This window comes from Hyaena hyaena, unplaced genomic scaffold (assembly GCF_003009895.1).
Source record: "Hyaena hyaena isolate Hyena2069 unplaced genomic scaffold, ASM300989v1 scaffold_52, whole genome shotgun sequence".
Taxonomy (NCBI): domain Eukaryota; kingdom Metazoa; phylum Chordata; class Mammalia; order Carnivora; family Hyaenidae; genus Hyaena; species Hyaena hyaena.
The window spans coordinates 3956112-4532827 of record NW_024080684.1 but is presented as its reverse complement, the minus strand read 5'-3'; the positions used below and the strand labels follow the sequence as shown (position 1 = coordinate 4532827).

General features: G+C 39.9%; 1 protein-coding gene and 2 long non-coding RNA genes across 9 annotated transcripts; 1 reads left to right on the top strand and 2 right to left on the bottom strand.

Annotated features, from left to right (window-relative positions):
* Positions 1 to 42453: 42453 nt before the first annotated feature.
* LOC120231020 lies at positions 42454 to 61022 on the bottom strand. Its single transcript, XR_005528241.1, has 3 exons — positions 60916 to 61022; positions 44109 to 44201; positions 42454 to 43042 (listed from the first exon to the last, which is right to left on the bottom strand). It is a non-coding gene; the product is annotated as an uncharacterized LOC120231020 (long non-coding RNA).
* Positions 61023 to 257094: 196072 nt separating this feature from the next.
* Positions 257095 to 504146, top strand: AIG1 (androgen induced 1). 7 transcript variants are annotated; one of them, XM_039230888.1, is made up of 7 exons: positions 257095 to 257412; positions 313435 to 313590; positions 344419 to 344520; positions 364855 to 364929; positions 459374 to 459489; positions 497454 to 497617; positions 503469 to 504146. In XM_039230888.1, the coding sequence occupies exons 1-7, from the start codon at positions 257272 to 257274 to the stop codon at positions 503504 to 503506; spliced, it is 792 nt and encodes a 263-aa protein (XP_039086819.1). In that variant the 5' UTR covers positions 257095 to 257271; the 3' UTR covers positions 503507 to 504146. The 7 variants fall into 7 exon arrangements, with proteins under 7 accessions (XP_039086819.1, XP_039086820.1, XP_039086821.1 ...); XM_039230889.1 differs by lacking the exon at positions 503469 to 504146 and adding an exon at positions 498247 to 498575; XM_039230890.1 differs by lacking the exon at positions 364855 to 364929.
* LOC120231023 lies at positions 315035 to 322194 on the bottom strand. The gene is made up of 2 exons (XR_005528243.1): positions 321828 to 322194; positions 315035 to 315476 (listed from the first exon to the last, which is right to left on the bottom strand). It is a non-coding gene; the product is annotated as an uncharacterized LOC120231023 (long non-coding RNA).
* Positions 504147 to 576716: the final 72570 nt, after the last annotated feature.

The window sequence follows — 576716 nt, the reverse complement described above, 5'->3', positions numbered from 1 at the left end:
TGCCCCTGAACTGAATAATTTCTAAGTTGCTTTTCATATGTAATATTTTGCCATGGTATTGACCTGTGTATGCAGATCCATTGTTAGTAATACCAATGATAATGCTTTTTGTTTATTGTGTACTCACTATATTGTTCTAGATACTGGTACAGAGCTTCATATATGTTATCTTATTTGATCTTATTTGATCTTCATGACAGCCCTGTGCGGTATGTATTATACCTAGTTTACTAGGTAGGAGGATCCTTAGAGAGGTTGATGGTCTGAACCAGAATCAAACCCAGCTTTGGCTCTCACTTCTCCTATCCACTTCTGCCAGTCAGTTTTATCATAACTTACGATAATACATCTTCAATAATACTTTTTCCTAAATATTGTCACTTGACTTCAGTATTTCCAATGCTTAAGTTTTTCCTGGTCCTGGGAGAATATATGAGCTCTGCATGGCTGGAGTACAGAAAGTGACCTCAAAAATGCCACTTCCTAGAAATCACACAAATCAGTAATATAAATAATGTACAAAATCTGTATATTAAATTATTAAGAATAGTACTATGAGGACAGCTCCCATGAGAACATGATAAACTATCATGACAAACAATTGTTTTACTTGGTTCCTTAGAAAGCATTACTTATAAGATAGTAAGAGCCTGACAAGTGAAGATGAGGTCTATGGTCACTTCCTATTCATTGTTTTACACAGAGTATGTAATTTTGCTTAGAACATAGACTTTAAGTTAAATAATTACATAAAGCTTTGTGAAAAACAGGACCGGAATAATATATTTAATAATTAAATAGACTATGTTTTCATTTAACAATGAGGTAATATCTTTGTAAATTAGGCAGACTTAATTTCTGTGGTTTATAGTAAAATTTATAACCATTATACCCTAACCAACACGTATACAATTGTTATTCACTAAGAACATATTCTAAAAAAAGAGATACACCAAACTAAAGTCATACAAAGGCAATAAAATTTTGCTTGCAAAGAATGGACCAGAAGAGGGGCACCTGGGTGACTCAGTGGGTTAAGTGTCTGACTTCAGCTCAGGTCATGATCTCACAGCTTGCGGGTCCGAGCCCCACATCAGGCTCTGTGCTAACAGCTCAGACCTGAAGCCTGCTTCAGATTCTGTGTCTCAGTCTCTCTCTGCCCCTCCCCCACTCACACTGTCTCTCCCTCAAAAATAAATAAACATTAAAAAATTTTTTTAATAAAAAAGAATGGACCAGAAGATGAAGAAAAGTGACATACGTTAAGACTCAAAAGCTGATATTTAATGGCCAGAACAAAAATTATCTAGAACCTTTAGTTAATTCTGGGGTTTAAATTTCAGAAAAAGAGACTCATCAGAAAAAGCCAATTTTACTGTTTTATTTAAAAAACCAATTTTACTGATATTCACATAGGATCATCTTATATTCCAATAGCATTTATTATCTGGAAAATTTTTTATTTTTTTTTAAATTTTTTTATTATTTTTTTAATATTTTTATTTATTTCTAGGAGATAGAGAGACAGACAGACAGACAGCGTGAGCAGGGGAGGGCCAGAGAGACAGGGAGTCACAGGCTGAAACAGGCTCCAGGCTCTGAGCTGACTGTCAGCACAGAGCCTGACGCGGGGCTCGAACCCACGAACCGCGAGATCATGACCCAAGCGAAAGTCGGACGCTTAACCAACTAAGCCACCCAGGCGCCCCTCTGGAAAATTTTTTAAATTCAAAACTTTGATCTCGTAAAAAAAAAAATACATGGACTCAATTATGCAAATAGCTTCTGTCAGGAAAACTCCTTCTTTTTAAACTTCTAAGACAAGCCTATCTAAGCTGTCTTGCCATTTTATCATGAAACTGGATGGCTGTGTGAGTCCTGTGTCCTCCTTCTGGCCATACGGGAAGGGTTCCCGTCTGTCTGAGCCAGAGGCCCCAGGATCGCAGTCCTGAGGATTCATCCCGCTGGTCTCCATCCCTCTGAACCTCAACGTCTAACTTGTTACTTCAGTGAAAAACGTTAAGAATATCACCAGGGAATTCGAAGTTATTCCTATTTCACCTGAACCTTTTACATCAGGTTTTAAACATATTTGAGAACACAGTATTTCCCTTCAACATCAGCCTTGGAGAGGCTTCAACTAACTGCTGTCCATAAAATCACTTTCCTTTTGTGGTTTCTGAGGCATATGGAGAAAAAAACGAAGGAAGAAAACGTGAGTGATGGGTCTTTTGAGGAATTTACTGACTGTATTCGTGAACCATTAAAAATGTGGACTTTTTCCATTAATCTCTTGTCTACACCTCCTTTATCTTGGAAACGGAAAAAAAATCTGCAGTGTAAATTGGGTGGCACCCTAGATCTTTCACTGGGTATAGCATGTTTGTTTCTTCAAAACCGAACAGGTTTTAGGAGTGTTCAAAAGTCTCTTTACCGCTCTCCTCAGCTTACAATCAGGGAGAAGAAATTTGCTTTTAAAATCTTCAGGCTTTCAAAGTTGAATCCGGGATGTGACAAAGATATCCGTCTTGTTTTGTTAGGTGATCCTTTTACGGAGCAATCTAAGTCTACCAACAATGGCAAATTCCCAAGCTTGCGTTTTATTGTTTAAATGCTAAGTACTAGGGAAATAGTTTCTTTGGGCTATTTTAGTTTCATAATTTCATGACAGCCCATCAAATGCACCCTTGTACAAACCAGCAGCTTTAGTAGTTGCATTTTCTCAATATAGATCTACTTGGTGCTATAAAATCCACAGTACCATGGTTGATTATACTCATTACTTCTTTATCACCACGTAGATACACTTCACTTTTCATATCCCCTAAATGTATGTTAAAAGTATACATTTCCAGTGTTCCAAATCGATATGTTTAAAAATGTAATATTAGAGCAATCCTCCTATTAAAAAAAATACAAAACCCAGTCAAGTTATTTCATTCTGTGAGATTTCTTTTTATGGTAACCAAACCCACGCACAGTCATTTTTGGCATGCATTGCCAACAAAGGAGCGATATTCCAAACACAATTTCGCATTCACACTTAAAATTTTCCCGGTGTCTTTGAGTGCTACGAAAGGAGTGAGCTATTTTGTTGGAGGGTATGACTCTGGGGTGTCCTGGGGATGGTGCCCCAGCCTGTAGGAGTCTTTCAGGCAGTCAAGACGGGCATTGTCTGGCAGCTTATGCACATTCTTCAGAGGGGTACACTGTTGAAAAGATATTCTCCTCTGCATGGCTAGTCCACAGAAGAGCAGCCATTTTTCTAAAAGTGTGCCCTCTCCTTTGGCTACTCTTCACAGTCCCACTCAAATAAATTTGGCACCCAGTTAAATAATTTCCTCAGACAGGCCTTGAAAGGAAAGGCACAGCAACAGCCTCCTGTATAGGCCTCGACAGAGGTCTCTTCAGGATAACAGCTGGGTGGGATTGGCAGGAAGGCAAGCCCGCTCTGTAGATGAATAAAGGCTTACAGTATCCACGGTTGTCAATCTGGGATCTTTTGCTTAGAAAAACACTATCTTAGAAAAAAGCTTTACCTCAGGAAATTAATCATTACTTGAGTGGTGGCAAAAGTCAAGAGAGCATTAAATAATAACATCCTACATAATAACACTATAACATGACTGGTAACAAACACGACCTCTCTACTTCCAAAATGCTACCAATAAAACATTTAGAAAAATTAAAATGGCCGTGTGGCCCTTTTTTGATAATTGGGGGTATTATGCTTGTAAACAAATATACACATCTTAAAATAGTAGTTACTGAATTAAATTTTAGAGACCAATTCCATCTATTTGCTTTTAAAATGCCAGAAATCAATTACCAAATATTTTACGAAATACACACGAGTGTCTCTGAGCACAGAGATGGTTCCACAAATCGCTACCACATAGGACTGGATAAGGGAAAGAAGGATCTACAAAAAACCATGACCACTGCCAGAGTCTGGCTGAATGCAGACTTATTTCCACAGGATGATTTAAAAAAAAGGCACCATCCTGAGAGCCAAATTCATTATAAATGCTTCTTTTATTAGTAAAAACCCCAATAACAACCTTAGGTCTCCCTAAAATAAGCAAGTTGCCAATATGAGGAGGGTACTGTATATTATATAAAACCCTGCCAAGCAATCCAGAGACCTTTTGGAGAAAAGTAAAATCTATGTTGATGATCACCCTCTAACCTGACATACATTAAAATCCAATTTGATATTTAAAACCTAATGGAAAACTGAACTAGATTTTTTTCCACACTGGCTACACTGAGGGCATGATTGCAGAGATTTGCATAGTTTGCATATTTAGTCAAGGTATTTATAACTTATTTTCACTGTAGCCTGCTACTTTCAATATTTTGCTCTAAAATTTTTTTTGCAATTTTTTCTCACAGTTGTGATTTTGTTTTCCCCATTACACAGCCAAAGTAATTAGGGTTCACTAAGTAAAATTTTACATGAAAGTAAACGTTGCCAGAAAGAAATGCTCTTAAATGAGGCTATCTTAGTTAAGGGAATTATAATTACTAACTGGTCTGGAAAACAAGACAAAACCTTCACAACACTTTCCTTTCTAAACAGCATGTACGCTGTTTCCTCCCAGATTTAATGACAAAGTTGGTTTATGTATGAGTACACAGTAGGCCAAAACTGCCTTTCAAGTTCAATGCAAAAGCAATGAGAATGAAATAGTAAGTTTTAGTTATTAACCTGTTATCCACATATCAAAAAACCGTATCACAACCATCTATGTCTTCCACGGTGCCGACTCTCCACAGGGACTCTTGCATAACTTCTGGGGATCTAGAAGATGAACAAGAAGGTTTTTTAAATGATGGCACTTGTAGTCAACTTAATAAGCATGCTTATTCTTCATTCACAGAAACTGCTTTCCTTGAGGAAAGAAAACTTGGAAGTGGGTCTCTCAAGAAGGCATTTTTTTTTGAAGAAAAAAAATTTCCTTTCTTGTAATGTAAGTATTAATTACTAATTAATTAACTTAGTCTTTTGAATAAGTACTTATATTAAAAGAGAATGGCTGGGGCTCCTAGGAGGCTCAGTAGGTTGAATGTCTGACTTTGGCTCAGGTCATGATCTCACTGTTGATAAGTTCGAGTCCCACGTTGGGCTCTGTGCGGACTGAGCCTGGAGCCTGCTTTGGATTCTCTGTCTCCCTCTTTCTGCTCCCCCTCTGCTCATGCTTTGTCTCAAAATATTAAAATAAATAAACATTAAAAAAATTAAAGGGGCCCCTGGGTGGCTCAGCTGGTTAAGCATCTGGCTTTGGCTCAGGTCATGATCTCTTGGTTCGTGAGTTCGAGCCCTACACTGGGCTGTGTACTGACAGCTCAAAGCCTGGAGCCTGCTTTGGCTTCTGTGTCTTCCTCTCTCTCTGCCCTTCCTCCACTCATGCTCTGCCTCTCTTTCTCAAAAATGAATAAACATTAAAAAATTAAAAATAGTAAAAAATAAAGAAAATAATTGTCTATACCAATAAAACTGGAGGCAATCAGGAAAATGATGGTAGAGTTTTAACTTAACATATTGGAACTAGAAATTATGCCATGGCAGTGCCTGGCACAGTTCTGCCTTAAAGCTGAGATTCTCAGAGAACTTCTTTTGGTGCATCAGCTGCTGAACTCCACAGGATGAAGTCTCAGATAACCTCGTAGCAAATTCTTTTCTATAGTTTATTTCAGCAATGTTATGTTCTGTGCTAAAATTAATTTCTGAAATAGGAAGCCAAAAGCAACCAAAGTAAAATCCTGAGACTTAACAAGAAATAAAGAAAGGAACTTTCTCATACTTAGAATTAATATTTACCCAGCTCTGATCCAAAGACATGCATGGAAAGTCAGTCAAACTACTTACTCCAAATTGATTAATCAATAAACCATCTTAAGAGTCTACATCTCCCAGTCTACAAGGCCCACATAAAAATATTGTTACACTATCCCTAGATGGTTATTGGCTATTGTGTATTTGTTCATTTTTAAAAATATTGCGTTTTCTTCCGGACAAGTTATTGTCTCGTAGGAAGGACTACAGATCCAAGACATGGCAGAATGTGCCTAAATCCAGTGCCACTTCATGGGAGCATTCAAAGAGCTTAAAGGAAGTAGTTTGTTTGAACTTCGCCACCCCCCTCCCCTTTCCACATCACTGCAGTAGCACTTCAGGACACCCTGTGCACTTTGAGACATGAATCATTATAAGTGAGCAGGCCCACTTGGTTCCTCAAAAGACACAAAAGGTACAAAAATAGCTTCTGCAATTGAAGCAAGAGCCTCGTCAGCAGCCAGATGAATGTGGGTGGTCAGATAAGATTCTGTTACTGCAAAGGACAAATAATTAAGCACATGCTAGATTTATTTTCTTTTTTAAACCATGTTCTTCTTGCCTCACACCAGTCATTTGCTGGCACTTAAAATGACACCTGACAAGCTCTACTACTCTTAAAATTGAAAGCTTCATCAAAGCCAAAGAGCAGGATTGATTAAACACTGAAAAAAAAGACATATATATTCTATAAGACATATAATAAAAGACATATTCTATAGGACATGTAAATTCTACATATTTTTAACAAACCAAATAACACCTCTGGGGGAAAAAAGTTAAAGTGCTTTAAAAAACAATAACAACACTATACTTTGGCTGTATGACCTAATCTAAAGTAAAGCATGGCATTCCTCAGGAAAAAAATTAATAAATCACGGAGCTATTTTGCACCCCGGGCAAAATTCACCCACGATATAAATGGGCCAATACAGACACATATAAATACAGATATAGCTATTTATAGGGAACAATAACTTGCAGTATTCAGTGACTCTGTAATTGGCGATCCGAGTCACTGAACCAAGAGGTATTGAAGGGAGAAGGAGAACATAACCCTCAGAAGGCCAGCACTGACACCCAGTCCTTCCAACTGAGTTTCAACTATAGACAGGCAACCCATCCATTCCCAATCCCAGAAATCATCATCCTTGCCAACAGCTTCCATAGGGCAGAGTCTGTCTCAGACAAGCTGTGACAGGGCAATGTTCCCAGTTCTGACTCTGCTCCTCCAGTCTTACTTTCCAGGACAATGGCTACTGGAAATAGGAAACACTTATCTCATGACACGCACATATATCTGGACTTTTAATTTCGAGAAGATGCCTCTTTTCACTCAATAAGAGGATTTGAAATTTCTTTTTGTCTCCTGACTTAAAATTCATGACCCCTTCAATGCTTGGTTTTCCCTGGGAGAACCAAAAACCAATGGCAATGATACTGCACTTATATTTTACTTCCAGTTAATTAGTGTGATTCTAAAGCAAAGGGCTGGATGATATTAACATGAAAGATACAAAACTAACTTCAATGATTTTACACAAATAACGTTGCTGCAAATTAGACATAGGTGATGGCCTCTACAAGGGAAGCAGTTACTACTACTACAATAAAGACATGAAGATAACCATTTCAGGAAATTATTTTTCCATTAATTTTCAGTGGGTTTTTGTGCCTCAGTTTCTTTACCAAAATGTAAGAAAAATCTTTCCTCAAACAATTCTTGAGAATGTGGTATGACAACTTATGTTTATGTCCCTTAGAAATCAAGAGATCACACAGTATACTCTTAAACAATGGAATAAATGAGGAGAGATTTTCATTTCTTTAACTTTGCTTTTAGGTTATTCAACTCACAAGAAATCATCAAGCAGTGAAACCTTAATATTTAATAAAACTAACAATTTTATTTCAGGAAATAGTGTTAACAGATCCTGTTAAATATCCTCAAGTTGTTTAAAATTCAGTCCTAAATATGGGGTGAAAATTATCTTTCACTTTACTAACGAAGTACAGACTGATTTTTTGTCACCTGCTGGCTTATGGGAGAGTTCCTTAAAAATATTTTCCAACTCCCCCAGCTCTCATTTGTAACAGACACTTGGAAAATTTGAACATTATTGTTTCTATCCCAGTGGTTCCTCAACCTTTCTACTCTTAAAAAAAAATGTTAGCATTAGATATCTTTTCTTGGATGCTTACAAGCTATTGTCACTAAGCTAGGCAAGGAATACATTAAGCTATGATAATGGATGATAGAAAGATGATAGACGATAGATAGATGGATAGACAGATGGGTAGATAGATAATGTTTTAAAATATCTAGTGTTGTTGGATTCTTTATTATTTCAATTCTCTATTCTTCCACATTATTTTAAGGCAAGTTATGGCTCAACAGTTTAATATGACTTTTAGATGAATCTTGCCGAAGGTTTCACTGGCACATTTCTTGTACAAATACAAGTACCTTCTATCATTCTTTATTTTTATTCTGAGGTTAAACAAATGCACAGATCATAATTTTAGTAGAAAAGCTGATAAGATAAACCAGTTTCACTCATCTAAAATGAGAGTTGTCACAATTAAAAATGATTATTATTCACATCAACTATATGAAAAAATGGCAAATAGAACTGGAAACAACTTATGATCCTTATATTTCTCATTTAAAAGTAGCACTTAAATATGACATGTTTAAAAGAGTGAACACTGCTCTTTACACACTAGAGAAGAGATGCTTATATTTAATAGTAGTAGATGAAATTCCAAAATAGTGAGTAAAGATGGGAGAAGGGTACTTAAAAGGAAATGCATATTCAAGATACACTTCAATTCCACCCCAGGTTTTTAAAGAGGGGCATCTTTTACCCACTCCAAAAAAAAAAAAAAAAAAAAAAAAAGGCTATAAATAGATGCCTTGTTCCACTTTGGAAGTGTCTGGAGTGGCAATGTAAGACGTGTCTGGGAGATGGTAGAGAAGGCAGACGATACCACAAATACACACATGCACACAACACATTTTGATCGGCATGATGATCTTTGGAAAGAATCTGGAAATGAAGGTGATGTTTACAGCTAGGTTTGGAATGTAAACAAGAAGAAAAAGGGTTAAAGAGATTCAAATAGGAATGGGAAAAGGTAGGGGTGCCTGGGTGGCTCAGTTGGTTAAGCACCAGACTTTGGCTCAGGTCATGGTTTCACGGTTCATGGGTTCGAGCTCGCCGTCAGGCTCTGTGCTGACAGCCAGCTCAGAGCCTGGAGCGTGTTTCAGATTCTGTATCTCCCTCTCTCTCTGACCCTCCCCTGCGCACTCTCTCTCTCTCTCTCTCTCTCTCAGAAATAAATAAAACATTAAAAAAATAATTTAAAGGAATGGGAAAAGGTAGCAATGTTTGGAACATGGGGCAATTCATTCCTGGGGCAAGGCAGAGGCTCTGAGAAGTCAAAAAGAGGTGTGTGGGAAAGGAGAGTTTCCACAAGAGGAAATGAGGGCAAACTGAGTCAAATTCACTGATTCTGTGCTTTCAGTTAGGGTTCTGGTTCTAGAAAGTGTTTATCAAAATGAACCCAGAACTACCTGTGGTCTATTGCTGCTTCCCAGTAGGTAGTTGGTGCTGGAGCACAGACAAGATCCAAAATAAAACACTGTGTAAATTAAAAGGACTAAAAACAACCAAAAAAGTAGATACATGTGAATTAGTAGATACGTGTAACTTAAGCCTTCTTAACTAGGTGTTTTGGCTATTTTCTGACACTTTGGGGATATTGATGCCTACTGTGTGCCAGAAAATGGGCTGTTTACAAAAGACAATAAGAAAAAGGGATGCTCTCTATTTAAGACTTCAGAGCCTAGCAGGGAGCCTAGGAAACAAGTTCAACAAGTGTTCTAGGTCCTTTGACATAAATATAAACACTGTATAGTGAGACTGTAGAAGAGGGAGTGATCAATCCTATCAAGAGAATGAGGAAACAGAGAAGATATGATACTGAGTAAATCTTTAAAGAAACCTACGCATGATAATATACAAAAGTACACAATATGAGGTACAAAAGTCCCAACAATATTAGATTGGGAGATAAAAACATTTGTCTGAAGAAAGAAAGATCTAAGCCCCTATCATTTCAGTTTCTAGTTGCATACACTTGTAGTGTGGTGAAATGTTAGTTTGTGGGGTTGCTTAGGGAGTAAGGTGTTCTAGTTAATACAAACTTATGGTTAGGTGAAGATTGAAGAGAAAATAATTTTTGCTTTAACATCTGCTAGTGATTATTTTCCAAAGTACATTAGCCTTCTCCTTGAGTTAATTACAGTCTCCTGAACATAATTTAATCTTTCTTTGATGATTCAGTATTGAATGGTGCTCTCTAGTCCATACCCTGCATCTGGGCTGTGATCGTCTGGTATTGGCAATGTAAAATTCTCCCCACATGTGTTCCTAAGCACATGTCACATTTTCCATGATCACAGTTGTAACAAAGATTTGTTTTCTGGACCACATATTTGACATTAAATAAGACATATCTGACTAACTTGTTTTAGGAGCAAATATATAACTCTCTACCTCTGTGACCATTAATTTTTGAGTCTATTCTAAATCATACAGAGAGTGTTAAGTACTGTGAAACGTTTTAGAAAACATCTAGTCCATCAGGCAACTAACAGAAGAAAGTGTTGAGAACCAAAGGAATCAAAAGACCTGCTTAAGGGCTTACAGGTCATTATGATGGCTTTGGGCTATTGTTTAAGTCTTCAAACTTTCAAGTCAATTATTTCCCACTCTCCACACTACTTCCTCTTACTTAATGTTTATTAATCTGGCCTTATTGCAGAAACTGATTGAAAGGAATGAAAATGGAAGAATAAATAATATTGAACTTAAGAATGAGTGAAGACATTTATCATCCCTGCTTTCAAAATAATCAGCCAAAGAAACATGAATAACAGTAGCTAAAAACCAATGTTCCCATTGAATTATCACTTTTTAGAGAAAATAAATTCAATGAAAGAATTTAACTTTTCCAACATGAGTAAATAGGAGCCAAATCGGTTGTCAAAATAATCAATTTCTAAAAGTAGTACCTCATTTAGTATTTAAAACAAAAACATATTTTAAAGTCTCAACTATTTTCCAGCATAAGCTGTTTTCCATTATTAAGGTTCTTATGTTTTATAATAAGAAATTTTTTAAGTAAATATTTTAAGCCAGATTACGCGATCATCTTCTCTAAAGCAGGGTTAGCTCTCTCACTGATAGCCAATGGAGGTAAACCCTTAGGCTCATCATACCAAAATTTCACCAAGGAGGCCCGTGGAAACATAGGAACTCTATCTCCACAATTATTACTTCTCTGGCAAAACGGTGTATACAGTTTTGTTTTTAAAAAAGGGCAGAGCCAATTAGATGTTTTGTATAATTAAAAAGATTCTTTTTGGTGCAATTTTAAATGGGACTCTTCTTAATTTCTCTTTCTGTCTCTTCATAATTAATGTGTAGAAATGCAATGAATTTATTTTCTTTTTAGAAATGTAATAAATTTCTGTATATTGATTTTGTATCCTGTGACCTTACTGAATTCATTTATCAGTCCTCATAGTTTCTTGGTAGAGTCTTTAAGGTTTTCTATATGCAGTATCATGTCATCTGAAAATTGTGAAATTTTACTTCTTTCTTTCCAATTTGGATACCTTTTATTTCTTATCTGGTTTCTTACACAAAAAAATAAAAAATAAAAAAGATACTTAGGAATAAACTTAACCAAGGAGGTGAAAGATCTGTACTCTGAGAAGTATATAATACTGATGAAAGAAATTGAAGACAACCCAACAAATAGAAAGATATTCCATGCTCATGAGTAAGAAGAACAAATATTGTTAAAATAGCCATACTACCCAAATCAATTACAGATTTGATGCAACCCTTATCAAAATACCAACAGCATTTTCCCCAGAACAAGAACAAATAATCCTAAAATGTGTATGGAACCCCAAAAGACCACAAATACCTAGGGCAATCTGGAAAAAGAAGAACAAAATTGGAGGTATCACAATCCAAAATTACAAGATATATTACAAGATATATTACAAAGCTGTAGTAATCAACACAGTATGTTACTGGCACAAAAAGAACACATAGATCAAAGGAAAAGAACAAAGAGCTCAGAAATAAACCCATGATCATATGGTCAATTAATCTTCAACAAAGGAGGCAAGAATATGCAATGAGGAAACGGCAGTTTCTTCAACAAAGGGTGTTGGGAAAGTGGGACAGCTACATGCAAAAGAAAAGAAAGTGGACCACTTTCTCACATGATACACAAAAATAAACTCAAAATGGATTAAAGACCTAAATGTGAGACCTGAAACCATAAAAATCCTAGAAGAGAAGCACAGGCAGTAATTTCTATGACATCAGCCATAGCAACATTTTCCTAGAAATGTTTCCCAAGGCAAGGGAAACAAAGGCAAAAATAAACTACTGGGACTACATCAAAATAAAAAGCATCTGTATAGCAAAGGAAACTATGAACAAACTAAAAGACAACCTATCGAATGGGAGAAGATATTTGCAAATGACATATCTGATAGAAAGTTCGTATCCAAAAAATAGAAAAGAACTCCAAACAAAAAACCCAGTCCAATTAAATAATGGCTAAAAGACATGAATAGACATTTCCCCAAAGAAGACACCCAGATGGCCAACAGACACAAGAAAAGATGCTCAACATCACTAATCATCAGGGAAGTACAAATCAAAACTACAATAAGATATCACCTCGCATCTGTCAGAATGGTTTAAATCAAAACAAGTGTTGAAGATGTGGAGAAAAAGGAACCCTCATGCACTGCTGGTGAAAATGCAAACTGGTGCAGCCTCTGTGGAAAACAGTATGAAAAGGCAAACTGGTGCAGCCTCTGTGGAAAACAGTATGAAAGTCTGTCAAAAAATTAAAAATAGAACTACCATATGATCCAGTAATTCCAGAACATGGTATTTACCTAAGGAATATGAAAACATTAATTTGAAAAGATATATGCACCCCTATGTTTATAACAGCATTATCTACAATAGCCGTGATATGGAAGCAACCCACATGTCCATCAATAGATGAATAGATAAAGAAGATGTGATACATATACAAAATGGACTACTACCCAGCCATAAAAAAGAATGAAACATTTCCACCTGCAACAACATGAGTGGATTTAGAAGGTATAATGCTAAGTTAAATAAATCTGAGAAGGACATAGACCATATAATTTCACTCATATGTGGAAACTAAGAAACCAAACAAATAAACAAAGAAAAAACTAGACAAATCAAAAAACAGTCTTAACTATAGAGAAGAAACTGATGGTTACCAGAGGGGAGGTGGATGGGGACGGGTGAAATAAATGAAGGGAATTAAGAATACACTTACTACAATGAGTATGGAGTAATGTACAGAACCCTTGAATCATTATATTGTATGCATGAAACTAATAGAACTCTTAGACTAATCATAACTGAATTCAAATAAAAATTTTTATTTTCTCAGTTGTGATAAGTTTGTACTTTATTATATTCCAATTCTTATTTTTCTTCCCCTTCCTTTCAGTTCCCTCTGTTCTATTCCTCAATGTTATTATGGTAGGTTCTTGCCAAGCTATTTTAAATATTTACTCCAAGTAAATATTTAGAGGATAAAACCAAAGGAAGACTATTTGGCTATAATACTCTAACAAGAAATATAACAACGAAGTCAAAATTCCAATGTACTGTTTCCTGAAGCTTTATCTTTTACAGTGCTTATGTTTATTCTTTGGTTGTACAGGTATACATAAATAAGGTAATGATTCCTTCTCCAATTTGTCTTTTACTCCTAGATGTGCCAAGATTACCATAAAGGCCAACGTTAATTTTGGATTATGTAAATATAGAGAATGAAGTAAACAAACCATAAAATACTTATTTCGTAAGTATGCATCAAACAGGCTAAACTTCTCGGAAGGAAAATCCATCTCTTACATTAGAACTCCTGCATGTCAATGGAAATAAATACCAAAAGTAATGAATGCACAACTAAAAATTTGAATTGCATTCCATATCTCATGCTACAATTGTTTCTCAGGTGTGTGGGGGAAAAAAACGTCTTCAGTCTCCCTACATGAGGTCTACACACAATAGACCTCCCTAAAAAAGAAATTAAGGCAAGGCCTAGTACATATCATATAACCTAACCAGAGGGAAACCTATCTGCCTCAATTAATGGAGCAGTGCAAGTAATCAATTCTATCTCCTCTCTAGAAAATTTTTAAAGAGTAAGGAAACTGACCCATGTATCAATGTAGAGGTGTACAACCTCAGTAAGTCAATAGCACATCTTGACTTAGTCCGGTTCCCAGATCAGTGAGGCACATAGACTTCAGAAGTGAACATAATATTAGCACACAGCAAACATCCTGAATCTCAGTTATTGTCAGAGTTTAAGAAAACATCTGATCAAAAAGGACTTGAACAACCAAGTAAGACTCAACAGAGGTAAGGGGTTCAAATAGAAGCCATGTTTTACCCAAAGGAAGGAATCAGAAAACCTTTAAAATGACCTGTGCTATGTGGTTAAGGAGGCACTCCCCTGGCACTTTGATGAACTCTGAATGACATTCATATCTTCAGCCTCATCTTGGAATATATCATTGCCCACAAAGTTTCAAGCAGGTGTTTCTAAGATTCTATTAGGCAAATTCTGCCAGACAATTCCAGAATTCCATCTACAGGCCCTTTCACTCAATCAAATGACATGTTTTCCAAAGCTTTTATATATTAATGAAATGAAATAAAATATCTTTAGAATATAAATTTCATATTTATTCAAATTCGAATCCAGACATTACTGTTTTATTACAATACATATGTATTATTATATAAAATATATTTTTATAATATATGAAATTTAAATCAATTTCAGTGAAATTTACCAAAAATACTTGAATTAAGAATAATGTCCAAGTGTGGAATCCAAAGATAACTAAGACAAGATTCCTGCCTTGTCTTACTTCAATCAAAAAGATTGCTTGGGAAAGTTGCATTTAAGAAACATTGTATTAGGCCTTGAAAGACTAGAATTTGGCAAACAGAGATGCAGAGAAAAGGTATTTAATGTGAATATACTACGCAAGAGAGAAGAGCAAGGGATGTTGAAGAAACAGTGACTGGAACATTCGACATACTGAGGTAATGGGAATTAGGGCTGAGAAAGAAAGGTGGTGGCAGATGATCAAGGAAATTTATTTGGTAGATAATGAGAGCCAACAGAGGTTGTGAGCAGATTGCCACAATCACAGAGACACTTCAGAAAGTTCACACTTATAGCTCATCTTTTTCCATCTCTTTTTAAGCAAACTTCTGCAAATGGATAGCCTGAAAAGAATCAAGATTGAGAAGAAATTTGTTTTAAGACAAGGGAGACAAGAAACGAAGAGGGTAAAATACAAGTAATAGTTAGTGGAATAAACTCTTGGAAAAGTAGAAAAGTAAAGGTAACTCAAAAGCATAGATTAAGGGATCAGTTTCAGAAAAAAGAATGGGAACTTTTCAGTTTAGACTGGAAGGAAGGAAGAAATAATGAAGCAAGATAACTATATTGAGAGAAAAGAAATGGAGAAATTCCCTTAAGATGTTTTTAACCTGCCCAGAAAAGCAGAAGGCTGGTCATCTGATGAGGGGTAGGAGAAGGAACTAGAGTTGGTGAGGGCTTGATGAGTTTAAACATCCATCTGTCCTGAGATTTTAATGCATTTCACAGTCTTAGGAAGGACACTATTTCTTATTAGGCTATTGAAAAAGACTATTTTTCAACAGAACAAATGCAAAATTTATTTAAGTTGATAAATATATCCCAACAATATGATATTATTATTGTATATCAAGAAGTACAATGAAAGATTACATTTATCTTTTATTTTTCAATAAAACTCTGAGGATGATGAACTATAAGCCACTCTTTATGAACAGCAGATTTAAGACAATTTTTAAGAAAATTTATATAGTTTTTTTTTTTTTTTTTTTTTTTTACTGTTTCTTCAAAAGCACAGCTGTAGAGATCTCTTCCATATAGCAAACATGAAAGCTGACCTATACTGATTTTAGGACTAGGACTCTTATTGAGTTTTAGAAGGTCAAGCTACTAGTTAATATCTGGAATATGAATTCCTTATCTTATTGAAATAAGACACATATATTCAGCCACATTTGAAATGTATTGAAAGTTTAACAGCCATTTGTCCCACAGGACATAGGACAGTGGCTGACAGAGTAGGAAATCATTAGATACTTGTCAGTTGTGTGAATGGACGAAAAGGATTATGTGAATAAATGCAAATCAATGAATGCATGAAATAATAATTGAATGTGAGTATACCGTGTGTGTGTGTATGTGTATGTGTGTGTGTGCATGCGCACCATGTGTGTCCATCCAGCACAAGGCCTCCTTAATGACTGAAAAAGAGCATCATTAACCCTCAGATAGAGAGAATGGAAGGGATCTTGGCAGGTCCACCACCATATCCAATAATCGAGGACACAGAAACCCATCAAAACTGACTGACTGACCTGAGTGGATTTAAAGAAAACAGAGCATCCCAAAACCTCAAAAAGGATTAGTTTCAGAATTTCTGGCTCTTTTTCAGTTACCAAACACAAAGGAAAAAATGTTGTGCACGTAAGATGTTATGTTAGAAACTTAGATAGAAAAAAAGTTAACAGAAATGTATATTTTTACCAAATAGTAAATCTAAACATCTCACTACTTTACCTTTTCTTAAGGATCTCATCTCAATATAGTAATTAAATTAATTAAGTGATTAAGAGTTAGGCTTAAATGTCTTTACCTCTCTCTAGTTTTTCAATTTCATTTTCCTACCTCCTTATTGATTGGAGTGGTCATTTTAATCACCAAAACTTGGGGGATTTGACGCTGATTTTATGTATACATACGACAAATACGTAAATGTGAAAATCATAGAGAAAAGAAAGATGGCCTTCTGGATTAGAATTTGAAGCCTTGAGACAACATATCATCAACAAACTTCTACCTGTGCCCTGAGTGATGGTCAAGACAAAGAAGGCAATGTTGACATCAATAGTCCTCAAGATATAAAAAGTCACCCCTGGGTCGTTCATGAATATTCCTAAGTCTTAAAGATGCTGATCTTAGTGCTAACTACAAGGGATTCAAATAAATCATGAACCAAGCATTTACTAGCTCTGTGACCACAAAAATCTTTGTATAAAGGTTAAGTAATAATATTAAATGTCACCTACCAACCTCATTCAATTGTGAGAATTCAATGAGACATAACGAATTCAATGAATCCAAACACTTAGCAGGGTGTCTGACATATGGCAATTGTACAAGTATTATTATTGTTATTTTTACAAAGTTTATATATTTTTTAACATTTATTTACTTCTGAGAGACAGAGAGAGAATGAGCACAAGCAGGGGAGGGACAGAGAGAGAGAGAAAGAGAGAGAGAGACAGAATTAGAAGCAGCATCCAGAGCCTCACACGGGGCTCAAACTCAAGGACCATGAGATCATGACCTGAGCTGAAGTGGGACACTTAACTGACTGAGCCACCCAGGAGCCCCTGCTGTTATTTTTATGGGTTACAATTGTCCTCAGAGACTTAGCCTGGGCCTTGGTCATTCCAATTTCAAATGCAACCTGGGTACAGATCCAACCTAGAGTGCCAAGTGATTGCAATGGATGACGCTGGCTCACCGAAGCCTGCTCTGGTAGTAACCTAAGCCCTTAGGGCTAGACTGAGACCATCATGCACACCTTGGGCACAGCAATGAGGGAGGAGTGTCTAGTTGCATTCCTCTGCATGAAATCTTCTCCTAGTTGATAATTATTATGGACTGAATGCTTGTATCTCCCCCCAATTCATATGCTGACACTGGCTCACCAATGGGCTATATTAGGAGATGGAGATTCTAAGGAAGTAATTAAGGGTGTAAGGGTGAGGCCCGATTCCAAAGGATCCGTGATCTAATAAGAGACATCAGAGAGCATTCTCTCACTTTCTTTCTCTGCATGCACACCAAAAAAAAGGTCCTGTGAATACACAGTGAGATGATGGCCAACTATAAGATGAGAGAATAGACCTAAGAATACAACCAACTCTGCCGGCACCTTGATCTTGGACGTCTAGCCTCTGGAAGGGTGAGAATTAAATTTCTGTTGTTTAAGCCACTCAGTCTATAGTATTTTGTTATGGGAGCTTGAGGAGACTAACGCAATAATTTAACAGTTTTGCAAAAGTACATGAAATTTCTGAGATTAGCAAGAAAAGATGCAATAAGAATAATACTGGGTTTTGAGTCAAGAAATCCATACTCCTGTGCCAGTTCTAATACTTGGTAGCTGTGAGGTCCTGGACTATTTAGACTTTTTGGTTCTTCTTTCTTCACTCAGAAACCGAAAACAAAAATTCTTCCCAATCATGGTTGTTGTAACCAGTATGTCTGTCATAGTAGGTACTCAATAAATTGATTTTTAAAAGATAATGAGATTAAGGGGTAATTCTGTGAGGAAGAGAACATAATAGTTAAAGATATTGTATTTCATAATTCTATATTACTACCTAAGGCAGAATATTCTAATAGTCATGCTGTGTTTCATTTTATTAACATTTAGAAAATATTATTAATGGCCTAAATACTCACTTTTTATGGTATCATTAGTGATTGAGGTAATTGTTTTCAATGTTTTAATCAATAATTTATCAAAGAAAATTGATGAGGATTTTATGCCACATTTTCCCCCCAATTCACTGGTTACTAAAATAAGTACCAATTGCTACTATGGACAAAGCAAAGTGTCTATTCTAGTTTATTTGGCAATTAAAATGAAATGTGACTTATAATCTTTAATTGTCTACCTGAAGTGAAGACACAGGGGAGAGATTTATCTGTTGTCAGTATCAAGAAGAATTTTATTTTTATTGAAAACTGGCTTTATAGACACTACATTTTAGGCCTATTCAGTGTTCTTCTTTAGAATAGCTGCTAGAAAGCTCAGATATAACTTTGGGGCCTTCCTCTAGGAAGAACATAGGCCTTCCTGGCACATATTTTGACAATAACATCATTTCTAGCCTCAAGTATTATTCCTCCCTTTGTTTCCTATTGTCTTGTACTCCCAGTTACTAACATGTATACACACACATGCACACCTCAATAATGGAATGATTACAAAAGACATAATAAATGTAGCTGGGAACCATTTCCAAAATTCAATCTATTTGTGTATTTCAATAGTGTTTGGGCAGCACACCTGTGAAAACTAATTGGTTCCAGGAATATAGAAAGTAATGTGCAAACTCCCCAAATATTTGTCTTTTCCCTCAGCTTTCACCTGTATTGATTCCAAGAAAAGAAAGGATTTCATAAATACAACAGCAAAGGTACGTGTAACATAACTCAGGAGAAACATTAATTATTTTTCCTTCTCTAAGGAACTGCATATGAATAATATGGTAATAATATGCTCAAATTATATTATCTTTGAGACATGGTCAAATTTCCAGCTACTGTCAAGGCTCAGCAGCGAACATGGTAATGCATCTGACATATTCTTGGACACAGATAACTTACACTGGCAGATCTTACACACGGTACACTGAAGGGATTGGATGAATGATTTTTTATTTGTTGAACATCCATGAGGTATAAAGTCAGATTTGGGTACGTGTATGTGAACAAGTTTAGAATCCATTTGAATAGAAAGCATTTCACATCTCAAATCAATTTCTACGTTTCAGCATTAACTATCCTAAACATTATAAAAACTTTAAACAATGAATAAGAGCCTAAAAATCATTTTCAATGCCATTTTGATTAACCGATTACATATCCAAATAATCCAAATTTGTTTTCAAATAAATCCAAATGCTAGATAATGTGCAGGATCCATAATTTTGGGTTTCAGTCAATACTGACCAATATCCAATATAGACATATTGGTCTAATTTCTATATTATTCACATCATGTAAATAATTTGGAGAACATAATTTAAACAATGCAGCCAAAAATAATTCACCTTGAAAAAAATTATAAGAAATCAGAAAAGTCTGTGCTTTTGTTTCAGCTTTAAGAGCTGTTTGCCGAAATCTGCAGTCTTAAGTCACTGACTCCCTTTTACTATTGTTTGGAATCTCACTTTCATGTTCTCAGATATATCACTGAAGAGTAAAAAATTTGTTTCAAAAAAATGTCATTAAGGATTCTTCCTTAGCACGAATTCTCACCAAATAAGCAAAAGTAGAAAAAAATAAGCACAAACAATTAAGCGAATAAAAACACAGAGAAGATTAGAAAATTAAATATTTTATCATCTTGTTTAATTTATCACGCTTGCTCTGATTTCATTAAGGGCTTTAGACAAGGAGCCAGAGCTAATTTGATTGCAGCATCTGCTCTCTGATTTTAACATGGGTGTAAATTATTTGAATAGATGGATTATAATATTTCTTTGAATTGATGAGTAGCAATACAATACAGAGAAGAAAATATTTTAATAATGCCTTGCACATGTGGGTTATGTTACATTTCAAAGCTTATCATATCATTCTCATAAAATGCTCCTGGGGTGCCTGGGTGGCTCAGTCGGTTAAGCATCTGACTCTTGATCTCAGCTCAGGTCATGATCTTGTGGATGGTGAGTTCGAGCCCTGCATCAGGCTCTGTGCTGACAGTGTGGATCCTCCTTGAGATTGTCTCTCCTTCTCTCTGTCCCTCCCCTGCTTGTGCTTTCTCTCTCAAAATAAATAAATAAACTAAAAAATTTTTTTTAATAATTAAAAAAAGTAAAATGCCCCTAATGTAGAAGAATATGAGGAAATCGAGTCTCAGAGGCTAAGCAATTGCCATAACAATATCTCATGGCTCATACAGTCAGCAGGTAGTTCCCTGGCCTCCTGTCCCCCAACACAAGGCTCCTTTTGTGGACCAAACAGATCCTATTAGCCAGTTTTAAGAGAGCATGTGTGGGATTTTCAGGCAGAAGACACAGGATTAAGATCCCCTCTACTGTGGATTGACCTTTAGTGGTTTCCCTTACATTTTCTGAACCTGAATTTCCTCATATGGAAAATGGGAATAAAGATGCTGGCCCCAGCTTTACATTGTGCTACTAGTATAGATGACAATTGAGGTGACATAGGAAAGTCAGCTGTCAACTTTAAATCACCAAATAGTAGATACTGATGCTGACAGTAACGAACAAAGCAGCTTTTTGCTGAAGAAACCAAAACAAAAGAGATGAAAAGGCCTGAGCCCTAATACTTCCTACCACCTCCCTGAGTGCCCTGAGTGCTTTCTACCAACATAGTAACCAATCTGAAAGCTCTTTACACAACAGACTAATGTGAGTGCTGGATGGTTCATCAAAGTCAGCCAGAGCCTTCTTCTGTGCACATCTCTCAGCAGCAAACTTATCCCATTTTATCCATTAATTAGAAATCACATTAGCATCCACTTAAGCATGAGTTTCCATGGATGAGGACCTGTAAAAGCCGGGCAAGGCTCTAGACAGGCAAGACCTGGAGAGCCACAGCGAGAAGATGCACGGGTGCTGGGAGACTGTTCATCTCGTGCAGGCATTGCAACGTCTCCACCCCGGAAGCTCAGCAAAGCATTTTTCCAGCTGTGCCTGGTGGATTCTTCTTCAGACATTGATCTTTACTCCCAGTTGATTAACTGGGAAAGGACACATGCGCGGGCACGCGCGCGCACACACACACACACACACACACGCACCTGCCCATAACTAGTTTTCTTAATTGTGGGGAACCACTGACACCTTTAAAAACCCATAAATATTCACGTTTGCTTAGTGGCACCTAGTCCATAGAAATGACAGGGTTCTGCCCTTGAACACACACGGCACATTCACCCTAAGCTCTTTTTAGTATTTTGGCCATGGTTCTTTGGACTATTATGATCCTTTCTCTTCAAAGGTGTTAACAATAAAGGCCATTTTTTAATTTAGAAACAGGAGAGAAGTGAAGAGTAGGGCATGCCATAAACCTTACTGTGGGAAACCTTACTTCATTACCTGCTACCGTGACTGGTTTCATACAATTGATCTTCCTTTCTTTTTGTCTCATAAAGAAAAGGGGACAGAAGGTGGAACTCCTTACTCATGAGAAAAAAGCAAGAGAAAAAAACAACATAGAGATAGTACTCAGAACCAAAAAACATAAGCACATCATATGGAAAACATTTATAAATAGTAGCTCCTCACCAACGGCTTACTATAAATGGACGGTGTTCATATTCTTGTCAGCTTATTTTCTCTCACAAAAACATCTCAGAGAAAATTTCAAATGATTACATTGTTATTTGGTTAATTTCTATGGGACACAAAATAGAGCATGAAATAGTTACATTTGGAAATTCTGGAGAGGGAATTTTGATTTTTTATATTTTTAGGCATTAACTGAACTTGATCTACACAAACTCATCCAAATTAAATTAAAATATTTAGTTTCTAAATTGTTTCACAACTTTACATGCAACAAAGGATAGAGCTGTTAACTCATTAAAAGTAATGCATTTGAAATGCTTTCTTCAAAAAGACAGTAATTAGGACTTTAAGCTAAAATGGGCACAAATCATTAGACAGTAAGTGAGATGATGTCACTCAACATTGTAAACAAAGGGCTATTCTGGAGTAACAGTTTGCCTGTTGTGTACATATGTGCTTGGTGTGCCCAAATAGTGTGTACACATATGCCTGGAAAATCTTTCCCTTTGTTTTTAATGTAGTGGTTTTATGTCAAGAAAAGTATCACAAATGATTTTGAATTCGGCCTCTCAGTAGGCGGTGCCTGTCAAACATGAGAGAAGATTTTCATCCTGAGAAGCCGAGACGTCTTCTCTTCCATTGATTTGGTGCTGAAGAGAGGAAGTCAGGAATCGCTTCTGTCATTGTTTCTATCAGGAGACGGGTCAGGCTAATGACAAATCTGACACTGAGAGTGGACAGTCAAAAGAATCTCAACAAAAGTAACCAATTCCTGAAGTTTTCACAAATGTCTGGATCAAATCTAGCCTGAAAGCGCACTTCCCCTGGACTATTCAAGATCATGAGTCAACAATGTTAACATTTTTGCTATAGACAGTTTGGGTCAGGTTCTCTCTGTTCTTTGGTGTCAAAGGCATCATACAAATGCTATGGTTAAAACATCTTGATTGGTATTTTTCATTTCTGTTTTTTTTAATGTTTATTTTTTAGAGACACAGAGAGAGACAGAGACGGAGCACGAGCAGGGGAAAAGCAGAAAGAAAGGGAGACACAGAATCTGAAGCAGGCTTCAGGCTCTGAGCTGTAAGCACAGGGCTGACAAGGGCTCAAACTCACAAACTGTGAGATCATGACCTGAGCCGAAGTCAGACACTTAACCAACTGAGCCACCCAGGCACCCTGGTGTTTTCCACTTCTTAAATCTACCCGTCTGCCCATGAAGAAGACATGGCACCGAGAGAATAGAAGTTTGTACAGTTTTTTCATCTGAGGTTGCAATTTTCTGCCCACCTTATTCTGTTAAAATGAGAAGTAATTCTGCTCCTGACTGCTCAAGTAATCAAGGGTGACCCCAAGAAGACAATGTCACGATGATGAAGTCCATGGACTCTGGAATTAAGCTAGAACTGGGTCTCAATTCTAACACCCCATTCACTAGCAATGAACCTTGGTTAAATTACAGTGCCCCTAACACCTGTTTTCTCACTATAAAATGGGGATAATAATAGCTCTTGTGCCAGAGGGTTGCTGTGTGTATTAAATGAGATACCACATATAAATCATTCAGGACACTACATGCTACTTATAAATGCTCAGAAAGGGGTGCCTGGGTAGCTCAGTTGGTTAAGCATCTGACTCTTGATTTCAGCTCAGGTCATGATCTCATAGTTCGAAAGTTCAAGCTCTGTGTCCAGCTCTGCACTGTGTCAGCATGGAACCTGCTTGGAATTCTCTCTTCCTCCCTCTCTCTGCCCTACCCCACTCACGTTCTCTCTTTCAAAATAAATAAAGTTAAAGATTTTTTAAATAATAAATAAATGCTCATAAAGTATTGGCATTCTTACTATATATTAGCAGTTAAATTTCCAGCAGTTGTAAATACGGGCAAATATTATATTTACAAAAGTAGGTACTTGGCTTTTATTATTTGAGCTATACTAATAACAAGTATATCAAATTAGTTTAAAGTGGTATTTATTTTGCATGTATGCAAGCATATGTGAATGTGTGTATATGTGCCTTTAGATTTTGTCCCCAGACATAACTTAAAGAATGAAAATACTAACGGCAAACTTTTTATTGTATTTTATAAAGTAATAAGTATTAACAGGAATATAAATCTTGTAAGAATTTCTGTGTATATATTTATATATATACATATATGAATAATGACTGAATGATTAACCATAAAATATAGCTCATTTCTTGGCTTGTCAGCTAGAAAGCCATTCAGTTCCCAGTGCAGCCCACGAGAAAACACCTAAGTATTTGTAAAAGCACATGGGAATATTAATCTTGTCAACTTCAGACACAGGCAGTCTTCTGTGATGGACTAAAACACTGAGAAAAGGGGAGAGAAGGCATCATGCATTATCTTTTTTTTTGGAAAAACTGGATATCTGGACTGCTATTCATTGGATCCTCTCATTCTACAGAATACCAAATAAAAATTAGTAAATTTCTGGCCACTAGTAGTTGGTTTCAAAATGAATGAACTAGTTGGAAAATTCACACTTGCTAAAAGCAATCCACTCCCCCCGCCAAATAAATTGCTAAAGTTCCTAACATCAGAGCTCTGTCCGCTAACTTCTATCATGCAACCTGAAACTCTAGTTAAAGTTCAGGTGGTAGAGGCGCAAACTAGTGACATCACTAAGCGAGGAAACCTCTCGGTAAAGATCTGATTCATGGGAGACAACAGTCCCCTTGCAGGCTAGCAAGAAATGATACACCAAGGCCAAGCCCCTGACTTTCAGCCCCTGAATGTGCACCACTGATTAGTCTGGAATTTACCTTACTAGCTTTGTATATGAAAGCCCACCTATCACTTAATGCCAATGAATAATGGCTTCTCTTCAAATGTAGGTCAAAGAGCTAAAGTCAATTTCCAACACCTCCCCCCCAATATGTTAAAAATCTTATTGCCCAAGAACTTTCCCAGAAATCTGATTAAGCAGCAAATATTTTCCCTTTTCTTCAGAGCTAGTGTCTGAGTTGCAACACAACTGGATGGCAGCAAAAAACCCTAAAAATGTCTGCTTTGACTGGTTGGAAAAAACTGTCTTAATTAGTTATTTCCTCACAAATAACTGAGGAACTGAATTTAGGAGAGAGAGTGTGTCACCACATTCAGCTGCTGAAGTGTGTATCCATTACTACAATTTTTAGATACTTATTATCAACCTTCAATGAACATTCATGACATATCATAAGTCATTATAAGCACTTATTAAATAGCACCTCTGCCTCTAGTAGGCAAAGTGCAGAATTCAAGTTCAATGAGGTGGTACTCAACTGCCAGGTGGCAGCTTCACATGATTTACGTTTCTCCATGAAATATATGATTCCTTTCCAAAAGACTCATCTCAAGTCTCTAAGTATTTGGCCTTCATTATATATATACATATACCCAATATGCTGAGACAAGATATGCATGACTGGTCACAATGAGTATGTGTATATTCGAAAACTTATAAAAGAACACATTTTCTTACTACTTAATCTATTTAATGAGAAACATTTCAATTTGTTTGTCAACTTCAAATTTTTCATTTTTCCAATTTCAATTAAATTTAAAACTGTTAGATAAAATCTTAGAAGTGGCTTCATTTTAATGTCCTGAAAGATGGTAAGAAGAAAAGAGAGAATTTAAGAGATTTAGGAAGAAAAATTCCTAAAAGCACATGGAAGGTATTAATGTCCATGGAAATCATTCAAAGAACTGGTTCTCAGGGCGCCGGGGTGGCTTGATCGGTTAAGCGTCCAACTTCAGCTCAGGTCATGATTCTGTGGTTCCTGAGTTTGAGTTCCACACTGGGCTCTGTGCTATCAGCATATCCTCTGTGTCCCCCTCTCTCTGCCCCTCCCCTGCTCTCTCTCTTTCTCAAAAATAAATAAAACATGTTTAAAAACGTAAAGAGCTGGTTCTCTTTCCCCAACTGGAAATGTTCTTCTGTTTTAATATTGAGTACCTCTCCCTGAGCTAACTACAGGCAATCCAAAAGGCACAGAAACTGTCATCTATATCAAACAATAGCTTTAGAGGCATCATAATTTTATCTTTTGCTGCTTCATGTTAATGAGTAAATAACAGCACTGTTGGACAAAGTGATCATTATGTGGAAGCCTTTACATGTGGAACAGACTGAGGCCGGTAGGAGCATCTTCACAGCGCAGTGTGGAGAACACCATGCTATAGAGGTGCAGGCAAGATGGATCATACCGTGGCTCAGCCTGCCCCTCCAGCCTGTGCTGATGCTGTCTGCAGATCAGAAGGGACAGGATCTTTCCTGAGGCGTCATCAACTATGAGATAAAGCAGTAGTCAGTAGCAAAAAAAAGTAGGAATGGGGAGGGGGGGCAGAGAGGCACAGCTAGAGGTAAGAGGTAATATGACAACAGACAAGAACACTAGATAACAGCAAGTACCAGGAAACTTTAAAACACTTGGTTTCATGGAAATCTCATGATCACCCTGAAACATACTATTTTACAGTTGAGAAAGTTAGAGGAGGCCAAAGGACAGACAGAGAGTAAATGTCAGGAATAGGATTCTAAGCTAATTCTCTTTTACTCTGGAATCCCAATATTTCCACTGATCCATGGCACCTCTCATTCAGCACACTAATTCAGCTCTCCTCTTTATGTATCTCTGGACAAAACACTTCACATTAATTAGCCTTGGTTTCCACATCTATAAAATGGCCATCATAATTCTTGCTCTGCTCCCTTCCTTCCTTATTTTACCAATTAAATGAATCTATATATATATGAAAATAATATTAAAATGAAAATCACTAGGTCATGGGAAGATCTGAATATTATATTCATGGCCCTTTTCAGTCACTGTTTTATAGATGTCTTTGCCACAGGCTATCTGTGTCATGACTTAAGCCCTAACTTGGGATTTTGATCTTTCATGGATCTAAGGATATATCTGGTTTATTGTTATTCATCTGTAAATGTAAGTATATCCCTCTTTCCTGAGATATCTGAAGTCTTCTGTGATCTCTTAGGACAGGCAGCTACTAATGATTCCTCACAATGTGCCATAGTTTTGAGGGACTTATCTCTCAGACTAGAAGGAGAGGCTCTTGGAGGTAGGAATTCTATCTGTATTTGTTAAAGTACTAATAACTGCTGTAACAAAAAAAAATCCAAAATGCATAGTGGCTCATTCATAATAGCAGTCTAAAATGAGTGTTCTGATGGATGGACAGCTCCCCAAGCCTCTTTCACCCACGACCCACCATCTGCAACAAGAATTCCAAGGCCACCATGACTATCCTGTCTCAAGCTGGCAAAAGGAGAGAAACATGGAGGCTCATCCATGGGAGAGTTTCTGGAGTTAGGCATTAATGTGGCACACTGCCCTTCCACCCACATTCCATTCACTAAAACAGCCACATGGCCCACCTGACTGCAGGAAACACTGGGAAATGGAATAAAACTGTGAGCCCCAGAAGAACAGGACACAAATTTGGTGAACGGCCATCCAGTCTCTGCCACACTTATACACTCTGAAGTGATACTTCAGAGATACTTCCTGATGTATGAAGGAACCACAGGTATGGCCAAGTCTTGGCCACATAGATATGAAAGAGGAAAAAAGTACTATATGTAAAGCATAAAGTATTTAGATCTAATTCCATTTCCTAATATACCCAAACCTAGTATTAAGGGTGAGAAACTATACTATCAAGAGAAGAAAGAAAAGCATCATAAGCAAAACCCAATTTAAAAAAAAAATCACTCTACAATATAGGAATATTACAGAGAAATTAGAGCCATGAGCAGAGACAAAAGTCACTAGCAACACATAAAGAAAAGATAAAGCATGACAGAGACTACTTGCTGTGCAGCTTACTAGAGAGTGTTACACTTGGATAATATTAAGAGGTAAAGTCCTGTCATGTTTCTGCAGCAGAGCGAGACTCTACGTCATTAAAACTCTGATGCTGATGCTTTCATATCTAAGTAGTATTAATATCAGTTAAGTCTAAAAGCTGATTAAATGTATGGATGAAAAAAGACACCTAAATTTTTTCTTTTAAGTCAAGTCACTAAGTACACCAAGAATGAATGCATGGTCTTTTAAAGTCATCATGTGAAATGTATGTAAAATTATGTAAAGTATTTTTAAAAAGTCTGCATTTGACCAACTCAAGATGCCTAGTGTATTTAATTCTTACCAAAAGAAATCTATCAAGTATAACCTTAAGCTCCAATAGGAAACTAAGCCCGTATGCCAGTATTTCCTCATCACCTTGACATCTGGTGACAAAATGCTATGGTTCATACTCTACAGAATCTCTTTCCTTCAGTGAAATTTGCCTCACCATACAAGCTCTCAAAATAGGCTCATTTCTGCTCTTTTTCTGACTATATTTTAATAGAGAAATGACATGGGCTTCACAGATATTGGTGAAATAATAGCAGTTGCACAGCCCAGGCATATAATTAGTTGAAGAAGAAGGTAAAAAAAGACTTCACCTACACTGCATGGGCACAGAGACTGAGGATGAAGTGTGAAGCATCTGCTGTCTGTATCTTGCACAGCTGTGACAACACTGAGGCAAAAGCATCAACTATACACGTGCACACACAAGCACCATGTAGCTTGGAACACAATGAGAAAAAATCCTTCCTAAACTCAAGAGAGTGCAGATGCTTAAGCTCAAGAGACTGAAAATAAACTCAGTAGTTACCTTCACCCCTTAGGTGGCCAATTATTGGGGGAGCAAATGCAGGAGAGAGAACAATGAAGTGATTCCTCCCTTCCAGTCAGGGCTGCTCAAGTCACAGAAGAGGAACCTTCCTTCTTTGGTACCCAGGATGTGCAAATGTTGCACTTTCACACACCCATCCTCAGGGACAGGAGCCTGAAAGTACTGGAAAAGGAACCAAAGTCTCTCATGTTCATATCAACCTTTGTTGAACTTCTAAGCTGAAAGAGCTTTTCAGCATAAATATCTGTTTTACCTGTTTTTACAATCTCCACTTATTATCTCATGAAATTTGTGAGCAAGTTTACAATGAGTGCAGTGAACTCCAGTTCAAATTTAATTGCACACAGAAGCACAATACCAGTTTATTTTTCCCCAACATGTATGAATTCCAATGGAGAGATTTGTTCATAGCTTCAACAACCATGTCTTAGTGGTTGAAGACAAGTCAAAGGACTTGCAAATAATTATAAGTGAATACTACATATGGTAGTGGCCTGGAAACTCACTTAAAAATTGTATTAATACTAAGCCAGACTGACTGCCCCACAAAGGCTGAGTTTGGGAAGGTAGGTACAGCAATAGGTTTACGCTCTCCTGATTTATCTTTTTTTTTTTTTTTTAAATTTTTTTTTTTAATGTTTTATTTATTTCTAGGAGAGAGAGAGAGACAGTGTGAGCAGGGGAGGGTCAGAGAGAGAGGGAGTCACAGACTGAAACATGCTCCAGGCTCTGAGCTGGCAGTCAGCACAGAGCCCGATGTGGGGCTCGAACCCACGAACCGTGAGATCATGACCTAAGCGAAAGTCGGACGCTTAACCGACTAAGCCACCCAGGCGCCCCACTCTCCTGATTTATCTTGATACCAGAATAAATTTATAAATTTTAGAAGATCAAGTACACAATTCTAGTCCCTCTGGGCCAGGCAGATAATAAAAATATGTGGAGTGGCCTGGTGAAGACATGAACAAGAGTAGCATCCAAGAGCCAACTGAAGAGTGAACATCTAGCTTTCCTGTGAATTTAATGTGATGGACTGTGTCCGCCCCAACTCCTAAATTTTTTACAATGTTTTATTTATTTCTAGGAGAGAGAGAGAGAGAGAGACAGCGTGAGCAGGGGAGGGTCAGAGAGAGAGGGAGTCACAGACTGAAACAGGCTCCAGGTTCTTAGCTGGCAGTCCGCACAGAGCCCGATGTGGGGCTCGAACCCACGAACCGCAAGATCATGACCTAAGCGAAAGTCGGACGCTCAACCGACTAAGCCACCCAGGCGCCCCTCCCCAACCCCAAAATTTACAAGTTGAAATCCTAAGCCCCAGTGGCACGGTATTAGGAGGTCAAGTCTTTGGGAGGTAATTAGGTTATCAGGGTGGAGCCCTCATGCTAGGATCAATGCCCTATAAGACCTAAGAAAGCTTGCATCCTCCCTCTCTCTATAACACGTGAGGATACAATGAGAAGCTGGCAGAAAGAAGGCCTTCACCAAGAACTCAATGATGCTGGCACTCTGATCTGGAATTTCTAGACTCCAGAATTGTGAGAAATAAATCTTTGTTGTTTATACCAATCTATGGTACTTCCGTGATAACAGCCCAAGCTAATTAAGACCGATGGTTAATGGGATAAGGGCAAAGCCGACATTCTTTGAAGAAAATAGGGCAACGTAATAAGAACATTTGCCTGAATATAAGGCCATTTCACCCCAGCATGGAGAAAGGCTGAAGGAATCGCCACAGGAAAAGTGCTAGAAAATTATCCTGAATAGACTTGAGAAAGACGAATGGGGAATGTCAGTCTTTTAAATTTGACTACAAAATGTCAGTCCTTGTCCAAAAAATAAACAAAGAACAAAAACAAGAAACATACTCAACAAAATCCCTTAGCATCGCACGAATACAATGTCACTTTGTATGATGCTAGATTGTCAGGTATCTATCCTTTAAGATGAAGTATATGCAAAATGTGTACCAGGTAATGAATAGAAAGATGTGCTGTAAACATAAGAGTAATTACGTGGTTTGGCAAGGCCCAGCAGACATCATTAGGGAAATAAGGAGCCAGAGAAGTAAAATAAGCATGGCGCATCACCTTGTGCCACTTCTAGCCAGCCCCGGCATTGAGGGTACAGCCTGTACTCATGCAGGGAAAGAGAAGCAAGTAATGCCAACATTCCTTGTATAGGAGTCCTCCAACTCCTCCCCATCCTCAGGGATTCAAACAGGCCTCAGAGAGATAATGGTAAAAATCCAGATCCCCGTCCACCTAAAACAGGAACCTTTCATATGGAACTTACTCTTCCTTTAGTTGGAAGAGTGGAACAGAGAGGCAAAGGGATTCTGCCTTCATTTGCTCTTCACTTATTCTCTGATCAAGCAGGGCAGTTTTATGGAAAGAAATCTACCACTTTTCTTCAAGAAGAGGAGATTATTCAGTATAAAGACTGCATGGGAACAGTTTCCAGAGGTCTGAGAAGGCTAGGTGTCCCCTGACCTAGCTCTGTCCTTTCATAACCTTTTTGAGCTCATTTTTAGGCTTACTGAGCTCTTAAGACTCTAAATATATTTTCATATGCCATCTACAAAGGATCCAAGAGGAATCTGGTAGAGACTCATGAAACACAGCTTACATGGGATGCCAAGATCCTTACTTTCATTCATTTGTTCAACAAGTATGTTATTAAGCACACATCATGTTTTAGGTGCTGTGCTTGGTGACTGGTCTACCCTAGAGAAATAAACAGACATGAGCTCTGCCTTACAGAAATTTTGTCTGGTGGACAAACCTCCCATCACAGGTTAAAATTACTATTCTTCCCTTGCATATCACTTAACAGATCTACACATTGACTAATGCTTTCATTAAAAAAGGGAACTTTTAGAACACGGTTAATATCAGTAGGACCTTAACAACAGGATTAAAAAGCATGATGAACAATAAAAAACTTCAAATATTTCATAAATAGAGTGTTCATAAAATTTATTATCCAAACCATTGTACTTTTCAGAGCAAAAGGGGTGGGATGCTATTAATACTTAATACTGGGACTTTTCTTAGCAAACCAGAGCTTAAAGTCACTTTTTAAAATAAATCCTCTTTTGGGGAATGAATTCTTCAACTTAAAAATCAAATTTAGTTCCTTCTTCAAAGAAATATTAATGGAATATTTACTATATATGAAGCACTATGATAGGTTCTTTTATAGGTGGGCTTTGGGGAGAAGTTCACAAAGAAAAAATGAAATACAATGCTTGACCTCAGAACTTATTTCTAGAGGAGGCATAAAAATTGCTCACATGTTTTGAATACATATCATGTGACAGACAACCCAATTTGCTAAGTTTTTTGCATACATTATCTCATTAAATCATCAAAACAGTCCTAGGAGGTAAGTGGTATGACCCCTTTTTTACAGATGAGGTTTATAGTGTTTATATAACTTGTCTAGGGCCACACAGATTGTAAGGAGCTGGCATTGTAATCAGTATGTCCCACTGCAATGCCTCAGCTCTTAGTCTATGACAAGCATTGTGAGAATAATCCAAAGGAGGAAAAATCATATTTGTGGTTAGAGTAATGATGGATGGCTGAATGAAAGGTGGTGATATTAGACATGGAATTTGAAGAGTTGGAAAACTTATAAAAACAGTATCAGAGGGGAAAGAAACCCAGGGAAATGGAACAATGAACCAATAGCCTAGAGATAGGAAAGACTGGGTGAGCAAGAAGGAGTCAACTTGGCTAGCATTTTGTGCATCTGCATAGAGGAATTGAGAACTGTAGAATGGGAAGGTCAGTTGAGGCCACGTTGCCTTCATGTTTAATTTAAGCAAATATGAAACTCAGTTTGCATGCCCTAGGTACATTCTGTATTTAATTTGCATCAAAGATGACCAGTGGCCCAAATCAAGATATCTTGAAAACAGAGTGCCTCCTAAGACTGGGCTGAAGGGGGCAGCTAGAAGGAAGACCAGCAGACATGTGTATCATCCAAAGACAGGCAAAAGTGCCAACCTGGGGCCATAGGCAGTCCTGGGAAATCCCTCCAAGTTAAAAGGATGGGAATCAACCTTATTTTTCCAGAGAAACAATTTTATAATGAGGGTAACCTTTCTTATCAATGTTCTATTAAGAAGCACCCCAGATACTATAACGATAGTCTCATAACTTGTATTTACTACAGAATAATACTTTCAGTGTGTACATATTAATTAAATACAGGGTGTCACAGTCATAATCTTAATGAACTTAAACCATTCCCTAGAGACAGAGCCTCTGCAGGACTTGGGAGGGACTGTGGAACTAGAAGAAGCCAAAGTGATTCCCAGGAGGAAAGCTATGCACAAGGTCACAAAGCCCACCACTTGGAGGAAAACAGCCATGGACAGAAAGAGTGACCAGTGGCCCCAAACCTGTGAAGTCATTTTGGGCAAACTGCCTGGGGTAATGGGGGCTAATGGAGCTACTAGAGGGTCTCCCTATTTTCAGGCTCTTCCTCCACCAACTTAACTCACACACCATGGCTGCCACATGAAGGTTCCTAAAGCAATATCTCTAATCTTATTATTATTCTGCTCAAAAACTTTCAGTAACTCCCCATTTCCTACCAGAGTCCAATCTCCAGGACTGTCATTTATGACTCTCCAGAATCTTGTTATTATATGTCTATCCAACCTAATCTTCTACTACATCTACCACCCAATAATCTTGGCTGTAGAAAAAATGGCTAACTCATTATTCCTGAGCATGATCATTTCCCATCTTTATGCCTTTGTTGAAGCCATGAGTTCTGCTTAGCAAACTTTCCTTACTATTTCCATCAAGATCTTTCAACTTACCTACACATAAGATACAATTCTCGTGCCTACTCTTCCATAAAACCTGATATGTAATAAATGCTCTGTATATATCTGTTGGATGGACAGGTGAATGGTTGGACGGATGGGTAAATGGTTGGATGGATGGATGGATGGATGGACGGACGAATCTTAGCAGGTAGTCATCATTTCCTTGTCAGTGTGCCATAGTACACTTCTACTCCTTTTATGAAGTTCTCTGTATGCTCCCTTCTTTCATAAACATCTGAACACGGCTTTTCTCTCTCTCATTAAATGGAAGGCCTTTGAAGTTTGAACTATATTCATCTTTGTATCCCACATAACTCTCAGTACAAGTTCTTTCATAAAATACATGTTTCAAGAAATAAGAAATAAAGCAAAATGGTTTACTGAGCAGCAGGTGGCGAATGTGCACAATGGCAAGTATAATACATGTGAAGGGTAGATACTAAGTACAAAGGGGTACTTCTGGCAGTAAATGGGACTGGGTTAGCCTTAACTGTAGCAGACACAGGTTAGGTCTTTAGTCTGAAGGTAACTTTGGCCAGAGATAGTCAAGGTCATCACCTTGAACTTCTCCTTTAAGACTCCATCTTTTCTTTGACATCTTCTGGGAACATTCTCCCCACCACACTCTCCCAAAGATTCTAGGTACCCTTTTCCATGTTTCCTAGGTACTATGTGCATGCACCCTTCAAAAGCAAGGTTGGTACACTACCATCTACCTGTTGCTCCCTGTGTCTCTCTTTAGTGCAAAGAAGTCACCTTCACTGATCTCTCCTTCATCCCCAGAGCAAGATCTGGTCCATATCTGGCTCAATAAAAGTTTCTTAGTAAGTACTTTACTTTAGAAGTACTTAGTTAATATTCTGGTTTTTTATCTACTAAGTACATTCATCCCTGTTGACAAACCTAGGATATGTTGCTAAATCTCTAAGGGTAGTAGAATTTAGTTTGACATCATTTCTGCTTTTTACTAGAGATGTGATCTTAAACAAATCACTCATATCTCTGGGCTCATTTCCTAATGTCTCCCATGAAGATAACAGTATCCACCATGCAGGCCTGGTGAGAGCAAAAGGTTATATAAATAAGGTACCTAACACAGTTACCAACAATTGATTAATGTTTCTTAAGGACAGCAATTGGAAGCATTAGATTAAGAGGGCAGGTAAAAGTAAATAGTGATATATAACTTTTTTCAATAAATATGTATATAATATTTTTAAATTTTTGGTGTTTTTTAAAAAATCAAATGTAAATAATTGATTTAGAAAGTCATACAAACATAGCCTACATCTTTGGGGCAATACATTATTTATCATGCTTCCAGGAAGAATCTCAATCCAACTGTTAAAGAAAATATAATGGAATTATAGGGACCATATTGAGCTGATGAAAAAACATGAAAACACAGCACAAGAGGTAAGGTTTAAGGTCTGTCTTCAATCTGACTTTTGTTCTATGGTTTGCCAAGGAGAATTTTTTAAAAATCAGTGGGGAGGAAAGATGTTTTCTCAACATTAAATATTTAAAGTGGATCGATAAGAGCACTTCATATCAAGAATTCTTCATCAGTCTCCATGACTCCCAAACATTAAATATGTAAGTGGTACATATGTATGCCATATTGAGAAAAACCAATGTGGAAAATGTGTATCTGACACAGTTTCCAAAGAAAAGAATCTAATGTCTAGCTTCCTGTGTAAACAAATGTCATCACATTCAAAGAACAGTACATCAGGAAATTCTCTGGAAGATGTCTATGTTTTCATGAGGTGTGTGTGTATGTGTGTGTGTGTGTGTGTGAGAGAGAGAGAGAGAGAGAGAGAAAGAGAGAAACAGAGAGAGACAGAGAGAGAGAGAGTGAGAGATCTGATAGCATTCCACCACAGAATAACCTCAGAAGCACTATAAGACAAAGCATTAAAAATGCAACATGTGCAAACTCTCTTCCATTGTAGATGCAGAGAGGTTAGTGAAAGCAAAATGATCACTTAAGATCAATTTAAGAAACCTGGCTTCTTACAAATAGGAGTAAGTAGGTGGATTTGTCCAAACCACGCTATTTACATCTTCTAAACCCTATCATTTTGTGCAATGGCTAAAATTTCATGTGTGTCACAAGTCTTTTCCCTCTTCCCCCACCACACAATGTGGCTGCTTTTAAAAATGGTCAGTCTGGAAATAAGAGAAGGAAGAGTCATTATTTTGAAATCTCACAAATTCAAAACTGAATTTAAATCACACAACTTTTAAGTATTTAAAAATGGATGAAAGTTTTCAAAAAAGGAAGAGCCAGCAATACCCTGCATCATGCTACGAAACACTTCCTAACACATTCTCTCAACAAAGATTTCACAAACTCAACTCCCTATGTTAGGTGTGTACATTAGGTTAAATCCTTTATTTAGTGATTATCTAATAATGCCTTAAATTCTTGAGGCTACTGAATATATATAAATGAGTAAATAAATACTAAAATAGGCTTTGACTCAGCCTCAGGATCAACATGAAGTAGCAGGCACCAGAGTTATTCTCCTGCCTGCAAAGTACTATAAAGGTAAACAAGTATGAACCAACAGCTCTCTCTGCCCCTCCCCTGCTCACACTGTCTCTCTCTCTCTCTCTCTCAGAAATAAATAAAAAACATTAAAAAAATAATAAATATGTTAAGTAGTAGCAACATAGAAGATATAAGAAAGGCCCACCTTGAACTTCTACAGAGGACAACCTCAAAATCTGAGAGGAAAAATACATTGGATGGCAGATTCAACATTACAGAAGAAGACCACTGAACTTGAAGACATAGCGATAGAAATTATCTAAAATGAAACAGAGAGGCAAAATACTTGGTCCTACTCAAAGTCCACAGCTTCAAAATTGTGTTTAAAAGTTAAATGAAGCCAATTGCCTGAAGGTTGAGATAACATTCACTTATAGTTGAAGGTCCATTTAACACTTTGAAAAGAAACACTATAATAAAAGTATATGACTTTATAGACTGGTCTCACTTTATAATCTTTCTATTGAAGATTATACATAGTTTATAAGACCTGTCACTACTACAGAATCCTAAATGAGAACTAACAAAACTTATAAATAACTTTACAGTTTTAAGTGACGGGTTTGGCTTTACCAGCTATATATATATATATATATATATATATATGTAATATATGCATATAATACATATATATATATAGAGAGAGTGCACTAATAAAACCTATGGGCAGACTATTATTTTTGAATAATTGTAGACATTTATATTAATGCAATAAAAATAATTGAAGGATTAACATTCTTTGTCTATTTTTATCCAGTTTCTAACTGAACCATCTTTTGGTTCATCTACCCCTCCTAGTTTCTGTTGTTGAATCTTCTGGATTCTGAAAATATCATTTGCACTCAACATTTTATTACTCCATATACATGGATGACACACATACTTAATCAATTCTCCTTAAATTTGCCCCTTTCGCATAGTAAGAAATAGTATATTGTCAAATCATTTAAATTCAATAATTTATAAACTACAAGACATTTAAATCTGGGTGGCTCAGTCTGTTAAGTGCCCAACTCTTGATTTTGGATCAGGTCATGATCTCATGGTTTAAGAGTTTGAGCCCCATGTTGGGGTCCACACTTACTGTGTGGGGCTACTTAGGATTATTTCTCTCTTCTCTTTTTGCCCCTTCCCTGCTCATGCTCTCTCTCTCTCTCAAAAATAAACTTAAAAAAATACATTTAAATCTGAATGCCTCCTCACCAATTCATATATTTTATAACAGAACATAAATTCAGCATCTCTTCACAATCTTTCCTTTATTACTTCATTGAATACCTAGCAGGCCCATGCTGGTCACTGGAAATAGAATGATGAATAAGACACAACTCTTAAAGTGTTTATGCTCTTGGGTCAGATGGGGGAAATAATTGTACACCATATGTGTGGGCAAGAAAGTACAAAGTGATACGTGGGGAAAAGTGAGACAGTGACTATCTATTGGGGTGAGGGATGAGGGAAAGGAGAAGGAAGAAAAACTCCACAATGGAGGTGGCCTTTATGCCTTAAGTTATCTGCAGAAGTTCTCCTAATGGAGAAATTGGAAATGACATTCAAGGCAGAGAAACTAGCAGCTGTAAGTGCACAGAAGAGTAAAGAAAGGAGACACAGTTTAGGGATAACTAAATAAACTTCTGTATCACTGAAGTCTAAGTTATCTGCGATATAATAGTGAGATGAAAGAAACGATGCAGGAACTAAAAAATGGGTCAAGATACAAAGTATGCTATGGTAAAGAATTTTAATTTTATCCTAAAGCAGAGAAACATTTCTTTTTGGGGAATATAATAGCTTAAAAAGCAGTGTGGAGAATATACTGGAAGTGGTTGAGCCTTATGGCAAAGACACCAGTCAAGAGTCGCCTGCAATAGTTCAAAGACAGATGAAAATCTGAATGGGGAATAGTGAGGGGCCACTAATTAAAGGAATGTTTAGGAAGAAGAACCAATAGAATTTGAGAATTGGTTGTGTGTCTGTATAACATGAAGGTAAGAAAGGAGTGAAAAATAATTCTAGGATTCTAGCTGGGATGACTTGCAGGAATGGTAGGGTTTTTAATGGAAAATTGGAGGAAGGAACAAGCCTCAAAGGGAAACACAATTCTGGATGTTTCAAAACTTATTTGGGCTACTTAAAAAGAGACATCTATATACAGTTGGAAGTGTGTACGTAAGAAACTAGAGTTTTCACTATGGAATAGTAATCAAAAAGATTACTATTTCAAAAAGAAAGAGGATACAGACACTCAGTCCTTGTAAACATGTAAAGTGAAAAAGCCCTATGACACAACACTGTACTTCAGTGCCTACTGAGCTGATGGAGAGCAGAGCCGATGACAGAGATCTAGAGAAGGAGTAATCAGAGAGGCGATGTGAAAGACGTGTGAACACAAATGAAGGAGAGTATTTCAAGGAAGAGAGAGTTCAAATGTGACAGAGAAGTCATATTAAGCAAGAAATGAAAAATGTCCACTAGAGCTACCAAATAAAAGATCGTTGGTGAGGTGTTGAAGTCAGATTCCCATGAAGATACAAGGTAAAGAACCTGACATCACTAATATAGTCTTTAAGAATTTCAGTGATGGAAGGCCTAGTCAATGTATTACATGAATGTTAATAATTACAATTTTAAAAAGTAATTATAGAGTACCTACTGTCAGGCAGTATACGAAGCACTTTACATGCATAAACTTTAATTCTAGAATGCTTACATGTTTCTAAAACATACTTCTTCTGATGCCAAATTCTCATCAAATTGCTGATCTTCTAAATAGGGTGCCTGGGTGGCTTAGTCAGTTGAGCATCCAAATCTTGATTTTGGCTCAGGGTATGATCTCACAGGGCTGGTGGGATCAAGCCCCATGTCAGGCTCTGCGCTGACAGCATGGAGCCTGCTTGGGATTCTCTCTCTCCCTCTCTCTCAGCCCCTCCCCTGCTTCTCTTTCTCTCAAAATAAATAAACATTAAAAAAATCTTCTAGACAAAATATCCAGCTTGGTTCTCTGTACTTTAAGAATAAGGACTGGGAGCCTAGGTGGCTCAGTCGGTTAAGTACCTGACTTCATCTCGGGTCACCGTCTCATGGTTCATGAGTTTGAGTCCCACGTCAGGCTCTGTGCTGACAGCTCAGAGCCTGGAGCCTGCTTCAGGTTCTGTGTCTCCCTCTCTCTCTGCCCCTCCCCTGCTTGTGCTCTGTCTTTCTCTCTCAAAAATAAATAAACACTAAGAAAAAAAAAGAAGACTGTGTGAAAGGGCACCTGAGGGCTAAGCTGGTTGAGCGTCCAACTTGGGCCCAGGTCATGATCTTGTGGTTCATGAGTTTGAGCCCCATGTCAGCCTCTGTGCTGACAGCTCAGATCCTGGAGCCTACTTTGGATTCTGTGTCTCCTCTCTCTGCCCCTCCCCTGCTCATGCTCTGTCTCTCTCTCTCTCAAAAATATATAAAAACGTTGAAAAAATTTTTTAAAAAAGAATAATGCCTGTGTCTTACCCTCTTTTTTGCCCGTCCAATAAAGTTTAAAGGATATAGTAAAAATTTAATATCTTTAAAACTCTTAAAAATATATTGAGTGCTTGTCACATGCATGACTTCATATTAGACATGAGAGAGTATTTTTATTACACTATCTACACAAGTGTGGAGGCTCATTGAAAAGACAAGACATGCAAGTGAAAATTTAAATTACCACTTTAAACATCAATTAAGTGCCACTACATTTATAATAGTACGATATGAGCTCAGTAAAGGAGAGATTGCTATGAGCTAGTGTTGTGAAAGAAATATTTATGCAGCTGGTAGAAGTTAAATAAAGGTTTGAAAATTCTGACAGGAAGAGACAAGGCTTTCCAGGAGGTGGAAATGCCTGGGTAAAGGAACAGTTGTGCATCTCATGAGAGCCAAGAATTCATAGCCAATGATTTATTGAGCAAAATCTTAAACAGTACTGCTCTTTGCCCCAAGTTCAGCCCATTTCCAACATGTATGTTTCCCCCTTCTATATATACCCCATATTCATCTCTTTATCTGTATCTCATGGGCACAAACCCCTGTTCATATTCTGTTTCAACTATGACAATCATATCATCACTCAACTCCACACCATTAGCACCTTGATGGATCCTCAGTGCTACTTCTGAAGTCCCTTCCATTGACCTGGTTTGCAAAACACCTCATCTCTGGGAGCAGGGAGAAAGGAGAGTTGAAAAATGACAGTTCCTTGAAGACAGGGCACATTTTTTTGTCTACCCAGAGTTGAAAAGCATCAGCCAAGGGCATATGAGGACTTCATCCAAAGAAAGGCAAATGGGTATGGGTATCGTAGGATCCCAGATTATAAAAAATAAAGTATAAACTAAGGCTTTGGCAGCCCAAATTTTCTTCTGAGACTCATGTAATGTATAGGTCTATACATCACAGAAGTAGAGCACCTTTTACCTCCCAGTTACTTGGTTATTAACCTAATTGAAACTCTAGCCAAACTCTGGCTTTGGTTTAGAATACATTCTGTTTGTAGTCAAATCTTAGAAAAGACATGCTTTCGGGGAGCCTGGGTGGCTCAGTGGGTTAAGTGTCTGACTTCAGCTCAGGTCATGATCTCGCGGTTCGTGGGTTCGAGCCCCACGTCGGGCTCTGTGCTGACAGCTAGCTCAGAGCCTGGAGGCTGTTTCGGATTCTGTGTTTCTCTCTCTCTCTGACCTTCCCCTGTTCACGCTGTCTCTCTCTCTCTCAGAAATAAATAAAACATTAAAAAAAAAAAAAAAGACATGCTTTCAGTTGCGGACTCTATTCTCCCACTAAATTTCACTTTAGGTATACCCTGATCATTTGAGCTCTCTTCCGAGATGACTAGTAGTCCCACCAACACAATATAGTAACAATCATATCTGAATTATTTCATTTCTAATAAGCATTAGACTATTACTACTAATGTAGTGAACAGGCAATACCTGTGTGTCTGAAGCTCTATGCTGGATACAACATGCAGAGAGATGAAGAGGACATTACTAATAAGATACAAGATCCTCAAAACTCACACCTGAAGATGTAACCAAAGAAGGACAACACCATCTTAAAAGTACAGAAATTTACAAAGAAGACAGGATCACTGAGGGGAAACTGGGGCAAGGGGAGGACTGTGTCTTGAGGAGTATCAAAAAGACGTGCAAGAAAGTGATATTTAAACTAGATCGTGGGACGCCTGGCTGGCTCAGTCAGTACAACGTGCGACTTTTGATCTCAGTGTCATGAGTTCAGGTCCCACCTTGGGCATAGAGCTTACTTTAAAAAAAAACAAAACTGCATTTAAAATAAATAGGGGTGCCTGAGTGCCTTAGTAGGCTAAGCAACCACTCTTGATTTTGGCTCAGGTCATGGTCTCACAGTATTACGAGTTCAAGCCCCACACGCTGACTGCACGCTGGCTGCACGAGGAACCTGCTTGGGATTCTGTCTCTCCCTCTCTCTCTCTGCCCCTCCACCACTCACGCTTTCTCTGTCTCTCTGAAAAGAAATAAATAAACTCTAAAAATTTTCAAAACAAAAAACAAACTAGATCTCAAATGAGGAAGGAAGGAAGAGAAGGGAAGGGATATATATTGTGCGTGGACTATTTGCCAGACACAAGTGACATATTATCACCTTGCTGCCACCATTTTAGAAAAGCTGAAACTGAGGCTGGTCAGCTGAAGCCACGTGCTAAAATGCCATACAGCCAGCTTCAGATCCAGCTTTGTACGTTCTGTCCAATGTACAAGCTCCCTTCCAAGGACAAGGAAGGATATTTCACATGGAAAAAGGAAAGAATTATCATTGCTACAGTTAAAATTTCTTAAGAGGTGCCTCTTGTAATACTTTACTCATAAAGAATTAACATTTTATGGCTGCAGCTGTAATTTTCTGTCTAGAAAGAGCTTTAAAAACCTAGTCCTTTGAAAAAATGCCTGGCGCTCAAGGTCACTGAAGGGACCTGTGAAACTTTAAAAATTAGATGCAAAATGCTGTGTATATATACATTTTTCTGGGGAAAACGATCAAGAACTTTTGTCGGAGTCCTAAAGAGATGTAGGAACACCTCCTTCCAAAACACTAAGAACTATTGATCTCCAGAGAGTTTTGCTAGGCTTTTTAATGGTTTCCAAAAAGGAAAATACATATGTAAAATTTAGTTCCATATATAAAGAAATACATTTTATAAGTAACAGGAAGGAATATTAATATATACTATTAATAATGTAACCACTTGATAACGAGACATTGAAGGGACCCTTTCTCATGTTCTAATAACTACTCAGGATGTTAACAGTGAAAGGGTCATTTAGAAAGCTAATTTCCTTTTCATCATGCTTGTTAAGTGTTTACTTTAATTCACATCCTGTGTGACCCTATGGGAAAATTTTTAACTAATACTGGGGAAAATCCCATAGGGTTACACAGGATGTGAACTGGGCCCATACTGAACTACCTTTGGCTCAAAAAATAAAATTAGATAGGTGAGTTTCACTTTCTGTTTGTCATAAGTTCCACTTTCTGGCTCCCAAAGTTTAGATTCATAGCCTCTCTGTGTTTCTGAATTTGGCAGCTCAATAAAATCCCAAAATTCTCACTCTTTTTAAGGACTGGTTTCTCAGTGTTGTAGAGCAAACTCCTTCCTGCCGAAAATGCAAATCTGTAGCGCAAATCCAGGCGAGCCTGCTGGAGCACTCCCGCAGTGCTCCTCCATAACTGTGCTCACAGTTCAGCTGTCGTTTTCCATTTCCTGTGGAGAACACACATCATACCACTTCCCCTATAGAAAAAAGAAAGCAGCCAGCTTAATTGCTGATGGAAACACTGTCATACTTTCCACTGGCCAAGCTTGAAACCATTACTGATCTAACCTTCATTAATTTTTCCACAACAATTTGCAGAAATGTCAGGAAGCAGCTGCATGAAAACTGATTAATTGTGCTTATCACCGCTACTTCACCAGGCTATATATATATATTTTTTTCCAGTTTAAAAATAAAATTTGGGATTTTTCTATTTTGATTAGTATTGGTGGTGGTATAACTTATTCTGAAAAACCCAGGTCTATTTTTGACAACTTCCAATGGCCCAACATTTTCAAATCTGAAGTAGACCCCGCGAAGTTTGGGACAGCATCCATGAAGGAAGAGATTGCTTCCTGCTGATTACTCAGTTATATCTGTTTAAACAGACGTTAATGAATTCAAGTCTAGAGCAACACTGCATTTATTAGTCAATCACAGAAGATAAAATTCACTTCCGAAATGTGAATTAGAAAATCAAGTGCCCCTTTTCTATTTTTTTTCACTTTCTTTCTCCCTCATCATTTTAGTTTGAGCTATACCATCTGTCTCAACCTATCAAATAATCTACTGTGCATGGCTGGCAAAAACAAACGGAACAGTACACCTCATAACCCCAAGTATGCAACCAGTGAGCATCTATAATAGTGGTACCAATGGAATCTGGCCATCTGGGGATAACTGGTTTCAGCAAACTTCGCTTCTCAGCCAGCACTCAGATTTGTAGACCTTTAACTAGCTGGCAAAACATCCACTAGTGTTCAAGAAAAGAAACACTAACAAACTCTATTTTTCAAAACACAGGAATTCAGATATAGATTCTCAAAGGTGTATTTGTCAATGTTGCTGACAAGAAGGCTTCAAAAGCAACGATCAGAGCACTGTCATTATCCTTGACATGGAGACAAAGTCGACCCAGATCTAGCATTCTGCAGCGCTACTAAACTTTTTGAGTATGAACACGTTTTTCCTTCTCCATATTGCCTGGATACATACACGCAAGGGATTAAAGCTGAACAGACTTTGAACCAAATGACACAGTACCTTTCAGAGCCAGCTCCAAGAGACTGCAAAGAGTTCTTCCTAGGACTGCAGCAAAATAATCCAAAGGCCGTCTTCACCCCAGATATGTAGGTTCTAACCCCAAACAAAGGAAAACAGAGATCGGACAATAGTAGTGTCAGACTGATTAACCGCTGAACATGTAGCACAGTAGCCCAGATCATGGACTCTGGAACCAGAATCCCTCTTTCAAATCCCACTTCTAACACTTAGTAGACATATAAATAACTTCTGGCAAGTAACTTAACCCTTCTGTGCCTTAGTCTTCCCATCTGTAATATGTGGGTAATAATAACGTTAGGATTGATAAGAGAATCATGCAGCGCTTAGAAATGGCACTAACAAGGAAAATCTATTAGTTACGAATTCTATTATTTTCTGCTGATATTTCAGGTGTGTGTTAGTCTAAAATAAAGAGGGAACTAACTTAGGAAATAAAGATTTCCTAAGTTAATTCAAGAGAGTCTATTGGGCCAGGTGAAAAATCTCCCCTGTTAGTTCGGGGCTACCAGTACTGCCTAAAATACCACCATTAAGACCGGGCCAAGCAACCAGGGTTAACTTTTCTGTTCTTTCTGTTGACTCCCTCAGGTATCTTCGGCCAGCATGCTTTGGGATGTAGAGGGACCTAGAGGCAACCTATCCACTGCTGAGGATAACCACCTCTCACCACCAGCAGCAGGCCTGGAAAGGAGAGGTGGGAGGAAGGCCACCCCAGGCTGAGGAAGTGCAAACAAAGGACACTGACTTGGCCTTCATCACAAAAATCAAAGGGTTTGCTGAATAAAACAAAGGAGCTAATTCCCTGGCACCGAGATCAGGATTGAGGTGCCAGGAGGCCACATGGTGCAGGAAGGATACCTCTTTTAATTCCTGTTGTGCTGTGTGACCTTAAGTAACTCACTATACTCTCCAAGTCTTGACCTTCCATAGAGAAACATGGGTTCTCATATACATAAAACTTCTTAACCTGCTTGCCGCCACAAGCCCCTTTGGCATTCTGATGAAGATCCCTTCTTAGCATAACGTTTGAGCTACATAAAATTAAATACATGGGATTATAAAGGAAACTAAGCATGCTGACATACAATTATCTCAAAAAAATTGAAAACAAATTTGTTGACAGTAATACATGTGATTCTTTATTAAAGATTAGAAACAACATACAGAGCAAGGTAATACCCACTATCATGTTAAGCAGTCACAATCATAAAGATACTTTGAGATATTAGCCACAACAATAATGTGATGTGAAAATATCTGTTATGTGTACTGAGCACAAAGGCACCAATATTGCTAACACTACTGTTTTGTCTGTTGCCTACATTAAGAATGGAGGTGCTGAAGTTCAGCTAGAGGTTAGTGAAAATAAAATTAGAATTTTTTTCTAAATCAAATTCTCAGATCCTCTGAATTCTATTTGTAGCTAAGATCCCCAATGTAGGTAAATAATAAATCCACTTATAATTTTAATGATCTAGGATCAATGATAGAATTGTGTCCCCAACTCCCTCCACAGAGAATATTCACAAAGAACTCTCTTATCCTTTCCAAATAGGTGGAGAGAAACAGATTTACAGATAGAACGGTCCGTCCCCAACCCTATCCAGGAGGGACTTGGAACATTTCTAGGCCCTCTCACCCTATGGCCATGTACAGATGAAGTGGCATCAATATCAGTTAACCACAGCTTCTATTCCAGCCCCACCTGCGCACACAGGACCTCCAGGCCTCTTGAAAAGTCCCAACCAAGTATTTCTAGAATGCCAGCAAGGGAGACTTACAGGAACCCACAGGCAATCTGACAGCGTCAGTCACACCACCATCTGCCATTTCTTCTTTCCAGCACCAGCTCCCCCTAGTGTCTTCAGCATGGAACCCGTCTGCCCCTCTGCCCATAGTGCCCCTCTTGAGAATGCTAATGCCCACACATTTCCACAGCCAGGCCGAAGGAGCCCTTGCCTTGGGTCCCACACTTTAGAAAGCCCACATACCACAAACACACACAAAAGAAATGCATTGAAACATACATATGCACCTCTGTCGCGGGCATCCAAATGTCCTCCAGCCCTAAAAGATCCAGCTCCTGACTACAGCTCTTTAGGCTCCATGGAAACGTTTCTCCACATCTTGGGAGCAATCTCTTTGCCCTTGTCAAAAAGTGACTGAGTGTGAATGCCCTGAAGGCTTGTGGGTTGTGACACGGCCGTGTGGAGTTAGACACCACTTCAAAAGCAGGGGGAAGAAGGTGAGCAACATTAATGCTTAAGTAAAAGAAAACACAGAGTATCTAGTCATGGCTCGTAAATGGAATAAAGGCAATGGACTCTTGTATAACAAAGTACTAAGAAGCATGTCTTTTATTGCTTCTCTTAGTGCTCTGATCAGTAGTTCTGGAATTATCAATACATTAGTGCTGTATTTAGAAAAATTACATGTGGTGCCCAAAGAACATTTTGTAAGTAAACAATTCTTATTATTAAATTAGTGATGATGTAAAGTGCATCAAACATGTTATTAACTCTTTACGTTAACTAAATGAACATTGAACACTAAACCTGCGTATAGATTACTTCAATTCAAATAGTTAAAGAAGACAATAACATTTCCAAAAAAATGTTAAAAATTTCAACTTTGTTTAAATAATTTTGGATTTAAACTGTTTTATACATTCATGATAAAATGGATTTGCCTTTTGATTTTAAAGTTATTCTGGATATTTAATAAAAATAGCTTTTGGAAAATATTTAGCTTGTGAATCTGTACTTACTCTAATTTACATTGCTAATGAAAATGTATTGATATTGTGTATTCTTTGAATATGATTAACATTTTTATATTTCAATCCTTTAAGTCACTGAGAATGCGTACCAATCAAGGAAAAAAAAATGGGAGGAAATCTAAAAACAGTCATTCTGCTTAAAGTTTTTAAGCTAGAAGCAATGAAAGTAAGCAGACTTTTATCAAGCATGACCCACATAAAATTCACTAACAGGACATGACAAATTCTTTATTTAATGACCATTTAATTACTGTTCAAAACAACAAAAATGAGGCAGAAAATTATTCTCATCAAATCCACAACTTGAACAGGTCAGATGAAATCCCTGCAACTTCATATTCTTTATAAAGATTTCATCACTGATCAAGTTAAGAAGAATGTGGGCCTCCAGCTGAACTGAAGGCCCCACACATATTGGCGGCCATAGGCAAATCCCGAGTTGTGTGTTCTTAAGGTCCAAACCAAGCTTGGCTTCTAACCAGTTCTCTCTCAAAACTGTCATTAAAGCAATTCCATCAGCTTTTGGCTCCACTCTTCTTTAGAATCTCAGAAAGATTCCTGTGCCTACTTTGTCGCCATATAATGTGATGGCTCAGATCCAGTCCAAGGAGCTAAGGAGGTAATAGATAACGCCCTCCACTGCCCATCTCGGATATCTTCTGCCCCATCTCAGCCAGATATGAAACCACAGTTAAATAGCACGGAGCGATAGCAAGTACTAGAAGTGAGAGAGGAGGGGATTCTGCGGTCTGAGTCTGATAACTTCCATGCATTTATAGACAAAACTATTTACTTGGTGTACCTTCTTTCCTCCATCTTCTCCCTGCCTCTGAGGCCTTGGCTGACATGTGCTCCACCATCTCCACACCCCTTGTGCATTTCCCCACCAGACTACTAAAATTTAGGCCCAGTAGGAGGAAGAATGGCAGTGAAGGCCAAAAAGAATGAAACCGGCCTTTCACATTTTTGCTCATTACCCAGTTCTGAAACTTAGAGAATAAATCTTGCAGCAAGTGTTTTTCCAACAATTTTCGTGAGCACAATGAATGTACTAATAAATACAGTTATCCTTTTATACTTGGAAGTTTAGAGGAAGGGTATTTCCTAGACATCTGCATTAAGGGATGGACTTCTATAATAATCCATATCAACTTTTATTTAAAGATCTGGATAAAGTCTTGATTTTCAAGTTTTAAACAGAGAAAGAATTTTAGAGGTTTTGCAAATGCATAGAGAAATCCCACTTTATATGTATATATATATGTATATGAATATGTACATAACAATGCAATACACACACATATATATATAAAATCAAGAAGGTGAATAGGTGTATACTGAGATAGGGGAGGACTGAGTTACTTGCTCAAGGGCTATGAAATGCAGATCAAGAAACTAGATGGTTTCTCGATATTTCAATCAATGATCCTTCCAGTTAATCATGCTTTCTACTCCCACAGTTAATTACTGTGTTTATCTGTGGCCATGTAATACTGGTATTATTCAGTTCAGAAATCACTTATTAAGGTTTTGATAATGTTAAAAAGTAAAATCTAGAAATCATTGAGTTATCAAGAGTCATCCTTCTTATAAATTATTCTACATATTATTATTAAATGTATAAATGTAAGGTCTAATTATAATAGATAATACAGAAATTACACAGAACATTTCCAAACTTAATTCTCTAAGATATCTAAAAGAGGGTTTGCGTGATAATGTTATTATGAGTAAAAAGATTTAAAAATGTGTTCTTCAGAAAATGTTAACTAATTGCATCTGTTCCAAAGAATAATTCAGAGTGCGAATGTTAAAATGGAATTTATTTTAATTTGATTTTTTATCAGATTTACAAAATGTATTGAACACGTTAAATATGGTACACTAAAAATAATAAAGGATTATAAATCTAGCAATATTTAAAATAAAGTAATAAATATCTTCAAATAAATGATGTCATTATCTTCATTCACTGGCCCACTTCTATATTTTAAGCAAAATCTTAAGTGGACAGATATTATATCCCATATTTTGTATAAGCCAGTCATGCTGCTTCCAAAAAACAAATAAAAACTGATTTAAAAGTTACTTTACAATATCTGAAACTAGCTCTTTGAAATAAAATTCTTACCTTACGAGAAATTTCCATTGGGTATATGTTTAAACAGCTTAAAAATAAAAGTTTATATGAGGACTCTGAATAGCTCTACTTTTAGTGTAACTAGTAGAAAAGTTGTAGATGACTAACCAAAGTATTTCAGGTCTTGTTCTGTTAGCTGGTACAGGTTCAGAACATGTAAATTAAAAAGCACACATATAGTTCTAGATATTTTGAAAAGACTGTATCTCTTTGACTTGTAAATGATCAAAAGGAATGTTATAATTATTTCTCAAAATGAAGCTGTTATATATTTCCTGACCAGATAGCAATTTTCCATTCACTTACAACAAACTTAAGTTTCCATGTTGTTTAGCCTCCCCCCCACCTCCACTAGTACTATATTTTCTAGTAGAAAACAATTAGTTTTTCTTGTATTTATAGAATCAAAAATATTCATTGGTCAACTTCCTTCTATCCCTATCTTGGATTAATGAATGAATGAATCAGTGAATGAATGAACAATGTACACACGTACACATCAGACTAGTTCTTGTCTTCTCCATGGTCACAGATACAAGGTATGTGAAAATATATATGGTTTAGAAAATAATACAGACACAAATTCATACCATTTAGAAAATAATACCAAAGTGAAATTAATTTTTTCTCTCTAGAATTAAAAACTTCTGGGAGCACCTGGATGGCTCAGTCAGTTAAGCATCTGACTTCCGCTCAGGTCATCATCTCACGTTTAGTAAGTTTGAGCCCCACATGGGATTCTCTGCTGTCAGTGCAGAGCCCACTTTGGATCCTCTGTCTCCCTCACTCTCTGCCCCTCCCCCCACTCAGGCTTTCTCCTCTCTCTCTCTTTCAGAAATAAATAAACATTTAAAGAAGTCCACATAAACATTTTATTTTTGTCAAATACTTCCGAAGTTGGGTTACACATTCTTAAAATATACATAATAAATTTCCATATTAACATACTTTAATTAAAATGCTTTATAAAGTCTACAAAATATATCTTAATATGTTCATCAACTCCAAAAACTCAAAATTCATATTTTGACATAATTAAAATTATTGCATTATAATGAAAAGTATTGCCATTTATGCATATATGTTGCACATATTTTTTAGTTGCCTTGGAAATAAAATAACTGAAGATTAAGAGTTCTGTGATGAGGACCCCATAGGTTTTTTAGTTCCAGTTGAATTTTTAACTATTTAAAATCGAGGTAAACATAGTGACATGTTCACAAATGTGTGCTGCAAAGCAAAGAGGTAAAATTGGAAGGCCCTGTCCTCTCATACAATATCACCAAGCTGAAATTAAACTGAAATAAATCTTGCAAGACAGAAACCTATGAGCCACATTACCAGTTGCAAAAAAAAAAAAAAAAAAAAAGTTGAAAATCATAAAAATGAGGTAAGGAGGGGCGCCTGGGTGGCTGTGTCGGTTAAGCGTCCGACTTTCGCTTAGGTCATGATCTCGCGGTTCGTGGGTTTGGGCCCCGCATTGTGCTCTGTGCTGGCTGCCAGCTCAGAGCCTGGAGCCTGTTTCAGTCTGTGACTCCCTCTCTCTCTGACCCTCCCCTGCTCACGCTGTCTCTCTCTCTCTCCTAGAAATGGAAAAAAAAAATTAAAAAAAAATGAGGTAAGGAGACATAATGAATGAAAAAGAGTAAAGAGAGAAAGTATGAGCTAGCAAGGGACATATATATCCCTATAGTCTCAGATTTACTGTGTCCTCGGAGACTAGGCTTAATCAGTGTCTCTTCCTATTCCTTCCCAAATGTGATTCTGATTGCTGGTTGAAAAAACCTTGACAGTCTTTTCCAAAGGAGAATATGTCCCTACATTTGGAGAACTCCCTAAGGATATTTAGGATATTTACATGTATACACAAATAAACATACGGAGCCAACTTATCCCAAGGCTTCTGATAAAACGGGAGGAAAGGAGCCTGATTAAATATGTTGCCAATTCAATTCTTAAGGAAAAAGAATCCCAATTCTGTAATGGGTAACATCTGACAAGAATGCATGGCAATTTCAGAAGCTCTGAGGAGTCTCCCTAGCATTAATCTAATAAGTAGATTGCCCTATTCTAACAGAATGGACACATAAGAAGGATGTATTCTATTTAAAATGTTACTATTCTCTTCTCTACTCAGTTATATTTCCCAGCCTCCCGCCAGAGATACATACAATAGGAACTCAGTAAATATTTATTGCTTGAGTAATCAAGGGAGTGATTGGAGGAATGAATGAATGATTATAAATGTATTTATAACACACTTAACATGCTTAACGAATACAGTTATACATTTGTGGGGTTAAGGAGCAATTGCTTCTCCTATTCTACTCCTCTTAATTTCTCTCTTTCTATCCCTCTTAAATTTCAAGGTATTCTGATAAAATTTAAAATTCTCTTTTGTAATAATACGGACACCTCTGTGAAAGTTCTTTTACTGTGCTCGGTTTGCTGTAATACTTGATTTAAAATACACAACAAAACTCAGCCAAGTATAACTATGATATAAATTTTACCTTTTTCCCCCTTTGCATTCCATGGCAATATGCTATTCATCTTAGTAAAGCAATTTTAAACTTTTCTTTAAGTTCTATTATTATTCCTAAATGTTAATTGTCAATAGTAAGTACCCCTTCTCCCTCCATCCCTTCCCTGTGTTTCCTCAGGGTGAATACAAAACAATATGCCTGTATATGACTTTATATTAGTAAGTTTCAGCCCCACATGGGGCTCTCTGCTGTCAGTGCGGAGCCTACTTTGGATCTTCTGTCCCCCTCATTCTCTGCCCCTCCCCTTGCTTTGTTTATTGGCACATGAATATCCTTGAAGACAGGAAACACACACATACCGCACACACACATGCGCACACGCATGCGCGCAGAGGGACGCATTTCCCTGGATTGTTCTCCATGGAAATCTCCCACATGGGAAGAGAGCCAAGGAGAGCCCGAGGACTTCCCTGACCCTGAGCCAAGGGTGTGGTAAATGTGCTCACCATAACCAGCTGGGTGCTTAAAGGGAAGAAGTGGGAAGGAGGAAGGAGGAAGCTGGTAATAAGTGTTGAAATCTTTTATTTGTGAGACAATGATCTAAGAATCTAATATTTTTGCAATATTTTAAACATCTTGCAAAGATTTCTCAAAACTAATGTCTTCTCAGTTGTGATACCTCTAAGACCAGCAAGGGCACTAAGATCTACCAAGGTTTATATAAATTTGACCCATTAAGGGGGAATCTTTGCACGAAGTTCAGCTTTTTTTTCTCACTGATGTAGTTTAATTATATCTTCGAGATAAGTAATAACCTTTAGAATGTCTCCACCCCTACCCTACTGACATCTCTTCAAAAGCCACCTGTGATCCTTAAACTCCAGACGACAGTAGCCCTTTCTTGGATCATAGCATTGGTGACTACTTTGCAGCACTTGACACCATTAGACATACCTTCCTTAAATATTAAGTTCCCAGCTCAAAATCAGACACACAATAGATAATAAGTAAAAGCTCTTCTTTCTATAAAGTTCCTCCCCTCTTAACTTCTTTGATACTTTCCTCTCTTGGTTTCCAGTTACATTTTTGAGGGCTAAAATACCTTGGACTCAGTCCTCTATCTGATCTTCCAGGCTCAGATGAACTCTTCTACCCTGTACACTTCCTCACTTTTCCAGGGTCAAAATTAATACCTCTCTCCTTTGTGTTCTCATAACCCTTTGCTTTCACCCAGTGCTATCACACTCATCATGATCTGCTTTGGATTTTAGTCAGCAGAGGACATACTTTATAACCACAGCTACTCAGATAAGTTGTTGAACTGAATGGAATCTTTAACTCCTTCATGTTTCCCACTCCTCCAATGCCAATCACACACTGAACCTGAAAACAATTTAATTCCATTGTCCCCTGCTGTGTATATCTATTATAATCAAATCAGTTTAGAACCTAACAGCCTCTCATAGACTATCCCAATAGCTTCTAACTTGTCTACCTCCATGTTTCCTACCTCTTACTTACAAGGTGAGGTGAGGAGATTTCAAAAATGTTATCCAATCATGTTACTCCTTGGCTCAAAAACGGGTAAAGGTTTTCTAATGTCTACCCAACTGATGTGCTAATTACACATTCAAGGCCCCCTGCACTCTCTAGGTCTCTCAATACCATTCTTTCCTTTTTTCCCATATGTCCTCTTTACTTAGCAGACATGCCATGCTACTTTTCATTCCATGAGGACACCCACACTATCCACCCATTTCTTTGCCTATGTGAATATAATTCTCCCCACCTGTCAAAACCTCGCCCAGCCTTCCTCAGGAAGCACTTCCTAAGCCCTTCCCCCTCACAACACCCACAAGAAAGTACATATGATTTGTTCCTCTAAATTTGCAATACATTTTACTTATACATCTCTGAGAATGCTACTTAAGCTTTCTTCTATCCCAGTCTGGTATGTAGTAGTTTTATCTCTCTCTTAGGTTTATAAGCAACTTAAAGGCTAAAATACAGACTTCCTCATCATTTTATTCTTCTAACCACCAGAACACTAAATTGCATATGGCAGAAATGTCATAAATATTCATTGAATTCAACCTAACTGAAGCTTTTACAAATAGCCAGAAAAGCTCAGGTTCCATGTAAGAAGGACGGGGGCTCAAGCCAACTCAGTGCTGGCATCTATGATGATTGGTGTTCTCAAAATTTCCACTTAAGGCTGATGACAGAATTAAGCTCTGCTACAGTCAATGAATAATTTATTTGTGCACAAAACATTCTGTTAATGGAAATCTTTTTATGGCTCAAGATCTAAAATATATTTACTGCCCTATAGTTATTAAATGTTTGCTTTAATCATTAGTACACAAGGTAATGACAAATGGTAATTACAGGATCATTATATGCTCTTAAACTGATTTAATCAAGAGTGTCTCTTCTGAAATTCAAAAAACTCCTCAGTGGATGGGAATGGGGGTGCATTACACTGGAACTACCCAACTCACTGCCACCATCAAATTTAAGAACCTCTAGATTCTGTTGTTTGAAATACTGCCGCTTGAGAGAACAACTTTAGATTCAAACAGCTAATACATTTTTTTATTTTAATGCTCAAGGAAAAATCCCCCTGCTTCCCTGAAGTAGACTGCTTCAAATGAATACACCATAGCAAAAAAGAAGTGCATGTGGTTGTGTATTCCCTAGATTTTCCAGCCTGCCAAAAAATGCTCCTTTGCTGTGCTCTTTCAGCAAGTCGTGAGATGACAATGATTATGCTCCTCAAAAGGAAAAGATAGCTATTTCCCGCTCTGTTTTTATTTTTGGAGACTGAAAGGCACACTTCTGGCTGCTGTGAGTACTGTGACAATTAGACATGTTCCTGAGGAGGAGAGTCTGGAGGGAAGTGCGGCAGGGATAAGGTGGAGAAAGCCTAAAACCATCCCCAGCTCTTGGGAAATATTTAAGGAGCTACAAGGACAGCAGAAAGAGGAAGTCTCAAGTCCTCCAATGAATTCCTATTTCCAACTATCAACCCTCATGGAAAAATGAAAAGTCAAGTAGTAAAATATATATGCTTTTTATCTACATTGATCTCAAACCCAACTAGTATACAATCAAATTCATCACCCTATCACAGAAACCAGTGTCTTTACTCTCTTTTCCTATTAAGAGTAATATTTGAATTCCCAGGGTCAAAGCCTAATGTCATCATTGGCGACTTCTTCCCGCTCCCCTACTCCCAGAATGCGCATGCGTGGGCGCACACACGCCTCCTGTACCCAATCGGGCAGGCAGTCCTACTTGGCCTCCTGCATATTTTCCCTTATATTGTATGGGTCCTGTCAATCCTTTTGCCACCAGCCCAGTTCAGGTCCTCCCTGCCTGCCTGAAATCCCAATGCACAAGATCCGATCAGAAGGTCCTCTAAGTCCAACTGGCAAATTTCCAAAGGACAGGTCTAGGCATGGTGTCCTCGAGTATATGGAATCCAGGGACAGTTACCAGAGGCGGTGACCTATGGAAGTCAGGAGGGTCTTAAGAAAAACAATTTAAGCTGCAAGTAGCCACAAGGGCACCATAACCATAGCTGAGAAGTCAGAAACCGAGGAAGAAATGGGAGAAGTCAGAAAGTCAGAAACCCCCTGAACCTGGGTTCAAGTGTCCACCAAAGTTTTTTCCAAGTACCTTCAAGTGTGGCAGGTGGGAGGAGACATAAAGGGCACATGAGGTGACAGCTCTTGTACGAACTAATGTAAGTACCTCCTAAGTGGCTGCAATGCTTTCAGGGACTCTTGCCCCTAGGCACCCCACCCTCATCTCTACCTGCCATGCCACCCAACACAAGCTGGCTGGATTCATCTTCCTTGCGTGCTACTCTGATTGCGTCTCTCTTCTACTCAAAACTATTCAGGGCCTTCCCACCACACCACAGGCCAAATTAAATGTATAACCTTAGTCCCAGAATCAAAGGCAATGGTGCCCCACGTTCACATTACATTTACACATGTATCTCCCAGGAAGCCTTTACTTTAGAGTCCATGTTTTATTTTATCTCATTAGATTTTTTTCAGAGGTCAATTGGTTTTATTCCCATGGTCAAGACAAGGACAATAAAATGTGCTTGTCAGGGGAATAGAGGGTTTTTTGTTTTATTTTATCTGTGGGAGAGGGTGTTGTAGTTATTCTACATAGAGAAGATTTTCTTTTGCACTCAAAAAGATCACTAAAATACACACAAATTTATTCTTATGGCTCTGCTCTGGATAGTTAATCAGTATCAGACTTGCTGATTCATCTCACTGATATAACTAAAGCCAGATATAAATTTGCAGTCCCCAAAAGGAATTTTAAAAGAAAACCCACAGCCAAATATTTTTATTAAATTAAACAAATATTTACTGAATATCTACTATTTTTTTTCAATCACCATTTTCAAGGCTGACCGGGACACTAACAAAATAAAGACACAGCCTTTGCCTTTAAGCAGCTTACAGTATGGCATGTGAGAGAAAAACCATAGTAATCACTTTAATATAAAGCACGAAAATACATACAAAAAGTGACACAAGAGAAGTATAAAATGTTAAGGGGAGTCAGAGGAAAATGACGTAAAACATGAAGATGAGTAATGCTCATATCCTAAATGAATAATACTAAAATAAAAAAACTCTCCAGATTCTGGTATCAGTAAAGTATAATTAACCAGTAACAAATAATGCAAATAAGAGATGAGGCAGAAAACACAAAGTTAATTTTTCTTTGGACAATTCATGGATGAGAAGTCAATGTGATATCAGGTTCAAAAATAATGATCTCTAAGTGAGTGGTTTTGTCCAATACTCAATTGAGCAAATTATTATGTAAACTATCTAAGAAAATCAGAATTCCAAGGGCTATTCTTGATATCTAAGGATGTTGCCTGGAGTTTGTGAGATTCTCTAAGCAGGGGAAGTCACTGGGTGAATTTAACAGTATCATCAAGGAAGGGAAAGGTACACTGCCTCCAAGCTTTTCTACAAGACCTGATTTTTCTCCAAAACTTCAACATGGCTCCTATTTTCATATTGAATTCATACTGAACATAACATAGTGACTATGTCAGCAAAGCTCCAATATTTGAACACTGGCAGTCAACTAGACTGGTGACCCGGCAGCAAGTGATGTACTATCTAAAGTTGTAGGAACTAGGGTTAAAGTCTGGTTGTATGCCTCACTAGTGCTGTGACTTTGAGCAAATGACTCAGTTGTAATCCCCTGAGCCTCGGTTTCCTCAGACACAAAATAAAATGTGAGTAATATCTACATAACAGTTATTGTCTAAAGTGAGATAATGTAACATGGAAGCCATTTGTACACAGTACAGTATTACACAAATGGTAATTCCCACCATGAGAGAAACAAAGAATCTAATTAATTACTAAGTCCTATTGTGTAGGTTTTGTGTGGAGAGTAAAAAATGAGAGATTTACCACCCACAACCATCCCTCACTATGACCTGAAGTAAGTAGACAAGAAGAAGGATAGGCAGGAGGGAATACTATGAAATGATATAAAAGCAACCCTCAGTTTATGGATGCTTAAAAAATGCTCATGGGGAAAAAAGTGCTTTGTTCATACTACTGGCTTAATTAATGCTTGTTGACTGAATGATGAATAAATGAAGGGGGAAGGTATGGAATGTGGGAATGAGTGAAAATAGAACCAAGTGAAATGCTTGAGAAACAAGGCAGGAAAGGGGCACCTGAGTGGCTCAGTCAGTTAAGCACTGGACCTTTGGTTTCAGCTCAGGTCATGATCTCACAATTTGTGAGTTCAAGCCCCACATCAGGTTCGGTGCTAACAGAGAATCGGCCAGGGATTCTCTGTGTCCTCTCTCTCTGCCCCTCCCCCACATGCACTCTCTCTCTCTCTCTCTCTCTCTCTCTCCTTCTCAAAATAAATCAATAAACTTAAAAAAAACCAAAAAGCTGGCAGTATCAGGTTGTGTAAAAAGTGGAAGAAAATAATTTTGGAAAAATGAAACCATGTAGCCCAAGAAGCTAACAATAATGCGCTCCATTCACACAGGCTATAATAGCAGAAGAAATAGCAGTTGTGGTAAGCAGAGACTGAGTCTAAGCTTCATATCATTTTGGTAATACTCATTCATAAATACTGATACCTTCTTCAGTTACCTTAACACATAAAGGACCCGAACAGAAGAGCTGTATGCATCTGAAAAGCTATAAAAAAAAAAAAATGACCCTACCTAAAAGGACACATTTTGAAGGCCACAACACACTGAAGTTCAAGAGTCTATTCTGAATTCTACGTGACAGGAGGAAAAAGTATACCAAACCCATAGAGAGCACAGAGTAGATCCAATGTGTAATTTCATCAGATCTTTATAAAATCTCGTAAAATGAGTCCAGATAGGATGGATTAACAGTTTTCCTCACTTTTATTTTCCATATTTGTGTAAGTAATGTCATATATATTTATTTATTTTATTACTTGTAAATTAAATTTGGATTTCAACAACTTCTGACTCCCAAAATTACTAACTATAATAACTATGTAATTCTCAGCTAAGTAATTACTGCTCTGAAACTCAATTTCCTCGAGTGATCATGGTATTCTTAATTTTTACTTTAAAAAGATTAAGCACCTATAGCACAGAGCCCGGCTCATGGAACATGGTAATGATTTTCGCTTTCCTTCTTACCTTTCCTCAGCTTAAAGAATACATGCCACTTACATAGTTCTTAACTAATTATATCTAATGCAATGAAAAATATAAATCTGAGTACATTGTTAAAGGCCCACAGTCCAGCTAATACTACCTTTAAAATGAATAATTTCAAGACCAGTCAAAAGCATTGGCTTCGCGAAAGAAAATGGCAACGAATGAAGAGCAACAGTATTGATTAAAAGATAAAATCACTTGTTTTTACTATATTTTACAAAAAGTGTCAGAAAGGTCTCTCTTATGGTGAGGGTTTTCCTTTCTTGTCTTAGTAACTGTTTTCTATCTACTACCAATTTGGGGTGGCAAATTTTTAAATGTATCATTTATACAAAATATCCTCACTTGGGCTAATGGACAAGGCCAGGTTCACAGATAAGGTCATGGACAGATTGCTGATTATACACAACACAGACATCGTAAAAGAACCATACCAACTTCATATGAAGTGTTTCCTCATCAAAGTAAGTATTTGGTTTAATTGAGAAAATGTACCCATCTCTATGAGTTATGTCCTCAATGACAGGCTAAGGAATCAGTCACATGATTAATAAAATGTTAAGTATTGTTACGTTTAATGATTATAACTACTATTACCACTACTAATCATCATCATAATCACCACTAGTTACTGAGCTCCTACTACCTGCCAGGAGTTTAATCCTCACATAATCTTATGAATTTATTTAATTAAAAAAAAGTATTTTAAGACACAGCGACTGCAATGAGCTGACTTTTAAGCAAAGGCTCCCAGAACTAACAGTATGATAAACAAGGAGAAGGCCAACTATATTCAACGTCCAAGCCATGTTCATTCTCAGACAGCACTTACAGAACATAATCTGTGCAGTCTCCTAAACATCCCTTAGGTTATGTCCCACCAACTGAAATTTAACTGTAGCACCGTGGGGTACTTTGGGAATAACTGAGAAGGCAAGGTTGTTTTCCATGTACAACCTTGTGAGTACATGGAAAATTGAATGTGGCAGACAAAAACATTTAGGTTAGTGGTAAACAATATTAACTTTCATTTTCTAACATCTATAATAGCTATTTTGACATTTTTTTAAACATTTCTCTTCCTAATGGGTTTTTCATCTAGTTGCCTTATATCCCTTTCATTATCCAAAAGAAATTTTTCTGAATTTCACCTGGTGCCCATAACAATGGAAATTACTGGTCGCAAATGAATCTTGGGTCATGAGCCTTACAGACAAAATTAAAAGATGTCCCAAGGTTTCCACGCTTGATATTTCTATACTTGTTGAAGACTCAAAAGCCACACTAACAGATCAAGCTCCAGGGCAGTTGTCTCAAGGGAGATTATTTTGGACAACTCTAAAGCAGTTGTTGGCATCATATGAATTATGCAACAGTATCCCTGAAAAACCGCCTGACCTCAGCATGTCTTAAGATGCCCATCGGTGAGGCAGACACTTTTAGTTCGGTTTTGAAGGCTGCTTCCCGAATGATTAGACGCTTTCCTCTCTTATTCATGATAGTCCATCAGGTTTTTAAATAGCCTCCATTTATTCAGAGGAAAACTAAATAACAAGCCGCACAATTTAGAATCTTGCATAAAATTTAGAATATCAGAAATGTAAATCTTGTGACCTGGACTAGAAATACAAATATTTTTCCAAATTTTCTGTTACTGTGGAAAGGGTTAATTAAAACATGAGTTTGCTTGGATTTAAAAAAAAATAACCAAACCTTAAAATCAGTATCATTTAGACTTCTGATGCCAAAAATCTGTTTGACAGAGCAGGTTTTACTATACTGACATTTTAGCAGTAGCCAAAGTCCTGTTCCCACTAAATTCTGTCTTGGCAGCACCCGTAATTTGCTAAAAGCCTAAACTCCTCTTGGTTAGGAGTTCTCTACCTCAAGAGCTTTCCACAGATTCGCAGTGCAATGAGGAAGCTGAATTGAGTAAGACTTTTAAGGTTTCTATTCTTATCACAGAAATCAAACTTTCTGTAAAATGAGAATGGTTTTAAAATAAGGAGAGATGCTAATTTACTCAAAATGTTCATTAGACTTCAGATTTGAATCTGATACAATAAAATTATACATAAATATCTCACTAAGAGTAAAATCCGATATTCTTATAGTACCCCAAGATTCAATAAGCAAATAATTATTAAAAGAGTAAATGTGAAGTGGGGGGGGGGGGGGGGGGGCTGGGTGGCTCAGTCAGTTAACTGTCTGACTCTTGGTTTTACCTGAGGTCATGATCTCACAGTTCATGGGATTGGGCTCTGCGTCAGCACAGAGACTGCTTGGGATTCTCTCTCTCCCTTTCTCTTACTGCCCCTCCCCTTCTCTCTCTCTCTCTCTTTCTCTCTCTCAATATAAATAAATAACTTTAAAAACAAAATAAAAATAAGGAAAAAATAGTAACTAAAAGGATATGTTTCCAAACTACAAATGACCATGTTTTCTAATTTCCAGAAATTAAATATTCTGGGATATTTCCAGAAATATTGTAAAAACTTGCAAACATGTTCATTTAGATAGTATCCCAAACATCCTTCACAGGTAGTAAGGGCCTCAAATCACTACTGCCCAAGTTTCACATAAAGCTTAACATTTTGTTTGAGAGATCTTTCCAATAATTTTGAAATCAAACCATATAAAAAGCACTTGACTCAACTTACCCAGAAGCTGAATGTTACTGAATTGGTAAAAGAGTGTTCCAACCAAATCAATTCACTTAATTTTTCAAGTCGATCTGATTACCATTGTCTTTTTAAAAATTCAAAGACTCCACCTAATGAGGAAAGGAAAACAAAAGGAAAAACAAATAGTGTTTAAGCCAGAGTAGCATAGGATCAATACATTAATAACACAAATCAAATCAAGATTACTATTAAATCTTCTCCCAAGTTACTGTACTACTTAAAAGTGTAAAACAACAAAAGCAACTGCCAACTAAATTTCCTAGTTTTGGATAAAATGAATGTTCAAGCATAGAGAAAATAATAAAACAACACAATAAATGTGAGAGCAGAAGACTATCATCAGTACTGATTGACACACATAAACAATGACTATATAATGCCAGTTAGGACGTGTAAAATTAGATGGCAACCAATTGCTTTGGAATTTGGCTCATTGATTCCTATTAATTTACTGATGCAGTGAAAATGTATAGGATGCTATTACTTAAAACAGTTAAACTCTAGTTACACATAATCTCTGTTGAGGAATATAAACTAATACCTAGATAGATCATTTGGAGGGAATTCACTGGCATGTATGAATTTCCAAATCATCCTTTGAATGTTATATCTGGCCTCCCACAGCAAGTGTTTATTCTACTAACGACCCATAAACAGCTTATAGGTTTATAAATAACATCATTTAATTCCATTTACTTTACTGGTAGACACACCTTTTCTGAAGCCTGAATATTAAACTACTACTTCAGTTCCAAGAGTAAGTTTGAGAGAAAGCAAGCTACATCTCAACTGATGAGAGCCTAAAATAAATAGGACGCTGGAGGGCTGAGCAGAAGAGTGAGATTACAAAGTTGGACAGTGTCCAACTACTCCTGAATCAAGTCTCCCCAAGATAGGTTTAGTATGTTTTAAAGTCCCAGAACATCAGATCCAACCATATCCAAGTGAAATTTCAAAAACCTATTCCATAGCCATAAACACATGATTTTCTTATTATCAACTTAGAATTAGTCACGTATTGCCACTCCTCTAATCTCACCACACATATTAGTAAAATTAATTTAGCTAATCTCAGTATTTAAAAAAAGCTGACATAGATTTGCTATCCACTAGTAGAAGGCAGATGCTCAAAAAAAAAACAACAAAAAAACAAAAAAACCCTAAACCAGAAGAAAACAAAAACATTCCTAACAATGGAGAAGACAAATAATAACAATGATACATACTAAGTAGCACAGTAGTCACTGGAAATACATTTTCACTTCCAAGACAATCCACTGTCTAGATTCTAGACTTCCTGCTATTCAAGAAATAAATATCTAGAAAATTCATAGGGACATGATCTCAAAAGACTTCTTCATTCACAGAGACAAGTAGTCTTAATTATTTATTCTAGGGTTCTTGCAATAAATATGACAAGATAAAAATCAAATGGTTTGGTTATTTTAAATTACTCTGGATCAACAAATACAAGCACCTAAAGGAGTTGCAAATGGTACAGCATACACATTTTCCACACTTGAATATCTAGAGCTGTGAAAATATTTTTGTACTTTTCTAGGCCTTTATGGAAGTTGCAGAGGCTCTTTCAAACGATGTTCAGAAGATGGCTTTACAATATCACCTCTGAATTCTTGCCGTGATGGTTTTGTGCTAGGATACTGTTTAGCAACTTAGCCTCATGTTAGTCACTTTCCAAGAAAGAGTGAGGGCACTTCCCCTTGTGATGCAAAATGACTTGAAGATTCTTAGGAATCCTTTTCTCACTGATTTGTCAACATGTGTGAAATGGACCTGTACCAAAATTTAGATCTACCATCTCCTTTCTGTGCTTGTTTATTTCTTAGTGTACTGTCTTCTTAATATGTAGTTCTTGCCTCATAAAAGGACCTAAGTTACTGGAGTGTGGCCAGTCATTAAGCCAGTATCTCAAAAGGTCTTTGATCTAAAATATAGCACGTATATTGTTGTTTTAATCTAACTATGCTTATTTGAGTGGTCTGTGATTTCAAATTACTTAGGAATATTTCTGTGGTGATATTACTAATTTATGGTACCTCATACCAAACCTCACAAGCAGTTAAGTACAAAATATATTAGTCATCTGTGTGGATGATTCAGATGAATGACTGTTCCTAATTAGCACAGAAGATACAGATCTGTTGCCTGAATAACAGGTGAGCCCCATGTGTACAAACCACAATAGAACATTCTTTAGAAATGTTCATTTCCTTAGAAATAAGCAATGACACCTAAGATACCACCATAGGCTCCCTACAATTTCTATACCATACAGTAGTGCAATGCCTAAAATAATTTTATAATCTGATGGAAGCAGTTGAATCTAAACCTTCTTACCTTCAATTTGTCTTTATTGCCTGCCTCAACACATTAGGAAAAAGGTGGGGGTGGGGGGGACAAAAGAAAACACCTCAGTCTGTGGTATTTTGGCTTCATCAGAAAATCTAAATGCATCTGAAACTTTGTAGTACAGTCAGTTATGTAAATAATTGAGTAATTTATCATTAGCTAATAGTTAATCATGCTTGTCCCCAATTGGTCTATATTTATATATAATAAATCAAATGTAGCCACAATGCTGAACCTGAGTGACTTTCTCTAGCTTAATGATTTATCCCATGTAGTATATAGGAACCATGCTCTCTGAGTTGACCAGACCACTTCCTGAGAGCACTTTCACCATCCATGCTGTTGCAACAATGAACACAGTAAATGTGTCATTTCAGTAGCACTTGGCACCCTGGAGTCAGCTTGGTAACTGTGATGTCTTTATACGTCTAGACTAATCCTTAATCCAGATCTGGGCCATCAAACACCCTCCTTCTACTAATGATGAATACTGAGACTCAGAAGGTCACAATCATTTGCCCAAGGTCATGCAACTGGCAACTGGAAGGTCAATTCCCGACTAATATTTCACTATTTTCCCTTTACAGCACTGAGCTTCTCTGAGCACCAATGATACTAAAGATGCTTCCCAGTTTAGGATGAGAAGGAAAAACACAAGGCCATGAGTGCAAAGCGAGTGGGAATAGACTAGCAAATACCACAAGCCCCCCACCACCCTCTTCATCATGGTTAGAAGTAACTTGCTTCTTTGTAAATCTAGTTAAAATCTGGCCAAGGAGAATAAAGAAACAGAATAAGTTAACTGTTAGAAACCCCAAACATCTTGGCATATTTTGGCAGAGCTCTCAAATAACATTTGGAAAGTAGTGTCCTAACAGCCAGAGGTAGTATAGCTGCCCTACTTGGTCATTTATATTATTTTTCTTTAGAAATATGTAACAACATTGAAGATATTTTTAACAACAACAAAAAGAACCTCTTAATCCCATCACCCAAACACAATTATTTTCATTTTTTTAAATTTTAACCTAGTATTTATTTGCCCTTATATGCATATTTCACATAGATGCTCTCATCACACAGATAACAACAATGTATTCTAATGTTTTTCATTTATTATTTTATAAACACATTCTACATTTTCATGTAATTCATATAGTTTTCATTTTTAGTAGCCACATAATATTTCATAGTTAGCATACTTAGCCATTTCCTTAACCATTCCTGTGTGCAAGAACATGCAAGATGTTCTCATTTATTTTTAACTCTAGAGATACTACGCTTCCTTAAAATATTAACAGAAATAATGTTATTAAATCAAAGGATAGGAGTATTGGAGTATTTTCATGGGCTTCACACAGCCATGTTGATGGCAAGAGATTGAAATCACTTATAAAGCTACCAACAATATCTGAGCACTTCATTTCTACCAAACCTCCTCACATTTTTATACGACTGAATTTTTTGGTGGTTTATTGAATGTAAAATGGCACTTTTGGGTTGCCTTTTTATGTTAATGGTGACCATAATCATTCTCCCATTTAAAAATAATTTCATTGTCTCTCAATTTTAATGTAAAAATAATCTCCATTCATACAATTTGACTACTTTTGGGACCTGTTTTTTCTTGTGAATTTAAATGACCCTTTAATATGATGTATATATTAACTTGTCTACAAGTTGCTCTCTTAAGTTTATTTATTTTGATATCTTTAACCATTTAATATAATTGGCATGTATTTGGATCCACAGTCAATTTTTTTTTTTTACAAATTCCATGTTATCCACAGTTTATCCACTATTTACTAAGCTTGCTATATTATATTTCATGTCTGTATTGTATTATAATGTATCCATGATGAACTTCTCATTTTGTTACACTGATCTATATATTTAAATTGGAACATTTGTTCAGACTGAGTACATATAATGTGACCGGCATTACCATATGAACTTGCTGTTGATGTGGTGGGCAGGTGTCATTACTGTTGTTTTATACTGTATTTGAATTTACAGTAGGGCCAGATTTCTATTTTTGTACCCTTTTTTCAAATGCTCCTTGATATTTCCCTAAGTGCACATTTTTACCTACAAAATTTTTACCCCTTTTCTCCAGATTATATTATTTGATTAAGTGTAATATTTGCCCTCCACATTCAGCCATACCCCAGAAAATCCCATTAAAAGTTTGCATAGAATTGTGTTGATTCACATATATAAGCATCCTTTGAATATTTTGTTTTGCCATGTAAAAAGCAGTGTATTATGGTGCTTCTCTAAGTTTATTATATTTTTTACATTCAATAAACATTTGCATTCTAAAAGACTCTTGATTCTGTGTCTCTCCTCATTTCCATTTCACTTGCTTGGAAACACTGAATTCCTCACGTCCAGCAACTGAACTGTGTCACAAGATCCCCTGAATAATATTCTTTACATGTGGGCAAATGCTGATTAAGTAGAAGCGTGATGTAAATTCTAGCTTAAATGAAACATCATAATCGCCTCAACAAAGATGAAATTAAACTGTATATAAGTGAAACAACCACCACAAAATAATATCTCATGCAACCACTTTATTTTCTTATAAGTGAATTTATTTTTTATTCACTTTTATAAAGAATTTATAAATCTTTATTATTTATAAGACACAGCCCGAATTCATTTAAAACCTAGCTGAATGGCCGAGATACCTCGTATGTTCCTCCTTGCTCTCCATCCCAACCGATGTCTCTCATTTCTGCCCTGAACTAGGTTCAAAGAGAGCAAAACCAACAGAGAACTGCACCTAACTTAAATTATAATACTCTTTTAAACTTAAATTGGCTAAGAATACTATACACATTGTTGAACATTTAATGATGTACAAGTATTATATTCTCAATATAACGAACCTGGGGAATCTCAAGGAATCTTGTATTTTATAAAACGTATGAGTACCTGAAGGAAAGACAAATAGAAGAAACAGGAAGGGAAACCCCAGGAATATCCGGGTGAAGGTAGGCAGATAAGGACAGAAGCTATTTTCCACCCACACCGTGAACATCATACTATGTGTCAAGTTGAGTGAAAGCATGAGTGATGTGCTTCTCCAATTTCCTGAAGAAAGAAGCACACAGAAAATGTGGCAAATATTTAATCTAAGCCTTGTTTCCTGAAAGACTGCAAGATGCCCACAAATTTTCTTTCCCAGAGTTCAAAATAGCAAGCTGAGTGGGTGTAAACACTTCAAGTGTAAAAAGAAAAAAAGAAAGGTAACTAAGGGAAAGGAAATCATACTTTTTGCTCCTCAGTATGAGAATTCTAGAAGAAGCCAGTTAAAGGGATTTTAATGATTTAGATCTAAAGTTGGCTTGAATCAGAATATAAATACAGTCCTGATGCTCAACCAGGGCCCTCTGGTCACTTTTAAAGGTTGCAATTTCTATGTAAAGACTAAATTTCCAACCTCATTGATATTGTAAGAGCAGTTTCACCTCAATACGGCCAGATACCTAAATGACTACAATACAACACTGAGAAAAGAGAGTTGAAGATTCCTGGGGTCTCTACTCCTCTCACCTTCCCAGGGACAGAAACCTTCCTCAACAATGCTTCTTTTTAAATGTATTATTGTTTATTTTTGAAAGATAGAGAGATAGAGACAGAGTGCAAGCGGGGGAGGGGCAGAGAGAGAGAGGGAGACAAAGAATCCGAAGCAGGCTCTAGTCTCTGAGCTGTCAGCACAGAGCTCAACATGGGCCTCAAACCTACAAACTGTGAGATCATGATCTGAGCTGAAGTCAGACGCTTAACGGAGTGAGCCACCCCGGCGCCCCTTGACAATGCTTTTAAAACTTTAACATGCTTATGAGTCACCAGAGAAGTTTATTAAAATGTGAATTCTGATTCTATCGGTCTGGATGGAGTCCAACTTGTTGGACTTCTCTGGGGATGCTCATGCACTGGTCTGAGGTCTGCATTTCCAAAGAGCAGTTCTAGTCTGTAATAACCGTTTACTAACAGCCAGACAAGAGAAATAATAGTCAATCAATGAAGAACATGGACAAGGTGGGACTCCTGGTGGCTCTGTTGGTAAAGCAACCTATTCTTGGTTTCAGTTCAGGTCATGATTTGGGGGTTCATGGGACTGAACCTGACTTCAGGCTCCATGAGCCTACTTGAGACTCTCTCTCCCTCCCTCTCTCTCTCTTTCTCTCTCTCTGCCTCTCTCCCACCCTCTCTTGCACTCTCTCTCTCTCAAAATAAATAAATAAACTTAAAAAAATTAAAACTTAAAAACATAAAAGAACATTTGCCAAGTGTCTAACACAGTGCTAGCTGTTATAATAACAAAGTACACAATAACAAAGCCCTGAGCCAACATATAAAAGTTAATTTTAAAAATTAAATGCTGAATGCTAAAACGTGTGGTAATGACCCTAAGCATAAGAGAAGTTGAGAACAGAAGAGCTGCGTAGCGACTAGAAGAGCGGCAAAGGGCTTCCCAGATCAGGCTGCACTTGATCAAGTCTCAGGTTCCCGGTGGTGGGGACACCGAGAGAGAGCAGGGGACCAGAAGAGGCAATGAGGGAAGGGACACGGAGAGTTCCAAAAAAAAACCAAAAACTGCAGTGCATCTGCTTTGTAGATGCAGATGTTATCATTTGAAATTTTAACCTGAATTCACTTTTAAGCAGGTGAAGGGAACTTCTGACCTTGTTGAAAATTTGTAAGTTTCTGGGTGCCTGGGTGGCTCACTTGGTTGAGTGTCCAACTCTTGATTTTGGCTCAGGCCCTTGTGCCAGAGTCATGGGATTGAGCCCTGCGCCTCTATTCAGTGTGGAGCCTGCTTAAGATTCTCTCTCATTCTCTCTCTCTCTCTCTTTCTCTTCCACTCTGTCCCTCTCCCCCACTCACTTTCTCTCCAAAAAAAAAAATTGTAACTTTGGGAATTATAATGCTATTCCAGGGCAATAAAGAAATGGGTACATATGCCTTAATGTTATGCAAATTTTCTCCATTGGCAACAGCAACAGTTTTATTAATGACATTTTAGGCTTAAGCCTGGTAGCACAAAATTACCATTTATATATATATATATATATATATATATATATATATGTATATATGCATGCATATCTATGCATATGTATGCCTTTGATTAACATATGTCTCTAATGATTAACAATTTTAAAAGCACTTGAATATAATTTTTCACTACAATAGAATTAAGAGACTTCTGTGATTTGGAGCACTGAATTTTACTTTTATTATAAAAATAAACACTTTTTTCTTCTATAAAATACTTTTTGATGGCACATACCCACACACACCCTCAGCTCTAGCATTATTCTTCCCTTTCCTCCCACACTGGCTGACAATGGGAAAGAAAACACATCCAGAAACAGAATGAAATTATTAATGAATTATACCTTAGTTGTTTTTTAAATCTCCTTAGAAAGTTTTTCCTGTCGGTATGTTTGATATATTGCCCAGTGGATTTAAAAGAAAAAAAGAAAGAAAAGAAAAGAAAAGAAAAGAAAAGAAAAGAAAAGAAAAGAAAAGAAAAGAAAAGAAAAGAAAGAAGGAAGGAAGGAAGGAAGGAAGGAAGGAAGGAAGGAAGGAAGAAACCAGAAGATTGCAAAAGTCAGTATAACCATAAAAATTCAATCTCTAAACGTTATTTATTGAAAAGAAATTATAGGGAAAGGGGGTACCTATAAACTGCAGGAGGTAAAGGAAGTATCTGAAAGAGAAATGGTACATTCTAGCATTCCCAGGATAGGTCAACAATCTTACTGAGTTTCAGTTCCATCTTTGGAACTACCAAAGTCACTTTATTGTAAGCAGTAAGAAATGACATATGGAACACTGGCAAATATTGCATCTCCTATTAATGTGAAATGCCATAACTATGGGTTTACCAGCATGCCTCTCCCTTACCAGTTCCTAACCTACAAAACCTCCCTGTGCTTGCTGGAAGATGGACTTTAGAAATGGATTATGGCAAAACTCTGCACTTTCGAAGTATCTAGACTTGAATGTTAAAGTGATGTTAAACGCATCACTATAAATATGCTAAACAAAGCCCTAGTATTCAGGATGTATCAACGGACTTAACTATATTCCCAGTCTAATACACTCATCCAGAGAAGCACTCTTTACTGACAGGAAAAAGATATTACCACAAGCACACTAAAGTATTACTCATGAATGGCTTGCAAAGCACTGAACAGAATGCAGTCATGCCCTGAAAAGACTGTGAAGTCTGTCTTCTACAAATGTCTTCCTCTTTCTACTCTGAATGTTTTCAGGTGTCCTCCCCTAACTAGGTCATGGGATCATGCAGGCTGCATTCCCCAACTCCTGCAAAGAAAGAGCTAATAATCGTTTTCATACTTGACTGCCAAAAACGTAATGTGTTCTCATTAGGGAAAACAACAAACCAACCAACCTTGGGACTTTATAAAACTTCATATAAGGAGAAAACATAATGGTTGGGGAAGAAGATGGTTTGGGGAATGGGTTTTACTAGAATAGAAGCAAGAAACCCCTTCTGTGGGAAAGTTTATAACCCTATTAAGATACAGTGCAAGGGACGGTGTCACCTAAACCAGAACAAGATATGGTCTGCTTTCAGTTTTCTGAGGCAATTTCTGTTTGAATTGAATTGGCCCTTCAGAAGACAGTTCATCAGTGAGAAATTCCTTCTCTCTCCCTCTCTCTCTCTTTCTTTCTCTCCCACCTGGATCTAGCCTTTTCGTTAGTTTTAAGGCATAATCCCATTTTTACTTCCTCAGCATCTATCATTATAATCCTCTATGTTATGTGTCCACCCGCTTTTAGAATTACCAACAGAAACTACCAGAAGTCACAGAAGTTAAATTTGCAACAGCACAGACCTCTAACTACAAGTCTGGAGTCACGGTTTGGTTAAGCAACCAAAAGAGGTTTGCTTAAGAAAGATTTTCTCAGGGGCGCCTGGGTGGCTTAGTCGGTTAAGCGTCCGACTTTCGCTTAGGTCATGATCTCGCGGTTCGTGGGTTCGGGCCCCGCGTCGGGCTCTGTGCTGACTGCCAGCTCAGAGCGTGGAGCCTCTTTCAGTCTGTGACTCCCTCTCTCTCTGACCCTCCCCTGCTCACGCTGTCTCTAAATAAAACATTGAAAAAAAAAAAAAGAAAGAAAGAAAGCTTTTCTCAGCCAGAATTTACGTCCTCACTAACCAGGCTGCCAGGCCCAGATCAAATGAAGGTCGATGCAATGTCCCCAGAGAAAGCTGTTCAATTTGCCTGGTCGGTTCCCCTGAGCCCTGCCAAGGGGGCCCTGGCAGAGCCGGCATCTTCCCCAGGCTGAGAGTCCTCCACCCCCATGACCAACGAGGAGCACCAAAGCCAGCAAAGCAAAGCTGAGCAGCTGGGGGCAGCCACTTGTGGGTGACACAAAGGCAGGCTCCCTCTGCCCTGGGAGTGTTAGAAACCTCTGAAGGTGACGAGAGCTGTCGAGGTACATACTGAGAGACAGGACATCCCTCCTGGCATTCTGGATGAGTAAAGCCCAGGCCAGGGCCACAACAGCCTGGCCTGAGGACAGTCTGCTCCTCACATCAAAGCCGGAGGCCCTGGGAGGCTGGCCAGCAGCCAAAGACGCAAAGAGCAGCAGGGGAGTGTGTTGCCTTAGGACAATAGCAAACTGGGACGTGGTAGTCTGTAAATTCCAGGCACTGGGGAGGTCTGCTCAGAGTTCACCCTCTCCCGTCAGGGCTGTGATTTAATTTCCTTTGAAAAAAAAAAAAAGAAAGAAAGAAAGAAAAGGAAAGAAAGAAAGGAAAAAAGAAAGAAAGAATATACATTCCCAAACCTCTGTCTCCAAAAGCAGACACCACAGTGCAAGTTAATGCACTCTGGTCCTTTTCAGCCCGCAGCCACTGTCTAAAACAATACAGCTAAGTGAGATGCGACATTCTCCCGTTCATCTTATTAGGGCATGAAGTCTAAGGGGGTCATTAAGATCATTTAAATGCAAACATCAGGGCTCTGTTGCTAAGATCCTCCCAGATAGTTCCCATCAGTTCTGTTTAATTAGAGCAATGTCCCATGTTAATGATAACCTGGCAGTTTTGTTTATTTGACAGGACAAAGCATTATCATCTAACTTTGGGTAACAAGAACTGAAGGTGAGAAGCATCAAACTCCCAGTCACAAGGATGACTCAGCTCTTGGACCTGAGAGGCTGGACCTGGAAAAGTTTACCACTTGCTCAACAGAAATGGAGTTAATTCAAGGCTCATCTTCCATCCTCCTCACTTTGTGGTAGAGCTTTTTGCACAAATACCTACAGGAAACCAACTAAGGGGAAAAAAAATCTGTAAGAGAGTAAAAGAAAAAGCAATCAATCATTCTCCCTTCCATGGTCTTAAAATGGGATTCCCCAAAAGACCGGGGTAAATGCTATGAATGTCCCTGAGCCCCGTCAGGGAAGCAAGCATCAAAGGCAAACATGGCCACCAGAGCGATGGACGCCATCGTGAGAGTCCTCACTGCATAAACCCGTTAGAACAGAGAGGACCTTGTGAGTTTTCCTTTCAGAGGAAATGAATATGAGTTGAGATCACTCAACTCTAATCCACCCTGTACTTCAGGGTTATCCTGTCAGCAGTACATGCCCCGATTAGGCAGCAGTTTGTCATGGCGCTGCGTGTCATCCGCAGTGGCATGCTGGGGGTGGAACAGCTTCCAACTCCTTGCTAATCCAGTGTGGGGAAGGCCAAGGTACAGAGTTTTACTTGATTGCATAAAATGTAGAGCTAATTTCAGCTTCTGAATCATCATCATTCTGGCTGTTTCACCATCCTTAAACCATATTACAACCTTTTGAAAATATCTTTTCTACTCAATTTTCCTGTATTTTTCACATAAGAAAACAAAGTAATCCTGATAGGTTTCAAGAAGAGGAAACCATGACAAGGAAGAAAAGAAGAGTTTTACAAATATTTGCAATTTAAAACGGTCACCGTTTGCACTGGTGGGTGGGTCAGGCCCTACATTGTCTTGTGTTATCTTCAAGCCCTTTATGAAAACCCTGGACAATTAACACTTAGCAGGACTTCGGTGCCTGAAGACACAAATCGATTTTGTTTTAGTCACACTTCTAAGAGAAGAGAAACATTAAATAAGGGAAATTAAAAAGTTGCTAACTGATATAGGAAGAACCAGAGCTATTTCTGTAATAAGTCCACTGGGATTTACCCTGGATATTATAAAAACAGGACATTTTGTTTGTTGGTCCTGATACAAGACTACCAAACCAGTAGAAGACTACAAAATACAGCAAAATTACAAAGCTCTGTGAACTTTCTAGTGTTAAAAAAGCCACATGGAATTTTTATTCATGTATTTAAAATTTTTGCTCAATGTGGGATGACCTCTGAAAACATGCTTCTTGGTTTTATGAATGCCAAAAGGGAAACAGTTACATTACATAATTCTGCAATGCTCCAGCATCCTAGTGCAGGGAACTTAACCTTAAATGTAAGACAGTCAAAAATGAGTCTTCACTGCTAAGATTTCTTATTTTTAAAGTAAATATGGATTAATACATGGTATCCGGATACGTATTCCATTTACTTAGAAGCTATTTCCCTACAATATTAGGATGCCAATAACAAAATTTTTCTAATGTTCCTTCAGTGCAATGTGATGAAGCTACCAGCACCAGTACCAAAGGATGAACTTAATATTAATGGCGTATAGATCATTGTAAATGGGTATGACTAGCACACCCCTATATACAATCTTATCTGTGTGTAGGGGTGAGGGAGAGAAGGGTGGAGCAGGGGTTATCTCCATAAATGAAGTCGTGATTTTTCACTACTTCCTGCTTAAGTAAATAGAAGCCACATCATCATTCCCTTATCTTGACCCACACAGCCCCGTTTGGGAATGTAGAATACATGAGAGGGAGGGCATGTAGGACATAATTGCACATAAATATTCTCCCAAGCAGATCGCTGAGTTCCGCTCTGTGCATTTAGGTGCTTTTCGAAATAGCTGGGAAAGTCACTCAAAAGACCACTTGCTGTCGCAATTCCATGAATGAGTCTCCATTCAAACAAAGTCCAAGAAACAAGTGAACCATGAGTCTAGGAAGGAAATAGAAGCTACTTTTACCCTCTTGACTCCTAGGGGCTACACCTAATTAACACGGCTGATGGTATCATTTTTATAAAACCATTAAAAATATCTTTTTAATATCTAACCGCTTATAAACTTTTCTGCCTGGTGAAAGATTTTGCTTCGTTTCTCGCTATTTATAATTTACTACTTCTGCCATCTGTTGACATATTCAACAACCATTCTTTTACAAGATTTTTATCTTTAAGTGCTCTCTACCCCCAACATGGGGCTTGAACTTACAATGCTGAGATCAAGAGTCACATGCTCTACTGACTGAGCCAGCCAGGCTCCCCTCAACAATCATTTACTAAACACCCATCACATACCAAACACTGTGATGCATCAGAAGGTACACAAATGTGTTTTCTGACCTCAGTGAATACCTGATTTACAAGACAGGATGAAAAGTGCTATAGTAAAGGTTACAATAGGGCCCCCAGCAAGGGGTGAGTGTCAAGAAAGAGCTGGCGGTGGATAACTTGAAATGGATCTGGAGTAATCGGCTGAAGCTTGCCAAAATAGACAAGGAAAAAACCAAGTTTGAGAGGAAACAGAGCATATTCAGTTTTATAACAAATTAGATTTGAGATGCCTTAGAAACTTGTCAAGTAGAAATTGTCCAAGCAGACATATAGATATAGAACCCACAGGATACCTGGGCTGAAAATCCTGTTTGGAAGGCCATTAAGAGTATCAGCATTTAGAGTGATACTTAAAACAATAGGCCTGGGTACACAGTTTGGGAAGTTACAGAGAGAAGAGACCCATGGCTGTACTTTGGGAAAAGCCATAAAGATAGGGAATGTGGGAAGGGGCTGGGAACAGGGTAACAGGGTAGGGGAACAGGTCACAGTACCACAAGGCCAAGCACAGAAAAAAATTAAATGATAAACAGAGTCAAGTACAAATCAACAGTAGGTCCAATAAGACTCAAAGTTTCACTGAATTTCAAAATTAAGAGGTCACTGATACTCCTTTCTAGAGCAGGTGGCTAAAACTGTGATGCACTTAAGATAGGTAATGTAGAAGCTAGAAAGCCATTAGGATTATTGGTTCTAGTTTGTTTACTATAAAAGTGGAATATATGTGAGCATGTTTAATTTTCCAAGTTGAGAGACCTTTAATAGCTATGGTCCTGGGGGGGGAAATGGTATCCTAACAATAGTTGACTGGATTAAATGTTGGCCACAGTGGAGAGACATAAATTAAGACCTCATTGTGTTAAAGTAAAATTTCATGGCACCTGGGTGACTCAGTTGGTTAAGTGTCTGACTTCAGCTCAGGTCATGATCTTATATTGCATGAGTTTAAGCCCCATGTCAGGCTCTGTGCTGACAGCTCAGAGCCTGGAGCCTACTTTGGATTCTGTGTCTCTCTCTCTTTCTGCCCCTCTCCCGCTCATGCTCTCTCAGAAATAAATAAACATTAAAATTTTTGTTTAAAAAAAAGGAAAATTTCAGATTCTCAACAATTAACTAACTACCAATGTTGCTTAATTGATTTGGGGAGACAAAAAGCATCAGTAAGAAACCACACAACACTGGAGAAATCATAAAAGTTCTAAAAGGCAAAGGTAAATTGTGATTGTAGAAGTTTCAAGCTGAACAAAACCTTATAGATCATCCATTTCAATCTCATATTTGAAAGCAAATTTTAAAGCAATGGCATAATAAGAACTTCCATTGGGAAATATCAAAACCAAATATAAATTGTGCAAGATTAAAGAAATTGCTTGAGACAGAGAAGAGGCACAAACTAGCCTGTTTCAGAAACTTTTAAACATTTGATTCTGCCATCTTGATAGGAGGCAATTCCTAAACCCGGTGATTACAAGCTATTAGTGAGTGTACCAAGAAAATTCCTGAAGAGGCGACCTAAAAGATTCTGCTGACCTTTCACACACTTAGCACCTAACAACTAACTTCCTCTTGCTCAGGCTGGGGTCATGCCCCATAGTGGCTTTCACCCCTTGTCTCATGAAAAGGAAGTACCTATATTGCAAAGAGTAAACAAGGAATCATACCAAGTGAAATCATACACCTATTACAGTGTAATGGTTTGTGTTAGAGGATTATAACTTAAAACCCAGTTTTATCTTCGTGATGAAAAATTGAAGGAAAAGTGCTTCTTTAGAACTTAATAAAATGATTTATCAAATTGGTTTCTGGAGAATATAAAAATAAGAGAGGTTCTTTCATGCTTCTTTTTTTTTTTTTTTTTTTAAGTTTTCCAACTCCCTTTGTCTTTATGTTTTAAGTAAGACATGGAAAAAAAAAAAACAAAAAAAAAACACCAAGAGGAAGTATCTTTATCAGGCCTGAAATAAATAAGGTCTGGTGATAGGATCTGACTCCTAGCCAAGAGTGGGGTCCACCTGCCCTCAGTCTGGAAAGACTTAGGATCGTGGCACTCATATTTAGACACACACATATACACCAAGCATTATCTCATTTCTTTATGAGATGTAGCAGATAGTTTGGCAGCCTTGACTCTGTTTAGACTGCTCTGGTTTCCATAAAAAGGAAGCTTAAAAGTTTGAGCTTACTACTGAAAACATGAAGAAAATGAATGACCTAGAAATAGTAATGGAGCCTGAAACAATCATCGCATAGAATGATAAAAATAATCAACATTTACCGAATCCTTGTGTTTCGGCAATCTGCTCAGTGATTTATGTGTATCTTCTCATTAAATCCTTTCTGAGGCAGGCACTAGTATTACCTCCCTTACCGAGGACTTAAGGCCCCAAGGTTAAAGAGCATATCCATTACCTCACATGAAGTGCTGAAAATGTGTGTGTGTGTTTTTCTTTAAATCCAGCGAGTCTGACTCAAACCCAAAGCTTTTGAAAACATATACATAGTAGCAATATAAAAAGATGCTTGATTTGAAGAAATCCAAGCACCCGGCAATTATTTGCCCTCAATTTTCAGCTCTACTCGTCATTTCGATCTGGCAAATGAACCACCAGTGCCAATCCAAAGAAAGTGTAATATATTGAACCATTCCTATTACTCACTGTCTATACTGATAGGACTGAACCACATGCAATAGTTTCAGCTGGGTCAACCAGGTCTGTATACAACAATGATAGAACATTTTCACACTCAGAATGAAGGTCACTGCTCTAAATTGGGCAACAAAATCAAAATCTTTCTTATACAACTCAAAGAGTATTCTTTTGCCCAGATCATTGTCCTAATTTACTTTGGCACTGAAAAGTGTGTATTACTATAAACTAAGACTAAAGTTTATGGGTTCGGAGGACTTTATACGCCTATGATCCACTAGATTAATTTTGGAGGGCATGCCATGCTCTCTTTCTCCAGAAAACACAACATTTCTTTGTTCTTAAACAAAAGCCACAAATTTCCAAAAAAGAAACAAAACTTCACTACATGATATTCTTTTAAGTTGTGTTTTAACTTCATTATTGGGAAATGTCTTTATTTAATTTTTCTATTAAAAAATGTACTTTTCCTATAAAATGTTCATGGTGAATTCCTTTTCTTCCTGTCATTTATTCAATTATTCATTCAACAAACAATAATTGGGTACTCCCAAAGCTGTGGTTCTTGTCCTCATAGAACTTAGGGGCTTGGAAAGGACAGACATTGAAAACAGGTTGTTACTGTGTAGATCCGGTAACAGAAGACAAGCCACGTAATCAGGCAGCCATGTAATAGTATTTGAGAAAGGTGACTCTCTTCTAAGTGCACACAATTTAAACTGTGGAAGGTAAGCATCCCTCCTGTCATGATCTGAAGCCTCAAACACAGAGGGGATTAAAACAGACACATGTTAACTCCACCACATCAAAACTGGTAAATGTCCCAGAGCATCCAGAATCCCATTTGGAAATCATCAGTACAGATGATCTAGAAACTTCCTGAAAGAAGTCACTCTTCCTGAGTCACATTCTCTTATTCTAGCTTGCACGGATTTATCACTGAGTCTAACATACCAATTTGTGCAATCTGACAAGAGAGAAAGGGTGGTGGTGGTGGTGGGCGAGGGGGAACTAGACAGGATTTGTCAGAACTGAAGACTCTTTCAAGTCTTGGAGTAGCAGCATTTTCCATTGGACTTTTGTTAGTCTAAGGTGATAAACATCTCTATCTTTGACAAACTTGAGGTAAAAATTTATTTGATGTAGAAACAAAAAGCAAGGTATTTCTTATCTTTTAATGAATCTAAACTCCCCTTAGTTTAATTGCATACTTGTACAACATGTATCTTTTTTTTTTTTACTCTTTCTAGAACCTGCTAAGATTCCAGTTGTTTTGTTATGATTTCCTTCAGTTAGTGTTTTAGTCCATAGATTCAGGTGTTTGCCTTTTCCTCTTTCGGCAGACTTTGGCAGACTAAGTCCACTTGGCAAAGATTATACACAGGAGCATGTCCAAATAGAATACAAGTAGACTGCCAGATGTCTACTTTGTCCACATCAGAGAAGCAAACCGTAGGCTGTCTAGCCTGTCTGCCCTCCAAGTCTGGGATTTAGGGAGGGAAGCCCTAGTGGAAGACAGAGTCTAAGCTGCCTACTCGACAGTCTCCTTGTGACTTTGGTGAAGAACCTCCTAGGAACAGGCACAAGCTGGACTATGAAACTTCATCTTCCAGCCTGCCAAAATGGTTCCTTCTTAAAATAAGTCATGTTCCAAAAGTTCTCTTTTATGCTTACTTTTGAAATTTGGAATGTATCCCTCTAGAACCAGTCACAGATAGCAACTGGCCTCCCAGGCTAGCCTAAGGCCATGTAATAAGAGTACTACAGAATCTATATCGCCTTATATATCATGGCTTTTATTTGAAAGAACAGTCACGCTAAGGACTTTAATCAATGGGATATGAAACTACTCCTCACTTTTTCCTACATGGGCCATAAAAGTTTAGGTAAAACCCTGAGATGTGAATAATAAGAACAGCAAGACACATTCTCCAGGAGCAGAGTGATGAGTCAGGGGCATCAGGAGGGAGAATCTTAGTGGCAGTCATCTTTTGCAAAGGCAGCAGTGATGGTCCAGTTACCGGTAGCAACTGAGGGAGCAGAAAAGTGGAGGCCAGGAGGTGGCCCTGAGAGTAGGGGAGTCACACACAGGCTGTGTGGTGAAAAGGAAGTGTCCTCATGCTGAGGGCAAGAGGAAGAGAAAGGGAATTCCTGCCACAAGCCAGCAGGGGAAATCCCCCAGTCTGAGCTGCTCTTCACTCTGTCACAGGATTCGGAAAATTCATCATTTAGTAATTTAGCCCTCCCAATCCTCACTTTCCTTCTCTGGCTTCTAAAAGTCAAGCTGTATGTTGTAAATGAGAATCTGCTTCAGGCCAGCATACGCGCAGTGCTCCTCAGATTTCCTGTTGATCTACATCAGTTCTCAACCAGGGGGATTCTGTCCCCCAAGAGACACTGGGCCAATGCCTGCGGTTATTTCTGGTTATCACCACTGGGGAGGGGGCTAGAGATCAGGGATGCTGGTTCATATCCTACAATGCACAGGACAGCCCCCCACAACAAAGAATCAACCTCCCCTAACTCTCAGCACCAAGTTGAGAAACCTTCTAACTCTGTAACTGTGCTACAGTAACTTTTTGTTATTTGTTACTGTGCTCATGATGCATCTAAGCATGTGATTTGTGATAGCACCCAAAGCCCACAGATTACCTTATCACTCAAACTCCACTGTGAAAATCAGGGTCAACTACAGGAAATTCTATAAACGATCAACATCATTCATCAGAATTAACAGAGGATGACATCTGATTTTTAACTGAAAAAAATAAAATCAAGGGAGCCAAACGTTGAGAGCCTTGCAGTAAGGGTACGGATGGCATGAACTTGGTATCACTGGGACCAAGCTGCTGCTTTCTAGAGCAGGGTGCTGTGCTGTGTAAGCTCCTATTGAATGTAAACCCTGCCACTGATGCCACATTCTGCTTCTTAAGCGTTTCCATTAACAGCAGCCGTATTCCTCACTAAGCATCCAGGGACAACCCAGGAGTGTCATCTAGCTCCAGAGGTGCTCAGCTCCCCCAGGAAATCCTTTACTGGGCTGGATGTGTGAAAAAGAACAAAAGCAGGGTCACTAATCAGGGCACAAGCAGTTCCATGACCAGTACAAGGGCCATAACCCCTCTCTGGTCCTCTCTTCCTTCAACTGAATAGAGAGAGAGTTCGACTTAGTCATCTCCAGCCTCCCTTTCAATCCCTACTGCCATGATCGTTTTCCTCCCAGATGGTAATGCGAAAGGGGCTGCTGCAAAGAACGTTGTCAAAAGAGACCTTGCGAAGCCCTCTACAGCGAGGGCTCCCACGGTGGGGTATCTGAGAGCACAGCAGACCCAGGCACTGAGCAGTCCCACAAGAGAAGCCTTTTTGAACAAAAGCGAAAAACGGTCCCAATCCTGACAGAGCACGTGTCCGCCTAGCTCCAGGCTGTATCAGAAGTGATGACTGTATGGAATCAAAAAACAATCTCCATGTGTGCACAGCAGGGAAAGGCCTAATCATTACACACTGGCCTCGGCAGCCACAGCCTCCCGCAGACAGCCATCACCTCCCGAGCACCCTCTTCTCATTAGGAGGGACAGAGTAAAAAGACAGTTTTTAACTGTGTCTTTGTAATAAAAACCACAGACAAAAGCAAAACGGGAAGGCAGCAACAATGCCAATTTGAGGAGCCTTTATATGTAACAGACAAATACTTTACGTACTTAGAGTCATTGGGTGGGGACCCAAAGTAATTCTAGTGCTAGGGAGCTGCTTGGCAGGACTGAACGATCTGCTGAGACAATTTTCATTCACTAAGAATGGACACCCTTTTCATGAGTGCCCCGCCCCCCTGAGATTTCCATGCTGCGCTTCTGTTCACATGCTTCCCGTGGCTGTTTAAAAGTAACAGTGTCAAAGACATACTCAGGCCCTACCAAGTATGAAAAGTAAAAGATTATATTTCTTGTCCTCAAGGTTTTAAACATCAGAATATGAAAATGCATTAAAAATATGCCACTGTGGGGGCCTATGTAAGGAGAAGTAGAACTAAAAAAAAAAAAGACTATTTTTCTGCCATTTCCACCTTATCACAGCTTCCCCAGGGCTATGTTTTTCCAGCAGAAACACTAGGATTTTAATATGTGTTTGGAATATGAGGCCTTCTGATAAAGCATGTTTGCTTTCTGGGCTTGTTTTTGTTTGGGCTTATTTTGTTTCTTTAAGAGCCGGTGCTGTTTAAAACTCCTGCCATCTGCATCTGAGAGTTCTTGACAACCACCATCTCACTACTTTTTGCCACATGCTGTTGAAGGGGGAAATGGCAGGTACTCTCACTCACCCCACTTCACTAAGAAATAGACAGCAAGGGGTTAAAAATAGGAGCCCTTTTCAGCCCTCCCCCCTTTCACCTACTGCTCCCCTTTACCTATATCTAGGACTCTTCCCAGGCCACCCTAAGAGGTAGGAGGGAAAAGAATCCTCTTCAATTCCTGTTGAAGACTCCACGTGCAGTACTTTCCTAGTAAAATGAAAAGGCAGACAGATGCCCAGAGTTGAGTTCCTTCTCACTGCAGAGAACTCTAACGCAACCAATGTGCTACAAAAATCAATAGCAGTACTGATTGCCTTTTTTGGAGCAGCCCGGGGAAGTCAGCTGGACAGGGGGTATCGCTAAGCCCAGACACACTGCCTGGATCAAGCACTGTAAACAAGCTTCACAATAGAGAAGTGTGAGTAATTATCTTATTAAAGAGATAACTGTAAAGTCTGATACAAACAGACAAGTGTAAATCCTTCAACGCACAGACCAAATGCTTGCCTTGGCGACCATAAAATGCAATAAGCAATGAAATCTAGGTTATATTACCCAACTTTCAAAAGTCTAATGCCCCTTTTTACCTTTCAAAAGATGATATCTCCACTTGCACACAGAAATGGGCTGCAAGGGAGAACTCTGGTTTAGAGGGGCTCCCCAATGACACTGAACCCACACAGGAAGTTGAGGGGAAACCTCCATGACTAGTCTGTACTAACTTAGTCTTCCGTGCATGAATGCAGGGCAGAGAAGGGGAATTACTTTATTTCAACTTGGCTCACATTTTTCAGAATGCCAAAGCTAATCAATAATTGCCCAAACAATCCCTTCTGTGATCATTTTTTCCTGTTGTCCACAAATGTAGTGGGGATGGTGCATTTCTGAATTCTGAGAATGACAGACAACATCTCTGGGATCTCAATTTTACTTTTTAAATTGTTATTTCATTGCCACCAACCAGCGAATAGAAGCAAAAAATAAAGAGGTCTAAAACGCTGTTAGAAAGTAGAGCTTGAGTAAATGAGCAAATTAGAAAAAATATTATGTCACTTGCTCCAATGTTATCTGTCAACTTATAATAAAAATCCAAATAAAGAGAGGTTTCAAACAGTCCTTCTACAATAAGCTATTGTATGGTTCATACGTCTGGGTCATTCACAACTCCCGGAAATAGCTGCATGTTCGCCAAATGCTCTTACTTTGTGTGTTCTCACGGGCTTTCAGGACTTGTGCAAATTGTTTTCCAAGCACCATCCGGCCATAATGACCAGGTTACTACTGATAATTATGCTTGCCTGTCTATAGGTTTGTCAGCTAAAGAAATCCACAGACGGCTGTCATAATGAGCAGAAATCTACTTCTGGCACAGCTGCGCCGACCACAATGCATTAGAAAAACAACCCTCTTTGCAATAACCAGTTCTGGGCATCACTGGTTAAAAAAGACTAGTTTCCTGTTTTTCTCAAAAACTTCAGAGTGTGGGTATTGCTATTTTTTACCCCACCCACTCCTTTTCTCTTTAATTGTTGAAGATTTGGTGCTGTAAACACCTAATCATGGGCATTTTTTTTTTTATATTATAACTCAGGGCTTAATTTTAGGTCAGATTTATCCTTTCCAAGCCAGCATCTGCCCTGTGCCAAGAAGTGGGTGGAAGAGAGAGCTGGGGGTACTGAGTCGGGAGCTTTGGGAGGAAGAGAGCCTCTCCCTGGAAAGGGGATTTCAGCCCAGGCCTGGGCAACACCCCGCCACCCTATGGCCGGGACCAGAACCAGGAGCAGGGCAACGGCACCTCCACGTTGGTTGAGTCTGGCTGGAATCTGGTGGCCTTAACATGACACACAGCGTCAAGTGCCCTGCTTGACATATCATCTCAATTATTCTAAGAGTCCTCTCCTTCACTTTGAAATGTTAGTGTCCTTTCCAGGAGAAATCTAAGCACATGCATGCAGTGCACATTATCACAAGGGTGGCTGTTCCTTCTGCCTGACCCCCAAAACTCCCTGCTCCACTGTCACCTCCAAAACCCTCTCTCCACCTGTTGAGTACACCTACACATAGAGCGAATGTCCTAGGAAGGCTGGCATCTATCTGTTCCCCATAGTAGGATAGAAGCTTCTCAGGAAGCTTTTTTGTTCACCCCCTTATCCCTGACACCTTAAACAGCGCCTGGAAAATAGCAGGGGATTACTATTTGATTAATATTTGCTCAGAATGAATGCCCCCACACAGGCACTGTTGATTCATGACCACCTTTGGCTCACCTCCCACCCACCTGCACCCAACTCTGTGGAAACCCTCATCTACTGTACAGGAGTTTGCTCGCTTCTGATTTTCTTATAAACCCAGAGCTCCTAGAGACAGAAATTGCACTCTGCTCACTGCTCAGGACCTAGCACATAACAGATGCTCAATAAATATCTGCTGAGTGCTGTTAAATTAATCACCTGTGATTGCCTAGTTTGGGGTCAGGGCCCGTGAAGACATTGTGGAAATATGAAAAGGCGTAAAACACAGATTTCTCTGTACGATTTTTTCTTTTACCTACACTCTAACTTTTGCTCACTACTAGAAAAGTCTGAGGTGTTTCCTCAGACAACAGCATCAGTTCAAAGGCAAGGCAATAATAATTGAGCCACAAAAACTTGTCAAAACAAGGACCAGAGGAAAAAAAATTTTAAAGGAAGTTGAAGACAAAATGTTTATTACTGTCCTGCTAGGCAAGAAATTGAGGTAATAGCCTTTGAAAGTCACTGACAGGGAAGGGATTCTAACCAAAGTCAAATTTTCATTTTGGTTAAACCTCACAATAGGGAAAATGCAAATATTTTTCCTCATATAAATTCTCCTTATAAAAGAAAGGCAGCCATTCATTTCCTCTATCCCCCCTAAGACCTTCTAAATTTTTCCTGAGCTGTAAAAGGGGTAAGAAAAATGCTGAGCCATAAGTATACTTAAATGTACGTGCGGTGACTTTACGTGATTCCCGCAATGTTAAGAAGAAGCAAGAAGATAAAAATTTAAATTTTGCAACTTGTCTAACAAATAGACTTTTAAGATAAGGTAAATCCCCTTTGATTCCTATGTGCTTCATTTAACTGTGAAAAAAATAAAAGAGAAACAGAAGTTAAGTCAACCACCATTTCACAGAAGCCTTGGATCAATTTTCAAGGAAATTAAAAATCTACTTAGTACATGCTTCCATCGGATGACTAAAAACACAACCAACCCCATAACAACAGTGACACGTGAAGGCAATAAAACAACATATTCAAATGCTTAAGTGCATTCACATAGGAAAATGTTGGTTAGAAAAACAAAGCCTCTTTGCCCCTATATTTTTGGAAATAAACATACATAATCATCGTCACATATTTTGTTACTAGGGAGCAAAGTCTTTCCCTACTCATTGACAGATCAACTAAACCGGCCTTCTCCAATATTAATACTCAACATGATTGATCTATAAAAAGCAATATACTAATAATGATGAGCTCTAACATATATATGTATGATAGGCTTCAGATGAATACACCACCGTTTCTATATATGAAAAAAATGAAATGCCATGTCTCACGTAAATCAAAGATCTAATGCAAAAACATTTGACAAACTATGAGCAACATCACCAGCCCAATAAAATAATTCTGTTTCTTACAGGTGTCCTTGTATAAAACAATAGCATCATACATATAACACAAATTTATAAAAGACATATACATTTTGCAATGAGGCTGATGCAAGAAAATAATTAACATTCCGCAACATAGATCTCCTTTGACTTTCTTTCCAAGTCATTAATAAATGCCCTTGAAATGATCTCTCTCCCTCTGAACAATGTGAATGTTGTCTTAAGTTCTAAGTCGCCAGCCCCATACATTCAAATTATAAATAGATACAATTCAGTGTATGGAACGTCTCTTCAGAAAAGGATTCCATTTCAAAGTGGACTCCTGAGAAAGAAGTAGTAAGTTAGTAGACCCAGACAGTATGGCTGTCTTACTAGAGTTTAGAATTTGGTCCACCTGCAGTAGCAGATGCCTACACTGCACAGCTACAGGAAGGTGGGGGAAAATAGCTTGAGAGCTATTGATTTCTGTAATGATTAAAACCACCACCAACAACAATAAAACAGCGTTTAGATACTTATAATGTTACTTGAGAAAAACTTTTTCAGGAAATTTTAGGTTTATGCAGTTAAGGAGGCACATCAGCTTGGCCATCTCTGTAAGATTCTCTTATCAATATTTTATACCTGAATCTTTTCTCTGCCCTACATTCTCTTTCCCTGCTATATAAATCTCCATAGCAGACAAGAAACACTCATAAATGAAACATGGGTTTAGCTAATATAATTACAAGAGGGAATGAAACCAATTTATTGTACTAGATTCCAGATGTGAAAGCCAAGTGTCAATTCTTCCTGAAACAATGTTACTACTTTCAGCAGTTAAAATACATACATATTGTGTAATGGACTTGCTGTTGTACCAAATGCAATATATAAAAAATGGAAAAAATAGGTTTGGTTATGTATTCCTTATAAATTCTCTGTCCACAGCTTCCAACATAATACACCACAAAATTTAATTTGAAACCTCAAACATCAAAACTATATGCATAAAGAAACTCCTAATTATAGTAGTTTGGGGTTTAATATAAATCCTAAACACAAGCCAAATCTTTTCTCAGCCTTGTCAATGTTCCTGACATTCACACATACACTGTTTTTGTTTTAAAACCTTAAATCTGTTTGGAAATTATGAATTAACTTCTAAAGAAGCAATGGCTATTAATAGTTACTACGCATAAAATAATTTCTAAAATACTACTCTCTGAAGAATTAAAAAGCATACCAGATATAATATGACAAAATATTTTTAAAGATGGTGCATGGCAAATATCAAGTTACGAATCCTTCTAAAGATTTCATTGAGTTCTCAGAAGTAAAGGAGAAAAAAATAAATTTGGAAAGTCTTTCCCCAAAGAGGTCAAATTCAGTGGTATATGTCATGCCAGATTTAAAGTAAATCAAAGTACCAAATCAAGATTTTCAAAATCCTTCACATCTACCTTCATCTAACCATGCTTTTACATATTACACATTTTCAGGGTCTACTCTTTATACCTCGGGGGCAGGTGCTAGGATCTTATCAGAAATAAGATGGATTTCTTTCTACGGAAAAGCTCACATTCCAGTGAGAACTGATTCAAAGAATATTTATAGTCCACATGTCCCTAAAACACATTTATGAGCAAAATCTTTCTTTAAATCTCATCCTTATTATCTTATGTAGCTTTTGTTCCAGGATGGAAGAATGTTTACACTGCTCTAAACAAAGATCATATTAAAAGGAAATATATGTGTTAGTAGTTTTCAAATTAAACATGCATGATTTACCTTTGCCTCTTCCATTGGAAAGACCACCCAGTAGGCAGTCAGACCAGAAAGAGGGCTGTAGGGGGATCCCTTTCTTTTCTCTCTGCTACTCATGTTGAGGATTTCACTCTTTTGCCTGACTCTCCCCTGTGTCCTGCAGCCTTGAATTAGAACCATCTTCACTGTCTCTCCTGGACTGTCCAGCCTACAGGAACGTCAGCAGGAGGCTCCCCAGATCCCTTCAACTAAGAACTCTAGGAGTAGCCAAAAAAATCAGGAGTGGGAGAGATGCGGCTCCCACAATAGCAGAAAGAGCATGTTCTCCAATATCCCAGCTTGTCATTCAGAATGCATTTTTCCAGAGAAACAGACACCCAGGTATATAACTCCTTACCTATTACTAATACTGCAAGTGCTTTACAGATCAACTCAGTTTTTGTGACTTAGCAAAGAAAAATAAATACTATCCACAAAACTGTTTATAAGTTGGGGGTATCCTACATGCACCTAGAAGAACAAAGAAACTGGAATCTTATACCTAAGTGAAACTTGTTCATTCAATTATTTTTTGAGCACCCAATAACTTCTAGGTATACGCATTTGCTATTGTATGTCTCAGTTAAATGCCTTTTACTCTGCTCTCTATTGTAGATTCTGGTTTTAAAAAAAGATTGCCTCTTTTGGGATTTCAGTTCAATCCACCCTGCCCCCTCCCAAATTAAATACGAAGGGAAAATTCACGGCACACAATCTGTCACTTGCCTGGATGATACTTTGATTATAGTCCTCATTCTTCCTTCCCTCAAAGGCCTAAACCCCAAAAGGACAAGATCAGCTCATTCCATAACAAACAGCAATTACCTCCCAAGGGGCTGAAATATCTATGTAAGTGACTGAGTCTCACCTCCTCAAATAAGTGATCGATTCTCACTTCCTAAAATAAATCTACACATATATGTGTTAGAGCTTAAAATTTAAAAAATACACTCTTCAAAAATTGTTTCCTCCGATGCTCAGCATCCCTCATCAGGGAAATACAAATCAAAACCACACTGAGATACCACCTCACGCCAGTCAGAGTGGCTAAAATGAGCTAATCAGAGAACTCTAGATGTTGGCGAGGATGTGGAGAAACGGGCACCCTCCTACACTGTTGGTGGGAATGTAAACTGGTACAGCCCCTCTGGAAAACAGTGTGGACGTTCCTCAGGAAACTCACAATAGAACTCCCCTATGACCCAGCAATAGCACTGCTAGGAATTTACCCAAGGGATACAGAAATGCTGATGCATAGGAGCACATGTACCCCAATGTTCATAGCAGCACTCTCCACAATAGCTAAAACATGGAAAGAGCCTAAGTGTCCATCAACGGACGAATGGATCAAGAAGATGTGGTTTATCTGTACCATGGAATACACATGTCAATGAGAAAGAATGAAATCTGGCCATGTGTAGCAACATGGATGGACCTTGAGGGTGTTATGCTGAGCGAAATAAGTCAGGCAGAGAAGGACAAATATCATATGTTTGCACGTATAGGAGGATTAGGAGGAACTTGACGGAGGAACAAGGGGGAGAAGAAGGGTGGAAATGGTGGGGGAAAGGGAGAGAGGCAAACCATGAGAGACTCCTGAATGCTGACAAAAACTGAGGACTGATGGATGTGGGGGGGAGGGGGGATGGGCATGGAGGAGGGCACTTGTGGGGATGAGCACTGAGTGTTATGTGGAAACTAATTTGACAATAAACTATTTGTAAAAAAAAAAAATTGTTTCCTCTAGCACCAGTTTTATTATAGTCTATTTGGGTTTTGTTTCCATTGTTGTAGTTTTTTATTCTCTAATAAGAAAATAAGTATACTATGGTCACTATTGCTCTGGAGAAACCAAATTTCCTCTGAATGACCCTGGGTATCTAACACTCTGCATTCTTGTAATTCAAGATAGAGTTTGGACTGCTACATATAACCCATGAATTCAAATTTTGTTTTCTATTATATTTCTAATTGCTTATTCAGTGAGGATGTTGGGTGGCATGCATTAATGTCAGGAACATTCTAAGAAAATGCTGAATGAAAGACATAAAAACCATAATTTCATTAACAATTAACCAAAAAGAGATTGGGTTTATGCTACTAACTAGTGAGGATCTCAACTTACTCAATTGAGAAGAGCAGAAATGAGAAAACTTTTGAAGACTTGTGTTACCATTTAGTTTTCTCCTTTACTTGGCTCAAAATCCTTGCATAATGCATACAGTAATACTTAATAAATGCATAGAAATCTATCACCTCTCTTCTTTTGTAGTTTAATTAGGTGACTGACTTCAGGCATACTATAAATTATGATGACAATTTAATTACTTTTTTAATGTGCACACTTAAAAGATTTATAAACAGGAACAGAACAGCCCAGTACACTGAAAAGAGGTGCAGCAAAAGAAATGAAGCACAACCTGGGGTGATGGCAGAGACAGACGGTTTCTTTAAGATAGACTTGAGCCAGGAGGGGTTTCACATGCTTCAGTAAGCAACCGAAACTACTGCCTCACGACGAACTGTGGATGACTTACAGAGACTTCTGTATAACCTTAATTTTTCTCCCAGGGAAGGAGTGCTGTTTGTCAACAATGCCTCTCGGAGCCTCCCCCAGAAGGCTTCCTCTTGCAGTGAAAAAGCACAGACTTCTGAGAGGGTCAGACCTTAGTTCAAATCCTTCCTCTGCCATGGGTCACCTACGGCTTTGACTACGTTGACCTCTCGGAGCTTCAAGTTGTTCAGTTTTAAAGTGAAGAAAATCTGCCCTTGGCAGGGCTGGGCTGGAAATCAAATAAGACCAACAGAGTGGTGTATTGCTTAAGAGACATCCTTCTGCCTCTTGCTACCTCTAATCAAGCATATTATTTATTTTCCTTGTGCCTCAGTTTCCTCATCTAAAAAATGGAGATGATAAATTGCAACTGCCTCAAACATTTGTTGGAAAACAAAATAAGTTAATACACATAAAGCATGCCTGTCTGGCACATAATAAGTACTCAGTAAATGTTAGCTATTAATAAATCTTTGAGCATAATCATTGGCACACATTTCCTTTTTCCCAACCCCCAGCCACATAGATATTTCTAGTAATAAACAGTTCCTGAAATTTCACCTCGGTGGTAAAGCCTTCTTTTGGAATAAGGTAACAGCTTACTCTTTTATGTCTTTGCCCTCCATATGTGTATCCATATCAAAGAGTCTATCGTTAAGTTTCTAGAACACAAGTATTTTGTCTGGAAGCTTGGTTTTGTGAGGCACCGGCAGTCTTATGAATTTGGACATGCCATAGCTACTGAAAAACATGTGGATAATTCCAAAAGCAGTATGTATTTTTATGTTAATGATATTGAGGAGAATTACTGAGAGGACTAACCTGTAAAGCTGCACAAAGGACTTTCTTTTTATCTTCAAGGTAAGTTTCTCCTTTAATTGACTGAACTAAATCAGGATTTTATTTTACCCCAACAGGGTTAAAATGCAAGGAGACTCAGCCCAAAATGGCCAATTATCCCTTTCTAACTGCTTAAAAAAACCAGATTTTCATTGCTTTAAACTGTCTTTATTAAAAATGGAAAGAAGATAAAAATTGACTATATTTTTTTTGTCTATTTATTTATTCTGAGAGCAAGAGAGAGAGCAGAGGAGAAACAGAGAGAAGAATCCCAAGCAGGTTCTGCACTATCAGCAGAGAGCCCGGTGCAGGGCTCAAACTCACGAACCATGAGATCATGACCTGAGCCAAAACCAAGAGTCGGACGCTTAACCAACTAAGCTGCCCAGGTGCCCCTACAATTTTTTGATGAGGATTTTCAGTTCTTTTCCCCGGCCCCACGGTAAACTGGAGAATAGGAGCATATGGAAGATGGTGACTGAGGAGATCCAGTGGGTTATGAGGAATCTTATATAGGGATGTGAGGGATCTTATACAGTATATAGGGATGTACTGACTCCCCTATTTCTAACCAGCTCTGGCAAGTGTGGTGTCAGTATTCCTCTAATAAGCAGCTGGATAGATGTTATGGTGTAAACATTTATTTTAATCAAAATACACTTAATTAGAAAGCATCACTGCTTGCTTATGTCAGAAAAAAAACCATTTTACTCTTTTGCCATTACGTATTTTCATTTGTCTTTTTTAAAACTTTGTATGCTATCATCAGGCTTGATGTTTATAACTTTAAAGAAAGGCTACAGCCAAAACTACCCATTAATGACTATTTATTATACAAGTCAGGCAACTGTACGTTATTCAACCAATTTTTATTAGCTGCCAGTGGTATTTATCACGATGGCCTCGAATCTACTGTACACTTGGTCAAAGGCTTGAAGTGCCTTCTACAAGCCAGTTGTTATCATCACAGATTGACTGCAACAGATATGCTTTGATACACAGAACCTGCACACACCAGCCCCGATTCTTCCTCCACCCACTTCTGGGACAGCTTTGGTCAGCAACAGCTGCGGCTGATACATTACTCTACTTGTTTAAGAACGCGGCGTAAGTATAGAGATTAGATGACAGACGGCATTGAATACTGGACATAGCTCTTAGAAAGTTTTCCTGAACTAATCAGAAAAAAAAAAAGCATGATGAAAGAATATGTATGTGCCATCAGTAATTTAGAAAATATGTGGATCAATACCTGCTACCAATAATTAAAACATTAACAGTGAAGGAGTAGCATGCAGGGGTTGGAAAGTAGCCTAGTGTTTTTTAGATAATAAAAATTCCAGTAGGATCCCATGTGAAATTCTTGAAATGTTGTGCTAGAACAGGTCACTTATTTTTGTATACGTTCTTATTTTTAAAAATAAAAAGAAATTCCCAACGGTCTCAGGGTCACCCATCTGAATAACCCAATTTCAAGCCTTCTATATTATCGTTTTATACTGCTAATCTGGCACCAATCAGCAACAGAAAGGAAACATATGTCTATAATCTTAATACCAGAAAGACATCACACTGCAAGACCGCTGTGTCAGAAATTTCCGTTTTTAAGAGTGACACGGCGCTTAAACAATAGTTATCAGACTGAGCTACAGTTCACTTAACCTCACAGCCCAGTTGATGATTGATGAAGGGTCAAGAGGGTAGCAGACTTTGGGTGCACAACACTTCAATCCTTTATCAAAGATGGCAAGAGGCCATGTACTACAATAACGGAGCAAATACTTCCTTTTACCATACAGTAAATTCCTTTCTCTGATTGGCTAAAGCTTCAGCCCATGGTTCACAGAATAAAAGTATGTTCTATTGTTAGCAAAACACATTTTAAAAAGCAGTCACTTAAATCCTGGGCCAAGTGAAATGTCTGTTTCTCTATGCCAATTAATAACCAGGTGTATCTCTCTGCTTCCTTACACTAAAACATCTACTACAGAGACCTTGAAGAGACCTCTAAAACTCAACCTCAGCCCTTTGTGCACTGCTACTTTGTTGAGGCAGATGCCCTTCTCTAAAGGCAGTTAAGCAGTTAAGCCTTTCAGTATATGCAAGGAACATACAGAATGTTCTCATCAGAGAGAGCATTTAATATGTGGCAAATCATACTATTATTTCCATTTATTTGCGGTTTTTAAAAAACACTGTCAAGTCATTGTTGTAAAGCAATCCAGAATCAAGGGGATCTGTTTTGAAAGAAAAGATGAAATGTTCAACCAAATATTTGGAATTCTGGTTAACTGGATTTATTATGGTAACTGTTAATGAGAAAATGTTTTGACCCATGTTGTTGAAAAATCGTATTTTTTCAAAATTGAGAAGTACAATTTATTTCCTCTACAGTATTTCCTCCTTCTTGGCATGACTCTGAGCATCTATTCAAAATTATAGAATAATACAGACTTCAGTCATGTAGAAGACTTGAATATTTATCAAAAATCCTAGATCAGTGGCTGGCAGCCCAGGATTATTTTGCTCCCTCAGAGATATTTGGCAATGTCTGGAGACATTTTTCATTGTTAGGACTAGGTACAGGTACTGGTATATACTGCATAGCACCCAAGAATACTACTAACTATCCTACAAGGCACAAAATAGACCACCAACAACAAAGAATTGTCCAGACCCAATGTCAACAGTACCAATGTTGAGCAACCTTAGCCTAGGATGTTGCTTCAAAATAAGTCACTGTTACTTCTTCTGAAAAATAAAGTGCACATAGACCAAAAAAAAAAAATTGTATTATGGTTAATCAAAATTTTAATGCACAAATTTATTTACTTGCCAATAATAGACCAACAATACACAAATCCCTTACTCAGAGTAGAAAATGATTTCATAAAAACCATGTATTCAAATATAATAGTAAAATTAATTTAATCTTTAGTCATTAACATGTATGAAACATTTGTTCCAATTTTAAAACGTGTTTGTGATATTTTTAAAATGCTGAAGCACCACATTGAATTTTCTCTGATCATGTGATTTTTAATATGGCAAAGAGGAAAATCAGAATAAGGAGAAAAATCAAACTTTTAAAGCTATGCTTAATCTTAAAACCCCATCCCCTCCCAAAGAATACCACACACAACTATGTTAAGTGACAACCAGCATTTTAAAATGTACTCCTGAATTACAATCAGAAGACTGACTTACACCAAACTAAGGTTTAGATTATATATGTTAGTAGCTTTACTTAGTAACTTCAAGTTCATTAACACAGTAATAAAAGAAAAAGCCTGGTTAAAAGTATATTCATACTACTAATCTTGCAGCTTATGTATTCAATCACTGAACAGGTGTTCATTACCTTCCTTTGTAGGAGAAAGGAAAGACTGATATTTCCCCCACAGAGCACTGACCTGAAAGAGGCCTTCAGAGAGATGAAACACAATCTTCACTCAGAGGCCAGGAAGAGATGGGAAGACGCTTAAAACCTCCCAGCCATCGTGGCAAGGCCAGCCCTGAACAGCTGCGGGTCAGTGCTCTCAGCTCTGTGGAAGGAGGTCCCTGGGTCCCCACCAATACCTCTCAGGGTATCGGCAGCAGCACATGACTCTCTGCTCCTTTGGGATTCAGCACCAGGGTTATTAGAAATATGACATTTTGGGGGCGCCTGGGTGACTCAGTCAGTTACGCGTCCCGACTTTGCCCCTCAGGTCATGATCTCACAGTCCGTGAGTTCGAGCCCCACATTGGGCTCTATGCTCACAGCTCAGAGCCTGGAGCCTGTTTCGGGTTCTGTGTCTCCTCTCTCTCTGCCCCTCCCCCACTCATGCTGTCTCTTTCTCTCTCAAAAATAAATAATCATAAAAAATTTTTAAATAAACATGAACATTTTCACATAGCAGAGAAGGACCTGTGTATTGGAAGAAAGGAAGTCATGTGCATGCATACGTGTGTACGTGTGCGTGGGTGTGCATGCGTACGTGTGTACGTGTGCACCACCTGAGTTCAGGAGGTCTGCTTGTCTGACCTCACTGTACCACTCTGGCCGCTTGCCTGTGAGGCACAATTCCCATATCTGTACAATGGGGTTGTTGTGAAGATTAAATGAAATAGATGTATATATAGAAGTCTGCAAATGGCCCAGCCCCATTAAGCACATGAGTTTGTTTCTCTGAAGGATCACCTCAGCACAGCACCCTCTTTCTCTTCTACACGCATTCGCCTGCTCTCTCCAACCACCTCTCGCTGCTCCCTCTCTCTTCCTCTCAAAACACATATTCTCATGGGGCGCCTGGGTGGCTTAGTCGGTTAAGCGTCCGACTTTCGCTTAGGTCATGATCTCGCGGTTCGTGGGTTCGAGCCCCGCGTCGGGCTCTGCGCTGACTGCCAGCACAGAGCCTGGAGCCTGTTTCAGTCTGTGACTCCCTCTCTCTCTGACCCTCCCCTGCTTATGCTGTCTCTCTCTCTCTCCTAGAAATAAATAAAAATATTAAAGAAAAAAAACACATATTCTCAGAGTCACCCAAGTCCCATATAACAGAAACCTAAAACAGTGAAAGAGATGGTACATTCCATCACTTCAACATAGAATTTTACTTCCTCTTTGAACCTAGAAGAGTGTAAACGGCTTCAGATCCATTTTTCTTTTAAATATCACAAAAGCCCTGCCATGTAATTAAATTACCCCTACATTACAATATAGAAGGGAAAATAATGAAACAAAACAAAACTGAAGCATGCAGAGAAATACATGCCCAATTTGCGCCCAGCTAGGAGGAAGGGAACCAGGACAACAAACATGACAATTTAATTCCAGAGCCCACACTCTTAACTGCAACCAAGAACCGTCTCTCACTTTAAAAATAAAATTATTGGGGTGCTTGGGTGGCTCAGTCGGTTAAGCTGCTGACTTCAGCTGCGGTCATGATCTCATGGTTCAAGGGTTCGAGCCCCGCATCAGGCTCCACGCTGACAGCCAAGAGCTCAGAGCCTGGGGCCTGCTTTGGATCCTGTGTCTTCCTCTCTCTCTGCCCCTCCCTTGTTTGTACTCTCTCTCTCTCAAAAATAGATAAGCATTAAAAAAATAATAAAATAAAACAGAAATAAAATTATCTATAAGACCAAATATCAGTTTTTGTAAAGAGAGCCTTACAACGTGCAGATAGCCAACCAATGCACAGTGACTACACTGTATAAACACATGGCATCTCTTCCCTTCAAACACCTCCCCGTCACCTCCTTTTCCTGACAGCCTCCATCAGAACACAGATGGCAGGGTGGGTGAAATCAACTTCCTGCCTACGACAAGGTCCCCCCAGTGACGCAAATTTTCTTAAGCTCAAGAAGAAGGTAGCTTCTCCCGTGAGATCATCGCAGCAGTGAATTACTGGCAGGTGTGGTGTGGTGAGATAGGACAAAACAGTCAATACATGAAAACAACAGCGACAAGGATAATAATACTGACACGTCCTTATTGACAACACTTTCTAGCTTATTGAGGGCTTCCATATACAGTCTCTCGTTAGATCATCCAGCTGTGAGGAAAGGGGAAGGTCTGCGACTATCAGAAGGAAAAAGGCAGGCCAAGCATCAGGATACCCCAGAGGAGAGCGAGTGTCTTAAATTCCCAAATTTAAATTGTTTACTCTGTGGCCAAAAATGTGGTTTTGGAGCTTCTGGAAGGCCAGAGAAGAACACATCTGTTGTGACTCCAAAATAATTTTGAAATTCTTATTTCTTCTAAGAAAGATAATAAAACAAAACAAAGACTTTGTAAAAATAGTTCTATGTGCATTTTCATATGATAAATAAAATCCTAAAAATAAAATTTTACCTTATGGAACATACTATGTGAATAGAATCAGAAGCTAAAATCATAGACACAGGTAGTTATAAAAGTATGATTGCATACATTTGCATTAACACCAAGTTGGCCCTCCTGCATTTTGATCTCCCATTTCTGCAATTACTATTAGCCCTTGAAGGCAGCTACAAATGACTTACCTTTCTCCTGTCTCCCCCCAGGCCTAACATAGGACTTTGTACGTAACGGAAACTCAGCCGAGGCACAGATTGGTTAATTAATGCAAATTAATCTGGTAGGCCACTACTATGAAATAAGTGGTTTTAAAATATATATTGTTGGTTCAGTTGCTTAAGCTTCTGACTTCGGCTCAGGTCATGATCTCGTGGTTTGTGAGTTCAGGCCTGGCGTTGAGTCTGTCTGATGCTCAGAGCCTGAAGCCTGCTTCAGATTCTATGTCTCCCTCTCTCTCTGCCCTCCACCACTCATGCTCTGTCTCTCTCCCTCTCTCAAAAAATTAGTAAAAGTTTAAAAAATATATATATACATATATCTGAAAGCACACAGACAGGCCACCTGAAACTCAGCTGAAATGCAACTTTAAGCAAGTAAAGTAACCTGCAGATTTCATAGTACTACAACAAAAATGCTCCTTTGAATTTGTCAGCTCCCAGTCATTCAGGCCCAGAGCAAACACGCAGGAGCAGTCCTCTAAAACTACTGTGGTATCTTCTGAATCACTGCCATTACCCGAGAAAACCCCAGGAAGTGGTTTGATTGAGTAGCTGGACCAGTGCGTAGGTATCAGCTAATGTCTCTCTCTCACACACACAAGTCGGTAACAACGGGGACATTGTGAAACCAGGAATAACCTTCCCCTATTTTCAGTAGTTTGGGAAATCATTTCTAACCCAGTGAGTATATAACTTGGGAACAAGGCAAATGGTTAATTATTCACCGAGAGTTTAGTAATTAATCTGTTTTAGACCAAGTACCGTAGGACCTGAATAACATAAGGATGTCCGATGTCTGGAACAATGAGTCTTTGGGACCACTTCCAAAAAGCCACAACCTTTCCTAAACAGTTATGACCAACCGAGAACAAAGCCTAAGTGCGAGTGGCTACTGGAAAACCTAATCAGGATGGACAGTGATTGCATGAAACCTTTCAAACTCACTTTATTTTAAAATAAAAACTGATGCCGTGTTTTTTCTCTTCAGTAAATGATCGGTGACAATCCCAGTACTACTTGGTGAAACACATTTAAATAGCAGTCACATCTTTACCTGAAAATGAAAGAGAAAAGTCCAAGTCACCCTATCTCACCAAAACTAAGGAAATACCGTGATTTATCGAAACACATAGATTTGAATTAAATACCGATCCTTTTCCTGCAACTGACGTTAGCCCTTTTATGGCCAGCGTTGAGGTTTGTTAAAGTAAGATTTCATGCATGGTTGGGTTTCTTCTTTCTTCTAAGAAAGATAATAAAACCAGACAAAAGCTTTATAAAAGTAGTTCTATGTGCATTTTTATATGATAAATAAAATCCTAACAATACAAATTTTACCTTATGGAGCATACTATGTGAATAGATTCAGAAGCTCATAAATTTCCCATTTGATGTTTTTCAATGTATTATTCCCATAGACCCAGCCTTTTTTTTTTTTTAATATTTTTATTTATTTCTAGGAGAGAGAGAGAGAGAGAGAGCGTGAGCAGGGGAGGGTTAGAGAGAGAGGGAGACACAGACTCTGAAATAGGCTCTAGGCTCTGAGCTGGCAGTCAGCACAGAGCCCGACGCGGGGCTCGAGCCCACGAACCGCGAGATCATGACCTAAGCGAAAGTCGGACGCTTAACCGACTAAGCCACCCAGGTGCCCCAGACCCAGCCTTTTTTGACGGAGGCACCTGTAATCCACTATTTCTCTATATTTCCAGTCTCCCCAACCCCAACCTCTATAGATATTAATTCTCCACAGGATCTAACAAGGTCACCCCAGCACCCATAGGCACAACTTTTCCGCCGCCCATATTGGCAATGTTACCCTAACAGAAGGAATTTGTAATGCCAATCCTATGGCATTACACAGTTTCTTTACAGACACCACGTAGCTCAGACAATGGCATGAGGCTGCTGCACAGAAACACAGAAACAAGATTCACCTGCCTTCAGTCCTCAGCTGTGTACCCAACACACACAGCTCTCCCATGCAAAACTACACCAACCTTTTGGGAAATCCTTTGTGTTTATTCACTGGAGGGGAAAAAAGATTTTTTTTTTTAACCCCAAACAGGATATTTATAGAAGCAGACTTTTTTCTCATCTCCACTTTTCAAAAAAAAAAAAAAAAAAAAAAATGGATGTCTTGAAAAAAGCTGCTCATGCAAAACAGCAAATTCTAGGATAGACTGAGAATTAATCCGATCACTGGCATTCTTTAGAATGGCAATACTATTTACAAATAATTGATGTACACTATGATTACCATGAGCTACTATGTGCCTTTAATGTTATTAATCATTTTTTAAAATGCTGTAAGTATATTTGACTGAATTCTTTGAAAATAGTTAATCCATGAATGGAATACACGGTTACTCTTCATGTTGAGCACAGATGTCCCAGCCACTCTGGATTAAGAGGAATTTGCGATTTGTGTATACTGAATCAAGCATGATCATACAGCATTAGAATCACACACTACGTGAAGAAACAAGCATGTGATTGTCCTCAACACCAGGCTTTCCCATTGAGCCGATGGACATTTTAAGAATAGCTTCTGAAAGGATAATAAATCAAGAATAGAGGAGGTGTTCCCCAGCTCCTAATTTTTTTTTAAAGTTGACCAGTAATTCTTCCACTTGTGTAAGGAATGAGTAACATCCTTCTCAAACACGGGGTTTTCAGGGATCTGACCAACAACATAAAACAGAAAACATATTTGCACCAATCCCGAAGCAGTTAGCATGACTTTTGCTTGGAACAGGAGGACATACTGTACTTAAATTTACCCACTATAAATGGTTCCCCTCCACTCAGCCATTGCTATTAAAAGAACCAAGCTGTTCTGAAGGCAAGCAGGAAGAGGATATCCAAAAAGTGTAGGTGGGATATTTTCATAGAGCTTCCCGAAATGCCAAATACCTGAACAAACCAAACCAAATTAAAACCCCAACTCAAGCTTCCATCGCAGTTAATAATAAAAAAACAATGTCCACCTAGTTCTCTTTTCAGTTCTATGAATTTATTTTTATTAAAAAAAAAACATTTTGGTAAGATTGCTTACAAATGTTTGCAAAACAAAAAAACAAAACAAAACAAAACAAAACCGTGTCGTCCTAAGTCTAAATTCCTTTTTTTTTCCGCCTCTAGTTCAGACTCAATAAAGACACACCCATTTGATTGCATTTTAAAAATCTATTTTGTCCTATGTAAATTAGTAAAAACAGTCCAAACATTTTTTATTCTTCGGAAAGCAATGTTTTTTAATGACACCATGCCCTTATTGGGTCATAAGGGATATACTGAGTATGCCTTATATGCTTGTACCGTAACCGCTCCCATAGGGACTCAAGACATAACTATAAATCACAGCCCCATGCTTAGGAGCTCACCACCTAGTAGAAGCAAGACATGTATGCATAAAACAAGTACATCCCTCTCTGAGGGGTATAAACAAAGGGAGAAGGAAAATCCTTAAAGAATCTGGCTAGCACGGAAGAGAAGGGAGGACACTTGGGACAGAAAAGAATTAAGCCCCAAGGCCTGAAAAAATGGCCCATTCATGGGACATTAAGGAGGTCAGCTGGATTGATCAGAGGGCTAGAGACGTGACAAGAATTAAAGCTGTCTAGGAGGGAGAGGTTCAGAGGCCACCTGTCCTAACACCTTTGTTTTACAGATAAGGAAACCAGGCTGAAGGTAGTGAATGTATCAACAAATGCTTTGGAGTACTATTTGCTGTACTAAGCGCTGAGATGCAAGGGTGAGTGACAAAATGTCATTGACCTCAGTGAGTCCATAGTGGGGAGAGACAGACAGAAAAAAACAAAAGAAATGAACAAGTAAATTGATCATTTAAGGTTCTGGTAAGCCCTATGAAGAAAACAATGTGGTAAAAGGAAAACTGGAGATAGAGAGAGGAAATTGCTCAAACCTACATCACAGTTGGCCTGTTCAAAGAAGTGACATTGGAGCTGAGACTTGAACAAGAAGGAGCCATACCTGAGAAGATGTGGGTCAAGAGCATTCTAAATAAGAAAAGCAGTAAGAGCAAAGACCTATACAGGAATAACTTAGCAAGTTTAAGGAACACCATGAAAGCCAATATGGCTGGAGCCTAACAAGGAATGGGGTGTATGGGGGGGGTATGCTGCAGGCCATGGTGAACAGCTTAGATGTTTAGTCTACAGGTAATGAAAATTTATCGGAAACTCTTTAGGAGAGGAATACATTATATGGTTTAGACTAGGCTGCTCTGAGGAGTGTCAGAGAGGCTAGTTAAGAGCTTTTGCAGCACACTAGGCCAGATGCTGGTGGCTTGAACTGAGGCTATGACAGCGGAAACAGTAAGAGTCACATCCAGTATTGATTTTGGAGACAGAGCCAAAGGACTTCCTGGGCGCTATGTGTGGCCAGAGGAAAAGAGGTGAATTCTGGAACTTTTGCCTGACCAATGGGGAGCATAATAGTTCTATTTATGGAAGTGGGGAAAGTTAGGTGGGATACAGAGCTATAGCAGGGGACACTGATATTTCCCCTTTGACTATCATAACTTTGAAATCTCCATCCAACAGCCAAGTGCACATACTGAGAAAGTATTGAAGTTGGGAACTCAGGGAAAAAATTCATTCATGGATATAAAACTTTGAAAATTATCAGCATCTGCATGATATCTGAAACCATGTGATTATTGCTATCTGCTAGAAAGAGTTTAGATAAAGAAGATAAGGGGATTTGAGGACAGAGCCCTAGGGGACTACACCACTTGAAGGAATGCCAGCAAAGGAGACTGAGAAGAGGCAGTGAGAGCAAAGCCTCACAACAAGGGTGTGCATGCAAGCTGGGAGAACCAAGCATTTCAGCAGGCGAAGTGTGATGATCAACTATTCCAAGGGCTTTTAAGAGTTGAAAATATGAAGACATGGAATGACCACAGCCTTTGGCAAGATGTGTGGGAGGTGAGGAACTTGAAACATTAGCAGACATTAAATGAATTTGAGGAGTGTTGATGAACAGTGATGTTTCCAGGCCAAGCAATCTATAAGCAAGTCTCTGGATTTCACTTCCTGTGCTGTTTTTTGACTCTAAGCTGCCTCTCATCTGTGGACAATAAAGACCCCTTGAAGAATTTTGAGCAGGCAAGCGGGGTGCTGAAAGAGAGTTACTGTAAAGTTAATCTGATAGTGGTGCAGAGATCAATTCAAGGTGGAAGATGCATGGTCTACAGCTGCAGGGGGATCAGAGCCTGCCTTTACTAGGCCAAGAATGGGGATGAATGGCCCACAGGAGCACCTCTAAAGAACATATAGCATCAGAGCAAGTTATAATGACTTTCAACCAAGTGCCACTGAGAGCAAAAGTCATTTAACAAGGTGGAAGGAAATAATGTGGCAAAATACAAAATGGCTAAGTACTTTTGAAAAATGCCATTACGGCTTATGTGGCATGACATCTGCACTTTAAACGATGGAGTAAAGATATCTACAAAAATATCAACTTTCCATATTTTTGTTGATCTCCATCTCATATATTATGAGGCTTCTTTTATTATTGCCAATACTTTGAATAAAATATAAGTTGGTCTCCCTAACCGTCTTTCACCTATTGTACAGTCTGATATGTGTATTAACAAGGTCATAAAGTACCTATATGCCTAATTATTTTTAATCAGGAATGTCACTTGGGTGGGGGATGGGTTAAATGGGTAATGGGAATTAAGGAGGACACTTGTTGTAGGGGCACCTGGGTGGCTCAGTCAGTTGGGCGTCCGACTTCGGCTCAGGTCATGATCTCACAGTTCGTGGGTTTGAGCCCCACATCAGGCTCTGTACTGACAGCTCAGAGCCTGGAACCTGTTTCAGATTCTGTATCTCCCTCTCTCTCTGACCCTCCCCTGCTCACGCTGTCTCTCTCTCTTTCTCTCTCTCTCTGTCTCTCTCAGAAATAAATAAAACATTAAAAAAAATTTTTTTTAAAAAGGAGGGCACTTGTTGGGATCAGCACTGGATGTTGAATATAAGTAATCAATCACTAAATTCTACTCCTGAAACCAATACTACACTATATGTTAACTAACTTCAATTTAAATAAAATCTTGGAAAGAAAAAATATATAAAGTGCCATATACTTAACTCTGTGGGGGTAAAAAAAGAGTGTCCCTTTAATTACTCAATTTTTATTATCTGGCCACCTAACTGTAACTAGTCCCAGTGAAAAATGAAAGTTCACAACATCAATCAATATTTCCAATGAATACTCTAATAAATATAAAAAATAATAACCTAGAAGGTAAATAACACAACATTAACAGTTCAGAATTAAAATCCTATTTCAGGGGCGCCTTGGTGGCTCAGTCGGTTAAGCGTCGGACTTCAGCTCAGGTCATGATCTCACAGTCCGTGGATTTGAGCCCCACGTTGGGCTCTGTGCTGACAGCTCAGAGCCTGGAGCCTGCTTTGGATTCTGTGTCTCCCTCTCTCTCTGCCCCTCCCCCACTCATTCTCTGATTCTGTCTCTCAAAATAAAGACATAAAAATTTTAAAAAATAAATAAAAATAAAATCCCATTTCAGAAACACTTCCACTTAATGTTATTTACAATTTATACATCTCGCTGCCTTCCTAAAATGGTTTATTGCCAGTGTCCAAGTTGTATCTCATTCTAATATACTGTATATCATTACACCTTTGGACCAATTAAAGAAAGTAAAAGGAAAAATCCAGAGCTTGGTATTTGGATCCTTCATACTCCTCCCTCATACCTTCATTGGCCATCCAACACTAGAAAAATAAAGAGGTGGATCCCAGCCTCCTGAGGAACCAAGCAATTGTTCCCAAGAGAAATATACCATTACAAGCATATAAAAAACAATGAGGTTTATAGAACACTATTTTTTCTTTTAAATTTCTTTCAACTGTTCTTACTTAGCTTTTCTCAGGAGAAAGATGCACCACTTAATCATGGAAACCCAATTTAAAGGATGCAGGGTCACAATTTCCAAACAGATGCTGGGATTTTCCATGCATGTACAGGTCAGAAAGCACCCCACAAGGCAATCCAGCACTCTTGGAATATATAATTTAGCTAATATGCATGCACATATTTCCTTCATCAATCTTCATAGGAGTGGAGGCAATTCTTGATATTCTAGACAGCTGTCAGGGATATTTTTTTTATGTGACTTAAACTTCTGATGCAGTAAATTGCCTCCAAAAACTCTGTCAAATCCAAATCATACTGGCTGCAGTACAATGAGAAAATGATGAAAACAGAGTGTACTTTAAAATCATGCTAACAGACTCATTAATCATTGCATTGCTAACAAATGTTCCAGATTTTAGTATGTAGTTCAAAACACAGCTCCACATCCTTTGATATACAGTATTTTCCAGAACTATTCATTTCTAAATAGTAACAAATCTATACCTTAATTAATATGGCAAGAGAATGCATTTTTTTTAATGTTTTTTCTTTTATTTATTTCTAGGAAAGAGAGAGAGAGACAGCATGAGCAGGGAAGGGTCAGAGAGAGAGGGAGTCACAGACTGAAACAGGTTCCAGGCTCTGAGCTGGCAGTCAGCACAGAGCCCAACGCAGGGCTTGAACCCACGAACCGTGAGATCATGACCTAAGCGAAAGTCGGACGCTTAACTTACTAAGCCACCCAGGCGCCCCAAGAGAATGCATTTTTAAATTTTTTTTCAGTTTTACTTATTTATTTTGAGCGAGAGAGAGCATGAGCAGGAGAGGGACAGAGAGGGGGAAAGAGAGAATCCTAAGCAGGTGTTATGCTTGGAGCCCAATTCAGGGCTCAAACTCAGGAACTGTGAGATCATGACCTGAGCTGAAATCAAGAGTCAGACGCTCAATTGAGTGAGCCACCTCTTCACCCTGAGAATGAATTTTTAAACAAGTTTTCAGACCATGAATTGCTCTACATGAAAATACAAAGAATGGTTAGAACTACACATTATTGGAGAGAACAGTTGAAGGAAGAAGAGATGGTCCTGGCAGTGGTCAAAAGCCATCCCATAATCAACGCAAAGTCAGTGGAAACCCTCTCCAAGTCCCGTAGGAGATGAGCAGGCACTGAAAATTACATCAGGGAAGTACAGAGTGTCATCTGTGCCTCCCCAGATGTCCTAGCAGGAGACAGACTTTTCCCTATTTAAAGGAAAATCAGTCAGCAAATGTATCTCAGTTGACAGCTCCTGATGACAACTTTTGAACAACGACAGGATGGTGACTATAGGGACACCAAGAGGCCTCTCTGCAATGCTAGAACCAGAGCATCACCTGTCATCCTAAGTACAGAAATTAGAGGGGCAGGATGGAGATCACGTCCCACAAGCAAGGAGAAACCACGGTGTTGTACAAAGCACCTTACATTTGAACTCAAAAGCCCTGACTTCTATTCCTGGCTTTGTCATTCACAAATTGTGTGGCCCCAAGCATGTTATTTAGTTTGTCTGATCCTTCATTATGGGACTTATAAACTTAGGAAGAGAGCCACATCTGTCCTGTCCACCCTATAGGTTTTGTAAGAATTCAGTGAGACAATGAATTGTCTCAATTGGAAGCTCTTGGCAAATTATCAAGTCTTGCAAAAATGGAGATTTCTCATTTTAGGTGGGAGGCCATGGGCAGCCAAGGAAAGTTTTAGACCTTCACAGTAACCCATTAAAAATGGTATTTTAGGAAGATGAGGCTTGCAGTGGACTAAGGAATTGATCACTGGTAGAGAATTTGAGTTAGGAACACCATCTAGAAGGCTGTAGGAGACTAGGTGTGACATGGCAGAACCTTTCCAGGGTGGTTGAAACATACAGTAGGTGATCTTTTTTGGATGAACATGAATGTTGACCATAAGGGATAAATATATCACAGATGAATGTTACATGAACTACCATTAGAATCAATCCAATCACTCAATCCTTCAGCCCTCCACTAACATCTCAAATTTAATCCTGTTACTCTCCTGGACCTTCTCTTGCTCTTCTGTCTCAAACTCAAGACATCCACTTGCTAATGGCAGACCCCATTATCAAAATGTTTTTCACTCCCTCACAGCTGCCAAGGAGGCTCTTTGCCCTCGTGGTGACTTGTGGTCCCTTAAGCTCAGGTCCCTTCCCAAGCCATCTGACTTCAGCTATCTCAGCAACCGTGGATGACCGAGTCAGACATTTCAGTAACACCCTCACCAGCTTTCTACATTTTTTCCTCACAGCACTCCATCTGTCCTTCCCATGATCCCCTCCAAACAGGGCTCACCCCATAGGTGCCTTTCAATGTTTCCCTGGGCTCCATGGCAATCCCAGCAAAAACCCTTGAATAGTGATCTCCAACTTCCAATGAATTCTTTCAGGACAAGGACTATGTCTGGTTCACTATTGTATCCACCAAAGCTAGCCCAGCACCTGGCATCTAGAACATACTCAATGAGTGAAATTGACAATATTTGGAAATCCTATAATTCATCTGTCCTGTTTCTTCACTTTTCTTGGCTTACACCTACCTCATCACTGCTCCTCTTTATCAGGTTCTATTTTTCTTCCTATCTCCCATATAAAAGTATTTCCCTGGGTTCTAAACTCAGCTTTCTTACATCCCCCTTTGTTCACCTTCAACAGAGACGAACTCCCACCAACAAACAGTAGAATCTTGAGATATTTTAATTATTTTCACTAGGACCCAAATTCAGTACTCCTGCTAAGAGTCCCACAATTTGAACTCTGCTCCAGGAGGTCAAGCTTCACCAGGGGAAAAAAAAAAAGACTCCAACGAGAAGGAACAAAGGTCAGAAAGGAATTGGACCCTCCCAGTGGGGACAACTGAGCCTCAAGTGGGATTGACAGGCAAGCCTCTGCCACCAGGCACAGTCACCAACGTGTCCTACATTAATGACAAAGAAGCCTCTTTTCTCAGGAATCATTCCTTTCTTTCAACAGTCCAGGTTCTCTGAGGCCTGAGGGCTTTACACCTTTAGTCATTTGGTGCCCTTCTTCTAAGACAGTCTTTCACCAAAAAGAGAAAGGCTTGCTTCAACTCTTCATAACAAATGGGGAAAATGGACCCATGCCCCTGAGACCCTATTCCAAACTTGTCCCTTTAGCCTACATAGCTTTAACTCTGACTAGGTGTGCAAAGTTCCACCTGTAGTTGGGCTCCATCTTGATTCCTCCTACTCATGAATGTCCCGCACAACTCAAAGCCACAATCATAAAAGCAGGCTCCTCAGAGCCCTATCTGGACAGAGCAGTTACATAAAATCAAATCTGTCTTTGCCCCAGTGGTTTTGCCTTTCTTTTCTCTGCTGCTGGGACCCTCATTCCTCGAGCCACTGGGTTTTGAATCTCAGTCATCCTTGATGCGTTTAGTGCTCAGTTTGGATCAAGCATGGGACAGCCATCTTCTCCCCATACTAGACTCAAGTTTCCTGAGGACAGAGGTTTTCATCTTATCCTTTATGGTTAAAAAGGCATAGATCCTTTTTCATGGCTGGTAATATATATTCCTGGTTTTTCTCAAACATATTCCCTCAGGAGGAAGATAAATTATTTATTGAACTATGCTATGTGGTCTCATGAATACTACTCAACTCATATAAAACTAACCTAAATAACAGAAGGAAACCATTTTCAGTATGATCTTACCCAGTTCACACAGGAGTGAGGTTGTGATTTTACAGAATATGAGGCACTTGTGGGCAATTAGTTATTTAAATATCTATAAATTTCCATGTCAAGAATTTTTAAATGGCCAGTAAAAAAAAAAATCTAAAGGTTTGGAAAGGGGGAGATTTTTAAAAGAAAATTGTGCAACCAATGAATTTGAGAAGATGAGTGTAGATCATTCCAGCAACCTGCCTGACACATAGCAAGAATTCCCCTACAATATCCCCTGCCTGGAAGATATTGCCACCCATCCTGTAGTTTTGAAGTGAGGAGATAGCATCATGTAACTTTAGTAGGTTAAAAGAATGCCTTTGATGAAAATTCTTGGACTTAAGATCCATCCTTTATATTTAAAATAAAATGGCCTCTAAGGTCCTGCTTTCAGGATAGTCTCACCCACACAAAGTTCTTTCTTCATAGAAAATATATCTTCTTCCCAACTAAGTGGGAAGAGTAGAATAAATTATTTCCACCACAAATACATTTATCTCCATCAACTGTTGCCTACAGAGTGCTTCTCGTCTATCACTGAGCTCCCAGTCTCCTGTTCTCTGAAAGCCCTTCCCTTCGCCCTTCCCACAACTCAACAGGAACTTCTACCCTGCTGACTCAAATGATGACATCTTGTTGTAGAAATCCGAGTACCTCACAGTGGATCCATGCATCAGTCGCTGAGCGACACTGCCAACCTCTGTCACAAGAAGATTAAGACAACACATTTAAAGCTGCAAACATGCCCTAACTAATTAGCAGTTTTATTTCCATTATCCGGGCTGCAGGAGGACTCAGCCTAGTATCACCAAGCATTCTCCTAACATGACACATAAGAGGTTAGAGCCTTCCAGCTCCTAAGCCCCAAGAGAGAACCTCCAATGGGAGAGTTTGCCCTTTAGCCGATGTGAAGACAATGTGTAATTTTGAGTATAAAACTCATTAGTTTAGGAGGCCTCATGATCCTCATCTGTAAACGATGACATTAAGATATAAAACTTTTAAAAACTTGAACACTCACTAGGAAGAACTCATAAAACTAAGGAATCCTTCAATGCTATTAATATACCAGTTACATAGGTAAGAAGTGGAAGAATCATTTACCAAATGAAATATTTTTACGTTCTCCCAGAATAAGCTGGGTCATTCGATTGTTCTCACAGTATCAGTTAGGTGTTATCCTAATTGTAGGGGATTTTGAGGGTTTCTTTTTTCCTTATGTAATACTGGAGTAACATACCACCGAGAAGGCAAAATTAAGTGTCGCATCACCTCAGTGTTTTAGGTAGACTCGGTGTCTGCATCACCCTTGTAAGCCCTACAACATAGTGAGAACCTTAGTTAAAGCATAACATATTAACCAGGAAACTCTATCAGCTGCACTGACGAAAGTCGATACACCAATCACTCACACTGCATTCGAACAGTCTGAGTATCCGTAAGTAATAAAAGTGTCTCCATAGAAACCAAGTATACAGTGGAATTCACTCGCGGTGAAGGCTCTGCTTTAACAAAAAGACTTCAAGCCAACATTTTGCTCTAACTCAGGTTTACACATCATCATACCTATCATAATACCACATATTATACCTTTGGAATTTCACAGTCCTGAAGATTACAAAAAGCTCTGCACGTGGGGAGAGGGAATAAATAGGTTTGGAAGAAAAGATTTGCATATGTAGTTATAAAAATACCAAAGCAGATTCCATGCTAAGCTCTGCCAAAAAGAGAATAATTACCATTGCCCATCAGCATGCAGCCTTGAAATTATATTCTCTTCTCCCTGCAGAAGCAGTCATCAGATTATCAAAATGAGGTTATCCAGGGGCGCCTGGGTGGCTTAGTCGGTTAAGCGTCCGACTTTCGCTTAGGTCATGATCTCGTGGTTCGTGGGTTCGAGCCCCGCGTCGGGCTCTGTGCTGACTGCCAGCTCAGAGCCTGGAGCCTGTTTCAGTCTGNGAGAAAAAGAAAAAAAACAAAAACAAAAAAAAAAAAAAAAAAAAAAAAAAAAAAAAAAAAAAAAAAAAAAAAAAAAAAAACAAAATGAGGTTATCCTGACTGAACTCAAGTAGTTCTTATACGGAATAAGCACAATGCAATCAACAGACAAGCAGCGATTTCCCTCCCACACAAACTATAATCTTTTGTGAAATATATTTTTAATGAAGAATACATAGCCCTCCTACATGTTTGGTTCTGCTTTCGCACTCCTCCACATGAAAGCATACATACACTTTAAAGAGAAGGAGAAGAATTTTATAGCCTCTAATAACATCCCCTACAATATAGGGCAAAAAAAAGAATGTTAGCATCTGAACCCTCAAATGTATCTTTTTCATATAATGTTACTCTTACAAAAATAAAGCCAGTTACCAATGGGCTCCTGGTGGACACTATGCTGAAATAAACATAAATAATGGATCTCCCAGAAAATTTAATGATTTCTAATTAGATCCATTATGAAGGCTTAATTCATTCAACTACTAATGACTCAAAACCCATGAAACTGAATTTTAATCTTTCACGAATTTCAAATTATAATGTTGCTTGTCAGTCACACTGCTTATTCAAAAAGCACGTTTTTGAAAGTGGCTTTTTTTGTACGTGAGGTTTATAGTTTTCTTTCTCCTTCAATCATCTAAATTTTAAATGTCTAAAACTAAAACAATAGGACTGAATAGTTGGATAGATTTTTACCACTAGGCTAGCTAATTGGCAATGAGGCTAGAAAAGTAATTATGTATGCCCATGCCTACTCAATGGAATTGTAAGAGGCAAAAAAGATTCAGATTAAAAATCTCTCACTAGAGCTTATTTACCCCACAGAGCACCTGTTCCAAGGTACTAGGCTCTGGGATATAGTTTCGAATTTGGTTTCTAGGAAGCAAGCCATTAAGAAATTAGTTAAAGTGACAAGTAACCTCGGTAATATGTTACATCAAAAGACTATGCCTTCATGGGATGGGGGGCGGGGGGGGGGGGAGAGAATAAGACTTGTTAAAGCTGAATCAATAAATGTTAGTTTTCCACAAAGAAATAGCCCTAAAAGATCAGAAAGCCAATTTTGCCTAAATGCTTAAACAACGTAATTGCTTTACTCTAAGAGGAGTGTTTTAATTTTGTCTAATTGTCATTTAAAAAGCAAAATCATCACTGAAAAGATAGCCTGCAAGCACTGGCAAAGCAGAGTTCGTTTGATTCACTTGTGTACCTCAGCCCATCTGCATAGAACCTGGTCTTCTTTAACTTAGCCAGAGGTCAAGAACTACTTTTGCAAACAAAGCAACATCAAGGGAAGAGAGAGGAAGAGGCATAAAAAGAGAAAGAGGAAGAAAAGAAGGAGATGAGAGGACAGGACTTGGAAAAAAGTTTAGGAGATGGATTCCCACATCGGAAGCAAATGTAGCTGCTGAAATGCTGGTTATTCAATCTCCTTAGCAGTTCAGGAATCCCCTTCTTACAGGTGTACAGAAGATATGGGGAATGAAAATTCATTTCCACACGTGTCCACCGGTGCCCGGCTCTGCTCCCCAAAGCATGTGGATGTGAGGTGCAGGCTAACTTTCAAAATCACCTCTAAACATATCTAGATGAGAGACCACATAGATTCCTAGGTATCATTACGAATGCCGGCACACCTTTCAATTCAAAGCCCCTATTCTATACAGGATCATAACAGTCCAGTCTCCCATGGATAAAATCTGGCTAGCTGATCTGAAAAACAAAACCCCAACTCATTAAAGAGAACTCCGTGCCTTCCCCGGCCAACCCCACAGAGTCCCTGGGTGCCTCGATGTCAAGGTTCTGACTGTCCGCTTTCTCAGGTTCCGGAAATGCACCTTTCCCCACACAGCCTCTGAGGGCTAAGGAACCAGCTGAGCCAGAATTGCCGCCGTTCACAAAAGGAATTCCCCCTCCCTTCCCCTCCTTCTCCCTCCCCTTTCTTCTCTTGTCCCTCCTCCCATCACCCGCTGGTGAATAATATCACTCTGCTACCTGCCTGGATCAACACCGTGAGCCCCTGTCTTCAAGCATTCAGAGAATTTAACAGCCTGGAAATTCCTGTTGTCCGTTCGCTGAGGTCACAGATAAAGCTAAACAACAGCCGTGGTTCCCATCAATCATAAGTCACTCACTGATAGAATGTATGGTAGGAGACCTGATGTAAGCAAGTCACCAGAGAAAATACCCACTGATGACGCATATCCAGGCATAAAAATAGTTACAGGGCCCTCAAAGGGATTATTCAACAGCCTACATTTAGACTTTCTTACAAGAGACCTGAAGTCAACGTGCAGCAGTTAAATGGCTGGAGAGAGTTGAAGTTTTAAGCTTCCTCAACAGACATAACCACAAATAACTGGTTGAAATAAGCGCCTGCAATAACAAGCTGTTTAGTAAATTTTAACACAACTTTATAAGCATTAAATGGCACCACCAACTATCTTATAAAGTGCCACGTAATCTTCTCTTTTATTCATGTTCTCCTTCATATAACAATTCCTCTTTTTTAAAGCAAGCTCCCCAGACGTTAATACTTAATCGGTCCAACGAAAGATAACTAACACCCACTGCTTTCCAAATAAATGTTAGGAAAATAACAGAAATTGTACTTCTGCATTTATATCTTTTAAAATACGCTTTTAAGTAGAGCTAAGCTTAATTATAAGTTTTACCAATGAAACTGACGTTTTGCATACCATATTTGTAATTATATTTTTCCTGAATTGGTTTGATCATTTATGGAAATAATTATCACATGCATTAAGACACACCTACGATGATGTCTTACACATAGTAGGCATTATTACTATTTGCCAAATAAGTAAATGAATAAATGAACCAATCAATGAAATTTTATGTACAAATATTTAAACTGAGTGATAAGACGGTAACTGATAGTGATAAGACTGAAATCCTGTTTTTTTTTATTTTATGAGAAGGAAGCTAACTTTTTACATGTGTAACAATTTTAATAGTTTTCAAGTCATCTGTTCTCTTTTTCCTCCCACTCAAACATATGCACAGTTACCCTGCATAGACAGGGCTTTCACATAGCTTTCATATTAGAAAATGCTGGATTTTTGCACATTTTAATATTTGAATATATAAAACGTTCCCTTCCCAATTTCCTTTAAGCAAGTGCGCTGGCAAATGAACGATAAAGGCAACTGTCAATGACAGAACCCAAAATTCGGCCCTCGAACGTGCATACCCTACTTGTTAGTCTTAATTACTGATCCTTTCCTAGTAGTGGACAGATTTGCATTGTTACCCAGTTAATTACTAGCTGCAGAACATTTCTCTGTGATAGAGTTTATCTCAGTGCTTAATGATACGAACTGTCCTGCCCACACAATTGGCAAACACCTAATAGCACCATTGCTATAACTTTTGACAAATGTAAGGAAGGACTTTATTCTAGAAGGTGGTTTTCCAGCAACAGTAACCAGATGACATTTTTCTTCCTATACTGGTAGGTTCTACATCACTTTCCTCAAGTATGATAACACTGCTATAAATACAAGTGAAAATTATTTTTAGTACTAAGATTTCGCAAAGCATTCACGTTTCTCTCCTGTGCATATGTGTCAACAGTATGTGGCCTAGTTTAAAGAACCTGAACGGAAATGTTCACTAGTGCCCTCTAGTTGAGCACAGCTAAGGCAATTTTCAAGGAACACACGTATATCTGCATCACCCACTGGCAAATGCTGCAAAGTTCCTAACCATCAACAGTTCAGCGACTGATTACTCACATAAAATGTGAGATAGTAAAACAAATTCAACCTAGGGTCTATTTTCTTTCATAAGGTTTCATTATTCAATTTTTGAAAACGAACAAAGAATACAATTTTAAACAAGGAAAAAATAAAAAAGACAAGATAATGAGACATACTCGTGTTTGCTGAAGAAGAGGGAATGTACTTAACTGACTCAGAGACCAAAAATGTTTCATGAATTTCACTGAAGCTCATGTTTTTAAATAGCTCAAAAACTAGACAACGCACCCAGAAATAATCAGATTTCACCGCGCATGATGCATTTGACAGCCTTCTGTCATGGTGATCTATGATGGTCAAGTCTGTTTTGAAGATCCTCAGGTAATTTTAAAACAAAGCCAATCTTCAAAGCAGGCACTGTTTCAAATTGCACAGACATAACCTATCAATCCAGAGATCACAGATTGAGTTCCCTAAGAAATTATTTCCATCAGCACTCCTGGCTTCAGTACTTCCACACCTATTAAAATTTACTATCAGCAGCACAACTAATATTTTTTAAAGAAAATGGAGCTTCTTTACCCTAGAGTAAAATCTGTGCTATTATTATAATTAGTTAAATCTGTGACATTATTTTCTGCTGCAATGAAGAAAAACAAAGCACTGCTTAACATTAAGGAACACCAGGGGTGCCTGGGTGGCTCAAGAGGTTAAGTGTTGGGCTCTAGATTTTGGCTTAGGTCATGATCTCTCAGTTCATGAGTTCAAGCCCCGCAATGGGCATCAGGCTCCATGATCACAGTGTGGAGCTTACTTACTTGTGATTCTCTCTCTCTGCCCGTCCCCAACTTGCCCTCTCTCTCTCTCTCTCAGTAAATAAATAACTTAAAATAATTTTTAAGAATGTCAAAAACTATGTGAAGGAGCATTTCCTAACTTTTATCTTTTTGAAATATCCAATAACATAATCATCTTAATCGCTAAATTAAGATCAGATTATTTAATTATCTGGATAGAACTGGGGGAGGGGGGTGGATATACTGAAGATACTATAGCAAAAAATCTGCTTTTTCAGAACTAGGCTCTCTAGGAGCCATATTTATATCTACCCTCTATGTCACTAATAGAATACCATGATAATAAACCTTTTTCACATGCTGTGAGTCTGTAAAAAATGGGAAAATACATCCCTAGTTCACTATCCTGGGCATCCTAGGACAGACCCAACACATTCAGACTATAAGGTGAGTTCTCCCTTTTAGTCTCAGCATTACAACAGGATTCTGTTTTATTTTTAATTTCTTTAATCACATACTTAAAATGTCTCAATGTTTAATAGTGGCCTTTCCCACTTGGCAAATATGATTGCTTTCTGCACATTTTATGGACTCGTGGTGAATTAACTCTTTAATTGTGTTCACCCTTTCCCACATCGCGATGCATCTCCATGAGCGAGCGTGAGCACACGCACACACATGTACATGCATGTACACACATGTACACACACACAACCTTTGCCTCACACCTAATCTCCTTTGATGAGGCCAAACATTCAGCAAACATCGAAGGCAAACATGTAAGAGTCACCTTTAATTTCTTGCCCTCAGCTCTAATCATCAAAGCTCTGAACACCAAAGACAATGTTACCAAGTTACCCGCCCTCTCCCTTGTCTGTCTTCTAACTTTACCACCATAACTTCAGTCATAGCCTTGAACATCCCTTTCCCTAGGTAAATACAATAACTATCCCAGAAAATGCTCTATAGTACCAAAAGTAGCTTTTACAAAACATAAATCTGGTCATGGCATTCATCAGATTAAGCCTTTCAATGCTTCCTGGTTGCATCAGAGACCACCCCACACCATTATAATCATTCATTACGTGTCTGACCTCTATTAGGTTTGGACCTGCTTGAGATCAGAGGCTGTGCTGTGCTGACTGCTGCATCTCCTATCAGAGTGACTGCCTGCACATTGGCTGAACAGAAGGAGACTGAAGAGTAGGACAACACATTGACAATTTTAACTGCTGATGTAGTCAACTAGACTACACAGAGGGATGGCATGGTAGACCAGTAAGCTCAACCCAAAGCCATCTCAGGCAATTACATAACCTCTTTAAACCTTAGGTTCCCAATCTATGAAACAGCATCAGGACAAAACAGAATGACATGGATTATGCATGTACGACAATAGCTGGCACTTACTGAGAAGATGCTCAATAAATGACAGCTACAATTATGTATTAAATAGAAATGTATAGCTGAATAATTTCACTTCCAATGATCAACTGTTCATACATACATATATCAGGCCACAAAACTATCTGCTTCAGTGCTGTTGACTAAACGCACATCCATATATCTTCACTGTGCAGTACCATATGGGTAGCTGGTAACCATATGTGGCTAGTGTAACTGAGGAACTGATGTTTTAATCTTAATTAATTTAAATTTAAATAGCCCCATGAGATCTGGGGACTGCCTTTTTGGACAGTGAAGATTTATTTCAACGCTAACATCAGTGGTTCCCCCTTTAGGTGCTATCTCCTCTCTTTCCACTCAAATTAGTTTTTTTGCAAGGTTCAAGTGTTGGGGTCAGTACTTCTCCTCCTGTTGAAGAAATCAGACCTAACACAACTAACTCTCTGCAAAGAGATTCAGTCCTGAAGTATGAGAAGATCATATGGCAGAGTTCTACACACAGTATTCACGTTGAGTGAATGACTGTGTTAATGAAAGAAACGAATGAAGAACACGGTCCAGGGAACAGAGCTCCAAACCAGCACAGCAAGAAGGAGTACAGTGTCAAGTGCACAGGACCGGGACACTCAAGACCCTGCTCCAAATCCCAGCTCTGCCATTCATGTTCCATGAGGTCCTGGAAAAACCTCTGACCTCCTATCTGTCAAATAAGGGTGATATTAATTACAACTCACAAATATCTGTAATAATCAAGTAAGTCAGACATATAAATAGTAGTGCAAATGGTATGACTGAGAAAGTTGTAAAAATAACATATAAATCTCTACCTTCTGTATTATCACAGTATAGACTGTCCTATAAATATAAGGTGCACTATCCATATCTTGACAATTTGAGTAAATGTCCATAGGGAAAGACTATTAATTTCAAGAATGATTACACTTCTGCTTATATACTAAAATAAAAAGATTCATTAATTCATAGCCATAGTATACAGTCTACCAGACACCAAGATCAGACAATATTGAAGTCTGCTTTTGAATATATGACCTGTCTCCTTTATTATGCCATACGTGCCATATGGACAGGGTCTGTGGCCCTCAGTAATTATTTGGTAATAAGTGTTCACTTCTGTACTTTCACCTTTTTTTTTTAAATTTTTATTTTATCTTTATTTTATTTTGAGAGACAGAGAGTGAGCGGGGGAGGGGCAGAGAGAGAGGGAGACACAGAATCTGAAGCAGGCTCCAGGCTCTGAGCTGCCAGCACAGAGCCCAGCACAGGGCTCGAACCCACAGACTGTGAGATCATGACCTGAGCCATAGTTGGACGCTTAACCAACTGAGCCACCCAGGTGCCCGTGTACTTTCACCTTCTTAAATTCATCTTCAGGACAGCCCAAGATAGGCCAATAATTTTATTACTCCCACTATTTGGAAAGGCAAAGAAATAATATAGTTAGTAGGTAAAACTATCAGGTTAGTAACTCTGTCTAGAGTACTGGCCACTATACTCCAGGCAATTTCATTGTATTTCACATTTCCAAAACAGAATCCATATTTGTGTTCATGTGTTCCCACAAGAAGATTTTTAACAAACTATTAGGTATCACACAAATACATAGTATTATGTACTGTACTAATACAGAAGGTAGAGATTTAAATGCTATCTTTGTAACTTTTGCAGCTACATTTGCACTACTATTATGTGTGTGTATATATATATGTGTGTGTGTGTATATATATGTGTGTGTGTGTATAATATACACATATATATAATTTTATATTGGCTAATATTAATATATAATTTAATAGTTTTAAAAAGTTTTTCACTTAGCAGATCCTTATAATACCTTACAGAGAAGATAAGTATCAGGTGGTATGATCCTCATTTATGGGTAAGAAAAGAGGGACTTGGAGAGTCCCTGACCCTGGACCATGCCTCTGCAGTATATTGGACAGCAACGAAGTGTGTGCTAGGGCTGTGGGTCCACATGTACTGCCAACTAGCTGAGTAACTTCAGGTGAGTCCCTCAACCTCTCTGGACCTCACAGAATGTGACTCTCTCACAGATACCACCTCACTGTTAAAATGCTATCATTCTGCAATTCGGCTCCTTCAGCAACATTGCTGAGACAAGGCTCCAGATGGTCTAATGCTGATTCTCTGTCCCCTCTCATACATCATACTGCCTCTTCACTGCTTTTTCACAGTTGAACAAACTGGACCTAATTAAGGAGTTCATTCCAGTTGTTTGTTGGTTTATCTTTAGAGAGCATTAGGCCCTGCTTATTCTTTGATCGCCCGGCTTTCGTACAGCCAGCAAAAACATTCCCCTACAAGAAAGGCTAGCGAGACAGATGCGTGTAGGCACAAAGGGTCCCGGGGAAAAGGCACAGAAGTCCTCCTGTGACTCTTTCACTTCACTGCCACACTTTCACTCTGGGGATGGAAGGTGCGTGTTTGTTTTGATGGCTTTTAGTATCTTTTTCATTTCTGTTTTTCAGAGAAACAGTACTAAACCCAAGGCCGACAGGAAGATGGGTTCCAGCATCCAGGCCCAGGGACACGGTCACAATTACTTTACAGAAATTTACGTGGCCCCACAAGAAACTTTCTGCCATGCGCGCAAGACAAATCCAGAAGACATAATGGCTGAGGGGGTCTGGCTATTGGTGGGTCTCGGGTACCCATGTCCACAGACCCCCTCTGCTGGCACAAATAAAGCTCTTCCTACATCTCAGCAGAGGCAGGTGCCAGAGAAATCAGCAACCTGACCCCCTGAAGAGTCTTTGGAGCCTGGCAGTAACCTGAGCTGCTCCAGGTTATTTTTGCTGAGAGCTAGTGGTTCTTAAAGGGACTGTGTTCTAAGTGCACACATCCAGACATAGAATGCCAGCCAATGAAGAGACCAATGTGATACACCTATCTTAATTAAACGTTGTTTATCGAAAGGTTGTAACAAATCAGGGGGAAGACATGTGAGCAATATTTTAAAGGGACCAGTCGTAATATGCTGTGATACAACATCATTGGTTTAAAAAATGGGAATGCTGAATAAAACCCCATTGGCTCTCAATGTAACAAGAAAGCAGGCATTCCCCAAGGCTCTGTCCTCAGTGCTGGACTGTCACTCAAGAAGGGATCGGGGAGCAGACACTAGAGAGGGAGCTGGTTGCCAGCGCCGTGCTTGACAGTTACCACCCTGTTTCAATGCTAACTATGCCCTTCCAAGTATAATAACTGTAGGAAAAACAAAGAAAGTTTGCCGAGGCTTTGTCACCCACTCAGAAGTTGCATAATGGCTGATTGCGGGGGCCCTTCTACCTTCCCCCTGAAAGGTGAAGATTCCGAAAGTGAATACCCCATTCAAAAACAATTCTCGAGAAACAACTAGTCCTTTCATTCCCTGCCCCACATCCCCAAACTGGCCCTGGAGGAACAAGAATAATCCAGTAACTAGGAAAGTGGGATCTGGAGTCACAAGCACCCAGATTTGTAAACCGGGGCCACCACAAATTCGCTGGGTGATCCTGGTCAAGTCAGTTCCAGTTCCAGAGGCTCAGTGGCAATTACAGCAACACCAACATCATCAGGCTGTTTGTGAGATTAAATAAGATCATCGCATGTGTATTGTACGTGGGAGGGTGCCTACAGATGGAACCCTTCACGTAAACAGCGCTATTATTAGTTCTATTAATATTCCTATTCGGCAAGTGTGTAATTCAAGTTGCCTTGAAATTTGGCAATGTCTAATCATAAGGAAAAGAATGTATCAGCTGGTTGTCGGGCAGGTACTTTACAGACATGATCTCCAGTGCTCACAAAGTTTGCCAGGCAAGTAATTCTACTCCCCTTTGCACAGGAGGGACATGAGGCTCACAGAAGTAGCGTAACTTGCCTGAGTTACAACAAGTAAGTGACATAGCAGGGATTTTAACTCGGTTCTGACTTCAAAGCCTGTATTCCTTTCACTCAATTGAGAAATAGTCAAGGAACAGCATGGAGAGCAGAGGGAAGAACCCTCAGGAATAACAACTTGTTCCTTAGGTCAGCCACATAACCTCTCAACCAGTTTCACCTTCCAGCTATGAATGTTTCTGTTGTTTGGTCTTATCTCTGCAGCAACTTACCCATCCAGTATTGATCTACAGGTAATTCTATAGAGAATTAGAAAGTTCTCTGTAAACCTATAAAAACTAATATTAAGTGTTCATTTCTGAACCACAGGTCTTCAGAAATTCGCAAGCCCCATATAATACAAATCATTAAAAAGAACATGAAAATACTTAACATTTTACAGTTCATAAAGCATTTTCACACACATTAGCTCATGTAATCAACTTACTCAGCAAGGTGGCTATGTGCCTGTTTCTCAAGTAAAGAAACCGAGGCACAGGTTAAACTAATTGCCTACAGTCACATAATCAGGAAATAGTACAGTCAACACGTGAATATCCAGGTTTCCTGATATCATATCCATGTTCCATCTATTATGCTGTATCTATCTCTAGAAAAATATCAGCCTCGTTCCTTGTGTGATCTGTCATGCTTAGAAATATATCAAGGTATGATCTACTATTAGCATCCCTTTCTGTCCTTCATGCACTATATTTTACTATAATTAAATAAAGCTCAGCAGTATGCATATATAAAAGCATATATATGTCCGTATTTTGAATAACCTTTTGTTTTGAATTTGAGAACTTTCAACAGAAGACTTGGCCATACAAGTTATGTTTTAGGATAGCAGTAATTAAATATCTACAATGTGCCTCATACTGTTCCAAGTGTTTAAAATTATTAATTTATTATTTTATTTACTCCTGGTAAATAGTCTATGAGTAAGCACAATTATTATTCCTTTCTTACAGATGGAGAAACTGAGTCACATTAACTTTTCCAAGGGTAGAGAGCTGTTAGTGTCACAGCAATAATTTGAACCCAGGGCTTCTTGCATCTAGAGTTCAGACCTCACTTAATCTTTACAACAACCAGAGGCAGCAGTAGTAAATTGTCTTGGAGACTGAAAGCTGTCTTGATAATTCCCTGGCATAATTTGATACTCAGGAGAAAAACAAAATTATCCAACTTAATTGTTTATAATAACAGTCCTGTGTCACAAGTAGTACACCCATCACGTTACAATTTAAAAGGTTGTTGGAAAAATAGAACTTATAGCTACATTTTAATTTTACTGTGTGTAGTTTGAATGTATAGCCAATTTAGCTCTTCATGGAGTTTTTTTTTTTTAAGTTTTTACTTATTTATTTTGAGAGAGACAGAGACAACATGAGTGGGGGAGGGCAGAGAGAAAGGAGAGAGAGAGAGAACCCCAAACAGGCTCCACGCTGCCACTGCAGAATCCGATGCTGGGCTCTGGGCTCGAACCCACGAAGCCGTGAGATCATGACCTGAGCTGAAACCAAGAGTCTGACGCTTAACTGACTGAGCTGCCCAGGAGCCCTCTTTGTGGAGTTTTGATATTTTTTGCATACAATCTTACATACTTCACATGGTTTTTCATTTGTAATCTTAAAATGGCTGTGATTCTATCTAGCATCCTCTGAAATGTGCCTCTTAAAACAGAGATTTGTAGAGAGATTACTTCAGAACTTTAAGTCTTATCTCTTTTCTTGACTTCACCCATCTTATTTTTTCCTTTTCTTCTTCTTTTCTATTTTCCCTTCCTTTTTGTTTATTTTATTGCTTTGTCACAATGACTGAGAGTGGTACCCAGCAGTAATCTTCCGACACTAGGATTTTCTCAAGTTGAGTCCATTAACAACACACCATTCACTCCAGGGACGGGCCCCCAAATCTACATTCTCAGCAAGCTACCCAGGCGAGTTCTATACATCCTGGGATAAATCACAGGATTTCCGATCTGCCGATTCCCACAAGCCATTCTTCTACTGAAGTTTCTTCTTTTTAGCAATACATATATGGCAGTTTTGGGAAAATGCAAAACTCACTATCTAGACTTCAGCTGAGTGTCACACAACAGGCATTTTATGTACTAAATTTAAAGCAAAGATTTTAGCACACTCTATTATTTATTTCAGTGTGTAGCAATAAGGAGACAAGTGACTGTTAGATCAAATGAGGACTCCAAAGGGATCAAATGAGGGCCACAAATTTAAGTGCTTCAAGAGACGTGCACAATCGGTTTTGGCTGAGGCTGTTGATGTAACGGATTTGTATTTTCAGCATTTTACTTTAGTATAAAACCTGACCCTTTCTGTCTCTACATTTATCCTATATTGTCTAAAACCAACTCTCTTGAACCATCTAAGAACCAATGGCTGACACAGAAATAAAAGGTACAACATAGGAAATAAGAAAAACAAACAGTGGCAGATAGTAGAGAAAAATACTCACATGAAACTTCTTCAGAAGTCTTCATTTCATGAAACACATGTATTGACTAATAATGCAGGAGATAAGCTAAAACTTTAAATGTGACCTCTTTGAAGAGGTGCTTTGCTTAAGTGTTTGATCATTTTCCACAAAACCTCACAGGGAAATCTGATCTATTCGGGTCAATATGACAGGCTACTCCAATCTTGTCACATCACCTAACCTGTCGCATTCACATTCTATTGTTTTTCAGCCTCACAGAAGCACCCGGTTCCTCAACACCCCCCTTCCATCTCCCCTCATCTCTCTTCCTCCACCCCCTTCCCCTCCCCTCCCTCTCCCCCTCCAGGCTTCCTTCACTACCCTGTCTAGATTCCTCTGTGAATCACTGCATATTTTCCTTGCCAGCATCTCCATTCATCTGTCACCTTGTCCGTCACCATACCCACCCTAAAATGGATCACTGCTTCGGATCACTGCCCTTTCCCCCTCCTAGAGGGAGGGGCTGCCCAGAGTGGCTGGGGAAAATCCACTGCGGAGACATAGCGACTTCTGCTCAGCCCTCGGAAGGTTAGTTAGCCTCTTCCCCTCATAATGCCCTGGTCAGTTCGCACTTCCACCAGAGACAACTCTGAATGTTCCCCCGTTTTCTTCCATATTATCCAAATTTTCCAGACAAAGGACTTCGCCTTCTCACACAAAAAATTAAATAATAAAATAAGCAAGTGTTCTAGGGAAAATGTCCTCAACCTACAGTTGTTCCCCATAAACTCGGTAGCACCCTCCCTACCCCACCCTCTTTTTGCCCCATACCAGTACTTCCTAGAGTTCAGAGCACTGATGTTCCAGGATTCTGTTCAAGCAATCATCATCTTGTCTTTATATCAGCCACCTTTCCCTCTCCAGTCCCTCTATACTATCAGCATAGATAAAAAGGCTCATAGCTATATACAAATGCTCTCTGGGTCCCACATCTTCCTCTGTTTATCTATCATCTCACTCCTCCTAAGCACAGCCAAGCTTTTTGAAAGAGTGGTCGAAGTTACAAACTTTGGGGCACCTGGGTGGCTCAGTCAGTTAAGCGTTCGACTCTTGGTTTCAGCTCAGGTCCTGATCTCCCAGATCAAGCCTCGTGTCGGGCTCTGCGAGCTGACAGCACAGAGCCTGCTTGGGAGTCTCTCCCTGTGCCTCCCCTGTGCACGCACACACACACTCTCTCAAAATAAATAAATAAGCACTTTTTAAAAAGAGTTATTAACTTCATGAAGGCTGAAAGTATGACTATATTCTTCTCTAATCCCAGTGCTAGAATAGTTTCTGGTAGGCCCTCAATAAATAGTTCTCATTGTTTAATACTGATGTTATGAAAAGAAAGAAAGCCCAGTTGAAAAACAGACCAAAAAATGTCAACAGGCACTTGAAGAGAGAATCCAATAGCCAAAATATATGAAAAGGACCCAACTTCATTAATCATCAGAGAAATGAAAATTAAAACTATAAGGCCAAACCTCTAAATAACCACCAGAATGGCAAAAGTGAGGAAGATAAGAATGCCATAGTCGAATGGGGTGACTGGGACCCTCAGACATTGTAGGAAGAAACTTAAATCGGTACATCCACTTTGAAGAAGTGGGTGGTGGCTAAATACTTATGCCAAATATACGCAAGCAAGCCCTAGAATCCAGCAACCCCACCCCTAGGTATACACCTGACAGATATCTACTAAAATACCTATTTTAAAAAAATACTTATAGAAACATTATGTGTAATCACCAAAAGCAAAACCCAAATTCATCAATGGTAGAATGAATAAATGTGTAGTATTCATAAATGAAATTCTATACAACAATGAGATATGAATGAGAACATATCATTCAGCGAAAGAAGTCAGACACAAAAGAAAATATAACATATGACCCACACACATAAAGAACAGAAACAGGTAAAACTTATGTGGTGTTACAAGTTAGATAATAGATACCCTTGGGTTCTATTGTGACTAGGAAAGGGCAGTAATAGTCTCTTGGAATGCTGATAGTGTTGAGCTTAACAATTTACTCTTTCCTTTGTAAAAATGCATTCAATTGTATAGGTACTTTTCTGAATATATACGACACCATTTTTTAAGCCTAAATATGTTGATTTGTCCTGATCCTTTTCTTATTCAAACATTCTTGATTTCCTTCTCTTTATACATTACAAGATCCTTGAGGCCAGAGACCTTGCATTCCCACACACTTGCACAGAACTTAGCACTCGCAGGCTCTCAACCAATGAGTTTGGACAAATGAGAGCATGCTGCCTCAGCTCCACCGATAAATTCTTTTATATGCTCTTGAGTCTAAAGTTGGCATTTTCAGCCTCATTCCTGGGCTCCAGGCCTCAAGATCTGACTACAGAACGCTGCAATGATAATAATCTGCCCTTCTTTTGAGAACTGGTTTTGAGTCAAGAGCTTTACACAGATTATTTCTTTTACCCCCTCACCAACAGCCCGCAAGCTAATAATTATTACACCTACTTCACAGACCAGGAAACCAAGAATCCCAGAAGCTAAGTAACTTGCTTGAAAATATACAGGTGATTAATTGGAGAAGCAGAGTTGAAATTCAGGTCTTTCCTATCCCAAAACCAGTGATCTTTCCATAGACCACCCATGACCACAGATGTAAAATGAAGTCTGCTTTTCTCAAAATCTGCTTGTGTTCCTGTCGTTCTCATCCTTGGCAATGTTATCACTATTCACCTTGCCATCCAGCTGGAGTCTTGAAAATTGTTTTCTCTTTCCTCATCCTTCACACTGACTCAGTCACAAGTACTGTTTCCCAAGCCTGACAATCCATCTTGTGCTATCATGATCGTTACATCATTCGTTCAGGCCTCTGTGTTTTATTACTTTCTTTTCTTTTCTTTTTTTTCTTTTACTTATTTTTAAGTTATTTTGATTTTTTAATGTTTATTTATTTTTTAAAGACAGACAGACAGAGAGAGAGAGAGAGAGAGCATGAGCAGGGGAGGGGCAGAAAGAGGGCAACACAGAATCCGAAGCAGGCTCCAGGCTGTTAGCTATCAGCACAGAGCCCAACATCGGGCTCGAACTCACAAGCCATGAGATCGTGACCTGAGCCAAAATCAGATGCTTAACTGACTGAGCCACCCAGGTGCTGCTACGTTTATTTACTTACTTTTGAGACAGAGAGACAGAGAGAGAGTGGGGAGGGGCAGAGGGAGACAGAGAGAATCCCAAGCAGGTTCCGTGCTGCCAGTGCAAAGCACAATGAGGGGCTCAAACTCATGAACTGCAAGATCAAGACCTAAGCCAAAATCAAGAGTTGGACAGTTAACAGACTGAGCCACCCAGGCGTCCCTGTGTTTTATTCTATTAAAGATTACTGTCACCGTCTGCAAGCCATGCCTCCCAATCCACGCTTGGGTCCCTCACATTCACTCTCACGATGCTATCTTAGAGTCTTTTTTTCTAAAATGCAAATCTGAACACGTCTCTCCTTCTTGCCTAAAGGATAAATTTCCAACATACTAGCATGGCATGCCTTCCTTGACCTGGTCCCTTCCAAGTATTCCAGATTCTTCCTTTGTGACCCCCACTCCTAGTCTCCCCATGCCCGGTCATCCAGCCATATGACAATTTACTGCCCACAAATCATCTTGCCATTTTCACGTCTTTAGGCTTCAGCATGCCAGTGTCTGTCTTCCTGGAATGCCTTTCCCTGAGCTGTCTACCGGGCAAACTCTTACTCATCTTGCGAGATGCAACTCAAGCATTCACATCTCAGTCAAGACCTCAAGCAGAGCTGATTGCATCCCTTTTATGTCACAGGCTTTGAGCATCCTTCTCTTACGGTCCATTTCACAACATACTGCAGTATTTTGCAATCTGCACCTCACTTCTAGGACATTAGCTCTTCTGAGACAGACACATGCCTATTCTTTGCATGCTCAGTACAGCATACAATAGTAAGTCAAAAATAGTCAAATAAGTTAATTAATAAATGAAATCATATGTGGATATGATATTGTGACTTACAAGAAATACTATTTGGTCACTCAGATGATCAAAATATGTTTCTCATAAACACTTAGCCTTCCTCCCATTCCTTGCTGACAGCCCCCAAAACCCTTGGAATTTCCTAAGTACTGACAGTGACAAAGGTGCCTTGTTATGTTAATGAGGTGACTTCTGTAAAGCACCTAAGGATGGGGGATGGTTGTCAATGGAGCCAATGAAGTGATTAGAGGGTTGGAACTTTCTGTCCCACTCCCTGTCCTCCAATTACCAAAGGCCAATGGCTTAGTCAATCATGACTATGCAATGAAACCGCTGTAAAAACCCAAAAGGACTGGCTCTGGTGGAGCTTCCTGGCTTGTGAACACGTGGAGACTGGAGAGAGTGGTGTGCCCTTTCCCCAGACCTTGCCCCACATATCTCTTCATTTGGCTGTTGATTTGTATCCTTTATCATATCCTTTAATAAACAAGTAAATGAGTGTTTCCCTAATTCTGTGAGTCATTCTACCAAATTACAAGAACCTAAGGAGGAGGTCATTGGAACTTCTGATCTGTAGTTGGTGGGTCAGAAGCACAGGGAACAAGCTGGGCTTATGACTGACACCTGTAGTGGTGGATGGAGGGCAGTCTTATAGAAATTAAACCCTTAACCTGCGGAATCTGATGCTATCTCTACGTAAATAGTGTCAGAATTGAGTTGGCTTCCCAAACACCAGTAGGACACTGAGAATTGCTGGGTGTTGACTGTGAGGGACTCCCCTCCATGTGGGAATTGGGTCTGGAAACCTCAAAAGAGTGCGTATATATAATCTAAGCTGCAGACGCTTTATTTTCAAAAGTTAAGCCAAAGAGACTGTTCCAAGCAGAAACAATGGAGGAAGTAGATCATCTCTTTGTGTGAAGAAATGATGAGTGGAGCCCAAGTGTAAGCTGAAAACAACATCTAGGTGTTGTGCAAGTGTCCTCAGAAACATAAGATCCTCAGGCCACTCATCAAGTATTCTCCTCCTACCACCACCAGGTCCATCTACGGTGCTGGGCAGGGATGACGTGTGGCAGCAAAAGGTAAAGGGCAAAGATCTCCATTGAAGAAGATATTTCTTGGATCCCTAATCTCTGAACCTAACACAGATAACCATCCATATTCAACCTAAAATCTTAGGTGCTACAAAAATACTCAAATATTTCTTAGAGATTATCCACAGACCTAACCTGGAGAGAGCAGAACATCTGATTTATCCCCTGGATCAGCTAAATTGGAACACATCAAAAATAAACATTTTTCAGATTGATCTCTCCTTTCTAAAACGCAAGACAGGAACACGGACCTACAATGAATAGTCAAGTGGTAAGGTTATCTCTTCAAGGTGAAAATGTTAAGCAAAGGACTGTGGGATTGATGGGGGATGAGCATAGCCAGGGTGAGAGAAGAAACTTGGAAGTTTCACAGTTTAGCCCAAGGCCACGTAATTGTGGGCAGGAATAGTTAATTCTCCAATCACTCCACACCACCCTAGGTCCCTAAGTAAAAGGCAGAACACCCGATGACAGACAGAAAAGCACCCCTTCCCACAGAGGAGGCCACTGATTACAGCTTTCCTGAGCCCCCACTCTACATGAAGGCTACAATTTACGGGCTCTCCCTACAGAAAGACTGTGGAAAGAAGCAGCCAACATCCTTAGAGACACAGAGAAAAGCAATAACTATGTTGACATTCCAGAAAGAGAAAGGGGAAAGAGCACTTTCTTCACAGAGCATTGTTTAATTGCCTTCCCTAGCTTCCTTTCTGGAGAGAAGGGAGGTGGGTGATGGCAGCTCGATCATGCAAAAAAGCAGAGGGCAGCTGACATGAACTCTTATCTGGCCTCCTTGCACAAAGGCCTTATTATGACACACACATAAAAATGCATGGGCAAGACTTGGGGGGCTGGTCTCCACACTGCCCCCAAAACTCACTCCCGACTCTGTGCTTTGAATGCACTTGTGTATACACACCCTCCGACAGAAGAGGTTCCTCATGTTGCCATGGAGCCGAAACCCCTGTAGTTTAGGCGGAGGATCACATTGCTTTTGTACCTCCAACAGCAGAGGTAAGAATCACTGCACAGTATTAATTCTGCTTGGATTTCAGATTTTCAGTTGCTTGTCTTCGTGTTCATGCAAACTCTTTTTTTTTTTTTTTTAACTCACTCTTTGTAAGACTACCACAATGGAAGGTGCTGGCAAACTGATTCTTGTTTTTGTAAAATCAGCATGCAGAAACTTGAGCACATGTGTGATCTGTGAACTTCCTCTCCTGGGGCCCCTCCCATCTAACAGAGGTTGTGACCTGATCACATCTTAGGAGAGTCTTTGAGAAATGCAAAACATAAGCCGAGCAGTAGTTAGCAAATATTCCATGGAACAAATAACCAGTAGCTATTTTCTCTGACAAAGTGATTTCCTAACACAACCTCAACATTTATTGCCACCCTGCCTTTTTGCATTTGGCGTCTCCTAAGGGAATGATGATTTGACTTAGACAAAATCAAGTGCAAAGGAGCTAAAGAAAAGGACTTTGACTTCCTGCCTGGAAATCTGTTCCCAGTCCCGCTCCCAGTCACACATTCTCATAATGTTGAGTCTCAATTTCTCAGGTAAATTCGCCAATCCGCTGACAAGAAGTTTTATATTACAACCTCTCCTCCCACAGTGCATACATTAAAATTCACCTATAAAAATGACCTGAAGTGCTAACCAGAGTAGCAAAACTGAATTCCGTGACTTGAAGGATGAGAGTGTAAGTGTGAGGAGGACCGGAGACGCCCTAGAGGCAGGTAAAGCCTGCTGCACCCAGCTATACAGAAGACTAGATGGCTAAGCAAAATAAAATGTAGAAAGTTAAAAACTAGTTTATGAGCAACAAAATAGAAGGTGACAGCACTGGATGGCAACCCAAAGAATAAAATAAATATCCATGCATACATCCATCTATACATAGATAGATTATGCAGATATTCCCAGCCTTCAAGGAGAAAAGCTTAATTATTCTCCCTTTAAGTGTGGGCCGACTTCCAAAGAACAGAACATGGGAAGAGAAAAACTCTTCACAGTAACTTCACAGAGGAAAAACCTAGCAGGCTCTCCTTTCACCAAGGGATCAAGCTTAACAGCACCAGTGGTCAGTTATGTCGACAGGACATATCTGAAAATATAAGGCAATGTGAGGGGCACCTCACCTCTGTGGTCTTCTTCCTTAAAACACATACATCCATCTACTAAATTCCTGGCCTACATGTTCCAAAAATGTCCATCCCTCCCCCAAAAAGGGGGAGTATGTCATGGTATGCTGTGTTATGTTATATATCATACTATATTTTGTGTTACATTAAATATTCTAAAAGTGAATAGCTAATTAATACTAAACACTTTGCAGGAAAACAAGATGATTCGTTAAAACTGTTAATCAAACACTCAGGAAGAATAGCCTTTGTAAGTAATAATTTTGTTTAGATAGTAATTTCTTTTTTTTAAATTTTGATGCTTCCAAAACACATCAGAATGATGTCTCCAAATGCTGTAGACTTTAGTTGTTTTCTTACCACAAATAGTATGTATATTTTCACCATGGCTAGCAACAAAGGGCCCATTACTGATGATTCTGGCAATTATTTAAATAGGCTCACTCTGTATCTATTTCAACAGCACAAGGATGACAGTAGTTCAATGTCAGCCTATTACAGGACCTGTGAGCACCCCAGCCAGAAGCCCCATGCTGTCCCTGGACAGGCATTCCCCAGCCTCTTGGCTGAGTGACAGAAGCCACAAGAGCCTACAAGGCGGGCGGAGAACCGATGAATAAAATGATAAATATTTGTGATGAAACAGGATGTGGGGGGCGGGGGGAGAGGGAGGTGGCAGAAGATTTCAACTACTGAACTACTGAAGCTGCTTTGGATCTTAACAGGATTCCCTGTTGTAAAACTGGGAGCAGTAAACAGATTCAGTGTTTTCTCCTTCACTCTAAATAATTTACAGAAGTACTACTGTACCATAAAGTACCCAGGCACAGAAGTTAAGATTTGGGGCTACTGAACCATAAGCGCTATACCCCTAACAAATGCTGTAATCATCCATGTGAGATAATTCATGCAATGATGTGAAAATATAATTTTTTCAGGTCAGAGAAGACAACACTTTCAACAGATCTGCCTTTGCTGCTGACTGAATGAGTCTACTGAGTTGAACCTCTTCCCTATGCCATTTAGTATTAACAATAATAATTTACAGGCTTAGGAGCTTTCTTGTCAAGAGTAAATTCAAGAAATTGGAAATAAAACATAGTACTTCACTTACACAGAGTATCAAGACTCGGAGGTTTCTTTTTTTTTTTAATAGTTTATTGTCAAGTTGGTTTCCATATAACACCCAGTGCTCATCCCCACAAGTGCCCTCTTCCATGCCCATCACCCCCCTTCCCCTCTCCCCCATTCCCATCAGCCCTCAGTTTGTTCTCAGCATTCGAGAGTCTTTCATGGTTTGCCTCCCTCCCTCTCCCCAACTATTTTTCCCCTTCTTCTCCCCCATGGTCAGATACCGTATGTTTGCACGTATAGGTGGATTAGGAGGAACGTAACGGAGGATCATGGGGGAGAAGACTTGGAGACTTCTATGCAGTCTCAATACTCCAATGGCTCCCATTTATTCACATCCTGATTCTGATATCTGATATCAAGTAAGGGAACAGAACAGAAACCATCACTATGGTGGTACCTTTAGGGTCCGTTTCTAAAGAAAGTGTTATCACCAACAATGCCTTCTTAGAATCTGCAATACTTCTCTCTCCCATGTCACTTCTCCCTTGCTTTCTTGCAGATTACTACACCAAAACAAAGTAAAAGCCAAAAGTAAAGCACATCTCAGTACAATTTCCCACTTTAAACAAACCTCTGAAGATCTCTTCCACTATAAGTGCCATTAACACTGATCAATCCTTTAGCTACATTACAGAAGATAGAATGAATGGTGGGTGATGTTGGGGAATGGGGAGGAAGGCAAGAACTTAGCACAATGTAGCAAGCTCACTCACTTTAGTGTAAATATAAATATAAAGGCTACAGCAATACAAAACTTGAACTTCTAGTAGTTTGAGACTTTCAGGCTCAATTCTCCCTGCCTAAATTTCTATTAGTAGAGTTGACAACTCCCTCCAAGGTTTTCATACCTACTGATGTGGGGTAAGGGTAGGTGTATATGTTATCAGCACACAACCAGCATGGCCCCTCGTTCTATATGATTTATGAAAAACAACTTAATTATATTGCCTTAATAACTTTTTTTGATGACTTTGCCCATTTGTTTTATAATATTTTTGAATAACAATCTATCTCCTAAAATTACTAAAAGGTAACAATCTTCCATGAGCTTTTAAAAAATTTCTCCCCTGTATGAAATAGTCGAAGACATACTGAACTCCTGTCTCTAAATCACAGTTGAGAAATACACTGCTCAACTGTCTACCAATAAACTAAATATTTCTTGGATAAGTTAGGTTATTTTTAAATGACTATAAGATAAATTAAACAACAAAAAGAAAATGTTGAAATGCTTTATAAACTCTGAAAGTATACCCCAGTTACAAAACAGAATCTGAGCCTCAGAAGAAGAAAACCAGTAACAGGGAATAATTTGATAATCAGTAACAGGCTGCTAAAATTATTTCTGCAAATGAGCAATGATCTGAAGCCATACTCTTGAAATTATTTTTAAATTTTAAAATGAAGGGGCACCTGGGTGGGTCAATCAGTTGAGCATCCAACTCTTGATCTCGGCTCAAGTCATGATCTCATGGTTTGTGAGATGGGGCCCTGTGTTGGGCTCTGCACTGACAGTGAGGAGCCTGCTTGGGATTCTCTGTCTCCCTCTCTCTGCCCATCCCTCTCCCACATGCAGTCGCGAACACTCCCTCCTTCTCTCAAAATAAACAAACAAACAAACAAACAAACATTTAAAAAATGTTTTGAATGAAGACATTGGTCATAGATGTCCAAAAACACATGGAAAAGTTGATTTCCAAATATACAATGTTTTTAAAGTGTTCTGTAAATATAAGATATAACTATTTTCTGCTATTAACTTGAAGTTTAATTTACCAGCCAGACTCACTATATTCACTCTCAAGTTTAGTTTTCATCTACATTTTAAACTCTCCATTGTAATTCTACATTTATCCAAAAACATTACTTATTAGATCCTCCAAATATTATAAATATAAACTGGTAATTTCCCCTGTAGCTTGATTATTCTATGATTCTCAAATATACACATTGTAAGAATCCAATCCACTTGAGAGTAGACCAAGAAACAATATGAATAATGACAGGCAGAGAAGCACATGACCTATATGACCGTAACTTTTAAATAACTTTGAAACCATTCATCAAAACTAGTCAGAAATAGATAAACCAAATAAGACTAAGCTAAAATTGTTAAACTTATAAAATAACAAAACAAAAATTAAATTACACTAAGAAATATTAGAATCAAGCAAAGTAACAAGAATTAGTATTTATAATACATAAAGGATTCACAGAATCTTAGTTTGCAAAAATAACTAGGAAATAAGTTAGAAAAAATATGTCAAGCCAATTCAGATAAAGAAATGCAATTAAGAAAGAAACCTCAGAAACTACTAGAGAAATGCAAACCGAAACAACAATGCAGTGAAAATCATCTCTTTGGCATGACTATGATGAAACTGGAAAGTCGTGTGAAAATAGGGACCATGTATAATAAAAATATTTGTACCCTTCGACAAAAACTCCCGCAAGAGAAAAACTGAAAATTCAGAAGTAAGGGAATTTTAAGAAAACTGTGACCATTAACATTGGAATATTGAAATTAGCAAAAGAGAAAGTGTTTATGAAAATGTGACGTTAAAAATAAAGGTGAGATCAATATCATGATTATAACCACCCCAAATCGGTGAATGCGAGTAAAGATCAGAAGAGTATCACAAGGAAAAGTTAATAATGAAGTTGATACATCATAAAAGGCGATTGGATCTTTATGTCCTTTCTTTTTTGTGTGATATAATACTTTTTTGTGGGATAAATTTAAAATGTGACACGAACAAATCAATTACAGTGACCTAATCGGATCCAAAATAAAATCTCGCAGATTTATCAGTCTGTACCTACCATGAAACAATGTCTACTCCACAGGCAAGTTCACCGAAGGCTGCATCTCTGTACACAAGGCAAGACTAAAATTTCACATGAAATGAGACTGTGAACCATCCATAGCATATCCATATATTCTGAGCCGTTAATCTATGCCCAGGCCTTTAAAAGTTTACTATCTAATATGTGATATTAGGGATTTTTCATTGTTATCCTCTTAACTGCACCACATCCATTATTTCTACAGGAGTTCATGACACACTACCAAATCACGCTGTTTGAATACAGGCAGTTCTCAACTTACAAACACCTGACTGACGAAAACCAAAAATAAAACCAGCTGCTGCAGTCCCCGGGTTGTCGCCTTCTAACACTACCAGAGATCCTACTGATACTCCCAGAGAGACTCAGCTGTTGTGAAAAAAAATCTTTTCGAGAATCTAAAGGGAGAAAGGGTCGAAGCAATGAGAGGATGACCAGCTAGGGAAACCACCCAAAGCTGGTGCTTACCCTTGATTGTACTCAACAAACATTTGCAGAATGAATGAATGAATTTCTACTTTTCAGTCCTGTGAATAAGACTCCAGTCTGATTACTCTGCTCTTAGCCAATTCCAATAACCCAATAACATGCTTCTTTCTTGTGCTTCTGATTCACGAAGCTGGGGCTAAAGCCGGGAACTGAAACCCAGAAACAGCTGTGATCAACCGGCTGCCCACTTGGCAGTTCAGAGGACACATCCCAAGCCCAGACCAAGCCGAAAAGATCTATTCTCAAAAGCACTGCCAGAGAGTATGCGTTCTACAGACTGACAAGATAAGACATAAACGGTGAAAGAACGTGTTGAAAGTGTAGCAAAGCTTATTAGTAAGGATACCAAATGAGAGACCAGAGAAATGAAGTCTTTGTGTGATCTAGAAGCTTACTTTACAGATGGTATCAACAGCAGAGTGGGCTGGGCCTGGTTTGGGGCTAATCTTGTGACATCTCAAGGCATCAGTTTGATGTATCACTCCAACTCCATTTGGACAGACTTAAAGAATCAGAACTACTTTATACACATATGAAGTCTAGTGACTTCTCAACTCATTTCACCTTACAAGCAATCATCTTCTGAAATTTCGAGCCAGTTCGTTGCTCAAAAATCTTGCTCAGCTCCTTTTTACCAACTAAATTAGAGAAACCATAAAGTCTCAGAGTGTGAAAGAGTTTAAAGGACTTTAGTTCAATGATCCAGTGAAAGGAGTAATGCAATTTTACTTTTATATTTAAGATTCAGCAAAATATGGTCCAAGCTATACCAGTTATGATTCTCTGATCACATCCTGAGATGTGGTCCTGGCTTTCATTCATGGCTACTATGCTGCACAACTCAAGAGGGCACCATTTATATAACAGTCTATGTGAATGACACTCTCAAAAGTTTAGCAATATTCAACTCCTGAGAAGCCATACGGGGTGATCAAACTTTCACTTGTAACATTCTCTCCTCCTACAATGCCATCCCCCAACCCCATCTCTGATCTTAAAGATGCTAACTGTTCCCGAAGGCTCTTGTCTTCTGTAAAACCCTTCCTGGTTCCTACAATTGTTAATAATATTTTTCTCTGAATTTTTGCTTTATTTGGTTTATGCCTCTTTTAATCATATTCTGTCTTCTAGCATAATGAATTAGTTATGCATGTCTTATTCCAATAGCAGATTGTATGTATTCTCCATGAGAATGAGAATAGCTTAGGACTCATCTTTCTTTCTAAACAGTTCAAAGCCTATTTCCAAAACCAGAGTAGGTACTTAACTGTAGGATGGGACTCTTAATTGGAAAAGAAAATGAGAAAATGCAGAAAGCAGAAAAGTTTGAGCTAGAACTTTGGACTAGAATGGAATATGGTGATCAGAGACATAGGACTAAATTTTGATAATTTGGTGTTTACAGGCCCACTGGATTAGAAGGAGTGTTAAGTGGTAGGATGTTACTGTCAAAGACACACTTTTCCTTATTTTAAAATTTTGCCTAAGACCAAATCTGCCTGGTTGGCTCAGGTGGTAGAGCATGGGACTCTTGATCTCAGGGTACTCAGTTTAAGCCCCACATTGGGCCTGAAGAAGGAAGGAAGGAAGGAAGGAAGGAAGGAAGGAAGGAAGGAAGGAAGGGAGCTGGCCCAAGACCAAATCTGTGCTTATGGGAAAAGAAGACTTTCTCTTCACCTCTTCCTCCCTCAAGACACAAGTCTTTGAAAAAATGAACACCAAATTCCACACAACCAATTAAAAACAAAGGTTTGAAACAAAGTACAAAGTAACCAAGCACAACTTAACCTGTTTTATGTAATATCAAAATTAAATTATGCTTTCTTAGTTAACATAACTCTACTAAAAGGCAAGTTTCAAGAACCCAAATCTGAAACACTTGGAGAGCAAGGTATCTAAATATGGTTTTCTCTACTATACAGAGCCCATGTGTCTGCCTAGCATATAATACTCATTGTCTTAATTAGTATGCCTGCTAAAATATCTATTTTAATAGATGTATCATGCTCCAAGGAAACCATTATGATCTATTAAAGGATGATTAGCCATATAAAATATGATTCAGCATTAACTATATAGAAAGATACATCTTCAAATTAGTATATACAGGTTTCTATCTATATACAGAAATCTGTCTTATACTTTCTGAAGACTTTAAAATATTGTGTTCATGTGGCATCAGTATAACATACATTGTTCATGATTCAAAATATTTTAGTATATGGGACACCTAGGTGGCTCAGTCAGTTAAGCATCCAACTCTTGATTTGGGTTCAGGTCATGATCTCACAGTGCATGAGTTTGAGCCTGCTTCAGGATCCATGCTCATGGCACAAAGCCTGCTTGGGATTCTCTCTCCCCCTCTGCAGCTTGCAAGTTTATCAAAATAAATAAACTTTTTAAAAAATTAGTATATAACTACATGTACAGGCACAGATAATCTGAAAAATTCTATCCACTTAAAGACAATGATATATATAGCTCTTTGTTTACATACACACACACATATATGTGTATCTCACACACATACACATACACATACACAAGTCCTTGGCTTTCTTCTTAACCAGAAAATTTTCAAGGTCATATCATGAACACAGATTACCATAGCAAACCTATTTATTTATATATTTGTTTATTTATTCAAGCAATCTACTAGAAAAATACTCATAGAATATTTCTCCTGTAAGATAAGCAGTACATTAGCCTTGGAGATACAGTATCATATGGGACAGGCATGGTCTCAGCCCTCGTGGAACTTCTGTTCTAAGAGGAAAGATCAACAAATAGCTCCTATAAACTGGAGTCACTCAGGAATGCCTTCTGCAACTACTAAGATGCATGCAGTTGATCACCCTCACTCTTCACTCTTCAGATTCCACATTGGCCTACATTTTGTTCCTTCCTTTTTAAGGTCTTATGTCTGATTTTTATAGTCCACTTATTTCCTTCTTCACTTTCAGTCTGTCAACTGTCACTTTTGAAATTAATGTGTCATCCTTTACCAGTGATTCTATTATCCTTTCATCTAGTACACAGCTCCCAAACTTATCTAGCACATCACATCACCAAGCCTATTACAATTGAACCTAGGGGCATCTGGGTGGCTCAGTCCATTAAGCATCCACCTCTTGGTTTTCAGCTCAGGTCATAAACTCACAGTTCATAGGATCAAGCCCCACACTGGGCTCCTCGCTGAGTGTGGAGCCTGCTTGGGATTTTCTCTCCCTCCTTCTCTCTGCTCCTCCCCTACTCACGCTTTCTCTCCCTCTCAAAATAAATAAGTAAACATTTAAAGAAATTGAACCTAAAATAAGGGCACACAGGCTCTGAGGGAAGGTTTAAGAAGTGCTTCATGGCATTGTGGCATGATGAAATTAGCCAGGTCTTTCTGATGTGTTATTTCTATTATAATTTTCCACCTCTTCTTCCATTTCTTTATTTAAAAAATAAAACACACAAACAAACCAAAACCCTACACTTCTGCTTGAATTAAGTATCCCTGCTGCCAGAAAAGGTTTCTTTAAGCAAAGTCCTTAGAGATGGTATCATAATATATAAACCAGCCTTTCTCAAAGATTGGCCTCAGTTTGCCTACAGTGGAATTATCAGATTTGTTTCTTAAAATTCGAGTTTTTCTACTCCCCACCCTCAGACCTAGTGAATCACATTTATAGAGCCTAAGAACTAGAATTATTTTTAAAGCACCTTGGGAGACTGTGAAGCATGATAAGGCTGGAAAACACTCATCTGAATAATCAAAGAGGACTCACTGCAGGTATTAGTCTGTGCCGTAAAGAGCCAAGCCCTCTATTTTACTATCAACCTGTAACATTTGAGTGCCACTCTTTGCAAAATACTGGATAAAATTAAGTTTAAATAAATTTAAAAAAACAAAACAAAGTGTAATGGCCACCTCTACCCAGGGAGCTTCCTTTCTAACCAGGAAGACAAAACACAGACAGGAAAAAGGCATTAAAAATATATACCTGCAGCATTCAGGGGGAAGGGTTGGGTACCGTGGGCAAAGAAACACGAGAGGAGCAGAGTCAAACACTGAGAAGAATAACATTGGCATTCATAAAGGAAGACTTCCAAAACAAGTTTGGGGCAGAATTTAAAAAGAGAGATTTTTCGAGTGTGGGTCTCTGAAGAGGTGCGGAGATTGCCAGAGGGCACTTAAGATCAAGGAGAAAACATGTATAATCACATCTCTTGGTACCACAGTCAACACAGAGAAAAAAGAAGTGCCCCAGTGCAGGATTATAAAAAAGCTGAGGTATCGGTTTGGGGGAAAAAAAATCTCCCTGAAAAGAAGTTTTTCCAAAGATACATTATCTTTCCAAACAGACAGCAGGGTTATTTTATCCCCAGTTTATAGATGAGGAAACTAAGAATGATCTGAGACCCTTTCCCAGAGGTCTTATTGCATGGCAGAACCAGTCCTGTCTTTCCATCAGGGGACTGTTCTCTGCCCAGCCTGACACTGTCCCCCGCAGAAGGGTCACTCATTCATGACCTGCCCTTCAAAACAGAAAGCCATTCAAAAACACCATTATTTCTTCCCCTTTCCATTTCAAGAAGCCATGAAAAAACTGTGTGTACACGCATGCATACATGAACACACATGATACATGTATGCCCGAGTGTGTGTGAAGGAGATGTCCTATTGACTAATTTAACAAACTGCTTATTATTTCTTAATAAATGAGTTATCCTATTTTAGTATTCTCATGAGTGTTCCAGAGCTCACATTTATGGAAAATCATGTTGAAAAGTAAATATTAAAGTCTCTTTGATTTGTGATCAAATGATCATCTGAAGTTACCATACTGGGTTAAGTGACACACGTTTCCTCTGTCTACACTATCTGATATGATAAGCAAATGTGGCTGTTCACATTTAAATTTAAAATCACCATTAAATAAAATTAAGAATGTAGTTCCTCATGTGCACTACCCAAACTTCAAGTGCTCCAAAGCCACCTGCGGTTAGTGGCTACTGTATGGTCAGCACAAGATACAGGGCATTTCCTGGGGCGCCTGCCTGAGTGGTCCAGTCAGTTAAGCATCTGACTCTTGGTTTCAGCTCATAATCTCACTGTTCTCAAGACATAGCTCGGTTGGGCTCTATGCTGGCAATAAGGAGCCTGTTTGGGATTCTCTCTGCCCCTCCTCCATTTGTGCTCTCCCTCTCTCTTTCTCTCTCAAAATAAATAAACAAACATTTTTAAAAAAAGACAGAAATACAGGGAATTTCCATCATTATAGAGCTCAACTGAACAGCACTGCTCCAGAGTGTCACACTTATTGAAAGTACAAATGACATAGGAAAAAAAAAGAATGAATGAATGAAAGAAAGAAAACACAATCACAAATACCAATATATATAACAACTGTCATTTACATCTAGTTCTAAACACATGCTAACAACAGAGCTCAAACTTTTGTCCCCTTCACTAAGCCTTCCCAAGTCCTGGGAGTGGAAATTCAAGCCTTCCTCCTCACCAGTTCCTTAGTCCTTTCTGCTCGCCATTCGTCTCTTTCATGGTTGTTTTGATGCTGGCTGGATAGCTATGTGCACATCCATCTGCCCTAGGGTCAGCTCCTCAAGACCAGTGGGCCATGGTCACAGCCTAACATGGTAAGAGTTCTGTAAACACCAGGTATATTCTTAATTAAAAGAGTCCTAGGTAGAATATATTAATACTGGAAACATCTAGAGAATAAAAATGCACATATAAAGGGAAGGAGGAAATAAAAAGAGTCTAAAACATGGTAAGGTTTCATAATCATTCCTAAGAGGCAACCACTTAGCTGGAAATACTGCTGTGCTGCACATTCAGAAGGAGAAAGGCCAAATGATTTTAGCAGTGGGTCCGAAAATGTACTTAGCTGACAAATCAGAAGACAGCAGGTGCTGAGCTACCAAACCCCTACCTTCCGACATGGCCATCAGCCAGCACACACAGCTTGGTCCCATGGCCCCCAGCACCATGCAGGATGACAAACCCAGTGCTCATGGTTACCTATGTGGGCTGGAATGCACAGCTCAGGAGGAGTTTTTCGAAAAAGTTTGTATCAATTGAAGTCTTACTCGGGCAATTACAACATTCTCAAGAATTCAAGCCTTGGGGTCCAAGTGAAACTTCTACTCTGAGAACTACTTCCGGACTACTCAAAAAAGAAAAATTTCCTTCATGTTCTCATCTGAATAGTTTCAGCGTATCTGAAATATAAACAATTTATCTGATTTATTTTAAAAACCTGTTTGAAGGGGAAAACCCACTTATGAGGACACACTGGATGTGTCTGTGAAGACAGCAACAACGCAGAAGGAAGAGAGAAGTGAACACATTCACCACCGAACTCAACTTGAATGTAGTTTCCCACACTTAACAGAGCTTCTGGACACTTTCCCACAAGCCGTGGAGGCTAGAACTACCTACGGGGCCACCTCCGACCAGAGGAGGTAACTTCACAGGAAAGGAAACCAAGCAGAACAGTGAACACAGCTGATGACGATCAGAGACATTCACAGTAACGAGGGAAGGGGTGCTGAGCGTGCTCTCAGAGGAAGCGAAACCTAAAACAGGGCTCGAAACGAATCATTTTCCACCAGAAGAGTCACCCACTCTTGCCCTGTCCTCAACTCCAGCCTCATCCCTTTCGCCAATATGGCCTTTCTGCACTGCGAACATTTTAGATTGATAAAAAGTAGCCAGCCCAATGACCGCCCCTGCAGCGTTCCTGGTCAGTCGGATCGCCAGAGGCAAGTTGTACCTCTACACATACCTCTCCAGCCACGACGTACCCAGACTCGGTCACCCTGGAGCCAAAACATCATCAGGCTCTCAGGATGTGAAACAAGGCACTAAGGATGTGCTCAGATTTTGCAGTCATGCTACAGGACATAGAGAACAACGGCTAAGTGCCTGGGCTCCGGCGCATGCCCCCTGAATTAGAATCTGGGTTCCACCCCATATCCGTGTGCAACCCTGGGCAAGCTATGTACCTTCTCGGTGCCTCCATTTCCAAGCAAACTCCCGTCAAATTTAAGCTGTCCACATTTTGTTCATATTTTAACATTCCTGGAATCCAACTTACTATCAATGGTATCTTTCAATCTATTGAAAGTTTTATTATTCTTTCTAGAGGAACGTCAAATGCCATCTTACAAGTGGTTACTCATTAGCATTTATGAAATATGGTAGAACCTACCTCAGAGGGTTTAGGTGAAGATTAATTTCATTAGTATAGTTTAAGTATTTAGAATATTGCTTGGCCCTGAGTAAGATACTCAATTACTGTTAAGTATTAGTATTAAATTTAGGATGCTGAAAATGGATGTAGTCATAAAAAATGTTCCTATTGTTACCCATAAACTGTGTGTTAAAATGATGGTTAATGTAGAGGTATTGGGGTGGAGGAGTGGTTAAACGCCTAATCAAAGTCCAATTTATTGGACTTTATTATAAATAACTTTGTGCCTGGCACATAGTAAGTTCTCAATAAATAATTGTTAACTAAATCAACTGAACACCCCACACAGCCATATTCCTGTCAAAAGCCTCCACCTAACGCATAAAACATCTGTTATCCCTTTACATAAAGGGAGACCAGTAGGTACATGGGTCTTTAATGCTAAATTACATTTATTTATTTTTTTTTAAATTTTTTTAATGTTTTATTTATTTCTAGGAGAGAGAGAGAGACAGCGTGAGCAGGGGAGGGTCAGAGAGAGAGGGAATCACAGACTGAAACAGGCTCCAGGCTCCGAGCTGGCAGTCAGCACAGNTCACAGACTGAAACAGGCTCCAGGCTCCGAGCTGGCAGTCAGCACAGGGCCCGACGCGGGGCTCGAACCCACGAACCGCGAGATCATGACCCAAGCGAAAGTCGGACGCTTAACCGACTAAGCCACCCAGGCGCCCCACATTTAATACAGTCCTACTTTTTAAAGGCTGGGAACCTGTTTCTGGATCAAAACTGAGAAAAATCTGTTTTCTCTTCCTATAACACCCCCTCTACTTCAAATTTCCACAAATTTAACTTCTGAACCACATCTGTCAGGACCCAATTCAAATTTCCATTCTTCTCAGAAATGCTTTTCCACCTTATCCCATTTGGTCTTCTTTCTATTCCCACCCATCACATTCATCTCAGCTACCATACACACTTTATTTAGACCTTACTGGACAGAACAATACTACCTTGTTTTAAAATATAGATGAAACTGGGAACTGTGCCTTCATTATCACTGTCTCCCCTGGAAGACCTTACAGAGGGCTAATGTGCTTGTAACCTCTTGTTATGCACTGAATTGTATCCCACTCCCCCCCCCCCAACCACCACCCAAGATAGGTTGAAGTCCTAACCCTAGTACCTCATAATGGAACCTTATTCGGAAATAGAGTCATTGTAAATCCAATTCGTTAAGGTGAGGTTATACTGGAGTAAGGCAGGACCCTAATCCAATATGACTTGTGTTCTTATGAGAAGACAGCCATGAGAAGACACAGAGACACAGAAAGAACACTGGGAGAGACTCTTCCTCAAAGCCCTGAGAGGGAACTACCCCCACTGATGCTTTGATTTTAGACTTCAAACATCCAGAACTATGAGAAAACAATTTCTGCTTTTTCAGCCACCTAGTTTGTGGTACACTCTACATTGTCATAGGAGCCCTGGAGAGCTAACATCTCTCCTCAGTTAGATGCTGTGACACTGGACCAGTTGTTTATTGTTGTCCTTCTCCAGCCAGACTTTCTTCATCTTCATGGTGGGCTCATTCCCCTGGTTCAGGCCTTTCAAAGTTGGAGTTTCTCCAGGGCCAGGCCCAAGCCATCTCCTCTTCTCACAGTAAATGTTCTCTTTACACCCTCTCATGTACCCCAATTCAATTACCACCTATATGCTGATGACTTCCAAATTTCTATTTCTAGTCTACTCTCTCCGCTCTCCTCTATATCCCCATGTTCAACTGATTACTTAACATCTCCCCTTAGATCATTCAAAACCACTTTAAACTCAACAAATTCAAAAACAAAAGTCACGACTCCCTTGAATTGAGCTCTTCTATGGTGAATCCCATCCCAATAAATGGCACCTCTGTCCATTCAGATACACAGGCCATACACAGGATTCATTCTTGGCTATTTCCTGTCCTTCACTCTCCATATCCAATCCAACATCAAATCCCATATATTTCTCCTCCTAGAAATGTCGTGAATTTCTTATATCTTCCTACTTGTCTCCATTCTCCACCACCACTACTCTAATTTAATCCACTGGAGTGGATTAATCCAGTGTAGTGAACCACTCCCTGAATTACTACAATAGTCTTAGATCCAATCTTATTATCCTTTAATTTGTTCCCCATACTACAGACCAAGTAACTTTCAAAGGCAAATATGTCACTTTTATCCTCACGTTTAAACAACTTCTATGGCTTTCCAATCCATTCATTTTACAATAAAAACCAAAATCCTAAATCGGGTTTTTAGAACTGCATTGAATGGCCATGTGGACTCTCCAGATTCACCTCCCTTGATTTTGGTGCTCCAGCCACAGTAGGGTCCCTTGTTGACTCTGATTGAAATCATGATACTGCCCATCATAAGGCCTGTGTAGAGGCTGCTCCCTCAGCCTGCAGAACCCACCAACCCTCTTCACTTAGTGTTTTCTCATCAGCCAATCTTGGCTCAATACACCCCTTACTCAGAATATCTTTCCTAAACTTCACCAAAGAGACAAAGCTCTCCTGTTCTCCTCTCTCTCATGCCTTACTCATCTCTTTCATAGCACTTAAGCATAATATGTAATTATACGTATGTATAATTATTGGATTAATATGGATGAATGTCCCCCACGGCAATCTCGCTCCTGCTGTACTCCCAGCTCTTAGAACAGTGCCTGGAACATAACAAGATACTCAACAAATATTTGTTAAATAATTTAATGAAAGGTAAACAAACATCATATATGTGTTGAAAGAGCTGCTATGTCTTGTCTATCATATTGTAATACAAATTATTTTTTGAAAGATATATGCAGTACTTTTTAATTTCCAAAATCTTCTACTCTAGCAAGCAACAGTACAACAAATGTAACACATACATCAAATGGAATAGGCAATAGTTTAATTTAGGTTAACTGACTTTACATTTTTTTAATGTTTTAGTTATTTCTGAAAGAGAGAGAGAGAGAGAGAGAGCAGGGGAGGGTCAGAGAGAGGGAGATGCAGAATCTGAATCTCCAGGCTCTGAGCTAGCTGTCAGCACAGAGCCCGACGCGGGGCTCAAACCCACGAGCTGTGAGATCATGATGTCAGCCAAAGTCGGACACCCAACTGACTGAGCCCCTGCAGGTGCCCCTAAGTTAACTGACTTTAAATACATTTCTTCTAATATGGTATTGTTAACAGTAGGGCTGCCATAAGTAAGTATGAACTTATGTCACTAAAAGTTTCAATTAGTGATAACTTCTTCCCTACTCATATTCTAATAGTACACATATAAGTAAGTGAAAGTTAACAGTTTTGTATGGGATACACTGTTGGTTTTATCACCAATGCTTCCTTCTCCATATCAATCTACTTGATACGAAAAATAAAATGTGCTACTAATGGAAAAATAAAGTATTGATGTTACATCACCAAAATGAAAGAGCCCCTCACCCCAGCTCTATTAAATTTTCCCCAAACCTTTTTGAGTGCGTATGTTGGTACGCGGCCAAGAAAACAGCACAAGCCACATGTATGACTTCCACGAAAACTTGCACACACTACAGATGGCAACAACTATGAGTGTGTACCAACTCCAAATTAACAGATTTTATTCTCATTAAAAGTGATGATAAAAGACAATGTAACATCTTTTCTAAAAGATGGGAGGATGTATTTCTGAATTTATTGCATTAAATAAGAATCTTACAAACAACTTCTAATGGTATGTATACCCAAAAGCTGTCACAACCATGGATATGATTTAAAAGGGAATCCAAAGTAGACAACAGTGCTATGCAATACCCCAGAATAACTGAATCTGTACATCAGATAAACAAAGTCTGTTTCCCAAGTGTCTTCATACATACTCACAAAGCCATGACTTTTCCATAATTTATACAAGAGCAATGTTAGCAATGAAATGGCCACCACAGCAGTCTCTCTAGTCCTTTAATACCTCCTTCCTTCAACTCTCTCATAACCCACCTTCCCATTTATTTTCTCTTCTAAACAAACGCAGAGTTAAAATGGCAAAGTACCCAAACAGAGTTTTCATGGGTGCAAATGCTAATTCCTTCTAGTCACGTCTACCTGGGCCTTACACCCAACAGGTCCTCTTATCTTTGTACCTAGCTTTGAATTTGGATGCTAGTAAGAAAAATCGATTAAAAGCATTAACAGACTAGATGCCTCCTAACTACAGCGTTTGGATATTCTGCAATGGCTTTCAACTCGGCAGGCCTGTGGCTGTTCCAGAATTGTCTCCCCAAGATCCATGCCCGTGAGGTCATGCCCAGCTGACCCCTTTGGAACTTGATACCCTGAAGCACAGCTGTAAAAATAGAGCACCCTATAACGACTTCTTATTCACCAATAAACATACTGTTCTTTCCGTTTTAGAGAGCTGACACACTCATATAATTACATAAATACAAGGTGAAATGAATGAATGAAAGAGCCTGAAATTACATAAATGTATTTTCCCATGACCCAGCAATGTAAAAACAAACTCTGACACGTACAGGTTCCAATAATTCAGAAAATGGTGAAGACAGAAAAGCCATTTAACTGAGAGAGCCTGAAGTTGCAGATTAAATCTTCCTCACCATGCTTTCTCTTTTTGAATGTAAATGTCTGTAATTAACACTTTCATGTGTTTCTTCATAGTATATAACTCCCTATATAGATTTCACTTTTAAATCATACAATTTAGATTATTTTATTTTTAAAACATATTCTTCTGCTTTGAATTAAGTGTCTTGTTAACTCCAAGCCATCCACCCGTCCCAAAACACTATCTGGTTTAATGGCATTTTCATTCATTCACACTGGTGTTCTTAATGCCAGTGTATATTCAATGCGTTTTTATTTTAGGTCTTATAGAAACACAAGCAAAAAGAACTCTCAAAAATTATAAAGACTTTTGAAGTAGTCTTCTGAACTCTTTTTTTTTTATGAGACAAGATCTAAATCAAATAAAATACAAAAAGGAAAATTAGAACACAGTCCAGTCAAATGCTTTATGTGACACATATAAAATATTTTCTCCCCTCTTCCTGATAAAAGTGGGTTTCTTCATTAGTTTCAGAGCTTTATATTTTAATATTTGATTCATAATTGTGCTTGAAAAATTAAAAAGTGAATCCTACTCAGTTCTCATTGGTGAGATCAGAAATGTGCTTCCCCAGCTGCAACTCAAATCAGGAGCTGCCTATAAATATCTCCTAAGTAAATCTAGGTCCACAGTAATCTCACATACAGGCCTTTTTCTCAAAAGCACATTCCTCTTCATAAAAGACACATTGTAATGCATTTCACGGAATGGATAGGTTTATCATTATTCTATCCAAAGACCCACTTTTTAAAATTATTTTTTAATGTTTATTTATTTTTGAGAGAGAGAGGGAGGGAGAGAGAGACAGAGACAGAGCACAAGCAGGAGAGGGACAGAGAGAGAGGGAGACACAGAATCCTAAGCAGGCTCCAGGCTCTGAGCTTTATGTAGTGAGCCTGATGCTGGGCTTGAACTTGTGAACCATGAAGATCATGACCTAAGCCAAAGCCAGACACTGAACTGACTGAGCCATCCAGGAGCCCCTCAAAGACCCACTTTTATAAATATCCTCTATTTGCCTTCTACAGATAAACTCTATATTCAAACCTATTGAAATAGAATGAAATCTACTTTATTTATGCAATAAGAGTAAAGCACATTTTTAAATACTGATAATTATACGTATTTTTAAAAAAAGATACCTTGGGGGCGCCTGGGTGGCTTAGTCGGTTAAGCGTCCGACTTTCGCTTAGGTCATGATCTCGTGGTTCATGGGTTCGAGCCCCGCGTCGGGCTCTGTGCTGACTGCCAGCTCAAGCCTGGAGCCTGTTTCAGTCTGTGACTCCCTCTCTCTCTCACCCAACCCTGCTCACGCTGTCTATCCCTCTCTCTCCTAGAAATAAATAAATAAAACATTAAAAATTAAAAAAAAAAAAGATACCTTGACATGCTCTCATTCTTTCCCTTTCACATTTAGTATGACTATCTTCAGATAATATGACTAAGTTGTAAACAAACATATGTCAACTTCACATTGGTCACTAGTGTTAAATGGCAAAGAATCTTGGTCCTCAATAGAGATGTCTCAAAGAATTACTTATTCACAAGATGCAACGACAGGCCTTAAAAAACACTCTGCATATTCTTTATTCTCGGTAAAAACAGAGAGCTTTCGTAAGCAAGCTTTTATGTCCTTAAACATAATAAACACAAACACAGAGAAAATAACATATTTGGACTTCATCCATAGGAAAAAAGGAGATCTTGCTTGCGGTCCCCCTGTCCTCCTTGGGTCTGTCAGGCAGGTGGGGCCCTGGACTTCTAGACCTCTTAGTATCTGGACAAGAGGCCATCCTCCCTCTCGTTCCTACTTGGACCCCGTCATCAAAATTCCAGTTATCTGCATCTTCTGGGAAACTGACACTGGAACTATCACCTACTGAAAAATGTGAATGAACTTCTTCTGTCCTCAACATGGCCTCATACTTCAATAAAGCACAGCATTAGCCAATGTTCCAAACTGCAAGTTAGAGAAACTAACTCAAGCCATCTTGAGCAAACAAAGGAGTTAATTTGATAGATACTGGGGTATCATATGGAATCTAAAGGCAACTGGGCCTTCTCCGGGGACTGGAGCAAGAAGTATGAAGATACAGAATCACAAGGGCTCTCTCTCTCTCTCTCACTCTGCTCATCTCTGCTCTATTCTGCTACAATTCTTCTCTTTTCTTTTAATCGTTTGACCTCCTTAACCCTTTTTTTCCCCACGCTACACTCCTCTAAGCCTTTCAGACCTATTTCACTTAGCATAATGCCCTCAAGGTCCATCCCTGCTGTCATGTTGTCTCAAATGGCAAGATTTCATTCTTTTTATGGCTAAATAATATTCCATACATATACAAAACGCATCCGCTTTATCTGTTCATCCATCAATGGACGCTTCAATTGTTTACATATTTTGGCTATTATAAATAATGCTGTAATAAACATGGGGATGCATCTATCTTTTCAAGTTAGTGTTTTCATTTTCTTTAGATTAAATACCAAGAAGAGTGGAATCGTTAGATGATATGGTAGTTCTATTTTTAATTTTTTGAGGAACCTCCATACTGTTTTCCATAGTGGTTGCACCAATTTACAATTCCATCAACAGGGTACAAGAGTTCCCTTTCCTCTAAATCCTTGTCAACACTTATGTGTCTTTTTGATAAGAGCCATTCTATCAGGTGTGAGGTTAGATCTCATTGCGGATTTGATCTGCATTTCCCTAATGATTAATGACACTGAGCATCTTTTCACGCACTTGGGTGTCTTCTTTGAAGAAATGCCTACTCAGATCTTCTGCTTACTTTTTTAATCAGACTGAGTTTGGGGGGATAGTTTTTTGCTTTTTTGGCTTATGGGTTTTTTTGCTATTGAGTTGTAGGAGTTCTTCATATATATGGCTATTAACACCTTGTCATATATATGATGTGCAATACTTTCTCTTATTCAGTTAGGCTGCCTTTTCATTTTGTTGATGGTTTCTTTTGCTGTGCAGAAGCTTTTCAGTCTGATGTAGTCTCACTTATTATATTTGCTTTTGTTGTTTTTACATTTGGTGTTAGATTCAAGACCTATGTCAAAGAGCTTACCACCTATGTTTTCTACTAGGAGCTTTATGGTTTCAGGTCTTACAGTCAAGTCTTTAATCCATTTTGAATTTTTGTATATAATGTAAGGTAGTGGTTGAATTTATTCATTTGCATGTGGCTGTACAGTTTTCTACTTCATTTTTTGAAGAGACTTTCCTTTCCCCACTGTATATTCTTGGTTCCTTTGTCATAGATTAATTGAACATTTACATATGATTCTATTTCTGGGGTTTCTATTCTGTTCCATTGATCTGTGTGTTTGTTTTATGCCAACATCATACTATTGCAGTAATATAGTAATAGTAACATAGTTAGAAACCAGGAAGTGTGATGCCTCTTTATTCTTCTTTCTCAAGACCACTTTTTGAGATTTCTTGTGGTTCCAGACAAATTTTAGGATTATTTGTGAATTCTTTAAATGCCATTGTAATTTTGATAGGGACTGCACTGAATCTGGAGATTGCTTTCAGTCATTTTAACAATAATTATTCTACCAATCCATGAGCATGGAACATCTTTTCATTTTTTATGTGTCTCCTTCAATTTCATTGATGTCTTATAGTTTTAAATACACAAGTCTTTCATCTACTTAGTTAAGTTTAACAAGATTTTATTCTTTTTGATGCAATTATAAATGAGACTGTTTTATTTTTTTCTGATAATTCTTTATAAATCTATAGAAACACGAAAGATTTTTGTGTATTGATTTTGTATATCCTGAAACCTTACTGAATAATTTTATTAGTTCTAACAGCTCTGTGATAGTCTTGAGAATTATCTGTATATAGTATCATGCCATCTGCAAATGGTGAGAGTTTTGCTTCTACTTTTCCAATTTGGATTCATTTTTTTCTTGCCTAATTGCTCTGGTTAGGACTTCCAATACTATGTTAAATAAAAGTGGTAAGAGTGGGCATCCTTGTCTTATTCTGATCTTAGAGGAAAGGCTTTCAGCATTTCACCGCTGAGTAGGATGTTCGCTATGAGCCTGTCATATATGGCCTTTATTATACTGAGGTATGTTCCCTCTATACCCACTTTGTTGAAAGTCTTTATCATAAATGAATGTTGAATTTTGTCAAAAGATAATTCTGTATCTATGAGATACTCATACGATTTTTGCCTCATCTTGCTAAAATCATCTTGGTAATGTGGTGTATCACTGACTGATGTGTAAAACTGTAGAACCATCATTGCATCACTGGAATAAATCCCACTTGATCATGATATATGATCCTTTTGATATTATTTAATGCAGTTTGCTAATATTTTGTTGAGGATTTCTATATCTATATTCATCAGAGATATTAAACTGTAATTTTATTTTCTTGTGGCATCCTTGTCTGGTTTTGGTATCAGAATGATACTGGCCTCATAATATGAGTTTGGAAGAGTTCCCTCCTCTTCAGTTTTTGGAAGAGTATGAGAAGGATTGGTATTAATTCTCTGAATGTTTGATTGAATTCACCAGGGAAGCTGGTTCTGGACTTTTGCTTGTTGGGAGGTTTTTGATTACTCATTCAATCCCCTTACTAGTAATCAGTCTGTTCAGATTTTCTATTTCATCATGATTTGATCTTGGTAGGCTGTATGCTTTTTAGGGATTTATCCATTTCTTCTACGATGTCCAATTTGTTGACATGTGGTATTAGTTGTAACATCTCCTATTTCCATTTATGATTTCATCTAACTGAGTCCTCTCTCTTTTTCATTTGGTGAGTTTAGCTAAAGTCTTGCCAATTTTGTTTATCTTTTCAAAGAAACAGCTCTTAGTTTCATTGATCTTCTCCACTGTCTTTTTTAGTCTTTTTTCATCTCTATGTCATTCATTTCTGCTCTGGTCTTTGTTATTTACTTCCTTCTACTATCTTTGGGCTTCATTTGTTCTCTTCTAGCTCCTTGGGGTGTAAATTTAGGTTACTTGAGACTTCTCTTTTTTCTTGAGGTGGGCATTTATCACTATGAACTTCCATCTTAGAACTGCTTTTGCTGCAACTAACAAATTTTGATATATTTCTATTTTCATTTGTTTTAAGGTATTTTTGAATTTGTCTTTGACTGGTTAATTGTGCAGTAGTATGTTGTTTAATTTCCACACTCCAGTTTTCTTCATGTAATTAATTTTTATTTTCGTACCACCGTGGTCAGAAAAGATGCTCTTAGGTTTCTTAAGACTTGCTTTGCAGCCTAACATATGATCTATCCTGGAAAATATTCCATATGCACTTGAGAAGAAGACATATTCTGTTGTTTTTGGATGGAATATTCTATGTAAGTCTGTTAAGTCCATCTGGTACAATAGGTCATTTGAGGCCAATGTTTCCTTATTGATCTTACATTTTATTTATAAAATCTTATAAATGAACTTTTTAAAAGTATTTCTATGATAGTAAAGTTAGTTTCATCACATTAAGTTGTTCTGTTAATTGTAAAGACACAGTAATCCAATCTTTCTGTAAGCCCAGCAAACATATTCCTTCACATTTATTTCATCACTAAGAATTTTATTGCCATTTTGCATAACTGCCACATAAGGTCATAGAGTTGCAGCTAAAAAGAAAGTCACAAACCTAAGAATAATGCCTCTTCTACAGTATTCTGCTACTTATTTGTCACTTAGTTATCCTGGTATCTCCCAAATCCTGACTTCCAAAGGTCAAGGTACTCCAAGCTGGCCTTGGCCCAATAGTTTACAGCTTTACCAGTGGTGTTTCCATCTTGCACCGTCCAGATGACACATTTGGGTTTGGATCATCACCCCTACTAAACTAAGACCCCCATGACCCACACTAGAAAGAGGGCTCATTTGCCTATTCCCCAGGTACCAAGAAACAAATTCCTAAATACATCTTAGACTTCAAGAATTTAGAAGCTGTATTATTGTACGAAATAATAGAAGAATAACTTCTCTTAGAAAACTGAAAGGAACCTACCATCAACAGGGAGAAAAAATTTTCAATCAGATTTACTCATCGGCATGAAGTAATTATTAATCCATCGTTTTTCACTAATTCATTCATCTATTCATCCACTTATCCAACAAATGTATAATGAACTACAGTAAAGAAGATGGTGGTGCACTCATTTTGAAAAGGAGTCTGGGGTTTGAATGCAGACTGCCTTTTAATTTTTTTTAAGTTTATTTATTTGTTTTGAGAAGAAAGACTGCATGCATGAGTGGGGGAGGGGCAGAGAGAGAGGGAGAGAGAGAATCCCAAGTAGGCTCCATGCTTTCAGAGCAGAGTCCAACAAAGGGCTCAATCTCATGAACTGTTAGATCATGACCCAAGCCAAAATCAAGAGTTAGATGCTTAACTCACTGAACCACCCAGCACCCCAGCACCACAGACTGCCTTTTAAACTCAGGATCCAAAATGCACTAGCATTGTCACCTTAAACAAGATAGTTAACGTCTCTGTTGTTCAGTTTTTTCACCCATAAAATGAGGAGACTCATAAGAAGATAAAGATTCAAAGATGTCAGATAATAAAATATATGGATTAAATTAATTAACACACGTAAAGTACCTAGAAAAATGTCTAGTACTCAATATATATTATTTTTAATTACCATTATGAGCTAAAAGCTTGATTGGATTCTAAAGTTACAGTGATAAGTAAGGCTCTATTGCACTCTCCCTATTAAAGATTATGATCTAGCAGGGCCATGAACTTCAAACCAGTGGTTTATCCTAATCTGAAAGCATAAAGAGGAAACAATGGTAACGCTCTTTTGATAATTCAAGGACTTAATCCTCTTTTAAGTCAAAACATTCGGTCTAATTTAAATGTCTTCCCTATACTTACCAATAGTCAGACCTTCAATAGTCATTCACATTAACAGCAAATGACAAATATAAATAAATGCCAGCCATCTCCTAACTCTTGAATCACTTTTCAGTTCTTATCTTACTTTAATTCTCCATAGACCTTGGTAGTGACACTCATTCTTTCTTTGAAGAAACTCTTGACTCATGGCTTCTAAGACATGATTCCTCTGATTGCCCCTCCTATTTCTCTAGTCTACATCTTCAATGTCTGGCCTCCGCTTACATTTCTACACTACTTGTCATTATCTGCCAGTTGTTCTTTATTCATCAACCATACTAAACATTCAGAATTCCCCAAACATCCCCATGCATTCTCAAACCCTCACCAAGCTATTCTGGATACCTACTGACTTCTGAAAGGGCAGCTGAGGAGACATTCCATTTCACCCCCCTCCCCCAGGATGGCCTAGAGCTCCTTATAGGCCTTCTTATCACTCTCTACTTCTACTTTTGCACTTAACCCAGAAGGTCCTAATATTTGGATTATAATTCAGCTCCCTCATGACATCATCATGTCTTCGAGAATAGCAATGTAAGCTTTCACTTATTATTTGATAATTTCTAAGTAACATAAATAAGTAGGCTTTTTAAAATTGCCTCCTCACCCAGCATATATTGAGTGCTTACTGTAGAGCAAGTACTTTACATATACTGATCCGTTTAATCCTCACAACAATCTCTGAGGTCTGATTTTGGAATTATCCCTATTGTACAGATGAGGAAAACTGAGGCTAAGAGGAACGTTGTAAATTGCCCAAAGTCCTACAACTAGAAAGTAGTGAAGGCAACACTCAAACCCAGGTAGCTCCACTCTGAAGCCCACACTCCCCACCTGGCCCTATATTGACTCTTTTCCAGCCATAAATTTGATGAAGCAACAAAACTGGCTCTCAGCAAGGGCTATGAAATTTCCATCCCTGGACAGCTTTAAGGAAAGATTTTTAAAAGACTGTTGTGCCTCTGGAGGCAAATGAAAGGAAAGGAAAATTTGACCACAGCAAATTCCTTTCACTACTGTATACTTTTTCCCATTATTTTATATATTTATTCATATCTTCCAGAAAACAAACATATTTTAATACAAATCCTATCAAACAGCTAACACACCATTATCAATAAATCAACAGTGAATAATTATATCATTGATAATAGGGAGAAATATTTAATAAATATATAAAAGTTAATAATTAAATAAACATGAACCAAACTATAACTGAGAATATAAAGAAGAGACCTAATGCTACTTAGTACATTTCCCATCAAGTTAGCTTCAATCTTCGAGATTCTCTCAGCAATTTTACTTAGCTCAACCCAACCAAAAGTTTATACCTCACAGAAAGCTTTTTTCTTAAGGCCATTCACATTCAGTTCCAAATAATATTCTAGCTAAGATACTTTATTAGACGGAATCCAGGCAGTCTGTTTTTCATCTTATTGTGCCTCAGAGAGACAGGGAAACTAAGGCTCACAATCAATATTTTCCGGAGTAAAATCTAAGTTTCTAAATCATATAGTCACGTCCCTCATTTTGTCATAAATGTTCGCTAAGCACCAACATCGGCTACATAATTTACAGATCCCAGTGCAAACCGAAATGCAGGAATCCTTGTTCAAAAATTAATAACTTCAAGAGAGTGGCAATACAGCGTTAAACCATACTCAGGCCTTGCAAGACACACAGGTCACATGCTCACCCGAAAGCTGACCCTGTAGAACTCCTAGACTTTCTGCCCGGCACCATTCAAGGCACTAGAAGTACAGCCATGGCTTTTTAATGCACAATCCCAATTTATAGACAGGCTCACATGCAACATCAAAGCTCACATTAGGTAATGAATAGTCAAATAGAAATTATGTTTAAGAGCTCAAAGCCTCTTTGGATCTCAAACTGCTATTAAACCCTTGAGTGAAGTGCTAGTAAAAATGACCCAAATTCAAGGGAGCTACTCTTCAGCTTTGCTCAATGTCTTCTTTTGTAAATCAATAGGTCAATAAGCTTTTTCAAAAATTTCTCTCTGTATGTGAAAAAGGAGGGTTGCAAATAATTAGAATAGTAAATAAAATCCCAGGACGGTAATATTGCTATATATCATGCTTTCTTCAGTATTTTTCAACTTACGACATGCACATTGTACACCTTCTACATGTTTTTTTACATTCTGTCGAAAAATCAAATAATGTCTTATGATCGCTGAAATTTAAACTAATTAACAAAAAGAAGATTCTGGAAATTATGGCCTGGGAATATGAAAGAGCTTCTGAAACTTGAGACATAGTACTATCTTAGTTTCTTCATTTAGCCCCTCTCCCCTGGGCATCGGCTCCTTGAAGAGCACGGTTCTAGGCATTGGGAATTCAGTGAGGATGACACAAACTGTCCTGGCTTGTGTGGTTCATCAGGACAAGCAGGCAGTAGTCAACCAATTTTTTAAAATACTTTTTAAGACATTTCAAACTCTGATTCCAAGATATAATGGAGGACTGCATTAATTCTAGGATTTCCCTCCAAAAGACACAATCTTCTTAGATGAGAAGTAAAAGATACTCTACCTCCCGTAGTCAGAGCCATAGTTTTGGTCACTATAAAGATACAAAATTCTTCTACAGCATAAAAAGTAGAATATATCCCCAAAGCAGATATATTTTTAATTCGTGTACAAATAAAATTAGACATACTTGGACCACTATTACAGATGAGGTATTAGGTTTGGGTTAATGTTAAGGAAATTCAGGTTCTAGGCACAGTTTATAAGAACCCCACACACAGTGACTTTCATAAACCGGCATGCTAATCTCCTAGTTGTTATGAGATTTAAACTGATGTGCCTAAGGATGCTACTTCGTACCTCCAATAAGATGCTGCATAAAAACTAAGGATTACTATTAATACGGAGTTGGAGTAATTGATCCTTAGATTAATACTGCTAAATAAATACTTTTACTGTTGCTCTCAATGGCCAAGCTGGGTTTAAAAGCAGTTAAATCTTTTTATAGAGCAAATAAACATGGTGCAGGGGATCCAACTATAATCTGGCCACAAAGGATATAAACTAACATCTACTTGAACAGTTTTCCTGTCGCATTGGATACACCTTCTGTATAATGTTACTGTAGGGGGAGAGATGGGAAAAAGAGAATCATAAAAAATCAAAAACAAAAAACAAAAGAAAACAGAAACAACAGTGATCTTGCACTAGCATAGTGCTTTCCAGTTCTGTGAAACTTTTCCACCCACACCGTCCCATGTGTATCTTGACTCCATTTAACCATTGAGAGTGTACTATAATGGAGTCCTGCTCTCTTTGGCATATTCCAAAGAACCACAACTTCCCCTCTGTTCCTAACTTCTAACTTTATTTGCTTTAATGGGCCACTGAGAATATCTGTATAAATATTTTTGTGCATTTCATAACCAATTAAGAGTGCTACAATAACAACTTGAGAGGCTTGGGTAATAAAAGCAGAGAATCTCTGTGTTAAGTCCTGTAAGGATAAAGATATCTTTAAAAAGATATCGTTTTTAAATCTATAGCTCTTCTTCCAAATGTACTCAACGATCTTTAACGTCCTTATCGCATAAATCACCTGAAAGTATCCCAAGGGAAATGATATTGTACTATATACACACCTAATGATTCCATGGGGACTTTATTACTTTTTAAGAAAAAATTTTAGGCAACAATTATAAAAGCTCAAGATCAGTGATCAGCTTTATGATTCAGTTTAACTTAAACACGTAAACTGTTTATTCCAATGTAAAATGATTTTCTAGATTTACGATGAGCTACTAAGTGATATTTTCATCTTTTAAATCTCTTCACTGTCAAGTCTGATAGAAGAAACCTTAGCAGACCTTCCCGTGAACTTTGGCATTTTGGCTGTGTGTCTAAAAGAACAATCTACCATTACAAAGCCTATTCATGAGGTCAACCAGAGAAGTTATCACAGTGATGACCGGCCAGCTGATACTACTCTTTGTAGCATGCTGGCTAATCTATGAAATATGTGAGATCTATGTTACTAAATTACAGGTTATTAATACTAAACAACTATTCTAAACTGAAAATCATTAGTGCAAATTAAAACACCTTTTAACCTAGATTTACTCGCTTGGCTTCAGTTCTGTAAGCCTATCTGCGGCAAAAAAGAAAAATGTAGGAAAACAGTGAAAGTCCGTCTATAACTTGAGGAGAGTGAATCCTGGACCACAGTACTGTTCTCAAATTGACAAAATCATTACTATTTATTTACACGAGATTCTCTACCTAAATAACAAGGATTAAAATCATGAATACTGCGATAATTTTCTTGTAATGTTTCTGTCTAAAGTATATCATGGCATGATGTTTGTCCTTTACACTAAACATTCATACTTTTGTTGCCACAACAAAGTAAGAGGTGACAGTTAGAAGGAGGTTAAACAGAAGGTTTCCTGTTAGGGCTTTTTGTAAAGAAAGATTGTACATTCTATCAAGGCGGTGAGAGGCCGGCGCGGGCCCTCTGTGGTCACCATTATTCAGCACTATTCGGTGCCGATTTCGGGAGCCCGCCAATGCTCTTGGCCCACCTGACCGGGTGTTCCCCCTACTATGCACGTGGTATGGACTCCCCGGGGCCAGCGGTCACCCGACCTCCCGGGCTTTACGACGCAGTGGAGTCCCCCCCGCAAGATCGGGAAAGCGAGCCTTTGCAAAGCAAGGGCATCCTCCACCTCCTCGGGGTCGCCGTCCCCGGCCGCAGTCCCCGCCCCCGCCTTCCCCAGAGCCGGAGCAGGCGGCCCCGAAAGTAGGTCTCCGCTGGAGCTGCGGCGGCCGCCGGGAAAAAGGAGCCCCACTTTCTCCGGGCAGGAAGGGGGGAGGCCGAGAGCATTTCCTGTTGTGCAGCTGAACCGAGCGGAGACGTCATTGCATTCACACTCCCTCTGGTGTCAGCCGACCGGGGGCCAAAGTTCAGCCCCTTCCAGGGCGGGCGGGGCGCGGCCGACGGGGCCGAGGAGGCCGGGGCTCCCCGGTCCTGGGAGGGCTCCTTGCGCCCCGGCGCCCGCACTGCCCGGCGCAGAGGCCGGGGCCGGCGGGGCCGTGGGGAGCAGCGCCCGCCTTCGCGGCGAGGAGAGTCGCTCTTCCTCCGGGAGGGCCTCCAGCCTGCCGGCTCCGGCGCTGCACACAGGTCACGGCCGGCTGGCCTCCGGGTCCGCGTTCATTTCCCAGACTGCCGGGGAAGACGCGTGTTTCCAGGTGCTTAGAGGACGCGCTTTCCTTGCACAAGTTTCTTAGCTTAATTTTTAACGTACTTTCCCCAAAGGGGACTCTTCCCCCCCCGCCCCTCGCTCACTAGGATTATTTTTAAATAATCAGAAGTGAAGATCATTTCAGTGCTGTTGCTGAGATTATGTTTTCTCCTCTTTTTCTATCTCTTAATTGCGGATTCCTTAAATAACTGTCAGAAGAGAGGAAAGAGAACATTTCTACACTGCATAGCTCCAGTGAGGTCAAAGGAGGCAAGAAGACACTGCTTAGACGCTTCTAAAAGCATATTCTATGCGTTTTCATTATTAAAACACCCGCTCCACAATATATTAAGTCCTTTTATTTATTAGGTCCTTAATTTGTTATATCTCAAATGTCTAATATTAAAAAAAAATCAGAGTCTCTTAAAAATCTTTTAATCTTGTACTTCACTTTAATAGCATCCAAAACTTTGGGCCAGAATGTTTTACATTGGAAATTAACCATTCAATAAAAATAATGGTGGTTTTTTTTAAGTTGTTTTTATCCTAAATTTCTAGCCTTCCAGTTAGTTTGAAAACATAAACCAGATTATAAACATGTGTAATTCCAGAGAAACAGTGGCTTAAGGTTAATAGTTTAAAAGGAAGACTATAAGGCATCTTCTCATGGTGAATTAACATTACAAATGTTCTATTGTGCCAACATTTCTAACATTTGAAGTAAGCCATGTTTCACATCAGGACATGGAATTAAAATATTTAAGGCTTTACCAAGTTCAAACTCTGGCCTTGGGTGATAATGATTTAGATAACAATTTAGACCACTCTGGCGCAAGATTTTTATATGTTTATAGTAGGGGGAGCCTGTGTGAGTGAGGGGAGGTGCAGAATGCAGGGAGATCGCTGTTCCACTCAATTTTGCTGTGAACCTAAAACTGCTCCCTAAAATGAATTCTATTTTTTTAAAAAAAAGGCATTTAGGCCCAGTATTGTGATATTTAAAAATGTGCACTGCATTGTATCCTATGGATTCACAAGTAAATGAATCTTAACAATTACAGGAAAGGGGGACCTGGGTGGATCAGTAGGTTAAGTGTCTGACTTCAGCTCAGGTCATGATCTCACAGTTCGTGGGTTCGAGCCCTGCATCAGGCTCTGTGCTGACAGCTCAGAGCCTTGAGCCTGTTTCAGATTCTGTGTCTCCCTCTCTCTCTGCACGTCCCCTGCTCATGCTCTGTCTCTGTCTCTCAAAAATAAATCAACATTAAAAATGTTTTTTAAAATAATTACAAAGAAATCATCTTTATGTTTTCATGACATTCATCTATCCAGTTCTACCCTTTCTTGATAAAGAAGTTACATTTTTCAAAACTTCAATGAATTTTTTAATGTATTTTAAGCATACATAAAAGACTTTACAGTTTAATAAATGTTAGTTGTCCCTCCCTGCCATGTACTACCAAAGGGCAATTAAGGTAAGCCTGGCTACCACTTCAAGTGATCAAAGCCCCTGAGTACTTCTTATGTTGTCTTATTTTCCATACTTTTGAATAACACAGTTAAATATTTTACACATAATATCTTAAGCTTGCATAGCTTATTAGAGTTTACCATTTATTTCACATATATTCCTATCCCCACTTTATCAAAACATGGGCTCAAAGAACGCAAGACTGGCATAAGTGTATGGAACTTAGGTGGGCTCCTTTCAATCTTGTTGAAAAGGAATCAGAAGCCCTCCCTATTCCCATTCTCCTACCTCCAAGCTAACTCCTAACTCCAGACCACCCTCTGTCCTTCATAAGAGGCCCTTCCTAGGTTAGCTTAGTAGCCCGGGCCTCAGCTCATGAGTGCTGCCGGAGCCCACAAAATAATCATCTCCACGTCTCTACATTACTTTATTTACTTAACCTGAATACAGTAACTTTTATACAACTTCCCTGAGCTTCCCAAACTGTACCGAAAAATTCTTGATCGTAATAATGATTCCAATTGTCCTATCCTAGGACGTACTCTAGTGGCTGTCTGTCGCCAGGGTGATCTCACACCAACATTATTTTACGTGCCTTTTCTCCCCCTCATATCAATCATCTTTTCATCCATTAAATCTCTGCAGTGATTCGGGTTTTTGATCAGAACATACTTTTACTTATTTCCTTCAAATCATCTGCTAATAGTATATAATTAACACTCCACAGGCTGCAAGTGACAGCCCAGATACTGTTTAAGGTCACCGAAAATTTTGTTTGAAGTTCATACCTAACTGCTGATGATGGCACTTGGAAAGAACAAAGGAGGGAAGACTAAAATTTATCCTGTTTTACAGTCCTAATTACAGACTTAATGATATCAATATTACCATAAATTTAGTAGAGACGGAAGATACAAAAAGACCAGTATGATCACACTAAATAAGTCAACTTGTGCTGGGGCACCTGGGTGGCTCAGTCGGTTTGGCGTCTGACTTCAGCTCAGGTCATGATCTCGTGGTTGGTGGGTTCAAGCCCCGTGTCAGGCTCTGTGCTGACAGCTCAGAGCCTGGAGCCTGCTTTGGATTCTTTGTCTCCCTCTCTCTCTACCCCTCCCCTGCTCATGCTCTGTCTCTCTCTCAAAAATAAATAGACATTAAAAAATTTTTTTTAAATCAACTTGTGAAAAAATACATAACTAAAAGTATAAACCATAATAATTAGATGTGAATTCTTCAGGTCCTGGTGCTATTTTCAAATGCATCTCTTTTATGTCATAAAATTTTAAACACAATGTTTTATAGGGTGATGTGTTTTATATTTTTTCTTTAGAAACAAAATGCTCCAATTTTGTGCTTTAAAATACATTATAAGAGTGCATCATTCCAACCTCACAGAATACAGTATCATTTCATTCAGTAAAAAGAATTAAGACTTGCACTTTTCCAAGTTCGTTCTTTTAAAACTCATTATTTAATTCAGGATTGGTTTCATTTAGATGTGTAATCACAATTGAGAGTAATTGTGAACTGTTGCAGTCCTGTTTTGGGTCTCTGTATTTCTGAGACCCAAGTTCTCTACCATGAGAACCTCCACTCTGTCTTAGACCCTGAATAGTCTTTGATATCCCTTGACTGGAAGAAGCTGACTGGTCTCACAAACTGGAACCTATAAGAACATTCAGGGGCGCCTGGGTGGCTCAGTCAGTTGGGCATCTGACTTCCGCTCAGGTCACGATCTCACAGCTAGCTCAGAGCCTGGAACCTGTCTTCAGATTCTGTGTCTCCCTCTCTCTCTGACCCTCCCCTGCTCACGCTGTCTCCATCTCTCTCTCAGAAATTAAAAAAATATATATTTAGAGCATATGAAGTTTTTATTCTTCTCTCATAATATCCAATATTGAGGATTATTCTTCTCAAATGGGCATTCATCAATCATTTGTTGTTTTTCCACGAAATGCACTGACAAAATCATCAGGAAGCTCTTCTTTCTCAGCTCCACATCCTTTACCCACCACCCGCTGTGGCGCTGCACTGTCTCCCGAGAACCAATCCTTTCCAAAGTCAGAGCCCAGCTCAACATTAAATATGTGAAGAAGAGCCAAACAAAAAGTACAGCTCACTGAAAGAACAAGAAGGTATAGGAATGAGGAGAGAACTACATTACACACACACACACACACACACACACACACACACACACACACACAGAGGATGAATGAACCTTTCGTGAAAAAACTGCCTAACTACATTCTCCACAGTCTTTGGTTCCTATAAGACCTTTTTAAACTTCAGTATTTTCTAAGCCCCATGATTTTATTTTTCCTCCAAACTACCCCCAAAATTACAACCTCTTTATTATGTGACCCTCAGTGCAAATTATTAGTGCCTTGATCCCCTCGAGGCTGAACAACTACACAAAACACAGCACCCGTCACTGAGAAAATGCCACAACCCACAGGTGGTTCAGCGACTGTTCATCTCTTCTAGACGGTAACAAGATGAGACATCGTCACCTCATACTGTTCAGGCTCGAGGTAAAAGTCACTGAGTTCTTCAAATGGAAATATGTTACATAGTCCTTAAGTGTTTAAAAGCACACCCGCTTTTTCAGCCTCCATCTATATTTAATATTTGAGGGCCTATATTGAATAGGCCTTTTTTATTCAATAAAGTCCAAATAATAGTAAGTGTTCAGACAGCCTATAATCAAGTGTGTTACTGAAACGTCAGTGTTCCCACATGCATTAAAGTGTAATTAAAAGGTACTGAACTGTATAGGTTGCCGTATTACACTACAGTATTTTTGTGTTCTCCTTTAGTCCCTCATAGTCCTGCGTACCTCTCCAGAGACTCACAGCGTGACTAGAGCTAAATCTAAAATAAGTTCCTTTCCACAGTGGTTAAAAGAAGAGTTCCAAATCAAAGTGCCCACTCAGGAAATGGTAACTTTTGTTTCAGTTACATATAATGACGTCACTCTTATCTAATATATTGTCTCACAGATGTCACGGCTGTGTATAGGTCCCCTTGTTCCGTGAAATATGGACCCATCATCTTTTTCACTATTCATTATGTAAAATAAGCAATCTGTGTAGGCAAATTAAAGGAGAGCATTTCCTCATAGACATTAAAGGCAGTCCAGATCTAAAGTACAAAGTTTTTCAAAATTGTTATGAAGATGCAACAAAACTCATTGCATACTACCAGGTACTTTACAGGTGATAGTTTTACAAGCCCTACACTTCCACAGAAGTGCATCCCAACATTCTATCTCCCTTTTTTATTAATAGAAAATATAAACTGAAGAAAAGACTAATCTACTTGATCCTAAAATGGCAACCATTTGAGGTGAACTTAGTGTCAGTCAATGTAGCACATCATGTATACGGCCAAAGACTAGGAAGGAGAAGAGGTATGAATGACTGGCATGGGTGTGACTATAACAAAATATCCACCAACAATATATTTGCTTCCCCTTTATGACTGAAGCCATCATCCTAAAGATTACTGAGCTTCTTGAACAAAGTAGTGATGATATGCTAATTCAAAACCAATAGGTCTCATTCAAAATGCACATGAAACAGAATTTTCTGCAAAAACAAAAAAGGTTTACACTTTATTAATGCTTCATTTCATTTCTTCGTATTTGTAAAGTTATGAAACTGCTAAACTCAGTGACCAAACTCAGTGTGTTGCAGTGTGTGTACACCCACCATTACGTATCATGATTAGGTGCAAAGTCTTTAAGCTGGAAAACAAGTCAGTGGACAACGTACCTCAGGCATTCTAACTTTTTCACCAACATTCACTTAATATGCATTTTATGTTGCCCTCAAATCAGATGCTTCTGTGAAAATACTCCTGACACTTTCCCATACCGATGCTCATCTAAATCAAGGCCTATCGATAACATTCTCTTCTCCCATAAAAGGAGATTGTCAGATCTCCTCAGTCGGGGACGATTTTCTACCTTAATACTTCATATATGCCTCTCTTGTGGTATTTACACTGCTTCCTTTTTTTAAATTTTATTTTTATTGTATTTGAGAGAGAGAACGTGTGCAGTGCGCAGGAGCAGGGAAGGGACAGAGAAAGAATCGTAAGGAGGATCCGTGGTCAGGGCAGAGCCTGAGCTGGGGCTTGATCCCACAACCCTGGGATCATGACCTGAACCTAAATCAAGAGTCAGGCACTCAACCAACTGAGCCATCCTGGCGCCCCTTAACCTGCTTCTCTTAATTACAGCTCCTTTGCATACATAGTTATTTTGCTTAGTATAGGAGATTATAAAAGTTCGGACCATGAGGATAGTAAAACTCTTTTTTATATTTTTATATCCTATGTCTATCTCTACCGTATTTTATATTCCCATGAATTTCACACATGCCAGAATCTCAATACTTTTATTTGTGAAAATAGATTTGTATTACGTTATTACACATCCCAACCCTGTTTCAGCTGTAAAAGTCTCAGCAAGCATGTTTAGCCCTGTAAAGTGTTTCTACCCAGTTAATAAAGAGGCTATATTCTCAAGAGCAACTCGCGATAAGCAATTTGCTTTTGAAGATTTATTACAAGCGATAGACAGAGTACATGTCAGACATGAACCACCTGATCCCTAAAGAAATTAATAAAATAAAAATGAAAACGACATAATAGAAGGTCTAGTTGAAAGAACTAGGAATATTTAGCCTGGAGAAAAGAACTCTTAAGGGGAACATGATCACTATCTTTAAATAATTGTAAGAATGTCCTGCAAGTCAATGAGGAAACTTGGATGGCTGCAGAGAGCCAAACTACTGATAAACTCAAGTCTCCAGGAGTGGGAATCTGCCTCCCTAAGCAAAGAGGTGTTTAGGTAGAGTCTGAATGCAATCAGTCCTTGGTGATTTGTCCTGAGTGATTTCTGCTCACTTGGTTGGGGATTAAATGATACCTCCAGTGGTCTTATCTAATCCTGAAATCCTATGAAAGATTTCACATTGCAAAGTGTCCTGTCATCATTTGAGAAATCAATACATCAGATCTTACACCTGTGTGAATTAATCATAATTTAAATCAGACACTTTAAGAGATGTCCTAAACAAGGTGTCATGTGTAGAACTACAGAGGGACAGGAAGAAGTAAAACTTCTCACTACGTGCTAAACTGGTACTGAAGGTGCAGCCTGCTCACCTCATCTGGAAAAAAGTACCAGCAAAGCTGACATTGAATAAGGAATTTAGCCTTATTTGCATATTCCAAAGACCCTCAGCATCCCATTTCTACATCCCCCTTCTTCTCCTTGCCTTGTATTCTTAGAAATACTTAACGTGTGAAACATGAAAACAGTACTTTGATTTACACAACTGGGCGGCATATTGTAAAAGTTTCTTGTGAAATTCAAAACCAAAACCTGTTGGTGTAAAGGAGATCACAAATGTTAGATATACCATTAGACATCATTTGCTTTTACAGCTATGAGGAGCGTAATATAATCACAGCAGGCTACTGTTATTAATTCCCAAGTGTCTTCTGTTTGCTTCTCATTGCCCCAGTCCTACATAACCCACAAGAATATAAAAAAGAAAGAAAGACAAATTGTCGGGACAATTTCTTCACAATATAAATTCCAGATCAGCTATTGATATCCACCGTAACCCCTTTCAGACATCATTAGGTTTACCATCAGTGAGCTCTCACCAAAGACAGCCAACATCAACTAAGGACTGAACAAATCTGGAGTCTGGCCATTTGAAAAGTCTAACCTCCACACTTAGCATCCAATTATTTGCCATATTCTATACTGTCAGGTGATTTGTTTTAAAAGGTCATTTTGAATATTCTCAGCCACTTGGCCCATTTATAAAGCTACACTTGATTTAATTTGGGCACCGAGTTCTGCATGAATATTACTCCACGTTCTGCATGAATATTACTCAGGCCACTGGAACAAGTTCACAGATTACGAACTCAAAAACAAACGTCTTTAGATTTCTTTTCTTCTGCTTGAAGATGGGCATAACTATCTCAAAATTTGGTTACACATGTGCATTAGTGACCTACACAAAATTTAAATGCACCAGGGGATATTACAGCAAGCTGTGGAGCTGCTAACCATTATCTTTCTGAAAACAATTACATATGCCCGTAATAAATTGCATCAATAGCAGTCAATTATCTCAAGAACACTCTACTAACCCTTGTCACAAATGTATTGCTGTGTATCAGATTTTTTTCAACAATTGAATTATTCTCAAAACTTAGCATTGCTTCACATCCTAAAAATAGCCACTCCAGTTCTCTCGTGTTACCCTGCTCTGCTCCCAGGAGGTAGGGCAGTGCTATAAACAATGCTTCATTTTTACAGACGAAGAAACAATGAAATATAACAGAAGTACAGCCACTTTGCCTGAATCATTCTGAAAATCAATAATGAGGCAGCAATAAACTCGTGGGGTCAGGGTTTACTATCAGCCATTCTGGTGTCCTCTGAAGCCCTGGGATAGGCTCTAATGAGCACATCCTGACAACAAGGGCACAAAGATGTTTAGAATCCTCATTTTACCAAAAAAGCTCGCATTTCTCTGAACATAAACTTTGACATATGACAAATAAATCAAGTAACAAGAAAATATATTGAAAGTTTATAACCCTGGATTTTTCCCTTGCTTAGAGAAACAGGGCTTATTCAAAATGTAAGCTTCAGGAGAAGAAAGAAAAATAAAGTTTGATAATTATTCCATGGATAATTAGAAGCTGAACTCCCTGTGACTCGTCCAGAAAGTGTTGGGGCCAGCCACCAGGACTGTCCCACAGGGCCCTGCTGAGTTGCAAAGGCAGATTTCATCACTGGAAAGTGGTTCTCCCCCAGCCTTCCGCCCTGCATTTTTCTTTGCCTCCAAGGGCAAGATTCTGAAATGGGGTAAAGGAATACATTCTCTCTTTAAGCCAAATTTATCCCAGCAGACCGACCAAGAAACAACTCTTTAAACTCCACACCCATCAGCAGTAATTGCCTTCCAATAGCTTCCCGTTTAGGACACCGTAGGCAAAATATGGCCAAAGAAAACTGTCCTATAAGGAAGAATCCCAGTCAACTATAAACTTCCCACTCCAACAGTAGGGAAAAAAAATTACTTCAAAATGGCTCTATCTGAGCAGTTGCTGTGAAATCAAACGGGAAGTGCAGAGCCCAAGGAGACCCTGACTATGGCTGTAAGAAGCGTGATTGCAGGTGTGTATGTGACGCAGCTGCTTCCCGGGGGAATTCTTACAAAGCTGAAGAAAAACCTACAGAGCAGGACTAGCCGAGACATCAGCCCTTGTTTCATTCTGATGACCACCCCCCACCATCCTCCATCACCATCTTACAGTGGGTCACAATGTCTTACCATTGAGAATTCTTGCGAATTAGGACTTTCAGCATTCACCAAATACCTACTGCCTGCCTACTGTACACCATGCACTGTGTTTACCACATTTTTGCGAAAATATAAACCATCCTAATCCACTAGAAATTTAATAGCAAAAATTATTGGTTAAAAAAATGAAAAATGCATTTAAATAAGAATAAAAGTATGCATTCCAAATGGAAGCTGTGGTAATTTCTTCATCTTAATAATCTGATAAATGAATTTTACAATAGCATGTGTCATTTCAAAACCATTTTTTTCTTCCCTATGAAAAGTAGGCAGAAATCATAAAGAGGAATTATTTTTAAAAAGAGGGCACTTGTTGCGATGAGCACTGGGTGTTATATGTAAACCAACTTGACAATAAACTATTTAAGGAAAAAAATAAAGAAAAAGGAAATCATAAAGAGGAGTTATTTTTAAAAACTAGTGCCACAATATTTAGTTATGCAAAAATAGTAATAAATAATATCTCTTCAAAAACTGCCTTACTATGAAAAATATAGATATAGATATGGGTATAATAAATGAGATTTTTTTTCTATCAGTGATTTAGTAAGCCTTGCAAGGCTTCATTAACTGTTATTTGGATTGAGAAACACAACATGAAAGCGAGTTCCAAAAACAATGGAAAGTAGTACAATGACTAAATTTGCCGTAAAAAGTTTCTAAAGTAGTCCATTAGAATATACACGCCATGAGGACAGCGAATTTTTTTTTAATCTATTTTATTCACTGATGAATCCACAGTGTAGCACCTTTCCCAGAGCAGGTAGATGCTTGATAAATCTTTGTTGAATTAATAAATGTTTGTTTAAAAATCAGCAATCCCAGGAACACTCCAGTTGTGTCTCCTAAGCAAGCCCAAGGCCTCATGAGTAAACACTGGTACTACAGCTCTTGTGATTTACGTAGAAGTTCAAGTTGGGTAATTCAGGCCCTAGAGGCTATTTTTAGACCAAAAAACTCCAGAAGGATGATCCACAAAGAACCAGAGAATTTAGTTCACTTCACTAGTGTAGCACTGACTGAGCTAAATGAGAAATACCCCAAACTGTAATTGATATTTCCATTTGTTAACTGCTGAAAAACATGGGCATTCTGACATCGTTTCTTAAACCATTTCAATCAAGAGCTTAACAGACCACTCGAAAATGTGTACGTGGTATTTTACTGTCACAACAAAATTAAGTTCTCCTGTGTTTTCCTTTTCTTTTGGGGTAATTTCTTTTTTTGTAAAAATCTGTTTAATGTTTTCATTTATTTTTGAGAGACTGAGCATGAGTGGGGGAGGGGCAGAGACAGAGAGAGTCACAGAATCGGAAGCAGGCTCCAGGCTCTGAGCTGTCAGCACAGAGCCCCCACACGGGGCTCGAACTCATGAACCACTAGATCATGCCCTGAGTCAAAGTCAGACATTTAACGGACTGAGCCGCCCAGGTGTCCCTGGAGTAATTTCTTCTTAATAATAATCATAGCTACCAGATATTTAACGTTTGCTATGCGCTCAGTGAGACAGGTACACACATTCTCATTAAAAAATTTCACAATGACCCTTAAGCAGATATTATAATCCTCATTTTGGAAACTTCAGGAGGTTAACTGACCTTCCAAAATTCCCCAGAGCTGGTGGTGGAGCTGAAATCCACCCTGTTCTGTCAAACTTTAAATCCAAGCTCTTAGCCCCTAGGCTACCTCCTTCATACGGTGTGTATCACACTGATGGATATGCCTAAACTACTAAGGTTAAACACTGTGCAAAGGGATCAAAATGGTCGGCAATTTAATTCTTTAATTTTTGCAATCATTTCGCTGCTTAACAATTGCTTATGCTGCTGCATGAAATAGTGAAAAGCCCCAACGTGTTTGGAGCCACATAGCCCTGAGTTCAAATCCTACTTCATTACTATCAGAGTGTCCGAGCAAACACCATTTAACCTTTCTGAGTCTCAGTCTCCTTAAGTGTAAACATGAGGGTAATAATACCACATCTTCTCACGGCTGTCACTGGAGAGCGCCTGGGATGCAGCCTGGCATAGAATAAGCGCTCCTTCAGCCTAAATGCCCTTCTTTCTAACGGATTTGCTAAATTGGCACTGTGCTGATTTTATAAAAGTGTTTAGTTCATCCTCGTAATACCATAATTACAGAATATAATGACACTGCATTCTCTATAACTACAAAGTAGAATTTATAAACTGATAGAAGATGAGTTGGAAGAGGCTTGAGAAGCCCATCTGTTCCAATCCTTTCATTTCCAAATGAAGTCCAGAGAGTTTAAAGGACCTGCTTCCAAGTTTTTACAGAAAGCTAATTGCAAAGACCCGACTAGACCTTACGTCCGTCCACCTCTTCTTCCACGACAGCCCCAGTTTTTGCCTCACATTACACAGGCATGGCAACACATGTAATTTTCAGACAATTAAGCAGTATAAAATAACCTCAGTTTAATTGCATCCAATTAACAAGCCAAATTAGTGTTTCATATGTACACTATTAAACTAGTTGTCTGGCTTCCAAAAGAAATAAAACACTGTTTCAAATGAATCTAGCAGTTTAGTGAACAAAGCTACTTACAATTTAAATTACCTTTCCTATAATCTTCTTTATATGGAATTAGACCTAATCTCCATTTTAAAAGAAATTCTTTCTGCAGCTATCAGGATGAGAATTCATGCCTGTATTTTAAGTATCAAAATTTTCTTTCTCACTGAATACATACGGTTTTCTAAGATTAGTATACATGTGTGTGCGTGCACACATACGTACCTGTACATACAGACATGCCCACCAAAGCCCCCTAAGCAAATATAAACGAGGATGTGTCTATGTGTCCCCACTGCCTCGTCTGAAAAGTCCCACCTTTTTGTGGGTCTTCAGAAATCAAGTGAATCTGCCACAATGCAAATAACAAGAGCTTCGCTGATCTCTTGCTTTCTTTTTCAGAGAAAATGAAACCACCAAATAAATCTTCGTCAAAAAACACTGCCTTCCAAATACACTGCACTACACTATCCGTCCAGTATTATGGTTTAGATGCAACTCGAAATCAATTAAAAACCGATATTCTAATGAACCACAAAACGAATCATCTATCCATTCCTCAAATATTTACACCTAAAAACATAAGTGCCTTATCATTTTAAGTATAACTTTTTTTATAAGTTAGTGTGTCATGTACCCCAATGTTCATAGCAGCACTCTCAACAATAGCTAAAACATGGAAAGAGCCTAAGTGTCCATCAACGGACGAATGGATCAAGAAGATGTGGTTTATCTATACCATGGAATACTACATGGCAATGAGAAACAATGACATCTGGCCATGTGCAGCCACACGGATGGACCTTGAGGGTATTATGCTGAGCGAAATGAGTCAGGCAGAGAAGGACAAATATCATATGTCTGCACGTATAGGAGGATTAGGAGGAACTTAACGGAGGACCATGGGGGAGAAGAAGGGGGGAAATGGTGGGGGAAAGGGAGAGAGGCAAACCATGAGAGACTCTTGAATGCTGACAAAAACTGAGGACTGATGGATGTGGAGGGGAGGGGATGGGCACGGAGGGGGGGCACTTGTGGGGATGAGCACTGGGTGTTATATGGAAACCAACTTGACAATAAACTATTTGTAAGAAAAAAATAAATAAGTGAGTGTGTGGTGGTCAACTTTCACTATTAATATTTTCAAATACTGCTCAGAGGAAAAAGTTGCATAGTAGGTTAAAATAAAAACGCCATACTGTGTACTGAGGATGCCACTCAGACTGACATCTGCTGTACATATTTGGCCATGTTTATCAAAATATTGTAATCACTTTTGTTATTTATTATTAAGATGTCCATGAACAAGATAAAAGAATTCACACCGTCATGCAGTAGTGTCAACCTTTAGTACTTCTTTTGAGGGCTTTATACCAATTTAATGGACTTCCTGCCACCAATATATCCATCCCACAGACGTTTATAATCTTTCTGAACACCCACATAGCATCACTCCTCTGCTTAAAAACCTTAAGTGAAATTCAGCTTTTTCAGGAGGGCTTCATGCCCCACACGGTCTGGTGCTACCTGTTTTCCAGGTTCACCATACTCTTCCTCTTCCTTGGCACAATTATGCCCCTCCACTCCAGATCGAATTCATTGTGTCCTGCCCTTCCCTCTTAGTAAGATTTATTGAATTTCTACTCAGCCTTCAAGGCCCTAATCAAAACTTACTTCCTCCCACAAAGACCCTTTAATCTTTCCAGTTACGAAAAAAAAATGCTTCCATTAAGATTATACTTTCACTTGTAAGTTTTAGTAAAGCTTATTTAACAAGCCATATGTCTTCTCTATATTGTAAAACTCAAGCCAAGGATCATCATCCTTTTATCTCTCAATTACTCATTCTGCCCCCCAGTCTGACTCCAGAGCCTAAGCTTGGAACGCCACTTCCACAAACTGACTGTTTTTGTCACCTAAATTGAATATTTTATATTATATAAATTTTAAAACAGGGAGCAAATTAATTAAGTGATAACAGTTGACAAAACAGAGTAGGAGCCCAAGGTTACATAAAGGAATGTTATTTTCACTAACCCCTTTTCTACTCTTTTGTATTATGTTAACCCTTAATCATACAGAAGGTAAACAATAAGAGCTAAATTTTTCCAAAGGTCCCAGTATTTGCAGTCATGAAGAGAAAATATCTGGGGAACTGAATGTTTCACTAGCCGCTTAGAAACATATAGACCCAGCTTATGCAGGGCTCTAAAGATTAATCAGTTTTTCAAACAACTTCATTGTAAAGACTTCAGAATTGGTAGTTATTCATTAATTGAGTCAATGATGTTGACCAATTCAATTGACTTCAATCCTTAATAAATATTTTTTAATTTAAATTATGTATTCTTACAAAAATCACCTGCAAATGATAATAAGCTAACCAACAATAAAACCCCTCAAACTGAAGTTAGCCCATGGACTCATAACAAACCTCCAGGGGTCAAGTACCATGGATGTGGAAGTACTTGTGAAGAGACACATGTTATATATAAGCCTCCACCAACTTCTAGGCCCTGCCCCCCAAAATTCCTTCTCCAATGAGCAACTTCTAACATAGCCAACACTAGGGTCATCATAAGTCCTGATTTTCCAAGGACAGTGCCATTTATGCCAAGTTAGATAATCATTCATGTGGCACTGATCATGTGGTCTGGCCACACCCTGCCTCATCTCTCTAGTTATTTGCCCTTCGGCCCCACTGGCTCGCTTTCAATTCCTCAAAACACTGAACATCCCCCAATCTCAAGGCATTTGCATTATTCCCTCTTTGTACAATACACTCTTTCTCTCCACCTTCTTCCACTTGACCATAAGTTACTCGTCAGTTTCAGCTCAAATATTACCTCCTCAAACAGGGATGACATACCACTTATTATTCACTCCTTGATGTTTCTTCAATAGCACTCATAACTAATGTGGCTTTATTTATACTGGTTCACCAACCCCACTAGATTAGAAGCTCTGTTTCTGGTTTGGATTATCATTTTATCCTTGGTGTCTAGCAAAAGCCTAATCCATAATAAATACTTGTTGAATGAATGGATGAATAAGTTGTATTGACCAATGATGACTGGGTCACTTGTCATAATACTCTGAAGAAAGAGCTAAGATTACATGTGAGTGACAAGTCAAAAATGTTGCCTAGTCCTGAGTACTTCCCGACCCTACATCCAATCACCTTGTCACCCAGAAGTAGTAAGTCAAACCCTACCTGCTCTCTGCCCATAACTGTCTTCAGGAACACAAACGTCATTTTCATCTCTTCTCTCTAAAGCACTTTCTTCAAATGTCTACCTAGTTAGACTTCAAGTTTTAAGCAGATAGGAAATCCAAAGTCACGGACACTTGTAGAATAGATCAAATGCCATAATTAATATAGCTCAAATGACAAATAATAGGAGTATATGTTAAGATTAGCACATATTTGGCTCAGAAAAATAGTGACACAGATTATTAAGCAGTTCTGATTGTATTCTAAATTCAGTCTTGAAAATCGTATAGTCCCATGTCTATCTTAATGCTAGTAGCCAGAGTCAACATCACAGAAGCCAAAGATTGTGCAGACTAGGTGTGCTATGTTACCCTCTTGTATGCGAAGACTGGTTATGTCACAATAATAGGTAAAGTGCTGAAATGTTTATCCAAATTACTTAGAGCCATCTCACAGCTACAAATACTGACTTACAACTTCCTTTTTGTTAGCAATGCCATAAATAGCATATAGAAAGCAATGCTTTTTGTTGTTGTGATCAAGTGTCAGGAACAAGTAGAAAATTACATCACGTATATTATTTCCTTCAAATAAGCACAATCTTATTTTCGCAAAGTTTTCTCATTTTCTCCCAATCTTCATTCACAGCATCAAGCACTGAGAAGCCTCACAGAATATTCACTGAGGTTTTACTCAAGATTAATGTAGGCTCTGGTTATGTGGTTACAGCAAGCCTATACACACTAATTGTGTGAAGTTCCTTATGAAACCTGAAGTCCATTGGGTTGAGATAGCAAACTTCCTCTGTTCCTTTTTATATCACTTAAAAAGGTGCAATACTGACATACCATGTTTTAGCGAAAATATGGATTCATGGTGAATTCATATATAAATTCATTAACTAGAAGCCCAGCATTGGAATTTTCAGGTGGAGGTTTAAACTGTGAACCATTTCTCCACCTATAGCACTGTTACATAGACCAATATAGGGGCCTGTTGGTGCTGACTAGGAACCAAGATTTGAAAGCAGTGTTTACTTTGAACAGACTTAGATGAGTAGCAACCTGTTTGATCCCAAACTATCCATCTAGTTCATCTTAACCTACCCTTCCCTTATTATAATAGTCACTACCTCAGGAATTAAATTATTCCACACCCTAAAGTAGTACGCTTTTCACTCATGCCAAATAACATTTTCTACAGCCCTTTAAAACTACTTTTGCTATCTTGAAGGTTTCAGATTAAATTCAGCTAATTACTGATAACTAAAAAATTCTAAAACCAACACAAATAGATTATATGTTATTTGTCATTGCTACTGTTGAAATAAACCCTGCTTTAAAAATCAAAATAGGCAAATTCTTTTTTTAAAAGAATCCTCATTCTAATGGAATTAGCATAAAAAACAAACCCCGGTTTTCTGAATAGTGACGAAGTGTCAAAAGCTCAAACAGACACATGTACCACTTTTCCATAAGCAATGCCTGCATACATGCTCTATCTGTTCTGTTTTCATAGTAACAAGAACATTTGAAAACACATCTCATATAAAAGGAGCCTCATCAATCAAAATATTCCACTGGCTAATCTTTCAATGTAGTCAAATGACATAATTTCATTATGTGATAATACACATACACTAAATTCACCTTTATATCCCATGTTTAATAGACATATAGGAATGTTTTACCTCTTCAGTAATATTTTTCCAAGGATCTAACAAGTTAATTATCGGTTAAATTTTAAATCCATACTAGCACTCCCCCAAATTGTCCCCAAATCAATTTCACATCAATTTAATCATAAATACCAGTGCATAAATATAAGCAGTCTCTAAAACAGCCAACCTCATAAAATATAATCACAGTAACAGAAATATATATGCCAACAAATGAACTTTGTTTTGTACCTGACCCACGTTCAAAGCAAGACACTCAGACAATTTTCAAAGCATTCACCATTGTAATGTAACATTTTTCTGTACATCAGAAATATACTGCATATTTCAAACCTAGTGGTCAAAAAGGATTATGACACTTGAAAAGCACACTATCATTTAGTGGGTGTTGGTAAATCCTTTTCACCTAAAAACAAAACTGCACACTTCCCATCTGGTAACATGATTTCCTAGTGTTCCACAGGAATTTTATCTTAATAATGAAAATGCTATCATGTAAAGGGTATTTCTGTCTTGATAAACCATCTGGCCTGTATCCTAAAAATCAAACCCAGTCTACTCATTACACAACCTACTTGGTTAAAATCTTGTTTGGGCACTTTCATAGGGTGAAAAAGAAAAAGACATCTGCAAATTCTAATATATATGTAACATATATCTCTGTACATATATATGCAAATGTTTAAAATAACTTGGGTTTGCTCAAGGACAAACATCACCAAATACTACTATATAACTAGAGGAAATGTTTCTAATAAAGTTAAATGGCCTTTTCCAGGAGGACAGATCATTGCAAATTTAATTAAAAAGGATCTTATTAATATTTCAAGTAATTTCTGGGCTTGATTATGCGCTACAAAAGAAACAACTGTACTGGAGAGAGAAATCAATAGCCCTTGACTAGAGCCCTGAGTATGCTAGAAAAACACAGTTCTCTTGTGAATTACCAAGGTCTAGCCTTTGGGGGTGGGAGAGAGCACCAATATTTATTTGGAGGTAGATTGAGTTATTTTTAAAATGGCAAAAAAGGAAGGAGAACAATCGGTTCAAATTTTCCATTATAATGAAAGTACCGGAAACAAGCCTTTTTATGTTCATCTCAGGCCTAAGAAACTGTGCAGAGAATAAGGCTTTTGCAATGTCAGTTGCACACACTGCTTCCTGTGCGAATTCTAAGCCATTACAGGTGTCTTACGGCCTCCAGCGAAACCTATTATCAGGTTAGTCTTCCCGTCCGCTCAAAGCCATCCCCACTGCCCCCTACCCCACACATGTTATTGCTCGGCTCCTCTAAGTGTCTATTAAGGACCCTCTGTCTCCTCTGCACTCCCGAGGTTAAAGTGCCCACTTTCCCTCGGCGAAGCCTATAAAAGCTTTCCCATTAGAGAGGACTAGTTCCTGCCGTCCTTTTCAGTTAGATGCTTTCAAGTCAGGAGAGGAGCCACTTGAAGAAAACCGTCTTTCCCCCTCCTCCCTTTTTCCACGGGAAGCCACGTCCCTGAAGGACAACACGAAGGGACACTTCATGACCTTCTACCCCCTCACCCAATTTGGGCTTGGAGAGTTGGGGTCGCATTTTCTCGTGTCCTCTGCTGCACTGGATGTGTTATGTAAGAGGGACAGACCGCGAGAGGCACATGCGTATAACGCGCACCGATCTGTGGTAACAGCTGGGGTGGCAGAGCTGATCTGGAGTCTCCCCCACCAAATACGACAGACACCACACATCCATCACCCCCACCCCGCACCCCCCCACACTCCCCTCACACACAGAGCAGTGTTTTCCTGTCTCGCCCCTACCAACACCAGACGCACAGAATGCAAAGGCGGGGGAGGGGTGAAGGGAGGTGAGAGAGGAGGAGGAGGAGCAGCAGCAGCACATCTGCTTTGATAGCAGCCGGCAGAGCCGCCGCGGCAGAGAGCCCCTCGTTAACCCCCTTCCTGTGGCTGCACCACGTCATGGAACATTCCCGGAACGGGCCAACGTTCCACCCACTTCAGGGAACAGACATAAAGGCGCAGACCCAGCTCCCCACAGTGCAGAACCCAAACACACATGTCCCTTCCCGGTCCCCGGGCAGACGCACAGACGAACACGCATGCAAGCCGCCCCCACCCGTCTCCACGCGCCCCCGGCCAGCCCGCCGCGCAGGGAGCCGCTCTGCGGCCGCTGCACCCGCAAGGCGAGGGCGCCTCCGCCTGAACCTTCCATCGAGACAGTCCCCTCCTTCCTCGCTTCCTTCCTTCTCTCCTTCCTTCCTTCCTTCCTTCCTCGCTCGGGAGGAGAAAGGAGTCACTGAAATGCCAACAGCTAGCGCCTTCGCCGCGCTCGCTCGGCCGCAGGCCGGCGGCCCGGCCCCCGCGCCGCCCGCCCGCCCCCGGCCCGCGCCGCGCGCCCGCCCGCCCGCCCGCGGCCCCCTCCCCCGCTACCTGACGATGGGCGGCCGGCGGCCGCGGCAGCCGCAGCGGTGGCCGGGCGCTGCGCGCCGGTGCACGTCCCTCATTAGTAACCAGGCACATTCCTGCCTCCGGCGCTCCCGCGCGGCCCCCTCCCCCCAGGACATTACGCAAAGCAGCCTCCCCTCATCTGCATAGATCCCCGGCCAGGGTATTCCCCGCATTTCCCGACGCGCCGGACCCCCCCGCCCCCCGCCGGGCGAGGTCTCCCCCATCCCCGCCCCCTCCGACCCTCGCCCTCGGGACACCGGGAAGGGGCTGGGGGCGCGCGCCGCGAGAGGCGACCGAATCCGGTGGAGGCGATTTCGGTATAAAGTGAAACAAGCTCCCGGTGCTAAAGGAGGCAGGAAAAACACGGCGCCTAGGCCACTTACCGAGCCGGGGAACCTAGATTCCCGCCGCGCTGCGCTCCCCAATGGTCGGTCCGCCCTCCGCGCGCCCCGAGGCTGCACCCGGCACCCCAAAGTCGAGACGTGTAGAAATACGGTGAGCGCGCCGGGAGACCCTCCAAGTTGCTCCGGGCTCCGGGGAGCCTCAAGGTCCACGACTCAACTTGGCAAAGACTTGTGCCACAGTCCCCGAAGATGTTTTTTGCGGAGACCCTCCTCCGGCGGGGAGAGACAGCGCCCGGCGGCGCCCCGCTCGCCTCCTCTCCGCCTGCTCACCTCCAGCCCGCCTCCCGCCGGCCGCCCGCCTCCGGGCCGCGAGCCCCTCGGGCGGCTGTCAGCTCCCGGCCGCCGCCGGCTGACAGGGGCGGGAGGACCGCGCGACGCGGTGGCCCGAGCCCGAGCGGGCAGGGGGGATCCTCGCAGCAGCGGCGGCCGCTCACCTGGAAAGTCACCGCGGAGGAGGAGGAGGAGGAGGAAGAGGAGGGAGAGGAGGAGGAGGAGGAGGAGGAGGAGGAGGAAACCCCCCTGGTGCCCTTGCTCTCGCTGCCGCGGCGGCCGCTCCTCGCCAAGGCTGAGCGTGTCTGGTGGGGGGTGTCTGGTAGCATTTCCTTAAGGACAGAGGGAGGGCGGGCGCGGAGGGAGGGAAGAGATCCCGACCGCCAGCCCAGGCTCCTCTTTCCTTTATTTTTCGGACACTATACGGAGACGGGCGCGGGGCAGGGGCCGCGGGGCCCGCGAGGGAGCGCGAGGCCCGGGCCGCGAGCGGTCTGCGTGCGGGAGCCGCAGCGGCCGCCTCCCCTCCCGGGCTGTGGACGCACCGGGTTATTCCTGGCAGCGCCTCCCCGAACAGAAGTTACTAGGAGGAGAGCGCGGCGAGGGCGGGCGGGGGGGGGGGGCGGAGGGAAGGAGGGAGGAAGAGGGAGAGACNCGCCAGCCCAGGCTCCTCTTTCCTTTATTTTTCGGACACTATACGGAGACGGGCGCGGGGCAGGGGCCGCGGGGCCCGCGAGGGAGCGCGAGGCCCGGGCCGCGAGAGGAGTGAGTGCGGGAGCCCACAAGTTGCCCAGGGAGCCCGGGCTGTCTCTGCCCCGGGTTATACCTGGCAGCGCCCCCCCGAACAAAAGTTAATAGGAGGAGAGCGCGAGGGCGGGCGGGGGGGGGGGGGGGGGGAGGCGGAGGGAAGGAGGGAGGAAGAGGGAGAGACTCAGCCAGCGACGTCATCGGATCCCCCAGCGCGTCCCAGGGAGGGAGGCTGAACCAGAAAAACCAGTCTGGTGTCGGCGAGTTGGAGAGGGATGTGCGGCGCGCGGCCGGCGGGGCGGCGGGGGAGGGAGGCGGCGGGGAGGGCAGGGCCCGGCCCCGCTGCGGCCGCTCGCTCGGGGCGGCAGGACCGGGGCTGCGCTCCCGCCTGCCCGGATCGGGGAACTCCCCCGAGAACCGGTCTCTACTTGTCAGGCAAAAAAAAAAGAAACTTGGGCGTCTCTAAGAGCCTGAGAATTTCCTTTAGGGACGTGGAACCCCCCCCCTATCTTCCCCATTTCCTCGTTTAAGCTAATCATTCCCTGCCTTGATAACAAGCGGAATTATATAATAATTAGTATTGTCATGATGACTCTGTCCGTGTACCTCTGAGCCCCTTCCTCGCCCTCGCCTCTCCCCACGGTTCTGTTAAGGTCAAAAAAAAAAAAAAAAAAAAAAAAGCCCTCAGACCAGCTCCTGCATTTCTGGAGCTTTGCAAAGCGTTAAACTAGCACGTTCTGTGCCCCTGCACAAGCTCGAACTTTTCACGCGCTGGAAATGCCCAAACTGCCTCCCCTGGGGCCACTCACCAGGGCGCCCTGGGCGCACCCGGCTCGGGACGCGGGGGTATTCAAACCCGCGTGGACAGCTGCACAGGGTATTGCCACCAGTTTCCCGGTGGGCCGCGCTGGGACCCGGGGCTAGCCGCTGCCTCCGGCCCGCACGCCTCCACCGCCGGGGAAGGCACTCCGCGCGGGGACAGCTGGGCCCAGGGGCGAGGGAATCCCAGGCGAGTGGGGACAGGGGCCCCGGGCTTCCTCCCCGGCCCAGCGACACCCGGGGGATACCGGGGCTCCCTCGAGCCGTTACCCAGCGTGTGTGGACTCGTGTGCACCCTCGGGGGAGGTTCCCCGGAGGCCGCGGCGAGTGGCTGCAGGGCCGGCGGGCGCCTGGAGCGCCTCCTCCGGGGGGTCCCCCGCCCGGCGGGGACCGCGCGCGGCCCCTCCCGGGCGCCCGCGCACCCGCGCCGAGCGGCGCAGAGCCTAGTGCCCCGGGCACCGCGGGCCCGAGCGGGCTCCCCACCCCCCCTCGCCTGGCCGCGCCGCCGCCCTGCCCCGGGCGGAGTAAACAAGAGACGCTCAAGATTTGACCTGGCGCGACCCGGATTTCTGGCCGGGGTTCCCCCTGAGCAGGTGACTCCGTGGGAGGGGTGGAAATTAGTCTCTGGAATTCCGGGCCAGAGACACTCACTGTGGTTCTGCTTTTAAGGCAGGTATTGCACCGACAACTGCGGAATGTTTTGCGTCTCAAGTTTCAGATTTCGCGGAAAGGGACCAAATGTCAGGATGTATCAAATATTCCCTTCCCTTTTCATTAAAAACGAATACATTAAAAGAGAGGACAGCCCCCTTAATGACTTCGACAAGAGCACTGCCGGTTTCGGTTTTGGTTTGGTTTGTTTTTCATTTCGACCTATAATCAGTGTATTTCTGAGGTCCCCGTGCAGTGGCGACACTGCCTTGAAGGACGACTCTGCAGAATAAAGTGGCGATACCTTTTTTTTTTGTCGGTATTTTTTTTTCAAAGGAGAAAAATCTGAACGATTTGGAATAAATTTCGTTGTGTTCTTTTAGGTTGATCTCATTGAAATTCAGGGCCTACTTCCACTAAAGCGGCTTCGCCTGTCATTTTGTACGTTCTTTAATATTCAGCCTTTCTTGACTTAACTTGAAGCACTTAATAAAAACTCCCCAAATCATCATTTTCTCTTACATGTATGCCATTGCATTTTTAAACATCCATTTGAAACGCAAAACATGATTTTCGAAATGTTTTTTCACTTCCAAACCCACCTGCTACACACTCCCAGAGCCCACTTTATTTAATTGCTTAATAGAGAAGATTAAGCAGTTTCTTTAAGAATCCAATTTCCCTTCAGCACACACAGCAGCAGCTGCCCAAACTCCCAGACACTGAACAAGAAAAGAAGCAGGCAGCGTTTTGCTTCACTAGAATGAGTGTTAGTTGAAATCTTAAATGTCTCTTTAAAACATTAGATTAAATGGCATAATGTGAATATGAGGTACTCAGCTAATTGGGCAGTTAAAATAATTTTTTTTTTAAAAAAGTAAATATACATCAATTTTGATGACCTGATTCCATCACTAAAGGCTAACGTTTAGTCCAACTTAGGTTCTTGTTACCTTGTTCCAAAATCATCAGGCTTTAAAGGAGGTAGCCCGAGTTGAGTTGAAGCAGAATATTTGAATATGTGTAAACTAGTTAACATCCCTTCCGCTTGGGAAAAATCACTATCCTTAAGTAAATGCATCCCTGTCTGCAGCTGCTAATGCAGCAACATATCTGTTCAGTTGCTTCTAAGCAAGTGTGATGTGGTAACAAAAAAGACTCTCTTCCCAGAAGACCTGCAGAGACTGAATCAGCAATGGTCAGCTGTGCACTCAGCCCTAGGAAGCTAAGGAAAGTGAGGTTCCGTGAGGTATAGCTGACCCATATTGGGCACCCATAGGGAGCATCAGCAATGAGGAAGGAAATTTCTTTTCATTTTTTTCTTGCCACTTCTCGATTTCAAAGGAAAAGAAATCCTGGTGATCTGGATTAAGAGGTATTAAGAAAGTAAAATAATTAATGTCTACACAGCAGTGTGGCATTTTTTGAGAGTCAGAAATCATCTTGAACTGAAAGCACTTTCATTCAAAAAACATATATTGCTTGCCAACTACATGCTGAAGATGCTCTGGATACATCAGGGAACAAATTAAAGCTCCCCACTTTCCTGGAGGAGGGGAGATAGGGGAGGAACAAGATAGAAAATAAACAAGAAGTAAGCAGTATAGAACTATGGAAGGTAAAAAAGAGTTAGAGGGGGAAATTATAAAATAGGGTGAAGGATATGGATGGGGTGAGGGATGTTGTGTTGTGTTGTGTTGTGTTGTGTTGTGCTGTGCTGTGCTGTGCTGTGTTGAATTAAATAGGGAGATTGGAATAGGGCATGTCACTTCTCAGAAGTGACATTTCACCAATAATTAAAAGGAATGGTTTGCAGTAGATATATCTGGAGTAAAGAGTTTTTCAGGTAGAGCTAAGATAAAGCTCTAAGACCAGAGCAAGCTTGGCATGTTTGTTCACCTCAAGGGAAACAGTGTGATTGGAACGGAAGGTGACAACCAGTGAACAGAACAGCCTTCTATGTCACTCTAAGGACTTTTCTCACTCAGGAAAAACCTTGATAAGTGTCAGGTTTATGGCCTTTGCCACCCAGTCTCACCAAACTTGAATCTTTGTGGGCCTCGGAATCTGCATTTTTAAATGTTTTATTCATTTCTGAGAGAGAGAGACAGCGTGAGCAGGGGAGGGTCAGAGAGAGAGGGAGACACAGAATCTGAAACAGGTGCCAGGCTCTGAGCTGGCAGTCAGCACAGAGCCCGACGCGGGGCTCGAACCCACGAACCGTGAGATCATGACCTGAGCCGAAGTCGGATGCTCAACCAACTGAGCCACCCAGGCGCCCCAGGAATCTGCATTTTTAACAGATAATGCAGTTGATGCTTAGGCATTCTAAAACTCAAGACTTCCTGCCACAGAGCATGGAGACGGTTGTACCCAGGCAGGAGACCCGAGTAGCAGGACATGTTGTACAGGAAGCCACAGAACCAGGCATGTCCATGTTACCACTCAGTTACAAGTTTATAGCCTCAACTCCCACTGGCTTAAGAATGAAAGGGACTTCATTGACTCACACAACTAGAAATCAAGAACCAAACTGCAACTCAGCCTGCTCCTGGGGCTCAAATGATCTCACCCTGGCCCCTTCTCCCGGGCTCAGCTCTTCCTACCTCTGCCTTCCTTTTGCTCTTCAGACAAACATTCTGCAGGATGGTGGTAGCAGTCCCACATTATCATTTTCCCGATTTAGCAACCCCAGTGGGAAAAGACCTTCTTCTCAGACAGTTCAAGGCAGTCTTAGTCAGGTCCTTGCCTTGGACCAATCACTGGGCGTGGGCTTGGGTGATCTGATTGGTTATACCTAGACCTGCAGGGAGAGGCGGTCCTCATGGAAAAGCAGTTCCCAAAAGAAAGAAGAGGAGTCCTAGTGGGGAAGGGGTGTCCACTATATCCCTTAAGTTTCTGGCCATGGTTCCTCTATTTTTAAAGTTAGGGAATTGGTCAAGATGATGTGTCTAACTTCTTATGGCTGTAAATTCAAAAAAGTCACTGTAATAAATCCCTCCACAAAATTGTGTAAAATGAATTAACTAGCATGCCATTCCCTCAGATAAATTTATAGTACTATAAATAAGACTCTAAAGGGGTTACGTGCTATGGAGTTCTGAAGAGTAACTGGAATACAGCCTTGGGTCTTAGTAAAGAGCTGTGATTTAGAACCTTCTTTCTGACGGCTCTCCTACTTTCTAGTCATCTGCTTTACTTGGTTCATGAAGGAGAATTAAGCAGTTTGATGATTTGTGGTGAGAAGAAAACTCAGGACTCCAAATATTAGTTGATGAAAAGAATTTCAAGGGAAAAATCTGTTTGTTGACTTGTTAATAGGATACAAGCCAAACACTCTAAAGTAGACCTTTCTCTTTATCCCGTTATAACCTCCTTTGGGGGTTGGAGGGAAGGGATGGTAATTAAGGGCCAGTGAGCTGGAGCCATACGTACTGAAACCAAAGTCGACATCTGTTAGTATCGAAGGATGAAGTGCTCATCCTCCTGACTCTCAGAGGATGGGCAGATCTCATAGATTTTCAGCCAACCATGTGTCACCCCATACTCCAGAGTTTCTCTAGGTATATTTCAAACACCACAAGCAACATTTCTTGAAATGCTTTTTTAAAAGTCTGGGCTGCCCCCTAAATTTGTACAATTAGAATCCTCATAATTCTGGGAAACTCCAGGGCCTGGGAGACTCCATGGTATATAAGGAGCATCCCCCCATCTGTGACTCCTGTTCTCATTCAGCTGGAGGACCAGTGCTTTACACTCTGCCCTTCAGATTAAAATGGGGAGAGGCTGCCTGAGAACACCTCCCTCCCCTCTTTACCGCATTCCTCAAGTTTCATGTGATCCTTTATGACAAGTTGGCCCTTCTTATTCTTCAAAGATATTCATTTGGCTCTTACTTTATCCAGATTTATCTATGTAAGCATATGTTAGGAACGAAAGGCCCCAGTGAATGAACCAGCCCTGGGGATGAGAAGAGTGAAGACAGGGCGAAGGCTTATGGGGCACAGAGTTAGTAATCCACAGAGGAGAGAAGGGTGAGAGAGAGGTAAGTTGGTGGGGATGAGAAGAATATAAATAAACTTTGATGCTTTTCTGGTTTAGTTTAAGACTAGCCATACCCACCATCTATGGAAGGGTTCTGCGCATTTAAGCAGTCTAAGTTACTAGTAAACTAGCTTCTTACCTTCTAGAGAGTGCTCAAGGACTGCCCACATCAGATCTTTATCCTAAGGAAGAAGAGTTCAGAGGTTTGTTGTGGAAAACTAGAAGACTAGAGAACAAAACAGTCAGATTAGCAAACAGTCACCAGTAAGAATAAGACTGTCCAGAATAACTAATGCTTGGAGTGCCTGCCCCCGTAGATACGGGGGAATGTAGGCTTATGGTGCATCATTAACAGTTTCAGAGCATCACGTTAGCCCTCCCCCATCGTACTCTCTTCCGTCACCCTCTCGCACTCCAAAATGGGTTGTAGTTGAAATTCCTCCACATAATAGTCGCGGCTTTGGTTGAAGGCTTTGTATCTATAAAAATCATCCATTACAAGCCAAATACAAGCAGCAGACTCTTAATATCCTAAGCTCTTATTAAGTCATTAACTTCTTATGAGAGATTAATTCATTAGATTGCCTTTCCAGAGTGACAGCTAGCTTAGGACTCAAACTGATTTTCTTGACAAAGCATAGGATGGGGAGATAAGAAGGGGGTGAGACAGAGAGACCTGCAGTTTGGGCAGGGGTGCTGTAGGGCAGCAATAGAGATCTAGGAATCAGACAGAGACTGAAAGGGAAGAGTGTGGAAGTATGAGGTGACAGAGAGGCAAAGAGGAAGCTAGGTCATTGGTCCCACCAAGAAAGGCCCTGCCCAGGGTCTGTGAAGAGGGTGCCAAGATGACACAGGCTTCTTAGGCAAGAGCAAAGCAGTGGCCTTCACTTCCTCATCCAGGGGTGTCCCTTATAGTTACAGATTCTAAAATTTGAACTGCTGACAAGTCAGGGTGAGAAAAAAAAGGAAGAATAGGAAGAGATGAGAGCAGAAAGGGGAAGAAAGGATATAGCGTTTATTATGGACTTTCACATTCCTCCCAAGCTCTTGTGGTGGTTTCTTAGGGCAAAACATCTATTTCGAGTTCTAAAGAAATTGATATATATGGGAGAGTGGATAAATAATGGGTAGGGATGAGGAGATAGAGATTTTGGCTTAAACTTATGCCATATAAATTTTATACACTATAAACTCGGAAACAAGGAGAGTTATTTCTCATTATAAGCTTTAAAACATTTTGGAGGAAAAATGCAGTTTTCTTGAATTTAGCCAATGAAGTTTATTATTGGTACCTCAGTCCTTAAACCTTTAGGATTTCTGAGAATAGTGACTTGATCTACTCCCATTCTATCTGTTGGTTATATCTGGCATAGATTTGACCCTTTTTTTAAAATAGAGCTTTGAATCTTGAGTTAAGAGGAGAAAAAGAAACAAACAAAAAAACCCAAAGTCAGATAATTGTTACAAAGCTTGTGTAATGATTCAGGCCCTTAGCTAAAAATGTTATGTCAAATAAGGTAGTAAGATAAAGCATTACATTAAATGCTTGTAAAGGACATTATCCCAGACCTAGTGGAGAATGTTCTCAGAAAGGAAAGAGCTACTGAAAGTACACGGGTAAGCACCAGGGTACGTTCATCTAGTTATTATGAGGAGAACCACACAGTAACTGTTGAGAGATATCAACCATCAACATGCATGATGAACCCAAACCATGGAGAGAGAAGTGTGTCCTAGCAATACTTTCTGTAAGTGAGAAGGAAGAGATGCATGATTGTTTAGAAAGATTTTGACAGCAGAAAATTAAAATCATTTCAAAAATACTTTTTACTCAAGAGGATTAAGATTCAGTTCCTTGAACAAGCTGCGTACATAAGCGAGACCATTCTCATTGATTTTCATGGAGTGTAACAGAAAGTTAATTATTTGTTTTACACCTTTTTAAAAAAGGTTTACATAAAGGAACCACTTATTCAGTATGTCACTTCCCATTGACATCCCTGCGTATACAGAATATTGCATAGTTTTGCATGTAGAACCTTCTGTCTAGCAAACTGATACACACCATGTCCCTGAGTATCTTCCAATTTTATCCATCATTGTTTTATGATCCTTTCTTCTGATCTAGGTTGAGGAATCCTCAACTAGCAAAGACTGTGCCAACTATAAATTATAGTGAATAAGTACTCTAAGTTTTAAGGTTAATATTTTACCCCTGCCTTCTTATCTTTTCCTGGGCTCTGGGTACAAGCCATGACAGAGCCACTGAAAAAAACATGAGATTCCCATAGCTAAGAAAGGTGTATATAATGACATAGGTGGGACAGATCCACATAAAAAGAACAACATGTGGTTTTGGGAAGGCATCCTGTTGTGATTTTGGTCTTAGGTCTGTCCTTTAAGGCAACAATTATTTTCCAACAATCAAAGGTCTTACTCTGGACATTTATTTTTTTTAATGTATTTACTTAAATTTGATATGCTGGACATTTAGAGATGCCTGATCCAGGCATCTGTGGTACCAAGCTTACCAAATATCATGCGTGTAGTCTAGTCCTTGGTGGCTTAACACAACAGTTCATATTTTTTAAATTTATGTACACAAAATAAAGCATAAGTACAGCTAGATTAATTTCTGCATACATATGTGCGTGTTATTTGTATAACCATTATTCTGATCAAGATGGATAATATTTTTTAACCTTCCACAATGCTTCCTTGTGCCCCTTCCCAGTTAATATACCCCTGAGGTAATCACTATTATAACTTCTATCTCCATACATTAGAGGGAAGACCCTCTTATCTATCTATCAATTGACTTATCAGTCAATTCTATCTCTTTATTTGTTCCAACAATAATGGATCAAGTGCCTGTGTCCTGGGTACCATTTGGCGGCTGGAGATCCAGGAGTGAACAAAGCAGATGAAGCCTCTGGACTTTGTGGTGAAACCATGAAAAATAACATGAAAAATGAAACGAGGTAGTTGGTAGTAACTCTGTAGGGTTGATTAATACTGGTTGAGGGGATATCTGCAGCACTGACATCTGGGCTGACTGAGGCAGAGCAGGGAAGGAGTGCCCCAGGAAGAGGGAACTGAAAGTGTAAAATCCCTAAGACAAGAAGCGGTTCGTGCCATAAGGAAGTGAAAGGCCAGTGTGGCTAGACAGGGAGGTGAGGGGCGGGGGAGAAAGTCATAAGCGATGATGTAAGAGAAGCAACGAGGAGCCAGAGGACAATTCCTTTATTGGGTTGGTGATTTGTAAAAAGAAGATAGACATTGGAGATATATATGTGTGTGTGTGTGTGTGTGTGTGTGTACATATGTGTGTGTGTATATATATGTGTGTATGTATATATGTGTATGTCTATGCGTGTATATATATTATATTAATATTATATATATATTTCTTTAATTAATTTTAAAACTTTTTCCAAAAGAACCGTCAGTAAATAAGTAGTGGCTGCTGGATATGGCTTGCAACTGGGAGGCAGGTCAGCAAGGAAAGAATTCCAAAGCAGAGGGCTTTCTGAAAGTATAATTATACATATTGAACATCACAAAAGGAAAATAGTTTTTAAGGTAGCAAATCCTTAAGAGAATTTGGATAATGTGGGTGCTATTCTTCACATTTTTCTGTGGCTAATTAGAGAGGACTGGGAAACACATAATGCGGCCCACAGCCCTGCCAACCCATTATGGGCACTTCTAATTTCAGATAAATGAAGTCCTTAGTTACCACCCCCAGCTTGTCTTAGAACAGCATTGTATTATCAGAGTAGATGAGTAAAAATAATAGCCTTCTGAATATCCACAAAGGGTGCTTTTCTCTTATTAGCAAATACTTAACAAGTTCACATCACGTCTCCATGTTAATGAAGCCACTCCCAAATTTACTGGGCTCTTGAAAATCTAATTTTTCAGCCTTTCCCCTTTATACAGAAAATGTGCTATTTGGCTGGGCACCTTAAAGCACACACGGTTTCATGAGTATGTAACTAGAAAAAATTAATGGTTATGTAAAATCTCAGATATATAGACATATACCTTCTGATTAGAAAATAAAGTGTGTGTATTTCTCATTTTAAAAAAGATTCATACAAAACATTCATAATAATATTTATTGATTCACACATACATAAATTTAAATATATGCTACAAACAAATCACCAGTTGTCACCTTTATAACACTCTTTATTAAATAAAACCATGATGTTCATTTTTTAAAAAACTGTTAGATATACACGATGGGAAATATTAAATTTCATGGTCAGGGTGAAATTTGAGGAAGGAAAAACTCAAGACCATTGCATTTGAGTTTAAGGTCTCATTAAGAGATTTCATCACTAGGTTTATTGCATTTACATAAATATAATGACAACGTTTGCAAAATGCAAGAAACCTAAACAAAAGTGAAAATGGAGAAAAGATGCATGATTTTAAATATCAGACCTGAAAGCATAAAGATATATTGTTATTGTTAAGGTTTCCATTATCACTGACATTTAATTTTATGTCGAACAAACAAAGGCTCGTACTAGTTTTGAGGCTTCAGAACTCAGCAAAGGAGCTGCCATTCATTTCTACTTACTTCTTAATCATTCCAGGATTCCAAGAACTGTTTCCTCCCCAATGAGAACTACCAAGTCCAGAGATTAAAATGCAGCTGTTTCTAGCCTAGGTAGGAGGCCACCTGGATCAGATGAAAGCCCCCATCGAGGAGAGAAGGAGGGAGAGTATTGATACTACTAAGAACTCTAAGGATAAGGCCGGGGTTCAAATCCCAACATCCTCATTTATCAGACAGTGATTTGCCCAAGTACCTTAACATCTCTAAGAGCCTTTTTTTTTTTTTTTTTTTTTTTGCAAAATCGAGACAGTAGTATTTATTTCATAGTGTTATTGTTAGGGTTAATTGGCATAGAGTAAGCACTTAATGTATGCTAGCTGTTTAAATATATTTTAACAATATATATAACAACAATATGTTTTAGCAATATATCAGCCATTAATAACTCTGAGCAAGACATGAACCTCTGGGCCTGCATGTGCTCATTTATAAACTGAGAGTTGAAAAAAATGAGCCCTATGTTTCCCTCAAACTTTGATATTCTGTGATTCTTACTGAGTGACCTCAGTTTCATCATCTTTATAAGGGGCACAATAATATCACTAACTTCATAAAATTTTTGAGAGGATAAAGTGAAGTAAGACAAGTAGAAATTCTTAGAACAGTGCCTGGCACTGTTCTAAGTGCTTAATGCACCTTCACCCGATGATGAAGAAAGATGATGACTCCATTGGTAAATAGTGGGTAGCTGTAAAACACCCAGTATCAGACTGATTATGTTATCTCCCATTTCCTAGTCAGTGCCAGAATCGCCAATATTTTATCTTCTGAACATTCTTCAAGACTAAACAATTCAAAGGGAGCCTGCCTGGTTCAGTCAGTTAAGTATCTGACCCTTGATTTCAGCTCAGGTCTTGATCTCAGGGTTGGTGATGGGCATGAAGCTTTAAAAAAAAAAAAAAAAAAAAAGACTAAACACATTCATTTCTCACTAAGAAATATATAGAGACTTCCCAGAGTAGATACCCCAGTGTGCAAACATCTTTGTTTTCACTTTTGGTATTAATGTTTTAAGAATTAAGTGACTCATTTATGGTGACCCTCTCTTTTTGAGTGTCTGGATATGAACACTTTTGGTGAACGATTTCATTCTTAAAAAAGTATAGCACTCAAACCCCACACATGTCAAAGCTCATTAAATTTACCTGAGTGTTTTCTGCTTCTAATTATCTTAAATAAGACATAATTTCATCAAGTAACTCCAACATGCTAACATTTAATTGGCACGTGAAGAAAAATTTTGATTTATCCAGAACTGTGATTTGCATAGGTCATTTCCTACATTTTGTAAAATGCTGCACACAATTAAATAAGCCAGTCAAGCCAAATGAACCAGTGAATGTGTTATAAATAGCTACCAGCATTATACTTCAGATGTTAACTGGTTTGTCCTGATTTAATAATGAATTACATCATTTGACAAACGAGATAAGACCTTCACCTTTAGCTTTCTGATCCAAACTTCTAATAGTTGAAATGTATTATTACCATCTGGTGTCTGGCCTCTGAAATGCTCCGGTGATGTCTGCCTCATTTCAAGTAGTCAGGGCTTGTCTGCCAAAAAAGCACTCTCTTAAGCATCTTGATTGGCAGGCCCAGAGAGAAGGCTAAGAGCCCACTGAACCGTGGAGACACAGCAAGAGCTCTGTAGACGTTTCCTCTGGTTCAAGGCAGACTCATTTTCTTAGTCTGTGCTGCAAAGAACTCGTCACTATCAAAGTTGTTCTTATTTTGGATCTGAATCCTGAAGGATGCAGTTCCTACCCTTTTAAAGTATGTTTGAATCTCCTTTAAGCCATTTGGCTCCCTTTACAAAATGTTATCTTTCATCCTCAGGTAAAATAATTTGAGAATGAAGCCGAGAGTGCTACATAGCCCAGAGTTTTAACTCAGTGAAGCCACATGAGTCTGCCAATTGTTCAGTGCTTGTATTATTCTAGGTTCTGGGGAAAGTCAAGATGAGTCCTTTGGCTTTCAAGAAACTTACCAGAAGGTAGGAAGGACAGAGTCAACACACCCAGAACCATAGCCCATACTATAGATGAAGGTGAAAGTCAGTGCTAAAACAGAGTGGCACAGATTATAGATACCATCAGTTTTCATGGTACATATAAAAGAAAATTTTAGAGTGAAATTTAGGAAAACGCTTAGAAATGAAAAGCAAATAACAAGATGGAGAGCGATTTAGAGTAGGAAAATCTGTGTCTTAGTAGATTTTAATGATTTAGAAATGCGAAACCTGGGCAAAACAGAAGTTCCCAATAATAATGGCGGCACGATCACAAGACCTATCCAGAAAATAGTTAATATTAAGTCCCTGTTTGTCTATGGGGAGGCTGAGAGGGAGCGAACTTAAATAATCTACCTATCATCACTCAGCCAGCAAGTGGGAGAGTAGAGATTCAAGTCCAGGTATAATGGTTCTAGAAACTCCTCACAGTTGCAGTTCAACCATTTCCCACTTTGGTTGACTCTGCTAAGGTCATCACACATTTGAAAGTGAAAGACAAAGCTATAAATAAATAAGTGTGCTTGGGCAATGGGCAGGAACCAAGACAATCCAGGGCCAACTGGAATGTATGGTCATCCTCTCTCTACATCCCTCCATTCCCAGCCATCTACCAGATACTCTGAGCTTCAGGCCAGTTGCTCATTTCTTGGAGCAAATTGATTGTTTTATAATTGTCAGAAGTTCTTCCATTTTAAAAAGAGCCCACAAAGAAATAGATCCAATTAAATGAATCACTAATGGTGGAATTTCAAGTCGTCAGCTACCTGATAATGAGAACTATTTCAAAGCCACACTATTTTCCTGACACCTGTCAGCTCACACCTCTTCTCATAGAAGACTTGGCCTGCTGAGTATTTAAGCATTAGTGATCAGCTGTATAGGGACATCGATGGATTCATGGGCAAACACTGAACTAATGAGGCAGAAATAAAATGTGTTCTGCCCCAGATGTTCAGCACTACCTTAGGTCTCTGTTAGAATTTCATATCCAGTTTAGAACTCGTCAACTTTAGGAAAAATATGGAAATTTGGAGAGCACTCAAAAGAGACTAAAGATTAAAACAAAATTATAAGTACTTTCAAATGTTTTAAACACTATATAATGTTTTTCAATCAAAGGATGCATATCCTCTACCAACCCAAATTCACAAATGTCTAATAGATTCAGATAGAGACAGATTATCAAATCCCTTTGCAATATTTATTTAAAATTTAAGCTCAAACTCCTTTCCATCTCATGTATCTATGACATCTAAAATAATATATTCTACCTGTTTTGCTTTTATTTTAGATTTTTGGTAATTTTAAATTTCACTAGTATCTGAGATAAAAAGATATCTACAAGCAAAATTAATGGGAAAAAGAAGGCAAAGGGGTGAGAGGATAGAATTAACACCAAAATAGGAAACAGGAAGGGCGCCTGGGTGGCTCAGTCAGTTGAGTGTCTGATTCTTGATTTCAGCTCAAGTCATGATCTCATGGTCATAAGATGGAGCCGCTCATTGGGCTCTGTGCTGAGTGTGAAGCCTGCTTAAGATTCTTTCTCTCTCCCTCTGCCCCTCTCCCCATCTGGCACTCTCCCTCTCTAAAATAATTTTTTTTTTTAAGTTAAAATAGGAAACAGGAATAAGGAAGAACACCAGCCCAGAAATATCTAAAAGTACTGTAGCCAGACTCAGAGGTCCAACAGCCCTGGTAGAATTGTTGTTAACGATCTGAATAGTTGCTCAGAGAGGTGAGGGAATCTCCCTTTCCCAGAAGTCTTTAAAAATAGGATCACATCTGCTCAGCATCCCTCCTCATCAGGGAAATACAAATCAAAACCACACTGGGATACCACCTCATGCCAGTCAGAGTGGCTAAAACAAATCAGAGAACTCTAGATGCTGGTGAGGATGTGGAGAACCAGGCCCCATCCTACACTGTTGGTGGGAATGTAAACTGGTACAGCCCCTCTGGAAAACAGTGTGGAGGTTCCTCAGGAAACTCACAATAGAACTCCCCTGTGACCCAGCAATAGCACTGCTAGGAATTTACCCAACGTATACAGGAGTGCTGATGCATAGGGCCACATGCACCCCAGTGTTCATTGCAGCACTCTCAACAATAGCTGAATCATGGAAAGAGCCTAAGTGTCCATCAACGGACGAATGGATCAAGAAGATGTGGTTTATCTATACCATGGAATACTACATGGCAATAAGAAAGAATGAAATCTGGCCATGTGTAGCAACGTGGATGAACCTTGAGGGTGTTTTGCTGAGTGAAATAAGTCAGGCAGGGAGGAACAAATACCCTATGTTTGCACATATAGATGGATTAGGAGGAATTTAACGGAGGACCGTGGGGGAGAAGAAGGGGGAAGATAGGGGGGGAGGGGGAGAGAGGCAAACCACGGAAGACTCTTGAATGCTGAGAACAAACTGAGGACTGATGCCTGTGGGGGGGAATGGGGGAGATGGGCATGGAGGAGGGCACTTGTGGGGATGAGCACTGGGTGTTATATGGAAACCAACTTGACAATAAACTATTTGTAAAAAAATTTTTTTTAAAACTAGGATCACATCTGTTGGGATGGGATGACGTTGGCACTGCCCGACCAGACAGCTGCTTAAGCAAACATACAGCCTGCTCATGCTACCACTTCTATTTCTGATGGTGAAAAGTGACAGATAACTGAAGTTCACCTAGCAAACTGGGACTGATGATGCCATCATTTTCATTTTGTTATATAACTGTTTTCATTGGGTTTTGTTCTGGAGACTTAGGTAACTAAGTTATTCAAGATATAGTTGAATTTACAGCAAAGGCTCAAACCTTACTTACCCATTTGTAATATTTCCCCCAAATATTATAAAACCAGAAAGGTACTGAGTGTATGTCCTTCCTTATAAGAAACTTACAGATAAGGCAATGTACATAATCCTATTTTTAATTTTAACTGCATAGTACTTGTATCCAGGGGATTGAGGTTACAGGAGAGCTGGATTGGATGAACCTTATTAAAAATTAGGCTCTGCTAGACCAGAATCCCAGTAAAAGAATATTTATTCTCTGGAGAGAATGTAGGCTTTGATTTGGTGTAGCCGCACTGCTCTCTCCATCATTGACATTTTGCTTTATGCTGAGCTATCAAGCTATTTGCCCCCCATTCCATTTAATTGAACATATATTTGGTAAGCTCCTATTTTTTGCCAGACACCATGCTAGTAATACAAAGAGAAAAAGATCACAATCTCCGACCTTGAAGAATGTGGAATCTAAAAAAAGAAGCAAGCAGGTGGGTCTAGGTGTGGGGGACCTTACAATAATGTAATTTTGGGGCTGCATTTTAAGAAAGAAAATGCAAAATTACAAATATGAAATTAAGAGTAGAAGGTGCTGCATTTACTGCAGAAAGAAAAGAAATCACAACAAATTACAGTTTTAAAATTCTGAGAAATTCCAGGAACATCATAAAATCTAGGAGGCAAAACTATATTTTTTATTAAGTGTCTGATTCACATCTATAAATTTATTTTTCCTATGTTTTGGTTTAGTGCCTGATTCACATCTATAATTTTATCTGTCCTATGTTTTGATGCATATTAGTGACCCCAGGAAGAATTTGTTATATTGTTTTCTGTAGAAAGAATAAAATGATAATTCATTTTATTGAATTTGAATTTATTGTAGTGATAATTCTGTATGCTTGATCAAAAGGCATTTTCTTTCTGGCTCACAGCTCATTCATACTTATATAAGCAAATTTTCAGGATTGTTGTCAAGTACAGAAAAATCTCAATCAAAGTTCTTTCATATGTGAAGTGTAAGAGCTGTGAGATTTTAGGGCATTGCAAATTTCCTTGTATATGAATAATTTAAAATACTCTTTCAGTCGACAATACTTATGAATCAGCTTGTCATTGGTGTGCTTTGTAAAGGTATATTGTGAATATGATTTTTACCTCTGTCAGTGTCAGTATTATATATTCAATTTGAAAGAAATTTAAATATTTTCCCAATATGTTCTTGTGATTTACTCTTTGTTAATTAGATTATCAAAGAATAAATAGCCTACTCAGTACTTTAATTCAAAATTTATCTCATCGTCTTAATGAACTATTGCTCTTTGTCTTATCTGAAAATTATTTTTATTACAATTTACTGTTTGATGTTAAAATAACTTCTATTGATTTTGCCACTCAAATTTCTTTTATATTCCATTAATTTTTATCTGAATTTAGTCTCAGGGTTTTAATAAATTAATTCATAGGTGGCAACTGATGTACTTTTTATATATGTCCGTATCAGAAGTTATTGATTTCTCAGGGTTTCTTTAATCTAAAATTTCCAAAACAGCTATCCAAATTGCAGTTAAAATAAAGTATTTTTGCTTTATTATCTTTTTGAACAAACTTCTCACATCGTGTTTGTGTTTATGTTTCTCTTTCACATGTTTGAAAATATTTTACAATCATTATACTGCATTGTAGCACGTGTCAAGTTCTGAGCAGCTTTAGTATGGGCAAACCGTGTCATCACGCTAGACTCCTGAAAGAAACATTGTTGGCATTTTAATAAATTGAAGTATAATTACCATTCAATAAAATATATAGATCATAGTGTTTAACTCCATCAACTGTGAATAACCCCAGGAGACACCACCCAAAATAACAAAGAGAACATCTATCCTGGGAAGTTTCCCTTGTCCCTCACCTATCCCCTTGCTGCTCAGAGCCACAATTTTCTGATTTCTTTTACCATAATGCATTTTGCATATTCTTGGACTTCATATAAATGGGTCACACAGTATGTGATCTCTGTCTGTCTTGTTTGGCTCAACCTAATGATTTTGATGATCAACCATGTTGTTTATCTTGGTAGTGTGTCTTGGTAGTTTGTTCTACTTTATTACTGAGCATTATTCCATTATATAAATATACCACCATTTGTTTATTTATCCTCCCATTGATGGGCATTTGGGTTCTTTCCAGTGTGGGGCTACTATGAATATGGCTGCTTTAAACATTCTTGTACAAGTCTTTTTATGGACATTGTATGTTTTCCTTTCTCTTGGGTAAATACCTGAAAATAGAGTTGCTGGGTCACAGGGTAAAAGCATGTTTAACTTTATTAGATACATGGCATATGTATTTAAAATATTCCACCTATAAGGAAAACACAAAACCAAAACATGTAACTGTTGCACAATACTAAAATGTCAATGAATTTGGGTTTTGTAAAGGCAACTCTTCCTCCACCTGTTCTGTTCACCTGTGGCTTCTTGTCCACCTTCATTTGCCCATCCAACCATGCAGAATGACTTGCTGTTCTGTGAGTATGACTTAGTCTCTTCCCTGTAAGTCTCCTCTGACTGACTGCTTTTCTACTTTCTTTATTTGCCTTAGCTATTCTTTAAGATTCAACATAGTCTTTTTTTTTTTTTGGAGAGGAGGGAGGCCTTTAAAACAACTTCCTTCAATCCCTCATCACCACTATCAAGACTGAATGAAGACTCTCTCCTGGGTGATTCTATAGAAACTCATGTTTTCTCCTAGAAGTGAAGCTCTCAAAGGGTGGAGACGGGATCACTGTTAGAATCGAGTGCTTACCCAAGTTCTTGACTCAAGGCAGGTGCTCAACAAATATTAGGTGAATAAATGAATAAACACTTGGATAGGCTTGATGTTGCCACTGGGAGTGGAGAGGTTTCCTTATACCTGTGTGATATTCAAGTGGAAATAAGCTGTTCGAACACAGGCCTTGAGTGTGAGTATTGGGCTTATGGTATGGGCAGGGGTACAGATGTAGGAACATTCCTTGCTCCTGGTCATACTGTATACAGGTACGAGTTGAAAGTTTGGGATTGGATGAAATAACTTGGGAAAAGTTGCCATTTTAAAAAAATAATTAAAAATGACAGGAGGGAACCGCAAGGCAGTAGATTATGGAATAAGCGGGAAGAGAAGGAAGAAAAGCAAACTATATGGAGAACTAATTCAAGAAGTATGGTGTCTTGATGTCAAGTAGGGCAATTAAGATAATATCCTAGGGCTGCCTGAGTGGCTTCATCAGTTAAGTGTCCGACTCTTAATTTTGCCTCATGTCATGATCTCATAGTCATGGATGAAGCCCTGTGTGAGACTCCATGCTGGGCATGGTGCCTGTCTAAGATCCTCTCTCTCTCTCTTTCTCTTTCTCTCTCTCTCTCTCCCCCCCCTTTTGTCCCTCCGCACTTCACATGTACACTCTACACGATTTTCACTTTAAGTTTTGTTTATTCAAGAAAAAAAGTTAATTGAGTCTATTCTCAAAGTGAGGGAGCAGAGTCATTGGGCAGATGATATTTTTGTGAAATATGATAGCCAAATGAGACAGTCTTTGTTTATACAGAGTTTTTGCTGAAGTCTGACCTCATTAAATTATCATATTTTTTACCATTCTTAATGACCATATTTTCACTTCAAAGCATTGGTTAGGATTGGAAATCAGAAGTATTTAGGTGGCTCAAAGAAGGAAACTTTATCCATAAAGAGCAGAACTGAGTGAAAGCTATCTGAGAAGTTTGGATACCCACCAGGAACCCCATGTGCTTACTCCACTTCTTGTATTAGAGATCTAATAATGCTAAGAGAGACCATCTCATAATGGAGTCCAGATAATGCCATTTTAGAGCTTGGAAATAAGCTTAGAGGCCATGTTGTTCAGTATCTCCCAGACTTTATTTCATGGTCAGGACGCAGCTTAAACATCATCACTTCTGGGAATCCTTCCTCAGGATGTGAATAAGTACTTTTAAAAAAGTCACAGACAAATTTTATGTTTCATAATATTTGTTATTAAAATATACACGTCAGAGCCTCTGAGAAGCTCCTCAGTAAATAAACCTATTTAATCTCGGTTCAAAATGGTTTCCAACCTTGATTAAGCAGGAAACCCTGAGTCTCTTGTTTTCTGAATATCTATCTCCATCTCACAGAACCTACTTGGAGAGTTACTATTCTACCGTAATCCTGTCTGTCAGACAAAGGTCTCATTGAATGTTTCTGTCTCCTTGTTTGAGCTATCCTAACTCAGTAGCTTAAAACAGCTTTACCATCCTTGTTGGTTGGGATCATCTGGGCAGTTGTTCTATTCTACCTAATGTTAGTGGAGTCTGCAGTATCTGTAGCTTGACTTGTCCAGAATATCCAGGATGGCCCACTCTGATGCCCCCATGGCTGAAAGGCTGAGCTTAGCTCTGGATGCTGGTATGGCTGGACTTCTCTCTGTCCATGAAGTCTCTGGGACTTTAGCTCTTCACATGAATTTCCCCCATGATCTCCCTTTATGGTCTCTTCATAGCGTAAGCAGATAACTTATGTACTGGTTCAGGGCTCCCAAAAGTACAAAATCAGAGGCTTCTAACACCTTTTTAAGGTGTAGGTGCAGAACTGGTACAGCATCATTTTCATCAGTTCTGTTGGTTGACTCAGCCACAGGGCCAGCCCAGATCCAAGAAGAGGGAAACAAACCCCATCTCTCCATGGTGAGACAAAACAATTTGCAGTCATATTTAATCCACCACACTTCTCATAGGCTTTTGGCATCTTGTGAGAGAAAAGAACCTACTTACTGATACTGGAAAAGTCCCCAGATAGCTTTAAGTACTCAGGCTTCTTGGCACCACAGAGATAGCTGAGATCCCTTGATGTCTTCCCTGAGATCCAGGATCAATGGCTTGGGCAAATGGCCAATAGGACCCAGATCCAATATAGCAAGTAGAGGGAAGCATGAAAGACAGACTCCAGTTCTAACAGTCTAGACTAGAGTTTGGCAAACTACATCCTGTGGACTAAATCCACCCACTGTTCCTGTAAACAGAGGTTTATTGGAACAATGCCACACCCATTTGCTTATGTATTGTCTATGGCTGCTTTTGTCTATGGCCATACTCTCAGTGGCTGCTTTTGTGCTACAAGGTCAGAATCGAGTAGTTGTGACAGAGAACGTGTGGCTGCTAAGCTTAAAATATTTACTATCTGACCCTTTACATAAGATGTTTACCAATCCCTGGTGTAGACTTCCATTACTAAGACGGCAGTCACCTTATTCTGACATGACTCTATCCATACATGTCAGTCAGTTCAGACTGCTATGACAAAAATACCATTGACTGGGTGGCTTACACTACACAAATGTATTCTCACAGTTTTGGAGGGTGGGAAACCCAAGAAAAACATGCTGCCTGATTTGGTTCCTGGCTCACTCTTTTCCTGGTTTGCAGAAGGATGCTTTTTTACTGTCTCCTCACATGATAGAGAGAGAGATCATCTCTCATGTGTCTCTGCTTTTAAAAGTACTAAGCCCTTTCATGAGGGCTCTCCCTAAGGCCCTACCTCCTAATATCATCACATATTGGGAATTGGGAAATTAGGGCTTCAACATATGAATTTTGGGACGACACAAACATTTGGTTCATAGCACCATACGTTAGGAAATGCAGAATAATGGCAAGCTGTGAAGTACTTTCCGTAGAGACAAAGAATTGGTTTATGCTCTTGTATACATCAAATCATTCATTATTTGTCATTGCTGATTGTATTCCATCTTTCATCCATTCACCTGTAGATGAACATTTTAAGTTGTTTGCAGTTTTTGACCATCACAAATAAAACTTCTACAAGCATTCATACACAGGTCTCTGAATGGATATAGGCTTTTATTTTTCTTGGGTAAATATATAAAAGTGAAACAGCTGGTGCAAGTGGGCAATATATGTTTAACTTCTTAAGGAACCAGTAAGATGTCTTCCAAACATCTTACATTTCCTCCAGCAATTTACAGGAATTCTTGTTCCACTACATCCTTGCCAACACTTGGTATAGTTAGTCCTTAAATTTCAACCATTGTAATAGCCGTTAGTGGTATCCTATTGTGGTTTTTACTTACATTTCTGTAATGACTCATGATGTTGAGTATCTTCTCGTGTTTATTAGCTGTCCATATATTTTCTTTGGTAAATTGCTTGTTGAAAACTTTTGCCCATTTTCAAAAATTGAGGCATTTATTTCATATTGTTGAGTTTTGAGAGTTCTTTATGTACTCTTGATAGAAGCTCTTTATCAGGTATCTAATTTGCAAATATTTACTCCCAGCCTATGGCCTGTCTTTCATTTTCTGTGGATGATATCTAATATATCCATTTTTTTTCTTTTATAGATAATGCTTCTTGTGTCATATCTAAGAACTCTTTGCCGAGTCTAAGGTCACAAAGGATTTCTGCTTATGTGCTCTTCTAGAAATGTAACTTTTTTAGGCTTTACATCTAGATCTATAATCCATTTTGAGTTAATTTTTTAAGAAGATGCAAGATGTGGATCCAAGTTCATTTTCTTTTTTGGCATAAAGATGTCCAATTGTTCCAGCAATATTTATGAAAAAGATGATTCTTTCTCCACCAAAATGCATTTGCCCCTTTGTCAAAGATCAGTTGTCTATATTTGTGCCAGTCTATTTCTGGACTCTGTTCTATTCCATTGATTGTGGCCATCTCTCCTCACACTACCATCATGCTCCAATATAGCTGATGAAACTGAGAGTTAAAATTAAAACCTGAATATAAGTTACTCTGAACTATTTTGTGAGATGGAAGGGTAGAATATATTTTATCTAACAGTCTGTGAGTTCAAATAATAACTTTTAGATATTTAGACATATAGTGATGGGCCTTTTTCTCTGGGCCTCACATAGGCAATAGGCCTGGAAGACACATAGAATGAAGAGACCAAATAGACAGACAACTTACTTTCAATATTCTAGTGTCTATCAGCTTAACAAAAATACCATCTTGGAAGGTTCGAATACTTAAGACTTATTCACAGTAATAATTAGTTGGATTATAAGAGTTGGGGGAAATGGCAAGAGATAATCTGGAGAGGGAAACAAAAGCCAGACCAAAAAGTCTTGTAAGTCATACTAAGGAGTTTGGAGTATCTTAACTCCCTATAGAGTTACTGAAGGATTTTCAATATGAAGCTAACACAATCAGATTGACCTTTTCAGAAAGATTTATCTAGGTACAAAGTAAATCTAGGATAAGGAGCAGATTAGGATAAGAACAAGTAATTTTGGTAATTACTTATCTCAGTAATCTAGGTGAAAGATGAAGATGGTTTGGACTAGAACAGTGATGATGAGGATGGAGAGAATTATGTATCAGTAAGGTCCACAGGGCCTAGGAGAAGAAACATAGGAATTAAGGGCTGGCCTGGATAATTGGGTAGATTGCAATGTCATTCAATGGCATAGGGAATCAAGGTAGAGGTTTCTATGATATAAACAAACAAACAAACAAATAAATAAAGGAGCCAAACTTGTTAATTATTTTTTTCAACTATTTTCACCCTGAAGGTGAAAAAGATAAGGAAAACTTCCTCTAAGGTCTAGGGAGGCCTGAATCAATTGCTGCTCTCATCAATCCACATACTTCTGTGTAAATTGGTCCAGAAATGAAGCAATGCTAGTATTAGGGAAATTTTATTTTGTTCTAGACTTGCTTATTGTCATCAACAAGTCATAATTAATTGCAAAATAAGAGACTTATTACAGTAAAAGTTTACTCACTTCTGTAACATTTCAACTTGGGTTTGGTAGTGCCCCTTTGCAGATTTCCTGCTAGCTCAGGGAGTCAAGCTGCTATTATTAATGCCATCCAATATTATCTAATCTAACACCATCCATAACGATATGACTTCTGAAGGCATCACATTAGGTGATAAGACTAAAAGATTACCCAAAGTATTTTAAGGGTGAGTCCTAGAAGCAGCTTATATCATCACTGCCCACATTCAATTGAGCAGGCAAAGTCATGTGGTCTCAACCCAATGAAAAGGAGCTGGTAAATCCAGAGACCACATGTGCACCGGAGCAAGAACTAGGATTGATGGCGATCCAATCGGTCTCTACAACACTTGAAAATCAAACAACTATCTTTCAGATAAGTATTCCCATAACATATACAGTACCAATAGTCAAAATTTGTGCTCCTGTCCAAACTTACTGGTCCAAGAATTTATCATTTGTTTTATAATGGCAAAATGAGATCATACTATTCTCTTCTACTCACTTAACACACTTTCTATTTGAATGTCAAAGGTTTAATTGCTTAATTCTTGCTTAATTCTTTTAGAGGAATGCAAACCCTTATGCTAAAGATAATACTTAGTCATGGTTTTTTTTTTTTTTTTTTTTTTTTGCAGTCAGTTCTATGGGAATTTGCTATCATGACTTTAGTGAAGAATTTGATAAGCTAAAATGGAGACCTCCAAAAGATGTATAACGCAGATGCTTTAAGTTGCAAAATCTCTAATGTCATTACTAAAAAAATTAAGTCTTTTTCAAGATAGTCTAATTAGGGGCACCTGGGTGGTTCAGTGGGTTAAGCATCCAATTCTTGGTTTCAGCTCAGGTCATGATCTCATGGTTTTGTGAGTTCAAGCTCCACATCAGACTCTGTGCTGACAGTGCAGAGCCTGCTTCGGATTCTTTTTCTCTCCATCTCTCTGCCTCTCCCCTATTTGCGATGTCTCTGTCTCTCCCAAAAATTAAAAAAAAAATTAATATATTCTACTTAGATAACACTGAGCATAAAAAAGAAATCATTTATTTTATGTACTATCTTATGTATACCTACTACCTTATTTGATTATCACAACCACTCTAATATATTCTCTATTTGTCATAACAGTACCCAGATTTTCTATGGGGAGCTCACCTACTCTCAGATTCCTACCATTTGAGTGGAGCCAACTCTATCTTCAGTTTACGGAGTGGGCATTTGGATTAACCAGGCCAATCAAACTTCACAACTGCCTGACCTCAAGGAGTGATTCAGAGATAAACACAACATCCAAGTCATGTTAATTGGGAGTCATTGCCAGTCAATGATTAGACTCCTATTGTAACAGTTGAGAAACAGGTCTTCTCTTTTTGAAGTTAGCTGGGTATAAGCTGGAATGGTTGGAGGCCATCTTACCCAGAAGGATAGCCTGCCTGAGAGTTGGGTCTAATAGAAGAAAGCAAAGCAAAGGCACAGAGATTGATTGTTATAATCTGTACAAGCTGCTAAAACATAATACCATGAACTGGGTGGTTTGTAAACAACAAAAACGTATTTCTCTCAGTTCTGGAAGCTGAAAGGTCCAAGATCAAGGTATTGGCAAATGATTAAGGTGCTGGCAGATTCGGTGTCTGGTGAGGACCCATTTCCCAATTCATAGGTGCCATTTTCTCTCTGTGTCCTTCCATGGCAGAGGGATGAGGGTACTCTCTGGGGACTTTTCCATAAAAGCACTATTCCACTTATGAGGTTTCTACCATCATGACCCAATTACCTCCCAAAGCCCCGCCCTCCAAATACCATCATTGGAAGATTAGGTTTCAACATTGGAATTTGGGGGAACACAAACATTTAGTCCATAGCTGTGACTACATCCTAACAACATTGAACCAGGATCCAGCGACACTGATGCAAATCTACTCTTGAATTTCTTATGTACAAGACTTAATAGATTCTTTTTCTTTCCTTTTGCCATTTTGAGTGGAGTATCTCTTATTTGCAGCCAAAGGAGTCCTATACTGTTGATCAGGCTGTTCACATTTTCCCTGTTCTATAGGAAAACAAAGGTTAGACTAAGGTTAAACTAAGGTTAAAGTGCTTAAGAAACTCACTATAGCTTTGCCCAAACTTAGTAGGGCAAAACAAAGAAAAACAGACTTAAAGGGCAGACGTTTAATTATACTTTATTTAATTAAGATTCTTTTTACATTTTAAAGAACTTTTTCTTTTCTATTAAGACTGAAGAAAAGTCTGGTCAGAATAGAATAATTACTGCATCGTATCTAGAAAGTTCAGGTTTCCAATATTTATTGGCAGTTGTGTAGATTGTATTATAATAAATATGAATGCTGAGACATTCTCAAGAAAGAAATAGTAAATTTAAGCACTTTAGGAGCCATATGATGGATGTCTCTGCTTCTGTTCTGTTCTGTGCTGAAAATGAAATTTGTTCTATAGTTGAGCTCCAGGTCTAATCTAAAAGCAACAGAGAAGGCCTGAAATACTCGCATGTGTGCCTCCTTTGAAACCTAGTGGTTTCAGGGGTGTGGAAAAAAGCATGTATGTACTGTATACTTCAAAATAACTAACTAACAGTATTCTTAATGGGAAAAAAATTCCATTTTTTTCCTGGAACTGAGAATGGAAAACTCAACTGCATACCATTCCAATTCAAAGATCTGTAATCTTAGACCATTGAAGAGTTCCTCTTTCCAAGGAATGTTTCTCTGTGTGGTTTCTAAGCCTCTTGACTTTTTGCAAAAATTTAGCATACTCTGGGAAGCTTACGAGAAATAACAATGTAGGACTATCATAAGTCTTAGGTTTTCCCGTCTGACACATAGTTCTTCTATTTTTATCTATCATATTTAGTCACACTCCTTTCTTCATTTGATTTAATTTCATTGTCAGAACAAAACAAAGAGCTATAAGGCAGTGATAAAGACTTCCTCTTTCACAATAAGCTGAGAACAAAATCTGCTTAGACTCATAGATACTACAAAAACCTGTGGACAGCCAAGTTGTTAGGAATCCCATGTTCTTTTAAATATTAGTAGTTCTAGTGTAAGTCAAATTCTATGGCAGTTCTCCCTTTTATGCAGTGGTGAGAGAATAATCTTGAAGCACAACAGAAGGAAGTCCCAATACCGGTGCCCAGATTTTTGGCTCAGAGGTGAATAGTGTACATGCATTTAGGCAGCCTAATCAATGAACCCCTCTGAGCCTCAGTTTCTTTATCTGTAAAACAGAATACTACTGCCTTCCTCAGGGGATATGTGAAGATTGAAAAGTTAAGTGTTCTCGTAAACTTAGCTGTTCAGTAAAAAAAAAAAAAAAGTGCTATAAATCTCTATATGAATGTAAAATATTGACGATAATTGAGGCACAGTTTTTTAACTCCTTCCTGACATACAAATTATGGCAAAATGTATTCAAAATATATTCAAAATCCAAAATCCAAGAACTGAAACAAATGTAGTCATCACACATGTAAAAATAACCTGTGACAAATTAAAGCCAAGTTACCAACAAGTAAAACTGTAGAATTCAACCGTATCAGCTGTTATACACACATACATGCACACACACACACAAAGTTTCAATATAAGTTTAGACAAATGGAGAAACCAGGTCTGAGAAAAAATTCCTCTCCCTTAGGTGAGGACGTTCGAAGCTAGTTCCATGGCAGTAGTCTGATGATTCATCTCTCAACTACCATAGTGTCTTAATTAATTTGAGACATTTTAATTAGATTCTTCCTCATTTTCACTTCAGCCCAGCATCTCTGGGTGGGACCAACTTCCCCTCCCTCATCTTCAGCACCCCCCCTTCAGCCCTGGGAACTGCCAGCTAAACTGCAACCAAGAAAAGCACTTCGTGGTTAACCACAGGAGAGTCAAGAGGCAACAAGACGTAAATAAAATTAGTCTTTGTTGTCCGCCATCTTACCTCAGTTTCTTGCTTCTTACTACCCTCTTTTTCCCCTTCCTTATCCTTACCCAGAGCTGCACCCACCCTGCCTCCGGGAATCTGGTGTCTTCATGCTGGCTGCTCTGCTCGGCTTTCCTCCCTGAAGGCTCTCCAGTTTCAAAATGGTCACTACCGTTTTTCTTCAGCTTCTTTGTCCATCAAACTCACATCATCTCAAACCTGCTGATCTCAAAGAGGCAGAAACAGAAAAACCACCCAATCTAGCCTGAGGTGTCAAGAACTGCTTTTTCTTTTCTGGGATGTTGCATCTTAAGCATGTTAACTCATATTCATCTACAATGAGTGGAATCCCAAGGAACTGAAACGGAATTGAAGTTACAGGTTGGGGATATCTATGGGCAACAGACTTCTCTTCATTGCGTTCACTTTCAACTTACATGGAACCTTCCTTCCCTTTTGATTAGGGTCAATCTCTAGAGATTCTGCATTTATTTCCCAAGAAGAGTTACTACTTAGGGATTAGCAGTCACTTCTGGCTGCTATGGTGAGTTTGTTACCAAGAATGCAGTTTTGTTCATGGAGCATGAAAGCAGCTTGCAAAATCCTGCTGATTGGCATAAACCCGTGAGGAAACAGTTTTTCATTCATCTGCTTGTGTGTGTGCGCACACACACACACACAGTAGCACCTTTTCCTCTTTCATAGGCAAACACAATTCCAACTGCATTGGCAATTTCTTTCTGGTATTAGCACATAGAAAAGTGTAGTTATGATTGGAACTCGATTAAATCCTAAATTTAATAGCGACACGTGTAGATGCTACAAACTTCTCAATCTGAGCACAGAACCCTGAAGGTACCAAGACATGTACATTGGGTTCTCAAAAACTAAAAGTAAGAGGAAACTTACCAAACTGCTTATTTAAAAAAAAAAAAAGAAAGAAAGAAAAGAATTAAGAGGCAGGCCTTAATACAATAGCCTCAACTTTCTTTAACATGTATAATCCACCTTTTACCTACACAATACTGCTAAAACAATTCATAGACTGATTCATCAATTAACTTCTAGTGGTCATATTTTAAGCCTTCATTTTAGTCCTTATATTATGCAGTTGGCACATTCTTTTATGGACCCTTAAATGTTGGGGGTCTCAGTTTCATCCATTGTCCTCTGTTCTCACTCTTCAAAATTCTCCTGGTGGAAGCCCACAAACTAGATAAAGTCCACGCATGTATACAATTTGGGCTCAACAGTATTGCAGGCAAATTTAAGAAACAACCTTTTTGTTTATTAAATTGGATTTTCCATGTTTTGAACAATGGAAAGATCTGAAAATGCTAGATGAACATTTATGTACGGCAATGATTAGTTGGAAATAAATAGAAACTGCTCCATGGAGATTGAACATTTGGCCTCCAGTGTCACAGTCCTGACTTCTCCTCACTGCATTAAAGCCCTGATCCACACCTTTAACCTGTTCACATTGTTGAGCATTTGCAGCTACTTCTCGTATACTCACCCACCCTGTGGAATTTCATCCTCTCTCATGGTTTGAACAGCCTGGCTCTAAAATGAGAATCCAGAACACATTCATAAACACTAAACAATATCTCAGTGCCCTCTAAATGTACTATAGATTCGGGGGCGCCTGGGTGGCTTAGTCGGTTAAGCGACCGACTTTCGCTTAGGTCATGATCTCGCGGTTCGTGGGTTCGAGCCCCGCGTCGGCCTTGGGCTGACTGCCAGCTCAGAGCCTGGAGCCTGTTTCAGTCTGTGACTCCCTCTCTCTCTGACCCTCCCCTGCTCACGCTGTCTCTCTCTCTCTCTCCTAGAGATAAATAAAAACCATTAAAAAAAATTAAAAAAAAAAAGTGCTATAGATTCTTCATTCTCAACGTCCAACACCAAACACATCCTTTTTCTCATAAGCCACCAAATTTGCCTCTCCTGGGCTCCCTGTACAGTTAATAGTGTCACTATCTGTTATGGTTAGATTTATGTGTCAACCTGCCGAGGCTATATTACCTAGTTATTCAAATAAACACGTTTGCCAAGAAGATATTTTGTAGATGTGATTAACATTTGCAATCAATTGATTTTAAGTAAAAAAGATTATCTTTGATAATCTGAGTGGGCCTCATTTGATTAATTTCAAAGCCTTCAGAGCAAAACTGAGGCTTCTCTGAAGAACTTTAGCCTCAAAACAGCAGCATCAGCTCCTGCTTAAGGGTTTCCAGCCTGTTGGCCTGCCTTACATAAATCAGATTTGCCAGCACCCACAGTCGCCCTGCTTCTGTTTCTCTGGAGAGCACTGACCTGAGGTTCCAGGTAATTTTGCCAAAGACACCTTTGCTGCAAGCATTTCACTGCAAAACTAATTGGTTGTAGGCCAATCTGCCATAAAAAATAAAATCACAAAAAATAAAAGAGGATTTAATGCCCTTTTTAATAAAAGACATAATGAAACATGAAAATTAACAAAACTAATTGCTAATTTCTTCCTGCACTAAAAAAAAGTATCAGTTTTCCAAATACTAGGATGCATGTTCATTACTGAACTCTGTATTGCTTTGTGAAAGCCTTCTACGCTGTTGTTTGCTCTTGACATGTTCTTCACATGATCGCTGATAGACATTCCAAAATTCCATTGGAAATGTGAAAGAAATACTAACACCATAATATATATGTCGTTGAACTTTGTTATCATTGTAATTGATATGGTATCATTTTCCCATATAGTATGTAATCTGGCTTTACACACCTGTTTCACACTTTCAGTAAGTTTCATCACTGCACTTTTTTATTAAGCTGATATATCTAGTTGTTAACTAGTATTTTAAGTCCACCATGTCTATTTGTCACTCTATAGGCCATTATGAGGGCTACTAAGTTTTACATAATATAAAAATGGGAACTTTGTCAATGGAGAAGTGAAAAACCAACTGACAATGAGCTTCAATCCATTAAGTCTGCTGAAGGTGGTTGATTCATCAATGGAGAAATGAAACCAAACTGTCAATCCATTATTTTATCTTTTATGGCAAAATTGACTTATGGCCAATTAGTTATGTGGCCAAAATGTTTGTGGTCAAACAAAGGTTTACAGTGAAAATGCTTGTGGCAAAGATGTCTACTGCAAAGATGCTAACAGCAAAAATGCCAGACACACCCAACTGATACCCCATCCAACTAGATAAGCATGCTAAAAATCTAAGAGACTTCCTCAACACTTTTTTCTCCTTATGCCTTTCATCAGTCACACCCCTTTCAATGTTTTATTTATTTCTGAGAGAGAGAGAGAGAGAGATACAGCATGAGCAGGAGAGGGTCAGAGAGAGAGGGAGATAAAGAATTTGAAACAGGTTCCAGACTCTGAGCTGGCAGTCAGCACAGAGCCTGACGCGGGGCTTGAACCCACGAGCAGTGAGATCATGACCTGATCTGAAGCCGGATGATTAACTGACTGAGCCACCCAGGTGCCCTGTCACATCCCTTTCAAATTATTCTTTAAAATAATGATCAAATAAGATATTATAATTCTATAACTCAGATCTTTTCCCTATTGCTTAGAGATCAAAATCTAGACTCCTAAGTGGGGCACACATAGCTGTTCATTTTCTGGTCCCTGTATGCTTCTCTAGACTCATTTCTTCACTGAGCTACATACCTCCCTCATACCTACCATCTAAATGGAAATGCTTCCAGATTTTTTAAAGCTGCCTTTATATTTTATTCCTCTATGCATAAGCTGCCCTTACAACCTCAAACATCCTTCTTTACAGAGCACCTGGCAAAAATCTACTCAACTTTCAAGACTCACTGAAATATTTTCTCCTCTGTGAAACCTCCCCACCTCCCCTTTACCAGCAAAATTGATCAACTCGTACTTTGTACGCCAGCCTCCTCTTGGAAACTTCACCCAAGTACAGCCATAACATAGGAATGTATTTCGTTTGTTGTTTCCTATGTTTGTCTTCCTGTTTTAAACTGTAAGGCCTGGTTCATTACCTAATTTAGGAGACACTTGTGGCAACAACTGCTAATGACCCCGACAATATCCATTCTCTTCTTCTGCAATAATAGAGCTATGAGCTAAGCACATAGGTGATTTACTGATTTACTGATTTTCTGATTTACTCTTTCAAAAACCTGTTTATGTCCAGATGAATTATGACATATCCTGGCCCCTTTGACCTAGAGCAAAGCCTACATTTTCAGTCATCTCTACACCTTAGCATGGCTATGCGACTGAGCTCTAACCGATGAAATCTGAGTGAAAGTGTCCCATGCCAACATTCAAGAACCATTAGAGGCAGCTGTCACAGCTCTTTGCCCCTTATTCCTTCCTTCTTCCAACCTGCTGCTTGGAGCATGGATGTGACAAATGAAGTTGCATCTTGGTTCTTGGAATAAATAGTTTTTCTTGGTATGTCCAAATAGAAAGCTGCAGGAGCCTGGGTCTATAGTAGCAAAGCTACTCTGCCAGCCCTAGATTACTCACCTCTGCACTTTTACCCAGGAAAATAAATGGGTTTTCACCATATTTCAGCTGTTCTTTCAGGGAAAGCAGTTCTATCACTCACAGCCAAATATGGTTCTAACTAATATATGAATATATACAGCAATGTCTTCCATTAACATTCCTTAACTTAAGCTTTTAAATTAGCTGAGATGCATAAAGATTTGTTACTGTGTCCAAGTTAGAGACGGGCTAATCATCTCAGAAGTGAGCTGGCTGGGTTTGTGTTGTAAAGGCTGGGTCCAGGTTTGCATCTGGTCTTCCTATTGTTTGCACAGGGTATCTTCTGTATTTCAACCTATGGACTGGACTTAGTTTGAGTTCTGCTCCCTAAGGAGACCAACCTTTGATGTATTCTCCTCCATTTGGCCAGTATCTGCCTGGCCAAGCCAGCACCATCTCCTACGAATAAGCAAATCAAATGAGGTGGGAGGGGAGCGCCTGGGTGGCTTAGTCGGTTAAGCGTCTGACTTTCACTTAGGTCATGATCTCGCGGTTCATGGGTTCGGGCCCCGCGTCGGGCTCTGTGCTGACTGCCAGCTCAGAGTCTGGAGCCTATTTCAGAGTCTGTGTCTCCCTCTCTCTATGACCCTCCCCTGCTCACACTGTCTCTCTCTGTCTCCTAGAAATAAATAAAAATATTTTTTAAAAAAATGAGGTGGGAGGGAAGGGTGGGGGTGGCTAGGTTAGAGCCAAGACTGAGGTGAGTTCAGAGACAATAAGCTGCAAGTTGAAGTGCAGCAACATGGCAAAAAGTGCCCAGAGTTGGTGCAGGAGAAAGGAAGACCAGGAGAAAAATATGCCAGACTATTGCCAGGGTGATCTGATCTGATTTACTCTTTCAAAAACCTGTTTATGCCCAGATGAATTATGACACACCCTGACCGCTTTCCAACAAAGGTGTAGGAAGTAGTCCCAAATACTCTATGGGAGTACAGATTGGAAAAAAATTTGACAACTCCCTTAAATATCTTAAATGTGCATTAACTAGGAGCCAAACATTTTTTAAAAGAGAGGAAGGGGCTCAGAAGAAACACAGGAACTGTGTCTTTATAATTTAATATTGTTCAAAATATCATACTTACACAGTAAGACAAACAGACTCATATTCACATATATACTCTATTCCCAACAGTAGTAACAAGAACTAAATTTTGCAAGAAATCAATAAAGTCCCTTACGAAAAAAACTGTACAATTTACCTGAAGTTTATATGAGGGCCAAAACTCTCCTTGATGATGTTATTATTCTGATACATAGAAAACCAAGAGAAATAACCGATTAACACTAGAGTTCAGTAATATGGGTAGAAGAAAAGGAAATACATAGAATGAATTATACATCGGCAATATTAATTAGAAAATATAATCGGGGAAAAGCAGAATTTAAAGCAGTGAATAACTGACTGATTAATCAATAAATAGTTTGGGGAAATTTTGATAGCCAAAATAGGAAAATAAAATTATATCGTTTCCTCACATAACATACACACAATCCAGATGATTTAAATATGCAAATAAAACATATAAAGCATAAAATATGGGAGTACTAACACAAAATGCAAGAGACTATTTTTTGGTATGAAAAAGGCCTTTTGAGACCCTCAGTAAAAAGTTAAAAAACTAAAAAAGACAGTCTTGATATTTGATGAATGTGCATTTTTTCTGCCTGTAAGTACGCTCTACCCCACGCCAGTATTTCTGTCTTCTTATTTTATGGAATTCTCTGGATGTGGTAGGCAAAATCTGCCTGGCTTTTCCTGGCATTTGAATGCATCTGAATTTATTTGATGAGATTATGTGTGGCTTCACAGAGAAGTGGGGAGAAGGCAGAAAGAGAGATAGAGACAGAGACACAGAGATAGAGAAACAGAGAGTGAAAAAAAAAAGCAATGATTCAAAGGGTGGTGAGGCTGCAGGATATGAACCCCTTGGGGCAGAACCCTGATGAATCTAGTCACCAGCTCAAGGTTCACCACTCTGTAAAGATCCCCAAAGGTGGCATGGAAAGAGCAGAATAGTCAGACACCAAGGGGACCATGAAGCCTTGGAAATTAAGTGTCTCTGTAGTAGCTCAGTGGACAGAAGCCTGGGGCTTTCTGCTGCCCTGGGGGAAGCTGAGTAGTTTTAAGAACCCCCAGGGACTTGGCAACCCTTGTGGCTTGGCCTTGGGCACAAATTTTGGGGAGATCCCCAATTAAGGGTGTAATTTAATCCCCTCTTCTGCATCAACAGGGTAGGCCTCTGAGTCTAAGTTTGTTTTAAATAAATAAGGAAAGGACATTTCTTGTATACCCAGGTTTCAAGTGAGTCAGTTGCAACACTGTTAACTAGCCTGGGGAGACAGAGGCACCACCAGAAAATAAGCATAACCGTGAGGAGGACTGTTTGGCAATGTGCTCAACATGTAAAACGTCATGGTTTTTCACTAGCCGTCTTAATCCTGGGCCTTTCCACTGAAGAACTTTCCTTATTGAGTCAAGTAAATAGATATGCTACAAAATTGCTTAGAACAGCAAAAAGATTTCAGAAAACTCAGCAGGCCTTTTAATAGGGAACTTATGAAACAGATCATGGTACATACATACAATGGAGTATTCTGAAGTGTTAAAAGTGATTCTACGCTCAAGATCACTAGTCATATCTCTCCTGTCTTCCAGGACATCAGAGCTCCTGGCTCTCAGGCCTTCAGACTCTGGGACTTACACCAGCAGACCCGAGTTCTCAGGTGTTTGGCCTCTCGGGTGGGGAGATACACCACTAGTTTTCCTGGTTCTCAGACCTTCAGATTCATATTGAATTTTACCACTAGCTTCCCTAACTCTCCAGCCTGCAGACAGAAGATAGTGGGATTCCTGGCCTCCATCATTGCACGAGCCAATGCCTATAATAAATCTGCTTTTATAAGTATCTAATATATCCTATTGGATCTGTTTCTCTGGAGAACCTTGACTAATACAAGTACTGATACTGATCAGTACTTTCTCTAAATAAGTCACAGGCTCCCAGTGGACATATCCCTTGGGGGTCACCAATCGGCACGTTGCGGATGTGCGGCAAAATATTTCAGTGGAAATTCTCAAAGGCTATGATTTCAAGAGATTATTGCTTTTTCATATGCTGAACTGTATTTTAAAATAAGTAGATGTTTTTTCCCAAAACCAGTAGAAACAAAAAGGAGTGTTTACAACTACAGTTTGCTGGGGTGTAGAGAATTGAGAGCTCATGTACCACTGGTATAATTGAAAATTGGTAGAACCTCTTAGAGGGCAATTTGACAATTCAATTTCTAGGAATGTAGCCTGTGGGAGTATTTGTACCCTTGAGCGAAGATATATGCCCAATGACGTCCATTATAGCATTGTTCATGATGGCAGAAATGAAAATAATATTCACTTTTTGTGGTCTATTTCCTCTAGGCAAAGCCTCCTTATCAAAACAGGGAAGAGAAGAGGGATAGTTCCCTACATGTTGACAAGGATAGAAAGTTATAATATGTTGCTAATTTAAAATAGGAAGTTAAGAAGCACCTGTGTGGTTCACTTGGTTAAGCATCAGACTCTTGATTTTGGCACAGGCCTTGATCTCACGATTCTTGAGTTTGAGCCTGCGTGGGGCTCTATGCTGACAGTGCAGAGTCTTCTTGGGCTTCTCTCTCTCTGCTTCTCTCCCACTCATGCTCTCTCTCTCTCAAAATAAATAAATAAACTTCAAAATATAGTAAAACAGTATGTACAGTGTGATCTCATTTGACATTACTGCAGGCATACCTCATTTCATTACACTTCCCTTTGTTGTGCTTTGCAGATGCTTTGTTTTTTGCAAGCTGTTTTGTGGCAACCTTGCATCAAGCAAGTTCATCAGCCCATTTCTCCACCAGCACTTACTCAGTCCATGTCTCTGTCTCACATTTTGGTAATTTTTACAGTATTTCAAACTTTTTATTATGATGTTCCTTATGGTGATCTGTGATCAGTGGTTACGGCTCACTGAAAGTTAAGGTGATGGTTAGGATTTTTTAAGAATGAAGTATTTTTAAATGAAGGTATGTATATTTCTTTTTTAGACAGAATGCTATTTCCCACTTAATAGACTACAGTATAGTGCAAACACAACTTTTAAATGCACTGGAAAACCAAAAAATTCATTTGACTCACTTTATTGCGCTATTTCCTTTATTGTCGTGGTCTGGAACCAAACCTTCAGTATCTCTGAGATATGTCCATATTTTCATATGCTCAGGAGAAAAATCTCAAAGGGTATGTACCAATTGGTTAGCAATGATTACCTTTGATGATGGGATTACAAAATATTCACTTCCCATTTTATACATTTCTACATTGTAGGAATATTTTACAATGAAGCATCTATTATTCCTATTATAAGAGGGGAAAACAATGACTTAAGAAAAAGAAGAAGAAAAGAAAAATCCCACAGAGAGTGGCATTGTTCCAGAGCTAGGTCTGGGCCAAGATTTAGACTCTGCTGCACAGTGGTGGACAGGACCTCACTCAGCTGGAGCTTGTGAAATAGCTTGATTGACATTCTCTGCCTGGCCTGCCCTCTCATTCATCTGGCATGGCTCAGCTGGGAACCCCCTCGAAATTTCCATGAAGGGGGCCCTCCTGCTGTGGGTGCACTTTGGCAATTTCTTAGCTCTCTGTACATCCAGAGAGCCAAGAATGCTGCCAACTATGGGATCAAGCTCTACTCAGCTCATTACTTCCTAGCCATGTGACCTTGAGTAAGTTATTTAACCTCCCTAGGCTTCTTACCACAAGGGTCAATTTTGAAGATGAAGCTAAAAAATATGTAAAATTCCCTCCCAGACATTGCAGATAGTATGTAATAAATGTCAATTCACACCCTCACCATCTCTGCCAACTTTCTTTCTGTCCACCTTCATAACAGTGGGTAATTTAGAGCAGTGGTTCTCAATGCGGGCTCTACCATTTTCTTGGTGGACTTTTACAAATGAAGGGGAGGGGGGAGGAACACTTTTCGGTTGCCACCACGATGAAGAAACTTTGACCTGACCCAGGAATGCCAGATGTCCTACACGACAGGAGACAGTCCAGACAATAAAAATTATCTTGCATCTAACATAACTTGTCAATGTCCCAGAAGGTATTTGTAGAAGTTAAAAAAAAAAAAGAAAACTATTTATATTACCTGAGTCTAGAAGCTAATTCCTTTTTATAGAGCAACACTACATTTCCCAAGAGGAAGACTGTGCTTTGTTTTCTTTGGACTTTATCACTGTTTTTTCAAAGTTACATTCGACAGTAGTTCCTCTTCTATGCTATTTGAGTCTCCAAATAAAACACACCTCGAACCATCTGCCTTTGTAGTTGTTGCAACTTGGTTTGGTCCATAGATACAAGCATCCGACTACATCTGACTATGATGTTTCCTAGAGTGCTCATTCCTAATTAAGCATGTATACAGTGAAATCCATACTGGTCTCTTATAATTTTTTTAGGGATGCATGGGTGGCTCAGTTGGCTAAATGTCCAACTTCAGCTCAGGTCATGATCTCATGAATTGTGAGTTTGAGCCCTGCATCAGGCTCTGTGCTGACAGCTCAGAGCCTGGAGCCTGCTTCGGATTCTGTGTCTCCTTCTCTCTCTCCTCCTCCCCCACTCTCACTCTGTCTCTCTCTCTCAAAAATAAATAAACATTAAAAATTTTTTAAATAATTTTTCTATTATACCTTTTATATTAGTTTGCATACTATATTGATTTTTTGAATCTACGTGTATGTAGATTGTATTTTTGGTGACTTCTATTTTGGAATTATAAAAGTAGCATTATCAGATAGTTATGATTTTTAAAAAAGACATAGCAGTGTCTAGAAGAGCCCAAAGATTTTCAATCGCATCACAAATCCTAGGGAAGAACACCTCTCCTGAGAACGTGGGTGGGTTCAGGAACTGCATGCCTTCAAGTGTAGAATAGTTACGTTGACTAAAATTCGAGGCTCTCACCCTTCCCATTTCCACATGGATCATGTGTTCGAGATAACAACAAGCACCAGTCCCTCTGGAGCTAGAACCAAGGAGGCAACAGGACCGAGACTAACTCATATGTCCAGTTGGAGAAAATGAAGAATCGTGCCGTCCTTTCCAGTTTGTTAAACCGGAAAGCAAGAGATATATCATGAGCCTGTAGATGAAGTGGAAGGCAAGAAGCCAGAGATGCCAAGTTCATGGAGGAGGGGCAGGGATGGGACAGTTGTTAGTAGGTGGAGGATGAACTAGTAAGTTGGACAGGAAGTAGGATGAAGAATGTGGAGCCATTTTGGCCACAGCACATCCTTATTGTGTGGGCTAGGCTAGACCTGCATTAAGACATCTGACTTCCTCAAGTTTCTATGCTAATCGACCAGAAGATGGATGAAAATCATCAAAAATTGCCAATAAATATATCATTATTTATATTATTTTGGAGTACTCTGTTACTTTTATATTAGTTTATTTCTGCTGGCAACTGAATGTCTTCCTTCACAAACTCACTGAGAACATCCACACAATAATGACCCATGAAAACCATGGTCTACTTTTCACACTTTTCCTAATTATGAGGAAGTAAATGATTTCCATGCCCTCCTATTGGGCTTCAGGCTACGGAGAGTTTGCAGGAGTGAAATTAGTGATAATAATAATTTTAACAACAGGAACAGAAGGTGGAGAAAATAATGTAAAAACATTAGTTTCATAGTCTAATTTACTTTAAATCATAAAATACATGTGAAAGCAAGATTTGCTGAGGATAATGTGCAAAGTGGATGTCCTAAGCCCAAAGAAAAATACACTAATTCTTTCAAGGTGAGGAGCACTATTAGGAGGAGACTAGTATGAAAAATAATTCTGAAGGAGGAAGTCCGAAAAGAGTCAGGAAGACATTTTAGACAGATGAGAAGTGGAGGTTTATCAAGGATACAAATTATAGGACAGGATATGTCAGATGGTTTTTAAAAATATCTGGCCTATGTCATATTTTGACACATCCAGCCTGTCACTCCTCATATCTGTCATCTTATTCTGTACATATTCACGTATATGTACATTCACACACATGCTGATATGTTAGAAAGAGAGATGCAACTGGAATACAAGCCAGGCACAGCCCTGCCCTTCCACAATGGATCCAGTGAGGGACTCACCCTAACAACTTGGAAATAACAACATAGACCCGTGCTGGAGAGGCACGGTCGCCACAAGGCAATCTCTGACGGGTGCCTGTCCTAGTCCTGGAGAGTCACAGAGAGCATCACAGAAGAAATTATGTTTCAGCTGAGATCCAAGAAGGAGTTGAAATTTGTTGGGAGATGAGAGTGACAGAGGCACAGGAAGATCATTATGTATTATTGGTTTATTTCTGCTGGCAACTGAATGTCTTCCTTCTTCACAAACTCACTGAGAACATCAACACAAGAATGAGACACAAGAATAATACCTGTGTATTATAATGCACAATACAATATACAACACAAGAATAATAATAATACACAATATAATACACAATACAATAATACAACACAAGAATAATAACAAAAATTGTGTATTACGGGGGTGCCTCCTGTTTGGGATTCTCTCTTCTCTCTCTGCCCCTCCCCCTCTCACACTCTCACTCTCTCTCAAAAATAAACAAATAAACATTAAAAGAAGAAAAAAAGATTGTGTCTTACAGAGGCAATAGCATCTAGAAAGGCCCAGAGAGAATAAAGACTCTTCAAAAAATAACATGAGAAGATGAGTGGAGTGGAGTGGAGAAATACGGTTACAAAGGTAAATGGACCCAGAGCATGAAAAGAACTTTTAAGAACTTACACATACTAAGAGTTAAGGCAAGACTTTGAGGGCTTAAGTCAGGGAGCACCATCAGCAGATGAAAGATCCCTCTGGCTGCAGTGTGAAGAATAGACTAAAAGGAAATAAAACACAAGTGTATAATTTTAATGTGTTTATCCATTCAGTTAACATCTGTGGCTCACTTAGCATTCCCTACTTTCCTTTTTTTTATGGCTTATTTATTCATTTCTGAGAGAAGGCAAGAGAGGAGCAGAGAAAGAGGAAGAGAGAAAGAATCTCAAGCAGGCTCCACACTGTCAGCATGGAGCCTGATGCAGGGCTCAAACCCATGAACCACGAGATCGTGACCTGAGCCAAAACCAAGAGCTGAATCACCTAGGTGCCCCTCCATTCCCTACTTTCTAACTCCCAGCTCCTAACTGGCCAATGTGAACTCAATGTACCATGGTACTTCAAGCATTTTTTCCCCAAAAGATATGCCTGATTAAGATATTAGGGAAGATTTAAAGAAGAGCTGCAGAGAATAAAATGAGAATATTAAAATTGATGGAGTCCCTTGAATCAGAGAGAACAATTTCACGTGCAAGATAAAGGGTTAGCTTCACTGGTAGATCTCGAGTCTTAAAAAGTTTTGCATTTAAAACACAGATAACAAATAATTCTACTTCAGAACAACCAATAAAATAAAAAAGGCTTCCTGGAGAAGGTGGAATTTCATCTGGATTCTTTTTTAAGGATAGATAGGGTTTGAATAATCTGAGACTGGGAAGCAGGGTAGGTAGGAGGAAAGCGGTAAAATATTTCAAGGGGAAGGATCCTCTTGAAAAAAAAGGGGGGCAAAAGACACAATAAGGATAAAGTGTAAGTTTTGCCTGGAACTGTGGGTACGGCGCAGGACCACTACAGATCCCCGACTGTCCCCACAAATGCTATCCTGAATGGAAGAGCATTGAAGTCTTGGAGCAGTAGATGGAAGGACTCCAAGTTCTTCTCTAGTAAATCTCATCTTGCTGTGATGGGTGGAGAGATTAATATCATGCAGGTCTGAGGGCAGGGATATCAACCGGGTTTCAACAGCCCAAACACTACATGAAAAGGGTATCATTTTCATGAGTCTATGAATATGGAGAGGAAAGGATAGTAGAAAGACTATGTAGTGGGAGAAGGGGATAGAGAAGAATCTCTCAATCATTGGGCATGCTATTTGAAAATGGGCCAAGAAGACTTGCCCTACCACAGAAACTGTGGGGGTCGTGCCACAGCAACTAAAATGGCAGCACAGGTATTTCTATTAAGAATGTGAGTACAGGGATGCCTGGATGGTTGCTTGAGCATCCGACTTTGGCTCAGGTCATAATCATGTGGTTCCTGAGTTCGAGCCCCACATCAGGCTCTGCACTGACAGTTCAGAGCCTGGAACCTGCTTTGGATTTTGTGTCCCCCTTTCTCTCTGCCTCTTCCCCACTCACACCCTGTCTGTCTCTCTTTCTCAAAAATAAACATTAAAAAGAATAAAAAAGAAGGTGAGTACAAATTCACCAGTCCTTATCATAAACACAACACATAGCATGGAGGACATTAGATGGTACTTGTGAAAGGGGTTGGTAGGAAATATTTTTCTTTGAATCCCTGGCTTTGGTGTTGTTAAAAGCAGAGCTAGATAGCTAAGTTACTATTATTTGGCCGGGGATTTATTTATCTTGCTTATATGAAGTCATAGATAACCGTATTAATGGTTTTAAATACCCTCAAATAGTTCTCTGGTTCTGAGAAAAGCTAGTGGGCTCACACATAGGTAGGTACATTGGCGTCTCGATATGAATTGGTACACAGGTCCACAAACAAATCATTTGTTTTTCTACTTTCTCCACAATGGCTTCTAATAACTGCATATGCTCTTCCACCTTTATCACTGACTAACCGTTGGCCAAGGAGTATCCAACATAGTCACCCATTACAGGATTCTTTTCCACATACCTTGAAGCCTATGTAGGAAATTTATAGAGAAAAATAAAGAATAAGCAGATTTCAGGAATCTACTGGGTGGGAAGTTTCGAAACTTGGTGTGAGTACTAATTTCAAAAATTAACTGAGGAGCATGGCAAGTTTCCGAACCAGAGAGCAGGAATTAAAATGGGATTTTAACATATAATTATAGTTATTGTTATAAGGTAAAAGAGGGAGGAGAAAGACCAGAAAGATCTATGGGAGCTTCCGAGAAGAAAGCCTCTGTTTTAGTCTGTTTGACTGTTATAACAAATTACTACAAAATACCACAGTCTGAGTAGCTTATAAGCCACGGAAATTTATTGCTCACAGTTCTGGAGGCTGGAGTCCGAGGTCGGTATGGTAGGGTGAGGGCCCTCTTCCAGGCATCAGACTGGTTGCCTCATACGGCAAAAACGTCCATCTTTTCCTGCCTTCAGACATCCAAGCTCCTGGTTCTCAGGCCTTTGGACTCAGGCTGGATTACACCACCAGCTTTTCGGGTTCTTCATCTTGCAAATGGCAGATGGAGGGACTTCTTGGCCCCCATAGCCACAGTAGCCAGTTTCCATCATAAATCTCCTCCTCCAAATCTCTCTCTATATCCTATCAGTCCTGTTTCTCTAGAGATCCCTAATACAACATGGTAACAAATAAAATGGAAAAAAGGTGGAGTTTCAGATTTTTTTTTAGTGGCTGGAAAAACGGGGGAGAAAAAAGCTGTGAAAGATGTTTCAAATCAAGAGGTACTATAATTTGCAGCTACCTCCGTAGGTAGGACCTGGCGTAAGAGATGGGAGGAAACAGGTGCCAGCGCAGAACAGATTAAACAGCGAGACCAGTAATGAGTGCTAACACCAGAATGGGGCAACTAAATGTAGAGACGCCAGGGCACTGCATGTAATCAGAAGAAATCACTGTGAACTGCAAATGGAGGATAGTCAAAGGGAAAAGAGGCGTTCGTGGAAAGCAAAGGAATAGTTAAGACTATGAGAGGTATCAAGATAGGGAAACAAAAGAAAGCAAGAGACTATGGCCGGAACTTAGAAGACACTCCGAAATATGAAGATGCGGGGCACCTGGGTGGCTCCGTTGGTTGAGTGTCTGACTCTTGATCTCAGCACAGGTCATGATCTCGCGGTTTCATGGGTTCCAGCTCCATGACGGGCTCGCGGGTGGTACTGCACAGAGTCTGCTTCGGATTCTCTGTCTCCCTCTCTCTCCGCCCCTCCCCGGCTCATCCTCTCCTGTCTCTCTCAAATAAACAAGCTTAAAAAAAAAAAAAGAAGTATGTAGATGAAAGATAAATTGTATTTGTAAAGTATGAGAAAAGGCCAGAATCTCTCTGGTTGTTTTAGAACTCCTGTTACTTTTATTGCTCTATGAAGTATGACTTGTGGAGCCTTGGGATTGTTTTGCACATAACATAATAGATGCGGGGAGTGCGCATTCTCAGCACACAGCACCTCTGTCCTGTCATCAATCCACGGGAAGGACAAAGGCAGTGCCACGGACGCCAGGGAGGAGGAGAAGCTGATGGATGAGAGGCATCACAGGAAAGAAGGATACAGTAATGGGAATAATGATTAAAGAAACAGAGGAAATAAGTGTGGGAGGGAATAAACATTTATTTCCTAATATGAACCAGATGCTCTAAATACATTATCTCATTCAACCTTCACTGGAGCCCTGAGGAGTACACATCACCATATCGCCTTTTTACAGTTGAAGGAATAAGAGGTTAAGTGATTTGTCTGAGACCACAGAGCTACACTGACGCTGAGACTGTATTCAGAACCAAATATCACAACACTCACATCTTCTCGGTATGAGGAAATGGCATTTGTAGGATAGAAGAAACCAAAGGGTGTGTGGGGGGGGTACTAAGGTGGAATTATGAAATAGAAGAAATCCTAGCAATATGATGATAAAACATATGACAAGCCACCAACAGTCAAAGTCAAGGGTGTTATTGGACTGCTATGGAAAATGCCCCTGGACCACTAAGGAAATGGTAACTAGTTAAGAAAACTTAATTTTCACGGATGGAATGGTGGGAAGAGTCTTGTATTAATCAACTGAGACATAGTATGAAAATTGTAAATAATGAGGCAAATGCCATGTCTTCTCTGGCATAAAAATAGGGCCAGATTGTGGCAACAGTACAAGAATTGTATGAAGGAGACCCCCTTGGAGAAGAGCTATCTCCCCCTCCCCGTCCTTCTATCAGCCAGACTTTCCTCAGCAACTCTGGTTTGGGGGAATAAAAATGGCAGGAAATTCAGCATTTGCTCTTGGCAGCACTTCCTTTCTTTTTAGGGCACCCCCCACATTTCCCATTCGATCTATCTATTGTATTATGTATCCACACCCCAGATCATCAATAGATACGTTCAAATAAAAAACTACTAGCTATTCATATAAAAATATCTCCCTCACAAGTGATTTTCTTAAGCACAATCCCCGTAGAACAAATAAATCAATAAAATGTAAAATGTGTCTTCCCTGGACAAACCACTTCTGAAATTTGTTTATTTCATGAGAAATGCATGACAGATGGTATGAGTAGTGGTGAGACATTCAAAACAGTACAAAGTTTCCTACTGTTCTGTCAGATGTTTCCACTCTCTGTTCCATCCATTAAATGCTGACTTATTTTTCCTCCATAAACTTCAGTTTGGCTTTTTAAAGATAAATAATGCTTTGGGTATTCATCTAAGATTTTATTATACTATTACTGGAAATCTCAATCTGAAATGTAACTTTCATGTGACACAGAATAAGGGGTTGGAAGCATCCACCATCACACAAATGACACACCACTTGAGAGTATGGTGCTCATTGGTCAAAGAGCATTACTTAAATTACCTATGATCATTGAAGTGATTCAATTCAGTGTGTCAATCGGTGCATAAGTAATAGTTAAATATATTTAGCTAAAGAAAATTACTGTAACATTCTAGATGTCCAGTTATTAATGATTTTTAAAAACAATACCCATAGAAAATTATATTACCTCAAGGGTAATTCTATTAGGCTTACCCTATTCTACTGAGTGAACAATGAATGGCAGTCTTATTGAGGCCCACTCCATTTCACGGCTGTGAATTAAAGCTGCATGAAATTGGAGGATGTGCATGCTCACATGCATACGTGTGCACACACGCACAACTTTCAACAAGATATTGTTTAAGTACGATTCTACGTGACCCGGATGTGCCACGCCCACTCCATACTACTCGATCATGCGGTTTGTGTTATTTCCCCCTTTTGAGTCTTTTGAAGAATGATTTTCAAGAGAAGAAAACCTCTAAGCATGTAGATGGTGATGTCATAGACGAGCACTTTAGGCAGCAACAGCGTCATAGGTTTATTCTTCCTGCTGCCTCGGATCCTTTACACAATTGAGTGAGGCAGCATGTGCTGATCTACGATAGAAGCTGAGATTTATATCACTTTATCAAAAAGATTGCGATCTCTAATACGACTCAAGAAAAAGGAAAGATATTTGAAAGAAAGACCCCCAACTAAAGGCCAAATGCTTTTCAGCAAAACCATATCTGCAGAAAATTAGAACATTTTCAAGGTTATTCTGGAAATAAATTGACTCTATTTGGCAACCTTTGCCAAATAGAAGCTTTTCCTGCCAGTTTCCTTGTGTGCAACTGACCAATGCTAAATAAGAAACAAACCTCAAACTCCTTTGCTTTAATTTTTTTGTCTGACCAGCAAACCAACTTAACGAATTATTTTATTTTTATAGAAGAGATTTGCAAAATAGATTGCCATCTGTAATTGTTTTTTTTTAAATCCAGCACTCAGTAGCATAATTGGCTAAAATTTTGTTGTTGATGGAATCCTAATGGTAATTACAAACGGAAGAGAAAGCTGGGATATTGAAATCGGAGTAATTTGAAGCAGCATTTTTAAAGGGGTAGTAGAATAATTCTGCTCTGCAGATTTGCTTTCTAGGTTCCTTTGGTCCCAGAATTCAGATTTGTGACAAGCACAGGTTGGCACCTCAGCTTTACAGATTTAATTTTCATTATAGGATTAATGAGGAGGGAGTTTGGGAGAGGAGGGAGATAGGAAGATGGAGAGGGAGAGAGAAAGAGAAGGGTGTGGGGAGCCAGCTAGCAATTTAAGCATGCTGCATGTGGCCACAGTTCAGAGAAGACATCTAAGTCACACGCTTCTGACTTGATGGTATGTGCTAAGCTCTTAGGAGAAGAAAGATAATTTCTTTTTTTTTTTTTCCCCTGAAGCTACCTACCAGCTTTCATACATCCGCTTAAGAAATATGTATCAAGGGGCGCCTGGGTGGCTTAGTCAGTTGAGCGTCTGACTTTCGCTTAGGTCATGATCTCTCGGTTCTTGGGTTCTAGCCCCTTGTCTGGCTCTGTGCTGACTGCCAGCTCAGAGCCTGGAGCCTGTTTCAGAGTCTGTGACTCCCTCTCTCTCTGACCCTCCCCTGCTCACGCTGTCTCTCTCTCTCTCCCAGAAATAAATAAAATATTAAAAAAAAAAGAAATATGTATCAAGTGTTTTAATGTGAATAATCACAAAGTTATTAGCCTGAAACAGCAGTTTCATTACCAGTGGTGAATACTGTCATTAAAGAATGGCATTCTTGGGTTCTGATCCTTTGTTCCCATATAAGGATTAAGGTAAGATTCTGCTGAGACTAAATGCTGTCTTGGAGCAAGTGAGATAGGACTATCATTAATTATGTTTTACCCCTTATTTTGGTCAAATATACTAGTTAGCATCAAGATTTAGCTCAGCCACTCCTTTCCCACCTCAACCAGATGTTCAGCTCAAGTTGTAAAATGTCAGATACATTAAGATACAATCCTTAAATATTTTCCATAAGATCCAGCTCACTCATTCCACTCATACTACACTTCCCCACTGTTCTGCAACCACACTGTCCTTATTTGCTTTCCCATGACACTGTAAATTTTTTATTTTATTTTTTATGTTTAAATTTTATTTCTACACTTGCTGTTCCTTCTATCTGAAATATTCTCAATTCAATCTTCACGGCTCGGCTCCAGTGTTATTTCCTCAGAAACTTTCCCCAAGAACCTTCCCTGGAGGCCTTCCCTGACCTTTTTACTTACCAGTGCCTCACCCTGCTTTATTTTCTTCATAGCACTTATCTTTATTTGAAGATTCTTGCTTTTTTGGTTTGCTTACTTGTTTATTGTTCACCTTCTGTTGCTAAAATGGGAAAAACATGAAAGCATGAACCTCATTGCTCTTTCCCATCGCTATGCTTCCTGGGCGTATGACAGCGCATGGCACCTATTTGCTTAATAAGAGGATGTTAAGACAAAATCCTTGATTGAGATCTCTGTTCACGGTTATTGGAACATCATATCTTTGTGTGTGTGTGTGTGTGTGTGTGTGTGTGTGTGAGAGAGAGAGAGAGAGAGACAGAGACAGAGGGAGAGAGAGAGAGAGCATGAGCAGAGGAGGGGCAGAGAGAGAGAGAGAGAGAGAGAGAGAGTCCTAAGCAGGCTCCATGGCGTCAACACAGAGCCTGATGTGGGGCTCAAACTCAGGAAACCTGAGATCATGACCTGAGCTAAAACCAAGAACCAGAAGCTTAGCTGGATGAGCCACCCAGGCTCCCCCAAAACATCATATCTATTCTCCATTTTTCATGTCCTGCCACTTTAAATCTCTCAGTTCTTAGCTTTTTCCCCAGATTTGGGGATCGATCTCCCTCCAACGTCTGGTGCTTATAGTCCTTCTACTTTCACTCATGTACTTGGCACACATCCTGGGGCTGACTTTAACCGCCCCCTCCCCCCCGCCCGCCCAGATTCTGCAGATCCTCCGAGCTGGACCCAAATGTACCAACTCAATTTCTTGCCTTGGCTTCTAATATCCAAGGTACCTATGGGGTGATGGGGGAAAAAAAGCACCTAGATTTGAGTCTGATTCTCATGCCATTCTTTGATCTTTGGGCAAATCATTCAGAACATTAAACGTTTGTGAAGCAGTGTTTCCTGAGAGCCCAGAGGTGGGTGTACGAGAGAGTGGGAAGGAGCCTCGCAGGCGTTCAGCCTGAGTAAATCGAGCTTTATGGACAGAAGTGGAGGTACGTGCTGGAGCAGGAGAGGGGAGGGGAGAGGGCCCAGCTGCATTGGGGAGGTGTTACTTTCAAAAAACCAATTAGACATGCAAACCTAGAGGTCATGAAGGCACCTGCTACATAAGTCTAGATATTAGGAGAGAAGTCTGAGTGAGAGGTATAATTTTAGAACCTTTAACATATTGGAAATATTTAATGCCTTGAGACTGCATGAGATCTCCTACCATCACCTACAGCATCAAAAGAAAAGAAAGGTGGCCTCAAGTCTGAGGCCCGGGGAACACAACATTTAGAAGCTGGTACACTGCAGAGCAACCTGCAAATGAAGGGCCAGTGAGGGTGAAGATGATCCAAGAGAATGTAAAGAAATGATAAGTTTTCCCTAAAATTTATTTTATATATAACAACTTTAAAATATCTACTAAGTATATAATCAGTTCACTTCAGGGTAACAAAATGAATCAGACCTGTCGTGACACCTGCCTTCAAGGTAACAGCAGTCTGGTAGATGGATCAATGTCTACAGATTATTCAAACGCAAGATAAAAAGTGATAAACGAGTCACATTAACAACATGAGGTTTAAAAATGTGTGGCTGCTAAATGCAGTGTAGTATCCTTGGATCCTGACACAGAAAACGATGCTAGTGGAAAAAACAGTAGAATCTGAATTAAGTCTGTAATTTAGTTAATAATATTATACCTTTGTTAATTTCTTAATTTGGTCAAATATGCTATTGTTATTTAAGAGTTAATCTCCAGGGACACTGAGTGAGAGGCATGTAGGCATTCTCTATAATGTCTTTGCAACATTTCTGAAAACCTAAAATCATTTTAAAAATGTTTTTAATGTTTATTTTTGAGAGAGAGAGAGAGACAGAGTGTGAGTAGAAGGGCAGAGAGAAAGTGACACACAGAATCTGAAGCAGGCTCCAAGCTCTGAGCTGGCAGCACAGAGCCTGACGTGGGACTCAAACTCAGGGACAACAAGATCATGACCTGAGCTGAAGTCAGACGTTCAACCAACTGAGACACCCAGGCACCTCCTAAAATCATTTTTAAAAAATTTTTTCTTGGTTTATTTGTTTTTCAGGCAGAGAAAGATGGAGCACGAGTAGGGGAGGGGCAGAGAGAGAGGGAGACACAGAATCTGAAACAGGCTCCAAGCTCTGTGCTGCCAGCACGGAACCCGATGCAGGGCTGGAACCCACAGACCTCGAGATCATGACCTGAGCCAAAGTCGGACACTTAATCGACTGAGCTACCAGGTTCTCTAAAATCATTTTTTAAAAGACTTGATTATAGAGTGCAGCCATTTAGATAAGAAAGACCCAGGCAGAGAAAGGCTGTATAGGGAAAACCTCACGGAGCAAGCGTAATTTGTACTGAGTGGGTAGCATTAACACACAAAACTAAACAGAAGGTATATTCTAAGCAGAGTGAAAACATTTACAGAGTCAAAAAGGGATGGTTCTGACTAACCGGAAAATACCAAACAGCAATAGCTCTTCCACTAAATGGTTCTAAGTGTAGTTTAGATCTATTTCCCTGTTAGTAATTGGGGGACCAATTACTACATCTAGGTTTTGCATCATGTCCCAAATTTCTCGTCTATCACTCAACCCAGTTCCCCCTGAGACTGCTTCTCCTCATCTAGGGGATCTCGTTTTTTTCCTTGACCAACGATGGGGACACATAGCATATCGTTAACAGCTACTTTGACCCAGCTCTTTTGACATGGGACTATTTTGACATCATCTTACTCATATTACAATTTCAATTCAAATGCCACTTACAAAAACGAAGTCTTTCTTTCTGTCTCAGGGACTCCTGAGCGTTTTGTTAGAGGAGTCGCTTACTACTTGCCCTTTCTGCCCTGAAGTAAAGCAGTGCGTGAGAAAGGACGCAGTGCTTCTGGGCTGAGGCGCTCAGGGTCCGGAGTCACTATTCAATTACCCCCTGTTCATATAAGGTGTGACCACAGTACTCCTCTTTGACGTGCCTGAATGTTTTCTGCATCCTTGTCATGTTAGTAACTTAATCACTGTGTTGCTGTAAACATGTAAGGAAGTGAAGTTATGTAGTCCTGGGCCTGGAATAAAAGAAGTGCCTCACGATAGTGGTCTTATGCTCAAGAAGGAGTTTCTTCCTAGGAGGAGAGGCTGTGGCTTATTCACCTTGGAACCTCCCCCCACATAACGCAGTGCTTTATGCCTGTTGAGTTGAATACTCATGCAAACATGAGCAGCCTGTTGAGATAGTTTTCAGTCACATTTGAGGGTTGTATTGAATTGCTAGTCACTGTATAGAAATTATAATGCTTTGTATTGCAGCTGTAGCATTAAAGTGCTCTCATTGTATAAATTTTACATAAGGAAATTAAAGACCAAAGGGGTTAAGTGATTTGCTCAAGAGTAAAGAAGTTGGCTAATGGTCCTGTTACTCTTATATTTTCCATTTCACAAAAGGTAAGCCAACATGTATTAAGTATCTATTCTATGTCAATCATTATCATGGATGCTTTCAAATAAAGATTTTAAATCAGCACAAAGAGAGAATTCTTCGATATGATCCTGGTATTTGCGTTTCACTGATTTCAGCCCTACTACTGAATCGTATATTGATTGTGAGCAGTTATAATTGAACGCCCCGACCTTAGAATGGATAATGGCCCATTTTAGCTTGCTGACTAACCTAATTAAGGTCATATGACAAGTTTCAGATTACCTTTCTCACCATAATGCTTATTGTTCCTCATACTTGAATTCTCTGCTATTCATGACCAAGAAACTCAACATAAGAAACTCACAGTCAATAAGGGGTGCTTGGGTGGTTCAGTTGGTTAAGCATCCAACTCTTGATTTTGGCTCTGTTCATGATCTCAAGGGGTTCATGAAATTGGGCCCCAAGTTAGAAAGCTGTGTGTATATATACACACACACACACACACACACACATATATATATAGCGGAATATAATTCCACCACAAAAAAGAAGGAAATCCTGTCATTTGGGACAACATGGATGGAACTTGAGGACATTATGCTAAGTGAAATAAACCAGAGAAAGTCAAAAACAGTATGTTCTCACTTATAATGGAATCCAAAACAGCTGAAATAATAGAAATAGAGAGTGAAATGGCGGTTTCCATGTACTGGGGTGGGGGAGGAAGTGGGGAATTGTTAGTTGAAGTGTACAAACTCCTTAGCCATAAGATGAATGAGTTTCAGGGATCTAAACCATAGAGTGATGCCTGCAATGAACAACACTGCATTATATATTTGAAAGTTGTTGAGAGAGTAGAACTTAAATATTATCACCACACACACCCAAAACAGCAGTTATGGGAGGGGATGGATGTTTCTTGTTTAATTAACTCTTTCCCTCCAAATGATTAGAGAGTACTCATAAAATTCTGCATGAGAAGAAGTCATTCCCTTTTTGGACAACAATTTGGTTCTCAGGCCATCAAGATGCAGCTTATCTTTGGGGCTTCTAGGGGGCTCAAGCGGTTAAGCGTCCAACTCTTGACTTCAGTTCAGGTCATGATCTCTCAATTTGTGAGTCTGAACCCTGCATCAGGCTCTGCGCTGCATCAGTGCAGAGCCTGCTTGGGATTCTCTCCTCTGCTCTCTGCCCCTCCCCTGCTCGCCCTCTCTCTCAAAAAGAAATAAACTAAAAATGATTTTTTAATAAAAAAAAGATGCAGCTCATCTTTATGCTTATTTAATGTCACTTTGACCTTGAAAGCACTTCAATGTTTTATTCATTCTTTATTTCACAAGCTTGTTTAGGTCCTGCTGTAAGGAATTGAATCATAAAAGGGAAGTAGTAAACCCCGTGCAGCCTATGAAACACAGGCCAATCCGGTGAAAAAATGGGTTTAGGAAATAGTGAGTTTGTGAAACATAATTTAGCAAGTCAGAAGAAAAATAGCAGACTTTAATATATAGCCTTAATGGAGGAACTGAACTCAAATTTATACTTCTACCATGAACAGCTGCAACAATGGACAAAATACAGGAAACAACTGTGTTTCGATGTTTGACAATAGGCATTGTGTATCTGTGACCTCTGATAAATAATTTTTTGGTCGTCCCCAGAGATACCCAGCACCAGGCTTTCCCACAGGCAGGAGATTAATTCATGGCCAAGGCTGAAGGTAGCTCCTGACCCCTCTCCAATGGGGAAGTCTATTTGGGAAATCGAGAGTAGCCTGGAGCTTCTCTGCTGGCCCAGACACTTCCAGCCCCATCTAACCAGAAGGGCCAGTGTAAATACCAGTAGGCTGTGTAGCCCAGTGGTGCTCCAGTCAAACAAAGGCAGTCAGGACTAGTAGTTTATACAGAGCAAAACCAGCAGCCCTGCTTGTCCAGGGAATTGCACTGTAGGCTGGATTGAGTTAAGACAACACACATGGAGCTCTACTGTTTTTAGAGCTGCTTCTCCCACTGCACCTGAGCAGGGAATCTAATTTGTAAACGTGTTTACCACTGGATACAGCCTTTGACCTGTCTAACCAGGGAACCTAACCAGAGCACATGAGACACCCATTCAACTGCCCTATACCCAGTGGCACTTGAACAGAGAGCAGCATCCCATGGCTCCCTTGTGAATAGATCAAAACCAGTGGCCTCTCCCAACTGGGGAATTCAGGGCACACTCAGGCCTGATTCAGGCCACCAAACAATGAGCCGTCTTAAGCCCCAGACCCTGGCCTACTGCCCTGCCAGGGCAGGGAAGCTAACTCATAGTTCTGGCCACTACTAAACATACTATTGATTGACTGATTGATTGATTGATTGCATGAATTGTCCCATATTTGGCCACTGGGATTTCCTTCAAACTGACTCCAGTAGCCTTTTGACATATTCCTATCATTGTGAGGACCTCCTTATTTTCTGGTACCACAAAATATTCCAGATTTATCGTCCCCCCCCCCCTTTTTTTTTTGTTTCAGTCTTGGAATCAACCATTTCTCTATGGAGCTCTGGTTTCTTTTATTAGGGATTAGTTTAATGTATAGTGAATGAAAATGAGAGCTCATGTTCCACCACTTTAAGTCAATCCTAAAATATTCATCTAGGAAACAGTATGAATAGTACATGGTAGTAGAAAGATGAGAAAAGACATGCGGAAGCGTGGGTTTTCATCAAGCGATCGGCTTTAAAACAAAAATTGCTGTTGGCTTTCAGTTTTACCAGCTGAAACGTGTCTTGGTATTTTAGACACTTTTAAACTTTTACTGGAGTCAGAAAGTGATGATGGGGGGTGGTGTTAAACTGTCCTGTGGGATCTTGCTGGCCTGCACAGAGCTTCAGACATGGGTCATAATCTGGACCACAGAGTTAATGTTTGAGTCATCGCAAAATTCTGGGCTTGAAGCATGGTGCACAGAAAGTTAGAGAGTCAATGCATGAGCCACCTTGTGCCCCAAATGACTTGGTAGTGAGGGACTTGTTCACAGCAATGCCCAGGTGAGCTCTGGCTGAAGTTCAACCCCCTCTGAGAGGGATCCAGAAGAGAACTTCATTGTCTTTTGCCCTGAGAAATGGGATTGAGAAACTAGACAATGTGTTCCATTGGAATTTCTGCAAAAAGAGGAAGTTCAGTCACAATTTTAAAGAAATGAGTATCATTTGGCCCATTTCACTTGGTAAACTCAGTTTTCAGAATGACTCTCCTGAATTTTTCATCAATCTTCAAACATCCGTTCATATCTTTTCACACAAGCATGAAAATTGATATGATTAGCATGTAACTAGAATCATAATGCTTGCCTAGTGCCCAAATTCCAAAGCTACTTAGGTAAAATGCCAGGCTTTTTTAAAAATGAAAAAGCCCTCAGAAAGTATACACATTTTCCCATCCAAATTGGCATTAAGAGAGCGAGGGGGAGAGAATGCACAGTCCTGACATTTTTCAGGAGTATACTGTATTCATTTCTACATTTCTGTATATTTTCTCTACAGCTTTTCTACAACTACTTAAAAAAAAAAAAAAAAAGAACTGGAAGGAATCTCCTCTCCTTCTATCCCAGTTAGACTTGAATTTTAAGTTAGTTGGAGTTAAGGGGCACCTGGGTGTCTCAGTTGGTTGAGGTTCTGACCCTTGATTTTGACTCAGGTCATGATCCCAGGATGTAACGATCGAGCCCTGTGTCAGATTATGTGAGGAGCATGGAGCCTGCTTGAGTTTCTCTCTTTCCCTCTGTCCCTACCCCACTCTCACATGCATACTCTCTCTCTACCTTAAAAAATAAAAAGTTACTTGGAGTTAAGTTAGGCTTACAGTGGATAAAGAACTCACCAGGCCCATGAATCATGCTGATGGTGACTCCGTTTGAAGTTGGGAAAGCCTAGAAATCTATCAGGGGAACAAGAAGGTGTTAATACAGGTCTCTTCCTGGGTTTTTCTCCATGCGGCATGTCCTTCCTACCTTATAAAGTAGTCATGTGAGCTGCAGCCTCTCATCCCACCCTAGAAGTTGGCCTTGAATTGCTTCGAGAAGTCAGGCAGTGGAGGAGTCCCCTCTCCGAATGTTGAGCAAGTACATTTTTACCTGATAGTGTAACCCTGGATTCATCCCTGGCTCTGAGGGCTTCTCCCGCATGGTCTGCAAATCAACTGCCCCTCGTCCCCCTCCGCCCGTTGTTGATGGTTGTTGTAGTGGTAACATCTGCTGCCTATCTGCCTTTTAGGAGGTTGGGGAGATGAGCGAGGTAACGTGTATTCGGATGAAAGGAGAGCACTTCAGCTGTACCTTCTGCCAGGGACACGGCATCACTGAACACATCATTTTCGCAGACTGTCTTATGATTTAATAACAGAGGGTGTCTTTTTACATATAGGGAAATATAATGCCCAAAGAGCAAAGAGAATTAGTGGAACATAATTGAAGATGTAAAGAATCCACATTTAGAACGCAAATGCCCGGATTCCAAGGGCTCTGTTTAAAACACCACTGGAACGCACAAGGAAGTTACATTAACTGCACAAGATGCAACTTTATCGTCGCACAAAACTACAGTTTTCTAGACTCTAAAACACAAGGAAGAATGCATTAAAAAAACTTTTATTGTTATTTATTTTTGAGAAAGAGACAGCATGTGAGTGGGGGAGAGGCAGAGAGAGAGGGAGACACAGAATGCGAAGCAGGCTCCAGGCTCTGAGCCATCAACACAGAGACCGATGTGGGGCTCGAACTCATGGACTATAAGATCATGACGGGAGCCAAGCCAGACGCTTAACTGACTGAGCCACCCAGGCACCCCCAGAAGGATGGATCTAACTAACAATACAGCTATGTCAAACTACATAAAAATAACTTTATACCCACTGATCTTATATGCATATTAAAGCCTACTTCTAAGCGTGGTTTTAAAATTTTTTAAACAATATTTATCCTTTTCTGGCTTAAGTAACACGGGATCAATTTAACTTTTTTGAAAATGCAGAAAAATGTAATATAAAAAATGTGAAACATAATATAAACGTAATGTAAAAAACATAAATGTTGGTTAACGATTATAATTTTGGTTAGTAAAATCCCCAAGCTTTTCTGATCATATTAGTATAATCATATTTTTTTGCATTTTTATTTGGATATTAGTGACATATAACATGGTAGTTTCAAATATATGACATAATGACATATATATGTATATATTGTGAAATGATAACAGAGTAAGTCTAGTTACTATCCCACACCATGCGTATACATTTTTGTATGTGATGAGCACTTGGGGACCTACTCTCTTAGCAACTGTAAATACACAATACGTATTGATAGCTCCAGTAGTTACTATGCTGAACATTACATTCCCATGACTTAGATATTTTATAACTAGAAGTTGGTATCTGTTGGCCACTTTCACCCATTTCACCCACCCTCTGCTTCTAACATGACAACCAGCAATCTGTTCTCTGTATATGTGACTTCACCTTTTTGTTTTTTTATTTTAGGTGTTTGTTTTTGGGTTTTTGTTTTTTAATCCAAATATCAGTGAGACCATATGATCTTTGCCTTTCTCTGTCTGACTTATTTCATTTAGCATAATACCCTCAAGGTCCATCCAGAATGTCACAAATGGCAGGATTTCCTTCTTTTTCATGGCTAAATAATATTCCATTGTATCTGTAAACCGCATCTTGTTTATCTGTTCATCCACCAGTGAACACTTAGGTTGTTTCCATATTAACTCTTGTAAATAATGTAAATAATGCTGCAGTGAACATGGAGTGTAGAAATATTTTCAAGTTAGTGATTTCATTTCCTTCAGTTAAATACCCAGTAGTGGAATTACTGGATTATATGGTATTTCTATTCTTAATTTTTTGAGAAACCTTCATACTGTTTTCCATAGGAGCTGCACCAATCTACATTCCCACCAACAGTGCACAAGGGCTCCATTTTCCCTGCATCTTTACCAATATTTATTTCTTGTCTTATATATTTTTATATTGCACAACTACATTTATAATTTATAATAACTAAAGTATGTACATTATATAACATATGATAGCATCTATTATATTAATATTTGTTATGTCAATATATTTTATGTCTATCAATATTTATTAATACTATAATATTTGAAAAAATTTTTTTAATGTTTTATTTATTTCTGGGAGAGAGAGGCAGCATGAGCAGGGGAGTGTCAGAGAGAGAGGGAGACAAAGAATTTGAAGCAGGCTCCAGGCTCTGAGCTAGCTGTCAGCACACAGCCCGTCATGGGGTTCAAACCCACGAACCGTGAGATCATGACCTGAGCCGAAGTCGGAGGCTTAACCGACTGAGCCACCCAGATGCCCCACTAATACTATAATATTAATGCTTTGGGGTGCCTGGGTGGCTCAGTCGGTTAAGCATCTGACTCTTGATTTTGGCTCAGGTTATGATCTCACAGTTCATGAGTGTGAGCCCCGTGTTGGGCTACAGCTGCATGCAGACATCATGGAGCCTGCTTGGGACTCTCTCTCTCTCTCTCTCTCTCTCTGTCTGCCTCTCCCTGTTCGCACTGTCTCTCTCAAGCTAAACATTTAAAAATATATAATATTAATGTTTTATATTAATAAACCCATCATTAAAATATTAAATGGTCCCTACTTCTTTGAAAAACTTCCTTCCTATGCTCATTATAAAACTTTTTCTGTGAACTTACACAACCTGAATTTTAACAACTGGTAAGTATTCTATTAGATGATTAGCCATAATTTATGTAAATATTATATAATAATTGGGTAAATCACACATTGTTGGGACATGAAGGAATCATTTAAAAAAATTTTTTAACTTTTATTTATTTTTGAGAGACAGAGAGACAGAACATGAGTTGGGGAGGGGCAAAAAGAAAGGGTGAAGGAATCCGAAACAGGCTCCAGGCTCTGAGCTGTCAGCACAGAGCCCGAAGCATGGCTCAGAGTCATGAACCGTGAGACCATGACCTGAGCTGAGGTTAGAGCTTAACCAACTGAGCCACCCAGGTTACCCTGGAGTCATTTTTTTATATTATTAAAAGTGGTCTTGGGACACCTGGGTGGCTAAGTCAGTTTGAGCATCCAACCTTGGCTTATATCATGATCTCACAGTTCATGGGTTCGATCCACACATCAGGCTCAGTACGGACAGTGACAAGTCTACTTGGGATTCTCTCTCCTTCTCTTTGCCCCTCCCCCACTCATACTTTCTCTCTTTATCAACATAAATAAATAAATAAAATCTTTAAAATTTTTTTAAAAGGTGAAAGATTTCAAAAAGTGGTCTAATTAATATCATATACTTGAATCTTTTTGTACATCCATAACTTTTTCCTTAGAATAAATACATATAGGTGAGCTATATGTGTTTGAAATTCAAAAGTTTTTATCGCATATTGCTATATTGTCTTGCCCCATTTTATGCTCTTCAAGCACTATCTGCATCTCTGTCTCTTTGCTGTAATCATTAGGATTGCATCTGGCTATAGGAAACAGAAAAACTCTGACCATAGTCATTTGAAAATGATGTTTATTTGTCTCAGGCCACAAAAAAACAAAAAACAAAGGTCAGAGCCAACTTGATACCGCTACTCACAGAGGAGCCTGTGTTCTGATTTTCAGCTTTGCAAAGTAGCACTTGGCTTACATTCTCTGTGTTGCAAAATCACTGCCGCACTTATCCATATGGAGTTGGTATTGCTGATCCAAAACAGGGGGAAAGCCCCCAAACCTTCTTCTTGCGAGACTTCATCCTTTGTTGGGGAAGGCCCTTCCCAGGGGCATCTACCTACATTTCATGGTAGCACATTTCATTACCAGGGAGCCTGGGCGGGTGGTTATTTTACCCTTTCAGATTTTATAACAGGAAAAGGCGGAGGGGGGGGGCTTTGAATGTCTTCGGGGTAGTCATCCTCAGGGCTTGCAACATAGGCTATGCCTACTTGAAGTTTTTTAAAAACATAATTCCAGAACACATGGACCAAAATATACTCTCCTCATCTGCAATGTTGGAGAGTGTCAGGTGCCCTGCATACAGCTGCCCTGTACTTTGGTATTAATTTAAAAACTATTTTCAAATGTATCTCTTTTACCATTATTTATTTTTTTGCCCAGTTATATTTTTTCTATATTTCTAATTGGGTGTTTGTGATACACTTGTTGTTCATATTATATGTATAATTTTGTATTATCTTTTTCACTCAATATATTATTTTGCATGCAGTTTCCCATGTCATTGTGCATTTTAAAAATTGACACCAGGGTCGCCTGGGTGGTCAGTTGGTTGGGCATCTGGCTTTGACTCAGGTCATGATCTCACAGTTTGTGGGTGTGAGCCCCACATTGGGCTCTGTGCTGACAGCCCAGAGCCTGAAGTCTGCTTTGGATTCTGTATCTCTCTCTTTCTCTGCCCCTCCCCTGCTCATGCTCTGTCTCTCTCTCTCAAAAATAAATAAACATTGGGGCACTTGGGTGGCTCAGTCGGTTAAGCATCCGACTTTGGCTCAGGTCATGATCTCGCAGTTCGTGGGTTCGAGCCCCGCGTCAGGCTCTGTGCTGACAGCCAGCTCAGAGTCTGGAACCTGCTTCAGATTCTGTGTCTCCCTCTCTCTCTGACCCTCCCCTGCTCACGCTGTCTCTATCTCTCTCACAGAAATAAATAAAACATTAAAAAATTTTTAAAAATAAATAAACATTAAAAAAATTGACACCAAATAGCTGCCTAATATTACAACATATGATTACATGATCAGTTATTTTTTATCTTCCCCCAATTTTCCCTAACTTTTTGCACTCTTGATTAATTCTGTTTTGAACAGGTTTGGTGTTTAATGTTTAGTTTGTATCTTGGGTTATTATTATTATAATGTTGACTTCTATCTACTTTGATATTGTAGTCTAGTACATTTTTAAAAGTTAAAAAAATTTTAAACTCTTTTTAAAGGATATTTTCATTCTGGAATAAGTTCGGATTTTTAGGAATGTAGTAAAGACAGTGCAGAAGCTTCCCATAAATGCTGTACCTGATTTCTCCAATTGTTAACACCTGATATTAGTAGCATACATTTGTCACAATAAATAAATAATGATACATTATTATTCACTACAGTCCATACTTTATTGAGATAGCCTTAGATTTTACCTGCTGTCCTTTTTCTGCTCCGGATTCCCATCCAGGATGTCAGTCAGTCATCATGGCTCCTTAGGAACCTCTAAAGTATAGCAGTTTCTCAGCCTTCGATTGTTTTTGATGACCTTGACAGTTCTGAGGAATACTGGACAAGTATTTTGTAAAATCGTACTCAATTCATACTTGGATGTTTTCCACATGACTAGACAGAGTTATGCATTTGGGGGAGGAAGAACATCATTTGCTACCAACACGACTTACCACCAATGGTGTTAAGCTTGATCACTCGCAAAGATAGTATTCTTAAGGTTTCTCCGTTGTGAAGTTACTCTTCCCACCCCATTCCATATTGTACTCTTTGAAACGAAGTCACTAGGAGCAGCCCAGACTTAAGGGGCAGAAGTTATTCTCTATTTCCTTGAGGGGGCAGTATCTATACAAAGTATTTGGAATTGTTCTGCCCGAGTTAGTTATTTATTCAGTCATTTATTTATGTCAGTATGAACTGACTCGTGGGTATTTGTTACATACGTTGGGTTATAATTCAATACTATGTTATATTTCTTCTTGTTCAAATTGTTTCAGCTTTGGCCATTGAGAACTCTTGTCTGTTCCTGTGTCCCTTTGGCACACCTTCATCTTTGGTTTTGTTGTTGACGGTGGTGTTTGAAGAGTTATGTTGTAGTTTTATTTTGGTTTTTGTTTTGTTTTTTAGCACTTTTTTTTTTTTAACTTTATGACACTACAAAACACTCTAGGCTTGTCTCGTGTATTTTCTGCCCCACTCCTGGAATCAGCAATTTAACAATGGAGCTTGGTTCCTTTTATTGGGGAAATAGTATTAGAAACCAAGGTCTGGACACTGGGGTTATTTAGTATTTATATCCTATAATTATAGATATATTTTCTACAATTTTAATCTAGTTCTCATTGCAGTGATATATATATATATTAATTATATATAATGTATATAATATCTTCAATTTAAACCTCTTCTTTGTGTCCTGTTCTTGATAGGAATAAAATAAGGATGTTTTGGGGCATACACCACATTTCTTTTAATATTAATGTGAATAAAGGTAATGCATGGGTATTTGCTTAATGGGCAGAGGACTTTCAGCCTTCCTGGGATTACCTGAAACTCTCAGCCTTGGTCGTGGTCAGCCTTTACAAGCTCTGTAAACTTGCACAGAAGGAACAAGAAGCCCCACTCCATCAGTTTGCATCATTTCAGCAAACCCAGTCATGGAAAGGTACCTCTATGCAATTTATCTTCCTTTTTATTTCCCACTACATAGCTCCAAGATTCTGCCTCTGAAAAATTTTACATAGCAAAGTAGTAATAGACCAAAATATATCCTGATTTGAAGCTCCATTTTATACCTCGTCATGTTTAACACCATTTTTGTGAAATGAAAAAACAAAAAGAACAAATTTCAAAAATATGAAGAGTCCTGTTCATTTTTTATGTAGGCACTGTAGGCAATGTACAATGACAGAGATCATTGGCTCCCGAGCTAAAATAAGAACAGAGAAATAATGCGATGGGGAATCCATCAATCACGTTAACAGCAAATGGCACACTAATCATTTATCTATTATTTATCATACAAATAAGTGTATCCTGTCTAGACTGCAGAAGCACTTAAATACAAAGGTGTCAATAATTATAAATAGAGAATAACTTTATTAAATAATAATAAACATTAATTCTAAATTAAAATGAATGGAATATATGGAAAACCTCTTCTAGATTGTATTTATCAGTATAACCTATTCTTCAAAATTGTTACAGGAATTATGGCTTATATCAGCTCCTAAATCTGATTTGCGGATTTGGGTTAAAAAAAATACATGTTCAGATGTTTCAAATTAAAAAAAAACATTCATGTTGGACAAAAAGATTCCTAAATGAATAGAATTTTATATTTACACAACTGGTGGCTTTAGCACTCCCAAATATTTTTATTTCATTTTCAAACTTTTTATTATTCAACTTCATATCCAATAAAAAGAGCTAAAGCAAGTGGCTTCCCTCGACTGCATTTCCCAATCATGACTTCGAAAGCCTCGGAAAAGGAAAGATCACTGTTAAAGACAATTGCTATTATAATTTTGGCTAGTTAAATCACAAAATGTAGTGTAGAATTCAACACATATTTAGATAAAGCCCAAAATTTTCCCTGAATGTTCCTAAATTTTGTGTCATTCAAAGACCACATTTCCCCCCTTTCGATGAGTTGTTTATTTAAAAGAGTATTTCATTAGCAGGCTGTGGCCAGTGACTCACAGTGAGACACGGCAGTGAGTGAAATGCCAGGATTGGCAGAAGGGCCCACTCTGTCCCCTGGGAAAGCTGACCCAGGTTCGAAGGCTGACAGCTGGGCCCAGGCTCCAGGGCATTTACTCAGAGAAGAGGGACTGCGTAATCCTCTGTGCCAGGAACCGTGGGAGCCCCTGGCAATCATTATCTTCATCCAGGGAGTCCTTGGCACACATGTCAGAGGGCTAGAGTGACAGAGGAGATCTATGACACAATGTCGGCATCTCAGTGGGTGGTGGGTCCTAGCCACAGGAGCCCCCCAGTATCCCTGGGAAGGCAAGGCCTTAACTAGTGGGCTGGATTTCAGGGACAAGATTCCCAGATCTCACAGGGGATTTGCCCAGAAAATAAGCTGCTAGCTTCCTGCAGAAAACTGGGAAGGTTATTTAACAAAGATCTTGAACTGGATTAAGGCAGAAGCCCAAATTTAGAACGACAGGTGTATCGCAAAGGGTGGGTTTGGGCAGAAGACCACTTTTTGAGAATATGGTACCGAAGCGAGATTGTGATTAGGGCACGAATGCAGAAATCAAAGGTCAGCAGGAGATGTTGTATTATCTAGATCAAATAAAAAGCAAAGGGATCTTGGTGTCAGAAAATCTGTTTTTGGAACCGAGCACCATAGAAAGAAAACCTGTACTTCAGGATGGATTTGCTGCCTTAGCAGGGCCCTCTGGTATGAGCGCAACTTAACAGAGATGGGACTCAGTCAAAGGCTTCCGCTGAAGGCACCGACCAGACTGTGGGGAACGGGGCAGTACAGAGGCTCAAATCAGCAGCCCTGATAAGTCACCATAACGGGGTATCCTGAATGGGACCCTAGGACAGAAAAAAGGTCACAGGCTAAAAACTAAGGATATCTGAATAAAGCATGGGCTTCAGTGAATTAGAATGTATCAATTGTATACTATTTGTTACAAATGTATCATACAATGTCAGATGATAACAATAGGAAAATATAGCAATCCTCTGTGCTACCCTTGAAACTTTTCTATAAAACTAAGGCTATTCAAAAATGAAAGCTCAGTGAAGGAGAAATAGACTTTTTTAGTTTTCTCTTCTTTTATCCACTTTCTCTTGTAAACCCTTACCCCTGTTCAGTGAGGAAACGGCAATTCTAATTCATTCGATCTGGGTGTTTTTGTTATTATACAACTCAAAATGTCTTCCCAGCAATATGGCATTTCTGCATACATCTTGTGTATATTGTATACAAAAATTGACCCATTTGTCCACATATTACTCTCTCTGTGTTGTTTTAAGGAGGAAGAACAACATATCCTATGACCTCAAATATAATAACTAATTTGAAAAAATGCTTTTTATCAATTTGCAAAAGCACATTTTAAAAGCAATTTCAGTGATAATTGAAAAAAATAGAATTGGCTTACTCTTGTCAATAAAGATTAGTTTTCAGATTAAAACTTGAAATCATGCTAAATTTAATTGACTTCCTCACTTCTTTTCCTTTTTCTCTCCCCCCCCCGTCTCCTTCTTCTGTTCTTTCTTCCCATCATTCCCATTTCCTTTATTTTACACTTTAATAGATTTGAAGTCCTTACTTAGATAGGTCTTCTTTGGATTCTTCCACATTCCAACATCATTTAACTCCCTGTGAATAAGTAATAAATATGTATATATACCCTATCGTAATTTGTTGAAAATCTGCAATTGCATTTGATAACAATAGGTATCTAGCTCAATCTCGTATTTCAATAGAGACATTGAGGTTTAGGGTGTGGAGAGCCTGCCCAGGATGTGCTATGCTATTCCATGTGTTAATAAATAGCACCGCTGGGCCTAAATCCAGTAGTCTACCTCAGCCAAATGCACATTTTACTGCAGTCTTGTCTTCACTCTATAAAAATTACTTTGTTTGCAGAGTTACTCTTGAAATTTCTCTCCTATAAAAAGAAAGACAAGTTTGTGCCAATGACTATTTGCCTGAACTTTATCATCTATTTTTCCAGCAGGATGTTGTGAATCCTTTTACAGCTGAACTATATTCTCTCTTTAAAAGACGATGCTGGAAAAATTCATGATTCTCTTACTTAAAGGAAAATGCCAGCTAGTTAATAAGTTATAAAATAATTTTACTACCATATGGATTTCTCTCCCATCTAATCCCATTTTGCAAGTACGTATATGCGCTAAAATTTTAATAGTGTAAACAGTGGTGTTGTTTTGCAAAATCGTCTCTCTGAAGAGTTATAAAGCTGGAAAGGAAATGAAATTTGTTAGCCTTGAAGGAGATGCTGTAAGAATATACAGTTACTTGTAGGAACAGGCATGCTCGTTTGTAGATTCTGGACTGTTCTGGATTTTGTGGCTGTGGCCTATTTGCTGCAATTTTCTCTAAGGGAATTTCTGCTTCTATCACAAGCGATCTGTGTCCCAAAAGAGCTACCCAAGTTAATTTCTAATATTCTTTCCATTCCATACAAGTTGAGGTCCTGCTACATTAAACGTATCTTTTCACATCCTTAGAGCATCTGTTCTGCCCAACCTAGCAGCTGCCTCAGGTGGTTTTCCCTGATAGCAACTGCTATCATCTTACTTGGCTTTCAGTGATGGTTCAGGAAACAATGGAAGACTATTTAGAGATGATTGAAGATGGTTCACTAGGTCAGACCGTTGTTTTGGCAGGCATGAGTTCCTGGTTTTGTTGACTAGGGGACCGTATCCTGCAGTGTTTGGTTTGGCACTTGGTTGATTCCGGCATTCTGGTCATAGGCAGAGCCCTTTGGGCTCTCCTTCATTCAGTGCAGTAGATAATCCTAGAGAAATCAGTGGAGAAGGCAAAGTAAACTGTGAAACCTATCCAATTCCACATATTTAGGACTAGCTTTTCTTTCAAAATTTCTTTTCAGACATTTAAATCAGAGCTAGACAAAAGGTTAACTTTGAATTCCCATTTATACCATGCATTCTTAGTTTTCATTTTTCTTTGTCTTATAATATAATAGCATAGGCATCATGGAAAAAGCCATTCAGAAGGAAAAGAAATAATGAAAATATCCACCCCGTCCCTCATTTGACTACATTTAGCATATATCCTTCTAGTTTTTTTTATAGTGTTTATGCAAAAATGTATGTAAATATACTACCAAAACTGCATCATACAATGCATATGTGTGTATATGTGGATGACTTGCATTTGCTTTTTTACTTAACAATGTAAAAGATTAGGCGTCTTTCTGTATCAAAACATAGAATCATGCCGACCTCTCTAATAACTGTGTGGTATGCCATTCCATTATATGAAGATATCATTATTTGTTTGAACAGCCCCTCAATCGTGGACATTTAGATTATATTTATGTTTTTGTTGAAGGTAACATTATTATACATATATCTATGATTACTTGAGGCACTATTTCTGCAGGGTAAATTCCTAGAAGAAAAATTACTAGGACAAAGTGTCATTTCAATTTACATTTCCAACAGGAATGTATGAAAACCTCCATTTTCTTATGATCATACATCATGTTTTCAATTTTTTATCCTTTTTAGTCTTTACCAGTGTTGAGTGAAATTTACTTTTATTTAATTATAAGTGATATTGAGCATATTTTAAAAATTATGTTGGATGATTATCTGTAGTTCTTTTGTAAATTTTATGTTAATATTTTTTGTGTATTTTCTGTACCGGTGTTTCCCTTTATCTCACAGATTTGTTTTAGAATTTAACACGTCAACTGTGAAATTTCCCTCCTTTTGTTGTTTGTATTTTATCTGTTTCTATAGTCCCTTCTATTCATCTTTTTCTTCACGGTTTCTATCATGATACTATTTAACAAGGTGTTCCTCACATAAACATTATTTTCTCATGGTAGAAAATGGTACATGGTACATTTTCTCATGGTACATTATTTTTGTATTGTGTTCTAATAAATTACAGGTCTAGACTTCATTGTCTTTTTAATATTTTTCTTTGTTGATCTTATTTATTCCTTTTCAAATGAAATTTTAAATTAATGTTCAGGGGTGACTGAGTGGCTCAGTTGGTTACACGTCTGACTCTTGGTTTCAGCTCAGGTCATGATCTCATGGTTTTGTGAGTCTGAATCTCACATTGGGCTCTGTGCTGACAGGGGGGAGCCTGCTTGGGATTCTCTCTCTCCCTTTCTCTCTCCCTCCCCTGATCATGCTGTCTCTGTCTCTCTCAAAATCAATAAACTTAAAAAAATTACAAATTATTTTTGAGAAAACCAATAGGGCCTAGAGCCATTTTGTTGGAGTTTTGATAAAATTTTCAGGTTTTCTATGAATATTGATCTATATAGGCTCACTAGATTTTATTCAGTCAAATTCAATTGTTTATGTTTTCTAAGAAAAATATCTATTTTAAGCTTTTATTTACAGGAAAGTATACAAACTTTATTTTAAAATTATTGTTTTCTTTTTTATATCCCCTTTCTCTTTGCTAATACTATGTTTGTATTTTCTTGGGTTTTATTTTGGCTAGACATACCAGGGGTTGATTAGTTGGTTTGTCCATTTTGTTTTGTTTTTACAGTTTTTGAAATAATAGCTCACTGTTTTTGTCAATAAACTCTAATATGTGGCTTTCTCATTTTTAAATCATTCCTTTTAGACACTCCTGCTTCTTTTGATTTAGTTTGCTCTTTTTAACTTTCCTGAGTTACATATTGAAATGATTTTAAATAAAATTTCATCTCAGGTATAATATAACTACTTCTCATACAATAATATTATATTATCAGGTTTCTTTCATCTTTGTTACAGGAGTTATCTAGAAGATTGTATTTTTGTTTCCACCTTATGTTAACAGTTGCTTGTTTCTGATGTTTATGTTTACATTTATTGCATTGAGTCAAGACACATTTCCTGTATACATTACTAATCTTTGAATATGTAAACTTTTAAATTATATAAGTAGCATATGAATACATTATTATTGTGAAAGATTCATATACTGTATATAAAGCAATTTCCTCCAGTCCCATCTCTAGTAGCAACTTTAGTTATTGGTTTGTTGTATATTCCTTCAGCCTCTCTTCTATTCATTTACATGCTATCATTAGTGACTAGTATCATACTATACTTACTGTATGTGAGGTTGTCTTCTATAGGAGCTATGTATTCTAGAGATTCATAACATCCTCTGGGGACTTCTCCAGGGTTGGAGATTTTAAGTGCTTGATGGATCAGAATCAAGACTCCTGGCACTAGATTTCTTGCAAAAAGCAGAGAGCAGAAAACCCCTGACACTTCTGTGAATAGGGACTTGAAATTCTCCACCCATCAGCTGGAGTTTGAGAATAAATCAAGCTACTTGCCTTAGGCCTAGGACAAAATACATTCACATAGCTTCAGAGACCTAGTGTCAGAAAATGAAGCACAAATTCCTTCAAAATTGTTGGATCCATAGAGCCAGGGCAAAAGTAACACAAAACTGCTCAATAATAAGGCCCAAAAGTATGTGATGAACTCACTGAAGATATTAAGTAGCTAATTATCACGGAAGATAATCTGCAGACCCAGTAAATGGAAAAGTTAGTTTTTGAAAAAATAAAAATATTATATTCACTGGAAAAGGATTTGAATATTAATATGTTTAAATCATTCAAAAAAAATAAAGAAAGTATTCGGTCCACAAAAGGAAAGAAATGTCTTGTAAGTCAAGAATAAGTGAATATGGGAAAGAACCTAATTAAAATCCTAAAAGTGAGAAATATGTGGTTGTTGAAATAAGAAAAACAGTACAGAAATTAATAGTAGATTAGATGCAACATAAGAATAAATAAGTAAATTGAAAGACAGATTTAAGGAGATAACTGAATTCAGCTCACAGGGATAAAGAGATAGAAAATATGAAAGTGAATTTAGGGCACTTGAAGGGCTGATATAGGAGTTTTCTGCTAAGAGCCTCTAAAGAAGAGAATAAAGAAAATGAAGGAAATATTCAACAGGTTATAGAAATAGTACCCGAACATTTTCTAGAATTTAATAAATACTGAAACTGCACAAGTATTTAAATATACAATCCACATCTATATACATTTATGCATAACATCAATTATAAAAAAAGAACAAAACCAAAAAAACCCTGCAAGCCACCAAAGGGATGGTCTAGGCTGCCCATAAGAAGTGAAAAGCAGACTGACAACAGATTTCTCATTGGCTTCAATTAATTCTAGAAGACAATGGTAAAATATATTTAAAATACTAAAGAAAGTTTGCCTTCAATATATAATGTAATACCAATATATATTACTCAAGATTTACTGCAAAACATATTTTCTGAGACATCTAAAAATGAAGTTCATTCTCACCTTGTGCTCATTTAAAGAATTATTTTAAAATAAAATTCAGCAAAAAGTATCAATACTGAAAGAAGGAATATGATGCAAGAAATAACAGAGTATAGGAGAATCAGAAAAACGGGTTAGCAAATCTAAATCATCATTCACTAAATAATAATAGAATTAGCTTTATGTCAAAACACGGTGGAAATAAAATGCCAATTGTGTCATAAAATATGGAATGAAGGGAGATCAAAGGGAATTAAAGAGCATAAAGTTCCTTGAGCTGTTCAAAACCAAAATGGGGATACCACCTTATTTTATGCTTGATGAGAAACTTAAAAGAATAGATATGTATCCTATAGAGAGTTTGGGTGGCTCCGTTGGTTAAGTGCCGAACTCTTGATTTCAACTCAGGTCATGATCTCATGTTTCATAAGATCGAGCCCTGAGTTGGGCTCTGTGCTGATAACATGGAGTCTGCTTGGGATTCTCAATCTCCCTCTCTCTCTGCCCCTCCCTTGCTCATCCCCCACCCCCCATCAAAATAAATAAATAAACATTAAAAATAGATATATATATTAAATTTCACGTGTAGACACATTAAAAATAAAGCATACATATTTCAAAATGGTCAAGAAAATAAAGAGGGCTATCAGGAAACAAAATCAAATGGAAAACTTGATTCATTTTTGTCACATACATGTGACAGTGTATAAGTAACAGAATAAATAGAGCTACTCGCATTTACAAACAGAGACACTCATTGATTTTTTAAGGTTTACATGAACATTGGAAAAAGCAATTAATAAGCATTATCTAATTTATCTGTATAGAGCCTTCTCCTAGATGAATAAAAATTTCTTCTCAACCATATATTGGGCATTTGCCAAAATTCAGATGTCACCAAAGAAATGCCATCAAATCATAAGAATCATCATAATAGAAATCATGGCATCCGCCCACCATGCACGGAAATTAGAAATCCACATACCGAATCATGTAGGATATAACTAAAGGTAAAGAAAATTTTATTTAAAAATACAAACTATTGGAAATGAATTAGGTAAATGCAAATGCTCAACTCAAACAGTCATAAAAGAAAACAATACACCTAAGATTGCAGAACCAAAATAAATACAAAGATACCAAAAAATGGATAAAAACAATTAGATTTTGAAAATATCAGTAAGTAAGATAAACTTCCAGTAGGGCTGATCAAGAAGAAAAAGAAGTCACAACGAAATAATATTAGAAATGATATATAGGCACGGATTTGGTAGACAGTGAATAAATCATAAGCTAATATATCAATAACTTTATGCGAATGATTTTGAGAAATTAGGTGAACAACTTTATTTGAAATGTAATTCATGAAATTGACCCAAATGGAAATACAAAATCTGAGCACTTATTTAAAAAATGAACATCTAGTCAGAATAATCCATTGCACAAGAGGTTCTACACCCAAACAGTTTTGCAAGTTTTTAACAAGCTATCAAGAAATAGATAAATTTTATTTTGTAGCAACTATATATATATATATATGAAGTAAGTGTAGAACCTCTTGTGCAATGGATGGTCAAAGATTATTCTGACTAGATGTTCATTTTTATATGAAGTAAGAGAGAGAAAACTACCCAGTTCATTCTATAATCTTAATATTAAACTCAAACAATCACAGGGTTGAAAATGCAAAGTGAGGCCAAACTCACTTATGCACATGGAAACCGAAGTTCGAAATAAATACTAGCATATTTTGCCAGAGTTATAGGTCTTTTTTAAGCTTTTCAAACAATACTATTTGGTTTTCCTTTGTCTTTTTTTTCTTTATTACTAGGTTGAAATTTTATTTTAAATCTTTCTTTCCAAATAAATGATTTAAGGATAAACATATTCTTTTGAGTACTCAGTAACACCTGGGAATGGGGGTTCCATATCTAAAGCACACCAGCCCATGCAGCCAGGGCACTGCCCCAAGCTGCAGGCTGCTACCTGGCCTGGGGGGACCAGGGGCATGCAGAGGGGTTGACTCACCTGGCTCCTCTTGCTGAATTACCCCCAACTAATCCCCCAATCCATTACTTTTGTTGCCTTTCTGACTACTGCATCTACCTACACAGGCCACAAGGAACCCTCTTCTGTATACATTTTGACTATATATTTCTTCTTCAGTTGACTTTGTTTTCCGCCTTTCAGTTATTCTCAAATAACTTATTATTCTGAAATCATAGCTTCTGATCCACTGACGTACCTTTTAAAATCTTCCAGGAAGGTTCTAGATTTACTCATTAACTTTATATTTTTAGGTAACTTCTAGGAGTTTGGGATGGTAGGAAAAATTGTAACAGTTAGTATGCTTTATATTTTGTGATAAACTTTATTTCTGATCTACGGGTAAGTTTTTATAGTCTTGTATTTTACATTTAGGATGTTCTATTTTGAGTTAATAGATGTTCTATTTTTAGTTAATTTTTGTGAAAGGTGTAAGACCTGTGTCTAGGCTCACTTTTTTTTTTCCCCCACGTGGACATCAAGGTTTTCCAGCACCAGTTGTTGAAAAAACTATCCTTTCTCCATTGAATTGCCTTTACTCCTTTGTAAAGATCGGTTGGCTGTATTTGTTATTTTGTTTTTTGTTTTTATTTTTTATGTTTTATTTGATATTTGGGAGACAGAGAAAGAGACAGTACATGAGCAGAGGAGAGGCAGAGAGACAGAGAGAGAATCTGAAACAGGCTCCACACTCCAAGCTGTCAGCACAGAGCCCCATGCGGGGCTCAAACCCATGAGCAGTAAGATCATGACCCAAGCCAAAGCTGGACTCCTAATCAACTGAGCCACCTAGGCACCCCTGTTATTTTGTGGTGTTTTTTAAAAGTTTATTTATTTATTTTGAGAGGGAGATAGAATGAGCAGGTGAGGGGGCAGTCAGAGAGGAGAGAGAATCCCAAGCAGTTTCCCTAATGTAGGGTTTGAACTCAAGAACCTTGAAATCATGACCTAAGCCTAAATTAAGAATTGACCAATTAACTGACAGCCACACAGGCACCCCCAATTGACTGTATTTGTTTAGGTTTATTTTGTTCTATTGTTCTACAGGTCTATTCTTTCTCCAATACCACACTGTCTTGATGACTATAGTTTCATGGTAAATCTTGAAGTCAGGTGGTATCAGTCCTTCAAATTTGTTTGGTTTCTGTTGGTTATTCTAAGTCTTTTGCCTTTCCATATAAACTTTAAATTAGCTTTCCAAAAGAACTTGCTGATATTTGACTAGGATTGCATTGAATAGACATATAACACAGGAAAGAATTGACATCTTAACAATATTGAGCCTTCATACACATAAGCATGGAATATCCATTTATTTAGATATTCTTTTATTTATTTCATCAGAATTTTGCAATTTTTTCTCGCATAGATCTTGCATATATTTTGTTAGATTTATACCTATGTATTTCATTTTTGTACTAGTGTAACTGATATTTCCTTTTTATTTTCAAATTCCAATCTTCATTGCTGTTATACAGAAAAAGAATAAGCTTTTACACATTAACCTTGCATTCTGAAAATTTGTTATAATCACTTAGTTGTTCCAGGAATTTTTTTTTACTCTTTATTCTTTGGGATTTTCTACATAAACAATTCATATCACCTGTGAACGAAGGCAGCTTCATTTCTTCCTTCCTGGTCTATTACTTTCATTTCCTTTTCTTGTCTTATTGCGTTAGCAAGGGATTTTAGTACAATGTTGAATAGGATTGATCAGAGAGAACATCCTTGTCTTGCTCTTGATCTGAAGGAGAAAGCATCTAGCTTCTTCCCATTACATATAATGCTAACTGAAGGGTCTTTAAAAACATGTTCCTTAGTATACCGGGGAAATTCCCCTATATTCCTAGTTTGCTAAGATTCTTTAGCATGAAAGGGTGTTAGATTTCTCAAGTGCTTTTCCTTGCATCTATTGACATGACCATATGATTTATGTCCTTTAGCCTGTTGGTATGATGGATTACATTAATTGATTTTTGAATGCTGAACAAAATTTGCATACCTAGCACAAATCCTACACGGTCATGTTGTATAATTTTTTATACATTATTCAATTCGATTTGGTAATATTTTGTTGAAGATTTTTACAGCTGTATTAATGAGAGATACTTGTCTGTATTTTCCCTACTTTAACTATAAACTTTAATGAGTGATAATGATTAATTTCAACAAATGTACTGGCTAATGCGAGATGTTAATAATGGGGGAAACTGTGTGTGGCAGGGTGAGAGGAAGTATTCATGGACTTTCTGTACTTTCTACTCAAGTTTTCTATACACCTAAAGCTGTTTTTAAAAATAACATCTATTAATTTTTACAAAATAAAAAGAAAAAATTGCTCTAAGAAAAGTTTTCGATCCAATTCTGTCAGTAACTAACTTCGGGCAAGTCACTTAACTTTCATCTCTAAAATAAAGGGCCTGGATTAGTTGATCTTAAAGTTTTCCTCCAAATAGAAGCATCTATCATTCTTTTTTTTTTTTTTAATGTTTTATTTATTTCTAGGAGAGAGAGATAGACAGCGTGAGCAGGGGAGGGTCAGAGAGAAAGGGAGTCATAGACTCTGAAACAGGCTCCAGGCTCTGAGCTGGCTGTCAGCACAGAGCCCGACGCGGGGCTCGAACCCACGAACCGCAAGATCATGACGGACGCTTAACCGACTAAGCCACCCAGGCGCCCCGAAGCATCTATCATTCTGCAGCTGTCTCCATAAAGATGTTTGGTCTCCAACAAATATTAAGGTAGAAGAGAAGAGTATTTTGAAATGAAATAATTCATCAATTTAAGCATAACTTAAAGGAACATCATTACACAATTCTGGAAAATAAATTACACTAAATATAATTATTGGATGAATCTGGTAGTCACATGTAGTTTATGTGAAAGGAATAGCAAAGAAATGGAGCGTAAGTAGGTATTGACAAAGCATTCATTTAAAGAAGACAGAGTTCAAGTTCTTAAAAGAACTTCAGATGCCTCCAGTGCCATGAAATTAAATGACAGGGTCAAATGATTAAAAAAAAAAGATTGTCCATAATGGAAGTTTCATGAAGGTTATTATAAAGTGTTACGTGGGCTTGTAGGACTCTTATCTCAAATTTTCTCATCCTTATGAATCAGACGAGACAGCTTACGAGATATTGAAATACAGATGTTGTTTCTTCCCGATACGTTTCTGCCAGTACCAATGTGGGTTAAGTAGGCAGCTGGTTGTGAAGGGGGTGTCAGAACTGTAAAATATGAGAAAACACAACCCAAATCACATAGGTCATCAGGAGCAGAAAGGGAATCAGAACCTGGATGGGATATGCACTCACTGGCATCATCAGACAGCATGATGCAATGATTAAGAACCCAAAAGCCTGGTTTTGTATCCCAGCTCTGTCATTTACAGTCTGTGTGACCATGGGCAGTTTATCTAATTTTCTCTATGTCTCCGTAATCTCTTAGGTAAAATGGGGATAATAATAGTAATTATCCTTCGTGAGGAAGAAATGAATTAATATTTATAAAGTGCTTCAATCAGAGCCTGGACTACAGTAAGTGTTATAAGAGTGTTGATTACATAAAAAATACATAAACTTGAATACTGGTCTTAGAACTATCCTAGTATCCTGTGATTCAGCACATTTTAAAGCATGCCAAGAAATAAGCCCAGTTACCTCTCTGTACCATGATTTGGCTGCATGTAACAGAACACCCTACTACATTGCTTTAAACAAACAGGAGGTTATTTTTCTCACATCACTAGAAGGCTGAAAGGAGCCTGCTGCTGGCATTGGTTCAACAGGTTATGGATGTCACAGCCAATATCTCTGGTTATTTTCCTCATACAGACAAGATGACTACTAAAGCTCTAATCATTGTATACTTAGTGAAACGAGAAAAATAGGACTAGGGAAAGGTTGTGCTAGTGAAATATTTCACAGGAGTCTTCCGGCAGTTTCCAACTTTACTTAGGATCATGGCTTGGACTAATCAATCACAGGTAACCTTCCGAACATCTCTATGGATCTGCTATCTTCTGCGTGCAGGGTCCAGTTGTCAGCGACGTGAGCAATTCACCTGCTAATTTTGACACGGGAATTTGGGAGAGGAATGCAAAGTGGATGCTGTGGTCCTGTGGGGGCGAGGTGTCAGCACCAGCCTGGGCTCCAGCTGGCCTGCTTGGCTACCATGATTTTCCCTCAGGACAAGGGAAGTGAGAGTTCTCTCGAGTTCTCTGGGTTTGGTTGGCCAACTTCACAGACAGTTCAATCTGGCTTCTGTCACTTGGCAAGATGGCTTGATGCTACCATCTCTCATGGCAAATCACATGTTTTCTGAAAACAAAATGATGGTGTTTGGTTTCATTTTGTCAAACTCTCTTTTGTGCTGGATGTTTATTATACTAGCTTCTAAAGTGGACTTTTAACTAGCTCTGAGGATAACTGACACAGAGGGCCAATAAATGCAGACATTTTAGCTGCCCTTAATTCTGGGAAAAGGTTGCTTTATATGGTAAGAAGTGGCAACCCATCCCACCATCCATGCATTCCACATTTCTGTAATCCTGCCTGACTGCAGAAGCTACCAGTTTCCCCAAAAGTCTTGCCTTTTATGGACAAAGAGCCTGGCACCCAAGGGGATAGTTTAATTAGCTGCTTCACGTAATCCCAAACTATTGAGAAATCTGCTTTCCATCTTACAAAAGAGAGAGAATGGTCTTTGACAACTGCATCCCCAGTGAATTGTCTACTTCAGGGTGAAGGGCACCTTGGGGCAATCTCCTGCCAGGAGGGCGACATCTCCGGGTGATCGTCGCAGCAGTGCTGCCCCATCGAAAGATACTACAGTCACCAGTTAGCATAATGTGAAAGAGCTCCCCAGTTGGCAAGTATTTGCAAATACATGCGTTAGAAAATTTCTCTCAGAGCTGGGTCTTGAGAGATGAATAGAATTTTGACAGCTGGAGAAAGTAATATGAATCATTGGTGCCCGAGGGGCAGAGAAGAGTAAAAATAAATGTTGAGTTTTAGGGGAAAATAAGTATTCTCATGATAACAGAATACACCATATTTTAAAAGGTATACTAATAGAGGTTGTAACACTGAGTTAAGGTCAGAGAAACCATGAAAGACATTCAATACCATTTTAAGAAAGTAGATTTTCTATAGGCCATGGGGATATCACTGACTATTTAAAAATTTTTTTTAACAATTATTCATTCTTGAGAGACAGAGCATGCGCGGGGGAGGAGCAGAGAGAGAGGGAGACACAGAATCCGAAGACAGGCTCTGAGCTGTCAGCACAGAACTAGATGCGGAGCCTGAACTCACTGACTGTGAGATCATGACCTGAGCGAAAGTCGGACGCTTAACTGACTGAGCCACCCAGGCACCCCCATCACTGAGTATTTTTGATGAAAGGAGTGATATTATCTGACTTACGGTTTCAGGGAGATAATTCTAGTGGCAGTGATAAGGGTAGTGTGGAGATGCAAGGATAGAGGTGAAAGTGAGAGTTTATTCAATAAGGCAACAGCAATAGAAATAGAAATGAAGGCTCGGGGCTCAGATTTGACAAATGTTGCAGAAAAACAATAAAGACCGGAATTTCACTATTGGTTGGATGTTGTGGTAGAAATTATTAGTAGTCTCCCAATATCTGTTTTCTTCCCTGTATTAGACTCCTAGTGATGCCATTAACAGAGTGCCACATGCTGGATGGCTTAAACAGCAGAAATGTCTCGTCCCTATCGTTCTGGAGGCTAGAAATTGAGCTGTGAGCTGGGTTGGCTTCTTCTAAGTCCTTTGAGGGAGAACCTGTTCCAGACCTTGCCTAGCTTCTGGGGACAATTTGCAATCCTTGGCATGTCTTGGCTTGTCATGACTCTAATCCCTGTCTCCATCTACATGGCATTCTTACTGTGTGACACTGTTGTATTACAAGGACATCAGTCCTTATAGCTTAAGGATCTACCCTTTGCCCGTATGACATCATCTTGACTAATCGCATCTTTAATGACCTGATCTCCAAATAAGACAGTTTCCTGAGATGCGGGGGATTTGGACTTAAACATACCTTTTTTGGGAGACACAATTCAACCCATCGCATCCCTCTTCCACACAAATGGAGCCCCGAATGGGGGCTGGGCACTGGCACCTCAGAATGGAGGCTGCTTTTCCTACCTGTGGCCATGTGGAAGACCGTAGGCTAATGAGGTGTTGGTGCAATTGTGTGGCAACTTCTTCCGTACACCTTCCTTAAGGCACAGTGTCCATGTGCTCTTTTCACCTATCGTCAGTTTTTTCTCCATCTTGCTTCAAGGAACAGAGCTGTCAACTACAACCAAAGTAGTCTTAACTTTTATAGATGTTGAGGAGGAGTGATTGACAGATGTTTTGTTTGTATGTTTGTTTGTTTTTGGACACCCTGGGTAAAATGTTAACATGGTATTCTTTCAAAATGGTAATTCAAAAGTCCCTACCTATAGCTGACTTGAGCACTCAGGTGCGTGTGTGTGTGTGTGTGTGTGTGTGTATGTGTGTGTGTATTTTGGCTGATACAATTTTTTTAAGTTTATTTATTTACTTTGAAATAGAGAGAGAGTGGACAGAAGAGGGGCAGAGAGAGGGAGAGAGAGAATCCCAAGCAGGCTCTGCGCTGTCAGTGCAGAGCCAGACACTGGCCTCAAATTCACAAACCATGAGGTCATGACTGAGCTGAAATCCAGAGTTGGATGCTTAACTGACTGAGCCATGCAGGTGCCCCTCAGCTGACACAATTTTTAAGATTCTGAATTGCAATGGATTTAGACAGTCATTTACTCTAGTTTTTAGACAGACCAAATTATAAATATGACTTTACAACCAGCTTTATTTCATTATGGTACATTCCTGGCCTCTGAAGGTTATGAGTTTTTGAGACCTCTGAGATATCTTTAAATATCTGGTTAAAATTTATTTAGAATAGAGACGGAAGGCTATGAGGAAGAAAGCCCCTCTCACCTCTACAACCCAGAGCAGTTGAGTTCCAGTCCCAAACTCCTACAGATAGCTCAATCAGCAATCCAAAAGCTATGCAATTACCCTGACACCCACTGGGGAGAAGAAATTTAGCAATGATTTACCGTTATTCTAGAATGCTGTAGGCCTCTCCCACCTGTTCCCCTCTCTACCAAAGTTGCTTTCTGAAAATGTTTCTTCTAACGACACACAGTTCCCTCCCTGAGAATTCTGGTGAGTGAATTGCCTTCAACTTGCCATCTTTCGAGAGATATTTTGGCACCATTATGAGACTGGCACCTCGAGGTCATGTGGCTCCATCCTGATATTTCTAATACCGCATGCTGTCAGTGCATAGGAGCACTGCAGAGGGGGAAGGTTTTGAGAAGGAAATAATGAGTACAATTAGTACATGTAGAATTTGAATCACTAGTATGTCGTCCATGTGGATGGCTCAGAACAGGAAGACCACCACGTCCTGTGTCCTGAGGAGGGACAGTCAAAGTGGATTCACGTCAAGTCCTGCTGGACATGCTGGGTCTGGATATATGCGCACAAAGCCGTGTTCCGAGCAGGATGAGAATCACTGACAAATGCGCGAACAGACTTCAGGGAGCGAGGGGGATGGTTCAGGTCTGTATGTGACCTAGCAGGTGACTTCTGTGTCACCCCAACACTGCTTTTTCTAAAGCCTCCCATGATTTTAGAAAATAATAGAATGATACAACCCTCGGAGGTTAGCAACCTCATAATTTAGTAGGGTTCTCTATAGCAAGTACAGCCGATTTTTAAATCTTTAAACCAATGCAACCAGCAATGTCAGCAAAGCCACTATAGCTGCTGCTCATTTAGCCTGTAATTAACAACTCTTCCTGGTTAATAGCAAAAAATCTGACTAATGAAATGCACTGGCACTGGGTTTCTATCTAAGGTAATTTTGAAACTCTATAGTGAGCATCAATTGTTAGGAAACAAATGATTTTTACCTACTTCTTTTACTTAGATCTTAATCTTTTCCAACTGCCCTCTAGGGCAAAAGAGCTCTCCATTGTGCCTCAGTTCATACAAACAAGCTAAAAGAAACATACACATTAGATTATAAAAGGGTGGCTTCTTAAATGGTTTTGAACTATAAATAATCATTAAAAAGTGACTTTCTCAATTCAAAATGTAGGCGTTACACTGTATATATAGTGACAAAAAAACTGGAAACAACCTAAATATCTAAAACAAGAGAAAAGTTTTAACGAATTTGATATGTTCCCATTATGTTATGCTCTGCAATTTTATTAAACATGATTTTACAAAGAGTTTTAAACAGTAAGAGAATATTCTTATGAAATAAAAGTCTGCTTGATGCAAATTGTTGCATAGTGTGTAACAAGTAGCTAAGTGAAATGTTTGCAGTGTTTTCTCTGGTTGATGAGATCAGGGGTGATTTTTAAAAATTTTCCTTTTTTAATATCATACTCACGCTACTTTTATAATGAGGACAAAAATAAGCAACCCAAAGTTGTCTTTTCTACAAAGCCAATGGGGTTTTCCCCATGCCTAAGAAACACATCCCAAGTTCTACCCTTGTAGAACAAATATGAAAGGGGGAGAAAGGATTTTCTCAAGTATATTGATATTGTTAGAAAATGCTTATCTAATCCAAACACAGAACCAAAGGAAATGCATAAACATTGACTATTATAAGGACATGCATGTACACAATCCTTCCTCCTCAAGTTTTAAGCAAAGACTCGCTGCTACACGAAATTGGCTACTTGGAATACAACAAAAAGGAGACACAGGGCAGGGGTCCCTGTCATTTCCAAGATTAGTGAGGATTATCATCACCAATATGTCAGACCCCTCTCCTTGAAAAAAAAAAGGGGGGGGGGGATGAAGAGTCTGTATCAGTTTTTACAAGTTCTTAAGGAAGAGTATCACCAGCCCATATAGTATAGACTAAAAGTCTATTACAATAATCGAAGAACACTAACATAACTAGAAATTAAAACAGGGTCTTGAAGTGGTCCCTTGGGAAACAGGTTTTTGTGAACCTCAACTGGATAAAGCTATTCTCCTCCATCACCACTAATTGTGTAGTAGAATGAAAAAGCTAAAAAAGTGATAACGCAGGTATTTCTTCCATGCAATGAAAAACAGTATTCTCTAATTCAAACACAGAATCACTGTGTAAATACTTATCGGTGAATAATGTATTATAAGCTCATAAACAGGGATTGCCTCTATCGAGCGAAGTTTTAAGAGCAATACCCCATTATATTATTTACATTGTAAAAACACAGTCTGTGTGAAAAGTAAATTTTTCTCACAAAGAATACCTTTAAAACATATCTAAGATTGTTAGATACGGTATAAAAGGCCAAATAACAACCTGAACATGCTAATAGCTAAATAGCTAAATAGTTAATAAGAAGTTGCAAAAATTGTGCACTGGCACTCTCATAAAATATTTGAGTAAAGACTTATGCCGATGCTTCATTAAAGAAATGAAAAACTAGGGGCGCCTGGGTGGCTCAGTTGGTTAAGTGTCTGGCCGAGGCTTCAGGCCATGATCTCGCGGTTCGTGGGTTCGAGCACCGCGTCGGGCTCTGTGCTGACAGCTCAGAGCATGGAGCCTGTTTCAGATTCTGTGTCTCTCTCTCTCTCTGACCCTCTGCTGCTCAGGTTCTCTCTCTCTCTCTCTCAGAAAAAAATAAAACATTAAAAAAAAAAGAAATGAAAAACTATTTGATAATGGCTAGTAAATTCAAAATAGAAAAAGCAAACCCACTAGAATAGTTTCAAAACATTTAAGTGCTATCATTATTTATTTAAAAATAAACTGACCATAGACTTAAATCTTAAATGGCTTTATGAAAATGCTATATTTTGTAATGATGGGGATGAGAATCTTATTAATGGTTTTCTAAAATGAACAGTAGGAAGGGTTTATCAACTGTATCGTTTATCAACAATATGGGAATATCATATTAACTTGTAAAACTTCACAAAGGACCTACTAAGATCTTCAGTAGACCTACTTCTTAGTTTTGCAATCTTATGAACGTGACAGCTAAAACGAAATAGACCCAAATTTTACATGGACATAAAACTACAAATTGTTGATAATGAATAGTTTTATGCTAGTAGACTCTTCTTGAGATTACCTTGATTTTCGTGATATCTGTTTCTATTAGCATGATCATAAAGCCAGTAAAAAAAAATCTACCAGATTTTTCTATTTTGGTTTAGAGTTTGATTGGAAAATTTCAGAAAAACATGCATGAGTTTCAACTTTATTTCTAACACTCTCCTTTCCCTGCTGCCTAATTCCACGTTCTCTGACTCAGAGACTATTTGGAGAGGACACCTGTTTTAAATGGATCCACAGGAAATACCTATGTTGTCTTTTCATAATCTGACCCTGCCTCTGGTTGGCTGAAATGTGATCATGGTTTAAAAAAAAAAAAATGCTGCCCACAGACTGAGGCAACTTCACTGTGACAACATTTACTGGAAGGCAGAGGGAATCCAGTTTATATTTATTTTCCTTCCATTAAGCCCTGCTTTTGTACAGTAGGAAAAAATAAGTAAAAGAGCAATACCGTTTAACCCTCAAAAGATTAGTATTGAATTACAAACCCGGGTTTTGCTTCCCAACTCCGACCGATTTGTTTTGAAGCTAAAAGCAATCTCGAGGCAGAAACCGTTATCTGACACTCCTCTCTCATAACCTTTTATTTATAAACCTCTCGCCCAAAGATCATAGTCTGTCCTGTTGTATTATATATTGACATGCTATTTATAAACCTCCTGGGAAAAAGCACAGGGCAGTCCATCCGCTGGAACAGAATTCATACGGGAATTTCATAGTGATTAACTGTGGTCTATCACTAAAAATCCGGCTGGGTTCAAACCAAATAGTCACTCGGGAGCCACGGGCGCGCGGGTTTACCCCCCACGTCCGGGCCTCCACCGGTCTCAGCGCTGATCACCCGCCTTGGCCAGCAGCAACCACCTCCGCTGCCATCCCCGCGTTTGCGACGTCTGTCCACACTGGGGTCCCCTCCGTCAGGGCAGGTTCCCGCCCTCCCGCCCGTCCTCTGCGAACCACGCTCCCTCTCCGGCCGGCAGAGGCCCCCCCGCCGCGGCCCTGGGGAGCGGCGCGCACTTCCGGAGCCCTGGTCACCCTCGGAGGACGCCCACCCACCCGGGGGACGCCTAGGGGGCGCCGGGCCGGGTCCCCCGGGGGCCCTCGAACGCAGGAGCAGAATGACGGAGATGACGACGGAGCTGACGCCACGCCGCCCGGCCGCGGCTGCAGCCAGTGCCCGCCGACGCCGCCCCGCCCGCGCAGGTCGCCGGGCGCCGGCGGTCGCAGGTCCCGCGGGGCGCGCCCGCCGCAGACCCCGCCCCGCTGCGCCCCGCCCCGCCCCGCCCCGCGGCGGCCACTCCAGGGTTCCCCCGGCGCCCGCCCCCGCGCGCCCTGCGCCGCCCGCCCTTCCCGGCCGCCGCCCCGCCTGCCAGGCCTTTAGCGAACATGGCGCTTGTCCCGTGCCAGGTGCTGCGGGTGGCGATCCTGCTGTCCTACTGCTCTATCCTGTGCAACTACAAGGCCATCGAAATGCCCTCGCATCAGACCTACGGCGGGAGCTGGAAATTCCTGACGTTCATTGATCTGGTAAGGCCTTCCGCTCCCCTCCCCCGCCCGCCCTGCACCCCGAGTCTGTGTGTGTGTGTGCGTGCGTGGGCGCGCTGGCACCTGCGCGTGCCTCCAGCCCCGACCCGTGTCCTCGCCTGTCCGCCAGTGATTGCGTCTAAAGGCCTGGCTGCCCCCGCAGCAGCACCTCTGAACCATCCGTTCGTTACCTGGTAGCTGGGGCCCGAATGGAGGTGGGCACAGCCAGGTGGTGGGCTATTTGGAGGGGAACACAGACCAGCTTCTAAGAGGTGACACGGAAAGAGTCTCAACTAATGGATCAGACGACCTTGATCATGAGTGGCCTCAGACCCATTCGCCCTCAGCGTGCTTCCCAGAGCACCCACCGCGGGATCAAGTTGCAGCAGCTGAAAGAAAACTGGGTATTGTTGAATTACTTGGAGCTTCCTCTGTAAGAACCAAAATCCACGTAAAGAAGAGAAAGCGCCTAATAAAGTTGTCTTCTTTGCATCTGTTTTCTTACCCATTGTCAGTAATTGACTCCTAGCCTTTCTCCCAGAAACATTAGGGGAGAGGTTTTCAAAATGCATTTCCAGTATGACTTTACACTTCTTATCTTTTCCCCTGATTGTCTGCGGTGGTTTGCATAAACAGTTCTGATGATACAACAGCATAACCTTGGCAGTTGCACTTGGTCGAGGTTTTTTTGTTGTTGTTTTGGTTTGGTTTGGTTTTTTTTTTTTTTTTGGTTTGTTTTTTGGAAGAGAAGCTTATCCACTTCTGGCACCAAAAAGGCCAGAGCATCAAAACATGAGCATAAGACCCAATAATGACATGGGGTGAAATCTAGGAGCTTAGGGGTGAAAGTTGACTCATTTAGACTGTGTGGAACACACTCTAAACAATGACCAAATATAGGAAGAAGGTTAGAACAAATCAAGGAGTTCCAAAGACTAGAGAAAATGTAGAAGCAATCCCTGCCTATCCAAGAACTGCCCATCCAAAATTATATATGAGATTGGCTGCACAAGCAAGATTATAATCTTTCATTGTTGACCCTCCATTGTGATGAAGAAAACATGATGCGAGTTTTAAGATATTTGCAAAGGTTTAGGATTCCCCAAAGAAATGCAGTCAGAGGGCTTTTTGTTTAAAATACCATTTTATATTTGTTTCACATTAGATGCTTTCAAAGAATTTAAGTATCTTTTCTCAGCAGTTTCCGAACTATGCACATACCCTTGGGCGACAAGACTTTTCAGGGCAGAAGGGTGTTTCACGGGTTTCAGTTTTCAGATCCTCAACTTCCATCTCTTTCTTGAAACTGATCTGCCTCTGAGCATGGATTATGTCTGCTAGTTCTCCTTTCTTCCTCATTCATCCAAGGGATGAGCACACGACCAGGCTCTGTGCCGTATTTATCTGTTCCTTTTAGCATTCTGAATATAGATTGTCACCAAGACTGTCTTCACAGTTGATTGAAAAACGAAGTCAGACTTGTTTTGACAGAAAGTCTTATTGGGTTGATTGGCTTGTCAATGAGGATTGGCTGTGCCAATTATGTTATATAGCAGACATTTTCCATAGATTGAATGAGTGAAATCTGCAGCCCCGAGGTTCTGATAAATATGTATCAGCATTCAAAATCATGTTCCTTTTTCAAGTGTTTAAACTTAAGTTAAAAATGTTTAGATGTTATTTTAAAATATGTGCATAGATTTTCAGGATTCTTTTAGGGGCTGCGTGAATAAAATTCCTCTTGGATCACTACCTTATCGCATTCCTTAATCAGATCTCACTGAGCTGGCCCACTCGTGTGTTGCCAAGGAGCAGTGCTGAGCTGAAATAGTGATGGAGACCCTACTAGGGCCATGGAAACTATGAATTCAGAAGTACCTTTGCATTAAGAACAGTTTTGGGGAGGGGGCAAGAAAGGGGGTCAACAGGTAAGAGGGGTAAAATTTGAGAGTGTCAATTAACCTGTGAGAGATGACTACTCAGGTTGGCGTTGCTTACGTATGTTAGAAAACAAGGCCCTCAAGAAACAGTATACCTCTCAACCTTTGTGTGACATGATACCAGAGTAGAGCCAATTTGACTCTATTTGAACTGCTACGCAGTTTATACTTTAGCATTTGATGATTGGACATGCCTGTTTTAAATATACAATCACCACAAATATGCCTTTGCCTACTAGAATTCAGGCAATAAACTCAAACTTGATTCTGTTTGTTTCATATTTAGATTCAGTTTGCATGGGGCCTTCAAGCCAGTTGTTCAAACTTTTTACTTTCTGTGACTTCTGATTGAAATAGAGTAACTATCTTTAATCCAAAGTTCCTATGAGGAACCATGTCTAGAATAGTCTCTTAAACATCCATGCAAAGTACTATTCTTTTAATTATTAGAGATTTAGAGTCTTTAGAGTTTAAGCATGGTACAGCTGTTGAAACAATCAACCTGTCCGCTCTGAGTAATGGCAGGAAAAGATTAGGCGACTCTTAATTTACCTATTTGACTTTTAATTTTTTTTGCGTGTTTAAAACAAACTGTAAACTTTACTACTCCGTGCCTTGGACAAGTTTAATGATTCGAAGCTCATTAGAGCAATTTTGGAGGAGGGATTTGCTTCTGAAACTTTAATGAGAAGGCCCTTTTCCTAACCAACCTGGATTGCAGAACCAGGACATTATCCTGATTCTATGTTCCTCAGCCTCAGTTTGCTAGAATGTAAGCCAGGAATCTCAGGGTGCATGTAGGTGCATTCCAGCTATATCCCTGTCTTCCTTTGAGTATTAGAGTCATCCCAATAGAATCAGAGCTCATGCTTAAAAACTGAAACACAAGTTACTTCTATCAGTAATCCCTACAGTGTTCTTCCCCAGGAACAACTTCTCCCTGCATTGCAAAACTATAAGAAACCTACAGTGTTTCAAAAATTCAAGTTAGTAAATAGAAATGGAACACCGCCTTCATGCGGTAGGCCGACTAATGAGTCCTCCAAGATGTCTACATCTTAATCTTTAGAACTCATGAGTATGTTAGGTGACATGGCAAAGGGAAATTAAGGTGGCTAGTCGGCTGACATTAAAATAGGGAGGCTATCTCAGATTGTCCATGTGGCCCAATGTCATCACAAAGGTTCTTAAAATGGAAGGAGGCAGAAGGGAAGAATCAGTTGGAAGAAGATGTGTCTATGGAAGAAAGTCACAGAGAGACGCAACCTTGCTGGGTTGGAAGGTGGAGGAAGGGGCCAAGAGCCAAGGAATGTGGGAAGTGTCTAGAAGCTGAAGAAAACAAGGAAATAAAGTCTTCTCTGGAGACTTGAGAAGAAAGGCTGCATCTGACAGTCCTGGTGACAACTTGATTTTTAGCCCAGTGAGACCCACTGCTGGACTTCTGACCCCCAGAACTACAAGATAATAAATTTGTGCTGTTTATGTCACTAAATTTATGGTAATTTGTTACAGCAGCGATAGAAAACTAGTACACTTGGCTTTAAATCCTCTGACCCAGAAAAAAACTTAAAATGCTGTCGTACTTATACAGTGACTCAACTAGCACTTCATGTGTATTAGATAACTGGCTAATCTTAGCTTTAACCGAAATGCAGGTCTTTGCCTACTGCATCTGATATGAAACTAACAATGGGCGCTATGAGAGTCTATAAAAATTGAACAAGATGGGAAAAACTAGGTCTTTTCTTCACTGTGACGTTATGCAACATGTCGTGCCAGAAGCAGGAACACTCTCTGAACTGGAAAAAAGCTAGAAGGAAAGAAAATTGAAATGAACCAATGTTTAAGTATTTCCTTAACCAGTATCACAGCTGATTAATTTTCTTGAAATGATGCAGATCCATTCACTTACTCGCTGATTAAAGGATAATTCTCCCATTTATACAGTAATTGCTCCCAAAGACGGCAAAAATGAAGAATTAGAATAAAACCAGAGTAAATAAATTAAAAGAAAAAGGCAGCGTTTGTTGAGACTTCAAAGTAGTGGTGGAGTATAATAAACATTTGTAAACATTTACAAATGTTAGTAAACATTTGAATAAATCAAACTTTCCAAATATTCAGTGAGTTTTCTTGTCCTATTTCTTCCTAAAATTTTGAGTGTAATAGGGATTTTTGAAACATATCAACCAAAATTATATTCAGATGTATATGGTAGAATGTCTAACGTGAGTCAGAATCAACTTCTTTGAAAAACATGAACTTCACATTTATTATATAAAAATACTGATACTGAACTTGAGACATTTTGATTTTTTTAAAACACTTTTTAATGTTTATTTATTTTTGAGACACAGAGAGGCAGAGTGCAAATGGGGGAGGGGCAGAGAGGGAGACACAGAATCTGAGGTAGGCCCCAGGCTCTGAGCTGTCAGCACAGAACCTGACGTGGGGCTTGAACTCACGAACCACGGGATCATGACCTGAGCCCAAGTCAATCACCCAACTGACTGAGCCACATAGGCGGCCTGAGCCATTTTAATTTTTAAAGATTGGCACAGAAATAGGCTATTCCATTTGCTCTAATTTGTAGTGTTCACCATCTTGAGGGTTCTAGTTTCTTAGGGTTCCATGATATTCTTTGTTTCTCTTGTACTGACTTAATTCATGCATGTACAGACGACCCTGCTTTCCCAAAGTGTGGTCTGAGGACCAGCTGGAGAAGAGTGACCATACCCGGAAGTCCATTAGAAATGTGGAACATCAGCCTCCACTCTCAACCTTCTGAATATAATCCACACCCTTTTTTTTTTTTTTTTTTTTAAAGTAGGCTGAATGCCCAGCGCAGAGCCCAGTGTGGGGCTTGAGAGATCAAGACCTGAGCTGAGCTGAGATCAGCTGTTCAGATGCTTAACCGACTGAGCCACCCAGGTGCTCCTGAGAATCCACACTTTTAATAAGATCATTATGTGACTCCTGTGCATATTCTAGTTTGATAAATGCTGCTCTAGGCCACACGGGTTTTGTTTTGTGGTTTAACATGGAATAGCTTAAAGGATGCAGCCTCAGTATATTAACTCTGCCCACTGTATTTAAAACATATTTAAACATATTTCAGAACATATTTCAGGTGACTTTTATTGTGACATAATTACAAACAGGTAAAAAAATTACAACATTAAAGTCAAAGAAAAAGACAAATATGCATGGCTCAGACACCAGGGATAGGTTATTTATTGCAGTTTAAAGATCATCAGGGCAATGAAGGCAAAAAGGAACACATTTTTGACCCCAGCATTGGAATAAAGGAAGCATAGCAATTTATCAGGAAAAACATAGTTCTTTATAGGTATTGATTTTTCAAGGTTATTTCTCTCTCGGATTGTTATGTAAAGGATGTTGGGTATGGAGCACTTAGGTTGATCAGTCACTTAAGTGTAGGACTTTGACTCAGGTCTTGATATCACGATCCGTGAGTTCGGCCCACGTCGGGCTGTGTCCTGATGACAGCTCAGGGCCTGGAGCCTGCTTTGGATTCTGCATCTTTGTCTCTCTCTCTCAAAAATAAACATTAAAAAAACTCTCAAATTTTAAAGGACATTGGGCAGCATAGTGGATAATGTCTTTGATTGATTTTTAGCAGAACACATAGAAATATCCTTATAATTGATGTATCTTTTATCATGATTTTATGAAAGCCAAAAACATGGTCTTATACTTTGACTGGGTAAAGGCATGTTTGTAGAGGTTTAAAGTAATATAATCTCGGTACTTATTTTTGTTACCTAAATCCTTATTGCAAAAGAATTTAAGAAAACCACAGAGGGAGCAGGATAAATAAGGGCTCAGATGTTGAAAAGTTTGGGGTGTTCAAGAGCAGGAAATGGTCAAGTATACCTAGGGGACACATTTTTTTGCATTTAGACATGCTGAGAATTTTGGACATTCAAAAAAATATTGAGAATAAATTGCTTAACTATACCAATGCATTTAAGTTTATCCTATATTTACTTCTGTACTTACAATAAAATATTCTTGACTCTAGTTCATCGCTTAATTTTAAATAGGAAAGAAAATCTCTTGAGAAGAGATTCTGTGTATCATTATGTAACTATGGTACTTCCTTTTGCCAGTCAAAACCACAGAGTGCCGTGTAAAGGCCAGTAGTTCGGTGAGTACTCAGTGAACAAAATTAGGTGGGTTTTTTTGTTGTTGTTGTTTGTTTCATTTTGTTTGGATATTATACAAAGACGGTGAAACAGCATTTTTTTTTTTCAGTACAATTGGACTTGACCCTAAAATGTGCACATAAACTTTAAAGATGAAATAATGCTTTTTCCTAACCTGGAGAAAGAATTGTGAGTATAATTCTTCACATAGAATCCTCTGCACCCTCTTTGAAAATGTTTCTTTTGGATTAGACATAAAAGAGGGGCCTGGTTTTGTCAGAGTGGGGGAAAAAGCTGATGATATAATCACCCATTCCCTTTCTTAGTTGCAAATGTTATTGAAATTACAGAAAGTCATCTGACCACTAGTTGAGGTCACTTTTTTCCCCATCCCCGCCGTCCTCTGTGTCTGGTATAACATTAAGCAAAATTGGTAGCTGCTCTTGAGGCTTTTCATTTGTTTCTGCGCGTTCCCCTGAAATGTCATATGCTTCTGTGGAAGTGTGAACAATAGTACAATTTTCCATATTGAATCAGATGTTCCTGTGATCCAAGCATATTTGGAAAAATCTTACTGCTTCAATTCCATAACAACGTAGCTTTCTTTTGTGCCTCGCAGCCTGTGGCTGGGCAGTGAAAGGGCCCATTTCTCACCTGCAGGGGAGTCCTGTCATGAGTATGAGGGGCACAGAGCTCTCTGAACGTGAAAGATCCCTTGATCAGTTCCTTTGTAGAGCGGAGCAAGATATGGAATGTAGCTTTGATAAGCTTGACCGAGATATGCTAATCAAGAATAACCAGAGAAATCGCTTGAATGTGCAAAGTACCAAGAATTAGTCTCATTCTCAATCTTGAGAAAATGCAGTGTGTTCATTACAGTGCTTGAGAAGCATGGGATTCTAAAAAGTCAGTGAGACAATGGTCTAGCCCCTTTGTATTGACTTATATTTAGACCTGTCAGACTGTATTATAATTTAAAATTTTGATATCAAAAATAATACGTGGACGGGGCACCTGGGTGGCTCAGTCGGTTGCGCATCCGACTTCTGCTCAGGTCATGATCTCACAGCTTGTGAATTTGAGCCCCATGTCCGGCCCTGTGCTGACAGCTCAGAGCCTGGAGCCTGTTTCGGATTCTGTGTCACCTTCTTTATGCCCCTCCCCCACTCACACTCTGTCTCTCAAAAATAAATAAACATTAAAAAATAATATGTAGAATTATAGAAAATTTGTACAGTACAGAAAGCCATAGTGAAGAAAGTATATTCCATCTTAATGATCCCTAATTTTCTGTACATTTTAGCATTTTAGTGCTTCAAGATGGTATTTCAGAACTTTAGAAGCATTCGTAGAGAGAAGCAGAGTGCAGATATATATGTATATGTTTACATGCATATAGAGTCAGATTTCACAAAAAATCACATTCTCTGTAAAAGATTATTTTTAAATTATACAGAAAAATACTTATCATTCAGAGATACCAATGTTAGTGTTTTGGTATTTGTCTCTTGAGCCATATATATACTTTTCTTTAAAACTAAAGTTCAGTGTATACATGACTTGTGTACTTTTTTAAAATTAACATACACCAAAGTTCAGTTTCTGTGTAGAGTTCAGTGATTTTTGACAGATGCATAGAGTCATATAGCCATGATCACATAAAAATATTCTTTTATGCTGACCCCTTAGAGTCAGATCCTTCCCTGGGACCACAGATTTATTCTCTATCCCTATAGTTTTGCCTTTCTAGAGAATTACATAAGGCATACTGTATGTAGTCTTTGAGTCTGGCTCTTTATATTTAGCATAATGCATTTCAGGTTCCTCCATGTTGTGTACATTAATAGTGTGTTCCATTTTATTGCTGAGTAGTATTCCATGGTGTTGATGTGCCCTTTTGTTGATGCATTCGTAAGTTAGAGTAATTGGAGTTTTTTCTAGTTTGAGGTGATTATGAGAAAAGCTGCTATGAACATTTACATACAAGTTTTTGTATGAACATGAGTTTTCATCTTGGGTGTAGGTACCCAGAAGTGGAATTGATTGGTTGTATGGCAAATATATGTTTGACTTGATAGAGACCACCCAACTGTTTTCCAGAGTGGAGGTGCCATGTTGCATTGCCATTAACGATGCATGAGAGGTCCAGGTGCTCTGTGTCCTCAGAAGTGTGTGGCGTTGTCAGTCTTTCTTCTTGTTTAACAATCTCTGCAGGTGTGTAGCGGTATCTCTTTGTAGTTTTAAGTTTAATTTCTCTCATGCGTCATGATGCTAAGCATCTTTTACTGTGCATTTTTTATCATGTGTACCGTCTTTGAAATGTCTGTTCAAATCTTTTGCTCATTAAAAAAATAGATTGTTTTGGAAAAAATAGATTGTTTTCTTATTGTTAGGATTTGAAAGTTTTTGTGTTTGCCAAATAACAATTTTCGGCCAAATATGTGATTTGTAAACTTTTTTCCCATCTGTGGATTATCTTTGCATTTTATTAGCAGTGCCTTTGGCAGAGCCAAAGTTTATCATTTTGATGACATCCAGTTAATTACGTTTTTTTTCTTTTCCGGAACATGCTTTTGATGTTTATCTAAGAATGTTTTACTTAACCCAAGCTGACCAAAGAGTTTCTCCTCTAATGCCTTCTAGAAGTGTTATAGTTTTAGATTCTACATGTAGGCTTATGATCTATTTTGACTTCATATTTTAGATATGGTGTGAGGTAAGTGTTGAGTGCACACTCCCCAGCTCCCCACCTTGACTTTTGCATATGGATGTACAATTGTTCCGGGAAAAGACTATCCTTTAATTTTTGTCCAAAATCAGTTTGACTGCATTGTAGGTCTGTCTCTGCTGTACTTGTTTGTCTGTTCACAAGAACTGCCCTGAGTTGATTATTGCAGCTTTACTGTGAGTCTTGAAAGCAGGTAGTATGAGTTCTCCAACTTCATTCTTTTTTAAGATTTGTTGAGGCTATTCCGATTACTTTGTAGAATACTCTTGTCAGTATCTATAAATAATCCTGCTGGGAATTTTTGAGAGAGATTCATTGAATTCATAGAACAATTTAAAGAAAATCGACATCTTAACAATATTTACTCTTCCAATTCATGCACATAATATATTTCTCCATTTATTGAGATCTTTGGTTTCTTTCATCGGAGTTTAGTAGTTCTCAGCATATGGCTTCTGCACGTATTTTATTAGATTTATACTCAAGTGTTTTATTTTTATTAGTGCTACTATAAATGGTACTTTAAAAATTATTTCTTATCAAATATTTTTTATTCAAGCGTAATTAATATACAGTGTTATGTTAGTCTCAGGTGTACAATATGATGATTCAACAATTCAATTCATTTCTCAGTGCTCATCAAGTAAGTGTACTCTTGGTCGCCATTATCTGTTTTCCCCATCTGCCTTTCACCTCCCCTCTGGAAACAACCAGTTCTCTGTATTTAAGAGTATGTTTTTTTGTGTCTTTTTTTCTCTTTTTGATCGTCTGTTTCTCAAATTCCACATATGAACGGCAGCATATGGTATTTGTCTTTCTTTGACTGACTTCACTTAGCATGATACTCTCTAGGCCCATCCATGTTGTTGGAAATGGCGAGTGAATCTTTTATATTTAATTGACATTTTTATTGATATAATTGTAGATTCATATCAGTTGTGAGATATAGTACAGAGAGATCCATGTAGGCTTTACTCAGTTTTCCCCAGTAGTGATGTCTTGTACAACTATAGTGTATCACAATCAGGATATTGACATTTAAACAGTCAAGATATGGAACAGGTCCCTTACTACAAGGACCCTTCAGTAGCCTTTTTATGGATGCACATACTTTCTTCCTCTACCTCATTCCTGCCCCCTGGAAACCATTAATTTATTTTCCATTTCTATGATTTTCTCATTTCAAGAATCTTATATAAATGAATTGGTATACACGTGACTCCTTAGAATTGACTTTTTTCACTTAGAATAATTCTCTGGAGGTTCACCGAAATTGTTATATGTGTCAATAGTTTGTTCCTTTTTATTGCTGAGTAGTATTTCATGGTATGAATATACCACAGTTTAACTAGTCACCCATTAAAGGACATCTGGATTGTTTCCAGTTTTGAGCTATTATGAATAAAGCTGCCATGAGCCTTCATGGACAGGTTTTTGTGTGAACATAAGTTTTCCTTTCTCTGGCAGAAATATTCAAGAAGGCAATTGCTGGGTTGTATGGCATTTGCAAACTTAGTTTTAAAAGAAACTGCTGCGGATGACAGAGTGGCTGCACCATTTTTCACTTCCATCAGCAATGTGTGTGAGCAATGCAGTTTCCCCTCATTGTTGCTAGTTAGTTGATGTTATTTGTCATTTTATCCATTTGATTGGTGTGTAGTGATAGCTCATTGTGGTTATAATTTGCATTTCTCAAATGGCTAATAATATTGCACATTTTTATGTGGTTGCTTGCCATGTGTATATCCTCCTCAGTGAAACATAGTATTATTTTATTTATTGTTAGGATATAGTATATAGAGATGCTAAATTCACTTATTCATTCTAAGAAATTTGCCATAGATTCCATGGGATTTTCCTTTCTTATATATATAGTCATGTCATCTACTAATAGAGACAGTTTTCTTTTTTTCCAATCTTCATGGCTTTTATTTCTTTTTTATGTTTTATTGCATTGGTTAAGACTTCTAGTACAATATTGGACAGAAGTTGTGAGAGTGGATATTCTTGCCTTATTTCTTTTTTAGGAATCAAAGTCTTAAATGATGCTGCAAATACTCTATCAGTTTGAGTACCTTCCCTTTTTTTGTTTGCTAAGAATTACCTTTTTCAGCTCTTAACTCTCCGTGATTTCTCCCATACTCTTCAACTCTCAGATGCCCCTTTTCTTGGTTCCTCTGGCCAGAAAATGGAATCCTTTCAGAATTTTAGCCTCGCATACTGTCATGTAGTCCTACACAATTGCGGCTGCCCTCACAGTGATGCAGCAAGAGAAGAAAACCCATACCTCCACTCCCCATACTCTTTATACAATAGGGCTTTTTCCCAGTTCCTCTGGCTTGAGGGATGGGTTTTCCACTGTGCTATTGCCAGTGTAGCTTTGTAACTGAGAGGGAAATGAAAGAGGGAAAAGTAGGGACGCCTGGGTGGCTCAGTCGGTTAAGCATCTGACTTCAGCTCAGGTCATGGTCTCACAGTTCGTGGGTTCGAGCCCCATGTCGGGCTCTGTGCTGACAGCTCAAAGCCTGGAGCCTGCTTCAGATTCTGTGTCTCCCTCTCTTTCTGACCCTCCCCTGCTCATGTTGTCTCTATCTCTCTCTCAAAAATAAATAAACATTAAAAAAAAAAAAGAGGGAAAAGTAGAGGTGAGGGGAAAGGTCTCTCTCATGATCTCTAACATGTGGAAATCTTTTCCTCAGTCTTCTGGCTATTTTTCCTGGAATTTTTGCTGTCAGTGCTTGTTGCATGATCCCAAGACTCAGCTCACCCTCAGGTCAAATCTAGGGAAAAAAGTAAAATTAAAATTCACTAACCTCACCCTTTCTGGGTCTTTATTCAAGTTTTTACAGTAGTTCCTAATCTGCCTGCTATGTGTACTTTTCAATGTCCTCAGGTAGTTGATTTTTTTTTTTTCAGAGTTATTAGTTGTAGTTAGTGAGAATGATAGGCTATAGTCAGTTTTCTCCATCTTGGCTGGCACCAGAAGTAGCTTACATATGATTTTAATTCCTGTTTGTTTTTTCCACTTAGCATATTTTGTAAACATTTGCCTCTGCCATTATACATTCTTCCATCACCTCATTTTAATGACTGCATATTCCTTAATATGGATGTTTATATTGATTGTCTCAGTGAATGGATCAATCTTTCCACATACTTGTGATTATTTTCTTCAGATAAATTCTTGGAGGCAGAATTACTATACTAAAGTCTTCAAGAGGTTATCTCCAATCAAGAGATTATCGTAAATCAATCGAAATACACACTCTCCCATATTTGGAGTACTTATGTCTCTATATTAACTATATCTAGTTAACACTGTGAAGAGAAAAATACTTCTAATGATCACTCAAAATGCTTAAACTTCACAATTTTCTGTCCAGGAGATGCACTGCAAATATGTCATTATATATCTCACAAATACGAAAACATTTGCTGTCTTTGACTATGTTTACAAAACCAGGTTATATTAGGCACATTTAGTTTGGGCTCACACATATTTGAGCCAAACATATTCAGCTGCCTAGAACATCCTAATTGGAATGAATTGACATGGCTAAAGCGAGCAAGAATAAATTTCAGTGCACAATGATCATGGGTTTGCTTGTACATTCCACTCATCTTGCATGAAAATTGTACTTTAGCTGAGTCATGAGTGATTGACTAGAGCCAATTTGAAAAGCTCCATCAGGAGTCTGAAGAAAGTATGTTTGCTGTAACATTACATATCCTTTTCTTTGTAATTATAGTGATACATCTCTGCTATTTTTAAAGAGACATATGAACATTAAGAATGCATACTATCCTATTCTAAAACATGAAAGCATGTGTTCTATGACAGAACAGATTACTTCTGTGTCCGCCCCGCTCTGTCAGAGAAGAAAGATGGCACTTAAATTGGGTAATTTGAGGGAGTTTAGTGTAGGAATGATTTACTAGTGTGGACAGGATATATAGAGAAATCATAAGATACAATACAAAACCAGCAGGCTAGTGATGGGGTGGGGGTGGGGGGCCAGGTTACCACTGTTAGACTTGAGCAGTGACTTTTGGTGCTCATGTGGTGTGCAGGAACCTTTCAGGAGCTGAGTAAGTAAAACAAATACCCCAAGTGTCCTTTCCTTCCTCTGTCGGATTTCCTGACAGTATTCCTCATTGGCTCAACCCTACAAGAAGTCAGAGGGTAAGAAAGCCTTTTCATATAGTGCACAAAGATCTACTGAAGTAAATATAAGAAAATTTTTTTAATTTAAATCTCTCAGTACAAATACATTAAGAAGTCTTTGGCTAATTTGCAACTATTGGTATATGAGGAAAGAACATTTATGTTTCACAAATTATTTATTTATAATTGAATAATATATAAAATGATAATGCTTAACATGTAACTTTTAGTAAAATATACATTCAGTTTATTGAAGAATTATATACAACATATGATATCCCTATTATAGAGAGGCTTTATAGCATAAGAGGTGAGCTTAGGAATCAGATTGAATTTGAATCCCAGCCTTCCCATCTACCAGTGATTTGACTCTGGGTAAAATTATCTTCTCTAAGGTCTATTTTTTGTATTTGCTAAATGGGAATAATGATAGTATCTATCATAGAGTAGTGAGGATTAAATGAGATCATTGCATAGCTTAATGCCTAGCATGTATCAGATACTTAATAAGTGTTATCTGTTATTATTATAATTGTTACATATATACCTGTAATCAGGGACAAGAACCATAGTTTAAGAGGACAGTGGTCATTTTAACATGAAAATGATTACTTCACTAAGTATAGTGTTCAGAAAGGAGACAGTTCAGTGATTAAGTACATAAACTCTGGAGTAAAACCTCTGCTTTGAGCCTTAGTTTCTTCTGAAAATTAGGGATGACAGAAATGTATATGTGTGTATTTGTGTATGTGTATGTATAAACAGATATAGATGTATGGAAAGGATGAACATTCACAATGATTTTCAAAATTTAGAATTTATAGCCAGATTTATTCTCTAGAATTGGAAACGATAGTCCATGAACTCCAGGGCTCATAAGGTTGTTTTCAGATATGTAATAGATAACCCCTCACATCTGCTGGTCAGAAAGCTGAGATGATGGTTCTGAAGCTCTTTTCTTATTTCTGATTCAGGGATAAAGGATCTGGAAAGACTAATTTTTATTCCATGGGGTGGATCTGGAAGGCAGCCAAATTGTTGTCTGACTGGTTTCTGTACAACCCAGGACACAGGAGGGCAGGAAGGAAGTAGGAAGAGGACTGATTGCATTGCATTCTGGGGGAATGTCGTATACACAAAGTGTTGGCGATTCCTGCTAATGAGAAGACACCTGTTAGTCGTAGTGTACTCTGGGATTTGTAGTTTCTTTTTCATGTGCTCCATTACTTCAGTGTGACAGAGAACCAACCTATGAATCAAGGGAAATGCTTTCTCAACAGAGCGGAAGTTATTTACATGGAAGCTTAGGAAATACTATACAGACCTAATAAGACCAAATATTTCCTAGCAGAGAGAAACATTAATGAGTACATAAGAACAACTATATGGTCAAATAATCTTTGACAAAACAGGAAAAAATATGCAGTGGAAAAAAGACAGTCTCTTCAACAAATGGTGTTGGGAAAACTGGATCACTTTCTTACACCATACACAAAAATAAATTCAAAATGGATTAGAGACCTAAGTGTGAGACAGGAAACCACCAACATCCTAGAGGAGAACACAGGCAGTAACCTGTTAGACCTCGGCTGCAGCAACTTCTTACTCAACATGTCTCCAGAGGGAAGGGAAACAAAAGCAAAATTGAACTACTGGGACTTCATCAAGATAAAAAAAACTTCTGCATAGCAAAGGAAACAATCAACAAAACTGAAAGGAAACTCACAGGATGGGAGAAGATATTTGTAAATGACATATTTGATAAAGGGTTAGTATCCAAGATCTATAAAGAACTTATCAAACTCAACAACCAAGAAACAAATAATCCAATTAAGAAATGGACAGAAGACATGAATAGATATTTACAATTAATAACTGAAAGTACTCATCTGAGCAGTGTTGGTTTTTACGGTTTCCATTACAATTTACATGAATGAATATAAATTGTTATGCCTAAACTGGCTAAATTTTCTTTTCTTAACCATTAGTATGCTTTTATCATTGGTCATTCTCGAAGATCAGTTCCAGCCTTCTTTAGGCCTATCTAGCATGAGAATGATTAACACATTTTAAAGACCTCATCCAATGAGACTGTTCCCCTCTTTGCTCTTAAATTGTGATTTTAAATAACATAGAATTTTAAAAAAGAAGAGTCTTGTGTTATTGTCACTGTAAATAAGACTTAGCCTTGATACCTCATAATGTGAATTTCCTTGGGTTAAGATTTCACTTATGTTTATGTGAACATAGTTCTATATCTATTGATATAGTTCAGTCAATACTATATGACAGTAACTGATAAGCAGTTTTTCTAATGACTTCTCTCTCTCTGAAAAAGTAATTTCAAAAAAAGCAAAAAGATATCTCTCAATCAAAACATGGATCTCGTGGCACCTGGCTGGCTTAGTGGGTTAAGCATCTGACTTTGGCTCAGGTCACGATCTCATGACTCATGAGATCAAGCCCTGTATCGGGCTCTGTGCTGACAGTCCAGAGCCTGGGGCTCTGCTTTGGATTCAGTGTCTCCTCTCTCTCTCTCCCCATCCCCCATTCATGCTCTCTCTCTCTCTCTCTCAAAAATAATAAACATTAAAAAACAGTAAAAATACCCAACATGGATCTCTATCAAATATAAGTTAGAAGTAAATAGGAGTATATCATAGATACTGTAATACACTTGCAATTGCTTTATTTCTACTTTACATTTTTACTGGAGGGTAACCTAGCATTATAATTTAGAATGAATTTCTTCCAACAATATTTAAACTTTTTCCATATATTGACACCAGTTAAAATTCATAATTTGACTGTAATAAGCATATCTGAGCCACTTTCACTTTGCCACAGAAAAGCCATTAGGATGTGACCTAATTTGACATTTAAAAATTTGCCATTAGTGACCAAATAGAAAGGGAGTAGCACTATACCAGAAGGTCTAAATCATAAAAGAAAAGTGAGATTTTTTTTCCTTAGGAGAATGCCTGTCAGATGTAAATTTCCTTGCTCTTTGCTGAAATGGGGCCTGCTGTTATTTTGTAGTTGAGAGGTTCTGTGGTCCGATATTACAAGCTCACCCTTACAAATCATCAACCACACTATCCCTTTTTGCCTTCCATCTTATTTATCTAGAATATATGTAATTCTGGTTAAACCCAAGCACTTGCCTATTCATGCTTGCACCTGAGCAGCTGAGCATAATTTAAAAAAAAATCGTGGAACCATGGTATTTGATCCTGCTTGACATTTATGACCACAAATACGGAGTGGACCCTCAGTACTGCCCCACACCGTACTGCATTTCCCTAGTCGTGGAATCTCCTATCCTCACAGTGCCTCTTGCGCCTATTTTCTCTGCCCTGGAATCTTGGTCGTCTTCTCCCTGATCCTCTATCTTAGATCTCTTTCTCACTCCAAGAACAGTCTTCATATGGGCTGAAGAGTGTAATGACCTTGTAGTTTGTTTCCATATGAAAGTTGAAGCAATCAAAAGAAACTTCTACATTCTCCCACCATCAGATTTGCCGATCTCCCTTCATCCAAATCTGAATTCCATGTTCCCTCCTGTTAACAATGGACCAACCGCCAGTACTTCCCAGGACAGCTCATCCGCCTGTCTCTGGACTCCTTGCCTACTCGAGCAGTCCCTTTCCGAGAGTCTGTCCTCTCTCTCCTGCATTTTCCATTTTGACTGCTTCGTTTCCATCAATCTACAAACACACCGTGGGTGTTATCTCTCAACATAAGCAAAACAAAGTAAAATTTATCGTGGTTTTGAATCTTTTAGTGCCACCTTATTTCTCTTGTTCTGTTTTCAGCAAAGATCCTTGAAAGAACTGTCTACACTCTCAGTTTCCACTTCCTCTTCTTGAATTCTTTCTTAAACCCATCCTGCTCTGCCGAAAGGCTCTAATTAAGGTCATCAGTGGCCACCACATTACCAAATGTAATGGTCAATTCTGACGCTTCATTTAACTGAAGCTCTCAGGAATGCTCGATCCAGTATACTTCTCTTTCTTGAAACACTTTTTAAAACTTGGTATCAGGCAAACATACTCTCCTGACCTTCTTCCTACTTTTCTGACTATTTCTTCTTAGTCTCCTTTGCTGGGTTCTCTTCCTTTCAGTGTTGAATGTTCCAGAAATCAGTCCTAAACCCTCTTCTCTCTATAGTCTACATTCACTTCTGTGGACATTTTACCCAGCATTATGGCTTTAAATACCTTCTGTGGGACAGTCCTCCATATTTATATCTTGAGTCCCAATCTCTCTGAGCCCCACATTCCTATATCTAACTACTGCTTTCTGTCTCTGCTTAGAGGATTAATATACATTTCAAACTTAAGTTCAGAAACAATTTTTGGTTTCACCTTCCAAAACTATTTTGCCTCATTGTTTTCTATCTCAGTAAATAGCACCACTGTCCAAGACTATGATGTTGGACATATTCAGAGTGCATTGTTTTTATGGGTTAATTGAATTTTTATTTGTATTTTCTGTGGATTTTCCCAAAGGACATCTCTTTTTTTTTTCAAAATGGACCTGAAAATGTAAACAATTTGGCAATCATATCTGGCCCTTGAAATTTGCAACCTACCTGGGCAGCTTCTATAGTGATTACATGATGAAAATAATCAACTAATATCCCTTTGTGTGAGAAATTGTGAAAATTAGAGAATAACTTTAATATTGGCCAAAGCACATAATGCAAAAAAAAAAAAATCTTTCAACCAATTTTAAATATTCGACAAATTTTAGCAAAAGGTTTTTGAATAAAAAAAATTTTTTTATCTAGCATTTAAGGGAGTAACTGCACATTTTTTTTATTCTACCAAAGATGGCCATATTTATTTTTAGTTAAAAAGTGGTAACTTTATGTAGGAAGTTGAAAGAATTGATCAAAAATACTATGAAAACTAGTGATTATAGCAAGATTGCAGGATATACTTACTTTCCTATATACCAGTAAAGAACACATAGTATTTGAAATTAAAAACACAATACCATTTACATTAAGACCCCTCACAATGATATGCTGAGGCATAAATCTCACATTAGTGCAGGATCTATATTAGGAAAGCTACAGAACTCTGATGACCAGAACCAAAGAAGAACTGAATAAATGGAGAGATGTTCTATATTTATGGATAGGAAGACTCAATATTGTCAAGATGTCACTTCTCCCTCACTTGATCTGTAGATTTAATCTTATCCCAATCAGAATCCCAGCAAGTTATTTTGTGAATATCACCAAACTGATTGTAAAGTTTATGTGGAGAGGGAGAAGGCCCAGAGTAGTCAACACAAGACTGAAGGAGAACAAAGTTGGAGGACTGATACTACCTGACTGAAAAGCTATCGTACTCCAGGCAGTGTGGTATTGGAAAAAGAACAGATAAATGGGTCAATGGAAGAAAATGGGAGAGACTAGAAATAGACCCATGTAAGTACAGACAACTGATCTTTGACAAAGAAGCAAAGATAGTCTTGGCTGGAGTTAGATATCCTCGTGAAGAAATGAATCTAGACACAGACCTTCCACCTCTCACAAAAATTAACTCGAAATGGATTACAGACCTAAATGTAAAATGCCAAACTATAAAATGCCTAGAAGATAATGTAGGAGAAAACCTAGATGACTTTGAGGATGGTGATGACTTTTTAGATACTACACCAAAAGCGTGATCCAGGAAAGAAATCTTTGATAAGCTGGACGGCATTAAAATGACAAACTTCTGCTTTGTCAAGGATAAGAAAAAGAGAAGACCAGCCACAGACTGGGAGAAAATATTTGCAGAAGGCATGTCTGATAAAGCACTGCTGTCCAAAATCTACAAAAACTCTTAACTTTGGGGCATTTGGGTGGCTCAGGTGGTTGAGCATCTGACTTGATTTTGGCTCAGGTCACCGTCTCACGGTTCATGAGACTGAGCCCTGGCTCAGGCTGTGTGCTGACAGTACGGAGCCTGCTCGGGATCATCTCTCTCCTTCTCTCTCTCTCTGCGCCTCCCCTACTCATGCTCTCTTTCTCTTAAACTTAAAAAAAAAAGGGAGGAGGAGGAGAACTCCTCAATCTCAGTAGTAAGAAAACAATCTGATTAAAAAATAGGCCAAAGTCCTAAACAGATACCTCAGGAAAGAAAATATACATATGGCAAATAAACATATGAAAAGATTCTCCACATCATATATCATCAGGGAAATAAAAATCAAAACAACAGGGAGTTACCACCACACACCTACTAGAATGGCCAAAATCTAAAACACTGACAACACCAAATGCTGGCAAGGACGTGGTGCAACAGGAACTACCATTCGTTACTGGAAAAGGTATGGCCATGTTGGAAGAGAATTTGGCTGTTTCTTACAAAACTAAATATGCTCATACCATATGATCCAGCAGTCATGCTCTTTGGTATTCACCCAAAGTAGTTGAAAACTTGTGTCCACGAAAGAGCCTGGATGGCTGTTTCCATAAAGCATCCATAAACATCCATGTTTATGTTTAATGGATGTTTATGGATGTTTATGGTGGCTTTATTTGTAATTGCCCAAACTAGGAAACAACCAAGATACCTTTAAGTTGGTGAATGAGTAAACTGTGGTACATTAGACAGTGGGATATTATTCACCACTAAAAAATTAATGGTCAAGCCATTAAAAAGACATGGAGGAATTTTAAATGCATATTATTAAATGAAAGAAGCCAATCTGAAATGGCTACAGACAGTATGACTCCTACATATGACATTCTGGGAGAGGTAAAACTATAGATACAATAAAAGCACCATTGATTGCCAGGAGTTGGTGGGAGGAGGGAGGAATAGGCAGAGATAGAAGGTTTTTAGGGCAGTGAAAATACTCTGTGTGATACCATAATGATGGATACATGCTATTAAACGTTCGTTCAAACCAGTAGAGCACACAGCACCAAGAGTAAACTCTAAGGTAAACTATGGACTCTGGGTGATGATGACATGTCAATGTAGGTTCATTAGTTGTGACAAATATACTGTTCTGGCAGAGGGGTATTGATGATGGGGGAGGCTATGGACTAGGGGCAAAGGTGTATGTAAATATTCAATATCAAAGTATTGTAAAAAAGTAAATATTCAATATCAAAGTAAAAGCATATCATTAGCTGTTTTTATGTGTTGCTGCTACTGTAGAAAACTTCACAAGCTTTTCAGCCAGATATATTGCAAAGATCAAAGAGCTTTCAAAAGGACTTCTAACTAACAATGAATACGGGTACTCTCTCTGCATAATCCAGGCTTGCTATGCTCTGTTACGTCGAGCACTCCATATTCTAAACAAGACAGAAACTTTTCCAAAGTCAGGCGTGGAACAAATGATAAACATAAAACAGTATAATAGATCCGTGTATAAGTTATTAAGTGTAATTAAAAGTTGAGCTTATTACTACTGTTCCTTTCCATATCATGTTCCTTTCCCATCCCATATTTTTGCCTTCTGCCTCGTGGTAGCTGCCATCCTGAATTTTGTGTTTCTCATTCTCCTTTGTAAAAAAAAAAAAAAAAAAATAGTATGCACTTCTAGGCCATATATTGCATTGGTTAGTTTTGCTTGGTTAGGGCCTTTATACAAATGATATCATCATGGAAGCTTTCTTTATGCAAATAGAAATAGCATGTTTAAGGAGGGTAAACCTTACCGTACAATGAGCCATTGTAATATTGTTTACATGCCTGTGTTTTTTACTGCCTTGAGTACTATGTGATTTGGTCTTGCAACTGATTAGACAATTAGGAATTGGAAGGGTGATATGTAAATGTTACTGTCTAACTGACAGAATGATTTATTAGAAACATACAGTTGTGGAATTCACCTGCTTTGTTGTTTGGGAGGCCCAGTGCCAAACCAAAACATGTGTGTTAATGGCAGACCTGCGGCCAGCTTTTTAACAAAATTCAGCCAAAGGTGAATTCCATTCAAGTGCAGTTGTGTTTGTTTGCCAGTGGTGTCAGTACTGATTTTAAAATGTATTTGCCTTTTCTATAGCTTCGATCAACGTTGTTGAAACTGTCAACACACATGAATCAATCTCATGGGTCTTGATGCCACCCACTGACTAGACTAGCTTATTTTTTTGCCTCTGCTTGTGCTGGTACCTTCTATTCTTCCAATGTCAGCTGCCAAGTGGATCCTCTGAACCATAAGATTTCCATGAAGAGGCTTTCCCTTTGCTCTTAGAAAAGTCCAAGTACTGCTCTTTGACGCTGGTTATTTACTTTGGTCTCAGAGATGGTTGGGGTTTGTTTTCATTAAAATTATTCTTTTGACTTTGGCATTTTGTCTCAATGTGATTTGGATAGAAAATGCTATCAATTATTTTTGTAAGGGAAACAAACAGAAGAAACAGACATTTGGCCATAACTTTAATCTACAAATTAAAAAAAAAAAGCATTCATTTACTTTAAGGAATAATAAGAGTCCATATTTTTACCTAATTGTAAAAGTGCTCTCTTCATATTCTGATCTATCTTTATTCCCTTTGTTTTAAAAGACAAGTGGTACATACATACCCCCCATGAAGATTTTATAAGATGCTAATGGAGAAGAGAATAATATGGTCATACTTAAAGTTTATGGCCTTAAATAATTGATTTAAGCTCACTGTTAAAAAGGTTTGAATTTTAATTTGTTTCATCTTTGTATGCCTATTTGAGAAGCTTTAGTTTTCCTTATTAACTCTTTTTACTTATACTGATGTTAAACTGCTTTGAGTAGCACATGTAGGTAGGTTAATAAAAATGAGATGTCAGGCTGCTGGCTTTTATTCTTTAAATTTCTACTTTAGAGGAATAAGGTGAGAAAATGTGCTAGTGGGATGGCACATGCGGAGGCATCTGGGAGATCACTAAACCCAATGATCAAAAAATCCGGGAGAGAACATTCCATCAGTTAAAGTACAAGTAGCCTGAAAGAGTGCTACATATCAATTATTCACACCATTGTGTGAATTACTCTAATTAGGTAATCACATTGTTTGCCTTCTACCATTTTAACCTAATTTCTTGGGAATTATTGGTTAGAACAAAGAGGAGTCACTGGAAGGGCTGAAGAGGAAGATCATGCTTGAGGGCATGAATTGCTTCTAGAATAGGCTTGGAGCAGGTACAGATCTGCAGAGGCTGGAGGCTTTTGGAGGACAACATGAAAGGTAGAGCCCTGAAAATAGGAAAGATGAGAGTCTGGCAACGTGTGTTAGATATAATCACCATAGAAACCATCCCCTGTGACTCCTGAAGTAATGTCTGAACAAACATTTTCAGTAAGAAGAATGACTTAAAACATCCAGGAGATGTTAAATAGAAATGTCAAGGTTTCAGGACTCCACAGATATTTTTAAAAGACTGTGGACACAACATCCTCAGTGGGAGATTATGATAATGTTTCACTGTTGCATTCATTTTAGCCTTCTGAACCCGAAAGAGTTAGAGTCCTAGATAAAATAATAGTGGCCAATAATATTTTTCATCACTGTCATACAGCTTTATTGTTTGTTCTAGTTAATAGATATCTGACTTAATAACATGCAGCAGTAAGTTATAAGCCGAAACCGATGTAGCCAGGTCAAAGTAGTCATTTAGTTTTTCATCAAAACCAAACTAAATGAAAAAAAAAAGAACTCCACTCATTGGATTGCCATGTTATTTTATTTTTTAAGTTATGCCAGAGTCCTGAAGAATTGTATATACTTCAGGCACACATATCTAACATACATATACATCTTAGGCCATTGCCAGTGAATCTGTTCTTTTGGAAAGTGTCACTGGATCTTATGTTTAAAATAAGCATGAAGGCAATGAAAAACAGTCAGTTTTATTAGCTGACTTGTCTACTCAACAAACACTTCTGAATACCTACGATGTGCTACTCCACTAGATTACAGTAATATAGTGACCAGTAATATATAGCTAGACACCCCTGCCTTCAAAAATGTTGCAGTCTAAGGAAGGTGTCAGGCTCAAACACTTACAAAACAATGGGGAAGTATAGGGAGAGAGACATAAAGGACCTTATGAATGATTGCAGTCTACTCCTGACCATCATTGTGGGATTCTAAGGTAACACTGATTAGCTATGTTAAGTCCACCGACATATATGACCGCACTGCTTGGTAGAATGTATATATCCATTTTGGGTTTGCCAGGTGAAGTATATAGCTGTATTTAGAAGTTCACTCTTTTAGGGGCACCTGGGTGGTGCAGTCGGTTAAGCGTCCGACTTAGGCTTAGGTCATGATCTCATGGTTCATGGGTTCCAGCCCCACGTCGGGCTCTATGCTGACAGCTAGCTCAGAGCCCAGAGCCTGGAGCCTCTTCAGATTCTGTGTCTCCCTCTCTCTCTGACCCTCCCCTACTCATGCTGTCTCTTTCTCTCTCTTTCTCTGTCTCTCTCTCTCTCAGAAAAAACAAAAAACATTAGAAGTTCACTGTTTTAGCTCTTAGAGGTTTCATTTATAGCATTGACAGGGTAGATGTGATAAATATAGACATTTTCTAAAATGAGCTAGTGAATGTCCTTTTTCCTGATAAGCTCTAACCCAAAATTGTTCACGAAAGGAGAATTCTTAGGGCCTTGGAAGAGGTTTGGTCACTGGCCAGGATTCTTATGAGTAACTGAGTGAAAAGTACTTGCCCATCAAAATATTTTTGCCTTTATTTTCTGCCCTAAATGGAGGGAATTGACAGTGTTTCTGATTTCCCACAGCTGCTGCTGCTGCTAGAGATGCTGAGGATGATGGAAAGAGATTTCTGTTTTTATTTTGATGAACCCCAGAGGTGTTCCCCAGAAGCCACGTGATAAGCAAATATAGAGCTAGAAGTTGGTCTATGCTGGTTTCTGAAAATCCTCTTTGTTACCTTTCTAAGTGCCTCCTTAGGACTTCATTTATTTATTTAAGAGTTTTACGGCTTATCATTCAATTCCATGGAAACAGATGAGGAACTAAAATAAAAAATAGAAACATTGAAAAGTTGAAGCGCTTACAGCCCTATTATATTAAGGCCTTAGGCTTATATTCCTCTAATCACTTTACAGTAGGAAGGGAAGGACTCTGGGGTTTCTTTTCGTTCTGAGGGTGGTACTTCCTCCTGGCCTCATTTTAGTGGAGGGATTCTTTTCTTAAGGAGGAACCCTCTTTCTATCCTGAGAAAGTCATCTGTGCAGAAGGACAGTGGTCCTCTGTCTCAACTGGGCACATCGCAGACCTACAGACCTCTGAGTAGATGCCATTTGGTTCACTAAAGACCTCTTGGCCTTTCCCACATGTGAACTCTTTCTGTTTTTCTTTTTTTCAGTTCAGAATCCAAGAAACCTCAAAAGTCATAGAATACCTTGAATGTGTCCCAGGGCTGTAACTACTGAGTTTGGAACTAAACCCCAGAAATGGGGATGTCTGTTTTGGGCAGAAAATAGCATATTAGCAATTGAATTCAGCTAAGATAGGATTCTCACTGTGCCTCTCCACTCATTACCACCTTTCTATATTTTTACCAAATTTTGTTTGAAATCAGAGCAACACGGCACAGGCCAGTGAGAACATAGCAGAATATTGAGAACGTGGTTGACCTAGGGTAACACAGTGGTTAATGAAGCCTCCCCTGCCAAGAAAGTCCGATAAACCAAAGGAATTTCACCAAAGAGGGAAGATGCAAGACAACACTAAGAATTGCAACTGCATTTGAGGGGAAAAGGCAGAACCCTGCATGGCATTCAGAAGGGAGAGGTGTTGAGTAATTTTTAAAATGAGCCTATGGATGTACCCACGGGCACTGAGCAAGACAGAGCATTGACCCTCAGGGGAAACAGTCGGGAAGTTCAGCAATCTGTTGTGTATTGTAATCTTAATATCACATATATCCTTAAGTTTAAAATATTTTCCTAAGAGTATGATCGTTGGAATGCTTCCTCAAGTTGACTATAAACACTGCGAAGTGTAGATTTTAGTGAGAAAAAAGTGTCAAATGATATCAATATTTTCCCACAGCTCCAGAAAAAAAAAAATGTGTCCACAAGCAAAATTCTATCCTTGAATTGGCTACACAAGTGAAATGGTTCATTTTCTGTAGGAGAATGTATTAGTGAGTTATTTGCTTTCTTTTCTTGAAATCTCAATAGTCTTAGTTCTGATGTAGGGCTTTGCTTTGGAAGTTAAGTAGAAGGCAAGGACCTTCACACAGCTCTCTGCACACTCACTTGCAGTAACTCCATTCATTGAGATTCTGGCTCTGTGGGCAGCCAGCCTCTAAATGGTGCAGTTGGTGGGAATAGGAGATGGACTTTTGGAAGCAGGTGGTATGATTGGAGGCCATTATAGATATGGTGGCTTCTTTATAAGGATTTGTCAAAGTCTGGTAAATGATTACAATGAGGTTGCATGCCTTTCTATGCTGTTACGGATCGGAATGTGTCTCCTCCAAATCCCTATATCAGAATCCTAATCCCTGGTGCCTCAGAATATAACTTTATTTAGAAATAGGGTGGTTGCAGGTCATAAGGGCATACAGTGGGCCACTAATCCAATATGACCAGGGACCTTATACAAAGAAGAACTTAACACGGACACACACAGGGAGAATACCATGTGAACATGAAGGCAGAAAGTGGAATGATGCTTCTGCAAGCCAAGGAGCACCAACGATTGCCAGGAAATGAGTAGATTTCCCCTCACAGCCCTCAGAAGGAACCAATCTCTTGACAGCTTGATCTCAGGCTTCTAGCTTCTAGAACTGTGAGATGATGTATTTCTGGTGTTTAAGCCATTCAGTTCGTGGTACTAGAAAACAAATATGTATATTAGAAAACAAATATTTGTATTATCTATGTTTCTTTCCTGTTTCCTGCAATTCACTCTGCACTCATTGAGGTCAGGGACCTCACCCTGAGCATTTCCAAATCTTCATCACAAAGAACATGTCTAGTAGATGTTGGGACCCCCCCAAATATTTATTGAATAAATAAGTAAATATTTTTGGTTCCTAACCCCCCAAATTTGGGTATCTCTCAAGTAGGAGCATATATTCTATTCTCCCAATTTTTTTAAATGTTTTATTTATTTCTGAGAGAGAGACAGCATGAGCAGGGGAGGGTCAGAGAAAGAGGGAGACACAGAATCTGAAACAGGCTCCAGGCTCTGAGCTAGCTGTCAGCACAGAGCATGACGCGGGGCTCGAACCCATGAACCGTGAGATCATGACCTGAGCTGACGTCGGATGCTTAACCGATTGAGCCACCCAGGTGCCCCGTCTATTCTCCCAGTTCTTAAACTTACTCCTATTTAGCAATTTTGATCCCGGATTAGGTTCAGGATGGCTTCCCTTGATTAATTCTCCCCAGATCCTTCTACCAACCTTCACTGAGGCATGTCTGTATGCAGAAAGTTAAGCATAACAATTTTCATAGTATCTACAGATAAGTGAAATTTTTAATACCACTATTCTAAAAAACCCCTTCATTTATATTAACATTTGTAGAGGTCGTATCAAACATTTGGCTAAGATACCCTTGAGAAGGGAAAAACAATGTTTTTTATTGATGGACAAATAAAGTCAAAAATTCATTTTAATGTAAAAATGCCTCCTTCTTGCAAAGCAATGTTCCTGAGTAAATAAAGAACATTAAGTGTACAACTTACTTAGACAGAGCAACGTGATAGCTTATCTAAAATATGTCGAGAGATGTAGACATTTACCATCTCGTTTTGGAAACTGGCTATACAGAATTGCCATTGATACGTGCGTGAACTAAGACAGGTTTGAACTGTAAGTGAAAAGGTAGGTTGTTAAAAGTCAACTGGAAAACAGTCCCCCACAAATGCAAGCAACAAGAATATGCCAATGGGCCATATGTTGAAGCCTCAGCATCTGTTTCCTTGAGTTTTAACTTCTGTACCAAGTGGTTGAAAAGCAGAGGAGAAGGAAATTTCTAGAGACTCTGAAAGGATGAGGTGACCCAGAAGGACACAGAGAAGAAGAGAGGAATTCTGCGTCAGAGGTGCAAGGGGGGATGTGTCCTCTATAAGAGTTCTCAGAATCCCTCAGTCAGACATCTTTTCTGAAAGCTTGGTGATCAACTAGAATACACTTATGCTGCGGTAACCTCAAAACACTTTTAACTGAATTTATCTTTTGTGTTTCAGTTCTTGTGGTTCTTTGTGTTCGTTTGGTTGTGTTTCTTCTTAAAGAGGGAAACAAAGAACAAATACTTCCATTACATTTTTGGTGCAGTTAAGTGTATGAAGGACAGCATGGTTTTACATAAAATCTCCATCTGAAAACCCATTTGCTTGAATTATGGCTGTTTTAACTAGAGTTATAGGTTTTGCCTAAATGTTTAGATTTTGCAAAATGGCTGCACCAAAGCTTTTATGCTGAATTACATCTCTCAATCTATAGTTAAGGAAAAAGTATTTCCAGAGTACAGTGATGGTCATCTCCTTTGTGGTCAGAGGAGGCTCAGCAGTGGCTTCTCTCTATGGTGTTTGCTGCATGAGATTTCTGCCATGCTGGTGCTCATCAGAAGGAACAGACTCAAATCCATTTTTAAAACATTCCAGATTTACTCTACTTAAAATGGTGAACTAAATTTTTTCTTTAAGATTTCTTGCTTACTACATTAGCATTTAAGAAAAAGTCCACTCAATTTAAGACAGTATCTTGAGAAACCTAAAACTGAACAAAAAGACTTGGAAGGAAAACGTCTTCTGACCGTGATGGTCAAATGTTTGTGGTGTCTATTTGCTAGTGCAACAAGAGAAATAGAACTCCTTGCTTTTCCTTTTCCCTGATCTAACCTCTGTTTCTAGGAATAAAAAACAGAAGGGCAGTTTGCAACTCAGAGAATTCTCACTTAACAACTTCAGCTGGATGGGGCCCAAAATCTGGCTCTGGTGTATAAAATTACACTTTTAACTGTATGTGAGGACATTAACATTTGCCTTTGCCAGTTTCAAACAGATGCATATCTGCAGTATATACATAGGTATTGAACTTTCTAGGGTATTTATTGTTAGAAACGTCTTTTAAACCCTTGGACTATAGGTGTATTAGTGTGGAATACCATGATTATATCTTACTATGTCTTATTTATTTATTTGTTTGTTTTCTAAACATGACACGCATATTTAGAAGTGCACAATCTTTTATGAGAAGTTTGGAAAACTTTTACAAAGGGGAACACATCTGTATAAACATCACTCAGAACAAGATATCAAATATGACCAGCCCCGTAGAAACCATCCTGTGTCCCCTCTATGTCCTCACCCCCTCAGAGGTAACCATTATTCTGACCTCTGTCACTGTAGGTTAGTGCTAGCTGTTCTTGATTTCTTTACAAATGGAATCATGCAACGCATACTGTTTTTTCTTTCCTGTAGCTTCTTTTTGTTCAGTACTGTGTCTGTGAATCTCATTGGTACAAATGGTTGCAAGTAGCAGTAATGTGTTCTTTCTCATTGCTGTGTAGAATTCCATTTTGTATATTTTAAAATTTATTTTCCATTCTATTGATGCACTTATGAGTTATTATCCAGCTTTTAGCTCTTCTGGATCGTGCATCTATGAACATGTTTATATATATGTTTGGTGCGTCTATATGTGCATGTGTGTCTAGAAATGGAATTGCTGGGTTTTAAGATACATGTACATTCAGCTTCATGGACGCTACCAGTTTTCCAGAGTGGCTTTAAAAATATACATTCCTGCCAGTAGTGTTTAAGAATTCTGGTTGTTCTGTATCTGCACCAACACATTATAGCATCAGTGGTTTTATTTATTTATTTAATGTTATTATTTTTATTTAACTATTTGGGGGTATGCAGTAATGCTTCTTTGTGGTTTCAACTTGAATTTCTCTGGTCACTAACAATGTTAATTTTATTTGCTTAGTGGCCATTTGAGTAGCCTTTTTTATGCAGTGCCTGTTGGAGTCTTTTGCCATTTTAGAAAGTTTAGAAAGTACAAATATATTTCCTTTTTAAGATATATATATATATATATATATATATGTATTACAAATATATTTCTTTCTCTATAGGTTATCTGCATTCTTTATGGTATCTTTTGATCAATGGAAGTTCTTTCAGTGAGCTCAGTTTATTAATCGGCTGCATTACTTTCTGTTATCCTTTTAAGAAATATTTGCATAATCCAAGGCTATGAAGATATTCTCCTATGCTATATTCTGGAAGTTTTGTTATTTTGCCTTTCCCATTTTATGATCCACTTGGCAGTGAATTTTGTGTGTGAGGTAGGAGTAAAAGATCATTTGTTTTCTCAAATGGATATCCATTCTTTTGCCCAAAGGATAACAGTAGCAGCTTTGTTATAAACCAAGTGACTGATTGTGAGTCTATGTCTAGACTTTGTTCTGCTCATTTGGTCTATTTATCTATCCTTGTGCTGATATCCACTCTTTTAATTACTATAACCGTAAATTAAATCTTGATATCTCATTGTAGAAGTCCTCCATTTTCTTCTCCCATATTATTTTTACTCTTCTTGGCCTTTTGCATTTTCATTAATTTTCAAATCTGCTTGACAAATTTTATATGAAAAGTTTTAGGGTGTAAGTTGGAATAACATTGAATCTATAATCAATTTAGGGAGAATTCACATTTTACAGTATTGTGCCTCCCAGAACATAGTATAATTTTTCTCCATTTCTTTTGGCCTTTATCAACCTTATCTCAGTAAAGTTTTGTGGTTCTTCCTTGCTGCAATCTTGCACATCTTTTATTTAACTTTATTATGAGGCATGTACCCTCTTTTTAGTTGAAAGCTGCTTCTAGTTTGTGTAGAAGCAGAATCTTCCTTTAGACTCACACCCTTAAACAAAATATTACAGAGAAGCTATTTTGAAACTGACGAGAGGAAGTGCCCTTGTGCCTTGAGGAGGAGGTGTGGGGTTTTTTTGTTGTTGTTGTTGGTTTGAGGTAGGTGAGAGGTAGTATGTCTTGTCCAGATGGAATCTTTGGAATATCCTTAAAAGCAGCAGATGTGTGTGGGAAGAATAACAGAGTATATTGAGAAGCAGACTGACTTACTGCCTTGGGTAATTGCATATTGAATGAGGAAACCAAAGCATACTTTAAGTCTCTGAAGCACATTCACTGATGTGAAATGAATGCCCGTTCCAAACCAATAGATTATATCCTGGACCAACCTTCTGAAATCTTTGACCAATCTTCACCAATCACCCGAGATTAAAAGCTGTAAAATTAGTGATTACAATATTACCAAGGTGTCTGAGTAAGGAGTACATTTGTCAGATTTACCTCAAGTGTATTTCCCATTAAGTTCTAAAAATCTTCAAAATTTAATAAATCATGCATGAGTCAGTGAGAGCCTACTGTTTCAGAGTTGAAGTCTCTTGGAATTGTAAATACTTCGATTATTTTTCTTCCCTTTTGTAGTCATGCTTTGGGAAAGATTCTTTCTTTCTGACTCTGTCAGTGTCTCAGCTCTAATTCACTTTTCACATTAACTCAGATCTCCAAAAGTCCTTTGAACTGCCCTCATCGTGAAGATAAAAACCTCCTCCTCATCACACCCAATGAAAAATTTGCACTTCTCCAATTTCTTTTCAACATCTGAGGTTACTGAAATATTCCTTCTCCATGGAACCATTCTTCCATGGCTTCCTTGATACTCATTATCCTCTCCTGGTCTTCCTGCAACCTCTCTGACACTCTTTCTCAAGCAATTTTTGGGCTGTCTTTATTCCATAAATGTTGGTGTTGCAACTGCCTGGCTTCAGACTCATTGTTATCTCGCTGTGAGCTCTCATCATGGTGGAACTCGTTCACTCTCATGGCTTCATCAACAAATCAGCATTCTGATGTTTTTGAAGGCTATTCATGAAATACTCTACACTGTAAACACCTATGTCTAACTGCCTATTGGGCTTCTCCCTTTTAATTGCCCCTGTGACAACTTAAACTTAATATGTCGAAGGAGGAAACTTTTTAACGTGCTCTGCATCTTGGTGAATGGTGGCCTTCCGAGGAGGCCTGAAACCTGGAAGCGCTTGTTGACTCTTCTTTCTCCTCAATCCTCACCCGCACCCCGTAGCCAGTGGTAATATCCTAGCTGTGCTCCAGTCTAGGTTCTCCTTTCTATTTCTGCTTTTTGGCTGTTCTCACACATGACTTACTTAAAGACCCTCCTCCCCAGCCTCTCTGCCTTCAGTATTGTCATTCTCCAAACCGTTTTCTGTTCTCAGGGTGATCTTTCCAGAATGCACTATTCCTTTGCTTCAAACTCGACAATAGTTCTACTTTTCCTTTAACGTGAAAGTAAGCTTCTTAACATGGCTTTCAAAAGCTAGTCTATTCAAGTTCCTCTGTTCCTACAGTCTCATCTCTTGACATTACCCTTTTGTCACATGGCATCCTAGTTATCCAGAACTACTTTGCCTTCCTGCCAGCACTCTGTCTTCCCTTCAGAAGTGCTGCTCCTTCTGCCTAGAGCAGGCACGCTGTCCTCCCTACCCACCACCCTCCTTTGGGGATGCCTCTTATTCATTCTCCAAAACCTAGTTCAGGTACGACACATCCTAAGGGAAACTTTTTCCCGCCCTTCCCTACCAGTTTGGATAATATTATAACACATTCCAAATACTTATTTTGATCACCCCACTCTGAACTTCTTGAGGGCAAAGCACACACCTTTCATGTTTACATCTTCCCTCTGTGGCTGCTGTAATAAATGGGCATTGTTAGGCTCCAGAGATGCAACGATTCAGACATCATTTCTTCCCATGGGGCTCTCACAATATAGAAGTGAAACAGAAACATGAACAGATAATTACCGTGTGATTGGATGAATGCCACATTACAGGGATTTTTAAAACATGGAAGAAGAAGCACCTGATTCTGGGTCTGAGAAAGTTCTATTTAAATATACACAAGGGATCTCTACAGAAATGACATGCGGAGAAATTAGCTTCCAAGCAAAGATGAGCTCCAGGAAGATTCCTGGAAGATTCATAGTCATTTTTACCAGTTGCTGTCCAGAGATTGTTCACTCAAATCTCCAGATGCACAGAACTGCAGGGGAGCTAAAATATTTGCCAGTGATACCTGCACATGTAAATAAACATTAGGTGGTTTCAGTGGAGAGACATATGCATTCAGCTTAGGTGAGACTGGAAAGAATCAGCATCTTATTTTGTGTGCCTGCTGCTCTGACAGAAATTCTAACCCTAATTAAAAAAAAAAAAATCCATGCTGACTTTGTAAATGTTTGCATTTGTGGCAAATGAAAAGAACCTAAAAGCTTGAAAGGCCCCACCTTTTTTTTTTTCAGATATGTTAAATCCCCAAAAAACAATCCAACAAAGTGAGATCTTCACATTTTGGTTTCTGTCCATTGCATCCCACGAGAGGACACCTCATGGTTGACAGCCATTTTGTAGGCAGGTTACCAGGCCTGAAGGGTAATGGCCAGAGCCTTATGCACTTTAGGATGAACTGACACTGTAGCAGTCAGAGAAGGAAGCCAAATTCATGTGGCCTAGGTTACCTCGTCTTTATATAGAATTGTTTACAGTAGGGACTCCTACTGATACATATAGACTTGAGAGGCCGGGACTCAGCTTGAGAGAGTTTGAAGAGTACCTTAAATTCCACACAGATTTGAGCACATGCCTATGGAGAGAAGGACCATGGTCTTCATCATCTCCTTAAAGTTCTTGTAACGCAAAGAACCACCGGTCTACACACTTTAGTTTATATTTATTTTATTTATTTATTTTGTAATCATTTATTGAGGATTTAGCTACTAGTCATTTTGCTCAGTGCTGATTTACTGCTGCGATGTGTATTGTAGGGATGCATGAAATGATTCAGATTCAGCGAGTTAGCATTAATTGAGAACCTACGTTCCAGGTGCTTCCACATACAGGATCTTACTTAATCTTCACAGTAAATCTGTGAAGTAATACACTTTACACAAGAGGAAACTGAAGTTCAGAGTATAAAAAGAACTTGCCTACGGGCAACAGAGTTCTCAAGTTGAGTAAATTGAACTTAAGAATCTAAAGACAAATAGAACATTATGCTCCTCCTTATGAAGTTCACAGTCTTCTAGGGTAGACAGAAACAAACACCTAAATACACTGAAGTACATGGCAAGGACAGAGGAATGTGCAACATAAAAATCTTAGCACCAAGGCATGTATGGTCACTTCAGCTGCCAAGGGTAGAGAGGAGCTGAGTCTTCAAGGATGAGGAATAGGAGGCAAGTGGAGTGGAATTAGAAAAGTGTGCCATGAGGAGGTAAAGCATTTGTACAACCACACATGTGAACCAGCCTTCTTCCCCTTGGGAAAAAATGATAGTGGTTGGGAATGGTGAGCAAATGAATGAATGAATGAATGAATGAATGAATAGCACTGAAAGAGATATGTTGGAGAACCAGGTTCTGTCCTGTGTGTTTTCACATAGGTTAACATGATCCACAGTTCCCTTCCAGAAACTAGTCCAGGCTATATGGGTAGCCACAATTTAAAATATTTTTTTTTAGATTTCCCCCCAGAGCTGACTGAGTAGGTGTGCCCCTCACACTATGAGAAGTACCAGAGTGGAATTTTGATTCTGTGAGTTCTCTTAGGACAGAGAAGTTCTCTTAGGACAAACGTTTTCTTAACCTAATTTGATTACAAATAAGATCCCAAAGCTAACAACTAACCAAAACACTTAGGTAACTGCTTCAATCATATCATGGCCCCGAAGAGCAGGAAAGTTAGTAGAAAAATATATTTTCAAGCTAAGCTATCAAAACACATACCTGTTTTCAAAAATCTTAGAGGGATAATAAGTTTGTTGCCTAGATTTTTTTCCGCTCCCAAAAAATAACATAACTTTTAAAACAGTAGAAAGTTCCTAAGGGGAAATACTGCAAGAACCTTTGACATAATTACTTTAGCTTTAGCTCGCTGTTTTACTTACACATTTTAAACAAGTTCTCAGAAATATGAATGGAAAAAATTCTCTGATTCCACTTTCAATATGTGGGGAAAGAAAGTGTGCAAATGTGGGAGTGATAACAAGAAGAGAAAGAGAATATGAGCAAATATGAGGCCAGCGCTATTTTTATTAATAATTAGACAAAGTGAGTCATAATTTGAGTAAAACGTTCAGGTTTTGAGTGTGTATTTTTCCACTTAAAAAAGTTTGTTAAACGACAATCAAATTTTCAATGAATGTCAGCTTAAAGGTACTTGACCACTATGTGATCATTGGTTCATTTAAAGTATCATGGCTAAAGCTTTATTTTTAGATCATGATTTCTTTGTATAAATACTTTACACTGAGGGCACCTGAGTGGCTCAGTCGGTTAAGCATCCGACTTCAGCTCAGGTCATGATCTCGAACCCCACATCGGGCTTTGTGCTGACTGTTCAGAGTCTGGAACCAGTTTCAGATTCTATGTCTCCCTCTCTCTCTGCCCCTCCCCCACTTGCACTCTGTCTCTCTTTCAAAAATAAACAAACATTAAAAAATTAAAAAATACTTTACATAGATTTGAGATCATACTATATATAAAATGCTTTTCTGTGCCTGTATTTCTTCATATATAAAACCAGGATTACTGGAGTCTGCAGCTCATGAGGTTGTCATAAAGATTAAATGGGACCAGTTAATAAGGTACCCAACACAGTGCCTGGCACTCACTCAGCGTTCAGGTAATGTTAGCTGTTGTTGTGGTTATGGTTACTTTCGTTACTTTGTTTTATACTGGGTTATCTATATTAAGCATCTTCTCCAGTTGTTAACTATTGTTCAAAGACACGATGTTTCATGGATTTATAACATTCCACTATTCCCTCAAGATTTAAGTAATGTCATTTTGGTCAATTAGCAATTTCCGGATTGTTAATAGTATAAATTTCACTGAAAGAAACACTTTTATCCATAAGTCTGTGACCAAGTAAGATGCATTTCTAACAGCATATTTAAGACTTCTGATTCATATGTCCAAATTACATCCCTGGACGTTTCTACCAGTTTGGAAGTGCCCACTTGTATTTACAGCATTTAAGTAACAATTAAGTAAATGCAGAAGAATATGGGCATATATAAGAAAGGACTATAGGTTTCAGAGCCAGAATATCTGTATGCATTTATACCATAGGAGGCAAGAAAATATATTATGATGTTTATTATTTTTCATGTTTAAAAGAAGCACTTGTGTGATGAAATGAGAGCATTGCCCTGAAGTCAAGAGGCCTGATTCCTGTACTGACTGAGAGAGGAGTATGTATAAGCTTGAGGAAGTCACTCTGCTTCTTACAGCCACACACTCACAATTTGTAACATGGTGATACAATATATATCTTAGAGGACTTTTGTGGCAGTTAAATAAGATTGTGCATAAAAAGCTACATGCAAAGGTCCTGGCACATGGCAAGCACCTGGGGTTGGCCACAGTGATATTGACCAAGAGTGCACTTTTTTGTTGAAGAGGAAGGCTTCACCTTCCTCAGTTTATTGCATCTGTAAATTTATACAGTAGTCGAGTTCCTATTAGATGCCCTGGCTGCTCCACGAACGAGCAAGGGGCACAACTCCATGACTTTTCAGCTGTCCTGTCACCAAGTCTGACTATCCTGGTCAGGACAACTTGGTGTACTTCTCTTCCTTGACTGAACATACATTTGGTCCCTACCTCGTTCTGGGAACTGAGCCAAGCCTCGCTGATAGAGGAATGAATGGAACGTAACTTTGCCCTGGATAGGTTCACAACCTAGACTGCAAGTGTGATTACCATTGTTTTCTGGGTGAAATTCTTCTTCTCTTTATATTTAGTGGACAGTTGTTTTGTACCTTTCATCTGAGTTGCGTCCTAGTAGGTATTTGGGGTTGAAAGAAAGGAACGGTAGGGGCGCTTGGGTGGCTCGGTCGGTTAAGTGCCCAACTTTGGCTCAGGTCATACCATGGTTTGTGAGTTCGAGCTCTGCGTCAGGCTCTGTGCTGACAGCTCAGAGTGTGGAGTCGGCTTCAGATTCTGTGTCTCCCTCTCTCTGCCTCTCCCCTGCTTGTGCTCTGCTTGTCTCTCAAAAAGAAATAAACATTTTTTTAAAAAAAGGAAGTAAGTAAGGATAAAACCAGGCCCAGCCTCTGAGATGGTAGGAATGTTGTATGCACGTTACCTGGCATGCTTTGGTAGAAGAGTAGGGGCTTTCACTTAAACTACCTGGGTTCACATTCAGGCTTCAAAACGTTCTTGCCGAATGACTTTGAGCAAGGCTAGCCCCTGTGTTCTGAGCAAGAAAATGAAAAGAAGTAAAAATCAATTTTTCGTTCATTCATTTGGCAAGTATTTATTGAGTGTCTAGGATTCAGCAGTTAGTAACGTATACAGCAAGCCTCTGCCATCATTTGGAGTCTGGGTTCCAGTAGGGAGGGGAGAGGGTGGGAACAGTGCTCCCCTGAAGTAAGGAGTAAAGGAAGCTTGAGAGTGTCATCATACGAGAGGAGGGGTTGCAGGTTTTACAGAGTCACAGAGAAGGCCTCACTACAAGCTTCTGTTTGAAGGAAGGAAGTGATGGGGTAGGTCAAGTGAACAGCAGGTGCAAAGCCCCCGACTGAGAGACCAGCGGAACAGGGGCAGAGTGAGTGAGGGGGAAATGACGGTACATAGGGAAGGCCTTCACGAGACATGTTATTAAGGACTTTGACTTTTACTGGACCTGAGATGGGAAACCTTGTAAGGGGCTCGAACAGAGCGACATGATCTGATTTGCAACAGCCTCATTCCAGCTGCTGTAGAGAATACCAGAAAAGCCGGGTGGTCGGTGGGAGGCTCTTCCAACAAGCTGAGGGAGGGTTGGTGGTAACTCAAGACTGTGAGATAGCAGTCGAAGGGGTGTAGTGTCGAATTCTGGAGATGATTTTTTTTTTTAAGGTAAAGTCAACGTGATTTGCCAATGAATTGCATTCGCCGAGCTTGAGGCCTGTGTGACTCTAAACTCAGATTCGCCATCACTTCAGATGAGGAGGGCTGTAGAAGAAGCAGACTTGCCGGGGACACAAGGAGTTCGGTTTTGGACATGTTGAGTTTGAGTTGCCTATTTGGCACTCAAATGTAGATGTCCAGTAGATAGATGGAATTCAAGGGAGAGGCCCCCAGCTAGAAATGTAAATGTGGGAGTCATTATCAGAGAGACGGTATCCAGAGCGAGGAGACCGGTTCAGATTTCTGCAGCTGGAAAAGACCAGAGGTCCAGTGACTGAGCCCTGGGGCACACCGGAATTTGGAGGTGGAGAAGTTAAGAAGGAAAAAGGAAAGAGATGGAGGAGTGTCCACTGGGAAAGAAGAAAAGGCCACCTCCACGTTAATGCACATTACGTACCATAACCTACCATGGAGATGATCCTAGGCAACCCTTAGGCACTTTTGGAAAATGCAATATATCGTGACTTTTAGTGCAAGATTTGATTGGGGTAGTTTTTATATGTAGCCTTTCTCTTGCTCGCTGTAGTCATTGTCAAAAACATCTTTTTATGAAATGATGCTCTGATGTCCTCATGATCTGAAAGACTTAAGGAGTTTCTGTCAGGGCTGGTTCAAGCTCAGTGGTGTTTGGTCACCACTGGAGAGGGTTCCATGCGTCTCTGTGCAGCATGCTTCATGATGACTTGCAGGCAACGATAGTGACCTCAGCCTCTACACCTGCTACGTAAAAACACCGGTTCAGAAAAGCACGAAAAGAATTTAGGTGCACAGAGATGAAAATGCTACTAAAATGAATGTGTACATTATTTACAGTATGCTTTCAACATTAAGGTAAGACGTACTGTTGGATTTAAGACATGAGCCAGGTTTCCTATGCTGAAGACACCTTCCAGAAAATTGTTTGTCTCCACATGCTTTGTCACCTTGTGTGTGTGGAGAGCTTTCCCAAATGTCAGCTATATTCATTCAGTTGACAGAAATCAGTTTATTTATTTATTTACTTAGTGTTTTATTTATTTTTGAGAGAGAGAGAGAGAGAGAGAGAGGCAGAGGCAGAGAAAGAGAGAGACACAGAATCCAAAATAGGCTCCAGGCTCTGAGCTGTCAGCACAGAGCCCAACACAGGGCTTGAACCTACGAACTGCGAGATCATGGCCTGAGCCAAAATCGGATATTTAACTGATTGAGCCACCCAGGCACCCCAATAGAAATTAGTTTATTATCAGAAGGACATTATGCTACATGAAATGAGCCAGTCACAGAAGGATAATTACTATTTGATTCACTTCTGTGAGGTATCTAAAATAAACTCATAGCAACAGAGAGTGCATGAGTGGTTGCCACGGGCTGGGGAGAGGGAAATGAGTTGCTAATCAATGGGTTTAAAGTTTCATCTATGCAACAGGAATAAATTCTAGGGACCTGTTGTACAACATTGTGCCTATAGTTAACAATACTGTATGGTACATGCAAAAAAGATACATCTTGGGGCACCTGGATGGCTCAGTTGGTTAAGCGTCCAACTTGGGCTCATGTCATGATCTCATGGTTTGTGAGTTCAAGCCCCGCGTTGGGCTCTGTGCTTATAGCTCAGAGCCTGGAGCCTACTTCGGATTCTGTGTCTCATTCTCTCTCTCCCCGCCCCCCGCTTGTGCTCTGTCTCTCAAAAATAAATAAATGTAAAAAAAAATTTTAAGAGGGTACATCTCACATTAAGTATTACTACCACGATAAAAATAAAAATGAATTTAAAAAGAAATTTAGTAGCAAAATCCCAAAACTTATCATTTATTATAGTGTTAATAAGTAACTGAACTGTAAGATCCTATGAAGAGCTTTTTGTTTTAAAGTTTACTTATTTATTGTGTGTGAGAGAGAGAATGGAGTAAGGAGTAGAGAGAGAGAGGGAGAGAGAGAAACCAAGCAGGCTCTGCACCGTCAGTGTGGAGCTCTGTGCGGGCCTTGAACTCACAAACTGTGAGATCATGACCTGAACGGAAATCAAGAGTCAGACGCTTAACCGGAAATCAAGAGTCAGACGCTTAACCGGCTCAGCCACCCAGGTGCCCTTAAGATCCTATGAAGAGCTTTACGACAAAGAGGAACTTGAAAGACCTAAAAAACAAAACAAAACAAAACAAAACAAACATTATCAAAACCACGCCTATATACTGCTTCTGGAGAGTGTCCCAAAGACAGACTTTTCATAGTACATTGTAGTTATCACTTGCCAACAAATTTCTAGGATCATGTCTGAGAACACTATGGTTACTAGAGAGGGTCCTAGCTTTTTGCCTAGGTATACTCAATTTAAATATCGAATATCATAAACTTTGCAGCACAGAACTTTAAATTAGAGATTATTAAAGCCTAAGCAATTTGAAAGTATGTAATAATTTTCACAGGCCACTGGCTTCTTGAGAGATATCCAGCAAATGGGCAGTATTTGGGTGAGTGGAGTAAAATCCACTTGTAATAAACACTAGTCCAAAAGTGTGCAGGTGGCTTGTCCCGATTGCAATCCAAGCACACCATGGAAGGGAGTGGAGCTGAAGCCCTGGGGCTTTCTGTATCTCAAGAGGCAGGGGGAGCTTCCAAAACTGGGGAGCCTTCACTTAAGGTAAAGAGAACAGGTATGTGTTTGCGGTGGCTCATGAACTTTGGGCTTTGTTATCTAAGTGACGTATCCCTTCTTTATCCATTGTTTGGAATTGGGGGCTTCTGTCTGGCCAAAGAGCCTTGGACAGAGGCATTCATCCCTAACTCTAAACCCTAGTCAGTGCACTCACTGATTGGTGTGCGTAGCACAATCACTGCAGAGAAAAGAAAAATAATGCCACTAAAAGATTTTTTTGATTCTACATTTGGGGAGATTTCATTCAGGATATTTTGAAGCCATTTTGAAGCCACAGAAGAAAACTTGGGCTTTGAAATGATGAATATTCTGTCCTGGGCTCAGCATCAACAATGGATTTTTAAAAAAGTAACTGAGGCAAATGTTACATATACTGTATGCAAGTTCTGCATGGACAGTCTGTAAATTTGACATAGTTCATTGAATACCTTTAGATAATATTTTCAATTCAGGTCTCGTGTCCAATGTCAGTAATGCTAGAAAAGGTGGATAGATTAGCTCTTATTTGTCCACCATATTCTCTAGCATTTACCAGTTTGCAACATCAACCTTTCCCTGCTGCATTCTGATCAAGAGAGCTATTGATTAAAGTGAACACCTTGTGTTATATTAGGAATGAGGTATATATATTTTTCAGACTGAGCATTTTACAACTTTATATTTGCTTTATATTGAGTGTTTGTGTACCCTTCCTCATTCTTGCATTGCATCTTGACTCCCAGGGTGTTGGATGGTATCAGCATGTGGGGCTTTGGGGAGGCAATAAGTCATGAGGATGGAACCCTTATGAATGAGATGAATTGCCTTTGTAAAAGAGGCTCCAGAGAGAGGTGAGTTTACAGTGAAAAGAGGTCCATCTGGGAATGAGGTTCTCACCAGGGCCTTGATCTTGGACTTCCACCCTCCAGAACCATGAGAAATAAATTTTTGTAGCTTACAAGCCATGTAGCATATGGCATTTCTATCATAGCAGCCCAAACAGTCTAAGGCAAAGTTACATAAAGCTTTTCCTCCAAAGATTGTCCTTTCCCTTTTCCTCCCTTCCTCCTTCTTCTTCCAACACCCCCCTCCCCCATTCTCCCTTCCCTCATTACCTACCGGCAGCATTGCCATAAAAATGTCACTGCAAGCTATTTGGAGAAATTGTGAGAACCACTTGTTAGGAGCAATTTCACTGTGGTTATCAACTAAGACACTGGCAAGCACCAGAAGGCTGCACTGTACAAGTATGAACTCTCATGAGCCCTGAGTAAGCATTTGATTTTCTACTGGTGAAACCATGTGGTAATTATTTCAAATAATACTATTTTTCATGAGTCTGAGTTAAACAAAAAAGTAGCTTCTCAGAAAAAAATCTTTGGTCAGAACCCCTTAGAAACTTAAAAACATGGGGCACCCTTTGGCTCAGTCGGTTAAGCATCTGACTTCGGCTCAGGTCACGAACTCGCAGGTTGTGAGTTCGAGTCCCACGTTGGGCCCTGTGCTGACAGCTTAGAGCCTGGAGCCTGCTTCGGATTCTGTGTCTCCCCCTCTCTCTGCCCCTCCCCTGCTCTTACTCTGTCAATCTTTCTCCCTCAAAAGTAAACATTAAAAAAATTTAAAAAATATAAAAAGATACTTAAAAACAGCCATTTCCTAAATTTAGTATATCCAGAACAAGACAGTTCTCCATTAAGTTGGTTTTCCTAGCTATCTTTAAAATTTAGTACAAATTTATACTTTCCTGTGTCTAAGAAACAACTGATTATTTTCATTTGTTATTCTAGTAAGGAAACTATCACTCATTTTCAAAATTAACATCCTTTATGAAGCAACACAAAATATGCATTTTCTGTGTTCTGAGTTCTTATAGCGCTTCATGTTATTTCTTCTTGAATTTATACTTTTTAATTTCATTTGACTCCTTGATATGTGGTATTGAATTAGCTTCTCTCAGGAGAAGTTTCTGCATGAATACTTTTTGTAGAAGGAATGTATATTTTTATTAACACCTGTTGGATCTTCTCCAGAGGACTTTGGATTTTCCTCTTTTATTCCGGCCATAACAAAAATGAGACTGGCTTTACCCCGTTTGTGGGATCAAAGTCAAATTTGTTTATCAAGTTGATACATAGTCATCCTTTTTTGTATTCTATCCATGTACAATTTTGGTTGATGTTTCCATCTATTTATTAGCATTTAAACACACACCTTGTTTCTGAGAACAGAAATGTGGCAAGGTCAGAAGAAAATGCATTACTTTAATGTAATTATAAGGAAAATGCAATTGTTTGTATTTCTGTTGATGCAGAAAGAAATCGGTTACTATTTATTGTTTTATACATGTATTTTATATTGATATATTTTATTGATAGATTTCTAAAGTGTCTCTGATTTTTCTTAGGATCAGTGTTTCTTTGTATATTGCCTCCAATTTCTTTTAACTTTTTTTTAGAGAGAGGTGCCATGACTTTACAATAACATCATTAGTACATGAAATTCACTCCTCACAATATATTTTGTCCTCCTCTCTTCCGATTTTTATCCCTTCCATCCTGGAGCTTGGTGCCATAGCCACCCTTGGGTCTCCTTGTCACCAAGAACAGCCGGACCTCTAACTCCTTCTCTGTCCACAAACCAGAGTCACACATCTTTCATTTTGTTCCCTTGCACCAGACATGTGACCGCCCCCACCCAGCAGAGGACTCACGTTCTCTCTCTCTGTCGACTTGGTTTTCTCTGGCCAGTCTACACTCCAGGATCTTTCATTACTCATCTCTTGATGCCCTCACTGCCCTAATGTCTTGCTGGGCTTGCCTTGCAAACCCTCAACCCCAGAGTCCCACTTGCATGCTCTGTAACGACAGCGCTGAGCACAGTTGCAAACAAGTAGAACAGCAGTGCACAGCAGCGGAAACGGAGCTCTGCCGGATCCTTTTTAACGGGAAGGTGCTCCTTCCTCAGCACCTGCGAGCCATCTTTCCCCCAGCCCCAGGTCAGGTTCCCCGCCATCCTGTTTGGCTGTCTTCGCCACTCTCATTAATTCGGTAATTGGCAAGTGGGTATTAATACCACACCCTACATGTGGTGCCAATCTCAAGGGTGGCAATATCAAATGAAAACCAAACCCTACCCTCATTGGCCCACCACACAGTCAGGTATTTATAAAATAGCAACGGTATTGATGATTTCATTATACTTGAATCAGGTGGTAAAGAAACCAAGGTAAAAGGTAACCCGAGCTGTTTCCTGGGAAGGGGGGAGAGAGGTCTAACAGCCCTGGGTGGCATTTTATTACCATCGTCTTTCCTTGTAGCTTTACTGCATGTGTATTTCTGGGCTACTATTGTGGATTTTTATTCAGTTCTTTTAGGACTTTATTTAAGTAATAACGTAGGTTTTCCGTCTGCTCCAGCTTAGTTTTATTGTTAGATGTTATGCTTGAGCAATTCACCTACGTTGTTACAGGTACCTCCAGGTAAATTATTTTCCCTTCTGTGTATTATGATTTTTTTAATACCTCTATTTAAGAGATTATTTAAGAGGTTGAGTTTGTGCACATTTGATTTTTTTTTTTTTTTTTGGTCACTACAAAAAATCCTGAAATGAATAGGAAGATCATGACAATTATTGGGTTAAATTTCAACATATATATACAATTTCATTTTGGCCATTCACTTCAGCCTTCTCTGTTTAACACAAGTATCACAAATTAGTAGCAAAATAGACCACCTTGAATGTTCTACTATACTTGAAATGTTAAGATAATATATTCATTGGTTTGCCTGATTTACTCTCTATAAAAGATGACATAAAACAATTAAATGGCCGAAAGCCAGGAGATAAGACTCATATTGCCCGTCTGAATAATTAAAAGCAAATGTTCTTCCCTGATTCTTCTGCATCTCACTAGAATAAATGAAACTGTGTCCTCAGTACTATTAAATATCAATGAAGTCGTAGTGAAATAAATGAGATATATATTGTTTCTCAGCTTCAGATTCACCCTGTAATACCTGCTCTTCCAAATGGACTGAACTTTTCAATCATTTCTCCTCCACAGTGAGGATGATGTGAAGTAGAGGGTACTGAAGTGTAATTGAAGGAGGAGGGTCGATCGCTGGCTGGGTCTAGCTGCTGCCCCTCTGATCAGTCACATGGGTAGGAGGACATCTAATATGGCTTCTCCCCAGCCACAGGCAGGGATGTGTGGGCCTTTGGTGACCATTTCCCTGCAGCTCTCCCAAGGAGGGCCCCACATGCTCCAGGCCTCCTGCCCCCGGTGGTTGCTTAGCTTCTGTGCACCGGTACGTCTGCCCACGCTCATCTGCACGTGGGAAGGCTGCTTCCTCTTCATGCAGTGACTGTGGACCAGATCTTGTCCCGGCAGCCCAGAGAGCTTTTCCACCATCCAACAGGCTGCAAACACCCCTCCCACAGTGAGGTCTGAAGCCCATCCTTGAGAGGGAGGGCCTCTTCTAAGTTCTTCTTTCCTTTGATAATATCTCTGAGCCACAAAATACCTTTCAGAGTTCTCTCTGCATCTTACAATTACTCTCCTATGATAGTTCAAAATCCTTTATATTACACGTCTGCTGTTTTTTAAAAAAATAATGAATTCAATTCTAAAATCTGACATAAACTTACAGTTCCAGTTTTCACAGAGCCGGATGCAGGGCTGGATCTCATGAACCATGAGATCATGACCTGATCTAGAGTCTGACGCTTAACTGACTGAGCCACCCAGGCACCCCAAGAATAGTTCGTTTTATACCCTTTAGGCTCTGTACCAGTAAACTTCAAAATGACATATTAAACCAGGGAATAGGGTAGAACAATGGCCAATTTGAGCAAGTACTGGGGGGAATGAGATCTCTCAAAGCCACTCAGAAAATTTTGTCTGGAAGATCTGTTCCTCAAGGCATCAGTTGGTATCTAGAAACAGGGAACCACCTTCATAACTATGTCAACCATTCAGTTCCCTGCCAAGTAGTTATCTACGACTGCGTAGACATTACCTTTATGTAGACTCAATGTTAGATCAAAATCAATAGATAAATAAATACTTAAAATAGAGACTTCTCAGGACAAGGGCCATGTCTTTCTAATTGGTTTCATGGACACAATTTCACCTGTATGTGTATATGTTCTAAATTTATATCATTCATTTTATTATATACAGATTATGCACAGGTTATGTATGATGATCTGATTATGTATCATCTAATCAATTAAGACCTGATTTGATCTTAATTCAGGTCAAGGTCCTTTCTAATTTAGCTTTCAAATTTATCTAGCTCTTTAATGATTATGTTTGGCACTTAAATCATCTTCTGCTGAAATGCATTAGTGGGATAAAATACATTTATAATGCTAGAAAGTTTAATGCTCTACTGAACAGATTTGTGTTAAGACACACCAGTTTTTAAAAAATTGTTTATTGCTCTTGTGCCGAAATCTAGATATCAAGTATTGAGCAAATGTGAATTCCACCAAATTAGAGGTTAAACACCAAGCACCTTCTCGTTTGCAGTGAAATGTACATTTGATAGTCTCCATTTCTGCATTACTAGTTCACTAAGTGCTTTGTACACAGTAGTTAATCAATAAATATTTGTTAAATAAATCGATGGCGTGTTTAATTCAGTATTCAAAAGGGATTCATGCTAATATTAATAGTTTAAAAAATCTTTAAGCCTACAGAAGTTTTGTGTTGCTCATAGTATCAGTGAAGCACAGTGAGAACCCCGAGGGGAGTTTTCTGTCATTATTTGCAGATTAGAGTAGAGTCTCTGGAAAGGTCCCTGCTGTACTTTTAACGAGTTGTTGCTGGAACATGGTCTGATTGTACCCGTTACTTTGTGAAGCATATCCTTCTTATATATTGAAAGCAATTATGTGATATTGTAATGAATTTTGTTGACAAGCTTTCCTTTCCAAAGCTGCGTATCTGAGTGCATTATTTCTGACTGAAAAACTTATTTTTCTTTCTGTCTATCTGAATGGATTGCTTGCCAGTGGTGACTTATGGCCTACTTCATCGATTTTCAGTAATGAGATAGAGCAGTGTGAGGTAAATGTCTGTGTACACGGGCATGGATCCTAAATCACATTCTGAAAACCACAGGATGGATGATGCAGTGAGTCCATCTCCTCAAAAATGTTTGTGGTGAAGATTCCTTGAAAAACCTTGGGCTTACAGCACATCACTTAAATGGCAGATCTGGACAAATAGACTTACAGTCACCAGAGTGTGAAAGCCATACTGGCCTGTTCAGAGCAGTAAAGGAAAATTCACCAGGCAGTGCATCTGATGGGTATTTCAGTGGATGAGGGAAGCAGAGAGAGACTGTGGGAGTTTTAAATGCATTGATTTCTCCACAACGTAGTATCCATACGTGTAAATGAGTGCAGCCTCCATGTAGCTGATGGCCTCCCAGGGCTATAGAATTGCTACAGATATTCAGATGGCTCAGGCAAGGAAGACACAAACAAATGCAAAGGAGATCCTTGCAGAATTTACTCATCTGATTTCATAGTGAGTCACAGTCTCATGTGCTGATATATGCTTGGCATTCCCTCTTGACCTTAATAACAAGAAGACGGAATCATGCACTATTAAAAAGTAAGATATTGGGACACCTGGGTGACTCATTGGTTGAGTATCTGACTCTTGATTTTGGCTCAGGTTGTGAGCTCGTGGTCATGGGATGGAGCCCCCCCTCAGGCTCCATACCCAGTATACTGCTTGAGATCTCTCTCTCTCTCTCTCTCTCTCTATTTCTCTCCCTCTCTTTCTTTCTCTCTCCCCCTCTCTTTCTCTCTCTCCCCTCTCTGTCCCTCTGCAATGCACACCTCCACTCAAAAAAAAGCCATAAAAAATAAATAAAAAGTAAGATATTTGCGGACTAGAGAGGGAATCCCTTGAATATTGTGTTTTTGTTTGTTTGTTTGTTTTATAGCACCGTGATTTTATGGCCTTTATATCCTTTTCACATATTTCACTTCTCCAGACAAATTCACTCTTCATTGAACACAGATATTGCCATGAATTCTTTCTTCTTTATTTAAATATCCCTTTAACTAATGCTCTCATCCTCATACACAGGACTCCTCCAGACCCTCCATTATGACGCCTCTAAATCTTACTGCCTTCTTTCCATCTGTTCTTTCTAGCTTTCTTTCATTCCATGATCCACATCACTCCAGTGTCCATTGCTACCCTTCAGAGTTCTGTCGTCTTGTTTCTTCTGTAGACCATGTCTAAATTAACCCTAACATAAAGGTTATTTTAACAAATGTTATTCTGTTCTTTATATTAATCTTATGAAAATACAATATAATGTAAATGTGGTACACAACACATAGATGTCATTAGAAATCTTCCTCCCAATGGTCAAGATAGCAGTTCTATGGTCTTTTAAAATTCATATAAACAGTGATTTGCATTTCTTACTTAAAATCCTGTTTTTCCTACCTTGGTGCTTTCTTTGTTTTTGCCTGAGGTTGGCCTGTAAAAATTAGCAACTCATTATACTAATGATGTAACTTGATATACAGACTAAAGCTTCATGTAATTAAGACATTGAAGATGATCTAACGAAATAAAATATAACGTATGCTGGATAAACCATATTGAATATGTTTGGGAATAAATGGTAGAAGTCTAACAAATTTGCCCTATGCTACAAACAGAGTTGTAATAGTTTAGTGCATTCCAGAGAAAAAAGAAAATAATATTAAGGTAATTTAACTAAAACCACTCATGGGTAAGAAAAGATAAGAATATGAATGGAATTTGGGTACGTTTCCATACTTGTGGAAATGAATCCTGAACCTAAAATGACTCAGTAAATAATCTATTATTTCCTGACAGAGAGAGTTGAGGGGGTGGAGAGAAGATGTAGAAGGAATTATTCAATAGTAGAGAATATTCTAGAAGAACAAATACTAGAGTGAGTTCAAAATATCCTGGGCTTTTTATTTTTTCATTCTGATAAATCTCTATTTATATTTCTTGGAGAGATATGGTACATTTGACCACTTCATTTCTACATGTGATACAAAATAATAAGAGCAGCCAGCCTGCTAAGAACCCAAAGCCAGATGGTGTATATGTGTGTCATGCTGAGTTGATGGTCTGGAAATGCCAACCCTGCAGAATGGCTGGAGCCAAATAATGCTTCAAGGTAATCGTAATCCTACTTAAAATTCATTTGTGCATCTCCATATGACTTTCACATTCCTAAGTTAATTTAATGAATTTTAAGTTGCAACGGACAACATGATACACATAGGCAATAGAGTAAAATGTCTCTCATGTGATTTGTTGGCTGTCAGCTCCAATCAGAGTCTAATAAAGTAGCAGAAATCTAAAGTGTTACTTTCACTGTATTGTCTGACTGCCTCTTAAATGAGCAAATAACCAAAAGTCAGTCCATGCTTCTCCCTAGGGAACGGCGGACTATTCTATCATCTTTAGAGATTATCTTTTTAAAATTAGCCAGTGTGAGTTAAAAACAAAACTAAACTAACACAACCCAACAATTTCCTGCTCCTGATGTTTGGAAATGAGGAAAGAATCGTTTTGTGGTACTTCTTTTCCGTGACTGCCACATGCTCGCTTTGGGGAAGTTTTCCGTGGCAATTCAGGCGAGGCAGGGGGCAAGCTGTGATCACAAGCCAGGGAGAGCCCGTGGCAAGGTCCACAGACAGTGACTGGAGAGCTACCAGGCAATAGTGAGGGGACGACGGTGTTAGATGACACCCCTGGAGAAGAAGATGAATTGGCTGTAGGAGGGTCTAAGACTTCATAATACCATTAACCTTATGAGTTTGACAAACTTTGTCTTATTTTCACATTTATATTTGCAGAATTGCTTTTGTTTTTTTCCTGTAGAACGTGAGCTTCTGTCTCTCCCCTTCCTTTTTTTTTTTTTTTTTGCCCTTTTTAAGGTTTCCCCTCTCCTTTCTTTTAAATCTTCATAAAAACATCTGTTTCCCAAGGATCAATGAAGTATTCATTATTAAAAATATTAGTAGACATTAGTTGAGTAATTTAGCCCCATATTAAATCAACTTTTGCTTTTTGAGACATTATACTTTCTTAATGAATTGAGCCTTTTATCATTATCAAATGTTTCTCTTTGTTTTTGATAACATTCTTTGTCTTGAAAGTACCCTTTTGTTTTAAGTGTATTTATCTATTTTGAGAGAGTGTGTGTGTGCATGTGAGCAGGAGAGGGGCAGAGAGAGGGAGAGAGAGAATCCCAAGCAGGCTCCATGTTGTGAGTGTGGACCCTGACTCAGGGCTCAATCCCACAAACCATGAGTTCATGACCTGAACAGAAATCAAGAGTCTGACACTTACCAACTGAAGCACCCAGGTGCTCCAAAACCTACTTTCTGATATTAATATAGCTATTCCAGCTTTCTTACAATTAGTGTTTGCATCCATTTTCTTTTAACAAATCTATATCTATATACTTATAGTGCTTTTTGTTTGTGTTTTAAATGCAGTCTGTCCACATGAAACAATGCTCAGCATCCCTCCTCATCAGGGTAATACAAATCAAAACCACACTGAGATACCACCTCATGCCAGTCAGAGTGGCTAAAATGAACAAATCAGAGAACTCTAGATGCTGGCGAGGATGTGGAGAAACGGGCACCCTCCTACACTGTTGGTGGGAATGTAAACTGGTGCAGCCCCTCTGGAAAACAGTGTGGAGGTTCCTCAGGAAACTCACAATAGAACTCCCTTATGACCCAGCAATAGCACTGCTAGGAATTTACCCAAGGGATACAGAAATGCTGAGGCATAGGAGCACATGTACCCCAATGTTCATAGCAGCACTCTCCACAATAGCTAAAACATGGAAAGAGCCTAAGTGTCCATCAACAGATGAATGGATCAAGAAGATGTGGTTTATCTATACCATGGAATACTACATGGCAATGAGAAACAATGAAATCTGGCCATGTGTAGCAACATGGATGGACCTTGAGGGTGTTATGCTGAGCGAAATAAGTCAGGCAGAGAAGGACAAATATCATATGTTTGCACGTATAGGAGGATTAGGAGGAACTTGACGGAGGAACAAGGGGGAGAAGAAGGGCGGAAATGGTGGGGGAAAGGGAGAGAGGCAAACCATGAGAGACTCTTGAATGCTGACAAAAACTGAGGACTGATGGATGTGGGGGGGGGATGGGCATGGAGGAGGGCACTTGTGGGGATGAGCACTGGGTGTTATGTGGAAACTAATTTGACAATAAACTATTTGGAAAAAAAAATAAATGCAGTCTGTTGATCACTGATATTAATTGGGAGAGTTTAGACCATTTGTATGTAATGTAATCATAGGCATTATTGGGTTAAAGTCAGAGATCTTACTGGCTTTTTTTTCTGTCTTGTCTATTCTTTGTTCCTTTTCCCCAATTTTTTACTTCTTTTGGATTACCTCAATGTACTGTTAGTGTTCCATTTTATTTCTATGCTTATTAGCTGTAATGGACAGAATTTGTAAGTTGGCCCCCAAAGATCCCCCACTCTAACCCTGAGAACCTGTGAGTTAATGGCGTAGAACTTCTCTGATTGCATTATAACCTATGGCACAGTTGACCTTAAGAAGGGGACATTACTCATGTGGGCTTAACCTTACCACATGAACCCTTAAAGGCAGAAAGTTTTTTCGGACTGACTACAGGAGACAAAAGCAGAGGGGAAAGTCAGATCTGAAGCACAAGAAGAATCAGGTATTCTGTTGCTGGACTTGAAGATTTGGGGCGGGGGCGGGGGGGGGGAGCGGGGGGGAACAGGTACAAGGGTTGGAGAGCAGATTCCAGGAGCTGAGAGTGATTGGCCAACAGGTAACAAGGGAGCATGAACCTCAGTCTTACAGTCAAAAGGGACTGGATTCTACCAACAACTAGAATGATCTTGAAGATCCTTTCCTTGAGCCTCCAGATAAGAAAGCTGCTTGGCCAGGACCTTGATTTTGGTGGCCCAGCAACCAGACTAACTCACTTGGACTTCTGATGTACAGAATGAGAGCAAACAAATTGATGTTGTTTTAAGCTGCTTAATTTGTGGTAATTTGTTATGTAGCACAGACAACTAATGCATTAGCTGAAGATCTCCATTTTACTGTCTTAATGGTTCCTTTAGGGTTTACGGTATACATCTTTAACTTACACCATCTGCTGCTACATAGTATTATGCCACTTCATATATAACTAAAAACTTAACTATCATAATTTTATTTCTAAATATGTTTAAATCCTCACAATATGTTCTCATATTTCTGCTTTAACTAGTCATTTATCTTTAAAAAATAAAATTAATTAAGATAAATCTTTTATATTTACCCACATATTTATAGTTTTTAGCAATTGTCATTGATTGCTTTGTGTAGATTTAAAGTTATATCTGGTATCATGTTTCCCATTTCTTTCCCATTCCTTGTAGTGAAAGTCTAGTGACGATAAATTCTCTCAGCTTCTGTTTTCTGAAAAAGTCTTTCACCTTTGAGAGTTTTTCCTCCTCATAGGACTTTAAGGTGTCATTCCCCTGTTTTCTGGCTTGTGCTGTTTTCCATGAGACGCCGGTGAAATTTCTTACCTTTATTTTTCTGTATGTGATGTCTTTTTCACAGATTTTTCAGCATTTGATTACACTGTACCTTGATGTGGTTTTCTTTGTTTATACTCCATTTGTTTCATTTCTTGGATCTGTAGGTTTATGGTTTTCATGAAAACTTCATGAAGTTTTGGAAGAACTTCAACCATTGCTTCTTCTAATACTTTTTCTTTTTTCTGATACTTTTTCTGCATGCTCCCCTTACCTGCTTCTTAGGGTTCCACTACACATATGTTAGACTGCTCTCACAGTTCACTGATATTCTGTTGATTTTCAAAATCTTTTTCTTTCTCTGATTCATTTTGAATAGTTTATATTGCTAACTACTCAGTATTTCAGTCTTTCTTCTGTAGTGTCTAGTTTCCTATTATTTCCACCCAGTGACTTTTTAAAATATATTTTTATGAATATAATTTATTGTCAAATTGGCTTACATACAACATCCAGTGCTCATCCCAACAAGTGCCCTCCTCCATGCCCATCAACCATTTTCCCCTCTCCCCCACCCCTATCATCCTTCAGTTTGTTCTCAGTATTTAATAGTCTCTTGTGGTTTGCCTCCCTCCCTCTCTGTTTGTATCGACTTTTTTTTCCCCCTTCTCTTCCTCCATGGTCTTCTGCTCAGTTTCTCTAGATCCACATATGAGTGAAAACATATGATATCTGTCCTTCTCTGACTGACTTATTTCACTTGGCATAATACCTTCCAGTTCCATCCATGTTGCTGCAAACAGCAGGATTTTATTCTTTCTCATTGCCAAGTAGTATTTTATTGTATATATAAACCACATGTTCTTATCCATTCATCAGTTGATGGACACTTAGGCTCTTTCCATAATTTGGCTATTGTTGAGAGTGCTGCTGTAAACATTGGGGTATATGTGCCCCTGTATATCAGCACTCCTGTATCCCTTGGGTAAATTCCTAGTAGTGCTATTGCTGGACAATAGGGTAGCTCTGTTTTTAATTTTGGGGGGAACCCTCCACACACATTTGGTTTTCCAGAGGGACTACACCAGTTTACATTCCCACCAACAGTGTAGGAGGGTGCCCGTTTCTCCACATCCTCGCCAGCATCTGTAGTTCCCTGATTGGTTTATTTTAGCCACTTTGACCCATGTGAGGTGGTATCTCAGTGTGGCTTTGATTTGTATTTCCCTGATGATGAGTGACTCCATCCAGTGACTTTTAAGTTTCAGGCAATGTCTTTAATTCTTAAATGTTCAGTTTGGTTCTTTTTAATATGTTTTTTGGCCCATTATTTTCATTTAACTTCTTGAACTTATGTTCCTGTCTGCTAATTCCAATATTTCTGTCATTTCTATACCTGTTTTTTTTTTTTTTTTACATTGTTTATTTATTTTCAGAGAGAGAGCATGAGCGGGGGGAATAGAGCATGAGCACTGTCAGTACAGAACCTGCAGAGCCTGATGTGGGGCTTGAACTCACAAACCATGAGATCATGACTTGAGCCAAAATCAAGAGTTGGACAGCTAACCCACCAAGCCACCCACGCACCCCATATATCTGTTTTTATTTAATTGGTTTCCTTTTGATTAAAGATTTGTTTTTTCTTCTTGGAAAGTCTAGTGAGTTTTGATTGGATATTGATAGTGTAATGTTGGATATTGTTGAATGCCTGCATTTTGTTATATTCCTTTAAAAATTGTAGAATTTTATTTTAGTGCATATTTAAGTTGTAGATAAGCTTGCTTATTTTTGTGATGCTTGTTTTTAAGTACTATTGGCGTGGATATAAAGTAGCCTTTATTCCAAGGCTATTATAGCATCACAAATTAGGTAATAAAATTCCTCAGGCTCAACTGAATTCTTATTGTAGTCAATAAGGCCCCTCTGGTCAGAACTTGGATACCTCTCCATTCTGAGTGAGCTTTAAAAATCGTTTAAGCTACAGCTTGTGGTAGATAGAATAAGAAAATGACTCTCAGTAATATTCACCTTCAGTGGGTTTTTGGAAGATCCTGTGGATACAATCAATCCTGTGATTACATTACTTTATGCAGTAAAAGGAGAATTATTCAAGGTGGGCCTGACCTCATCAAGTGAGCCAGTTTTTTAAAAAGTGAGAAATTTCTTTGGCTGATTACAGAGAAGAAAATTCAATATATGAAAAAGCTGATTTATATATATAGTCCAAATGCGTAGCTGTTTATGGTGGGAAGGCAACTCTGGTATAGTCACTTAATCATGGAATTTTAAAATTCACTTAATTCACTTAATTTGGAACTTGTAGTAAAACCTGCTATTACCAGCCAATTTTTAAAACTAAAGGAAACTGAGTTAGAAGGAAAACAATTGAAAGAGATTCACCAGCTACATCCCCAAAATATGAAAACCATTCTTTTTTACCTTTTATTTTTAAGTTCTTTGCAAATATTTCATAATAATGAAGTACATAGGGAATAATAAAATAAAATTCTATAATCAACTTAAGAATGAAATATTATTGATACAGTGGAGGCCCTGTGTCCTTCCCCGCAGTCTTATCCTCCTTGGAGAGGTACCTGAATTTCATGGTATTGATTCCATGCATTTCTTCATATTTTACTTTATATACATGTACATCCTTAAAATTATCTTTGCCCTTTTTTGAAATTTATTTTCATACTGTCAAAATGTAGAATTTTCTTGGTTTCCTTTTTTTGCTTAATGTTTTGTTGTGAGAATGAAAAATGGATATGTACTTAGAACTCCACTGTATGAATATAGCACAGTTTTTTTATCCAGTAATAATTGAGACATTTAGGCCAACTTTTCTGAAGCAATGAATGCAGAAATTAACCTTCATGTGCATGTGACTAGAACACATGTGTGAGAGCTTCTGTCACAAATACCCTCCGTAGTGAAGTCACTAGATAGTAGAGCATGTATATCTTTAAATCACTAGATATTGACAAATATTCTTCAAAGGAATTGTCCCAAGTTGCATTCCTGCTATAGAGCTTCTGGTTGTTCTACATCCTTATAACCAGTGGTATTGTCAGAATTAAATTGTGAATAATTATATGGTTGAGAAATGCTATCTCATTGTGATCTACATTTGCATTTCCCTGGTAATTGATCAGATAGGGCCCCTTTTAATATGTTCACTGGCCAAATTGGCATGGAGATATTTATTCCCCAGCCTGGCCAGTCCAATTTCTCAAAACCTTTTAGGGTTGACATAAAGATCAAACATGTAAAACGATAAGATATGGTATGGAAAGTTTTCCTAAGTGTGAAATTATTCCCTGAGTCTTTGAAATTATTTCTGGTCATGACAACATGATTTTTGCCAACTTGCTTAGTTATGGCCATCTCAGCTTCTCCCCCTCTGCTTTTTCTTGTTGTAGAAAGAGTAACAGTAAACCTTAAGTCATTGAAGCTAAAAGCCAGGCTAAGTTATGAGAAGGAATAGAACTTTAGCTAACATTGGCAAATAATGGCAGGATTTGGTGAACTTGGAAGAACATGGTGGTTGTATTATATGTAAAAATACTGCAGGATTTTTGTTTGACTAAGGCCAGAAATGGATTCTCCATTATTCTGAATTTTCAAAATGGCTTAGATAAGAATTTGAACCGAGTGATTGACAATCTGAGTGTGTCAGTGCTATGTTAAATGGAACCTGGTAATTTTGAGGGTCCTTCTTCACTTTGTTCGGTGCCTTAGTGAGGAACTCATCCACAGAGCTTTCACAGATCCTTTCCACTGCCAACATGGAAATCTACCCCCAATTTTTTGTTTTCTAAGGAGGTAGTGAGTAAAATTGTATGTTTGCAAATATATCATCAGTAATTATTTCTGGTAGAAGACACCAAAAAAACTTACCCTGATTCTACTCTTGGTGTTAAATGGGTTTGACTTTGAGCCCAGGGAATGTGTTTTCTGCCCTTCCCATAATTTGAATTATCATTTGCCAAGCTATATTACAGTATGCTTCCTGCCTCCACCCACAGCTCTGGATCATCGATACTTTTCTCCCACGTTAGGTATTTCACAAATTATCGAATTGTAGTATTTCAGTGTCCTCCTCTGTGATAGTCCAAGTTACATGTAGTTGATGTAAGTAATTTAATTTGTAATTGATTTGGGAATGTACAACTGAAAGCTTTTGGGGGGGAATATGGTGTGGGTATCTATGTTACTTGGGAAAGATTTTATTTTATAAGAACAAAAAACCTGAGGAGGTCATATCATTCAGGTTGTCCCACAGAAAATCGTTCTATACCAGTTTTGATTATTGCATTCAGTTAATTTCTCTGTGACCCAAGGACTAGAAGCTTTCTACCACTTCCTGTGGTGGAAAAGGAGATTAGAGCATTGGAAGCTTTCTTCACATTCAGACAAAAGTGTCTCATTCATTTTTCAGGCTACCTTGATTCTTAACTTTGCACTTTTTAGATGTTTTTTAAACCCCACTAGTCAATGTAATTAATGAGACTACAGATGTGATATTTTAAAATAATGGACACGTCATCATGATATTTGATATTGCTTTGTGTTGGGCCTCTTTAGACATGTATGTGCATGCACATTTTGCATTTGTCTTGAGGCGAGCGAAAATGGAAGCAGTGTTTTTAGGATGAATTTTCTCACCTATGATAGCAAGTCGTAAATATCTAATTCTTTTTTTTTTTTTTTTTTACTTGTCATGCCAGCTCTTAAATATGCTTCTGATCATCCCTTATCATGTGTCATGTTGCAAAGTTGTAGCTTGCTCGCCATCCTACGGCTGGGGCCTCTTTATATCTTATTGACTAACACCAGCTGTTGTCTCCCTCCAGGTCATCCAGGCTGTCTTCTTTGGTATTTGTGTGCTGACTGATCTTTCCAGTCTTCTGACTAGAGGAAATGGGAACCAAGAACAAGAAAGGCAGCTCAAGAAGCTCATCTCGCTCCGGGACTGGATGTTAGCTGTGCTGGCCTTTCCTGTCGGGGTTGTGAGTATAATGTAGAATGCTTTTAACCATAGAAAAAAACTTAAAGGGCCTTATTTCAGACTTCTAAGAGAAAGAGAAGGGCTCACTGTAGCAGGTGTCTGTATTAGTCTGCTTAGGGCTGCCGTTACAAAGCACCACAGACTGCGATGGGAGGGGTAGGGCTTAGCCAACAGATATTTATTTTCTCACAGTTCTAAAGACCGGAAGTCTGAGATCAAGGTGTTCACAGGGTTGGTTTCTTTTTCCTAAGGCCTCTCTCCTTGCCTTGTAAGTGACCTCCTCCCTGTGTCCTTGCCTGTGTATCTGTGTCCTAATCTCTTCTTCCTATAAGGACATCAGGCAGACCGGATTAGGGCCCATAGATGACTGCATTTAATTTTAATTACCTCTCTAAAGGCCATACCTCCATATATAGTCACTTCTGAGGCACTGGAGATTAGGACTTAAACATAGAAATTCCAGGGAGATGCAGTTCAACTCAGAACAGCTTCTCTAGCAGCCCAAACTTGAAATGTACGGTCCTTGGGTCTATGACCATTCTAGTATTTTTTAACTTGAGAGAGGAAGTCAGCATTAGCTCATACTGCTTCATTCACCCAACTGTACCATTAGCTAATATCACTTAAGTAAATGCTGTTTAATGTTTGGATCTCTTCTGGCTTCATTGATTTTCATTATTTTCAGTTAGATGCACTCCATTGCTTGACTTCCTTCACACATCTCTTAATCATCCATTGTTTATACATAGACAGTGTTTCTTTAAAAGGTCAGGGCCCCGTGAGATTATATAGATTGTAACCTGTGGATAGGCACGAAAAGAGGGAGAAAACTCTTATAGGTCTCAGATTGTGAAAATAAGGAAGAGTGGGTTACCTAATTCAAGTTCAGGCCTTTCATTTACCGGCCAACGAATAGGAAAAAAAAAAAAGGCCAGGTCTAGCATATGTACCAAGCCCAAGGTCTATAGTAGGCAGAAAGTTGTTTTTTTAAATACTTCCAGTGGCTCTTATTCATATTTGCCAGCTCTATAGCTGGGAGAAGATGCTTGTTCTAAGACCAATTAGTAAGCACCCAGACTATCACTGAATTGCTTTTTCTGTGTACTAAGTTGTATTTTCTTGGGTGAAATAGACCTTAGCTTCTGACAGCAACACAAGGAGATTATTATAATCTGGTCACGCTCCTCTGCTCGTCCCCTCGTCTTTTTCCATTGAAAACCTAATTGGGTGCTCAGATTGAAACCGTCTAGCAAATCTCTCAAATTCCATTGCTTAACCCAACAGAACTAGATACTTTACCTATTATTTAGTATTTCCTTCTTTGAACTTGACATATAACATTCAAATGCTTTCTATCAGAATAACCATCTAAGAGAAAATTTTCATTGGCACAAAGTATAAAGATTTGTACTCTGTGCATGAAAGAATTATCTAGAATATCCAAGTGTGTGTAGTTTTTGTTTCTTTTTACTGGCTTGTTCCCTTGGAATTTCTATAGGTATGTCATTACCTCTGGAAGCCTTCCTTGGCTGTGAGGAACACAGTAACACAATACAGAAGTAAATAGGAATACATGCTAACATTTTCTCTTTGCTCTGCCTCTCTCCTTCTGTTGTGTGGTGTCCGGCTGTGTTTCTAGGGCTTCAGTTCTGTCTCTTGCCACTCTCATCAAAGGCACACTGCAAATGCCCGTTAGACGTTTTTGACATTACTTTGGCCAGAAACTTTTTCCACCTGCTTGACACTTCAGATGCTTGTCAGCTTTCAGTGTCTCCTGAATTTGGTCATGTATGCGTCATGGATTGTAACAAGAATGGGAGACTTCATGGTTGCTTGTTTGATTATATTTGCTGTGTTCCTCTGTTTTCACCAACTTTGTGGTTTGCTCTGTGGTTTGAAAAAGGGAAGAGAGGTAAGAATACCTTTAATGTCACTCCTCCTTTCCAGCTGAGAAATCATGGCGTCACATGTCACTGCATATGTACGCACCTTTCCCAGGTGGTGAGCTTCACAGAAGGCTGTAAAGATAATGAATCAAATGAACAGTTTCACTTATTTCTTTAACTCTTATTTTTTGCTGATATTTTATAGTCAATATTTACATGTTTTTATAATCTTCCCTGTTATTTATGAGTCACTTTCCTTTTTAGAGCCACTAGTCTTTTCTTTTAACTGAACTTTTGAAGTCCCTCTGTTATAGTTCCCTCTCTCTCTCCCTCCCTTTCTCTCTCTCGGTCTCTCTGGTATTTGGAAGCGTTTTGAGCAATATTCTCCGGAAATCTCCTGATGTTTTCCACTGTTCCTTACTTTATGATTTAAATTTTTGCACCTAGTTTGCCGATTTCTCAAACTAATACACAGAATTGCATTCTGAGCCCCCCGAAAAAAACCCAAAAAACGAAACAAAACAAAACACAAACCTGGATAACTACCTGTTTCCCAGACTCCACTAATTTTATAGCAAAATCATATTTACAAAGGACATGGATTTGTCTCTTTATTTGCATTTTAATGCAAACTGATTTTGTTTCATTAAAACAAAATTTTATGGGTTTTCACCTTTCTGTCCCCAAGTTTGTTTCCCAGCTTTTCTTCCCAGTGTGCCCTTATCTTTGCTGTGACTTCAGAGGTTTTCCCTTGCCCCTTCTGTGTCTCTCCGGTACCATCTGGTTGCTCAGTAGGGTCTGGAATTTCAGTGTGTTTTATGACTGAACTTTTTCTCCCTTGTTAAAATGCAAACCCTTCCCGGAGCAGTGCCACTAGGAATCACTTGAAGAGGCATCATCTTTACTCTTTCTGTGGCTCCTGGCCTGAGAGGGAGGTGCCCCTCCTGGTGGGTTCATTTCACCGGAAGGATAGGAATAGCATTAATGCCTGGGACCTGATTTGATGGACATGTCCTTATACCTGTAGGCATCTATAGTGTGCGAATGATTATCATGTGTGAAAACGATTAATTATAACATTTGTAATTAAACACCTTTTGCCATGTTGATTGACACAGTCAGAATCCTAAAAGGCAAAGCACCCGAACACTCACCTGTGCCCTGAGAGCCTTGGGCATGGCTCAAGCTTCTAAGCAGCAAGGTGCACAGCCCAGCCTCAGCTTAGAACCAGCCTGCGGTCCTCCCCACGCCCCCCCAGGCCTCCTCTGGGCCCTGGCTGACTGCCAGCCTCACAAAATTCCTCCCCCACCGCTCCCTCCTCCTGGCTCCCGTTAATCTTCACCTTTTGTTTGTCAGCCAGAAGTTTGCAGGGAAAGTAATGTTATTTTTGCTTCCGGGCAAGCGCAGGGCAGAAAGGCAAGGGGCTCTGATAAGGGGGCAGAGGGGCACCCTCAACTCCAATTTTCCTGAAGAGACCTCTTAGCCCCAAGCTTTTCCTGGCGCTCCCATTATCTCTCTTTCTTTCTCTCTCTCACCTCCACTGCAGCTGTGGCAGCAAGAAAGACATGGGCAGGTTATCTAGGATTTGTATTGTCTCCACTAATGCTTCCTCCAATAACGAGGTTAATTGAGAGTTGACAGTAATTGCTTGATGTGGGCATGAAGCGATAAATATGATTTTTGTGACCCATGGACCTAATGCGTCTACTTCATGGACTCTTTCTCTAGGATATATAAAGATAATGAAACATTCCAACCAAAGATAGTTGGAGTAAAGTTTTGCTGGAGCATAACCTTGAAGAAATCAGGCAGGGTTGCTTGAGTGAGCTCAGGCTGTATCATCCTGATTTGTGCAGATTCCCATAAATGCAAAGCTGGCCTTGATTAGTAACGCTAATGGCTGGAAACCACCACCACTCCCAAAGCCTTACAACTCATTTTGCAGGGATAACCCAAGGGAGGTTCTTCTTACCATGTGCAGTTTATTTCTGAACCCTGTCACCCTTTTAAAGAAGCATTACAAATAATGCTATGACATTATGTGGTCTGGAAGCACTGAAGTTTATTAGGAGCAATCAAACCAAGAATGTCTTTTGTCTCCTGTGAGTTTGTTGACTTTTGTGCCGGGCAGATACTCTTCTAGTTAAGAGAATAGGCTAAGGCTTTCAACCAGCCAACCAAACAAACAAACCAACAAAAAGATAAAGAATAAGTAGAAGAATGGCAAGAAAATGGGTATGATGGGTATGAAATTGTTTCTCTCAAAAATTCTAAGTGTGTCTCCAACCGGTATCCGAAGTAGCCCATTTAATGGCAAAGAATCATCAAACATGTGCCATTAATTCAAGTGTGTACATCCCATTCATTTGCGACTTCTTAGCCTGCATGGGACATGGAATCAAATCTCACCACCTCCCCAGTGTACCTTTGTCCCTTCTGTTACTTGAAAGAAGCTAGGCTGTTGCTAAACTGACCTTGACTGATTGATGGGTGAAGATGAGGATGTCCCTCTCTGTATAGAGGGGGAGTGGGTCCAAGCAGGCCCTAGAAATTTGGGTTGTTCTAACCAGGGATGGGCATCCAGGGTGTCCCAAGCAAACCAGCATATGCCAAGATACGTTCTTTTGGAATTTGGGCTTTTTATCGGAGTTTACTCTCAGGTCTTTGTTCAGTTACCATTTCTGGTGTTATAAGTATATTGGTGTAAAGACTTGGTGAAGATTTTGTGTGTACCAACCTAGTCTAGACTCCTTTAAAACTTGTTTTTGCTTGTAATGAGGACTGTGTGATACCTGCTCCCTTAGGCATAATGGAAAATATAATTTGAAATCTCAAATGCAAACTTAAAGAAAAGTATCTAGCATTTATTTTCAAAAAGTGACTAAGTCTTTATTTATTGACATACTTGCTAACTCTGAGCCATTCTTCAGAAAAATTTTGTAAAGCATACAAATTTAGATCGTAATATCCCTACAATTTAAAAAACATTACTCGCCTTTCTGATTTTCAGCTAAGAGATTGGCTTACATGGAAAGCAAACATTAATTAATATTAATTACTAATATTAATATCTGTTAATATAACACATAAAGGAAGAGAATTTGATTCTATTTGAGATGGTATGAACCCAATGCTTTGTCTTCTATTTTGATATTAAGGAAAAAAATTTTAAAGCACATTATTTACTTTATTCTACAAACTCGGTTTAATATAAAAATACACTTAATATCCGCTGATCCTCTCTTTATTAAATTTTCACACAGGGCATGAAGGAGGGCACTTTGGGGATGAGCACTGAGTGTTATGTAGAAACTAATTTGACAATAAACTATTTGTAAAAAAAAAAAAAAAAATTTTCACACAGGTACCTAAAACCAAACTCTTTCCTGTTTTTCTTTTAAACCTTCGTTGATGTTTTAAGTTTCTTCAAATGCCCTTTTCCTTTCTCTTCACCTTTGAAGTTAAAAATATAATATCTGCTAGGTCATATTTTATGGTAAAACCCAGTTCATTTGGAGTGGAGGCAATCATATGCTTTCACCCTGCACTGAAATGAGTGTGAGTTGGGTTGCCTAAGAGGGAAGGTTCATAGATGAGGATTCATTCAAGATCAGTAAACAAGATTAACTTTTTCCTCCCTTACCAGGAGGAATGCTCAGGAGACTGTAATCACTGAACCTAGGTGAGTGGTCTTAACCTCATTTTTTTGGCTTGCCTTTTCCAAAGACCAAGGACATACTGTGATTAGATTGACATATGATACAGAACCACGTTGCTTCTCAGCCATCTTAGATATATTTTTTTCTCCTCAATGGAAACCAAAGATTTTCTGCCTAAGTGACCTATTTTATTTCTACACATTCATGCAAACTCAGAGTGGTCAGCCTTCTCAATGCTTGTGAGACAAGTTTCTTCAACACAAAAAATAATCACACTTTAACAAAATTTTCTATAGGTGCCCACTTTTCATCACACTTCAGTGGAAACCACACATATCCAGAACATATTCTGTCCTAGGGACAGAAGTTCTAGTCAAGTCAATAATTATTTGTGGAGCTTTTACAGGTAAACAGATAGTGCTAAGAGCCAAGATGGCAGTAAGGGTCGATCTTGTCCTTCAAGAGTCTCAGTCTAGAGAAATGACTTTATAAGCTATATCAACAAGGAAATTAAAAGAAGGCTTGGTATGTATAAGAGTGCATGGGTCTAAGGTACAGAAGTAGTCTAGAAGAGGAAGGGATTGATTTTAGTGTGTGGGAGGTCCCGGAAGTCTTCCCAGAAATCATGATGTCGGGAGCTCTGTTTTGAAGAATGACTACAAACTTATTGGATGTATGAGTTAATGATGCTTTCAGCTGCAAGTAACAGAATATCCACAGCCCTCCACCTGGCTTACTCTTTCAATTCATTCAAGTCTCTGTTCAAATGATTACCTCTCAGAAAAGCTTCCATGAATAATCAATATAAATTAGTCTTCCATTACTCTCAGTCTCTTTGCCTTGCTTTATATTCTCCAAAATGATTACCACTACCTGGCACTTTATATGTGTATTCTTTCACTTCTGTAGCATATGTCTCCTCTGACGTGGTACCCACCTTATGAGGCCAGGGATGTGGCGTGTTTGATTGACTGCTTGTAACCCAACCATCAGGAGTGATGCCTAAATAATTCAGTACTTATTGAGTGAACATCCACCCATCCAGTTGTGGCTTAAGCAATAAAGATATTTAGTATCTCAGAAAACAAAAAACCCATAAGCAGGTAGTTTCGGGATGGCATTGCTCAGTGTTATCATTTGAGACTTGGGCATTTTTTTCCGTTAACTTTTCTGTCTCCAGAATGTTGACCTTTTGTCCTTGAACTTGCCACCTACAGTCTCCAGAGGGTTGGAAAAGCCCAAGCATCGCTTCCTGTGCAACTCTGTTCAAGGCAGGAAGAGGAAGAAGGTTTTTCAGGAGCTGTCTGTATGTGTTTGTCTCTTTGTCAAGCTGGTGAATATTTCCTACAGGCCCCGGCAGCAGACCTCGTCACAGGTTTTGTCGGTTACAGCAGTCACATGGGTGTAACCAACTGCAGCGGAAGCTGGAAAAGCAAGTAGGAGAAGGGAGGATGTGTACCATGAAGGCTCAGAATAATTCAGATTGATCCTTATGGGTCGCGCGTGTTGCTGCCCAAAGAAAATCAGGAGTTTCAAGAACAATGAGTTACAAATATTTCGAATGACTGTGAAATGTAAACTAAGCAAAAACTAAAAGATTTTACGTGATTTGTTGTTCACCTATGTATGTTTTTATGAAAAATATATATAGTCAAACTGATGAGACTAATCATGGACATTTTCTGTCTTCGCCAAGAAAAGCATTTTTTCCCCCATTTATTCTCTGCCAGCACCATTTTTTGGACATTCTCGTTAGTATTATTATAAACGGCTGTCAGAATCTGACATGTGAAGAGGTTCTTCTCAAAGAAAGTCCCATATGTTACACAATTGACCAAATCATTCCTGTTCAGTTTCTGAAACTCATAGGAGGTGTGTAAGAGGTGGCCCTGCGTCAGACCAGCAACTCAAATGTGCAGACAACCACGTTCAATGAGTAAAATCTTCCTTTAATAGTCCCCTGGAAATCGGAATGATCATGCACTGGGTGTCATTTCACAACGTTCTCACTCTCTCTGGGCCAAAGGGCCACAAAAGTATGTCAGGAAATGAAAATATCTTTTTCCATATTCATATACACAAGTAAAAAATATATTATGTGATTGAGAAAAGGTAGAATTGATCTCTGGTAACGTTAATAATGTGATGCCTGTAGAATAAACATATGATTCATATTCTCAAAAATAAACCCGCCCCCAAATCAGAATCTTTGTATGCCCTTGTTTGAAAAAACCAGGAACAAAATGCAATATTAGGTGCTGATTTTTTTTTTTTTTTAATTTCTAGGAGAGAGAGAGACAGCGTGAGCAAGGGAGGGTCAGAGAGAGAGGGAGTCACAGACTGAAATAGGCTCCAGGCTCTGAGCTGGCAGTCAGCACAGAGCCCGATGCAGGGCTCGAACCCACGTACCGTGAGATCATGACCTAAGCGAAAGTCAGACGCTTAACCGACTAAGCCACCCAGGCGCCCCTATAAAATGCTGATTTAAAAGGAAAAAGAGAAAGGAACACTATCCGTTTTTCTTCTTCCTTCTCTGCATGTCATTCTTCCTGCTTATCTCTCTCTCATACCTTTCAACCTCATCCCTCTACCCCAAACCCGTCTCCCTCTTTGTAGAAAAAGAAACAATGATTTGCCGAGTGGGTGTTCTGAAATTACTACAGTCCCTGTGGGCACTTTGAGGTAACTCTTACCTGTTTTAGCTGGATCAAAATGTGCTGTGTCGCATCAGTCGACTTCAAAAGGTAATTTCCCCCCAAGGAAGGAGCTAGTGGACTTTCCTCCCACACAAAGTGTATCAACTTTAAATTGTGCCTGCTCGACCATGCTAACGATTTGCTTATCTTACCGCAAGTAGCCAGTCCTTTAATTCATTCATCATGCCTTTTTATAGCTCTCTTAGGAACAAGAGGTGAGGCAGAATTCTGGCTTTGGAGGATGTGTCAGGGCACAGGGGAGGGTAGGAAGATGAGGAGCCGGGGCTCAGTGAGGGGAGAGCTGGCGAGGAGCCACAGCTCACAGGAATCCCTGGGGCCCCACTCACTGTCTGCTAACATTCCCCTGAAGAGTAGCTCCCAAGAGGGTTCCGTCTTCGGAATGTCCCTTATTCTGTAGGTTACGTCTGTGCTCCAGTCACACAAAGGAACACACACACACAGGGTGTGGGGCTGCGCTGCTAAAGTTTGGTGGACTGGAGGAACACGAAGGGAGCGTGTTCCAGAAGGAACAAGAAGTTCTTCCGTCCCAATCTGCTTTTGTGCGCCTCTGGGTCCCCTACCCCGTTGTTCATCATTCACCCTTGGGAGATGGGGGAGGAATGTAAACGGAGAAGATTCTGAATATAAATGGTGGTGTGCCCACACTGGGTGGCATGAACGGAGATGAGGTTTCTGTGCTCATTTGCTTGGATCACCTCGCCACTTAATCTGAAGGAGGACCCCTTCCTTCTCTTCACCTTAAAAATTGACTAAAAATTTAGAATGACCTCCCTCAGGGGCACCTGGGAGGCTCAGACAATTAAGCAGCTGACTTGGGCTCAGCTTGCAGCTAGTGGGTAGGAGCCCCGCATGGGGGTCTGTGCTGACAGCTCAGAGCCCGGAGCCTGCTTCCGATTCTGTGTCTCCCTCTCTGTCTGCCCCTCCCCTGCTCATGCTCTGTCTTTTTCTCCATCAAAAATAAAAATAAATAAATAAGAATGACCTCGTTCATACAAGCACAAATAACTAAACAGGAAGAAGCCTCAAAAATAATATAAACCTGCACATGCCCTGGGGATGCTGTCAAAATTAGCCTTGAGTTAACAAAGAAAAACAGCCCCTAGATTCATTAATATAGTAACATTTTTGTCTGATATTCAGAAATTCTACCTGTACCTCCTTCTGGCTACAGTTACCTTAGAGTTTTAAAGAAGACACTGCATCCCCAGAGGCGTTTGCTATTGCCTTTGTTTTTTGTTTCCAGCCTGTGAAAGAACAGCTCCATTTGCATTTACTGACACTTCTCACCATCTCCCCTTCCCACAGAGGGAAAACCCACAAACAACTCAAGAGGCTGAAAAAAAATCTATAATGAGCACTGCTTGCTACTGGGGGACAGGCAGTGTGCTAAGGGCTTTCCTTTAATTGTGCATTTAATTCTCATAGCCCCAAAAGGTAGAAATGCCATCATTCCCACCTCACAGAAGATGCTGTATTTTACAGTTTTACAGATGGGGCTTCCCGCTTTACAGTTGCTTGCCTGAGGTCCACAGTTAGTCAACGGTGCAACCAGGACTTTAACCCAGACACTGACAAATGAAGTGCTTGCTCGTAGCAAGTACGCTAAACTTTCTGATAAATCAAACCTAACTTTGCTTTTCATCGTTTGCTTAATAGGTATTTTTAGCTATGTACATAAGCTCTGAGCTGACCACAATTTCTAATTTAGGAGAATGCATCAGAATAAGAAAGGGAGTTATGCAGAATCTGGATCAAAAGCCACTGTTTATCATTTTCCTTGAGGCTATTTAACAAAAGCTGTTCATTTGTGCATATTATTGTTCCTGTTTGATGTATTATTTCACACCATGGATCAATGATTTCATACAGTTTTACAGGCCAGTTTGCAAAGTGCAGATTTGGGCCAAAACAAGAACATCTTTCCTGCCTTGCCTTCTTGTTTCAGCCATTAAGTACAGATTTAAGCTATCTCATTTATCCAACGTGCTTGTTTTTAATCTGTGAAAGTCAGGTTTTATCAACATAATTAGCTACGTTTTTAGAAATGGTTACCAAATGTATCCAGTGTCATCTGTAAATCATATCTGGGCTTCCAAGAAAGCACAGTTCGTAGCTACACGATTGCAAAAGAATATTTTTGGCAAGAAATGATCCAGCACATTCCGTATGGGTATCCTAACAAATGAACTGTGCCTACCCAGCAAATATTTTACTAAGAATTACTGAAAGCCATTTTGTTCTGCTTTATTAAAGGGAGGGTTTTCAGTCAAATCTGCTTTTCTTTTTAAATTTATAATTTATACCTCCACCTGCTTTCATCAAGGATTTGAGGTGGTCCAAGTCAAATCAGTTCATTGTGACCCAGTCTCCTGGGCCTCAGCATCATTCAGCTGTGGCTGCCTGTAAATCTTGCCTATGTGGAGAAGTGTCTTCTCTATTTTGTTGCAGGATACGCAGAATAACTTTTTTGTACGTTGTATCTTGCAAAGCCAAACACTCTAGGAAAATAGGGAGAAATCTTCAAAAAGCTTTCAGGCAAATTTATTGAGTGCCATGCACCAGTCATTATGTTAAATGCTCTCACACAATTTTCCTGACTTTCAAAGAGGATCTTAAGAAAACAAGAGGCAGCAGGAAGCTCACTCATCCCTGAGGCTGTGTTACCAGCACAGAGCAGGCTCCCTGAGGGCAGGCAAGATGTTGCCACACAGGCCACAGCAGTTTCTGCTTGCTTTGCTCCGTCCTACCTTCCAGAATGGACCTGGCCAGTAATGTTTGGATGAATGCTTTGTGCTATGAATAGTCTTGAAGAAAAAAAAAACAACGGTAACAAGGAAAGAGAAAGAAAGAAAGCTCTAGAAAGAATCATCCACAGAAAGTAGATTTTATTTGGGTCTCCCTCCTTTTGCGGTCACCACCAAGACAGATGTTTCTCCCCAACTTTGGCACCTTCCTGAAGGGCTGATCCTCAAAGTAATTGGGTTACTATAACCTCCTGGCTCTTAATTGACAAGAAGTGGTCCTCAGCAATTCTAGAGGGACCTAAGCAGATGACAAAGAATTCAGAGAGATCAAAGGCCTAAACAAAACTCATGATGTGCTGTTGGGCAGACAGAGTGCTTTCGCTTAGCCTGCATATATGCATCTTTGAGCCATTTTGGTTCCAAAGATGACCCTTTGTTGACTCCTTCCACGTTATGTAGACAGCATAGATCATAATAGAATAATGTAAAGGGCAAAAACAAAAGTCCACACAAATTTCCGCAATAAGTATTTATTGTTTTCCTAATAAGAAAATCTCACATGTATTCTCATTTGCAAATGTATTTTGTACAGATGTTTATGCTCTATATTAAAAGCTTAAATTGTTCATAGAGGAAGAGATAAGATTGATATGTAGTTGATATGATGCCAAAACACAAATGCACGAACATTTCTAAAAGTTCTTTCCCCATGGCAAACTATGCACAGAAATGTTATGTATTTTCCTAGTTTGTTTGTGCATACGATCTAAACTAAACAAAATACAGGAAATTCAGAGAGAAATTCAGAGAGAGTGAAGTGGCCATTTGTGGATGTCCCAGTGTGCTGGGACTGTACTCAAATGTCACTGTAGCCCAGAACCAAAGACCTAGACACACAATTTTTGTCAGTCCATTTAAGGTAATCCTTCTCTCAGTAAATGAATTCATGCTAACTAATTGATTACAGAATACAGTTTAGCTCAGAAAGATCACTGAGTCATTTATAATGACCAAGAAAAATTGTCAGACTAGAATCTGCATAAATTCTCTCTAGACCAGAACAATTTGAAGAAGACAAAGGGTAGCCAAATCTAGGTGAACTCAAATTCGAGGCAAGGCACAGTAATTGGATGATATTAGTGGCAGCTGGTCAAATCACTATAGTCTGATGTGTCCTTTTGCACCAAAGGGACTGACTTGCTGGGTAGATTGGAATGCTATCTCAGATGCCAGAGTTGTTCCTGTCCCCCATAAAGAGCTGGAGACCCATTCTTGCTCTGTTATATCCATAAGCCAGACCCACTATGATGATCACTTTTCTCCTGTTAACATATCCTTCTTGGGCAGCCTGTAATTCACTTAAGCAGGCTTCAGATTCCACTGTTATAATAGTGTTCTGGCCAGGCCATTGTGATACTATACCCAAGGCACTGAATATAAGCCGTCGTTGATCCATAGCCACCTAACCCAGGATGCTTCTACAAAAGGATGCTCTAATTACTTAATTAACTTTTATTAAATTAGATTAAATTAGATTTTTCTTAATTTTATTCTCAGGTGGTAACTTTAGATTTAAGTTGCAGCTGGATGTCTCTCCTATGTACTTACAGCTGCCTTGTGGATATTCCTTTTAATGTAATCCTGTCTAATAACAGACTACAGCTCCCTTTTATTGAAAAAGAGAGAGAGAGAGATACAGACAGCAAGAGTTTGATTATTCAATGATTTTATGACGACAAAAAGTCTAGTTTTTTGAAAAAGGAATTGCTATCAATTGATAGCAGTGTTTCTCTAACATAATAAAAGTAGTCTTGTGTGAAGTTTATGGATATGTTTAACCATTTCATTTGTTGTCACTTGACAGAGTGAAAGGAGCCTCACTCAATTTATCCTGGAGTGGAATTCAGTTTAAAATGGATTGATTTAGGGGGGCCGGGGTGGTTCAGTTGGTTACACGCCTGACTCTTAATTTCAGCTCAGGTCATGATCTCACAGTTTGAGCCCTGCATCAGGCTCTGCACTGAGAGCATGGAGCCTGCTTGGGATTCTCTTTGTGTCCCTCCTCTGCTCTCTCTCTCTCTCTCAATAAATAAATAAACTTAAAAAAAGAATTTTGTATGAACCAATTTAAAACTTTGAACCGATAAAAGGAGGGTTAGTTCAAAGACACTGCAAACCTAACAGAGGAAGATAAATAATGAAGATCAGAGCAGAAGTAAACAGTATAGAATCCAAAAAAACTAATTGAACAGATCAATGAAACTAAGAATTGGTTTTTTGAAAAAATAAAATTAATAAACCTGTAGCCAGACTTCTCAAAAAGAAAAGAGAGAGGACCCAAATAGATAAAATCACGAATGGAAGTGATTTTATTACAACCAATCCCTCAGAAATACAAGCAATTATCAGGGAATACTATGAAAAATTATATGCCAACAAACTGGACAACCTGGAAGAAATGGACAAATTCCTAGATACCCACACACTACCAAAACTCAAATGGGAAGAAACAGAAAATTTGAACAGACCGATAACTAGTGAAGAAACTGAATCAGGTATCAAAAATCTCCCAACAAATAAGAGTCCTGGACCAGATGGCTTCCCTGGGGAATTCTATCAGACATTTAAAGCAGAGTTAATACCTGTGCTTCTCAAGCTCTTCCAAAACAATAGAAATGGAAGGAAAACTTCCAGACTCATTCTATGAAACCAGCATTACTTTGATTCCCAAACCAGACAGAGACCCAACAAAAAAAGAGAACTACAGGCCAATATTCTGGATGAACATGGATGCAAAAATTCTCAAAAAGATAATAGCTAATCGAATTCAACAGCATATAAAAAGAATTATTCACCATGATCAAGTGAGATTCATTCCTGGGCTGCAGGGAGTACAGTATTCACAAATCTATCAATGTGATACATCACATTAATAGAAGAAAGGATAAGAACCATATGATCCTATCAATAGATGCAGAAAAGGCATTTGACAAAATACAGCATCTTTCTTAATAAAAACCCTCAAAAAGTCAGAAGAAACATACTTGAACATCATAAAAAGCCCTTTACCAAAAGCCCACATCTAATATCATCCTCAGTAGGGAATGTCCACTCTCACCACTGTTGTTTAACATAGTGCTGGAAGTCCTAGCATCAGCACTCAGACAACAAAAGGAAATAAAAGGCATCAAAATTGTCAAGGAAGAAGTCAAACTTTCACTTTCCGCAGATGACATGACAATGTAAATGGAAAACCTGACAGACTCCACCAAAAGTCTACTAGAACTGATACATGAATTCAGCCAAGTCTCAGGGTACAAAATCAATGTACAGAAAATGGTTGCATTTTTATACATCAATAGTGAAGCAACAGAAAGAGAAATAAAGAAACTGATCCCATTTACAATTGCATTAAGAACCATAAAATACCTAGGAATAAACCTAACCAAAGATGTAAAAGATCTGTATGGTGAAAACTAGAAAACTTATGTAGGAAATTGAAGAAGACACAAAGGAATGGAAAAACATTCCATGCTCAAGTATTGGAAGAATAAATATTGCTAAAATGTCAATACTACCCACAGTAATCTACACATTCAATGCAATCCCAATCAAAATTGCACCATCATTCTTCTCAAAGCTAGAACAAACAATCCTAAAATTTGTATGGAGCCACAAAACACCCATAATAGCCAAAATAATATTGAAGAAGAAAACCAAAGCAGGAGGCATCACAATCCCAGACTTTAGCCTCTACTACAAAGATGTAATCATCAAGACAGTATGGTATTGGCACAAAAACAGACACATAGACCAATGGAATAGAATAGAGAACTCAGAACTGGACAACTAATCTTTGACAAAGCAGGAAAGAGTATCCAATGGAAAAAAAAAAAAAAAAGCAGTCTCTTTAACAAATGGTGCGGGGAGAACTGGACAGCAACATGCAGAAGAATGAAACCAGACCACTTACTTTCTTACCATACACAAAAATAAACTCAAAATGGTTGAAAGACCTGAATGTTAGACAGGAAACCATCAAAACCCTAGAGGAAAAAGCAGGAAACAACCTCTTTGACCTCACCTGCAGCAGTTTCTTACTCAACACATCTCCAAAGACAAGGGAATTAAAACCAAAAGTGAACTATTGGGACCTCATCAAGATAAAAAAGCTTCTGCACTGCAAAGGAAACAGTCAGCAAGACTAAAAGGCAACCGATAGAAAAGGAAAAGATATTTGCAAATGACATATCAGATAAAGGGCTATATCCAAAATCTATAAAAAACTCATCGAACTCCACACCCAAAAAACAAATCATCCAGTGAGGAATTGGGCAGAAGACATAAATAGACACTTCTCCAAAGAGGACATCCAGATGGCCAACAGACACATGAAACAATGCTCAACGTCACTCATCATTAGGGAAATACAAATCAAAACCACACTGAGATACCACTTCACACTGGTCAGAGTGGCTAAAATGAACAAACTTGGAGACTATAGATGCTGGCAAGGATGTGGAGAAACAGGAACCCTCTTGTACTGTTGGTGGGAATGCAAACTGGTACAGTCCCTCTGGAAAACAATGTGGAGGTTCCTCAAAAAATTAAAAATAGAACTCCCTTATGACCCAGTAATAGCACTGCTAGGAATTTACCCAAGGGATACAGGAGTGCTACTGCATAGGGGCACATGTACCCCAATGTTCACAGCAGCACTTTCAACAATAGCCAAATTATGGAAAGAGCCTAAATGTCTATCAACTGATGGATGGATAAAGAATATATGGTTTATATATATGATGGAATACTACTTGGCAATGAGAAAGAATGAAATCTTGCCATTTGCAACAATGTGGATGGAACTGGAGAGTATTATGCTGAGGGAAATAACTCAGTCAGAGAAAGACAGAAGGTGCCATATGTTTTCACTCATATGTGGATCTTGAAAACTTGGCAGAAGACCACGAGAGAGGGGAAGGGGAAAAAATGGTTACAAGCAAAGGGAGGGAGTCAAACCAGAAGAGACTCTTAAATACAGAGAATAGACCAAAGGTTGATGGGGTTGGGAGAGAAGGGAAAGTGAGTGATGGGCATTGTGGAGGGCACTTGTTGAGATGAGCACTGGATGTTGTATGGAAGCCAATTTGACAATAAACTATGTTTTTAAAAAGGAGGGTTAGTTATGGGAATGTATAAATGACCCACCTTATGTGGTGATCTCACCTGTGTGAGTTGTAAGGTGACCAGATGTCGTCAGAAGAGCATGAGCCTTGGAGACAGACCTGATTTTAATTCTGGATCCACCACTTCCTAATGTGAATTTCATAGGTTCCCAAAAGCTTGGTTGTCTAATGTGAAGAGTGGGCTGGAAAAACCTAACTCACCTGGGTTATTGTGAAGGACAATGAAAGCCACAAAGTGTCTAAAACAGTGTCTGGCAGGATGTCATGCAGTCAGAGTATCAGTTTCCTTGCATTTGCCCTAAAAGTGGCCTCATATCACAGAGAATGTCCTTTGAGGTGAGAGCATCTTTTAACGAAGTAGTATCCTGCCCCATTGCAAACCTCTTTTTCAAAACGTTAGAGGGTACAACTTCTTGAAATTCCCAGAGAATGTATGGTGATGCCATCCAAAATCCCAGAAGGAGTTCTTATGGTTCATGAAGGCAGTAGAAGGTAGAGGGAAAGACTCAAATATTGGTAAAAGGCTTCAAGGGGAAATAATATACTGTTGGTGGGGTTTATGTCATAAGTTACAAATGGGTCCGCTCTGCTGGGGACAATTTCCAACACAGTTCACCTGGACATTGTGCAGTTGGTAGACATACATTGTATCTTCTGGTGAGCATCAGTAACTGACTTACTGGACCAGAAGGTTGAAATTTGCACCAAAGAGGAAAAAAACTGATCCCTTAAAAGATCTTGCATGTCCTTAAAATTTTTGCCAGAGAAATTTACCTGTGTTATTATTGATGAATATTCAGCTTGTTTCCAATTTTTTAGCAGTTTTGGGCAATACTACCCTGAAAATTTTTGTACATTCTCCTGTTCCACATGCATAAGAGATTCTCCAGGAAAAAAAGAAAGTTTCCTAAACAGGATGCTGCAGTGAAATACAGGTGTGCCAAGATACATTAATCCCTTCCACCCAGGAGAATCTCAGCATGGCCGGAGGTGCAATACTCCCTAACAAGGGACTTTTATTCCTCATTTGCTGAAAATTGCCACATTTTATCAGGTTTTTCCTCTGCACCTGTAAAGGTGCTTCACTGATCCTTTCTTGTATGTCTGTTTTCTATTTCATTAATCATCTGGCTATTCTTTGTTGTCTTCTGAAGATGTATACCTCACTCATTAATTTTTATGCATTTTTCTTTTCTACTGTGTATATAGAAGCCTCCAATTTCCCTCAATTAAGATGTTAACTATATCCCACAGAACCATATCTACCATTTTTGTGACTGTTTTATCTCTAAATATTTGCTAGAGTCCATTCTGATTTTGTGTTCAATCCCTAAGCTTTTAAAGTATGTTTATAGATTTCCAAATGTATAGGGATTTTTATGTTTCTATTATTGATTTCAGACTCTATTGCATTTTGACCAGAAGCTATGATCAGTAAGATACCAATACTCTGAAATTTTTTGAACTTTCTTTTGGTTTAAATGGTGGCATATTTTAATATTCTTAATGAGCTTAAGAAGAACACACATTTCAGATCACTGCATCTTTCCAAAAGCTCATATCGGGCCACAAACCCACATGATTGCCATCTTAAGGTTCTGATGGTTATCTTTCAGGGTAATATTTTTTTCTCTTTCTTCTCAATGAAGACCTAAGGTTCTAGCAGGCATGTTTTCCTCTGCTGCGATGAGGGTCACCCTTTCACTGAAGGAGTAACCCTCTGGGGTACCAGCTTTAGGCAGAGGCCTCAGTGGTTCGGCCCCACACCTTGGACAGTCTTTAGCTCCTATTTCCTGAATTCCACGGGGCATCCAGAGATAAACTCAGGGTCACTGTAGTTTGACAGATACTTCTGGAGGAAAGCTAGCTCTGTGCTTGCTGATCTCTTGGGATTCTCACTCACTTTATTTTGACATCTATAGTTTCACTAATTTTTGTGAGATGGTGGTTTATTTTAAAAGGTGTTCATGCTCCCTGGATGTGTTACAAAACAACATAATCAAGGTTACATAGTATGATACGTATATTTAAGAAGGGGAGACACACATACACATAGGAACATATAGGCATTTATATGGGTGGCTGTATACCTTTTGTCTTGTATTTGCAAAAAGAAATATTGAAAGGATGAAAGAGAAACCAATACATTGTCACCTGAATATTTTATTGAGCTTTTTTTTTTTTCTGGTGGTATTTTTCATTGAGAGAGTAAGTTCAGAGCATTTATTCCACCATAATATATTTATAAGTTCTGATTCCCTTTTTACCACATCTTATCTAGAGAATGGGTTCACCTGCAGCTCCTACCAAATCTCCTTCGTATCAGAGTCTCAATAATAGAAGTTGTCTTTACCTTGAAGTTTCTTTCCAAGAAATGGTTATGCCAGATACATTAGGGTTAATCTATACCATTGTGGAGATAAAGAACATCAACTGTTTCCATTTTGCTTAATAGCTCCAGCTACATTACTATGCATTTTTCTGGAGTACCTGTTTGTCTTTTTCATTCCATCTGTGCAGTTGGCTGTAATCTTTGGAGTTTCCCATCTGAGTCTCAACTACTCCTGATTCATGCTTATCATATCAGTTGGCCCTTCCTGTTTATTTTCCTCTATTTCTGTCTGTAGTTTGACGGCCAACCAGAAAGTGGAATAGACAGAAGTTTCCACCCTTAGAGGCTCATCTTCTCCACATCCAACCTCCTCATATTGCACCCCACCTTCCTAACCAGGGCCCCCACTGCCAGGACACTCTCAGCAGTGTAAAAAAAGCTTTCAAAAGAAGGCTCCTACCACTAGAAGCCACCCCCAGGCAATTTGGGTCCACTTAATGGGAAATAGAAGTGAACAAAAAAAGCCCTCATGTCCATTTCCATGTTTCAGTCATTGATGAAACAGATCAAACAGAGTTGCCTGAGAACTGAAAAGAGAGTCAGAGGAATGTGGCCTGATTGGTGTGGTTTCAGCCGGTAGGCACAGGGATGACACAGGGCATGACGCTGGGCAAAAGAGTCTGAGGATGTCAGGTCATAGGCACCCAGCCCCATAAGCTGGTATTCTGCGGGAAGTCGTATGTCCAGAAGATGACATGAAAATAATAAGATAGGAGCTTATTAAGTAAAATTTGAGTAAGGAAGGGTGCGTGGCTCCAATGTGCAAGACAAACCCGAATATCAGTTAAGCCCAGCAAATATTCTACTTCTCTATCTTGTGACTATGAATTTGCCAGAGGGAAGATGTACCTGGTCAAATAATCGTTGTTAAGATGCTTGAGATTCCACTAATGCATTTATTACTAGCAAAGACACGAATGATTCTCCTGCTTTGTTCTGCATCCCATGCTACTGCCCTGTGGCTTTATATGTCATAGTGGGTCCAGAAGAGCAGCGTGGCGATTTTTCTCCACATGTCGCCATCTTTCTTTTTCTTTTGATTTCTCTAGAATGATGAACCAAACATTTTACTCACCAAACATTCATTGAATTCCTGCTATCTGCAGGCCTTGCTAGTGGACTTAGAAATGAAATAGTCTTTGACATTTAATCATTCATTCAACTATTAATTCCTTCAAAAGTATATACCATTATGTGTAAGAAGTATTAAGAGAGGTTAAAAGCATTGGCTCTGGGGTCTTCATTGTCAGGCCTCACGTTCTGGCTTGGCCACTTTTTGACCCTGGAAAAGTTACTAAAATTCTCTAAGGCTAATTTCTTCATCTGTAAAACCAGAAAAATAATGGTAGCTGCCTCAGGGTAGTTGTAACCCTTAAATAATATTTTGCTTGTGAAGCCCCTGACCTATACATGGTAGAGACTAAATAGGTGTAATCCAGAATATATAATATTTTCAAAATGTTAAAATTTATTGACAGAGAACAGATCCAGAGTTGGCAAGGGATCAAGGTTGGGGAATGGTGTGACTATAAGGGGGTAGCATTAGGGACTTTCTTTGTGGTAATGGGACTCTTCTGAATCCTGACTGTGGTAGAGGTTCCAGAAATATGTCCATGTGGTACAACTTCATGGCATAATATACCCTTCAACTAATGAGTGGCTGTAAAAACTGGTGAAATCTGAATAAGTCTATAGGTCTATAGTTTCGTTAATAGTATTGGGCCAATGTCAGTTTTCTGGTTTGAAAATGTACCATACTTGTGTAAGATGTTATCCTTGGGGAAAGCTGGGTGAAGGATACACAGGGACTCTGTATTATTTTTCAACTTCTTGCGAGTCTTTGATGATTTCAAAATAAAGAGCCAAGAAATAAACATAGAACGTGCCAAGGGAGATTGGAGGATGCAACAGAGAGGAAATCAACTGGTCCTTGCTCTCATGAAGTTCATATCCCACTGGGAAGAGAAACCAGTAATTACACAGTCACTTATTTCATCACGAAATGATGCCCAGCATTATGAAGGAAAAACATAACGTGCTAAGAGAGCACATACAAGAAAAAGGGACAACTTAGGGGAGGCTTCTTGGAGACTTTGCTATTTAGGATCCCTTCCGCATGGTAAGGATGAGCTGCTATGAGTGTTGGGAGCATTCCTGGAAAATGGAGCAGCAGATGAGGGGTCTGGAGGGTAGACAGAGCCTTCGGCAGCTTAGAGGGGCCAGCAAACGAGAGGACATGTAAGAGGTAGTTAAACGGGCTAATATTTTAAGCAGAGGCCTGAAGTGGGTCAGGGAAAAAAGTAATTGCTTTTGACGAGAAATCGTAGGGTTTTTTAGGTGGTGGGGACGGCTGCACAACTGATATCTAACACTTGATAGAGCTTGGAGTTTGAAAAAAAATGTAATGAATTTCAAGCTGCTATTACAAAAAGCACAGAGGAATGGATACTTGGAAGCGTGTGGTAAGTTTGGGAAACTATACATACTCTGTTGACTGGGTTCCTAGAAGCAGCTGGAAGGGGACTGGAAAGAGAATTTGGGGCCAGATCACAAAGGGAGTTTTGATTTTATTCTGCGAGCAAGGGGGAGCCATTGGAAGTTTTAAACTGAGAAGTTCTTAAATGTTTTTAGTAAGATAACTCTGAGGCCAAGATAAAGCATGGATAGAATTTAAAGAAAACTGATGCCAGTGGCTCTAGCCAAGGGGCTACGGCAATAGTCCAGGACAGGGACAGCGTGGCCTGGAACTGGGGTAAAGGCAGTGGGCACTGGGAGCAGGGGATGACAGAGGAGCCTTTGCGAAAGTCAGCTCCAAAGTCAATGGTGACCTTGGATCTAGGAGCTTCACTTCTAGTAATTTATTCCTCTGAGGTCCTCATGATGTAGGTGCATAAAAACATACACGTCACATACTATTGCAGCATTATCGGAAATTGTACCAATCAGAAAGAATATACATATCCATTAGAGAGTGCTTAAGTAAATTATAGTGCATAATCATACAGTGTGGTATTAATGAATTGCTTAAGAAAACTGGGATATCACCTTAAAACATTCTTAAGTAGGGGCGCCTGGGTGGCTTAGTCGGTTAAGCGTCCGACTTTCGCTTAGGTCATGATCTCGCGGTTCGTGGGTTCGAGCCCCGCGTCGGGCTCTCTGCTGACTGCCAGCTCAGCCTGTTTCAGAGTCTGTGACTCCCTCTCTCTCTGACCCTCCCCTGCTCACACTGTCTCTCTCTCTCCCCCCTAGAAATAAATAAAACATTTTAAAAAAATTTAAAAAAAAACGTTCTTAAGTTAAAAAATTGCAGAAGATAGGAGCACCTGGGTGGCTCAGCCGGTTAAGCGTCTGACTCTTGGTTTCAGCTCAGGTCATGACCTCATGGTTTGTGAGATCAAGCCCCACACTGGGCTCTGCGCTGACAGAGCAGAGCCTGCTTGGAATTCTCTCTCTCCCTCTCTGACTTTTTTTTAAAAATGCAGAAGACTAATTAAAGTATGATCTAACTTTCTAAAATAATGAATGGAATGCACTTTACATGCATAGGAAAAGACCTTTTAAGAGTGTATGTATCCTTTTGACAATGACTATCTCTTCAGGACGAGATTACAAATAATTTTTACTTTTTATGTATTTCTTTATGGTGATGTATTACAAATGTTTTTATGCTTGAATATGTCTGTTGTGCTTATCCATGCATGGCATGCTCTTAGATTGGGCTTCCTGTGAAGAGGCTCAGGGATGGATGCAGATGGATGGATGCGGATTCTTGGGAGAAATATCTGTTCTGAAGTGAGGAAGACAGTAGCAGGGAGAAGGGGAAGATGGCCCACACGGCATTTGTGACATGCATCCTGGGACCTTTAGAGTTGGGATCACGTTTCAGAGTTGCCCTGAATGGAGGCAGAGGGGCTGGGAGGGGGTTTCCTTGGATCATCAGTCACTGGATTCAGACTTTCCCTGGGAAAGGGGCCTGACTTCGCACAAGGCAGTTCCCAATGAGGGGAATTCACGGTGGCCAAAAACCAGCATTCTCAGCATCTGGGGGATGGACGCACGGACTCTGAAGAGGGGATCATGGAGAAGCACTACAGTATCCACCACAGTAACCTGACATGAGCATAAAAGCTGTTCTCTGACTTTGCAGACCTTGTGAATGACGGCACTCAGCTTTCATGAATACAGAGATGAAGGGCAAAACATGGTGATCTCCGTGTACCACACAGTTCATGAAATGAAATGTTTTTGATTTTTAAAAAAATCTTAGCAATTCAGAATACAGAGCAATATATTTAGCCTGACGAAGGGCACTTTCTCCAGCCAGTGCCCTTTCACTGAGGCTCTGGCCCCTCTGGGGGGCAAGGCTGGCAAGTGCGGGCCTGCTCCGCCAGTCCTCGTGGGCCCAAGGCCCATCTTGTCCATGGCCGTGGCCACCATGCACAGAGCTCTCTGATTCCAGGATGGGCATTTGCCCCCAGGGCAGACCCAGTTTCTGTGTTTGCTACTGTTCTGGTTTCTTCCCTGTTCAGATCTTGTCTGTATGGGTCTTTAAAATTTTTTTTTTCCTCCCAGTGACTTCCCTTCCTTTCTTGTCTGCTCAGCAATGCATTTGAAGGTATATTTGTTGTAATTTATTTAGCACCTAGTGTGTCCTGGTGGGAGGGTTTTTCAATGTATCTGGTCCATGGTACTGCAGAAAGCTAACCTCCTACCGTCTTTACCAAAGGGCAGGTTTTCCTTTTACTGCTGATAATGTGACTTTCAGTTTTATGTGGTTTTATGTTTTTATATTTAGTTCTTTTTTAATGTTTTTATTTTTTTTATTTTTGAGAGAAAGAGAGAGCGCGTGAGCAGGGGAGGGTCAGAGAGAGAGGGAGACGCGCGTGAGCAGGGGAGGGTCAGAGAGAGAGGGAGACACAGAATCCGAAGACAGGCTCCAGGCTCTGAGCTAGCTGTCAGCACATAGCCCGACGAGGGGCTTGAACCCATGAACTGTGAGATCATGACCTGAGCCAATGTCGGACGCTCAACCGACTGAGCCACCCACACGCCCCTTATATTATATTTAGCTCTTAAGCTCTCCCCTCTTCTCTTGCTCTGTCTTCTTTATTTAATCTCAGATTTTCATCTTTGACCTCTTTCCTTTAAGGAGAATTATTTGATTGTTAATTGATAATTTTTCTGGTTTGTCTTGTTCAGTTGCCTTTTGGGGGGAGGTCAGAGTCCACTTTCTCTCTCTCTCTGTCTCTCCCTTTTGTGGTATTTATGAATACATTCCATGCTATTTCTTTTCTTATGATTGCTCATCCTTAAATGGGTGTGTTCTCTTGGAGCCAGCTATTTGCTAAAGGATAGAACTGGAGACGGACTAGGGAACTGAGCCTGGGCAGCTTGAATTTCTGCCTATTTTCCACCACCACCTCCTCTGGAGAGTGGCTCCTTTCTGGGCCACACTCCTCTCTCTCTCCTTGACTCATTTTCATCACAACCATTTTATATGGTGATGGGAAGCTTTGTGTTCATCAGGTGAGCAGGCAGCCTGGCTACCACAGACCCCCTCTTGTTTACCCTAACATCCCCACCTCCCACCTCTTGCAGAGATGACGTGCTGGCCCGTTTCCACATTTAGCATCATCACTTCTGACACCTGAAGCCAAGCAGGGATCAGAACGTTTCCGCGGTGCTCCCATGCATCTCAGACCTCCTGTTCCCAGCAAGAGTCATTCAGTGTCCCTTAGAGTATGCCGGCTGTAGCGATCTCTCTGTTCTGTTCACTCGACCAGAGAACCTTGGATCTTGTTTCTTCCATAAGAGTCTTGTCTTGTCCTGACTCAGTTTTCCTAATACTTCACAGCCTGTTGAAAAGAGTGTTATTTGGATTATAGGTGTTTCCTACTGCATGGGTTTCACTTTGTTTCCCATTCTCCTTGTGATTGGTTGATTTGGAGAATGAGAGCCTTTAGTGCTTCCATCATGATCCAGAAGTCCAGAGGATTATTTCAGGGTGATAGGAGACTTACACAGGTGAAAGAGAGGCTGGCAGGTAAAGTCTGAGAAGAGATGGGCTGGAAGAATGACCCTGGAAAAAAGGGCTTCTCTTCCTCACAGACAAAAAAAAATATGGAGAATATAAAAAAAGGAATTTTAGGTCACCAGGAAGCAAACGGAAGGCTTAAAAGAGTACTTGCCCCTATGGGAGATGTGGAGCCTGACAGACAGACAGGAAGCAGCAACACATCTTTATTCACTTAGTCCCGAAGTTTTATCACAAACATGCTATGTGTGAGGCAGTGGGGAAACTGCACCGAGCAAGACAGACAGGTTCCTGTTTTTTGACACTTCACCTCCTCATAAAAGAGCCAGACAACCAACAAGTGAACAATGACAACAGCTTACTTTCTCTCAGGGTCTGTGGTGGAAAATAACAGGGCGATGGAGTCAATGACAAGGTCTCCCCCAAGACCTGAAGGGACAGAGAATCTAGCCAGGTGAAAATAGGGTAAGAGGATTCTTGGCATTAAGAGCAGGAAATGCAAAGACCCCGAGGCAGGAAAGAGCTTAAGAGTTTTAGGAACAAATTGCCACTTGGAGCTTCGGGAGCAAGAGAGAATGGAGTACAAGCTGAAGTCAGAGAGAAAAGCGGCCATCAAATCACATGGGCACTATGAGAGTTGGGTTTTTATTCTCACATTATTTACCCAGTCAGAAGAGATCATTAAGGACCTAAATGTAGGTAAATATGGATAAATTGTAAGTTATAGTTGAAGGCTGTGGAAAAAAGGCAGTGATGCGTGTTTTAGGAACGCTCTAAATGTAGATTCTGGTTTTAAGGTAATATGAGCATAATGCACAGAGTAAAAAATGTAATGGTGCTCATAGCCTCATAATTACAAGTAGAGGTATGTGGATCACACTTCCAGGAATGGATACTGGAGACTAACTGTACCCTGGAACAGAAGATACTTTAACATTCCAGAGGCATCCGTGCTTCTCTGGGCATTGCTGAATTTGAGGGTAGGGTTGAGGGAAGTCAGCCAAGAAAACACATAAGGACTCAGAATCTTCTAGGCCTGGAGGGTGGGAAGACAGGGCCTTATCCAAATTAGACTGTCTCTCTCTGCGTGGGGGCCATCAGAGACAAGGTCAGCTAGCATGCAGAACACACAGTTTATTCTCATGTTTTGTGTGTTTGGAAGAAGAAATCACAACTGGAAACATGTCTACATATTACCTTGCAGCAAGTATTATTCTGGAAAAACGTGATGGGAGAGCAAATCATGACCAGGAAATCTGGAGGCAAAGTAATAGAGCCCAAAACAGAATTAAAATTTTTTCCCAATTGATATTTAGTAAAGTCTGAGTACTAATAGATCAGATTTTAAAGGAAAAACACTTTCATAGGATCCTGTCGTGTGGAAGCTGGAGACTTGAAAGATGTATTCATGTATTTATTCCTTCCTTCCTTCAATAGTGGATGTTTGAGATCATGCTAGAGGCCTCTACAGACCAATCTGTAGATAAGTGACTTTCCTCTTTGGCCTGCCTCATGGTCAATTTCTCTGCAACAGCCTTTGTGCTCTAATCTGTTTTACTGAACTCCCAAGAATTTCCCACTGATCAGTAAGGCTTCTTCTTAGAAGTGGACTAAAGCTGATTAGCTTCAGCTTCTACTGATATTGTGTAAGAGACTCCTTACAGAAGGAGGTAAAGTGTGAATCCAGTTTTCTTTCACATTCATTTTTGATTGTTCCAGGGGTTCAAATGAGTCCTCAACGACTATCTGTAACACAAGTATTTGTCTGGGAAACTTGAAGGACTGGAAAGTGACCGAGCTCCTTCCACTCTCAGTTCAAGTACAGTATTCTGGTCCTGGCAGCGGGGAAGCAGCAGGTGCACACTGAGGAGTTGGCCACAACAGTGGAACGTTTCAGTAGCACTTAGCCTGTCCAAGAGAACCTATTTTTGTTTCGTATTCATGCCCCGGTAGTAGAGTTCAAACTTATTTTGGGTTTGCTGATGACCATACTGTCAAGAGGATAACAGTGCACGGGGCCAAGAAGCTACCATCTGTGCCATGCTTACATCTGAAGAATTATTTAGAAGGCTGACTGCTCAGTTAGCTGGGCCTCTTGACCTTCTAGTGTTACGTTAAGAAAGGTGACTAATACTTTCTTGAAAGTCACTTCACTTTTAATAATCCATGCAATTCCCTTAATATATGGCGGAGGTTAAAGGATTGATCCAATTGCATTGGTAAGTATTGACCACATGATGCTTTCCACGTGGTAGGGACCCCACGAATGATCATTTATGGGGAATAGAAAGGAGCTCTCAGCAGTGGTGTGCTAGTAAGTAATTAACAACTGGCTCTCCAGGGGAAAAACATCTGATTTGTAGCATTTCACTGATTTCCATGGCGGAATATGAAGAACAGCTTTATAAATTCAAAATCTTAGGTGAGATGGGAAAATTCCACAAAAGGCAAAAATGACTAAGACTAACTCAAGAGAAACCAGAGAGCCTGAAAACTCTCTATTAAAGAAATTGAATTCACAGTTAAATCTTCTCACAAGAAAACTTCATAAAGTCCAGAAAGCTTCCCGAGAGAAGCATTTCAAATAGATAAGGGAGACAGAATATTAATCTTGCACACGGTCTCTCAGAAAATAGAGGAGGGAGCTTTTGCCACTTTGTTTTTTGAAGCCACCCTTGTCCTGGCACCAAAATTAGAAAAAGACATTATGAGGACCACCCAGGGGGCTCAGTTGGTTAAGTGTCCGACTCTTGATTTCAGCTCAGGTCTTGATCTCACAGTCGTGAGATTGAGCCCCACATCCGGCTCCACACTGACAGTGCGGTGCCTGCCTGGGATTCCCTCCCTCCTTCTCTGCCCCTCCCCTGCTCATGCTCTCTCTCTCAAAAATAAATAAGTAAACTTAAAAACAAAGAGACATTGAGAGAAAATAAAGCTAACTACAGGTTGATATACTTAATAAAGACGAGAAGATTCCTCACAAAATGTCAGCAAGTCAAATCCAGCAATATATAAAAATGATAATACATAATGACCAGCATTAAAAATCTATATAATTTGGGGCACCTGGGTGGCTTAGTCAGTTAAGCATCCGACTTCAGCTCAGGTCATGATCTCAGAGTTTGTGCTTTTGAGTCCCGTGTCAGGCTCTGTGCTGACAGCTCAGAGCCTGGAGGCTGCTTTGGACTCTGTGTCTCCCTCTCTCTCAGCTCCTCACCTGTTTTCTCAATCTCTCTCTCTCTCTCTCAAAAATAAGTAAACATTAAAAGAATCTATATAATTCATCATATCAACAGAATAAAGGAGAAGAACTATCTGATCACCTGAGGAGATACAGCAAAGTTATCTGAAAAAAAGCAGTACTTGCTCATTACATGCACAAATGAAGGATGGGAGAGATTTTCCTCAACATGGGAAAAGACATCTAAGAAAAACCTGCAGCTAACAGCAAACTTACATGTTGAAAGACTGGACACTTTCCTAAGATAGGGAAGAAATCAAGGGTGCTCACTGCACATCACTTTAGGTAACATTGTGCTGAAGGTTGTAGGTAGTGCAGTAAGAAGAGAAAAAGAAGTAAAAGGCATACAAATTGTAAAGGAAGAAGAAGAAATGCTGTCTTTATTTGCAGATCATGTACATATAAAAATCTAGAATAAGTTATGAAAGAACTACTCAAACCATGTGAATTTAGCGAAGAGAGGATACGGTATCGATATACAAAAGTCATTTGTACCTTTTATGTACTAGCAACAAAGAATGTAAAAACAAATTTAACACTATCTATAATAACATAAAACCACATGAAACGCTTAGTGACAAATTAAAAAATATGTACAAGATCCTTTTCACTGAGAACTACAAACTGAGAAATCAAAGATCTAAATAAATGGAGATGTAAATTATGTTCCCGGGACAGAAGACTCAATATTGTTAGGATGTCATTCCTCCCCAAATTGAACATATTGATTCAGTACAGTCGTAATCAGAATTCTAGGAGGATATTTTTGTACAAATTAGCAAGCTGGATTCTAAAATTTAAATGGAAATGCAAAGGACTGAAAATAGCCAAAACAATTTGGAAAAGAAGAGTGGAAGCATATGGTAAGCAGAATTCTAAGATGGTCCCAAGATTGCATCGCCTGTGGAGCAAGTGTGTAATCCCCTCCCCCTGAGTGTGGGAGGGCACCTGTGAATGTGATGAGATGTGTCGTCAGGTGACATTATATGGCAGAGGTGAAGGGATATCCACGTGTGGCTCTTTCCAGGATTAGAATGGCTTCATGCTTATACGTGGACTCCAGACCAAATGTAAAACTCGTTCTCACCCTTCAGAAACAGATACGTCTTAACCACCTCTCAGGTCAGGGGCTCTCCGCATTTACTGTGCAGCCAGTCCTCCAGATCAGACCCAGGAAGGAGGCCCACACAGGCCCTGAGGCATACTTTTGTCTTTTGGGGGCAAGAAATCCTAGGATCATGTCTTCCCAAGTCTAGAAAAGAAGGGTGGAGGCTCTGGCTAGACCAGCCACGTGGTTCGGTGACTGCCTCACTCCATGGTGCGAGGAGGAGACTGAAGGTGGCTGGAGTAGTGTCCAAACCAGACTTTAATGTGGATATGAACGACACCAGGATCTTATTAAAATGCAGAATCAGAACATATCAGGACAGGACCTGGCATCTCATGTATCTAACAAGCTCTTGGGTAACATGGGGGCTGCTGACCCACGGGGACCGCATTTTGAGTAGCAATGCTCCTTGAGTAGCAATCTCAGGGCTTAGGTCAAAGCATTCGGTGCATTTGACGTGTACGGTGGAATGAATAAACCAAAGTTGTGAATAATTTAAAAATTACTCATTGTACTTGGAAAGATCATAATGATAGTTACCGTTAATGGTTTGAGTTTTGTTTTTTCTATTCCATCTTGTGCATTTATCAACTAAGTGAAAATAATTGACCCAAAAGCAGGATAAATAAGTAGGGACCCCAATCTGGTAATGAAACTGTGTGTTATCTATGGTTGCCTATTATCTTTCAATGTGTTTTATGAAGCAAGAAATGTTCATTACATCTTGGGTTTTAAGGGTGAACTTTTTTTCAGGCTACTATTACCCATGTTGTAACTGACATACTTGGAAAAGAACTTTGGAATCTTTCTGATTACTAGCTTGTGGTATAACCACTGAGAGTTTTACGAAATGTGGCATTAAAATATTTACTACTTTTATTAATAAAATGTGGGGTAGAGATGACTTATAAGAAATGAGATAAAAATGTTTCTTTTAACATTTATCTGTGTGTTATCACGCTGTAGCATTTATTATGAGATGTAACTCTGCAGAGATTTTGAGCTCTCCCTCTCGGATAGTTCCCTTTCCCATGCTTCATTTATTGACTGTGTACCAAAGCATTTGTGTTTTCTTTAAAATTCTAAGTTGAAGGTTAAGACCTTGGACCATTCATTTCTTTATTTAATCTGAACTTCTCTCACCATTAATTTGAAGAAAGATGAGAGAACAAATTGAGTACTCTACTCTCTTTTGATGTCTATGTTGCTGATGGGTCAAAGTAAATCTCAGGAACCCAGATGAACATGTAAGTTATTCCAAGAGAATTAGGAATTCCTAATTCTTGTGTCCCATACTCTCTGCTCTGAGTGCAGCCAAGGCCCCTGCTTAGGCTATATGAATTCATACATTTGCAGGAAATGTGACTTTGGGACATTTTATATAGCAGTGATTTTAATGCTGCTAGTGGTGAAGTGGAAACCTGAGAATGTGGAGATTAATTTAAACCACATGATGGGTTCAAGGAAAATACACTACAGTTTCTTGAATGTGTGCTGACTCTGTACAGTGGGGAATGGGATCCAAAAAACCACCAGTGAACTTTTAAACCCTCTTGAGAGGATTCAAACCAACGCAATTAGCCCTAGAAAGGAGCTGTTCCAGATGACAGACAGACGATTTATCTCTCCCTCTAAAATAGATCCCTTTGCCTGAGCGAGCACAATAGGGAGATCAAGGAAGGAAGAAGGACCCCACGCGTTACCACTAATAGAATGAAGTTAGAACTCTCTTTCTAGTCATTAGCTGGTTTGCTGATTCGTCTTTCACTGTAGATTACAGTTCTGTTGGGTTCTTTGAACAAAGGATAAACAACAAATTGTATGTTGTGGATTTAAAATAAAGGATTTCTTTTCCCTTCCAGTTCGTTGTAGCGGTGTTCTGGACCATTTATGCCTATGACAGAGAGATGATTTATCCAAAGTTGCTTGATAATTTTATCCCAGGGTGGCTGAATCACGGAATGGTGAGTGGACTCAAATAATTTCCTTTCATAAAAAAAAAAAATCTAGTAGAGAGCTATTTTCTAATTTAGGCTTTCCATAGAATCTACGTTGGGGATTATGGGAGATTATAATTAGATACTAATACTGAATGTGAATGAAAAAAAGCTTCCCATGAAATTGAGTCACTATTAAAACTATGTAGTGGATTAACCCACAGTTTTATAAGTTGTTGGTGTTGTTGGGTAATACAACTAGCTCATTCCAGGATAAATTTAATTTCTGTGCCATTCAAAGACTTATCCCTATTGGAGTCTGAGGATCTTTTCCAACCGATACAACTGTCGAGGCCCGTTGTTCCTCTACCTCACGTCAGTGGGGTCGTGTTGGAAGTAACAGTTCTCCTTGAAGAATTTCCCCAGGAGAAGCAACAAGACAGTGATTTTCCCTGGGACACCTGCCGCGGGCCTGGAGGCAGCTTTAGTGATGGGCGCCACCGTGTCAGGCTGTCCCCACTGGAATGTGTTTGTTTGTTTGAGGCTGCAACGTCTTTTCCTTCTTCTCAGTCTGATTCTTTCTGACGCTTTAGCCATAGTGTTGTCTTCACACGTTTCAAATCAAATCTTTTGGATGGTTTGTACATCACCTTGCAAGATTTGAGGATATCTTTTCTGCAGAGACATTTTGTCGTTGTCTTCCCTTTCTGCTTCTGGAATTGAGCGGTTTTGTTATTAACTAAGAAGCCTGTGTTTTTTGGTTGCAGCAATTTTTAGAATATGTCACTGGGTGCTCCTGGTGAAAAGGGCAACCCATCACAGAAATTATAGGGGAACGAGGAGCTAGAAATCACACGTCATAGGTTCAAAATAACAGGTTCCCTTCTGCCCCCAATTTTGGTATATTTTGAGAAAAATGGTGTGTACTAACAAACAAACATTACTGAGGGACTTGGATTAATCCTTTCCTAAGACAACTCGTCACAAGTGGCACATCTCAGAAAACTGGCATTTTCTTTGAGTCCAATTAGAGCCACACTGTTGAAGGATTAACATGGCACCTCTCGTTCAGTTCCGAGCGAATAAGCTGGGTCTTGCCAGCTTCTTTTAACCATCTAATGGGCTTGATGTGGTTACTCCATGCCTCTCCCAACTTTTGACTTTTCTTGAATGTGTAAAGCCTTTTCGTAATCCCATGTCTTCGCAGTCCTCTGCCCCAAATGCCCTTTCCTTTCTTTCCTGGGGAACGCCTCCTCATCCTGCTAGCTTCTGTAACGCCTCTCGGAAGCCTGTCCTCTCCCCGCCGTGCCAGGTTAGCTCCCCCGTCAGTTACCCTCGCAAAGGACCTCCAGGTCTCCATTAGGCACGTCTGTCTTCCCCTCGCTAGGTGTTCCTTCCTGGTGTAAACAGCAACCGCCAGCCCTGAGCACTCTGCCCACCCACCCGGCAGGTAGTAGGATCAAGGTATGTTTGACCGATGAGTGAATTCAGTATACAGTTGTCCTCTTCCTAATCCAAGAGAGATCCATTCCAGGATCCCCAGAAACCATGCTAGTTTCTTTCTGATACATACATACCTGTGATAAAGCTTAACTTAGAAGTTAGGCACAGTAAGAAATTAACAATAACAACAGGAGAGAACATATAACAGTTTATAGTAATAAAACTTGCGAATGCTAGTTCTCTCTCTTTGAAATACCCTACTGTTCGGTACTCACCCTTCTTGTGAAGATGCGAGAGGATAAAATGCCCACATGATGAGATGACCTGAGGCGAATGATGCAGGCACTGTGATGTAGCGTTAGGCTGCTATTGATCTTCTAGTATCTGCTTCCGGGCTATGGTTTCCCTGTATAACTGAAACTGCAGAAGGCAAAACCATGGATAAGGGTATGGCGGGCTGCTGTAGTCAGTTTCCATAATTGTTTGCCAGTCCATAATGATAGCTGTTGTTTTTTGAGAACCTATCATGTGCTAGATATTCTACTGTGGTTATATCATTTAATTTTCATGGTGGTGCTATGAACAAGAAATTGTTATCCCTTTCAGAAATGAAGAAACCGAGGCTCAAAGTTTCTGACACAAGAAAGGCCTTAACTGAGACCAGTGGCTGCATGCTGTGCTATAGAAGTACAGTCCTTAACTATTAGGCCTATTGTCTACACCCCTCAGATGCACAATATTACCTTTAGGCCGGAGATTAAATCACAACCTTTGCAGATTCAAGTGCTAGTTCATGTTTCAAACGAATAGTTCCGAAGTACTGATGCGGTCATTAGAGGTATAACTTAACTCTCATAATTTCCCCTTGTCTCACTTTGATGGGTTATAATTCTCACTCTTGGAGACAAACAGTACTTAGAAATTCAAGGACAATTTGAGTGATATGAATATTTCAGAAACAGAAAAGATAAATAACATGTCAAATCCTGTAAGATAATAGGAGCTTCATAGATTTTGTCCTTTAGTAGGGATGAATGACCATTTCTTTGGTTTTCTCCATGTTCCAGTTCATGGTCTCAAACTTACTAACAAAGAAGTTGCCTATGGGGGCTGAGGAATATTTTGTAATAATAATTTACATTACTCTAGATTTGTGTATATGTAACTTTAAATAGGATACTGATTCTTTAGATTGGCTATTAAAATATAAATATAAACAGTAGGAATTATGAATAATTTATTTTTTTAAAAAAATTTAACATTTTTATTTACTATTGAGAGACAGAGAGAGACAGAACATGAGCATGGGAGGGGCAGAGAGAGAGGGAGACACAGGGTCTGAAGGAGGCTCCAGGTTCTCAGTGGTCAGCACAGAGCCCAATGCTGGGCTGGAACTCACAAACCATGAGATGATGACCTGAGCTAAAGTCGGACGCCTAAGCGACTGAGCCACCGAGGTGCCCCAGATTTTGATAAAAATGTGAAAAAAATTTATGGAAAACCAAAAAATCAAATAAGCATTTTCAATTTTATTTAAATTTTATTTACAAATTTAACAATAATTATCATTTGTAGTTTTATTTTAGTAAGTAATTTTGAATATTTTATTTTTAAAATAATTCAATTAAAAATTTTTACATTCATTTGAATGTTCATATTTTGATAAAAACATTCAAATTGTGTGTACTTGGATTATAATTACATTGTTTTTCATTAATGCCTTACATTAATACTATTAGCAGAGCTTAAATTTTGTGAGTGTTCTTTATAACAATGTTTTCAGTGAATTTGCTGAAATGAAAGCAAGAAATTAAAATTTTAGGATATTTATATTTGTTATTATATTAAAGAATGTAATTTTGTGATTTATAATTCATAAATTTGTAATTTAAGTAGTTACTATTTATCCAATCACATAATTTTTATTTTGCTTTATGAAATATATATCTAACAATGTAAGAAGATAGAATGTATTTTATTTAATATTTTACTAGCTTAATTTATAACTTTTAAATATTTATGCAGATGGTTTATGGTCCTTTAGGCCTTTTGGTATTATCTGTCTAGAGTTTTATAACTGTAAGAATTCCAAAAGACAATGTACTCTTTTCTTACATGTAGAATCACACTCATTGTTTGAAGAGTCTCAGCATAATCTCTTGGGATCCAGAGCCCTGAACCACAAAACTGAGATGCAGTTTTTTAAGTCTGTCATGGCACCATTTCAGAAGACATCACCAAGTCAGCCTTGAATTTACAGCACTCAACTGCCCAGCACAAAATTAGTTAGAAAACAGACTCGCAGGGTCTGAAATTCACAGGACTTTCCTTTTGATTTACAGTAAAATACCCCAAATTAGACAGGATTGGAACTAAAGGGAAGTATCTCGTCTCTTCCTTTCTATTGTCTGCTTCTTTTCTCTCAGCAAGCAATCTTAGAATCTTTTTTGAAGAGAAGAGGAAACGGAAAAATAGATGAGTTGCAACAATACCACCTCACTAGTGCAACCACTAGCTTACCTCTAAGTACCACATACACACACACACACAGTTTTATTTTATTAAAAAAAATTTTTTTAATGTTTATTTTTGAGAGAGAGAGAGAGAAAGTGCAAGCAGGATTGAGGAAGAGAGGGAGAGGGAGACACAGAATCTGAAGTAGGCTCCAGGCTCTGAGCTGTCAGCACAGAGCCCGATGCGGGGCTTGAACCCACAAACAGTGAGATCATGACCTGAGCTGAAGTTGGAAGCACAACCAACTGAGCCGCCCAGGCGCCCCAACACAATTTTAATTTATTACAATTAAAAATATAAAATATAACACATTTAGCTGGAGTCACTTCAGTATCCAAAATCAAAAACCGTTCTATGCTTGTAGCCCTATTTATTTTTGTATTTCCAGCAATTGGAACAGCACATGATGCCCATTAGGCCTTCACTAAGTATTAGTGATAAAAAGGGTATTTGTATGTTTGCTTTTGAAACTTGGAAGAATGTCATGTTTACATTTATCTCCCCCTACCGCCTTTCTATCCTTAGTCCACTGATGATCAGACAAGAGAAAACTATAAGTGATATCCTCAAAATGAATCCGCCTTCAAAATGTAATTCGAACGGTCATGGACTGTTGTGGTTGGGTTCTGTGTGGCTACAACCTGTGGGAGCTGAGCTCTGATTTAGTTCAATCTAGAAAACAGTTATTGAAAACCCGCTAAATGCAAAGAAGCCTGCTACACACTGTGCGGTTACAGGAGGAGAAAAATACTTACTCTTTTAAAAGAGAGAAACGGCAGGAAGAGGAGTAAGAAAACGGTTCACCAGCCAACAGAGTGTTCCTCAGGAGGCTGTGTTCACTCTGATGGGGAGAAGCACTGTTGTTATTCTGGCCTCTTCCTTGGTTGCAAAAATAGATCCCTGAACCTTTCTCTTCTGCTGATTATAAGTTTAAAGCATTGTCCATGGAGTAAATATACATTAAAAGCAATAAATAAATAAATATTTAAACTCTAGAAAGATTGCAGATTCTCAGCGATGCTCTACCAGGAAGAGCCAACAATGAGACAGTGTCTGTGCTTAGTGAAGACCTAATTAATGTTTACAAAATGCTTTGAGAATGCCAAGCACTGCAGAAGTTTGGTTATTATTATTATTATTATCGCAGATCTTTAAGCATACATGACCTAGATATTCTTATAATCACAGTGGTTGTTCATTCCCCATATAATTAATAAGGAGATACAAAAATAAACCCCACCTCTCTTCATGCTTGATTTGTCAGTTGTTCTTGGTGTATGTCACTGATCCTTAAGAGAACCTTAATTTAGGCAACTATTTATTCCGTTCAATATTATTTTGACATTTGGTAATTACTAAAGTTTTTATACATCTGTCTCAGAAGAGAAGGCATTAAATACTGCTTGGATGATCATTGGTTTTGCAGGAACTCAGGTTTTGATTTATTCTTTTCTTAAATAACACAACTTATGGAAAGTTTCCAGTTCTGGGCCACACAGATTATCCATTTCATGACCCATGGAGGGTGGAGGCACCCTGATATTGGATATTTCATAAAATAAGCTTTTGGTCAAAAGAAGACGATCTTGTTTTTCATATGAATAAAGCTGACCTTTCTCCTTTTCCTAATATATTCTAAAGTAACTGGAAGATATCTACAAGTTTTCAAAAATAAAAGTAAGACTGGAACAGAGGTCAGAAATTTCTTGGGAACCACTTTCTAAGACTCCCCATGGACCTCCCAAAGAAAACACATAAGACCCAAAGACCCAGGAACAAGAAGGGGAGCTCCATCCACAAGGAGGCAGATACTTTTAGAGTTACTGCCTATGGTTCTCATGTGTATGATTTTCCATGTCCAATTCTATTGATCATCGATTTCTCCTTGTGAATTTTCATGGGCTCAATCTCACCTTCTCAGTAAGGCCTACGCTGAGCAGCCTATTTATTAAGTATTGCCAACTACCCCTATGTCCCCAGAGTCCCCTCACTGTCCCTGCTCTCTGCCCCCTTCCTGGCACTTACCATCCTTGACATATTATATGGCTTTACTTAGATGTTGTGTTTATGGCTTACTCTCCATCCTCTCCTGCTAGAATATAACTTTCCTAAGAGCAGGGATCCTTGTTTCTGTTACTCGTTTATCCCAAACACCTCAAACAGTGCCTCTACATAGTGGAAATCAATGAGCGTTTGTGGTATGAATGAATGAATTTTATCAATATTCTATGTCTATGTTTTCTCTTCTCCTTTTTTCCTACTCTTGGTCTTTTCCTTTTCATGATAGTTGACAGAACACATACGAAACCATTCGCTTCTTTCCTAACTTGTATTTTACTTCACTCTTCAACCTCAGCTGCACTGCAGTAAAATCTTATATACGTGACTCGGTCTCCTCTCTGAGGATCTTGTCAGTTGGTACTTATATTGCTGCTACTGCCTGAGAAGGCCTGAAATGATGTCCAAAGAACACATCGTGGTCCCTGGAACATCTGAGAGTTACAGACCAGGCACATAGTATCCTGGGTCAAATTTATTGAAAAGTTCTTCCATATATTGATTGTTTTGTCTGGGTATTAGTTGTGTTTTTTTTTTTTTTTTCTCTAGGGTAATAGACCATGGCTTTTTGAGGCAATTTTCTGATGGGGTGCCTGGTTGGCTCAGTTAAGCAACTGATTTCAGCTCAGGTCATGATCTCACAGTTTGTGAGTTCAGGCCCCACATCGGGCTCTGTGCTGACAGCTCAGAGCCTGGAGTCTGCTTCAGATTCTGTGCCTCCCTCTCTCTCTGCCCCTCCCCTCCTCACGCTCTGTCTCTCTCTCCTTCAAAAATAAATAAACACTTAAAAAAATAAAATATTAAAAAAAAAAAGAAATGATGTCCAAAGAACACACCGTGGTCCCTGGAACATCTGAGAGTTACAGACCAGGCACGTAGTAGCCTGGGTCAAATTTATTGAAAAGTTCTTCCATATATTGATTATTTTGTCTGGGTATTAGTTGTGTTTTTTTTTTTTTTTTTCTAGGGTAATAGACCATGGCTTTTTAAGCAATTTTCTGATCACAAATTCCTTTGTACAACTAATTTTCCACATAAGGGTAGAATTCGAGGCTAATATTATTTGGCTTATATAGCCTACCCTGTTTCGTGCTCCACTGAATAGAGGAGCAGGTCCAGCAGTAGTTGGAGTTCATCAAAAGGTCTGTAAATTATATGCAGATATTTTGGGGTCAGCAAAACCCAAAGTGTGGTTTACTTGAGTTCTTTTACCCCTAATCCTTAAATCCATAGATATTTCAAAGTAAACTTCATTCATATGTTTCCCATTCATTTGCCCTTAGTTCCTCATAGCTGGGGGAGAGGAAGGGCCAGACCTGAAGGTGTTGCCTTAGGAACTGGCTTCCTTCTTCATTCCCACAAACAGATCATTCATTAGCCACAGACCCAACTCCTTGGCTGAAGTCCATCCCCATATCCTTTCCAGTTCCCTTTTAATTGAAGCTCCAACCTCGGCAAGCATCAGCGATAGCTGCCAAAGAAAGTGTAGTGGAAACACAAAGCTGCATTTTTGATCATAGAGGCACAGGATCCCCATCTTCAAACTTGGGAAGTGATTCTAAAGGCCTTCAGGTCCATACACCAGGTGACACCCAAGTTACCTGAACAGTATCTTAGCAGATTCCCTTTAAGTCTCTACTTGAGCATCTCCGATGATGGAGCTTCAAACAGCGGACCAAGACCATGGAGTTTCAGCTTAGCAAAGACCTCATAAGGAACTGAGCCTTCTGTACCTTCCTCCAGCCCAAATCGGCCCAGTCCCTTCATCCATTCTGCAGGATTCAAATACCAGTCGTCATTGTTCTCCTCATGTTCTCTTCCAAGAGGATCTCGCTTTTCTCCATAACTTCAGTCTCTCTTAAATGTTGGTCATTCCAAGTTGGTTCTTCCTGTTCCATCTTCTAAGGGGCATCACACAAAGCATTTGACCCAAGGACCTTAAGATGAACATACTGTAACAAATTCATTACGTTAACCCCTCCCCTCATTACCTTAACCCCTTCCCTCAGTCTTGTTACTTGTCTCATGTTGCCAGTTCAATCATGGCTGAAGCATCTAAAAGCTCCCCCTTTATACCACATCCCTCGCAGTTAGTTGACAAGTCCTATTAGATGTGCGTCCAAAGTAGTTGCCAAAGCTGCCCCAGCCTCCTCTTCTCTACCATCCCGGCTTTAGTTAAAGGCTTCATCATCTCTCAGCTGAACTGGGGCAATGGGCTCATCTCTTATCTCCCTGCCTCCCCACTCTCTCCTCACCAGGACTTACCCTGCATTGATGCCTCAGTAACCTTTCTAGAAGAGCTGAAGTCTTGATGGTTCGTTGCCCCATTCCCTTCTCAGACACCACCTGTGAATGCAGTGGTCCCAAGCCTCCTAGATATCTGAATGGGTCACTTCTCCCTGCATTCAGGGAGTTCCTGACCTTTGTTCAACACCTATGATTTCACTTTTCTCATTATTTGATTAGTGCTTATTTACTTGTTTATTCCCCTAATGGGATATGAGGCCATAAAGGGCAACAGCTGTTGTTTTTTTTCCTTTCTTCTTTTCCTCCAGAACCTACCATACTCTCTGGCATTACCACACACTCAGTAAACGTTTATTGAAAAAAGGATATACAGGTCCTTTACCATCATGCTTAGTCTCCCCTGACTAGGCTTCAGCTTGTCTAGATTCGTTTTTATAGTTTCATGTGATTTGGCAAGAGCACAGAGAGCAATTTGGCCTATTAGTGTTGACCAAGCTTCATTAACTCTTTATGGAAGTTTCATTATACAACACACTGAAACTTCCACATCATTTTTACCTGACCAGTGGGTGGTTTGGATAATATTTGTAGTCATTATTTTTGTTTTTTATATACAAAATGTAGGACTCTTAGGTGTATTCATAGTGAATTGCATCTTGTTAAACTCAACTGGAAAACAGCATGGGCTCTGGGGAAGCGACAGTACTAAGATGTTGAGGATCATTAAATGAATATATCAGAATTTAATAATATTGACTTATAAAACTCTGTTTTGAATTGAGAAGCCTAAGTCTGTGCCATTGAATTGAAGCTCCTTTGGAGGCTACCAATGTAAGTATAGTCAGTAACAAAATAATTGATTTTTCAGAGCAATATATTTTAACCATCTCATAACCGTGCTCAGAGAGGATGGTTGATTCCTCTGGTCAAGACAGGTATTTAGATAAAAACTACATATGTGGTGGCAGAAGGGATAGGCTACTGAAAATTATCACCATGTCCAAGGATAATAGAGAAACAGGAAATTAATGCAATATGTCTAGTGGAGAGAGAGTCCTTGAACAAGAGGACTTGTGAGGAAAAGGGTTTATAAGATGGTGTTGGCACCAAGTGGATGGTAGCTTGGGGACAAAGCTCACCTTCGAAGGATAGGTGTTGATTTTTCCCAAGTTGACTGATTCTAGATATCTAGAGATCCCAAGGGGTCATTGCCTTGGTCCCATTTAGATAAAATGGGAAAAGAAACTTTTCTGAGGGTCCAGAAGCATTGTCCAAAATCCTTCCATTGGCACCAAATCTTGAAGATCACACGAATCCTCATCTCATCTCATGCTGCTTTATCCAACTCAGGCTGAAAAATGATTAAGGGAAAGCAAGGAAAGACTGTAAAATCCCACTAGAAAGTGTTCAAGCCAGTTTTTTATTCCTGTATGAATCTGAACCTAAACTACCAAATTTTTCCACAAAATGCCTGGTCTTTTAGAAATACTGGCTAACTTCCCTGAGCCTATTTATATACCTCTTGTCCAAGTGAAGCTTCTCCAGGAAGTCTCTAGTGTTCCCCTCTGCCAATCTGTGGCTCATACAGAATGGCAATGAGACCTGCCCTCCAGGACATTCCGAGACTGAGTGTCCACCCAGTCCTCATTTCCCTCTCAAAACCCCCCTTTTCCTCCAAGTCCACTCATGCATCAACTCTCCCTTTATATCATAGAGGTGAGCACCCCTTCTTTATGAGTCTCTACCACACATGTGCCTCTCTTATAGTATCCATTATGCTTTACTTGTAGTATATTATTACATTAGTCTGGAACCGGATGTTCATTAAGAGCAGGCGCACGTTCTTAGCTTCCTCCCATAGTCTCATCTTCTGGATTGGTACATGGCACATAGTAGGTCTCAGAAAAGATTTTTGTAAGAATGAATGAATGATGATGGAGTGAGTGCATTTCTATCATATTTCCTTACTCTCCGAGTCTGATAACACTTTCTGAATAGGAAATAAGATTATTTTCTCTAAGTGAGCTTAGGCCAGTACCTAGGATCACCATGTAATTCTCTATGTTTCGTACCTCCGTCCTTCAGTGACCCGTCTTAGAACCTTACGGCATCCTTGTCAAGCTCAGTGGCTTATAATTTTAAAATCAGTCTTCCCCTTTTCCACCAAAGAACTGTACCTGCTGGCCTTCAGGCGTCCAGTATAATAACTTGTCCAGGCTCACACAGCTAGCTAGTGCCCTAGCTGGAAGGAGAATGCTGAGCGGACCAACCCCATCATGCTTATTGTATCCACGGCCTCTCTCTCTGTAGAGCTTTGTTAACCTCTGGTGAAGAGATGCCTTTCAACGTGAAATGTCATTATATTTCACAAACATATTTCATCAAGACACTGATAAACATTCCTGGCATTTGCGATTATTTTCTTTTTCATCTAAGCAAGGGTGACTTTTGCCTATTGTCCTACCATATGCATATCCAGAGAATTTTCTTGCCCTTAATGATCTAATTAAGACATGTTTCAACCTAGTTGCAAGGATTAGCCCTGACGGGTGGAAATGCTTCCCCTTAAGGCAACCCCTTTCATCCTTATCAAATACATTTATCTGTGTGACCTGGAAATATATCAAATTATCTTATAATCTGTGTCCAAGTGCCCTTCCTCACACTGCTACTATCTGTATGTGTTATGATAAAAAGATTGAAGTTAGAAAACATCCCTTTCTATATCTATGCTGCTTCCACACACCTGATAGAGCGTCTTTTTTGTTTTCTTCTCTTCCTCACACCCAGGTAACCCCAAAAGCCACTCTTTCTGTATGTAGCTCTCCTAATAGATGCAGACATGCGAGCCACCTGGAAAGGGGAACTGAATCAAATGACCTCTCGAGTTTTCTCTGTTTTATTCTCATTCTGTGAAAAGGATTTAGTGTAAGTGATTTAAGAGGTTAGTCAGAATAGAATTCAGCGATTTTAAATTTCTCTACTGAATCCTGCTGGTGGAGAACTTACAGCTTGTTGCGGGAATTCCTGAGATTGGCGTGGAAGCAAATAGCACAATGCTGGCCACATAATAGGCTTGATAAATGTCAGTCCCGTCAAATAGGATATGATAGGAATCTTACGGAGAAGATTAAATTTCCCTAGAGCTAATGATTTTAACTTACTCTGATACACGAAGTAACAGGCTAGCGTCAAACCCTGTCTAAAGCTGCAAGGAAAAATTCTTGGGTGGAAATCTTTTATTTTTAGCAACACCGAATTTGTATATACTCCTAACACAAAAGTTAATGAAATTCCTTAAAATTTATATAAAAGGTCAGATATTTATCCTTGGACATAGAATTCACATCTCCCTTATTATTTTTCAGCATTTCCCCTCACTTACACCTTTTGTAAAGAACTTTACTTCAACTCAGAATTCGACTGCTAATATTCACACATATGGCAAATATGAACTAATCGGACCACAGATATTTTGCTGCATTCCACAGTGTCTCATTTATTTGTTTAATTTGCAGCCATAGCAACTAGATTCCACCACTTCAGGCTTTGACACAGACCTGCAGTCTGATCAGCCTGGTTGAAGTCTGGCACTCAGCGCTCTGCTCAATTGAAGACATATGCGCAAACTCGCTCACCACATTTTTTAACCTGGTTTTCACACTGAGCAGATATTAATATTTGCATAAAAATATGAAAAGCAACCTTCTGCAAGGATAGTAGGCAATTAGAAGATATTGTGACCTTCTTTTCTGTAACATTTCAAATCTGAAAGTTTTCCTGGCGTGCTTCTCAAAAGCCCATCTGACTTTGAAGCAAGCTGCCTCTCCACAGAAGGCTCACTCCAGCAATGACTAATGGATTGACCTGGTGCCATGCTAGTGCTGCTCCACGCATGCTGCTCGGCACAAGACGAGCATTTGGAAATGACCTTGAAAGGGAGTTTTGCCAAGCGAGTGAAATATGGGCCTTCAAGGAGTGCCATTTCACAAGCAGTTTCCAGAATGGTATTCGCAGCATTGTCGAAACTGGGCTCCTTAGCTTGGTATTGGTTTAGCACGAGTGTTTAACATACACAGGGAATGATGCTCCTTCTGGATTTTATGAGCTGCACTTTGTAACAGGTTGGAAAAATTAGGTAATGGTGAAAACTGGCACCCCAATGTTGTTTCTCTTAGGTGTTTTTGTTTGAAACATTCACTGGAGGAAAGGAAGATGGTCGAAGGGCCCAAGTGTAAATAAGGAGACGGGAGTTTAAAATGAAGGGTAAGCTGTAAATGGGGGTCAAAATGGTGTTTAGTGGATAAAGAAAAGATGGTAAGAAGAGCTAGCTCTCTGTATGCAGTTTGCTACCCAGTTGATAGGATTCCAACTCACCAGATTTCGGTTCTAGGAGGACAGTGTTCCTTTATCTCAGTATGCACACCGAGAGTGCATCGTCTATTGTAGTTGTTTAAAAACGTTCATCGCCATTGACATCAGTTGTTGCTATATGGCTTTCCATTTTCATGAGTGATGTATTTCTGTTGGTGCACAGTGTCTTTTTTCGATTGCGCTTCTCATGCTGGTGAAGTTGGCTGACATTTCAGGATCTGTGAATGAAGCTGTGCTTTAACCTTATTTGGAAGTCAGAGATCAGGCTCCTGGATTCATATGATTTGGAAAGGTCCCTCTCAGGTTCTCCTCCTGTCACCTCACTTCTACAATCATGGGTAGCAGAGACAGTCCAAGATCAGGGCAGTAAGGTGGGATGTTGGAAGAACAGTGGGGAACAAGTCATACTCTCTTAATTCATTCTTAATTAATTATCTTCCTTCTTCATTAGTTTGCTGAAGCCAGCTCTCAGATTTTTGTACAAAATTAGATTGGATACTTCATTGAAAACAAAAATTCAGTCCCGTTAGAACTCTCTGATGAGACTGTTAAAGACCTCTGTCCTTATTTCTAAAATACCGATAATCCTCACTAAGTAATCCTGGGAAACAGACATCTATAAGATCAGGGCAACATACTGTCAATGGCAACTTCCCAGAACATTCCTTTTTACTTCATCTGGGATTTTTCCATAAGTGATCTGATATTTCTGTAAGTTTAAACTGGAATCACTGAAATGAAGGCATTTTTCCCTTATAAACTCAAACCTTCCAGACTCATCATTTTGTAGAGTTACATAAGTAAGCCATACAAGTCTAAATTATAGAATATAGTTGTTGTAAAACTGTTCACATTTTATGCAGCAACTTACATTAAAACCAGTAACATATTTGCAAAACAGGTTTTGTAAGCAACTATTTATGTTGAAATCCAGCTTGGTGATTTTTCATTAGAATTTTGTTGAGGGTTATATACTAAATTATTCACCTGTGAATTTTTTCTTTCCCAGTTGCCTGTGCTTGGTAAGTGTGTTTGAAAAGTTCTGGCATAGGAATAGCTCAGAATGCTGCCGTTATCTTGCCCTATTTTCTTTACCTGTCTATATTTAGGTGATTTGTTTTAAACTTCAGTTCCATACCTTTTTTTCACTTTTAAATGTTTCTGTCGTAGAGCACATTTTCCTAAATAGTTCTCATCGCTAGTTTACGCCTCATCATATTAACATGACTGATTTTATTGTATTTACTAAAACATTTATCAACTGCTTAAATGAAGAAAATATGAAAGAGAGAGAGAGAGACTGAAAAAGGGTGGGAAAAAGAGGAAAATGCAGGAGGGCACATCAGCCAGAAAGAACATCATGACTTCTGGTTCTTAATATCATAGATCACAGCTCACAGGAAACCAAGAGACAAACTGAAAACAGAAGGCCCAGGCAATGGGCTTTTGACGCCCTGAGAATCCTATTTCCTTGTGTCCTGCTCACTTTGGCCCTCAGCACTGCCTTTCTCTTCCTGAGGATGTTTTTTTTTTTCTTTTATCTTTTCAGTAAACATTTTAGGTACGAAGAAAATGGGAGAGCTTATCATTGTTCAATACAGACAATACCTTCGCCTTTAAACTATATTCACTGTCTCACCCTCTTATTTTTCAGAACCATATGAGATGATTTTACATGTAGGTGAATAGAATGTAAAGCATCTTCTTATATAATAACTTCACTCCGCACCCGTGCACAGCTCCTCCCAATTGAACAGGAGCCTTTTTTCCAAAGCCCCAGGTAGAGACTTGCTCAGCCTTTAGTCTAACATTGATGGCACTTTGCCCTCTGCTTCCTTGTCTTCTTCTTGTAAAAGATCTCTCAAACATTGTCTGTGTACCTTATATATATTTCTCCTAGCACACATAGCTGAAAGAAATGTGAACCTGTGTTAGGGCTCTCCAGAGAAACAGAATCAGTAGGGTGTGTGTGTGTGTGCGTGTGTGTGTGTGTGTGTGTGTGTACACATATGAGGGATTGGCTCACATGATTATAGAGCCTGAGAAATCCCAAGATCTACAAGCTGGAGACCTAGGAGAGCCAATGATACGGTTTCAGTCCAAAGGCCTGAGGAGCAGGAAAGCTGATGGCTCAGGTTCTAGTCCAAGTCTGAGTCAAAAGGCAGGAGAAAACCCATGTCCTAGAAGGAAGGCAGTTGGGAAGAGAGAGGAAATTCTCCTTTCTTCATCCTGTTATTTTAATTAGGCCTTCAGTGAATTATATGACTCTCACCCCCCTTGGGGAGGACAGTCGGCTTTGCTCAGCCTATTGATTCAGGTGTTCATCTCATCCAGAAACACCCTCACAGACACATCCAGAATAATGTTTAATCAAATACCTGGGGGCCCTGCGGCCCAGTCAGGTTGACCTTTACGTATCCCCATCAAAAACTCCTCTCTTCCTTTAAAAGTCAACTCCATTTGTTAGAGGTCTGAATAACGCTGTCCTGTTTCCATGCCATTAAAGTTACACTAAGGTTGGTCAGTGCTGGTTGGCCCAACTCTCATGCTCAGAAGTTCTTATGGATTCAGTCTGGGATGAGGCCCATGCGCCATCTATATTCTTTGTAATGTTGCCTCACGTGTTCTGAAGCACAGCCAAGTTTTGAGAATCCTCGAAGTCATCTTTCTTTAGGCTTCCTTGGGGTTCACTGAAAGTGGCGAGTGGAAGAACACAAAGAGGGAAGTCACCCTGGCAATGGCTGGAGCTGAGCTAAGTGGAGGGTGTAGTAAAGAGACAGACCTGGGCAGATGTGCATAACCAAGCTGACTTCACCATTGAGGGGTTGGTTATAAAGTGGCATCTCTGCCTCTTTTTCGACTGGGATAAAATACTGGCACCATCCCAAGATTCTAGGAAAAATGAATCAGTATTAACATTTCTTAAAAGATTAAAAGCACAGCACATGTGTCAATTATCATTAATCCTTGAAAATATTTACGGAGTTAAATGGTCTGTAACTAATTAGAGGTGGCAGTTAACAGGGGATATGGGTTTCCTCTGAGTTATATGAAACAAAATATAAATCTTTTTATATAACCTTATTTCCTACAGAAAGGATTTTTGCTTATCAGTGGGATTTTTAAAGTTTTATTTTATTTTCTTGGATTTCATTCCTTTTCCATAAATTCTATAAGCAGAATTACAATGAGGTGAGTCACAGTCTTAACACTTTTTTGGAGCCTTTTCTGCCAATGCAGCTTGGAATATAGAGGATTTTTTTAAAGTGTGTTTGGGAAACTCGGAGAGGGGATAGGGAGGGAGGGAGGGAGGAAAGAAGGAAGGAAAAACAGAGACAAGATATTTTACTTTAGACTAAATTTTTTTTCATTAATGACATTATAAAGGTACAACTTTCATAGTATTTCATCAGTGTGTTGTACAAAACCCTGAAGTACAAATGGTTTGGGTTTTTAAAGTTCATTCATGAGCTAGTCATTTGGAACCGAGAACACATTTTTACCACAAAAATTTTGTTATATAAGCGGTAATTAATTTTCGAGGCTAGCCCATAATCTGTCCTGGTTCTGTTTTGAAACTGAATGGCTGTGCATTTACGGTGATAAATAGACTATACTGTTGAAAATTTGTAGTTCAAAAGAACATAAAAGCAATAACATCAATTTTTGAGTCATTTAAAACTTTTCACTTGAATGCTGGTGCTGGAGGGAAAGCAGATTTAATCTGAGGAGTCTATGGACGTTCAGAACATCTAATGTTGATATTCCAGAGCACCAGTCAACCATCCTCTCCGGACAGTCTCTGAAGCCACACGTGTGCTTCAAGCTGGTCACCAAAAAGCAACACTCTTAGACCATATTAATAAGTCCTCGCTAAAAAAAAAAATGTCTTCTTTCCTTCCTACAACAAATACTGATGGAACGTGTGCCATGTGCGATATGCTCCTTACCACTTACACTGGAAGGAAATAGGAAGAGCCCCTCTCGTGTGGAGCTCATGATCTAGGGGGCGAGGTAATCGAAGAAGAGTGCAAATAGATGACCTGTGATTCATCCGTGTTTATGAAATACTAGAGTATGAATATGAAAGTCCATACATCTATCCAAGGAGTAGTGAAGATTTGTATAAGCAACATATGGGGGATGGAAGGCAAATCTTTGCTAAATGCCTGTCATGGGCCAGCCACTTACTTCCACTCTCTCATTATCTCTTCAGAGTGACCCTGAGTGGTAGGAACTATTTTCACTATTTCACACATGAGGAGCTGAGACTCAGAAGTTAAAAATGTGTCCAAGACATTCTACCATTCTGCCCGGGGCCTGAGTACAGATCAGACCTAGAGGACTGCAGGCACTTTCTGCCCGTCTGAACTGCAGGTTCTGCAAAATCACTCTGCAGATATTTCCTATTAGTCTACTCGGTATTTTTTTTGAAAAATACCTCTGCAGTCAGTATTCTCCTAGAATTTAATAGTGGAAATGATGTTGTATCTCCTGTCGCTGGCATGCTCCTTTTTGTGAATGTGAGCTCTTGCCACTTCTCTGATGCCGCATTTAGTGTTCCCATGCACTACATAGATCCTCACCAGAAGGAAGGTCATCAGTTGGAAATGCAGAAAATTCTTCTGGAGCAACACTTCATTGGCATACATGTGTAAATTTAAACTCATCTTTTTCAGTTCTAATGTGAGACCAAAAACCATAAAAATCCTAGAAGAGAACCCAGGCAGTAACCCTCTTCAACATTAGCCTTACCAACTTTTTCTAGGTATGTCTTCTGAGGCAAGGGAGACAAAGCAAAAATAAACTATTGAAATTTCATTAAGTAAAAAAGCTTCTGCACAGCAAAGGAAACAATCAAGAAACTAAAAGACAGCCTACTGAATGGAAGAAGATGCTTGCAAATGACATATACAATGAAGGGTTAGTGTCCAAAATATATAAACAATTTACAAAACTCAACAGCTAAAAAACAAATAATCCGATAAAAATGGACAGAAGGCATGAACAGATATTTCTCCAAAGAAGACATCTAGATGGCCAACAGACACATGAAAAGATGTTCATCACTTACCATCAGGGAAATGCAAATCAAAACTAAGTGAGATCTCACCTTACACCTGTCAGAATGGCTAAAAAGGAACAGAAGAAACAATAGGTGTTGGTGAGGCTGTGGTGAAAAAGAAATACTCTCTAGAGTATTGGCTGGTGGGAATGCAAACTGATGGAAAACAGCATGGAGGTTTGTCAAAAAGTTAAAAATAGAACTACCCTATGACCCAGGAATCGCACTCCTAGGTATTTATTTAAAGAATACAAAACCTAATTCAATGGGATACATGCGCCTTTGTGTTTATAGCGGCATTATTTACAATAGCTAGGATATGGAAGCAGCTTAAGTGTCCAACAATTGATGAATGGATAAAGAAGTGGTGTATGTATACACACACACACACACACACACGCACACACACACACACACACACACTGGAATATTATTTGGCCATAAAAAGGATGAAATCTTGCCATTTGCAATGACATGGAGGGATCTAGAGAGTATAATGCTAAGTAAAATAAGTCAGTCAGAGAAAGACAAATACCATATGATTTCACTCATATGTGGAATTTAAGAAACAAAACAAACAAGCAAAGGGAAAGAGAGAGAGAGGGAAATCAAGAAGCTGATTCTTAATTATAGAGAACAAACTGATGAATAGCAGAGGGGAAGTGGGTGGGGGATAGGTGAAATAGATGATGGGGATTGAAAGAAGTGTGTTAAGCACTTGTGATGAGCACAGCGTGATGTGTGGGAGTAGGGAGCAGAGTATTGCCTCACTGCATTGTATACCTAAAACTAAATGGAATTAAAAACTTTTTAAAATTTTTAAACAATAAATCTTTTTTGCTTTTCAATGTTAGGAAAGGGATTCATCTCCAGGCTGGCGCATCTTGTAGGCCATCTTTTTGTTGTTAACTGTGATGCACTTTTTCATATGTGGCTTTCTCCAGAGTGCTCAGTAAAACATTCTGGAACCTCGTGCTGGCAATGCCTCCTTCTGTGAGGTTTATACTATCACTTATTTGAAAATTCCATCTGTGGGATTTTCAGACATTTGTGGATGTCAGGATATCTGTTCTCACTTGGCCAGGCCTCCCTGAAGACTCCTGTCCCCTGTGTGGTGAGGGACCAAGCCAGGCTGGATACGGTCACTCTCACCACATGCCAGTGTTGCCGTGACTATGTCACTTGAATTGTTTGGTTAAACAGGGACTTCTGGCCTCTGTCACAGCATAGGCCCAGTCACAGCTGGATGAAGGGCAGTTATCAGCTGAGACCCAGGACAGGTCTGGGCAGCTCCCCTGTCTCCTGAAGCCAGGTCCCTCTGTGCTCTGTGACTTCCTGTGTGGCCCGAGGCCTGCATCAGGCAGAACCAGGACCTTCCATTTCTAAGCTGGGAGATAGCCAAGGATGCTTGAGCTGAATCGAATGTTGACAGTTCTTCAGGCATTTCTACCATAATATTGGAATCGAACACAGTGGCCAAAAAAAGTTGGGAAAAAAAGAAGCCAGCTCATTTGCGGCTTCCAATACAATTTTCTCTCCTTTCTGAAATGCTGTACTTTTTTGGTCTGATTCTTCATTTTCTGTTGATTTCCACTTACCCTGAGCATTTTACTACAAGCCGCTGTGTCCTTTTGAGGAATAGGTAGAATACACATTGTAGAACTAGAAAAGACTTAGATATGACTTCTAGGGTGTCAGTTCCTCAGAGCTCTCTCTGTGTGCACCACATGACTTAGTATTGATTAGATGGTTAGGATAGCAATTCAGAAGAACAGTTCCAGTTATTTAATTTAATTAATTTATTTATTTTAAGAAAGAGAAAGAGTGGGGGAGGGGCACAGAGTGAGGAGGGGAGAGAGAGAGAATCCCAAGCAGGCTCCGTATCAGCAGCACAAAGCCCAACGCAGGGTTCAAACTCACAAACTGTGAGATCATGACCTGAGCCAAAATCAAGAGTTGGATGCTTAACCGACGGAGTCACTGAGGTGCCTCCTGTTCTGGTTATTTTAGAGGGGACCAAGACGTTGATGTTTCTGGCTTTATATGTTAATTGCATGAGAAGACTTACAACTTTTCTTTTCCTCAATAGGGATTTATCTCTTGCATTTTCTTCTGTTTGTCACTCCTAAATGCAATATAAAAGACACTGATCACAGCGGACATGCATCACACTCTTCTTTCTTGCTGTGCTAAGCAATTTTACATGTTGTCTACTTAATTCTCTCAACCCTATTATTATTTCTATTTCACGGAAGTGGAAACTGAGGGTTAGAGAATTTAAGAGGTTAAGGGGAAAGCAAGGAAAGTCTTTCTCTTGGTAAGTGGGCAAGAAGTGGGGAAAGTAGGGAAAGAGAAAGGATTCCGTAAGAAAATTCCTTCAGGTATAATCAGAAAAATGCAGAAGAGGACTGGGGAGAATCACAATTGTTTCATAAGGGAATTACTTTTCCTGCTCTGTTGACCAGGAGGGAGGAGTCACATGCCAATGGATATTTTTATATACGAGGCATTCTTTCATGGAATGTCATAGATTTGGTGGAGGGCAGGGGGCTGTACTTAGAAATCTCTCTAATCCACATAATTACTTGGATAATTTCAATTATACCGTTCAATACATGGACTGAAACCTAAAGGTCTTTATCCTTCTGGGCCGACCCTAGGTCTCCCCCACCCTGCGGGAACCCCAGGACCCATGGAGGGTTGGAGATGTGCTTGACCCCTCTACATCGTGGCAGGTAACCCCCAGCATCCCTCAGTCATTATGGCCTCCAGGAGCAGCACCCAAGGCTCTCCAGTCACATCTGTGGCTCTTCAGAGTAGAAAGACAAAGAAACTGGGTCCTCTCTGTCCTTTGCACTGAAAAAACCAATGCTCAGTTGTGGCCAGTATTGTTGGGCCTCCCCCAGGGCATGAGGAAGAGTCACAGTAAGAGATTAACCCTTTCCTGGGTGTTTGCTCTACAGATATTTGCTGAATCCTCTTGTGCCTCAGACCATTCTGAGCACTGATGTCCTTCTAAAGAAAGAACAGCCAGTCAAAGGAGAGACCATTAAAGCTCCAAGAAGGGGCAAAAGAGGGATGAGCTCCAGGGACCACTTTTGGGGAGCTGAATTGGAAGTTTAGAGCAGATGTGAGGATTTGGGGAATGACTTCCATTTGTGCTCAGTTCAAGGACTCAAAATAACTGGCTTGCCCAGGAGTGGAGTCAAAGATGGGGCATAGCTGAGGGGGGAGTTAGAGATGGAAGCAGGGGCTGAGATCTCGGAGAGCCCTACGTACCAAAAACTAGTTTAGGCTTTGTCTTTCAGAAACAATAAAGCATGGGAAAGGTTTGCATGGGGAAGAGGATTCGATTTAGACACTAGACAGACGGGGAAAGGAAGGAAAGGCAGCCCTGGTGGAGGAACGGCATAGGCAGTGGCAGGAAACACCACCATGTGTTTGACAAACTTGCATAAAGTGTGACCCCACTACAGAAGAGGAGCCAGGAGGCAGCGACACTTGGCGGTGACCTAGGGCCAAGCCAGAAGCTCTCAGTGTCCTGGCCAAGGAGACTGAAGATGATCCTGCTAGCTTTTGGGGGGGTGTTGAAGGAATTTAAACAGAGGTAAAGCGGGGTCAGAGTGGCATTTTAGAAGGCCCCCTCCTTTGGGGTTGAGGGGAAGAAGTGACAGGGACAGCCTGGGTTTACGAGGGAGGAGAAGGCTGGGAATGGAGGCTGGGCCAGTGCCCACATTGCAAGGGGAACACTGAGAGGAAGGTCACGGGTGTGGGAGACTAGCCCGGGGAGAAAGAGGGTGGAGGAGCCCGGAGGAAAGCACTTGGGGAAGAAGGAAGATCCCAGGCCACACGTTGGTCCCATCAGACAAGGACAGCGACTGGCACGGTGCCAAGGAGCGGCAAAGTAACTACAAGGCAACAAGCCACAGAGAAAAGAAGAGCCTGCCTGAACAGCAAGAAGCACTAACAAAATCCCATGAATGTGGCAGTTTTTGAGGTGGAGGAGGATGGACCAGTTCATCTTTCTCTTGAGCCAGAAACAAGAGTAGATTAAGTAACAGTGCTTGGGGGGTAGGTAGTTTTCCTTGTGACCTTCATTTTCTCCCAGCAAAAGAGGCACTATTTCTGACATACGCGCTTAGCAGGGTCGGAAGCTTCTCCAGCTACACAAGAATGCCTTCTGGTGTTCTGCCACTTAATGTACTGTCACCTGGAATGAGTTATCTATATGGATCTCAACGTTAATCTCTACCTAATAAGTATGGATCATAGGAGAATATGCAGGAAAATTGATTAAAAAAAGAAGTAACTTGCTTGTGCACCTAAACAAATTTTTGTTAATGTTTACTTATTTTTGAGAGAGAGAGAGAGACGGAATGTGAGCAGGGGAGGGGCAGAGAGAGAGGGAGACACAGATTCCGAAGCAGGCTCCAGGCTCTGAGCTGTCAGTACAGAGCCCGATGTGGGGCTTGAACTCACAAATCTCAAGATCATGACCTGAGCCGAAGTCACACTCTTTTTTTTTTTTACAAATAGTTTATTGTCAAATTAGTTTCTACATAACACTCAGTGCTCATCTCCAAAGTGCCCTCCTCCATGCCCATCCCGCCCTCCCCCCCACATCCATCAGTCCTCAGTTTTTGTCAGCATTCAAGAGTCTCTCATGGTTTGCCTCTCTCCCTTTCCCCCACCATTTCCGCCCTTCTTCTCCCGCTTGTTCCTCCGTCAAGTTCCTCCTAATCCTCCTATACGTGCAAACATATGATATTTGTCCTTCTCTGCCTGACTTATTTCGCTCAGCATAACACCCTCAAGGTCCATCCATGTTGCTACACATGGCCAGATTTCATTGTTTCTCATTGCCATGTAGTATTCCATGGTATAGATAAACCACATCTTCTCTGGAAAACAGTGTGGAGGTTCCTCATTTAATTAACATTAGAACTCTCTTATGACCCAGCAATAGCACTGCTAGGAATTTACCCAAGGAATACAGAAATGCTGAGGCATAGGAGCACATGGACCCCAATGTTCATAGCAGCACTCTCAAAAATAGCTAAAACATGGAAAGAGCCTAAGTGTCCATCAACGAAGTCACACTCTTAACCAACTGACTGAGCCACCCACGTGCCCCTGTGTACTTCTTGAAAGAGGAGGAAGGCAACCTTTAAAATAATCTTTACCATTTGTGACTTCTCATGCGTCAGCACAACACAAGCAAAACAAAAACAAAAACTGCGATTTGATTAAATTGAAAGTCTGCATAAGTTAGATTATGTCTTTCTTTAAAATGTTCTAAGAGGCATGGGCTGGCTTGGTCAGTAGACTGTGGGACTCTTGATCTCAGGGCTGTGAGCTTGAGCCCCATGTTGGGTGTAGAGATTACTTAAAAATAAAAATCTTTAAAAAAGAAAATAGATAAAATGTTCTAAAATCTGATTTAGATATTTAGGAAGCTTTGGAAATTTCTGTAGACACGCATTAGAACCGTTCACTCTGGTGAGAATTCTACGTTAGAAAACAAATGAAATTGGACTTGACTTGGGGAACTAGTTCTCTGACCAGATATCGTTTAAAGACACGGAACTGCGGGACCATCTTTCACAATAAACCATGCGGGAAGCAGGCAGGGCGTTTCTAGAGGCTGCTGCAAAGTCAGTATTAGTATGTGCCGAGCGTGCTGTGACATCTTTAGAAGTGTAAGGCTACTAGGTGAGACAAAGTGCTTTCCAGCTCCTTCTCAGAATTTGTCTAATCTTTTTGGCAATTACAAAAAAAAGAAAAAAGAAAAAAAACTCTTGAGGAGTATAAAATGTTATTAAATTTGCAATAGTTGTCATGGTTACCCTCAGAGTTTCACTGCTTTATTGATGTGTAATTCCCTTTATTTCTGGAAATATCATCATGATGAAACACAATCGTCTGCAGCCTCTTAGCAGGTTTTGCCATGTGTGACTGTGACCAATGCGTGTGTGGTTTCTGGGCCACCTGTGTGCTGTTCGTCCAGTAACTAGGACACCATTGTTTAGGAAAAGACAACGTGAAGTTAATGACTCTTGGGAATCCCTTAGAAGTTCAGATCCTTCCCTAAGCAAAAGCGCTTGTTTTTCTTTTTTCCTAGAGGAAAATGATCCAATGCTTGAGGCTTCTCCTAGCTAAAATAATTTGGGTTTTCTGCCATTAAAACATTATTAAGTGATTATTATTACTTACTGATGTCGCTTTGGAGCATTTAGGAGATATTTGTCTAGTCAGTTCTTTAAAAAATTATCTTCCTTAAATTCATTTCTTGTATCCTACAAGGACTTTTGTAAGACATTGTTAATAGAAGTTTTGGCCCAGTTTGTCTAAGTGTATTCTCCTAGTACTCAAGTTGAAGCTAAATAAAATAGTTCAGTGAAGTCTTTCAGGATAACTGCTTATGGCAGATGCTTCTAGCTCTTCCCCACATTTCTCTTTTTTTCTTTCTGGGCACTCACCAGACCATATTTGCCAGCCTCCCTTGCAGTTAGGTCTCAACATAAGACTCGTGGATAGTGGAATGTGAGTGGAAGTTATGAAATCACTTCCTGGCCTGGCCTGTAAATGCCTCCCACATAATCCTGCCATCCCATGTTATCAGGCGGGTCGGTGACTCTGCCAGTCTGGACCCTTGGATAACTGGATGGAGCAGAGCCTCATGCTCTAGGAACCTCTATTGTCTGAGATGACGGTAGTGTGCTCTACTGGCTAGTGTTCCCCCAACTAATGCACCACTTATCAACATCCTTTCTAAGCAGCCATATAATCCTTGGGAGAAGGTTTTCATCCACAAAAGTTTTTTATGGTTTCTTTCACAACCTTTAAGAAGAGATTGGCATTGTAAATCCCAGGACCCCTACAGTGTCCAATAACTTTTGCTGGTTTGGACAAGGGCTGGAGCCCTGAATGGCTACAGCAGTAGTAGCTTATTGGAAAATATCATCAGACCCTCGTGACTTATGTATGCAGGGAACCAAAGGAAATGAAGTTAACCTTTTCTGGATACCTCTTTGTGCCAAGTACTGTCTTCACTCCTCTGATATACACAAACTTATTTATTCCCCCTAATTAATCTTCTTTTTTAAAAAAATATTTTTATTTATTTCTAGGAGAGAGAGAGAGAGAGAGACAGCATGAGCAGGGGAGGGTCAGAGAGAGAGGGAGATACAGACTCTGAAATAGGCTCCAGGCTCTGAGCTGGCAGTCAGCACAGAGCCCGACGCGGGGCTCGAACCCACGAACCGCGAGATCATGACCTAAGCGAAAGTCGGACCCTTAACCGACTAAGCCACCCAGGCGCCCGCTCCCCCCCCCCAATTAATCTTCTAAGGAGCTCTGCTATTCCCATTTTACAGGTCTTTAAAGTATCATATAGTTCTAATAACTTCTTCATAGCTAGGGAGTAGCCAGGGAGGATTCAACTAAGTTTGCCTGGAACCATATCTAGCCAGTCTTTCTGCTTTGCTGCTTGTCGTGGTATACAGTCAGTTAACCAATGTCAGGTGATTATCATGCTCCAAGACAGAATGATAGCTAGTAGTAACTGGAAACATATGCAAAGAACATTTGACTACAATGTAGGAAACAGGAACTCTCATTAGATTTTTAGAAAACTTCTGTTCGATTTATAATACAGACATTGTTGAGTTTTACCTTCTAATGTAATTAAGATATCCGAACAGCTGTTGTAACAGATACCAAAATAACAGTAGTTTAAAACTGATGGTCTGCGGGTTGGCAGGCGAACTCTTCCTGATGAGGTCAACTAGGGCCCCCGGCTCTTTCATCTGGTCGCTTCTGCATCCTTTAGGGCTGCTCATCATCTGCGTGGTGGCAGATGGCTTACCACCCTACATCTGCATTTAAGCCATTATGAAGGGTGTGTAAGACAGGAGACAGCACACATCTTTCCAGTGAGAGACATTACCCAGGAATTTCACACATCACTGTTGCTCAAAAAGTTGCATGGTCTTGTGGCTATCTACTGTAAGAGAGTCTAGGAAATAATCGTCTTCAGCCTTGTGTCAATACTTGTCTTCCTCTAGAGAAAGACTAAAGATACGGGGGGACAAATAGACACTAGATTCTCACCCACCTTCTTTTCCTTCTCATGGTTTTGTAAACATGATAATGAAAAAGATCCAAAACAGCAGTAGCTGAAGAGGGAAGGAAATGAATCAAGGAAACTAAGTAATTCTAAAATTGAGTATCTCCTTTTTCCTTAACCTCTTCCAGCACATACGCTAAAAGAATCAAGAGGTAATGTCTACCACTAAATTGCCTTAAAATGGGCTATAAGTATTAAATTAAGCATTCTCTGAATAAAATGATTGCAACAAATTGAGGACATATGAACAAAAACTAGATATTAAATCATATTAAGTAATTAGAATTCATTTCATTAGGTCTGACATGTGGTTAAATTATAAGACAAAACTTCATCTGGTAGAAATATTTGCTGAGGGATATGTAAGTGAAATGATATGATGTCTGGAGTTTGCTTTAAAATACTGCAGGAAAAAATGGGACGGGGTCGATAAATTGACAGAATTAGATTGGGAAAATATTGGGAGTTGTTGTAACTGGCTGATAATTCATGGGGGTTCATAATGCTATTCTTTCTACTTTTAGGTATATTTAAAATATTCCATACCATAATAAAAAGTTACATAAATACTTGTTCCAGGAAAGAAAAGAGATTTTTGGCAGTGCCCAGATGTTCATATGAACTCATTTCTGTCCCCCAGTTGAGTGCATTCTTAAGTTTCCAGTGTATTATTTATTCTGCATGCGTACAACTGGAAACAACTCATTTGATCTAAAGAATTCATTAATTTGCTTTTAAGCCAATTCAACAAAACCTTGCTGAATGCCTGTTGTATGTAGTGATGCAAGAAATGCAAAAATGAGTAAGATAAGGCCCCTGGTCATGAAGTTTAAAGTCTAATCAGGCAGATAAGACAATCCCTCAAATAAATCTAACTGACGAGAGGTACACAGAGGGCTTAGCTGTTGGAAGATCACATCAAATTGGAAGGATCAGCAGAGTTTTCTGGCTCACATATCATAAGCTTTAAAGGACGGGTAGGTTTTTGAGATGGAAGTGGTGAGGAAAGTGGTCTGGGCAGGAGACCACCAAGAAAAAGGCTCCAAGCCAGAGAATAGGAGACGGTTTCCTGATTACAGAAAAGGAAAATATGGTTTTGAGTGGGAGTATCTGGATGTCCCATTAGGAAATAGGGGAGCAAAGAGGACCTGGCCGAGAAAATGGCTACTCTTTATAGGAACGCATTGTTTTTTGAGACACTGCTGAGACGCCACATGAGATGGCCGTGTCCAGATGCGGTGTTGGAGTACAGAGACGTCAGTGTGGGCAGTCAGCTGCATAAATTGCTAGTAGACCCTGTAGATAGATGATGAATTCACTGCTGAAAAGAGTAGAGAAAACACTTTTTTTTTTAAAGGCAGTTTTATTAGAGCAGAAGATCATGACAACAATATCACTGTGAAGACAGCAAAATGGTTTTAGGTGATGTTAAAGACAACATGAGTCCCTGATATGACAACAGCTGTATCCCTGTCCTTGCCCGTCTACTGAATTCTCGGCACTCCTTCCGGTCACAGAGCTTATCTCTACTTTCTCTCTCCTCTTCTTTCAGCCTGAGCTTCTCCACAGAGGTGTCTACACAGATGGGCTCCACTGCCTGACCTCTGTTCACTCTGTAATTTACTCTGGATCAGAATCCTGCTTCACCACTCCATTGAAACTGCTTTCCGTTCAACATGAGGGTTTGCATTCACTTTTAGGTTGACCAAGTCCATGGTTACATTTAATTCCTCGCTTTCTTCGACTCTCTGAACAGTATTTTACCCGACTAGCCACTTGTACTTCCTGGGAACTCTCTCTTCTTGGCCTCTGGTTTTCTCCTGGCTGCTGCTTCTCATATTCTCTGCCGACTCCTCCTCTCATCAATGTTTACATATTGTGGTGTCTTGGGACCAATCCTGGATTTTTCTTTTCTTCCTACCATCTCTCCTGGAGGCACGTTTCCTCTTCTATGCTTTCACCTAACAAAAGTCAACAAAACTCCCATATCTATGTCTCATTTGAGTTCTGGACCTGCCTAATACCCCCACTCAGATTTCTCATACGTATTTTACAGTGTAACACATCCCAGACTGAAATTTGGACTACTCCCACCTCCCTCCCTGTTCTCCATCTCAGTAAATGTCACAACCATCCACCTTGCTACTCCAGCCCACAAAGTGAATCATTTTATTTGCAAAAGGTCCACAGGACAATTCCACTAGGAAGCCCAAGCAAATACTACTTCATTATGAAGTGTCCTTAGATCCTCAGACTGTTCCGTAAAGTAGCTGAAGTGTGTAAGCCATAAAAATAAAGCTTTCCCACATAACTTCATTGCAATGGAGCAGTTTGATTTAGGCACCACTGCAAGCTGTAAATTTAAATAGGTGGTTGACTTTAAGCTATATATTGTATATATTGTAAAGGATTTTGTGGGTCACTTACAGTCAGGACTGGCCCCAGGGGCTCCATAAGTAGAGGGGACCCCCACAAATCATCTCAGAGATGCAGATGCTGCTTTTCTCTCAATCAGATTAGAAATCCACCTGGACCTCTCCCCTACCCTCTACTCTGCCTGGAGTGGTTAAAAACAGTAACCTTACTTCCCCTCTTTTGTCAAGAGCTGGGGACACTCTCCATCCCACTAGGTTTCAAGAGGATGTAATTAAAGAGCGTTTGCGGTGTATCCATGTCTTATGAGTCTATGTTCTCAGTGGATGGGAGTAATGATTTGGAGGAAGGAGAACATGCTTCTAGTTTCAGCTCAGGAACTAGCAAGTTAGTTGTAAGTCTGACCAGTAGAATTGTCTTTCCCTCTGTTCTGTACCTCTCTCCACATCCAACATAGAACAGTAACTAATGCTACTTAATTATCTACTTTGTGCCAGACGCTGCCCTAATGTTCTCTATGAATGAACTCATGTGATCCTCATAAGAACCTATGAGTTCACAGTTAATTACTATCGGCATTTAACAGATGAGGGGCTGAGGTGTAGGAAGTTAATAAATTGCTCAAGGACACCTAGGATTTTAATCTAGGTTACTCATTTCTGGCTGGTATCATCTTTGCTGCTCTGTCATACCAAGTTGCATAGAAACTACCTCTGAATTGCTTTTTCCCCTCATTCCTAGTGTGCCATTGATGTAAGATGTACCATCAACTTAATTTAATCACAGCTTTCAGGAACGATGTAAGCACTACCAAATCAAGTGTAGTTATAATGGGACTGACATTTAAAAGTCTAACCAATGTTTTCTCCATCTTGGTATTTTGTTTTTACCTCAGATCTCTGAGGCTTTTAGCTTTAGGGACAAGCTAATTGCAGAAGACAAAAAAGCAAATTCTTGGCTATCGACTTCTACACGTGGGTCACGTGAATCCTAACAGCCCATCCGGAGCCACGGCTGGCTTTGATTTTCTTCTGTTTTGTTAATTACAAGACAGACTTTTTTAAAAGATAAACTTTAAAAGAGGGCTTCAAAGTTTGCTTTGCCTATCAGGAGCCAAAGCCTGAGAATTTAATATAATTGAGGAGAAGGAAGGGTGAGGTCCAGGCAGCTTCTTGTTCCCCAGGAGAGGACGTTTTTGCTTCTGGCGGGAGAAGAATCTGCAGTCGAGATGCCAAAGTACCCAGAAAAGGTAGGCGGTGCCCTGGCGCCTGGAGATGGGAGAGAACAGAAGCCCCAGAACCGTTTGGGGAAATCCCAGAGGACCAGGGTTTGAGTCCGGCCGTCACTCCAGGAGAAGCCACACCTAATAGGGAAATCTTGAAGCAGCATGATGGTGGAATGGAAAAGCAGCAGTGACTGGTTGAGATATCCAGGGTACATGGAAAACATCTTAAAATTCCCTGTGTCCCCAGAGGCTGCCCTGGGAGGGACTCCCAAAGGCTTTGGTGTCCTGCAGAAGGGACACCATCAGCATATGTGATGCAGATTCCATGTGCCGGAGGCTGTGGAAACAAAGCAGTGTAAGCAGCAAAAGCAGTGTGGGTCCCCAGGAGGGTCAGCAGGAATGGGGGCTAACCGACTAGATGTCTTTTCCCTGATGCCATGACACATATGGGCCTTCTTAGAATTTAGACTCTACCCCGGGAAAAAGAGCAGGAAAGGCAGAACCCTAATTTGATTGTTAGAGTTCTGCGTTTGACTGTGAAATAACTGAACATGAATGAGTTTCCCTGGAAGTGGCTGGAGTTTTCGTAGCTAAGGCACTCAGGGTCACATAGCCAGAGAGTACTGCAGCCAGTCTGACCTCACAGTCCATACTCTAACCCACCATTTATGCCGTATCATTCTGTCTCTGCTGTCTCCACGTGTCCTATAACTAAATAGAATAGCGGCTCAAGACTTAAGCTAAATTACACTGTAGAAAGATAAAAGGTGACCGTAAGGTTCACCCTGTGACTTCACACATCCATTTTAAGATGCATCTAGATTTCGGTAACACATAAATGTCTTCAGCTGGAATAAATGCCAGATATATTCTCTTCTCTCCAGCCCCACTGCCACCACCTAATCCATGTCTTATCTGGATGATTTTAAGTGTCTTCATGTTGGAGGGGTTGGGCTTTTTCTATGAAATTAGGAGCAAGAAAACTAGGACTGAAGAATAGAAGCTTTACAGAGACAGAATTCTGTGCAGAATCAGAGCTAACTTCCTCATAATCTCAGATATCCAAAGATAGAATGCGCATCCTTGGGTGGCACCAAGTGTTACATTCCTTGAGTTGTTAGAGCATCGTCAAGACGCCTACTACTAACAAGGAACCTTATGGAGGGGAATTTAGGAGAGAACATATGGCTGGATGAGGCGGCCTTTAAGGCCCCTTCCAACATTGAAATCCTGCCATTTTAGAATGGAGATTGTGAACACCAGATTGCTGTGTGTTTAAAGAGTGGGAAATGAGGACACGGAAGCAGTGGTAGAGACTAGTCTTTTGAAGATGGTTACCATTGAGGAAAGCAGAGCTTTATTGTATTACATGGTACGATTGAGGGAAGATTTTAACACTGGGAAGAACCGAGCAGATTTTGTAGATAAAAGGTGAAGAATTGATTTTATTTTAAGAGGGAAAAATTAAAAGGGAGAGAGTTCTGTCCCAGCATTGATTGCTGCATGACATACTACCCCAACACTTGGTGACTTTCAACAACAACAACCACTGTACTGTATGAGGATTTTGTAGACCTGGAATTGACGCAGTGCTTAGCTGGGTGATTTTTCCACATGGTATCAGCAGAGGGGTCTTTACTCCATGAAGTGAAGTGCTCTACTGCTCAGTGGTCTTTAGCCAACGTGTCTTGTGCCTCGATGGGGATGGCTGGACAGCAGTGTTGACCTGAGGCTGTTGACCTGAGCACCTATATATGGCCTCGCCAGTCTCTCTGGTAGTCCGACTTCTTATGTGGCCGCTCGTACCTCCCAAAGGTCCAGGCAAGATTGCAAGACTTCTTAACGCCTAGCTTCAAAAACCCAGAGCATCACTTCCTCTGCATCCTATCAGTCAATCAAGTCCATAAGGCAAGGTCAGATTCAAGGGGAAAGGACCTTGATTCCATCTCTCGATGAGAGGAACAACAAAGAAATTATAGCCATCTTTAATCTCCCATAAAATAGTGGATGCAACAAAATTCTGAACAATGTGGGAAGTCCAAGTTGAGAGCAAAGTTGAAGGATTCCTTAGAATGGTGGAGAAACATGTCTGCCATGGAGATAACAGCAAAACAAAAGGGTTCCAGAGAGAGAAGATAGACTTCAAGGTGAAAACAAGAGAAAGTAGAAGGCGTTATTTTCAGAGAGTTCAAGTAATCCAAGGCTATCTAGTGGAAGGGGAACCTCATATAATGGAAATTTGGCTGCCCACCCCCTGTCCATATATTTTACCTCTGGGTTGTTTCCTCGTTCCGACAGTGTATCTTCAGTAGCTTCCCCAGAGGCATGCCTCACACAGACTTTAGTCCAAAGTCGCTGCAAGGTCTTTGGCTCAGATTTTCAATGCTTCTCATGTGCCCCATGAAGCAGCGTACTAGTGTATTCCAGGGCCATTAGGGCAGGTAGATTGGTCTCCTTGGAAAATGAGCCCATGTGTGCCTTCATTCCTGGTCCACGCTTAAAGGATTGAGCAGACCAGCCATGAGCCGAAGCCTGAATGGCAAAATGTGAAATCCGCTTTCTACAAATTATCCACATAATCTCCTTCAAGCCTCTGGATAAAAACACAGAGCCACATGAGGGTGACTTCCTGGCAGGTGTTCAAAGCTGTAGTGGTTGTGGCTTGGCTCCGGTTGTATGCACAGAGCTGTTGGATTGGTTGATCAACGCAGGTCTACCTGGATTATCCTTTTGATAAGTATCTTTAGAAGCTTACTAATTAATTTTAAAGGGATGTTTCTCTTTGGCATCATGTCTCATTCTTTTTGCATTATATATTCCAGTGATAAATGATGGATGCATAAATAACTTACCTTTGCTCAATCAGTGTTTTCTGTTGTTGATGTAAAGTGTACAAATTGGATTTATTTCAGGATGGCTGAACTTGGAATGTGACATTTTGCCAAGTCAGAATCTCACTTGCCCAGACAGCACACATGTGGATTTTGTAGCTGTTTTCTTTATAAAATAGTATATGTCTGTGGTGCCATTGATTAATGTAATGTTGCGTTAATGTGCTGTTATAACACCCCAGGGCATGCACCCGTTCTTTGAGCCAGCAGCAAAGAATTCCCCAAACTAAAGTTTTTAATAAACTACAAATTCCAGGGCAAAAAAAAAGCATCAACCATGAGAATTTATGGAGAGCAAAAGTACTTGAAGAATCAACTTTTGATAAACTTGCCAATGGAAATACACTGTAATTGTTCTATAATTTCATTCCTCTAAATCATTAGTCATTGTCTCTGTCTGTTCATTTATTGAATCTTTTCAATGACCCAGATATCTGACTGTGTTGTGCCACAATCTTGCCTTTTATTTTTAAGTTTCTACTGGCTCCAGTGTTGATATGGTCAGAGTGTCAGATCCAGACTCCAGGGAAAGCTGACATAGCCACATGTGTGACATGGCTCAAGCTACAAAAATTAAAATTGAATTCTTCACTGTCCATTGTAAATAGTGAGCGAGCAGCTTTCCTCAGAACAGGACTGATGTCAGTCTGGCATGGGTCATGTTGGACCTATTTTAAGGAACCGCTATTTTTTCCCTTTCTCAAGGTAGTTTTCAATCTTTAACTGTCATATTTTCCCCATTACAAAAATCTGGAATCTTATTTTGCTAAATCAATTAACTGAGGTAAAATGTAATGGAATAAAAACATTCTTGAGGGAATATATTCAACTTTGCAAATGAAGACGCTACTGTAGTCGGCTATCAGAGGGCGTGAATTGAGCTCTCCTCTTCCCCAGTTTCCAGGGGGACTGTGGTTGGCAAATATCTGTTTGATAAGAGAAACACAATTAAGTTTTTGCTTTTTTAGTGTAAAGATCCAGAAGAAAGCAAAAGATGTAAAGACCAAAAAAAAAAAAAAAAAAAAAGGACAGCACTCCTTAATGGAAAGAAAATTTGTCTCTAATCCAGTTTGAGGAATCAACATTTTGATATAAATAATTTACAGTTACAATCATAAGATCATGAAGTTCGAGCCTGCAGAAGACCATCCCGTGGTCTTTGCTGATAGTGCTACTAGAGGCCAACTTGAATGAGCGGGGCCACTGATCTTAATAAGATGCCTGCAAGTCCAACTGGTGTTGATGTTCGCAGTTGAGATAAAGAAGAGGGTATTTCTTTTAGATTTCAATGCTTTTAGAACTGGACATTTTTATCATGGATTCTGCAAAATAAATATTAATTAACATTAACAATTAACAATTAAATGAAGGGATAGTATCTCTGCAGTAGGTGGTTATCTGCGTTTAAAAACTCTATGCCGCAGCACCTGGGTGGCTCAGTCAGTTGAGCTCCGGACTCTTGATTTCAGCTCAGGTCATGATCTCCTGGTTCATGAGATCAAGCCCCTGTCAGTGTGGAGCCCATGTGGGATTCTCTCTCTCTTTCTCTCTGTCTCTGTCTCTGTCTCTGTCTCTCTCTCTGCCCTTCCCCCCACTCATGCACACACGCTCTCTCTCAAAATAAACAAATAAACTTTAAAAACTGTATGCTAAAGGGACAAGGTGCATGAGATCATAAGCACTATAAACTCAGGAAGCATTAGGGTGAGCCCCCTATACCCCATAAGGGTAATGTAAAGGGGCGTGTGGTGAGCAAGTTGGGGAAGCTGTCACTCCCTCCCAGACATCATCTCTTTTGTGAATGCAGATTTTTTTTCTCTTTTGACCAAGTTGTAATGACCTAAGACAGATTCCATCCCATGACTGCCCTTTCCCTAACACTGCCAAGAGTATACCTCCTGTGTCCCGATTATACAGTCCTCTTTTGTTTTTCTGGTGTTTGTATTCCCATAGTTGCAAATAAAAAGTATATTTTTAGTTTTAGAATTTTCCTTTCCATTAAAAAAAAAAATCCCTGAAGATTTGTGGCACCACTGTTATTTCTGTTAATGTCATTGCTTCCATAGCAGCAAGCTTAAGACTTTGTAAGAAACTATGTTTACAAAAAAGCAATTATCTAAGTGAACATTATAGCTACATGTAGCAAAGTTTCAATTTAGATTTCCTGTAACCATTACAACACACACACACACACACACACACACACACACACACAGAGGCACTTCCAATCTGTGTTATAAACACAGTGTAATTGGCCGAGGAGCTGAGCTGAGGTATGACTAGTTTTTTGGACTTCTGTAACAGAATGAAAGCTCAGACAGTTCACCTTCTGAGCCATAGAAGGTGGGTTCTTCCCTGTTCTCAATTCCGAAAGGGAGCAGAATATAAAATAAATGAGATCATGCTGGTATTTAATCCTTAGGTTGGGTTTCATGAAAAAATAGAGAGGAAATAGAAAATAAATGTCCAGGTTTTCACAGCTCCTTTTGCTAAGCATAAATGTAACATTTTTATTTTGCCTAGAAGATTTTTCCTCTTAGAACTGCAGTTGGTAGAGGCATGTCTTTAACTTAGGATATTTCCGATTGGCTTTACCATGTAGGTCAGAGATTTCAGTGGCCATACTATAAAGAAATAAAAATGCCTGTGTGAATGGTAATTTCTAATTAGATCTAACTCGGTTTAGAGTGAGAAGAGAATGACCTCTGGAGAAAACACGATAAGGAAAACACTGCCCGGCTTTTTACCTTCATGTGAATAGGTCTGACCTTCGCAAGTGTGGCTCAAATGTGGCTTGAGTTTAGTGATCTTTCTCTGCAAACCTAATTCCCAAACTTTTCTGGTGGCCCTGGCCTACGTTGGGTTGTGCAGGGAAAAGCTAGCTAGGAAATAAAATTAATATTGTTCTGTAGCATTTTTCAGGCCACACCCTTTATGAAGATCATCAAATTCAGCAACTTTCGGCCGCAGGACTTTGTAGCCATTGTGCAGAAGTACAAGGAAAATAAGAGCTCTGGGCCACTTCCCCCCTTCATGCTGAGAGCTCTCCGTTGCTGTGTGGAGAACACAGTGACGAATCCAGAGTAAAATAGATGGATACAGACAAAAGAAGCAAAGGGACACATAAGCAGCCAACTGTGTTATATAATCGGGGGGTCGGAAGGGCCAGGGATGCAAGGTCTTGTTAGACTGTCAAGGCTTAATTCTTAGGAGACATTTTGAGTAACGGAAGGCTGTAATTCAGTGAGGAGGAAGAACAGCGTGCTTTGGTTGCACCCAGCAAAATAGTGGCATCATAAACCCGAGCAACACTGCAGAAATTAAAAATTAAACTTGCCATATTCATACTGCATAAAAGCAAACCCATAAAACTCTCTAATCTCGCATTCACCAATCAAAAGCCTTTCCCGACCATTTCAGATATTTCCCCCAGCTATTCTGAAACTCGGTTTCTTTATCCTAGGATCCTTAAAAAAAAAAAAAAAAAAAAAAGCATCCATTTTATAATTCAAGAAAACTGCTGCAGCCAACAGAAATCAAGCAACGAATCCATGGGCAGAGGGACTGCTAAGGAGGAGGGGAGAAAAGACCGCCAGCAGAGTCCTGCAGGAGTGATCCAGCCCAAGCCAGTCCCAAAGAAGAAGCCAGTGAAATGCAGAGAGAGCTTCCCCTCCAGAGCCTCAGTGGCATGGGCCCCGAGCCTCTCCCTGCATTGAGATAACTTTGTGTTTACCTGGAAGGTTGGCTGAAACCACTCCATCCCCCCCAGATTCTACAACAAAGAAAACACAGCTCTTGCTGTGATGATTTAATAAGAAGTAAATGTTATAGTTCTGATGTGTTTCCTAAGTACTGGATTTATTAAATGTCTATGTAGGTAGCAAACAGGATGCTAAAATTATAGTACCTCTTACATCATTTTGATAGGCAGGCTAATGGCGCCCAGAGAGAGCCACGTTCTGATCCCTGACCCTGATGAGTATGTTATGTTACACAGCAGAGGGGCAGGGTTAAGATTGTAGCTGGACTCCACCTTGAGACTAATTTGACCTTCAGGTAAAGAGATTATCCAGGTATATCCATTTAGACCCGGTGTGATCACAAGGCCCTTTAAATGTGGAAGAGGAAGGCAGAAGAGTTGATGTCAGAATGATGAGATGTAAGAAACGCTCGATAGGGGGTACACTTGGGTGGTTCAGTCTATTAGCATCCAACTCTTGATTTTGGCTCAGGTCATGATCTCATAATTTGTAGGTCTCACAACACATCAGGCTGTGTGTTGACAGTGCAGAGCGTGCTTGGGGTATCTCTCTCTCTCCCTCTTTTCTCTGCCACTCCCCTGCTCGCACTTTCTATCTCAAAATAAATAAATAAACCTGAAAGGAAAAAAAAAAACACTCAAAAAGTCACTGGCTCTGAAGATGGAGGAAAGGGCCACTGGCCACGGAATACAGCTCCTGTAGATTCTGGAAAAGGCAAGAAGATAGACTCTTCTTTAGAGTATTCAGAAGGACTGTAGACCTGACAACATCATGGTTTTAGCCCAGTGAGACCCATGTCAGACTTCTGACCTCCAGAAACTGTAACAAGGAATTTGTGTTGTTTTAAGCCATCATGTTTGTGGTAGTTTGTTATAGCAAGGACCCACAAACATGTGGCCAACTAATCTGTGACAAAGCTGGAAAGAATACCCAATGGAATGGTTTCTTCAGCAAACAGTGTTGGGAAAACTGGACAGTGACACGCAGAAAATTGAACCTGCACCACTTTCTTACACCATACACAAAAATAAACTCAAAAATGGAAAAATACCTAAACAATGGAAGAAGACCACCAAAATCCTAAAAGACACAGTAGGCAACAACCTCTTTGACCTCAGCCACAGCAACTTCTTACTCAACACATCTCTGGAGGCAAGGGAAACAGAAACAAAGATGAACTATTGGGACCTCATCAAGTTAAAAAGCTTCTGCACAGCGAAGGAAACAGTCAGCAAAACTAAAAGGCAACTCACAGAATGGGAGAAGATATTTGCAAATGACATATCAGATAAAGGGTTAGTATCCAAAATCGATAAAGAACTTATCAAACTCAACACTCAAAAAACAAATAATCCAGTGAAAAAATGGACAAAAGACATGAATAGACACTTTCCAAAGAAGACATCCAGATGGCTAACAGACATGAAAAAATGCTCAACGTCACTCATCATCAGGGAAATACAAATCAAAACCACAATGAGATACCACCTCACACCTGTCATAATGCCCAACATTAACAACTCACGCAACAACAGATGTTGGTGAGGATGTGGAGAAAAAGGATTTCTTTTGCACTGTGGGTGGGTATGCAAACTCCTGCAGCCACTCTGGAAACAGAGATTCTTCCAAATATTAAAAATAGAACTAACGTATGACCCAGCAATTGCACTACTAGATATTTATCCAAAGAAAACAGATGTGCTGTTTTGAAGGGGCACATGCACCCCAATGTTTATAGCAGCACTATCGACTGTAGCCAAAGTGTATGCAAAGAGCCCAAATGTCCATTGGCAGATGAATGGATAAAGAAGATGTGGTATATATATACAGTGGAGTATCACTCGGCAATCAAAACGAACGAAATCTTGCCATTTGCAACAACATGGATGGAGCTGGAGGGTATTCTGCTAAGCAAAATTAGTCAGAGAAAGACAAATATATGACTTTGCTCATATGTGGAATTTAAGATACAAAACATGAACATAAAGGAAGGGAAGCAAAAATAATACAAAAACAGGGAGGGAGACAAAACACAAGAGACTCTTAAATACAGAGAACAGCTGAGGGTTGCTGGAGGGGTTCTAGGAGGGGGGATAGTCTAAATGGGCCAGGAGCATCAAGGAGGACCCTTGTTGGGATGAGCACTGGGTGTTTTACGTAGGGAATGAATCACTGGATTCTACTCCTGACATCATTATTGCACTATATGCTAACTAACTTGGATGTAAATTAGGAAGGAAGGGAAGGAAGGAAGGAAGGAAGGAAGGAAGGAAGGAAGGAAGGAAGGAAAGAGGGAGAGAGGGAGGGAGAGAGGGAAGGGGGGAGGAAGGAAGAAAGGAAGGAAAATAAGAAAACCAAAACAATGGTCCTGTTGATTTCCTTCATATAATGTCAGAAATTACCTTGTTCATTCGCTTCATTTTCTTACAGTCTCCCTTAGCACTCAAGAACACCCCCCTCCAGGGGAGCCTGGGTGGCTCAGTTAGTTACACGTCCAACATCGGCTCAGGTCATGATCTCACGGTTTGTGGGTTCAAACCCCACATCGGGCTCTGTGCTGACAGCTCAGAGCCTGGAGCCTGCTTCAGATTCTGTGTCTCCCCCTCTGTCTACCCCTCCCATGCTCATGCTCTGTCTTTCTCTGTCTCTCAATAATAAATAAACGTTAAAAAAAATTTAAGAACACCCCCTCCAGTGGGGGGGCAGGACCCTGCCTGTGTGTTCACTTCTCATCCTGGAAGCTGGGAGCAGATTTTGGAATACACTGGTGCTCAATAAGTGCTTCCTGAATGTCAAGTGAATAATTGTGTGCTCAAGTGAATGATTAGAAATCAAGCTTCTCTCTGGAGCTTCTACAAGATATACACATAGAATATCACCAAGGGAAAGTGGAGAGTAGTAAAGGATCAGAGACCCACAGGGAGAGTAGACCTAAAGAGTACAGGAAAGTTTCAGAATATATCAATTACAGAACAATTAAGATTCAGACCATCTGTGTGTTTGAAAGAGCCTAGGAAACAGAAGAATGTAAGACTGCAGAAAGAAGTTAACTCTGATACAGGAAGCAGAGCAGTGGTGTTCAACCACAGAAAACTGTTAAATGCCTTTTTTAGATGGACTTACCATGGTTCCTTAAATCAGTTTCTATAGGAAGACAGTAAAAAATGAAATTAACCTATAGCAAAAAATATAGTGAGAAACTGGACTTAGCTGAGAAACTGGGTAGAACATCAGTTGTGAAGCAAAATCAATATGGAAAAAATGTGTATCCTGCTAAGGCTTTCACTGTGCCTGTAAATATTAACAGGCAGCTTTCCACATTTGTTACATCACAAAGAAGAAAAAGATTACATTTAGAAACTCTCACAAAGTAAAAGCCAGGTGTTTTATGTGTTTCTCTTTGCTGTTCATTTTCTGCATTGCTGGTTTGCAGGCAGCAAATATTTAACCCTACCTTTGCTTTTTGACGTTTCATTCATCATCAAATGCTCATTAAGCAATTTGCACATAATAACTTATTTAATTCTCCCAATGAGGTAGTTATTCTCCCATATACATATACATATATATGTATATATGAGGCCATATATCCCCATTTTTATAGATGAGGAAACTGAGTCTTTGCAAAAGTTAAGTGACTTTTCTGAGGTTGCACCAGGAGTTAGTGGTAGAGTGTACATTTAAACCCAGGCAGTTTGACACCAGCATGCACTCTCTTAGCTGCCCCCTCCCCCCACCCCCGTAACCCCCCCCCTCCGCACCCCCGCATACACCAGATACTGGGTTGGGTCCCAGGATACATGGGACATGCATCAGAACCTGTCCCCGGCCTCATGAGGCCTACATTCTTGCAGGACACGCATATTGGAAATAAGAATGGCATAAATGTCTGTGGTGACTGGTGCCATGAAGGACACACACAGCATAAGATTTTGAGAAAGTGAGTGACCACCAGTGTGGGACTAACCCAGTCTGGGAACCAGAGGCCAGCCACTCATATAGGTCTCCCACTTATATTCTGTCCCAAGATCAAAAGAATATTTATATGTGCACATGTCTGTCTGTATAAGTGCCTCATATGCAAACATTAGGTGAGGGGAGGTCGATGAGATGTCATCTGAATGATTTTTTAAAATTCCAACAGTAAGTTAATTTCTGTATTTTTGTCTTCCTTCTAGTATGACACCTGCTCTGACTGTCCTTTGTCTAGCCCAGCATTTCTCAGCCTCAGCAGTATTGAATATTTGAGCCAGATAATTCTTTTTTGTGGGGGAGGGGTACATTGTAGGATGTGTAACAACATGGCTGGCCTCCTCCCACTACTAATAACCCTTCCCTGCCCCGAAGTGTGACAACGAAAAATGCCTCTAGACATTGCTGGATGTCCCCTGGAGAGCAAAATCTGTCTGGGTTGAGAAGCAGTGCTAAGCCACCAATAATTCAAATTCCACCAATCCTTGAAGACCTATGACCTTGCCTAATGCTTCCAACCCATTCACAGCTCCACCTTCTCTTCTCAGCAACACTGAAGTCTTTGAAGCTCAGTCGTCATATTTCTTAAATTCAGACATGTGTGTGTATGTGTGTGCACGCACATGCATACACACACACACACACCACACACCTCTGAGGCTGGCTACCTTAGGATGGGAAGGAACATATACAGGAAGGAAGATGTTCAGCCCTTAGCTCCACATTGCTCTGCACAAGGCTTGATTTGAGTTTTGCACCTCTCTCTGCCCCATAAGGAAGAAAAGAAAGGTCAGGGTGGAAAGAACACATAGATTGGCTGAGGGCACTGATATGAGCAATTCTGAAGGATGGCAGTCCTGAGCAAAGAACCCACCAGATTAGGAGGTTTGGTCTGCTGGGGAAAATGTCTCATGACTTTATAGTTATACCTATTCAGGCCTTAAGACTGAGTCATAAAATGTACATGTGGTACCAGATGGTGTGGCACTCCTGAGGAAGAAAAGGTAAGATGTGTGAGGGTAGGAGAGCGTTGAGCGGCTGTGCCTGACACAAGAGGTCCCCTGAGTTTAGCTCCCATTTGGACCAGAACTTAAGAAGTTCCCAATGGTGAGGTGCCGGCATGAAGCACGTCAGACAATAGAAATTAAAGTGAGTTTTAAAGGCTTGCAATGCCCAGCATCTGTTCTCATAAGATGAGAGAAACAGAAAGACTTTCTGCTTTTAAACCAAGAAAGGCAGACTTAATCTGTAAAGCCTGCGCTTTGCGTGGGAGATGTGATGGAGGGGGAAAAAACGGAACCACGAAGCAGCCATCTCTGGATCAACTTCTTAAAAAGCATCGTGATCCTAAGTCTTAACAAATGTCAAAATGAAGCCTTAAATAGCCCCACTGAATTCTACATCCCTGAAGTTGTTCCTAGAGCTTTTTGATTTTTTTGCAGTAAAATTACAGAAAAGGTCGATTTTTTAATGTGCTAAAGATTCTCTTTCATCACTGTTTTAAGTGTAATTATGTGTGTTTAGTTATGTTGTTGCTCCATTTTATTAATTAATCCAGAAACAATTATTGTGGGCTATTAAATGCCAGTTAGTGTGCCTGGAGGTATAAATATATACTCTGATGCTGACTTCAAGGATCTTACCATCTAGTGGAGAAAAAAGATGAGGAAACTAACGATCACAATGCAGGCTTTTCGATGTTCTGACAGAGTATAGGGTAGCCTAATAAATAAGGGGTAGCCTCCCACTCAAACATGGAGGTCATGGGAAGACAACAGGTATCTGGAAAGTTATTTCTGAGAAGACAAAAATCTGTATGAGCAATTAAAAAATAAAAGTATTACTTAACTTAGCTGATTCGAGACTTTAAACAAGTCTATTTTGAGAATTCTTATTACTCCCCACATAAACGATGAAAGATGGACTGTAATCAAATAGAAACTTGGAATTATAGAAAAACATAGATCTTTCGTGAGTGTTTGAATAAGTGCCACAGCACTGAACAAAAGAATAATAAAATATATGGTTGATTTTTCCTATTAAGAGTATTTGCCAAAGCCTAATAAAATTCTCTTGATAACTTGCCTCATAAAGTGACTGAAGGGAAATGCCTCCGTGTTTTCCTACATTTAAAGCCACTAAGATATGTTACTGCCAAGATATGCAAATAGTCCTGCTTGGACTGGATTTAGGGGTGACAGATTGAGTCTGGAATGCTTGTTGCTCTCAACATGCAGTTAAAAAGAGCACTGGACTTGGGATCAGAAAACCTTAATGCAAGCCTCACTCTACCACTTACCACTTTGCCAGCTGTGAGATTTTAGGCAAGCCACTTCACCTGTCTGAGTCTCTCTTACCTCCCGTGCAAGATGGGGCTTCACAGAATCACTGCAAAGATTAAATGAAATACAGTAAAACCTTGGTTTGCAAGCATAATTCATTCCGGAAACATGCTTATAATCCAAAGCACTTATATATCAAAGCAAATTTCCCCATAAGAAATAATGGAAATTCAGATGATTCATTCCATAACCCAAAAATATTTGTATAAAAATGATTACAAGGGTGCCTGGGTGGCTCAGTTAGTTGAGTGTCCGGCTTCATCTCAGGTCATGATCTCATAGTTCGTGAGTTTGAGCCCCACATCAGGCTCTGTGCTGATGGCTCAGACCCTGGAGCCTGCTTGAGATTCCGTATTTCCCTCTCTTTCTGCTCTTCCCCTGCTTACACTCTGTCTCTCTCTCAAAATAAATAACATTAAAATTTTTAAATGATTACAATACTATAATATAACACAAAATAATAAAGAAAAACACACAAATTAACCCACACTTACCTTTGAAAACCTTTGTGGCTGGTGTGAGGAGGGTTACTGTGTAGGATCACTTTCACTATCACTATCACCAGTGGACTCACTGCTGTCTATTGGCTCAATGGAATCTATTTCTTTTTGTGCAGCTTTAAAAAGGAACCTATCCAATGACCCTTGCTTTTGCCTCCTTTTGAGGATTTTGTGGAAATGTGACATTGCACTGATGAGCACCCACAATCCTGCAGTGAGAGAGAGACAGAGAGAGAGAGAGAGAAGAACAGTTGGCTCAGTTGTGATCATGTGACATTCGGTGTCATGTACTACTTGTATTGCAAGCCATCGTTCGTTTATCAAGTTAAAATTTATTAGAAACGTTTGCTTCTCTTGCAGAACACTCCCAGTAGAAGCTACTCACAATCCAAGGTTTTACTGTATAGGTTAATTTTATCCATTGTATTCCTTTACTAAGTAGTCATTGGCTGAATGGATATTCTCTTAGAACAATAGAAGATCCTACTTTACCTTAAACATAATTGCAGAGTATGTGACAAGGGGTAAGTGGAAGACTCCTGCTGTCTTCCTACTTCCCACCCCACCCCAGTCTGTCCTCACTATGACCAGAATGATCTTTATGAAACACAGATTGATCATTTCCCTCTCCTAAGTGGTATCCCTGAGTGCCTACCCATCACTGTCCAGAAGAAACTCAGTGCCTTTTATGCAGAGTTCTCTTCTGTTCTGGGGGTGTCATGTGCCACCTTTCTGGATAATCTCTAGTCCCCTGCCCCCCAGCACACTCTGTGCTCAGCCAGGGTACATGTGCCACTCTCTCTTCTCATGTCTTTGCACACGTTACTTCCTCATATTGGAATGCCCTTGCTCCCAGTTCTTCACGTGCAAAATACTTCCAACTAGTTCTTCCACATTCAGCACAGAACTTCCTGTGTGCTTTTCATAGAGTGCCAATATCTGCTTCCCCAGGAAATTTCTCTCCCCAAAACGCCATCGTCCGTGTGCTTGCCTCTCTCCCCTGTTGACTCAGACTCCTTGAGGGCAGGGGCTAGGGGTCTTTGCACTTTGCCTTTGCCTCACCCTGTGCCTGGAACAGTGTTGGTCCTCAGTAAGTCTTACTGTATGTGTGAATCAAATCAATCACTGCAGTGGACTGAATGCTTGTGTTCCCCCCAAATTCATATGTTGAAATCCTAACACAAAAGGCAATGGTAACAAGAGATGGAGCCCTTGGAAGGTGATAAGTTTATGAGAGGGAAGCCCTCATGAATGGGTTTAGCGCCCTTATAAAAGAGATCCCAGAGAGCTCTCTCACTCTCTTTCTACCACGTGAGGCCCAGTGAGAAGAAGCCTGTCTGTAAACCAAAAACTGGTCCTCAACAGACACATCAATCTACTGGCACCTTGATCTTGGACTCCAGAACTGTGAGAAGTGTTTGTTGTTTAAGTGTCCCACCACATAATAGTTTTGATATTTGTATTAAAGGAGCCCAAATGGACTAAGACAATCACTGATGTTAACTGATTAATATACATACCAGATGATTAAACGTAAGATAAAAGAAGTGTAATTTATAATGCCAGCATACAAACCCTTCATTCTTCAGAAACTTCCATCCCCAAATGAAACAAGGTATCGGTTACCTGTAAATCTGCTGTGCATGATTTCACTCAGTACTGTTTGGTAGCTAAGACTGCTGCCTGCTAACTCAGCATACACTGTCTCTTTTCTCCAAAGTAATAGATTCATTTTGAGCTGGGCACATGGCCACCAGTTTTTTTTTAATCTTTATTTCCCAGTCTCCTTTGCAGCTAGATAAGTGAAATGCCTAAGTTCTGGCAAATGAAATGTAAATGGAAGTGTTTTTGCGGTACTTCAGGAAAGCTGCCTAATCAGGGCTCATCAGGAAGGCAGTCCCCTCTTCAGACCCCTCCCCCCTCCTATATTCTTCTGCTTTTCCTCTTTCTTCTAGCCTGCCTTTTAGAAATGGTAGTGAGAAGTCTCTGGACCATGAGACCATGAGGTGGTCTTGATGCCGTAAGCCATGTGCTAGCATGTGAAAGCAGAAAGACAGGGAATCCTTTCTCTGATGACACTATTAACTCCTATGTTGCTGGCCTCTAGACTTACTTAGGAAAGGGAACTACAATGATACTCTGAGGCAGCAGTTAACAACTTACAGACTTATAAGTTCCAAACTAGCAAGTTACGAACTTTTTTAGTAAAGACCCAGCTAGTAAACCTTTTAGGCTCTATAGGCCACGTAGATCTCTGTCACCTGTGCAGCTCTGCTGTTGGGTTGCAGACAGCCGCAGACAATACATGCACACAGGAGCCACTGTGTTCAAATAAAATTTCAATGTATGAAAATAGGCGGCAGGCTGAATTGGGTCCATAGGCTGGCACCTATTGATCCCTGCTCCAAGGCACTGTGATGTCCAGTCTTTGTGATATTTGTAGCCAAAACTAACCCTAACTAATGCATCTTATTTAGTGAGATGAACCTTCTAAGTTGGAAGAGAAAAACTGTCAAGGCTCCTGTTTTTTGAAACTGGTATCTCTTTCAGTAGATTGCTTCTCCCTTACTTTACCCTGATTGAAATTCACAAAGTTCTTTTTTTTTTACTGTTTTATTTATTTTTGAGAGAAACACAGACAGAACATGAGCTGGGGAGGGGCAGAGAGAGGGAGACTCAGAATCGGAAGCAGGCTCCAGGTTCTGAGCTGTCAGTGCAGAGCCCAACACGGGGCTCGAACTTGTGAACCACAAGATCATGGCCTGGGCCAAAGTCAGATGCTCAGTAGCTGAGCCACCCAGGCACCCCCCCTCCCCCGAAATTTACAAAGTTCTGACATTTCTGTTTCCAGACTCTTTTGATTAGGAAGACCAAGTGCATCGGATCCAGGGCTTTTCTAGGTTTCCTTCAGTTCCGTTATGTTTAGTTTGGAGGATTCGAGCAGAATAGAAATGGGGCAGTTGTCAGATGTGTGGACAAGGATAATGGAGGGGGAAAAAAAAAACAAGGCCTTTAAGAACGGAGTGAAGAACACCATACTGAGAGCCCCTAAAATGTGTTTGAATTATATGATGAAACTTCCAGGCTGACTGGATGGTACCTTATTGTACGGTGTAACCAAGGAGATTTTACAAGCTGAACTGATGTTTAGCAGCAGGGCACGAGCTGGTCTTAAAGATTCTTTTCAGCAAAGACTTTTCCTGATGCTCTTTGGATGTCTTGGCTTTTCTGATTTAGCTCACCCTGTGCAAACAACAGAGAGAGAATGGCAAATTGATTTCCCGTTCTCTGCAGACTTCAGCCAACCGACTAGTAGCTGTCTGGAGCTCTGTATTGAGAAGGAGTCTGTGGCTGCATTGGGGTTTAACAGAAGTGGTCTGTGCTTTCCTAGCTGTGTTTTTCCTGGGTGCGGGTGCAGGAGAGAAGGGGTCTCAGACAGGTCCTCACTATCGGCATAGACTCAAGGAATATGAAAGCTAGAAGGAAGCCATAGTTTAAACAGGCTCTGGGGTGCCTGGGTGGCTCAATCGGTTAAGCATCCAACTTCAGCTCAGGTCATGATCTCACAGTTTGTGAGTTCAATCCCGGCATTGGGCTCTGTGCTGATAGCTCAGAACCTGTGACCTACGTCAGATTATATGTCTCCCTCTCTCTCTCTGCTGCCCCCAACTGCTCACTCTCTCTCTCTCTCTCAAAAATAAATAAACATGAAAAAAATTTTTTAGGGACACCTGGGTGGCTCCGTCGGTTAAGTGTTGACTTTGGCTCAGGTCATGATCTCACAGTCCGTGGGTTCAAGCACCGCATCGGGCTGTGTGCTGACAGCTCAGAGCCTGGAGCCTGCTTCAGATTCTGTCTCCCTCTTTCTCTGCCCCTCCCCCACTCACTCTCCATCTCTGTCTCTCAAAATAAAATAAAGACATAAAAAAATTTTTTTTTAATTTTTCTAAGTCAATGGTGGATTTTTTTTCACTACACATACTATACATATAAAAATAAGATCTTTTTATGCTTTTTACTACTTTTCATAATTTCTCTCTAACACAGAACTGGAACCAGCCTGTAAGATCAACCAACACTTCTCGAGCTCTGTTCCTGGCATTTTATGAACCTGATCCTTCAGACTCCATTTAGTTCTATAAGACCCTAGTACCCTTTCAAAAATTAGGGGGAGGGGAGAGCTGTTGTCAGGTTAATTACAATCAGATCAGTTTCAATTGCCTGTAATCAGGAAGTATGGTTGATATGGAAATTGATCCCAGGAGTGGGTTTCAGGAAACAGACTCTCCAGGAAGTATGAAGAAATTGGGAATTGATTCTCTAACCTAGATTAGGTAGAGTGCAAAGTCCTATTTAATATCCAGAATGTGATTCTAACAGCTCATGGCACCCAGTGGTGAATGACTTAATTAAATGCATCTGTGCCCATCTAGCATCAACTGCTCATGGAGGGAAGGCAAGGTTTTGGATTACCGCTGCCATAGAAGAAGGGAAAGGATATGAGAGACTCAAGGCCCCTAAGGCAAGATATAGAATGAGGAGCTCAAGAGCACACCTCTTGGCTCAAGGTACAAGAGAAATCCAAGAACGGTCAGTGGTCATGTAAAAACACCTCTTTTATGTGTGTATGGCCTCAAAACAGAGGTATTTTGGTAAAACATTTAAATTGCACAAAGTTTAATCCCATGGGATTGTAAATCATAATGTTAGTTGAACACACAGTATCTTCCAGTGTCTTGGGAAGAGCAGGGCCCAGGGAATTGGAGCAGTTAATTTTGGGGACTCAGAATACCTAGAAATCCCTGCCCCTATGGGCCTCCCTTACCCTTGGACATGGCTTCTCATCATTGCTGAAGAGGTCATTCTGCTCCATTACCTGCAGGAAGGTCCTGATCCGAAAAGTCACTTTTAGGACCCCAGAATCTTACCTGTTCTTCAAGCCCAAACCTTTGCAGTAAATTTTTGCCTATCATTTTTAGATAGCAGCATTTCCTAAATTCCTGCTTCCGAGTAATTTATTTATGTGAGATTCTGAAGGTCTCCATGGGTGAGGTTCAATAAATCTCTGATTTAGAACCTTCCTAATTTTTCTACTAAAATAAAATAGTTTATTCAATTAACAAGTCCTTAGTGCTAATCAATTACTACAGATATACAACTAAAAGCAATTTTTAAATAAGTAAAAATTCTTAAGTGTACTTGGGACTTTTCTCATTGATCTTCCTCTTTATTCAGTCATTGCTTTATTTTTCTCTGTTTCTCTTCTCCTTTTTATTATTGTTCTTTACTTTAAAAATGATATAAGCAACATAACAGAAAAATTAAGATAAAGAAAATGTGACCCATGATTCCGTCATTGGTACATTTTGGCTTATTTCCTTCAGGGCTTTTTCATTTTCTTTTTCCCTCTGAACATTATGGTAAATATCATGTTTGTGTACAGCCTCTTAAACTCAATATATTGCACACATTTTAATCTTTTAGTGTCTCCATAAACTCCTGTCCAATGGGTGCCTAATATTGAAAAGAGTACAGGCATTAGGTTGTGATTATTAATTATTGAGGGAAGGAACTCTCCTTTATTATACCCAGCTACTGGTGGGTATTCAATTAACATATGCTGAATCGAATTGAAATTCCTTGCCCATTCTAACTTTGTAGTATTTTAAACATTCTTCCATCATCTTTATGGGTATAGCTTTCCACATATTTTTATTTAAGATAGTGTCTCACAAGTGGGATCGCTCATCATGTGGTATATGACCATGTTTATTGCTCAATGTGTGTTGCCAAACTGCTTTCTTTCTGGAAGGGCTGTATCAATTTACACCGCTCTCCTGCAATGCATGAGGTCACCAGCCTCACTACCCCCTTGTCAGCACTCATGCAATGGGAGGAGGTACAGGATCTCAGTGTGATTTTAGTGTGAATGTTTCCTCGTTTATGTATTTACTAATTGCATTTCCTCATTTGTGAATTTGCTCACTTTGCTTTAGCAATTTGAATGAAATCTATATAGAGTGAAGATAGTAATTTATACTGACTGTGAGTATTGTCCTCATTTGAGTCTTGTTTTTTTCATCTAGTTGTAGGATTGTTTAGAGCAGCTTTACCCTCCTTTGAAGAGAAAACTGTTAGCCTTCTTCAGAGAGTCCCTTGAGCTCTGAAGATTTGCAACCTTGTGAAAGTGCTCCTGTCCCCTTGCTTTCCCTGCTAGCATTAGTCGACCAAAAGAGAGACAACTTATTTGTAACTACTGCCAGCTAATAAGGAAACACTTGAAATTACCTCATCTGTCCTACAAGGCAGCAGTGCTTTGATGGTCGAAAACAGAATAAAGTATCAGAGGCTCCCCGTGGTTACTCTCCCTTTCCAACTAGGAAATTTGCCTTCATTTGACCTAACTCTCCTGCCCAACTTCTTGTCCCTGAAGCAGGTGTTTGACATTTGTCTTCACAAATATTTGCAGATTTCTGTCTTCCTCCAAACCTGCTTCTCATGGTGTAGCCATGTGGCCCTGGCTTCTCCATGAGAACTTGAGTCTAAATTGAACATAAACTGTTTCCACTAGCGAAGGTAGTGATTCCTAGAATTGGGAGTCCTTGGTTATTCTCAGCATTATGCAAATCATATCTTTTCTTGTTTTCCTAAACCTCTACCACTTTCTGACCCCAACTCCATAGTTTATTGTGGTAAACTACACCTGTTTTCTAGCAAAATATACCAATTGGTGTAGTTTACCAATTTTCAGCTTTAGTTTTCCCTTAGGGGAGGAAAGACTGATTCAAGTTCTAAATCTTGTTTTCAGAAATTTTGCCTTAATCCTGTTCCCTCACGTTTTACTCCTAGACTCTAACTGAAACATCTTTTTTTTTTCTGAGGAAACCTCTGTGAACTGCAAGACCCTGAGAACAGGACCTATATTTGTTGTTTCAAGGTTAATTAAATAGAAGTGATATCTTCCAAAGCATCAGAACTCAGATATACACTTGTACTAAAGGGAATTGGTTAACATAAATGTTGTACAGAAACAAATTCCATACCTATACAGAGGGATATATGTGTTTTCTTTAGTAAACCATAGGGAGAAATTATTAAATCAGAAGTCAGGAGATGGGTCCTAGTTCAGTTGGCCACAAATCAGCTAAATGACCTTGAGTGTGTCATTTAACCTCTTTGAGGTTCAACTTCCTTACCTATAACTGGACTTTTAACAACCTTGCTTGTATTTCTACCACCTCTTCTCAACCTTCACAGCTTTGGTTGAAGACTTTCAAGCTTTAGGGTTGTCTTTAGTGAAATCACTCCGTTTTCAAATGAAAAATAAAAAATAAAACAGACACTTGTAGAATTCTTCTGGTTGAAGTAACAGCAGGAAGCCTAGAGTCCCATCCTCTTAACCACCCCAAGCTTCCAGTTCTCAGGACCTCAGAGGCTGCTCCAAGGAACCCTCAGATTACCCATTGTCATGATGTCTTAATTCATGTATGGAACGATCAAGTTCTCCTCCATTCTGAAATGCTGTACTCTCCAGTGGTTAAAATTCAGATCATGCTAGGACTAGTTTGGGTATTAGCAAGGTGGTTAGGCCCAGGCATGTGGGGTGTCCAAGAATGGAGATGTGATGACTCTATCTGTCCTCTACACAAGGGCATCGATGTTAATGAATTTTTTTAGTACGAATAATGGGAGTGCTTCCTGTGCACTGTGAACTTTAGGGCAGACCATCCTACATTACCTACTTTAATCCTTTCCACTAACCTCTTCTGGAACTACTCACCCCACCCCGCTCCAGACACAATAGTCCAGCTCAGTGGGGTCATAGGACCACTTCTCTTATTTTAGGTTCCAATGTGTATGTCACGTTCTAAGAGATGTCTTCTTTGGCCATCCTAACTAAAGATATCCTGGACATCATATCTTGTTTAATTCACAGTATTTATTACTACTGCGTAAGTATTTAATCAGCCTATTAGTTTTATTTATTTTTACTTGTATAGTTTCTGACTCTCTCCATATACACTGAAATGTGGACCCCCTGGAGAATAGACACCTAGTCTATCTTGTTTATCACCAAATCCTCAACACCTAGAAAAGTGCTTGGCCCACAGTAGATGTCTTATAAGTTTTGGGTGAATGAATAAATGAACAAGAGAGGTACTTATTGTAGTCTCTTTTGTATAGATGAGGAAACTGAGGCTTAGAGAGGTTTAATTACCATCTCTAAACCATTTAACTGGTAAATGATAGAACCTTCATTCAAAGTCAAGTTTGACCTAAGAGCAACTTATTTGGCCTCTTTTGGTGGAACCATTTTCAACACTAATCAACGCCCATATCTAGCTGATGGAATGCTAAGAAGATAATGACTACAACAATAATGAAATAATGATAACCAATAATTGCATACCGAATGGGTGTTCCTGGGTCTTCTCCTGGGTCACCAATAGAGTACACACCACCTCAGCTGCAGCACATTCATCATTGGGTTGTCTAATTTTTTGAAAGTGTTCTCTTGAACCAAAATCTACCTTCATGAGTCTTCCACTCATTGGTCCTAGTTTATCCCTCGGTAACAAAACAGAACAAATCCTTTCTGGCTGCCAGGTAGGAAAGAGGATGAGCAGCTGCAGGGTGGACTCTAGATTTCCTGAGTTTCTTGCCAGTGCGCAAGTACCTGTTAAGTCAAACATTCCCAAGTGGTCAGTTTGCAAGGCAGTTTACATGCGTACTTGGGTACCTGCCTTGAGTAGTAGTGTTGTTTCATCTTATTTACTGGTGATATTCTTTTCCTTCACCAGTAGATCCATGCATTCTTATTAAGGAAATTGGGTCCATGCCCACTGGCTTTGAGTGATCAGTTTTGCTTTGCAGACTGCCTTCATATGAAAGTCATCTTCATACGATATTCACTTTCCCCTCTAACTTGGGTGTGATGAAGGCTGACAAGAAGTCTGGTAAACCCTCTAAGCTCCTTGAAACCAAGGCCCAGTACAAACCTCTTTAATTCAGTTCTTTTGTGGTCTCTGGCTTTAGCTTTTGGCCTTTGAGGGCATTTTCATCCAAGTTACACTGTGGCCTCTGTAGTCTCCGCTGGTGGCAGCTGGTTCCCAAGGATATTACCTGTGTTTGATCTAACATAGCTCATAACTTTTATCTAGATCCAGTTTCTTTGGTCTATTCCACCTGAAGAAACAGAGAAAAATAGGATAATAACAGCTAGTATGTAGTTGGCTCTGTGAGCCAAGAACTATTCTAAATGCTTTACTTGTATTGTCACACTTAGTAGACAATAACATGTTCTGGGAAAATGGCACAGGCCTCGTGAGTGCTTCACATTCATTACTTAACTTAATCCTTAATTTCCATGCCCTGCCTTATAGTAGTCTATCTTCCTCAGTGATATGATGGATTTAATGCATAGTCCGTGGAAAGAGTTTAGAACAGTGCCTTGTGTAGAGTTAGTACTTAAGAAATGTTAGCTATTATTATTATTACCCTATTTCTTTCTTTAAAAGATTTAACTTTTATTTTTATTTATTTATTTAATAAGAGAAACAGAGCATGAGCAGGGGAGAGGCAGAGAGAGAGGGAGACACAAGATCTGAAACAGGTTTCAGGCTCTGAGGTGTCAGCATAGAGCCTGATGTGGGGCCTGAACCCATGAATGTGAGATCATGACCTGAACCAAAGCCAGATGCCCAGATGACTGAGCCGTCCAGGCGCCTTTGTCATATTTCTTTCTGAAGGCTGAATAGATTCAGTACTGTTGGATCTAGACTCACAGTGGCACATGCATTTGTCTGGCTTAAACCAGCATACTATATAGTACAATAGGATGATAAGGTCCAAGTGGCAACATGCTACAGGGCAAGAGACCTATGCTCAGGCATGAGCTCTGCCATTGAATAGATCGAACACCTAGCAAGTTCCTGCCCTCCCAAGAGCCTTAGTTTCCTTCTCCATACATGAGACCATGAGACGTTGTGAACCCAATGATCTCCAGGGCACTTTGCTCTTCTAAGCCCTCCTCACATCTTTCTTTGTCAAAATGTGGGGCTTATCTTTCTTACCATAATGAAGTTTGTGTCTCTACCAGCTCCACCCACCCATCACATTAAAACCTCAAATCACTATAATGGAAGATAAGTCAGGAAGATGAGAAGAGTACCCTCCAGGACCTCTCCTGTCTGCTCCCCAACACTGTCACCAGTATGCAAGCCAACCATACCCGAGTGGCTCAGGGAGGAAAGCACAGCATGAAATACACTATTGGTAGAATTTGTTTTTTGTTTGTTTTTCAAATGGGTCTCTCTGGATTCTACTGCATGGGAGGTGGCATGTCGTGGTAAGAAAAGTGCTGGCCCCGGAGCCAAGAGCGTTGGAGCTTGACTCCAGCTCCAGCCCTGCCGCTGTCTGGTCCTCAGGCAAAGGACTTACCTTCCTGGAGCCTTAGTTGTTTTAATTGTCAAAAAGGAATTGTTAAAAATTTCTTCCAATTCTAAAACTGTCCGCTACTAAGTTCTTTATGTGAGAACAATGCTCAGATGAAATCCTATGGACAGAAAAGCATTTTTTCTCTTCTTTCTCTTTTCTTTGCCAAGCGTAATGAGAGTTGGTGTGGAAAAAAAAATGTGCTGTGAAAAGGTTCATTCAGCCTTTTCTTAATAGATCGAGTGGTTGGTATTTCTGCTGGCTTCTGAAATACATTACAAATCACAATCTGGAAAAAGTTCCAAAGCAGCTCCAAGCTTTCCTGCTGAATTTGGATACATCTTTAGGTCTTACTCTGCAGCTCATCCTTAACAACTGACAAAATATTTACTTTGCTCGGTACAGAAAAGGGTAACATTTTCCAAAATATTAAACTAGGTTGGATTCAGAACACAGACAATGAGGCAAAAAGTTGGACCTCTTTTCCAAGCCATGTCGTTGAATCATTTTCCAGAATGCCATGAGAAACAGGGCCTTAGTGGATGTTTAAGCTCCACGGTAATTCTGAAAAAGGCAGAAGCCAGCCAGCCCCCGTCTGGCATGCCCACTGGAGGGTAGAACACAGGTTCTCAAAGTGTGGTCCCCGGACCAGAAACATCACCATTGCTAGGGAACTACTTTAAATAGACGAACACTCACAACCTATCGCAGACCTACGGAAGCAGAATGCCCTGGGAGGTGGCCCAACAATCTATGTTATAATGAGTCCTCTAGTAAACAAGTCCAAGTAAATCTGACACTGGTAAAAGTTTGAGAACCACTGGTGTAGACCCATGAAGGCTATAGGCACTTACTACCTTTGAATGGAAAGTGGGAAGCAATGGCAAGACTAGTAACTTTTTCTTGTAAATAAATTTTTTTCTAACATAAATAAGCTGGCATGTAAATTTGAAACTTGAGCATATCAGTTTTTGAAATGTTCACCCCTCCCCTCCCTCAGCTTCCTCTACCCTGCCCCCTCACCTACATGCTTATGGCAATGGTGTCCAAGTTATTCGGCCATTGTTTAGGACAGTAAAAATGCACTGCAATTTGTGTTAACGTACTTGCACATAGCTGGTGATTCTGGTAAGAATAATTGTACTTTTAAAATATTTTCACTTGAGATCTCTCCTAGGAGAAAATGAGACAAAAACTGAATGACTATGATGTATAATTTTCTGTTAATTAGTCTTATCATTAACAAAATAACTATTTTTATAAATAAGTCGTGATTTTTAAATTTTTTAAGTTTATTTATTTTGAGGGAGAGAGAAGCAGAGAGAGGGGGAGAGAGAGAATCACACGCAGGCTCGACGATCAGCACAGAGCCTGAAACTGGGTTCGATCCCACGATCCTGAGATCATGACCTGAGCAAAAATTAAGAGTTGGACATTTAACCAACTTAGCCACCCAGGCACCCAGGTAGAAATAGACTACCATTTAAATGATTATATTGTGTCTATCCAAAATTGCAAACAATTTCTGAGAGGAATGAAGATAATCCTTGCAAACGCCTCCTCCTGCCACTCTGCAATGTCTCACCCCTGCCCCCTCGTGCGTGTGACCTGCCCGGCCACTGCAGGTGTGTGAGTTGTGACCTTTGTCCTGCAGTCTCAAGTGTGGCCACATCATTCAGTCCCAGGGTCCCGCGTCTGTGGATTTGGAAGGCTTGCAAATCTGTAACTACGGTGAAATCACTCCCAAGTTCCAGCCGGTATCTTCAACTGCTTCTGTATCTTTCCAGCACGTTGGAGGCCTTACCGACCACACATGCAAATGAGAACCTGTCATCATGTACCCTAACCTGACTCTCTCTGACATTCCTATTTTTTTAATGAGCCTCTCCGCTCTCTGCCCTCCACAACCTGCCATAATTTGGGTGCAGGACAGCAGATATATAGAAATTGCATCCGTTTTGGAACTCTGTAGATCTGGATTCAAATCCAGGCTCTTCCACCTATAGGCCACGTGCCATATATTGTCTGAACCAGAACACACGGAGAATGAAAGGAGCCATTGTTAATAATTACCTCATGATCAAAGAAAAGAAAAGAAAAAAGAGAAAAAAGAAAAGAAGGCATAAACTTACTGTGGCAAGAAACGGACATTTGTTTATCCTATATATTTAGTGTTCTGAATAACATGTAGTATGTTCTCAGTAAATACTAGTTCCATTTGCCTCTTCCCGCCATTCCAATGTTTGCCTTCAGTGTTTTCTGAATTGCCTTTCGTTTTCATCCCTCCTGTCCTCAAAGCTGTCCTCAACCCCTGTCACTTGGAGGACAGTACTGTTCTCTTGGTTGAACTCCTTGCCTTCCATTTCTCCCCTATAATATTTCCTGTGTGCCCTTATCAGATTAATCTTCTGAAACTACATCTCTTAAACCATTCTCTGCCTCAAGACTCTTTAATGACTTCCCATTGCCCACTTAATAAAGTTCGAACTCTCTAGTTTGGCATTTAAAGTCTTCTTATTTGGGGACCAATCTATTTTTTCAGACTTAATTCCAAGCATTGCCCTTTATCTATAGCAAGTTCTTAACAAACTCCATGATTTCCTCACTGCCCTGTCTTCTCATGTGCCTTTGTTTATGCGCTCTCACTCAACTGTTGCATCCTTCCTTTCTGTCTCCACTGTTGAAATCCATTTTCTCCTCATGGATGGACCTTGAGGGTGTTATGCTGAGTGACATAAGTCAGGCAGAGAAGGACAGATATCATATGTTTGCACGTATAGGAAGATTAGGAGGAACTTGACGGAGGAACAAGGGGGAGAAGAAGGACGGAAATGGTGGGGGAAAAGGAGAGAGGCAAACCATGAGAGACTCTTGAATGCTGACAAAAACTGAGGACTGATGGATGTGGGGGGGGGGGGGGATGGGCATGGAGGAGGGCACTTTGGGGATGAGCACTGAGTGTTATGTGGAAACTAATTTGACAATAAACTATTTGTAAAAAAAAAAAAAAAAATACATTCATGTCCTAACCTGAAAAAAAAAAAAAAAAAACCACTGGAGACAAACAAAATGCCCATTCTTAGAATTGTTAAATAAACTATGAAAAAGAAAGATTTTATTTTCATAACTTCTGGTAAATACAGTTGATCCTTGAACAATAAGTTTCAACTGTGTAGATCCACTTATGTGCAGAATTTTTTTCAATAAATATTGTATGATACTATAAATGTAAAAAAAAAAAAGAAAAAAAGAAATCCATTTTCTCCTTCATGCTGACATGTGACATCTTCCAAAAAGCCTTCCCCAGTCCACCCAGGAAGAAGTTCTCCCTTCGCCCCTTGAACCTCCTAACAATGTTGCATGCATATCCTATAGCACAGAATGCTCTCTGTTTTTGTATTGTAGTTAATCAGGTTAATGTTTTACATTTTCCTCACGGAGCACATACAGCTGGTTTATGCTTCTGCCTCAGATAATTTACACATAAGAGGAGCTCCGTAAGTGCTTATGGAATGAATAAATGACTGAATAAAAGTCACTCTTGCCTGCCAATAACTAAGTACCACCATGGCTTCCTCAATCAGCCAGAATTTCCTAAACATATATGGCAATGGTTCTCATTTATTTTGCTTCTTTGAAGAAGTAGGAGATTAAACCCATCATGTCAGTGATAGTAAATTTCTAAAACTATACATAACTTTCCTCTAAATCTTCACACTGATGCTATTAGCCTGATTCACCCAAAAGGACTAAGAACTTGTTGGTCAAGGAAGCAAATGTGACACATGCCTACAGTGAAAATCAGCTGTCTAGAAAATACTTAGAGTCCGGTCTCTTGACTCCCTCTCTCCAAACTCTGAAATGTGTGCAGAAAAATTTGTCTCGCTTTTTTCTTGCTTCTGTCCCAATCTGAGTTGCAATTTGTATGTATTCTAGGGTACTGTGGCTCGCCTAATCTCTTTTGGTATATGTGTGTGTGTAACTGTTTTATAGTCAATGAGACATACAGATTCTTTTAAGAGAACATCTGTGGTTAAATTGCTCAGAATCTGCTTAAGAGAAAGCTCCTTGTTTGCAAAGAGATCATTTGGGATGGTGGTAACAGAGGAGCTCAGTCATAATTTTCTGACTTCTGTTTTGATATTTAACCACTTGTTTGGCTCACAAAAGTGCTCAGGGACAGTGAAAAACGTCACATGCAATCTTACCTTAAAATGACAGTTCTCGAGCTCATTCTCTGTAACTTTTTAATTCAAGAGATCATTTCCTTTACATTAAATAATTGCTCAAATAATACTGCCAACTGCTGTGAATATTTTTACCTAAGACTTCTATCTCAGTGTGAGTTTTCAGAAATGAAAATATAAGCCGTTAACTTTCATTGAATTTGAAATGCTCAGGCCTCAGAATTTGCATAATTTTATGAAAATTATGTAGAAACTACTTAACTTAGGTGACCATTAAAAAAAATGAATGGAATTACAGGAGGGGAGCTATTTCACATTTCCTCTCAAGGAACTTGGGATGTCAGGGCAAGCCACCAAGTATCCTATTTCCATAAATAACCTAACCTAAAGAGAGATAATTAACTATCTGAACATCTGTCGTTGAGTTACAACTCCTGAGCAAAGATCATAGACTTCTCAGTGGTAGGGAGGTTGTCCCAGAAGATAAGAATCTTACCTATAGCCAGTTAGTCAGCCTGTCAATAAATGCTAATCAGTGCCTGCTGTATACTAGGCACTGGGCTAAGTCGGGCTGGGTACAGTGATGACCACTTGTGTGGTCAGGCATGTGTGTGTGGCAGGCATATGACCCCTTGTCTAGTGCACTGTAGGTTGGAGGGGCAGGGAGAGCAAATGTTGCAGATGCCAGACTGAGAAAGTATATGGAGAGGCAGAAGCATCACACAGCCATAGGCCACCAGGTAGGAGCAGTAAAGAGAAACTAAGCAGCCCCATGGGGACCTGAACCTCCTTTACTTACACAAAGGAGAGGGAGTCAGGTGCTTTGGACTCAGGGGATGGATGAAAGCTCAAAATCAGTGAAGAAATGATTGTCACCAAAGTGATGGGTGTGGTCAGGAGAACAAGGAAAACCAAGGTAACCTTCCTCTGCCTCTTCGTGTAGGTGTGGAGCTAGCTAGCTTTTGAAAAATGTGTTCTTTCCATTTTCAAGATGTCAAGTGTAAAATGCCAACTCACTCTCAATTTTGGAGTTCAATTCTTATTCCTGGGAAAAGGCAGAAGTCGCTTTTGTGGCCACATGAGACATTGCTTTGAAGTGTGCCTGGCCAAGATGTGTTTGGCTGTGTTGTGTCTCACCAACACCATGGTAGAAACCCAGACTGGGAGCCAGTAGAAGGAACTGTGATTTTCCCAGCCAGACGAAGAAGAGTATGGCCCTGGGTATGTCCTGTGCCTCTCGCAGAGGAAGGCTTGGCTTGAGGAGTGCCTTTGGACCTGGTCTTAGGGCGCTATGAAGAGAGCAGCTCTGTTTCCTACAATTTGAATGAAGCACATAAAACTATTTGTATTTATAGTTGAAGACCTTTGCCTGCAAAGAGGAATTAGTCTGAAGAGACTCAAGTTATAACTGTGGTGCTGACACGAGCTTATTGTGTAGTTGATTTCCCCTTGCTTCACCTCCTGGCTTCTCCTCCTGTGAAAGCAGTACTCTACAGCTAATATGGCCCAAGCCAGGAGTCCCAGAAAAGCCTTCACACAACCCCGTTGTCAGTTCTCTTCCACTGTCTCTGGAGCTGTCTCACAAACCGATAAATGTAGCTTGCTCACAATTGGAGGGGTGAAGACATTTTATCATGTAATAATCATTTTCACATTGTGATTTAATGCTTTAAAATCCACCAGAACACATAGATGATCATTAAAAGTACACTTCCTGCATTACAGGGAGATTGCTAGCATATCATGGATCCTGTGTCTCAAATGGGTTTCGCCACCGTGACATTGCCAATTTACCATTCTTATTTCAGCAGATAACACCGTCTCCACAAAGCATCCTCCACAGAAAATGATCAGGCCAATGCCATTTAATTGGCTTTTTTCGTGATTCTCTTATAATAATTGTATTGTTCAGGTACTTCTGGTATTTGGACTTTCAGAAAAATGATCTTTGACGACAGCTAAGGATGTATTTGGCTGGTTTATATGGCACTATTTCATGTGTAATCTGCTTCATTCAGAGGTAGGAGATGACATTACATCAGACTCCACATGAAACTTAATGGTTTTTGTGTCTCTTTTACTTAAAGGTAATTAAAAATGTGGCTCCGAGTTCACATTAACTTCTCTTGACTTACTATTGACTGGAATTACCATCGCATTACCTTCCTTCCTTTCCCTCAGATTAGGAGATTGGCTTCTAGAAGTCTAAAATGTCAACCTCATTATGTCACTTCCAAGTTTAAAATCCTTTGATGGATTTCTAATGTCCATTGCAGTTTCCCAGTGGATGGTATTGATATTCCTAGTGGTAGACAAAATGATTTTATGGGCATACTAGTGAATGTTCTTACTACTTATATATATTTATTAAGAATATATATGTATATATAAAGTATATATAAAGATAAACTGAATCATATTAAAATATTAAGAGTTTCTTTGAGCAAACATCAACTTGAACCGGGCAACGCCAAACCAGAAGTGGTTAGGAGCATTCTACAAACAGGAACTAAGGGCAGTACTTTAGCAGAGAAGACACAGAAGCGAAGCAAGGAGATTATTTGATTGGCCATAGCTTAAGGAGTTCCTTTATTTGGGAAAGTCCTTTAATTGTCTATGATTGCTTGTCTTCAGGTTTCAATTTCTTAATCTTGAAGCACTTATAGACTTGGGTTTTGGTTTGCTTCTGTAAGCTGATAAGGCTTAGAACCAACTTGGGGCGCCTGGGTGGCTTAGTCGGTTAAGCGTATGACTTTCGCTTAGGTCATGATCTCGCGGTTCGTGGGTTCGAGCCCCTCATCGAGCTCTGTGCTGACTGCCAGCTCAGAGCCTGGAGCCTGTTTCGGAGTCTGTGCCTCCCTCTCTCTCTGACCCTCCCCTGCTCACGCTGTCTCTCTCTCTCTCTCTCCTAGAAATAAATAAAAATATTTAAAAAAAAAAAAAAGGCTTAGAACTGACCCAATCTAATGGTCTCTTTGTTTAGTTAATTTAATATATATTAAAGTAAAAGTATAACATATAACATATTGCATCTTAATTATTATATATTAGGAGTATATTGCACATTAATAAGAATAGTATACTATCATGTTGTTGTATTTTACTAATAATATGTATATATCAAGCCATTGATCTTACTGCTTTGGATGAAAAGTAAAGTGAATCAATATGGAATCCATTAAAAAATTTTTTTTAATGTTTTATTTATTTCTGAGAGAGAGAGAGAGAGAGACAGCATGAACAGGGGAGGGTCAGAGAGAGAGAGGGAGATACAGAATCTGAAACAGGCTCCAAGCTCTTAACTAGCTGTCAGCACAGAGCCTGATCCAGGGCTCAAACCCACGAACCGTGAGATCATGACCTGAACCGAAGTCAGACGCCCAACGGACTGAGCCACCCAGGTGCCCCATGGAATCTATTTTAAAAATACTGAGGAAATAGTAGTCCAGGTTGCTCTTAGATGTGGCAAGCTCATAAAGATTGTAGGGACTAGCTAAAATTGGAAGAATTTAGCCAGCTGTAGAGGTTTGACTCTTCAACACATCTCTGGCTTTGTGTCTTAACACCCTTTATTTCAGCCACTCAGAACTATATATAAATAAGTGGCCTGCCCCCATGACAGAGATTTTTGAAACAGGAACTGGATATGCTAGTCCTTTGTTAACTTCAATAAATTATACAAATATAAGAGATTATTGGGGCCCCTGGGTGGTTCAGTTGGTTAAATGCCCAGCTTCAGCTCAGACCATGATCTCTTGCCTTGGGGTTTGAACCCTGTGTTGGGCTCTGTGCTGACAGCTCAGAGCCAGGAACCTGCTTCGGATTATGGGTCTCCCTCTCTCTCTGCCCCTCCCCTGCTTGCTCTCTGTCTCTGTCTCTCAAAATAAAATAAAAACATAAAAAAATTTTAAAAAAACTAATATAAGGGATTATATTTCTCACAGTGCATAGCAAGTAGTCATTAAATTTATGTTAGGGAACAAATGAGTGAATTCCACTGATATTCAAGTTTGAAATGGCCTTTATAATTAATCAAGCATTCATAGGATGACAGTGCTTCATGCAGAAATAATGAGAAAGCATTTTGCCTTCAAGGAGTCAATCTAAGGGAAGAAACTAACACCTAAAAAGGTGACTACAATATAGATGTTTTGTTAATGTTTTTATAATGGAGATATGAGGAGCATGAACTCAACTAGGCAAGCTTCCCCAGGAGACGTGATGCTGAAGCTGAGTCTTAATAGGATGAAGAGTAGCTATCCTGGTAGATTAGGTGAGAAGGGACCTCTCGCTGAGAGAGCATGGGCATAACTGTAGACCAGTGCTGCCTGATGGAAATATCATGTAAACCACAACTGTGAAGAAGATTAAACAAAAGTTTGAAGAAGTAGGTGAAATCTACTGTAATAGTATATTTTATTTAATTCAACAAATCCTAACTATTATTGTTTAAAAGTTAACTGATATTTGTGGGGAATCTGGGTGCCTCAGTCGATTAAGCATTTGACTCTTGATTTCAGCTCAGATCATGAGCTCACAGTTCATGAGTTCAAGCCCCACATTGGGCTCTGAGCTGAGCAGAGCCTGGTTAGGATTCTCTTTCTTCCTCTCTCTCTGCCCTTACCCTCTCCCTTCTCTCTCAAAATAAATAAATAAACTTTAAAAAAATTCACTAATAATTTTTTAAAAATAATAAAAGTTAACCAATATTTTTAAATTGTTAGTAAGATATTTGTACTAAGTCTTTGAAATCTGGTGTTTATTTATACTAATAGCATGGATTAATTTGAACTAATCATACTCTAGCAATCAATAGTCACCTGTGTCTAGTGGCTACTATATTTGACAGCTCAGGCACAAATGACAGAGGAAAAGTCTGGAATACTAAATCAACTGAGTTCTTTGATATGCCTATAGCACAGGCTGTATGTGAATGACTGGTGGGAGATGAAAGAGATATAGTCAGACACTAGGCCACGAAGGCCTTAGATGCCAAGTTAAGGGAGTCTCAGTTTAATCATGAAGGCATTCAGGAGCCTTTGATGCCTTTGAGAGATTTTATGTAGATCAAATTTGAGGTTTTGAAAGATTATGCTGACAACTGTGTGAAGGATTGATTGGAGAGTCACAGTGCAAAGAACATTGGTGATGTTTCTCAATCTGTTGTGTTTCTCTGCACTTAATGAAACTTTCATATAAACTCTCACAATTAGTGGACAGCTGTTGTCAATTTTTAGTGTTTTATCAGCTTGTATCATTTGGGGAGCCTTTATGAGAATTTTAAAGGTAAGGTGGGGGAGGAGCAAAGAATATCAGTTTGTAACAGAAAAGGTAGGGTGTGGACACCATTTGGCTTATGCTTAGCAGTTCATGGCGAGGAGCTCTTTAGTAGAATAGACCTTGTCCTCCACCAAACCACTTTGTACAGGCATCATTCCATTGCTAAATGCATGTGTACAGGCCACCTGCCCTTCATGGCAAGGTACACACATAGCCTTAAATTCTAGATAATATAGCTTTCCTTTGAGGTAAAAAGTGCTTTTCCTAGGCATCTCCTCTAAACAGACAAAGTCTTAAGTTGGTTCCTTATTTTATCACTACAACCTGCTTACAATTGAATTCCTTGCTTTGCTTTCCCTTTATGGCAGAAAATAAGCTACCTAGATTTATTTTTTCTCAAGATTGCCATTTTATTGGGTCCTTTCTTCTTCTTCCCATCTGCTCTTCCACCATTTTTCTCCAAAGCTCCCTTTTGGCTCCATTGGTTTCTACTCAAAAAGACAGCACATCAATATGTTTTTATGTATTCTGGATAGAGCAAATGAACACAGAAATGTGAAATGGTGTTTTTTCAAAGTAATATGCTGGCCATGCCACCTCTTTCTTGTGCTCTGGGAGCTCCCAGCCTATGCTGATCCCCCTGAGCCAATACAGTAATAGTGACTTAAGTGTATATGGAGGAGCCAATGAGATTGGAGGCCATGAGCAGAGGGAGGTGTTGATTGGTGGAGTCTCACATCCGGCCCTGCTCCAGGCACTATCCAACCCATTTGTCCCCAAAGCCTAACAAGTGGTTGAAGCATGAAGTGATTTTGATGACTGTCCCCTCAGGGCATGGACATTAGGAGTGGCTCTGCCTGGCACTGCAGCATTTCTTAAATCTTACATTTGAAAACTGAATTTTAAAATCTACAGTTTCTTAAAGTTTAAAGCTATGCCCTCAGATTACGTGACGTTGGTTAATTCGTTTTGCTCCGATTATACTTTAGGAAATTCAGGAATGAGTGGTGGTTTGATTAGACAATAAAGACAAAGGAGAAAAATGGATCTTTTTTATGTAGTTGAGGAACCACCAAGATGTGAATAACTGCTGTTTTTCCTCTAATGTGTCCATAGTTTACCAAGTTAGTAAATCATTAAAAAAGGCTTTTTTACTTAAAAAATCTGCTTATTTATTTTTTTCTTCAGATTTTTATTTAAATTCTAGTTTTCAAAGAGTGTCTGCATTTTGAGTGAGGTACTTCTGGGAGGCTAACTCCACTGCCTGTCTGGCATCTGTCCATGGTACTTGAGCACCAGTGAGGATGATCTATAAACTTTCAAATCCCACCCCCCACCCCCAACACACCTCTGCTCAGCCTTGTGGGAGTGGGGCCAGCGAGTGGGGAGTGAGTGTGTACCACATCACTATGAGGAGTGGAAGGCCTGGACTTTGACATTTTTTTCTGCTATAAAACCGTAGGCAATCTGCCTTTTAAAGGTGAAAGATTTCTTTTCATGACCTCTTCACACAGTGTGCTCACTCATAAAAGAAGAAAAAGTAATTATGCTCTGGAAAACTGCATGAGGTCAATTCCTGTTGCTTTTGTCAATTGTCCTCTTTCAAAAGTCGATTAAAGTGATTAATAGTAAGAAGATGAGTTATCCCTGTGGCAGTTTCCCAAAGAAAAGAGAAAATCCTCGCAATTGCCCCACCTGGTTGGGAACATCACATGCCTTTCAGGAGTTTTGTCTCAAAAGAGAAGAAAATTTTGATACAGCATTGACTAGGTTTTGTCTTTACATGGAAAAATAAGGATTTCTGGGGAAATAAAGTAGGAAGGGGAAAAAAAAATCTATCCAGCGTGTGTCACTTTGCTGGGTCCTCCTTTACCTTAACTTAGATTTTCCAAATGTTCTTTGGGGAATGGGGTGAATGCGGATTCCACAGACAGGTCCTGATTAATATCCTTTTATCAGGAAAGACGGGATACAAATTAGATTTAAGAACCTAATCTAACCACATTGATAACAAGGTGGAACAGAAATACTTAGGCTTTCATTTAGAAAGTGGCCTTTCACAATTGGTGGTAAATGTTCTATGATGTGTAACATGAGGAAAAACCAACTGGGAGATGAGGATGAAATGAAATTCAACCAGATTGGCTGAGAATGTGGCAAAGTGATTATTCCATGCTGAGCTCAAATGCGCTTCCCTTCCTGGAAAGAAGAAAAACAACTAATTATTACTCGTAGCCCTGTATGCATGCATTTATTCATTCATCAGTCATTAATTGAGGGCCTGCTAAATGTTAGGTAGATGTTGTCAAAGGGTTAAAAATGAATGGTCTATATACATAAAGGAAGGGAAGCAAAAATAATATAAAAACAGGGAGGGAGACAAATCATAAGAGACTTTTAAATACAGAAAACAAACTGAGGGTTGCTGGAGGGGAGTTGGGTGGGGGGTGGGCTAAATGGGCAAGGGACATTAAGGAGGACATTTGTTGGGATGAGCAGTGGGTATTATATGTAAGTGATGAATCACTAAATTCTATTCCTGAAATCATTATTACATTATATGTTAACTAACTTGGATATAAATTTTAAAAAATAATAATTAAATAAAAAAGAATAATCTATAATGCTGACTCAGGGGGACTCAAATTCTTGTGGCAGAAGTGGGATTGGGGACAGTTACATCCAAGGTGAGGGGGTAGGATATGTTTGAGGTGTCACTGAACCCCAGAGGCCAAGCTTTTCCTTGAATGGAATGCTGTGAGGACTTTAGTCCATGGGAGGCTTCTCTTTTTAATAGAGTTTAGTATTTTCTTTCATTATTGCATGTGTTACATGTACCTGTTTCTACTTTTTTGGAAGAAGGAAAACAATCTGCAATTTATTTGGATGCTTTTGCACTCGGTTTTGCATGTGGCTCTATTTTATAAAATAATGGCAGGGAAACATGTGGGAAAGGTATATCATCAACAGTATTTTTCTGATTTGAAGCTAAACCTGTGTGTGAGAAAGGAAATGTACCAGATCAGCCCCTGGAATGGAGAATGGTGGCCTTGTTCCGCTAAATACCTCCCCCAGGCTCTGCATATTACTCCCTGCCCCCAACACATTTTCATTTTCTTGAAACCAGTAGCCCAAAAGGAAGTGTGACGTTTTCCCGGGTGAGGATATTTTGGTTTATTCGATCCTGGGAAGCCTCTGTGGGCTTTAAGGGTTGTGCCAGCTCTCAGGAGTAAAGCGCGTGCGGCTGGTGCCCCTCCTGATGACCTTCGCGGCCATCTGGGCCGGGACTTGCTTCTGCCCGCATGGCCCAGCAGGGCAGGGCCTCTGCCGTTGAGTTTGCAGATGCTTCACTCGGACCCCGCTTCCGTGACTCACGCCATCTGTTGGTAATTTGTCGTTATTCTGGAGTAAGGATTTTTCAAAGGCCTCAATCTCTGGAGTCCCTCCGTGAGATGCACTGTCTGACCCTAGTTTTCTGACACCAGCTTCCCATCTGGGCTGGGCCCCAGCACCGAGTCAAGCTGCCATGAATGTAATGATAATGTTCTTTGCACATTAGAGAGCTTCACACCAAGTTCCTGCCCCCTCTTGAGCGAGTTACGCTCTTTGTGGGACTTGTTTGAAGTTCAGCCAAGCTGGCAGCCATGGGGTTCCATTTTTACAAGCTCTAGCAGCAGTAGGCTGTCCTTTGTGTCACCATGCCATCTGCTTAGCTTTTTCCCTCTTCCAACTATAAAATGAGTTACCTAAACCAAAAATGCACCCCCCCATTAAAACACATTTGCATCAAGTCAACCTAAATGCCACTGCTTTGTCTGTTCTAAATCACATTCCCTTCTCATACCTCCTTAAGAAATTTTATTTTCTCCAAAAATGTAGATAATAATAATGATGAATATATATTAATTTTTTCTACATACCAGGCACTGTGCTAGATGCTCTATGTTCTCATCATCCCATGTTATCCTCACAAAAACCCAATGAAGGAAGCACTGTTCCTATTGTATATAAGGAAATTGATGCTCAGATGAATTAAATGACTTACCCATGACCATGCCACTGATGAAACCTAAATCTAAAGCCCACTGCCCGATTCCTGAGTGCAAGAGTTTAGCTTTTTGTGTGTCCTTCCCCTATCTTGATAGTAGTTGTCCAGTGCTTTGAGTTTCAGTGCGTTTGGCTAATTAATTCCTCAGAACTCAAAAATACCACCACACATCCATTGGCAATTCCTAGTCATTCACCCACCCAAAAAAATATTTACTGAGAATCTGTTGTGTGCCATGAACCACGCTGAGACCTGAATAGCCAGTTATGAAGAAGTCTTATTTCATGGAGCTTATAACAGTATTTATTTCATAAACTTTTATAAGCAATAGTGTACACTCACTGGGCTAGAGACTGGGGCTATAAAGTCAAAAACAACACCATCCTTAACTGAGTTATAGTCACAGTTAATCTTTCTAGTATGTCAGGACTCTCAGGAGTCACAGTTTTCCAGGATTAGGAATTCGAAGAGTTGGATGCCAGGACCAGTATTCATTGTGTACGTCCTGGCCAAATCTTGAAACTCATCACTCGTTTGGTTTCTTCATCTATTAAACATGTAAGGTTACCTCCGGCTCTGGGAAAATCATTTCTACTCTAACTGAACTGAACTTTGGAGAATGTTAGGGTTTAGAACTGTGGGGAAAGAGAAAAGCAATAAGTCTCAATTCATAAGAAAAGCAGGAGAAACTTCAAGACTTATATTAACCAAAAAGCTTTTGGCTTCAAATAACAGAAAACAGCACCAGTGACTTTAAAAATTAGCAACTTATTTTCTCACATAAAAAGAAGTCGAAGGATAAGTGTTTCTGTTGTTATTACAGTTTCTCAACAACGGACCTCATTTCTTTCTAGGTTTCCGATCTGTCACCCTTAGTACGGTGGCCTTTTAGCCTCAAAGTTATTGCCTTGTGATTACAAGATGGCTCCCTTTGTTTCCAGAATTATTTTCTTGTAATGATATCCAAAGAAAAAGGAAGCCATAAGAAGAAAAGTCTTTCTCCCTAGTGTGGCATTTTTGTTGTTGTTGTTTCTATTGTGGGTTTTTTGGTTTTTTGGTTTTCACTCTGGAAAAGGAGCCATCCTCCAGCTGAATTTTCCTTTTTACCTCATTGGCTAGAACCAGGTAATATGTCAAACCCTAAACCAATCATAATTAATCCTTTGGATTTGAAGGTGGGGCTTCTGCTTTTTCTGAAGTCATGGGGTCTCCACTAGCTACAATATCTGGGTTGATTTATAAGGAAGAAAGTGACTTATAAGGAAAAAAAGGATGTCTGTCATAGAGAGTTGAGTGGAAGCAGACACCCTAGCAATGGTCATTTAGCTCTAGAAGAGCCAAAACACTTGATGAAACTGCAACAACTGGGATTACTCAAGAGGTTAATGCTAAGAAGTCAGATCCTAAAGAAAATCTTTTGTTTGTCCAAAAAGATCTTGTTACCAGAGGAATAGTCCATAGAAGGGGAAGGTAGGGGATAAAGTTGCAACTGAGAGATATGAATTCCTCATGACCGGCTTGTATTTGGAATGAAGGACCAGTTACAACTTCTCTTTCATCTCAAATTTGGACACTGTTGAAGTAATTAACAAGGCTGACTGAGATTCAGTAGAGCAACCTAAAAGATCCTCAACCTTCTAAAAGTTTTCATCAAACTGGGCACCAGGATACAAAAAAACAAAATACAACCCACTCACAAGCAAAAAAATTTATACATTTTATACATTTTCAATTGAAATTGCAGAACAATGAATGCTTTACTAGAGGTGTGCACAGAATACAGTTGGAACACTGAGAAGGGACTCTCCAACTCTTTGAATGGGACAAATGAGGATTTGGGGATGTAGATTGGAAATGACATTTGGGCTGAACTCTGAAGTGGGGGGAAAAAGAGGCATTCAGAGTTCATCTAGTCCAAGGGAATCTCATCACAGAAGTTAAAGTCCTCTGAATATTTTTTAGCAGATATTTAATAGTAACACTTTCAGGACCCAAAGAACCAGCAACCCTCACACCCACTACTTGGAAAACCTGTGCTCTTTTTCTTCATTGAGATGGACTGTGGCTGTAGCTTCAGAATGATGAGATGGCGGATGTTTATCCGTGGCTGCTTGCTGATGAGCTGAGAAGCCTCTGTGGCCGGGACAGTAGGCAAGGAGTCCGAGATGAATGGAGGAAAGACCATGTGTTCAATTCCCCACCTCTGTCACCATGAGATCTTTTTTCCCTCACATCTTCACACGTTCACATCCATATTTATGAACCCATCTTACCGAGTAAACTTCACCTCCCTAACAGTGGGGTGTGTGTCATTACATCTTTGTTTTCTCTGTGCTCCAGCACAACACTGGGCACACTATCAGTGTTCAAAACATAGGTGTTGAACAAATGGGTGATTGAATAAATGAAATGAGAAGTTAGCCAAGAGTGACCCAGGTGGGCAATTGGAACTTATCAAGTAGTCTCCTGGCTTCGCTCCATTAACCATATCTGGCTCTGGATGTTTTACCTGAGTAGAACTTGTAAAATGTGTCAATAGGTGGGAGAGTAAAGGCAGATCTCCCTATAATTAGATAAGTGTAGCATATGAGGTTCTGGACAGAACCAGGCTACCACCTAAGCCCACTTAAAATGGGCAAAGAGATGAAAGGAGCAAGGAGCAAACATTTACTCAAACTACTCGTGAAAAGAACTGTGATATATGGGGTTAAACTATAGACTCCAGCTAGCCCTCATGGAGTTGAATCACAGCTTCATTGCTTCCTTGTTGTATGACTTTGGGCAAATCATTTAATCTCTCTATGCCTCAGTTTTCTCATCTACAAAATAGGAATGAAAATAGTAACTACCTCAGAGGGTTGTTATGAGGAGTAAATGAATATATGTGTGTTGTTTCATATTACTATGTGCCTGGCAAATAGTGAATACTATACAAGTGTTTTTTTTTTTAAATAGTTTACTTAAAAGTTGGTGCTCATCCCCACAAGTGCCCTCCTCCATGCCCATCACCCCCCTTCCCCTCTCCCCCACCCCCATCAGTCCTCAGTTTGTTCTCAGCATTCAAGAGTCTCTCATGGTTTGCCTCCCTCCCTCTCCCCAACTATTTTTCCCCTTCTTCTCCCCCACGGTCCTCTGTTAAGTTCCTCCTAATCCTCCTATACGTGCAAACATATGGTATCTGTCCTTCTCTGCCTGACTTATTTCGCTCAGCTTAACTCCCTCAAGCTCCATCCATGTTGCTACACATGGCCAGATTTCATTCTTTCTCATTGCCATGTAGTATTCCATTGTATAGATAAACCATATCTTCTTGATCCACTTGTCAAGTGTTAACTACTTGAGCTTCAAAGGAACCCTAGGAAATAAAAATTACTTTACTGCTTAGATCTGTATCTTCTGGATCAAGTAGGTAGTGAGTGACAGAATCACATTTAAAATTCAGATCTGACACTTGAATGCCTGTTGCAAGAAATTTGAATGACCACAAATTACACTGTTGGTGGCAATCTACTGACCTTACCAAGGCTATCTAGTAGCTGAGGCTTCTATAAAGATTTTTTTTCTTTTATGAACCTGGTATTTCTACATAAAACACATAAACCACAGACACTCCTACCTGCCTGGGATCATGGAATTAAGGAATCAGAGATTTGAGCCATTAATCAATCATGGCTCCTCACCTCTGGACCAACAGCTGGTAGAAATTTCATAACACTTAAAACTATCGGGGTGAAGGAGCATTTTTTCATATTTCCAATCTATATGAAACTGAATTTTTATAAAATACCATTAAAAAGTTGTCTACCAAAAAAAGGAAACCAAGAACAAACAACATTTAAACTCTAAATCTTGTATTACATTCAGTGAGCAAATTGCTGCAGAAGTTTCTACATGCTTATTTTCAATTGCTGTATTTATCTTTCCATGGATCTGTAGCAACGGTACACAGACCACACTCTGGGTATGTAATTGAAAGGACTTCCATGAAGAGTTAGTCACTCCTGAGGCAGAAATCTTACACATTCTTATTTGCTCTTTGCTTATAAGGAAATTACTCTGACTCCTATAGATTTTTCTTATATAAACATTGACCTGAAGTTTGCAAGGCCTGGAGAATTTCAATCCATTGTCAGCAGGCATTAGAAGAATGCTCTAAAGAAAATTAAAAACAAACAAAAAATCACAGCCTCTGCAGTTGTTCTTTTGCTGGGCACAAGATAGATATTAAAGGCACTTTTAACAAAGGGTTGAGAGAGCTCCTGAAAAACAGAACATACTTCAGAAACACTATTTTAGCACAGAACTAGTCCAAATCCCTAAGGGGAATCCCTAGACCTCATGAATGAAACAGATCCATTTTAGAGTCGTATGGAGCTTTTTACCCCTTGGCTTATATTCCGGACTCAAACCAAACTTTCTTGACAACTTTCCCCTCAAATCCAAACTCAGATTTGGACTGCCACCGTCTTCCCACTCCTGGGACGAGTCCTTAAAAGACAGGATGAGAGAAGCCAGGCAAAGAGAGTTTATCCGCATGCAAACTTGCTGTTACATCTCTTATCAAAGCTCCACTTTATATCTCATTTCCTTTTATTTTTATTTAGCAAATACTTCCACTGTGCTTATTGTGTGTCAGGTACTATGTGAACTCACTTAATCCTCACAATGACCCTATGAGATAGGTTCTACTATTCTCCTCATTTTATAGATGAAGACTCTAAAGCACAGAGCACTTGAGCGATATCCCAAGGTCACACAGCTGGGTTTTTATCTGTGTAAATATATCTCCTACTCTGGGGTAAAAAGAAAAAGTAGAGGGAAGGGCTTATAATGAGCAGAAGTAATGTAATAGCAGTCTGAGGAGAACCGAGGAACTCTCAAGACTTCCAGCACGAGAAGACATCCAAACTCAAAAAATAACAAAAAGGGGATTTGTAACAGAAGACAGATTTAAATGAGCGGTAGGATTGTTACATAAGATGAGAAAAGAGAACCAAAAGCACATATATACCATAACAAACTCACACCAAAGGACATAATAATATATCTGTAACAATAACAAAATTCCTGTACTTTTAAAAATGTCTACTATATAGCAGGTTACCTGTGATACCTTTGTTTAATCCCACACAACCCTAAGAGAAAGACAATATTATCTCCGTTTTTCAGATGAAAAAGTTAAAGAAACAAAGGGGTTTAAAGACTTGACCTGAGTCTTACGGCTACTAATTGGCACAGCCAAATTTTCTGTCAAGTTCTATCTTGACTCCAAATCATAGGCCATTCTTACCATATAATCAGTTAGTGCTCCGTGCCATTGAGGAATGGGTTAAGAAAATCTTAAATTCGTTTGTCAAGTCAGTATGTGCCCAAGAAGTGTTAGAACTATAGCACCTACAGATAAAACTAAACTAGTTATTTGTTGGTTTCAATTGGGAAAACCCAAGAAAGATAAAACTAGTTATCCATTAACTAGATACAGAACACTTCCATTTCATGTAAGTGGTAATGTCCTATGCATCTTGCAAGAGGAATGTGTGAAACAATGGCTGAGAATATGACCTCACTGAATCCCCTAGGATATCTGTCTCTCTTATACCAGGCTGTGTGTGGTCTGTGGAAGATGAAATGTTACTGAGCCTGACTCCTATCTGATGCCCTGGATGGATGGCCCACTAGGGTTATTGGGTTCTGCCAACATTATTTCCATCCTAGATCTACATAAAGTTTGTTGCCAGATAGAGTTGGTTCCTGAGACCAGACCAGAGGGTGTTTTTATTACTCCGCAGGGCTTGTATCAGTTCATGCCCTTTCTTTTACAATAAGTTTTGGTCTAGCTTTTTTTCAGCTCTTGATAACAATCAGTTGATTGTGTGGGAATGTTTGCAGTTGCATATGTAGATGCTATGCCTTATTGAGTGCAGAACTGGAATTCTATCTAGGATATTCACAGTTTATCTAAAGCATTTCAAAAAGGTAATAAAAGCCAAATAGCGCCAGGATGGGTCATCAAGAGTGATAGTCTTGGAATGCCAAGTGAAATTGTGAAAATAGCATTGGTAGGAGTTTTAAAAAAATGGAAAAGGAAGCCCATGCATTCTTGGAATTGGCAAGTTACTTCCCCATCATTACATACTTGCTTGGAACCCTAGTCTTATCTCTCTTTGAATGACCTCCCAGTTAAAAATAACCAGATAAAGTATCCTAGATTCCAAAATGCCAGGAATCTTTTGACCAGGTGAAGTCTCATCTTTCCAGATACCTGATGTTAAGTTACCTGAGATGAACCTGTACATTTTATTTGGTAAGACAGTGGTAACATTGGGTGTTGTTAAAGTATCGCTGTAAGAGGGGCACCTGGATGGCTCAGTTGGTTAAGCATCCAACTTCAGCTCAGGTCATGATCTCATGATTCATGAGTTCGAGCCCAGCATCAGGCTCTGTGCTGACAGCTCAGCTCAGAGGCTGGAGCCTGGCTCTCTCTCTCTGCCCCTCCCTCACTCATGCTCTGTCTCTCTCCTCTCTCTCAAAAATAAGTAAACATTAAAAAAAATTTTTTTAAGTATTGCTGTAAGATAGTGGATGAAGGAGACTTTCTGTAACTTGCGTAAGAGGAGAAATTATTCTATATTGCCTGCTGTTGTGGTTCAGAAGTGTTGCCCTACATTACTGCCTTACCGTTACTGAGGATGCAATAAGAAAAGAAATCACCTATAGTGTGGAGAGAAAGCAGGATTAAGTAGATGGAGAGTTCATGGAAAGAGTTGAGGTTAAAGGGGGATAAAACAGCAACCAGCACTTACAATGTGTGCTTGCCTCTGTGACTAGATGTCCATTCAGTTTGGACAAGAAAGTATATTCCGTGCACACAACAGGCATTATCAAGCTTCCACCTCTGTGGGAATGTGCACATGTGACACTCGTACCTTACTTAGCTCTCCCCTTCTTCTCTCAACATAGACATAGCTAATCAATCACAGTACTCTTCTCTGCCTTACCAGGATTTGGCACCAAAAGTCCTTCTCACCCTAGTGCTCCGGAGATCCTCTCAAACTGTGATAATTGGCACATGAATTGCAACCTGTTTGTCTTCTCTGGCCAGCACTGATAATACAAAGATGAATAAAACAGCACCTGACCTCAAGGAGTTCACAGACTATTGCGGGAGACACACGTAGCAACAGAGCCTTACGATATTGCACAATGAAATAGCAGAATTATACATTCAGTGGTGTGGGAACACAGAAGGAAGAGTAGCTGTCTATTCTTGAAGTGTTACTTCCTGGAGGAAATGAATATGAATGAGATTAGGCGGAGGAGAGAGTTCACTCCTCAGTCAAAGTGCTTTCTCAACCTAGGCTCTGAATCGGGAAATGGCAAGGCGTGCGAGGTGGTAGGCAGGCCTCAGGTCAAAAGCTGACCTTTCTTCATTGCCAGGTAAGATCTTAAGGACTTTTTTTTTTTCTGTGTGTAGAAAGATTCCCAGTCTGAGACATGTAGACCCCTGGGAGCCATGAAATTATTACAGTGACTTCACGAATTCAACGCACGCTGAGTAGCCCTTGATAACGTGTTAAATGTTTCACATGGGTGTGTACTTCTAAGAACACTACTAAGAACTGCTAAGAACTCACAATGCACTTGGAGCAGAAAATTAAGGAAAAAAAAGGCTTTCCTCTTCAAAAGTTTAACCTGAAGTGCCACAAACAAAACACTGTGGGCTTAAGGGTACCAGATGGAGAATTTATTTAATTGTGAAAATTCCCATGCAAGCTGGGAAAAGGTGGGGAGTTTGGAAAAGTCTTGCCATCTGACCATCTACTCAGGGGGCTTTGTAATTTATTTTATATGTTACATAACGAGGTTATTTCTTTTATTGAAAAATGTATAATTCAGTTTGGATTCACAAGCTCATACCATGTGTTAACCACTATAGCCTTTTCCTGACAACCCAAGAGTACTTGAACTTAGGTTCCTTCTCTGAGAAGTCATTATATTTAAATAAATACTCAACAAAGGAAATATGCTCAGCCATTGATCCGACCAATAGTTCAACGTTGGAAGAACGTCTGGAACATTGTTATCACGAAAGTAGCATCATTAAGGATCAGTGACCATTATCACTTTTAGTTGGGGGTAGTAGCATCACTGAAAGCACAGGAAATAAGCAATGCTTCTGTATTTATTCTTAAAAACATTGAAAATCAGCCAGTCACCTCATTACCCAAGTTAATATTGCAGCAGTCTCTTACATTTGTACAGGACATTGGCAAAACACTTTCTCTCAAGTACATTATATCATCTGGTGCTCAAAATAACCATTCAGTGTAGATGGAAAGGTATTATTAAGCCTATTTTAGTGGTAAGTGTTGCCATTATCCTGAATCTGAATTTTTTTTAACAAATACCCAAACAACAACAACAACACACAACCGAATACCTATACAAACAGAATGAAACAGAAAATTGAATAATTATCTGCAGTGAGAATTTGGGGACAATCAAGTGTTTTAGCCTTTTCCCATCCCATGTCAGTTAAGTCATAGAAGGATTGCACAGTGTTTATGAGAGGCCCGTAATACTTTGCAAGGTGAGTTGACACCCCAAAAATGAATTGAGCGAACCTAATAGCGAACCGGGTCCCATGGCAACCAGGCGGCATGCAATTTGAGAAATTATCCCAATTCGAAACATTGCTATTAATAGCACATGTTCATAAGTACAAAATGTACCAGAAAGCATGAAGAGTGAAGTCAAATTTGTAAGAAACGAAGAAAAGGGAAGGAGGTTGAAATGAATAAGGCCAGGGAGGAAAAAGGAAAGAGGTGCTAGCTGCTAGGGAGAGGTGAATTAGTGGGCACAGAATTAGTCCAATCCACCGAAGGAGAGAGATCGCAGGAATTGTTATCAGTTCTTTTTCTAGACAACATTTTGATATATGCAGCAACAAAGTGTACTGAAATGGCATCTATTTATACAAAAGTAGTAAAAAAAAAAAAAAAAAGGAATCTTCTATAGAAGATTTTAAGTGTGTATAGTTTCATGGTGATTTGATTTTTACCCCCACGGGCTCTGCACTAAATTTACTGCTTCTTTCATTTTATTGATACTCTAATGGAATTTGATACACTCTAATTCAGGAACTAAAATGTTTATTCATTGCTGAAAACAAACTGAGGGCTGGTGGGGGAGAGGGGAAGGGGGGTGATGGGCATGGAGGAGGGCACTTGTTGGGATAAGCATTGGATGCTATATGGAAACCAACTTGACAATAAACTATTTAAGTTAAAAAAATGTTTATTCATTTCACATGTCAGTACAAAACCCAATCAAGAATAAATATCGCCCCTCCCAAAGCTACACTCATACAGAATGATAATTGCTTTGAAAAGAAATCAATAAGTTTGAGATGAGGGTGCTATCCTTTGCTATCAGCCAATGAAGCAATGTTTGAAATGAAGCTCTTTATCCAGATACTTCTTACAGAATTGTTTGGGTGTTTCTATCCTGCAAGGAAAAACACGGCGGACTTGGTAGCTGTTGCTCCCATGTATTGATCAGTTTGTGCGAGTGCTTGAAAACATTAGCTGTAATCTTTATAAGGGTGTAGCAATGAATACTTTCAACAGAGGTATTTTATGGGGCAGTCTAGCTTCACAGCTAGAAGCATAGGCTTTAAAGAAAACTGGGTCTGTGTTCAGGTCACAAAGAACAGAGTTTAAGTCCTGGCTTCTATTTACTAACTGACTTAATGTAGGTACGTTACTGAACCCCTGTAAGCTTCCTTTCATTTATTCTTAGAGTTCATTGGGAATTCAGACACTCTATTTGAACCACTCAGCACAGAAATGGTCATGTAGTAAGTGTTCATTTAAAAAACTATTTGTAGGGGCACCTGTGTGGCTCAGTCGATTAAGTACCCAGCTTGTGATTTCAGCTCAGGTCATGATCTCATGGTCATGGGATTGAGGCCCATGCAGAGCTCCACACTGGGTGTGGAGCCTGCTTAAGATTCTCTCTCTCTGCTCTTCCCCACTCGCTCTTTCTCTGTCTCTCTCTCTCTCTCAAAATAAATAAACATTTTAAAAAATAAAAAATGATATGGGGTGCCTGAGTGGCTCAGTCGGTTAAGCATCTGACTCTTGGTTTCAGCTCAGATTTGTGGTTTGTAAGTTCGAGCCCTACATCAGGCTCCACACTATCAGTGTGGGGATTCTCTCTCTCCTGTCTCTCTGCCCCTCTCCCCCTCACTTTCTCTGTCTCTCTCAAAAATAAATAAATAAACTTTACAAAAAATAAAAAATGATTTGTACATGTCTGTGTGTGACTTTCATAAAGCAGTAGCCAACATTTACTGAGCAACTTACATACCATGCACTGTTCTACATGTTTTACATGTCAAAATTTGTAATCCTCCCAACGACTACACGAGGGAATGCAGAAGTTTTGGCCCCTGTGAGAGTCACCCCCACTGTTAGAGGGAACAATGTTCACACAAGACCATCCTCACTTCTGACACCGTTGGCAAGTTCAGAGGTTCTCAGAACCATCCTATGCTTCAAAAATCTGCTGAAAGTATTGATAAAACTCACTGAATACTGTCATATCTATGGTTGTGGTTGGTTTTTTTTTTTTTTACAAGAAAAGAATACAGGTTAAAGTAAGCCAGGGGAATAGGCATACAGACCAGCGTCCAGAAACTCCAGAAATATGGAGTTTCTTGGTGTCCCCTCCCCATGCACCGATGGATGGCACCAGTTCCTGTGAGGATGTGGAGGATGTTTAACCAGATGTTCACCTGCGCCTTTAGTGTCCAGAGTGTTTACTGGGGCTCAGTCACATACTGCTGAGTACCATTACCCGGCTGACCTTTAGTCTCCAGGCCTTTAGGGAGGCAAAACTGTGACCATGTGACCCAAAGCCTCCATCATAAAATCACATTGTTAGACTGTCTAGTGGCCAAAGCTCCCAGACAAGCACAGACACTCCTGTCAGACAGAATATTCCAGAGGCATAGAGAGCAACTTCTAATAATTGAGAGCAAAGGCCAGATCTCTCTTTGAGGAGGCTAATTCTTTTTTAAAAAATTATTTTTCGTGTTTATTTTTGAGAGAGAGAGAGAGAGAGAGAGAGAGAATACACACGTGCACACAAGCAGGGCAGAGGCAGAGAGAGGGGGGATCCACTCTGACAGCAGAGAGTTCGATGCCGAGCTTGAAATCCCCAACTGTGAGATCATGACCTGAGCTGAAGTCAGACGTTTAACCGACTGAGCCACCCAGGAGCTCTATTTCTGAGTAGGTTAATTCTCTGCACTACTAGTATTCCTAGTTTATAGATGAAGTAACTGAAATGCAGACAGGTTAAGAAACTTGCCTCCGAGCTCCTAGCTGGTAAGCAAGAGAGCCAGGGTTCAGAACCAGCCCGTCTGTCTCTGGGATCTGTAAACATCCCTCTTCGCTGCCTACAGATAATTCATGGACTCTCCTGAAGTTAGACTGCTCACCAATGGTAGGACCTGAATTTGAACTTGGGTGGCTCTGACTCAAGAGTTCTCGGTCTTTCTGTGTTCCTCTGGCTTTTCATTGCAAAAACACGAGAGCCACATTGACCACTGTCTAAAGAGCTCTTGCTTCTTATACCCCTAAAATAAGTGAGGTTGATAATAACCCTCACTGAGCTCTCCCTCTCACACATTTAGCCATCTGAGCATCAGTGTCTCTCAAAAGGAAAATGCTCCTTTGTGATCTCCTGGAAGTGACTATTAAGAGTCAATGGAGTTTTTTTTTTTTTTTTTTTATGGGGGGCCTGGGTGGCTTAGCCGGTTGAGCATCCGACTTTCGCTTGGGTCATGATCTCACGGTTCGTGGGTTCGAGCCCCGCGTCGGGCTCTGTGCTGACTGCCAGCTCAGAGCCTGGAGCCTATTTCAGAGTCTGTGTCTCCCTCTCTCTGACCCTCCCCTGCTCATGCTGTCTCTCTCTCTCTCTCCTAGAAATAAATAAAAACATTAAAAAATTAAAAAAAAAAAAAGAGTCAATGGAGTTTTTATGAGGCTTGAAAATATTATCTGTGAAGCTAGTAGTTATGTATTATTTCTTTGCAGAAAAAAAAAAAGTGCTACCAGGACTTAGCAATATATGCACATATGTTTAAAGCCAAGGAGAGGTGTTGACAGTCATGTACCTTAAGTGTCTTTATGAAATTAGTCTCAGAGCCACGTGTTTGCACACAGTACATCACAACAGCACAGGTAAGAGTATGCTCCCTCACATATTCTTGAAGGCAGAGTTTTATGTCTTGGGAGGCTGTCTCCAGTACCCTGAAATTTAAGATGTAACTACAGACATGGGTTACAACTTGTTCCTTTAAAAACCGTATCTTTGTTGCTTGTCAGGCCTGGATGGCTGTGAAGGGGGAAGTGGCAGGAGACCCAAACCCCACGACCTCCCCCACCCCCAGGAAGATCCTTTCTGAGTAACCACGGCAAAAGGAAGGATCACTGATGAAAACCAAAGGGGTGGGTGGTATCTCCCACCCACAGATCAGCCATGGTGGCGTCCAGGGCCAGCTCATCACCCAGCCAGGAGTCAAGCTGTGTGAGTTTGCTTAACTGAACTTGAATCAAGGCAAAAATTAGGCGTATCTTTCTTCAACTTCCTACAGTCCCCTTCCTCATCAATCAGAATATCCCAAATAAGGCAAAAGCAACTATCTATCTATCTATATTTTTTTAAGTTCCACAGAGATTCTGAGGCACAGCAAATGTCAAGAGCATAATTGATCTGAAATTATGCTGCCACAGAAAAACTTAAATTTGTGGGAGGCCTGGGTGGCTCACTCGGTTACACAGCCAACGCTTGATCTTGGCTCAGGTCATGATTTCACGGTTGTGAGTTCGAGCACCACATCGGGCTCTGTGCTGCTTGGATGTCTCTGTCTCTCTCTCTCTCAAAATAAATAAGCATTTTTAGAAGTAAATAAATAAAAAATAAAACCTGTGCTAGGTTATTAGAAAAGAAAGAAAGAAAAACTTAAATTTGTGAAATGTGTGCAACAGGACAACCTATCATCTATATTCATTTTCAGCATCTAGGGCAGGCTCATTCCCTTTAAGGGAAATGAAATGACCAATCCCCACTTATTTAATTCTGGCTTGTAAGAGGGGCTGTTAGTGTTAATTGCAAGTTAAGCACATAATTATATGGTATGCATATTTTAAAAATTAGGGCTCGTTTACCACAACATAATTTAATTATCATTTATTTATAAGTACACTGCAGTTTTTGAAGTGTTTTCACGCTGTGTGTTAATGGCCACAACTGAGGGACACCGTAAAGCCACTTCCAGGTATGGATATGTTCTTTGACTGGTGTGGCCTGTGTGGGGACAAATGGTGGGTTTGAAGCTGTTTCCTATATCATGCTGACAGAATCATCAGTTACTAAGTACTTATTGACACCAATAGGATTTGCAGGCTGGATTTCAAGTTTTTCTCATTGTGAGGAAGAAACAAGAGGTGGGTTACTGAAGCTCCGGTGGATGTAGTAGGATGAATCATGGTATCCTACCTTCCAGGTATGGGAAGACATAAAACCAGCTGCAGCCTCACAGCCAGGCCTCACAGAGAAGGAACATGGAGCACTGTTACAGCCAGGACTGGGCACAAGCCCCTTTTCTTTAACACTAGTTCTGGAAACACGACAGCAGCCCTTATAGCTTCCCAAGTTCAATACTCAGCTATTCTTCTTCTTTTTTTTTTTTTTTAATATTTGTTATTTATATTTTGAGAGAGACAGAAGTGAGCAGGGGAGGGGCAGAAAGAGAGGGAGACACAAAATCTGAAGCAAGCTCCAAGCTCTGCACTATCAACACAAAGCCTAACTTGGGGCTCGAACTCATGAACCGTGAGATCATGACTGAGCCAAAGTCAGATGCTTAGCTGACTGAGCCACCCAGGCACCTCATTCATACACTCAGCTCTTCTATGTCTGCTTCTCTACCAGGTTGAGCTTTCTTTTCTTTTTTTTTAATCTTTTTTTTTAAATTTTAAGTTTATTTATTCTGAGAGAGAGAAAGCAAGAGAGAGAAGGAAGGGCAGAGAGAGAGGGAGAGAGAGTATTCAGCACAGGCCCATGGTGGGCCTCCATCTCATGATCGTGAGATCATGACCTGAACTAAAATCAAGAGTTGGATGCTAACCGACTGAGCCACCCAGGCGCCCCAGAACTTTCTCTTCCACTACCAGCTCACTGTTTCTGCTGCTGTTACAAACTACCTTTCCACCTCAGAGCATCTGTTTACCCAGACTTTCTAGTATGTAATGGCGTCTGCTTCCTGCCTTCTTTTTTTTTTTTTTTTTTTTTTTTACAAATAGTTTATTGTCAAGTTGGTTTCCATATAACACCCATGAGAGACTCTTGAATGCTGAGAACAAACTGAGGACTCTTGGCGGGGGGAGTGGGGAGATGGGCATGGAGGAGGGCACCTGCCTTCTTCTTATGTCTTTTGCTTCAGCCCACCCTACTGTTTGCTAATGCTCTCTGTGTGTCTGCCATTTAAAGCCTCTAAAACAAAGACTGGGGTCAGCAGTCCATATTATGCAGCTCCACTGGGGGTGTATTGCAACAAAGAGTCACCATAAAGACCACTGCCTGCCTATACAAGGCTATCTTTGGATCAAGCACTGGTTCCTTGTCCAGCTGGCTTCAACCAGGAAAGTTAAGTCATGGGATACACAGCATGGCAAGCCATGCCTAAGAAAGCCCTTAGAAAAAGGAAACTGAGCGTGGCAGGCATCGTGGGCCTTCTCCGAGAGCACTGTGGCCTGTCCAAGAAAGCCATGCCATACCAGCGCCCTGCTAGCTGAACCCCAGACCTGGGCCCCTTTCTGCCCCAGCTCCCTGTGTGCTCTGTGCACGGCACCTGGGGTTCAGTCTCTCTTTTCCATAAGCGGGATCGCATGTGTCTTCTTTCCCATCAAGGTGTACCCTGGAATAGGAAGCGGCTCTTTATATTCTCACCTGAAATAACTCATGGGTTTTCTGTTTTCAGTGTTTTCTTGCAAAGTACTGTGGTTTGAGTATGGACTAACTAGAATGCCAAACACTGGGGAAGTTATCAATCTCCAAAGCTTTCCATGAGTACGTTTATCTTGAAGTATAAGAATTTTTTCGACAGGAAAATATGTCCACATCTTAATCTCCAGAACCTGTGTATATTACCCATTATGGCAAAAGAGTAGTTATTAACTTCTGTGACAGAAAGGTGTGATCAGTTAAGGACCTGGGAAGGAGGGGCTTATCTTGGGTCCCCAGGTCCTTGTCTGGGGAGGCAGCGGGAGATCAGGCAGCGTGACCACAGAGGCAGAGACTGAAGTGAGGCAGCCCTAAGCCAAGGAAATGCGGCGGCTGCCAGATGCTATAAGAGGCAGGGAAGGATGCTGTCCTGGAGCCTCTGGAGCGACTGTCTCCCTGTTGCTTTACTTCCCAATTTCTAGCCTCCAGGACTGTGCCAGAATAAATCCTTCTTGCTTTAAACCACCCAATCTGTGGTAATCTGTATAGAAACCCTAGGAAATTAATACATACATTATGGTAAATGTTCCACGGTCGTCTCCAGGGTTCTGTTCTTGAGAATCAGCCTATCTGATGCTTTTTTTTTTTTTTAATTTGCAAACTAGTGTGGATTTCAGCCTGAGGCTGGTTCAGGATTGCCCTGTGGCAAGGTGTCCTGCGGAGGCCACACTGCAGACCCCCTGGGAGTGGAAGTGCACTGCACACTACAGATGCTGCCTACTATTTGCTGAACGGATGAATGAGTTCTCTGGCTTCCTTCTGATCATTTTTGGTCTGGTTCTATGCACCCAGATGACCCCTCTGGCCCCAGATCACACTGCACTTTAAAGCTGCAGCTTTCCTGGCCTTTTTCTTTTTTCTTTTCTTTTCTTTTCCTTTTTTTTTTTTTTTTTTCCTCCATCCTGGCCCCATCCCCGGCCTTTTACAGTTCTTTCCACTGTTCTTCCTTCCACCACCTACATACACACTCCGGATGAGAAAGGCAGTCGGCCCTCCCTTTTGTTCCCTTTACACTAAGCAAACTGTTGTTTCTGAAATAAACCCCATTACAGCTTCTTTCCATTTTTATTCTCCATTTATGCATCTCTAAAACTTAATCAGACTGCATCCTGACAGATAGAACTTTCTTCTCCTCTTTGGAACTCTCATGCCACTTTATCCCTTTCCTGTATCACTTATTTCTCTCTTGAAAACCAGATATTTATGTGAATATCATCCCTTCTGCCAGACTTAAAAGTGTCCTACCATTAAGTTCATCCTTCTCTTTTTTTTTTTTTTTTTTATTTCTAGGAGAGAGAGAGAGACAGCGTGAACAGGGGAGGGTCAGAGAGAGAGGGAGTCACAGACCGAAACAGGCTCCAGGCTCTGAGCCGGCAGTCATCACAGAGCCCGACGCGGGGCTCGAACCCACGAACCGCGAGATCATGACCTAAGCGAAAGTCGGACGCTTAACCGACTAAGCCACCCAGGCGCCCCTCATCCTTCTCTTAAGGCGCACTATGGAACAGCTGACAGCGTGGGAGCCCAACAAATACCAGATCACTGAATAAGGGGAAATGGGGGGAAGTTGGGGAGGTTCAGGTAGGTTTCCAACAAGAGTAGAGGAATTTTGTGATAAAATCCTTAATGTGCTAGGAAGCTAATAAGGTAAATAAAATTGTTTTGAAACAACATTGAGGGCCAAGTAGAAATGGTAGTAGGTTGGTCTGAACTTATCTGGGAAAGGGCAGAATGTTTAGATGCATCTACACTTACTTTCTTAGTTTTTTTTTTTTTTCTGTTGCTCCATAACAAATTGCCAGAAACTTAGGAGCTTAAAACAACATACATTTATCTTTTCACAGTTTCTATAGGTCAAGAGTCCGAACATGACGGGGCGCCTGGGTGGCTTAGTCGGTTAAGCGTCCGACTTTCACTTAGGTCATGATCTCGTGGTTCGTGGGTTCGAGCCCCGTGTCGGGCTCTGTGCTGACTGCCAGCTCAGAGCCTGGAGCCTGTTTCGGTCTGTGACTCCCTGTCTCTCTGACTCTCCCCTGCTCACGCTGTCTCTCTCTCTCTCCTAGAAATAAATAAAAATTAAAAAAAAAAAAAAGAGTCCAAACATGGCTTAGCTGAGTCTTTTGCTATAGGGCCTCTTATAAGGTACAGTGAATGTGTCAGCCAGGGTCGAGGTCTTATTTGAAGGGTCGAGTGGGGAAGGAGCTCCTCCTAAGCTCACATGGCTATTGGCAGGATTTAGGTCTTCCAAGATTGAACTGAGGGCTTCTGTTTCTACATGGCTCTTGGCCAGAGGATACTCCCTCAGTCCTTGCCCTGTGGGCCTCCCCAACACAACATACACTTGCCTTATCAAAGCCAGCAAGGGAAGTCGGCTGCTAGCAAAACAGAAGTCACAGTCTTGTCTAGCCCAGTCATAGAAGTGACATCTCATCAGCTTTACCATCTACTTCAGTTAGAAGCAAGCCAGTGGGCCAGCCTATACTCAAACAAAGGCATAAATACCAGGAAGTTGGGATCATGGAAAACACATCTTAGAATTGTCTACCACATAGAAATGTCTTAGACATTCTTATGTATTTCTAAGTATTTTGAATGGGTCATGTTCCAAAAGCTTATTTCTTATTCCGTTGGAATATAGAATTTAGTATGATTTTCTTATATAATGTAATTAGATTCCTGGACTTAAACCACCGGGTAAGGGCCATCTTACCCAGAAATGTACCAGGTATCATGCTAACCAAATTACTTCGACCAGCATTTACTTTATTTATTATAAAAGATTTAATACATTAAATATACTTTATATTTATTAACATTTTATATAATAACACCCATTGTTATTCTATGAGGATATGCTTTCCAAATGTCAAGTTGAGACGCTAGGACAAATTCTCCTTTTAACAGATCTTCAACATAGCCATGTAGGGAAGTTGGGAGTTCAGTGCTTCTGCCATCAGGAGCTCATTAACTATTTCACACTAAGTATATGAACAGATTATCCCCAAGCAAAATATTTATCCACAAGCTGATGTTTATCAGTGATGCATTTACTGCGTAGTTACTCTATGAACTCCTCGATATTTGTACTGAAAATCTAAATGTTTCAACAGGGAGAGTAAATCATTTTCAAAGTCTTTCAGAATGTGTGATTCCAGGAACCATTTCAAATCATTTTTAAATTCTTAAGACTAAACAAAACTTCCACTGCAGCAATACTGAGTCCCCTGTGCTATAAAGTTCCTGCTCCTGGTTTGTTTATGCTAAATCTCATGGGTTAGTAACGATGCCACCTCCTCTTCTCTCCCTACAGCTCAATGTGGAAGAATCTCCCTGTTAGGCTAGCAAAAGAAATGCTTTTGAATTTTTAGAGTCATCAAAGACTGGCCCTTTTCCCTTTTGAAGTCTTCTTTTGCTTCCTAGCCACTGGGGAGTGCTTTGAACTCAGCTCCCACCGCCCCTGTCTCCTCTTCAAAGGCTTCTTCCCTTCTGTGCAGGGAGAAAATGCCTTTTGAAAGTGGTGGGTTCCTGCCTTACATGGGTCCGTTGCAGGGAGCAGCAATAAACAACAATAATAATAAGCAGCAGTAGTAGGTCTTGGTCATTACAGAGAGATCTGGAGAAAATGTAGAAATCAAAGGAAAAACACTTTGCAGTGTTACTTGGAGGAGAGGGTATTAACATGCCTTAATCTCAGTTGTGCAGCAACTGCAATAATTTACATAAAGCAGAGTGTGGTACCTACAGTGGCCCATCCATAAGTGGAAAGTTTGGCCCAGGTAGACATCTGGAAGACATTATACGTGGGAAAGTCCAAGCTTAAAACAATTTATTTAAGTGAGAATCTTCCCCAGGCACCTTAACAGTCAGACCGTGTCATGAGGCAAAGTCCTAGCTCTCCTGGTGATGTGCCTGTGTGTTGCACACAACCTGAAGCTGAAAATTCCTGAGGATTTTTCTTTTTCTTAAATACTGACTCATAGACTAGTTATGGATTGATTCTGTTGAGGTTTTTTTGTTTGTTTGTTTTACAATGTAAGTCACTGACTTAGATATGTAGCAATTTTAGCTATGATGAAGTATATTTTTGTGTTCTAAGGAAGATGTTAACAGACTTAGGATAGCTTATAATGCAATTAAAATTAGGTCCTTCCCAGTCTAGAAGTCTCTGATTCTGTGATCTCAAGTAAACTATCAAGTACGAGCATTAGCCAATGCTCAAGTAAAGAACAACAGTGGTCTACAATTAGCAACATCAGTCAGACCACACTTTCCTTCATGTATAATAATGGTTCTTTCAGTCATGGGTGTATTAATTTTCTGGGGCTGCTGTAACAAAATAGCACAGACTGGGTGGCTTAAACAACAGAAATGTATTACAGTTCTGGAGGCTAGAAGTCCAAGATCAAGGTGTCAGCAAGGTCAGTTTCTCCTGAGGTCTCTCTCCTTGGCTCGCCGTTGACCATCATCTCACTGTGTCTTCACATGGCCTTTTCTCTGTGTGAGTATGCCCCTGGTGTCTCTTCCTCTACTTGTAAGGACACTAGTCCTACTGGATTAGGACTCCACCTTATTATCTCATTTAATCTCAGTTACTTATTTCATGGTGCTGTCTTCAAATACAGTCACATTCAACATATAAATTTAGGGGAGAACATAATTTAGTACGTATCATAATGTTACCAACAATGACCATGAATAGATTGGAAGTCACAACCCATTAGTGAAAATGTGTGTGTGTGTGTGTGTGTGTGTGGATTTGTGGATTTTTTTCTGAAAAGGGAGTTCATGCCTTTCATGAGAATTTCAAAGGATGCTAATAGATAGGACGCACTTTTATATCAAGTTTTCTAATTATTTCTCTAGGTATGAGGATATATGCTAATCCTTCATAAAGAGTCTATGATTCTATGAACTCAATTGATCCATCCTCTCTAGATTTTGAGATATCTTGTTTGACTATGAATCACCATTCTCTCTGAAGATTATGAAATCATTGGAGAACACAAGTTTTTTACCCTGCTAAGATGACTAACATAATGTATTTTTCATTATTGTATGGTTTTAGAGTCTCTTGCTTTGGAAATGGTTTATGTGATTAAGAAAAACACAGTTTTATAAATCAAATAAATGCCTAAGATAGGTAAGAAGAATAGCAATTAAAAAGCAATTATGAGGGGCGCCTGGGTGGCTTAGTCGGTTAAGCGTCCGACTTTCCGACTTTCGCTTAGGTCATGATCTCGCGGTTTGTGGGTTCGAGCCCCGCGTCGGGCTCTGTGCTGACTGCCAGCTCAGAGCCTGGAGCCTGTTTCAGTCTGTGACTCCCTCTCTCTCTGACCCTCCCCTGCTCACGCTGTCTCTCTCTCCTAGAAATAAATAAAACATTAAAAAAAAAAAGCAGTTATGAAATAGGACATAGTAATAGTTTTTGCATAATAAATAAATAAATAAATAAATAAAGTTGAACTTCCCAATTTTAGGCAGTGTTGTTTATACCTCTATAATGTGCAGAAGAAAGCATTGAAAACAAATGGTGGAGAGACAGCCTGTATGGTAAAATTCTAAAGAAATTAGACTTTTTTAAATGGAAAATAGAGGGAGACTTATACTTGAAAAATGACCCCTACCCTTTCTCCACGTCTTCTAGATGTGTACCTTTATATGGGTCCTCTTATATGCTGGGGCTATTATTTTTATTGCATATTTGTGCCTTTGACTTTTAAAACTGAACTTTAGGTTTTCATTGGCCATTAATAAATTTTATTTTGGTAGATTTAGACACTTTTCTTGACCAATGATTTCCAAAAAAAATTTTTTTTTTAGTTATAAAACGATTAAATCCAGACAAAATCTTCCATGGATGCCAAGTGGATAAAAATGGAAGCGATAGCTGAAATAGGGTCAGAAAAGGTTCTGATGAATAAAAATACATTATCAATATGGTATTTCCCTAATCCAAAGACTATTCTCTGTGGAATTCCCAGGTCCACCGGTAGTTCTTAGTACATACTGTTTTCTTTGTTTAGCACTGTCTATATATTGAGCTATCAGAAAAGAAAAGGAAAATCATGTTCCCAGTTTTTTGGGTTTTCTGTAAAGTTTTTTTTAAAGATATTTATTTCCTCTGACCACAGCCTCTTGTAAAAATGTCAGTAGTGGATGGGAAAATGAAGACAATGCTCACTTCCTTTCCCTCATGGTAGGACAATGACGGCAGGAAAGGACTGGAAATCTTAAATCATCTAATTGGCTTTGGAAATATTTTCAACCCTTTGGTCTCATTTGTCCCTACAGCATGCAGCTGGAGTCCCTGAAACTAAATATTTAAGACAACCTATGACTTTCTGGTGAATGGCTATTTTGGAAAGAATCATTTTAAAGCCGCCATGTCATTTTTGCCGGTCACTGTGTCAGTTCCAAAGACAGCTGGCAGCTTACTGCCTTGATCCAGGCCTGATGGCTTGTAGAGAGTGTTCCAAGATCCTGGGGTCCTGCCCATTTAGCTCCGTCTCAATAGCACCTAAAGTTTGAGTCACTAAAATAAAGTTTGAAACGTGCTATTTACTATTTGGAGAAAGTTTGAATAACTGTAGTTAGCACAACTTGTTAAAAAACAAAAACAAAAACCCTTTATTCACTGATCTCTGCAAAGAATTGAAGAAATCCTTCAAATCAAATTAAACTTCTGAATTAGTACAAATGCATTACTGTGAGTCTTTGGGTTTTCAGTGGAAACGTATAACTGACTTTCTGCAGGCATGTATGGGTTAAACTATTAGGGTTAGGCATTTACATTTTTATTAAAAGTTTTATGCCTGCTTTTTTAGTTTTTGGTTTAGTTTGGTTTGGTTCTCACAATATGTTGGCTCTAACTGGCTCCGCAAAGAACTAAATTGCGATGTTTTGTGTAATTTGCCCCAGGTCATGCAGAGTTTGTGTCAAAGCCAAGGTTAAGACTTTTTTTAAGCCAGGCTTTTTTAATCTGTTGCATTAACTAGCCAACACAACATCCCATGTTTCTTGGGTTGTCTGGTAGGTTCTGGATACTGTACTAAGGGATGTAGAGACAAAAATATAAATCATGGTTCCTCCCCTCAAACATACACACTCTGTCTTGACTCCATGAACTCAATCTGTCCAATAGACCAGGATAGCCATTTCATGAGCTCTAATTCTTTTTTTTTTTTAATGTTTATCTATTTTTGAGAGAGCACAAGCAGGGGAGGGGCAAAGGGGGGGACAGAGGATCTGAACCAGGCTCTGTGCTGACAGCAGAGAGCCCAGTGTGGGGTTTGAACTCATAAATCACGAAATCATGACCTGAGCCAAAGTCAGATGCTTAACCAACTGAGCTACCCAGATGCCCCCGTGAGGCCTAATTCTCATTTGTGTCCAATAATGTCTGTGGAAGACAGAGACTTAGTTCTGAGCACATATACTTTTGCGAGAGGCTGAGTTTGCCCTACACATCCTGCCATCACATCCTGCCAGTCCTCAAGGTTAAGCATATCCAGGTGCAGCTGGTGGTGCTTTTTCTATTGGGATTTTGAAGTTTTTTAAAAGGACGGAAAGGAAAGGAAACTAGTAACTTTTGAATGCCTACTTATGCCCAGCTGTGGGTTTATATAATTTGATCCTCGTGACAACCCCATGTAAATATTATTATGCCCATTTAACAGATGAGGAAACTGAGAATCAGAAAAGCCAAATAAATTTACTTTAACTTGATCGCTGAGGTCAGCAATATTTGAATCTAGGTTTCTCCAAAGACAAAGGCCAGATGTTTCCTACTAGACTGAAGCTTTTCTATACACATGCTAGAGAGTCCAAGCCCTCAGTGTCCTCATCAACAAAATAAAGACAAAAATATTCCATGTTATTTAATATATTATAAAATGGGAGAGTATTGAACTTGCTGAACAAATTCAAAAGAGCTTGTGTTCATTCAGCCTCTTCATGAATTGTGAACAACCAACTGGAAATTTATGACTCAAATCATCAGTGGAATTAATGTTTGCACCAACTCAGCAATGCTGAATTACAAGTCATCCCAGTACAGATTTCTTCTTAATCGTTGCTAACATTAAAGAGAATAATATCTTCTGTTCTCGCCCACACCCTTTTGCAGAAGTCATAAAACTTTTGCTTAAAGATTTTCCTTCTCTCACATGCTTCTTACCCTGCAGCCTCTCCCAGCTAATGAAGGTATTTCATGGATTTAATTGGCAGAGGAAATCAAAGGGGCATGTGAATTGAATGGGGAAAGAAATCAGTAGGGGGAATGGCATAGTTGAGGCAAAGAGCCACTTTCGAGATTATAAATGAAAGATTAAATGGAAAACAACTTGAGGAACAATTAAGGAAAAGTCTGAAATTCTAAGCCCAAGAGTTTAGATTGGATGATATGGGCTAGCAGGATTGACTATGCTATTGCCTTCTGTCTCCAACAACCACTGATATGGGTTTTAGCAAGGTCTTTGTTGACCTACATTTGCCAGAATATCAATAGACATTTTTCAGCCTTCTCAGTAGCATTAAATGCTATTGACTGCTCTCTCCTTGTATCTTCCTTCTCTTGGTTCCTTAATATGACATTTTCTGGCTATCCTTTTCTCTCTCTGGCTGCTTCCTCTACTGAGCATTTCAGGCTCATTTTCTGCCATCCAGCACAGAACATGGAGTTCTCCAAGGCTTGTTCTTAGACCCTCTTCTAATCTTAATATATACTTTTCTCCTAAGTGAGCTTATCTACACCCAAGGCTTCATTTACCACGTAGCTGAAGATTCTTTCCAAGCTACAGACCTACATGTACTTGATCATCACAAAACTTCCTCATGTCTAACATGCTCATAGCCAAAGTCAGAAATGTACCCCCATTACACACACACAAAATACCCTGTGGTCTGTTCCCAGTGCTTTCTACCCAGTTTTACCAAAGAGAAATCCAAAGGGAAGTCAGAATGACTCTCAGTGTCTTGTTTGAGCAGTTGTTTGGATAATGGATAGAGAATACCAGAAGAATAATAACTTGAAAAGATGGCTGGTGATGAATTTAGTATTTAACTTACTGCATGTGAACTACCTGAAAGTTTCAGTACAATAAGATTTGGCTAGGGGCGCCTTGGTGGCTCAGTGGGTTAAGCGTCCGACTTCAGCTCGGGTCATGACCTCGCGGTTCGTGGGTTCGAGTCCCACATCAGGCTCTGTGCTGACAGCTCAGAGCCTGGAGCCTGTTTCAGATTCTGTATCTCCCTCTCTCTGACCCTCCCCTGCTCACGCTGTCTGTCTCTCTCAGAAATAAATAAAAACATTAAAAAATTTTAAAAACAAAGAAAGAAACCTCCATACTGTTTTCCATAGTTACTGCACTGATTTGCACCTGCCACCAATAGAGTGCTAAGGCCCCACCTCGCCACATCCTCGCCAACACTTGCTATTTTTCAGAGCGCAGCCATCCTAATGGACGTGAGGTGAAATCTCACTGTAGTCTGATTTGCATTTCCTTGATGATTACTGAGGTAGAGCATCTTCTTGTGCTTATTAGCCACTCGTATGTCTGCCCTGGAAAAAGTTTTTTTCTAGTCTTTTGCTCATTTTTAAAAAATGTTTATTTATTTTGAGAGAGAGAGAAAGAGAGTGTGCACACATGCAAGCAGGGGAGGGGCAGAGAGGGNATCAGGCTCTGTGCTGACAGCTCAGAGCCTGGAGCCTGTTTCAGATTCTGTATCTCCCTCTCTCTGACCCTCCCCTGCTCACGCTGTCTGTCTCTCAAAAAAAAAAAAAAAAAAAAAAAAAAAAAAAAAAAAAAAAAAAGATTTGGCTATAGTGACCTGGAGGCCAACCAAACAATTTCTGTAGAGTAGGGAAGCCAAAGTTGTGTTGGAAAAGGGGGCAAATGAAGACAGTGAGGGCCTTCTACTCTTCATGACACCCCTCCCCACCTCACTACGCCAAGTCACTAAACATAGTTGTACTCAATGTTTATTACATAGTTGAAATTTACTTCTATCCTCTAATTTTCTTTGAAAGCCAGTAGACGTCATCCATTTATTCATTCATTCATCCATGATCATATTTTCCCTGTATGAGCCAGTTAAAGGCCATTCTATTCCAAGTTGACTCAAAACCCTTTGGGGTACTGTGTTCACCAGGAAGAATTAAGGAAAGATTACAGCTGGAATAATAAAATAATGATAACCCAGACATTTATTGAGCACTTACTCTCTTCCAGGTACTATGATGAATGCTTTATATACACTGTCTGATTTATTCCTGTACACCATTAAGTAGTTATTATATCTAACCCCATTTTATAGATGTATGAACTGAGGCTTAAATCAGCTGACTGTCTTCCCAAAAGCTAGTAAGTACAAAGCTAGAATTCTACCCACATCTAACTTGAGAGTCCTTCCCTTAACCAGCATGCATCTGATCTCACGCCTGCAAAAGCTCCCTATTCCTTATCAGTATATTTTGCATCAAGAAAGCCCACAGTCGGCCTCATTCTTCCTTTTGCTCATTAAACTTAACAAACAAAATAAACATGTCTTTCTCTTTAGCTGCAGGGAAAGGGGAGAAAATTAAAAATGAGAGTCCCAGAGTTTCAAACACAAGCAAACAGCCTGAGGATGACCTGGGAACCTCACTGTAATCCATGCACAGCTGATGTTCCAGAGGACTGGGGAAGGAAGAAGGAAAGCATTGGTTGCTCTTCAATGTTGGCACCTTGCAACCCCTGCAAAGCTGGATTGGGGTGTGGTGTGTGAATATTGGTGGCCTTGACCTATGCAGAAAAGTTTCCCCTGAAAAGTATCTTTGGTTAAATGTCAGAATCTAAGGGGCCGGGGGATATAAAGCTATTACACAAACACATAAAAATTATAACACTTACCTTTCCTCCATATAAAAATGCTTTAAATGCTTGAGTCTGAAGTTTTTCAACACACCTGGAGAAATAGAATCACCTCTAAACTAACCTCACAATTTTTTGAGTTCATAAAAATGAAAATGTAAAGGAAACCTCATTAACTTAGAGTTATCATTGCCTCAGGAAAAGAAAAGAAATCTAGTTAAGGACACCTCCGATGAGAGCAATGAGCTAATCTTGCAGTGACTTAAGAAACTTCTTGAAGTTCTTTTCCTTCCTTGATATTAGTGCATTAAATTTAAATGGGCTGGTAATCATTGGACTCTAGGAAAAGCAAATGGTTAGTTTATGGTCAACTAATCTCAATGATTATCTTTCAGCAAACGTGTGAGTTATGAGAGAGAGAGAGACAGTGAAAGTATCTAACCTGTCCCACTGTTGAAAAAGAGAATTGGATGTCACATTGAAGGCACTGCTGCTAAGAGACTTTCCGCAATTGCTGCAGCCCAGCCATGGATGTTGCAGTGAAATAAATAACAGGAGGCGGTCTGAGAATTTGCAAGAGGAAGTGTTTTCATAATATAGCTTAGCAAAAAACATCTCTCTATTAAATCTCCTGGCAAATTTGAACTGTACCAGAAGAAGGTAAATGGGTTTATATAATCCAAGTAGCATAGGAAATATTAAATACTTCATGTTGTTGAGACAGGATGACCTCATTGCCCAGACACGTTTTCTCTAGGAAATTGAAGGCTCCATGCACAAGTGAGAGGTAGGAAGAATTATTTACTGTGGGAGAAACTCTAACATACTCACAGGCCTGCCTGATGTTTATGGTGACCCTGGAAAACAAGAACTAACCTTATTTTATCTCATTGTATTTCAAGCTGCAAAATAAAGAGGGAAGCAAATGTAGGGAAAATAAGGAACTTCTGGGAAGCCATAGGCTTCAAATGGAGGAAACTGCTACCAGAAATCCCACTAACTTACTACCTGATCATATATGGATTTTAAGAAGTAGAGATTCTTAAAGGTTTCCAGAATGAGCAAAGGGATTTTACACAGGATTAGAAAAAGATAAGAGTCAGCCAACATACATCAAACAGAACTATAAATTGAAGACTTGTTTTTTTTAAAAAAAGGCTTACAATCAAGAAAGTGGAAGGTCTTAGAAAGACATAGAACAATTATGCTTTCCCCTAGAGTTTCCCAGAGGGCCAGAGACAGAAAATCATTAGGGGACCCCACAGGAATATCACACAATTCACACACTTCTGCCTAAACTTTGTCAATTTTTCAGAAATGTTCAATATGCAATCCTTTATAATTTTCTCCCCTTTGCATTTCTCCACAAACAAACCTAATTAGCCTGAAATATACATAAAATTACCAGCAGAGATAAGCAGACAATAAACCAGTCGGCAGAGAAAAGCCACAAGGACTTTGTGTTAGGGCATTTATATCCCGACGGACTGACTTGAAAACTTTAAACTGAAAAACACCAAGACTCCTGGACATGATGGTGGATGGAGGAAATCAGATTAGTACCTTACCTCCGCTCAGCCCAACTGTCCCTGACGTTACTGTTTGTAAGTCACATGGCTGTGCCCCGGCACTACTTATGGTGACCGAGTGTTTTTAAATGTCCTCCAGCAAACCCACTGTGATCCAATATTCAGTTATACGACTTTCACTTGATAACGCTTCCTTTTCATTTTTTACGTCCTGATATTTTACCTGGTCTTCTTACTTTCTTTTCACTGACTTAAGTTTCTCCATTTTATTTCTCATATCTGGAACTTACTCATTTACCCTTTTCCTGCTCATCTTCTCAGCTAATATTATAAGCTGAGCTCTGTTACTTCATATGTCTGTGTTTTCTTGAAGACATTCAAGTATTTTCCTATACAGAGGCAATATTTCTTTAGTGCATTCCTTAAACATTTTTCGTGAATTTACCTTTAATAATAAAGTAACACATACAAATTAAAAAGCATTTGGAAGAATGTAGAAACAAGAAAGATGGTCCCTCATGGTCCTTCAGACAAAGGAAGTCATGGATGACATTATAATGTCTTCCTTTTAGGAACAAAAAACAAGAGTTTTAAAACTACATATGACAACGTAAGTAGTCTTTGATGTTCTTTGATGTCTAAATATGATAATGTAGGTATTTTTCTTAACATCTTTTAATGGCTATGTAATATTCTGTTGAGTGGATATATCTTAGTTTAAAAACCATTCCATCCTTATATATTATTTTGCTGTTGTGAATAGTGTTAGGGAAAATACCTTTGTTTATTAAGCTGAGGAGGGTGTGTTTTTCTCTGTATGTATTTGGTTTCCTTAGGCTATTATTTCTTTAGCATAGACCCAGAGGTTCAAGTACAGTATTTGGGAAAGGGTTCAGGGCCCTTGATAAGAGGGTCAGTTTCCTTCCCAAACAGCAGTTGCCATGTATTCTTTGTCCAGCATTCAGGAGTATGTATTTTTCACCTCCTTGCAATATTGAGCATTCTGATTTTTAAAAGAAACACTTGCTAATTTAACATGTGACAATCGTTTTTCACTTGCATATAACTGCTTGTTAGTCAGGGTGCCTATGGTTCCATGAATTTGCTGACTATTATCCCTTATTCATTTGGTCTCTCACTCCTTCTCTACCTGTCGATTACCTGGTGCCCCGCACTGCCAATTTCCTGTGCTTTTCCTCGTTCCCTTCTGCTTGCTTTTCCTCCCTCCCACTGCAAAGTTAGTTTTAAAATTCTTTTTTGTCTCATGTCCAGTAACTTGTGGGGCAGTGGGACCCAAACTGCATTTTAAGATCATTTTTATGAGTCGTTCTCAGCAGGCGTCTTGAAGGCCCCCGTTCTTTTTTTGTCCCCCACTGCGAAAAACTGATTGGCAGCTGGTGACAGGCAGGGCACTGGTGCTTGGCACTCACTGGAAGCCCAGCAGGAGGTGCCCAGAGCCACGGCAGAGGAAGTGTGGCCACGCCAGCACAAGGTGGGGGACCAGATGTCGCCCGATTATGTTCCATTGAAATCCAAACAAAGCTCCAGATTCGGGATCATTTCCTTGAGACTCCCCAGTTGGAAACTGGCGCCCATCCAGCATCTCACAACAGCTGGTCTCCCCATGCTAGGATTTATGTGTCTTGCAGAAGACTTTACCTGTGTGTTATTGATTGGTTTCTGTAAAGCAATCAAACAAGATCTCGAAGACCCAAAGCCTACTGCTCTCTGCTGAACATAAAAAGACCCCGTATATCACTGAAACGCCAGCAGTCTTATTACAGTCCTGGGAACTCAGAGAAGGATGCATTTTCCTTGTTATTTATGCCGCCCATGTTCACCCTGAGGCTGTATTCTGACATTTGCAGCTTTGCAGGGACAAGGCTCCACTCTTGTTAGGAGACTAAGCCCACCCTATGGAAATAAATTATATTACAAAATAAGCTTTCGGGGACACCAGCCGATGAGAAATCATGCTCATGTTTTTCATCATCCAGCTCATGTTGAGAAGTCAGAGTTTTTTCCAAAGGCTCATTACTTGTTATCGCCTGGGTCATTTGCATGTGTGACTTCCTCTTTCTTCCTTTGAAGCGAGGTGAACTGTACGCTTGGCCATTCCATTTTCTGCATATCAAGGAGGAAAACAAAACAAACAAACAAAAACCAACACCCCCCCCAAAGGATATTGTACTTGGTTGTGCTGAGCAACAGAGGAAGGTTTTAATTTTAAAACAAAACAAGCACTTTTAAGAAAAGCTAAATATTGTGAAAGCACATCGATTCATATCATATTTAGCTAACTATGAATTCCTGCCCTAAATCCAGGAACTATAGTTTATGCGTTGGCTTTGTAACTGGCTGTTCTTGCTGTCTCGGTCACCTGATGAGGTCTCAGTGACGGTTCCTGTTCTCCTCTTCTCTCTCCCTCTCCCTCTCCCTCTGGCTGCCTGGCCTTCCTCAACCCAGATTCTCAGACCTCACAGTGAGATTTTGGAGCAAACCCTCTCCATTAGAAACAAACAAAATAAATTGTTTCCATTCCCCTAAGGAATGTGCTAAAGCCTTTTTTCCCCTTTAACATGGATGCAATTTAAGTTTGGCAAGAGCTGAACACAATATACCTCACTGGAAGGAGAGAGCTTTGTGGGAGAGACCCTTACAGAAAGACCAGCTCATCCTCCCTGTAAACTTAAAATGACAGAGAGTGACCCGGTCATGCCTTCAGCATCCACAGTGTTTCTGCAGAACACTCGCCAATCCCTCCATTTCACAAAAATGAATAAAGCACTTACTATCTGAAGATCCTGTGTGCATGTTCCTTCCTGGCTGTCCCTGTAAGGTGTGAAGTCAGTGCATCTAACGATATGCATTTCATTTGCTTAATCTCTAGCCCTTTTCACACCAGCAGCGACCAGATATCATTCAGTGGCATTTCTCTTCATTACTCAGATTTAGAATCCTGCTTATCTGTAATACTCCACAGAAGATGAATGAAAAGGAATTAAGGATAAGACTGTGGCCCCTTCCCTGCAGGTATTAAACGGAAATCACCTGAGATGATATGTCCAGAATCCATCAAAGACAATAATGTGATCAAGGATCAACTTAGGCAAACCGAAAGAGTATACACATGACTCAGAAAAACAAGCTAGCCCTTGTCTGTCTCTCCTTCCCTTTCCTGTTCCCCATCTGCATTTATAAAACATCCCCTGCTCAAGCATCTGCTGGATTCCAACATCTTTGCTCGAATACTGGAAGCCATCATGTTTCTTCTAGACTGAAGCAATCAGACCCCAGATCAATGAGGACCAGAGGAAAGGTTCCTCTGAGGCCACACTGGAGAATGATTTATTTGAGTTTCCTTAAATATAGAATGCTTGATATTCCTAATGCACCTTGGCTTTCTCTACTCATCTTTTATTCATTGGTCATATTCACAAATTTAGCAAAACAGTTATTGAATCAATTTACATTTTTGGGGTCTTCCACTTTCCTAACCCCTAAGGTGCCCATCCTTACAGAGCACAGCACACAGCTTTGTGATTACCCTTAGCTCACTTTATTCCTAGCCCCAGCATTCTGCAGCTGGCTGCTGTATCTATTTCACACAACCCATAATGCTCCTCATTTCATACCATCGAATAGTCTTTCTCCTATCCTATCTCTAACATCCTCTATGATACTTGAGAGTCAAAAGATTCTCAGGGCTCCATGTGAGCTCTGACCTCATCCTGCTTCCTTCTTGTGTGGCTCTCATAAAGCTTTGATTCATGACCATCAGAATGAGAGGAATATGGAGCCATGGTGATACATTGGCCAGAGCAATGGGTTGACCTTAAACACTAAAGCTGATGAACAGCCCTTGGAGTTCCAACAGCCACTAGTGAGGAGGACTCTCTGTGAAGAGACACAAATTCCATTCATCACTATTCACACTGGGGATTTTCTGTTTACCCAAGATATCTGCACAATGGGGACCTGACTTCTAGGGGTCAAAAAAAAAAATAGGTATGGGGAACAACCCACAAGCTGTGTTTAAGCTTACCAAAATGTATCTCTACCCTTGATTAGGCTGCAGAGGCTAATGAAAATGTCAGGTTTCTTTGATTTGGCTGAACTCTGTGAGCTGTGTAGTAATACTGTTGATCTCATACTGATCCGAAGCTGGCCAAAATGTGTGTCTTTGATTAATTATATTAAAATGGGGGAGGATTGAGTATATATATATATGGTTTGGGAAATAAAATTGTTTAAAATGTTGGTCTGTGGGTGCAAATAACAAAGCACTGGCCGTAAGGAAAAATAAAACCGAGGGTCATTTGTTAAGGTCTAGATCTGGAGCCTGAAGCATATTTCTTCCTCAAGAAACCCCTCCCATATGCACTGTCTCACAAGAAAATATGTTATCTGTATGACTGGCATGATTCCTAGAATCTCAAATCCATGATCACCAAAACTAGATGGTCTAGCCTATGCCTTATTCAGCTGAATAAATCTAGCATATGCCTGATTCAACTAAATAAATTGTTGAATAGCTACAAATTGATAACAAGTTATAAAAGAATATTTAATGCCAACTATGTGGTGGTTAATAAGAAACCCAGCTACAAGTCAAGAAGACTTATTGGTCATGCATGAGACCATTTACAATAGCAGACTTTATAACCCCCAAATGAAGTGGTCATGAGGAGTTTTGCCATGTACTGACCAGTTTCTTGCTTCCGAAAAACACGAAGCTCACATAAATATCAATGTTAGCACATTCATAGCCCTGCAGTGCAGCTATGAATTGTCCGGCTCTCATCATGGTAGATATTCCCTCCATGAACTTCACAAATAGAGACTTGAGCTGGCTGCACTGCTGATTGTATGGCCAAGACATGGAATGTGCTGGCAAATACCGCTTGAACAAAGACCATCCATGTTCAGTGGATGCTGTGATGTGCCACACAGGTCCCCTTTGGGACAAAGGACTTACTTCCCCAGCAGCTGGGTATGCTGCCCTCCCCAGTCCTTCCTGTAAGTCCTCTCAGGGAACTATCCTGAGGACAGCAGTCTTGCTAAAGGTCAGGTTCCTTCCCTGTTTCAGCCTGCAGCCCATCAGCAGTCCATGAAGGCATAAAGACCAGGCCCATCTACTCCAGCTCCTGGCAGCTCTGAAGGGCATGGCTAGCTGCAGAGCTCTGGATGCATCAGCCATGCTGAGGCCACATTGAGGGCTCGTTTCTCCCTCTGCTGCATTGCTCATCCTTCTTTTCCCCTGACACACGCAGATGCTCAGAGACTCCCTAAGGAACCTACTGCATGCTGGTTTCCATCTCAGAGTCTGCTCCCCAGGGAACCTGACCTGCGACACTATGGCAACCTGGGCCCGTAGGTCCAAAGGTGATGCAAGTCAGAAATGCAACCCTGTCATTTAAAGGCCAAGCATGAGAATGACTGCAATGAAAAAGACATTATCAAGGCTGACGAAGATGTAGAACCAGTGGGATTCTGTACACTGATGATGGGAGCATAAATTGGTACATCCACTCTGGAAAACTTTTGGCATTATTTACTACAGCTGAATACCCAGAAATGTGCCCTGCAACTCCTTTCCTCAGTACATAGCCAAGAAAAATGCAAACATGTGTTCCCCAAAGGAGAATATCTGGGAATACTTATAGCAGCATGTTTTTTCAATGGACCAAACTAGAAAGAGCCATGGTGTCATCAACAGTAGAATAAATGAATAAATTGTGTTGCATTCACACAATGGAGTACTATACAGCAGTGAGAATGGAAACCCACAACTTGAAACCTCAACATGGATGTATCCCACAGAGGTAATATACCAGCCAGGCACAAAAGAAAAAAGAAAAGAAAAAGAAAAAAAAAACATGTACTGCATTTCATTCATGTAAATCTTACAACAAAAGAAAACTACTTTGGTGCTCAGACTCAGAGGAGTGGTCACCTTGGGGGGATTCTTTGTGACAAGAAGGGATAGGAGAATATCCTGGGGGACTCGTAATGCTCAGTTGCTTGATGTGGGTGCCAGTTATGGGAGTGAGTTCACTTTGTGAACACTCATCTCCTGGACACTTCTTATTTTTGCACTTTTCTGTATATGTGTTATAGTTAAGATGAAAGTTTATACAGTAAGGAAAGAAGGAAGGGCAGATATTAACACTGGACACAGACATGTATAATCAAGGATGGAGACATGAATTCTCAGGACTCGAACAAGATCCCTGCTGTCCACGGCTGCAGACTCTTACAGATGAGGAGACTGGGGTCCAAAAGGGCTCGAAGTCATGTCGCCAGCTAACGGTGAATGGCTTCCTGGCCCTGTTTTCTCTTCACATCCCCTCAGAGAGAAGAGCTTATGCAGCCATTACACTCCCCATTCTTCTGTACTCAGTGTTGGCCATACAGTCATTGAGGCAGCCTAAGCAAGACATAAAATGTGCAGGGAAATATGGCTTGAAAACAGACTTGGCAGGGGCATAGAACCTTAATATACTGTGTCCAGAGTCACAGAGATGTTGTCCATTCCCTACAGGCCTCTCTCCACCCAGCATCTACCTTTGGTCCATCCACACTCCTATAAGCAACAACATTGCTTTGTGTAGAAGTGTGTTCTTATCTGTTCGCAAAAACAAATTAAGAATGTGCAGAGAAAAAGTTTTGAGCTGTGAGCTAAATTATCACTTTCTCCCTTCACTGTCCCCTGTAATCTGGGAAGAGTGAAAGTCTGTATCTATTGACACGATCATGTGGTTCCTGTCCCTTCTTTTGTTAATGTGATATATTGATTTGCAGAATATTGAACCAGCCCCGCATCTCAGGTATAAATCCCACTTGATCATGGTGAATAATTCTTTTAATGCATTGTTGGATCCTGTGGGCGAGTATCTTGTTGGGTATTTTTGCATCCGTGTTCATCAGGGAAATTGTCCCCTGTAATCTTTTGAAGAACATTTGAATGCTCTAAAGACTTCTTCTGACAGAATTACCTTATATCATGGAATCATTGTAAATAAGAAGTTATAACTACTTTGTATGTGTTTAAAATAATGTTTCTTTTTTTATGTTTTTTAACATTTATTATTTTTGAGAGACAGAAAGAGATAGAGTGCAAGCAGGGGAGGGGCAGAGAGAGAGGGAGACACAAAATCCAAAGCAGGCTCCAGGCTCTGAGCTGTCAGCACAGAGCCCGACACAGGGCTTGAACCCACAGAACTGTGAGATCATGACATGAGCCGAAGTCGTACACTTAACCAACTGAGCCATCCAGGCGCCCCTAAAATATTTCTTTAAGACTTGATTTTAGTGGGGCGCCTGGGTGGCTTAGTCGGTTAAGCGTCCGACTTTCGCTTAGGTCATGATCTCGCGGTTTGTGGGTTCGAGCCCCGCGTCGGGCTCTGTGCTGACTGCCACCTCAGAGCCTGGAGCCTGTTTCAGTCTGTCACTCCCTCTCTCTCTGACCCTCCCCTGCTCACGCTGTCTCTCTCTCTCCTAGAAATAAATAAAACATTAAAAAAAAAAAGACTTGATTTTAGTTTAGTAGATAATAGAGATAAGGTTGAAAATTAAACTTAAATCTGCCCATTCCTTAAGAATTCTATGTGTGTGCGTACATTCATATGTATTTGCATGAGAGTGTGCATATGTGTTTACGTGTGTGCATTGTGTTTACACATGTGTGTTTGCACATGTGTGTGCATGGATGGGTGTAGCTTGTGTATGTGTCGATACACATGCACAGCCTCTGTTAATATGATGCCATTTACTGGGTGCATGTCACTCTCTGGAGACTCACAGTTCTCTGCTTTCGATTACACTCAGACTAGTCCAAAACCCCTCTGAACTAATCCTAATCAACTTGGAAGCCACCACGCTCAGGCATGAAGCTGTCAAATGTGAGTGTTTGCAGATGTCAGTGCAGGACGGCAGGCGTCCAGGAGGACGGATCAAGGCTTAGTCACTGAAACATTCATGCCAGTGCATCCCAGCTCTGGAGCACCATCGCAGCCGTAAGGAAAATGTGTCGTGACAGTAATTCAATAACCTCTTGGAGACGATTCGTTTCTGAAATATCCCTGATTAATTATGCCAGCACATGCTTGGCAACAGTACTTTGCTCCAGCATTAACCTAATGCTTTTTGCATGAAGCAGGATTATAACTGTTTCTCATAAGTCAAATTTGACATTTCAAATCGGGCTTTAAAGGTTTGGGTTATAGATTTTATAATGTCTTCATGTCAAACATAATTGCTCTTATTGCTGCTGGTAGACATTTGCCGATCAATCAGCATAACATTTATTTTATCGTAAACAAGGGTAAATGAAAACCACTTGAAATCGTATTTGGAGACTCAGTTGAGGAAGGTTCTTTAGGATTACAGAAATCTGCTTGTACACTGGGATAGACGAGTGTGATGAAATTAAAAAGGTCAGTGGAAACATATTACTGTTTTTCACTTCAAAAAATTAATATCTCTGTATATTTTGTGAATATGCAGCTTTAGTTTGGTGACTTAGTCCCATGTGAATATGGTTTGTGGCAAAATAGCACCCTTCTTCTGTAATAGAAAATTAGAGATTTTGTGCTTTCAAGATGAATGTATTATTTAAAATTTATTTATGTATTGCATCCGGGAACTTATTTTTATTCCTCTTAAATTGCTGGGTTTTAAAATAATAAAACTAACAAGAAAATAAGGTTTACTTAAGAGAAAGTCTTACTATCATGGTCCTTGAACAAAAGTTTACTGAAGACCTACTAAGGGTAACTTAAGTTTCCTGTGCAGTGCAGGGAGCTGAGCCTCAGTGGTCAATAAGGTCTGGTCCTTCTCCCTAAGGAACTGTTCCCACTGCATTAGGGTTTCCATCCTTCATGTTAACTGTAGCATTATGTGGCATGTTGCACCACTGTGTATTCACCCCGGCTTGGAAATGCATTGGCCTAAAAACGTCCACATAACTTCTTTTAATAATAGGCTGTGAACAGAACTAGGCACAATGGCCTAGAACCTATGGGAATGATTCTTTAGTGAGCAGGAAATGGCCAAGTCTTATGTATATACTACAGAACAGGTCCCAGACATCAGGGAGTTACAGTCAGAAAGACGGACATGATCAAAGGCATGGACATGTGAGGCCTTTTGGGGACACAGTGACAGTTGCCCACATAGAATGGTCTGAGGTTAATCTAGAAATGTAGGTTAGGGGCGCCTGGGTGGCCCGGTCAGTTGGGTAGCCAACTTCGGCTCAGGTCATGATCTCATGGCTCAAAGGCTCCTGAGCTTGAGCCCCGTATTGGACACTGTGCTGACGACTCAGAACCTAGAGCTTGCTTCCAATTCTGTGTGTGTGTGTGTCTCTCTCTGCCCCTCCCCTGCTCATGCTCTCTCTCTCTCTCTCTCTCAAAAATAAATAAACATTAAACAATGGGGGGGGTGGAGAAACATAGATTAAATCCAATGGTATGAGCCTTTGAAGGCAATGCTAAGAAATTTGGACTTTGTTCTGAAGATCATGAGAAGGTTTCAGAGAAGGAAACCAAATGGTCAGAATTGCGTTTTTAGAGGAATATCCTAACAGTGGAGGGTGCTGTCATATGTGGATAAGTGGATTCTGTTGAGCTCAAAATAATTTTATTTTATTAATAACATTAATATTGTAGTTTCTTCTTTTTGAAGTTTCTTTGTTCATTTCAAAGCGCTCCTAACAGTAGACTTTGTTTTCTATACTTGTTCCCTAAACTTGTCAGTGTGTCACAATCCTTAAGAAGGTTTTAGGTCATATGAGCTGTTGAAACCTCTGACTACGTTTCCTCTCCCCTGGCCTCCTACCTGTACCATATCCCCCATGGCTCTCCCTTCCGCCACTCTTCAACCCACCTCCTAAAATGCTTTTCAAACTTCAAAACATTTAAGGAGAGTGAGCCAAAGAAAAGACCAAAAGAAGGTAGCATGAAAAGCATCTCAGAGTGCCTTTCCATGCCAGTGGATTGGGGTTATTCTTACCTCTGCCCTTTACCTAGCTGAGGCCCTCAGTACCCATGGGATTTACCCCCAAGCATGAGCAGAAAGTCTGGCCTCCTTGTCTTCCTTGGAACTTTGAATGTGGAGCCATTCATCCCTCAGCCCCTGGAATCTTACCAAGGTGAATGGGTGGTTGAGAGGAGGCAGGTTCCTTCTCTCAGGCACGACATAAAGCCAACAGGTACCCTTCTCCAATACCAGTTCTTCCACCAACAGTTCCCCTGTCCTCAGGTCTTCCCAGACACTCCAGAAGCAGTATGGCCTCATGGTCAAAGGGTAGCTCTGAAGCCAAGTGTAAGTCCAAATCGACCAGTTTCCAGTTGGCAACCTTGAGCAACTTTCTTTATTTCACTGTGCCTCAGTTTTTGTAAAATGGGATTGATAACAATATACGCCTCAAAGGATTGTTGTGAGATGTAAACGCATTTTAGTCTCTGCAAAATACTTAGTAGAGTTCCTGGCACACAGTAAATGTTAGACAGTATTATGTGACAACATGTCTTAAGTGGGAGATCTCACAGAATAACTTCAATTATTTTTTGCATGTACCATGCAAGCCACTCTTACAGTAGCATCTCATATAATCTTTGTGCAATCCTAATGAATTTGGTCTTTTCTGAGGTGAGACTTTAAATTTGTATGAGCCTAACTGAAATGCATTCCCAAGAATGGTAATCTCTGGGGGGTCAGGAATCTCTGTCTGCTCTGTTCTGAGATATATTTGAAGAACCTGAAATCATGAGTGGCACATATAGTAGAGAACCGTAAGTATTTGCTGAATGAATGAACAAACATCAAGTATGGGGAAACAGTGTGTCTATCTCAGTAAAAGCATGGGTTTTGGAGTCAGGTAGATCTGAGGTCTAAGGCTGCCCGCCCCATTTACTGGAGGTACATGATCTCTGATAAGTTAATCCTTCTCTTCTTCCATTTCCTCACTTATAAAATGAAGATGAAAATAGCTATTGCCTTACAGTTGCTGTGGGAACTCAGATATGATATTGGTGGACAGCGTCCAGCATAAAACTGAGCATATATTAGGAGCTCAGTGAATGGTAGCTATTCTTGTGACTCTGTATTCAGTATGTATGCACATCAGTTAATAATGGGGGAAGCAACATGAAACACAGAAATCGTGTTTCTGTGTTTACGTGTCAAATATGTATTTGCCAAAATTAAAGACTAGCTTTCTCTTCCTTCTTGTCCCTCTGTTGTCTTCGGCATTAGGGTACTTACTAAAGTGGAAGAGAAAACCAGAGTGGAAGGGGGACTCATAGGCGAGGAAGCTGCCAAGAGTTAAGAAAGAAGGCAGGCTGAGGAAACCCTAGAAGGAAGTCAGGGAGAGAATGACGTCCATTCCAGAAGAAAAATCAAGTCAGATAGAAGGAAAGAAGGGCAAGGGAGCAGGTTAATAGACATATCTCTCCTCTCTCCAAACCACCCTCTACCCTGCCCATCCCCCAGCTTGCTCTTTCTCCTGTTAATATCCCAGTATGCTTCTCCGACCTCTATATTAAACTCCATGGAAGGATTTTAAGCCTCTGGAGGTACCTCTGCTTCCTACAGGGGAGTCCATAGAAAGCCCCCCATGATTTGGTCTATGCCTACCTAACCTTCCGTCTCCTTCATGTCCTATAGCGGTGACAGTCATCTCAGTGAGGTATGCTGTGCCTTTACACACTTCTTGGCTTTGTGAATGAACTTCTTCCTTGAAGCCCTAGTCACATGTAACGACCCAGTTCAAATGTCTCCTGCCACATAGAGTTTCCTCATGGCCCGCCTGGGCAGACCAGATCACCTGGCCATCGTACCATCACAGACTTGCCGCCTGTGTGTGTCTCATCATATTATAATTGCTTGACTGTCTGAGGACAGTCACCAGAGGTGCTGTTCTATGAGGACCCCAAACACTAATTGTGCAATGTTCATGGAAGAAGTGAGTATAGGTCCCTTTAAAGTTGCTTTTACAGCACGGGTCATCTCTGGCATCACATTTACAGAAAGAATTCCTTCTGATGGCCCACTGGCTGCTCGGTCCACAATGGAGCTCCCTAACTGTGCCGCAGACCCTTAGCCCTTTGTGGATACCTTCCATAGGAGGATTCAGCAGGAGATATTAACTGGCCTCAGGTCATGTTAAAAATGCTTTTTAAGGGACGCCTGGGTTGGTTGAGCATCTGACTCCTGATTTTGACTCAGATCATGATTCCAGGGTCATTGGATCGAGCCCCATGTCAGGTTCAACACGGAGTATGGAGCCTGCGTAGGGTTTTCTCTCTCTCTCCCTCTGCTCCTCTCCCCCGCTTGTGCACTCTCTTTTTCTCTCTAAAACAAAACAGAAAAATAAATAAAAATTAAAATGCTTTTTAAATGCAAAGATAATAGCCCAGTAAAATAGCCACTGTCCCACTGTATTTTTGTGATGCACCGTTTGCCCTTAATTGCAAAGATCTGCATGTCTTGGTTTAATGCATGGCACTCTTGTTTATTTGGCCTAATTCTTAAAACCATATCCTAACAGTTGTTGGGGCTAATGTTAGGACTGGGTGAGTCCCACATGTAGTACTGAGCTCAGGAAGAGTTTTGGAAGTGCCTGGAACAAACTGGCACCTGATAAATATTGGCTCCATCTGAATCTGAGTTTCCAACCCTGGGTCACATTTCTAACCCGATTCTGAGATGCCCGGTGTAAGCCAGCAGGAACAGGTACCCAGGACCACAGCAGAGAGGCATCATCAAACACACTCCAGCCGTTCCCGGAGAAATTCTGTACTATTATTGTGCAAGCATTGCCACACTAAGCATAGCACCTCGGCCCTCAGGGGCGGGAGGCTCGGTCTGACTTGTGGAGAAGTGGTTAAGACGGGCATTCCAAGCACTAAAATACCTCTACTATGAAGAAAGGGAGGGAGGATGGCACATTTTGAGCTGACCCATTAGTAAAATTAGCAAAGACCATTCCTGGTGACAGGGTAAAACTTTTGGGCAGATTTTCCGAGTTAAAACTTTAAGTGTTTTAGAGCCTACATTGGCTTTGTTTCCAAAGTGCCCGGGATGTCATTGCCACCATATCCTTCCATCCACCGAGTCTGGATTTACAGCCGCCCCAAGGAAAGACCCACCCAGTTCTGTGCAAGTCGCCACCCAGCCGGGCTTCTCCCTGAATCCATCAAACATTTGACTTATTTGGAGAGCCCAGAAGCTTTGCAAAGTTTGGATCAGTCAGCGTTTTGTGATTTTTGCCCGTCTTTCCTCATGTCACCTTTTCTTACATTTTAGATCATGTTTTGCTAATACAATGGGCTCTATCTTCAAACTTGGAAATTCCTTCTTGCTTTAGTACAGAATAAGATTTCTCTCTTTTAATAGCATCTTTTATTCTAAAGGTGAGGGGGTGGCAAGGAAGCAAATAAAATATTCAAGTTACAGGGGTCCCTGGATGGCTCAGCTGGTAAACATACTCCTCTTGATTTCAGCTTAGGTCATGATCTCACGGTTCATGCGATCCAACCCTGTGTGGGGCTCTGCACGGTAACAGCAGGGAGCCTGCTTGGGATTCTCTCTCGCTCGCTCACTCACTCTGCCCCTCCCCTGTTCTCTCTCCTCTCTCAATAAATAAATAAAACACCTAAAAAATATTCGAGTTACAATATGGAGTGTACAACCTCTTGTATCCTAGAGCACTTTTCCAGTTGGAGACTTTTATTTGTGATATACCTGTAAATTGTTAGGACACCAAAGGGACTGTCCCTTGCCCCAACCTGCTAGGACAGTCTGGTCATTACTCTAGCCCTGCCTGCAGCCTGGAGAGCCCCGATAACGCAGGTGCGTCGTGATACCTGTGCACACGCACACAACCGTCCTTCGGCTTTTTCTTTGTGGTCAAAAGTGGACCTAGGGAGAGAAGAAACCCTCGATGTGCTGACAAACAGGAAGGCAAGAACCACTTTGAGCACTACCCCGCATCCAATAAACTAGACACCTGGGAAGCAAGGCCCAGCAATCTCAGTTTTAACAAGCTCACCTGGTGATTTGAGGTACGCGTTACTTTGAGAACACTCCCAGAGGTCTGCCTGGGTCCTGCGGGTTCACACAGGTGGACACGGACAGCCAGCTCTCTTATTACCAGCTGAGCGGGGAACTGGTCTGATACCTCACATTCAAAGGCTGATTTTGCCCCAAAGGAGGAAGCAGTTCTTCCTTGGGGTATGGGAGCAGAACTGTCCTATTAAAAACTGTTTTGGAGAGGGACGCCTGGGTGTCTCAGTCGGTTGAGGGTCTGACTTTGGCTCAGGTCATGATCTCACGATCTGTGAGTTTGAGCCCCGAGTTGGGCCCTTTGCTGACAGTTCGGAGTCTGGAGCCTGCTTTGGATTCTGTGTCTCCCTCTCTCTCTGCCCTCCTGCGCTCGAGTTCTGTCTGTCTTTTTCTCTCCCCAAAATAAATAAACATTAAAATTTTTTTAATTAAAAGTTTTTAAGTATATATTCTGGAGAGAAGGAGAAAAACCAGAGAGATGGCGGTGAACGTACTCTTCAGATCTTGTCTATTATTTTTTGTATTGTCTTTGGTACTGTACACTCAGATGGCAAGTCCAGATTCCAGAGCTCTAAAATAATCTTGAGCCGTTCCCCAATTGATTCATTCTGCTTGCCTGAATTCATGCCATCACACAGCATAGTTTATATCCTTCTATTTATTCCACAGCAAAGTTTATTCTAAGACTTCCCTGTAGTTTGTAGGCTACTGATTGCCATCACAGACACTCAAAATGTCTACCCTGGTAGCACATCCAGATGCTCTTTCTGTATTGTAGGCCCATCTCCTTAATCCTGTTAAATACCCTTAGATTCTTCATCAGTACCTCTACTTCCTACTCATCTTCTTTCCATTTTTCTGACAAAAGAACATCTGTTCATAAATCAAATAATTGAGCTCTCAAAGGGCATAGCTAAAACGTATAGGTAACCTGTTCCCATGCATCGAGAGTGTAGCTCGGATGATAGATAATTTATCTGGCACAGGGACCTGGTGTTAAGCAATATTGAATCACATAGTGAAAAGGTAATTCCTTCTCAATTATCTTTCAATCCTTCTGATTCCTTTTTGAGAAGTCTCTGTCTCGTGCTAGTGTGTCTTTCATGCCTCCAATGCTGACTGACTTCCCTACTGAGCACATTTAGAACAGGCCTCAGAATCAGAGCCATCCACCAGCCCAACATCTCTAGCCAACACTTCTTAATATCAATTAATTTCCATTGTACTTGTTTTTGTAATTATATTCTATTTATGACAAGTGATATTCTATTCATGAATAGAATAGTATAAGTCTCTTAAGTTTCCCTTTAAATACATTTATTTTTTAAATGTGAATTCAAAACGAAAATAATTTTTTTAAGTCAGGTAGCATGTAACAGGGCTGCGTTATGATTTTTGACATTTTTACACCCTAAGCACTTTGCATTTCTGGGTCCTTTCCAACATTTATGTATCCATACACATACATGTATATACATTTATTCAGATATGTATACACACTTACATATATAAATATATTGTATGTTTTATATATTGCATATGTGTGTATATATGTATTTATATATTAAATATGTAATACTTTATGACTTCATTTACATAAAGATGAATATAATCTTCAACTCTAAAAGTTCATTTTTTTCTTCTGATTGTAAAAGAAATTAAAACACTTTCATGGGCCATGGACACTGTGTCTCCTATGCCTAATGCCTGGGTGAGCCCTCGTATGTGATATAACAAAGCTTAAAATGCTAGCGTATCATGACTGATGTTTGTGGTGCACTAGTTTAACACAATCCCCTCATTGTACAAAAACAAAAACAAAAAACGAGCTTCACAAATGTACAAGACCCTGCCTCAAGTCTTATAGTCTTATAGTGTCTAGTGGTAAGACACAACCAGAACTAGATTCCAAATGCTAGTTTCCTGATCTTTCCACTTAATTACACTCCGTTCTTCCTGGGAGCCTCTCCTCCAAGAGCCTTTGTCTTAAACCATCTCCTTCACATCACAATTAAGTCATGGGTGACAGACAACATCTGGGGTCTCCTCTCTGCAGTCTGACCTTTACCTTGGGGGGCTGGTCAGTTCATGGTGATAATCACTGCTTCGTAAAGAGAACCCATCTGAACCCCATTTAAAATAAACACAAGGGGTACAAAAACCCAAGATAGATTTGGACTTCCCTTTTTGGACACAATTTTCTGATCTGTCTCATTAAAATTAGCAACAATGGAAACTTGAGCTTGGGATAGAATAACTACTTACATAATAGACCAGTGCTTTCCAGGGTAGAGTTTATAGATTAGATCAAAGGTTTATTCCTTGTGCTGTCAACCCTTCATCTTACATAGCAGTTTAAAAAACAACAACAACAACAAAACAGAAAGAAAGAGAGAAAGAGAAGGAAGGGAGAGAGGGAAGAAAGAAAGAAAGAGAGAGAGAGAAGGAAGGAAGGAAGGAAGGAAGGAAGGAAGGAAGGAAGGAAGGAACGAAGTCAAATCTTAGCAACTCAGCTGCTAGTGATTGTTCTATTGACAATGCACTATAGAAAAACAGTCCAATACAATTCTTAAGAGCCCCCTCTGGCAACCAGACTTTATCTCTTTCTTTGGTTAGCCAGTGTGTGTCTATACCTGAGAAAACTTCAAGTTAAAAGGTATTTGTGTTTGAGAAATAGAAACAGATCATTCCTGAGTATACGTTTTGTTTTGTTTGTTTTTTTAGTTGTCAGTGATCCTTTATTGAAATATTTTCCTTTGTACTTCTTAAGTAGCAGGGCATTCCACTGTACCACTGTTTGTATCATCTATGATGTCATGAAAGTGACGGCCATCAACAGTGCATCCCACACGCTGAGAAATCCCCAGGTTCTCTTTAATGGCTCTAGAGAGCTCTCTGACAATAAAGATAGGTACTGCATCTGTCAGACTGTGTTGGTCATCTCATCAAAAATGATACTTTCACTGTGCTTGACGGGCTTTAGCTTCTCTCTGTCTCTGACTGGTTCCTGGGGGCCTTTGATACCAGGGCGGAGGCAGAAGGTACTACTTAATCTAGGCCTGTCTATTCACAATAGCCAGTTTAACTGTCATTCTTAGACCCTTCCAGTCACCTGTTGCCTTGGGATGTCATCATCCCATCATTGCCTTGTTGAGTGACAGACCCAGGGTCCAGTCTTCATGGCTGGGGCAGACGTGGCACTGACTTCCTGGCTCATGCACTTAAGGTTTGATTCCATTGGGGTGGAGTTTAGGAGACATGGTGGAGGCAGCCAGTACCAGATCATTCAGAGAGTGGGATAACCAATAATGTTGCACCTTAACCTCTTCCAGGCCAAAAGACAAAAGAGCTGCCTCCAGCCATCTTTAACATCACACCACTGAAAATTCCTGACTTTATGCCAGCGGTTTTATTGTTTATTATTATTCAGAATGCTTGTATACCACAGGAAAGAATTCATTTGCCAAAATATATTTCTTTTAGTGAAGACCTCTTCCTTTTTTTTGAGGCTCAGCTAAAAAAGTGTTCTGGCCAGTTGAATGACAACATAAGTGATCTTCAGTCATGCACTCCCACGGGTTTATTGAGTCAAAGATTATTTAACTATATCTTTTAAAAATATAGTTCTAATGTAGAAACCAGAGCCTAGGATTTGGAGACAGGACTGGTCTTGAACTTTCCCTCCAGACTTACTAGCTCTGTGATCTTGGGCAAGAGAATTACCTTTTCTGAGTCTTTGTTATGTCATCTGCAAAATGGAGTTAATAATTCTCGTTTAAGCTATTGTGTCAAAGATTAAATTATCTCCACAAATATTTATTGAGTACCTCCTATATGTCAAGCTCTTTTCTACAAATGCCACGGTGAACAAAAAATAGATTACCATTCTTGTGCAGTGGGTGGTCTTGGATGGACTTGAATATTTGAATATTTCCTACCTAGTTCTTAAGTCATTCAAGCAAAGTATTGCCTGGAAGTGGATTAGAACTGGATTTCTTGTACCTGGAGTTCTAAAATAATTATCCCTCTGGCTGCTACAGATTTTGGGTTACAGTTGAACTGCTAAAGGTTACTTAGAGATTCAGCAGGATCATTTATAGATTTTCACCATTTTTTTTAGTTTATAAAACCTTACCAACCTGCAGACAAAGTCTGTATTCGCTATAAATATTTTGTACTGCTTTTACTTTTGTTAATATATACTGTTTAACAGTAACCATAATTTGCATTACAGATTTTTAGAGAGGGAGATATATAGTATTTAGTGCCTGAAAATTCTGAATGATAAGTTGTTACCCTGATTTCTGTCCCTGACCCAATTGGTACAGGCACAGTTAGCCTCAAAGAGATCTTCTGTCATTGATGATGTCATTGATGGAATAAGTAGCTACTTTTTAGTGGTGATGATACCATTAATGAAGTGATCTAGAAAGATCTTCATTTTTCAAGGAGATTTTTCTGTCTGGCCTCATCAGAGTACATCCTAACCCTTCCAGGTGTGACAGCTGATAATCAGCAAGTAGGTTAGGTAAAATAATGATAACTGGATAAATAAGAATATTCAGATTAGTTATTTGAACTTATATAGTATAGAAAAATGGATGATTTTATACTCAGTTTGGAACAATGGATGAAGATGTAGAATTTACACACTTTTTATTATTAACAAGTCAAAAATAATATATCACTGTCATTCTGTATATAACCCACACAGGCTGTCAGAGTCAATATCTTCAGTGAAAATGTTTGATTTGCAGGGATTTTTTTTTTTCTGTGTGAGAATTGGCAAGACTTGGCCTTATTGTTAGCTTTACATTTGAATTTTACACATGAATGCACCATTGTAAAACTAGTGTTGGCATTTCAAATCGGTGAAACTCCAGGCCAATGTCATCTGAGGTGACTAGATTATAGTGAAAAAAAAAAAATCAATAAAATAGATCTTTAAAATACATACTGTCTCTGTATCAACAGACATGTACATTTTGCATGGTTCCCTTCAGTGCTAATTATACTGTTTTAAAACAACAATAGAGAACCAAAGGATAAGAAAATATAAAGCTACCCAACTGTGGAATCACCCACCTGACATTCTAAGAATACTGTTCTCTAATTACTAATATATTGGCAGTCAGAACAGTTATCTAGAGGAGAACATTTTTAAAGCAAAGAATTTCGGCTATCAATATTTCTTTTAAAATCGGTATTTCTATCTTCTCTATAAATATAAACAATATGTTGCTTCAAAGATGTTCACTTTGATATCACCACCATGTCTTTTCCGGCCAAGGCCCACCTGCCACCTGGTTCCATTTTGCCCATGAATCCTATTAGAGTCTGAAAATCATAACATTCAGTTTCCTGCATTTCCTTTGAATATGCATACAAGACAGCAAGAGAGGAGCAAAGATTCCTTCACGGCCCTTAGGAGATACTAAACCGAATTCAAATTTACTCGTGGTTCAAGTCTCAATTGTGCCATCTTCTTACTCTTGAGAAACTCCAGTGTTGAAAGGTAAATCTATATCCTAACCCAGTTTTGCCTAAGAAGATCTTTGTCCCTCATGCCTCCATCAAACTTCAATACCAAGACGAGCTGATTTTCCTTTCTTGTTACCAAATTTCATCCCCATCTCGGCCAACTAAATTGAGCATCAGAGTGGCCACTGCATCCGAACAAGAAATGGGAAGGTGCTGCCCACCTTCTTTGGAGTCTGTCTTCAAACATCATGTCTAAATCCGTGTACTGCTGTTACAAACCAATACAACCTTTCTGGAAACTATTTTGGCTTCGTTTCCTAACCTGTTGCTGATAATACACACATAATCTGGAATTATGTGTCAACAGTCCTAAAATCTTCATAGACTTTAACCATAAGAAAACAATTTAACATTTAGACATTCAGACAAAGAATTCTATAAAGATATTCACCATGACATTTTTTGTAAACAAAAAGTTGAAAATCTTATACAAGTTAATGTCCAAGAACGGGAATTGGTCAAATAAATGTTAGTATATCCATAAAATGGAGTTTTAAGCAGTTATGGTCAAGGTTGATATTCTAGAAGGATTTCTGAAATGGCATATCAAAAATTCTCATGCTACAGTCCAAAACAAGATCGCTCGCACAGTACAATCTTAACTATGTATAAATAATATGAACAAAGAGAGGGCCAAAAAAAAAAAAAAAAGACATCTACCAAAATATTAAAGTAGTTCTTTTTATTCCTTTCTTATGTTCTAATACATCCTTCAACATTACTGAAATTTCCTGTATTTGTCATAAATAAAATAAAACTTTAAAAATTTGGATCCAGGAAAAATACCAATAGAGCGATCAATGCACCCCATGCTTTCCTGTCCCTCGTACCTCTTAGGCGAGCCCTATAGAGCTGCTGTCTGCTGTGGTCCTTTTGCTAGGAATTTGCACGATCCATTCTCCTACTGGAGACAAAACAGCTATTGAGTGGCCATGATAAGAATCTGTGTCACCTGCTCTCTGTTCTTTTTCAGCACACAACAGTTTTGCCCTTTATATTAATCGAGATGAGGACATCACACCATGCGTATCCCAGAAGGAATAGCGGACTCGCCGCCATATGTACCTTCTCTGTTGGCTATATATTATGGTAAGGACAGTGCCTGCTGGGCTTTCATATTGTATTAGATTTTGCACTGCTAAATTTGGGCACATATTTCATTATGGATATAATCACTAACAGATTCACACTGCGTGCCTCATTTGGTCCAGGACCTGGGCTTTGTCTCATTTCCCCAGATGCTTATATTTTTAGAAAGTATATGCCAAACCTCACACAACAGGAATTTGTTGAACAATCCCATGTAAGCAATGGTTCTTCCAAGGCTACATTTTTCAACTCTTTTTCAAACTAAATGTTTTTCTTGGACAGCGATTTTATTGCTTAAGGGCTTTTTGCTTGGGAGTTTTTTGTTGTTGCTGTTGTTGGTGAGCAAATGCAAATGAGGACAGAAGAAATGGCCCATTTAGAGGAGTGACCTTAAGCTTCGTAGGAAACGGAGGGGAAGTGGACATTTGCCTGAGTCAGTTGACAGCCTATCTTACAATTAGCGATTACACATAGCACGCATTTAAAGGTTTTGTTTTTTAGAATTGGGATAAATAAATCACAAGAAATCTCCACTTGGCCTCTTGCGCACGAATAAGTCCCAAGTGGGTGGGGCCACATTAATCTGATAACAGTGCAGTTGCCTGTTGAGTTTACTTCACATTCACTTCAGTTCTTATCATGTTTTAATGTTTCAATATTATTCATTTTAAGACATGGAACTTCTCACTTCTCTTTAGAATTCCAAGTCCTCTTTGAAATATTAGCGTACACAGAAGAGGTCTTCCTGCCAGCATTTCTGCCTCTTGGGACTCACGTCCTGAGTTCTGTGTCATCATCCCTTCCTTTAAGCCTGAGGGACTGACCAACATTCTCCCAAACACCCCAGCACTGTGCTTAAGCCCTTCAAAATCCCAGAGCGCTTTGGGAGGCCCGGGCTCCATGGAGTGTTTTGCTCCAGCCAGCCCAGAAATACAAAATAGAGGTCAGTATAGTACTTCACATCCTTTGTGTGGATGACCACATAATGCCCCAGACCTGACCAGAAGGAGAATTTGCTTCTAGGAGGTCCTCCCCTGTGGCTGGATCTAAGGGGACACCCAGACCACAGACCCCAGAACAAACATGCAGTAATATTCACTCCCTCTGCCATTTCATTGACTAGTCAAAGACTAGGGAATGTTTGTGTTCCTAGTCACTTCCTAGATCTTTTGTTTCCACCTAAAATGTTAAGTATTGATTTTCTCTAATAGAAAAGGTCCAGGTGATCTGGGCTCACAGGTGAAACGTGACTGAAATTATGTCTTAAAAAATGAATATAGGTACTTTATATGTATTAACTTGATATTGAAATGACTCTTACCTTTTAGAAGAGTCCTGTAGGGAAACATGAATTACTCCAAGGACACATTCATTTAAAACTCAAAAATCATTAAGAATCAAAGCCCCTCCCCCAAGCCCCCCAAAATATAATTTATTACTGTGTACTCATATATGCTTGCCTGTGGGGAGGGAAGCTTTTAAATCTGAGATCTCTGGGTGTATTTCTGTGAATCCATTTATATGACATTAAATTATCTGAATCTGGGGACACCTGAGTGGCTCAGTCAGTTGAGCGTCCAACTTCAGCTCAGGTCATGATCTCACAGTTTGTGGGTTCCAGCCCGGCATCTGCCTCTGTACTCACAGCTCAGAGCCTGGAGTCTGCTTCAGGTTCTGTGTCTCCCTCTCTCTCTCTCTGCTCCTCCCCCACTCGTGCTCTGTCTCTCAAAAATGAATAAATGTTTTTTTTTAAAAAAGAGGGTTTTTTTTGGAGGGGAGGGCACCTGGGTGGCTCAGTCAGTTAAGCATCCGACTTTGGCTCAGGTCATGATCCCACGGTTTGTGGGTTCCAGCCCCACGTTGAGCCCTGTGCTGACAGCTCGCTCAGAGCCTGGAGCCTGTTTCAGATTCTGTGTCTCCCTCTCCCTCTGACCCTCCCCTGCTCATGCTGTCTCTTTCTCTCTCTCAGAAATAATTTTTTTTTTAATTTTTAAAAATTTTTTTAAACTTATTTGAATCTTATAGAGCCCCAGAGGTTTCGGGAACTATGTACTTTCCAGTGGCTTTTCTTCCATTGTGGGTATACTCAGTTCACGTTCCAAAGAGACACATGGGAAGTACCACATAGCCTTCATTACAGACCCCCAAGATCCCTCATTAAAATGAAGCATTACTCACGCTCTTCATGCCAAGTGAGGCTTGCCAGCTCTGCGTACTCCCGAAGTAAACCAGTACTTGTTTGGACATGAATTTGCATTAACCAGCAAATTCTCTCAGATATGTTCTGAGAGAGCTTTCAAAGTAGACCCTTTCCTTTGGTGTTCTGCCCTAGGTATTCATAGCTATGCCAAGAGCTAAACACTGCCCCTCACATTGTGTCAGAGTATATAAATCCAAGGATTTTCATTGTTACCAAAAAGGTGCTGGCTTTTGCTTCCTACCAGACTATCCCATGAGCCACCGTACCAGTGACACGACAGTAGAAGGCTCAGGATATGAAATCTTTTGAGAGCGTACCAGGATTGTGACTGGACATTCCAGGACCTCGTGCCAAAATGGAAGAAAGCACTCCTCTTATCGCGTGCTAATGATAAAACACATAGCTCTCCCCAGCAGTCGTCTGCACGATGGAGCTGAACCTGGACCTCTGCGGCTGCTGGCCAGGCTGTCTGTGCTTTACTCTGATTCTCGCTTGCTGTCCATTCCCACACGTCTCCCTCCCCATCTGAACTTGTTTTATTCCTAGATTTGGACAGCCACAGTCAAGGAAGCAAGGGTTACGGGAGCTTTCCCTCATAGACTGGAGCCCATTGAGCTGCCTCCCTGGGTGGCTCCATTTCCCAGCCCCTACCTCAGCCTTCCCAAGCTGAGCATCAGAAGTTATCCCAGACTCCTCCCCTGCCACCTTCTGTCCCCCACCGTACTTCTCTCCATTTGCCCAAGTGTCCCGGACACAGGCATCTCCCTGTACTCTTAACTCCTTAACTCATTCCCCCACGCATTCTCTACACCCTAGTTGTGGGATTTCTCCTAAAAAATGAGATGACCGTAAAAATGAGATTTCTCCTAAAAAATGTAATGACTACCATTCTTTTGAGTTCAGTGCCAAGTGTTTTTCAAAACTTATGTTATCTAGTTCCTCAAATACCCCTTCGAGATAGGCATTATCTGGCCTATTTTACAGATAAGGAAACTAAAGCTTAGAGAGTGTATGACTTGCCCAAGGAAAAGCCACTTACTGTTACCAGAGCTGGAGTGTGTCTACAGTCTGTACAGTTCACCGTGCTCTCCACTGCCTTCTTCTGGATGAAGAGTGTCTCTACAGACTAAGTGCATGTTTCGGTTTTGTTTTGTTTTGAAGCATTGCATCAGAAGCAGTGTGTCTAACAGTTAAGGCCACTTCCTGGGTTAGAATTCTGAGCCCTTTATTTCTGAGCTCTCACTTACTCAGATATAATATAGGGGTAAGGACCTCACAGAACAGTTGTGAGGACTGAATTACTATATGTAGAACCCATAGAACAATGCCTGGCACACAGTAAAAAATTTCTATATTTCTTATCATTGTTAGTAGTAGTAGTAGTAGTGTTAGTATTATATGTCTATACTTGCTGTTCTGAGAACAGTAAATAGTAGCAGAGCTCATAGTGTTTTCTTATCAAGGGTTTGAGAATTTTGGTTACAATGCTGTAAAGCCCTTTCTTTTCCATTTACTCTTTCTCACTCACTCATACGCACTTCACTTTAAAAAACCAAAATAGCCCTAAAGAATATGAAAATATCACTTTTTTTTTCTTTTTAAGTTTAGAAAGACTATAAGGAAATCTTAAAGGGGGACTGAGTAAATCAGAAAGCTTTAAGATCATGGGATATTGACTGCTGTCTCCCTCTAGTTAACAAATTCTGTAAGAGAAGACACCCTTACTCCACCTGATGCAGAACTCCTGGTGCCAATGTTTTCCTTGGCTGTGGCCCCACACCACCTCGTATCTTTGTCTCCCTGTAGTACTCACTGCTCTGCTTTAAAATCTGAAGGACACAGAAAGAGGAAACTACCCAAAACCTAGGAAATTTATATCCCCAACAGTTCAGCAGTGGGTCTCCTTTGTCCTGAGAAGGCTGCTTCCTGCCCATCATCCCCTCCCAAGGTGGTTCTCATTCGGTAGAGCCCACATGAGATCTCAGAGCCCAGGCATAATACATGTTAACACTAAATTCAAGGCATAGTCAGAAGCAAGGAGGCTTTAGAGAAGGAGAGAAAATGAGTCCTAGGAATTTCTTCTTATGGATAAACATTTCCCGTCACTATAGTGAACTTATTTAAAGCAGAACAGAGATTTCTGTTGTCTCTGGGCTATAGTGGTTTTTGATAAATTTCATGTTACAAATCTTATTACCCCAAATGGGTCCATGGTGCAATTCTCAAAACAGAACATAAAACAAAGTAAAATCCTTCTATGATACAATCTTAAGCTGCCCTAAATCAGAGTTCTATCTCCACCAAAGTGATTATCCCTCAGCTATGCAATTGCAGATTATTTTTTGTTTTCTTATTGAAACTTTTCTTTACTTCAAGTTTGTACAGGAGACAAATGTTTTTTTTATTATTTACTGTTTGTTTATTTATTTGTTTATTTATTTATTTTAGAGGGGGAGAGAGAATGCAGGGAGGGGAGAGGAGCAGAGGGAGAAAGAGAGAGAATCTTAAGCCGGCTCCACACTCAGCACAGAGTCTGATGCAGGGCTCAATCCCATGACTCTGGGATCATGACCTGAGCCAAAATCAAGAGCTGAATGCTCAACTAGCAGAGCCACCCAGGTACCACAACAAGCACTGTTTTTTCAAAAAAAAAAAAAAAAAAACAGAGGGAAAAAATACTAAAAATAAGAGTGTACTCAAATTGGAGGGATACCTGGGTGTCTCAGTTAAGCATCCGACTTTGGCTTAGGTCATGATCTCAGAGTTTGTGGGTTTGAGCCCCACATCAGGCTCTGTGCTGACAGCCTGCTTCAGATTCTGTGTCTCCCTCTCTGCCCCTCCCCTGCTTGTGCTCTGTCTCTCTCTCAAAAATAAACATTTAAAAATTTTTAAATGATAAAAAATAAAAGATAAAAGTCTTAGAAAGAATTTTTAGCCATGAATGAGTAAAATTTTTAGCATAAAATTTACCCCCTCTTCACTAAAAAAACTCATGGTTCATGAGTTCAAGCCTCCTCCCCCCATCTCTGCTTGGGATTCTCTCTCTCTCCTTCTATCCTTCTCTCCCCATTCTCTCTCTCTCTCTCTCTCTCTCTCTCTCTCTCTCTCTCTCAAAGTAAATAAACTTTAAAAGATAATTTCTAAAAAATAAATAAAAATTTAAAATTTAATTAAAAAAATAAAAGTGAAATTTTAGACCACATTTAAAGTTCCCCTACTTAATTGGCTGCTTCTTCAATTAAGCAAATCTGGCCAACATGTAGCTGTTCTCTAACAAGGAGATGACATTTTCTCCTGTTCAGCTTGAACCTTTCCCTCTACATTAACTGCCTATTCCAATGACTTTTACATCTGTAATAGTGCGTGAAAGTTCTCCTGATTTCCTGGCAGTAGAGAATGGGGAGTAAGAAAGAGTAAGGTGCTGAAACAGAGTGGCTAAAATGAACAAATCAGGAGACTCTAGATGCTGGCGAGGATGTGGAAAAATGGACACCCTCCTACACTGTTGGTGGGAATGTAAACTGGTGCAGTCCCTCTGGAAAACAGTGTGGAGGTTCCTCAGGAAACTAACAATAGAACTCCCCTGTGACCCAGCAATAGCACTGCTAGGAATTTATCAAAGGGATACAGGAGTGCTGATGCATAGGGACACATGTACCCCAATGTTCATAGCAGCACTCTCCACAATAGCTAAAACATGGAAAAAGCCTAAGTGTCCATCAGCTGATGAATAGATCAAGAAGATGTGGTTTATCTATACGATGGAATACTACAGGGCAATGAGAAAGAATGAAATCTGGCCATGTGTAGCAACATGGATGGAACTCGAGGGTGTTATGCTGAGCGAAATAAGTCAGACAGAGAAGGACAGATACCATATGTTTTCACTTATAAGTGGAACAGGAGAAACTTAACGGAGGACCATGGGGGAGAAAAAGGGGAAAAATAGTGGGGGAGAGGGAGGGAGGCAAGCCATGAGAGACTCTTGAATGCTGAAAACAAACTGAGGGCTGACGGGGGTGGGGGAGAGGGGAAGGGGTATAGGGCATGGAGGAGGGCATTTGTGGGGATAAGCACTGGGTGTTATATGGAAACCAACTTGACAATAAACTATTAAAAAAAAAAAGTAAGGCAGTAAGTACCTGGCATTCGGAAGAGAGGTGCCTTTCTTGGGTCTTATGAGAGACAGCCCAAGCATTCTGTTTCCCTTACCCATCACCAAAGCCATCCGCATTCTTTGCTGTGCCTGTCTTCTCCACCTTTCTTCCTCAGCCCGGCTAGGGAGAAGGAGGGGTCTTTACAGAATTTGGGGTCTAGGGGAGCCACTGGGGAGGGAAGTGGCTCCCCACACTCACCAAAGCCAAGTGTAAGAGGCTCTAAGAGAATCCCCAGTAAATATCAAGTGTGAGACAGGAATCTCACTTGGGAAGCAGACTTGTTAACTTTTCTTTGCTTCCTGCCTGAGCAAGGAAGAGCATTGGAGGGACACGACAGGGTGGAGGGAGAGAGCTTTAGAGCTGTCTCTATATAGTCTATGACCCCATCATGTGGCAAAGATGGATGAGTTTCTTGTGGATCTGGTTTGACACTGATGGAGGGCACTGGGTTTGGACTGTCTTGATGATAGCCTAGATGTCTAGAACCCTGGGCAAGGGTTTCCAAGCAGCCAGAAACTGGAATGTACTACCATGAATAGAAGCCAGTCCATCCCCCACATACGGAAACTGTGCAGTGGAGAAGCCCCTACAAACATGCATGAGTGCCCCCTGCAAAAGTGAGTATCTGACCATCAGCCTCACAGCATTTATGAGTAGGAAGCTGGTGTTACCAGAGGAAAAAGGGAAACCACTTGCACAGCCATGAGCAGTGAAGTCAGGAGATGTTCATCTTCCAGCCACTTCCCCTCCAGATTCCCAGGTAAGAAAGAAGCATCCCAGAACCAGGCTGTGCCCTCCCATTCGACTTCAGGGTACTGGAGGAGGAGGAGGCAGAACAGAAATGCAGAGCCCCTTCCTACTTATGGCTCCGGCACTAATCCTGGGGTGTTAATGCAGGCAAAAGGCCAGTGTGTTGGAACAGGGCTAGGGGAGAGTGAGTGGAGACCCCTGGATTGGAAGGAAGATTATGTAGCTCTCATAAGCCATGTAAGAACCATGTCCTTAATTTCATACTGAAATTAAGAGTTACTGGAAGGAGGGGCGCCTGGGTGGCTTAGTCGGTTGAGCGTCCCACTTTCGCTTAGGTCATGATCTCGCGGTTCGTGGGTTCGAGCCCCGCGTCGGGCTCTGTGCTGACTGCCAGCTCTGATCCTGGAGCCTGTTTCAGAGTCTGTGTCTCCCTCTCTCTCTGACCCTCCCCTGCTCACGCTGTCTCTCTCTCTCTCTCCTAGAAATAAATAAAACATTAAAAAAGAAAAAGAGTTACTGGAAGGTTTTGAACAGAAAACTGACATGATCTAAGATGTTTTTAAAGGATCACTTTGGCTACTGGGTTAAGAATGGACTGGGGGCGAGGGCAGAGCTGTAGAACAATCACGAGGCTAAAGAAGTAATCCTCTCTAGTAGGCGATGGTACGGCTTGGACCAAGTTGGTAGAAATGGCAGTGTGAGAACTAGAGGATTCTGGATATATTTTGAAGATAGAGCTGGTAGGATTCCCTACTTAATTTAAACCAAATTTAAATTAAACTCTGGGCTCAGCCCTTCAATACTTTTTTCTTAAAATGTTTTATGTTTATTTCTTATTGAGACAGAAACAGAGCATAAGTGGGGGAGGGGCAGAGAGAGAGGGAGACAGAATCTGAGCAGGCTTCAGGCTCCGAGCTGTCAGCACAGATCCTGAGGCGGGGCTTGAACCCGCACACCGTGAGATCATGACCTCAGCCGAAGTCAGATGCTTAACCGACTGAGCCACTGATGTGCTCCTTCAGTACTTTTTTAACTTGATGTGGTGGGCAGGATAATGGCTCCAGAAATGTCCACATCTTAATCTCCAGGATTTGTGAATACCACCTCAACATGAAAAAAAAAAGGACTTTGCAAATGTTGTTAAAGACTTTGAGGTGGGGAGATGATTCAGGTGGGCTCAAGCTGATCATCTGAGTTCCCAGCTGTGCTTAGAGAGGGGCCGGACTGTGGGGAAAGGGTCAGATGAATAATACAGGGAAAAGACCCAAACCTTCCTACCGGCTTTGAAGATAGAGGAAAGGGACCCTGATCCAAAGAGTGTGGGCCACCTCTAGCAGCTAGAAATCAAGGCAATGGATCCAGAAAGGGACCAGCCTTGCCAATGTCTTGATTACGGCCTTGTGAGACCTGTGTTAGACTGCTACCCTACAGAATTGTAAAATAAATGTGCGTTGCTTTCGCTCCAGAGTTTGTAGTAACGTGTTATAGCAGCAGTAGAAAACTCACACACCTGGGCAATTTGCTGAGTCTCTGTGGGCCTCAGTTTCCCCATCTGGAAAAAAAAAAAGAGGGTGATGGTACTTAGGCAGGATTGCTCTGAACGTCAGAAAAAAGCCTGCCACATAACTAGCACTGAGTGGTAGTCATTGTTGGTGTTCTAGTCATATGCTAAGAACACTCAGACCTAAAGTACCCTAAACCCAGCCCCTTTCTGCATGTTTCTTCACTCATAAACCTGTGGTGCCCATTCTGGGAGCTGGAGGTCCAGATCCTTAAAGTCAGACCATCTTTTGTTTCCCTCTTCCCTTGCTTTGGGCAAATCACTAATCCTCTCTAGCCTCCTTTTACCACCTTTAAAATGGGAGTCCTGCCTGCACCACAGAATTGCTGTGGGGATCAACAAGCACATGGGGCCCTCAGGAAATGATCACATCTTTCCTCTCTCCCACCACAAAAATCTGGAATGTCTGAGGAGTGTATGGGAAAGTCCTATTTCTTCTTCTCTCTCTTCCCCACTACCCTTTATTGTCATTTTATCCTCTGCCCTTCTTACGGATTCTGGTCCTGTTTCATGGGCTTTGTGTCCCTTTACAGCCTATTAAGAATGCTGAAGGGCTTTCTGAAAATTTCTTATGGTTCGTACATTAAGTTATTTCCCAAGCTCTGCTTTTCCCCTGAGAACAGAGAATGTCATTGCTTTCCCATTATTCTGGTCTGGTTGTTTTTACAAACACGTTGTTGAGAGTTTTTCTCTCGTCTTCTAAGAAGTCTATCTGGACAATGGAGGCCTTGCCAGCTGAGAGTAGGGCTTGCCCTCAGCCCCTCAGAGTGCTCGCTTGGGTGTTGAGTAAATCAGCTTCTTAGATCTGCATCTGGACAGAGGAGGCTTGTGTGTATAATCCGTCTCGGTTCCCAGTATTTATTGTTCTGAGTTTCATCTTCTCCTACCCCCAACAGCTGGTTCTCAGACTTGCTGGGAGCTTTTAAAGAACTCGAATTCCCCATATGCTGTTAACCATGCCCCCTGCCCAAGAATCATTTTCTATGTGATTATGACCCTTCCCACACTTTCCAGCACTACATCCATACCAACACGACTGTTTCTTTTCCCTGTAGTCTTCTGGAATCACCAGTTTGATGCTGCTTGTGTCCTCAATGTTCCTTAGCGATTTTACTTTCCATTTCTTCTACCAGCTATGCCCCCCTCCCTCTGCCCCCACTTCACATTCCCCAGTCCTCTCTCAGAAAATGGCCTAACCTTGTATTTCACAAAGACTCTAAAAAGACTTTAAACAGGAATTCTCTCCATTTCTTCCCGTACTGTACTCCTTCTCTCCTTGCCTCCTGTGATGATAGGGGAAGAATTTCTACACCTTCCCACAAGTGACCATCCCTCTGTGCTCTGGCTCCTCCCCCCTCCAGCTCTTCATCCACCCTCATTTCATTCTCCTGCTGCCACTCCAGTCCAGTTCCAGGTCCTTCTAATGAATACCGGAACATTCTCCATCCTAGTCCTATCTCAAATACAAATTACCCTTCCGGGATGCCCCCCTTTTACATCTAGCTACTGTATGGACTCCCTATTCATATCCAAGCTTTTCTGAAGAGTTGTCTACACTGTCTCTAGTCCCTTTTACACACTTAAGGGACAGGGCAATGTAGCCACTAAAAGAATGGATTTGTGACCTGAATTGCCTGAGCTTGGACTCTGCTTCTACTATATGACTTCGGGCAAGTCATTCAACCTCTCTGTGCCTTTGTTTCCTCACCTACAGAATGGTGTAATAAAAGTACCTGCTTCATAGTGTTGTTGTGATGATTAAAGTAGTATTAATCTTCAGTGTATGTAAAGCCAGAGAAGAGCGTGTACTTTTAGTTTATTTATCATTATTTATCATTTATCATTTATTTATCATTATTAACCCACTCCAGTCGGAGTTTAGCTGCATTACTTTGGCAAAATCTTTGTTGATGTCACTAGTGACGTCTATTTTGCTAAATTCTTTGAGTGCTTTGTGGACCTCTTCTCCATTGATATTTCAGCAGTCCTGATACTCAATTACGCCCCTTCTTGAGTTACTCTCTTCTCAGACTTGGATGATGTAACAGTCTCCCAATTTTCCTTCCAGTTATCACAACGATCCCCCACAGTGTCGTCTGGGGGATCCTCCCACCACTCTCCCCAAATCCCAGTGCTGGCGTTCTTTGGAGCTCAGCCATCGGTCTTCGTTTTTTATTTATTAACTTTCATGTTTTATTGTGGTAAGAATACTCAACTTGAGATTTATCTTCTTAGCCGAGGTCCTCTTCTTCTTACTACCTACTGTCCCTAAGTAAACCCATCCACTCAGTGTTTGTGATTTCTTCCATCCAGGATCCCCAGCTCAGAGCGTTCTTCTGATACCTACTCATAAGCTTTTCATGCTTGCAATTGCACACCACACCCATGCAGTACTTGCTTTCCCAACTGCATCCCAAACCTGTATTCCCTGGGCATTGCCCTCCGCCCAATTGTTTGTGCCAGAAATATATGAGACAGCCACAGCTTCTGAGGCCTTTTACAGATATTCATTGACCAAGTTCTGGCTTCTATGCCTCCAACGAACTTCTAGAGTCTTTACACTTCGCTCCCTCCCCACTGTCAATACCAGGATCCCAGCTTCCGTCATCTCTCTCCTGAACCACTGCACAGAACTGGAATTCCATGTCTACCTGCAGGATCCTTGGGTGATCCTTTAAAAGCACACTTGACGAGGGGCACCGGGATAGCTCAGTCGGTTGAGCGTCTGACTTCAGCTCAGGTCATGATCTCACAGTTCACGGGTTCAAGACCTGCGCCAGGCTCAGTACCAACAGTTCAAAGCCTGGAGCCTATTTCGGATTCTGTGTCTTCTACTCTCTCTCTGCCCCTCCCCCATTCATGCTCGTTCTCTCTCTCTCTCTCTCTCTCTCAAGAATAAATAAACATTAAAAACATATATTAAAGAGTCATTTAAGCATCTGACTCTTGATTTTGGCTCAGGTCATGATCTCATGGTTCGTGAGATAACACCCTGTATCAGGCTCTGTGCTGACAATTTGGAGCCTGCTTTGCATTCTCTCTCTCTCTCTCTCTCTCTCCCTCCCCCCTCAAAATAAATAAATAAACATTAAAAATAAAAACACTCATGACCATGTCACTCCCTTGTTCAGAGAGTATGGATGACTTCCTATTGCTTCTAGGAATAAAGTCCAAAGTTCTTTTGCATGGTTTAGGGTACCTGCATTATCTGACCCCACTGACCTCTCTAGCCTCTTCCTCTTCCTCTTCCCTCTTCATTTGCTAGCTCCAGGCACAGTGATAGTTAAAAGCAATCTACGTTTCTTCTAAGCTCAAAGCTTTCACCTTCTTCATACCTTCACCCACATTTATTCATGCCCCCACAATTATTCATCCTAAATCCTACTCATTCTTCAGGTCTCTGCTCAAATATCTCTTAGGGAAACCTCTGATTCCCAAAACTTGGTTCAGCTTCTCCACGGTACACTGGTTTAGTGCCCTATTCATTTCCATCTAAGGAATTAAAGAGCAGTTGTAGTTATGAGGTTATTTGGTTAATTTTTTTCAAAGTGTGCCTGCCAGATCCCTTCCTTTCACTATTTAGAGCAAGAGAAAGGTCAATAGTTGAACTGGTCTTGAGGAGAATAAAGAGAGCTTCCTTTTCTACAGCTTTCTAAGGGTTAATACAAACACATTTCCTTTAGACATCACATCAATCAAAATGTCAAGAAATATTCTTAAGATAAATTGTTTAATAAGAGAAATTGTGACAGTGTCTGAGTTTTAAATGCAAGCAGATAAAGTAGGGAAAATTTAAATTATATATATACATACACACACCTATCTTACACCATGGTAACCATATAACGTGGTTTACAATATTCATACCACCCATTTTTCTAATATTGAATTTCAGCTTGTCTTTCTCCCACCAGCCTGGTTCACATAAATTGCCAACTGACGCTGATAGACTTGTAGAAAAAAACCACACAGACTGCGCTCCTTGCCAGAATGACATCCTATATGGGAGGTAACCCAGTTCAGGCAATAAAAACATTTCAAGTAGAGGAAAGATTCATTTATTGGCCAAATTATAGCCTCTTCATTTCCCTGAGGTGAACCTTCTTGGTGTCTCAGAGAATATGGGAGCATTTTGAAGGTTCAGAACATATCCTCTGGTGGCTGTAGGAGGGGATGATGTGAACATCCTAACGGTGACCCTCAGCCCTGCCCACTTTCACCTTCAGCAGAGGATTTCCACAGCCTGCAATAACTGGGAGAAAAGAGTTCCCAGGCATTTATGTTTCCCACAGCACCCAACATTGCTGGTCTCCCCAGAGGCACAAAATAAAAATTGGTAGAAAATAAACAATTCAGATGAGGAGATATCTGTACCAGATTTGAGTTTATGCCACAAGAGTGAAAGAAATTTACAGCCAAAATGACCTTTTGTTTGAGATCTAATGGAAATGGCAAGAGACGCTTAGTCTAAAATAGCCATGTGAAACTTTGACCTTATACATGTAAGTAGACCCATTTCCCTAGTAATTTTCAAAGAGAAGGAACTAGCTTGATTATTATTACCATTATATTTTAATTCTTCCTTAATCTGAAAGATCTCTGTCAATGTTGACTCAGAACAAGGTTCAATAACTCTCTCAAACAAGTGTTTATTGTATCCCGACTGTGTGTCAGGCATTGTGCTAGGTGCAGAGGGTAAATGATACATTAAGCTTCAGCTCTGCCCTCAAGGAACTGACCTTCTATTGAAGGATACAGAAAAATAAAAAAGCAGTTACTCTATAGCTGATGAGGGCTATTTATAATAATAGAAACACAGAAGGCTCTGGAAGCCCAGAGGAACATTCCCTAACCCAGACTTACAGGGTCATGAAAGTCCCCTGAAAGAAGTGACATATAAGCTGGCCCTTGAGGGTCAGTAAGTGTTAGCCAGATGAAGGTCCAGTAAAGTGGGGTAAAAGTGCACCAGACAGAGAAAGGAGATGGTCTGGAAGCAAGAGAGGGCAAATTATAGTCCATCAAAGAAGTTGAGTGCACTTGGAGCTAGCCACATTTTGCCCCCTTCCCATCAGGACAAACTAATTCTCCCTTTCCTCGTCCCACCAGAACTACATTAATTACACCTCTCTACAACATGCTTCTTTGAACCTCTTTTGTGCATGTTCCTTTGGTTGTTGGTTGGCTGGTTGGGTGATGGTTGGTCTGCCCATTTCCCGTGATGCCAGGCTTTCTCTGGCTTCCTTTCTTCCTCATTGTCCTTGGCAGGCCCTATTGATCTTGTCCCACTCATGCTCAAACCCTCTTTGCTCACTTTCTCATGCTGTCTCCCATCCACCCTCCCCTCTTGGCCAGAGTGTTTTAAAATGCAAATCTGATCATGTCAATCTTCCTACTTTAAAACTCTTCAGTTGTTTGTTTTTTCCTGTTTGGGTTTTTCTTTTTTTCCTTTTGGTAGCGCTTTTATTTTTCCTTATGCCATGACGTACCCTTGGGCTGTGATATTCTCACATGGCAGTAGAAAAATAAGATGCGTAAGTCATCCTTAAAAGCTGAGAAATACCAAAATCTTACATAAATTAAGACAGTGCATAAATTTACAGGTACAAATACACAAATTGTTTTGCCACTATAGTGAGTAGTTTAAGCCCTGTGCTTTTCTGCTGAAAACACATCGGATGAGAAAGAAAATGGAGTCCAAAGGCTTGGATTAGCTGTGTTTCCTAGCTCTGCTGGGAGACTGCAAGAAAGAAGTGACAGTTCATTCATAAAGTCTTGCCAGCCTCTAGAGAAATCCAGGAATTGCCATTAGTACTCTGTTCAGATCTAATCAAGCCCCAGAGGAGTGAATAGCTCACACGAAATTGTCAGTCAGCCAAAAGCCCTCGTATCAGTCCAAGTCCCTTCCATAAACACATTACCCTTAGCCTCCCTGTGTCACACAGAATGCCCCACCAAATGATAAACTTTAAACCCAACATACATACAGAATTTCAGAAAATGTATTATAAGGAAATAGTTAATGAGGACAGTGCTAAACAAGCTATTTGCCTTCCTGTCAGGCAAGAACAAGTGTCTTTTTAAAAAGGCATATTCCAGGGAGATGAGTCTAACATAAGATGTATACCTCTGCCAAGGCAAACCTCTTCTTGTGGATTGACTCGTACAGAAAACTGTATATCTGCCAGCAGTTCATTTAAAAGTATTTGCAATGGCAAACATACAGGCCAAGCTCACTGGCACTCTACCTGCTAATCCACACCTGCTGGGAGGTTAAAGGAGTAGCCCGGCACCGTAATTGCACTCAAAGGAGCGGTAACCTTAATTTTCATTGTAGTTGGCTCCATAGCTGTGTCATCTGTGTCCTGAAGTCACTAACACCGGGCTACTTGTTAATACCACCAGCCACACAGTGCACATTGTGTTGGCATCTAGGCCCTTCCCACTATAAGCATCACATCTTATGGTTGCCTTAGAGGCCTTCTCATGAATGCCATGATCTCATGCCTAAGAAGGATAGCTAGAAAGAGCTTCTGGGTCTAAGACCCTCTCATTTTCGGAGAGCCTCAGCTGACTTCAAGAAGCTCAGTTTTGTTCTCCAGAGGGGACACTACACAGCAATACCTCCTCTTTGACATCCGGAATAGGATGGCACCACTTCTCCTAGATGCCAGGCACAATTTCCTTTACTTCTGTGATAGTGAAGCTATAACATCTTTTTCTCATAGTCTTTGGAAATACTCTTCCAAATCTCAACAAGCTGAGTTCAGAAATGAGATAACAGGGACCAGATGTAACCTTCATAAGTGGGCATTATGTGGGTGACACCATTACCCAAGTCTGTACACCCGGCATCGTCTGACCAGAGGCATGCGGGAACAACATACCCAGAAGAGCAAAATGTATACCTGGGCTACATTTATACACAGGACCTGTGACAGGTGGCCTTGAGGTTCAAGGGACCTTCACTTAAGGGAATAGGAGTTACTGCAGAAGGTAGAGAGTCAGATTCCCCATCCCACACAGTAGGAATAGAGCCACACAGGGGCGTCTGGGTGGCTCAGTCAGTTGGGCAGCCAACTTTGGCTCAGGTCATGATCTCACGGTTTGTGGGTTCAAGCCCTGTGTCAGGCTCTGTGCTGACAGCTAGCTCACAACCTGGAGCCTGTTTCAGATTCTGTGTCTCCCTCTCTCTCTGACCCTCCCCTGCTCACGCTGCCTCTCTCTCAGAAATAAATTCTAAAAAAAGTTAAAAATTTAAAAAAAAAGGAATAGAGCCACAAAATGGCATTCTTTGGTGGCAGACCCCTCTCTTGTTCGGGGTTCATCATCCATATGATCTCCCTCTGCCCCATACCTACCATGGCATCCTGTTGTTTGGCACAATAAATAACAGAAGCAACCAGGCACACTGATTATCATCCTTAGCAGAAGCTCCTTTCTCATGCCTGAGCCACTGTTGAGGTAAAGAACAGTGACTTCTCCATTTTTCTTGATCCTTTCATTTCCTGCCTACACAGATGAAAAAGAACTGCCTTTGGGGAACCTAGATGGCTCGGTCAGCTAAGCATCCAACTCATGATTTCGGCTCAGGTCATGATCTCATGGTTCACGAGATCAAGCCCTGCATCAGCAGGCCATCAGTGCAGCGCACAGCCTGCTTGGGATTCTCTCTCTCCCTCTCCTTCCCTCTCCCTCTCCCCAGCTCACACTCTCTCTCTCTCAAAATAAATAAATAAATAAATAAATAAATAAACAAACAAACAAAAAAAAAGGAACTGCGCTTGAAGAAGTGACAGTATCTGGAGAGCCTTTGATTGCTGAAACCCTTTAGTGGCCTCAAAGGCCCTGAATGACCTCATCCCCGCCTACCTGCACCACCTCATCTGCTGCCCTTGCCCACTCGCTCTCTACCCTTCAGTCACACTTGACTTCTTTCCATCCTCAGACACGCTGTGCTCTCTCCTGCCTCAAGACATTCACACATGTCCTTCCCTCACCTATCACTCTTTGGCCTGGCTTTCCTTCCAGATGGCGAAGTCCTGAGCGTGGGGGCTATGCCTCTTGTGTCCATTGCATTATCCCCACCTCCTGGCAAAATGTTTGCCTCAAAGCGTATGTTAAACACAGAGGTGAATGAAAACGAAGAGGTGAATATATAAGAAGCAAACATTAGGGGTGCCTGGGTGGCTCAGTCGGTTGAGCGTCCGACTTCGGCTCAGGTCATGATCTCACAGTTCGTAGGTTCGAGCCCTGTGTCGGGCTCTGTGCTGACAGCTAGCTCAGAGCTTGGAGGCTGTTTCAGATTCTGTGTCTGCCTCTCTCTCTGACTCTCCCCTGCTCACGCTGTCTCTCTCTCTCTCTCTCTCTCTCTCTCTCTCAGAAATAAATAAAACAATAAAAGAAGCAAACATTAAAGTTTGGTGACCACAAGCCAAGTGAATTATCTCTTGGCCTCTGTTTTCTTTGAGACACGGCATTATCTAAATGCAAGGAGGAATGTGAGTGACTGGAAGGGGTTTTTTGGCTTGCTTGTTTTATTGTTTTAAGAGAGAATGATACAATAAACCCCTACTATCCATCACCTAACTTCAATAATTATCAATATATTGCCAAACTTGTTTCATCTACACCTATTATTGTATTTTTGTAAGCATAAAATTTACATACAATCCAGTGGTTTTAAGAATATTCATGAAGTTGCTCAGCCACCACTGTTATTAATTCCAGAACATGTTTATCACCTCTAAAAGAATCCTTCTACCCTTTAAGTAGTCACTCCCCATTCTCTCCTCCTTCCAGCCTCTGGAAATGACTACTCTACTTTCTATCTCTATGGATTTGCTTATCCTAGATACTTCATATAAATGGAACCACACAATATGTGGCCTTTTGCGTCTGGCTTCTTTCACTTATCATGATTTTTTTAAGATTCATCCATGGTGTAGCATATATAGCACTGCACTCATTTTTATAGCCAAATAATATTCCACAGACCATAGTACAATTTGTTTACCCATTCATGGACAAATATTTGAGTTGATGGACATTTTTGGATTGTTTCCAGCTTTTTGGCTAAAGATAGAAGTGTAATGAATAAAATATCCACATAGGGGTTTTTTTTTAGCTGTTTATTTTACTCAATAAATAGTTTAATACTTGAATAGAGATCCATAATGGAATTTTTTTCCCTTTTTTATTTTATTTAAATCCAAGTTAGTTAACATATGGGGTAGTGGTGGTTTCAGGAGTAGAATTTAGTGATTCATCACTTACATATAGCACTCAGTGCTCATCCCAACAAATGCCCTCCTTAATGCCCATCACCCATTTAGCCCATCCCCCTACCCAACACCCCTCCAGCAACCCTGTCTGTTCTCTGTACTTAAGAGTCTCTTACGGTTTGCCTCTCTCTCTGTTTTTACATTATTTTTCCTTCCCTTCTCTTTTGTCCATCTCTTTTATTTCTTAAATTCCACATACAAGTGAAATATATTTGTCTTTCTGTGACTGACTTATTTTGCTTAGTATAATGGATTCTAGTTCCATTCAGATTGTTGCAAATGGCAAAATTTCATTCTTTTTGATTGCCAAGTAATATTCCATTGTCTATGTGAAATGTATATATATATATACATATATATATATATAGGGAGAAAGAGCTTATAGGGAAGCATAATATTTCAGGCCACAAGGATACCTGGTTGATTTTGAGACCACAAAATAATGCTGCACTATCATATACTTTTATGGCACACAAAACCCTGTGAAGTGAGCTCTGTCTCTTCCCCATAACTCCATTCACCACTTCTACTAAACTTCCTGCAGTTTCTTGAACTTGGTCTCACTCAGCTCTGCTCTTGGCAATCTCATTCTGTCTGTGAGGACCATTTTCTTCCAAGACTTACCTCTGTTTGCCATCTATCTTTGAGTCTCAGATCAGATTTCAGCCCCCCAGGAAACAATCCCCCGACTCTCTGGTTGGTCCTTTCAAGTATCCCCATGGCATTCCTAATCACTCCATCACAGCACTTACAGCACTACTTTGAAACCTCACCCCTGCATCAACCCTCATCTATAAGCTTGTGGGCAGGAACTACTAAGACAAATTATCCCCAACACCTGAGACAGTGCCTGGTGCATAACTGGGGCCCAGTAAATTTTGAAGCAATAAATGAAAAAATGAACGATGCATACTTTCAAAACCATGAATCCATGCAGGTCAAAGATGGGAAGAACAGGGAAGGATAGTAATGTCTTTTCAAAACAATGGCAGTTGCAACTCTTCCCAGGTGAATTTTCACACCTTAAAAAAAATAAGAGAATTAGAGAATTGGAATATTTTTCAAAACATATATATTTGTATTTCTCAACAAGTTTTCCATCAAAGTCAAAAATAAATTTTTCAGAAATTTTAACTTATCAATTCTCCCATTTTTTCCCCTTTGTCCACATTTGCTGTTCCATTCTTGAATGAAGATTTCTAGAACAAAATTGGGAAGTGACAAGAGGCTACTCACCCAAATGGACATAGAAAAGAATAGCGTATTAGCCAGAATTTAAAATATAATCTAGCGTTAATGATAGCCTCTTAATTGACATTGAAGAGGATCAAAGTGCTTTTTCAAAATAAAGAAAACTTCGCAATATGCTTTCCCCGTTATCATCAATTTTCTTAACTTTTTATTCCTGTTTGTTAATTAAAATTTCATGTGTATACACCTCAAATTATTAAACTATGGAATATCTGAATTTTTAATAGCATATTGCATTAATAAGGATATTGCCTGAACTTGACCAAATAAATCCTTCTTTAAAATCACCACACTGAAAATACAGCTACATTTAAAACACTGTATGCTCCAAGACTTTGAATGAATTTTCCTCTGAGGAAGGCACTGTGTAGAGGAAGAAATATCTGACACATACAAATTAAGTGAGGTTGATCTATTGAAATGTAGCTGGCAACAGTCCAGCTTCTTAGTTTGCTTTTAATAGTTTATTTCTAAGTGCACGCATCTTTAAACTAGCTATATGGCTTATTTTTACAAGAGACAAATAGTGGGAGATGGCCTTAAATTGGCTCTGGCTTTGCAATCCAAAGTATATCTTAATGCACGGTCCCCTGTGCTTATCTAATAATGAGGTTGGACAAGAATAATGCTGTCTTGGATTGCAATGTTCAAGGCATTCATTAAAGTTAATAATCAGTGCTCTTGCATACAAGCATACAAGCGTAATGCCTAACGTTGATCAGCCCTTTGTTTTGTGGAGTTTGCTTGCATTCAAGTAGCAAGGAGCTCACCACAAAGGCCATCAGGTAGGTTTCCATGGTAGCAACCTTCTTTTGTTATTCTCGTTTGTAACATAGACAGTATCCAAATACTCACCGTGTCACTGCTTAATGAAAAGAAATAGAATATTAATAATACCAGTATAGTCCGGAAGCTGGTCTTTGGGTGTGACTAGAAGGGAGGGAATGCTGTCTCCTCAGGTTTTCTTTAATGCAGCCATCCACTAAGTATGACTGGTGTCCCTTTGATCTTATTATATATGTCCTTTTAATGACTTTCAGGGGTCTCATATTATTACTCTAAGAACAGGTAATGCAACTGTACACTAATAAGAGTGTTATGTAAAACTGGAGGAAAAGAATCAACTTTTTAAGATACAAGGATAACACTGAAGAAGGAAAATAGCTTTGAATTTTTTTTGTGTTCATGTATATGTTCATTTTTTTAGTGGCTCAACACCTGGATTTCCCATTGTCTTTGTTGTCTAAAACAAATGCATTCTGGTTAAGTGTCACTTCCCTTTGGTTGTGACTCAATTATTTGAGCTCATAGCAGCACATGTGACTTTTATTTGCAGGCTTTTCTTGTTCTAACGGAGATCACCAGAGAAGTCACCTGGTGTGCATTCATTCAAATAAAGAGAATAATTTGCTAAGACTTAGCATCGTTCTTCTATTTGGCTCTGCTAAAACATCATTTTTGCCACTAACTCAGGAGAGAGTAAAAAGTATAAGTCTAATTTAATGTAATGTAATTTAATTTAATTTAATTTTCTCCTTCCCCCAGGCTAGATCTGAAAACATTTATGAACTGGTAGGATTTTAGTGCTTCAGTTTTAGCTACTTTAATTTATGAGATTTCCACAGGGCATTGTATGGCTTTCCTGAGTTGTGTTAGCCTTCATTATAAATGACCCTAAGTAGGTGTAACATGCATGGAACTATGTAAAAATTCTACTGTACATTAAATACATTTTACAACACTTTAAAAAGAAAACTTCAGTGAGATGGAGAACAGGAATTAAAAGGAAATTAGATACGAGATTTGGCCAGTGATATAGAAATAGAAAGGACCCAGGATTGAGATGGAAGAAATATAAACTGAATCAAGGTTTGAAGGTTTCCAGCTTGAAGCTGTTCGGAAACATCCATTCACTTTTCAGGTGGGGTGGACAATAGGGGAGTGTGGGCTTTCCCAGTGGACTGACAAAAATGAAATCAGGGCCAGGGAGAGATTCAAGGTCAGCAGGACTAGAAACTACCGTCCAAGAAAAGGGGATACTGTAGAACACTGTGAGCAGGAAGGAGTGGAAGTAGAGCCTCTGGAGCAGACCGGAGGAAGGGCTAGACTGACAGAATTCTGGAACGTGCAAAGCACTACTATTTTCTCATCTTATAAATTAGCAAAAATCAACACTTTGCTTCTGTTTAATGGATATAAATTTGAAATTGCCCTGCATTTTGAGTGCAGTCACCAGTGTTGAGGTGGAAATACTCTCTACTTTTTATTCTACACTATCTTTACGGACTTAACCTTTACTTACTGATTTATTTGTAAATGTAATGTAGATGTCTACATTATTACTCTGTTATTGGCTGTGTTAGCAGATAGAGACTCAAAGACGGGTGAGATCAATGTTGAAAAGCCAAGAGAAACCCTTGTGTTTCTGGCAAGAAGAGTGACAAAATAACAATTCCAATATACACCCAGAGCATTCTCAACAACACAGGCCTTCTTTACCAAAGCCTTACAGATGTGGGAGAGAGGCAGTTACCCAGCTGTAGCCCCTCTCTAGCCTTCCTGTCTCACAACCCAGAGACACAGGCTCACTAAAAGACTAAGATTTTACCATATGATTATAGAACACATCCCCATCCCCACACCTACCATCACATCAACAGGGCTCCAGCATAACAGTGGATTACAGTTGAGAGAGCTACATGATATAGATTCTATTTTAGAAGGAATTCGTAGGGAAACTTAAAGATAAAAGGGAAAGAAAAACAAAGACACTGAAAGAAAATGAAGCCTCTAGCACTTGCAGCTAAAGCAAACACCAAACATAGCCCAAATCTTGGCTAGACTAATACACTAAAATTGTATTTATTTCAGTTTCTACTACCAGAAATGTCATGTCCAACTTTCAACAATAAAAAATTACAAAGCATGATAATAGTAATGAAAAAATAGATTCTGAAGAGACAAACCAAGCATCAGAATTAGATATGACACAGATTTTAGAATTATAATAAGGAGTTTAAAATAACTATAATTGGGGCGCCTGGGTGGCTTGATTGGTTAAGCGTCCGACTTTTGCTTGGGTCATGATCTCGCAGTTTGTGGGTTCGAGCCCCGGGTCAGGCTCTGTGCTGACTGCCAGCTCAGAGCCTGGAGCCTTTTTCAGTCTGTGACTCCCTCTCTCTCTGGCCCTCCCCTGCTCACGCTGTCTCTCTCTCTCTGTCTCTCTCTCTCTCTCTCTCTTCTAGAAATAAATAAAACATTAAAAAATTTAAAATAATAAATAACATAACTATAATTAATAGGTTAAGGGATCTCATCATAAAAGTGGACAACATGTAAAACCAGGGGTATTGTAAACAAAATTGGAATCTAAGAAAGAATCGAATGGAAATGCTACAAGTCAAAGACATTTAGCAGAAATGAAGAAAACTTTTGGTGGGCTCATGCATAGTAGACCGGACACAGCCAAGAACAATATGTCAGTATAAACTTCTCAAACTGAAGTGCAGGAGAAAAGAGAATTTAAAATATGGGACAGAATATCCAAGAATTATGGAGCAATTTCAAGAGATGTAATATACCAAAATTGGAATCCAGAAGGTGAAGAGAAAACAGAGGAGAAGAAATATTTTAAGTAATAATGGCCAAGAATTTTCCAAAATTAATGACAGACACCAAACCACAGATCCAGATCCAGGAAATTCCGAGAATACCAAGCAGGATAAGTAACAAAACCATCTACAAATATTGTATTCACACTGCAGAAAACCAAAGACAAGATCTTGAATGAAGCTGGAGCAGGGTTGGAGAAGTGAAGGATACCTTTTACTTATAAAATAAAGAGGATAGAATTTATAGCATACTTCTCATCAGAAATCACTGCAAGCAAGAAGAGAGTGTTGTAAAATACTTAAGCATTGAAAGAAAACAAAAACCTCAAATCCTATATTGAGCAAAATTATTCTTTAAAAGTGAAGGAGGGATGCCTGGAAGGCTGTCAGTGGAGTATGTGACTCTTCATCTCAGAGTTATGAGTTCAAGCCCCACATTGGTCATGGAGTTTACTTTAAAAAAAAATAAAAAGTGAAGGAGAAATAAAGATTCTTCTGAAAAAAAAAAAAAAAGATTCTTCTGAGACAACAGTTCGTGAGATCAAGCCCCACATCAGGCTCTGTGCGGACAGCATGGAATCTGCTTAGAATTCTCTCTCTCCCTCTCTCTCTGCCCCTCCCCTTCTCTTGCTCTCCCTCTGTCTCTCTCAAAATAAATAAGAAAACTTTTTTTTAAAAAAAGTGTTCTTAAAAGAGAAGGAAAATCAGATAGGTCAGAGACTTGGATCTACAGAAACTTGTATGGGTGATTATTGTATGTGAATAAGTGAAAAGAGTAACAACAAAGTTATAAGGGAGGGGAGGGAGAAATTGAGAATACTTTATTATTAGGTATTTGCACTATCTATGAATTGATATTTGAAAGTTGACTTAGATTCGTTGTAAATGTGTATTTCAATTCTAGGGAAACACTAGAAAGAAATTGCAAAAAAATAAAAAGAGGCACAATTTATTCTAAGAGAGAAGGGAAAATGAAAGCATATAAAATTAATTAAAGCAGAGAAAACAGAAAAGAGGGAGAAGAAAAACAAGAAACAAGTACAATGAATAGAAACAGAAACAAGTACAATGAATAGTAATCCAATTATATCAATAGTTATTTTAAATGTGACTGGTCTAAGTATAGTAATCTAAAGACAAAAAATGTAAGAATAGATAAAATAACAATACCAAATATGTGTTACCTATAAGGAACCTACTTAAAATGTAAAGGCATAGGTAAGCAAAAAGGAACAGAGAAATACATAACATACTAATGCTAATCAAAATAAAGATGGGTAGTGCTCGCTTCGGCAGCACATATACAAAATAAAGATGGTGTAGTTGTATTTATTTCAGACAAAAAACACTTCAGAGCAAACAGAATTACCATGGACAAAGAAAAGCATTACCTGATAAAGGGATTAATTTTCCACAAAGACCTAATAATCTTTAATGAGTATGCATCTAACGACTGATGAAACTGATAGAACTGCAATAAGAATATACAAACCCACTGTTATAGTTAGAAACTTCAATATCTCTCTCAGTAATTGATAGATCAAGCTGGCAAAAAAAAAAAAAAAAAAAAACCTTGCAAGGATATAGTTGACCTGAACGATACCATCTATCAGCCTGATCTAATTGACATGTATAGGATACTCTATTCAGCCAGAGCAGAGTACACATTCTACTGAAGCTCACATGGAACATTTACCAAGATAGATCATATTCAGGACCATGAAACACACCTTAACAACTTTAGAAGAATAGAAATCATACAAAGTATGTTCATAGTCCACAATGGAATTAAACTATAAAATCAGTAACAGAAAGATAGGTAGAAAATCTCAAAATATTTGGAGATTAAGTAACACACTAATAAATAACACATGTGCCAAAGAGTAAGTGTCAAAAAAAATTTAAGATATTGTGAACTTAAAAAATATGAAAATGTAAGTTATCAAAATATGTAGGATTCAGAGAAAGCAGTGCTCAGAGGTTAATTTAGAACACTGGATACATATATTAGAAAAGAATTATTCACCAAGATAAGGTGAGAATTTATTCCAGGTATGCAAAGCCAGTCAACATTCCAAAATTCAATTAATAGAATCTGCTACATCAACAGGCTAAAGAGGAAAAATAATATGATCACACTAATAGATGCAGAAAAAGAATTTGACAAAGCCTAACACCTATTCGTGATTTTTAAAAAAGAAAACCTCAGCAAAGTATCAATTGAGGAGAACTTCCTCAAACTGGTAAAGAACCATCTATCTAAAAACCTACAGCTAACATCATACTTAATGGTTAAAAAAAAAAAAAAAAGCAAAAAACAAAAACAAGTAACTGGATGCTTTCTCCTTAAGACTGGGAATAAAGCAAAAATGTCCTTTCTCACCATTTCTATTCAATGTCATACAGGAAGTCCTAGCCAGTGCAATAAGACAAGAAAGAAAGGAAAGTTTTATAGAGATTAAGAGGAAAGAATAAAACTGTCTTTCTTCACAGATGACACGATTATCTATGGAGACAAATCCAAATAATTAACAAAAAACCTCCCGGAACTAATTAGTCACTGCATACAAGGTTTATATACTAAAATGAATTGATTTACTGTATACTAGCAATGGACAGTTAGTATTTCAAATTGAAAACAGTATCATTTACAATAGCACCAAAAAATGAAATACTTAAATACAAGTCTAACGAAATAGGGAAAGATCTGTATGCAAAAACTAGAGAACTCTGATGAAAGAAAGAAAAGGAAAAAGAAGGAAAAGTTTATATTCATGGATTGGAAGACCCAATATTATTAAGATGTCAGTTCTTATCAGCTTGATCTGTAGATTCAAACATAAGTCCAATCAAAATCCCAGCAAATTATTTTGTGGATTTTGACAAACCAATTCTAAGGTTTACGTGGAAAGGCAAAGAACCCAGAATAGCCAACTCAACGCTGAAGAAAAAGAAAATTGGAGAACTGATACTACCTGACATCAAGACTTAGTACAAAGCTACAATAATCAAGACAATGTGGCCCTAGTGGAAGAATAGACACAAGGTTTAATAGAACAGAATAAAGACCCCAGAAGTAGATCCACATAAATATAGTCAACTGATACTTCACAAAGGCACAAAGGCAATTCAATGGATAAAGGATATCTTTTCAACAAATAGTACTGGAACAATTGGAAGTCCATATGAAAAAAAAAAAAAAAACTCAGTCTGCATACAAACCTTAAACCTTTCACAAAAATCAACTCAAAGTGCATCATAAATCTAAATGTCAAGCTCAACAGTGTAAACTCCCAGAAGAAAACATAAGGTATTTGGGTTTGGTAGAATTTTTAGACATAACACCAAAAGCATAAGGAAAATAATTAAATACAGAAGACTGATTTAGCCTGCCCAAATGTGATAGAAATATATTCTGTGGGTAAAAGAGAATAAGAAAGGAGGGAAGGAGTTACAAAATGGCTGGACATATCATCCATATTAGTAATCAGCAGATACTATCTCAGATTGATCAATCAAGAATGTCAGCAATATATGGCTATTTTTAAGAAATATAGATATAACAGCACCTGGGTGAATCAGTCAGTTAGGCTTCCAGCTATTGATTTCAGCCCAGGTCATGATCTCACGGTTTGTGAGTTCAAGCCCTATGTTGGGCTCTGTGCTGGCAGTGCAGAACTTGCTTGGGACTCTCTCTCCCTCCCTCTCTCTGTGTCCTTCCCTGACTTGCTCTGTCTCTCAAAATAAATAAATAGTTATTTTTTTAAAAAACAAATATACATGTTTTTAAAAGCTAAAAACAAAAAACAGCTGACATTGTTGAATAAGGCCTTCACTGGGGATCAGGACAAGGCATAGGAAGGAGACTCCAGTTGGGTATGGCAGGGACTCTCTGCTTTTTAATATAAACCTTCTAGAGCTTTTGGTGGTTCTGATAAAAGTTAAAATTCAGTTGAAAAACAAACAGTAGAACTCAACTGGAAAAAAATAAGAATAATTGACCCTACCACCCCTCCCTAGCACTAGCAAGGGCATAATACCATGGTGTCATCTAATGTCTGTATTTCTGTTAATACTGGGACCCCCATTACAAGACAGGATCACATCTACCTTACATACTGCTGCATTTATGTGTCTGACACATTCTAGACACTGGTCCACATTTATTGAATGGGAAAAGAAACATTTAACAGTTCTAGAAGCAGCACACAGAGGACAGATGTGGCAAATAATGCAGAGGTGACCTCACTGCGACTTGAGACTGGGCACTAGCACAAAGCAAGAGCTCAAGAAATGTCCGGAAATTTGCTATTTATTAAAGAAAGTTGGCAATTAGAGAGAGAGAGAGAGAGAGAGAAATTGCTAGTTCAGAGAGGTGGCAGGTTCAAGGAAGATGTAATCATGGCAGGGATAACCAGAACATTGGAGTCCTAAAACTAAGAATCTATGAGAGAAAGAAGCACAAAATGTTCTAGGGAGTCGTTAGAGATCATTTCTGAAAAATATGGAAAATTATGATTTTCCGATGTGGGATTGAGGGTGTTCCTCTTCCCCTTGCAGAGTTAGTGGTTTAAGTGCATGGGTTTCTCACTACCTCAGCCAATTCTGATGATTGCTCAGGCCGTAAGAGTCCCTTGCTGACCACACTTCCCACCTCCTTCTAGAAAAAACACATTTCATACAACGTTCAATGTGTCAACTTGATGTTTGGCATCTGTGTACTTTAAGAAGATCCAAATGATTAAAGTTAAGTGAAACTGGCCATGAAGTTTATTAAGGGAAATTTGAATTGAGTTCTCTTGGGAAACATCACCATAAGACCAGGTAGGCTGTAGAAAGTAAGACTCAAAGGAAGCAAATCACTTGAAACCAGTTTAGACATGTGCCAGGACATGTGGTGGAAGAAAATATTCTGAAGTAGCTTATTGGCCTGCCTGTATGGATAAATTACTCTGATATTTGTGATCTAGAATCAGGAAGAAAACACATTCCCTGATTACCTCATAGGAATTCATTCTGGGAGGCATGCACAATTTGCCTTTTTCCCCAAGGATGGGCGGAGGGACAAAACCTTGAAAATATCTTTGTGTGTGACAAGTACAGAAAAAATATTATATATTTCTGCATAGGGAGAAGCAGTGGGGAGATTTTGTTGGTTTGTTCTGTTTGCTTGTTTTTTAATCTAATCTAAGTTGACTGTGCTTATAACTATGTTATCTGATGAGTATCTCTTTAGGATAGGCAGTATTGTTTATAACCCTTTAGCAGAGGGAAACTGAGGTCTGAAAGTTAAATACTATTCAAGGTGACCTATTAGGTGGATGAGCTCAAGCTGATCCGGAGTATAGAAGGCACAGCTACATGATCAGGACCAGCTGGTAATTTGTGGGGCCCAGTGCAAAATAAAAATGTGGAGACTCTAGTTCAAAAATTATTACAAATTTTAAGATACAAACCAAATGTGGGCCCTTCTGACCCCAGGGCCACATGTGACCACACAGGATGCACATTCATAAAGCTGGCCTCATGTATAGATGCCTCCCAAGTATGTAAATTTGGGCTAACTCCAATGAGAAAATTGGAAAGATGCTGATAAATTATAAATTATGATGCTGCCTTAAAAGGTTATCTTGAAGAATACTCTTTTAAACCCACAGTAAATGAACAGTTACATAATTATATCTGTAGCTTCTAAAATTGTCTCTGTAACTGAGCTAGAGGATATTTCAACACTGCTTCGGATGGGATCCCTCTATGTGGTAATTGCCTGTGAATTGATGCATTAATTCTCTAGCACCACCGTACACGTCACCGTGAAGAATGTTTTGAGGCCTGTTTCCAGAGCCCTGTTTCCATCTAGGCAGATATTCTTTGTCCCATTCTCTGGCACCTATGGCCACTTCCGTGAGAACCCTGGCAGCCCTCTGCAGCATGCACTCTGGAGGACACACCTTTGCATCCTTACTGCTGCTCACCCCACCTGACACACAGAAGGGACTCGAGAAATGTTTGCTGAATAAATGAACGAGGACATAAACTCCAGAAAAATCCAGCAGAATTCTAGATTCTCAAAAATGTAGCAAGAACCAGTCTCCTTGCAGTCAATACGCAAGAGATGGTCCAAGCGGCCTTCAGAATTGCTCTAAATTGAGATGATTAGACCTAAGAAGAGGGCCAGGTATAAAGTTAGCCTTTGAATCAAAACTTACAACTGTCTAGGACAAGTCCTTCAGAAGCATCAGGTTGGAGGTACCATGCGAGACAGACCGAGACCCATTGGGCAGGAAGCTGATGCAATGCACATCCGGGATCTTGCCCCACCCTGGAACACACGCTCACTGCCTGCCAAGCAGTGTAGTAAATTCCAGTAGACTAAATGTGCATATGAGGCGACTCTTTCTTAAGAGGTAAGTCAATGCCTCCTCTCAAGGAAGTGTTTATTACATTATCCCTGCAGTGGTTTTTCCTCCCCTCGGGAGAAGTTGTAAAATCTGACCCCTGAGTTTTATAAGAGATTCAGTCTTGTTTAAAACTTCACCAGAACTGATTTATCTTACATTTTGCGGCATTTCTGTATCTCACAGATTTTCTATAACTTTTCTAGTCAGTGGGGAGTAGAGGAAAAAAATCACGCAGAGATTTCATACTTGGATCACTTTTTGGTTCTGAGCACGTTAAACAGAGCTGGCCAGAGCCCTGTTCCCATCCATCGTGTCCTGTTTCTCAGAGCACCAGAGGAGGCTGGTGTACAGGCTGAGCGCCAGACTGCTGAAATATGTATCCTTGCTTCTCCACTTATTGAACCTCTTGGGGCCTCGGTGTCCTCATCTACAGAATGGTAATAATATAACACCTCTCCAAAGAGTTGCTCATATAAAACATTTAATATAGTGCCTATCACTAAGAGGTCAATGTTGTTAGCTGTTAGCTGTTATTGCATGAGTCTGTGTCCTGTGTCTCTTATGAGCAATAGCTCAGCTGTCAAATAGCCTAGCTCCTTATCTAAATGTGACTAATAAAAGTGGTTTTTAAATCCTTTTAAAAATACACTAATCTTAAGAATTGAAAGGTCATCAATGATAAGACAGGTACATGTGTCTATTCAGGATAAATAAGGGTGACAGAATCAGAAAAGGGGAGGGTGACATGCCTTCTTCACTCCAGCTCCTCCAAGGCTCCAGTGACCACCACAACTCACGACTCATGGCGTAGGATGAAATCTGTCTATGTGGCATAAGAGCCAGTGAGTTTAACAAGGTCAATTTTTCTTTACTTAACTATTTATCATGTATACCTGGTCAGAATCCAAAATAGATTTGAATGAGACACATACCACTTGGAATATGAAAATTTTCTTGCTTCTACTTTGTGGGAGGAAAGTCAGTTTTCTAATTAGTCTCAATTCTCAAATATATTGTGCTACTGGATGTTGTCTAGTTTTTCCTTTTCCCACTTGTCCCCTGCCTGCCAGACACTATATTTCTCTATGTTCCTTCCCTGTCCCTAGGACTTTTTTTTCTTTCAGTCTGCTTTGTAGCCTCATTCTCCTTGAACTACCCTGTAGATCTTGATCTTTTCCAAGGCCTTCTCATGGACCCTTCATGCCTCATAGTCTACCTGAGTGATCTCACTTTGTTCTGATAGCTCCAACCGCCATCTTTTGGCCAATGAACCCTCTATCTGATTTGCCACATCAGTCCTTTCTCTACAGTCTAAACCCATGTAACTGCCTTCAGGAAATCTCCCCTTGGATCTCTTACAGACACTTCAAATTCAACATGTCCAAACTGAACTCATCATCCCCCCAAATGGGCTCCCTTATGGCATTCCCTATCTCAGGAAATGGCAACACTCTCCACCCAGTTAATCAAGCCAGGAATCTATGATTCATCCCAAACTCATCTCACTTCCCTCACTGCCTAAATCCCATCAATCACCAAGTTCTCTTCAGTCTATTTTCTAAATCATTGTCTTTCAAATTTATTTTACTGTGAGTAAAAAGAAATGTCTTTTGCTTCGTGACCCAGCCAGTATGCATGTGCATGCTCACACGCGCGCACACACACACAGGTAAAACACAAGTTTCACAAAGCAATTTTTATCATCATTTTATGCAAAGGTTTCTGACATTTTCTATTATGTTTTCTTCTGTTGTTGCTTTTTAAAATGCTAGTAACTAATGGGTGACTGGCAAATGGTTAAGAACCAGCTCTTCTGGAAGCAAGGGTGGGGACTTGATGTGTAGCATTTGAGTCTTTGGTGTAAGTACACCCACCGTGGATGATCTAAGCTCCCAACCAAAGAGCTTGCAAACATCCCCCAAATCCAAAAACCAGCTCTCCTCACAATCTGCAGCATGCCACTGCTTATGACCTACAGTTTGATTCATGCTAGTCTAAATATTTCTTGAATCTACCTGCTAATATTCATTCCTAATGCTACCGCTCCAATCTGGGATACCACTATTTTTGATAGAATTGATTTCCAGGTCAACTGATATGTTTCAAACTTACTTAATCCCATTCAAAGACTTCCTGTTGCCCACAGGAGAATACAGTCTGTAATTCTTACCATGGCTTAAAAAGCCACCTACAGTTTGGTGTCTGCCTGCCCCCTCATGACCTCTCTTCCTTGAACTCAACAAAAATGTTTTCTTCATGAATATCTGGGACCTCTCCCTTGTTTTCAGGTCTTTGCACATGTATTCCATCTTTGTTCAACTGACTCTTACTCATTCTTTCTATCACAGCTTAAATGCTACAAATTCATTCACTCATTCTCCCACTATGTGACAGACATTGTGGTAAGTGCTGGTCATACAATGAGAAGTAAAAATAGACACAGCCCCTCACCTCAAAGAATACTCTAGACAGGGAGACACATATTCCAGTAAAGATATCATTCAAATTTAAGTGCTAATAAAAGAAGAGCTTAAAAATAGATTCAGTGCTCTACATGAGCTAATCTGACCTAATCTAATAGATCAAGGAAAATTCTCCAAAGTGATGACTGAGAAGTTACATTGGTTGAGTTAAGATATAAAGGGGAAATATAACTTATTGAATCTAAGGGATGGGGAACTAACAGCATAGGCAGAGGAGGAACCTGTAAAAATATACATGGCAGGAAGGAATATGGCAAAATCAAGGAACCAAATGAAAATGAGAGCCAGGCATGAGAGGGAGTATGAGACAGGTGGAAGCCACTCTGTGATGAGCACTCTGACTTTGTTATAAATTTAGGGCTTTAACAATAAAGCAGTGAGAGGCCATTGATGTATTTGAAGCAGGGATATTATGCGTTCAGATTTTTGGCTCAAAAAGATTACTCTGGCAGTTGTGAGGATGGGTCAGGAGGAGATAAAAGTAGATTGGAGACAATTAGAAACTATTACAGTACTCCAAACAGAGAAGACGACAACACAAATGACGGTGATGGAGATGGAAAAAAATCAACATATTGGAGGGATGTGTGAGATAACCTTGACAGGATAAGATAATGGATTGAATATATGTGATGCAAAAGAGAAAGAAGCAGCAAAGATGACTCCCAGATTTGAGCTGCAAAACTGAATGAGTGGTGGTACCATGTACGGATAGAAGGAATGCCATAGGAAGACCACGTTTGAAGGAAAACAGCGTGACCTTAGCTTTAGATGTATGGGTTTGGAGGTATGTTTCAGGTGTTTTAAGGACTCTTTGCTACGCTTCTCTGACACAGAAGAGAGGTCTGGATTAGGACACAGTTTTGTGAAATATCTACACATGGGGCTATAGACATGAAGCAGTGGACATAAATGAATTCATTAACCAAGAATGCACAATATGAGAAGAACGCTTAAAAACCAAACCCTAAGGAAATTCAACATTTCCTAGTTGGGTAGCGGAGGGTGGACTTATTAAGAGAACCAAGAAGAGTGGCCAAAGAGGTGGGAGGAAAACCAGGAGAAACTGATGTCACAGAGCTGCCTTGTTTTTATGGAGTATCAAGACAAGAAGCCAGACTGTCGTGGGAGGAATGACTGCAAAGTATAGAAATGGAGTCACTGAGTGAAGACTCCCGGGAGACGTTTGCCTTTGATGAGATCTAGAACAGTATTTATGAAGTTGACAGAAACTTTTAGGTTATGCTTTAATGAAAGACACCTCTGTAGCACAGCACTTAGATAGGAGGCATTAATAGGTACATCATTTCTTAAATTACACATTAAAGTGAACTAACACGGAGGTATATTTAGTAAAATAGATGGTCCCGGAAGTCTCATGATACTCGAACATCTGCATATCTGTGTGTGCACACGTGCGCACACACACACACAAATACATACACACACATCAATTTTTTTAGGCTAAAATTAAATTTGGTGCCGTTACCTTAAGAATAAGCTATTTGGTTGGGGCGCCTGGGTGGCTTAGTCGGTTAAGCGTCCGACTTTCGCTTAGGTCATGATCTCACGGTTCGTGGGTTCGGGCCCCGCGTCGGGCTCTGTGCTGACTGCCAGCTCAGAGGCTGGAGCCTGTTCCAGAGTCTGTGTCTCCCTCTCTCTCTGACCCTCCCCTGCTCACGCTGTCTCTCTCTCTCTCTCTCTCTCCCAGAAATAAATAAAACATTAAAAAAAAAATTTTAAAAAAAAAAAAGAATAAGCTATTTGGCATTAAGACAGGAAGGCTTCAGAACAAGATAGAAATTGAAAGTGAACCAAGAACTGGGAACTCTCCACAGATAGATGAGCGAGGCCATGAGTCATCTTTGTGCCGGAAATAGAGCCCTGATTGTATCAAGGAAACAAATGGCGAAAACACAACTTGTTAGAACAAGTAGGTGCATCATTCACACGGATCCCGTGAAACCCACACAACGCGACTCCTGTATCTGAGGTGCAGTCAAGACAACGTTTTTTAAAGAAGAAAACCTTCCTTCATTTTGGAGACTATAGTAAAAGCCTCATTTAGGGAACCAAGTCCTTGCAGCAGAAAAGAAGTCAGATATGCATCATTCCTTTCCCAGGCTTGCTGTTTTTCCAGCACATTCTTTAGTCCGGCCTCAGCGTCTTTACCTGTAAAATGGGGATAATCATACCTCATACAGTGGTTGAATAAGGTGAAGGAGATCACGTACTATCTCAAAGCACTGTCCTCAGAATAGCTTTCCACTCCCCTGCCCGGAGAATCTTAACATTTCCATTGTTTTCTTGGAACACAACTTTATTCTTTAGTTCATCTACTGTCTATGGCTACTTTTGCACTAAATGGCAGAGTTGAGACTTGTGACGGAGACCGTGTGACCTCCAAAACTGAGCATATTTACTATCTAGTTCTCTACAGAAAAGCTTTGCTGACAACCAAGGACATAAAGATTGGAGGGTGAGGGGGGAGATTTTTTAAATTGTTTTTTTAAGTTATTGGCAAAGTGCCTGTCATATAGTAAAGGGTTAATAAACAGATGTTGTTGGTTTGGTATGTCTTTATTCAGGTATTAATTCAATAAATAGTTATTGAGTACATCCTGTGTGCCAGACACTGCTCCAAGGGCCACAGAACCTAGCAACGAACCTAACAGATAAAAATATAAAAATGCTTATGCTCATTGGACAGATGATACACAGGTAAGTGAAAATAAATACAGTAAATTAACTGGCTGGAGAGAAAAATAAAGAGATGGAGAATAGAAAGATTCAGGATAAAAGTTGCAACTTGTAGATGCGTGGCCTGGGAAGACCTAACTGAGAAGGTATCTTTTGAGTGAACACCGAAGGACACAAGGGAACATTGAGAATACTGTAGGGGAGACAGGGGTAAGAAGTCATGTGAAAGCCACAGGAACAAATACAGTGTGCTCAGTGTTCTTAAGGAAGGCCAGGGAGTCAGTGTGGCTGGAGTGGGGTGAGCGAGAAGGAGAAGAGGAAGAGAATAGTCAGAAAAGTACCTGCCAAGCCTAGGTAGTTCCCTGAAGAACTGCCTGGGGTCTCCGGCTTTTATTCTAAGTGAGAAAGGGAAGCAAGAGTTTTGAGCAAAGTAGTGAGACAACCTAATTTGCACATAATCTAGATCAGTCTGGCTGTTCCAATGAGAATGGCCCAGTGAACAGACAGTAGCAAGGGTAAAAACAAAGACACAGGAAGCTGTTGCAGTGCTTCCAGTGAGACATGATGATGGCTTGAACCCAGATAGTGGCAGTGGCAATGGTGAGAAGTAGATGCCTTCGGTCTATTTGGAAAATAGAGCCAATGGGATCTAAGGATGGATTAGGTGTAGGTTGTGAGAAAAAGAAAAGTCAGAAATGACTCTACATTTTCTGCGCCAAACTACTGCTGCAGTAATGTAGTAGTCATTGATGTGAGAAGTGAAAGATGTGGGACATGCATGTTTGCTGTTAGATGGTGGAGGAGGGGAGACACGTGCAGGAATTAGGATGCAGAGATGAATGGTGACATCATGGAAGTGTTGAGTTGGAGGTGTATCTTCCCATGGGCACCTGAGTATAGAACTCTGGTGTGGTGGGCACCTGAGTATAGAACTCTGGAGATCAGGGAGAGGTCAAGACTGAAGATGTAAATGTACGGGTCTCTACAGAGAGATGGGATGTGGTTGTGGTCGTTGGATCTATTCAGTAGTATGAGTGGCTCCACTGAGACCAGAAGTACACTGCAAATAACATCTGAGGAGCAGAGGCCTCCATTAGAGACATTACCAGAAGCTGCCAGTGAAAAGTTCATTCTATCAGAAGCAAGTAGAAAGCCAGGAACAGGTAGGAAAACATGTAACTAGCATTCATAACTTGAATTGCTCCTAATTTGCCTAATTGAGGAAACAGTTTCGCAGTGAGTCAGATTATAGTTTTATAAGTTGATTTGCAAAGTCAATTATAGCTTTATGGCATTACATTTTTGGGATATTGCATATTATCTCAATGGAAATTAATAAGCCACTTGATGAGCACACAATACTCCTTACACTAGTGAAGAAAAGATTAAGAAGACAAAACTGCCTCTAATTTATGGACAAACACAATATGATGCATCAGAATCCCATAGGGTAGCTCTAAAAATTTAATGTCTGCTGATTCTCACAAATCCTTCAATCTTTTTAAGAAAGAGAAATCTTGACTAGCTTGGCTTCTTCTTTTGGAAAAAGCTTTTAGTTTGAAGTTATTCAGGCTGACCTGGTTGGACCTAATGACCATTTCTTCCCACTAAGACAATGCTTCTCCACCTTTCTCTCCTTTTTGAGAACCCCACCAAGGAACCTTTTTAGGTAAATTTTTTCCTAATCTCCAACCCATAAAAATGCTGTATTGTGGTAAAATATACACAACATATTTATCCGTTTGACCATTTATAATCATACAACTCAGTGTCATTGAATACACTCACAGTGTTATGTAACCATCACCACTATGTTTATCTAAAACATTTTCATTTTCCTCAACATAATCTGTATACTCCTTATACCTTAACTCCCTATCCCCACTCCCTCCAGCCCCTAGTACCCTCTATTATACTTTCTGTCTCTGAATTTGCCTGTTCTAGTATCTCATATACGTGGAATCATACACTATTTGTCCTTCTGCGTCTGGCTTCTTTCATTTAGTATAATGTTTTCAAGGTCCATCATATTGTAGCATGTATCAAAATGTGATCGCTCTTCATGGCTGAATAATATTACATTGTATGGCTATACCAATTTTGTGTGTCCATTCATCCTAGATGGACACCTGGGTTGGTTCCACACCTTTTGGCTATTGTAAATAGTGCTGCTGTGAACATTGGCGTACAAATACCTGTGTATGTTCTTGCTTTCAATTCAATTCTTTTGGATTTATGTCAATGCGGAATAGCTGGGCCCATGAAATGTTAATACCACAGATAAGCTGTGTATCTGTTTATGTTCTGTGTATATATGTGTCTGTGCTTCACACATAAAAACAGTAAGATTTCATCACCCTCTCAGAACCAATTTTCACCTCCTTGAGGGGGAGTGGTATCACCCTCACTGAGACAGCAAGCTCTAAGATAAATATCCGCAGGGTTCTTGCGTCAGTGAGGTAAATATATAAGTAACAGATACACAGACAAAGTGCTTAACAAAGAGTGAAGCCATGGATGATAAAGAAGATGACCCCCAAACGCATAAGTATAAAAAGTAACCTTTATTCCTCATGCAATCATGTTACTTATGTTATAATTAGTCTTCCAGATTGACAGCAGTTGATAAAGTGATGAACCCAAGAATGTCAAGACCAAACGAAATTGAGTAACTATTCTAGCTAAACTTTTGAAAACTGTGGAGGTTAATGATGTTGTATTCCCACTGAGCCTAAACTATCCCCAGAACACAAACAGATTATTGCAAGCAAGTTTTGTGTGAACTAAGGGGAACAAAGACAAGAAACAAATACAGTAGCCAACAATCCAGGTGGTAGGAAGCCAAGTATTGGTGAGGTTACAGGATGGCTCTGCCAGTATATACACACTGTGATCTACACTGAGTACACGGCTGAGTACACACTGGTATCCGGTTAGAAGGCAGTATGGAAGATGCCTGCACATACTCACTGAGGTTTGATTACAGTGTCATTGCCTGATGCTATATTGTCTCAGTATGTAAGGAAGAAATAAAGATTGTGTAACAATATTGAGAAAAACACATTTCAAATACCTGACCAGAACCCATCAAAGGTCAGAAAGACAAGGAGAAACCAAGGAACTACCAGATTGGAGGAGACTAAGGAGATGTGACCACCAAGCACACGCGAGATCCTGGACCAGAAAAAAGGGCATTCATGGGGAAATGGGAATTCAGAATAACCTCTGCAGTCCAGTTAGTAATGTGAATGGCTTCGCCTTAGTAATTGTGCCGTGGTTGTACATGATGTTAACATTCAGGGAAGCTGAGGTGAAGGTCTTACTGGAACTCTACCATATTTGCAACTCCTCTGTGAGTCTAAAATTATTATAGAATAAAAAGTATAAGATAACAAGCAAACAACAACGAGAACACACTTCCTGGTAGCTCCTGAGCATCAGAAGCAAACTTGTGACCGGCATTAGCGAAGAGTAGTCCGAGTGATGGGTCCATATTCACAATAGCAAGAGCTTTGAAATCTGACATGAGAGGAACTCCTGACTTTGTCTCCTTTCCAATTCTGTTGCAGGGTGTGCTGGGTGCATCACGTAACTGGGATGTGGGTGTATCCTTTCCTGGAACACATTGGCCCAGGAGCCAGGATCGTCTTCTTTGGGTTTACAACCATCTTAATGAACTTTTTGTACCTGCTGGGAGAAGTTCTGAACAGCTATATCTGGGATACACAGAGAAGTAAGTATTGTTGAGGGGAGCATAAAACAGGAGAATTGCTCTCTAAAAGAGTGTGTGCAGACACTGCAGGAAAATTCCATCGTAGCCCAGGATCAGTTATGAAGAGTTTCATTTTGTAACTTCACAATGTTAATTTAAGAGCTGCTGGCAGTTACCTGAAAGGTTTATTACTCACATTGTCTTATTAGCTAGTAAAACATCCAAATCTCAGAGAAAAGAAGCATGTCTATAAAGTTTTATAGGGAGAAATGTAGTGTTAACAACAACAAGAAAAATTTAGGAAGTTCACTCTGATCAGCAAAATACTGCTTTAGCTAAAGGGATCCCCCCTACAATTAAATAGACAAAATATTAAATGTAGTCAAATAGTCTCATTAAAAGCCACCTAAACCTCGACATCATACATCATCCTTTCTGTGGGTGCAGTAGCTTCAGACAAGTCTCCCTCACTGTTCTACTAGAACTCCAAGCAGCTCAGAATACCTGTGGCCACTGTGATTCACCAGTGACTGTCATATTCAAGGGCTGGAGGTGACAAAGAGGTACAGGCAGTAAAGGTAATAATGCTTCATTGCTGCGGAAACTCTCTTAACCTATGACTTGATTTCTCTTGTTTCTATTTATGCCAGAGCCTCCATCTTGGCAAGGCACGTAATCTTACCCAAGCTGTGCAAACCCCTGTGCAAAGTGTATGTAAGATAACATACAAATGGGAATATGGAAAAAGCAACAGCACAGTATGTAGTGATTTGAGTCCTGCATGAAAGTATTTCTAAAGGCAAGATGATTTGGGAATTTTAGAGAGCTCTGGTCATCTCCACCAATAGAATCACAACATTCTAGACATCACCAGCAAATGATTCCTGTTCCACAAACACGGAGCACCCTACTTTCTGCCAGACACTGTGCCAGGAACTTGATCTTATTAGACAAATAAAACACAGTCGTTGCTTGGTTACCAAATTGGACTTTTTTGTGCGTGAACCTTCTAAGATTGTGTGTCAAGGTATTAGCCAATGGTGAATGGCCAGGAGGAATTTAAGGATTTCTTTTCTCAGCAGCTGGCTTAATTTTACTAAGTGGTCTATTAGAAAAAGTGTCAACATTTTTTATTTGGTTCAGGCCGCAGCTTGGGAAGTCAGAAATTAGTCTTTTAACAATTCTTTCTCTGTTCAATGGGAATAGTAATCTTTATTAGTTAACTTATGGAAGTATTGAGATAACTTACAGAAATATGTTGAGAACAAATGTAAACTTTTCTCAGCTTCTTGGGAGAAAAGCTATATTTAAATGTAGGCTCATATGCTTAATATATGTTATTCAGAAAGTATTTATGACTCTTTCCCCTTGATTTGGCTTAATTCCAATGGTCATTTGGCCATTGTTCTACTACTCCTAAGAGAAGATGGCCTGAAGACCAGGAAAGAGAAAAATTCGTGTGGATTAATAGAATACTCTTCTTTTAACAGCACTGAGTAAAAAGTTAAAAACAAATAGTGAAACTAAGGGTTTTTTAAATGATCTGTTTGATTTCATTTGTGCCGTTCTCTTAAGTAAGGTTGACTCATATTCTGTAACTCATTTTAGGTATGGAGATTAATTTTATCTACATGGGACCATCTAGTTAATTCCACAAAGGCAGATGTTTGATGTCAATGCGCACATTTTTCTCATCTATGAGAAAGATTGCAAACTGGTGGCCTCCCCCCAAATTTACTTGCCAAAAGTTTTGTTAGACCTACTTAGTGGGATTTTGCTTTTTGAACTAACATTTAAAAAATTGGGAGATAACACATACAGGCCAGACTCATCAGCTTATCAGCACCACCAAGCCCACTGTCTCTTATGGCAACAATGGATTGGAATTGAGGACCAGTTGCCCCCTTGAGTTGGCTCCTTAAGTGTTCCTGGTTCTCACATGGCCACTTTGCTCCACCACACTAGCTGCCTGCTTCCATATGTATTTAAATTGAAAAAGTGCTGATTAAAAACAGTATGTGCCCGTATATGTGTGTGTACGTGTGTGTGTTTGTGTGTGTCGCGATGAACTGAGTACAGTTAGAGTCAGAATCCTGAGTACATTTACTACATCCAAAACAAAATCCTCCAAAAGCAGGGATATCACAGGGACCCCCCTTCCTTGTATCCATAATGATTTTTAATGGCTTCACTTCCTCCATTTGATTATGCTGTGTTTTCAATTTCGAGATAAAATCACATTATTACAGAATCTTAGAACCAAAAAGAATATTTGAAACCATCTAAGCTGGTCCTTTTACCACGCAGCAGCTGAAGCTGGAAATCCTAGACAATCCACCAAAATAGGTGGCTGCACAGCCAACACCTTCTGCGTAATGGCCAATCCAGTGTTACTTTTACTGAACCATCAGATTGTCACCCTTGAAAACCAAGACCCATGAGAGGTTAGAAACTTCACTAAGACCCGTGGACCTAGTTCATAAAATAACAAAATAGACGAACCTGATAAGAACAATGAACAAAAAGCCCTTAAATAGGTTAACTGTATAGGTAAGCATTTGCTCCTTTTAAAGAACAGTAACTCTAAGTGGAGTTGTGACTGTTGTAATGGTTGGCTAGGGCTGCTACAGTGAAGTGCCACAGGCTGGGTGGCTTTAAACAATAGAAATGCCATGTCTCACAGTTCTAGAGGCAAGAAGACCAAAATGAAGGTATTGGCAGGAATGGTTTCTTCCGAGGACCATGAGGGAGAGATCAGTTCCAGGCCTCTCTTCTTGGCTTATAGATGACGGTCTTCATGTTCACATGACATTTGCCCTCGTGTGTGAAGCTGTCTCCAAATTTATCCTTTCTATAAAGACAACAGCAATATTTGAAAAGGGTCTTGGTAACTTCATTTTAACTTAGTAAAGACCTCATCTCCAAATACAATCACATTCTGAGATACTGGGGGTTAGATGTGGGGAGACACAATTCACCCCTAACACTCTGCCTTCTGACCCCAAAATTCGTGTTCTTCATCATGCAAAATACATTCCCAAGAGCCCCAAAAGTCTTTCCAGCATCAACTCTTAGGTCTAAAATATCATCTTAAATACCATCTAAATCAGGTGTGATTAAGACTCAGGGTATAATTCATCTTGAAGCACAATTGCTCTTCCGTAGTGAACCTGTGAAGCCAGACAGAAAGTTATCTGCTTCCCAAACATAATAGTGGGACAGGCATTAGAATATACACACTCTTTCCAAAGAGGAGAAATCACAGGGGGAATGGAGGTCACAGTTCCTAACCAAGTGTGAAATGTAGCAGGGCAAGTTCTATTAGGTTTAAAGGCCAGTGATTCTCTTTGGCTGAATGCTCCATCCTCGGGCCACTGCCCCTTGTCACTAGGTGGAAGCCTTACCCTCTGGAGGAGACTAGCCCCTGAACCAACTTAAGAGTCATTCTTTCATTTCATGCTGTCTCTGTCCTTTTTAGTCCAGGCTGGCACTGTTTTCTGCTGGCACAAAATTCTCAGAAACCTTTTTGGCTACCTATGCAATTCGCAGGGCTCCAAAACATCAGACAAGAAGGTCCCCCACAGATCTCTCCTGGCTGCTGCTGAAATGATTAATTGGATCCATGAATGATATGCCCTAACCGTTTTAGCAAATGGTTGTCTCACCACACCCCTTGGCCTTCTCTCACATTCTGATGTTCTGAGGTTAGGACTTCAATGTATGAATTGGGGGGCACGTTGGTAAAAGGACACAGTTCAACCTGTAATAGCTGAAATATTTCTGTACTTAAGCTAAGAATTTATTCCAATTCCCGTGTGTCTATCTGGGGTGACCAATCTTATTAAAAGTAAAACATAATGCGACCAGAAATGAAAGTGTCCAAAAATGAAAGGTTGGGGTGAGGACAGAGACAAGCCAAAGAGAAAGGAGGTTGGAGCCAGATGTTTGTGACAGAAACCTTCCTTCTTTTTCTCTCCCCCCGCTGCCCCTCCAGCCCATGGCCCACACAGGCCCACACAGGCCTACAGTGTCCCAGCACTGCCCTCTGGTTGAGCCCTTCTCCCAGCCTGGGGAATCACATGTGACTAACTCTCTCAGGGTCAATCAGCTCTTCCTCCAGGTTCCCAAAAGCACATCCTGCCTCAGCTTTGTGACAGGTTTCTTTCTGCTATTTGTGTGGAAATTATACCTCTGGTTCTTCCAAATATTATTTACAGCTGTCTAATTTTTTCCCTCTACCGCAAAGCTGCCAAACTAAAGTAGGTGGGGAGCCATTTTTCCTGTCTGGGTCAATGAACACCCCCTGCTCTCCACCCCCGCTTTTGAAGATTCCACTGTTGCTGCCAAGTCAACCCATCTGCAGGAGAATGCTTAGGAGGAAACAGACTTTAAAGAAAAGCAAGCATTTATTAGTTCCTGAGAGCTTCTCCACAGGAGAAGGAACATGGGACAAAGTTGGGGCCCAAGTCATGTGTGCTGTTTGAACAGAATCTCTGTTGTGTTTTTCTGCCTTTGCCTTGGTTACCAACAACGAAGGCATCTCCTGGCCTTCCCCCCTAGACCCCTGGTCCTCCTCCCTTCAGATGTCCTTATTCCTTAATCTGAAGTTTTCCTTAATATGATTTCTGAGAAGTACTTTGGAAGAAGTGTTATAGATCTGTGCCAGTTCCTTAGTCATGAAAACCAAACCTGAAAGATTGTCTAAGGACACCTGTTCAGAGCATGTTACCCACATTCCTACCGCCACCACCCTGACTCCACAAAACAAATACTGGGAACTGAGAGCTAAGGGGAAGGGGAATTCTCCCTAATATAAGCCCTGTGAGAGTAACCCTCTGGGATTAGGTTTTACGTTTTTTTATACTGTGAAGTTCCTTATTTTATTCTGCTTTCCCACTAGCATAGCCTTCTGAGGCCGTCCTTGTATTCATTGTTTATTAACTGAGTCCATAATGATTAATTGAGCTCCTCCTGTGAATCAGACACTGTGTTAGGTGCTAGGGATATTATCAGAAAGAAAACAGTTAAGGACTCTGCCTTCGAGAGCTAATAACTCACATAAAAAAATACCAACAAAACCCGCAAAGCAGTATTTGGGGTTCTTTTGTTCCAGCAAAACATCTGAGAATTTGGTTTCAAAAGAATATTTAGCAAGGAGCAAAAGAAAGAAAAAGTGGGGAGCATTTACCAGTTTAACTTTAATGCATGACAATGACTTCAACATTTTCACTTCCAGGAAAATGAAACATCATTAACTATTCACTACGGACCACAGACAGAGGTCTTACTGGTCCAGTACATATGAGTCTCTCAGGAGGTAAAACATAGTTCTACCAGGAGTAGGGTGAATAAAGGAAGAACTTGAGTTGAAGTGCATAAAGGTATGGAAATCAACAGTCCTTGTGCTAAACAAGCTCTCAGTGAGTTTAAAAAAAAAAAAAAAAAAGTTGTTTTTCCTTCTTGACTTTTGAAAATCCAGAGTCCTTGCCTTGAGAAGAAACAGGACCAAAATCTAAACGAGTGAGGTCTCAGTGAGACTCATCAGCTGCACACCTCGTGTTGTTAGAAGCTGGTTACAGCACGGTCTGGTGGGGGGTTCTGAGCAGATTCAATGAGTCAAGAGCCGACTTGCACCCATCACTCCCAGAAGCCATAAGACTTGGGTGTGTACTGATTTCAGGGGCAAGGGTGGGGACAGAGGTCACCAAGGAAGTTTCAGGAGAAAGTTGGAAATTATTTTCCTTCTTAGTTAGGAGAAAGGGAGTGGGTGCAGCAGAGTGGATGGGAAGATGTGTGGGAGACGAGCAGCCTTGGCAAAATTGCTCACAGTTTAATCTGATGTTAAAATAAAGAACTTTGCCTGAATTTCTAGGTATGGAAGAAGAGAAAGAGAAGCCTAAATTGGAATGAGATCTAAGTCTAAATGAAAGAGCTGGATTGAGCCATCATTGAGGACTCGCTACCCCCTGGGCATTGGCTGTACAGGAGAGGAAGCGGTGAAGAAAGCAGTGGAATTCACCTCAGCCTCTCTGCCCCAGAGGGGGGGCACCTTTATAGAGAAATATATATAAGAATAGAATACAATTATTTCCAAGACAACTTGCCCTCGTTATGTTTTAAAGACTTATTTCCAAATTCATTACTGATAGTAACATCTTTTTTTTCCTCTTCTAGTTTTTAAAACTAAAATTGATCATTGGTTTTTAATTTTTGCAATTGTAATTCCATTTAGTCGAGGAAGAATAAAATTCGATTGTGTTTCTTGTTGAGAAATATGTAAAAATCGAAGGTACAGATGTAAAGCAAGGCGTTCGCAAATTGAGTCCTGCAGGTGGCTGGGATACCGACCCTGGACCACAGGGCAGTTCTGGAAGAAATGTGCCAGGTGTTCCGTTTTGCAATAATGTCACCATTGCCTCAAATAGGCAATGTTAGTAATAATCACATCAATTTAGTCAAAACCCTGAGTGTATTTGAATCTCATGATTTAATCTTGTGAAACTTTTCCTATATTCAAACAAAGTTGAATAAAGACCAAGTCACCCCAGTCTGATATCTGCAAAGTGTATTCAATACTGGTGTCTCCTCTGCTGTTTTGTTCCTATTGCCTCTTGAAAATGGGTTTACTGAATATAGGTCTTAATAAGTCTTTTATTCTAAAATGTGTATCTTTTAAAAATTTTTTTTGATGTTTCTTTATTTTTGAGAGAGAGAGAGGAGGGGCAGAGAGAGGGAGACACAGAATCTGAAGCAGGCTCCAGGTTCTGAGCTGTCAGCACAGAGCCCAATGTGAACTCACAAACTGTGAGATCATGACCTGAGCTGAAGTTGGACACTTTGCCGACTGAGACACCCAGGTGCCCCCCAAATGTGTATCTTTTTGATAAATCTAAAAAAGAATAATTTTTTTAAAAGGTAACTTATAAAGTTATATTTGGCCATAATTATGTTTAAATTATACAGTGCAGAACATGGAGTAGAGAACACATAAAAATAAATCTTAGAGAAATGTAAGGAAAAACTAATCAAAATAAAAGAAATTAAGATAGGAGAAACATAACAGTGGAATTGATACATAAATAAATTGATTAATAAATACAGTATCTCATCTATACAAATATCATAAAAATATGCTAACCAGAGAGAGAAACACAAATACTTGGCAATATAAACTAATATGAAACCAATTATTTTAATTATAAAAATAAACTTTTAGCTCTATGGCAACACATTCTTAGAACCCAATGAAATGTGCAATTTTCAAGTAAATGGATTCAATAAGAATTGGAAAGCTGTAATAGACTGATATTCATGGAAGACTTTTTTTTAATGTTCAAATAACTATCTCCAAAAAAGGAATTGGTCCAGAGTGTTTTATGAGCAAGTCCATCAAAACTTTCAAGTAACAACCGTCATGTTATTTAAACTGTTCCAAGGTTACAGAATGATGAAACACTTCCCAAATTATTTATCAAAGTTAATATAACCCTCAAAACAAAGCCAATGTAGCAAAATAAAAATTTTCATTCGCTTTAACTAAGGTATCAGCAACATAAATCCAATACTACATAAATAATTTTTCAAAACTGAATAAGATTTACTCTAAAAATTTAAGGATGGCTTAATACTACAATTTTTATTCAAAAACAGCCTCAATAGAGTCATTCCCCGCCCCCCCCCTTATCTGCAGGGGCTACATTCCAGGACCCCCCGTGGATGCCCAAAAACACGGATAGTACTGAACTGTATATATACTATGTTTTTTTTTTCCTTCTACATACATCCTATGATAAAGCTTAATTAGGCACAAGAGATTAATGGCAATAATCATAAAATAACACAATTATAACAATATACTGAAATACAAGTTATGTGAATGTGGCCTCTCTCAGAATATCTTATCACTGTACTCACCCCTTCTCGTGAAGGATGTGAGGGCATGAAGTGAGGTGAATAACACATGACTGACTGCGGGTAACTGAAACGTGGAAATTAAAACTGACCAGTGAAAACTCATATGAGGGGTGGACCACTCTAATGCACAAAAGTGAAAAAAAAATGTGATTCTCTCCATAGTTGCTCCAAGCCATTTGAGAAATTTTAAGTTATTTCTGATAATAACATTAATAATATTAAAATATCTCATATCATGAGATATTCCCTTTTAAGATCAGAAATAAGATAATGATATTCATGACACTGCTACTGTTATTCTTCTGAGGTCTTGGAGAATATTAGGTCTAGCATCAAACAAGTTATATTTTGACCTGGAATGAAAAAGCTTTATGTTAAAGTTTTACATAACTGAGAATTGATATTATTAATGGAAAAGAAAATTGAATGTTTTAAGAGAAAGCAGAACATGGGGAAAGCCACCATTTTTTTTTAAGTTTTTTAATGTTTTTCTTATTTTTGAGAGATTGAGACAGAGTGAGAGCGAGGGAGGGGCAGAGAGAGAGGGAGACACAGAATCTGAAGGCTCCAGGGTCTGAGCTGTCAGCACAGAGCCGGGGCGGGGCCCCGCACACAGTGAGATCCTGACCTGAGCAGACGTCGGATACTTAACTGACTGAGCCACCCAGGTGCCCTGAAAGCCACCATTTAAAAGGAAACCATTTCTCCAAATGACTCTCAGGAGAGTAAACCTGAAGGAGTGGAATATTTTTATGACTTCTTGGGACAAAATTCCTCTGGGACCATGTGACTATCCCTGTCGCTTAGCAAATAACATTTTCACTTTAGTCACCAAAATGACACCCAAAGAAGTTGATGCCTGTGATCTTCAGATGTGAATCTAATTTGACTTAAGTACCTTGCCACAGTCTGGGATGTATGCACCACTGCTATGTTTGAAATTCAATTATGTGATCAGATTTGGGTTTGGTTCGGTTTTCTGTGATGGATCATTTCCGCTTTAGGAACCCCAGACCCAGAACCCTGGGCAAACTTCTACAGGACGCCCAGGGCTGTCTCTGCAGATGCAAGGAACTCGCTAAGACATGCCCACCTCCCGCCCCAGTGCACTCCATGACCCACCACGGAAACTCTGCTTGCCCTGGAGCAGAATCCATTGCGATGAGTCTACTGCCTGCCTTGTAATCATGGAGTGATGAGAATGGAGTTAGCAGAGATCTCTCCCTCTGGCTTGCACCCTCCCACTTTCTCCCACCAGCTCTCAGGAGAATGCTCTCGCTTTACCCTCTTCTCTGTGTAGGTTGCTGAAGACCGACCTACCGTCCACAATGTGGGGGGAATGTGCTTTGAGCTCCACTTTGGAAACAAGAAAATTAATAATTATCTAATGCAAATTAACAGATGAACATTTAAAAAAACAAATTGTGCCAACGAAGCAGAACAATGGAAAGGTTCTCAACTTACTTTACTTAATATACCCCTCAAAATAAAGCCAGAAGAGCACCAAATTTCACTTTCGGTAGATAAAATACTAGAACTGTAAATCTAATACTGTAATAAAATTATAATTTTTCATGACCATCTAATGTATACTTTTCTCTTGAGAATCTTCTTAAAAAGACAAAATGGAAAGATATACTAAATTCTGAAAAAGAAAATTCTATTCTTAAAGATGCCATTCCTTCCTCCAAATGATTTATAAGTACCATATAACTCCATTCTAAATTTGCTAACTTTTTTAAAATTTAACAGAAAAATAAATCAGTAAAAGGAGGTCTGGGTGGCTCAGTAGGTTAAGCGTCCGAATTCAGCTCAAGTCATGATCTCACAGTTCATGGGTTCAAGCCCCGCGTCGGGCTCTGTGCTGACAACTATCTCAGAGCCTGGAGCCTGATTCAGATTCTGTGTCTCCCTCTCTCTCTGACCCTCCCCTGCTAATGCGCTCTCTCTCGCTCGCTCTCTCTCTCTCTCTCTCTCTCTCTCAGAAATAATAAGAAAATCAGTAAAAGTAACTGAAAAATCTTGAAAACAAGTAATTAAAGCATATTTGTGTCAATGAAACATATTATAGGGAAGCCTGGGTGCCTCAGTGGTTAAGGGTCCAAAGCTTGATCTCGGCTCAGGTCAAAATCCCACAGTTCAGATGCTTGAGCCCCACAAGGGATTCTGCACTGACAGTGCAGAGCCTGCTTGGGATTCTGTCTCTGCCTCTCCCTCGCTCATGCTCGCTCGCTCGCTCTCTCAATCTCTCTCTCTCAAAATAAACAAAATTTTTAAAAACATATTATAAAATATTATAATTAAATAATGTGGTATGCTCAAGAATAGAAAGAAAAATCAACTATATATATACATAAAAGTAAATTTAGCAATTAATAAAATGGCATTTCAAATCAGCAAGAGCATAATAAATGATTGAATGAGTAGGCTGCAACAAATGAATCCTAGTTGGTAAAAAAGAAAAAGCTGCATTCCTTCCTTAAAACACACATACACACACACAAAATATACACACATGCAATTTCATACAGATTAAAGGATGAAATATAAGAAAAAGGTGTGAGAGGGATGCCTGGGTGGCTCAGTCGGTTAAGCGTTTGACTTCAGCCCAGGTTATTATCTCAGGGCTACTGAGTTCGAGGTCTGCGTCAGGCTCTATCCTGACACTTCAGAGCCTGGAGCCTGCTTCAGATTCTGTCTCCCTCTCTCTCTCTGCCCCTCCCCCACTCACGCTGGCTCTCAAAAAATAAATGTTAAAAAAATATTTTAAAAGAAAGAAAGGTATGAGAAGTGTAAGAAAATACAGATGAATATCTGAGATCCTACAACAGAGATATAGAAAAAAGTACCTATACGTTATACATAAATATATATTAGGAAAGTGAATATTACATACAGTTGACCCTAAACAACCCAGGGTTGTACTGCATGGGTCCACTTAGATGTGGGTTTTCTTCAGTAAGTATAATATCATACTATAAATGTATTTTCTCTTCTTTATGATTTTTTTAGAACAATTTCTTTTCTCTAGCTTACTTTATCATAAGAATACAGTATATAGTACACACAACATAGAAAATATGTTACTTGACTCTATGCTTTCAGTAAGGCTTCCAGTCAACAGTAAGCTATTAACAGTGAAGTTTTAGGGAAGTCAAAAGTTATACATGGATTTTCTACTGTGTAAGAGATCAGCACCCCTAACCCAATCGACATTGCTTAAAAGTCAAGTCTATAATATATGTGAGGAAATGAAATATAACATATATATTAAGAAATTGAATATTATATATAATGCATATGAGGAAATGAAATGTAATATATATAAGGGAATCGAATCTGGTCTGGCAACTGATATACTGTGAAATTATTGAAAGAAAACCATCTAAGATGTGTTCTCGACAATGATAGCATCATTTCTTTAAATAAGAAACCTGAAGGAGAACCAGGCTGGAGTGGAGTTTGATGATGAACTTGACTTTGGATTTTTACAATGTAGATCAGGGACTATTTCAATGAAATTGTAAGGACAGAATCTAGATTCCAAAGAATTGAGGAGTTACTGGCATCAGTGGATGGTAAGGCAGTAGCGAGATGACTACTTCAAGAACAAAACTTACACAGTCACACACAGGCTCTGTGGGGAATGCGAACCCAATGTGGATATTGTTGGTTTGTGACTCTTCTGGGTTAGGTTTAGGAGGGAACACCCCTCCCACTGTCACAGGAAAGAAACTGAAAGAGACAAATGTCCTTGGAAGTGCGTTTGCCAGACAAAAGACAGTCACAGACTTCTTTTTGATGGCTTCAGTAGCTGCAATTTTCCCCTCAAAGAATTGCCTGAAGAGAGAAACAAAGAACAGAGGATGGGGTTCGAGCTTGTAATTTGCCCTGAGAAGAGTGGCACGGACTGTGAATACATGGAAAGCTTTCTCGCCCACACTGAGGGCCCGGGGGAGGGTTGAAGATCACAACTTTACCTTGATGATAATAAGGCCCATTGTGGGATTTCCTCCAAGAAACCTCAACAGGCCAGCCAGAGTAAAGAAGTTTGGTCTAGAAGTATAGGTGTCACAAGGGTGCCTGGGTGGCTCAGTCTGGTGAGCGTCTGAATCTTGATTTGGGCTCTGGTCATGATTTCATGTTTTGTGAGTCTGTGCCCTGCATCAGGCCTGCTGCTCTGAGCACGCAGCCTGCTTCACATCTTCTGTCCCCCTCTCTCTGCCTTTCCCCTGCTCACACTGTCTCTTTCAAAAATGAAAAAAAATAAAAATAAAGAAGTATAGGTGCCACAAAAGGACAAGCAGGTAAGAGCCAGGATATTGGCACGAGTGGTTGGAAAGATGAATCATGTGATCTAGAAGGAAGTGAAGAGGAAAGAAATAAGACAGACATTGGGACACAATAAAAGGGTCCAGATTGGCAATCTCAGTAAAGTTGGAGAAAGATCTATCAAGGAAATGAAGACAATTGACAGACAGGAAGTCATGATCAGAAACTAACTGTTGGTGGGCAACTGGGTGGCTCAGTTGGATAAGCCATCTGACTTCTGCTCAGGTCATGATCTCACAGTTCATGAGTTCAAGTCCCACATCGGGTGAGCTAGAGCCCTGTTTTGGGTGAACGTGAGCCCCGCTTCAGATGAGCCTTGCTTTTCTCTCTCTCTCTCTCTCCCCCCGCGCCTCCCCCCCCACCCATCACTCTCTTGTGCCTCTCTCAAAAAAAATGAAAAGAAAGAAGAAAAGGAAGGAAGGAAGGAAGGAAGGAAGGAACTAACTTGAAATTTAACATTTTAGAGGTACATGATAGCATACTATTTCTTGCTTTTTTCATTAATATAATGTGGTAGAAAGGGTTTTAAAGGATGTCCACATCCTAATCACCAGAGTCTTTGAATATGTTACCTTTTGCAGCAAAAGGGATTTTAAGGTGTGATTAAGTTAAGGGTTTTGAGTTGTGGGGGTTACCTTGGATTATGCAGTGTACCCAATATAATTACAAGGGCCATTATAAGAGGGAGGCAGTAAGTCCCAGTGAGAGAAAGAAGCATGACCATGGTTGAAGCAGTCGGAGTGAAGAAGAGCAAAGATTGTAGAAGCTCAAACCAGCAAGGAAATGGATTCTCCCCCTGCAGCCTCAAAGGGGATTCCACCCTACTGACACCTTGACATTAGGACTTTGACCTCCAGGGCTGTCTGGTAATAAATGTGCCACTAAATATGTGGTGATTTTTTTTAACAACAGCAATAGGAAACAAATAATACATTATCATTAAGCATTTTTACATATTTATATGGGTTATTTTGCATTATGCTAACACACACACATACACACACACACACACACACACACACACACACAGGAATAGCCACAAATTAATATCCAAAACTCATATTTGTGACTTTGTAATAATTGAGTGACCAACACTTATCTCACTAAGCCAAACCACTTGTCCTATGCTGAGAAGACAGCCAAAGTCATTCATACTCATCTGATTTACTGAAATCGAAGAGCTGAAGATGATTGAAGATGTCCCCATGGAAACCCTGAAAGGCTTTTGGACACTTTCATGCCTACTGATCAGCTGGGCAATGAAACTTTTTGACACAGATGACCCTAATTTCAAGCACCATTCAAAGGATTTGGGACTAAAAACAAATGCCTATACTTGCCACAGGGAGATGTGCCAGGAGGAGAGGTGGGCATCTTATGGCCAAGCTTTATTGAAAAAAATGTATATATTTTAAAGTTTATTTATTTGTTGTGAGAAAGTGAAAGCATGAGCAGAGAAGGAGCAGAGAAGGAGGGAAAGAGAGAGTCCCAAGCAGGCTCCGCACTGTCAGCACAGAGACTGACACAGGGCTGGAACCCTACAAGCTGTGAGATCATGACCTGAGCTGAAACCAAGAGTCAGATGCTTAACTGATGGAGCCACCCAGGCACCCAGATTTTTAAAGCCTCAGCCAAATCAATCCATGCAGTAAAATTCTCTCAAGGGATCATTGTAAGTGTGTAAAATCAAACAAATTAAAAGCTTTTTCAAAATGCTATCTCTGGTTTTACCTACACGCACAAGCATATTGATCCATTTGGTAGAATAGTCTCATCATAGATACGTGCCAAGAATGAAATTCATTTATGTTCAAGCAACACTAAATGTTCTGGCTCCTCAAACCTACACCCTGACCAGGCCAGACCTCTTATTTCTTCATCTCATTCAGGTTTAATATTTAATCTCGTGATTTTTGAAATCCAAACTGTCCAAACTCCCTCTCCCTGTCTGTCTTCCTTGTGCCTGGAGAAGAGGGGAGATGATCTATGCTTATACAGCAAATGACATCAAAGCTGGCGAGTCCCTTCTCTGCCTCCCGGCCCAACACCAAGGGGCTGGAATCAAGTATCTGAGTGGGGATGAAATCGTCAGCTCATCAGGCAGCTCCACGGGGCCCACCCTGGTGCAGTTTCCCTGTGCTCTTCTCCCTTATTACCAAGGCAACACCTAATCCACCCAAAAGTCTCTGCTTCTGGCAAGGCCCAGCCACCTTTCATGGCAAGCACTCATGAATCCCTGCCAAGCCAAGGGTGGGAACACAGGTTGCCCTGGGGCAGGCTCTCTCACTGCTCCATCAGCAGCACCAAATTCTCTGTCAGCTCAGTGGCGCACAACCCCACCCCCACCCTCACAATTCTTACTGGGGGTGGAGGAAACTTGGGAAACACTGATTTCAACACAAGAGGGTGGAACGAATAGAAACTTCCTTGCTCCCTGCTTCCCAGGCTCTCTGACAAGGAAAGGGAGGGAGAAGGTATTGTTAATGTTTCAAGAACCGTCCTTCAAAGGTTTAATAACCTTGCCCCCTCTGTGTCCTTTATTCTATAAAGACCAAGGAAGGGGGGTTAAGGAACTGGTTCTCCTGGATGCCTTCTGTTAGCAATCTCACAGTGTGAGACTGGCATCCGAAGACATTCCTCTGAACTTAAAAGGTGAGACACTGGCAAGATTTATCCTGAACCGTGGATTCTAGTGGGCAGTTTCAGGGAAGCACAAATGTCCCTCACCAACCCTTTACCACTCTATATATATAAAATTTGTATTCCAGCCATCATTAATTTTGGAATTTTTTTATATTACATGGTGGTTTTCCAAAAACAGATCCCCAATGATGTGCCTCTAAGAAATGAGTTTTCCACTTAAACTGGCTCAGTTTGAAACTATAATCTTGGCACTAGTTAAGTTATAATTCAGGAGGTCAGTATATTGATTTCAACAGCCCAGTTGAAACTCTGGGCTGAAAGTTTCTGAGAACTAAAGGTAGAAGAGATAAGGGAAGAAAGCCCCAGAATAGAGTTTGTATTTGTGAGAAAGCCTAGAAACCTACAACATTTATTCTGTACTCAGAGCGGAATAATCAAAACTGAAAGAAACTTTATTGTCTAGGGAATTTCTGCTTCCTGTCATGAAGAAGTGATAGGATCTGGAATTATCTCCCCCACAACTGTAAACTAGAAATGATAAATGGTAAAATAAAAACACTCATTTTCAGACACTGATCAACTGAGATGCTTAAGACTATGATCTTAAGGGAAAGGGAAATAAACTATGTGTGCCTTATGATCACCCTGGCTTTGTGCCTAGAGGCAATTTCCAGATCATCACACTGGGAGGGGAATCCCAAACAAAGCCTGGTGGCCTCACTGAGTTAAGAAGCCCAAAGTTCAGGGAGACTGAAGTGACTAGAATCTGTGGAGTAGAGCACCAGATACACATAAGGGAGTTAGAAAGCAAAGGAGCTCCTGAAATCTGTCTGGAGTCCCCTCAGTCTTCGGCTGAATATTAATCTTCACATTAACAGGGTGAAGCTTTACAGTTTGGGGTAAAGAATGATTACTGAGTGGCTATAATCTGAATAAACCTAAGAGCTCACATAAGACCAGGAATAATTTATGTTCCCACTGGCCAGAGTGAAGAGGACTCATTGAGTAGAAGGGACATTCAGAAGGGTCAAGTGATAGTCACAGTTGTTGAGTAAAGGTTACTCAAGACCCACTTTTTAAAAGCTTTAAAAGAAGCTTCAAAATTATTAACTGATCCTCAGAAACTTAACTGGCTGCCAGAATAAAACACAACACGCTTTAAGGAAGAGAAAAAAAAAATCTGATATTCAAGACAAAATTTATCATGCCTAGTATTCAGTCAAAGTTTCCAAATATGCCAAGATGCAGAACTTGACCCTAAAACAAGGGGAAAGTCCATCACAGAAACAAACTCAGAATTGATAAAGAGATGAAATTGGGGGTAAAAGATATAAAAAATGCAAACAAAAATTTTAGATATGAAATATACACTGAATGGGATTAACAGAAGATTAGAGACAGCGGGAGAAAAGGATCAGTAAACGTGAAGACGTTGCAATAAAAACTATCCAAACTGAAGCACTGAGAATAAAAAGACTGAAAAAAAAAATGAATACCACCTCAGTGACCTACAGAATAACATATAGTAAGACCTTGGATTGCGAGTAACTTGTACGAGAGTTCTGCAAGATGAGCAAACACTTCTAATAAATGTTAACTTGATAAACAAGTGATGTCTTGCAATACAAGTAGTGCATGATGCTGAATGTCACATGATAACAAACGAGCCAATGGTTCTTCTCTCTCTCCTGTCTCTTGTGGGTGATCGTCTCCCTTGCCCATCTGCTCCGTCTCAGGCCATGATGTTTGGCAGAAATCAGTGATTTTTCAGATCGTTAGAAGGTGCCCACAACTGGCACTAGTGTACTTTTTGTCACTTGATAGCACCTATGGAATGGACAGTCATTTGCTTTTCCATAAAAAAAAGTAAGCCTAGGAACATTCTGCTTCATTCTAGGTCAGGCTGCCTGCAGTTTTAAACACTTTCCTGTTGCCTTATTGCTAGTTACATTAAATACAGTATACGATAAGAGGTTATTAATGCTGTACTGTAGTCAACACTTGTGGGAGCTTATACAATGGCCCCCATCCAGTAAAAGATTCCATTGAACCAATAGATAGCAGTGATTCCATTAGTGGTAGTGAAAGTCATCCTACACAATAACCCTTCTCTCTCTCGTCTCCCTCACACCAGCCACGAAGGTTTTCAAAGGTAAGTGCAGGTTAATTTGTGTGTTTTTCTTTGTATTTTCTTTATTATTTTATGTTATATGACAGTATTGTATTCATTCATTTATGAATATTTTGGGATTGTAGAACTATTTGTGGTTCCATTATGTTTTATGGGTAAATTCACTTTGATATACAAGTGCTTTGGATTACAAGCATGTTTCATGAACAAATTATACTTGCAAACCAAGATTTTACTGTATATGTAATTGGAGTGCTACAAAGAAAAAAGAAAGAAAGGGGGAGAGGCAGAAAATAATATCTGAATAAATAATGGCCCCAAAAATTCCAAATTCGTTGAAAACTATAAATCCACAAATCTAAGTTCAACAAATCCATGTAGGATGGAAACAAAGAAAATCACACCAAGAGAAATAATCATGTTACTGAAAGCAAGTGATAAAGAGAAATCTTAAAGGTATCCGTAGGAAAAAAGGTATGTATATAGAGAGGAAAAAAATAAGAATCATACGTTTCTTCTCAGAAATGATGCATGCTCAAAGAAATGGAATAACACCTTTAAGGTGTTGAAAGAAAATAACTGTCAACCTAAAGTTACATACCCAGGGAAATATATTTCAAAAATTAAGGCAAAATAAAGATATTTTTCAGACAAAAGTTGAGAGAATCTGTCTTCAGCTTTACACTTGCACTAGAAGCAGAGAACAAATGACACCAGATAGGAACTCGGATCTATACAGAATGCAGAACAGTAAATATGGAAAATTTTTGTGGGTAAATATAAGTCATTTTTCCTCATATTATAATCTCTTTAAGAGATAATGAATGTTTAAAGCAAAAACAAAACAATATATTGTGGGGTTTAAAATATATGTAGGAGTGAAATGTATGAAAATTTACAGCACAAAGAATGGAGGAGGAAATCCTATAAAATTATTGCATAATTCATGAATTAGTGTAATAGTTTTGAAGGTAAACTGCTGTAAGTTAAAGGTGCAATTTGTAATCTTTAAGGCAACTACTAAAAAAAGGGAGATATCACTAATAAGCCAAAAGTGGAGATAAAATGGAATACTAAAACATGGTATAGAAGTGGTCTATTGATTGTGGTAGAGGCTCTATGTGTATATACTACTGACAAACTCATCAAATTGTACATTTTAGGAGAAATACTTTTTATTCTACATGAATTTATTTCTCAGTAAAGTTAATAAAGAATAATCCAATGGAAAGCAAGAAGAAAGGAAATAAGAAACATGCAACACATGAGACAAACAGAAAATAAATCATAAGATTTTAGTGTTAAATCCAACCATTTGATAATTACATTAAATGTGAATACTTGAAATACTTCAATAAAAGGCAGGAATCCTCTTGCCTGAGTAAAAAGGTAAGACCAAACTTTATTATTCCTACAAGAAATTCATTTTAAAAATGAAGATACAGTTGAGTGCCAACTCTTGATTTTAGCTCAGGCCATGATCTCATGGCTCATGAGATCAAGCCCCACATGAGCTCTGCGCTAACTGCAGAGCCTACTTGGGACCATCTGTCTTCCACTCTCTCTGCCCCTCCCCTGCTCTCTCTCTCTCTTTCTTAAAAATAAATAAATAAGTGTAAAAAAAATAAAAGAATTGAAAGTCATAAGAAAGCTGGAATAGCTATATTAATAACAGAAAAAATAAACCTCACAACAAAGAATATTACCAGGAAGAAAGAACACCTTTATGAAAAAAGAGCTCACTAAAAAAAAAAAAAAAAAAGACTACAATCCTAAATGTGTGTGCAGCTAACAACAGAGGTTCAAATACATAAGGAAAAAAAAAAGTAGCAGTTTTGAAAGAGAAATAGACAAACCCATAATTCTAATTGGATATTTCAACACTCTTCTCTCAGTAATTCATAGGATAATTAGGCAAGGTATCAGTAAGGATATAGAAACTTAAATAATGCTATCAACCAACTAAATCTAACGGATATTTAGAGACCAATTGACTTAAGAACTACAGAATGCACATTCTTTTCAAATGCACACGGGACATATATCAAGGTAGACCATATCCTGAGCCATAAAATAAGTCTCAAACATGTAATAGGATTAAAATCATACTAAGTATATTGTTCAGCTACAATGGGACTAAGCTGAACTAAGTGAAATGGGGGAAATGGGGAAAGGTAGTCAAAAGGTACAAATTTTCAATTATAAGAAAAATTCTGGAGATGTAATGTATAGCATGACAGCTATAATTAACAAAAAAAAATCTCTAAAAGAGCAGATCTTAAAAGTTCTTATTACAAGAAAAAAATTGTAAGTAAAACCGGGGGAAAAACGTTTAATCAAGAAATAATACTAACCTTGCACAAACATTCATAGATTATAGAAGAAGGAGAAATATACTAAGAAGTCAACATCACCCTGATATCCAGTACTGACTGCCTTTAGACTCAAGCAAGCAAGGGCCTTGCTCTGGGACATCATGCCCCAAGAAGCCCCATACTTCAGAGTGCCCTCCTCAAAATATTCTGGCACAATACTGCATTTGTGGGATCATGATAGATTGGGCCTCCAGAACGGTACTGACGTGCTGATTTTGAGCCTCTCTCAATTATGTCAGACATGTAGCAAGTTTAGGTTTCTGGGCTGCTAAGAGTTCACTGACAACTTTTGGGTTCAAGCTACATATTGGGACCTGTGCCTCAACTCTTACTCATTTATATTCTGACTGCAGTGCTGCCCATAATCACAGCACCTGAAGGCAGTAGATGTCTTTCATCTGTAGTGGTGAGAATGCTTTACCCTATGCACTTCCCACATTCACACTGATCACCCAATCCCCTCCGTAGGCTCTGCGGACATGTCGGCAGTCCACGGTTGTCCATGTGGTTGTCTATGCCTCTGGGAGCTTTTGAGATTCTTGTTCTGGAATACCCATTCCCCCTTCAGACTGATGTTCTCTCTTGCCTCTGGTTGGTGTGGTCATCCTACCCCAAGACGGCTTTAGGTCACCAGATGATAGGTGGACATTTCATGTACGAAAGAGAGTGTGCTTCTTGCTCTACCTGTAGTCTTCCTCACATTATCCCCCCTGCCAGTGGCAGTGTATGGAAAGCAGAAGTGTGGTTAACATTGAGAAAGATCACATTTTAGAAATGCACCTATTATAGTCTAAAGACGTCTACATTTATGCTATAAAGTTCCAAACAGTAAATTTAACATGACCAGAGAATGAAATATCATTCACATTTCTCTGTATACTTTGGGTAAGACCTACATTTGAGGTCATCATCAACAAAGCATAGTAGTAACTTTTACTGTATCTCATTGGAAGCCAGTATTCATAGGTGGTAGATGGACGATGTGGCATCATGAGTAATGATGTAATCAACATTAAGTAAATGGAAGTACAGAACTTGAGAGGTAAGATGATCTATGTTGTTCCCATACAAACAGGTTCTGGCTTTATGAGTGATCATAGCATTGCTACATTTTCTCTAGAAGGGAGATAGGACATAAGCCAGAAGCAATGCCTTTGATGATAAAGAACTGGAAGAAATGGGCTTTGGTCCTAAATAGGAAGAGATGGACATTGCAAAGAAACGTCCTGAGCACTGATTAAACAATTTTTAAAAAATCCGTTAAGTACCTCTTTCTATTTCTTCACTATACTGCACAGAGTCCAATGAACTTTATGGAACATTTGTTATCAGATTGTTTATATAGACAAAGTCCTGGCCAGAAATATTGCCCATACATTCTAGGGGCACTCCAGCTGATGTCAAAACCAAACACATCACACAGAAAAGAAATCCACAGACCAGTATCCCTCAAGATCATAAACACAAAAAGTCCTAGCAAAACATTAGTAAGTTGAATCCAGCAATATATAAAAAGGATAATACACTGCAAATAAGTGAAGTTTATTCCAGTCATACAAACTTTGTTTAATATTATAGAAAGTGACATCCAGAAGGCGGTGCCGCAGAGGTTGGAGTTATAAAGGAAAAACAAAACATGCTATTAATCATCATCTCTTTCCAGAGGAGCTGGATGAAATTTCTCCTACCAATGACAGCCACGAAAAACATACAATTTCCCAAAGTGAGTCTGACGTCACACAAAACTCATCTTTTACGTCAGCCGACACTGGGAATTCAAGATCTGCTTTTCCAAGTTGCACAGGCACAGGACTAAAGGCAGCTCAGACTTCTCCTGGGAATATGGAACTTGATCAAAATGCCACTGAAAAGGCCCAGCCAATGTTCACAGCCAAAGACTGTGTAATCTCTGAAGGAATAATAGAGGAATACCTAGCATTCAACCATGCTGATATGGAAGAGGGGCTTCAGGGGAAGAAATTACAAGCATCTCCAGAGAAACAGAAATTAGGGTACCCTCCCATTACTCCATTTTACTGGATGAAAGAGGACATGCTTGCTTATGTGTTTGATCACATGTGGAACAAGGTTCTGAGCTGTGTGGAGTGGTTGACACATAGTCATTGGAAGGGATTTGCTTTTGGGGTCACAGAAGGAGAGGGAGAGAAGATGGTAGAAAACTTATTCGAAGAAATAACAGCCAAGACATCCAGGCCCAGGAATCACAGAGAAACTCAAATACGATGAACTTAAGAAGTCCACACCAAGACACATGATAATTAAAATGGCAAAAATGAAAGACAAAGAATCCTAAAAACAGCAAATATGTTATCATATACATAAAACATGAAAGAGTAAAACTCTAGTGCTTTTAGAATGTGTTCAAACTTAAGCAGCCATCAACTTAATATAGACTCCTGCATATACATAGGACTTTATAGATGAACCTCACAGTAACCACACTGACAACCTACGACGGATACCCACACACAAAAGAGAAAGGATTCCAAAAATAACAATAATGGAAGTCATCAAACCACAAGGGAAGAGAGCAAAAAAAGAAAAAAGGAACAGGGAAAGATGCCAAAATAACAAGAAAACTATTAACAAAATGGCCATAAGTACATGCACATCAATAATTATTTTGAGTAAATCAACTAAATGCTCCAATCAAAAGAAATTTATTGACTAGGGGTTCCTGGTGGCTCAGTCGGTTGAGCATCTGACTTCAGCTCAGGTCGTGATCTCAGAGTTCGGGAGTTTGAGCCCGGCATCAGTGCTATCAGCACAGAGCCTGCTTCAAATCCTGTCCCCACCTCTCTCTGCCCCTCCCCCTCGCACTCTCTTAAATAAATAAATAAATCATTAGAGAAATCACTCAAACACTATTTTAGCATGATAGAAAAGAAAAAACACACAATAATCTAAATCCATTCAGGAAAAATATCTGACAAAGTTAAATATCTACTCATGAAAGCATTTGGTATCTGGCAGAGGGGCCTGGGTGACAGGTCTCTCTGATCCTGGTGGTGGGCGGGTTTGTGAAGGTGCACTTACTATGCATCACTCCTGAACAGGCAGGAGACAGTGGCTGAGGGAAGACCAGACACACAGTAAAGGGCCCACCCGGGGTCAGTGGCAGCGCGAAAGAGCAGATGCTCTCCTTCTGTCCCTAGACAACAGCACTTGCTCCGCCACAGAGTCTCCTGTAAAGAACAGTTAATGTCATTGAAGGAAACTTCACTTAGTACCATTAGAGAAAAATAGGACAAAAATTAATCACAATCTCTGCTAACAACAAAATTATATTTATTTTGTGTATTGAGTATATTTTTAATTCCTGAGTGTAGTATTGAGACATGGATTCAACATGCACAGATTGCTATTCCTTTTTTTTTTTTCTATAACTGAGTTGAAAGCAAATAGAGTTTTGTGGGGCAGCAGACTAAACAATTTTGAAGACATTCTTTAAGAAAGAGAATTAGGGGCACCCACGTGGCCCAGTCAGCTGAGTGTCCGACTCTTGATCTTGGCTTAGGTCATGATCTCATGGTTCATGGGATGGAGCCCCGCATCGGGCTCCATGCTCATAGCACAGAGCCTGCTTGGGATTCTCTCTCTCTTCCTCTTTCTCTCTGTCCCTCCTCCACTTGCACTCTCTCTAAAAATGAATAAATAAACTTTTTAAAAAGAGAATTAATACACATGAAAAATTAAATGCAAACATGAACATTTAATCCCAACAAATCACTGATTTTACAAAGCTGAAAAATACCACAAACAGAAAATCCAGAAAAATAACAAATATTATGACTCATTAATTGCCCACCTCACCTCTATGCTACTTTTTCCTCACCTTTTTTGGTTCGCACTGTTTGTTTTTGTAATATGGTCTTCAATGGAGAAAATAGAAAGATAATTTACTTTATCCTTTAGCATCATCAAATGAGCTTATTATTAATGTCAAGATTAATAAAAACATGCAACTTCACACACAGATGTACTGTTGTCTGTATGGTTTGTGCCCTATGAACACAGAGATTGTGTCCTATGAACACAGAGAACCTATACCCCCAATTCCCATTAAAAAGGAAAACAAATGGTGTGTTTATATTTGTATACACTGCATTATTGATTATATTGATTATAGTCCCGCAGGAGAGAATTCCAGACAAAAAAGCAAGGTAGTGGTAGCCTCTACTGAGCAACGTTCAAATTATGTGGTATTTCTCTCATCTTCCTCTACCCTCTTCCTCCGTGACTTGGCTCAATGTGGGGAGGGGGCTGCAAGGTCCTCTGTGGAATCTAAATCAGTTCTTCTCCAGCTCCCTCCCCTCAGCTTAGAGGCTCCTCATCTGCTCATGACAGGGGCCAGGGATGCCCAAGTACCTCTTCTCCCAAACAGTTCCTGTCCCATGTTTGGACTGAGGATTTTTCCACAGAATGTCAAATGCTTGTCCTCAGCTCCCTGTGCCCCTCCAACCTTGTTATCTGGGCTCAGTCAGAGTCCCAGAGAACACAGGAAGACATTCGATAAATAGGACCTGGAAACACCTGGGTTGTCATCCATGAAGTGTCACCATCCAGTGGGACCAAATCTTAGTCAGGCTTCTTCAGGTAGTTGACTCTTGACAAATGCACTTCAAAGTTTTGGAGTTGTTTAATTTTTTGCAGGTCATGTTTCCTGAATTAACCTCTTGCCATAAAATCTAATTCTAAGAAAGAGTTATTTGGGACTCACAGCACTCTATTATTTTAACATCAGTTAAGACCATCACCAGGAGAAAACAAGCATTTCCCTACAGGAGGGCCTGAGTGTAAAATCTGTCTCCAAGCTAGCTGTGAAGGGATGTAGATATAAGCCCTGTAAACTGGGGAGAGCTGTTCACATCCCTAAAGGTAGTTGTTTTTTAATCTGCAATACACTCTTTCAAGCAGTGAAGGGGGAAATTATCAATCCCATATTCCAGATACCTCTTCTTTTTGCCTCTCACCCAGGACTAGAATCTGCTTCACTTACTATGTGCTTTCTCTCGCTTTAGTTAGGCATGAAATTCTAACGGCTTAAAAACAACATGGGATATTACATATTCTTTTGTATGTATCAGATGTCACATTTATAAAGACAATACAGAGGTACCTGGGTGGCTCAGTCAGACGACTCTTGATTTGTCTCAGGTCCTGAGCCCAGGGTCATGGCACCCATGGATCCCAGTCTGGGCACCATGTTGGGCTCACACTGAGCATGGAGCCTGCTTGAGATTCTTTCTCTCTCCCTCTCTCTCTGCCCCTCCCCCACTCATTCTCTTTCTCTCTCTCTCTCTCTCAAATAAAAAAATTAAAATTAAATAAATTTTTTAGAATTGAAAAAATAAAAAGGCAATACAGGAAAAATAATTAGGGGACGGTCCTGGCATGGATTCGCATATGAAAGGCGGCCGTGCACTATTCACTTCCCTCTGTGGGCCCTCTCTCCTTTCTCATGCCCCATCCACATTCTCCACAGGAACCCCTTTCCTCCCTTTCATAGATTTCTGGCCATTTTCTAGCAAGTCGGTTTCTCAACTCATTATTTTCACCCATGTATCAGCCTTCAGCCCCTTCTCTTTATTTCTGTCTCCTTCCCCATTCCCCCTCAACGATCTTCATTCTCTCTCCTTTGAAACGGCAGGTTTCATAACCTAAATGGGGAGTGGTGAGCACTCCCCACCACTGAGAGGCTTGATCCCTTTTATGCAGAGAAATGACAGGCGAGGGGGCTTGAGACAAGGGCGTGGGCATGGGGACAGAGTGGAGCTGGGATTCCGCCAGGCCCCCTGCTAACCTTGAACACTGTTCTTTTGTGCCCGCCCTCATAGGGGGAATAGAAATGGAAAGTACCAGTCCCAGGATACTGGAAGTATTACTGTTAAATTGTTTGATGATTGTTAGGTGATTAACATATTGATTGTTGCTGCAGACCCCCAAACTCTGGATCTCCCCAAGATCCTTCAGCATTCCCTCATTCCTGTCACTGTCCCAGCCATGGCCCTTCATGTAGTGAAAAGGAACAATCATGATAGAAAGCAGAAACAAGAAAAGGCAGAATCGAACAGAATAACAATGTTCATAGCCTCTGTGACAACTTCCCAAGTTAACCTTCCTAAAGCTGAAAGGAAACTATTCTGTCTGAAGCAAAAAGGAAATGAATAGCAAGCTCAAACAGCGTAGTGCTTAAGACGTCAAGCTGCATAATCAGACAGGCTCGACATGGACTCCCAGCTCTGCTGTTCATTGGCTGAAAGACCTCATCATTAACCCCTCTAACCCTCAGTGTTCTCTTCTGGAAAGTGGAGATAATAACTTCCCCTTCCTCGTAGACACAAGGCATGCACAGACATGTCACAGACATGGAATGAGACGGCAATAATGCATTTAACCTGGTCCAGAATAACAATAAGAGGTGGAAACCAGTACTACTCTTTCAATACGATGCAGTAAACTAAAGGGCAAATTAGAAGTGGAAGGTATTTGTTGCCTTTCAGGAGCTCACAGTCTAATCAAGAAACAAAAGTCAAAGAAAAGATAAATAATGATATAATTCAGGAAAAAGTCAGTGTGATTATAGGAGACCAGAAATTCACAAACCTGGGAAAGGGTGTCAAAATGCTACAAAAGGCACAGGACTTTTATTTAACTTTAAGAAATCAGTAATTTGGGGGACCTAGGTGCCTCAGTCGGTTAAGTGTCTGCCCTTGGCTCAGGTCATGATCTCACAGTTCATGAGTTTGAGCCCCAAGTTGGGCTCTGCGCTGACAGTGTGGAGACTTCTTGGGATTCTCTCTCTCCTTTTCTCACCTTGCCCCTGACCTCTACCTCCCCCCCCCAAAAAAAAATAGAAAAAGAAAAGAAATCAGTAATTTGTAATATAAAAGCCATTCCTAGATTGTCTTCATCATTCTCAAAGTCCAGAGACGGTGGGAAATTACACAAGATTTTGGAGGACAAAGTCTATGACTGCACATATTGAAGTCAGCCTGAGTCCTTTTGCCCTTTGGCCATTCAACATACCTGTTTCCTGAGTCATACTGGCTGCTCCCTCAGATTCTTCCCATCTTTCTTCAGTCCTATCCAAAGGAAACACTAGAATAAGCTCTTAGTAAAATCACTGTGGAGAGGACCATGAAGTTGCCTCTGTCTCATGATGTTCGGCATTTTCAGGGACAGTCAACCGCTGGTTACATCAGCTCCTATTACCTCTATTTTTCAGGTGGTTTTCAGTCTAATCATCCACAGGTCAAGGCCACCTTTCCAATACTCCCATATAACCATGTCCTCCAGTCATGTTGCCCGCAAGGACCAATCAAGACTCAAAGATGAAAACAATCTTTTTCCATCCAATAAATATTTAATTATTAATGATTTAACATATGAACATATTAAAAATTTGATTAATAGAAAAGAGTAGAAAGCACAAACTCAGCTGTGTAACAAAAAAGCCAGTTATACTGCAGTGTAAGAAGAAAGCTCAACAGTCTAGGTCATAGGTGTCATTTTCCTTGAGCAATTAGAGGAGGCCCTTAGGCGACTCTCAGCAAGCAAGACCATTAGAAATCTGAAAAAATGAGGCTCTCCATACTCAGGGTATCTGGCAGGGATCTAGTGTAGACAGATGCTGGGGTTGCTCCATATTCTCTGCATCTACCACAGGCAATCTCTATACCTTAAGAGTAAGTCAAGGTAGAGGAATACGAATCCTCAGCTGATCCATCAGCAGAGCATGGAAGGAAGAGAAGGAACTCATCAGCGCATGGTTTAGACAAGCTTAGTACAGATCAGAATTTGTGCAGGGACACTCTGGCATTGTCAGGTTAAACATACAGACAATTGGGGCGCCTGGGTGGCTTAGTCGGTTAAGCGTCCGACTTTCGCTCAGGTCATGATCTCACGGTTCGTGGGTTCGAGCCCCGCGTCGGGCTCTGTGCTGACTGCCAGCTCAGAGTCTGGAGCCTGTTTCAGTCTGTGATTCCCTCTCTCTCTCTGACCCTCCTCTGCTCACGCTGTCTCTCTCTCTCTCCTAGAAATAAATAAAACATTAAAAAATAAAAAAAAATAAAATAAAATAAACATACAGACAATGGCCAAAAGTGTTATGGTGATGGCCATTCAACATACCTGTCTCCTGAGTCATACTGGCTGCTCCCTCAGATTCTTCCCATCTTTCTTCAGTGATGGATCTTTTTGTCCTACCATATTTCATGGCTCTTGTTTTTTGGTTTGTTCCCATTCTGTACTTGGTATATTTCCTAGCAGCATCCTAAGGAATGATAAATGGACATTTTCTGAGACCTCATTTGTCTGAAAGCAGAAAATTTATTTTATCTTCACAGGTCAGTGAATAGTTTGAGTCAGCATAGAATTCTGGGTCAGAAAGTATTTTCCTTCAGAATCCTGTTGCCTTCTAGCTCTATATCAGTTATCCTCAGTGCTGCTTTGAAAAATCCAAAATCATTCTGACTCCTGATACTTTGTATGCATTTGATATATATCAGAGGTTCCATTTGTAGAATCTTCTTTTTCATCCCCACCATTACATTACACCATTACAAATTACAGGATGATGTGCATTGGAATGTATCATTCTCATTTGTAGTGTTGGGCAGAGATCCTTTTCAAACCGCTTTTACTTAAGAGACCTGTGTCTTTCAGGCCTAGGAAATATCTCAAAGTATTTATTGTTAATTTCTCTCCTTCACTTTTCTCTGTTTGTGTCTGAAGATCCTGTTATTCAGATACTAGATAGCCTGAACCAGTCCTCTTAATTCTTCAGTGCTCCCTCTAATCTTTTGTGTCCTTGCCTTTTTGCTCTTCTTTTTTAGAAATTTCCTTATTTTATCTTCTAATCCTTCATTTGAGCTTTTCAATTGCTAACATGTTTTTAATTCCCAAAAGCTCTTTTTATATTTCCTGAATGTTTCTATTTTATAGCATCCTGTTCTTATTTTCTAAATGCAATCTCTTCACTTATTTCTTGATGCTATTGATAACATTTTTAATATATCCTTCTTTTCTGTATAGTTTTTGCTTACCACAAGTTGTTTTTGCTGCTTGCTTATTTGGGTGACTCTATTTTAGAGACTGTTCTCAGAAGTGGGAGAGTTCTTGGTTGTCCATTTATGTTTCAAAGAAGGAGACTAAAAACTCAGTTGGGATCTTTAAGCAAGCAGGAGGGATTGTCCACTGAACATTTCACGTTATTTATCTGGACAGTTTGATGCTGTCCAATTTCACTGTCTGTAGGTCTTTATTTATCAAATACCCTGAGAAAAACTCCTGCCTAAAGGTCTAGAGGGTCCACAGTCTAATTGCCAGTGCTCTGAGAGTCAAATAGGGAAGGGGAATGGTGGCAAGAGGTGTCAGGATTCCAGGTTTAGTGTGTGTGTGTGTGTGTGTGTGTGTGTGTGTGTGTGTGTTATACATAGATATACTGTTTTAGTCAGCTCAGGCTGCTATAACCAATACCATAGACTGGGTGGCTTAACCCCAAAACATTTATTTATCATATTCTGGAAGCTGCAAAGTCTAAGATTAAGGTGCCAGCAGATCAGTGTCTGGTCAGAGCCCTCTTCTTGGCTTACAGAAGGCCATCTTCTCATTGCATCATCATATAGTACAGGGCAGAGAGAGGAAGCTGTCATGTTTCTTCCTGTAAGGGCACTATCCCATTCATGAGGGCCCCACCCATGATAGATAGATGGGTAGATAGACAGACAAACATATTCCACACACACATACACATACATAATCACTGACTTGAAGCCTGAGTTTAAGAAATGGTGAAGTGCTTGGTGGAGAATAGGAGAGACTAAAACTGTATTGCATGCTTTGTCTCTAATTGAAGGGATTCAAATATACAACTTATCATGACAATCAAAGAAATTTAGGTGTAAAGCCTTAAAAAAAACTTTCATTAAAAATATGATTATATTTTAAACTAGGCCTGAAGAGAGAAAATACCATTTGTATTGCAAAATGTCATCAGTGAGGTTGATGGAAAAGATACATATCATACTTCCTACTCTATAATCAGATACTATGCCTCCTTTTTTAGGTCCACATAGAACACTGATAGAAATGGCTATATATATGAGTGGGGGAGGAGAGGGGGGAGATGGGCACGGAGGGGGGCACTTGTGGGGATGAGCACTGGGTGTTAGATGGAAACCAACTTGACAATAAACTATTTGTTAAAAAAAACAAACAAACAATGAGATTTGCTAATGAAATCAACCATCAACCTGGAATACATATGTATTAAACCAAAAAAAAAAAAAAAAAAGAAAGAAATGGCTATATATTAACCCACAAAGAAAATCTGAATAAATCTTTAAAATAAATAGGCTATGGGGCAAAAGATAGTAGCCGCTAGGAAAAATTCACAGATAAGATCATATTTTTAATCTAAAAATATAAGCAGGTAGAGATATACCTGGTAGAGACATAAGCAGAGAGCTTTCTGGACAAAATTGGTGAATGAACCAATATTTTGGGGGGTTTGTATGTTTTTGTTTCATTTTATTTTATGAACATTGTTTAATTTAAATTTTACTTAAGATACAGTGCAATATTGGTCTCAGGAGTAGAATTCAGTGATTCATCACTTATATACAACACCTAGTGCTTATCACAACAAGTGTCCTCCTTAATACTCATCACCAATCTAGCCCATCTCTCACCCACCTTCCTCCATCAACCCTCAGTTTGTTCTCTATTGTTGAGTCTCTTGGGGTGTCTGGGTGGCTTGGTTAAGCTTCTAACTATTGATTTTAGCTCAGGTCATGATCTCATGGTTCATGAGTTCTAGCCCCACATCAGGCTCTGTGCTGACAACACAGAAACTGCTTAAGATTCTCTCTCTCCCTCTCTCTCTGCCCCTTCTCTACTCTCTCTGTCTCTCAAAATAAATGAACATTAACATTTTTTAAAAAAGGGCTTCTTGTGGCTTGTTTCCCTCTCTTCTATTTTTCCCTCCTTCCCATATGTTCATCTGTCTTGTTTTCTAAATTCTACATGAGTGAAGTCATATGGTATTTGTCTTTCTCTGATTGACTATTTCACTTGGCATAATACATTCTAGCTCCATCTACATCATTGAAAATGGCAAGACTTCATTCTTTTTGATGGTTGAGCAATATTCCATTATGTATGAATGTATGTATGTGTGTGTGTGTGTGTGTGTATACACATGTCAAATCTTATTTATACATGCATCAGTCAGTGGACATTTGGGCTCTCTCCATAGTTTGGCTATTGTTGATAATGCTGCTATAAACACTGGGGTGCAGGTATGCCTTAGAATCAGTGTTTTTGTATCTTTTGGGTAAACACTTAATAGTATAATAGCTGGATAGTAGGGTAGTTCTATTTTTAGATTTTTGAGGAACCTCCATACTGTTCTCTGGGTGGCTGCACCAGTTTGCATTCCCACCAGCAGTGCAAGAGAGTTCCTCTTTCTCTGCATCCTTGCCAACACCTGTTGTTTCTTGTGTTGTTAACTTTAGCCATTCTGACAGGTCTGAGCTGGTATCTCATCATGGTTTTGATTTGTATTTCCCTAATGAAGAGTGATGCTGAGATCTTTTCATGTGTCTGTTAGCCATCTGGATGTCCCCTTTGGAAAACTGTCTATTCATGTCTTCTACCCACTTCTTAAATGGGTTGTTTGTTTTTTTGGGTATTGAGTTTGATAGATTCTTTATAGATTTTGAATACTAACTCCTTGTCTTCTCCCGTTCTGTAGGGTGCATTTTAGTTTTGTTGATTGTTTCCTTTGGTGTACAGAAGCCTTTTATCTAATACATGAACTCAGCAAAGTGGCAGGATATAAAATCAATGTGCAGAAATCTGTTGTGTTTCTATACACCAATAACAAAGCAGCAGAAAAAGAAATCAAGGAATCAGTCCCATTGTACCAAAAACAATAAGATATCTAGGAATAAACCTAAGTAAAGAGATAAAAAGATCTGTACTCTGAAACTATAGAAGATTTATGGAAGATATTGAAGAGGACACAAAGCAATGGAAAAGCATTCCATGCTCATGAATTGGAAGGATAAACATTGTTTAAATGTCTATATGACCCAAATCGATACATTTAATGCAATCCCTATCAAAATAACCCCAGCATTCTTCACAGAGCTAGAACAAACAATCCTAAAATTTTTACAGAGCCACAAAATACCCCAAATAGCCAAAGCAATCCTGAAAATAACAAAACAAAACAAAACTGGAGGCATCATGATTCCAGATTTCAAGCTGTATTGTAAAGCTCTAATTATCAAGACACTATGGTACTGGAACAAAAACAGACACATAGATCAATGGAACAGAATAGAAAACCCAGAAATGGACTCACAACTATGTAGTCAACCAATCTCTGACAAAGCAGGAAAGATTGTCCAGCAGGACAAATACAATCTCTTCAACAAATCATGTTGTGAAAACTGGATGGTGACAAGCCAAAACATGAACCTGGACCACTTTCTTACACCATACACAAAAATAAATTCAAAATGGATGAAAGACCTAAATATGAGACAAGAAACCACCAAAATCCTAGAGAACACAGGCAAAAACCTCTTTGACTTTGGCTGGAGCAACTTCTCACTAGATACATCACCAAAGACAAGGGAAACAAAAGCAAACATGAACTATTGGGAATCAATGTTTCTAGAGAGCAGGTGCACAGAATGAAGAAGCAGGAGAAGGCAGGAAAGGAAGATAGAGAGGTCTTTCCATAGTTTCCACTTGTAAGAATTTGGATTTCATCTGGTGGGGGTGGATTTTGAGCAGGAGAATGATAAGCAAATCTGCGTTTTAGAAAAACTGCCCTAGTTTCTATGCAGGGACAGGAAGCAGGAGACCTCTGGTTTGATAAGAGGCATTCAGTAAGGTGAGCCATGGAAATAAGAATAAGAGGAAAATAGAGAATTGTTTACAACAATGCTATCCAATAGAACTTTCTATAATGAAGGAAATGTTCTATGTCTGCACTGTCCAGCATGGGGGCCACCAGCCACATGTGACTATTGAATACTTGAACTGTGTCTAGGGCAACTAAGGAACTGAATTTCTAGTTTTCTTTAATTTCAACTAATGTAAATAACTGCAGGAGTTTATTTGGCATTGGAGCTTTAGAAGGTAGAACTGTGTGTGTGTGTGTGTGTGCACGCATGCACGCGCACTTTTAAATTTTTTAAAATACCTTTATTGAAGTATAATTGGGAAAACACAAATTGCACATGTTTAAAGTGCACATTTTGATGTTTTGACAGATGCATATATCATAAACCATGACACAGTCAAGAAAGTGAGCATATCCATCACTCTGAAAGTTATATATATAAAAGTAATACACCTGAAACACTGATGCTGGATAAACATTAAAGGATGGAAAGTTTGTCAGCTGTTTCTTTGTTTGCTTTAGTATAAACATGCAGCAAAAAAGAACCTGACACCTTGTTTTGGCTTTGTTTCTTTCAGTTTTTTTTTCCAATTTCAAAACTATATAAAGAATCTTACAGCTAAGGCAAATGTTCTGGAACGGGACGGAGGTAAGAAATAGTCTCAGACATGTGATTTGGGGCACAGAAAAGCATGAGGTAATTTCTACACCAGGGTTCTTCAGTTGCCTCAGGGAGGAGTCGTCAACCATTACCAGAACATTTTATGCATGAAATTTGGGCTACTTCTTTTTTAAAATATAATTTATTGTCAAGTTAGCTAACATACAGTGCATACAGTGTGTTCTTGGTTTCGAGGTAGATCCTGTGATTCATCGCTTATATACAACACCCAGTGCTCATCCCAACAAGTGCCCTCCTCAATGCCCATCGCCCATTTTCCCCACTCTCCCTCCACTCCCCCACCATCAACCCTCTGTTTGTTCTATGTATTTAAGAGTTTCTTATGGGTTTTTTATGCTTCCATTTAGAGAAATTCTATTGTCCCCAGAAAACTCACTCTGAGGTTTTAGATTTTCTGAATATACTGTATGTGTGTGTGTGTGTGTGTGTGTGTGTGTGTGTGTGTGTGTGTTTCATCTTATACATTTTACCACTTAAACACTTGCATAACATAGGATTTCTGTCAGGAACATATATATGCTTATAAGGGGTGTTATTCTCAAAATTTCCAGGATATAGAAAGAAAACAATTTGAAAGAAAGTTAACGGGAAGCATTTTCATGTTTTCAAATGAGGAATGCTTAAATTTAATCAATCAATCAATTAATTAATTAATTAACTAAAACATGACAGTCTTAAGATGTGTTCCTCTTTTTGTCTTGGCCCGGAAGCTCACAGAACGTGCTTGCAGAAGCTCCCTGGGTGCGGGGGTCAGCAAGGCACCTGCCACAAGATTGGTGCGTTAGTCAGTAATCTCTTCCTCTCCTGAAGTATATTTAAAACAAATTATTATGACTCTTTGAAGAATGTGTCATGGTGGACATGAATTTTCCTTAGAGGCTGATATGGGCCTTTTCATTTAATGGTAAAGATGAGATAATTCTTTTTACTAAAATATAAATTGGTGATTGGGGCACTTGGGTGACTCAGTCAGTTAACCATCCAGCTCTTGATTCCAGTTCAGGTCATGATCTCATAGTTCATGGGATTAAGTCCTGCATCAGGCTCTGCACTGACAGTGCTTGGGTCTCTCTCTCTCTCTCTCTCTCTCTCTCTCTCTCTCCCTGTGCTCTTCCCCTGTTCTCTCTCTCTAAATAAATAAATAAACACTTTTAAAAAATGATTTTAGGGGCGACTGGGTGGCTCAGTCGATTAAGTGCCTGACCTCAGTCATGATCTTGCGGTCCCCAAGATCAAGCTGTGTGTGGGGCTCAGTGCTGACAGCTTGGAGCCTGCAGCCTGCTTCAGATTCTGTGTCTCCCTCTCTCTTTGCCCCTCCCCCACTCATGCTCTGTCTCTCTCAAAAGTGAATCAGCAATTAAAATTTTTTAAAAAATAAGTTTAAAATATAAATAAATAAGGGCTTGTGGGTGGCTCAGTCAGTTAAGCATCCAACTTCAGCTCAGGTCACAATCTTGCAGTCGGTGGGTTTGAGCCCCACATGGGGCTCTGTGCTGACAGCTCAGAGCCTGGAGCCTGCTTCAGATACTGTGTCTCCCTTTCTCTCTGTCTGTCCGCCGCTCATTCTCTCTCTCTCTCTCCCTCTCTCTTTCAAAAAGAAATAAACATTAAAAAATTTTTTAAGAATAGATAGATAGATAAATAGATAAACTGTGATAAATCCAGACACTCAACTTAACACTGGCCTTCCATTTTCTTTCCTTTCATTAACCCCTTCCAGCTTTAAATAGAGCAACAGTGCTTCCTACATGCATCCATCCATTTATTTCATTCAGTAAATATTCATTAAAAGTTTCCTAGGTGTCACACACTTTTCTAAGGACTAGAGACACAAGAATGAAGAACAACAAAAAATCCAACTGCTATCCTAGCTCACAGAGGAAAGAGAAAATTAAAGATGACAGTAGTAAATATGTAGTAGGCAATATAAAGATAAGAACTATAGAGAAAATAAAGCGGAATAAAGTAGTAAGAATTGACATAGAAGGAGAGTTGTTATTTTATATAATTTTGTCAAGAAAGTCCCTGATAAATTGAGATTTGATCAGATTCCTGCAGCTAATGGGAAGTGAGCCATGTAGTTATCTGAGGAAAAGGCTCTGAGACAAGATTGCCCTTGGTATGTTTGGGGTTGGCTGGAGTAGAGCAAGAAAGGGGTCAGGGACCATGAAGAGGGTCAGACAATGTAAAGCATAAGAAGTATTATTATAAGCACTTTTACTCTAACTGAGAGCAGAAGTTATTGACAGGTTTAAAGCAGAGCTGTGATGTTATCTAATAAATTTTTTTTTTAATGTTTTATTTATTTCGAGGAGAGAGAGAGAGAGACAGCGTGAGCAGGGGAGGGTCAGAGAGAGAGGGAGTCACAGACTAGAACAGGCTCCAGGCTCTGAGCTGGCAGTCAGCACAGAGCCCGACGCGGGGCTCGAACCCACAAACCGCGAGATCATGACCTAAGCGAAAGTCGGACGCTTAACCGACTAAGCCACCCAGGCGCCCCATCTAATAAATGTTTTTAATGGACCATTTTGATAGCTAATGTTGTAAGGATAGACTTGACATGGTGTGGTAGGTAGAATAATGTCCACGACCTAATCCCTGGATCCTCTGAATATGCTATGTCACATGGTGAAGGGGAATTAAATTTGCAAATAGAATTAAGATTGCTAATTAGATGGGGAGAGATAAGGATATTATCCTGAATTCTCTGGGTGGGCCCAATGTAACCGCAAAGGTCCTTAAAAGTGAAAAGGGGGGGCAGGAGAGTCAGAGTAGAGTGATCCAATGTGAAAGATTTGACCATCACTGCTGTCTTTGAAGATGAAATGGCGCCAGGAGTCAAGGAATGTGGGCAGCCTTGGGGTGCCTGAGTGGCTCAGTCCGTTAAGTGTCCGACTTTGGCTCAGATCATAATCTCATGGCTTGTGAGTTGGAGCCCCGCGTGGGGCTCTGTGCCTGGAACCTACTTCAGATTCTGTGTCTCCCTCTCTCTCTCTCTACCTCTCCTTCACTCACGGTTTCTCTCTCTCTCTAAAAAAAATAAACAAACATTAAAAAAGAGAGAAAAAGAAATGTGGGCAGCCTTTAGAAGCTGGAAAAGACAAGGAAATAGATTCTCCCCAGACCCTCTAAAAGGAATGCAGCTAATACATTTTAGACTTCTTATCTCCAGAAATCTAAGATCATAATCTTGCTTTGTTTGAAGCCACTAAGCTTGTGCTAATCTGTTACAGCAGCAATAAGAAGTAATATGGATAATGTGCAAAGGTGGAAGCAGAGAGACAGTTAGGTCACTGTGCACTTAACATGTGCCAGACACTAGGTTAGATGCTAATGATAAAAAGAGAAATACAGTTTGTATCATCAAAGAGCACACAGTCTAAACATGAGAAGCATATAAACAGGTAATTATGGGACAGAGTAAAAAGTGCAATACATAAGTACAGATAATGTTTATCCTACCACAGAGGGAGAAGTTATCAGTCCCCTTCCTCTTTGGGAATTGGGAAAATGCTCTATAAAGGATACAGATGAACGGGAAGGAAGAAAAAGGACTGGGCATTCCAGATGGTAGGACCAGTGCATGCAAAGGCACAGCAATATGACATAGGGTGGCATGGTCCAGAACTATAATTTGGAGAGGTCACCAGTTTGGTGGAGTGGCAGAAGATGAACTGTGAGGATCATGAAGAGTTTTTTGAAGAATAATTGCAGGAGGCTAATTAGGGATTTAATCTCTTCTGCAAAGGTCATTCTGGGGCCAGTGTGGAACATATACTGGAGAAGGATGAAACTCAGGCCATGTGTGGAAACATAAAGGCTTAAGAGAAGAGAGAAAGATACCAAAGTAATAGACTCAATATTACTTGATGACTGATTGGATGTGGGTCTTGGAAGAGAGAGACTAGTCTAGCATTCTAGGATTTGGGTTTGGCTGATTCATCAGTGAGAATTAGGTTTGGCTATGAGCAACAAGGACAAAGCATAGCAAAGGCTAGAGAGGACCTATGCTTAATTTCTTGTGTATAAATCCAGAAGTTTTCAATGTAGGATGAACGGCTCTGCTCCATGAAGCCCTCAGAGACCCAGGCTCCTTCCTGCATATAATACTGTGTTCCCAAGGCGTGGCTTTCCATCATGTGGTTGAAGATAGCCACTCAAGCTCCTGGCATCACTTCACATTCCAGGCATTGATGGAGGGAGGGACAAAGAAAATAAGGGCAAAAGAAAGATGCTAGTGATATTGTAAAGGTTTTCAAAAGCCACCACACGACTTATCTATTTGCATTCTTTTGGCCAAAATATAGCCACAGGGAGATTGGAAAAGTAATCTTTATTCTGCATGGTCATTAATCCAGCTAAAACCATTAAACTGCACCACTTTGGAAGGATAGGAGAACAGATACTGAGAGACAACATCATCTCTGCCCCAGCTGATCGTTGGAGGATGTTATCGTTGAACCAAATAGAGAGTAAAGAAGGAAAAGGTAAAGATAAAGAACTTAATGTGTGTCATACTGAGTTTTAGGGGTTTGGAGGCTGTAAAAATGGAGCTGTCCAATGGTTGTTAGAAAAACAGATCTGAAGATCAGGATCAAGAAATGACGTCGAAGTAAATACTTGGAAATCATTGTAAGATAGGAGTAAAGGTGAGTTCATTCAAATGGAATCTGGAGAATACCAAAAGAAAAAGATTAAGAAGATTCTTGGCAATGCCAGCATTTATAAGAAACAGAAAAAAAAGGAGTCAGCAAAGGCACACAAAGAGAAACACAGGAAAGTGGCATCCTTGAAGACAGGAGAAATGAGTTTTGAAAATGTGTAAATAGCAGTGTCGAATCTTAGAAAGGATAAGGAAGACCAGTTGGAGAAGGAACCATACAAATTAATCATTAGGAGATCATTGTGAAGGTTGGCAAGGGGTGGGAAGGGATTTCCGGGGTATGATGAAGATAGAAACCAGACTGAAGACAGTTGAGAAGTAGGTAGAAGATTTAGTAAGGAAAAAGTAAGGAGAAAATGAAAGCAATCCAGAGAAAAGAGCATAGCAAAGAGATGTGGGAGGGGGAGGGCAGGAGGAATGTGATGGTTACTGAACCCTAGTTCTGGGGCTGACAGCCTTGCAGCCAGTCAGACTCCTGGCTGACACAGTTCCTCTTCCCCTCCATGAGGCACCCTGTGGCTATCCAGAAATTTCCCCTTTTTGGTTAGACTAAGATCAGGAGTGATTACTCTGACTTAAGTGAATATACATGAAGGCTGATATAATCCACCCCCCCCCCAACTGGAGATATACTCAGATGGGAAGAAATATAATAATCATGGAGGTCTGGGCAGCCAAGCATCCAGAACAAATATACATGGCTTCATTGTGGTCAAAAACTCTAGACAAATGAACACACAATACCCAGCAACTGTTTTGGAAGAATGATGGCAAATCCCTCTGAAGGTCAAAGTTCAGCTGTTTGGGAAGTTAGAGAAGTTTGATATACAGAAGTACAGGAAGATATGGAAGTATACAAAGATACAGAATGTTAGGAAGAAATACGAAAACGAAGAAAATAAGACAGATACAGAGTTCTACTGGAATTAGAAAAATTAGAAGTAAGGGTGCCTGAGTTGCTCAGTCAGTTAAGCTCCAAACTCTTGGTTTTGGCCAAGGTCATGATCTCATGGCTCAAGAGATGGAGCCCCATGTCGGGCTCTGCACTTACGAGGTGGAGCTTGTTCGGGATTATCTCTCTCTCCCTCTATCTCTGCCCCTCCACTGTTCATGGTATCTCTCTCAAAATAAATAAACGACTTTAAAAAGAAAAAAACTAAAACTGAATTGCTTGAGAATAATTGAATGAATGAATTACTTTACCAAATGGAGTAATGAATTGAGGCTCAGGGAGTGCTTTGGGTAAAAACAGATTGTCAAGATGGTCCAAGGACGCTAACTTTAATACCAATATTAAAACTGTTAATAAAAGAAAGGATAAGAACCACATGATCCTCTCAATAACTGCTGGAAAAGCATTTGACAAAATATAGCATCCTTTCTTGATAAAAACTCTCAAGAAAGCAGGGATAGAAGGATCATACCTCAAGACAATAAAGACCATATAGAAAGGCCCACTGCTAATATCATCCTCCACGAGGAAAAACTGAGAGCTTTCCCCCTAAGGTTAGAAAAACGACAAGGATATCCACTCTCACCACTGTAATTCAACATCATGTTGGAAGTACTTGCATCAGCAATCAGACAACACAAAGAAATAAAAGACATCCAAATCAGCAAGGAGGAAGTCAAACTTTCACTCTTCACAGACGAAATGATACTCTATGTGGAAAATCCAAAAGACTTCACCAAAAAACTGCTAGAACTGATACATGAATTCAGCAAAGTCATAGGATATAAAATCAATGTACAGAAATCAGTCACATTTCTATATACCAGTAATGAACCAGCAGAAAGCGAAATTAAGGAATCAATCTCACAATTGCACCAAAAACCATAAAATACCTAGGAATAAACCTAACCAAAGAGGTGAAAAACCTATACACAGAAACCTATAGAAAGTTTATGAAAAGAATTGAAGAAAACACAAAAAAATTAAAAAAAAACCTTCCCATGCTTGTGGGTTGAAAGAACAAATATTGTTAAAATGTCGGTACTACTGAGAACAATCTACATATTCAATGCAATAACTATCAAAATAACACCAGTACTCTTCACATAACTAGAACAACAAATTCTAAAGTTTTTATGGAACCAGAAAAGACCCTGAATAGCCAAAGCAATCCTGAAAAACGAAACCAAAGCTGGAGGCATCAAAATTCTGAACTTCAAGCTGTATCACAAAGCTGTAATCATCAAGACAGTATGGTACTGGCACAAAAAACAGATACATAGATCAATGGAATGGAATAGAGAACCCAGAAATGGAACCACAAACATATGGCCAACTAATCTTTAACAAAGCAGGAAAGAATATCCAATGGAAAAAAGACAGTCTCTTCAGTTGGGAAAACTGGACAGTAACATGCAGAAATGAAGACATGCACTTTCTTTAGGTGAAAGACCTAAACCTAAGACAGGAAGTCATCAAAATTCTAGTGGAAAAAGCAGGCAAAAACCTCTTTGGTCTCAGCCACAGCAACTTCTTAATTGATATGTCTCCAGAAGCAAGGGAAACAAAAGCAAAAATGAACTATTGGGACCTTATCAAGATAAAAGCTTCTGTACAGTGGAAACTGACAGAATGGGAAAAGATATTTGCAAATGATATATCAGTTAGTATTCAAAATCTATAAAGAAATTATCAAACTCAACACCCAAAAACAAATAATCCAGTGAAGAAATGGGCAGAAGACATGAATAGACACTTCTCCAAAGAACACATCCAGATGGCTAACAGACACATGAAAAAATACTCAACATCACTCATCATCGGGGAAATACAAATCAAAAACAAAATGAGATACCGCCTCACATCTGTCAGAATGGCAAACATTAACAACTCAGGCAACGACAGATGTTGGCAAGGAGGCAGAGAAAGAGAAACACTTTTGCACCACTGGTGGGAATGCAAACTGATGTAGCCACTCTGGAAAACAGTATGGAGATTCCTTGGTAAATTAAAAATAGAACTACCGTATGTCCCAGCAATTGCTAGGTATTTATCCAAAGGATACAGGAGTGCTGATTTGAAGGGGCATATGCACCCCAATGTTTATAGCAGCACTATCGACAATAGCCAAAGTATGGAAAGAGCCCAAATGTCCATGGACTGATGAACAGATAAAGAAGAAGTGGTATATATACACACAATGAAGTGTTACTCGGCAATCAAAAGGAATGAAATCTTGCCATCTGCAACAATGTGGATGAAACTAGAGTGTATTGTACTAAGCTAAATAAGTCAGTCAGAGAAAGACAAATATATGATTTCACTCATGTGTGAAATTTAAGATACAAAACAGGTGAATGGAAAGTAAGGGATGCAAAAATAATGTAAAAACAGAGAGGGAGGCAAACCATAAGAGACTCTTAAATACAGAGAACAAACTGAGGTCTGCTGGTGGGGTGTTAGGTAGGGGGAAAGACTAAAGGGGTGAGGAAAAATAAGGAGGGCACTTGTTGGGATGAGCACCAGGTGTTATATGTAAGTGATAAATCACTAAATTCTATTTCTGAAATTACTATTATGCTATATGTTAACTAACGTAGATTAAAAAAAAAAAAAAAAACTCCTGGTGTGAGGGGGAAAAAAAAATGCCAAACTATTCAGCATTAGTAATTGCCATCATCCTATCAAATACTAAAAGTTCATTTCACTTAGGCAAGTATTTGCTGAACGCCTATTAGGGATACAGATAGAAGAATTCAAAATAAAGAGGCACACAGCTCTGACCTCGAAAGTTCAAATGTTATGGGGAGGACAAGACAACCTCCATGAAATGAAAAGACACAAATATGTAATATTTTACCTCAAGATTTCAGTAACATAGGAGGAATCGAAGGCTTTTGCCTCTCCCCTTATGACATGAGAGGATTCCTTTTCCTAAATTGCACCAGCCTAGAAAGGAAAAATGTAGAACCTTGAGAATGACCAACACTTTTTGCCCACTGAAAACTCAAAATATTAAACCCAGAAACATATGAAAGAATATTAACCTTGACCAGCTGGTGAGCAGTAGAGAGCTTGAAATACGTCTGTATCCCCACTATCTACGCTGATATGAAGCTGAACATGAAGAGAATGTCTGCAGATGTTGAATTATATCTTACCCACAGTATGAACTTGAGGTCATAAAAATTACAGCAAACAAAACAAGGAGAAAAATATATAAAAACATTAAAACTTTGTGCTTTCCTAAAAAATTGGTTAAGGAGAGAGAGAGATGTTTGCTTTAAATTTCACAAATACTTCCATAAGCGTTATTGTTATTATAATACTCAGAATCTAAAGATGAAAGTAAAATTAGGATCACATAAATAATCCATTAACAAAGCAAACTCAACCACAAGTAAAAAGTGCTGAGGGAAAGTCTGAATGAACAAAGGTTACATTAAGTGATTCTGGGGCTATTTTTATTATTCACATGTCTCTAGGGAAGAGGAAACTGTTTAATCATACAATTGCTCAGATTTTACTGCTATGCAAGTTTCAATTCTCTGTATCTCCGTAAAATTGCCATTTTTAAATTTTTTAAAAATGCTTTATTGATTTCTGAGAGAGAGAATTTTTTTTAAATTTCTGAGAGAGAGAGAGAGAGCATGAACTGGGGACAGTCAGAGAGAGAGGGAGACACAGAATCCTAAGCAGGCTCTGAGCTAGTTGTCAGCACAGAGCCCGACGCAGGGCTCGAACCCACGAACCATGAGATCATGACCTGAGCCAAAATCAGACGCTTAACCGACTGAGCCACCCAGGCACCCCAAAATTGCAATTTTCAAAAACATATGCCTTTCCAGGAAAAAAAAATAGCAGTCCTAATACAATCCAGTGGTTTTTCCAGGTCAAAGCTTACTTTTACACTCATGGAATGAAAATTTTAACTGACTTGAAACACATAAAACATGCTTATTATTTTATGCACCCATACACATTTTGGATTCTTCATATTACTCTCCCCAGGCATCCCAAAGAGTTCTAAGAAAAACTCTGCTGGGATTATATTTCATCTATACTGTTTAAAGAAGGAAGATTGGCACCTTTGTAATTTGGTGGTGGTTTTTAACTCAAATTCCAGATTAAAGAGGATGGAATTACTGCAATCACAGCTCTTTAGAACAGATCAGTGAATCTCCAGAGACTTACCTTTCTTAGAAATTATACAAATGACAAATGAAAGAAAATGACATCCTCTTTAGTCCTTTTGCAGATCCATCTTCTGGATGTTGTAGACATTCCCCATCTTAATTTAAAATATCTGAGGAGACAAAGGTAAAAGGATCCCATAACAACTTTGGGTAATTAATTACTATTTTCATGGGCCATGGCACTTCCTGTGGTTAATGGTTAACACCACCTGGCCTGCAAGGTAGGTGGCGAATTCAGACTCCATGAGGCTCAAAGGGATCTTGGGAGACCATTTAAATCCATATCTCTGCCTTTAGAAAGAACTACTGAGGAGGGGTATCTAGCTGGCTCAGGTGGTTGAGCATCTGACTCTTGATTTTGGCTCAGATCAAGATCTCATGAGATAGGGCCAGGAGTAGTGCTCTACATTGGCAGTGTGAAACCTCCTTGGGATTCTCTCTCTCCCTCTCTCCCTGTCCCTCCCCTGCCAATGCTTACTCTCTCTCTAAATAAATAAACTTAAAAAAAAAAATAAAGAACTACTGGGGAAATACATATGAGATGGTATCAAATTTTTGAAGACTTTCAAGAAAGTAGATTCCAGAACACAAGAACAGTAACTCCAAAAAAATCTTCACTGTCTAGCAACTGTCATCATCAATTCTCATTGTCACTGTCAAGATATTTTAATCTGGAGCCTGGAAAATAGAGGCATGACACAACTAATCTCTGAATGTCAACTCATCTGCTAATGGATTGTGTATGTAACTCACATCTGCACTTTAAAAAAGAGTTCAAAGCCCTCCTCATTTCTGAAGAGATTCTAAGTCAGAATGACTTCTATTTTCTTTAGAATAAAATATTGATTCCAGGAGGAGGAAGCCACCTGTCCCATTTCTATTTACCAGAACGAGCCAAGATTTGAGTTTTTCAATTTTTAGTGTTCTCTTTGATTCTTCTCTGTGAAATTTGTTTTTACATGGGAAACATGAATGTGAACATGTGCTTTAAGGACTTAAAATGAAACACACTCTTTAAATGCTAAGTGTGTCTATAATTATTTAGCATCTGCTTAAATAAAGGCAAGAATTTCTCCAAACAAAGACTGCTACTTATTTTTGTTGATCATAAGATCCTGGAGAAGGAGGTGGGATTTTGTTAGGGAGAAAAATAATGTCCAGAGAGTATAACAAGGAGAAACTAGGTAAAAATTATGATAGTTATAAGTCGAGAATGTCCGAAGCCAATGACTATTTTCTTTTTTTTTTTTTAATCACATCGGATCTCAATTCATATTACAGATGACATCGTGTTGTGGAGTTTGTTGCTCATCAAATAGCAACCAAGAGCTTGGGCAGCATTATGTTCTTAACCATAATGTGGCTTGGAGAAAAAATTGACAGACATAAGACAGACATAAGATGGTTACAGATTTACAAGTCAAGACATAAAGAATAGATCTGTGAGTATTCCAAAACCAATGTTTATGGAAAGAAAAAGTGCCCAAGCATTCCCAAGGAAAGAATAAAACAAAGGAAAGAAGTAGTAGAAGGAGAAATGGAAACATTATAAGAAGAGGTAGAGAGAAGAGTGGAAATAAAAACAAAAGGAGAAGATGAGAGTAGCAGCTTGTGTACAATAACAATCGTGACTATCAGGGAAGCTCAACGCATATCTGCACGTAGGTACATGCATGGATTCAAAAGACTTGTGTTTTGTATCTGGATTTAGACCTCGGTGGTGACATGATCATGGCACATGCATTGGTTTGCTAGGGCTGCCAAAATAATGTACTGCAGATTCAGTGGCTTATCCAACAAACATTCATTTTCTCACAGTTCTGGAGGCTAAAAGTCAGAGATCAAAATGACGGCAGGATTGGTTCCTTTTGAGGCCTTGTTGACGACCATTCTTTTTCTCTCTTTGTCGTCACATGGTCTTTCTTGTTTTCCTGTCTGTATCCTGATTTCCTCTTATAAAGTGTCATACTGAGCTAGGATCCACCTAAAAACCTCACTTTTACTTACCTTGTTAAAGGCTGTGTCTCTAAATACAGTCACATTGTGGGGCACTGGGTGGGGTGAGTACTTCAACATATGAAGGGAGGGCACATACCCAGCCCATAACAGCACATTATGTAATCTTTTCAAGGCTGCTTTTATTTAAAAGAGAACTATAATGACAAATAACTCATAATATTATTATAATGACTAAATGAGGTAATATATTTTTTGAAGTAATACATTTTAAAAGTTAAATGCCCAACAACAGCGAAATGGCTAATTATATAATATCCATATAACTGAATATTAAGCAAAAAAATAGAAGTTTTAATCACATAAAATAATACCTATTATATTAAGTATCTTTTAAAAAGAATCTTTTTTAATAGGTATGTGAAAAATACCTATTAAATAGGTATTTATAAATATATTTAATTTTGCTTTTTGTTTTGGGGGTTTTATCATATTTGCTTGTTTGTTTGTTTTTGAGAAAGAGGGAGAGAGAAAGAGAGCATACCCAGAGGGGCAGCTAGAAAAGGAGGGAAAGAATCTTAAGCAGGCTCCACACCCAGCCCAGAGCCAGACCCTGGGCTCCATCTCACCACCACTAGAACATGACCTGAGCCAAAATCAAGAGTTGGATGCTTAACCCACTGAGCCACCTAAGTGCCCCAAGTTTTTAACAAAAATATTTATTGGAGGGAAACAGATTGAAACGTTAATTATGGCTAAATTTGTGTGGTGAAATTTTCAGATACTATCTTCATTCTTCATGTACTAATTTTTATTTTCTAAGTTTCTACAATGTGCATGCACTTGTTTTATTTTAGCTTGCATGAGCACAACTCTAATTAAATTTTGAAAGTCAAGTGTACTGTCAGGCTCCATTCCTTCCTGTCCTCCAGTCCCACTACACGAATGACTACTTTCAGCTCTTTTCCCTGTATCTTTTGATACTTACCTCCATGTTTCTAACACAGGTTCTAACCTTTTTTTTCTCTTTTGTTAATTTTATTTATCTATTTTAAGAGAGTGCCCCTAACCATTTTTTCTTAATATTCCCACTTTTTTCTATTGACTTCCTACAATGGCAATGAGGAATTAGGCCTCTCACACTTATACTTCCTCACCTACAGACACTTTCCCTTTCCTAACATCTTCATATATTTTTATTAAACTGTTAATAAAATAAATATTCTGCATTTTCACTTTATAACAAATAAAATCTCTTTCTTAGTTCTAAAAAGTGACATCATCGATTGTCATCTCTTCTCCCAAAAGCCAGCCTTTTATATGGAAAAGAAAAAGGTTATATTTTAATTAAAATCATTCTTGAAAATAAAATAACATGATGGGGTGCCTGGGTGGCTCAGTTGGTCAAGCATCTGGCTCTTGATTTTGGCTCAGGTCATGACCTCATGGCTTGTGAGATTGAGCCCCGTGTTGGTCTCTGTGAGGACAGTGTGGAGCCTCTCAAAATAAATAAATAAACTGAAAGAAAGAAAGAAAGAAAGAAAGAAAGAAAGAAAGAAAGAAAGAAAGAAAGAAAGAAAGAAAGAAGGAAGGAAGGAAGGAAGGAAGGAAGGAAGGAAGGAAGGAAGGAAGGGAAGGAAGGAAGGAAGGAAGGAAAGACAGACACAATAATATGAGAATGATTTAACATATAATTTACATGACAGAAGTAAATATATACATATGATAGCTTTAATAGATACATCTATGCTTAAATTTTGGCTTTGTCATTTACTAGCTGTGGTGGTTTGGGAAAAGATAGTTAACGCTCCTAGGTGGATGGAGGTGTGGAGGTCCGTGGAAATGTCCAAGCTGACTGGGGGCAGAAAGGAAGGGAGGGGCATTCCAGGCAGCAGGGATGGCAGCAAAACAGCAGATGCAGGAAATGGCATGACTGGTGGTGAGTGTCAGACAGGAGTCGCTGGAATGTAAGGTACTGAGTAGGGCGGAGTACTTGCTATGGCTGCTATAACACATGACCACAAACATGGTGGCTTAAACCAATGTAGATCTACAAACTGAATACAGGAATTCATTAAAACTCCAAACCTAACTGCACTTGGAAAATATTCTAGCACCCTAGATTTGGGGAGTTATGACCTAGTAGGAGAGAAAATCTAGTCTCTTGCTTCTCTTGCTGTTGGTTTGCTATTCTCTTGGGAGCTTCCCAGGTATAATCTGAAATTGAAGCCCACATTCAGAAGGCAGAGAGACTAAAGAGGCAGGCCACTCCAGGTTGGTAGGTGGTAGTTTTACGAAGCAAAGGGAACTTACAGATGAGGCTTGTCTTGGGTGATAGCAAGATGAATGGATCTCTGTACCCACTTTCCAAATGTTTATAGTTTTCAAAGACAGAGAAAGGCCTTAACTGGGTTCAGGCAAGTATCCTTAGGTGAGCTCATGATAACATCATTATCTCGGGTCTTTGGAGCAGCCTCTGGGAGCAGGAAAGGCAGTCGGAACCCACAATCCAAGGACAGGGGAGGGAGGGAGGAGCCTCGGATCACCTGGGTCCAGCTTATGGGTCAACCAGTGGTCACATCATTTTGATGACCTCCCACCAACACTTGCTCTGCTGTTTATTTATTAATTCATCTAACAAATATTGATTGTCTACTACATATCAGGTAATGTTGCAAGCAATCAAGATACAGTCACGAACAAGACACAAACCCTTTACACTAGTGAGACTTAAAAAATATGTGGGCAAGAGGCACCTGGATGGCTCAGTCGGTTAAGCATCTGACTCTTGATTTCTGCACAGGCCATGATCTCATGGTTTGTGAGCTCAAGCTCTGCATTGGGCTCTGTCCTCACAGTGCACAAGCTGTTTGGGATTCTCTCTTTCTCTCTCTGTCTCTCTCTCTCTCTCTCTCTGTCTCTCTCTCTCTCTGTCCTAGGCAAGGATCCAGAGAAGAGCTTTGCAAGCAAAAGGAACGGGAATGCAAAGACCTGAAGAAAGACCAGTGTAGCCAGAGAAGAGAGACGAGAGAATGGTCCCATCATGCCCTGCTCAGAATACTCCAACAATTTGTCGTCATTTTGAAAAACAGCAAAACAAACAAGTAAACAAAGAGAAAGACATGAAAATGCCTCGGTGTGGTCTATGTGGTCAGATGCAGGAAATGGCATGACTGGTGGTGAGTGTCAGACAGGAGTCGCTGGAATGTAAGGTACTGTACATTGTTTAAAGTGATTCTAGACACTTCCAGCCCAGCTTTCCACCTCATGCAAGTTAGGACTTCCTTCAGACATGGTTATTAGACTCTCCACTGAGAACGCAGAAAGTTGTAAGAGGTGGGGAATGTTCCCAATGACACTAGGGCTAGAATGGCAGTGAGGGAGCCCATCCTAGCCCAGTCACCCATGACCTTGGGGTGACTGTTAGAGAGCAGTGTTCGTGTGCATTCATATTAGCACTGCTTCCTCCATGATCCTCTGTCTCGGTGAGAAGAAAGCCTGCTCTCATGGCTACATCCAGGACGTATTGGTGTTTTCTCATCCTGTGAAGAGATGTGTAGCTGAGAGTTCTGTAACAGGAGAGGTCAACTGAACGAACAGCACCTATGACTATCTAGTTCCTATTGAGTTCTACTCACTGTGTACTTAAATACATTATTTCTAATTTTCACAACCATCCCTTCAGAACTTGAAGTTTAGACAGATTGCAGAACTCATCCAAGGTCACATAAGAAATGGCAGTGCCAGGCTTTGAGGCCAGGATTGCCTAACTGCAAAGTCCAAACTCTTCATCTTCTACCATGCTGGCCCCAAGTTGGTCAAATGACTAGAAAATAAGATTTAATTGTCATTGTAGATTGTTCCTACCAGTTTATTTTATGTAAAATTCCATATGGGTCAAACTTCATAATAAAAAGCAAGTGAACCTCTGTGTCCTAGGGCAGAAGCCTTGGAATTTTTATTATAACTTATTTTATTGGATATTTTTTGAAATAAGTACACTTTAATTGAAAATTAGAAGAATTTTCATACATAATTTTTAAATAATTTCATTTAATGAATTTTCTAGGACCTGAAATTGTTTTTCTCCAAATAAATCTTATCTAAACACAGACAAGAGCTGGGGCGCCTGGGTGGCTCAGTCAGTTGGGTGTCCAACTTCAGCACAGGTCATGATCTCACAGCTCGTGGGTTCAAGCCCCGCGTCGGGCTCTGTGCTGACAGCTCAGAGCCTGGAGCCTGCTTCAGATTCTGTGTCTCCCTCCCTCTCTGACCCTCCCCTGTTCACGCTCTCTCTCTCTCTGTCTCTCAGAAATAAATAAAACATTATTAAAAACACACACACACACAGATGATAGCTAAAGTGCAGAGAACAGAGTATTACCTGAGTGTTATTTGTTGTTATCAGTACTTTTTTGTTACTATTTTTCTGCTAACAAACTGGCTCAAGACTGCCTCATTTTCATCTCTCTGCCCCTGTTTTTGCCAATTTTATGTCTTTCAACTCTACTTCTAAGAGTATACTCACTCTTCTTCTGTCTCTCTCTCTCTGCCTTTCTGTCTGTCTCCTGCTCTCTCCCTCTCTTTCTCTCCCGAACTCACCCCCCCCCCCCCCCCCACACACACACACACTCATGTCTTCTATAGAGAAGTTAAGTTGAAGATTTCAGGAGCAGAATAAAATGCATTTTGCCCAAATCAACAAAACAGAGATGGGGAAACTACCAGCCCAGATTTGGTGTCTCACTAACTCCCTTATGTAGATCAGATGTTGGAATAATATTGCCCAGATAATTGGGTGACTATGATTGTGACCCTGATTAAACCAGTTTTCATATACTATGAGCACTGGATGACAGAACTAGAATATTAAACACAGAAGGGACCTTGAAGATATCCTCATTCAATTTCCCTAATAAATAGATGAAAAAACCAAGGTCTTGTTCAAGGGTTGTTGGATAATTAGGTGGTGAAATGAGACTAGAACTCAAGTCCTTTTACCTTTAGGGAAACTGCCCTTCTTCAGCCTACCATGCTTCATTCTGAATTCACTATCAATAGAAACTGAGCATTCTTCTAAAACCCACCTGAAGAAGAACACATCTATATGAAAATCATTGTCCTCTGATACCAATACACTATGATTTCCCTGGATGGAGCCCATCACTCTTTTATCATCTTCTCAACCTAGCGACTGTAACCTCTTTCTTCTGAAATTCCATGATGCCTGTGAACACTCACCTGTAGGGACTTCAGAATTCATAACAAATCCTTGTTGAACATGAAAGGAGATTGAGGGAACATTGCCTCTTCCAGTGTAGAAATTTTATGGTATTTCTCCCAAGTGTATAATATGTGTGTGGTTGTATTTTATGAAACTTTTATGAGAGCACTTCATTTTGGTTCTTTTCCTTTTATGATGGGGCTGCTCCTATTATTTTTCTGTAACTGAGCTTTTATTTTTAAATATTAAATTGTGATTATGAAAAGAGGTTCTTCATTCCCAGAGCTGCACTCATGTATATGTAACTTTTTCTGACTTATGTGGCAGCAACTCCCACATCAGAGCTTCAGCCCTGGGTCCATAATTTGCAAGCATCAAATGGGGCCTCATATTGCAATGCAAATTATAGTACCCAGAGATTGGCAGTATAATCGCCCAGTTACAAAGAAGGTAAAGAGGAAAAGAAGTTACCATAATGGGCCAAAAAATATACACAAGAGATTGCTCAGAGGCCTATATGGCAGGTTTCACTACCCTTCTAAAGCTGCGCTTGCTTTCCTCTGAAAACATGCTCTCCTTTGTAGAAGAAGATGTTGGCTCCATCTGGGATGAACTTGATTTTCAGTTGCTTTTATGATTGTGATGGATTGGGCTGAATTACTCATGTCCTCTCATCTGAACTGTGAAATGCTCAACGAGGATCTGGGCTAGTTTTAGAAGCTGAACTTCCATGGATGGGAAGGTTGAAAACATGGAAATTGGGAGAGAGAAGCATTCTAGGAGGAGGAAAAGAAGTAAGCAAAGGTGTCAAGATAGGAAGACTTGTCTGAGGAGAAGCACAGCCCAGTTAGGCTAAAGTGTGGGGTGAGACATTTCTGGGACGTAGAGATTTGAACTTAAGCACCCATTACCCAATGGAGCTTAGAGTCTGGACCTCTAGACCCTGGTGAATGAGTTTGTCTGAGGGGAAAGCTTCCTCTGGAACACTAAACATCTATCACTGAGCCAGGATCCCAAGAAAACTCTCTCAATGAGGGATAAAAGAGACCTGAAACTCTTCCATTTTGATTCCTAGGATCTGTCCATTTGGCAGCAAATCACAATTTCTTCTAGGATGATACATAATACAATACTGAACATAAGCAGTTCTTCCTAAAAATCATTTGGATATAGGCAAGGAATAACCCAATGTTTCTTATTCAAGAAATATTTATTAATTAAGTTATTAAAATTCTTTTTTATTAATTCAATAGTTATCAAGCACTCACCGAATATGGAGACAGAAAAAAAAAAGACACCGTCCCTCTACACAGTCCCTTCTTGGACTATTGAAGATGACAATTAGATCATTTGGGTAAACTATGGTCAAAGAAATGCTAGAGAAATGTGAATGGGATCATGGGAGCCAGAGAAAGGGTACTGACCCCATCTAGGTAGATGCAGGTATGAAGGTCAGTGGGAATGTCCAAGCTGAATCAGATGGACAAATAGGATTTGGCCAAGCAAATGAGGGCTGGAGGGAGAAAGGAAGGTGGCAAGGAGGGCATTTCGGGCAGCAGGGATGGCAGCAAAATAGCAGAAGCAGGAAAAAGCATGATTGGTGGTGAGTGTCAGACAAACAGGGGTCGCTGGAACATAAAGTACTGAGTAGGGCGTAGTAATCCCTACGGCTTCTGTAACACATTACCGCAAACATCGTGGCTTAAAACAACATAATCTATTTTCTTTACAGTTCCGGAGGTCAGAAATCCACACTCAGTCTTACTGGACTAAATTCAAGATGTCGGGAATGCTGGCTCCTTCCAGAGACTGAGAGGGAAGAATCTGTTTCCTTGTCTTTGTCTTCTACTGTGGGTCTGCATCCCTTGCTTTGTGGCTCCTTCCTTCATGTCCAAAACGAATGACTCCAATTTCTCCTTTTGTCATCATAATATCTTTTCCCGTGACTCTGACTTCCTTCCCATTTCCTACCTCCTCACTGACCTGCTTGCCTCCCTCTCAAAAGGACCACTGTCATTACCTCATACTCATTCAGGTAATTTTAGGAGAATTTCCCCATCTCAAGATCCTTAATTTAATCACATCTGCCAGGTCCCTTTGTATAAGGTAATATTCAAAGGTACCAAGGATTGGGACATGGACATATCTGGGGGGGGGGGGGGGGGCTACAATTTACTCCATCAAATAAAGAATGGCAGGAAATGAGTTTTAGGAAGCAAAATGGGATCCAGTAAAAGAGAGTACTGTAAGCCATATAAGGAGCTTGTATAGAATCCTGCAGTCATTGGGAACCATTGTAGGGTCATAAGCAGGGGAGAAGAAGGCACAGTAGAAGCTGGACCGAGGGAGACATGTTGGAAGCAGAGAGACCCCTTGGGAGGGTACTGTGAGAGCTCATGAGAAATGCTCTTTATGCCCAAAAGTGAGACACTGCTCCCCAACCCCACAGGTCCCTCCAAAAAGACAGAGGGACCTCATATCTGAATCTTTATAAAACCTTATTAGGGGAGTTCTCCAACCAATGTTAGTTGGTACAATACAGTGGTACTTGATGATATGATTAATTATCTAAACTGGTTTTATTGACAATTACACAGGGATAACATGTTAGACAGAGGCTGTCCTGTGCTAACTGAGCATATGGCTCCCCTCTGTTTGGAGAAGGCACATTGGCCTGAAATGGCTTGAATCAATGCTAGTTTGGGTTCTTAGGGAGGTCTTCTGACTCAGTTGAAAAAAAAAACTTAAGGCAAAGTCAATTAATAGAGAGGCAGTTATTTTTCCTGGGATTATGACTCACAATTCCAAGTGTTCAATGGTGTTACAAAAAAGCAATTAAAAGGTTACTTTAAAACAAATATACTAAGTGATTTCATAGTGAGGATTACAATACACAGTTGAAAAAACCAGCTGTTGCATGAGTTCTTGTGACATTAAGAAATGTTTCCAGAGACAGAATTACATCTGGATTCTAAAAATGCCATGTCTCCAACACCACACAACTGACCCTGATTTGCTCTAGAAAGCCATATTAATTCCATAAGTAGCTCCAGTACCATAAAAACTGTGATGTCAAAATTATACATGAGGAGTTTAAATAAAACTTTCATGAACTATCTGTGAGGATATTAATTTCTAAACTAATGTCTGGTATTTTATTTGTTATTTTAAATATGCATGTGTAACTAACAATTAAAATTATAGATTGACATTTGACTATGCATCAATTAAATTAGCCACCCTCAAAAGAAAATGGTTGAGTTTTTGGGGGAAATTATCTTCTAACTGAGAAAACCAGGGGGATCTATTCCAAATGCTTATTTCTTCTATTCTAATAGATGCAGTATTTTGAGAGTAAATCCTGGACGACTTGATAGATGGGATGTTGAATGAAGGAAAAGGATAATTCAGTTGGATTGGTGATGGTATTACCAACTGAACTAGTCAATGGCAGAGACATAGATTTGTAGGGGGTTGGGTGGGCAAGGAGATATTAAAGGTCCATTGTTAGCCATGTTGAATTTGCAATGCCCATGGGGGCATACAGAAGATTTTTAGATATGAGATTGGTTAGGGAAAAGGGAAGTTTATTTGCATTGGAACTGCAGGAGAAAGACAGCAGCAGTAAACTAAAATGAAAGGGAAGAAGCATAGAGATCAAGCATGATGATATAGGAGAGGTCATATGACTATAGGGTTTTATGTTTGGGGAAACGAAAGTCAACAAAGATATCTAGAATGTATGGCACAGTACCGTCAAGTAGCTGTGGGATTTCTAATAGCACCTAAAGGAATTCACTGAAGACATGAGCTAAGACTCCACCATAGTCAAAACCTGATACACCAACACAGGCACCTGGTAAGCTGGGGGAGAGTGGGGCCAAAAGACATGAGGGCCCCTGTCCGTAGGTATAGGGGATAAGGTGTGCTCAGGCATCTGTGACTTCTCAGTTCTCAGAACTGAGGTGTGAAGGAGGAAATGGGTAACGCATGCACGTGCACGTGCACGCGCGCGCGCGCACACACACACACACACACACACGACAATGAATTTGATTATTGTTATAGACAGGTATTTGTTCCGCCCACCACAACTACCAAATTCCTATGTTGAAGCCCTGACCCCCACTATGGCAGTTTCAGGAGGCAGAACCTTTGAAAAGTGATTAGGTTTAGATGAAGTCACGAGGGTGGAACCCCCATGATGGGATTAGTGCCCTCAGAGGAAGACATATGAGAGGCTCCTCTCGCTACCATGTAAGAATACAGCAAAGGCAAAAGTGGCCATTTATAAGCCAGGAAGAGGGCCCTCCCCAAGAAACAAATCTGTCAGCACCTTGATCTTGGACTTTCCAACTTCCAGAACTGTGAGAAATAAATGTTATTATTGATGCCACCCAACCTTGAGTGTTTTGTCGTGGCAGCACAAGCTAAGACAACTGTGCTTCAGAGGACTTGTCAGATGAGAGCGATCTCCACTGGCATTCTCAGTGTGTAGCATGGCAGTTGCTAAAGAATGGGGTCAGAAGCTTGAGGTTATCAGGAGCAAGTATGGGTCCACAGCCCATAGTCACACTTCTCCACTTCACCCTCTGTGAGGTTCAGTGTGATCAGAGGTGAGCTTTGGGTGGGATGTCCCCCTCTCAGCTCCTTCCCTCCTCTGCAGAGCTGGGGGAGATCTTGCCCTTGCTGGCTGGTCAGAACTATACAAGCACCAAGACCTGGTTGTGGAACTGACTCTCCCTGAGCACTGTCCTGAGGTCACTGGCCCTCCAGACAGGCACAAGCATCTTCACTTTCCACAAACATCTGTTCTGTTGGGCCTCCGAGTGGGAGGTGGGCACTTGGTGGCTGCCTGGCTTGGAAAGTACCCATTATGAGCAGTGGATCATCTTGCATTCCATTAAGCATGTGATTACAGCCAGATGCTGTGGTGATGGGCATACAACAACTCCCTATAATAACCGTAATTATGATCCTAGTGTTTCTTTAGCTCAACATACTCTGAACTTCTTAAGTCAGAAGAAATTTGGAAGAATTGCTTATTAGAGGCTGCAATCAAATGGAGAATTTTTTTTTTTTTTTTTTTTGAGAAGGGGGGAAATTCCTCCCTGACATCTTGGCTTCTGTACAGGCTGCACTGACATCCTGTGGTGTGGTTCTGGAGTCCAAAATGGACTCGGCTCTGGCTCCACATTCCTGCTCTCATTTCTCTTCCCTGCGCTTTCCTCTGCCCCACTCCCCACTCCCACCCCCCACCTCCTGGTTCCCTCTCAGCTGCTTCTCCTGGCAGGGAGAGAAAAAACAAACACCTGCTTGCCCATCATTTCACATTCCCCCTGCTGTGAGGGCTTGCCGAGAGGGGCGCCTCCCCTGCCCACTTGGGTGAAGTTCTTGGAATACCCAGGGAGAGGGGGTCATTCGAAGCTAAAATTGGCTGCTGGCTGTGATGACTCACAGCCACCTGGGCCTGCCATTCTCATGGATCCATCTATTTGCGGAATATGGAGCCGTTTAGGGTGTATTTGTGTACATGCGAAGTCTTTACTTATAGGAGCACATTTAAAAGAGCTGGAAACCCAGTCTGTGAAATGAAAAAACATGTTACATTCATTTTCTAGAGCTGCCATAACAAAAAGCCACACGCTGGGTGGTTTAAGCGAAAGAAAGAATTGTCTCACAGGTATGGAGGTTAGAAGTCTGAGGTCAGGGTATTGGTGGGTTGGTTCCTGCTCAGGGCTGAGAGGGAAGAGTCTGTTCTAGGCCTCTGTCCTTGGCCTGTAGACAGCTGCCTCCTCCCTGTGTATCTTCACATTACCTCCCCTTTGCGAATGTCTTTCTCTTCACGTGGCCTTCTTTTTATAATGATATCTGCCATATTGGAGTAGGGGCCCACTCTGCTTCACTATGACCTCACCTTAAACCTAACTGATTACATCTACAACAGCCCTATGTCCAAATAAGGTCAGATTCTGAGGTACTGTAGATTAAGTCTTCAACATATGAACTTCAGGGGAGACACGATTCAACCCATAGTATGTATTGTGAGCTTACCGTGTGCCATGCATTGTGCTGAATTCTGGAGACACACTCTTGAACACGAAAGGCAATTTCTACCCTCCCAGAACTTGGTCAAGGGCACAAAGAGTAAAGAGCAAAACCACACAATCAGCAAGGTGAACAGTGCTGCAATAGGGCCGGGGGAGGGACTGTGGGAGAACATAGGAGGAGCAGCAAAGCCAGCCCCGGGGCCCACGGAAGCTGCCCCATGGAAGCGAGGCAGAGGCGGAAGTCTGAAGGACAGTAGGAGCCAGCCAGGGAAAAGGTGGAGCGGAGCCAGTGGATATTCCAGGTGGAGAAGACACAAAGAGGAAAGGCCCAGAGGGGAGAAAGACTGTGGCCAGCAGGGAGAACTAAAAGAATTTCCTCAGAGTTAGAGGACGGCATGTGAGGGTACGTGCTAGGTGTTAAGTTGAGCAGGAAAGTGAGCGGAGGCAGAGAGGATGCTGGGAGGAAAATGATGCAGGGCCCTGCAAGCCTGCTGAGGAGTTGGGATAGAAACCTGAGGATACGTGAGAGCCAGTGACGAATGTCATGTAGGAAATGACACAATCACACTTTAAGATTTAGAAAAATCCCGGGGCACCTGGATGGCTCAGTTGAGTGTCTGACTTCAGCTCAGGTCATGATCTTGCGGTCAGTGAGTTCAAGCCCCATGTCAGGCTCTGTGTTCACAGCTCAGAGCCTAGGGCCTGCTTTGATTCAGTCTCCCTCGCTCTCTGCCCCTCCCCCACTCATGCTCTGTTCTTTCTTTCTCTCCAAAATGAATAAACATTAAAAAAATTTTTTTAAGGTTTAGAAAAATCCCAGTGGCTACAGTCTGAAGAGGAGGGGTACAGGGAGGAAGACCATTTACAGGGATATTTCTGTGGTCCAGATGAGAGGTGACCATGACTTCAGCCAGAAGAGTGGCAGGAGATGGAGCCCATGAACATGATGCTCGTTCATTCTTCACATCCCAGCCCAGCTTTGCAGACCTCACAGGCCACTGACTTCCCAGAAGTCATTTCACGTGTGTGTGAATGTTAAATGCCCATCTCCTCAAACAACTTACACACTTAATGGTATTTACCATGTGCCAGGCACTGAATTAGACATATTAACCCATTTATGTATTAAAAATAATTGTGAGCCTGTCCATCGATGGATGAATGGATGAAGAAGATGTGGTGTATATATATAAAATGGAGTGTTACTTGGAAATCAAAAAGAATGAAATCTTGCCATTTGCAACTATGTGGATGGAACTAGATGGCATTATGTTAAGTGAAATTAGTCAGAGAAAGACAAATATCATATGACTTCACTCATGTGAGAAACTTAAGTTACAAAACAAATGAACATAAGAGAAGGGAAGCAAAAATAATATACAAACAGGGAGGGGGATGAAACATAAGAGACTCTTAAACACGGAGAACAAACAGAGGGGTTACTGGGGGGGGGGTTGTGGGAGGGGGGATGGGCTAAATGAGTAAGGGGCATTAAGGAACCTATTCCTGAAATCACTGTTGCACTATATGTTAACTTGCATGTAAATTTAAAAAAATAAATTTAAAAAATAACTGTGAAGCAAGTGCCATTATTATCCCTGTTGTACATAGGGAGACAGGAAGGTCTGCCCAAGGTCCCCAAGCTAACACCTAATAGGTGGGAGAGCCATCATGTAACCCCTGGCTTCAGAGTCCATACTCTTACTCATGACCCTCCAATCTCTCTTCCAAACAGGCTTCCACGTTATCATCACACTCAGCAAAGTGTCTGGGACATAATAGTCCCTCATTAAATTTGTGTTAAATGAGATATATGCACCCCTATGAGCTATACGCACCCCTATATTTATTGTAGCATTATTTACAATAGCCAGGATATGGAAGCAACCTACATGTCCATCAATAAATGGATAAAGAAGATGTGGTAAATGTATATAATGGAATATATTACTCAGCCATAAAAACGAATCAAATCTTCCCATTCACTACAACATGGATGGACCTAGAGGATATTATGGTAAGTGAAAAAAAAATCAGACATAAAAAATACTATATGATTTCACTTATGTGAGGAATCTGAAAACAGAATCAAAGAACAAACAAACAGACTCACTAATACAAAGAACAAAGTAGTTGCTACTTTGTAGTAGTTGCTAGAAGGCAAAATAGGTGAAGGGGATGAGGAGGTACAAAAATAACTTGGTCACGGATATGAAAAGCACAGTATAGAGAAGGCAGTCAATATTGTAATAATGTTGTGTGGTGACAGATGGCGGCTATACTTGCGGTGGTGAGAACTGCATAATGAATAATACCGTCTAATCACTACCTTGTGCACCTAAATGTAATATTGCTGGCTACACTTCGGTTTAATAAAAAGTTCTTGTTGAATGAAGGTTGGCGATGATTGGGTGTATATGGTGAAAATGGCAGGTGTTGGAGGTGAGGGGCGGGAAGTGAGGCCCTTCGCTGAGGTAAGGGTCCCAACAGGGGAAGCTGTGACCAGAGGCCACAGAGGGAATGAACCATGAAACTCTCACCAGAGACCTCCACATGGTGGGGTAACTGGAGTGGTCTGATGGGGCCCATCTGTTCCCAGTCCTCCAGCATCTGGATTCTCAGCCACCCCTCAGTAGCTACATGCCACCCGCTGCCCAGGTAAGAATAATAGCAATCTGCAGCTTTTCAGGCCTTACCCCATAACAGCTGAATAACAGTTATTAACTTTGGACTCTAGGCATTTTTATGAGGTCTTAGTTCCAGGCCTTGAGGTTTGGCAAAAAGAGCATATTATTCACACACAAAACAACTGCATTAAAATAGCATTAATAGTCTGGCTTCCATTGACAAGACCTAGGAAATTCAGAAATGGTGCAAAGCCTGTCCTGAATTCACCCCCATCACCAGGCCTGGGGTTGCTTTTGTTGCCAAACCATTAAGGGTGGAAAGAATGGTCCCCAGCGGGCAGAAGGAGATGTGCCAGGGAAATGCAAGATGGCCCAGGTGAGCAGGGGAAGAGGGAGGAGGAGGACTTGGAGGAAGGGCCATGAGAGCAGAGGCCAAGGTCCCTGGGCCAGGCCTGTGTCAGGGAGGCTGTATGGTGATGCGGCCATGGAGCCCTGGCCCCAGAGGCTCCCCCCTCTGATCCCAGGGTCAGACAAAACTTGTAAGGAACAGCCTCTGGCTTTTCTAGACTCGGAACCTCCTTCCTACACACTGCTGCCACCGAGACATACCCACCTTGGCCCCGCGGGGCAGAAAGCCTCACTGAAATTTCTATTCCTCTAGTTACCTTGCACACAGAGAGAGCTAACAGGCAGAGACTTTGCTCCCCACCTAGTTTCCATTTTTCTTAAAGGAATTGAGAAAGAAGCTCAGTCATGGATGAATAAGCGTTAGGAGACCACTGTTAAGAAAATTTGGGAATTTAAATACTTTTGATTTGGGGTTACATTGACAGTTAGGGAGAGAGTTGAGGAAAAGAAATTTTCTCCTCTTGGCCAAAAAAGGTCTTTCTCCATTTGAGTTGAGGTAGAACCACTTATTCTTTTCTCCCCCCAGCCTTACTGAGATATAATTAACAAATGAAACTGTAAGATACTTAGAGTGCACAGCGTGATGATTTGACGTACATATATATTGTGAAACGGTCTCCTCCGATGAAGTGATGAACACAGCCATCACCTCACATATTTACCTTTTTTTTTGGTGAGAACACTTTAGTTCAACTCTCAGCAAATTTCAATTACATAATACAGTGTTATCAATTATAGTCACGGTGTTCTATGTTAGACCTGCACGCCTTATTTATCTTATATTTAACAGTTTATAGAATAGGTTCTTTGGATGTGCTTTGGGAAATTTCTGTAATTCTAGAAATTACTATGGCATTTTCAGTAAGAATTTCCCCCAAGCTTTTGAAACTAGTTATGTGTAATCCAAGAACTCAAAAATGGGCCCAGTTTGTTTTAAATATGGTGAACATAATATAACATCATGGTGTTACTTATCATTCTGATGCAGAATGATGTTGAATTAGTCGACCAAGTTCACACATACCAGTGGTGCAGTTGGCACTGGAGCTTTCCCTGTCCTGTTTCAGGGGCTGTCCTCCTAACCACTTCTTGAATTCCCCACCCACCACACACCCACCACCGCCATATTTGTTTAAGCTGGGCTTAGCCATCATCCCGCCCCATACCTGAACTGTCTGTTAAAATCAAATGGGAGGTATCCCGAGCCATAGAGCTCATGATTCTTCTAGAAGTCCTTATCTTAGCTCCAGAAACCCAATTCTCGTATTAAACCAGTGGAGGGACAGAAAAAGCAATTGTGTTCATTTCTAAATTGTTTACAATGACTCTAAAATTCATATCTTTTTAAAAGCACATTGAAAGCCGATTTCATTTACCTCTCTTCTTAAGTGGGAAAACTAAGAGGGCTCTACACTACCAGATCAACGGGTGAGCTGGTGATAAAATTCAGGCTTTACAAAATGACCCAGAAATCACTTTTCTAATGTGCTATAAAATGTTAATAATTCTGGGTAAGCTGACTTAAACTGCTTTAAAGTACAAAACAGCTGGATGTTGAGAGAAAGTCCTTTCTGTCCCCCTCCTAAACTGTCATTTACCAAAGCAAGAACAACTCTGGCTCTGTCATAAAGTGCTACTGTTTAGATATCACAGCCATGATTCTGTGACACTCCATCACAAGGCAATAGCGATACCACCCTCTTTTTTGTTTGAAGGAGACACGTGAGAGATCAGTCAAATAAAATGATTGATGGGGGGTTGGGGTGGAGAGGCTATAACAAGTTCAGAGGAACACTCAGGACACGGTGACATCAGCAGAACCAGGAACAGACAGCACATGGCAGATTTCCTGCAGAGCTCTAGATAATTCTAGTCTGGCTGGAATCCTTATTTAGCAGTCTTGATGAGCACATTAAATGTGGCTGAACTCTAAGTTTGAATGAAAAGCACAGTATTCTCCATGTTTCTTGGCAACACCTTTTGAAAAAAGCATGCATTTGTCTCTAGTTTTGTACTAGAGTTCCTTAGCGGGGACTCTCTTGAATTAGAGCATCCTCTTTACAGGTTGGATTTTAAGTCTTTTTCCTATTCTCCCCATCCCATGGGTCTCCACTCTGAGTACGCGTGCGCGAGCACACATACATGCATGCATAGACCCATCAATCCCAGGTGAGGGGCTCGCTCAGCCTGGGTGTGTGCTGCTGGCCCACAATCACAGTATTCCCACCATACTGGAGCAATGAAGCCCCATTGGGGACAAACACAGGAGGTGTGAACCCATCCATCTCCTTATCTCCCAGTAAATGTTTTCCCTTGATCATTTCTGTTGATTTTTTTCCCTTGACTGTTCTCTCCTTGAGCTGTGAGGTCTCAGTGAGGAGAAAATGGCAGAATGAGAGACACCTGGGTAGCAGAAATAGGGGTGGTGAGCAATAAAAATGATTCATAGGGTTTCACTGGCCTCTGCCCTTTCTTTTTCTCCTTCTTGTAGTTAAAAATCCCACAAGTGTGAACATGGTGAAATATGTGCCCTTGTTGTATTATTTAATTAGATACAACACCTCACTTTGAGTCTGGTTGAGTTAGAACACCTTAAGGCTCAGAAATTCAGGTTGAGGATGTCGGGGGAAATGCCTGCTGTATAAAGTCACCAGGTTCATCCTCCTGGCACTAGAGACGAAGGTCGTCATCTCATGACCAGCTTCTCCTGGAGATTACTAACCCCACACAAACATTTCAGTTCCACGGAAACAGCAGGAATGTGGGCTGGTCTCTCTCTGAGCCTGGGAGAGAGACCTGAGCACCCTCCATTGGTCTGACCCCACAACCGACTTCCTGCATTGTCACTTCACGCCACCACCACCACGGGTTTTGCCTTGGGAAACACCAGAGAGAGTGTGTGTATCTTGTAAAAGTTCTTTCCTTGACTAGGGCGGGTTAGCTGTGTTGCTGCCCAGAGACAGGAGACAGAACGAGATGACGAGCCCTGTGATCCTCTGATTGTGTTACACCAGCTGAGTGGCTTCCCTCAGGGTCTCTCCTGGGTGGCAGACTGGCAGGGAAGACCTCCAAAGTCCTTCAACCCTGTGATTCACAGGAGTCAGTGCCCTTCATCATGTCCCGCTGTCAAGGACCACGGGATTGCACATTTTTATTACTAGAAAGGATGAGACCACTAATGAATACACTCATGGGGCATTTTAAATTTTAGGAAGGAGACAAACATGACTTTATTGCTTCTCTCAGGCAACAAGCTCCCTTTCTTAAGACGACAGCAGACCCAGTTAATGGAAGACGCAGATCGCCTTTTATATCCGAGTAAGAAAACTTCTGAAAAAAGAAAAGAAATCACAAAGCTTTCCTTTCAAATACCTGAAAATATGATTACAAAGTTCTCTCACCTGTCCCCTCCCCACCACTGCACAGAATAAAGTAACAGAATAAAGAATAAAGTAACTCTTCTAGGGAAGGGTATAAGCCAATGCAAATTGACATAACGGATGCCATCTGAAAGCCCAAAGGGAGGTGGAAGGCGAGAAGGGCACCCTCTGGGGGGCACTCTGAATCCGGTGTGAGAGGAGCCAGGGAGCTTGGCAAGCAGAGAGGACGTTCCAAAGGGACAGAGTGAAAGCCATGGATGCGGGAACATCTACAGGATAATAGAATTACTTTTTTATCTCCAAAAGCAAAGTGATGTGAATCCACCAGGAAACACAGATTTATGACACAGTAGGGACAATTGTCAAGTTTTTTGTTTGTTTAAGTTTAGTTTAGTTTGTTCTGACTCTCAAAACATAAAGCTTACTTTGCAGCCAGCACATGTATGATCATCGAGTCCACAGTGTTTGTCCAGACACTCCTCTATGCCTCTTCCAGTTGAGCTGGCCTAGGGCCTAGATCAACCAGCATTGTCTCTGCTGCCATGGAGCTCACACTCCCTTAAAAACATTTTTTTTAATGTTTATTTATTTTTGAAGAAGAGAAAGATGGACTGTGAGTGGGGGGAAGGGGGCAGAGACAGAGGGAGACACAGAATCCGAAGCAGGCTTTAGGCTCTGAGCTGTCAGCACAGAGCCCAATGTGGGGCTCGAACTCATGAGCTGTGAATCATGACCTGAGCTGAAGTTGGACGCTTAACACACTGAGCCACCCAGGCGCCCCGGAGCTCACACTCCTATGTGGGAGATGGGCAGATATCAAGTCAATGAACAGAGGTCAATCCTCAGAGTGGTTCATGTCTCAAGAAAAATCAATGAGTCATGTGATGAAGTGAGGGATATGGGTAGCTATTTGACAGGGTAGTTAGGAAAGACCTCTCCACAGTTATGACATTTGTGCAGAGACCTAAGTGACAAGAAGCAGCCAATCTTGAAGAGTCAGATGCGCATTCCAGGCAGAGGGAACAGAAAGCGCGGAGGCCATGAGGAAAGGAGATCGGCGTGTGCCAAGAACAGAAGGAAGGCCAGGGCAGCCAGCCGAGGAGAGTGACAGGGAAGAGGAAGGAGAGGAGAGGAGGTGGAAGACGTGGCTGGGGCCAGATCAGAGTAACTCATAGCAAGGAATGTGACTTTACTATTATATGTAATAGGAAAGCAAGGGGGCGGGACTTAAGTAGAATAGGCTTATAATTAAACATGTAAACGTAGTGTACGAATTAGGTCTTAGCAGGCAATCCCAGAAGCTGTCCGTGTACCTGGGACACACACGAATGGATGCCTGACTAGGGACCACGTGTGTACCTGCGATCTCTAAGATGGACAGATCCACACAGGGGTTCTTTGGACCTCGTAGGAGACTCTAGTCCTTACAGAGATTACTTCTCACAAGTATACATGTTGTACCATGAGTACTCAAATAACATATGCATACGCCATTTCCTAAACATGCATGTGGTCGTGAGTGATATCCAACTTTAAAATACAATGAATTCCACATATTGCATATAGTGTTGTCAGTGCTTCTTCTAATCCCCGTCTGGCGAGCGTGCCGTGAACACAGTCTGAAAGGGAGACAGGGAAACCTTAGCTCTCACTCCAAACCAGCCCCCATTCTCGGGGGGCCCCCAGGACCCTCGGGAAGAACCAATCTGTCTGTTCTCATCACTGTGACAGATCAGGATCACGGGTCTCAAGTCATCATTTCAGGGCCAAGATTTTTGTCTCCAGACTGTGCCTCACTCATTTCTGACAACATGTTGAAAGTAAAACGCGCCTCTCTCTGTCCTCCTCCTTCCTTTTAAAATGTATGAAGTTTGCAGTTTGGTTAAGAACGAAAAGTTGCTCCAAGATTTTCGGAAGGAGATATTCCTTCACGCAGCAGCATGCAGATGGCAAGATGTAAAGGGGCAGAGAACATATTAAACATAGATCATCATGGAACACATAGAATGAGATTTCATCTTTTTAGATCGAGAGGATTATAAAATTGAGACAGCACAGCAAATGCCAACCAGAGCCCAAAGGGCCAGGACTGTGTCCTAACTGTTCTTATTATTCAATTTTGTTGGGGCCTGGGCCCCAGCAGAGATACCACCTCATGCTCTATTGACTATCGGATGCTGGTTAAAAGGTTACTGTGCAGGAAAGCTGGTCTCGTCTCTAATCTTGTCTGCCTTGTTCCATCAAGTCAAGGTTGATGAGAGAGGCCCAGGTAATCTGCTGTCACCTTGTCCTGATATCTGATCTCAGGATGGCACTAGATCTGGCATTTGCTATTTGGTTATCTGCCAGGAGTCCTGTATCTTAAAGGGTTTTAAAGAGAAACACACACACACACACATACACACACACGCAACTAAAAATGTTAAGCTAGAAGAATCTTACTTTCTGTTTTAAATCTTTCAATTTACAGTTAAGGAAATACATGCAGGGTGCATGGTTAATTTTTCGAGGTAGCAACAGAACCAGAGCAGGTTCTTCTGCCAAATTCACCCAAAGCTACCCAAAGTAGCTGTGTGACACAGTCCCCCAAGTGTCCAGACTTGGTGATAGCTGTCCTAATGCCCAGCCACTTGGCATTAAAGCAGGATAAGAATGCTCCCTTAGTGGTCAGAGTAGAACACAAACTCCAAATACAATATTGCCTTTACCATACTCATCTCATCCCTTCAGATGATGATGATTCCTAATCTATCTGAAATTAAATTACACAAAACCCTCATCTACACGAAACATAGTCCGAGATCAGGAAGTCAGCACAAAGGGCATCTATAAGGCAAAAGTAGCTCCTCTTGTAGCCCACAATAAAGATAGTGGTAAGTCCCCTTGGGCCATTGTTGGTCATTTGGACTCCAGTTTAATAACCCTAACAAGCTTGTTTGAAGATTTTTCAAGCTCCCAGAAGACTGGGAACAGCAAGGAGAAAAAGAGAAAAGAAGCTTCTATGGGCTGCGAGCCACAGGCCAGACCCTGGTATGCTAAAGTGCCCCAGAGAGCAAAGCAGGAAACACCACCAAGAAAGCAGACACACTATTCAAAAGGATGATCTGTGGGCTCTCTCCCAGACCTCCTGGGGCCCTGAAACAAATTCTGCCAATGGCTCAGTGCAGCCATTAATGCTTTTAAACTTATCCCTGATTGAAACATCAAGAAAGGTTTTATTTTATTCATCATGCTTTGAGGAAGCAGAGAAGTGTGACCCATCTTCGCAAGACAGGCAAGCCTCTTATGTAACATGGCAAGAACCGTTATAATCATATTGTTTAAAGGGTGTGAACACACAAAGCTCCTCAGCTGTGTAAAGTCCCCAGAGGATTCGCGTGGCTGGGGTGCTCCTGACACTTGATTCTCTTCTCCTTAGCCTCCCCTGAGTATCCAGCCCCAGCCCGCCAAGGAGATTGTGTGCTGACTCCTCTATTTTTACAGTAAGGAATGTCGATAGTTTGAGAAAACAGCTTCAGTTACACTTCAATGCAATTTACAGACGACCCGGACCATGAGCATGTTCAAGGCAATGCTCATCGCAGGGCTGGCTCTCTCTACAGTATCCAGCCAAACCCTAGTGGGCAGGTTGATCCTTTTCCGGTCTCCATTTAAACCAGATACCTTCTGTACATACCACTCTCAACCTCCTTGCCTTGAGTGCTTTGTTTGGTACTGAGATTTTTCTTCTCCCAGTGTCCAGGACCATATTGTTTAGGCTAAAGCATTGTCACACCTATTTTGTCAACACACGTGTCACTCTTAGGCTCCCACAAATGAGCCTCCTTACAAATGAATATGTTTTTTTCTGGTTCTTCCTCATAAAATGCAACTTGGACACCAAAGAACATTATGTTTAAAATAAAAACTCTTTAAAAGAAAACACTTTCTTCGGAGGAAATAGTTGCTCTCCACCAAAGTAACAAAACAGAAGAAAATAAAATGGCTCAATATAACCCTGAGCATACCAAAGTGCTTTTTTTTCTTGAAGCTATTTACAAACAGAGCTGTTGTTCAAACCCTGGAGTCTGGGTCACAAAATCTAAGTGTGTAGGTGAAGCTTCTGTGTCCTGGAGGAGTCTGGCCCGCAACGAGAAGGCATTAACACTTGTTCTAAGGTCCAAGACAGCCTTCAGGGAAGAAAGGTGTTCAAAAGCTCTCCTCGAGAAGGCTGCCTCCAAACAAAACCAGTTGCCCAAGGTGGCAATCTGGAAGATACCAGAATAAATTAGAAAAAATATGGCACCAATTAATTTGGATTTCCACATTCAACTCTTTACTTATCTGGCCAAATGTAAACTGGTCCTTTTCCTGTCGGAGTGAACAATCTAGTAAAACAAAAAAGTAAAACAAGCAGGAAAAAAAAAAAGTCTTCAACTGAATCAACTGTTCTTTATGGAATAGTTTCTTCTTTCCCCCTGGCTCTCCCTGATATGGACACACAAACAGCCACAGCCTAACTGAAACTATTCCACCAGTCCTGCCACTGGCCAAGAGTTTACCTAAAATGCTCATCATAGTCAACTGGAATTCTGAACAAGTAGTGCATGGTTTGGTGCTCTTTACTGGAAATGGGTGAATTATTCCATGATCTAAGTGTTGACCCCTTTAGTAGGCTTTTCCAGCAGCTGCATTCTTGAGAAAATTGCAAAAAAACCCAAAAACAACAAAAGCAGAGAGTACAGGAACTGAGTGGGAAACACTCAGTGACTGGGAAACACTATGCAGGCACCAAAGTCAAGGGAAAAGTGTTTTTGAACAATACCGTGTCACTGTAGCAATCTCAGAACCGGCTCTCTCGGTGGAGATTGTTATGACTAACAGAAGCCAATTATGTGTGAGTGAGTGAGTGAGTGAGTGAGTGAGCATTGCAAGGAAGTGCAAAATGAAAGATGATTTCAAATAAGTTATGATGTTATGTTTCTGAAATTAAACTTCCAGTTAAACATGGTAGAGGAAGTAGGGATTTTATTTTACCTCCTCTCTTAAAACCCACTGAAACAGAGAAATGACCAGGCTTCAAACAAAACTACAGAACACTCTGCCAAACAACTCTAGCTGTCTGAGGTGGGGAAGGAGGCTGAGGACCAGACCCTAGGGCTCAGGCAAAACACCAGTTTGCCAAGTGACAGATCTCAAAGATAAATCCGACATCCTCTGCAGGGCTTCAGGTCAGCTTGTAAGGGCAGCGCCCTGGGAAAGGCCCTGTGAAAAGACACCTGGCCCAGGGGGTGAGTGGAGGGAGCTGGGATCAAGCTCCTGCTCTGTCCCACAACAGAGATAATTCCTTTTCCCAAATCACACAGACAACATCTCACCAAGTGCTGGCCAACGCGGTTGCTCTCATCCAAAACGATGGCTTCTTGCAATTCACACAGGGCCCGGGGTGGGCTAGTGACAGCCCCGTGTCTTCAGTTAGGAGACTGAAGATCCAGGAGTCAGACAGACCATGGATAAAGGCGAGAATGTCTGAGAAGAACCTGATTCCACCTCCTAGAATGACATTCGAGGCTGGGGGGTGGGGGGTGGGGAGTGGAGGTAGGGGGTGGAGGGAGTCTCCCTACTAATCCCTTTCCTTGGAAATACATCTGATTTTCAGCTTCCAAGAGGGATGGTGGCTCTCAGCCAAGTCCCTGAAATAAAAAATAACCTGTTTGTAGGTGCTTCTCTCTCTCCAGGCCAGTAACCATAAAAAGAACACAGGGAAAGCAGGCAAAGAGCAACTATCACAAGAACTATCACAAGAACACTTTCCTAAGGAAACAAATTTCAGCCAGCAAGATTTCTAAAGATAAAAACAAAGAGGGAAGAAAGTATGATGGTTAACTGTATGTGCCAATGTGACTGGGCTAAGAGATGCCCAGATAGCTGGTAAAACATTATTTCTGGGTGTGTCTGTGAGAGTGTTTCTGGAAAAGATTAGCATTTGAATAGGGAGACAGGGAGATGCACACTTACAAGTGTGGGTGGGCATCACCCAGTCTACAGGGGGTCTGTTTAGAACAAAAGGAGGAGGAAGGAAAATTTGGCTGGTTTTGCTTGAGCTGGGTCATCCATCTTCTGCCCTCAGACATCAGATCTCCTGGTTCTCAAGCCTTCAGACTCTGACCAGGACTTATGTCTCTGGCCCCCTGATTCTCAGAGCCTTCACTCTCAGACTGAATCATCCACTGGCTTTGCCAGTTCCCCACCCTACAGATGGCAGACAGTGGGACTTCTTGGCTACCACGTGTCAGCCAGTTCCTGTAATAAATCTCATATAGATCTAGATATATAGATTTGGGTATAACCTCTGATTGATCTGTTTCTCTGGAGAACCCTGACCAATACAGAAAGAAAGTAAAGATACAAAAATTTAAAAAAAAAAATCAGTAAAAAATCATTACCAAAAGTAAACTAGAAAATAAGCACATTTCAAATTCTGACCAACACTCTTACTTGGACATCCGAAGATGTTCATCAATACTCAACGCTCATCGCTCTCATCAAAATGTAGGTTTTCCCACCTCCATGCTGACTTGGGATGTTTTCAATCTTTTAAATTGTGGTAATCTGTTAGAAGGGGAAAAAATGGCTTCTCAATTTTAATTAGCATTCCTCTGATAATTTGTAAAGTCAGGCATGTTTACATATATTCACTGGTCATTTGTATTTGGTTGCCCGTCGAAGTATACTCCTGTGCTGGGAAGAATCCTGAGAAGAAATGTGAATGACATTCTCAATTAGGAAAAAACAGACTCAGTGCTTTTGAGGTCAGACTTTGCTGGAACTTTAGCTGTAGAGTCAGCTCAGTCCTTAGGGACAGACTTACTTTTGAGAAAATCTAGAGGGCCAAATTATGTTATGAGGTTTTCTAAACTTGGGGTCAGCCAAAGGCACAGAAAAGAGAAGAAACAGAATCAAAGAAGTCAGAGAAATCTTACTCAGGGTCAGACAAGGCAGTCTGCTAAGCTCAGTGATTGGGATAAAGAGGTAAAACCGAAAAAAACCCTTCATCTACCAAAGTATCTTTGCTAGTGCCTGAAACTTTGAAAGTTATGATTTGGGGGTTAGGCTTTGAATCTATGCAAGTCCACAATCAGCCACAAGGTTTTTAAGTACCTACTATTCACTGAACACTGTCCCAGGCGTTGAGAAAATCAAAAGGCACCATAATTCAGCATGGGCTCTGGATCAAACAGAGGTGAGAGTATAGCAGGATTTTTGCTCAGAGAGTCGTGACACGGAGGCTTTTCCTTTCAGGAAGCAACTTTATTTGTGCAGGTAGTGCTCAGTTGGGTTCATACCTGAACAACTGAGCCCGGAACACCATGTGGCTTAGTTTTTAACATATTTTTTACTTCTTAGTCCCCCATATATGATAACACACAAACATGCAGTTTGATTAAGTGGTTTCATGTTACAAGATTGTGAGGGAGGTTGTCAGGTATGCGTATCGCCAGGTTGCCTTGAGATGTTTTTTTGTTCTTTTCTTAGGGAGGGGACCTACCACAAGAGAAAATCTTGGCTCAACTAATAACACAGTAAAAAATGAGGGTAAAAATGCCCATTCAAAAAAAATTTTTTTAAGAAAGAAAGAGAAATCTTTCCTCACCAACTACTTAGTTGCTTGGAATAGTTTGTACAAAGAAGACAGAATAAATGATCTCTTCCTTTTGTTTGCTAGCTCGTAAAAATAAAAATAAATACTCAGCTCAAAGAAAGGTATGATAATTAGATGAAACAAGGTATTTAAAAAGTTTTTGCATTGGACAAAGTAGCCGCCCTGTAGATGTCAATCCAAGGTACCATCTTCAAGGCTATTTAAAGAAAGGAAACCTATGCCATCTCCACAAACTCTGAAATAGCCCCAAGTGTGAGAATTTGCATCAGTTCTTGCTGTTATGCAAATCAGAGAGCGGCTGGTAGGGTGGCCCTGTTTATTTTCGTAAATGTGTGGGTAGGGGAGGGAGAGTGGCTGTTTAAAATGCATTTAAAACTTTGAGTTTCAAATTATTGAACTCTGAAGGAAGGGACTTAGATTTCCCAAGAACAAAATTAAACAAAGTTTACTTCAGAAATATGTCAGGCATAAATACACTTAAACAAAACTCTTTAAAGCCACGATTTTGACTCTGAATTAGAGAGTCGAGAATTTTCCTACCAAATGGATAATGTAAGTTCAATTCATCTGCAGATTCAGAACTTGTAGGCTCCCACATCGAACCTGCTAGCTCTTTGCCACCATTATATAAAGTCATGATTCCCCAACCTCTGCTGGGCCCGGTGACTGCTGCTTCTGAACTTCATATTTGATGCTCTAGGCAACTGTGACTTCCAGAATACGATCTTACCTAGGGTTTGTCTCCCACATCTATGACTTTTCTCATCCCACCTGGGGTCTAATAGCAGGTACTCAATCTTCTTCCAGGGCCCAGGTCACCGCCGCAGCCTCCCATTGGTTGAATTATTAACTGTTAATGTAGATGTACCTCTTAGCCCCTACATTGCTTCCTCAATGTGTTAGCATCGCATAATCGAATCATATGAACTATCAAAGACAAATTGTTATTAATGTTAGTTTAGAAAAATAAACATACAAGAAGAGCTGGGAAATCAATTAAAAAGCACAACTCTAGGGGCATGTGGGTGGCTCAGTCAGTTGAGCATCTGACTTCAGCTCAGGTCATGATCTCAGGGTTTATGAGTTTGAGCCCCACCTCGGGCTTGCTGCTGTCAGCTTTTCAGGGCAGAGCCCACTTCAGATCCTCTGTCCCCCTGTCTCTGCCCCTCTCCTGCTTGCACTCTTTCAAAAACAGTAAAATATAAAAAAAAAAAAAAAAAAAAAAAAAAAAAAAAAAAAAAAAAAAAGGCACGACTGTAGGGGAAACTACCTCTACCAGACATTAAAGGCTGCTCTAGAACATCTCTATCTAAGAGTCTGGAACTGGCACATGATTAGGCAAACAGACCAGTGGGATAGAATAAAAAGTCCCCAAAGAGACCCAAGTACATATGCAAGCTTCTGTGTGTGATGAAGGAGGCATCTAAAATTGCTGGAGCAAAGAGAGAGAAAACTGGGTGCTTATTGGAAAGAGATAAAATCTATACCCCACACCATCCATCAGAAAAAAACTTGAAATGGATCAGGAATCCAAATGTAAACATTTAAATTATATAAATACTAGAGGGGTGCCGTAGTGACTCCCTCAGTTAGGCATCTGACTCCTGATTTTGGCTCAGGTCATGATCTCATAGTTCATGAGTTGGAGCCCCACATCGGGCTCTGCAGCAGCAGCACAGAGCCTGCCTGGGATTCGCTCTCTCTCCGTCCCTCCCCCTCTCGCACTCTCAATCTCTTTCAAAATAAATAAATAAATAAATAAATAATATATATACTGGGAAAAAACATGGGTGAATTCCTCTTTGATCTTGGTAAAAGGAGTCTTTCTAACTGCAACTCACAATCCAGACAAAATGAAAGAATAGATCAATACATGTGGCTACATAAAGATATAAAAATATTTGCACAGCAAAAGCACCATGTATACAAAGTCAAAAGACAACCAACACACCGAGAAAAATGTGTATAACTTATACCACAGACACGGTGCTAATAGCCTCAATATTTAAAGAATTCTTAAAAAGGGGGGAAATAACCAAAATCAGCAGAAGAACAGGAAAAAGACAGGAACAGAAAATTCACTTAAACACAGATAGATGGCATTTAAACATGTGAAAAGATATTCAAATAGCTCATAATTAAAGAAACACAAGTTAGAACTGTACCATTTCTCACCTATCAGATAAGCAACAATTTTAAAGTATGACAACACATCCTGTTGGCAAGGCTGGGGAAAACAGGCACCCTCATGCATGGCTGGTGGGAATAGAAATTGGCACAGCCCTTTCCAAGGGGAACTTGGCAATGACTAACAAAGCAATTCATGGACTTACTTCTCAACTGAGCAATCCCACTTCTAGGAATCTACCCTGAAGCTACATCTCCAAAAAATACAAAAAAACATATATGCACAGATTATTCATTGCAGCACTGTGCAGAAACAGCTTACATACCCATCCTTTAGATAGTGGTTGTATAAGCTACACGCAGGCCATGGAATATTACGCAGCTATAAAAGGAATGAAAAGGTTCCTATGAACTGGTGTGGTATGCTTACTGGGATCTATTGTTAAGTGAAAAAAAGCAAAATGTAAGAGTATCAGTAGGATGCTTCCCTTCATGGACAAGGAAATCAGAAATTACATGTGTATCTTCTCAATGGTGCAAATGGAAATAGAGAAAGGATAAACTAGAAACTAGTGAGATAGAAACAAGGAGTAGGTGGAATGCGTTGGAAAGGATGGGGGAATGAGAACAGGAGAGAATGGATGGTTAAGGATAGGGGAGTGGCTTTTCTTAGTAAGTCTTTTTATATAGTTCGGACTTTTGGAGACCAGAGTAGTGATTCACTTACTCAGGATAGGATATGTAGATAAATAACATCAGCAAGGATGGGAAAGGGAATCCAATATGGAGTATGTGCTGGTCAGGGTCAAATCAGGAAGTAGAAATCATGCAGTGATTTCAACAAGGAAATTTAATATAAACTCTAACAGGGGAATAATGGTAAAGGTGTAAAAAGCACTCTAAAGAATGCTCCAAGGCGGAGACAGAGAGCCTGAGGAATGAACAAACTTGGAAGGCGCCTCTCCCCAAGGGTGAGTGGGATTCAGATCTCACTGGTGAGGGTGTGGTAGATGGAGACATTCGGTGAATGCTAAAAATTAGTGGGTTGCCTGGGCCAGAGCTGCTCCACAGTCACCAAGCAAGCAGGAAATACCCTTCTGGGGTGCAGGCCGGCCGAAGCTGGCAGGAAGGAACTGAAGCCAGAGCCGGCAAGCTGAAAGCACTCCCCTGGGGCAGATGTGGCCAGCACAACAGACAGGCACACAAAAGGTGTTGGGGTACTGGAAGCCTGCTCACCAGAGGAGCAGCATGAGGCCCAGGATGTATGATGTCCACACTGGGAGCGCCACAGTGAGGTGGTCACTGGACTAGGGCCAAGGCTGTGAGCTCACCCAGTGACTATGTGGTCTGGACAAGTAGCTGAGGCAGAGAAGCACTGGATTTTTCCACATGCTGCTGGCAGCCATGTGGTAGGAGTGAGGAGGTAAAAAAACAGCAGCACAGTAAACCGGGAGGAAAAGCACCTTTCACCTAGTGCCCTTCCCTGGGAAATCAGAACATCGTGCTCTCTGTGAAGGAGAAATGCCTTAATTTCCAGCTCCATTATTGCAAAGTAGGCAACAAAGGGTGAATTTGGGTAAGGGGACAATACATTAATCACTGGCAGAGAATACAAACAATAAACCTGACTACACAGTAACAAATTAATTAACACAACCACACAGAAAGGAAAGGAGAAATTCCAAGCAATGAGTGCACCCATGCCCAGATCTGGGTGTCTGAATACCATTCTCCAACAAAGGAACCAAGGTTTTTTGGAGAAATGGTCACACCATGACTCAGCAGAGAAAGTACAAAATGAGCCTAGAACATCTTGGGGTGCCAGAAAATAAGTGTTTTAAAACAAAATGATGGGAAACATGTCAAAAGGATCACAGGCAAACTTGAAGGGGCTCTTTTGGCCAAATCAGGGACAATTTGAACAAACAAAATAACCAATGATATTAATATACCCCACAGAATATAGTAAATACCCATGAGTCTATGCCGCTATAAATAAATAATTGAGTAAACAGGAAAGAAGAGAAAGCTATTCCTTACAATGGAATTCCAACTAATATATGTGTAAGTAATGATAGAAAAAGAATGCCACCATTTACAAATACTATAGGTATGACAGTTTTCAGCAGAAATTATCAATGAATGACAAAATTCATGGTAAGAGTATTCTTAGAAACAGGATATTTACATAGTTGCAAAGTAGCTTCCCTAGAAAATACTAATTAAAGAGGAAAAATATTTACTTCATAGTGGGGAAATCTAGCAGATACCACCTTAATCAAACGATCACAGTTAATATCATCAGCGATGAGACAAATGATGTGCCTCTTGGTCTGAAGAGAACACAACATAACTTCCATAGTATTTTTACCAAAAATGCACAACCCCAATTTATTCATGAAGAAACATCGGACAAATCCAAGTGAAGAATATTCTGCAAAAATAGCTAACTAGCACTTTATTTTAAGTATTAAGGTTACGAAAGACAAAAAGAGACAAAGGAATTGTTCTAGATTAAAGGGATGAATCAAGCGAAGCGGTTAGGATGCCAAATGGGAAGAGATGCTCCTGTCAGGGTCATATGAGTATACAGTTGGCCCCAAAGGAGACCGAGGGGACAGGTACAACTGAATGCAACATGTCAGCCTGGTTTAGATCTTGGACATTAATGGAGAAACTGGTAAAATTCAAATAAGGTCTATGGATTATGTAATGGAATTATCAACATTAATTTCATGATTTGGGTCATTGTACTGTGGTTATATCAGTTTTAACATTTGAGGACTCTGGATATACAGGAAATTTTTTGTACTATTTGTACAACATTTTTATGTTTAAAATTAATTTAAAATTGGGGCACTGGGTGGCTCAGTCGGTTAAACATCTGACTTCAGCTCAGGTCATGATCTCACGGTTAGCGGGTTCAAGCCCCGCATCGGGCTCTGTGCTGACAGCTAGCTCAGAGCCTGGAGCCTGCTTCAGATTCTATGTCTCCCTCTCTCTCTGACCCTCCCCTGCTCATGCTGTCTCTCTCTCTCAGAAATAAATAAAACATTTAAAATAAATAAATAAAATTAATTTAAAATTAAAAGTTTAAATGTTTTTAATTTTAAAATATTAAAGACAGGATCATAGGGGTGGCTCAGTAGGTGGAGCATCCAACTCTTGATTTTGGCTGAGGGCATGGTCCCAGGGTTGTGGGATTGAGCCCTGCGTTGGGCTCCTCATGGACCATGGAGGCTGCTTAAGATTCTCTCTCTCCCTCTCCCTCTCCCTCTCTCTCTCTCTCCCCCTGACCCTCACCCTCAGTCACATTCTCTCTCTCTTCCAAGAAAGAAAGAAAGAAAGAAAGAAAGAAAGAAAGAAAGAAAGAAAGAAAGGAAGGAAGGAAGGAAGGAAGGAAGGAAGGAAGGAAGGAAGGAAGGAAGGAAGGAAGGAAGGAAAGAAAGAAAGAAAGAAGGAAGGAAAAAAGGAAGGAAGGAAGGAAGGAAAGAAGGAAAGAAGGAAAGAAGGAAAGTAAGAAAGAAAGAAAGAAAGAAAGAAAGAAAGAAAGAAAGAAAGAAAGAAAGAAAGAGAAAGAAAGAAAGAAAGAAAGAAAGAAAGAAAGAAAGAAAGAAAGAAAGAAAGAAAGAAAGAAAGAAAGAAAGATTTAAAGCAAGCAACAAGGAAGGGTGCAGGCTGCTGATAAAGAGAACCTAGCATAATGTCACATATGGGAGCACTTAATAACTCAGGAAACGATAACGTGCAATAAAAACATGGATTTTGGAACCATCCACACGTGGGTTCAATTCTGACCTTGCTACTTATTAATTGTGTGATGCCCTGATCTTCCTCAGCTTCAGTTTACTCATATGTAAAGTAGATTGCCATTATAATACCTACTCTATATGATTGCTATTGATATTTACATTCCTATCTCTATTATGATTATCTATAGTCACTAATAATATTTGCAGAGAACTTAGAATAAACTCACCTTATAGAATTCTCGGTAGTTGTTACTGAGGTTATGATCAACCCCAACAACAACTAGATTATTCCTTGTGAGCAATCAAACACTGCACACTAAAGGTCCCCTTTAAGGTCCCTTAGATACCCATAGACTGTGTCTAAAGTTTTGATGTACCTCACTGTAAGTAAATCCAATACATGAAATTTTAAACTTATAAAACAGATACATAATAAGTGATTATTTATATGCAAACATGATTCAGAGGCCTTTTTTTTTTTTTTTTTTGGAGCAAACAGCATTTGATTTACTTTTAATTTTGCAGAAGCAGGTCTGTGACATAAAGCAGTTATTTGTACGCTGCCTTAAGCAAACTGAGAACGGGCCACCGCTGAATGGCCTACGAGTGGGGAGAATCTGGCTCACTAATAAGCCTTAAAGGTTGACTCTTTCAAAGGGGCAAAGAGAAGCCAAACTCCCCAGTCTGTCTTTTCTAAGCAGATTCTGAACTACTTAAATGTGATGACATAGATCAAATATTTGAGGTTAAGGATTGCTTGTAGGTTCATGCTTTCTCCTTGAATCCAGTTTTGAGATAACTCCAGCATAAATACTGGAGAAGCACAGAAGAGGGTTGAAAATGGCTAAACATATTCTATTCAGTGCTATTTCAGTGCTAAGTCAAACACTGAAACGTCTGGTGTTTCTAGTAATACATTTATTTTATGAAAAGGATATAAGATCAAGAGACTTCTGCGGCAACTGCTTCATATGTAAATAAGGGGTGCAAATCATCACAAAGTATGCCAATCTGCTGTCTTCCAAGTATTTCCAATAATCCTTTAGGTCTAGGAACAAAAGTCAAATTCCTGAATAAATTCGCTTATCTTTAAAATCTGCTCCAAAGTTTCGGAAACCTTAGCTTTTGAATATTAACCAAAAAGAGTTTCCATCCAATCATCTGGAAACTTTTGCTCAAATTCATGCTAACTTTAACCAAGTTGTAATCATTCACTGGCCCCTTGTTGATTCCTAAGCACTGCGGCCAGGGCCACATCAGTTATTCTAAAGCATCTTCATCTCTGAGTCGCATCCAACATTGCTCCCCTTCACTCAGCAATGATCACTACCTTATGTTGCTAAGATCTAGTATATTTAGAATAAGTGTCATCTAAACCATTATGCTGGTGTCTCGACCCCCATCTGGTCCCCATCCTGTCCTTCAGCCTTTGTATAAATACTCTCTCCTTCAAGATTCTCCCCTTCACTTGGGTTCTCAGTCTCATACCCTAAAGCTTCTTTCAATGTACCACTTACTTTTCTGGTATTCTTTCAAAATTACATAGGCCTCCCTAATGCTTTCCCTGCATATTTTCTGTACAATTAGCTCTACACTTATTGTTTCCCTGCCTGAATCATTGGTTTACTGTTTAAACCTGCTATCTATCCTCACATCTCCACAGAAATAACTAGGTTATTAACATCTGTCTTCTCTGTCTCTGCCACTTCTGCCTTTGGTGAACACCTCAGGCTCAATCCTAACTCTAAACCTTTACTCCTCTTGGCCCCCCCCCCCGAAGTCTTTTCTCTTCTTCATTTATCTCACTCCTACCCATCTTTAAAACTTTTTTCACGTTTATTTATTTATTTTGAGAGAGACAGGGAGAGAAAGCAGGGGAAGGGCAGAGTGGGAGGGAGGGAGGGGGAGACAGAACCCGAAGCGGGCTCCGAGCTGTCAGCAGAGTCCAATGCGGGGCTCGAAGTCACAAACCATGAGATTGTGACCTGAGCTGAAAGCAAGAGTCAGATGCTTAACTGACTGAGCCACCCAGGTGCCCCTCCTCCTATTCATCTTTAAAGGTCCAGTTTGAGCCCCTCTGCATCTGTGAAGTCTCACCAGAATCTCCCTTCTCTGAATTCTTGTAATACTGTCGATAGAACCCACTGCATCTCAGAAGTGCACCTGAATTGTGCTTCGGGGAGCAACACAGTCGCACCTCATGCGGTCTTCCCTAGCTGTTCTTTCTGGGCCAAGGTGTGAGCATGTATGCGCCATCATGTCCCCTGCACTCTGTCTCCCAGGAATGTAAATCTGGAATGGAGTGACTGAAGGAGAAAATGGATGGAACTAAACCAGCCAGGCTGCAGAGCCCTGGTAAGCCTGTGTCCTAGCCCACCCCCTAGATCCTGGGAGGTACAGGATTCGGCTGGACTTGGCTCTTCACGTGCACTTCATTTCGGTGAGCTACACATTTTTCCCCTTTAAGTTGGCCAGAGTAAATATTTCTCCCTTACATCCAAATAAACTCTTCTATTGCCTTTTATTGCTGTTTAATTTGAGGAGAAAGGGGCTAATTAGGGCTTGTGAACCAATGAGAGAGAAAGTTTCTCAAGGGCAGAAACACTGTTTTATGACTCCATATATCTTATATAAATATTTAACAACTCAACTGCATGGCAATAATATATGAAAATCCTCACCGATAAACAAAGAAACAAGAATAGCCCCCTGAGATCATCTGCATGACTCTATGTGGCAGTTGAGGATCATTCATTCATTCCATAAACACATTCCGAGTACCAGCTATTGACCAAGCACTAAGTTAGGGACACGAGTTGTGTGCAAGATGAAAGACAAAAGACAGGGTACCTTCCTTGGCTCTTCCACTTTCCAGTTTAACTTGTGTCTTATACAATGATACTGCCCAGTATTAATTTGTACTTCTGAAGTACTTTCAAATATAACACATCATTTGTTATTCCAATTAGATACATGGAAAAGCTGCTGTTAGGTCATGTGACCAAGATCAAAACCAGGGCTACAATGAGAAGACGAGTCCCTTGATTTACAGTGATGTTCCTTCCCTCTCTCCCACAATGAGAAACATTTCCTTCAGGACACAATTAAATACTGGTACGATAT

What these genes read in the sequence shown, in the direction of transcription:
- AIG1 (XM_039230888.1), top strand. Translation starts at nt 257,272, where the DNA reads ATGGCGCTTGTCCCGTGCCAGGTGCTGCGGGTGGCGATCCTGCTGTCC. An exon ending in TCCTGACGTTCATTGATCTG is followed by an intron (nt 257,413 to 313,434) that starts GTAAGGCCTTCC and finishes GTCTCCCTCCAG; the next exon opens with GTCATCCAGGCTGTCTTCTT. An exon ending in GGTGGCTGAATCACGGAATG is followed by an intron (nt 344,521 to 364,854) that starts GTGAGTGGACTC and finishes GGCCGACCCTAG; the next exon opens with GTCTCCCCCACCCTGCGGGA.